This window comes from Dryobates pubescens, chromosome 14, assembly GCF_014839835.1.
Source record: "Dryobates pubescens isolate bDryPub1 chromosome 14, bDryPub1.pri, whole genome shotgun sequence".
Taxonomy (NCBI): domain Eukaryota; kingdom Metazoa; phylum Chordata; class Aves; order Piciformes; family Picidae; genus Dryobates; species Dryobates pubescens.
Window position 1 is genome coordinate 29,846,419 of NC_071625.1, and position 485,747 is coordinate 30,332,165.

General features: G+C 46.7%; 5 protein-coding genes across 5 annotated transcripts; 3 read left to right on the plus strand and 2 right to left on the minus strand.

The window, feature by feature from the left end:
* The first annotated feature begins 110,937 nt into the window (after window positions 1-110,937).
* On the plus strand, window positions 110,938-306,255 carry KCNB2 (potassium voltage-gated channel subfamily B member 2). Its single transcript, XM_054167415.1, has 3 exons — window positions 110,938-111,204; window positions 127,616-128,300; window positions 303,753-306,255. Exons 2-3 carry the CDS (start codon window positions 127,722-127,724, stop codon window positions 305,913-305,915), a joined length of 2,742 nt encoding a protein of 913 aa, XP_054023390.1. The 5' UTR covers window positions 110,938-111,204; window positions 127,616-127,721; the 3' UTR covers window positions 305,916-306,255.
* Window positions 306,256-324,436: 18,181 nt separating this feature from the next.
* Window positions 324,437-345,962, plus strand: TERF1 (telomeric repeat binding factor 1). The gene is made up of 10 exons (XM_054167213.1): window positions 324,437-324,590; window positions 328,146-328,241; window positions 336,393-336,523; window positions 337,131-337,217; window positions 338,504-338,653; window positions 341,254-341,360; window positions 342,351-342,416; window positions 343,030-343,070; window positions 344,062-344,126; window positions 345,804-345,962. Exons 1-10 carry the CDS (start codon window positions 324,437-324,439, stop codon window positions 345,960-345,962), a joined length of 1,056 nt encoding a protein of 351 aa, XP_054023188.1.
* A 3-nt stretch (window positions 345,963-345,965) lies between these two features.
* On the minus strand, window positions 345,966-350,978 carry SBSPON (somatomedin B and thrombospondin type 1 domain containing). Its single transcript, XM_054167435.1, has 5 exons — window positions 350,662-350,978; window positions 348,981-349,175; window positions 348,328-348,418; window positions 347,319-347,495; window positions 345,966-346,675 (listed from the first exon to the last, which is right to left on the minus strand). The coding sequence occupies exons 1-5, from the start codon at window positions 350,876-350,878 to the stop codon at window positions 346,558-346,560; spliced, it is 798 nt and encodes a 265-aa protein (XP_054023410.1). The 5' UTR covers window positions 350,879-350,978; the 3' UTR covers window positions 345,966-346,557.
* A 77,344-nt stretch (window positions 350,979-428,322) lies between these two features.
* RPL7 (ribosomal protein L7) lies at window positions 428,323-435,624 on the minus strand. The gene is made up of 7 exons (XM_009907608.2): window positions 435,537-435,624; window positions 434,964-435,066; window positions 434,188-434,354; window positions 433,050-433,187; window positions 432,120-432,229; window positions 430,922-431,132; window positions 428,323-428,388 (listed from the first exon to the last, which is right to left on the minus strand). Exons 1-6 carry the CDS (start codon window positions 435,548-435,550, stop codon window positions 430,924-430,926), a joined length of 741 nt encoding a protein of 246 aa, XP_009905910.1. The 5' UTR covers window positions 435,551-435,624; the 3' UTR covers window positions 428,323-428,388; window positions 430,922-430,923.
* Window positions 435,625-437,079: 1,455 nt separating this feature from the next.
* RDH10 (retinol dehydrogenase 10) lies at window positions 437,080-464,219 on the plus strand. The gene is made up of 6 exons (XM_009907616.2): window positions 437,080-437,869; window positions 438,328-438,566; window positions 459,320-459,418; window positions 460,759-460,904; window positions 461,217-461,348; window positions 463,389-464,219. The coding sequence occupies exons 1-6, from the start codon at window positions 437,581-437,583 to the stop codon at window positions 463,510-463,512; spliced, it is 1,029 nt and encodes a 342-aa protein (XP_009905918.2). The 5' UTR covers window positions 437,080-437,580; the 3' UTR covers window positions 463,513-464,219.
* The last annotated feature ends 21,528 nt before the right edge of the window (window positions 464,220-485,747 follow it).

The following is a 485,747-nucleotide window of genomic DNA, read 5'->3' on the forward strand; positions in this document are numbered from 1 at the left end:
TAGAGTGCATGGAGGACAGCTTCTTATCCCAGGTGCTGCGTGAGCCTACCAGGGGCAAGGCTCTGCTTGACCTCCTCTTCACCAGCAGGGAAGGGCTGGTGGGGATGTGGTGCTTGGAGGCTGCCTGGGGTCCAGGGACCATGAGATAATTGAGTGTTCAATATGCACTCAAGCTAAGAGGGGCAGCAAGAAGTCCTCCACTCTTGACTGCCAGAGAGCAGACTTCAGGTTACTCAAGGAACTAACTCAGAGGGTTCCTTGGTAAACAGCCCTTAAAAACAAAGGGGTCCAGGAGGGCTGCAGCTGCTTCCAGAAAGAACTCTTGAAGGCTCAGAACAGGCTGTGCCAATGTGCCAGAGATGAGCCCCGGGGCAGACAGCCTGGATGGGCAATGAGCTTCTGGGTGAATTAAGGGGAAAAAAGAGGAGATATCATCTTTGGGAGGAAGGAGAGGTGACCCATGGAATGTGTAAGGAGGTTGCTAGGTCATGCCGGAAAAAAAATAGAGAGCACAAGGGATCAGGCCCAGCCAGCATGGATTTAGGAAGGGCAGGTCCTGCCTCACCAACCTGATCTCCTTCTATGCCCAGGTGACTGCCTGGTGGATGTGGGGCAGGCTGTGGATGGAGTCTGCCTGGACCTCAGCAAGGCCTCTGACACCATCCCCCACAGCAAACTGCTGGCCAAGCTGTCAGCCCCTGGCTTGGATGGGAGCACTCTGAGCTGGGTTAGGAACTGGCTGGAGGCTGAGCCCAGAGAGTGGTGGTGAATGGTGCCACATCCAGCTGGCAGCCAGGCACCAGTGGTGTCCCCCAGGGATCAGTGCTGGGCCCCAGCCTGTTCAAAATATTTATTGATGATCTGGATGAGGGGATTGAGTCCATCAGCAGTGAATTTGCAGATGACACCAAGCTGGGGGCAGGAGGGTAGAGAGGCTCTGCAGAGGGACCTCGACCGACTGGACAGATGGGCAGAGTCCAAGGGCAGGAGATTGAACACATCGACGTGCCAGGTGCTGCACATTGACCACAACAACCCCATGCAGTGCTACAGGCTGGGGTCAGAGTGGCTGAGAGCAGCCAAACAGAGAGGGACCTGGGGGTGCTGATTGACAGCAGCTGAACATGAGCCAGCAGTGTGCCCAGGGGGCCAAGAAGGCCAATGGCATCCTGGCCTGCATCAGGAACAGTGTGGCCAGCAGGAGCAGGGAAGTCCTTGTGCCCTGTGCTCAGCACTGGTTAGGCCACACCTTGAGTCCTGTGTCCAGTTCTGGGCTCCTCAGGTTAGGAAAGATTTTGAGTTGCTGGAAGGTGTCCAGAGAAGGGCAACAAAGCTGGGGAGGGGTCTGGAGCACAGCCCTGTGAGGAGAGGCTGAGGGAGCTGGGGTTGCTTAGCCTGGAGAAGAGGAGGCTCAGGGGAGACCTCATTGCTCTCCACAACTCCCTGAAGGGAGGTTGTAGCCAGGTGGGGCTTGGTCTCTTCTCCCAGGCACCCAGCACCAGAACAAGAGGACACAGTCTCAAGCTGTGCCAGGGGAAGTTTAGGCTTGAGGTGAGGAAGAAGTTCTTCACAGAAAGAGAGATTGGCCATTGGGATGTGCTGCCCATGGAGGTGGTGGAGTCCCCATCCCTGGAGGTGTTCAAAAGGGGATTGGATGTGGCACTTGGTGCCATGGTTCAGTTGATCAGATGGTTTTGGGTGATAGGTTGGGCTTGATGATCTCAAAGGTCTTTTCCAACCTGGTTAATTCTATTCTATCCCTTACTATATCATTTCTCCCCATTTAATAGGTGTGTTTACAGCTAGAATAAACCAAGAGGGTTCAATGGAGACAGAAATTAATAAGGATCAACTTATTTGATGAGTAGGAACATGGGGTTACTCCATCTCTCTATAACAAATGCCCTGGTTTGCTCAGACAGTGATCTCTTGGCTCTGCAGGGGGGTGTACCTGCTCTACAAACACTTTCTCTTTGATACCAAGTGCTTTGAGGAAAAAACCCACCCAGCTTAAACCAGAGCAGGCCTTGGCAGCCAGGCTGCTCCTGGATACAGATCACCTGTGCTCTTTGGAGTGTTTGCAGACCACAGTAGCGGTACGAGTCTTGCTTCACTCCCCTGGAGCAAGTTAGAGCAAATGTAACTGTTAATTAGGACAGAAAATCCACAGGGCAGTGGAGACTGAGTAGCATTACTACAGCTGCACGCTTGGAGCTGCCTGTGTATCTTACCAGAGAGATTCTGGTGCAGACCTTCACTCAAAGGCTGTTTATTCTCTCCAGTTATGCATTCAAATGCTCCAGGGAAAGCTTAATTACAGCTACTGTACGTTTGCCATCAGAGTTTCAGAGGCAGCCACGTGTGTTACTGGGCACTTACTGCCTCTGGTGTGGAGACTGCGGACCCCCGGCTTCCTCACTGCTACCTCTGCCGTGCCTCCTGCTGCCTGCGGCGCACACAGGCTGCTGGCAAGCAGGCTCAGGATCCATGAGGAAATCTCTCTGGCTGCAATACTACAAGAAGCTGTCTCTTTTTTCTTCAGAAAGCTCTTGCCAGAAGTGGGAGATAGCTGTGGAGAGCCTCAGGAACAGGCAGCTCTTTAGTGAAACAATTTCATGCTCTATCAGCAGGTCCACTGTGTGCTTATAAAACTGCAGCACAGGGACAGGGACAGGGACAGGGACAGGGAAAGGGAAAGGAAAAAGGGAAAGGGAAAGGTCTCTTAAGAGCAGGCTATGAGACAGCCATCTACTGTAAACCAGCAGGAGACTGGGGAGTAGCTCTGGTTCATAACTACTTCACTCACTCCCCACACTCTAAGACTTCACACTATTGCTGAAGGTTGCCCAGCTCTCAGGATTTTACCAACTCTGTTCTGCCAAGATTTCATCTGCAAAAGGCAGGCTCCAGCCACAGCCTCAGCAGGGCTGCCTCACAGGAGAAGCTCCAAGTGCTGCAGGCTGTACTTGTTGCACAGGCAAACCTCATTCTGGCATTCAAAAAATGCTGAGTTACTTGCCTTTGTATCCTGAGGCTTTTACAATGTCAGTTTTTATACTTTTACTGGCATTGCACTAGACTTAAAAGCTTTGGCTGAAGTCATATCCTGACATAGTAGGTACTAGACATAAAGAGACTCCAGCCCAGACCTGGATGCTCTGCCTTAAGTAAGCATGGGAGCTCCATTTGCTCCATTTTACATGCGAGGAAACACAGCCCTAAGACTGACTTCTAAGCAGGCTGTAGTGAAACTTCTAATGCAACATAGCTGCCTCCTCCCTGGGGGTGTTCAAAGCCAGGTTGGATGAGGCCTTCAGCAGCTGAGTCTAGTCAAGATGCTTCCCTGCCCATGGTGGGCAGGTTGGACTAGATATCTGTGTCTTGGTCCAGAGAGGGAAAGAGACTCAGTTCCTTTGAATATTCTGTGTTATGAAATCAGAGGCACAAATGAGGCCAAAATATCAACAGCCCTTGAGGCTATTTATTAACAGAATAAAGTGGATAGATCAGAAGGAGAGAGAGAGAAGAGGGAGAGAGAAGAAGAAAGGAATTATATTGCCAACCTCACCCCCATGACAGTTTGGGTCTGTGGAGGAAGGCTGCTGCCTTGTTGTCTGTGCTGTCCTCCACTGGAAGAGGGGAGGGAGAGATCCCAAAGTCCAAGTCCAAGTCCTGCTCTGAGCAGTCTCTTCAGCTCCAGGAGTTGCAGCAGGTGGAACTCAGGACATGGAGAGAGGCTTCCTCCTGCTCTGCAGCCTCCAGGCTGCACGCTGATGGCTTTGTCCTTTCCTCTCCTGGTATTCTCTTCATTTTAATTCAGAGCAGGCACTGCCCAGGTTTTGTCCTTCTCTTGAGCCAGTAGGTGCTCAGGTCTTTTATACAGTTTTTTAGGTATGTGTCCAGGTGGTGAATCCATTGTCTTTGCACCATCCTCCCTTCCAGGGGTAGCTGATGGGTAGAGATGATCTTGGCTGTGCATATTCCAGAGAGTCCTTATGAGTGGCCTCTGCCCAATACACATCAGCTGCTGTCTGGGCAAGCAGCAAAGGTGATTTTGTCTTTGTTGATTCACATCAAGAGAGACAAGGTTTAGTCTCTTACAATCTCCAAGGTCCCTTCCAACCTAAGCCTTTCTATGACTCTTCTCTTCAGAGTCACAACTTCCACCTGGTGACTAAGTCAGAATGAGCCCACTGTGTGGCACAGGGAACCAGGGGTAACCATGCCTGCTTTGGCAGCAGCACTGAGGTTATTTTACCTCAATTAAATGATTAAGAGCTTCTCAAATGAACGTAACAAGATTAAAGGAACACAAAAACAAGAGTTCTAGACACAGCAATCATTGTTACTAAATTTGGGCTCAAAATGATTCCTTAGAAAATGTCCCAAAGGAGCACATTTCCTGATGGAATGCAGAGTATGGCACAAGAAAGTTAACTCACAAGAATTCAGTCTTGTCTTTTTTGTAAAATTTCAATATTCCAACAAACCAATATGGACAATCTCAGGATAACTGCATGCAAGCATGCACATGTTAAAACTCCAGTTTCCATGCTCTGCAGTATTTGCCACTGTTGCTGGAGACAAAACACTGGAAGGCAGTAAGCAGTCTCATGTATGGTACTGTGCTCACCAAAGGTTCTGGATGTCCAGCTCCAAAGGATCTGGAGTTTCTCAAACAGAAGAGTATGAATTACCATTGGACTGCTTCATTGGAGATATTAAGCTTGAATCATGACTCAGTTATTTGTTACCCAGAGGGAAGGACAGAGCCACATTTTACACTGGACAGAGAACTGTGTAGCCCTAGCAGCTGCTAGACATGGGGAAAGCACCCAGTCTGGTGAAGCCCAAAGCATTTCTCATCCTGCCCAAATAATGTGCTTTGACCAAAAGGCTGTTCTCTTCTCTCCTGAGGAGTCCCTGTTGTTTAATGCCTGCTACAAAAGATAATCTTTTGAGAAGAATTAGAACCAACTGCAATCTTCTGTGAGGCTAAGCACCAGAGTCCACACACTGCAGCCCCTGGCCTGCTTCGTCAGCGAAGAAGGGGACAGACAGGTGTTCGTGGCTCTGCTGGGCAGTCCTTGATGAAGCAGATCTCATTTCCCACAGTAAATCTTGACTCAGCAGATCTCAAGGTCTTGTAAACAAAAGCATAGTGCAGCCACCTGATTTTCACAGAAGCAAAAGCAGAAAGAGCAGCAGGAGGCTGGTGCCATCTGCTGGCCCAGCCGCGGGCTCATGCTAATGAGAAACTCGGTAAGCCAGGGGAATTATAAACAAGCACCAGCTCAAAGCAAAAGAGAAGGAACTATGGAGGTGCTGGGTCCTGCACTTGGGTCACACAGCCCCATGCAATGCTACAAGCTTGGGGCAGAGTGGCTGGAAAGTTTCTGGGCAGAAAAGGATCTGGGGGTGCTGGTTGACAGCTGGCTGAACATGATCCAGTGTGTGCTCAGGTGGCCAAGGCCAACAGCATCCCGGCCTGGATCAGCAGCAGTGTGGCCAGCAGGAGCAGGGAGGTCCTTCTGCCTATGGCTGTCTTTTATGGGTAATCCAAGGATGTGGGTTCAGGGCAGGTTGCTCATTTTAAGCACAGGGAATTTTAATTGATGAAAGTCACTGGAGGAGCAAGTGGCACGAACAGCAAGGTTTCTTCAAGCTGACAGTAATTTGGACACTTGAAGGGACATAAATATATGATCAAGTCTCTACCCCATCAACCCCCAGTCCTACTCACCACCACTGGAGGCAGGAGCCAACATCTGTCAACAGAAAGCATTCTGGCAAGGGTGTGAAGCCCCACAGTGGGAGCTGCATCAACTGCTGACAGCACATCCTTAGACTAGTGTGCCACATGGTGTCACCCATAGTAAAGAAGAAGTGCATGAAGACAACTTGCCAAGCTGAGAAGAAAACAGAACTGCAGCATCTCTCTCACCCATTTTTATCAGAGTAAATTCTTAATTAGAGACTTCCATCTCCTATACTAGGAGATAAATCCTCAACAGCTCCTCTGTCCCTCTCCTTTGCCTGGCACAAGAGCCATCTGAAGTTTAAGCTCTGGTTGTGTTTTGATGGCTGTGACTTGCACTGTGCCACATTGCTGTGCCCAGGAGGAGCACACACGATCCTGAACTCCCTCAGTGATGAGCCCAAGCATGCAATCTGGAGACTCAACACCAGCCCCACGCCTGCTGGGGGTGAACAGCAGCAGGGTGACAAAGGCACTCTCCCTGAACTGCCTGCTGCCATGGGACAGCAGGAGCTACTGATTTCCTTCCTTCACCAAGGCTGGGGAGGGCTTATTTCTGAGATGCAGTTCTTAGGGGGTTGACAAGACTTTTTACCATCCCTTGCTTACTGCTACAACCACAGTCACAGTTGGCTCTAATGCTTCACCTATCTGTTTGGCAAATCAACAAAACCCAAGCCCAGGCACTCTAAGGCAAATGCTTGCACAGTTACCTTTCATCTTCAGCAATGAACCCGAGGTTTGCTCCAGCTTCTGCATAGCTTTCTTAGCCTTACACAAAACCTGCTACTAAACAGGAGAAGAAATCAGAACTGATTGCTCTCTGCTCTGACTGGATTCATGATTTAACATGTCTGGGTTATCTGCTTCACATTTCCTTCGGTTATTAGATGTCTCTGTGAAAACAACTTACTGTTTCACCAGCTACCCTTACCTGTATGAAAATGGGGAAGAACTGTTCAGTATCTTTATTGATGATCTGGAGGAGGGCATTGAGTCCATCAGCAGTGAATTTGCAGATGACACCAAGCTGGGGGCAGGAGTTGATCTGTCAGAGGGTCAGAGAGCTCTGCAGAGGGACCTTGCCAGGCTGGACAGATGGGCAGAGCCCAAGGGCATGAGATTGAACACATCTAAGTGCCAGGTTCTGCACATTGGCCACAACAACCCCAGGCAGTGCTACAGGCTGGGGTCAGAGTGGCTGAGAGCAGCCAGGCAGAAAGGGACCTGTGGGTACTGGTTGACAGTAGGCTGAACATGAGCCAGCAGTGTGCCCAGGAGGCCAAGAAGGCCAATGGCATCCTGGCCTGCATGAGGAATAGTGTGGCCAGCAGGAGCAGGGAGGTCACTGTGCCTTGTGCTCAGCACTGGTTAGGCCACACCTTGAGTCCTGTGTCCAGTTCTGGGCTCCTCAGTTTACGAAAGAAGTTGAGTTGCTGAAAGGTGTCCAGAGAAGGGCAACAAAGCTGGGGAGGGGTCTGGAGCACAGCCCTGGGAGGAGAGGCTGAGGGAGCTGGGGTTGCTTAGCCTGGAGAAGAGGAGGCTCAGGGGAGACCTTCTTGCTCTCTACAACTCCCTGAAGGGAGGTTGTAGCCAGGTGGGGGTTGGTCTCTTCTCCCAGGCACCCAGCACCAGAACAAGAGGACACAGTCTCAGGCTGTGCCAGGGGAATTTTAGGCTGGAGGTGAGGAAGAAGTTCATCACAGAAAGAGAGATTGGCCATTGGAATGTGCTGCCCAGGGAGGTGGTGGAGTCCCCATCACTGGAGGTGTTTAGGAAGAGACTGGGTGGGGTGCTTGGTGCCATGGTTTAGTTGATTAGATGGTGTTGGGTGATAGGTTGGATTTGATCTCAAAGGTCTTTTCCAACCTGGTTAATTCTATTCTATTCTAACTAATACTAGAGGAAACTTAAATACAGAAGACAAGTGTTTGGGTCTGTATTGTGCAATGCATACACATAACATGCAGTCACATAAACATTTCCTACTTAATTCTGATCTTTCATCAGCAGACTTGTTTGGACTGCTCTCTTCTCGAAGCGCGCTCAGAAACATCATGTGGGCAAGACTATTTGGATGTCTACCAACTATAGGCTTAAGACTTTACTAATCACTTCTCATGAGAACTTTGCTAGAAGCCTTTGCCATGTTCTGCTCTCAGCTGCTCTGATGTAAGCTGTAATGACCTCATGTTGCACATCATTTACAGCAAGCACAGCTCAGAACATAGGGCCAGTACATCTAAATAGACACAGCTCCAAAATGTGTCAAGGTTTATACTATTGGTGAGACCATCCATGATCACCTCAAGCAGGAGCTTTTGTGTTGGACATTTTGGCCAAAGACTAAGCACTAGGTTACAAGTAAACCTCTGTATTTAGGCTCCTGAAGATACTGAAGTTCCATGGCCTCCAAAAATCACATAAGGGACACATGATCCTATGAAAAAGCAATTGTAAGAACTTGTATGTGAAGAAAGTTCCATTAGGCCAGCATTAAACATCCGTTGAGTCTTGGCTTCTGAGAATCATCGTGATTTCGGCTTCACTTGCATCTGATTGAGAACATGGTAAACTGAACTTCTGCTTCAACCTGCATGAGAACTAAATGGCTCAGCAGGCACAAGCCCCAGATAGCGGCGCTTTGAACGGTCAGAGCCTCAAAGACCTTTACAAGGGCAATTCCTGTCCTAAACTGGTAACCAATATAACTAAACAGAGTGGGGGCAGAGGACTCCAGATGTTTCTTCCTCTGCTATAAGTATGGTAATATCCACCTTTTCAGTTGGGTCAATTTAATCTTAATAAAAAGTTTTGGTTGGCTTAATGAGTTCCTCCAGTAGAGGCCAATGAACACTACTGGTGGTTGTTTTTCTCCCTGATGTATTTTTCCAGAGTGCCTTGAAGACAGAGGGCACCTCATGAAGCTGAACGAGTTACTCCCTCCCCTAAGGCCTCTTCTGTCCCTGAAGTCACTATTCTGACTTCATAGCAAAATGCTGCGAAATCAAGATAATTTCATCGTGGGGTCCCTTGGTTGGTTTCCAAAACACTAGAAAAAGAGCTGCAAAGATAGAAAGAAACTGCAAAAACCCTGTAGGGAAAGGAAAAAACCAAACAAAACCCCAAGCAAGAGCAGAGCAAATCAGGCACATAACAAGCCCATGACTACAAAGGGAGCAATTTGCTTACGCTGAGCTGGCAGCTTTGAAGTGATGCAGGAGAGCTGCAGAAGGTGAAATTACACACACCACGGGCACCCAGAGAGACACACAGTGGTCATCCTAATACAGCTGGTTAAACAGACCCACAGATAGTAGTGATGCACAGAGAAATAGGCTTCACACCTTTGAGGCTGAGCTGCCTGAGTGGGACAGAACAGCTTCCTGCAGGCTGATGAAGAGCCATGTGAGCACAGCTCGGTGGAGTTGCACTGACAAGTGCTGCTTTGCCACGCAGAGCTCTGCTTCTTGCAGCTGTGCTAGGGGAGTGGGTCACACTCTGGCATGTTTCTGCCTACAGTTTCCAGCTGTCTCCATCAAAAGCTGTAATCATACAGTCGCAGAACTGTTTTGGTCAGAAAAGGCCACTAGGATCACGGAGTCCAACCGTGGACCTAACACCACCATGGCCATTAAGCCATGTCCCAGAGTGCCACGTCCCTACACTTCTTGAACATCTCCATTGTGAGAAATGGTTGTATTTGGCTGTCAGAGGGGGAAGGTGGGTGCTGGTGGGTGCTAGCATTGCTGGGACGGTGGGGTTGGATCCTTACACTGATTATCTGGCTGTAGTCTGTGTTGTGTAGGATGTGTATTGGGAGAGAAGTGGAGGGAGGGTGAGGCGCTGAGGTGTCAGAGACTGGCTGGGTCAAGAGCACAAACTTTTGCCCCAGCCCTGACTGCAGCCAGCAACAGGCAGGACTGGGAATGAAGGGGGGTGGGAGCATGCTTGGGAAATGCAAAGGAATTTGTGGAGACATTTATGAATATGTCTGAGTTTGACATCTGTACAAGCTAATTTCACTCTTGTCCCATCACCTGGTACTAGAGAAAAGAGACTGACCTTCATCTTGCTAGAACCATGCCATGCAATGTTTATCTATACTTGAATAAATATGGAAGTGAAGAAATCTTCAGCCTGCATAGCAGACAACAGAAAAGGAAAGCTCGGGGTGACTGCCACGAGCACTGCAGATTATTTTTCTGTAGGAAATCATGAGTTTGAAATTTTCTTGTTGTGTAAGGCGTGCCACCTGTAAATACTAAAACCTAGCCCAGCACAAAGAACAAACTGTACAACACGAAACACAGCTGAGGCAAGCCTCCCACCTCCCGTACCTGTCCCTGCAATGATGTGATGCTCCATTTCCATGGGACATCCAGGGCTGGGCTTCACTGAGACACCTCACCTCCCACCCACGTTACTAAAACCCAGATTCCTTCAGAACACAGCGATTTCTTTCCAAATGACCTTGTGACACGGGAGCAGGCAACAACACCAGACATGAACGGGAGGGACACAGCCCCACACAGCCGGGCCTGCAGCTGCCACCCTGCCAGAGCTCAAAGTGCCGCCTGGGGAAGCCCTTCCCAGCCACCGGACCGGTGCCCCCTGCCCTTCACCGCCCGTAAGCACGCCCCGGAGACAAGAACGCCTGCCCCTGCCGTTTCTTCTGCAGCCGGGAGGGGAAACACCGCCCAAGGGAAGCCGTTACAGGCGCAACGCACGGACTGGGAGCTGCAGTTCGCCCGGCCGGGTCCGGGCCGCTTCGCTGGGGGCTGGACTCCCCCTTGCCGCTCCTGGGCGGGCGGAGCCAAGTGGCGTCGCGGGGGCTTCCATGGCAGCGGAGCGGACGGACCAGCTGGTGCGGGACTATCCTCTCTTCCGCGGCTTCGCCGCCGCCCTGAAGCAGCTGGGTGCGGAGTTCAAGGCGGACCGAGCAAAAGGCTCCCGGGGCAGCGGCGACCTTGCTGGCGGGGCGCTGGGCTCGGGTGCCCCCTGAGGAGTAGGCGGTCCCCGGGCACGCCGCTCCCGGGGCGGGCCGTGGGCAGCGGGACAGCGAGGCGCGCCCCTCGTTTCCCCGCGGAAGGAGCTCTCCTCGGGGCCGGCCGCCCCTGTGCCCCCGCGCCTGGTTGGGCGCCGTGGGCCGGCTGGCCGCGCAGGCGGGACCCCGCAGCGTCCCGGGGGTGAGGGCCGCCGCTGGTGTACGCGCAGCCCGTTGGCGGCGGTGGCAGGTTTAAGCCGATTTAAGGCGCTCCTGCTTGGCTCCGCAGCGGCGTTAGCACTGGGCAGCGGCGGCGGGCGACAGGAGCCGTCCCCTGCCTTGGCTGCCCAGTCAAGGGCCGCGGTTCCCAGCCAGCCGCTGTGGTGGGTTGAAATGCCCCTCACCCCCCCAAAAAATTAACTTTGCCAGACCAGCTGAGTTGGAAGCAAATGACTTAGACTGTACCAAAACAATGCAGCCAAGGTCGAGCAGAAGCAGGGTTAGTATCCTCTCCAGGGCAACGAAGCGAGAAGCCCCCAGAGTGTTGTGGTACAACCAGCCTTATGGTAGGTATTTCTCCCGTGGAATCGTTTAGAATTGTCTTTATTTTCCTTTTCACACCCAATATGATTTATTTACATTCTTCGACTTTTCTGCTCGAAATCTGTAGACAAAATTTTAAAGGCATAGCCTAAAACTGCCGCAGCCGCCCTGCCGGTCTGTGCCGCCCGACAAAGCCGCTGCCTACGGACCCTGCATCCGACGTGTGAACCGCCGCGGGATTCCCTCCGTGCCGAGAGGAGCGCAGGAGGCGGGTGTACGAGGGGGCAGCGGCAGCACGGCTCTTTGCCTGCATCTTTTCTCAGCCATGAGAATATTTTCTCGCGGCTTTACACCTCCGCTCCTTTCTTTGTGTTTTAAGCACCAGCATGGTGCGTGAAAATTGGGCACGGTTTGCAGCCTTGAAAATACAGTTTCGAGCCTTCGTGTTTGAGCTTCGTGTTTGAGCAGCAATTCGGGGGGCTGAATGTAGTGATTTGACCAGGCAGCTCTTGCTTTCATCAGCTTTTTCATTCATAAACCATGTTGCTTTTATGTTTGAAATGTCAGCACTTAAATGTGTAGAGGTTGGCAGACAGTTGATGTAATTGGAATTACATTGTCCAGGAGGGAGCTGCAGGGGTCAGACTTCAATTTCCTTTAGGAAGCCACAGAGATAGAGGCTGGGTGATGTCCTAAGGTGTTAATTGATGATGGGAGAGCAAATCACATTTAAACTTTGTTAGTTGCATCTTGTCTAGGGTGCAGAGTGTGGAGGTTTTTCCCCTGTTGCCTGTCTTTGCCATCAGAAATCACTCAAATGTTGATTTTTTTTCCATGCCATCATTGTGCATTATTCAGACTGCAGGAATAATTGTCTCTAAAACAAACCTCAGCTGCAAACTTCCCTGACTACCTGGTTACTAGATAAAGTTATTAAAGAGGGAGGCACCTAAAAGGTGGCAGCGTGACAGAGCTTTCTTCCTCTTTCTGCTGAATAAACCCAGTTTTTTTTCCTTTTAGTCTAAAAAGACTACAGATTCCAGGTGCTGCACGTGAGCTGTCCACATTTAAGCACGTTATTCCTGTTTCTCATTATCGACTGACTTTGAACAGTGACAGGTTTTGCCTGCTTGCAAAAAAACCCCAAACAAGCCAAACCCCACACAACCCAAACCCCACTGCTTTTAGCAAAATGAGATTTTTGTAGTCAAAAGTCTCTTTGGCTATGTTCCTTCATGTTTTGCTGTGGTTGTGTGGTAGGTTGAGAGAGAGCTTAGCTCTCCCTCCTCCACAGAGTAAGAAACCACAGCTAACTCAGTCGAAGAGCAAAAGCTATATATTTACAAGCATATATGGAAAGCAGGTTATATATAACACAATATATACAGGTATTTACAATATATACACAGAAATACACAGCAAAGACAAATAACACAACAAAAATCCCTCCCCGAGGGAGGGATCCCCTCCTTGGAACCCCCTCTCTCCCCCCTACCTCCCTTTCTCCCCAAAAAGGGGTTAGAGAGCGAGAAAGGCAAGTTACTAAGGAGAAGAGTTGTTAGCAAGCTTCAAAAGCCCATGCAGGATTAGTGTTTGCTTATCTGAAGGCCAACTCCAGCAGTTCGCAGAAGAAGCAGGCAGGGAGAACAGGCTGAAACCTCCAACTCCCCCAACTCCCAAACTGAACTGAACTGAGGAAAAAAAAATTTCCAACTGCTTCACAATCTAAAGCTGCATTTTTGTTTATCAACCAATGAAATTCGTTTAGAATATCAGAATGTTTTGGTTCTAGTACCGAAAACATTAGCCAGTGTGTTCCAGCAGTGTTTGTTCTTAAAGGCACAGCCTCAAACGACCTCAGGTTGTTTTGGGGTTTTTGTGTGGTGTTTTGTTTGTTTATTATTTGAAAAGCACTGCTAATATAAAATGCAAAGTGTTTCCAGGATTAAGAAAGCAGCTGCTGCATGAGTGCTGGGTCGTGGTGTTATTTGCACTTCTCAGCTTAAAGCTTCTCAACATTAACTTACAGGAAGTCTCCTGTTTTCCCCTCTAGGTGGATAAAGAGCAGGGAAGTCATTCTGCTCTGTACTCAGCACTGGTTAGGCCACACCTTGAGTCCTGTGTCCAGCTCTGGGCCACTCAGGTTAGGAAAGATGTTGAATTGCTGGAATATGTCCACAGAAGGGCAACAAGGCTGGGGAGGGGTCTGGAGTACAAGGCTGGGGAGAGGTCTGGAGCACAGCCCTGTGAGGAGAGGCTGAGGGAGCTGGGGTTGCTTAGCCTGGAGAAGAGGAGGCTCAGGGGAGACCTCATTGCTCTCTACAACTCCTTGAAGGGAGGTTGTAGCCAGGTGGGGGTTGGTCTCTTCTCCCAGGCACCCAGCACCAGAACAAGAGGACACAGTCTCAAGCTGTTTAGGCTGGAGGTAAGGAGAAGGTTCTTCACATAAAGAGTAATTTGCCATTGGAATGTGTTGCCCAGGGAGGTAGTGGAGTCACCATCCCTGGAGGTGTTCAAAAAAGGACTGGATGTGGCACTTGGAGCCATGGTTTAGTTGCCAGGAGGTGTTGGGTGACAGGTTGGACTTGATCTCTGAGGTCTTTTCCAACCTGGTTGATTCTATGATTCTGTGATTCTGAGATAGGGGACCAGCTGCACCAGTTTGTTCAGAGCTATGATCTGGTAGCCCTGAGGGTTTCCTGGAGCTACCAGCCGATGGTGAGCAAGCTGAGAACCAGCTTGTTCTGGTACTACCTCATCCATACTGTTCAGGCAGTGCTTCATTTGTTTTGGCTTCTGTTTTCAGAAGGTTCTACTCTCTGGAACCAGGGCAGCGAGACCCGCTGACGGGCTTGGTGGGTAAGAGAAAAGCCATTCCTGTGTCGGGTATCATGAGCACAGTAAGGAGTTTGATGCAGGCTCAGGTGACAAGCAGCGTAGGGAAGCTCGGGGCAGAGAGAAATGTGGTTAGCTGGGAGCAAGGTGTGCAAACATGAAGGCAGGTCCCCCTCTGGTAAGAAGCTTGAGGAGGGTAGGTTTACACTAGATTGAAGGGAATTTTTCTACTTAGATTTAATGAAGAGATAATAAATAAATCTAATAAAGATTTAATAAATAAAATCTAATGAAGGTTTAATAGAGAAATTTGTTACAGTAGGGATGGGGAAACACTGAAATAGGCTGCCCAGGGAGGTTGTGGATGCCCCCTCCCTAGAAGTGTTCAAGGCCAGGTTGGATAAGACCTTGAGCAGCCTGGTCTAGTGGAAAATGTCCCTGCTCATGGTGAGGGGGCTGGAACTAGATGATCCTTAATGTCCCTTCCAACCCAAACCATTCTGTGATTCAGTTCCGCTCAGTTAGCTTGGGTGCTAGGAGAGATCACAAGGTTTGTATACACCTCCTTGTGGAGCATTGCCATGAGAACAGAGAAGGATAACAAGAGCACTCAAACCAGCCTTCATAAATTGAAGAAAGAGGCAGAAAAAAGCCCCAGGCACCTGCATGCAGGAGTAGTAAACTGCTCTGATGCAGAGTGAGAAACTGCCAGGAAGGCAGCAGCAGTGCAGGGAAGGGCCTTACTTTGGTGCTGGGGATCAACAGGCAGGATTGTCTGTATGACTTCCACTCTAACCTGCTGGCAAGACTCAGCCTCTGTCCAGGCACCTCAGCTGTGGAAGCATCAAGGGAGTTGGAGGGTGCAGAAGAAAAGAAAAAAGACAATGACTTGCAGTTTTGGTTTATAGGAGAGGGGAGAACTGGGCTTCATACCTGTACAGGGTAGTGTGGAGAGGAAATGAATGGTGCTCTGACCAGCTTTCCTTTCCCAGCATCATTAGTGTCCCTGCAGCAACAGCCCAAGGAGAGGTGTGAAGGGTTTTAAGTAGGCTCCAGTTTCCTGTGTGTCTAAAGTGCTGATTGTTTTGGCTGCTTGGGACTAATGTGCTCAGCCATGCCAAGAAGCTTTCTTCCCTCACCACCCTTCTTGGGCTGTTGAAATAAAGAAGTAAACAACTTCAGCAAGTGGGCAGGAGGTGAATCTCAGTGACCTGTTTACTTGGCCCTCTTCTCTTGTTGTAGCTGTTTGCTTTGCAGGCTGAATCCTCCTGCATGAAGAAAGAGGAACTGGAGATGGAACAAGCAGTTGTGCATCACAGGTTGCCTGTGTATGTGGCCAGCATGGATCAGCTAGGGGACTCTGAGCTGTAAGTGCCTACAGAGAAGAAGCTGGGGACAGGCTCTACTGCTTTTTTGGAGGGGGGTCAGGTTCCTGAAGGGTTATTTCCCTGTTCCCTGCCTTGGGAATCGATACAGCAAGACATCAGGCAGAAGTTCTGTTGACCTAAGTGGGTTTAATGGAAGAATGAGTGATGGGCATCTCTCCTGCCATTCAGGAAAGAGATCCTTGCCAGTCAGTGAGAGCCCAAGAACACATGGAAGTGATTCTTCTTTGCTCAGCACTACACTAAGGTGTTCTGGGCAGGCAGGGCACTGGTAGCAGTGCAATACTCTGCAGAATCGATCCAGTGAAGTGGCTTGTCTCAGCTTCAGTTTGCTTTAGTACCTGTGGTACAGCAGGTACGTGCCCTGTACTGTTTTGTAGACACGGTTGTGTGGCCCAAAGAGGCCATTGTTAAAGCAGAGATGCTTTCTGGCTTTTGCAGTAGTTTTACCTTCTGTGAGGCTCAGTTAGGCACAGAATTCCCCACAAACTTGCTGCAGTTAAAATGTGCTTTTATGGCTACATCTCTCCTATGCCTGCCTGTGGAAATCAGGCAGCATACATAGGGATACAGCTTGTTTAGTTGTTACTTAAACTCTTTTCTTCCCCCCCAGTACACAGTCATGCAAAGCAAGTCTGTGTGTTTGAGCTCATGGTATTGAGATGGATTCTTTGATATTTTAATTTTAGATTGCTTTGCTTTGAAATAATCTGCAAGGAGATGTACCTTAGCCACAAGGTGACACTGCTGAGGCTTTGACTTTCTCATGTGCTTCTTTCCCTTCTGTTGAGACAGGAGTGGGATTGATGAAATTATCCTGCTGACAATGGCAAATAGCAGGTTTCACACAGACCACAAACCAAGTCTTGGTTCTGGTCTACAAGGTGTCTGATTCAATAGTTCACCAGACACTGAAGTCTCTCCTAACAACTGCTCTGCACAGGAAGGGCTACAGAGTTTAATTTGAGACTTGGTTTGGCTTTAACTCCTCTGTGTGGAAAGCCCTGCTGCTCATCTGCACACCCTGTGGAGAGTGACATGAAGGGTGTGATAATGTGTTCCCATCTTCATTTTCCTCTATTTGTATTAGAAAACCTTGCCCTGGAAGTGGCATTTCTTGTCCATGCAACTTGTCTCTTTGTCTGAGAGCCAGTTCTGCCTGCTTTTTCTGTGTCTCTGCTCAGCCCAAGGCCAGCTTTGGTAGAGCAGAGGGTAGAGAGGGTCAATATTGTATTCCCCCTCCCCTTGGTGCTGCTTTTCTCTCAGTGGAAGCTGTAGCAGAATGAGACCAGAGAGGTCTGTTTTGGGAAGCAGCAGCTGCTCCTGGCACTGTGGGCTGAGGAGGGAGGTGTATGCAGTTGTAGAAGTGGGCCTAAACTTCTTTTCCTTTGGGACCAATTTGTGATCTGTGGAGGTCCTGTGCTTTAAAATTGCTGAATGTCAACGAGTGTTCACTGAAACACTGAATACTAGATACCTCTCAAAGGGGGTTTGTTCTGTGCCTTGAACTGGGGAGTCCCAGCTGAACAGGTTCTTTGGAAATCTGTATTCCCCTGCCCTTCCCTTAGGGTCTTTCTAAACCGAGTGGAAAGAGTTTTAGGTGGCCCCACGAGGGGATTCTGCAACAGCTGAGCCCATTGAGGCAGTGGCATCTCTGACAAGGGAGCTTTGGTTACAGTGATTCTATAGGCAGTCATGCTCCAGGCACCACAAGGGTGTTTGAAAGCAGTTTCTCAATGCACTGTGGTCCCTTGGCTTGGGAAGGACTCTGCCCTCCAGAGGTTCAAACAGCTGGCACTTCCTTACATGGTCTTTGATGAGGTTGTCTGGCTACTCATTCATACTCTGGTGTTTCTTGCTTGCTTTGTTTTCTTGATCAGTGCTATGACCTGCAGCCAGAGGAGTGCTGCACATTCTCTCAGTCCAGGGGAGGCTTTCTGTCCTCTTTTCTCTTACAAAGTCAAAAGGGCCCTGCCAGCCCAGCCCATCCAAGTGGGGCTTCTCCAGCTCAGACTGGCAGTATGCTGCTAGGGAAGAAAGAACCAACAAACCACCAGGTCATTAATAACTGTGTTCCTTGAAAGGTGCTCAGTGTCCCAGGAGTTAACTTGCAGCACAGCTCTGCTCCAAGCATTGACTTCCACCTGAAAGAAAAACAAGAAACACAAACTGCCCTTTCCCTCCATGCCAAGAGTCAGCTGGGCCTGCATGCAGCACAGGGACAGCTTCTGTTGTCTGCTGCTTGTAGGTGCTTGGTTTCTTGTCTTCCTCTTTTGCACGTTGTTCTGCAGCCCAATACAGTGTAACTTTAGAGTGCATGGAGGATGGCTTGGAGTGTATGGAGGACAGCTTAAAATGTATGGAGGACAGCTTAGAGTGCATGGAGGACGGCTTGGAGTACATGGAGGATGGCTTGGAGTGTATGGAGGACAGCTTAGAATGTATGGAGGACAGCTTAGAATGTATGGAGGACAGCTTAGAATGTATGGAGGACAGCTTAGAGTGCATGGAGGATGGCTTGGAGTGCATGGAGGACAGCTTAGAGTGCATGGAGGACAGCTTTTTATCCCAGGTGCTGCGTGAGCCTACCTGGGGCAAGGCTCTGCTTGAGCTCCTCTTCACCACCAGGGAAGGGCTGGTGGGGATGTGGTGGTCGGAGGCTGTTTAGGGGCCAGTGACCACGAGAGAATTGAATTTGAACTATTCAGGCAAGCTAAGAGGGGCAGCAAGAAGACCTCCACTCTGGACTGCCAGAGGGCAGACTTCAGGTTACTCAAGGAACTAACTCAGAAGGTTCCTTGGGAAACAGCCCTTAAAAACAAAGGGATCCAGGAGAGCTGGGCCTGTGTGACTGTTTTAGGCTGTGCCTTTAAGAAAGGGACAGTTGCTGGAACACTCTGGCTGAATGTTTTGAAAAACAAAGATATTCTAAACAAATTTCATTGGTAGATTGGTAGAATGCAGCTTTAAGTTTGAGTTCAGTTCGAGTCTCAGTTAGTTCAGGTCTGTCTGTCCTTTTTCAGCCTGTCTGCTTCTCTCTCTGAGCAACAGCTGCGGACGGAGTTAACCTTGAACTAACAGATAAGAATAATCCTTGCATGCACTTTGAGCTAACAGAATTTCCTCCTTAACAATTCCCTTTTCTCTCTCTAACCCTTTTTGGGAAAAAAGGGAGGTAGGGGGAGAGAGGGGGTAGAGGGGGGGACCCTCCTGGCCGGAGGAGGGAGTTTTGTTCTGCACTACCTTCTTTGCTGTATATTTCTGTAGATATTGTAGATACTGTGTATTGTGTATATATCCATCTGCATCCCATCCTGCTGGTCAGTATAGCTCTTACCTCATTTCTGCTTCTCCGACTGAGTTAGCTGTGGTTTCTTTGTGTGGGGGGGAGAACTGAACTTTCTCTCACCACCACAACCTACTTCAAGGAAGAACTGTTGAAGGCTCAGAACAGGCTGTGCTGATGTGCCGGAGATGAGCCCCGGGGCAGACGGCCTGGATGGGCAATGAGCTTCTAAAGGAACTAAGGGAAAAAAAGAGGGTGTATCATCTTTGGAAGAAAGGGGAGGCAACCCATGGAATGTTTAAGGATGTTGCTAGGCCATGTAGGAAGAAAATTAGGGAGGCAAAAGCATATTTGGAGCTTAGACTGGCCTCTGCTGTGAAGGACAACAAAAAGTCCTTCTATAAATACATGAATAGCAAGAGGAAGGGCAAGGACAGCCTCCACTCCTTGGTGGACACAGAGGGGAATACTGTAACTAAAGATGAGGAAAAGGCAGAGGTACTTAACACCTTCTTTGCCTCATTTTTCACTAGCAGGACGGAATGTCTTCCAGACAGCTGGGCTGCAGAGCTGGCAGATGGAGGCAGGGAGCAGTATAGTTCCCCTGTGATCCAGGAAGAAGTAGTTAGAGACCTCCTTAGCAGCTTAGACCCCCACAAGTCCATGGGACCGGATGGGATCCATCCTAGGGTGCTGAGAGAGCTGGCAGATGAGCTGCCAAGCCACTCTCCATCACTTTTCAGCAGTCCTGGCTCACTGGAGAGGTCCCAGAGGACTGGAAGCTGCCAAGGTGATGCCCATCCACAAGCAGGGCAGGTTGGATGAGCTGGGGAATTCCAGACCTGTCAGCCTGACCTCAGTGCCAGGCAAGGTTATGGAACAGATCATCCTGAGTGCAATCACACAGCACTTGCAGGATGGCCAAGGGCTCAGGTCCAGCCAGCATGGATTTAGGAAGGGCAGGTCCTGCCTGACCAACCTGATCTCCTTCTATGCCCAGGTGACTGCCTGGTGGATGTGGGGCAGGCTGTGGATGGAGTCTGCCTGGACCTCCGCAAGGCCTCTGACACCATCCCCCACAGCAAACTCCTGGCCAAGCTGTCAGAGCCTGGCTTGGACAGCAGCACTCTGAGCTGGTTAGGAACTGGCTGGAGGCTGAGCCCAGAGAGTGGTGGTGAATGGTGCCACAGCCAGCTGGCAGCCAGGCACCAGTGGTGTCCCCCAGGGATCAGTGCTGGGCCCCATCCTGTTCAATATCTTCATTGATGATCTGGATGAGGGGATTGAGTCCATCAGCAGTGAATTTGCAGATGACACCAAGCTGGGAGCAGATGTTGGTCAGTTAGAGGGTGGAAAGGCTCTGCAGAGGGATCTTGCCAGGCTGGACAGATGGGCAGAGTCCAACAGGATGGCATTCAACAAATCCAAGTGCCAGGTGCTGCACTTTGGCCACAACAACCCCATGCAGAGCTACAGGCTGGGGTCAGAGTGGCTGAGAGCTGCCAAACAGAGAGGGACCTGGGGGTACTGATTGACAGCCACCTAAACATGAGCCAGCAGTGTGCCCAGGAGGCCAAGAAGGCCAATGGCATCCTGGCCTGTATTAGGAATAGTGTGGCCAGCAGGAGCAGGGAAGTCATTGTGCCCTGTACTCAGCACTGGTTAGGCCACACCTTGAGTCCTGTGTCCAGTTCTATGCCCCTCAGTTTAAGAAGGACATTGAGACACTTGAACAGAGAAGGGCAACAAGGCTGGGGAGAGGCCTTGAGCACAGCCCTGTGAGGAGAGGCTGAGGGAGCTGGGGTTGCTTAGCCTGGAGAAGAGGGAGACCTTCTTGCTCTCTCCAACTCCCTGAAGGGAGGTTGTAGCCAGGTAGGGGTTGGTCTCTTCTCCCAGGCACCCAGCACCAGAACAAGAGGACACAGTCTCAAGCTGTGCCAAGGGAGGTTCAGACTGGATGGTGGGAAGAAATTCTACACAGAGAGAGTGATTGGCCATTGGGATGTGCTGCCCAGGGAGGTGGTGGAGTCACCATCACTGGAGGTGTTTAGGAAGAGACTGGATGGGGTTCTTGGTGACATGGTTTAGTTGATTAGATGGTGTTGGGTGATGGGTTGGACTCGATCATCTTGAAGGTCTCTTCCAACCTATTCTATTCTATTCTATTCTATTCTATTCTATTCTATTCTATTCTATTCTATTCTATTCTATTCTATTCTATTCTATTCTGTTCTAACTTAGCCAAACCATTCCTCTGCCTTCCAGAGTGCCAAAGGAGATGTAGCAGTGAGCTGTAAGGATGGGTAGAGCCCTTACAGTGGGTTAGTAGCAGGCAAGTCCAGCTTCCTGCAGCAGTGGCTGAAGTGCTTGCAAGAGCATGGGAAGGGAAGGGAAGGAAGGAGCTGCTGTCAAAGGGACCTCCCAGGTGCCAGGCACCACTGCAAGGCTGGCAAGCTGAGGGCTGCTCTTTTTGTAGTTTGTTGTGCAAGTGGCCTGTGAAGATTCTGAATTGCTGCTCAGACCTAACTGTATCAAAGTTTAATCTCTGTAGTTAATCAGCTCCTTCCATACTTGCCTAGTTCTGTGTCCCTGGAAGGGAGTCAGTATTGGCGTTTCAGAGGGAAGAAGAGTTGTCTTTTGTCATGGTCTTTTCACCAGCCTGGCCCTGGGGAGGGTATGTTCCATTCACAGAATTGTTCTGGTTGGAAAAGGCCTCTGAGCTCGAGTCCAACACCACCATGGCCATTAAACTGTGTCTCTAAGTGCCTTGTCCACGTGATTCCTGGACACCTCCAGGGGTGGTGACTCCACCATCTCCCTGGGCAGCCTGTGCCACTCTTGAGAGAAGTTTTTCCTAATGGCCAAGCTAAACCTCTCCTGGCACAATTTCAGGCCATTTCCTCTCATCCCATCACCTAGAGAGAAGGAACTGACCCCCACCCACCTGACTGCAATCTCCTTTCAGGTTGCAGCGAGGTCTCCTCAGCCTCCTTATTGCCTCTGTTCAAATACTGTGTTACAATCCCCATTCCTTTGTGGTAGTGGGCACCCATCCTGCCCAAGCAAGTTCTCTCCTCTGGGTTCTTCTTCTGGTGTCTGCAGGCTCTGTGTGGGACATAAAAATCAGTAGAAAGTTGTCCTGGAGAAGGCTGGAAACATCCTTCTAGCAATGTTTGCTTTTGGAAGGGTTTTTTGAGGTTTTTTTGCTTTGCCAGGGGCTGTGCCCTGCTTGCTGATCTAATGAAACAATACAACTCCTGCATTTTAGCTGTTTGGTCACCAGACTGCTTCTGTTCACCTGTGTGCTGTCTGACTTGCAGCAGCCATGCGGTCAAAGGAGACAGAGCACAGGAGAAATGATGACAGCATCTCAGCTGTGTTTATTTTGGCTGTGTGAATCACTGCCCTGGGGGAGACACAGTGCTGAGGCACTTGCCTGTTGGCCAGTGTTGTGGCTTCTCTGTGTGTGGGAGCACTGCCTTGGAGAGTTGTTACTCCACCACTGAGCACTCAGGGCTATGAGAGAACTTTTTTCTTCATGGCTTATCTAAAACATTTTAATTAACTCTTGGTCAGAAAACTGCAAAGCCCAATTTCCTAATAAGTATCCTTTGACTCTCCTGATTCTGGGATGTTCTGTTGAGGAATGGCTTAAATTGAAGGGGCATAGCCCTATGAAACAGCTGCTTGAACAAAGTGTGTAGGCCGGACTCCATCTAGATGTTTGCTGCTCGCAGTGAGCAGGTGTGCTGATGCAGAGGGTCATCGTGGCCTGGAAGCTGTGCTTGCAGCTGCGAGTACAGATAAAGGATAAGTAAAACAAAGAACTCATTAGAGAGGAGCTTGCACGTAGATCTAACTGTAAGTAGGCTGGATATTATGATGTAACCCTGGACTAATGGCCAATGAAATAATGACATCTGTGCATATTTAGCTGAGATGCTTTATAAGCCGTGCTTTCTAACAATAAAGCTGAAGCTTGCTTATCAATCATATTGATTGCTGCGAGTCTTTCCCTCACCCATCTCGCCGTTGGATATTTCTTCACAACAAATGGCGCCCGAACACAGGGACATGAAGGCTTAATAGGAACAGAAGAGTATCCGACGGCTGCTTCAGCAAGCTCACGGTCTACGGCTGCTGAAGGAAGGAGGCGCGGGTGGGGCCAGAGTGCGTCGATTGGGTATTCCCAGGTCTGTGCAGCGATCGACGGGCAAAGTGTGAACCCAACGCTGGTGTAGGGGGTTCGTACCGTGCCTGGGCAAGGATTCACTAGGAAGAATTCTGCTCACCGTCCGGGTAAGGGCTGCCGGCTCAGGTTCAAGGCTGCACTTAAGGAAATCCCTGGCCGGGGTACGGAGAGCGAAGTAGACCTTTTAATGTTTCCTTGAGAAACGAGGCGTGCTTTATTTAGAACAATTAGGGAAGTTTGTGGCACAGAAGAGTCTTAAGGACACCGGCGTGGAAGGATGAATACTGGTGATTATGGACAAAGAGGCAGCGTTCTCATTGCTTCATTGTTGTTTAGAAAAACAAAAGGCAGACCTATCGTCTAAGGTAATTCCTGGGTTTTTACTAGTGGAGATAGTTATTTTGATGAAACTTGTTGGAGAGACTATGGAAACAGACTGTGGGACTGGGTCACTATCAAGCTGCAAAAGCCGTGGCGAGAATGCATAAACTGTATTAAAAAATATAAGCTAGAACAGCAAATGGCTGCTGCAGTTACAGCAACTTTGTCAGGACAAGATGCAGCCCCAGTTCAAACAATGTGTTTGAAAAGTATCGACCGATCGACCGGGGCCGCCCCCGATGTATCTTGCGGCAACCACACTGCGTTTACCAGCTGCCACCACTGCTGTCTGCACCCAGCGGGGAAAAAAGCCAAAAAAAAAAAGGCAGCTCGGCCCCGGCAGTACCGACTGACGCACCACTGATACCGGCAGCACTGACAGCAGCAGCAGCCCAGCGGTGGCCACGGCAGCGGCCCCCACCTTTTTCCCCCCCAGAGGCTCGCACCAGCGACCCCCTTCCCATGGCTTCAGCCGCGACTCTGCTCTAATTTAAAGCGACAGTGCTAATTTTATCATTTCTGGTTGTAATGTCTTTTAGAGAGTTGTTATTTAGAGTTTTGCTAAGTTTTTCTAATAAGAATAATGAATAGTAAGCATTTGGTATTTACAGGTACTTAGTACATAGTAATTGTAGCAAGGTATACCTACTTAGTAATGAGTTCAAATTATAAGATTTTCTTTTGGTTTGAACCTTCTTAGTTGTGTGCTTAGGTATTTCAAAGGAGCTCCATGTAATATAGTTAAGATTTGTAATAAATAGGTATTAATTTTTAAAGGTTTTCTTTAGTTAATGTGCAGAAGAATCAAGACTATGAGGAAGAAGCATTTCAAACATCGATCACAATAACTGTTACGATAATCTAGGATCAAAAGCATCAATCAGAAGAATGTATTACAGCACTATGTGAATAAGGACTGAATATTATGGTTGTTTGATTGTTGTATGATTAATGTTTCTATGGACTTATATGTTATCTTAAAAAAAAAAAAAAATTGGGGGGAAAGGGAGAATACCCCATAGCAAAAATAGCAAAAAGTTTTTTAGCGGTACCAATAATAGATTAGTATTACTAGGATGAGCAAAAAACACATTATTATGTGTAATTTTATATTGGGCAAAGCAATGAAGCTCTTTTGCTCCTGCTGTTTGCCTGCAAGTTTTCTGTCTGTGAAGCTAGAGCCTGGCCAGATCTACCTTTACAGATCAAAGAAATCTTGCTACCATTAAGCCATCCTAGAGAAAATAAAGATGCAACATAACCCTAAGGCAGATTGTAAAAGACAGTGCTAAGGATTACATTTGTGCCTCAATCTCTGTATGCAATCTGTTCAGGCATAATCAAGTCTTCTCTGTCTACAAGAGGAGTGAAATGTAAAGATCGGAACTGTTAAGATCTAAGTTCTTCTTTACAATGTTTGTTATCTTTTACCATGTATTATGCCAGCTCTGTTAGAACATTGTAACTAGTTCAACTTAAGCTTTGTGCCTTGTATCAGTCTGTTAGACATGCTGTGTTATGGAACTTTTGGTTTTGCTATATAGCTTAGCTTTAATTTGTTTGCTTTCGTGTATGCAAGTAATATCTTGTATAAGATGAGAACAACTCTTATGACCAAATGCCAGCAACAAGTAGTATGAGCAATCTGGCAGTGTAGGCCTAGAGCCTGATTGACAAAAAAAGCTTTTAGGTTTTTAGGTATCATTGTATTAATTTTGAATATTGTTAAACTTGTGTATAATTGTATCATGCAAGTGACAAAGGATAACCTCCAAGGCCTTATTTGTACAAAAAAAAAAACGGGGGAATTGTTGAGGAATGGCTTAAATTGCAGGGGCATAGTCCTATGGAACAGCTGCTTGAACAAAGTGTGTATGCCGGACTCCATCTAGATGTTTGCTGCTCGCAGTGAGCAGGTGTGCTGATGCAGAGGGTCATCGTGGCCTGGAAGCTGTGCTTGCAGCTGCGAGTACAGATAAAGGATAAGTAAAACAAAGAACTAATTAGAGAGGAGCTTGCACGTAGATCTAACTGTAAGTAGGCTGGATATTATGATGTAACCCTGGACTAATGGCCAATGAAATAATGACATCTGTGCATATTTAGCTGAGATGCTTTATAAGCCGTGCTTTCTAACAATAAAGCTGAAGCTTGCTTATCAATCATATTGATTGCTGCGAGTCTTTCCCTCACCCATCTCGCCATTGGATATTTCTTCACAACAATGTTCCAGGCTAAGGCAGGGTTTTCCTGCCCTTAGGGAAACTGATCACACAGTCACAGAGTGTTAGGGGTTGGAAGGGACCTAGAAAACTCATCCAGTCCAACCCCACTGCCAGAGCAGCATCACCTAGAGAAGGTCACACAAGAACTCATCCAGGTGGGTACTGAATGTCTCCAGAAAGGAGACCACAACCTCTCTGGGTAGCCTGTTCCAGGGCCTCACAGTGAAAAAGTTTATCAGTATGTTCATGTGCAACCTCCTCAGCTCCAGCTTGCACCCATTGCCCCTTCTCCTATCATTGGGAATCTCTGAGCAGAGCCTGGCTCTGTCCTGCTGACACTGCCCTGCACATCTTGATCAACATGAATGAGGTCACCCTGAGGCTCCTCTGCTCCAAGCTACAGAGCCCCAGCTCCCTCAAGCCTTTCCTCAGGAGATGTTCCACTGCCTTCATCATCTTTGTGGCTCTGCACTGGAGTCTTCCAGGCAGTTTCCTGAGGTCTTTCTTGAACTGAGGGGCCCAGAACTGGACACAATATTCCAGATGTGACCTCCCCAGGGAAGAGTAGAGGAGGAGGAGAACTTCTCTGGATGGAATAGCCACACCACTTCTAACACACCCCAGGCTGCCATTGGCCTTCATGGTGACAAGGGTTCCTTGCTGGCTTGTGGTCATCGTGTCGTCCACCAAGGCCCCCAGGTCCTTTTCCCCAGAGCTGCTGATGCTATTCAGCTTTCCCTTCTCAACATGTGAGCAGAAAGGAAACTGAAAGGTGCCACTTTCTGTCACAGGAGTGTTATTTATTGGCTGTTGTCTCCCCACACTAACACAGGGAGAGGCATTCTTGAATTTATTTCCTAATCTTTCCTGGGTTTGCGATTTCAGCCTGTTTGAGTGTGCAGTGTTTGACCCACTGCTCAGGATGTGAATCTACTGTCAGCAAGTCAAGGATGTGTTAGGGAACAGGGATTCAAACCCATCAATGCTGGGACCATTTTGGGGCATCTCATCTTCAGAGGATGGTTGAGCAAAGGAATGCTTGCAGGTGTTTGTGGTGGTTTGAAAGGAAAGGCTCTGCTTTCCCTCCCCCACTGAGAAAGAGACCACGGCTAAACCCAGTCGGAGAAATGAGAGTATATTTTACAAGGAAACAGATTCTATGTAACACAACAAACACAGGTATTTTACAATATATACAGGAATATACAGCAAATGAACTCAACCAGAAACCAGACCCCCCACAGAGGGGGCTTCCCCCTGTGCCCTCTTCACCCCCCTACCTCCCTTCTCCCCCAAAGAGGTAGAAGACGAGAAGAAAAGGGAGTTAGCACAGCAGACAGAGGCCTATGCACAGGGAGTTAGTTCTTATCTTAGTTGGCCAGAATCCCAGAAGCAGATCCAGCCGAGAGGGACAGCGAAGGAAGGAAGACTGAGAGAAAGTTCCCAGCTCCCCTGGGTCCAATCTCACCTCCCACAATCCTACCAATGAAATTCGTTTAGAATACCAAAATATTTTACAAACATTTAGCCAGTGTGCCCCTTCCTTAAAGGCACAGCGTCAAACGGCCACAGTGTTTTACTGACTTTTGTGTTGCATCTGTTTCTTGTTCAGCTTCTGGTGGCAAGGGAAGAGTAAGCTGCTTTCAAACACTTGGGTGCTGCAGTGCAGATCTTCTCTCATTCGGATACCTTCAGCTCTTGAAACTCCCATTTGTTCTGTCTGCCCTGTCAAATCAGGTTTTAAGCTTTTGGACTGGTGTCAACCCTACTGCTGTCATCAGTGCCTTGGCTGCAGTGGTTGTGCCACTGCACACAGGCTAAAACCTTGGCAGACAAGGATAATCATCACCCAATGAGAATGTTGTGCAGGTTCCTGAAGTGCACATTACACAGACTGAACTGATGTTGCTGAACTCCAGAATTCCTTGGAAATGCTTGATTTGCTTGTGAATTCATGCTGTACTGGCACCCAGAGCAGCCTCTGATAGCAGCTGAGGCAGACAGATGTTGTGGTTCCTTTAATTCTCACAGGAAAGTGTATGGTGGGGCACGTGGAAGGGGATAGAAGGAGCTCTGCAACCAAGGAGGCAATCGTGCAACACACTGTGCTTGGGCCTAGAAAGGTCCCTGGCAGAGGGAGTGTTGAGCTGACAATGCTTCTGTTTCCATCCATCTTCTTGGTTTTTCCTCACAGCAGGCTGTGGTGGCTGAAGAGCTTGATCTGGAGCTGCTGCTTCCTTGCATTTCACACAGGATTTCTTCCTTCAGGGCCAAAGTGCTGAGAAGAAGACTGATGCTAGCACTTGGGAGACAGAGCTGTGCTCAGAGCTGCATGCTGAGCAGACTACAACCCAAGCAGCTGCCAACAGCACAGATGCCATGGGGCTCCATCAGGAGCAGCCTTTCATTGTCCTGAGCCAGGAGGAGTATGGGGAGCACTCCCTGGGAGAGCAGGCTGGTATTCCTTCAGGGCATTGTGCTTCACACATGGAGCTCAGAGAGCTTCATTGTGCCAGTTATGGTGGGCTGAACAGGAAGTGGTGCAAGGAAGTTCTGATTCCTGCAGAAGAACTGGCATGTGGCCAGGAGAGGGAGGATGATTAGGATTTTTAATGTCCAGTTTTGGGCTCCCCAGTTCAAGAGAGAGAGAGACCTGCTGGTGCACAGCAATAAGTGCCTGCTTCTACTGGAGAAGGCTCAATGCTTAGTGCTAGGACCAAGGACGGGCATGCAGACTGAGGTCTAGATCAGGAGAGATGTTTGTGCCTAGGAAGCACAGCACTACTTAGGCTGGAGATGGCCTCATCTGGTCCACCTCATCTGTCCTCCTGCTGCTCAAAGCAGAGTTGGCCAGAGCAAGTCACACAGGATCATGCCCAAGCTGAGCATCTCCTGAGCATGCAGACTCCATCACCTCTCTGTGGCAGAAAGCCTGCAGCAGGCTGAGCTGGAGGGCCTTCAGCACCACCCCAGATTCCGAGGGGCTCCAGCCTATGGGATCGGAAGGTCGACTGAGGCACAGCCCTTCAGCACCTGCCTGAGCTCTGTCATGGTGTTGCTGTCTCAGTTCTGTCTCAGCTGTGCTGGTGCACCTTGCTCCTCCAGACCCTAAGGGCCTGCATCCTGCTTGTTCTCTATCTGCTGGAAACTCAGCTGAGAGTCAGCTTTCTCCCTGTGCATGCTGTCAGCTCTGGAAGTGCCTCCAACCTGCAGAGCAACATTTGGCCTTTTTCACATCTTCCTGCAAGCAGCACATCTGTAACATGCATCTCCCAACTCCAGTCTCTCTCAGCTACAGAGTCATAGAATGGTTTGGGTTGGAAAGAACCTTAAAGGTCATGCAGTTCCCATCCCTCAGCATGGGCAGGGACAGCTGCCACTACACCAGGTTGCTCAAGGCCTCATCCCACCTGGCCCTGAATGCATCCAGGGAGGGAGCATCCACAACCTTCTTGGGCAACCTGTTCCAGTCTCACCACCCGTAGTGCACGGAGCCTCCCCATCAAGGGAGTCATGCTGCTGGACACCAAGTGCTCACATACAGTCCAACAGGCAGACTCAAAGCACAGCAGCTCCTAGGCTTTTACCCTGAGGGTGTCCTGCCCAAAAAGCTGAGGGCTTCCTCACTGCACACCTGATCTTGCCATCAATTACCTGCCCACCAGAAACTGAAAGACCAAAGCAGTCATTCCCAGGAGCTGTTCACATCCTTGGTTCCCAGCACGTTGGTGTTCCTCTGCAGTCCACACTGGCTCAAGGCTGGCTGTGATGGCCTCTGGGCCCTGCTGAGCCTACAGCATTCCAAGAAGAAAAAAGAAATGATGCTAGGGCTTTCCTGAGACAAGGTCAACCTCACAGCAGTGCCTCCCAACCAAGCACATCAAACACTGCCCATGGAGGGATTACTCCCATATTAGTTGTGGGCTCTCCTCCTTGGAGAAAAGTGTGACAGGCGCTCACCTGAAGTGAAAGCATCTTTGACACTCCTGTCTTACCTCGCTGGGACACACGGAAACAGCCAAGCCTGGCTCCACTCTTAGTTCCTTGCCCTTGCAGGCATTCTTCAGCTCTTGGCTGGACGCAGTTCCTCTGCATGCAGCCAGAGGCCGCTGCGGGCTCCTGGCAGTTCCTGGTGGCTCTGAGGCGCTCCTCAGGCAGAAAGTTGCCCGCTCCATCTTCTGACGGTGTTCACATCACTGGCGTGATGCCCAAACCCAGACACACCCTCTGTCAGTGCCTGCAGCTGTCAAACCACAGCAGGGATCCCCAGCAGTCAGCACACATGTGATCAAAAGGAGGGAACTGCTTTGACTCTCACACTGGCTCTCAAGGTTCCATCTGTTGTCCCGGCCCTACTCCTACATCTGCACTGATCTCCTACAGTGCTTCCAAAACCCTGCCACAACACTCCTCCTCCTCCCCTCAGCAGGACACTCCATACTCTTTGCAGCCACTTTGTGGCTATTCCATCACAGTGGGAAGTTCCTCCTGCTCCTAATGTGACCCTGCAACTCCATCACGGTGAGGGAGTGAAAAATGAGCCCCAGCACCACACTCCAGTCTCGCGCATTAAGACCACGTTAGCACAGCCCTCTGCTCTTACTTCAGGCGATGCACACATGCAGGCAGCAAAGGCAGCACTGCTGAGCCCTCCCAGCCCTGTCCTCACAGCTGGCAGCACAGTGAACCCAGAGTCCATAAACCCCCCATGAAGTCTCAGTTCCCTCCTCTGGCTTGCTACAAAAGAGGCCTGGGCCCCTGCCAGGAGACAGGCTTTCTCCATACCTTAGCTTTACACCTCTCCAGTTCCTCCTGCAGCTCCATGCCCTGCTCCTGCAAGGCCTTGTTCTCCTCCTCCAAGGGCATGTTCTGCTGCTGCAGGTGCTTGGTGAACAGTTTCTGGACTTGCAGCAAAGATTCTGAGAGATGTCTCATTCTGAGAGCATGGTCAAGCTCCTGGCTGGCCCTTTGCTAAAGAAATGGAGTTCCAGGAGCATGGGGAAACCAGGAAGAGGCTGACAAGTGGAAAAAGGCTTTTACTCAAGGGATTGGGTCTTCAAAGTGGCCAGCTGATCAATGGAGCTGAGTTCTCCCTTTCTAATCCACTCTGCTGGGGCTCCACCTCATGTACTGCATCCAGCTCTGAGGTCCCCAGCACAAGGCAGGCATGAACTAGGAGCAGGGCCACAAAAGGAGTCAGAGAGCTGGAGCAGCTCTCCCACAAAGAAAGGCTGAGCGAGTTGGAGCTATTCAAACATGGGTAAAGCAGGCTGTGGGAAACATCATTACAGCCTTTCAACAGAGCAAGATGGAGAGAGGGACATCACTGAGGGCTGCAGTGACAGGACAGGGGGCAACACTTCTAAAATCAAGAGGGTAGATTTGATCAAAGGAGGAAATACATTGAAATGGGGATGGTGTGACACTGGAGGAGGTTGCCTAGAGAAGTTGAGAGGGGCACCATGCCTAGAAGTTTCCAAAGTCAGGCAAAACTAAATACAGCCCAGGTTCATCTTAATGAGGGAATTAAAAAAGGGCAGCAGCACCACACTGTCAGTGGGGAAAGGGAGCCCCAGCAACACTGCAGCACCACCCTGCATTTCAGCCCAGGTGCTGCAGAGGTGTGACTTCTGCACTACCTCTGTAGTCTCTGGCAGGAGCAGCTGTCATTGTTTTCTTTGTGCTGCAGGCAGCTTTTCCTCCATGCTGTGTACAGAGAGGAAGGAAATGCATTTGGTAAACACACACACCTTCACACACTCTACTGGAAGAGTAACTGCTGTTCATGTGCCATTCCATCTGTATTCATAGCCAGCCACCCCACACTGCTCTACTAGAGTATCCAAGGCTGAAATACTGGTGGCAGGTTCGTGCTACAGGTGCCTGTTCTTGTCTACGGAGTGACTTATCCCTGCTGGCTACAGTCTCACCTGAAAACCCCCTTTCAACTTCAATGGCCAGCAAGATTAAAAAGCCCTCTGGCACGCTGTGGAGGCTGAGGTTCTGCTGAAGGCTCTGTTTTCCTCTGATCAGTCCTGCATGTGAGGAGTCTCAGAGATGGAAGGGATGGGATTTATAACAGCTATGGGAAGGCTGTGCTTTGTCTATCATCTAATCTGTGCCCCACTCAAGCCTGGCATGAGGAAAGAGGCCATCTGTGTTTGGACAAAGGGCTGCTGAGCTCCAGAGAAGACTCACTACAGGACCCAGGCTGGCAGGGTGCAGCAGCAGAGAGCAGCAGCTGCCTCCTGTCCCAGCTTGGGCAGGCCCTCATAGGGCTGGTGTTGGACTGGCCCTGCTCCTGGGGCGTTTGTGCCATGCTAGGCTCCACAGGTCTTCCAGCCAGGGAGGGTGGAGTTGTCACAGGCACTGCCTGCCCCTTACTGCTCCTTCACATCCAGCCTGTTGACCTGGAGTCTCTTGCACTCACCTCTGCAGCTGGGCTAGCTCGCCCCAAACCTCCTCCTTCGGGCGGTGCAGGTGTGGAAGAGCTGTGCTGCTGCTTCCACACCCTGCCGCGGAGGCCCCTGGCCCCTGCCGTTACAGAAGCGTGGTGGGATGATTCACACCCCTGGAGCACTGCACTGGGGGGTTACAGGCTCCTCAGGAGAGACAGGCGAGGGAGAAGGGGGGGGGGCTGCATATTAGGGAATCTCTTGATGCCACAGAACTTGAGAATGAAAGGATTGAAAGCCTATGGGTTAAAATCAGAGGGAGGCCTAACAAAACTGATGTCCTGGATGGAGTCTGTTATAGACCACCCAACCAGGATGAAGAGGTAGATGAAAAGTATTCCACAAGCATGGAGGTGGTCTCAAGATCACCAGCCCTTGTTCTTGTGGTGACTTTAACCTGCCAGACATCTGCTGGGAACTTAGCACAGCAGAGAGAAGGCAGTCCAGAGGGTTCCTAGGGTGTATGGAGGACAGCTTCTTGACACAGCTAAGTGAGCCTCCCAGGGGTCAGGCCCTGCTTGACCTGCTGCTCTCAAACACAGCACATCTGGTGGGAGAGGTGATGGTGGGAGGCTGCCTGGGCTGCAGCCACCATTCTAGGGTGCCGTGGGGAAGAGCGGTCTGACCCTCACGGGGTTAGCAGCTGCAAGCCTAACCCCGGCCCTAGGGAAAAGTTAAAAAATGAGTTTCTTAGGGAAGAGCAGCAATGCGTGCCGACCTCTGCAGCGCCGGGCACCCCCCCAGCAGCGCTGCCCGAGGCCTGGAGGGCTCTGGGCGTCACGGGGGGCATGACAGAGTCGGGCGCAGGCTGTCGGGGGGAAGCCAGCCCCTCCCGCCCGGCTCCTGCCGCTGCCGGCCAGCCCGGCGCTGCCGCTCTCGCTACGGCCACAGCCCCAGCGAGCCCCAGCGCTCGGAGCCGGCTGCGTAAGCACGGCAGCGAAGCCTCGCCCGGCCGCAGCTCAGCGCTGGTGCCGTGTGGCCGGCGGGGCAGGGCAGGGCTCGGCGCTGGGGAACGGCGGCCGGCGCTGCGGCGCCCCAGGGAGCGGCGGCCGGTGTGCGGCTCCGGCTCCTTCCGGCCTGGGGGGGAGCCGGGTTTGCCCTCTGGGCTCTATTCAGGAGAGGCAAAATCGTGCTTGCAGTGCTGGGCCAGCACTTCGCTGTCTGGAGTTGCAGGCAGTGCTAAGGGGCTTGACAGAGGGCCCTGCAGGTCCCCGCAGGGTTCTGCAGCGGCAAGGAGGTGTCTGCAGTGCTCTTTGGCAGGCTTGCAGCGCTCGGCGGGGTCTGGAGCCGGCTTCGGGACTCTAGGGGCTTGTAGGGGTCTGCAGCTGTCGGTAGAATTCTGGAGGGGTCTGCTTGGGTCTGGAGTGGTCGCTAGGGGTCTGCAAATGCCTTCCCAGCGCTCCCAGTAAAACCCAGTTTCCCCCAGTCCCTTGCAGTGCTCCCAGTGCCGTCCCAGTCCCTTCCACTGCTTTTGCAACGGCCTCTGGAGCGGGATCGCAGCTTCGGCATTCCCCGGGCAAACAAAATGGCGGCGTGGGCGCGCGCTGTGCCCGCACTCCAGCTCCCGGCGTGCCTCGGGCAAGCAAAATGGCCGGCGGGAGGCTGCGTCCCACAGGGCTGCCTGTCACCCCCTGGCTTCCCGGGGCATGCTGGGAGCTGCAGTCCTGTGGCACGTCAGCCCCCCAGTGTCACCCTGTGCCTCCCGGTGCCCCCTGCGGTGCCTCCCGGTGCCCCTCAATGCCTCCCAGTGTTCCCAGTAGCCAACAAATCTCCTTCCAGTCACAGCCAGGGCAGCCCAGTCCCTCCCAGTGCTCGTCTCCGGTGTGCTCCAGCTACCTCCCAGCTCTGCAGGGGTCTGCAGGATTCTGTAGGGCTCTGCAGAAGTCTTTTGGGGTCTGGAGGGGTCTGCAGGGCTCTGTAGAAGCCGGGGGGCGGGGGGACTTCTGTAGAGGTCTGGAAGGGTCTGGAGGGTTCTGTATGGGTGTGCAGGGGTCTGCAGGGACCCCTGGAGGGGTCTGCAGAGGTCTGGAGGGGCCTGCAGTGCTCTGTGACACTCACAGGGAAGAACCTTCTCCTGTTGAGGTGCAACCTCCTGTGCTGTAGCTTCTATGCATTGCCCTTTGTCCTGTCCCAGGGTGCAACTGAGCAGAGCCTGTCCCCTCCCTCCTGACCCCCAGCTCTCAGATATTAATAAACATTTATTAAACCCCGTCTCAGTCTTCTCCAGACTGAACATCCCCAGGGCTCTCAGCCTCCTCTCACAGGGCAGTGCTCCAGTCCCTCAGTCATCCTCACAGCCCTCCCTTGGACTCTCTCCAGCAGATCCCTGTCCCTCCTGAACTGAGGAGCCCAGAACTGGATGCAATATTCCAGGTGAGGTCTCAGCAGGGCAGAGTAGAGGGGGAGGAGAACCTCCCTGGCTCTGCTGAACGCACTCCTCTGAATGCAGCCCAGGAGCCCATTGGCCTTCTTGGCCCCCAGGGCACATTGCTGTCCCATGCAGAACTTGTTCACCAGCACTCCCAGGTCCCTCTCCACAGGACTGCTCCCCAGCAGATCACTGCCCAGCCTGTGCTGCTGCAGTTTATTCTTCCTTCCCAGGTGCAGGACTTTCTACTCATCCTGTTGAACCTCATTAGTTTCCTCTCTGCCCAGCTCTCAGTCTGTCCAAGACTCTGAATGGCCTCACAAACTTCAGGTGCCTCAGCCAAGCCTCCCAGTTTGGTATCATCAGCAAACTTCCTGAGCAGACTCTGCCTGTCTGTGTCCCCTCATCTAGGTCATTGATGAAAATGTTGAATAGGACTGGACCCAGTTCTGATCCCTGGAGGACTCCACTGGTCACAGCTCTCCAGCTGGACTTGGCACCATTGACCACCACTCCTTGGACTCTATTTTGTAACCAGCAGAGTGTTATAATCAAACAGCCTCTCAGTTACAGAGTTGGTAACCATGAGGCTCCCACTGACTGCCTGCCTGCAAGGGACCCTGAACTGAAATTGATTTCTGTGGCCCAGTGCAAGATAGAAACCCCGCCCTGGTGACAGCAAAGGTGTCTGTCCAAACACACAGAGAGGTGGAGAGGTGGCTGGCAGAGAGGCTGGCCTGGAGTTGTCTCCTTCTGTTCGAGTTTAGAGCAAACAGAGCTTCAGCATTCTCCTTGCTGCTGGAAGGCTGTGATACAGTGATCCTGTGACTGGAGAGTGGCTATCCATGGCTACAGGCTGCTCAGAAGGGACAGGAGAGGAAGGAGGAGAGGAGATGTTGCCATTTATGTTAAGAAATGGACAGTGTGACGAGCTGTCCCTAAAGAAGAGCCACCAGCAAGCCGAGAGCTTATGGGTAGAATCAGAGACCAAGGCAACAAGGGGAGCCTTGTGGTTGGCATGCACGGCAGGCACCTGATCAAGGCAGCTACTGACAAAGCTTCTTCCTGCAGCTCCAGGAGGCATCATGCTCACAGGCTCTCATCCTGCTGGGGCACTTGAGCCACCTGACATCTGCTGGAAAAGCAGCAGGGTGAGCCGCAGGCAACCGAGGAGACTCCTGCAGCGCCTTGATGAGAGCTTCCTGAGCCAGGAAGTAGACTGCCCAGCCCCAGGGCATCTGATACTGCTCCTGATGGCCACCAGTGCAGCTGAGCTCATCAGGGATGTCAGGAGTGGAGGCAGCCTGGGCTGCAGTGATCAGACACTGATGCAGTTCACAGTCCTCAGGTATCTGGGTCAGACAAACAGCAGCGTCAGGACTTTGAATTCCAGGAAAGCAAACTTCCAGCTCTTCAAGGACTTAGTAGGGACCCCCTTAGAAACAGTCCTCAGGGACAAGGACCAGAGCAGAGCTGGCAGGTGTTTAAGGATGCGTGCAAGAGCTCTTGGTCCCTAGGGGGAGCAAGGAAGGGAAGAAACCAGCACGGCTGAGTTGAGACTTGCTGGTCAAACTGACAGGCAAGAAGGGCTCCCACAGGCAGTGGGCAGGGACAGGTGACTTGGGAGGAGAGAGGCGCTGCCTGGTTGTGCATGGATGAGGTTAGGAAGGCCAGAGCTGGAGCTGAACTCCACAAGGGATGAGAAGAATAACAGGAAAGGGAAGTTCAAGAGAATATGTCGCCACGGTGAGGAAGAGTGGGGAGCTGGTAACAACAGACCAGCTGGAGGCTGAGGCGCTCAGAACGTTTTGCCTCGGTCCTCACTGGCAACCTCTCCTCACACCCTGAGTTGAAGGACCACAAGATGGGGACCAGAGGGATAAAGTCCCTCCCTCTGTAAGTGAAGATGAGGTCCATGACCACCTGAGGAACCTGAACAAGTCTGTGAAACCTGAGGGGATGCATCCCAGAGGTCTGAGGGCACTGGCTGCTGGAGCTGCAAAGTCAGTCTCCACGGTATTTGAAAAGCCCTGGAAGGCACCCTGGAGAGTGGGAGAAGGAAACATTGCACCCATTTCAACAAAGGGAGCTTGGGAACCTGCCAGCCTCGGCTCTCTGCCTGGGAAAGTCATGGACCAGATCCTCCTGGAAGCTCTGCTAAGGTGCATGGAGGGCAGGGAGGTGATTTGAGATGGCCACCATGGCTTCAGCAAGGACAAGTCCTGCCTGACCTACCTGATGGTGTGACTGCATCAGTGGACAAGGACAGACCAACAGATGCCATCCATCTGGACTCCTGTAAAGCCTTTGATGCGGTCCCCCACAACATCCTTCTGAGCTGGAGAGCTGTGGATTTGATGGGTGGGCTGTGCAGTGGATAAGGAATTGCTTGGATGATCTCATCAAAAGGTCAATGGCTCAGTGTCCAGATGGAGACAGGGGACAAGTGGTGTCCTTCAGGGGTCTGTATTGGCACCAGTGCTGTTCAGCACCTTCACCAGTGATGTGGACAGTGGGACTGAGGCACCCTCAGCAAGTCTGCAGATGACACCAAGCTGAGTGGTGCAGCTGGTAAGACTGATGGGCAGGATGGGTGCCAACCAGGACCTGGACGGGCTGGAGAAGTGGCTGAGGAGAACCTCATCATGTTCAATAAGGCAAAGTGCAAGGTCCTGCACCCGGGTCAGGGAACCCTCAATATCAGTCTAGGCTGGGGGATGCTGACCTGCAGAGAAGGACTTGGGGGTGCTGGACATGAGCCAGTAGTGTCACAGGATCAACCAGGTTGGAAGAGACCTCCAAGATCATCAAGTCCAACTGATCACCCAACCCTAACTATTCAACTAGACCATGGCACTAAGTGCTTCATCCACTTTCTTCTTAAACACCTCCAGGGATGTTGACCCCACAGTAGTACACAAGATAGAAACTAGCAAAATAGAAGGACCCAGGCCTTGAGTGTATCTCTGCAGACAGGAATGTAGTCAGATAGCTGTAGGTGCTGCGACAACATGTTAATGACATCAACATATGACTAATTCTGGACAGTGACAGTGTTCATAGTACATGACCATTAACACTAAACTTGTGTTTTAATACATAGAATACATAGAATACATAGAATAAACCAGGTTGGAAGAGACCTTCAAGATCATCGCGTCCAACCCATCAACCAATCCAACACCGCCCAAGCAACTAACCCACGGCACCAAGCACCCCGTCAAGTCTTCTCCTAAAAACCTCCAGTGATGGTGACTCCACCACCTCCCCAGGCAGCCCATTCCAATGGCCAATCACTCTTTCTGGATAGAACTTTTTTCTAACATCCAGCCTGAATCTCCCCTGGCACAGCCTGAGACTGTGTCCTCTTGTTCTGGTACTGCTTGCCTGGGAGAAGAGACCAACATCCGTCTGTCTACAACCTCCCTTCAGGTAGTTGTAGAGAGTAATAAGGTCACCCCTGAGTCTCCTCTTCTCCAGGCTAAGCAACCCCAGCTCCCTCAGCCTCTCCTCGTAGGGCTTATGTTCCAAACCCCTCACCAACTTTGTTGCTCTTCTCTGGACTCGTTCCAGCAAGTCAACCTCCTTCCTAAACTGAGGGGCCCAGAACTGGACACAGTACTCGAGGTGTGGCCTAACCAGTGCAGTGTACAGGGGCAGAATGACCTCCCTGCTCCTGCTGGCCACACTGTTCCTGATGCAGGCCAGGATGCCATTGGCCCTCTTAGCTGCCTGGGCACACTGCAGGCTCATGTTCAGTCTACCGTCGACCAGCACCCCCAGGTCCCTCTCAGCCTGACTGCTCTCCAGCCACTCTGACCCCAGCCTGTAGCTCTGCATGGGGTTGCTGTGGCCAATGTGCAGAACCCGGCACTTGGATGTGCTCAATCTCCTGCCCTTGGCCTCTGCCCATCTGCCCAGCCTGTCGAGGTCCCTCTGCAGAGCCTCTCTACCCTCCAGCAGATCAACTCCTGCCCCCAGCTTGGTGTCGTCAGCAAATTTACTGATGATGGACTCAATGCCCTCATCCAGATCATCAATGAAGATGTTAAAGAGCAAGGGGCCCAGTACTGATCCCTGGGGCACACCACTGGTGCCTGGCTGCCAGCTGGATGTGGCACCATTCACCACCACTCTCTGGGCTCGGCCCTCCAGCCAGTTCCTAACCCATCGCAGTGTGCTCCCATCCAAGCCATGGGCTGACAGCTTGGCCAGGAGTTTGCTGTGGGGAACGGTGTCAAAGGCCTTGCTGAGGTCCAGGTAGACTACATCCACAGGCCTCCCCACATCCACCAGGCAGTCACCTGATCATAGAAGGAGATCAGGTTGGTCAGGCAGGACCTGCCCTTCCTAAACCCATGCTGGCTGGGCCTGATCCCTTGGCCATCCTCTAAGTGTTGTGTGATTGCACTCAGGATGACCTGCTCCATAATCTTGCCTGGCACTGAGGTCAGGCTGACAGGCCTGGAATTCCCTGGCTCATCCAACCGGCCCTTCTTGTGGATGGGTACCACGTTGGCCAGCTTCCAGTCAGCTGGGATCTCTCCAGTGAGCCAGGACTGATGAAAAATAATGGAGAGTGGCTTGGCCAGCTCATCTGCCAGCTCTCTCAGCACCCTAGGATGGATTTCAGCCCAGAAGGCCAATGGCAGGCTGGGCTGCATCGAAAGCAGCATGGCCAGAGATGGAGAGGGCATTCTGCCTCTCTGCTCTGGTGAGACCTCACCTGCAGTGCTGTGTCCAGATCTGGAGCCCTCAGCACAGGAAGGACCTGCTGGAGAGGGTGCAGAGTAGGCCAGGAAGATGATCAGAGGGCTGGAGCACCTCTGCTGTGAGGACAGGCTGGGAGTGTTGGGGCTGCTCAGCTGTTCTGAGCGCTGGCTCTTTCCCATGGGAGTGGCAGCAGGCAGGTGGGAATCGGCTGGTTCCCCTCTCTGCATTCCTGCTCTGTGCTGCACTCTCCTTCCCTCAGCCAGGCTGAGCCAAGCTAACTGCAGTGTCTCATTAGCTCAGGTGGTTGTGCATTGGATCATTATTATCTGAGTGCTCAGGGAAACTTCTCTCGACTCTTTTTGTCTCAGCCCAGAGGTTTCTTTGTTCCTTTGCCCTTCCTCCAGTGCTGGGGGGAGCAGGCAGGGCCACTGGACGTCAACCTGTCACACTGAGCCTGTCCCCTCCTTCGTGTCTTGGGAGTGGAGATGCCTGCGTGGGGAGCTCCCTGGCTCTTCCCTGCAGCTCCTGTGGCCGAGGCTGCTGCAGGCCGTGGTGCCAGCACAGCAACTTGCTGATCCTTCCACTACATGGGGCAGGGGCATGAGGCACCACATAGCCACAGCTGCTGGAACAGGGACCACTGACACGGGTGGGGGAATGGGAGACCCCAAAGCCACCTTGGTGGGACAGAAGCTGGGGCCTGGAACCCCACAGATATGGAAGGATGGGGACACTTCAAACCCCCAGCCCCTGCCCCCTGGCCAGAGGGGTTGGAGACAGGCACCCCAATGCTCCCCATAGCTAAAAGGAATGGGGATCACAGTAACTGCCCAGAGCTTGGGGTGATTTGGGATGGGGTCAGAGTGGGACAGAGACCTCAATAAACCTCCCAACAAGCCTGGGTGAGCATGGACAGGGATGGGGACAACAATCCTGGTCAGCCTGCAGTGGTTGAGGACATGAATAACCCTGGGGCTGGGCACACAAGGCTCCTTCAACCCCAGCACCCTGGTGAGGGCAGTCTCAAGGGGGCCTATCCCCTGCCCCCCTGGCCAGTTCCCCCCATCCCATGGTGCCAGGACACCACTGCACTACACAGCCTCATGCAGTTACACTGGGGTGCACATGGCCCTGTTGTGCCGTGGCACTATCTGGCTACCAGCATGGCCCTGTTGTGCCATCTTCACTACCATGACCACCAGCAACAGCAGCTTGGCCCTGAAGAAGTGCAACCCATGCCAGGAGGGCTGCACCAGCTGCTGCAGCTACCTCATGGATACCCAGGCACAGGGGGCACTGGGGAGAGGGTGTGAGTACTGGGCAGATATGGTTACTGGGGGGCTGTGGGTACTGGGAGCGGGTATCAGGGAAGTAGCAGTACTGGGAGAGGCTGTTGGCAGGTTATGGGTACAGGGAGGTGTACTGGCAAGGCTTGCATACTGGGAGGCACAAACCAGACAGCAGCCACCTGCAAACTGTTGATCTGTTGCAGCTCTCTGCACCCCTTCCCACACAGCAGCAGCACAGGCTGGCATGGCAGTTGGAATTCCCTCTGCACAACCAGTGAAACTGTTTGGAGAGAGGTGATCCAAAACCTGCACTCAGCCACTCAGCACAGGAACATCTCCCCACGGGTGTCCAGGACATATCCAGATAGTCTCACACCATCCTTGGCTGAGGTCCCTGTCTAAGGGGAGAGCTGCCTGCCAGGCTGCTTCTGTGTGGAGAGCACCCTGCCTGCAGCAGAGCTCCAGCCACACCCTTGCCAGTGTGTTCTGCCACTCAGTTTCTTAGTGCAGGTTGCTGTCCAAGCATACAACAGGACTTCTGGGTCCCGAGGCCCCAGCTGATGTCCTGGGGCATCAAGCTGATCTTTACCAGCTCCTAGCAGGTCTTGGCCCTTTGTGTGAGTGTGTCTCAGGACCTTGTGTTGGGGGGTGGTCTTACCTGCCACAGGAGATTTAAAGATACTCGAGTACTGGGAAGGGGTATTGGGCTTACATGGGTACTGGGAAAGGGCATTGCAGCTGTCCTGCTACAGGGAGAATTACCCAGTGCCAGCATCAGTCAGCCCTCATCAGACCTCCCCTGGTTAAACACCTTTATCTAGAAAGAGCAAATTGATACAACCCCAGGAAGCTGCTTCCTGCACAGCTTGATGCAGCTTTGCCACCGAGCAAGGCTGATTGCAAACCTTGAGTCCTGATCCCTTGCAGGTCAGCTGTGTTTGCCTCCAGGTGCAGTGAGCTGTGTTCCTCCTCCTTCCCAGAGCTGAGCTTGCTTGGTGCTCTCTGGGCAAGGGCAGCCCTTGTCTCTCACAGCACCTGCCCTGCTGCAGAAGTCCCCTTGGGTTTCAGGGAGGTGAGAACTGGGGCTGGGGTGTCCCAAGGAGCCGCCCCCCACATCCTTCATACATGTGGCATCCTAACTCCCCAGCAAATCAGATCATCCTCTGCTTGGGAAAGGGCTTTCTGTCTGCAGGTGACCTATCTGAAACATGATGGTGCCTCTGGGTTTAAAGAAGGTGCCAAGCACACAGACTCCCTGAAGTCTGCAAAGGGCTCAGAGGACAGGCTGCTGGAGATGTATGCATGGTCACCTGTGACTGCTGTCAGAGTGTGGTTCTGCTTGCTTTTCAGAAAAGCAAGGAACCAACTCTACAAGAAGCCTGTCTGGGACTGAAACAAATCCATGGCTACTGACCCTGGAGCTGATGTCATGGAATGGCTGCTGCACCACAGCCAAAGTCCCACTTGAGGCTTTGAGGCTGCCATTTCACTCTGCATCCAGAAATTATTTCTGTCCACTGGGCTGAATGTACAAGGCCCAAGGGTTCAGATCTTGGAATGCCTAGGGACAAACCAGAAAAGGCAGCAGTGTCAAGAAGGCCCTGCTGGAGCTACCACAGAGAACAGAAAGGATCCAGCAAATGTCTGACAGGGTTTATAAAGAGGCACAGCAGCCAAGAGTCAGCTCCGAAGTCGTGCTGCAAGCTGCCTTCCTACGACAAGCAGCTCCTCTCCCTCCAGCAGCCGAGGGACTCAGCAGTGCCCCCCTCACCCCATGGCTGGCCAGGCCCCTGCAAAAACGCAGCAGCAGGCTCCAACCCTGCCACCACCTGTGCTCTGCTCCTGCTCAGTGACCCAGCAGCCACCAGCATCCAGGCTGCACAGCCTGACTCTGCCAGGTGCTGGGGCTGCAACCTCTCTAAGGGTTCTCACCCCCACACAGCTCGGAGCTGAGACCTCCAGAGAGCCACACAGCTGGGCCCAAGTCACAGCTACTCTGTGCTGGCTCACAGCTTGAATGTCTGCTCAAGGCACTATGTCACCACCGTGCCTGTGCTGCCCCGTGCTGGACATGTCACTGACCAAGGGAGAGGCTTTCTCAGCCAGGGCCAGTTTGTTCATGGCATAACCAATCTTCAGTGCCTTGAGCAGAGAAGGCAAAAACATTCATTGATCAGTCCTGGTCCTCCCTCAGCTGGCTTGGCCCCTGCTTTAAGTGAGACACTAACATTTAAACTCTGTCGAGTTGTCTGGATGGCTCAGGGGCCTTTTTAATTTTGACTAGGAACACTTGCTGGGATTGGCAGTGCCTAATCAAGTAACCAATTCATCCCCTAACCACCTCTCTCCCTGCCACCTCAGCCTGGCCCTATGCTGACATCTGCAGCTCCTTTACTTTTCTGTTTTCCTTACCCAAGTTGTGCATCAGCTTCAGACAAAGCTGCAACTGCAACAAGCCAGTCAGCTTCCAAACAGCAATCAAAGCCTTCCACTCCACTCTCAGAAGACAGGAAGAAAGGAAGTTGTTGTAGCAAACCACACCACCTCTGCTGAGCCACCCAGTTCCACCCTCACCAGAGCACAGACTCAGACGCCACTGGGCACAGTCACAGGGTGCTCAGGGCACACCGCTCTTGCTCTTCACACACCCAGCTGCTCCCAGCTGAAGAGCTGCCCACTGCAGGCACTGACTGAGCCTGGCCCCACCTGCCCTCTCAGCAGCACCTTTCCCTCCTGACCTGGGGAGGAAGATGGCAGCATGTCCCCTGCTGCTCAGGACCTGGTGCAAGCAGACATCCTCCTTTGTGGATGTGTCACAGAGGAAGAGGTGCAGAACACCATTCATGTATTCATCGATGAAGCCCATGAGGATGTTGGAGCCACACAGCTCCTGGGACTGCAGAGCTGCTGCACTGGATCCTGTGCCCTGAGGGAAAAAAACACCAATGCAAAGGTTCTACAAAGAGATCAAGAGCCACCACCTGGGACCTTATCCTCCTGGGCTTGTCAAAAAGGCATTGAAGCCAGGTCTGGTGAGGGTCAAAACCAGGAGACTCAGGCAGAGCAGCCTGAGCTCAGTCACACTGCCCAGTTACCCTGGCAGTGCCCCTTCACTCTAAATACCAATGCCCAGCATGGGCCAAAGGCAGCACCAGGGATTGTGTCACAACTGCCTAAAATGTGGTGGTTTCTCTTTTGAGTTTTAGTTCCTGAAATCAGGGACATTTTAAAGTGCTGGAGCTACCAAAGCTTCAGAAAGACCCTGGAGAACTACTGGCAGGGAAGGAAACACAACTTTGCTCATTTGCTTAACAGAAGCTCTCTGCTTCTGCAGCAGTATCAGCAAGACTAATCAAACACAGCAGAAGGGTGACCACTGCCAGAGGCAGGCAGAGGCACTCACAACAGCAGCAGCTGTGCTGGAAATGTCAGCAGCACCTGAATGAATCCCAGCGTTTGCCTTAGCAGAAGTTGACTCCAGCCTCTACTTGCCAGCTCTCAGCCCTGTGCCAGCAAACAGCCCTGCACACCAGCACCTACCTGCATGGGTTGTACCCCTGCCAGGAAGCATGGGATGGCCTGAGCAGGGAGCTTTGAGTAGCATCACCTGCAATACAAACCAAGCCATCACCAGCACAGCCAGGACACAGCAGAACCAGGCACAGGAGCACAACTTCCTCTTCTTCTGTCTTTTAAGGTCAGCTTAGGGACAGAGCAGCACTGCCTGGATTTTGCAGTCAGGACTCAAACCCATCAGCAGCCGTGGGAAACTCCATAGGCAGAGCACAGGCCCAGGAGAAACAGCAACAAAACTGGAGCCAGAGGCCCTCCCTTGCCATCCTTCCCCCACAACCCCTTATGGCCACAGTTATGGACAGCACCCAGTGACTTTTCAGCCAAAAAATGCCAATGGCCTGGCACCAACAGAGAGGAAGAGGCAGTCATGGAAAAGGTGCTGAAGTGCAGAGGAGAATGAACACCTCTGGCACTTCGAGGGTCTCCCACTTGGACTAATGTCCATCCAGGAGGATGTTTACATCCATCCACAGGAATCCAGGAAGGAAGATTAGTGAGCTTGCCCCAAAGTGACACTAAATCAAGCAAGAGAAGAGCGAGGAACAAAGACAGAAACAGGAAAGGATTAAGCCCAAAATCACTGTGAGGGAGTAATGGACAGGGCTGATGGAGAAGGTTCCCAAGAGGCATCACCAAACAGGTCTGAACAAGCATTAGCATGTCAGCAAGGAAATGCCTGCGAGACACCATCATGGAACCAAATCCCAGACCCCTTCTAGGAAAGCCCCGTGCTGGGATGTACTTCTGAAGAAAGCCTCAGCTCCATCTCTGGCAAGGTGCTGGAGCAAGCCCTGGGGACCATTTCACAGAGTCACAGAACGGTTTGGGACAGTGTTGGGATGGTAAGGAGGCTCTTGACATCTGGTAGGCAGAGCGAGTCACAGAATAGTCATGACTTTAAAAGATGGCACAGCAGACATCGGCAGGCCTGCTCAGCTGCGGGGCAGGTACCGCACCGCGGGAACCGGGAACCACTGCGGCAGTATGAGCGAAAACACAGAGACAACAAAGCACTGGGAAGGAAAAAGGGAGCACTGGCAACAGAGCTGGAGGCTGCCCACAAGGGAGGAGGAACTCCAGAACTCTCTAGGGCAACAGACCTTTAACAGATGCTTATAAAAATCAGCTTTTTATAATGCCTCTCTGCTCCTGGCACCCCGTGGGGATTTAAACAAAACCCGAACCGGCGTCGGCACGCCAAGGCCGCAGGAAGTTTCGCTTTCTGTTGGCGTCTGCAGCTGGTCGCTGAGGCACATTCAGGATTTACCTCTGAAGGCTTTGTAGCTGAAAGCTTTGTAGGAAAGAGGTTGCTACTGAAGCTTGAAGGGCTTGTTGGCTTTGTAGCTTTGCCTGTTGGGAGAGGTTCTTCAGCCGCAATCTTCGCAGCGGTGCTCGTTGCTTCTTCCAATGAAATGAAGCTGTCCTGGGGACTCAGCTCCTGGGGTTCGCCCCTTGTCCACTCTGCTCTGGGGCTATACAACGCTATACAGTGAGGGGTCTTGCAGTCCTGTCTGGGTAAACTGAAGCACAGTGGCCAAAGGCACACGCACCTGGCCCACTTGGGCTCCAGGACATGTTCAGCCAAGCCTGGGCAACGTGGCCATTAGCCTGAAAAGCAGACCTGCTGGGTCCTGCCCCATTGTCGGGTTCAGAGCATTCTGAGGCTTTTTGTCCCTTCAGGACAGATGGGACCTTAAAGATCAGGTAGTTCCACCCCCATGCCACGGGCAGAGACACCTTTCACTAGACCAGGTTGCTCAAAGCCCTATCCAGCTCTCTGGACAACATGTTTCAGTACCTCACCACCTTCACAGGGAAGAATCTCACTGTACTATCTTACCCTCTCCCCTCTTTCAGTTTAAAGCCATTCCCCCTCATCCTCACACTGGAGGCACTGGTATCCAATCCCTCCCTGGCTCTCCTGTAGTCCCCTTTAAATACTGTAAGGCTGCTTTAAGGTCTCCCCCCAGCCTTCTCTTCTCCAGGCTGAACAGCCCCCACTCACAGATTCACAGATTGCATCGGGTTGGAAGGGACCCTCAAAGGTCATCTTGTCCAACCCCCCTGCACTCAGCAGGGACACCTCCAAACAAAGCAGGCTGCCCAGGGCCACCTCAAGTCTGATCTTCAATGTCTCCAGGGATGGAGCCTCAACCAGCTCCCTGGCAACCTGTTCCAGTGTCTCCCCACCCTCACTGTGCAGAACTTCCTTCTGATGTCCAACCTAACTCTCCCCTGCTCCAGTTTCAAACCATTGCCTCTCATCCTATCACCACAGGCCCTTCTGAACACTCCCTCCCCAGCCTTCCTCTAGGTCCCCTTCAGATATTGAAATGCAGCTCTAAGATCTCCCTGGAGCCTTCTCCCGACTGAACAGCCCCAACTCTTCCAGCCTGTCCCCACAGCAGAGGTGCTCCAGCCCTCTGACCATCTTCGTGGCCTCCACTGGACCCTCTCCATCAGGTCCATATCCCTCTTGTGTTGAGGGCCACAGCACTGCAGGTGAGGTCTCAGCAGAGCAGAGGGGCAGAGTCCCCTCTCTGGACCTGCTGGCCACACTGCTTTGGGTGCAGCCCAGGCTGCCATTGGCCTTCTGGGCTGCCAGTGCCCATTGCTGGATCACTCCCTGAGCCTGTCTTCATAGGAGAGTTGTTCCACTCTTGTGAGTATCTTTGTGGCCCTCCTCCAGACCCACTTGAGCAGCTCCACATCATTCTTACACTTGGGAGCCCCAGATCTGGATCCAGTACTGCAGGCAGGGTCTCAAAGGAGTGGGCAGAGTGCTGCTGGCCGCGCTTCTCTTGATGCAGCCTGGGATGTGATTGGTCCTTTGGGCTGCCAGTGCCCATTGCTGGCTCCTATTCAGTTTTTCATCCACCAGGACCCCCAAGTCCTTCTCTGAAGGGCTGCTCCCAATCCACTCCTCACTCAGCCTTTTTTGTGCTTGGGGTTGCTCTGACCCAGGTGCAGGACCTTGCACTTGGCCTTGTGAGCTTCCTGAGGTTGGCACAGGCCCACCTCTCAAGCCTGTCAAGGTCCCTCTGGATGGCCTCCCTTGTCTCCAGCATGTCAACCACACATCCTGGTGTCACTGGCAAATGTTCCAGGCACATGGAGGACAAGAAAGTGGCTGGGAGTAGCCAGCATGGATTCACCCAGGGGAAGTTGTGTTTAGCCAGCGTGACAGCCTTCTACAACACAACTGGCCTGGCAGGGGCAGAGCTGTGGGGATGTTTACCTTGACTTCTGTCAGGCCTTTGACAATGTCTTCTACCAGATACTCAGAGAAGATTATGGACTAGAGGAGCAGAGACTGAGGTAGATGGAGAGCTGGTTGAAGGGCCAGGCTCAGAGAGTGGTGCTGAGTGTAGCTGGAGGCCAGGAACTAGTGATGCACTCCAGGGGTCAGTATGAGGTCCAACACTGTTCAGCATCTCTGTTGGTGCTCTGGATGATGGGAAGAGTCTACCCCCAGCCAGTCTGCTGATGTAGTACTGAGAGGAGTGGGTGATATACCACAAGGTCATGCTGCCATTCAGAGGGACCTCAACATCATACAGAAATGGGCTGACAGGAGCCTCATCAAGCTGCACAAAGGCCAGGCCTGGGGAGGGCATCACCAGGCACCAGTGCATGCTGGGGACCAGCCCCCTGGAAAGCAGCACTTCTGCCATGAGGGTGCTGAAGCACTGCAACAGGATCCCCAGAGAGGCTGTGGAGTCTCCATCCTTGGAGACATTCAAACACCATCTTGACATGGTCCTGGGCAGCCTGCTCCAGTCAGCTCTGCTTGAGCAGGGAGGCTGGACAGGATGACCTCTAGAGGTCTCTTCCATCCTCAACCACTCTGCAATTGTCACCTATGTGTAATTCATTTACTTAACTCAGGAATCTCAGGCCAGACCTCTGGACAGTTTTGAGTTTCCATAACCTGTGCAGAGCACCTCTGCTTCTTGGTGGCTGAGCACACACTGGATGGTGACAGGGTACCACCAGTCAGTGACCAGCACACGGCAAAGCTGTCCAGGCTGCACTGAGGGCTCGGCAGGACACAGTGATCAGAAATGATTCTATGGGAGTAAAGGAGTCTGCAGAGGATCAGAACAAGGAGCTGGGCTGGGCAGGATGCAGCAGATGAACAAGTAGAAATCCAGAGGGCTTCAGAAGAAACCAAGTCCCCGTGCCATGGATTTTCAGGAGCTGCTTTAATAGATCCTTTGCATCTCTGTTCTGCCACACTTCAACAGCAAGTTCATTACTCAGAGCCTAAACTCTGCCATGCTGGCCATTCATTTGTGTCATTACCCTGACATGCCAAATGCTCCTTATGGAGCCATGGCTCACATGGACAGAGTCTGCAGAGTGCCATCACACCTGAGATGTGCCCCATGGACACCAAGCAGTGGCTCTGGCACACAATGGACAGCCCCTGGCAAGGGGGAACAGAATCCCCAGTGCATGATGCAGCTGGCAGGAAGCCACTGCTGTGGCTTTGCTTCCAGACAGAGATGTCAAAGGCCTATCAGCTCTTGCTTTTTGGTAAGTGCAGGAGATGGAAGTGACTCAACAGAGCACAGCAGCAGCAGCACAGACAGTAGAAGTGCAAAGGAACCTCCAAGCTCCTTCTAATGACTGCTCCAAGCTTTGATAGGTCAGCAGTGCCTGGCACCCAGCCAAACTCACCATCAGTTGCTATTCACACACTTTTCCCTGGTTGAAGCATCAGGTGAGTTTGTGTTCCAGCTGAGCACCAGCATCTCTGCACCAGGGCATGCTGCCAGCAGTGCCCAAGCCCAACAGCTGGGTGCCCTGCTGAGTTTGTGTTCCAGCAGAGCACCAGCACCTCTGCACCAGGGCATGCTGCCAGCAGTGCCCATGCCCAACAGCTGGGTGCCCTGCATCCTCAGCCCAAACACACACACCAGGCAGAGATGCTGGACCAGCACAGTACCTTCTCACATCATCTCACACATCATCTCCTGCAGTTTACCAGATGTTTCCCTGCTGTGGAGCTGGATGTAGCATTGGCTTGGAGAGATGACAAATGACACAAAGACTGCCACCATGCACCTCCTCTCCAGTGAGGGTAAACTGCAAAGGCTTCTGTCCTGAACAGCACCTAGGGGCATTTCCAGAGTCAGTATCAACTTGTCTAGCAGGGACTGCTCCAAATCCTGAGGCTACAAAGGGATAAGAGAAAGCAGTCAGACATCTCACCATGCCCTGAACACATGGAGCTTGGCCTTTCCATTAGGGTAAGAGAGTGGCTCTGCCTTCCTGGGGGCCTGGCAATTACTGACTAGCAGAGAATTCCAATGCACTTTGCAAACTTGGATTCAAACTTTCCCATATTTCCACACTCTCTCTTCCTTCCTTCTTCCCTCCAGCTAAAGAGAGGTGCAAGAAAAACACCTTGCTTATTCCTGCAAGAAATAAAGGAAAGGAACTGTTTAATCATCTATCTGCATGCAAGTATTTAATGGCTATTGATAAAAAAACCAAAACAACCAAACAAAAAACCAACCCACCAAAAACCCCAACCCAAATACATTCTACATGGCTGCTGGATTTTACACAGAAGATGCTCTGTGTTGTGTTCCCTGACCATTAAAGAGTCTGTGACTGAACCAGCAAAACTCTATCTACAAATGATTCAAGTGAGAGGAGACATCAGTATGCACCCCCCTTCACACCAGAGCTATTCCCAAAGAGAAAGCCAATCAGAATGGAAACTTTCTTTTCTCACTCTAGACAAATCTGGATGGGAGCTGCTCACAGAATCACAGAGACCTCCAGGCTCATCCAATCCAGCCCTCAACCCAGCACCAAAGGGTCAACACTAAACCATGTCCCTAAGCACCAGCTCCACACACTGCTTAAACACCTCCAGGGATGGTGACTCCAGCACTGCCCTGGGCAGACCATTCCTGTGTCTGTGAATGGTCTGTGACCATTCCTGTGTCTGAGAAGCTTCTCTATGAAGAAATATTTCCTAGGATCCAGCCTGAACCTCCCCTGGTGCAGCTTGAAACCATTTCCTCTGGTTCTGTTGCTTGCCACCAAGGAGGAGAGGCTGTCCCCTCCCAACTCCAACCTCCCTCAGGTAGCTGTAGAGAGCAAGGAGGTCTCCCCTGTTACCACAGCTTGCAGTCTTGGGTTATGCTTTAACTGCTGAAAGCGTTATCTCACTTGAACCAATGTGGATTGGAACCTTCCTCAGCTGCCAGCTACTTCCCCTTCCTCAAGAGTTTTCTCTTGTGCTAACATACAACACTGCTCCAAGGATCAGAGGTCAAAAGGATTTGAGTTTTACAGATGGTGAAAGTTACCACATTGCACAGCAGGCAATGTATGGGGAAGTTGTCTTCCAGCATCCCCCCATTGCCTCTATGGCTGAGCCCAGCTGCAGACAATGGAAGCTGAAACACTGACTCCTTCAACCATTCTTTAAAGCAGCAGGTAAGAGCCTCTGCTTCAGCAGCCTGAGCAAGGGCTAAGACTCTTCAGGTGAGTTGGACTTTTGACTAAACCACTGAGTTAACAGGGAGTTAACATTTGAGAGCAACTGAGCAGCAGCAAACCCTGACACTCCGTGGGTTCCCTCTAAGAAGGGCCTGTGACCAGTGGCATTTCCAAGGGACTGGTTTGCTCCAGGAACGCTCTCCCATCAGACTCTGACATGATCTCTAGAACCCAGCTCACACAAAGGGTGGCAACAAAGCCATTCCTTTGAGGTGTGGCTGCTGTGCTTGAAGAAACAGAGTGGCAGAAAGCGCAGCAGAGCAGGCTGTGAAACCACGCATGCCAGAAGTGTGGCTTGTAGGACCAACTCCTTGCCTTAAGCTGGCCTGGAAGCTGCCAAGAGTGGTGTGGAAGACACCTGTCCTTGTGCTCAGGGTAGCAAGAGAAAGCTGCTGAGAGCAGCAGCTCTGCCTGCAGCCCCTTCTCGGGGCAGAGCAGACTGGCTCAGCCCTCATCTGCCCTTCAGAACACCATCAGCCTCCCATGACTTGGATCCCTGCCCTGCTGCAAGCTGTCAGGTCACAGCTTTCCCCTCCAGCATCCCAGTGTGTACCCTGGCTACACATCACAACCTGCTTCACTCCTCTTTATGATGCTCCTGACTAAACAGCAAACTTGGTATTTCCTGACACAGAGCAGTTGCACAAATATCTTCCAAGACTTCTCCTGCCGGGATCTTCAAGCAGGTTGCCTGTGTGACAGATACAGAGCAACAAAACTCAGGCTGCCTGGACCACATGCCCCTTTTTTGGCCTTCCCAGGAGCAGGCTTTGATCAGGGGGAATTCCTTGGGAACTTGACCAGCCCAAGCTAACATTTCTCTAAAGGACCAGAAGAGCCTGCCCAAAATCTCTAAAGGCTGGTTTTGGAAGTGCCACATGAAGGCCAACTCTCAGACTCAGGATTCCAAGCTCATCAGTACACAGAACACCAAAGCCTGGGACTGCTTCTCTACCTACTCTCTCCAATTGTACAGCTGAGCACCAAGAGCAGCTTGGCAGAGGAAACCACTCTCAGCAGGAGGATTTTCCTGAGAAAAAGAAGGCTCAAAAAGCTTAGAGGGGACACAGACAAAGTCTCCTGATCACGTTTGACCACTCACAGCCTCTGCACTGTTCCTCTCCATCCCTCTGTACAACCACCACTAAACAAACAGCATTTCCCAAGTCCTGCCAAACAACAGAGAGGAGCCTGCAGAGAACAAGGTCTCTGAGGACCATTCCTCCCCAGCTCTGTCCCACAGCCGCTCAACACTTCAGTCCTGTCCTTTGCAGCAGGGTGAACTCCACACAGCACTCTCAGTCTCAGAACAAAGCTACTGAGCTCCAGCTACAAGTCAGTAACCACAAGGTATCAGCACTGCTACCAGGGAGGAAGCTCAGCTGAGCTGACCTCAGATGATTTGCCACACAGATATCAAGAACAGAAAGAAGTCAGACACCAAGTCTGGATGGCAGATAAAGCTACAGACCAAGGCAACATCAGCCTGCTCAACTCCAGGCTGATCCAAAACAGGCAAAAACAGGCAAAAACCTTTCTGGAAGCAGTGGTACATCAACACCACAAATCAACAGAAACAAAAACAGCAAAAAGAGCACTACCCCTGGACAGGAAATAGCTATGGACTGCTTGTCCAGCCACTTGTTGGAGGCCAGCACTGCTTCTGTTTCCACTGCCTCTGACTTGTCTTCTGCTGTCAGGTGGAAGCTCTCTGTATCAAAACAGGGTTCCAAAGGAGGCATCTCAGCTTGTGATGAAGAGGTTATTAATTTATGGATGATGAAATATTGATTATATTTTTAAATTAAATTAATTATTAAAGTTATTGTTACCAGATTAATCACTCTTTTATATGCAGGTGCTAGTGCACGATTGTGAAATGTCTCCCATAAGTGGTTTAGTATTTACAGTTGGAACGCAGTTAGAGTAGGTACGGATCAGTTTCAACTGATGGAACGCAGGGTGCAGTTCCGCCGCTTGCCCACCAGGTGGCGCCTCGAGCAGAGGCTGGCGGCTGCTTAAGTCTCTACAGGGAAGTACTGCGATGTGTCAGGGGCAGTTCTGGCAGAGGCTTAAGCAAGAGATGTCGTGCGGCTAGGCGCGGGCGCTTTAACCTGGGTGTTCGTGCGTGCAAAAGGTGCAAGATACCCTGTGTCTTTTCTGTCTAGCCAGGTTAGTTGTTAGGCTGCGGCAGGCTGCTGTCGCCCGGGGTTTGCGGGGCGGAGGCTGCGGCGAGCGGCTGGCTGGCCCTCGGGGGCGTCCCTCTGGACGGCGACGGCGGGGGGCAACCTTGTCCCTCCCGCAGCAGCGGGGAGGGGGCAGAACATAGGCCGGCTGGGCGGCAGGCTCCCTTAGAAGGACTCGGGCGGCTCCCTTGGAGTGGCGGGGAGAGGTCCTGTGGGGCCAGTAGGGCTGGTCCCTGGACCAGGTCGGCCCGGCGGCAACAGGCTTTGGGGCTGGTGAGGACAGCCCCGGGGAAGAGACACGGCTGCGGCTTTGCTTGGCTCAAAGGACCAGACGGGACCCTCTGAGCCCAGCTTTGGAGCACAGCACGGACGGTGCTCTGGATTCCCCTGGGGTTCACAGGGCACGGAGCGGCGGCAGTGGCGGTTCCTCTTCTCTCCCGCAACGGCAGGGTCACGCAGGGGCAGCTAGGCACTGCTCCTGCTTGATGCCAGCCGGTACACACGGCTGTGGCTCCTCAGGCTGCTGCTTAAGGCTGAGGCAGACGTTTGGGCTGCCGGTCTCGGCTAGTCCCTTCCCCATCAGCTGGGCAGTTTTACCTTCGGGGGTTCAGTCCTCTTGAAGACACGGCGGGCTCTTCTTCCCACCGCTGGGGCTGGCAATACAAGGCTGTGGCTTCCAGGGCTTCCAGCGAGGCTCCCTCCTCTGGAGGCTGAGGCTCGGCAGGCCTGCCCGGGTGCTGGCTTCTCCTCGTCGTGCAGAGGCTGCTGGTCTGCTTGCACGTGGGAGTGAGAAGGCTTCCTAGCAATGGCTATGGAGCTTAGCACCGAAGGCTTAAGCACAAAAGCAACGAGTTTACAGAGCCTGGGCAAAGAGAGAGGGCAAAGAGCGAGGGCAACTTGTTTACAAGTTGGGGTAATACTTGTAAGTTTCTGGAGGCTGGATTTGGCCAGTGGGCACTCTCCTGAACACCCAGCTTTAGCCTATGGAAAGGGTGGAGCCAGCATCATGCCCATACTTGGCAGTAGCATGAGTGCCATGGGTGCATGGAGCTGTTACCCCTTGGAAGGCAGGTGGGGTTGTTTGTGCTGCCTGGCTGAGCCTTAGCCTTTGTCCCCCTCTGGAAAGGAGAGTGGAAGAGGGGGATGTGTCCACGCATGTTGGGACAAGTTTTCAGTATCTGGGGCATAATTCTGGGCATATGTTGCCTTCACCACACAGCTGAAGCCGCAAAAACAAAGAGAATGTGGCTGTGACTCTCTGTTGGAGCCACGCAGCATTACACAGCAAGCAGAAAGAGAAGACAGCTGAAAATGAAAGCCTGCAGGCACTGCTGCTGCTCTCTTGCCGCGTTCACAGCCATCACTGTCATGAGGACTCCCTCCAGAGGCTCCTTCCCTGTACTAGCAAATCAAACTAAACCAGACCCCACTTGCTCCTGTGAGCAAGCTGAGGCTTACACCAATTGCTAGCGTGATGGAAATTCATCTGATCAACAAAGGTCAGGAATCTGGCAGGCACTCTCTGGCATTTTCTGCCTTCTCACAGAGCTGTCAGGGGAGTGCTGAGGCCACCCCTAATCTCTTCTGTGTTCTTTCCTGGAACTTGGAGCTGTGCTTTTCAGACTGGTCTTCAGTCTCAGAGAGGCTTAAGTAGCTTGTGGAGCAGATGTTCAGGAGATCTTTCTGCTTTTGCTATCCATTGGCTGGAAGGGTCAGAAATCCCAGCCCTGCTCACACACTCAGACCCTTCCCTGAAAGGGCTGAACATCCCTGCTGTCACCTCACATCAAAACCCAGTGGCTACTTGTGGATAACTTCCTGTTCTGCCCTCTGCTGCCCAGACAACTCCCTTGGGACAACTGCTTCTGCAGCATCCCACACCCCTTCTGTGCCAAACTCCAGGGGAACTGGGAGTACTACAGCAATGGGAAACCCAGCAACACCCACTGGAAACAGCTGCCTGGCCACAGTGCCTGTGCCAGCTCTGTGCTTTCAGGTCTACCTCACTGCCTCACCTTGTGGCATCTCTCCCTGCCCTACCTTACTTGCCAGGTGCTTCTTCAGGAAAGAAGCAGGACACGAAGTGGTCACCTTACTGTGCTGGGCCCCCACTTTCCCAAGCCCTTCACTGCTCTCCCTATCACCTGGGAGTCAGTCACCTCCTGACAGCCCAGTGCCTCTGCACTTGGGTTGCCTCTGTACCTCAGTCATGGCCAACAGGAGAGCGATGTCATTCAGAAGCCAGCAAGTTCTGGGGCTGTGTAAGTGGCAGAAAGCATCCCAACACTTCAGCATCTGAGATGAGGCAGAATGGAAAATCCCTGACAAAAGTCAGTTACTGAGCCCCTATGAACTGTGACCCTAAAGCCAGACCCATGGAGCTCTCCTGGATCCCAGTGCAACATCTCTCAGGTAGGACCAGTCAGGCTTCTTCAGGCTCAGTTCTCATTCCCTGAGAATGCCAAAGCTTTGCAGGTGTTTGCTCTCAACTCAGCCATAAACAAATGTAACTCCAGGCCAGCCTCCCTGCCAGCCACCTCTCCACCTCTCTGTGCTTGCACAGACCCTTTGCTGTCACCCTGTGGGTGTCTGTGTGTCCCACTGGATCCAAGCAGCTGTGTTTGTGTGCTCTGTATCTCTGCATGTACTCAGATCCATTAAGGATCTCCTGTAGCAAGTTAAGTGTCAGTCTTGCCATTATCAAGCCTGTAACTGGGTTGCTGGTTTGACTGTAACATATTCTACCGAATCACCTTGGTCATTTTCAATTGGGTAATGAGTAGATGCTGTTAAAAATCAATCTCTTGATCCATGTCTCACTACCAATACATCTTAAATTGCTGCTAAATTTGATCTGTTTCAGTATTTTCACCTGCAACAGCTGTTGCTGGCAGCATGCAAGCCCTGCCCCACTGGGGACTGCAAGAGGGAGCAGCAGCATCTGCCCCTGCAGCACAACTCCTCTGGGCTCTGGAACTTCTCTGGTTGGCAACCAGTTTGGCAGTCCCCTTGATGGCCTCATCTGCAATGGCTGCAATAGGGAAAAATAAACTATTAGACCACCAAAACAGTGAGCCATTAGAAGCTCTGCACCAGAAAATGTCCTCCCCTTTCCTTCTTGGGTTAAAATCAGAGGGAAGGCCAAGAAAAATGACATCCTGGTTGGAGTCTGTTATAGACCACCCAACCAGGATGAAGAGGTAGGTGAAGTATTCCACAAGCATGGAGGTGGTCTCAAGATCACCAGCCCTTGTTCTTGTGGTGACTTTAACCTGCCAGACATCTGCTGGGAACTTAGCACAGCAGAGAGGAGGCAGTCCAGAAGGTTCCTAGGGTGTATGGAGGACAGCTTCCTGATGCAGCTAAGTGAGCCTCCCAGGGGTCAGGCTCTGCTTGACCTGCTGCTCTCAAATAGGGAAGGGCTGGTGGGAGAGGTGATGGTGGGAGGCTGCCCAGGCTGCAGCCACCATGAGACAGTGGAGTTTTCAATATGCAGGGAAATAAGGAGGAGCAACAACAGAACCCTGACCTTGGACTTCCAGAGGGCAGACTGCAGCTTATTTAGGCAACTAACCTGGAGAGTACCCTGGGAAGCAGCCCTGAAGAACAAAGGGGACCAGGATGGTTGGACCCACTTCAAGCAGGAGCTCTTGAAGGCACAGGAACAGGCTGTGCCCATGTGCCATAAGATGATCCAAGGGGAAGGCTCTGGGCCTGGGGGGCAAGCAGCTCTTGAAGGGATTAAGGGGAAAAAAGAGAATATCTCCTTTGGAAAGGGGGGAGGCAACATTTAAGGATGTTGTTAGATCATGTAGGAGAAAAATTAGAGAGGCAAAATCCCAGTTAGAACTCAAGCTGAACACTGCTGTGAAGGACAATAAAAAGCATTTTTGTGAGTATATTACTGCTAAAGAAGGGCAAGAAGAACCTCCACTCTGCATTGGACCTGGAGTGGAATATTGTAACTGAAGATGAGGAAAAGGCTGAGGTACTAAATACCTTCTTTGCCTCCATTTTCAAGAGTAGGGCAGGAGGACTGCAGGACAAGTGGCCTCCTGAACTGGTAGGCAGGGTCAGGGAACAGTATAATTCCCCTGAAATCCATGAGGAAGCATCTAGGGACTTGCTGAGCCACTTAGATCCTCACAAGTCCATGGGACCGGATGGGATCCATCCTAGGGTGCTGAGAGAGCTGGCAGATGAGCTGCCAAGTCTCTCTCCATCATTTTTCAGCAGTCCTGGCTCACTGGAGACATCCCAGAAGACTGGAAGCTGCCAAGGTGATGCCCATCCACAAGAAAGGCAGGTTGAATGAGCCAGGGAATTCCAGACCTGTCAGCCTGACCTCAGTGCCAGGGAAAATGATGGAGCAGATCATCTTGAGTGCAATCACACAGCACTTAGAGGATGGCCAAGGGCTCAGGCCCAGCCAGCATGGATTCAGGAGAGGCAGGTCCTGCCTTTCCAACCTGATCTCCTTCTATGCCCAGGTGACTGCCTGGTGGATGTGGGGCAGGCTGTGGATGTAGTCTACCTGGACTTCAGCAAGGCCTCTGACACCATCCCCCACAGCAAACTGCTGGCCAAGCTGTCAGCCCCTGGCTTGGACAGCAGCTCTCTGAGCTGGGTTAGGAACTGGCTGGAGGCTGAGCCCAGAGAGTGGTGGTGAATGGTGCCACAGCCAGCTGGACCTCATCTTTAGTTGCAATATTCCCCTCCAGGTCCAATGAAGTTTAAGCAGAAGGTAGGTGACTTGCTCAATTGGGAAGATGTTTCTTTTCCACAAAAGAAAAGAAAAGAAAGCAAAACCAACACCCCACCCCCCCACCACGTCCCCCCAGCTTTTTCTACTTTTAAACAGCATTTCTGGTGCAATGCTCTGCAGGGCTGCAGGCTTCATGTAGTCAGTAACTCCCCAGTAAGCACAGCTTCGGTAATGCAGACACACTTGTGTACCCGCTCTGCACAGGGCAGCAGTGCAGAGCTTGTGTAGGTACAGCAGAGTAGGTTTTATTCTATTTGTGATCTACTGCATGTTTTTCATAAACTGACCCTCTGCTTCAAAAGCACTTGAGAGCACTCTGGGAATCTCACTGGGTGGAACACTCACTCAGCTACCAGGCAGCTTTTGGTGCATATTAAAAATATGAGGAGGCCCTAATGGTCGGTTCTGTACTGCCTGCACTCTGCTCATCTGTGCAGTGTCTGTGAAGTCCACACAGTGACAGTGCAATATTGTCACCACCCTGAGTCCTGTGTCCAGTTCTGGGCCCTCAGGTTAGGAAAGAGGTTGAGCTGCTGGAAGGTGTCCAGAGAAGGCGAACAAAGCTGGGGAGGGGTTTGGAGCACAGCCCTGTGAGGAGAGGCTGAGGGAGCTGGGGTTGCTTAGCCTGGAGAAGAGGAGGCTCAGGGGAGACCTTCTTGCTGTCTACAACTCCCTAAAGAGGTTGTAGCCAGGTGGGGGTTGGTCTCTTCTCCCAGGCAACCTGTGACAGAATGAGAAGACACAGTCTCAAGCTGTGCCAGGGGAAGTTTAGGCTTGATCTTAGAAAGAAGTTCTTCCCAGAAAGAGAGATTGCCCATTGGGATGTGCTGCCCAGGGAGGGGTAGAGTTGACATCCTTGGAGGTGTTTCAGAAGAGCCTGGATGAGGCCCTTGGTGCCATGGTGTAGTTGATTAGATGGTGTTGGGTGATAGGTTGGACTCGGTGATCTCGAAGGTCTTTTCCAACCTGGTTGATTCTGTACTATTGTATGAAGGGCTATGTCATCCTCTCCACTGGGAAAGGCAGGAAGTCTTTTACCAGCCCTTCACCTCCCACTCTGCAGCTCCTATCAGCTTAAACTTGTCCTTGGCATGGAACCTAGACACCATTTTTATGTATGCTGTGAAAAAGAGAGGCCACAGTTTCTGTCCCAATGCATTCTGTACATTTCACAGCCTGAATAATTCACTCTGAAGCTTAGTTTCACTGCCTTTCCACCAAGACCACTGACCTTCCTTGGTGTGGCTGCTGTCCTTTCCAGTCCTTTCTCCCCATTGTGTGCATCAAGCTTGATGTCAGAGTCTCTGCAGCTTTATATTCCTATGAAAGCTTGTTTGGAGAACTCTTATTATTCTATAGACTAGCTGTATTATTTCAGTAACTAATATAAAGGCACTGATTCAATCATACATAGAATACATAGAATAAACCAGGTTGGAAGAGACCTTCAAGAATCAGCAGCAGCCAAAACAGTGTAAGAATAATTGAGATTCAGGAGTGATTGTTGCTTATGTGATGAGATAGCTGCTAACTGTAGGCTCTGAATTAGAAATTACCTAGCTAAACAGCACAAATACAAGACTGAAGGACATCAACATTTTCAGGCACAAGTCTATGAGACAAAGACAATACTTCATTTCAGCAACTCAGCAGCTAAGGTTGTATTTTACCACCACTTAAAAAACCCAAATAATCAGTGTCTTCCTGGGAGCTGAAACTCGTACATTGCCCCTGCTGCTCCTGCAGGCGGCTCGAGTCAACCCCTGCACATGACCCGGGAAGGTCGGGTCAGCTCCTTGCTATGCAGTGTGCCATGTGTTAGAGAGTGGCAGCTGTTAGCCCCTGCCTGGCAGGTAGACATCAGTGCCTGTCAAGTGGGATAACTGTTGTGAGGGACAGCACTTGCACAGTGGTGAGCAATGGCTGTACCAGGGGGTGCACTTCTGCTTCTCAGATGTAGTGCTGATGAGGACGGCATAAGGAACAGGAAACAATTTCCTCCACAAAACTTGAAGTAGAAATAACTAAGGCAGAAGTTGTAGAAACCCTGTTGTCCTTCCTGGTCTAAGCTACAAAGATGTTTTATCTGTTTCACTGGTGTGACTCTGCCACTTCTAGCTGTCCAACAACCAAAACACAACTGGAATGTCATAAACTCACTGCTTTCACCTTCACATTGTGACTGTCTAAGAACAGAAGTCTCCCATGTCCCAGTGAGTGCTCCAATGGCCAAAAAGCTGCCATCAGGCAAAAGGCTGCCACCAGTGATGTCTAAGAACATAAATTCACCTGAGGCACCAGTGATTCATATATTACCAAGAGCTTTAGTGTTGTGGTCAGCTGAGCTCCTAGCACCTTTATGGGCCTGTAATGAGTTGGGCAGGAATGTTCAGGAATATTAGCAATATTTCTTGGGGATACAAATTTTGAGGTTGTTACTATACATAGTGTTTCATGTGAACATCTCTTCCCCCAAGGAGGTTTAGGCTTGTATTCCCTAGTTGGAGGGGAGCAGTGGAGTGGAGCTGAGCAGCCACGCCGCAGCTCTGTAAACCAAATGAAGTTGGCAGTGTGCTTGAACCTGGAGGGTTGTCCAGCATAATGAAAATGTTATCCTTCTGGTGTTGTTTTCCTGACATAAGGTGTATCACTGGATGCTGTGAGGCTTAGTGGTGGGACTCGGTTAGCTGATGTGAAGGAAAATGTGTAAGATAATAATCACACTTCTAGCTGTTAAATCCGTTAGGCCAGTTTAGAACCAGTTTTCCTCGTGCAGATAGCATTCCAATTCAGCATATTTCACTGAATCGTGGAATCATAGCATGGGATTGGCAGAGACCTCTGGAGATCATCTAGTCCAACTTTGGTGCTAAAGCAGGGTCTCCCAGAACAGGTTGTCCAGGGACATAGCCAAGTAAGTTTTGAATATCTCCAGAGACTCCACAACCTTCTGGGCAGCCTGCTCCGGTGCTGCCCAGCCTCTCTGCTGACAGAAGAGGCTGTACTTCACATATGACTCCATCTTGCAAATTGTTAAACACCTTGGATTTTATCATAATATTTGCTTTGGTTTGGTTTTTTCCCTTGGTTTTGTTTTTAATTTACAGAACCAACTTACATAATTTGTCTAATGTTTGATCACACACAGAGACAAAGATAATTAAAAGCTGTTGGAAGTGTTGCTGGCTGCAAAAGTGGCAAGCAGCTTCATCCCATTTGAGCAAAGCAGACTGAGTATTCTAGCTATATAACATAGCAGGCATGATGCTATGGGTTTGCTATGGGTATGTACTGCACACTGGGTTTTGGGTGTCTTTATTTTAGCTGTTACTATCTTTCATCTGAGATGCCACCCACCAAGTCATGGTTCAGTTTTCTCTGAGCTGCTATGTTGGTAGCAAATATAGCTCTCAGAGGTAGTGAACAAATCCTGTCACCCTCACAGCAAAGAAGTTTTTCCTTAAGCTCAAGTGAAACCTCCTGTGTTCTAGTTTGTACCTGTTGCCCCTTGTCCTATCACTGACCACCACTGAAAAAAACCCAGCTACAGCCTCTTGCCTTCTGCCCTTTAGATATTGGTTAGCATTGAGGGGGTCCCCTTTCAGTCTGCTCTTCTCCAGGCTCTCAGCATTTCCCTGTAGGAGAGATGGTCCAATCCTCTCACCATCTTCATGGCTCCCCATTTAATTTCATGTAGATGCATTCATATTAGTGAAGAAGATAGCACTGTACTGAAATACTGCACTTCATGCCCAAAGCATTTCTAAGACAAAAATATTATTAGCAGATCAATAGTTCCCATTTTCTTTCCAGATGTGATGCCCTACCTAAATTGGCGTTTCTAGCTCTCTTTTTCATTGGGGGTGCAGAAACAAGAATGTGTTTTGCTCTTTCTGCAGCTCTGCCCTATATTCAAACTACATTAATTAAAATTTTAAATCCCTAATTCCCATTCTTCCTCTCTCAGAAATCCATCTCCCTGTTCCCACACAGCCTCAGAACAGCAGACATTAGAACTGCAGCTCATGGCAGAGCTGTGCAGTTAGGAACACCCAGAGACAGGATCACTAAGGAAATAACTCCCCAATCATTTCAGCACAAAGAAAATGTAATTTACTCTCATGATGCTCGTTTATGTTTGATAACTTACTGCTCTGGGTACTGCTGGGTCCAAATTCCTGTGGCTCTGTGCTTTTCCTGCCCAGGCCTCCTGTTTTCACAACAGGGGGTGATGGGTACAAGTAACTCCTGGGGACATTCTAGTTGGACTCCAGAAGAAAATGTTTCCCCATGAGAACAATTGCCCATTGGAATCATCTCCCAAGGGAAGTAGTGGATTCCCCTACCTAGGACAGCTTTAAGACCCAGCTTGACAGGGTGTTGGGCCCTCTCATTTCAACTACACTATCACCAAGAAAGGTTGGACCAGATGATCCTTGGGGTCCCTTCCAATGTGGTATTCTGTGAGCTTAGTCGCTTGCTTACACTGACCCAAGCGTTTCAGAAGCGAAGTGTTACAAAGTGTGAGGCAGAGAGGCAACGTCGAGCTTGATCACAGGTTCAACACAACCATCTGTAATCCTCTTAGCATCCTGGTTGTTGTCAGAGATGAAGAGGCAAAACAAAAGTGGAATACACAGCAAATTTTAAAAGGGAAGAAATCCTGTTAGTGGAGCAAGACTTGTTTGAGCTGTGCTCTGAAGAAGGCAATTGCAGCGTGTTGTTTGGTGTGGATTCACAGCTGCAGAAATCCTCTTTCACAGTCAGTTGGAAATTGAATATGGTACAGAGTCACCAAAGAGCTGCAGTATACAACTAGCACAGAGGCTGAAATGGGTCTCAGGGCATCCTGTTCACAACTCCTGAAAGTCCTTGTGAGTCCTGTTAAAAGCTAGTGTATCTGCACAGAGTTTTAAGGTATGGGTTCGGTGTTCTGTCATGCAAGCATATGTTTTAATGGGAAAAAGAGCTGTGTCTTGGAGATCTCTGTCTTCAGAGACAGTCACTTCAGGGTGAAGATGAATTACTGGTTAGAGCTGGCCTGACACACCAGGTAAGCAACCTCTCACAATGCACGGCAAACCCACAGGGAATGTGTCTGTACTCCAATAAACATTTCCTTAACTGAGTGGGGATAGTTCTGAATTTGATAAAAGTGTCTAAACCTTTGAAGGCCAAAAATTGTGACCAGAGACTTCGGGATCACAGAGAGACAGCAGCTGGTGTGACGTGCGTATTATCATGTTTTCATTCTGCCCTACCTGTGCCTTTATGAGCACAAAAAGAGCTGAGTTCCCTTCCTCCTTGGGCTTCTCTTGGTCTTTATGCAGGGGGGACTGGGAGAAGAGGGAGAAGGTGCAGTTTTAAAGCTGAATGGTACATAAGGTCTTCGAGCAAGCAAAACTAAGTTAGACGAAATCTCACATCAGAACAAGCTAGTGAGAAGCAGCTTGACTGCATCTGTGGAGACAAGCAGGAGGGTAAGGAGCCATTTATCCTTCCATTTAATGAAAAACATTGTCAGGGCACAATTAGCCTTGGCTGTAAGGTGTGATTAACCAACTGTTCAGAGGCTCCAAAAAATTGAACAGAAAGAAGCCAGGGGCTGGTTCTCACAATCCCTGGAAAGTGGCATGTTGCCTCTGTATTTTAACACGAGGCTTTGCAGCTGGGGCAAAGCTACACTTGCAAACTTGGAGCTTGAAAAGACAAAGTGTACATTAAAAACACGAGTTCATTCCAGGTTTGTAATAGAGCAGTAAATCTGTCCTCACATGGTCCAGAGTGATCTGTTTATATCTTCTGACCAGTGATTTACTTTTGCTTCCTAACCTCATATGGTTGCACCTCCCAAAGGCATCTTAGACATCTGACCCAAGGCTTTTGTTTCATTGACTAAATGCTTACAGCATTTCCAGTGCTAAGTAATTTCAAAGTCCTGCCAGGGATCTATCTTGGAACATACTTCTTCTGTAGTTACACACTTTCATCCGGAAGTACTATGCATTCAGTCATCTCTGGTGTCGTATGGCGATACCTGCTGGCAGTTCCAGACCTCAGGGGCTGTTATTAGCATGATTGCATGTGCCAGAAACTATGTCGCCGTGGCCTTCCTGGTGTCTCTGGCTCTCCTCTTTCGCCAGGGTAAAACTTGTTTTGAGGAGGCCTTAAGGCAGGAGTTTTCTTGTTCCTTTGGGATGCTCTGTTGATTGGTGGTGTGCTTTCATGCGTTACACGGTTGCCTGCTTCCTGTTAAGAGTGAGAAGGGGATCTTTGCCCAGGGGCAGTGACCCTTTTGAAAACCAACTCCTCTGCCTTTGTCCCCCACACGCTGCTCTGTCCATGGTTTTCTCATCCAGGTACTGCACTGGGTGTCCTCTGCTGTTGCATGGCAGTGGAAATATATGAGTTTAGGAAGGGCAGGTCCTGCCTGACCAACCTGATCTCCTTCTATGATCAGGTGACCCGCCTGGTGGATGTGGGGAGGCCTGTGGATGTAGTCTACCTGGACCTCAGCAAGGCCTTTGACACCGTTCCCCATAGCAAACTCCTGGCCAAGCTGTCAGCCCATGGCTTGGATGGGAGCACACTGCGATGGGTTAGGAACTGGCTGGAGGGCCGAGCCCAGAGAGTGGTGGTGAATGGTGCCACATCCAGCTGGCAGCCAGTCACCAGTGGTGTGCCCCAGGGATCAGTACTGGGCCCCATGCTCTTTAACATCTTTATTGATGATCTGGACGAGGGCATTGAGTCCATCATCAGTAAATTTGCTGACGACACCAAGCTGGGCGCAGGAGTTGATCTGCTGGAGGGTAGAGAGGCTCTGCAGAGGGACCTCGACAGGCTGGGCAGATGGGCAGAGTCCAAGGGCAGGAGATTGAACACATCCAAGTGCCGGGTTCTGCACATTGGCCACAACAACCCCATGCAGAGCTACAGGCTGGGGTCAGAGTGGCTGGAGAGCAGTCAGGCTGAGAGGGACCTGGGGGTGCTGGTCGACGGTAGACTGAACATGAGCCTGCAGTGTGCCCAGGCAGCTAAGAGGGCCAATGGCATCCTGGCCTGCATCAGGAACAGTGTGGCCAGCAGGAGCAGGGAGGTCATTCTGCCCCTGTACACTGCACTGGTTAGGCCACACCTCGAGTACTGTGTCCAGTTCTGGGCCCCTCAGTTTAGGAAGGAGGTTGACTTGCTGGAACGAGTCCAGAGAAGAGCAACAAAGTTGGTGAGGGGTTTGGAACATAAGCCCTACGAGGAGAGGCTGAGGGAGTTGGGGTTGCTTAGCCTGGAGAGGAGGAGACTCAGGGGTGACCTTATTACTCTCTACAACTACCTGAAGGGAGGTTGTAGACAGACGGATGTTGGTCTCTTCTCCCAGGCAAGCAGTACCAGAACAAGAGGACACAGTCTCAGGCTGCGCCAGGGGAGGTTCAGGCTGGATGTTAGAAAAAAGTTCTATACAGAAAGAGTGATTGCACATTGGAATGGGCTGCCTGGGGAGGTGGTGGAGTCGCCATCACTGGAGGTTTTTAGGAGAAGACTTGATGGGGTGCTTGGTGCCGTGGGTTAGTTGTTTGGGTGGTGTTGGATTGGTTGATGGGTTGGACGTGATGATCTTGAAGGTCTCTTCCAACCTGGTTTATTCTATGTATTCTATGTATTCTATATCTGAGGCATTTGTAGAAGGATTCTCTCTGATCCCTGGATTATTCATCATTTGATCATAGCAGCTATTCAAATGCTTAATCAGAGCTGGATTTAATCAAAGCACTTCTGTTTTGTGGTCACTTACTTAAAAAGTCATTTGATATTGCCTTATCTCTGGAGGTGCAACTACAAGTATTTCATCCAGCACTAGTAGAATGGATCATTCTGGATGGACCTCATACATCAGAATTGAAAGAAAAGGTGATGGTTCTGGTGTGGGCAGAGCTTTACAGCTGCAGAATCAGCTGTTGTAACCAAAACCCCAACTTCCATATGCTTCAACAAAAGATGTGTGACAGAGTAAGTCCTTGCTGTTAGCAGTCATGAGTAAAAGCCTGAAATTTGCCTTCTTAAAATATTTATACACACCACATTTTCAGTTGTTAAAGCACTTACAAGGAGAGAACAATAAGAGGGCAGATATGAAATAGTTCATGATTTGAGGAGTTCATGACCTATGCAAATCCTCATGTATGGAAATCCCTGACAAAGTGATGATCAAATCAAGGGTACCAAAAAGGAGATCAGGAGCTGATTCCTTAATGTGGGTGACAGCATAGGTGAGGACATGCCATCAGGTTTGAGGATCTGTCCCATCTCACACCCTGGTCATTGACACTCTTTCTTCTGCCTCCTTTGGCACAGTGTGTCTCCTATCCAGCCTGAATCTTCCCTGCTGCAGCTTGGAGCCATTTCCTCTCATCTTGTCACCTGTTACTAGGAAGAAGAGACCAACCTCTACCTTGCTACTACCTACTTTCAGGGATTTGTTGTGCTTCATTGCCCTTCTCTGGACACACTCCAGCACCTCAATGTCTTTCGTGTACTGGCTCCAAAACTGAAGCCAGGACTCAGGTGTACTCAGCTCCCAAGTGCTGAGTATGGGGCGACAATCACTTCCCTGGTCCTGCTGGTCACACTGCTCCTAATCCAGTCCAGGATGCTGGAGGCCTTCTTGGTCACCTGGGCACATGCTGGCTCATGTTGTGTGTAACTAAATGGTGCAGCAGTTCACTAACCATCTCCTCTTGGGTTATGGAGGCCTCCTTCTGTTCCACATCCCTGTCTTTCAGCTCAGAGGGCTGGATATCCAGTGAACAACTGGTCTGACTCCTAAGTACTGATGCAAAGAAGGCATTGAGCACCTCAGCCTTTTCCTCATCCTTGGCTAGTATGTTCCCCCCCTGCAGCCAGCAAAGGACAGAGATTCCTTCTTTTGCTAAGAAATTTGGCATAGACATGGCCTTTGTCTTACCACCTGCTAGGTAGAGCTGTGTGAGCCATACACTGCTGCAGTTACACTGAAGCTCATGGGATATTCAAAGTAAGGAACTATTGATCAGAAAAAAGGAGAACAAAATATAACTTAGCAAGTGATCATTGAGTTTAATTAGAGAAGCTAAATTTGCTCCAACAATTTTTTGCTAAGTTCATCTGCACATCTAAATATAGGTTTGAGACAAGTTATCCATCTCTCTCATTGATTCTCTTCTGAAAGGGCTCCTGTAGCATCTCAGCTTCCTCCCTAAGCACCTTTCCCCACTGTAAGATGTGATAGCTGCTGGATGCTTTATTCTCCTTTTCTCATGTTGCTCTTGCTTTTTCCTTCTTGCATCTTCAGTCACATCTTGCAGAGCAGCAGGGCTTGCTGCTTCCCCTGGCAAGCATAGCTCACACAGTTCTTTGGGAACAGAGTAGTCTCTGATAGAGTCAAATGCCTTTCTCAAAAGCTTCAAAGTACATAAAAGCACAAAGACAAAGCTTTAGAACCATAACTCAAAGTGTCAGATTGGATGCACATCAATAATTTAAGAAAATTAAAATAATGGCTATCAAACACTAACAATGGGAAAGGATACCTTAAAATACTTCCAAAGTGATTTCTCTCCTCCTATTTTTGTCCCATTGAACTATATTTATCTATAATACAGGAGGTTCATTCTTTCCTTCGGTTATTTAAGAAGGACAAGTAGATTTGCACCGTGCTGATGTGTCAGCTCAGAGCATATCAGACAGAGCAATACCTTAGGCTTTATGGAAGGTTAAAGAGAATACTTGAAAATGTATCAAATCAATACTGAAAATGACAGTTCTGCTTTCAGATGATAGAACAGAAAGCCCTTTCACAATACAAAGAGACATAGGTAACGTGTGTTACACCCTTGATATCTGAGGGAACTTTTCATTGGCCTCATTGAGAAGGGTCCCTGGCCTGTAAGTGGTCTGACCATTTATGCAAAAGGCTGAAAAACAGGCAGTCTTGGCAGCAGTCTTGAGGAGAAGGACTTGGGGTCTTGGCTGATGAAAAGCTCGGTATGAGCCAACAACGGTCACCGGCAGCCCAGAAGGCCACAGCATACCAGGCTGCATCAAAAGCAGTGTGACCAGCAGAATGAGGGAGGTGATTCTCCCCCCCTGCTCTCCTGAGAACCCACCTGTAGCACTGCATCCAGCTCTGGAGTCCCCTACACAAGAAGGACATCGAAATGCTGGAGTGGTTCCAGAGGTCATGAAGATGATCAGAGTGCTGGATCACTTCTCCTGTATGGGTTCAGGCTGCCAGAGCTGGAGCTGTTCAGCCTGGACAAGAGAAGGCATTGGGGAGACCTACCAAAAAGATGGGGAGGGACTTTTTACAAGGGCTTGTAATAGGATGAGAAGCAATGGTTTGAGACAGAGATTTGGACTACATTAGGAAGAAATGCTTTACAGTGAGGGTAAGACACTGGAATAGGTTGGATTCCCCCTCCCTGGAGCCCTTCAAGGCCTTGAGCAACCTGGTCTAGTGGAAGGTGCACCTGCCCATGGTGTGTGTGGGGTTGAAACTAGGTGGTCTTTAAGGTTCCTTCCAAACCAACCCATTTTATGGTTCTGTGGTCTGAAGGATGTGATTAAACCCAGCCTCACAGGCCAGACTGTTCTATGCCAAGAATGCAGCCAATCCGCCCAGCCGCCCTGCAGCATCATGTGGACACTGAGCAGTGAGGGCAGCCATTTAAATTTAGTGCATCTGGAAATAGCTGTAGGTAGCAAGGCCATCAGTGCAGTTGTCATCTCAAACAGGATGCTATGAATAATTTTCCCATTTGGCTTTAAGAAATACAATCCCTTTTACACACAAACTGTGTGAGGGTCAAACCTATTACAAAGAATAGTTTGGGAAATGGAGGATGGAGCAACTTTCTCTCTGTTTCACACAGGGTGGTATATTAATTTTGCTTTAAAAAGCAGAGATAACCCCCCTAATTTGTTTTCAAATATGATAAAAGGATTTGGGGTTGGAAGCTGAAATGTGCCTCTAAGCACTGAGGTAGTACAGAGTGAGCCTTTGTAATATAAATGATCTCTTGAGAATCTCAGCTCTGTTCCAGGGCTCAAAATAGTTATTACCCAAAGCAGGAACATTTTATTCCCCAAACAGAAGTGCTGGAAAGGACAGGACTTGCATCCAACCTGTGCATATTATCATCCAGTGGTTGAGTTGATAAAATGGATTAGCCTACTTCTATGATTTTTTACTTCTGTGACACTGATATCCAAAAGACTTGTAGAAGACAAATACAGCAACTGAAGGTGGGAAGAGAACTCCCAGCACACCACTCCTTTGTGTGCTTTAACTGTGGGATCTCAAAAGGACTGCTTCTTACTGAAAAGGATCTGCTGTGCTTATCGTGGTGTAGATGTCCCAGAAAACACAACAGGTGGGAGCAAACAGAGCAATGAGAATAGCACCAGTCCTAATTCCTCTCCTGGATGTGCAATTGCATTAACAATTGAACCTTCCCAGAGACGACAAGGAAGGAAACCTTGAAATACTGAAAGCCTGACCCAGTGTTTTAAACTAATGGCATATAAGTATCAGTATCACAGCACATTAGAGGGTGAAAGGGACCTCAAGAGATCATTGAGCCCAACGCAATTTCAGACAGTCACCACATCAGGATCTATGCTGTTTGCTGTGCAAATCTGAGAGGTTTGTATTGAGCAGTACATAACACTGGAGAGTGAGGAGCTGGTGTTTATTGCCCACTCTCTTTGCTGAAATCTGGCAACCAGAGCTCTTTCCAGGTTTGCCTAAGGCATGAATCCGTTCCCTACGTTGATTCTCCACACTGCAAACTCACTTTAACAGAATATTTCAGTATTAATCTCATGGAAATCTAGAGCTTCAAGGAGTCCAACATTCCACCTGAGGACAACAACTGCTTATAGACACACCATCAAACTTGCTTTGGAAGGCAAAATACTGATTTTACACAAGTGTAAAGTATTTATTTTCTGCCATTAAAATGTAAAGAGATGCTGGGTGGGGAGACCTGGGAAAGAGAGGCCTTTAAAACAATCCTGTACTGCATGATACTGTGCTGTCTTACACCATTAGAATTCTCCTAGGAAAACACAACCGAAGGGGCAGCAACAAAACCTCCACTCTGGACTGCCGGAGGGCAGACTTCAGGTTACTCAAGGAACTAACTCAGAAGGTTCCTTGGGAAACAGCCCTTAAAAACAAAGGGGTCCAGGAGAGCTGGGCCTGCTTCAAGGGAGAGCTCTTGAAGGCTCAGAACAGGCTGTGCCAATGTGCCGGAGATGAGCCCCGGGGCAGACGGCCTGGATGGGTGATGAGCTTCTGAAGGAACTAAGGGAAAAAAAGAGGGTGTATCATCTTTGGAAGAAAGGGGAGGCAACCATGAAAAGTTTAAGGATGTTGCTAGGTCTTGTAGGAAGAAAATTAGGGAGGCAAAAGCACATTTGGAGCTTAGACTGGCCTCTGCTGTGAAGGACAACAAAAAGTCCTTCTACAAATATAAGAATGGCAAGAGGAGAGCAAGGACAACCTCCACTCCTTGGTGGACACAGAGGGGAATACTGGAACTAAAGATGAGGAAAAGGCAGAGGTGCTTAACACCTTCTTTGCCTCATTTTTCACTAGCAGGACAGAATGTCTTCCAGACAGCTGGCCTGCAGAGCTGGCAGATGGAGGCAGGGAGCAGTATAGTTCCCCTGTGATCCAGGAGGAAGTAGTGAGAGATCTCCTCTGCTGCTTGGGTCCTCAACAAGCCCATGGGACCAGATAGGATCCATCCTAGGGTGCTGAGAGAGCTGGCAGATGAGCTGCCAAGCCACTCTCCATCACTTTTCAGCAGTCCTGGCTCACTGGAGAGGTCCCAGAGGACTGGAAGCTGCCAAGGTGATGCCCATCCACAAGAAGGGCAGGTTGAATGAGCCAGGGAATTCCAGACCTGTCAGCCTGACCTCAGTGCCAGGCATGATTATGGAACAGGTCATCTTGAGTGCAATCACACAGCACTTGCAGGATGGCCAAGGGATCAGGCCCAGCCAGCATGGATTCAGGAGAGGCCTGCCTGACCAACCTGATCTCCTTCTATGCCCAGGTGACTGCCTGGTGGATGTGGGGCAGGCTGTGGATGGAGTCTGCCTGGACTTCAGCAAGGCCTTTGACACCATCCCCCACAGCAAACTGCTGGCCAAGCTGTCAGCCCCTGGCTTGGACAGCAGCTCTCTGAGCTGGGTTAGGAACTGGCTGGAGGCTGAGCCCAGAGAGTGGTGGTGAATGGTGCCACAGCCAGCTGGCAGCCAGGCACCAGTGGTGTGCCCCAGGGATTAGTGCTGGGCCCCATCCTGTTCAATATCTTCATTGATGATCTGGATGAGGGCATTGAGTCCATCATCAGTAAATTTGCAGATGACACCAAGCTGGGGGCAGGAGTTGATCTGCTGGAGGGTAGAGAGGCTCTGCAGAAGGACCTTGCCAGGCTGGACAGATGGGCAGAGTCCAAGGGCAGGAGATTGAACACATCCAAGTGCCAGGTTCTGCACATTGGCCACAGCAACCCCATGCAGTGCTACAGGCTGGGGTCAGAGTGGCTGGAGAGGGACCTGGGGATACTGGTCAATAGTAGGCTGAGCATGAGCCTGTAGTGCCCAGGCAGCCAAGAGGGCCAATGGCATCCTGGCCTGGATCAGGAACAGTGTGGCCAGCAGGAGCAGGGAATTCCTTCTGCCCTGTGCTCAGCACTGGGTAGGCCACACCTGGAGTCCTGTGTCCAGTTCTGGGCCCCTCAGTTTAGGAAAGATGTTGAGATGCTGGAAGGTGTCCAGAGAAGGGCAACAAAGCTGGGGAGGGGTCTGGAGCACAGCCCTGTGAGGAGAGGCTGAGGGAGCTGGGGTTGCTTAGCCTGGAGAAGAGGAGACTCAGGGGAGACCTTATTGCTCTCTACAACTACCTGAAGGGAGGTTGTAGCCAGGTGGGGCTTGGTCTCTTCTCCCAGGCACCCAGCACCAGAACAAGAGGACACAGTCTCACGCTGTGCCAGGGGAGGGTTAGGCTGGATGTTAGGAGGAAGTTCTACACAGAGAGAGTGATTGCCCATTGGAATGGGCTGGCCAGGGAAGTGATGGCGTCGCCATCACTGGAGGTGTTCAGGAGCAGACTTGATGGGGTGCTTGGTGCCATGCGTTAGTTGATTAGGTGGTGTTGGATGATAGGTTGGACTTGATGATCTTGAAGTTCTCTTCCAACCTGGTTTATTCTGTTGTATATTCTAATTAAATTCTATTGAAGGAAGGGAAATGTGAGTACCTGGAAGAGAAAAGCACCCCAGACAATCTGTATTTTCTTAGCATGCTCACTGAGATGAGCTGAGTATGTCCAACAGTGAAGCTGGGTGGCTTGCTTTAGTTACAGTGAAAACATTCCAGCAGCGAACTCTGATCGCCCTCTCCACAGTTTCTGATTACTAAGAGAGAACAGGCCAGGTAGTATCACATGGTGATCCTGCCAGCCAGCTGTCACTGAAGAACAGCCTGACCCTTATGTCACCCACACTGTCCAAAACAGAGAGGTTCAAAGGAGCAATAGATTTCTGTGATCACTTTTCAGCGAGGTAAAAGGAAACTGCAGCCTTTGGAAGAAAAACCTCTCCTCCTCTTCTCTGTGAAAGGGAAGCTGTATTGAGTTGGTAAAAATGTGACTGTAAGGGATTTTCATAGCTTCACTGAAAGTTCTCATTCTCTAGGAATTTTGCTCTCTCTGCCCCACAACGGTGCTGTGGTGGGTTGAAAATTCCCCCAACATCAACTTGCCAGAGCAGCTGGCTTGGAAGCAAAGGAAGCTGTGTTTACAGGCAAAATTGCAATCTGAAATGCAATGAGCATGTGCACAATCTACACCAGTTACAATATTTACAGGTGCTTACAATTGAGAAACAGCACAAGAACCCCCCCAGACAAACACCAGGGGCTAATAACAGCTTCCCCTTTCCCTGCTCCCCCTCCCTACCCCCCTGTACACAAGGGACAAGAGAAAGAGCAGAGAGTTGTTAGTACTTAGCCACAACAAAGCCCACAGCCAAGGTCAGCAAAGCCAGCTGAAGCACCAGCCAGAGCAGAAGTGAAAGGAGACAGAGCTGGTTTACCTTACTAGCTTATGTTTGTAATCTGTCTCATGGGATTGTTTAGAACTTAGCTTTATTTCCCTTTTTACACCCAACAGTGATTTATTTACACTCTACCTCTTTCTGTTCAAGATCTGTGGGAAATCATCAAGGCATAGCCTGAAACTACCAGAGATGGCCAGCTTTCCTCATCGTAGAGGGCATGTGGCACTCCAGGGGCAGAGCATGCCCTGATGAGGGCTGCTGTAGCCAGGCTGTGCAGGGCTCAGAGCAGTGCAGCCACCTCTGCATGGGCACTGCCAAGTGGCACAGCAGTGGCACGGCGGGGGCACCTGAGCTGTTTGCAAGCAGTGCAGACTGGCTGTCCTTGCAGTGGATCAGAGCCTGTTGCTTATTCCAGAGAATACATTAGGCTTGTGTGTAAACTACAGTGAAGAAGTGGGCTGCAGTGAGAGCTCCTCTGTACTGACAGCAGTGTCACCATGACTGGTGGCGTTGACAGCAGCTACAGCCCTAAGCAGTAGCCATGACTCTACACATCTGTTACAACCCAGAAGATCCCATCAAGCCATCATTATGGTCATGTGTAGCAGCAGCTGGGCTAGGTGGTTTACACTTTCAGCCTTATACATGGCATGCCTTTCAAGTTTGTTAAAACTTAAAGCAACTGAAAACAGGTATGCAGGGAAACTTCATCTGGAGCTAGGACAACAAATTGTTCTGCAGGCAGCTGCTCACATTTTAACTTAGACATAAAGTCTGAAAGCCTGCTTAGCTACAGGAGGTAAACAATGCTTTCCAGCACATCCAGGAACATAACCAACTCAGGCTCCAGCAAAGCAAGGAATTGATGCTGCTTCCCTTGGTACAGCAAAGGCAGCAGCATAGTCATGAGAAGCTGGAAAATATCAAAGGAATCACTCAAATAAAGCACCAAAGCCTCCTGAAGCTTGAAAATGTCAAAGAATCAGATTTCTTTTCAAAGCAAGGGCAGTGCCTCTTTCTGTGCTCTTGCTATCTGAAGTCATTGATTTTCCTATGGCAAGGAAAATAATCTTTTAAACCCAAAACCTGCCTGCTGAAAAAATGCCACGTCACTGAGAAGTGTAGCCCTCCTGCTTTGGTCAGATGCAGACATCTAAGCCTCCACACCAATGCCCATGAAGAGCTGGAAGCCTGATGCTGCTATGGCAGGCTGTCAAGGAAGCAGTGCTGACTGCCCATGTGTACTGAGATGTGGATAAATCTGAGGGAGCATTAGCTGGATCAGGAAGGTTGGTATTTTTCTGCTTTAGTTCCAGTGGGTTCCTAATCCCCATGGTCTGTTCTGAAAACAGATGCAAAATGATGAGGAGCTGCCATTTCCAGCCACAAGCTTCCAACAGCCTTTTGCCAAACATATCACAGAATCACCCTCACAGAATGCTAGGGGCTGGAAGGGACCTCAAAAGGTCATCCAGTGCAACCCCCCTGCCAGATCACACAGAAACACATCCAGGCAGGTTTTGAATACTTCAGAGAGGGAGAATCCACAACCCCCCTGGGCAGCCTGCTCCAGGGCTCTGTCACCCTCACAGGGAAAAAAGTTTTCCTCATGTTTCCATGGAACTTCCTCTGCCTCAGCTTCCACCCACTGTCCCTTGTGCTGTCACTGAACATCACCAAGCAGAGCCTGACCCCATCCTCTTGGCACTCCCATCTTTATACCCACGAATGAGGTCACCCCTCAGTTTCCTTTCCTCCAAGCTCCCGCAGGCTCTCCTCATAAGGAGACATTTTTCATTGATGACCAACCATAAACCCCTGCATTGTCAGTGCTATTTTCCTATGATTCTTTTGTGTCCCTCCTGAGCATTAAGGTTCCCAGCAGCTGGCAATGGAAGGAGCTGCTCTGGGCAGGAAATCAGAAAACTGTGCTTATCCATCTGCTCAGGGTAAGGTTCAGTCCCAGTTTTAGGCAGAAGAGGATGACCAATCTCTATTGTCCTCATATTGTCATAAGCATCAGTCCTGCTCGGGTTTGCTCACATTCTGGCAGCCAAGAGGCTTTCTGGTAACCAGCTCTGTAATGACATTTTCAAGCAACAGCAAGGGACAGTTTTCCTGCTTTGGAATCTGACAGACAAGTCTGGACTTCTTTAACCTCCTGCAGTTTAATAGTGGTTTGGGGATTTAGGAGAGCTGGTAAAAATGCAAAATCCTCCTTCTTCCCACATAAATTCTGCATACCAAAATAAGTTGAACAATAAATCCAAGCAGGCAGCTTTGTGTGGTCAGGTATAGGTGAAGAGACAGTCTCATTAAGCTTCATTAAAAAGACACCAAAGAAGCAGGTTAGGTCATTTATAACAGAGTACCAAAATATTTCTGTAAAGTGACCTTTGAGGAATATGAATTATGAGGAGTAAAAGCTTAAAGGAAGAAAAATGGAATCCCTTTGTTAAATAATGCATCATAAAGCAAAAATTTCATTTGGTCAAAACAGATTTCTGCTATAAAAACCCCAACCTCAAAATACATTACTGAGGTGAGAGCTGATGAGTTGCTTTCGTGGGGAGGCTTTGGCGAGATGCAGAGTAGTTCCCGGGGCACGATGGTGTCAAGAGCCCACTGACATCCCAGAGCATGCTATTCAGGAGCAGAGCTGAGCAGGCTGTGGGGACACCTTCAGTTTTGCTCTCAGCTTTGAGCAGCAAGCAAGGCTGGCTGGCTCCACAGCATTTGTTGGCTCAGCATAGAAGGCTGACAGGACCTGCAAACTCCTCTCACTTTCCGCTGGATCAGGACCATAACGACGTTTTGCCTTTGTTTCTGTGTGCAGCTGTCTCCCTGCCAAGGACCTGTCACAGGCTGAGATGAACAGGAAATCTACCTGTGGGATTCAGAGGAATTTGTGTCCCCTTTTCATGGTCTATTCCCTATGCAACACACAGTGCTTCCCTGTTGCAGGAGATTCCTGATACCTAAATAGTTCACCTTTGAGACTCAAGGCTTGATAGAGCTCAGGGATCTCATAACAGAAAATCAGGAAAATCTCCAGGTTGCACTCTTCCTGTTGCAAGAGTATGTACCTGTGTCCTTTGGGTGTGAATGTTGATGATCACAGAACATAGAAGCACCACAGGGTTTGGGTTGGAAGGGACCTCCAAAGGTCATCCAGCCCAACCCCCTGCAGTCAGCAGGGACATCCTCCACTAGATCAGGTTGCCCACAGCCCTGCCAAGCCTCACCTTGAATATCTCCAGGGATGGAGCCTCATCCACCTCCCTGGGCAACCTGTTCCAATGTTCCACCAACCTCACAGTAAAGAAGTTGTTCCTAGCATCCAAACAGCATCATCTCTACAGCAACACCACAAGCAATTTGGGAACTCAGAAACCCAACCAGAGGTTTAACTCTGTCTCCTTTTTTAAGGTACTCCATTTGTCTCTATTGGTAGGACTCTGAACTGCAAACTGGCAATGGAAGAACTCTACCTGCAGTTTCTGTTTGTGTAATATTAGTGCTTTTCCTTCCATCAGCTATGAAAACAGATTTGAAAGCAGATGCTGTAAGACAGTTAGATCAGATTGTGCTACAAAAGGGATTGTACAGAAGGATTTAGTTAAATCACAGAATCATAGAACACATCTGGTTGGAAGAGGCCTCCAGGCTCATCCAGTCCAACCCTCGACCCAGCACTAAAGGGCCAACACTAAACCATGTCCCTAAGCACTAGCTCCACAGGCTGCTTGAACATCCCCAGGGATGGTAACTCCAGCACTGCCCTGGGCAGACCATTCCAAGGTTTGAGAATCTTTCCAGTGAAGAAATATTTTCTAACATCCAGCCTGAGCCTGCCCTGGTACATCTTGGAACCATTTCCTCTGGTCCTGTTGCTTGTCACCAGGCAGAAGAGGCTGCCCATCCTCACTCCAACCTCCCTTCAGGGAGCTGAGAGAGCAATGAAGTCTTCCCTCAGCCTCCTCTTGAGCCTGGACACCCCCAGCTCCCTCAGAGACTGCTCGAAGGCTGTGTGCTCCAGGGCCTTCATCATCCTCGCTGCCCTTTTCTGGACACACTCCAGCCCCTCAACATCCTTCCTGTAGTGAGAGGCCCAGAACTGAACACAGCATTCACGGTGTGGCCTCCTCAGTGCTCAGCACAGGGGGGTGATCACCTCCTCGTCCCTGCCGGCCATGGTGTCTCTAATAAAAGCCACATTAACTGTTAGGGTTTGCAGTGGTAAAGGACTCTCAAGGGAGGTTTCTCCAATGGGACTCTGGGCCCTGGCTTCCTGCTTCGCAATTCCCTGACTAAAGGAGTAAGATCATCAGCTGGATGCAGGAAGGTCTGTACAGGATGCTTTAGTGCTCTTTGCATTGCAGTAACATTTCTCATTTCTTTCTAAGCTCGTCAGTGTTGTGTTGGGTAATTCTAGTGGCCTTCTCTGAAGTCCGAGACACTGTTACTTCTAGTAGCTCCCAAACCCTACATCTGCTCATGCTACAGTAGGTGCCCCTTGTGCTGTGTACATATATCATCAATTACAGGCTAATAAATCTGGTTCAAGTTACTTGATGGCTTCAGCCAAACTCTTTCTTGCTCTGCCCATCTGAAAGCAATGTTTATATCTCAGCCTCTGAGGGGTTTATCTAAAACTGATGCAGAACACACCTCATCCCCCAGATCTGTTACTGCTGGTGCCTCATAGCTGTCTTCTACAGAGATTCCAGTCTCTCCAGTCCTACACGCTTCCTGACCATGTGCAAATGATTCCTGCTCTCACCAAAGTCACATTTTGTGATGAGAAATCCAAAGTGCCTTTTGTCTGCAACAGATTGCATGTAAAGAAAAAAATCTTTTTTCTTTATCCTATTAGCAATTTGTTGATGGATGGTCACTGTCTCTAGAGTACCTATAACTACAGCTCCTAATAGAACATATCTTCGTACTTTTCTCTCTCCATGACTTCTTCATCTCTTTGCTTTATAGTTATTGATTACTTCCAAATGGTTCCTTTCTTCTTTGCTTTGTGCCGTCACAGCTGTAGATTTCTATGCCTCAGTACAGTAACTGTTTAACTTGAACCTGCTCGTGATGTTCTTGTTTTGCTTCTTTCCATTCAGATGGTTCTTCAGTTTTCTCTACTTTTTTTTTATCCATTTTTTACATAGAGATACAGATGAAAAGAAGGCACAGGGGCTCACAGGAGAAAGTATTCAGAAAGAATTTGAGGGACGTAAAAGTAATCCCTTTCTGAAGGGAAGGGGAGAAATTGCACAGCCTCTGGGGGACTGTAGGCATTGGCATTGAAAATTTCCTTTCTCCTATTATTGGCAAACGTATTCCTAACTTCTTCATCCCCTGAGCAGATGCTCATTTTACTCCCATAATCTGTGGAAACTTCCAGCAGGATGACTAATGGTGGATGCACAAGTGAAGCACCTCTTCTTTCCCATTAGAATACTTTGAATTAAGCTATTAAACTGCAAAAAAAATAGAGAAAAAAATAATCTGTGACCTGTACAGACTTGATTAGCACTGACTGCACTTCTAGCAACCTAGCCCTGAAACATTAATTTGTCCCTAAAGGCTGATGTGCTCCTTTCCTTCATGTGCAACTCGCAGCCTGACTAACAAGGAGTTGCTGTATGTTATGCTGCAATTGGAAAATTATGCAGCATCCTATAAAGAAGACAAATGTGTTTGCCATGGAAGGCAACAAGAAGGCAAAAGGCTTTGCATATGTTTGCATTCTAAGAGGAAGGAGAGATATTTCAAGTCTTAACATAAACAAAATATGTTTCTTCTTGCAGAGCAACATCCTGGGACACAGCATCCATTCTCAGGATGGAAAAAGCAGGGAAAACGCCCAACACTTTGCTGGCTACACTGACTTCCTCTGTAGTATGCAGTTCAATCCTAGGTAACCTTCTCTTCTATCAATATGGAATACTGAAAGTATGTCATTTTCCAGAGATGTCAGCCAGCTGAAATCGCTCCTCTGAAGTCCCCACAAATGACTTTAAATGCTGGCATGGTTGTTGAAGCGGTCTGTTAGTGGCTTTAATAGAGCATGGATGTGTTCAGCAGCTTGTTGGTGGTGTGAAACATTCAGGTCTTCATAAAAATAAATAGAAAACCTGTCATGTGTAGTAGAATTGTACAATTTCCACATATCAGGAAGGTTTTCAAGGTGTAGCAAGGTGGAGTTCATGTTGACAACACTTTAAACAGCTCAGAGGAAAAAAAATGCAAAAGCTGAATCCAAGCTAGAAGAAGGAAATCACTGCAAGAAAACATTTTGTTGCAGAGATGGCATTTGGATCACTATTAGCTTATTTGTCTCCCTTTCACTGACTATTTCAGAGGGGAACAGGGATTACCTGTTCAAGAAGCTTTCATATGAAAACCAGCAAAAGGATACTCTGGCTATAGGCATGATGCCTGCATTTTTAAAAGTATTAAGAAGTATAATTCCATATAAAACTCACTACTTTTCTTACTGCATTTATCCCTAATAAGGTTATCATGTCACTTATACAGATGAGATGCACAATATGCAGGGCACTGATCTCTGCACATTCCCTTGCAAGTAAAGCAAGTTGTAGCTTGGGTGTTGCTGATGATCTTCACTTGTGCAGACCAGAGTTGTGTCCCACACCTCTGCTTTCACTACACCATTAACAAACCCACAAAACACTTTGCAACTCAAGGACAGCAGCCCATTCTCCTGTGCCTGCTCCCTGTGCTTGCCACAACCAAATATTCTATCCTTGAAGCTTTTCCTCCCTGTGCTCCACCAGACACAGTGTCTGCGTACTCCAGTCTAGGTCATGGCTGTCTCCTAGCCCAGGGACTTGTCCCAGACCCTGCTATCTGCTTCTGGGTTTTATCTCTTGCTGGCCTTAGCCACAAGTTCAAAATCGACTGCAACCTCTGTGACAACAACTGGGAAGAAAGTTTAGCTTTTAAAACCATTGTCTCTTCAAATAGCTCTGTCATTTTGGAATGAAAAATTGAGCTGCAAGCTGAAAAACCCTGAAAATAGATGCCCGGGGACAGTTCACTTCTTTCTTCGACCCGCCCAGAGTACAGGCAAATATCTTTGGGACTTTAAAGCATAGAACACTGTGTTCTTCTGCTTGGTGTTTTCTGCAGCCTGTTTCCTCTCCTCCCATTTGTCTAGAATAATCAGTAGTCTTCAGTGGGGACCACAAAGCCTCAGTAAAATCTGTTGTCTTTTCTTTCAGTGCTTTGCAATAGCTGGAGGAATATTCAAAAGCTGTAGCAAACTGCAAGGAGCCCTGGCATGCTCACAATAAGCTTTTAAGAAAAGTATATTTTTCTAACAGTCAATTAAAATGTCACATACTTCTCTGCATTTCTTCTTCCATTACTGCTGCTGTTCACCACAAAGCTATATTAAGATTCCCTTTGCTTAATCAACACATTCATCTTTGTCAGCTACTTTAGATATCCAAGAACCCGGAAGTGTTCAAAACATGACTGTAATGGTAGAACATTGACGTGTGAACACATCGCAGCGCTTTCTTGTCAAAAGCTCAGAGGTGCTTTGTAAACAGCAACGGGTTTCTGAGCCTACCAAAATCCCAGTGGTCTAAGGGAATTGACTCCTATTTAATATACAGATTTCAAAGGTTAAGGTCTTGTCCTAAAGTCAAATATTCACTTTCAGTGCCAGCAAGTCAACACCAGCTTTCTTGATTCACAGCCATCTGGAGTGCTTTAAGATTTTTCCAGTCAATGTTACAATTAATTGTTGTGCATCCAGTTGGGATCAATTACAGAAGAATCTCTGCGTGTTCAGAAGCTTGGGGCTTCATAAAAAGGATCCATAAGGCATCTGCAGTACACTTCCCACAAGGTCAGGACCTGACTTAAATTCCATATCCAAACTGAAGTGAACATTCCAGACTTCAGACTGAGCTGTACTCAGTAATCCAGTCCTCTAGGACTGGAGTTGGCTGAAATATTGGCCCAAAAAATCGGAAATGTGTTTTGGCAGAAGGGTAGCAGCTGAGGGCCTTTGGCAACTGCACTGTGTACGGTTTACGGCACAACAACAATGGGTAGGAGGCTGTGCTGCTCTGGCATTCCTGGGGAGCCAATTAGCAAAAGAGAGGCCACACTATTTGTAAACTCTCCATGAGATAACCCTAATTTGGTGGCTATTAAGATCTTACTGTAGAGGAAATTATGGTCTAATTTAGCAGCACATAACAAATGCTAACCCAGCCCAAAAAGCAGCTCTGTACTAATAGACTTAGACAAGAATAGACTTGGGTTCAAATAAGTGGTGCTAACTTTTCAGGGCTGCTGAAGCCACATGGTTCCTCCGTGAGTGGCTGTGAGATCACTCCTATCATTTATAGCACTGGATGCAGAGTATTTACTGCATCTGTCATCCTCAGCAGGGTTTTGAATCTGAACATAAAGCAACTGCTTTATTCGGGATTCTGATGATATGAAACTTGATTTTCTTTCAGACTGGCTATCAGACAATAGCTTTTTACTTGCCTTGGGAAATACAACAGCAGCACTAACGAACCGCTGGCAGAGCTAGTGAGTTAACTATGTGGCTTTGAGCTTAAGCTAATTCCAACCATCCTTTGAATTCACAACTTTATACACACATGAGCTAGCTGACCTTAAGAAGAAATCTTCTTTATGGTTGTAGAGTGTTAACTGAACTGCACACGACTGGCAAACACATGGTATTGTCACAGAAGTGATGAGCAGTCCTGAGACTTCTGGAAGAATTTCAGCTGCTGTGCATTTTTCTACCATTTCCAAAATGTCCAATATTCTTTATCTGAGAGTGATACAGCACAATGACTGATGCCTCTAGGGACAGGATTTGATAAAAATTCGCTGTCAGAGCCCATGGAAATAAACTGACTAATTGATTAAGAAATCAGATCTTCTTACTGAAGATCTTCTTGCTCTCTCAAGAGAGACCATATTGCTCTCTACAACTCCCTGAAGGGAGGTTGTAGCCAGTTGGGGGTTGGTCTCTTCTCCCAAGCAACCAGCACCAGAACAAGAAGACACAGTCTCAAGCTGTGCCAGGGGAAGTTTAGGCTCAAGGTGAGGAGAAAGGGCTTCACAGAGAGAGTAATTTGCCATTGGGATGTGCTGCCCAGGGAGGTGGTGGAGTCACCATTCCTGGAGGTGTTCAAGAGGGGATTGGATGTGGCACTTGGTGCCATGGTTTAGTAGTCATGAGGTGTTGGGTGATAGGCTGGGCTTGATTATTTCTGAAGTCTTTTCCAACCTTATTTGATGAAAATTCTTTCTGCTAGAGCCCATGGGAATAAACTGACTAGTAGATTAAGAAATCAGATCTTCTTACTGCAATAACACTGCATGTACGGCAGTGCCACTTTGGAGACGTCAGGACTGAACGTCATGAAACTGTTAGCATTGATCTGCTGTTCAGTCTGGAAAAAAACACAGACTTGTTTAAAAGCAAATCATCTTACGTGTTGTGAGGAGATGCTGAGGAATCTGGAAGTGTTTAGCCTGAAGTGGCAGGGAGGAGACCTCTACAGCTACTTGAAAGGGGGCTGGAATGAGGCCAGGGTTGACCTTTTCTCCCCAGTAACTAACAACAGGATAAGATGAAATGGCCTCAAGTGGCACCAGGGGAGGTTTAGTTTGGATATTAGAAAGAATTCCTTCCCTACAGGAGTGGTCAGGGATTGGAACAGCCTGGAGGTTGGAACACCTATGGAGGTGGTGGAGTCACCATCCATGGATGTTTTCAAGAAACAAGTAGATGTGACACTTTGGGACATGGTCTAGTGGTCATGGAGGTGTTAGGTAGAAGGTTGGACTTGATGGTCTTAGAGGTCTTTTCCAACCATAATGATTCTATGATTCTATGACTTAAAAATCTTGTTAACAAAAAATCAGTAAGATATGTTTGTTACTTTGAGCTTTCACCCTAATACCCCTAAGAATATAATGCTATCTATTGATGTAAAAGTTAACCTCTCCGATCCCAGCAGTACTTCCAGCAAGGTAAAATTAAAGGTAATTGCCATAATATGTCCTGTTGAGCCTAATCTGAAAATGGCAGTGTGCATGGTATTTAACATGTCATGAATAACAGGCAGGACACTAATAACTCTCAAAGTTTTCTCTGTTTTCAAATGTGACAGTCCAGGTACAGAAACAGGTCCGAGCCAGCAAAATGGTTAACCCACACTCAGTAACAGCTCTCCAACACTGCTGGCTGAAGTCCTTTAAAATAATTTTAGAAGAGACCTTCTGCCCTTAAGAAAAAATTACTAAACTGTAGTTTCACAATTATACACCAGTCAGGCACAGTCCTGATATAAAAACACACACTGGGACTGCCAGCCACAGAAACGGAAAGGAAACCAGTTTTAGGAGGAGATGAACTCGCAGTGGTCTATCAACATGCCAAGCAGCGTCCATGAAGCACTGAGTTTCTGTAGCAGGTTGGGTTAACTCAAAGGCTCAGACTTGGTGATCTTAGAGGCATATTGAAAACAAGTTTGAAACAGTAGAATTAGATAGGTTTACAAATAGAAATGGGCATAATTGCTTTGGGTGGTTTCCAGGTGAAGGATCAAAACTCTGCTTTGCGAACGACAGGCTAGGAAAACACGTCATCAGCACGCTACTCCACGGTCATTATTGCTGTCAAATCAGACTAACAAAGTGCTGGTCCCACTGATCTGTTCCAAATCTCACATCTTGTGACATTACCAAAGTATTTCTGGCTAAGGTGCCAAAATAAATGTAGAGAAATTCAGGCTTATTTTAGCAAAACACGTGTAGCAGGCTGCATCTGTCCTCACCAGTATCGGTTTTGCATGTATGTATCTCTGCTGGTGTAACAGTATGTGTCACTATGTGTCCCTCCCTTCCCCATGACAATCTACACTCGAAGTCACCGCAGTATCCAAGCCATTAAGAAGAGCACACGTATCATTAGGAGCAAGGGACGGGCAGACAGGGAGGCAGTGAGGATGCTGTAATCTGCTTGTGGGCACACTGCAGCTGGGAATTATTCTAAAACAATCTGCCAGATCGTTTGGTGAATAGTCTTAGACCCTGAGGGGTTCATGCTTCTAAAACACTTTCTTAGTGTTTGCTTTCACAACGGGCTGTTCTTACTGGCTCTGTAACCATCTACTACGTTTTTGAAGCTTGCCAAGTCTTTGCCTTCAGTACAGCTCCCGTTGGTATTTAGAAATGTGGCCTGTAGAAAGGATGAAATAAACTATTGTATGTACCCAGGTCTCTTGTGCCAGTGGGTGTGGAAGGAAATGCTCAACTAATAAACTTCCACAAATGATTGTGGTGTTGTCTTGTGTCAAAGATGGGGAGCCTTCAAAATTGCCATGTCTGAGAAGTTAGAATTACTGCCATAACCCAAAGAAAACTTTGCATTTCGTTTTCAGTGCTCTCAGCAGCCTTCTAGAAGAAAAATTATTAGAGGGGACAGAAACTCTGAGCCAGGGTAATTATTTCTCCTGTGTGTAAGATGAGAGGGGGTTCAGACAGTCAAATGTTCATGATTTTTTCTATTGCATGCTGAGATCACAACTGAAATGAAAAGAATCAGAGTGATGGAGAGAGACTGAGAGCCCTGGGGCTGTTGAGTCTTGAGAAGACTGATCAATGCCTGTCAATATCTGAGGGGTGGGGGTCAAGTGGAGGGGGCCAAGCTCTTTTGGGTGGTGTGAAGTAACAAGACAAGAAACGACAGGTGCAAACTTGAACATAGAGGATTTCTCCTCAACGTGAGGAGAAACTTCTTTACAGTGAGGGTGATGGAGCACTGGAACAGGCTGCCCAGGGAGGTTGTGGAGTCTCCTTCTCTGGAGACTTTCCAGCCCCACCTGGATGCATTCCTGTGCAGACTCCCCTGGGTGATCCTGCTCTGGCAGGGGAGTTGCATCCAATGATCTCTGGAGGTCCTTTCCAACCTCTAATGAACAGTGATACTGTGGGCATTCTGAAATGAACCACAACAGAAACTGCCTGAGAAGCTGTTAAATAATTCCTGTGCTATCACCTTCTGCCTTCGCTAGCTGCAGTGAGCTCAGTGCCATAAACATCCAGCAAGCCTCTCACTAATGCTCGCTACTAGCTAGGATTTCTCTTGAGCTCAGCTGAAATACAGCTCCCAGAGAAAGAGGCCAGCCTTCAGCTCTCTTCTGCCTGGCATAAAGTGACTCTGACTTGGGAAGACTATTGGTAAATTTTGATAGTAGCAGCCTGCTGTTAAACAAAGCCAAGGCAACTCTCTATTTTTGGCGAGATCATTCAGATTCCTTGAGCCCCGCTCTTTGTTCGCGTGGGCACGCACGTGCGCGGGCCCCCGAACCCGCGCTTGTAAGGGTGCCCCCAGCTCTGCTAATGCTTGGGATTTGTTAGATGCTTTTCCCTTTATAGTTGGACATCAAAAACCCTATCTGGTGAACTTCTCACTGAAGATACTCAACCTCTCAGAGGGAGAGACTGTATGTGTACCATAATAACAGCAAATCCATCGTTATTAACTGAAAGGTATTTTAAAATCAAGATGTCATACGTTGGTTGCTGCTCCTGTTTTGCCACTCCTTTGCTTTCCCCTTCTTTTGGAACATAATTGACATTAATCAATTATTTTAACTCTGCAATTGCTTTAACTTTCCTACTGAATGCTCCATAGTGCTTGGTTGCAGCTGTTGCAGAAAAGTGATTTTGCTTCATAGCTGCATTACTGTGTATGGATATCTTTGTTTTTCTCAATGTGAGTACATGGACGTGCACAAGGTACACGCCCACTCGCTCTGTGTGTGTATATGCACACACACACACGTCTTCATCTGTAGCTAGCTGTACAACACTGAAGACTGCATGCATACAAATGTGTATACTTCTGTACTTGCACATATGTTTTAGTTTAATAAAATCCCATATTGGGACTGCTTTCAGTGGCTGGTGTTCACTTCTCAGAGGAATGAGCTATTTTTCCAATGGAGTATAAAGCTTAAAAGAGTCCTCTGGCTGTAAGTGGTAGATTCCTTTCAAGATGTGGAGTATTCCATTGTGTCTATAATGTGAGTCGTAGTGAGTGACAGCCTGAGATGAGAAAGTGAGGTAATTCAGATGCCATTTTGCAGCATCATACGATATTTTCCTTTTTTGGCTTGTTTTTAAGGACAGGCAGGCATTCCCTGTCAATCTCATGCAAAGAACTCCAATGCATACATACATGAGCAATAATCTTACTATTTTTGTCACTTGAGTAATGCCACCAGTGTAACTGAGAACTGGAGATGACACATTGCTAGAAACAAATCCCTGTGCTCAAAGGCTCCAGTGGAAGTTCCGTGTTTGGTGCCCTCATTAGCAAAACTATTAAGCAGCTCCATTCATTTAAGGTGCAATGATGTGTGGAGGAGCTGTAACACACTTTCCTTAAATAACACTGGGAACATGTTTAGAAGCTGCTGTGCTGCATGCACATAAATCTTCCCTGTACAGTCTCCAGGTCAAGATCTCTGCCTTATAAATTCCAGAACCAAACAGTGTTGCAAATCTTCTCCATTAACTATTGCAAGCAGTTGCAGGCCTCCCATCACAGCGCTGGCTGAACCGATCTGGCATAAAAGCAGCAGCTGACCTTGCAAGTGTTGAGGAAAAAAGCAACATCTATTTTTTCATTCTCCTTGTTTTCATACACTTTCCCAATGGCAGAATCCCTCTGTTGGCAGATCTGTGATTTGGACCTCCCTCCTAAAACCAAAGCATTTCATGTAGGACAGGGCTTGACACGGACACAATTTTTTCGGTATTGTCAAGCACATACATAGGAAGGAAGCTAATTTATCACTAAGGTTCCTGAGGTGCCACCCAGGCTTAAATACTGAAAAACCTGCTGATGGAACCAGCAGTCCTAACTGCTCAGGACTCTGGAGCATGGATAGTAGAGAGGCCTGGACAGAAGTGCTCCTGGAGTCTGAGGAGACTGGAAGGGAAGCAGCACCTGCAGAAGCAGTCTGGGGAGTTAGCTCTTGCAAATAGCATCTCTGCAGCCCCTCTCCCTCAGCATAGTCTATCTGGAAATTAGCAGTTCAGCAGTGTGAAAGCCATGCCCAGGCTGGGGCCATAGCTCTCAGTGCAGCACAACTAGGGAGCATGAACCCCAAATCTGGTGAGTATCTGCTGCTTTCCTGAGGAAGGGTATCACAGTACCACAGTATCACAGTATAACTAAGGTTGGAAGAGACCCCAAGGATCATCAAGTCCAACCTGTCACCACAGACCTCACGACTAGACCATGGCACCAAGTGCCACGTCCAATCTCCTCTTGAATACCTCCAGAGACGGTGACTCCACCACCTCCCTGGGCAGCACATCCCAATGACGAACGACTCGCTCGGTGAAGAACTTTCTCCTCACCTCGAGTCTAAACCTCCCCTGGCACAGCTTGAGACTGTGTCCCCTTGTTCTGGTGCTGGTTGCCTTGGAGAAGAGACCAACCCCCTCCTGTCTACAATTACCTTTCAGGTAATTTCAGGGTAAGCACATAGAATCATAGTGTCATAGAATTGTTAGGGTTGGAAGGGACCTCAAGGATCATTCAGTCCCAACCCCACTGCCATGGCCAGGGACACTTCACACTACAGCATCTTGCTCACAGACACATCCAGCCTGGCTGCAAACGCCTGGCTTCCACCACCTCCCTGGGCAACCTGTGCCAGGCTCTCACCACCCTCATGGGGAACAACTTCTTCCTAACATCCAATCTCAATCTCCCCACTTCTAGTTTTGCTCCATCCCCCCAAGTCCTGTCCCTCCCTGACACCCTCAAAAGTCCCTCCCCAGCTTTCTTGGAGCCCCCTTCAGATACTGGAAGGCCACAAGAAGGTCTCCTGGGAGCCTTCTCATCTCCAGCCTGCACAACCCCAACTCTCTCAGTCTGTCCTCACAGCAGAGGCCCTCTGCTCCTCCTTGTGGCCCTTCTCTGGACACCTCCCAGCCCCTCCAGAGCCTTCCTGGCACAGAGGCTCCAGAACTGGACCCAGAGCTCCAGCTGTGGTCTCAGCAGAGTGGAGCAGAGGGGCAGAATCCCCTCCCTGGCCCTGCTGGCCACACTTCTCTTGCTGCAGCCCAGGCTCTGCTTGGCTCTCTGGGCTGCAAGTGCTCACTGCTGGCTCCTGCTGAGCTTCTCCTCCCCCAGCACCCCCAAGGCCTTTTCTCCAGGGCTGCTCTCAAGCCAGTCCCTGCCCAGCCTGTAGCAGTGCTTGGGATTGCCCTGTCCCAGCTGCAGGACCTTGCCCTTGGTCTTGTTGAACCTCCTGAGGTTGTCCTGGGCCCAGCTCTGCAGCCTGTGCAGGTCCCTCTGGATGGATCCTTCCCTCCAGCTGCCTGCTGCACATACTGAAGTACTTTCCAGAAAATTGTGCATGAGTAGATGCTGAATAATTTATTCCTTGTCTTTGCATGTAAACATTCTTAAAAGCTTTCTGATTAGTTATTTGGGATGTGTTTAATAAATGTCTCAGACAAATCTGGAAAATAACTGACGAGCAGATAGATACAGATCTTAACAGAGCAAGCTGCTCCCACTGTGGTTTGAACAAGCACAAGCTGTGCTCCCGTGGTCTTCAGAGAGAAGCAGAAAACATCCATTGTGAAGAATCACTTCCTTGGGGAACAGGCCCTGGTTTTTCCCTACAGGCTTTGGCCTTTTCCTCGTTATCACTAACTGCTCTAGAGATCTAATTCAGTGCCTTCTCTCCCGACAGCTGGACCTCCTTCTGAAGACCGAAGTTTCCCAGATGAATCTTTGAGGTCTCTTCCAGCCATGGTGGCTCTGTGATTCTGTGAATTCAGAGTATTGTCAGTCTGGCTATTTGCAGCACGTGCCCCAGTAACAAAGATGATCTGAAATCTGCTACAGATGCTGGGACGGGCTGGATTCTGCAGCCCCGATGAAAGTGCAGGCAATGGCACCTGAAAAGTCGTGAGAAGTGAATTGTGAGAGTCCAGGACTGCATGTGACTTCTGTAAGGGCATGGTAGACTGTCTGGCATGAGTCCTTTTTCTTTCCTTTACCTCGGCTGTTGACACTTCTGCTCCCAGCAAGAGCCCAGAACGATGCAACACGAGACGCCAGCCAGGAATAGCTTCAGAAAAATCATGCATTTTGGGGAGCTATTTTAAGCCTGCTCTGCAAACCCAAACATTTAAGCTGTGGTTGTCCTGTATATCACTGGGAAATAAAACACATAGCACCAATGCCTCCCTAAATAGAAACCTTTTTTATGCCACTCCAATATTTTGGTTCCTATCTGCATCATTTTGGTTTCTGCTGGCTTTGTAGGTGCTTTGGACAACACTTGTAAAAAATATTTAAAGCAGGATTTTTCTTTAGAAATATTGTTCATTTTCCCTGTTTTGACAGAAAAAAGATTTATCTGTCTGGATGCTGTGATGATGCCTCTGCTTTAGCAGCTGACCCCGGTGAATCCCTGAGTAACAGCTCTCCCAACCAAAAGAAACACCTTGTGGGTTTGAGATGATGAATTTCCAGACAGCCAGGTTTGTTTGTTATATTGAGGAAAGCCCAGGGAAAATAAACAGATATTTGAGCCCACTGAAAGAAAACAAATCCTGACAGCTCCATGAAATAGGTCTGTTTTGGCCAAAGGTGTGCTGCCGGACACTCAGGAACTTTGTACTGTGAGCAATTAACTTTTCCAAGCTCTTTTCACTGGACAACTGTGGTTCATTTTCTTCCCTAGTTCTGGGAAATTCCCTCCTTCATGGACAGATAAAAGTAGCAATTCCAGCAGTACCTGATATCAGAGACTATGAATGCCCTCTGCATTCATAGAAGCATGTAAAAGGAAAACCCTTTTTTTATTTCTCCCATGAAATGAGACTAGGTCATGATGATCTTTCCTTTCAGAGCAGCAAAATCCATGGTGACCACCTCTCTGTCTGCTAAGAGCCGATCTGGCATACATTCACTTGCTGTTGTCACTTCCCAACAGACCATCCCTTTTTGGTTACCAGGTAACACGTAGTGCTAGGCATTTGCCTTGAGCATCCATGCTTGTCATGGCTTTTAAACTGGGTCTTTAAAAATACCCAAGGATAAAGTAAGATTGTGTTATGGCTGGGAGTTTCATCAGCAGGACAAAATCCATCTGTTCACAACAATATTACTGTTGAATAAGCATCAGGCCAAAGCCTTGTGGATGTAACTGATGTTGGTGTTGACAGACAGGAACAATTTGCTGTAGTGCCATATGAGAACACAAGGTATTAGTGTCCTCTTCTCTCAGAGAGAATAAGGGGGCAAACTGAAGCATGGTTTCAGCAAGTGACAGTTTGAGCTGGGGTGGTAGCATGCATCAACTTCTCTCCCGAGTTGTAATCCATGGCATGAAAGACAGACTCCGGACATTTTCATTGACAATTTCAGGGATCTCATTTTCTGAACAAAATCTTCCACAATTGTATGTGGAAAACTATGACTTTGGGACGTAATCAAAATCATAGAATCATAGAATCACAGAACGGTTTAGGTTGGAAGGGACCTTAAAGGTGATCTAGTTCCAAAGGCCCGTCCACGGGCAGGGACACCTCCCACCAGCCCAGGCTGCTCAAGGCCTCATCCAGCCTGGCCTTCAACAGCCCCAGGGAGGGGGCATCCATGACCTCCCTGGGCAGCCTGTGCCAGTGTCTCACCAGCCTCACTGCAAAGAATTTCTTCCTAATCTCCAGTCTAAATCTGCCCTCTTCCACCATCCCTTGCAAGAAGTCCCTCTCCAGCTCCCGTGGCTGCCTTCAGGTACTGGAAGGCCTCTGTAAGGTCTGCAGTGACAGGCTGATGAAGCTTTTCTGCTAGCATGGTATCTGATGGTAATGAAAGTCCACCAGAGTTGCTTTTCGTGTTTGGTGCCTGAGTGTGCCTTCAAAACATTTCAGTACATTAAAGCATGTGTTTGGTGAAACAAGAAAACTGTTCATGGCAGTGACAATCATGAAAAGAAGCAGCAGGTGTAAATAAATCATTCTTTCAGCTCTTGGCCTGCTTGAGTAACAAGAGGATGGAGTGATGTGCTACTGATCAGAGCGTGTGTGTGCGTGGGGAGGAGGTGAGGGAGACACTAAACAAAAACAGTTGAAATGAGACAGGTATTTATCTTCAGACAAATTCCTGCAAAGCTGGCAGTGTCCTTCCCCTGCACAGTCCAGGACCTAGAAATGAATCTGAATCTCTTTCTGTGTTTTCTCTCATGGCTTTTCTTCAGCTGCATGTGGAAGATGGAGAGGTCCCCTGCTGCCGGAGGGACATCAGAATTCACTGGGCCTTAATTACTGTGCTGCTTCCCTCCAGACTGATTTTGCTGTTGGTTCATCAAGCATCTCCCATGACACCTCTTGTGCTTCACTGATGATGTACCAGAGGTAGGTGCTAGGAAACTGCATTTGTCTCCAGACAAATGTTTCTGTGCAGACATTTTCATTTCCAGTTTGCAAGAGGAAATCAGCACTCAGAAGCCCTCAAAGATCTCCCTCAGCAATCTGCCGTTCAAATTATACTAATAAATGACAATAGTTCTTGTTGGGGAGCTGCAGATGAGACTGTGATAATGAGTGACAGGACTGAACTAGTTGGAGGTGTCCCTGCTCATTGCATGGGGGTTTGGACCTTTGAGGGTCCTTTCCAGCCCAAGGCAATCTGTGACTCTGTGACTGCAAACAAGGATACAACATTATTTGACCACTGCCCTGGGTATGGAGTAACTCTAGAAATTACCACTATCATCAAAGTGTTATTTATGATATTACCAGGCAGAGAGTTTCTACTGAGAGCAACTTTCAGTTCCATGGCTGTAAGGAGATCATTTAATGTCTTTCACATACAAAGAAGACTTATTATTTCCTGCAGATTGTAATATATTTTTCCCCCAAGTATTACAAATTTCATAAAGAGGAAGAGTTGCATTTAATAGTAGTGCTCTCCCCTGAGAAGAGCAAATTGCTTCTGAAGGGCTACAAGTAACTCAAAGCAGGATTTATTTATGAATGGTTATCAAAAGTTGCATACAGATGGGTTATCTCAGGTGTTCAAATTTGCACACCTGGCTTGTGAATCCAGACCTGTGGAAAGCATTGTGCCTGAAGAAGGGAAGAATTTCCCTTGGTTGATGAGGTCCAAGTTAGACATCAATTTAAAAAATGGATATCCACAAGTGCAAGAGTCCTGATGGGATGCACCCATGAGTGCTGAGGCAGCTGGCAGAAGTCATTGCTGGGCCGCTCTCCATCATCTTTGAAAGGTGCTGGAGAACAGGTGAGGTGCCTGAGAGCTGGAGGAAACCCAATGTCAATCCAGTCTTCAAGAACCAGCAAGACCTAGGAAAGTATGGGCCAGTCAGCCTCACCTCCATCCCTGGAAAGCTGATGGAACAGCTTGTTCAGGGTGTCATCCCAAAGCATCTGGAGAAAAAGAAGGTTGGGTCAAGGGTGGTTCTCCTTCCCCTCTACTCCAGTGAGGCCACATCTGGAGTGCTGTGTCCAGTTCTAGGGTCCCCAGATTAGGGGACTGGAGCATCTGTTTTATGAAAAAGGGCTGAGGGACTTGGGGCTTTTTACCCTGGAGAGGAGAAGACTGAGGGGAAATCTTATCAGTGCTCACAAATACTTAAAGGGTGGGTGTCAGGAAGAAGGGACCAGTCTTATTTGCAGTGGTGCCCAGTGACAGGATAAGGGGCAGTGGGTGCAAACTTGAGGATAGAAAGTTCCATTTAAACATGAGAAGAAACTTCTTTCATTTCATGGTGACAGAGCACTGGAACAAGCTGCCCAGAGTGGTGGTAGAGTCTCCACTTCCAGAGCCGTTCAAAGACTGCCTGGACACTGTCCTGTGCAGCTGTAAGGTGAACTTGCTTTGGCCAGGGAGGAGCTGGACTAGATGATCTTCAGAGGTCCCTTCCAGCCCTTACCGTTCTGTGGTTCTGTGTGATTCCATGATCCTGTGGATTCAGCATTTGCATGTTACCAGGTGGCAGTTCTACACTCTCTGCTTCCAGCCACAAGTGTCTGTTGGAAACATGTGAAAGAACACAGAACAGGCCACTGGGATCACCTAGAGTCAAGGTAAGACTACATTTGGACCAGACGTGAACCCAGGGTGTGGAGAAATTCTGGCAGGCTTTTTTGGGAGAACATGAGAGGATTCTTACAGCTGGATGTCAGATGTGGGTTGCCAGCTTGTGAAAATAACCCCCAGATACCAGTGCAGCTGGTAGATGGATGGTGAAGCCAGACTGGGAGAAAGGCAGGGTGGCCTGGCACTTCACACTTTCGGAAGTACAGGGCCTTGGTTGACACAGGAGCTCAGTGCACCATAATGCCAGCAAATTATCAGGGATCAGAGCCTATAACTATTCTGGGAGTCACTGGTGGATCTCAAGAGTTAAGTAAGGTGGAGGTTAATACAAGTCTAACTGGTAAACAGTGGAGGAAGCATACAGTTGTGACCGGACCTGACACACCTTGCATTTGGGAATTGATTTCCTGAGAGAAGGGCATTTCAAGGACCCTTAGAGGTTACAAATGGGCTTTTGGAGTAGCATCTGTACAAGGTGATGGACAAACATTGAAGCTGTCTGTCAGACCTGAGCTTTCTGATGAATCTGCAGTTGTGGGACACCATGCAAAGTCCTCAAATCCCAAGCTGGACTGAAATCTGACTTTTCTTGACAAAATCAACAGGGAAGGAAAGGTGGTAACATTACAGCCCCTCAGCCAGCAGATACATTCCCCAAGGGGCACAACAGGGTAACTGGCACTTTGCTGGTATCCCTATGAAGGGAATCAAACTCTGAATATCTGGCTTCTTATCAACCCAGTTGAGAAGATTTACTGCTAGAAGAAACTCTGCATAAAGGAGTATTTAAGGAATGCTTGCAAGATCAAAGCCCTGGTCCCAATCTAAGTGTATGGATGCATTGTTATAAATGTAGATTCAGAAAAAACTCTTACAGTTTGAGGGGTGCCAGAGAGTAATGAATTTGTGAGGGTTTTCTTGATCTAGTAGTTAATGACAAAACACTATCACAGTATCACAGTATCACCAAGGTTGGAAGAGACCTCGGGGATCATCGAGTCCAACCTATCACCACAGACCTCATGACTAGACCATGGCACCAAGTGCCACATCCAATCTCCTCTGGAACACCTCCAGGGACGGTGACTCCACCACCTCCCTGGGCAGCACATCCCAATGGCAAATGACACTCAGTGAAGAACTTTCTCCTCACCTCCAGCGTAAACTTCCCCTGGCACAGCTTGAGACTGTGTCCCCTTGTTCTGGTGCTGGTTGCCTGAGAGAAGAGACCAACTCCCTCCTGGCTACAACCTCCCTTCAGGTAGTTGTAGAGGGCAATGAGGTCTCCCCTGAGCCTCCTCTTCTCCAGGCTAAGCAACCCCAGCTCCCTCAGCCTCTCCTCACAGGGCTGTGCTCAAGGCCTCTCCCCAGCCTTGTTGCCCTTCTCTGGACACCTTCAAGTGTCTCGATGTCCTTCTTAAACTGAGGGGCCCAGAACTGGACACAGGACTCAAGGTGTGGCCTAACCAGTGCTGAGCACAGGGCACAATGACCTCCCTGCTCCTGCTGGCCACACTATTCCTAATGCAGGCCAGGATGCCATTGGCCCTCTTGGCCACCTGGGCACACTGCTGGCTCATGTTTAGGTGGCTGTCAATCAGCACCCCATCCTTTCTGCCTTGGAAAAGGGATCATTTACCCTTCAGAGAGAGCTGTCTCCCTCAGCTTGAGCTTTGCCTGCCACATGGGGACATCCAGCAGACCTCTGCCCATGGAAATCTGATGCAAATAAGATCACTTTTTCCTAGCTCCTAATATTTGTCTTTCTGAATAGTATTTTAAAGCAATATTTGTTAAGGTTGGTTGGTTGTTATTTTTCATCTTGCACTGTCACCAATTGCTTTTAGTTGTTGTTGCTGTGGTTGTTTCCTTTCACCCTGGCTGGTTGGTTGCTTGGGTTTTTTTCCCCAATAAACAAGTTTTAATCTTTAGAGACAAGTTGGTGGTAACAAGGAGGGGCAGGAGGGAGGGGGAAAGCAGCAGGTTTCAGTGCTTCTGTGCAAGTGTGCTTCTGAACAAGCCATTGCCTTCCCTTGTTGTTTACCTGAGCAACAGTTGTTTGTTTGTTTGTTTTCTCTGAATGCTTGAAAAACACAGTAAGTTGTAACAATAACACAGGTAGGAGAAAAGCAAAACAGCAGAGTGGGAGTGCACAGGGAGCAGAGGAAGCCTTTCTGTTGTGTGCTGTCCACTCTTGGCTAGCCTGAGAGCTTTCTTCTCCTAGCAGTGGCTTCCAGCCATGGAGTTTGGGGTTTTTTTGTTTGGCAGAGATTTAACAGCTGCAGCTCCCCTACTGCACCAGCACTAGGAGGATGGCTCTTGTGTTTAGAGCCATGAGTGGGTAGCCTGTTGCAAAGCTTTGTAAGACAATGAAAAAGCTCACAGATCAGAATTTCTCTGGATACTTTCAAGTGAACATCCTTCCAACTTCAAATCTGGTGTACTTTCTTCTATAAAAAATTAATACAGATCACTAAGAAAATTGTCCCCTTGCCTCCGTGTCTTCCCAGGCAGCTTTGCTGACTGTGTGATATGAAACATTAATGTCACTATGGCAATGTTTATCTTGAGCTCAGTTACTAATAACACCTCCAAATAGATCAGGCTGCCCAGGGCTCCATCAAGTCTGACTTTGAATGTCTCCAAGGATGAGGTCTGAACCACATGTCTGGGTAACCTGTTCCACTCTCATTGTGAAGACGTTCCTCCTTATGTCCAACCTAAACTAGAGCAGGGCAGAGAGGGTTCGTTCCTGCTAAAGCCCAAGAGCTGTATATGAAAGATGATGGTGGGCAAGGGAAGGGCCATGGATGTCATCTACCTAGACTTCAGTAAAGCTTTTAACATGATGCCCCCCTCTGTCTAAACTGGAGATGTGTGTGTGGACTATTCAGTGGATCAGGAAGTAGTTGTTTGGTAGTGGTCAATGGCTTCATGTCCAGATGGAGACAGGTAAGAAGCGGTGTCCTTCAGGGGCTCATATGGGATCCGGTGCTAGTTAGTATCAGAGCCACAAAGAGTGGGATTGAGTGCACCCTCAGCAAGTCTGCAGACACCAAGCTAAGTGGTGCAGTTCATAAGACTCAAGGATGAGATGCCATCCAAAATGTGGTTCAAGCCTTAACTGGGATTTAAGAGCTCAGATGGGGGCAAGGCTGAGAATCCCTCCCCTGCTCCCCCCTCCTCTTTCCCAATAGAGAGGGAAAGAAAGGGAAGGAGCAAATTCACCCAGAAATAATTTGGAGTTGGCTTGGAAGTAAGGAGGTAAAGAGTTGTCTTTGATATATATATATATTATATATCAATAACAGGAAGGGTTCACAAGGGTGAGGAACAAGGATGGATGGGGAAAATATGATTACAAACCCAGCCCTTTGCAGAGGCGTGGATGTAGCAGGGAGAGGAACAGGCCTGACCACGTGGCAGAAGAGCAGGAAGCCAGCAGCAGTAGCTCTGGTCTGGGAAATGGCTGCGGTGTCCTCCTTTTTATAGGCTTGCTGGACGGGGGGGAGTGGAACTGACTAACTCAGTTTCCCAGGGGGAAACTCCCTTCCAGGGAAAGAAATGCTCTCACAAGCCCTCCCCCCGCCATTCCTGCTTTCAGGATGGGCATAACCCATCACACAAAAGGACCTGGACAGGCTGGAGGAGAACCTCAAGAGGTTCGATAAGACAAAGTGAAATGTGCTGCACCTATGTCAGGGCAACCCTCGATATCAATACAGGCTGGGGGATGATGAGATTGAGAGCAGTCCTACAGGAAAGGACTTGGGGGTGCTGGTGGATGAGAAGCTGGACATGAGCCAGCAATGGGCACTTGCAGCATTGGAACAGAATGCCCAAGTGCACCACTATCCCTGGAGGTGTTCAGGAAATGTGTGGACATGGCACACTGGGACATGGTTTAAGGGCCACGGTGGTGTTAGTTTGACAGCTGGACTCGATGGCCCTAGAGGTCTTTTCCAAATGAAACAAATCTATGATTCTATGATTCTGTATCATTATTAGAGCTTAGAGAACCATTAATCATGATGGTGAATTTCAGGTTCATTTCATTAAAGTATTCATTTGTTCCAGCTTATATGCTCTGTTCTGCTCATACAGTTCTCACTGACAGACTTCCTTCTGAAACCCAACCAGTTGAGCTAAGAAACTATTCAGGAAAACTCCACATTTTCATCAAGTTTACAATATTTATGTTACAGAAGTTGTGTTAAAAGCAAGGTAGGCAAGAATGCTTCTTAGTTAGGAGTTCAGTCATGGTCTGATGGATTATTTGATAGCTCAAATCTAACTAGCACTGGTGGCAGACTCAGTTCCGGTGTGATAGCAGCTGTGGTGCAGGAGCAGTAGCATATTATGCCTACGACATTATTGCTCACTAAAAATACATTTCAATACCATCACTTAAACTATGAGGGGGTGTGATTTCACCTTTGAGTGAAATCCTACTTATCCTGAAGCAGGGAGGCAGTGTGGAGCCAACTTAAAGATTATAGCCCTGTGGTCTGCTCTGAACTGAAAGCTGTCCAGCCATGCTAATGTCCCTCAGCACCACTGCTGCAGTGACCTGAGTGCTCTCACTGCATTGTGCAGCTCCACTCCTAGGAGAAATGACATGGTCTGACAAGTGTGAGAAAGAACAGCACTGCAGCCCCATTTCAGGTGGGTGCAGGTGCTATGATGGGTAAAGAGACACTGACATTTTCTCAGACTGGACCCAGTCCTTACAACAGCTCTGTCCCAGATGCCTTGTAGTTCTACATGCCAGCTCCCTGCACACCAATCAAATTAGCTACAGAACTGCTCTGCTAGAGACAACTGGGAGCATTTCTGCTTTGTGTCAGAAAAAAAAGCATGAGTGGTGCTCAGCAAATTTTTCACTTGGAGATAACATAGCAAACAGCAATTCTTTGAACACCCAAACCCACGGAGCCTGATTGCTCAAAGATCTGTGTCTGGTTGTTAGTATTGGATGGAAAATGCAATGCTCACGAGAGGCCTTTGCTGTAGCTCGGTTATTTATAAGGGCTTCGCTGGCCTGAATTCTCTGGTGCTCACACTGCAGCTTTTGGTGGAGTTGCAGACATTTTTTTCCCCCACTACCTGATGAAACATCTTCCTTACAAGGAGAGATGAGGGAGCTGGGTCTCTTTAGCTTGGAGAAAAGGAAACTAAGGGGTGACCTCATTCATGGCTATTAAGATGTGCAGGGTGAGTACCCAGAGGATGAAGCCAGGCTCTGCTGGGTGATGCCCAGTGACAGGACAAAGGGCAATGGGTGGAAGCTGAGGTATAAAAAGTTCCATGGAAACATGAGGAAAAAGGTTTTCTCTGTGAAGGTGACAGAGCCCTGGAACAGGCTGCCCAGGGGGGCTGTGGACTCTCCCTCTCTGGAGATACTCAAAACTGCCTGGCCACGTTCCTATATGACCTGCTCTAGGTGATCCTGCTCTGGCAGGGAGGTTGGACTGGATGAGCTTTCGAGGTCCCTACCAACCCCTAACTTTCTGTGACTCTGAGAAGAACACAGATTTTCATATAAATTTGTAACCAGCTGCTGCCTTAGGGGTTTTCACTCATGAAAGGATTATTCTGCTAAAAGGAGCTAAATAAATTAGTGCAGCTCTGCATTACTCTGAGTGAACCTGCTTAAAATACTCCTGTGGTGAGAATCATTAGACATTTTCAATAGAAATAATGGAAAGAGACAAAGTATCTTCTGGGAAGCATTCTCCTTACAAAGAGGTTCAAATGTTGCCTAGTTATACTAAGTAACCAGAAGATTGGAGGAGGACTGTGTACTTACAGAAGTATCCAGCCAGTTAAGTATTGCAGATTTTGGCTTCAGCTAATCCACATCTAGTTTCAAAATGTGTGGAAATTATAACTGCCTCTGGTTTAGAGAATTGAAAACAGATCTCATTGCTCTGCTTCTTCACCTGCTTGACGTTAGCCTTTATTTCAGAGTCTCTTACATGGGAGGAGAAAGAGCTGAAAGTACTTTTCTACCTCAGAACTGCTGAAATTGTCAGCTCATCTTCAGCTCACAGAATGGATGGTTACATCTTTAAGTGATGGCAGGAATTCCTCTGAATTGTGATCCAGTTCTCTAAAGAAGGGATTTTCTGAGAAATATTTACTTGAGAACTTATGCTGGGGCTTACCCAGAATAGCCTAACTTGATTGATTGGAGGGTCACAGCATATATCCACAGTAAAAGCCATGCATTGTCAGACACTCAAATTTGCCTGCAAAATTACAGCTTCAGGCCCAAGGGTCTGTTCTAAGAGACCAGCCCTGCTTGTGCAATGCACGTGATGCTAACATCTGCCTTTGAGAAGAAAAGCACAGCCAGCAAAGGCTGACAACTGGAGAGCAGAGAAAAGTAGCCATATTCCCCCATCAACTCTTTCTGTGCCTCTGCAATACCTTCTGTGGGTGGATTAAGCTGGCAGTGACTTGTCATAAGTTTCCTCCTTCTCTGCAGTCACAGTTTTCTTCAGCCTCAGACACACAGGCTTGTCTGCCATGATGAGCTCAATTAACAGCAAAATCTTACTTGGCTCTCCAGGCCAAATGCAAATGTACCATTTCCCCTATCACAGGATTTCCCTGGCTCATAACTTGCTTTGGCAGCAGCAGCATGGCATGTTTGGTACTCCTATGGACCTGGTCCTCACTCTTATGACCATCAGACACAGCAGCTGAAGGCAAAGCTAACTATGCCTCTCATGAACTGCATGCTCACAGATCATCTAATTTCCCTTCTAAAGTAAATTTGCATGGCCTCTTAGCAACTGATTTGCTAGACTCATTCAAGAAATGCTTTGAACTCATGAAATGACTTTATCTGCACAGCTGCTTTCTCAATTAAAATCATAGTGATAGTGGAAATGAGTTCCAAAGTGTGTGAATGCAGAGCAAAGGCAAGAGGATGGCTGCTTCATAGCTGCATGCTGCATGCCCTGTGCCTTTCTACTAGCATGTTTGATGTCTCAGTACTGTGATTTATTAGAGAAGGGTCAAATATATGCTCCTTCAGGCCACTGTATTTGTATCTGCAGCAGTTATTTTGACAGAAATACTATGCTGTAAGAAAACACACATATGGGAAAGATCCTAAACATAGAATCATACAGTAAACATAGAGACATTCATATGTCATCATGGATTAAAACAGCTCCACGATGTCAGCTGCCACTGACTGAGCACACTGTGCTGTGATGGGGAGCTGGTGGAAGATGAGCGATGGAAAATGGAAGGGCAATGGCAAGAGTCAGCAGAACTGCTAAATAAACAGTGAAAGGCTGGCAGCAGGGTGTTACAGCACTGGGATCACGTTGCCATCCTGAGTCTTTGGCAAGTTTGAGGATTGCCTGGTGAGGAAGTGAAATCATACCACAACACCCAAAATGCATTGCTAGGGCCCCAGAGTGCTGTGCAAATAGCAAAAGTGAATGAGGAACATTTAAAGCAAGAACAGGGCACCAGCTGAAAAACTTCACAAGGTGGGATATTTGTCTGAGTCATTTTACAGTAAATTAAGTCAATAAGATAATAATATTCACACAGATGTATTTGTGCATAAGTCACTAGCAAAGTATGGGGTCTGACCTCCCAGTACATGAAGGGAGCCTACAAGAAGGATGCAGAGAGACTGTTTACAAAGGCCTGAAGTGATAGGATGAGGGGCAATGGCTTCAAACTAGAGAAGAGTAGACTTAGATTGGATGTTAGGATCAAGATCTTTACTTTGAGGGTGGTGGAACACTGGAATGGGTTGCCCAGGGAGGTGCTTGAGGCCCCAGCCCTAGAGATATTTGAGGTGAGGGTCAGCAGGGCTCTGGGCAACCTGATCTAGTTGAGGATGTCCCTGCTGACTGCAGAGGGGTTTGGATTGGATGAGCTTTGGAGGTCCCTTCCAACCCAGACCATTCTGTGATTCTATGATTTCCTGCCAGCTGCATGTTCAGCAGTCATCTCCAGGCATGCATAACAAATGCAGTGGTTTTCAAATCAGATTTTGTAGGGGTTCCTTCCTTGTGCAAAGTCACTTTGCAGAGGGTCTGCTGAGCAATTCTGCCTGCTCAGCTTTGTGTATGACTTCCTAGAGAAAAATCTGTGGTTTTGCCTTTCAGGTCCATTTTCTCTCCACAATCTCATTTCAAAACTTCTTACCAACTTTCCTGAAAAGCAGTGACAGGAGAGGAAGCCACACAAGTGTCTCTGCTGGGGCTGCTATACTCCTTTACTGCTACTTGCTGAATTTAGGCCGTTCAGCACAGAGTTCAGAATCACCAACAGCATATCATAGAATCATAGAATCAATAAGGTTGGAAAAGACCTCAGAGATCATTAAGTCCAACCTATCACCCAACATCTCATGACTACTAGACCATGGCCCCAAGTGCTACATCCAATCCTCTCTTGAACACCTCCAGGGATGGTGACTCCACCACCTGCCTGGGCAGCACATTCCCATGGCTAAAAACCCTCTCTGTGAAGAACTTTCTCCTCACCTCCAGCCTAAACCTCCTCTGGCACAGCTTGAGACTGTGTCCTCTTGTTCTGGTGCTGGTTGCCTGGGAGAAGAGACCAACCCCCACCTGGCTACAACCTCTCTTCAGGTAGTTGTAGAGAGCAATGAGGTCTCCCCTGAGCCTCCTCTTCTCCAGGCTAAGCAACCCCAGCTCCCTCAGCCTCTCCTCACAGGGTTGTGCTCCAGACACCTCCCCAGCTTTGTTGCCCTCCTCTGGACACCTTCCAGCAACTCAACATCTTTCCTAAACTGAGGGGCCCAGAACTGGACACAGGACTCAAGGTGTGGCCTAACCAGTGCTGAGCACAGGGCACAATGACCTCCCTGCCCCTGCTGGCCACACTGTTCCTGATGCAGGCCAGGATGCCATTGGCCTTCTTGGCCACCTGGGCACACTGCTGGCTCATGTTTAGGCAGCTGTCAATCAGCACCCCCAGGTCCCTCTCTGTTTGGCAGCTCTCAGCCACTCTGACCCCAGCCTGTAGCTCTGCATGGGGTTGTTGTGGCCAAAGTGCAGCACCTGGCACTTGGACTTGTTCAGTGCCATCCTGTTGGACTCTGCCCATCTGTCCAGTCGGTCGAGGTCCCTCTGCAGAGCCCTTCAGCCCTCTAACTGACCAACATCTGCTCCCAACTTGGTGTCATCTGCAAATTTACTGATGACTGACTCAATGCCCTCATCCAGATCATCAATGAAGATATTGAACAGGATGGAGCCCAGCACTGATCCCTGGGGCACACCACTGGTGCCTGGCTGCCAGCTGGCTGTGGCACCATTCACCACCACTCTCTGGGCTCAGCCTCCAGCCAGTTCCTAACCCAGCTCAGAGAGCTGCTGTCCAAGCCAGGGGCTGACAGCTTGGCCAGCAGTTTGCTGTGGGGGATGGTGTCAAAGGCCTTGCTGAAGTCCAGGCAGACTCCATCCACAGCCTGCCCACATCCACCAGGCAGTCACCTGGGCATAGAAGCTCCATTATTATGAAGCTCTATGATTCTGCTTCCAGTCCTCATCACCTTCCACACTTAAGTCACCGCATCAGTTCATGCTCCTGAAAACAGTGTGTTTCACCGTGGTGTCTCCGCAGGGCTTTTTATGTGCTCTGCCGCTGATTCCCAAAGGGCTGACATGAGGAATTTCAGAACACGAGTTTTAGGTTGTGTTGGTGGTGTGTGGTTGTGGGTTTGCTTGGCTTTGTGCTTTGGTTTGTTGTTTGTTTGGGGTTTTTAAAATGGAAATAATGAGAAATATATTCTAGGCAATGTAGCAAAATGTGACTATGCAAATTTCCACCTCCAAGGTGAGGTTTCTCAAACGTCATGCCATTTACCCTGTGCTGCAGGACTCAAACAGCAGATACAGCAAGCATACAAATGTCTAATGGAATATTTCAGAAGAGATTATGGCGTCTAACTTGACAATTGAGAGGCGATATACTGCAGGGAAGCCTGAGGACCTGATGTATCATTTTTGAAAAGTTACATTTCCTTGACTTAAACAGTGCCCCATGCTATGAACCATTGAATGTCTTAGGTTGGAAGGGACCTCTAAAGGTCATCCAGTCCAACCCCCTCTGCAGTCAGCAGAGACATCCTCCACTAGATCAGGTTGCCCAGAGCCCTGTCCAGCCTCACCTTGAATATAGAATAGAATACAATAGAATAGAACAGAATAGAATAGAACAGAATAGAATAGAATAGAATAGACCAGGTTGCAAGAGACCTTCAAGATCATCATGTCCAACCCATCAACCAATCCAACACCATCTAATCAACTAAACCATGGCACCAAGCACCCTATCAAGTCTCCTCCTAAACACCTCCAGTGATGGTGACTCCACCACTTCCCTGGGCAGCACATTCCAATGGGCAATCACTCTCTCTGTGTAGAACTTCTTCCTAACCTCCAGCCTAAACCTCCCCTGGTGCAGCTTGAGACTGTGTCCTCTTGTTCTGGTGCTGCTTGCCTGGGAGGAGACCAACCTCGGCCTGTCTACAACGTCCCTTCAGGTAGTTGTAGAGAGCAATAAGGTCACCTCTGAGTCTCCTCTTCTCCAGGCTAAACATCTCCAGGGATGGGGCCTCAAGCACCTCCCTGGGCAACCTGTTCCAGTGCTCCACCACCCTCATGGTGCAAAACTTGTTCCTAACATCCAATCTAAATCTGCTCTGCTCTAGTTTGAAGCTGTTGCCCCTTGTCCTGTCACTCCAAGCCTTTGTAAAAAGTCTCTCTCCATCCTTCTTGTGGACCCCCTTCAGGTAGTGGAAGGTTATTAGGTTTTCCTCAGAGCCTCCTCTTCTCCATGCTGAACACCCCCAGCTCCCTCAGCTTGTTCTTGTAGCAGAGCTGCTCCAACCCACTGATCATTCTCGTGACCCTTCTCTGGACCCTCTCCATCAGGTCCAACTTCTTTCTGTATTGAGGGCTCCAGAACTGGACACAATACTCCAGGTGATGTCTCACCAGAGCAGAGTGAAGCAGCAGAATCACCTCTCCCAGTCTACCCCACAGAGCCAGTATGTTCAGCTATGCAGCATCTAAAGCAGAGAAGCAACAGAAAGCTGCACCATAAGGAACTCCAAGACTGTGCATGGCCTAGGGAATTGTTTCAAAAAGTCAATCCCTCGCTAGTTTTTATTTCTGAAGATCATTATGAACATAGAGCTGCCTGGAATGCTGCAGCAAATCCAGTGTGTCAGTATTAAGGTGCTCAGAGAAATTGACTTTGGCAAAGCCTAGCTCCAAACAAAGTCTGCTTCCTGCCCGCACTCACTGGGCACTGCAAAGCATAAAAAGGCTGTAGGTCACTGCTGAAGCTAAAGGGAAAAAGTAACTAGGTTCATTAATCACTCTATCAGATTCATACACAATCACACAGGGGGGAAAGAGCTCTGCATTCACCCTGAGAAGCAGCTGGAAATAATGGGTGGAGTTCTGTGCAGAACTGTGCTCCCTGCAGTCTCTCACAGCTGTAGATACATTGGCTCAAGGTTGGGTCAGGGGTTGCCAGTGATACCCAGACATTTCCCTAAAAAACGTCTGAAAGCCTTCTGCCTCGCAGTCCTGAGGCTGTGGTGCTGGAGCCTGACCAGAGAAGGGCAACAAAGGTGGTGAATGCTCTGGAGAGCAGCAGCTGAGGGAACTGGGATTCTTTAGGCTGAAGAAAAGGAGACTGAGGAGAGATCTCATTGCTTTCTACAACTCCCTGAAAGGAGGCTGCAGTGAGGTGGGGGTTGGTCCCTTCTTCCTAGTATCAAGGGATAGAAGAGGAGGAACTGTGCCAGGAGAAGTTTAGATTGGAGATTAGGAAAAATGTCTTTGCTGCAGGAGCGGTCAGGGATTGGAACAGGCTGCTCAAGGAGGTGGTGGAGTCACCCCCCCTGGAGGTGTTCATTAAATATGTGGATATGGCATTCTGGGACATCATTTACTGGCTGTGATCTTAGGCTGACAGTTGGACTCAATGATCTTAGAACTCTTTTCCAACTGAAACAATTCCATGACTCTGAGACTTGTCCCATGGGGTAGAAGTTGAAAGTGAAAAACAGTGATGGGAATGAGAACTCCTAGGCCTCACACTTCACTTGTGAATAGGGTAAATTGTCAACAAATTCTCCACGTTTAATTTACCATATTTATTAGATATATCGGCAGCAGCTTCAGTCCAAGCTGCATCCAGCTCACTGCTGTCAGAGAAGGGCTCTGCTGCCTGTGCACCCCTCAGTGCCCAGTGCAGTGTTTGTGTACCCCTCAGTGCAGAACTGCCATCCCAGGGAAAGCCTCAGACTCTGCTTCAGGAAAATTAATCTCCCTGTAGCTCCTCCAAGAGCCCATTAGAATCCAAGACATGGAAAAAGTTCTCCCTCAGATAGCAAGCTCTAGCTCTCTGCACAGTCTATATCCTCTTCTACTTGGCTGCAAGGGAGAAACATAGGGATTGCCCTTATAATTAGAAGCTTCATGCCTCTTGCAGCTAATCACAGTCAGATCCTCCTCTCTCTGCAGTCAGCTTCTTCCCATTGCAAAATCCTCTGCTCCTGGATGCTTCATTCTCCCTTGCTAATAAAGAGGTATTTGGCTGGTCATTCTGAGTGACTGCTGAGCATCTCTCCTTCCAGTCCTTGCTGGTTTTTTTCAGCTTTGACCTGTGCAGGAAATGCTTTCTGCTTATGCCTACACTATTGTGACAGATTATTTTTAATTAATCTATCATTAAATTCTATTTGACATAAAGCAGAATAATCTGAAGCAAATGGGCTAAAAATTCTGGCTCCCATTTGGCAGAAAAATTGCTGCCTGCTACACAAACCCCGGCTAGGGACTGCAGATCTTCAAATGAGCTCAGAAAGGACATCTTCCACTGCAGCTCTCCCAGGAATGGAGAGCCCTACTTCTGTGGCTCTGCCTCCATGGGCATGGAGAAGACAACAGTGCTCTCAGCCCTGCCTGCCTGCTCACCATAGCAATAAGACAATGTAGAAGAGGTGGTAGATGTTTCCAAAGACACAAAAGCCATCTCCTCAGAGAGGGTATGTGGAGAAACACATGCTGCAGAGCTTGAAGAGTTCAAAGCTAGAAGGCAGTGCTTGGCCGCCTCAGCAAGCCCCGTGCTAAGTATACCTCTGGTTAGAAGCATCCCCTGATTCCCTCACATTACATCATCAGTTCTTTAAGCGTGACAGAAGTGGGGCTTATTTGACCACTCTCTTGTCATAAAGTTGGACCAAGTAAGTTCAAGAAAGCAATAGCAGAGCAAGATTAAACCTGGGGTGTATCCAACCTGAGACTCATGAGCAAAGCTGAATCATTGCTCAGGTTGTGACTTGGCGTGGGACCAAAGTAAGGGATCTCAATTTAAATGACTGTGAATGACCTTGGACAACATCTTAATTGACAGAGGGGATCAACATGCAGCACACACATCAAAAAAAACAAACAAACCAAACCAAAACCCCCAAATGCCACCAACTATGAAGATTACATTGCAACATCTGTTTATGGTTTGTTGTTTGATTTTTTTTCCCAGTCAAAACATAAGCCAGGTAAACCCATTCCAGGAGGTTAGAAAGACTTCTGAGTTTGTGGAAATCATTGCTACTGTGTGTTTCAGAAAGGAGAGCTCTGCATCCAAATGTTGCAGGCTGAAGCTCTAGGAGACACTCAGCAGGTGTGCTGTCTGCTCCATGTAACAGATAGCCAGGAAATCTTATCGGTTTGACTTCTACATCTGAGGACATAACTAAATTTGAAATAAATCAGTTTATACCACTCTGATTGTGCTGTAAGTGTACCAATAAGCCTTTGTTTAATTCAAGTTGACAGGCAATGATGAAGGGTCTGGAGAACAGGTCTTACGAGGAGCAGCTGAGGGAACTGGGTTCGTTTACTCTGGAGAAAAGGAGGCTGAAGGGAGACCTCATTGCTCTCTACAACTGCCTGAAAGGAGGTTGGAGTGAGGTGGGGTTGGTCTCTTCTCCATAGTAACAAGCAATAGGATGAGAGGAAATGGCCTCAAGTTGCACCAGGGCAGGATTAGGTTGGATATTAGGAGAAATTTCTTTACTGCAAAAGTGGTCAGGCATTGGCACAGGCTGCCCAGCGAGGTGGGAGAGTCACCACCCCTGGAGGTGTTCAAGAGATGTGTGGATGTGGCACTTGGGGACATGGCGAGAACAGCTGTGAAAACACTCGGTGAAAGGATCGTTCCCTCCTCCACAGGGCGCCATCCCTGGTACTGGTGGGACAGGGACCAAAAGCCCCAGGTGAAATGGGGTCTTGGGCCATGGTCAGACATTGGGGAAGCCCTCAGGGGAGGCTGGACAGGACCAGCAGCCCTGGTAGTGCCTTCAAGACTGACAAACACAAATTCACTCTTCTTGGAAAAGAAGCTAATGTGTGGGTGACAGATGTTCACTGGTGAGATGATGGCGGTCAGTAGCGGACAGGACAACTGTTTCTCGCAACAGCTAGGTTGTGATTTTGCATGATAGTCCTGCTGCATGCCAGGATTTAACTATACCTTTCAAAATGTCTGCTCATCTTCTTCCATCCATGTCTTCCCTTTCATTACAGGAAGGTGTTTGGGAAGCACTGCCTCAGAGAGACCTAGTGAGCTTGTCTGTGCAAACCAGTCACGAAGCAAGAACAAAGAGGTTTATGAGGCTGCTCTTGGTGAAAGGTACTCTGAAGAACACTGCTATAGTGGGGGAGAAACCTCCTGCCGCAGAGCACTTAGCACGAAAGAGAATTCTCTGCCATTGAAGCTGTTTCTTTCTTCCTCCTGCTTGACTGACTGAAACAAAGCTCCCCTGAAGGAAATCTTTCCATATGGTCTGCAAGACACGGGTCATCAGCATGGCCATATGGTTTGCACTTTTGTTTGGTAAACAGGGGAACCACAAAAGCCACATTCAGTTTCCAAACACACTGGTCCAACAGCAGGTGAGTGCTTCTGAACAGGAAAGGCCCAGGCCTAGAGAAGGAGCAAGCCAATAACAGTTGGTGTTTATGACACAGAACTGAATAATGTGGATCCAGTGGCTATGGGAACTTACCTCTGCATGCAGAAGTTCTCCCCCAGAATGAAGCTGTTACTACTGTGGAGTCACTAGCTTCTTAAAGATACTTTCATTCCAGAATAGCTGCTCCTCTTGGCAAGCAGATGGATCGCTTTGCTCTGGAGCAGTGTCCCCACAGCATGCGCACCAGTGCCGCTGGGGAACTGCAGGAACTTGCCAGTCAGATGCTCTCCCTCAGTTTTCTCCACAGGCAGGTCTTGTAAGAGGGGTAGGCACCCCCTGTCTGGAGGTGGATGTGTGTAAGAGAGAGAAATAAGAGTCTCCCTTTATCAAGAATACTCAAAAAATCAAATACTAAAATCTCAGCAGAAGGTAGTTTGCTTCCATAGAGCACAGCCTTCAAAGCCACGCACCGCATCACAAGAAGCAGCAGAGGAGCACTGGGCTCCTCAGAACCTACCATCTCTCCAGCACCCAAACAAACCAGCTCTGGTTTCCAGCAAGAAAGCTGGGGAGGGACATTTTAAAAGAGCTTGTAGTGGCAGGACAAGAGGCAATGGCTTTGAGCTGGAAGAGGGCAGACTGAGACTAGAGATAGGAAGAAATTCTCAACAGTGAGGGTGGGGAGACACTGGAAGAGGCTGCCCAGGGACGCTGAGGATGGCCCCTCCCTGGAGTGTTCAAGGCCAGGTTGGACAACCTGGGCTAGTGGGAAGTGTCTTTGCCCATGGCAGGCCATTTGGAACTAGGCAACCTTTAGGCTCCCTTCCAACCCAATCCACTGTGTGATTCTTAAGCTTGGAGGAGTTTACCTGTCTCAGAGAGTTTTGCCCATGGTCCCCCTTCAGCTGAAACTCACCAGTGAGTTCAAAGACCAGTAACAAGACAGGCAAGATGTGGAACATATGGAACACGTAGATTCCTACAGTTCGGCTGGGGAGTAGTTTGGGAGAGGAATGGGTTGCTATGGAGCTTTGTTATATACAAGACATGGAGGAAAATTTCCCTGACTGACTATAAGGTGAGGGGTACAGGCCCCTGCATCTGTGGCAGAGACAGTGGTCTCAGATGAAGAGCTTTCTACTGGAGATTTGGACATAAATCATTATGTTTATGGAAAACTAACTTTGAAATCAGCACTGCTTACACTGTGCCCTTACTGTGGTGTCCGTTCAGGAACCGTCAGGAGGTAGGCTGGGAGAAGGCTGATTGCTTTCCATAGATCCCACATCTGCTTGTTCTCAAGCTGATGGGTGAGTAACGGAATACACCAGGAGCACGTTAACAGGGCAAATGAGTGTCCAAAGTGCAACCTAACAGCCAGCTGCTTGTACTCACAGAACCAGACAATAGCTTGGGTTGGAGGGGACCTTAAGGATAATCTATTTCCAACCCCACTGCCATGGGCAGGGACACCTTCTACTAGACCAGGCTGCTCAGGGCCCTGTCCAGCCTGGCACAGAACACCTCCAGGGACCAGGCATCCAAAACCTCCCTGGGTAGCTTGTTCCAGGTGAAGTCACCATGGTAATAGTACCCAGAGAGCAGCTTGTAGGGGTGGGGGAGGACTGAGGGGGCTTGGAAATGAAAAAAAACCAAACCCCAAACGCAGGGAGGGAAGCAATCAATGTTGGGATGTACAGCCTTGGCCCAGAGCAGAAAGTAACCATCCACTGCCTGGGGGATCAGTGTGTGTGTGACGGGGGAGCACAGCCCCCGCCTGGGGTCGGTGTCTGTGTGTGACGGGGGAGCAGAGCCCCCGCCTGGGGTCGGTGTGTGTGTGACGGGGGAGCAGAGCCCCCGCCTGGGGTCGGTGTGTGTGTGACGGGGGAGCAGAGCCCCTGCCTGGGGTCGGTGTGTGTGTGACTGGGGAGCACAGCCCCTGCCTGGGGTCGGTGTGTGTGTGACTGGGGAGCACAGCCCCCGCCTGGGGTCGGTGTGTGTGTGACGGGGGAGCGCAGCCCCTGCCTGGGGTCGGTGTGTGTGTGACGGGGGAGCACAGCCCCTGACTGGGGTCGGTGTGTGTGTGACGGGGGTGCACAGCCCCTGCCTGGGGTCGGTGTGTGTGTGACTGGGGAGCACAGCCCCCGCCTGGGGTCGGTGTGTGTGTGACGGGGGAGCACAGCCCCTGACTGGGGTCGGTGTGTGTGTGACGGGGGTGCACAGCCCCTGCCTGGGGTCGGTGTGTGTGTGACTGGGGAGCACAGCCCCCGCCTGGGGTCGGTGTGTGTGTGACGGGGGAGCAGAGCCCCTGCCTGGGGTCGGTGTGTGTGTGACTGGGGAGCACAGCCCCCGCCTGGGGTCGGTGTGTGTGTGACGGGGGAGCACAGCCCCCGCCTGGGGTCGGTGTGTGTGTGACGGGGGTGCACAGCCCCTGACTGGGGTCGGTGTGTGTGTGACGGGGGAGCAGAGCCCCCGCCTGGGGTCGGTGTGTGTGTGACGGGGGAGCAGAGCCCCCGCCTGGGGTCGGTGTGTGTGTGACGGGGGTGCACAGCCCCTGACTGGGGTCGGTGTGTGAGTGACGGGGGAGCACAGCCCCCGCCTGGGGTCGGTGTGTGTGTGACGGGGGAGCACAGCCCCTGCCTGGGGTCGGTGTGTGTATGACGGGGGTGCACAGCCCCCGCCTGGGGTCGGGGTGTGTGTGACGGGGGTGCACAGCCCCCGCCTGGGGTCGGTGTGTGTGTGACGGGGGTGCACAGCCCCTGACTGGGGTCGGTGTGTGAGTGACGGGGGAGCACAGCCCCCGCCTGGGGTCGGGGTGTGTGTGACGGGGGAGCACAGCCCCCGCCTGGGGTCGGGGTGTGTGTGACGGGGGTGCACAGCCCCCGCCTGGGGCGTTAGTGCAGGAGTGCTGGGGGGAGGCGGGCTTGGGTAGAGTGTGCGCGCTGCCGCTGCCCGTGCCCAGGAGCGAGGAGCGCGCACGGGCGGGGTGCGCGCAGCCGTGCGCGGGGCGGCGGGGCGCGGGGGGGCCGGGATTCCCGCATCCCCGGGCGGCAGCGGCCGGGCCCCCCCGCGCACAGCCGCAGACACCGTGCGCGGCCGGGGATTAGCGCGGGGCGAGGGCAGCGCGGGGTCGGCCTTTATCCGCCCCCCTTCCCCCCCCTCCCCGTAGCCGTCCGCCGCGCTGCTGCTCCGGCGGCTTTTGCATCTCCGGGGGCAGGAGCGATGGCTCTGCCGCCGCTCTCCCTGCCCGGTCCGCTCCGTGCTTGGGGGGGCGTTAATGTGGAGCCGGGAATGTAGAGCCAAGCCCTCCCCGGGAAGGAGGGACCAAAACAAACGTCTCGCCGTGGCTCCGGCGGCCGCGCAGTGCCCGGGGAAGCCCGAGCGGCCGCTGCCAGCGCCGGGGAATCCCTCCCGCGGCCCCCGGCCGTGCCGGGGCTGCCCGCCCAGCCAGGTAAGCGGGCGGGCACCGCGGCCGGGCTTCATCGCGGATTACAGCCCCAGCCGGTCGCCTCCGGCGCCGGGCGAGCTGCGAGGAAGGCGAGAGCTGCCGGCTGCTCCGAGGGGCTGCGGGGAGCTCCGGGAGGCAGCGGGTAATTCCGCTCATCTGCGCATCGGCGGTCCCGGGCTGGGGAGCCCCCGGGAGAGGCGGGACGGCTCCGCGCTGCTCTCCCCGCTGATGGCAGCCGTGTGTGGAGAACAAGGCAGCCCTCGGGCTGGAGCGCTGGAAACAGTGCCTTGTATTTGCGTTCCTTCAGCGCTGCTAAGGGGGAAGGGGGATGGCATGTCATAGTATTCTGTTCCTGCCGTGGTTGAGCTGAAAGCGCCAGTCGCGGCTCTGATGCTCCAGCAGCGCCTATGGGAGGCTGGTGATACAGAACCAGCATTCCCGACAGATAGCGGTGGCTGGGATCACCCGTGTGCCCGCGGGATGGCAAAGCCTCTGTGCCAAAGCAGCCTGTGCTAGTCTAACAGACACTGCCGTTCATGCTCTGTGGAGATGCCGACATGCTGTCAGCCCCTACGTTAAAACCCTAGTGTCTTTGCAAACAGACGTGTTCACGGCATGGCTCCTGCAAACCACTCCGTGTGTTTCTTACATCAGAAATTCACTGCCCAGCTGAAGGCAGATCTTGGTTTCTGCTCAGTGTATGTACTGTACGTATCTTCAGGAGGTTTTGGACTTCAACTCAAATTATGTAATGGTCAAGATATAAATAAGTGTGTTTGCAGTTTCTTGGACATTCAGTTCATTGCAGATGAGACCTTCTCTAGCATTGCTGCCAAAAAATGTCACTTTAAAAATGTTTTTGTTAAGAGGGAAGTAGCAGTAGCATCAGGTGGAGGCAAGATTCCTCAGCAAATAGAGTCATGGAGTCCATGCTATTACAAGGGCACTTAAGCAACGGATTTCAGTGAGCCCATCCTGTAGGTGCCAGGACTGGTTTAGAAGAGGAAGGATAGCAGCTGGGCTGCACAGGCTTGGGAGCAGGGAAAGCCTGTCTGGTGAGGTTTTGCTTTAAAACCACTTGGAGTTCAAGTTTGCTCAGCTAGCATCTCTCACCTAAGTTAGTGCGGAGCTAGCAGCGAACCTCGGAGGCTGGGCAAGTTCTGAGAAAGCAAACATTCTGCCAAGCCTGGGGAGTCTTACTATCAACTGTCAGGGGAGCCAGGTCAGTCAGTACGTGCTGCTTGTGCGACTTGCGTGCTGTGTGATCACCTGAGATGTGTCAGCACGGCTCTGGAAATCCTTCCCCGAGAGATGAAGTGCAGCACACAAAAGTTTGTTGCTGTTTCTCAACGCTGCCGTCTTTTCCGTTCAAACAACCGATAAACCGTCTCTTGCCTCAGCTTCACCGGAGCTCGCAGCTGCCTTCTCCTCTCTTCTTGGTTTTTTTTTAAACAATAACTTCCAGGGGCAGCTCTCACAACCAAATTCGAATTGTTCTTGCCTCCTCCTTTCTCAGCTGGACGCTGTCACCAGGGCTCAGCAGGTTGGCCTCATTCAGGCAGAGGCAGATAGAAGGAGTGCAAACACGTTCAGCTGGAAATGAGAAGTGCCGTTTGGAGCAGTATGCTTCAGCCTGAGCACATTTCCCTTGGCTTTGGCCTTTTGAAACGTCCCGTTGCTGTAATGATGCCATCTCACACGTATTTATTTATTCATGCTCAGCCTTTTTTTCTAAGTGCAAGTTAATTGGCAAATTCTGGCTTGCAATTCGAGGCTAGGCGAGGAGTTGAGATTTGTAATTGCTTTCTTGCCAGCATCTGGGATTTTGCCAAACAGCTAGCTATTGTGACTTTTAGATGAAAATCTTGGTCTTATGGGACTTCTTTGATCTGCATGTCATTTCACAGGCAGGTAAGAAGATAATTTTCATGGTGCTACTATATTTAAAGCTACCTGATGGAGGACATTTCAGTCAGCCTTTTACTCACTGTGTTGTTCTTACATAAACAGCAGGTTGGGGAGGGACTCTCTGGTCTCAGCTCTGCATGGTATAGGGAAAAGAAGGCTTAGTGAATGTGAGATGAGGTATATGGAGAAGGGGGCAGTGGCTGGGAGCACGGTGCTGCTGTGTGTGGGAATCCTGCTGCAGACCCCTTTGAAGGTGTCTGCTCTTCGGAGTACAAGACCAGCTGCTCCCAACAGGCATAACCCGGGAGAGAAAGCTGGGAGCCAGAAAGGGAAGCTCTTGAAGTTGCCAGCCAGTTCACTTCAGCTTCCTCAAAGCAGACATGCAAGCATTATAAAAATGAGTTCTGGGGACAGTTTCCATAATAATGTCTATTAACTCATCACGTTATTGCATAATTTCTTCTGACCCAGCAACAGTGTACTCGCAGCTCTTACCCATGATGATGGCCTCAGAAGGGACCTTCACCTTTTTCTGTAATATTACTGTAGGATTTGTTTCTATTTTCAGAAGCAAAGATTTTTGCACAACAGGTTTCTGAAAATACAAACTTGGAATTAAAAGCAGACGGTTATTTACTTTGCTGAGTTGTGCTGTTTCTGCTCTCCTCAGGCTATGAACACCTTAGGAGAAAGTTGATTTTTATTGTTTCTCATAAAGTCACTAGTGAGGCACTGGCTATTGAATTGGGTTTTATAATAAATATTTTGGGACAGGTTGTTCTAACTTGCATTTTGGCAGGTCGAAAGGAGTGCCTACTTCCTAATGATAATTTTAACTGTAAACCATAATAAATTTTCCAACTTGCAAGCGCAGAGATCTCTAAGACGTTCTGTGGAATCTGTAAATGGAGGTGTCTGCAATATCATAGCTTCCTGTGCTTATCTAGAATTCTCTGGTTATATTAGAAGAACTTAATGAATTTCAATATTTTAATTTTTTTTCTTGAGCAGCATGCAATTTTAGATATCTATTGCATGCTGTAATAAATAGATTCCTTAGTGATGCTCCAATTCAATCTAAGTATAAGGCACACATATATTGAGTTGTAGGATTAAATATAACAAGTGAGCAGAGAATCTGAACAACTCCCAATTTTTTATTGAATATAACTGGGAAGTATCTTAACTTGGTTAGATCTAGGTATAAAGAGTCCCAATATAGCTTCCCAGATCACTAAATACCATAAAAGCCTTAGATATAATATGCATCTATCAAGATGCATATTCAGCTGAATAATCTATTCAGCTTAGAGCTATCTGTATTCCCTATTAAAGCTGGAAGACCTATAGCAAAGGCTATTCCGGTCTCTTTTTTTGTCCTTCACAGTGCTCATTACAGCACATGCAGAAGCATCAGAGCAAGCTGCAGTTTGACATCCTCTTGAAGCTTCCCTTGTTTCCTGTGCAATAACTCTCTTTCTCAAAGGGGCTGGGGTGAGCTGAGGAGTTTTTTAACTGAGGAGCTACTATTTTTTTTCTCTGGTGTAAAACTATGATGATGTTAAGGGCATAATCAGCAAATAAGGAATATTATTTTGAACTTAGTTGTTTGTGGATGATGGTGAGACTGCATGAGCAATATGGTGGCATCAGAGGGGTCTTAAGGAGATGGACTTGGGGGCATCAGTTGATGAAAAACACAGCATGAGCTGGCAATGTGTGCTTGCAGCCCAGAAGGCAGCTGTGTGCTGGGCTGCATCAAAAGCAGTGTGACCAGCAGGACAAGGGAGGTGATTCTGCCCCTGTGCCTTGCTCTTGTGAGCCCCCACCTGAAGCACTGTGTCCAGTTCTGGGGCCTCCAGCATAAGAAGGACATTGAAATGCTGGAACGGGTCCAGAGGAGGCCACAAAGATGAACAGAGGGCTGGACCACCTCCCCTGTGGGGATAGGTTGCCAGAGTTAGTGTTGTTCAGCCTGGAGAAGAGAAGATTCCAGGGAGACCTTAGAGCTGCCTTCCAGTACCTGAAGGGGCCTGCAAGCAGGCCAGGAAGGGACTTTCAACAAGGGCTTGTAATGATAGGATGAGGGGAGAATGGATTTAAGCTGGAAGATTTAGATGGGATATTAGGAAGAAATGCTTAACAGTGAAGGTGGTGAGACACTGGAACAGGTTGCCCAGGGGGGTTGTCCCCTCCCTGGAGGTGTTCAATACCAGGCCAGATGAGGCCTCAAGCAACTTGATGTAGTGGAAGGTGTCCCCGCTGGGGACTGGCAGGGCTGGGGGTTTGGAACTAGATGATCTCTGAGGTCCCTTCCAACCTAAACCATTCTATGAATCTATGAATCTTCAATGTCCCTTCCAACCCAAACTTCATACTATGATTTTATGACAATATGGAAACAGTAATGGAAAAGTCTTAGGCCACTGAAATTGGTGGGGGGTTTTAATGTATTGGTTTCTAACACAGGCTATATTTAGCCATAACAGTAGGTCAGCTGTGACCTAGGTGTCTGGCTTCCATGTGACACTATTCCTATAGGATGACGATAAAGAGTGGTCAGTAGCAGCAGCGCTGGCAGCAGCAAGAGTCAGAACCAACTATTAACTAACAAGCGTCATGGTAGGGCCAAGCAAGCCCCAGCACAAACCCAGACAGCCCCTGATGTGTCTAGACATGGTCCCACTCTCCCCCTCCTTCCTGCAGAAGGTCAGGGTGACGTGGGAAAAGCAACAAAGGTGCCAGGACCATGCATGTCTGGTAAACAAGTATAGTTCTGGGGTAGGGGCACATGTGCTGGCCATGGCTCCTGCCTGGCCAGGGCTATGCTTGTGCCTTTTATGGCCACAGCCTGGCAGAGCCCCTTCTCATCGGGCAACTGTGTGCTGGCTTCAGTAGCCCTTTTGGCCCAACCGGATCTTGAGCAAGATACATACACAGGCCAATTTCTAGTCACCTTTGCCTTACCTTGCTGGAACCTGCTTGGACCTATCTGGCTGGAAGTTGCCTCGAGTTGTCTCCTGCAGTTGCCTGTTCCAGAGCCCGGGATAAAATCCACGAGCCTACCCTCTGCAGGCGAGGGGAGCCAGGAGCTTAGGAGCCAGAGCCAAGCCTGCTTCCCCTTGCAACTCGAATTTTGCCCTGTCGGTTTCCCCGGGAGAGCCAGGTGCCCTCGGTGATAGCGTTGTGCAGCCTGCCATCTGCTGGAGCCAGAGCAGCCCCGGGACCTCGGGGCCTTCCTGCCGGCAGCCAGCCCTGCAGCGCCGCACCAGGGCGCCCCAAAGCCGCGCCGGCGCCGGTGCCCCGCGGCAGCGCTCCCGCTTGGCTGGAGCCACCTGTGAGCGAGTCATTCATTGCCTCTTTGGCTTAACGGTTCTGGTCGGGTCTCCCCCCGTGTGCCCGAGTGCCATTTCACTCCCGGGGAGTCTCTCTGTTTTTCCTTCCGGTTTGCTTAACTTGTTCCAAGTGTTGTATTTGCCTGGATACTGTACATTCCCACTGCAAATATCCGGACTGTACATCGCTCCCATTTAAAGGTGTCTGGTGGGTTTACAATGCGTTTTGGCAAATTTAAAACATTAATACAAAGTTAATATTTGTATTAATATTTGCATTTGCCATATAGTTTATAAATGAAACCAATTCCATAACAATAAGTACTATATGTCATTCTGGCACAATGCAGCTTTGAGTAATTAGGAGTAGGCTCTTGTAAGCAGCAGTTGGAGTCTTTGCAACCCAGTGGCACTCTACCAGCTTACCTGACATTAACAGCATGGCAGGGGCATCACAGAAAGGGCAGATACAGCCTGAGTCTAGACGATGGGGCTGAGCATCTCCCTTCAGTGCTGGCATGTGGCACAGGAGAAGCCTCTTTGATGGTCAGTGCTTCTCCCTGGGAAGCCATGCTTGCTGTTGTAGGGAATCCTGCCATCACATTCGGGTGTTGGCTTGTTAGAGAATAAACACCAGGCAATTGGGTAAAACGGTGTAAGGAGGAAATGAATGCAGAGCTGTGCTAGCAGTTAGCTGAATAAAGCTTTCACACGTAATCTTCTTTGATGACACTGGAGGTGATCTTCCCCCTCTAACTGCCTAACAAGTTAAGAAACAGAAATCAATTATGGCAGTCCAAATACAGAATCAATTTGCCTCAAAGGATTAAGAGGCAGTTCATAAAACAGTTTTTCATGGTACCTCATTTAGAAAGTTATCTGTATTAAAAAAAAAATAAAAAGAGGAAGAGACTACAACCAAACTCCACAACTCCATGAGGCCATAAAGCTGCTTCTGACAGAGTTTTTCATTGTGTCTTCTGCTCTCTTAAAGTGTGAGGCTTTGGTTTACCTACAAGGTTGATGATCTCATTTCAGCTGGATGTAATCTCCGCTGACTGGAAATTCCGACTAGCATTTATGGCCGTACGTTCAGTGTAAATTTGCAGATACCAGAAAGACCCCGAGATGGTTTGAGCAGAAAGTGCTGGCAGGCTGCAGCAGCTAAAAGAATCCCACTAATGTATTTAAGCAGCCTCAAAACAGTGAACAGGCCTAATTAGCCTTGAAATCACAAAGCTATGACTGACACTATTGTGCGTGCTCATCCGGCAGTTGCTAAGTTTAATGGCACACAGAGCCTATCTGTCATGACAGTAGTGCCATCTAGAAGTGCCCTCTAGAATATTTTCATCTCGTGCTTTCTTCATTATTGCTGAGGTAGAGCAAAATTCTTAACTGGGTTGGCTTTGTGCTTGAATTTATGTTCAGGACTAGCCTGGTTGCTGATAGTCACCCGAGTCCCTGCTTGGGTATGCCATTCAAGTAGCACTGGCAGTGCCGGGTATCTTTTGCTACCTTTTAACTATAGACAGGGTGAGAATATTTGGCTACTATCAGCATGTTTCTAGGTCACCTAATAGAGGCAAAAAATGTCTGACTTTTGTTCAGTAGTCTTGTGGTTAGGGTGCTCACTGAGAAAAGAACACTCTTTAAGATGCTTCTTAGATTAATAAGATCCAAACAAATAGTTCACCTCTTGTAACCCAGAATTTCCCTGACAGAGGGAGTGCTCATGCCTATTAGTTACAGACTCAATCTAGCTGCCTTTCAAGGGCAGGATCCCCCCTTGCCCAGTAGGAAAAGGGAGGGTGGTCTGGGGCATCCCCTGGAGATTATTGGTAGCAGCAGCAGCCTACAAAATGTAGTGCACAAGTTTGACTCACCAGGGATGAGTGTGACCCCTGGCAATTGCATCAGTGGGTTCTTGCCACCACCTCAAGGTATATTTTGAAAAGAATGGATCTTGCTCTGTTCTTCTAAAGGACTGTGTTTTACATGCCTCTTCTACGAGGAGATTTCTGTGCTTAGAATATTGTGTCAGTGAGTTACATCCCTTTTGATCGTGCTGGTGCACTGGGCCTGGATGGGATAGCTTCTTTCTGACTATGAAGTGTGGTGCTGATCTTGCCTTGAAGGTTCTCGTACCCTTCTTCCTACTTGCATCTTGCATGTTTAATATTAGAAACCCTGAACTAATGGCTCTGATGAAGCACATTTTTTAAGAGGATGCTGTGGCTTTTAAAAACACATTTTGTCTTGATAGAGGTAAATAAATTAATTAACAGTGACAATTTTATAAGAATTCTCCTTTTAGCCTATTTTGATTTCAGAATTAGAGCAAGAGTAGCATGGGGTTGAGTCCTCACTTTTTTCTATTGTCAGGTCAATCTGAAGGTCAAAAATATCAGCTCTCCTGGTATCAGCTGCCTTTAGGCTTGTCATTCTGCCTTCCAAAACTTAGGCTGTCTCCTCTCATGGTAGGACTAAAAGACAGTGTTGTAATGAAGCATAGCTTCTTTTCCACTGTTAAACTGGAGTTCCTGAGAACAGCTATCCCATACACCTTCCCCAAACTAGCTGTGCTTCATTCAGCATGTGGAGCCAAACCACTTCAGATAAGGTTGGGAATCAGCTTTCTGCTTCCTGAGGGACTGCTTCTCTCAGATGGGCTAAACAAGAGGAACAATGTTTGGTGGCAGTTTGGGGTGTTTTTTCAAGGCATTCCATGGGTTGAGGCATCAAAATGTTGATTCTCTATAATCAAGCCGAGACTGAAATTTGTCTTAATTTTTAATGAGAAAATATTTTTTTGAAGACTTGCTGATACTATGACCTGGAGAGCATTTCCAGCAACGTACAAAGGTGCTTGTCATTTTTCTGTCACTTGTCAGAATTGTCACCCCAACATCCAGGCTTTGATTCTTTCCTTCCTTCCAGCTTCAGTGCTTCTGCACTGGAGATAGGAATGCAGACCGTACTCCTGCTGGGTAAGGTCACTGGGTTGAGGACAGACATCCCTTGGTCAATCTGCCCAACTGAAACTGAAATCCTTGGCCATGTCTCTTCCTATCTGCTATCTAGGTAGGTCCAGGACTGAAGCAGGGAATGGTCCAGTTAGGGATGGTTCAAAATGAAATCCTCAACAGAGGGGAACAGTTGAACCCAGATGTTTTCATTTCCACAAAAGTCACTTAAGAACACAGCCATGCTTTCCTTAATTGTAGGTCTAGGACAGTGGCATTGCATGTTTCTCCTTTATTAGAAAATTCAATTATTTTGCTAGGATTCTGGACAAAGTGCCATGGCCAGAGTTCTGGATGTAGTTTCATTCAGGAAGGGATAAAATACGACCCTTCTCAATGTGCTTCATTGCTCCAGACATAATTTTCTATGTATATAACGTAATATTATATATTGTGTGGTATTTCCCTGCCTGAAAACAGGGAATCATCATTCAGTACTACACTGTACAAGCTTTTCTTCAGGAGAACAAAAAGACATCTGTAAAGTTCTTCAGTGCTTTCAGCTAGCTGGCAGCAGCATTATTGGTAGGGAGCACAGGAAAATTGAAGGGCCGTAGAAGATAGCATGTTTAGAATAGACCTCAAACTAATTACTGTAGGACACTCACTTACAGTGGTGCTTCCTCAAAGAACAAATGATGTGTTGACAATCTCTTCCATCATCTTAATGCACTGCAATGCAATTAGGAGGGAAAAACCCCACAAAACAACAAAAAGTAAGATGAATAAATTGCAATTCAAAGCTCCAATTCATTCATGTTAATGCATTTACTATTGTTGCTGTATGATGTGTATGTAATAGCTGTACATTCTCAAAGAGTTGTATGGAAGCAGCAGTCAAAACTGGATACAGAGTGCTAGTAAATAAGTCTGATATAGCTCTCAAATGAGGATCTTACTCATGTTTCTGTAATATCTGGTCGTTTGAAATTAAAGAAAATGATCTGTCATTTGACCTTGTACTTCTCTGTAGCAGCTTAGCCCTCTGAAGTGTTCAGGAAAGGCTAAATATGCAATTGAAGACACTATCTTTGGCCCAAGCAGAAGTTCAGCCCCACACACAAACAGTCAAGTGCAGACAATTACATCCTAAGGAAGAGATGCTCCAGTCTGGGCTGCAATGGAAATGCAACTGGTTTTGTAGATGGAGCAAGAAGGCCTCAGGATTCTTCTGTAAGGATTATATAGCCACAATCAACACAAGTACCAAGAGCAGATAATAAGTAAAGAGAGAGAACTAGAGCTGGTCTGGAATAAAGGCTGGTGGTGATCTAGAATCGGCACAGATCAAGCTGCCAAGCCGTGTTCGTTGCTGCCTTGAGACCTCAGTGCAGTCAGGTCACCAAACCCAGCTCCCAGCTCTAGAGTTATGATGAGGTCCAGTTCAAAAAGGTCTCTTAAATCCAAAATTCCATATAAGCCTTGAAGTAAAATTACACCCAACACTGTCGAGAGCATTTGACTCCTTGGTATAAAATTGTCCAGCTCTAGTGGAGTCTAGGACCCATCCACAAGGCTTTTACCTTGAGTAAGGGTTCCTGTAAGTAATTGAAAGTGCCATGGGGGTAGTTGGAAAGCTCAGCTAGGTCAAAACTGCCAAGCTTGTGTGACTTTGAGATTTTCAAGTGTTTTATCAGTTACAGTCACCCTCTTTTTCTGTTTTCTGTCTTCTGTCTCCTTACCTATTTCTGTCTGGCTTTTCTTATCCAGGGCTCTTAGGGAATATATAAAAGCCTCCGAGTCTGCTGCTCCTTGGTGAAGTTCAACTCATCCATCTAAAAGACGCTTCTGTGCTCAAGACGATGAGAACAGGGAGTCAGCAGACAGGTTGATTTAGTTGTGTCCCCAGATTTTCCTGGATTTCAGCAAATGTTTTTTGCCTGGAAAAAAAGGAAAACCATTGATCATAGATTTTCAAGATCTGGAACCTAATGTGTCGCCTGGGATCACCCAAGTTATTTTGTTTAATAACTTTAAAACATCTCATTTTGATCCAAAGCCTTCTTACCCTTATCTAAAACCAAAATAATTAGAACCAGAACCACTTTTGTTTAAGAATGTTGAAGACAGGCTTTCAACAAATTCTGAAATCTTACTCCATTTGTTTCTAAGGGAAGAAAGTGAATTAATACAATCTTTCCTTGCAAACAACTTGACAAGTTTTGATGCAAGGATGTCTGACAGAAATGGTGTAAGTTTGTCTCTTAAAAGTCAGCACAAAGCAAAATGTAATCCCTTTCCTGCAGGCCTTGCTGTGCAGCCTTTTCTTGTGTACCACATTTTTTTCCTTCACAGTTCTTCAGATGCACACAGAGGATGTGCTCCAGCAGTGAAGCATGATGATATTGTGCAGCCTCTTCACCTTCTTTGACACAATTTATATGGCAAAGATTGGGAGGGAAGTTTATGACTAAGATATTCAAAAGTAGCTCAGGTGTGGATCTGTTTGGAAAGACATCTTGCACATGCAGTCCATGGAAGGGGCTGGTATTGCCTGGGCCAGCTGGCATGGTGACCTCTATGTGTGTGGTTAAACTCTCCTTAGCTCCAAAGAAGATGGCTGTGGACAAACCATTTATTAGGAGCAGACCATGAAGCATACTGACTCTCCAGCCATCCCTGAAAATGATTTGGGAGAGTCCCAACTGTTCCATGCCAGGTGAGCTCCAGCAATGTGAAGGCACAGGCAATTGAGATCCTCTGCCTGAGGGTTTGATCAGCTCAGGTAGGAATGTTCCTTGGCTGTGACAGAAGCACCAAGGACTTGGTAAAATGCAGGTAGCTCAATCTGAGCAGCCCAAATTATTGTATACTTCAGGCCCTATGACCTTAATTTATTTGTTATAAGGAAACGGCAATAGTGGCCTTCTGATAGACTAGACTAGACTAGACTAGACTAGAATAGACTAGAATAGACCAGGTTGGAAGAGACCTTCAAGATCATTGCGCCCAACCTATCAACTAACCCAACCATGATTCTCCCCCTGTACTCTGAGTCCTGTGTCCAGTTCTGGGCCCCTCAGTTTAGGAAGGATGTTGACTTGCTGGAGCGTGTCCAGAGAAGGGCAACAAAGTTGGTGAGATGTGGTGGGAAGACTCACATGACTGGAGCGCTGCAATCAATGGCTACAGGCTCTTCAGGAGAGACAGGCAAGGAAGAAGGGGTGGAGGGGTGGCCCTGTACATCAGGGAGGCACTAGATGCCATTGAGCTGGAGATCAGGGACGATTGGGTTGAGTGCTTGTGGATAAGAATTAGAGGGAAGATTCTCATGGTGTTGAGAATGGAGCATCTGGGATATCCTGGCAGCAATTGGGTTGGGTAGTGATAGCTCCCTGAGAGAACTCCTTCGCTTCACATGTAGTGCTGGGTTTGCAATAGGACAGGCTAAATAACATCAGAGGGCAATACTGAATGAGAAAGATGAAAGGAAGTGGTAAATAATTGCCCATTCCACTGAGAAGAAAGGATGGGTGTGGGGGAACCACGCCATTAAAAGCTGGACACATAATGGTGTGGGTGAAGACACTTAGGCTTCATTCAGGCCTTCCCTATCTTTTTGAGCTTCCTTGGGTTGCAGTTTCAACTTGTATTTAATGAAAATAATTTGGTTGGATTTTGGGAGAGTTTTATTCAATTTTAAAGGTATTTTCCTACAAAGTCATTTTATTATTGCAGGGAGAGAAGATGAGGGTTATCTGGAGATGCTTTTACGTCCCAGTGGTCAGTGCTGGTGGTGATGCTGGTGAGCACAGAATGCCTCAGTCTTCCTGCTGAGGGGCAGTGGCATTGTGCACTGGCTGTGGTGTTCCAAGTGCACAGTGGAGATGCACATGCAACACCGAGCTGTGGTGTTCCAAGTGCACAGTGGAGATGCACATGCAACACCAAGCTGTGGTGTTCCAAGTGCACAGTGGAGATGCACATAGCCAAGGGTTAAGGCAGCTGAAAAATATTTTTAGCCTTTTCAGGACAAAAATTGCAGTGTTTGGAGAGTTAGCTGCAGTAGCTAAAAGCCAGAGAGGTTATGCAGTAACTTGTGAAAGTAACCTCGCTTGCGTAGTTTTGTTGTCATGAAAGATGTGGTGACTTTGTGCCAAATTGCCAGTGTGGATTCCAGAGTTAGAAGTAGAGGCCATTGGCTATGTCTTTGTTACAGGCACAATTATAGCACGCTCCACACCTGGAGTACTGCGTCCAGCTCTGAGGCAGCCAACACAGGTCCAGAGGAGGCTGCAAAGATGATCAGAGGGCTGGAGCATCTCTCCTATGAGGACAGGATGAGAGAGTTGGGGCTGTACAGCCTGGAGAAGAGAAGGCTGCAGGGAGACCTTAGAGCTGCATTTCAGTACCTGAAGGGGATGTATGGGAAGGCTGGGGGGGACTGTTTAGAAGGTCATGTAGTATTGGATGAGGGGCAGTAGTTTGAAACTGCAGCAGGGGACAGTTAGGTTGGACATAAGGAGGAAGCTCTTTACTGTGAGGGTAGTGAAATAATGGAACAGGTTGCTCAGGGATGTGGTAGAGGCCCCATCTCTGGAGACATTCAAGGTCAAACCTGATGGGGCCCTGAGCACCCTGCTCTAGTTGGAGGTGTCCCTGCTGACTGCAGGGCAGGTGGACAAGATGACCTTTGGGTCCCTTCCAACCTGAGGCATTCTGTGATTCTGTAAATACAGCCTCTGTAGTTCAGGCTTGGGGAAAAGCTGCATAGGAAGAAAGTTTTAACATTTCTTATCAGAAAGGCTTGAAGAAAGGCACTTACAAAGCAAAGGGTTTGGTTGGTTGTTCTTTTTTTGGTTATGTAGTCCACTACTTGTGCACCGTAGTGAACACTTGTCAACACTACTTACAGTCCACCACTTTTGAATGAAAAGAGCTCTGAAAAAGGGCAAAACTAGCCCTCAGGTTTCAAGACTCCTCTTTTGCTTTTTAGTGTTGATCTTTTCAGAGTGCTGCATGTGAAGGCTGGTTCATGTGATATGCTTGTACGTGTGTCCCTACATAGCACCTTGGATCCAGTCTTCTCAATGCTAAACTTCATGGTGCTCCACTCCCTACTTCAGTATGACCACAGTCAACCAAAGTCTGTAAAGCTTTTCAGAAAAATTACATTTGCTTGAGTAGGAAGATACAGCCAATGATTATAGCCACCATCTGGAAAATGTTTTATGGACTTCAGACCAGTCTTGGTGACACTATAGTTTACACTGTTTAACAAATCTGCGTGGTAGCTACACTGCAGAAAAGCTAAAACTTGCATGCATTTAGTTTTGCATTACCTTGCATGTGTTTAGTTTTTGTAAGCAAACAAGCATGAGGGCATGGCTTAGTCGGATCAGCTGCTTTTTTTTACGGTATTGCTAATATTAGAGTGCACACATTAATGCAAAAAAAGAATCCCTCAGACTGAATAGTGAATAAACTAGTCGAGCTCTGGAGGAAGCCTGGAGGCTCCACTGGTTTCATGGAGAATGATAGAACCTCCCTATGAATTTCTTGCATTCTTGCTCTGTTATGTAAGACATCCTCTAAAGGAGAAACATCACTGTGCATTAAAATCTAAGAGGATTTTATCCAAAAAAGTTCCTTTGTGGAGAAATAGCCTCTGATGACTGCTGGCTGTTTGTGCGGTCGTCTCTGTGTCAGAAACCAGAAATCTATTGCAGACCACTAGGAGTGGCTTGTGAAGACCTGAGTCCTTCCCTTCTCAGAAGTCCCATCATCCCCTTGTATCTCAGGTGATAAGGAGGAAGGTAAAAGTAGAGAAAAAAAGTGCCTAAAGAAGAAAAGCAAAATACAAACCAAACATGGCAGGAAGGGATATTTACTGTGTAAACCTCCTGATGTCAGGGCTTGGAATTTGATACGACATTTTTCTCTGCAATGAAGTAATCTGATTATCTTTTCCATGAATGAAGTTACATGTTCCAGGCTTAATCCCTTACATAAACAGGCACAGAGGTGCTCTGGCTTGCAGTGGAAGATCAGGGAGGGAGCTTCACAGTGTAGTAGTGGAGACTGGATGGGAAGAGACGGACTAGAAGGCTAAATATTACTGTGATGGGTAATTTTCCTGTTCTGTGGTATTTCACATGGACATCTGTCAATGCCTGTGTCACATGTGGATGAGCTGCATCATTGCTTGATCTGTCCGTGGACAGACTTCTGAAAGCTGAGACAGGACGACGTCTAGGAGCTTTCTCTGGGTGACATAGTCAGGACTGTCATAGGCATGCCCCATGACATGCTGAATTTATTAGTTGTTTTTCCTGACACTTGCAGTGAAGAATTATTCTATATCCTCACTGCTCTGGTGAGGAGCTGGTCTTTGTGACCTCCCAATACCCTTTCAATTGCCACCTTTTTTCCCTCCTGAGTTCGTACCCCTTTGTCCTTGTGCCCTCATGGTCCTTTTATACAAATAGTTCTTCTCCCTCTCTGGCATTTACCCCAAAGTATTTATAGGTAATAATCCCTCCTGTCAAAACCTTCATGCCTAACTCTGCAAAGGGGATCAAATTCATGTCCACATCAAGTGCTGTTTTGAAGCTGGAGTTACTTCACTTAAAAATAAATAAATAAAAGAAAGAAAGAGGCCACATTGTTGAATATTTGATTTTCAGAGAATGAGAGGAGGAGATAAGGAGATGTCAACTCAGGGAAATTACTAAGGAGGATTTCTGTACTCCAGAAGAGAAGCTTGCCTAGGCATTCTTAATATATAATCACAGAATTGTTTTGGTTGGAAAAGGCCTCTAAGATCATGGCCAACCATCAGCCTAACACCACCGTGGCCATTACACCATGTCCCAGAGCACCGCATCCACATTTCTTGCACACCTCCAGGGATGGTGACTCTACCACCTCCCTGGGCAGCCTCTTCCAATGCCTGACCTACCCTTTCAGTAAATATTATTTTTCCCTAATATCCAAGCTAAACCTCCCCTGGCACAATTTCAGACCGTTGCCTGACACTAGTGAGAAGAGACCAACCCCCACCTCACTCCATCCTTCTTTCAGGGAGTTGTAGAGAGCAATGAGGTCTCCCTGCAGCTTCATCTTCTTCAGGCTGCAGCCCCAGTTCCCTCAGTTCTTTTTCACCAGCCCTGTTCTCCAGACCCTTCACCAGCCTCCTTGCCCAGCCTCCTTGCCCTTCTCCGGACCCACTCCAGCAGCTCAATGTCTGTCTTGTAGTGAGAGGCACTGAACAGAGTTTCTGTCTGGGCCATGATACCATTGTTAGGTTATTAACTGAAGCACTCTGGCAGATAATGGACCATAGTAGTGATGGTTTCCTTCTTGTTTGATCCTGATACTCCAATTTTGGTGATAAACAGCTGTGCTTCATAGTTCCCCAAAACTCTAGGCCCAGAGAATGAGGATACACTTGTGGATTATTAGAACTAAGATTGCTGGTTGCTGTCACGCAGTCATAACCCTGTAGTAACTTCATGGGTGAACAAGTAGGGTGGGGAAGAACCTTCCTGATGAGCCATGGAATGCTGTGCTCAGTCCTTGTCTATCTATCATGTATTGCTGGTCAGTTGGTGCTAGAAAATTTGACTTGAAAATGTGACTGAGTTGTTTGGTAACCTTTGACCGTGAAAGAAAACCAACACAAAGCTGAGCTGGGAGAGGGAGGGAGGCCTTGTATGGTTTCACAGATTTTGATATGCTCTCATTGCTGTATTCAGTTTCAGTGTCTCCTAAACTTGAACTTTTCCAGCAGAAGGGAAGCTGGCTGCTGTCTTGCTTTTCCTGTACAGATGTCCCTGTTTTTTTTGCATTAGCACTCCTCACAAACCAAAGGAGCAATCAGGTGAAGCCAGCCTCACTGCATCAGAAACTGATGTAAAAACAAACCACAAACCCCCACATCCTTTTGCAAACTCTCACAGCTGATTTTCATGAAAGCAGAAATTCCAGCGGATTTTTCCTTTGCTGAAACATAGTGCTCTTTGCTGTCCTGGTTGTTCCACTGGGTTTGGATGCTACCACAAAAGAGTCTCACTGTAGAGAGAGAAAATTGCCATCATTAAATTTTCATCTGCATATGAAAGAGTGGAAGGAGAGAGATTGGGGAATGAATATATTGTATGTTGCAGTATTCTAATTTTGTGTCTGTCTGTCTGTCTTTTTTAGCTTCAGGAATGGAGCTGTCTGTCTGAAGAGGACTCTGCCCAAATATCTGTAGTCTCCAAGCTCAGTCCCTCAACAGCTCTGGTGTTACAACTGCTTCTTTTTCAGAATGGCTGAGAAGGCTCCGCCAGGGATCAACAAAAAGTCGTCAAGGTCTAATCTTTCTCTGCCACCAGAACCAGTGGAGATCATCAGGAGCAAAGCCTGCTCGCGGAGAGTTAAAATAAATGTTGGTGGGCTCAACCATGAAGTGCTGTGGAGGACTTTGGACAGACTTCCACGGACACGATTAGGAAAGCTCAGAGACTGCAATACTCACGAGTCTCTGCTGGAAGTGTGTGATGACTATAATCTGCAGGAAAACGAGTATTTTTTTGATCGACACCCAGGGGCTTTTACTTCCATTTTGAATTTCTACAGGACAGGGAAACTACATATGATGGAAGAAATGTGTGCTCTTTCCTTTGGCCAGGAGCTTGATTACTGGGGGATTGATGAGATATATTTAGAATCTTGCTGCCAGGCACGATACCATCAAAAGAAAGAGCAGATGAATGAGGAGCTGAGGAGAGAGGCAGAGACAATGCGAGAGAGAGAAGGGGAGGAGTTTGATAATACCTGCTGCCCAGAGAAAAGGAAGAAGCTTTGGGACTTGCTGGAGAAACCCAACTCATCCGTGGCAGCAAAGGTAGGTGACAGTAAGCTTGACACAAAGGCAGTAGGAAATGGTTTTATGACCCATGTGTCTGACTTGCAGGAATCAACGACTTTGGTTAAAATATTTAGAGACAAGAGGAATCTAAAAATCAACACATCATGAAGTGAATGCACCCAAATCTGTCCTAAAATCTACTGAAATCAGCTGAAGGAATTTTGTTGACTTTGGTTGATTTTAGGCAACTGCTACACTTTGATCAGAAACATCAGTGGAGTTCATACTGAATGCTGAGATGAAAATGCAGCCAGTGAACGCTGCCTGCTGGCCTGTTAGAAAAGCACTGTGTGATGAGAAGTATTCCTTCCAGTAGTGCTGCCTGTCCTGCTACTGGTGTTGCATGGGTGGCACTTGCTCACGTGGTGTGCTGGAGAGGTTGGCAGAGTGGTGCCAACAGCCTCTGCCTGGCACAGTTTTACACAGGGCAAGGACTGCTGTGTATCTTCTCTTACATTTTTCTGCTCAAGAATTAGTGTTTTGTGTAAAAATAGCATATATAAATGCAGGCATATCAATATTAGCATGTATGTGTGTATATGTATCTAAACAAGTGTATGTTCTATACATAAACATGTGCATATGGAGAGATGTAAAGTTTTTATGCCTTCAGGCAGAAATGAGGAGACTTTCAGATGAAGCCTTGTTCCAGTGCTGCTGTCTTTTAACAGGCAAACTGGCAGAAGCCTGGCCTGTGCAGGGGCCAGGCTTACCCTTGGTGGGGACGTGGGTCTGCACACACAGTGCTGGTACTGCTATTGAAAAGAAATATTTTCTTACTTCTTGAGGAGCTTCGTGCTTCTGTTTGTGAGGTACTGTTTAATGGGACATCAGTTGTGGAAGTTTGTCTCCAGTTTGAGCTACTCACAGCTGAAGTGTTTGGTGTTTCGATGTTCATGTTAAACTTTGGCTTTTTTTTCCCCATCTGTTGTTGGTTCATTCTTTGATGCAATGCTGTTGGACTAAGGTAAGAACTGAAATGTGATGGTGGAACGAATGGACAAATCCAGAATCCTGGCAAAGATTTTTTTCTTCCAAGAGCAACATCTTACTATTGAGGAACAGTACATGAGTGCTTTTAATCTTAGTTTTCCATTGTGAGCTGCCTAACTCTTTAAGCAAGGGCTTACTTTTGTAAAGAAGTGATTTGTTAAGCCAGAAGATGAGGCTCAGAAGTGGAATAAAAGCTTGGTGTGGGGGGCGGGGGGAGGGAAGAAAAGAGAAAAGAAAACAAGAAGGTATTCAGAATATTTTAGAAAGCAACATGGATGCTTTCCATTTCTGAGATACATGTTCTAGGACATGTTTCTCTCCAGGAGAAGGAGCAGAGTGGAAGCAGATGGGCATAAGTTGTGCCAAAAAGGGTTCAGCAAGGCAGTGTTCCACACCACAATCCCCTGGTACTAGCTAGCACTCATTAACACAGAGGAGAATGCAATTGCCTATAGGTTTGAGACATGCTTAATTGGTGCTTCCTAAGACTAGGTAGGGGTCAGCACAAGATGGCCAGGTGAACAGGGCAAACCTGCAATACTGATTCTTAGCTTCTTTGCCTGTGACCTGCTTTCATTATTTTGTGTGGAGGAGAAATGCTGAAATACAGGATGGTTAACATGCACAAGTGCTCTTCCCTGGCTAAACCCCTCTGATGGCTGAACAGTGCACTGCCTTCAATTAAAGAACAAAAAACCAAGCTAAACCCAAAGGAGCCAGGCCCGCTCTGAGCTCTTGAGAAAATCTCCCTTTGGCCATTCAGACCAGATGTCTGCTTGGGTTTTGCAAATGAAAGTGGCTATTTCTTCCACTTACCAAGATGCTTAAATATTTGGGGTTTTTACCTTTTCCCTCATCTCCTGTTTTGGTTGAATGTCACAGCTCTATGCTTGCTTTCTATAGGGAGCAACACATTGTGCTTGTATATGGTGCAGTGGTTTGCATTATTTCAGTTGCCTTCTGTCTAAACTATTTCCATTTGATGTTTTTCCTGTAGTTCCAGCAGCTGGAAGTCACCTTTATTACATGTACTCAGTTTCTGGTTTTAGTGACCCTTAGCCTGTAAATACATTCATGAGCCAAAATAATAGTCAGATAGACCCATGGCATCTCATGGAGATGCAAAAGGAGAGCAAAAACTGTTGCAGCACATTCAGACTTGGGGAGGACAGGCAAACAAACAGAGCTCCATGTAAAACAAGATATGCTGGAAGCAGTTGGGTGTACTTCCAAATGGTCTGGAATTATGACAGTCTATGTTAGGCTCAGTGGAAAGGTCTTACTTGAAGTGTCTGAATAATATCACTGAAGTTCCTCATTAGTCCTGAAACAAGAGGTAGAACCTTCTGCTTGCCTTCCCCAAACCTGGCCAGCTTTGCAGTAAAGCAATGGCTGCTGGTTAGTGCAAAACCCAGCAGCAAGGGGTTTGGTTCCTGATTCCAGTGACATTCACACTAAGAATATTCAAGTGTTCAAGTGAAAGAAACACTTTCTGTTGTGTTTGCATCCTTTGTCCTGCTCAGTGAACAAAACACTCCTCTGGCTCTTGTCCCTTCTCAGGTTAGGTTTGCATGTTCTGGGTTGTCCTGATTTTGTTATCATTTCTCCCTACAAAATCTTATATTTTCTGTTCTTTCCCATCTAGCTGCAGACCAAAGATGAAGATTTCAGAACTAAGACTGTTTCTTTTTTAAAGGGTGAGGAGTGGCTTTTGTACTATTGTAATTTGCACAGGTTTTTATTCTGCAGATAGTATACCCCTGAGCATGGCGCTCATTGAGGACAGGGGATGCTTCCTAGCTGATCTGCAGGTTGAAGTTCTGTTTGACCTCTGATTTCAACTTATTTTTTGGGAGAATCCTGTTGTGAGCTTTTATCTGAATGTACTACCAGGAACATTCAAATTTGCATTGTCATTCTCAGCACTTTGAAGATGGTTGTCTGCTGAAACCTAAGTTGTGGTAGAGCACAGAGCGTGGTCACTGGTAATGAATATGTATCTTCATATCGCCCTTGTTTCTGGCCAGGACACTTATTACCACTCTTTGCTTTTAAGGTGAAGTTATTTTTTGTGCCATATTATAAAGTCAGTCAATGTGACTGTAAAACAAAGAGATTCTATTTGATCCTAGTCATTCATATTTAATAACTAAAGTGTTTTAATGTCTTTAATGATAAGAGAATACTTTGGTATTTTCGATAGATGTTGTCTCAAGGGACACAGGAGATTGGCAGTAGTTAATTGATTTTGGTTTCAGAGCTTGTGTATGCTCACTGCTGAGTCAGTCATTAAAAGATTATTTACCTCCTTTATACTTCTTATATGAAGTGTCAAGTAACCCATGATTCAGCATTTTTGGTCAGCCTAAGTCATCCCATCTGATCTGTCTCTCTCCCGAGGTGCTCAATACCTCACTTAGCAAGGGCTCCCCTTCAGCCTGAGGTCTTTGCTGTGGTGTGCTGACAGGTCTTGCTGTAAACTTACTAAAAGAACTGAAACTACTATAGGAATCAAATGAATAAAACATCCTTCACGCTGACCTGTGTGTTATTAGCACTTAATTCTCAGCAAATCATGTGCTGAAATCTTGGAAGCTGCACCACTGACAAAGATGCAGTGACTCCAGTGTGGGAGTGGTTTTGTATCGCAACAGCAACACAAATTGAGAGCAGACCAGCAACAACTGGGTACACCTTGGCACTCTGTGCTGCAGTATTTCTGCCTCAGATGGCCATGCTTTGTTCATTACAGTAACATCAGAGGCATCTCCCAAGCTGGATTTTCATCTGTGACATCACTTAAGCTGTGTCATGGCTGAGCAGACAGACCAGGTACCCAGAGGCAGATGTTGCATTTTCCATGTTTTCATAAGCAGCAGCTGCTGCATTGTCTTCTCTCATGCAAGCTAGCTGGAGGTAATCAGATGCCAGGGAGCTGTACTAGTAAATTAAATGATGTGAAGATGACATTATTTGAAAGATTATCTAGCCCACATGTGCCTGAAGCTGCACTTTCTGGATGAGCAGACTCCGTCCTGCTCTGTTCAGCTGTAAGCAAAGTCTATCTGTTAATCTGCAAACTGCCTTTTCTGCTTCAGTCTCTGATTTTGTTGCAAGAGGCAGAAGAGCAAAAAAATGCTCCCAGATGACTGGGAAACCAAAGAGATTTGTACATGCTACTTATGTCAGCCCCCCCCCCCCACACACACCATGGTGTTTATCATGGCATATGGCAGACTCATGAGGTTTCTGTTGGTGAATATTTGAGGCCTGGCACTGAACCCCAGGTCCCTCGGGGTTCAGTGAAAACCAACAAAACACACTGGCACAGCTGTTTCAAAGTGACTTTGGGATCAAAATAGTATCCCAAGAGAATCTTTTTATGAAGCCACCAGACTCTGCTCTTTACATGCATTGGGAGTCTGTCTTTGAGGAGGCGTGCAACAGAGTCAGGTTTTCAGGTGGGATCAGGAAGTGTGTTCTCATCTATGTGTATTTGATTTGCACTGTTTGGAGCCCAGACAAGAGCTCTGCATTTGAAGATGTTTGGTGAGATGTCCAGTCTCGGTTCCACAAGAATGTTGTGTGTGAGTGAGTACCTGCACTCCATATCATATGCAAACCATTCCACAGTTCCATATTGACAAACCAATGCTTATTTCCAAAAAGGGTGTTAGGGGTTGCTGGAGCTTTTAATTGCACTTATCCTGTGTCTAGGAATATAGAATACTGACAGCTGAGGCTTTTCATTCTTTGAAGTCACAGTATTGCACAATTAGATGTGTGAGGTGATAGAAGCAGTCAGAGCAGTCAGTGGTTTTCTCACGGTACTTAAGCAGATACAAACTTCCTGAATCATTGATCAGGTAGAAATTAGACCTTCTTCTCCCAGATCAGTGTTTAGTCTGGTGAAGAGCTGGCTGAGAGAGCTCATAGCTCTCTGCAACTCCCTGAAAGGAGTTTGGTGTAAGGGGAGGGTCGGTCTCTTTTCCCTGCTATCACGTTGTATGATGAGAACAAAATGGCCTGAAACTGTGCCAGGGGAGGTTTAGGTTGGATATTAGGAGAAATTTCTTTCCTGAAAGAGTGTTCAGGCATTGGAACAGGCTGGCCAGGTAGAGTCACCCTTTCTGGAGGTGTTCAAGAAATGCGTTGACGTGGCACTCTGGGACATGGTTTAGTGGTCATGGTGCTGTTAGGTCAGTGGTTGGACTTGATGATGTTAGAGGTCTTTTCCAACCAAAACAATTCTGTAATTCAGTTCTATGGTCAATAGTGCAACTGAAGTGCATCTACACCAATGCAGGCAGCATGGGCACCGAACAGGAGGGGCTGCAAGCCCTTACACAGCAGGAAAACTATGATGCAGTTGCCGTCACAGAAATGTAGAACGATTCACACAGCTGTTGTGGTGTGTTGGATGGCTCTCAACTCTGAGAGGGATAGGCCAGGAAGGAGAGGCAGTGGAGTAACCCTGCTGTTTGGCCTTGTCTTGAGCTTCATGATGGTGACAATAGGGTTGAGCGTTTATTTGTAGTAACTGGGGAAGGGCCAACAGGGCAGGTATGGTGGGAGGCTGTAATAGAACACCCAGCCAGGGTTAAGAGGCAGATGAAATACTCCATAAGCATCTGGGGGAAGTCTCATAATCATTGCCATTTGTTCTCATGTGGAACTTCAGCTTCCCAGATGTCTGCTGGAAATACAATACAGCAGAGAGGAAACAGTCCAGGAGGTTCCTGGAGGGTGTGAAAGAGAACTTCCTGACAGCTGCTGAGGGAGCCAACTAGGGAAGACTTCCTTTGCTGGACCTGTTTCTGTTCAGAGGACTTGTGGGTGATGTGAAGGTTGAAGGCTGTCTTGGGCATAGTGATCGTGAAGTAGTTTTCATGATCACTACGCCCAAGTGAGTATTCAGTTCCCTGGGAAGTAAGGAAGAAGGTCAGCAGAACTGCCACCTGTGAGTTTTGGAGGGCAGGCTTTAACCTGTTTAGGTGCCTGGGTGACAGGGTCTGCTAGGAGGCAGTCTTGAAGGGCAAAGGAATCTAGGAAGGGAGGGAAATATTTAAGGTGCAGGAGCAGGCTGCCCTGGTGTGCCATCTGGGTCCCTCCAGGTGCACTGCAAGGGTTAGGCATTACTTTAAATGGCTCAGGTATGGCATATGTCAGAGCTATCCCAAGGACAGCCAAGTTCCAGTGACGATCTCAGGTGTCAATGGTCACTCGCAGAATGCCCATTGGAAGGAGCAGCTGCTGGCATGCTTTGGGTCAGTCCAGCTTGCCTTGATTTAGTGCATTGTTAAAGTACTTTTGGTGAACTTCAGTCCCATTGTTTGCACTTCCTCAGTCAATCAAATTTCTGTGGCAGACAGCAGTGGCAAAGAGGTTTGTTTATAAACACATGTTCACTCAGCTTCTTTCCCAAGCACTATTGAATCTCCTGTGCCTTACTGAAGGCTCCTCAGGTGATCTGTTCTTCACTGAAGCATCTACCATTGTCTTTGGGAGGATTTTTTTCTGGAGAAGAGTGGATATTGCTAAACAGAATTTGTTAGGGTAATTTTTGCCAATGGCAAGAGGTAACCTTAAAGTGTTACAGCTTGTGCTGAGAAAAACTGGGAACTCAGTTCCTTTTTAGTTTCATAGATTATCTTTTTTAAATGTTGATAGCAATTCTTTTGTGGAGTTCAATGCCACTTGAAAAAACTGTCCTAAGAGCTTCTTGGTATGTGGTCCATGCATGAGTGCAAGTGTACTTCATGAGATGACAGCACAGGGGAGATGGCTGGCGCCCCTGGATTCTGTGGAAGCACTGACATTGATTTCAAACACTTCAGACCACTCCTGCATAGTGCAGAGAGGCAAAGATCTCATATGAAAAGAGAGCATAGGTAGGAGGCCAGGCCTGTTATACACAGCCCTACTGCCTGTTTTATCACAGAATGGTTTATGTTGGAAGGGGCCTTAAAGATCATCTAGTTCCAAACCCCCAGAGCCCTAACGGGCAGGGACATCTTCCACTAGATCAAGTTGCTCAAGGCCTCATCCAGCCTGGTATTGAACACCTCCAGGGAGAGGGCATCCACAACCTCCCTGGGCAACCTGTTCCAGTGTCTCACTACCCTCACTGTCAAGAATTTCTTCCTAATCTCCAGTCTAAATTTGCTCTCTTCCAGCTGAAAGCCGTTGCCCCTTGTCCTGTCACTGCAAGCCCTTATACAAAGCCCCTCCCCAGCTCTCCTGTAGCCCCCTTCAGGAACTGGAAGGCTGCTCTAAGGTCTCCCTGTAGCTTTCTCTTCTCCAGGATGAACAGCCCCAACTCTGGCAGCCTGTCTCCACAGGGAAGGGGATCCAGCCCTCTGATCATCTTTGGGGCCTTCCTCTGGACCTGCTCCAACAGTTAGATGTCGTTGCATTGGGCCCCCAGATGGGATGCAGTACACCAGGTGGGGTCTCATGAGAACAGAGCAGAGTGGGAGAATGACCTCACAAATTAAGAATTTAAGCAGGAGAGGCAAACAGCTTGGACATAATAGAGAGCTGAGGCCATTTAACTTTGGGCTAATGAGATGTCTCTTCTGTGCTTAGCAGCTCTTCAGGCCTGGTTGGTGTGGCTTACTCTCTTTACTGGTGGTACACAAGGTGATTGCAGGAATAGCATGTACCTGCAGTGCCATGGCAGGAATTGCAGACAGCTGCCTCTGCATCTCTAACTCAGGTGGCTGGAAAACCATTTAAAGTTGTGTGCATGGGCAAGCCATGCTCAGGAATCCAAAATGAGGACCAAGAGCCTCGACTCATTTTGAGATGCTTCTACTGCTTTCCCCTGTGTCCTGGCAGAACACGTAGAAGCCCTTTATGCTGAGCACAGGTGGCTGCTCCTGCCTTTCCTTTGGCCCCTGCCCTGTGTGTGGTCAGCATGTCCTCTCGTCTTACAGTTCAAGATTTCCTGTGTTGTTTTACAGTCTGGTACCAAACTGCAGGGTTGTGCAGTGCAATGTTTGCTGTGTTTGACAGTGTTTAGCTGAGGTCACAAGTGTGGTGCTAGGTCCATGAAAGAGCTGGTTCATCAGGACAATGTTGAAAATCCTGTGGAGTGAGTAAGTTGTGCCTTTGGAAGAAGGAGAATGCTTCTTCACACAGGGTTAGAACTCTAGACTGGTGTTCTGTTACCTTAATAAATGACCCATGAAGGCTTGGAGTTGAAGACAGAAGTATGGTGTGGTTTCATGCTAGAGTGAAGTCCATTACAGAAGAAAGTATGACCTCAGGAAAAGTCCCAGTTGTTTTTGACAAGAAATACCATAAGAAATGACTGCAGTTCTACTATTTGTCCTGGCAAAGATCAGTAAGTTATATGGGGGGAAAAGCTGAAAAGAGCTGGCTAGTTGTATGAGAAGGTACACAAGTTAAATCCTGTGACGTGAAAGATAAGTACTAGTTTCTCTGCGTCTTTCAAATGTTTTGGAAGTTGACTTTAAAGTGCAAAATAATAAAACAAAGAGGAAGAAACCCCCAAACCTTTATCAGTTGGTTTACAAGGCCCCTGGAGTGGTCTGTCAGGAAGCTGCAGAGAGCGGTGTAAAGGTTTGTTCTTTCTCTCCACATGTCAGTTATGAGGTGTAGTGCTTAGGGGATGAAGTGGATGCAGCTACTGATGAAGGAGTCTCCCTGTTCCCTTAGATGAATATTAGGCCATCATTAGGCCATCCTAGCGAGCACTCAAACATTTTCACTAGAAGTATTATCACTCCACCTGGCCCTGTTTGTATCTTACACACTGTGTTTCCTGCTTGTCCTCAGGACGGTCTGTTCACTAGAGGAGGTCAATGCACCATATAAAAATGAACTGTGGAATCTCACCCAGCTTGGCAAATGAAGATATAAAGTTCTGGGGACGCAGAATAGGAGGAGAGTAGTGTGTGTGGCAGGGAAGAGAATAAGAGAAAGAAGAAGAAAGTCTGGTTGATTCATCCATGTTTGTTATGCTCTGCTTGGCCATTTTTAAGTGGCAAAATTCAGCTCAGTATCACAGGCATACAGGTAGGAGCAATTTCTTAATGGCATTTAGTTTCATATGGTAAATACTGTATTTTTTAAGTACTTTTGCTAAGCAACATTTGGCCCTCAGGTCATCCTTACACATGCCTCAGTGAATCTGGTACTATTTTATTGCAATTTGAATTTTAGGTTGATGGATTCTACTGCTTGACGGTGAGCTTGGTGATCTCGATTCTGCTCAAAACCACATAAGGAAAATTAGCTCAAAATTCTGTATCAGGTGCTAGAACAGTGAAATAGTGACTAATTCCTCTTGGCTGGTCAGAAGCTCCTCCAGTCTGCTGAATTCAGGAAGAATCAGTGCAGCTTGTTACATGCTTGTATGTGTGGTTTTGGATGAAATATGTCTGTTGGAGTGTTTTAACTAGGGTGGCTAATGAAGATGAGGGACCTTGGACTGAAGGATAATCTGTGTGTTGAGTGTATAATAGAGAAAATAAGTAAGGGTTAGATATGCTCTTTAGGAAGCATTCTTAGTACTTGTTGACACCAGCAGTGATGGAATGGTGTGACAAGTTTTATTACCGTCTTGTGTCACTGATGTTAGTAATGCTTGTATGGAGAATAAGATCTTCTGAAATACTTCCTTTTTTTTTCTGAGATCAAAGTAATTTCCTTTGAAGGGAGCTGGTGTGTCTGACTCAAGTGCTTTTCCCTTTCAGACTGATTTCTGTCATTATTTTTGGGGGAAAAAAATAATGTTTCAGTTGAGGAAGTATGAAATTGAAAGCATAAACATAAGCTTGGAGATATCCATTGCTGCAGTGAATCCCTGCTAACATGTCTGATACTCCTCAGCAGTACTGTGTTACCATTAAGGTCACTTCAGCATTTATAACTCCAGCATCCTGTGTTTCCTCCCTAATTTGATTTGAAACCAGAACCCAACTCTTGCCTAAGCCAGTGTTCTGAGAAGGAGGCTGTGTGTGACAGAAGGGGTTGACAAAGCAGAGGGTTTTATTGCTGTTAATCTTTCCCTGAGGCAACCTCCCCCAGGGCTTCACTGGAAAGGCTGGGTGCAGCTGCAAGGGCACTGTGCAGGCACAGATGTCTTCTGCTTGGGAAGTCAAGCTGAAAGTCAGCCTGCCAGCTACAGAAGACCCCGTGTTAGTCCCTGGGAACAGGAGGCACAGCTGCAAATCTGATGCCATTGCCCCTTCCCTCTTTAAAAGGAAAGATGGAAAGAAAACCTTCACAAGCTCTGAAGAGCCCCGCATTCCAGTGATGTGCAAAGGAGTGTTAGCCCTTGGGAGCTGGGCTGAACTCAGAGTGGGGCTGTCAGGAGGAGTGATGTTCAAAGGCATGTGCAGGCCAGGGCTTCCTGCAGCAGATCCATCGTCTTTCCTGCAGGAGTACGCAGGAGAACTCTTCCTTGTTCTACCTGAGTGGTGATGGATGGAAAGAGACTTCTCTCCCACACTTCCTCCACTGCTTGTCATAGGCAGGCAGCCCTCATGGGCACAGAAATGACACTGAACCTGCATATAGCTACACTAGTGAAATTGAAAAGAGGAATGGAGGCATTTTAACTGCATTTCCCCTTTTCATTTCCCATGCCTGTGTAAATAGAGTTTTCTTTTCCCTATTCTGCAGGCATGAAGAAATCAATCAGGAAGGAGTCAAATGAAACCCCATAGTGCTGTCTTTCTGCTTTCCTCAGGTCAATATAGAAGAATATCACAGTATTTTTACTACTTTTGCTAAAATAGTTATTTGTTAATATTGCTACAGCTGTTGCTTTAAAACTTGTCTAAAGTGGAACCTCCCCTGCAGAGCGATGTTCATTCACCTAAGACTTCTGAGGTATTTATAGCAGAGCGGCAAACACCCACTGACCGTGGTGTGCATCTCCCTCCTGCTGATCTGGCATACAAGACAAAAAAGAAAGATTTTTCAGTGGGTGAAAAACTCTGATAGTTTTTTACAGTGATGTCCAATACTTTGGCATTCGCTGTTTGGGGAGTTGTCACAGATAAGGTAGATTTCCTAGGCTTAAGGGTGCTATTTTAAAACACAGTTGCTGTTAAAGGAGATTTACAGTACGCTAAAAAAGTAGGAGTTAGATAATGGATCAAAATGAAGACAAAACACATGGAGCCAGCTTGTGTCTGAACAGCAAAAGCAGCCTTTTCTTCCTCTCCCATGCAAAATCTGAAGTCACAGTTGTGCCAGCAAATGCTGTTTCTTTTGCACATTAGTACACATCTCCAGTACAGTCCATTGCCCACAGGAAACACTCCAGCATAACTGGCTTGTAGAGAGCCCTGCCTCTGCCCAGCAGCTGGTGTTGCTTGGAGCCTCACCACAGAAGGACGCTGGGCACATGGGTTTGCAGCCCGGTTTGGAGACAAGCTGCCTGGGGACAGAGTGAGGTGCTGGTGCTCTGTCTGGCTGCTTGTCTGCCAAGGGACAGAAACCTGTACCAGCAGCAAGATGCATGTTGGTGGGAACATCACAGGCAGTTCAGGTCAATGCTTGCATTCTGTATACTTGAGCTGCAGAGCTGATGTTATTTCCTGTGGTAAGGGCTCAGGAAAAAAAGGGACAGGCCATCTAAGTCACCAGGTAATTTCCCTAAGGCTGGAAGAGATCAGCATAAAAGAAGGCCAGGGACGAGGTAGGGAGTAAGAGAAAAATGGTCACCAAACAGCTGAACATGATGAAGTGCATTTTAGCATCTAGAAACCATGGCAATAATACTCAGATCTTCTTCATAAAGCTTAGCTCAGTGTCTCATGTAGCTTTTTGTTTCTATTGTCAGGCCTTTTGGTCCAAAAGAGAAGATAGTGGCTGTGTGATTTCATACAAAGCTCTCCAGTTGGCCATGTCTTCATTCATTGCACAGAACTTCAGCATAGTGACAGCCATCTCCTGAATGAAGAGCTCCTGTGAGTGAGGTTATCCCTCCTGTGAAAGGAAAGCAGTGTTTCCTCCAGCTGTGTGGGGCAATTTTAAACCAAGCAGGGGCCAGCTGCTGCCTCGTGTACTGACAGCTCGTGCATGTCTGTTAGGCATGTGCAGACAACAGCAACCCTACAGAGTGAGGTGCTTTGCAGCTGTGCACGAGCATGTCACCACATCAGCCCTGAGCCAAGGTACCCCACAGAGGGCTGTGTCTTGTGCTTGGGGAAAAATGTAAATTACACTGGCAGGTGTTTTGTATATATCACTCCTAGTAAAGATTTAGTGTCACAGGCTCACCTCTGGTGTGAAAACACATCTATAAAAGCAAGCATAAACACTTTATGGTGTTTGGGGAGTCAAGTTAATGAGCCTTACTTACAAATTAAATGCAGACAAGTAGATGTATGTCCTAATCTGTCCCTAATGTCATTGTTTTAGTACTGAGAGCCTTGTTGTATTGAGTGGTTTGAGATTTAAGGTGTTTTGACAGAGCAGAGAAGCCCTGCTGTACAAACCTGGACCTGAGCTACGCTACAGCTCCTCTAAGATCACACAGAAAGTCCTTGACAAAGCAGGCATCTGACTCCAAATCTTTCACATCCTACACAGTCCCCAACATCTGGACCATCTTTTCTCCCTGTGGGAATCTATTCTTACATATTTTAGACTTAAGGCAGGCAGAGTTTATCCTCCCTTACCATGACTAATTAAAAGATGTTCTCATGGAATAATGCTGGCAGAGGTTTTCAAGTTTACAAGCCTAAGGGACTCAGATGTCTTGTTTCTATTCATTTTAATAGGAAATATGTCGGTTTAGCCAATGTATTGTGGATTTATCTGTGTAATGCTCTAGGTGTCAGCTGACCCCAGAGTCTTTTGACATGCTTAGTTCAGTGCTATTTTTAAAAAGAAAGTTATAGATTACACCACACTTACAAAATTTAGCTGCTGCTTATCACAGTAACAATTTGCCTTTGATCAGATTTCTACAGTGTAGCTTGAAAGGTGAACTGATGTTTAATTCAAAGTGAGTAAAAGAAGACTTTGTGGGTGGGTAAACAAAAAGAAATGCTAGGAGCAGAGAGAAGAGTAAAAAGGTCTTCAGATGCATCCAGGTTTTGCTTTGATATTTATCCATAGCCATTGATTCTCGATTCTGCCCTGGTCTTTCAGCTTGAAAATTCCTTTTGGTGGGTAAGTAGATAAGAAGTCTCTCCTCTGAGATGCTGCACCCTGCTTTTCCAGTATACTTTGGACAAGTCGAGTTTACAATTGGTGCAGCTTCCTCCAGATTCGGAAATGGTTGCAGGGCAGAGGTTTCGAGGCTCATTGCAGGTAGTCTACTCCAGGACTGTCAGCTGGATTACTGCATCACTCTTTTGTGCTACTCTCATATTAATCCATCTTGGTAGGAGGCAAGGTTTATTGATTGGGATGCAGGGCCATGGATACCGTCTCAGTCTTGCCGTGCATTGTGGACGGACCAGGATGCTCACAGATGTTTGAGTTCATCCTGAAGTTCTCTTTGTATCAGATGTGGGTCTTCCAAATTTTGTGTTTCACCTTGTAAAAGAGAAGAAACAAAATTTACTATAGCTGGACAAGGGCTAAGGCTATTGCATATGGAGTCAAGTTTTGACCTTCAGAACACTGAAGAGTTGGTCACACCTCTCCTGCAACTGCTGTCTTGCCAGGAGGTCTGTTTGCCACTGTGACTCGGGGTTACCATTAATCTTCATTTCCAGTAGTGCAGCAGCCAGCAGGGAATCACTGTGGACACCACACTGATGATTTCAAGGCATCAGGAATCACCATGAAGACCACATTGATCTGAGCGAGCTCACAGGCTGAGAGGTGTTGGCCGGGAGGGAGGAACAACACATGGGTGCAGCATATGGAGCTGAGCAGGGACATGGTTACAAGATGTGATGCCAGCTGAAGGTTCAGTAGGGCCTGATGTTTTCTTAGACAATATGTCTGAATTTTCTGTGAATGGAGTTACCTTTCCATATCTTTCTCTTCACTGTCTTCCAATTTCTCACTCTTGCATGGCTCAGAATAAGGCTGAGCAGAACCTTCTGAAAACCAGAGCTGATGCAATAGGTAAGGCTTGTATAAAGTCTTTATCTTACATTGTATTTAGCTATTCCTCTATATCACAAACAAGTGAACTGAAGACATTATAGAAAAAAAAATCAATCAAAAAGTAGGGATAATATAGCAGGAGAAGAAGCACAAAAAAATCAGGGTTGTCATCCACTAAAGAGTCAAAAAACTCCTCTCTCCTTAATTAAAAACAGGGCAAAGATCATGAACAAATCCAGTGCTCACAAAGTCCTAATTAAGCCAGAGAGGTAAAAACAGACAGATCAATATATATTAAGGTGCCATGTAATCATTTCATTACTTAATTTCAAAATAAAAGACTCCACAAAGCTGGGAAAATTTGCTGGAATCAGCTTCAAAGGAGCAAATATGATAGGGAAAGAAAAAAACAGGCAAAACAAAACCGGCACAGTTATGTGAGCAGTTACTAAACCCAAAGTCCTACAAGCTGGCATGGTAAAACAGCTCATCAGATCATTTTATTGCAAATCAATAAGCCTTCACAAAGTAGAACTCATGTAGTATCAAGGGAAACAGAGAGCATAAGCATAAGAAGATGTCCCATGAAGTTTAGGCTGGAGGTGAGGAGAAAGTTCTTCACTGAGAGAGCTGCTGGCCATTGGAATGTGCTGCCCAGGGAGGTGGTGGAGTCACCGTCCCTGGAGGTGTTCAAGAGGGGATTGGATGTGGCACTTGGTGCCATGGTCTAGTCATGAGGTCTGTGGTGACAGGTTGGACTCGATGATCTTTGAGGTCTCTTCCAACCTTGGTGATACTGTGATACTGTGAATGCTGCTACAGGCAATGAGATGAGTTTAACCTTTGTATCTGAAGTCCCTAGGGTTGTTGAGGTTGGGAGGGCATGCTGAGGAAAATCTCCTGAGCCTTCCCTTTTCTGCTCTTTCCCTGGCACTGGGCTCTTCCAGACCCCCTGGCAGGGTCTTCTGCATACATTCATAGAATAGAATCACAGAATTGTTTTGGTTGGAAGCCACCTCCAAAATCATTGAATCCAACCAACAGCCTAAGACCACTGTAGCCATAAACCCACATGCCAAAGTGCCATGTCCACACGTTTATTGAACGCCTCCAGCTATGGTTACTTCTCCCCCTCCCTGGACAGCCTGTTCCATCCGAGGAAAGACATTTTTCCTAATGTCCATTCTACCGTCCTTATGGAGAAGGTCCTCCTCCATTTTCAGGTACTGCTGCTGCAGTGTGCTGGGTGTGCTCTGAGCCAGAGGGCATTGCTGAGCATCTTTGGGATAATTCAAGGTCACACAGCTGCTGAGCTGAGTTTTGTGTCTGTTTGATGTTTCTGGTTAACGGTTCTATTTTGGTTGCTTGAGTTTATTTAGTCAGTCCATGTCCTTGTGCTGTTCCTACCCAAGCAGTTGATCAAACAAGGTGCAATTGGAGGGGCTTTTTGTGGCTCTGCAAACTGAAGGGTAAGCAGTTGCTGGGAGCAGTGCAGAGGTGAATTAGCAGAAATGTAGTTCTAAAAAGACACCCAAGGGGAATGTCAAGAAAAATGCAAATCACAGCAGCTTGCCTTGTTAAGAGGCCAGTGACAAAGTGCAGCTGAGCCTGTTTCCAGCAGTGGGGAAGACAATGCTGTGTTGCCCCCTGACAGGTGGTTAGCATCTCTGCTGCATTGGTGTATCTACACAAGACACTCTTGTTTTGCCTCAGTCAAGCCAGGTTTTGATCTTTTGAGTTTACTTTGTTTTCAGGGTGGGGGGGTGGGTTGTGGCTTGATAGCTTTGAGCTCCTAGGTTTTCTCAGGGTCATAAAATGTTTGCATTGAGGTATAAAGTAGAAATATTTTTTATTTGGAATGCTAGTGTGAAGCATTGGCAGAGTAAAGCAATGAGCCCTCATTAATCACAACAGTCCTAGTGGAAAGCAAATCCTGAGCAAGTGTGCTGGGGAGTGCCAGGTCTGCTTTCAGGCAAGGTTGATGGGGTAGCCTTCCATCTTGTACTGTGCAGTAGTGCTCATTCGTTCCTGCAGATGCTGATTTCATTAGGGGTGAGCTAAAAACCATTGGAAAGGAATAATCCCTTGGCTTCCATCCCTGCAATTTCTCAGACAAATAGGTAAAAGTTGACAACCATAGAGAACAATTTCAAGACTAGAGAAAATCTTACAGTCTGCTAATTTCCCCCCCAGTCCCTATCAGATACCATGCCCTGCATTGTTCAAAAGTATTTCATCAATAAAATTTGTCAGGTTTTGTGCTCTAATGGCAACACCTGAAATACAGCAAGTGCAGCTTGGGGGTTTTTTGTTGTTGTTGGTTGGTTGGTTTGGATTGGGGGTTTTTTGTATCTGGAGTCTTGCATTTAAACTTTTCTTTTTGTCACTAATTTCATTAAAATTCCTTAACAGGAGTCTGGAGATACTGAATATGGCAGTTAGAGGACTTAGCTTGTGAAGCACAGGTACTATGTGATGAAGAAATCTGCTAAGGAAAAATAGAGAGGTCCCAGATGACTGGAAGCTGCCAAGGTGGTGCCCATCCACAAGAAGGGCTGGTTGGATGAGCCAGGGAATTCCAGACCTGTCAGCCTGACCTCAGTGCCAGGCAAGGTTATGGAACAGATCATCCTGAGTGCAATCACACAGCACTGACAGGATGGCCAAGGGCTCAGGCCCAGCCAGCATGGATTTAGCAAGGTGTGACTGTTTTAGGCTGTGCCTTTAAGAAAGGGACAGTTGCTGCAATACTCTGGCTGAATGTTTTGGTGAAGACAATGAAAACAAAGATAAAGTCTAAACGAATTTCATTGGTAGATTGGTAGAATGCAACTTTAAGTTTTAGTTCAGTTTGAGTCTCTCACAGTTCTGTTCTGTTCGGCCTGTCTGCTTCTGTCTCTCTCTGAGCAACTAACCAGAGCTGACCTTGAATAACAGATAAGAAACTAATCCTTGCATACGCTTTGAACTGACAGAATTCCATCCTTAACAATTCCCTTTTCTCTCTCTCTAACCCTTTTTGGGAAAAAGGGAGGTAGGGGGAGAGAGGGGGTACAGGGGGGGGGGCCCTCCTGGCCGGAGGAGGGAGTTTTGTTCTGTATTACTTTCTTTGCTGTATATTCCTGTATATATTGTAGATACTGTGTATTGTGTATATATTCACTGCTTGTAAATACAGCTTTAATCCATTTTGCTTCTCTGACTGAGTCAGCCATGGTTTCTTTGTGGGGGAGGGAGAACTGAATCTTCTCTCACCACCACAGAAGGGCAGGTCCTGCCTGACCAACCTGATCTCCTTCTATGCCCAGGTGACTGCCTGGTGGATGTGGGGCAGGCTGTGGATGGAGTCTGCCTGGACTCCAGCAAGGCCTTTGACACTGTCCCCCACAGCAAACTCCTGGCCAAGGTGTCAGCCCCTGGCTTGGACAGCAGCTCTCTGAGCTGGGTTAGGAACTGGCTGGAGGCTGAGCCCAGAGAGTGGTGGTGAATGGTGCCACAGCCAGCTGGCAGCCAGGCACCAGTGGTGTGCCCCAGGGATCAGTGCTGGGCCCCATCCTGTTCAATATCTTTATTGATGATCTGGATGAGGGCATTGAGTCCATCATCAGTAAATTTGCTGATGACACCAAGCTGGGGGCAGGAGTTGATCTGCTGGAGGGTGGAGAGGCTCTGCAGAGGGACCTCAACAGGCTGGACAGATGGGCAGAGTCCAAGGGCAGGAGATTGAACACATCCAAGTGCCAGGTTCTGCACATTGGCCACAACAACCCCAGGCAGTGCTACAGGCTGGGGTCAGAGTGGCTGAGAGCAGCCAGGCAGAGAGGGACCTGGGGGTGCTGGTCGATGGTAGGCTGAACATGAGCCTGCAGTGTGCCCAGGCAGCCAAGAGGGCCAATGGCATCCTGGCCTGCATCAGGAACAGTGTGGCCAGCAGGAGCAGGGAGGTCATTCTGCCCCTGTACACTGCACTGGTTAGGCCGCACCTCGAGTACTGTGTCCAGTTCTGGGCCCCTCAGTTTAGGAAGGATGTTGCCCTTCTCTGGACATGTTCCAGCAAGTCAACAAAGTGAAGGGCAACAAAGTTGGTGAGGGGTTTGGAACACAAGCCCTATGAGGAGAGACTGAGAGAGCTGGGGTTGCTTAGCCTGGAGAAGAGGAGACTCAGGGGTGACCTTATTGCTCTCTACAACTACCTTAAGGGAGGTGTAGCCAGGCAACAGTCTCAGGCTGTGCCAGGGGAGGTTCAGACTGGATGTTAGGAAGAAATTCTACACAAAGAGAGTGATTGCCCATTGGGTTGTGCTGCCCAGGGAGGTGGTGGAGTCACCATCATTGGAGGTGTTCAGTAGGAGACTTGACAGGATGCTTGGTTCCATGGTTTAGCTGATTAGGTGGTGTTGGATGATAGGTTGGATGTGATGATCTTGAAGGTCTCTTCCAGCCTGGTTTGTTCTGTTCTGTTCTGTTCTGTTCTGTTCTGTTCTGTTCTATTCTGTTCTATTCTATTCTCTCAGTTACTTGTCTTTTGGAATCAAATTACTTTGGAGCAAATTTTAGTCCCTGTGTAGAGAATTTTAGAAGGTTAGTAAGAGAATATTTATTACCCAGTAGACTTAACTATTTTAGTGCAATGAAATGAAACAGAAAACAAGTTATCAATCCAAACCACAAAAGAACAGTTTTGGTGGTTTTGGTTTTTTTTCTGTATTATGCCATTTAAGAAACGTCAGGTGACACAGTATGTGGTGGTTTGGGTTCTCTGACTATAGGAAATAAGGTGATCTGTGCAAGGGAAAATGATAGCATGTCTGACTCTTTAGTCTAACACCCTATGCAAATAAAAGGGGAATCAAAAGAACATTTCAGGTGTCAGCAGGTCCTGTGATAAGCAATAATCCCATCCACCAATATCTTACAATCTCACAATGCCTGGAGACATTGTACAAGCCAGAAAACCACTTGATGAGATCTGATATGTAATTACAGGGGACAAAAGAGCTATAGAAATCACAAGATGCAGTGGTGACAGTTTCTGTTCTGCAGCAGTGCTGCTGGGGTGACTGACCTGAGCCACATGTCATCAGTGGCCCCCAGAGCCCCAGCCCAGGAGAGAAGACATGCCTGCCCTGGCATGAGCCTTGCGTTCCCATGGAGTCCACCTGTCAAAGCACCAGTTCTGTCTCTTTATACATATGTATGTGCTTGTGCTCGTGTGTATGTTTGTGTATATATCTGGATATAATCCCTGCCAGCAGTTTCTGGCACTTATTTTATGAAGAGGAATTAAAAACTTAAGTAGTTTCTGCAGAAATGTTTTTGACATCAATCCCAAGGAGTGCCACTTTGTGATGTTCTTCCTTAAGTACTTGGTAGCTGAACTTCTGTTCCTTCACCATTTTCAGTGGCTGCTGGAACAGCAGTCTGTGGACAGATGGTTTCTTCCAAGAGTTGTTTTTTCACTTGTAAAAAAGTGTAGAGGAGGGAAGAGAAAGAGATGAACAATCCAAACTCACCTTGAATTGTTGTACATGAAATGCATTTTCCTTAGGTGTCTAAATCATTTAGGTACTGAGCTTTAATTTTGAGGCATTTCAGGTGTTTTAGACAATGTTGGCTTAGTTGAGTTCATCTGCAACATTGCTTAATACAGAATCTGTAGTCTGAGATGTAATTCATCCCTGCAGGGTACAGCAGCAAACAGTGTGTTCCACAGACACCTAGCCAGGTATGGGCAGACAGCAGGAGAAATACTTATGCCTTCTTTATTTTATTTCATTTTTATTTAAACTGTCCTTAGCTTCTGAAGAGAAGTTTTGCAGCTAGTCACACAAAGGCACCCTGAGAGCATCAGATCTGAGAGCATTGTAGCAACACAGCAATACATTTGGTGGCACACATACAACACACCACTCTGAGGAACTGTCAGAGCCATTCTTCCTGAAACCATGACAGGTACTGTTAAACTCCATGGCCACATTGTCTGCAGAATAAACAGGGAGTACCTTGCTCTGTTTTGTGCATATTATCTACTCTGAACTTCAGCATGTACCTAGTTGCCAGGCATCTCTTCAAATCCATCATTTTAGTACAAGGATTGGTTTAAGGCAGCAGGGAGGGGATACAGCACTTTTTTGTCCTGTGAGCTACCTTCTCTGAAATAAGCAAATGGTCAGCCAAAACCCTCAGAATCTCACTCGTTTCAGGCTTGGTTCTCTGGATAGTTTTGTATAGATAGGATAGATTTTGTATTCTTTGCCTTTAAGATAAAAAAGGTTGAGATTTCGAACAACTAAGTCAAAACTCGCTGAGCTATTCCGAAGAGGAGGCCAGTGCTATTAAATGGTCTTCTTTATAAGTACAGAAACAGAAATAGCACATAAGTCAAACAGTTGTGTCACAGTGTTTGGGAAAAACTGCAACAGATTCTAAGACATTGTGACAATGTAATGCTGCACATGTTGTGCCTGAGGGTAAAAATCCCCAAATGCATCTTCATATGCATACAAATGATCTCTGGTAAGCCTGACGACATTACAGTCTGGTGATGCTGACAGTGCTTCGTTTGTATCAGGAGCTTCACATTGTGTGATCAACTTAGTCGATGAATCAGCTCTGCCCAGAAGCAGGTAGTAAGGTATTTTTATAGAGCAAAGCATGGATCACCAATGGAAATATATTTTCATCTTGTTAGTTACTGCTCAAAAGTTACATCATCCATACACCACAGAGCAGCGCATCTGCACAGCGATCATAAAATCACTATGGTTAGGACCTTTCAGATAATCAAGTTCATCTGTAACCCAGCTACCATGACCACGAAACTAAATCCTGAAGCACCACATGTACTCCTTCCTTGGATCACCTCCATGGACAGTCACCCCACCACCTCTCAGGGCAGCCTGTTCCAGTGCCTGACCACTGTTTCGGGAGAGAATTTTCTCCTAATATCCAACTTAAGCCTCCCCTGGCACAACTTATGCCCATTTCATCTCATCCTAATTTCAGTTAAGAGAAGAGACCAACGCTGGCCTCACTCCAAGCTCCTTTCAGGTAGTTGTAGAGAGCAGTAAGATCTCCCCTCAGCTTCCTCTTCTCCCGATGAACGAATCCCCGTTCTCTCATCCAGCGTTGCTGATTATGGCTGTTCTCAGGGCTTCCCCTCACAGTCGGTGTAGCATTTTAAAGATTTTGACAGTACAGAGAGGTCCTTCATCCCCTCAGGTGGGTGATGGACACAGACTCTGAATTTAAACTGCTTTTTGGGGACTCAGTTTTGTCCTGAGTATCTCACCAGCAGTTGCCACGCTGTCAGGAGGGTAGCAGAAGCTTTTGGCATTGGCCGTCTGAGGAACAATAAGGTAGCTCAAAGTCTGCTGAAATGCTAGTGGGGGAGTCAGCAAATCACTTTTGAGTGAGCCAAGTGTTTCATATTTACATCATGTTCATCTGTGAAGAATTAATGTGGTACTCCAGAAGGGTGGAAACTGCTTAGGAATCTGTTACACTGGGCCCCAAACTGCCAATACTGTGGATGTCATGCTTGCAGGAACACCAGCATATGTGCTCATTTGTAATTCAGAGTCTCAAAATATGTCTTCTGCTGTGAGAATAATTTGCTAGTCTGCATAAACTTTTCTGTTACTGTTTCTGTTGAGCAACAGAGGGACAGACGGTATCCTGTGTTTTCCTCAAGTGAATCACATTGCTGTAACTTTAGGTTATTAGCCATGAGATAGTTTAAATCAGGCCCTCGGCACAAGGTGCTGTGCATTGAACTGGCAGTATAAGGCACATGGAAGAAATGATTCTACTCCAGCTGGAAAACTTTCATTTGCCTCTCATGTTGACATCTAACCTGAGAAAAAACATAGTGTGCTAAGGGGCATGGCAGAGAGGTGGCCCTTTGTCAAAGGTGCCTGTCAAAGGCTATCTGTCAGAAGGAAAGAATGGCAATTGATGTGACAGCAGGAGAATCCCAGCAACTGTATCCTTTTCTGATTTTGGACAAAACTTGAAAATCCCTGCATTCTGCAAGCTGTCTTATTCAGGGCTGTTCTACCTTGATAAGGGCTGGACACTGGCTAAGGAAGGACAGTGTTCATTGTTCAGCCCATTGTACAGCTCCACTGTAAGTGATAGGTCCGAGGCACCGAATCACCGAAGCAGAGAAATACTCTTGGTTGTGGACTAGCACTGTCATCATGACTGCACAATAAGGCAGATTTTGTGTTGGACAGAAATGGAGCCAGTTCAAGTCCAAAGTGGTAAATGGGACAAAATGAGGGCATTTTGACAAGGTTTTGGGCAGTAAAAGCTAATTAGCCCTGCAGGGTTTGCCTTGTTAACCTTACTGAAAAACTATTTCCGTGAGCATACGTGTACACATATTTACCCAGGCACAGACATGACTGTAGGTGTGCCCAGAAGTGATGCACAATCATTGTCTTGCCTACTTAGCTAATAATTTCGTGGAAAAACAGAAGAATCACTGTATCTAGTCTACTCTGGCTTTATATTGTCTGAAAGATAATGGAGAAATAATGCAAGAAGTATATCAGTACAATGGAGAAACACTCTAAGAATCTTCAGTAATTGGCCTCATAATGGAGACTTGCTGTATTCTGGCTTTTAGATGAATGCTTTCTGTTGGTGTGCTCTCAGGGTTAATGGTTACTTTTCCTTTTGTAAGATGTGAGCCATCCTCTCAGGAATTTCTGGAAATTTTTTTGCATCCATTAAACACTCTCAAGGACTTCACACAGATGTTTGAGTAAATGAAAAGAGCAGGCTCATGAGTTACTCGAGGATGTTGAACAGATATCTTCATCATCATGAATCTGTGTCATGATCCAAACCAATACACTTGTGACAGGTCTGGAACATTAGATACCATGTTGACAGACACATCAGGTAAGAGAGGAAGTACTGTAAGTTTTCAGGTTGAGGGGAAATGGCCATCTGAAGGAAACTACGGTATTTTCCATTCCATGTTAATATTGCCTTGCACCTGTTTTTATAACATGAGCTCCCTGTAAGATCTTGGTTCTGGAAAGACACAGTGCAGCTTTCTGCAGTGAGGTAGGATCCAAATGAAATACCATTGACCCCAGGTTTGGATTAGGTGTTTACTTGCTGCCCCTCTGAATTCACAGCCACTTGTAAGGAGCAGAGATGCATGCTGCAATATGCAAAGCTGCCATAGAAAGACGATCTCGGGGGCTAGAACTGAGACGTGGTGTTGCCTAACTTACAACTGGGAACGAGTGTCGTTTACTGAGGGCTGCTGTTACCTCCCCCCTCCCCTACAGTTTGCTGACGGTAGACTGCAAAGGATCTGGGCTCTGAGCTTGCTTTAAAACAGTTGTCAACTCAGTGAAGCAGAGGTTGTCAAGAGGACAAATCGGGAGATCAGGAAAATCAGAAGATCTATCAAGAGTCGTTAGAGCTGGCAGCGTTTCGTTTCCTGTGGTGCGGTTGGTGTCTGGGAGTATGACTCGCAGGAGCTAAATCAGCTCCTGCGTGCAGTGTCAACTGCAGCGCTGAGGCTTACCACCGCAGCGTGTCTCTGAGCCCATCAGTGACGTCTGAGACGTACGGTCACACGTCTTTGCCAGCTAATACTCTTACAAGACTGCAGAGTGGTTAAACAGCAGGCTGGCAGATAGCTTAAATACCCATATGCTAGGCTTGCTTCCTTGTCCCCTCCTTCCTCTCCTCTCCACTTTTGCTTTCCAGCACCTCTGCATTAAGTTCCTTTAAAAAATGAGTCAAATGCTGAGATCTGAATTTCTTAGACTGTCTCATTTATTCAGAATCGTCCTCATCCTTTCCCAGAGATTATAGGTTTAAACTCCCACACCATTCCTAGGGTAATGACATGAACTCAAAGCATAAGTGTGCACTAGCTAATTTTAGTCAGGTGGCAGTATATTTTCCTGCATAAATGCAATGTGTCATCTCCCTTTGAGGAGAAACCAAAACAACTAGATATGCCACTTCCATTAACCTCTTTGCTAGTGCTGCTCCAAGGAGTTTCCATTTTCTTTAGCTTCAGTTTCTCCTGGTGAGTATGAACCCCAGTTCAGGTTTTATGTCTAGAGCTAAGATATATCGCAGCAAAAGCCTTGAAAATGATTATTTCCTGTCTCTTCCTCTATCCCGTTCCATCAGAAATAATACTTGGCGCTGGTAGAGCACTGACTGGCCAACACCTTCATGTATATATTTATACCTGTATGTTAGCTTTTCTGCACCTGAGAAGGGACAGCAGTAGAGAATGAGGATGCACCACTACCTCCCAGCAAATCCTGCAGTAATCATCTTTCCAATTAAAAAAGGAGTGGCTGTCTAAAGCCAGCCAAACAAACATGTTTGTATTCACCACAGCAAAATTTATCCTGGGTGTAAGTTATGCAAAAATGTCAATAATTATGCCTGAGCAATATGTGATTCTGTGTTGCCTGGGCTCAGGTTTTGTGCATCTTTATGTTGTATTGCTGTGGAGTAACTCTGCAAGTGATACCCTGCCCTCTGCTTCATACCTACCTCACACCACTGACATCATCGAACTGCTCACTGAATGGAAAGAAGGAAAATCTGGTCCTTCATGCATATCAGAATGAAAAAGATGTTTAAAAAGGAGTGTGTAATTGTCTTGGAAACAGGATCCTTTCTTAATCCAACTGGAGGATTATGATGTATTTCAGAGAGGTTTTGGGGTACAGTGAATATCTGATGGATAAGGTGATTTCCTTGCTGAATTAAGCTGAGCAGAGCACTCAGAAGACATGAACACTGTAAGTGGCTGTAATCTGCTTTGATGGGTTTAGAAAGTCAACAGACAAAAATAATACAAGAGGTCATTAAACAGCAGTGTGCAAGCTTTGGTGTCATCAGGATGTCTGATTTCATGCGTTTGGATGTCCTGAAGTATTCGCTGAACCTGGGTCATGAAACCCAGGGCAGGATATTGACAACTGAGTATAGCTTGGAAGATCTGCGTGGAGAGGAGATTATGTTTGTCAGTTCAAAGAGGAATGTCAAAGCCCACACAGGCATCATTAAACACTTTGAAGCAATACAGTAATCTCACAAACTCTCAAAATGTAACATGGAGTAGTGTGTTGGCTTCTTTGTCCTATGGAATACAGGACAGACAGTTTGAGAATACCTTGAGACTGTGCTTGAGATTGAGTTGGAAACTTTCTTGGAGAAAACCATTTCTGCAGGATTTTCTCCTTTCAGTGCTTTCAACTGCATAACACAAACACAGAATGCAACAAAGAACACCAAAATGGGGTGATGATTGCCCAGTGAATGATTACATTTTCTCCCCTGGATGAGTATCTCAGTATAAGTGGAGGATTATTTGGTTCTGAACTTTTCAACTGTGATTTGAGATTTCTAGGAAGATGTCTTTAGTGTGCTCTTTGACCCAGGCTCTGCATAGAAGAGGCATTAGCCTTCACTTCACTGTTTTCAATCACAGCAGAAACATCAAGCACTGGACAAGTGATGTTCAGGAGGCCTCCCACAAACCTCCCTATGGCATAGAAGAAATGAATGTCCATTTGAGTGCCAGCTCAACAGAAGTTTCTCTTTTACCCTCCAGGGCTATATATTATAAATGTGTAAAACAAGATGTGCTAAGATGCCAAGAAAGCGCAGTTCTGCAGCCCAAGAGGACAGAGCTCTTCCTGTGTTACAGGGATGGGGGAAAGACAAAGGAAAGTTAAAAAGGAAATGCCCCAAACCCAGGTGCTACAGACAGGTAGGCCACATCAAGGTCTGATCCATACAGATCATCACAGATTGTCCTATTAACTGCACTAGTTTTTAGTGTGTGTGTGTGTTTGGCAGCCTGTCATCATCTGGAAGTTAAAATATGTTTCTCTTTCTATAAAAACACGTTTTCTGTGCAAGTCACTCAGCAGCTCTCAGGAGCTGAGAGACTTGCGTGACAAAAGCCACATGAGTAGATGAGAAGCAGACACACCACAGCATGTGAGAAGGAGCAGGCAACTGACTGTCATTTTTGTCTGCTACCTTGAGATTAGTTGTCTATTGTGGAGACCTTTTTCACTGTTTATCTGTAGGTGTGTTGAAGAACTGCGCTTTCTTGGCATCTTAGCACATCTTGTTTTGCACATTTATAATATATAGCCCTGGAGGGTAAAAGAGAAACTTCTGTTGAGCTGGCACTCAAATGGACATTCATTACTTCCATGCCATAGGGAGGTTTGTGGGAGGCCTCCTGAACAGCACTTGTCCAGCGCTTGATGTTTCTGCTGTGATTGAAAACAGTGAAGTGAAGGCTAATGCCTCTTCTATGCAGAGCCTGGGTCAAAGTGCACACTAAAGACATCTTCCTAGAAATCTCTTGGAGTGAAGGCTTCATGTATTTTTGATGCATTGCAGTAAATTACTCTTGCCTCCCCTCCTCCTGTTCTTTTTACAAGCTTCAAGGAAACTATACATTCCTAGACAGCTCCTTGCAAGAGAGACAAACCCTGTAATGCTACCATCACTCTCAGGTCCATTCCTTTGATGTATAGAGAGGTGATGTCTGAGGGCATAGACCTGCTGCTCTGTGATGTGGCTGGGGATGACACTAGAGTTGCTGTCCTAGGGAGACTCACCCTGGAGTGGAAAGAAACCTACGCTTTCTTTCCATCAATGAGCCGTTTGACAGTGCCCTCTGGTAGTGTGTGACACTTTGGAGGCTGGTGGCAGGCACTGTGATTTTGGAAATGCTTTCCAGGCTTTTCTCAGCTGCTTAGGGAAGGGTCTCAGGAAACAGGCTGGCCTGTGACCAAGGAAACACAGTTCTTGCAGACTCATCCAGAGCCACCTTTTATTTCCTTGGCTCTTGATCAGAGTTACCATTGCTTTGTGGGCATGAGGCTATACAAAAGACAGAAAAGAGAGATAAATTTAGGATCTCTGTGTAATCTATTGACTTTGGTCACCTGTAGAGTACATTTTGAAAGGGCTGAGCAAGGATTAACTGCTCCAGGAAAGTATTTGTCTGCATATTCTTCTATTTGACAAATACACTGCAAAAGAAAAATCACTCCTTTCTGTGACCCTAACTGACCCTAACCAATCCATTTCCACCACTAGGTAACACAGGTTTGAGTACCTCAACGTTAATACATTTCATGTCTAAGTTCTGCCTGCAGAGAGACGCCTGGCTTCTCTAACAGTCTTGCAGGCTTCCACAGCACTCATGAACATCACAGAGTTTGTGTCTCAGTGTCTTGTTTGCCTGCTGTGACAGGTAAACATGGAACAGGTTGCCCAGGGAGGTGGTGGAGCCTCCATCCCTGGTGCCATGCTAGATGTGTCTCTGAACCACATAGTTGGGGATGTCCCTGCTGACTGCAGCAGGGTTGGACTAGATGACCTCTAGAGGTCTGTTCCCAGTCAGTGCAGTCTCCGATTGCAATGCTTTTGTTGGAGTTACAGCAGGGATGGATACCAAAGCAAATGAGCCATTATGGCTCCCTCAAAATAACCCTGGCTGTTGTTCTCAATGATTTCCTGCCCTTTTGCCCACTCCACACGAACTGCTGAGCAGGAAATATTTCACAGTACTTAGAGAAATCTAAAGTTATTCTGAACTCTATCACTCATGGCAAACTAAGTCTAGTATGCACTCAGAAAGCACTCTGAGTCACAAAGCCATGCTTGGAGTAGCAGGGAAGAGGTTTGCCCTGTTTTTCCTTTTTCATTTTTTCTATTTTCCCTTTTCTCCTGCCAGCTGATGGTTCATTTCCCTTCTTTCTCCAGCTTGCACTGTCCTCCACCAGCCTAGTTTCTTATCTTCCCTCCAGTACAGCAAGTCCTTCTTGCTGTCTTTCTCCAAGGCTTTCCATACCCTTTTGGTTTTCTCTCCCACCTCTGTGCTCTTAGGTCTTCTGATTTCAAGACTTTCCCCTGGTACATTAGAAAGAGGGTTTGCTGTATGAGTGTGAGAGGAGTCCCTGCAAAGATTCATATGTGACCTGTCCCTGTAATGAAGGTGCATAAACTGTCTCACCTTGCAGGCTACCTTTATATGCAGGAGACAGTCTCTCAGGATTCAAGGATTGCCTTGCATTCAGCACAGGTAATTCTTGACATTGTTTACTTTTATGCAAGGGAAGTTCCTGTCTCGTCATGCAGCCATTCCTCTGGCAGCATCATACAATGTTAAAGCAACTACATGACATTTTTAATTGGTTTGCAGCACTGTAGATCTGACTCCAGCAGGAGTTTGAGAAATGCTTGCTTAAAAACAACTTGTGGTGGAGATGGGCATTTGAGATTGGGACCAGCAGCACTGCTGTGTGTTGTACATCCTCACAACGGCCCCTGCAAGATCTGTGTGTGGTCCTGGTCCCTGTGAGTGTGTTTGCCTGCTGACATTACCTGTGTTTGAAGGAATCATGAAACCATCCACGTGACATCGAAGCTGAAACTCCCCCAACTGGAGATTGAATTGGCACCAAGGAAAGGACTGCTGTCCTTCATGATGTTTAGTTGACTTCAGAAAGCTTTCAGAGTCAGAAATCTGAGTCAGTAAAATACTTTATAAATGCAAGGTATCAGATTAATATTAGCTACAAATACCAGGTATTGTGATACCGTCCCAAGCCCAGTTTAAATGCAGCTGTCCCCATCCATCACTGTGCTGGGTGCAGTGCCCCAGTCTCTCAGGTCCGCAGGCTGCTTCAGGCCTCCCCCAGGCCTGGCTCAAGTTCACCTTTCCAAGCAGGCTGCATGCAGCTGGCAGTCCCTCTGTTGTATCTTCTCATTGCATGCCCCAGGCACAGCTGTGCCCCATGTGGGAGGCTCAGCCTTGCCTCTGGCCACCCCTGCCCAGCCACTGCCTGCCCATCCCCTGCAGCAGGCACAGGATGGGCTGCTGTGGGGCACCCAGACAAGCCACTGCTAGTGTGGCTGGGAAGGAGCAGGCTGCCTGCAAGAGTACTGACAGTGCCAGCACAGGTGTGGCACAAGGTATTAGGTACACTGCCTTGACAGCCTGGAAGCCCTTCTGGTGACTGCACCTGCCCTCTGAAGGAGTGGCAGGCATGGACCTACCCCTCCTATGGCATTTCCCCACTGCCTCTCTATCCCCTCTTGTAAAGCAAAAGTGCATTCTGATTGAAATCTCCTATTTTTCAGAGGGAGATCTTTCAAATCCTGCTGGTGGTGACGGTGGACAGCCAGCAAATCCAGCTGATCTATGGCTCCCAGCCTTCCAGTTAGCAACAGTCCTCCCACAGTCCTTGTATTTGTGTGATGCCTAAAGCCCTGCAAAGTCTTCAAAGGTTGTGATGCAGTGAGAGCTGCAGCCTGTCAGATGCATTCTGTGTCAGAGATCAGAAAGCTTCTGGCAAAACAGTGAAGAGATTTTTCTCTTGATAGGGAGGCATTATGAAAACAAAGCTCCTGTCTGTACAAATGCATGCAGCTAGACCTGGGTGTTTGATGTAGAAATCCATCTGTGATGCATTTTAAATTATTGATCCATGTCACATGCATGCATATTCCCTCTGTACTGGGCAGGCATGAGAGAGAAATCCTCATCACTTCTGTGCTGGGACTGATGAAGCAAATGAAGAGCATTTATTTTAGGGGTAAAAATGCAAGTTTGCTGCCTGGGATGCCCAGAACACTGCCACTGCCCAGAGCACAGCCCTATGAGGAGAGGCTGAGGGAGCTGGGGTTGCTTAGCCTGGAGAAGAGGAGGCTCAGGGGAGACCTTCTTGCTCTCTCCAACTACCTGAAGGGAGGTTGTAGCCAGGTGGGGGTTGGTCTCTTCTCCCAGGCACCCAGCACCAGAACAAGAGGACACAGTCTCAAGCTGTGTCGGGGGAGGTTCAGGCTGGATGTTAGGAAGAAATTCTTCCCAGAAAGAGAGATTGGCCATTGGAATGTGCTGCCCAGGGAGGTGGTGGAGTCACCATCACTGGAGGTGTTTAGGAAGAAACTGGATGAGGCACTTGGTGCCATGGTTTAGTTGATTAGATGGTGTTGGGTGATAGGTTGGACTCGATGATCTTAAAGGTCTTTTCCAACCTGGTTAATTCTAATTCTTTCACTTCAGCAAGCATCTGGCACAGGAATTCCATATACAGCTCCCCTGTTTGTCCTGGGGAGCTTTCATTTCTTTTCTGGGATGCTTGGCGTGGACAGGGATGCTGCTCCAGTACCACCCCTGTGAGTCTGCCTGAGGCAGTTTACTTTAGGATAGGTATAAAGCTAATGATCAAATGAAAAGCCCACTGCTGCAGCAGCTGCTGTCAGCCAGCTGCATGTGCTTCCTCTTCCACCTGCCTTTCAGGAGATGCACAACTCCCTGTTACAGGGGGTGGCCTTGCCCCCAGACCCTTCACTGTCAGTCACTCTGGTAGGGCATGGAAGATGGGTTTCAGACATTGCAGTACCAGCTAAAGGCACTTCAGTGCAGGCTGAGGCTGTCCAGCTTCCTTCTGCCAAGGGCTTTCTATACACATGGGCTACAAAGACTTCAGAGATGGGAGTAAAGATCCATCTTCCCTGCTAGCAGAGGGAAGCTGACATTAGAGATAAATCAAGGATGTAAGTTTTAAATATAACCCACACAAAAAGAGATTTCAGAGTTCGATACCAGCCTAGTAAATAATGCAGTAAAAGTGAAAGATGTGTTTGGGATGATAATTGTATAAAACCCATTAAAAATTGGCCATTTTCAGTGTTTCTAAGTGCCACACACTTCAGTCATAACTAAAAGGTTTCTTCAGTAGCTATCAACTCTTTTCCTGAACTGCAGCTTTGTCATGTCTTCAGAAATCTTCTCTCTCCTTCAGCCTTCTTCCATCTTGCCTTGCAAATCTGCACCCTTTCTCTCTGTGTGCCACAGAAGGCTGCAATCCAATAGAGAAGAACAGCTTTTAATATTGTGTCCAGTTCTGGGCCCCTCAGCTCAAGAAGGACCTCAGGGAGCTGCTTGAAAGAGTCTAGCACAGAGCCACAAATACGATTAAGGGAGTGGAACGTCTCCCTTGTGAGGAAAGGCTGAGGGAGCTGGGGCTCTGTAGCTTGGAGCAGAGGAGCCTGAGGGGTGACCTCATTCATGTTGATCAAGATGTGCAGGGCAGTGTCAGCAGGACAGAGCCAGGCTCTGCTCAGTGATGTCCAATGATAGGACAAGGGGCAATGGGTGCAAGCTGGAGCAGAGGAGGTGCTGTCTAAACATAAGGAAAATCTTTTTCCCTGGGCTTGTTACTGTGATTGTGCTGGAGTCCTAAGTGCTGCAGGTCGAAATGACCGGTTAGATGTATAATTGATCATTTGATAATCAGCTGTTATTACTGGATATGAAATTGCAGCCATTATATTAAACTACATTTAAGGTTCTCATGGTTAAGCTTTTATTAGAAATTTGCATTAGCTTGGGTTGGCTTGGATTAGAAACACCGTGGCCAGCAGGAGCAGGGAGGTTATTGTCCCCCTGTACTCAGCACTGGGGAGGCCACACCTCAAGTGTTAAGTTCTGAGCCACTAACTACAAGAAGGACATTGAGGTGCTGGAGTGTGAGCAGAGAAGGGCAACGCGGCTGGTGAAGGGCCTGCAGCACATGGCCTGTGAGGAGCACCTGAGGGAGCTGGGGGTGTTCAGTCTGGAGGAGGCTGAGGGCAGACCTCATTGCTCTCTACAGCTGCCTAAAGTGAGGCTGGAGCAAGGAGAGGGCAGCTTCTTCTCCTTGTGTAATGGGTTGGGGCAAACCCCCTCCCCACCACGCGCAGAAATAACGACCCAGACAAACGGATTGCAAAAGTGGTGGAAAGTTTAGATAGAGAGCAGTGAGTGTGTGCAAAAACAGGAACATAGTGACAAGAAAGAGACCAAAATAGACCCAGAAAGATCCCAAACCCACCTGAGGGTGCACCCAAACCCCCCAGGGCTCCTCCTTTCCGCCCCCCCCCCCGCTAGGCTGGTCTCAGCTGGCCAGGTCTGAGACTGCCCATCCCCCGTGGCCTTGGGCCCAGCCAGGCCCATGGCTGGGAGAGCTCTCCCCCAGTCACTGGCTCTCAGAGAGGAAGGAAAGAGGCAGTGCCAGACCCCGCTGTAAAATGTATAGTGGTGCAAGGGATTATGGTAGAAATCCAGAACTGCCTGTGCCCACCCACTGGGCTGGGTGCTGGACACAGGAAACACCCCCAGAGCAGAGGGCACCCAGCCCGAACTTCGACACCTTGATGACAAGCAACAGGACCAAAGGAAATGGTTTCAAGCTGTGCCAGGGGAGGTTCAGGCTAGATGCTAGGAAATATTTCTTCACTGAAAGGGTTCTCAAGCCTTGGAATGGTCTGCCCAGGGCACTGCTGGAGTCACCATCCCTGGGGTGTTTAAGCTGTGTGTGGGCCTGGTGCTTAGGGGCATGATTTAGTGTTGGCCCTTCGGTGCTGGGTCAAGGGTTGGACTGGATGATCTTTGAGGTCTCTTCCAAGCAGATACATTCTGTGATTCTGTGATTCTTCTAATCCTGCACATGCTCTCAGCTGATATTTCTCTATGTGAAACATTTTTCCCAAAGTATTTTACTTAGAAATATTTCAATGATTGGAGTTCTTTACTAGGTGATGCTTCTGACAAATGTACGTCATGTGGCACAGTACCAAGCTGGGGGGCTGGGTTCCTCTCCCTTGCCTAGTTTGCAGTTGTGGAAGCAGCACTTTGAGCACTGAACTGCCACTCACCATGAGAGCATTACAGAGTGTGAAGCCAACTAGCTGTAATCCATGTGCAGAGCTAGGGAGCTGCTCTGTGTTGCACCTTCAAGGAATGACCTGAAGAATCATTAGACTTAGGAGAGGAGTTTGGGGAAATCCAGCAGTGGAGCTCCATGGAGACTTGCCGTGTCTTTGCAGCTGCCTGTAGACTCTGATACTCTGAAAAGCTCAAAACCAAGTGAGAGTTAGAAACTCTACCCTAATTTTTAAGTGATTTTCTAGCCATTGTGTTTGTGGAACGAAGCTTTAAATCATGGCCTAAATGCAGAGAAGTCAGAAGACAAATCTTTATACTATGGTATTATTTATACTATACTATACTATTCTTTATACTATGATATTATTTCCTTTTTAAAGCCATCTTACATTTTCTGGAAGACTTTAAGATTGAGTTGCAAGTTGATTAATTGCCTGGAAAATATATATCTGTCAAATGCAGATCTGAGTAGGAAAGTATAGTACTGAGGATACCAGACATGTTTAAGTTCTGGTATGTGTCTTGCATCCCATATTCTGTGGAGCTTGTTTGCTCCTCTAGGTAGGTTTCTTATTCTACTGAAATAAACTTGATCCAGGAATTACAGCCATTAGTGTCTGTGCAGTTCTTGCACTAGTAGATAGAATGGAATAGAATTAACCAGGTTGGAAAAGACCTTCAAGGTCATTGAGTCCAACCTATCACCCAACACCATCTAATCAACTAAACCATGGCACCAAGTGCCTCATCCAGTCTCTTCCTAAACACCTCCAGTGATGGTGACTCCACCACCTCCCTGGGCAGCACATTCCAATGGCCAATCTCTCTTTCTATGAAAAATTTCTTCCTAACATCCAGCCTGAACCTCCCCCGACACAACTTGAGACTGTGTCCTCTTGTTCTGGTGCTGAGTGCCTGGGAGAAGAGACCAACCCCCACCTGGCTACAACCTCTCTTCAGGTAGTTGTAGAGAGCAAGAAGGTCTCCCCTGAGCCTCCTCTTCTGCAGGCTAAGCAACCCCAGATCCCTCAGCCTCTCCTCCCAGGGCTGTTCTCCAGACCCCTCCCCAGCTTTGTTGCCCTTCTCTGGACACCTTCCAGCATCTCAACATCTTTCCTAACCTGAGGGGCCCAGAACTGGACACAGGACTCAAGGTGTGCCCTAACCAGCGCTGGTTTCCATCCTTCTTCTAAGTAACCCTTAGCAAATGGAAAGTCTTTCAGGAGAAGAGGTGGAGCTATGTACAACTTCCCAACCCAGAGAGATATTGTAGAATTGTAGAACTGATTCAGTTGGAAAAGACCTCTGAGATCATTGAGTCCAACCATCAATGACCATTAAACCGTGTTGCCAGTTTGGTGTTGGTCTCCTCTCCCTAGTATCAGGTGATAGAACAAGAGGAAATGGCCTGAAATTGTGCCAGATGAGGATTAGGTTGGTTATTAGGAAAAAATGTCTCTGCTGCAAGAGTGGTCAGGGATTGGCACAGGCTGCCCAGGGAGGTGGTGGAGTCACCACCCCTGGAGGTGTTCAAGAAACATGTGGCCACGGCAGCTGGGGACACGGTTTAACATCCATGGTGGTGCTGGGTTGATGGTTGGACTGGATGATCTTAGAGGGCTTTTCCAACCAAAACAATTCTATGACTCTGGGATTATATGGCCTGAGATTTGCATAGGAGTAAAAAGGTTTAATTGCAAACCCAGGCTAATTTTAAATGAACCAGTTCAAGAATGGCAAGGAGTGGTTAATCAGCAAGCCAGTGCTCAATTTGCAGCACTTGAGTTTCATCCAGCTTCTTGAATGGATTTTACCCATTTTATACCCAATGACAGGATCAGTGGCAATGAGCACACACTGAAACACAGGAGCTATCAATCTGAACATCAAAGAAACACTCCTTCACTGTGGGGGTGACCAAACACTGGCATGAGTTTCACAGAGAGGTTTTGAGGTCTCCTTCCTTGGAGATACTCAGAAACTATTTGGACATGGTCCCATGCAATTGCTTTGTGAATATGCCTGGGTGGCCCTGCACTCTGCCTTGTAGCCTGGGACAATTTTTGTGTTGCTCCAGCTACTGTGAAAAAACCATTTCAGGTTCATGCCCTGGTCAGCAGGGACTCCATGGATTCTTAGGTATTGGTCTGTACAGTCAGGACTAAAGGGAACTATGCATTTTGTCACTCTGTCACACAGGAAAGAGGATGGTGGGCTTTTTTGACTCATTTCCTTCTTTGGCTCATGAGATGGGGAAGGATTTTCTCAGGGTCATCAGATCCTAGGAACCATTGAGCTCAGTGAAACCCATTGAAGTCTCTGTTTCAAGCAGGCCTTGGATCCAGCTCACAGAGCAGGAGAGGCAAATACATCTGTGGGGCTGAGACAGCATTTTCAACACAGGGTGGAGAAGGGAGAGGAAAAAGGCCATCTGCATTTGCTGTTGCTATTACCTTTTCACAAAGAATCATTCTCATGTAATTCTTCCTGTAGTTCTCTTGTAAGTATCTTACTGTAGTTCCCCACCTCTAACCAGCCAGCTAGATCCCAAGGGATGAGGCTTTCCCACACACAGACTGCATCTTGAATGACTCTTCCTTCTTTTCAGTGTAGGCTTCTTCCAGATGTAATCATTCACTTTCGCTGAGTGGCTGCTTCTTTATTCTACCTCCTTGATACTGTGAGTAGTTTCACAGAAAGAGACGAGCTGGAATGGCTGCCAGTAGTGTGAGGAACTCTTTTGGAGATAATGAGAGACCAGAAATGGGAAGGGCTTGTGATGAAGCTTTGCAAACATCAGCCAGGTGGGAATTTTGAATTACCTGACCTAGGACATAGTGGGAGATTGTGATACCTTTCTTTATGAATAAGGAGATACACATGCTCTGAATCAAAGAGGACACTTCAAACATCTTTCCTACTTTGATCCCTAGAAGGCTCCAGGGAGTCCTTATAGTGCCATTCCATGGCCTGAAGGGGGCTGCAGGAGAGCTGGGGAGGGACTGATTACAAGGGCTCGTAGCAATAGGACGTGGGGAAATGGCTTTGAACTAGTGCAGTGTAGATTTATATTGGACATTAGGAAGAAATTCTTTACTATCAGGGTGGTGGAACACTGGAAGGGGTTGCCCAGGGAGGTGGTGGAGGCCCCATCCCCGGAGACATTCAAGGTCAGGCTTGATGGGGCTCTGTGTAACCTGATCTAGTTAAAGGTGTTACTTACTGCAGGGAGGTTGGACTAGATGACCTTTAAAGGGCCCTTCTAACCCAATGCATTCTATGGTTATATGTTTCTATGATTCTATGAAATACCTTAATTTTTCGGTTAATTTTGTCAGGTTCAAGCACTGAACTGCAGAGAGCACTTCTCAGAACCAGCCTCTCTTCAGCACTGTTTTGAAATGTGTAGCAATCGGTAGTTGAAGCTCAGAAAAAGCAAGTTCCATTCTTGGAAGAAAACTAAAACTAAAACTTTGGACTCCTTTTTTCCCTTCAGACACATCTCATGTAGTCTGTCTTCCTTGCTGGCTCTCACAGGGCAGATTTTGTTTTGCCTGAGATTCCCTGAAGGCAGCCTGGCAGCATCCTACAGCAAGCGTCGGTCGGCGTTTTGTGTGCCGCCGTTGCTACTCAGAATCAGCGCTCACAAAGTAGAAGACCTCACTGTCAAGTAAACAACATTTTCCAAGCTTGATGTGGCCTTTGTTTCCATTTGCAGTCCAGCTATTTAAATTGCTTTTAGTCTGGCTGGTGATAAATACGTCTGGCTTGATTGTGCAGAGCAGCAGAGGTGTTGTGAAAGGAAGCTGTCGGGGAGGTGCAAGCGGCAGCCGCGCTGTGCAGGAGCCTCGGTGTAAACCATTTTAACTCTCCCACCCTTTCAGGTTTTTTTCAGCTCCACCCACGCATTTTGCACAGATGGAGGAATGTGACAAATCATGGAATTAAGAAACCAAATCCTTTTTTGTTAAATTTTTAATCCACTCCTCCCACACCTCCATAGTTCCTTGATTAATATTTCAATTCGGAATGAATGAACCGCCAGTCTTTACTAGCAAGCATCTGTTTGTAGCATGTGTTAGCTTCCAGCCACAGCTGACCCTCTGGTATTTCTTTGGCTGTTCTTTAAACAGCCAGGCCTACAGCAAGCTGTATTTGTCACCAGACCGTCATTCATCCCCAGGAGCAGGGGAGCAAGGGGTAATCAGAGGCAAAATAAATAAGTGTATTCCTGTGGTGCTTTTAAGAAAAGAGGAGAAAAGCATGATTTCCTGGCCAGTTGCTACCTCTGCTGAAGGACCAGCAGAAGACTCCCTGGGGCTTTAGTTCTACATGGTGTTTCTTTGCTCTGCCCCAGCTGTGGAGCTTCCCCACCAGCAGGAGCTGGGGCAGGAAGGGCTTGACCAAGCAGCTTTACTGGTCTCTCAAAATCCTCCCAGCACTCTGCAGATAGGGCATTGGTAGCTGAATTATTCTGTTGCAGGGAAGAACCTTGTAAGGACTTGATGGACATTGAGTCCTTGGTTCTCAGTGCATTTTTCTGGGTTGGTTCTCAGTTTCTAGAATTAGCCAAGCAATCATGGACAAGCATTCAAGCTTCATTTGTTATGCAAAGCAAACCAGGAGTATTTGTGTGTTTGGGATTTCATTTCTAGCTCATGTTTCTCAGTGGTAGGGACCTGAAGCACTTACTTGGGATATTGAGATTGGTTCTTCCCTTTTGGGCATGCTCCTTATTTCTGCAATACAAAGTAACACTGGATCTGATCTGTGCAATTTGTTTCTGAACCCAGTTGCAGTTGTGTCAGTTCAGGATAATGGCTTTGGAGGAAAAATATTCCTACTTGTCATTTACAGAGACACATTTGAGATTACAGACTAGTGAAGGAGTATTTCTGTTTTGCAGAGTTCACACCTAAGGATCAGATCATTCTTCCTTGTAGAAGTCCCTGTGAGGAAATCCTGGGGGGATGCCAAAGCACACACTGTTGTGATGTGTGAGCCTAAGAGGTTCAGCACTGCCTAGAGAGTACAGACTTAAGTCACACACGATCATGGGTCTGCTGGATGAATCATACAAAACTCTTTTTCTGATGGAAATTTTCCTGGTGATCCCTGTTGCTTACACTTAGGTAACACTTCATCTAGCTCTTTGGGATGGCTGGACTAGACTTTCCTTTCCTTCATGGTAGCATGAACCCTGATCTGTCACAACCTACTTTGGTCTTTTCTCACAAGGAGCTAAGCTAAGATGTGACGTGGCAGAGGAATTTAACAAGCAGGAGATGATTCTGGCAGGCAGGACAGAAGGTAGCTGCACAGTGAGAGTGTCAGAATTTGGAGGTGTCAGCCTGGAAGAGCAAGACCAATGGATGCCTAATCCAAGAAAGCTCTTCCTTTATTAGTAATTCTCTGAATTTCTACAGGACACCTGGTATCTTCTTGTCCAACTCACTGCAGTGAATGTGACAGCACAGCTAAGAGGTATTAGATAAATTACCAGCAAGTAAAGTAGCTTGGTTGCATTTAATCTGTACAGAAATTAGAAACCTATTTTGAGAACAGTTTCCATGCTGCAGCATGGAATATTAGCTAGACAAATGGAGCCAAGAGCCCCTTTATCACCCAGGTAGGCCCAACCCCCTGGTTTGGCATCCGTCAGAGCAGAGGGCTGCCCCTCTGTGTGTGTTTGCCTTACATGAAGGCTGAGGAGTGGCAGGAGGATTTCATGCTCAGGCTTTATCTCCTGGCAGCAGCAAGGGTCAGCTGTGCCATTCCATTAAGAAATAGGAGCTCGTGTCTAAACTTTGATCCTTTTCAATTTATTTGAGCTTTGTAGCGCTGCCTCCACACGAGGTATTTGACATGAAATAGTGCAAGAGAGAGGCAGCAAACTCCTCTGCATGAGGCTCTGCAGCAGGAGTGTGGCTCCCTTTGCTGCAGGAGAGGTTCAGGTATAATTTGCCCTTCTGGGTATGAGGCTCTTCAAACTCTCTGTGTGTCTGCACAGCCCCCCTGAGACTAAAGGGGAAGGACTAGCACCCTAGCTTTGACCTCTTCATGGTAAGAGTTAGGTATTAGGCATTTCTGCTTTACACTCCTGGTTCCTGCTGCGAATTCAACTTTGATTCAAGTGAGGAAAATCAGGTTACATGACCTGCCAGCAGATGGAGAGAGGTGATTCTTCCCCTGTACTCTGCTTTAGTGAGACCTCATCTGGAGTACTGTGTCCAGCTCTGGGGGCACCCAGCACCAGGACATCAAGCTGTTGGAGCAGGTCTAGAGGAGGCAGCAAAGATGACTAGAGGGCTGGAGTACCTCCCCTGTGGAGACAGGCTGAGAGAGTTGGGGATGTCCAGCCTGGAGAAGAGATGGCTTACAGGAGACCATATAGTAGCATTCCAATATCTAAAGGGGACCTACAGGAAAGCTGGGGAGGAACTGTTTAGAAGGGCCTGTGGTGACAGGATTAGGGACACTAGTTTGAAGCTGGAGCAGGGTGAATTTAGGTTGGACATCAGGAGGAAGTTCTTTACAATGAGAGTGGTGAAATACTGAAACAGGTTGCACAGGAAGGTGGTGGAAGCCCCATCCCTGCAGACATTCAATGTTTAACTTGATGTGGCCCTGAACAACCTGATCTACTTGGAAATGTCCTTGCTGACTACAGGGGGATGGGGCAAGATGACCTTCGAGGGTCCCTTCCACCTGATGCATTCTGTGATCTCCCACATATTAAATGATTTTCATCTCTTCCTCTTCCCTTTGGGGCTGCCAAGGCTAATGTTGTTCCTTGTCAGGAAGTTTTATCCAGCTCTTACTCTAAATGTTTCCTTTCTTAGCTGTGTGCTATGATTTCTGGTGTCACTTCAAGAAAATCAATCTTAGAGTCATATATTTATGAAGTACTGCAGGGTTCCCTACTCAGCCCTGCTTTTAGGCAGCCATGAGTCTAACTCCTCTGGTCTCTTCTTGTGAGTCAGCACTTCCCACTGCTTCTCTCTAACCTCCCTCCATTGCACTGAGCATTTCTGACAGTGAGCAGAGCTCAGTGCCACTGTGCTGGGACACCCCATGGTAGGGGGTTACATAAAGGGAACACCACAGGGAGCACCAGGCCACCTCTCTTTCTCCTAATGCAATTCCTCTGCACCTCCCAACGCAGTGTTGCTGCAATTTTGCAATGCAGGGTCATGTCTGAGCTACCACAGCCCCTTGGCATTCCTGCCTTCCTGGTGTCCTCTCCTGGTAGGCTCCAGGGGGCTTGTAAAGAGGGAAGACCTGCTGGTGTAGCTAAGGAGAGTGCAGGGAGGTTCAGAGGGGCTGCCACATCCTGTACGAAGCTGGTGCAGCCCCCTCACAGAGCACAGCGCACAGCACAGCAACATCCAGTCACTCCAGCAGGACACCCTGGGGAAGTGATTTTCTGCAATAAAAGTGATTTGGCTTGACAGTAAAGAAATTATTTTTATTCCAGAGTGGAATGGCTGCACAAGGAACATATCCTAGCAGTTTTAGCAGTAGAATTAATCTACATAGCTGTACTGGCAACTTTTCACGCGTAGACCGGCCTTAAAATGCAATCCTGTTCATGTATAGCTTTGTGTTTTCCCAGGATGTGACCAAAAGGTCAAGGGAGATTCCTCTCCCTCTTCACTTTGCCCCAGTGAGGCCACATCTGGACTACTGGGTCCAGTTCTGGACTCCCCAGTTCAAGAGAGAGTCTAGGGCAGTCTTTAAAGATGCTGAAGGACCTGGAGCATCTCTGTGAGGAGGAAAGGGTGAGAGCCCTGGGGCTGATTAGCCTGAAGAAGAGCAGTCTGAGAGGGGATCTGAGCAATGCTCAGCAAGAACTAAAGGCGGGGGGGAAGGGGGGCAAGAATATGGGCCAGACTCTTTTCAGAGGTGTCCAGCATCAGCATAAGGGAGAGTGGGCACACACTAAATCCCAGGAGGCTCCATCTGAACATGTGGAGAAACTTCTTTGCCATGAGGATGCCTAAGCCCTGGAGCAAGCTGGGAGATTATGGAGTCTCCTTGTCTGGAGGAATTCCAAGCCTGCCATGCACATGATCCTGTGCAACCTGTCAAGGAGAACCTGCTTTGTCAGGGAGGGTGGGACTAGATCATCCCCAGAGGTCTCTTCCTGCCTCTGGCAGTCTGTGGTTCTGTAACAATTCAATAATTCACTGTCAGTCTGTTCATGGTTTTGATCTTTTGAAGACTGCTTTGTGTTAGTTTATTATCACCATTTGAATACTTGACTCCTCTGTTTTGCATTATGTGCAAATTTCATTGCTATAATATTTCATTGCTCTGTTGGAGATACTTAGCAATAACCATGCCTTGATCTGATTCCTGTCATCATCAGCAGATGCATTCTCACTGCTTGATACATTGTCATGAATAGAATAGAATAGAATAGAATAGAATAGAATAGAATAGAATAGAATAGACCAGACCAGGTTGGAAGAGACCTTCAAGATCATTGAGTCCAACCCATAATCCAGCACCATCTAATCAACTAAACCATGGCACCAAGCACCCCATCAAGTCTCCTCCTAAACACCCCCAGTGATGGTGACTCCACCACCTCCCAGGGCAGCCCATTCCAATGGGCAATCACTCTCTCTGTGTAGAATTTCCTCCTAACATCCAGTCTGAACCTCCCCTGGCACAGCTTGAGACTGTGTCCTCTTGTTCTGGTGCTGGTTGCCTGTGAGAAGAGACCAACATCTGCCTGTCTACAACCTCCCTTCAGGTAGCTGTAGAGAGCAATAAGGTCACCCCTGAGTCTCCTCTTCTCCAGGCTAAGCAACCCCAGCTCCCTCAGCCTCTCCTCACAGGGCTGTGTTCCAAACCCCTCCCCAGCTTTGTTGCCCTACTCTGGACACCGTCCAGCAAGTCATCATCACCTTTTGTTTATGTTTTCAGTCATAGAATCATAGATTACAGGAGCACAGAATCATAGAATGGTTTGGATTGGAAGGGACCTCTAAAGATCATCTAGTTTAACACTTCTGCAGTCAGCAGGGACATCCTCCACAAGCTCAGGTTGCCCACAGCCCTGTTGAGCCTCACCTTGAATATCTCTAGGGATGGGGCCTCAACCACCTCTCAGGCAACCTGTTCCAGTGCTCAATCCTCCTGATACTTTTTACATTCATGATAATTTGTATTAATCAGGAAAGTTAAGACTTGTTTGGGAAAACTCTGAAATGTGTTACTAAAATTCAAATAGCATCTGCCATGCTTACTCCAGAGGGGGTTGGGTTAGGTGACCTTTAGAGATCCCTTCCGACCCAAACCATTCTATGATTCTGTGCTCCTGTAATTCCTTGCTTTTATTAATGTACCTGAAAAGCAGTAAAGTCAGCACAAGGCTTTTTCCTCATAATTCTGTACTGCATCTTCCTTAAGGTTCCACCAGCCTCGAAATGAAGGTTGTTTTTTCTTTGTGAAATTGCATCTATTAGTGTACAATCAGTTGCTCAGATGTTAAATAGCATAGGGAGTAATTTCACAGGTAATGCTTGCTTCAGCCAGTGTAATCCAGTATGATCCCAGCTGACAGTCTCTGTGCCTCACAGGAACATGCTGTAGCATTCAGCCTCAGATGCAGGTGCTTTTCATGTGTCAGATGGGAAGGAGTGTCTTAAATTGTCACTCCTGCTGAACCAGAGTGCCCTACCATTAGATTCCTTATGGACCCTCAACTGTTTGTCACCATTAGGGAGAACACAATGCTGAGAGGTTGGCTGTGAAGTTATCTCAGGGTCAGCCTTCTCCTGTGCTGAGCATGCACTGATCCCTGACATTCAGTAAGGAAAAACCACAAATGCTCTTTCTATGTGAGGACAGCTGTACTGCACATCAGAGAAAGGTGTTTAGTAATTCCATTTTCCTAAAGAAGGTGTCTGGGTTCCTGCAAAACATTGGCACTCATTTATTTGTGCTTATTCACTAGCCTGCCAGTAGAAGTTACTTAATCTTTGAAAGAGCAAGACAGAATGAAGCAGAAATCTTGGGACTCTGGTATCTGTCTCCTCTGGATGAAGGAATGAGTATGAAAATTAGTTGACTTATATTCAGTTGTCCACTGCAAAGGGTAATTTTTTCTAAAATAGGGATAAAATGCCCTTTGAAAGTATTGTCACTGACCATGAAGAGTCCTAGGCAGCTGGCCACCTACTTTTCAGAGGACTCCTATTGTGTGAAATGGGTTAATGCACCTTTTTCCCCAGCACTGTCTCCTGTGGCAGCTTGTGGCCTCACAGGCCTGAAACCCATTAGCCAGGAAAAATAGAGCCAAACTCAAGACATGGGGTTTGTTCCTAAGTGAAGGAGTCTGACTATGACCTGGACATCGTGTTCCTCTGCAGCCTGCTGTGGGTGACCCTGCTTTAGCAGGGGAGTTGGACTAGATGATCTCCAGAGGTCCCTCCCAAGCTCCACCATGCTGGGATTCTGTGATTTGGTGGTGCTGATATTCACCAGGTGGCTGCAAGTGTTCTGAGATGTGCACAAACAGTGCATTGCAAACTAAATCTGAAACCTGAGTTGTGGATGTTTTCTTGTACAGGTGGTGAGCATAAAGTTGTGGCACCAGGTAGGAGACAGTCCATGAAAGCATCCACAGTTTTATGGTTGATACCAGAGGACATAAGAGTCATTACCTGTCTTTCATACATTTTCCACTGGTGTGTAGAAAATGAGGAATGAAAGTAATGTGCACAATTGTTGATGGAATGTATGGATCTAATTAATTCTTCAGGGTGCTCTCTGTGGAAAACCGATTGACCTGCCCTGCACTGCCGTGTTGGTCGTGTTTGAGGGAGGCTGTGGGTGATGCTGCTATTTTAACTCTCCCATCTTCAGACTGTACAGAAGTTTGCAGGAGTATAACTGCTGCTGCAGAGGAGCTTATTTGGAAGGAGGTCAGAGGAGCTGTCTTGGAAGGAAATGTTTTATAGCCAGGGCCACTACAAGAGAACTCCCAGAATGAAGAATCTGGCTCTAGGCATCTGCTTTCTCCATAATACCTGCCAGGAGTGAGGACAGTGTGTTTGTCTGAGGGGGGAGGGGGGTGTATATGGAAAGAAATAATTCATATTGTAGTTGTTATAGGGTGTTTCATTCAGTGCTTGAAATGTGCTGCTGAACATTATCTCTTAAGGCAGAGAGAGAAGCAGAGGTGGAAGAGCTTAGTTTTGTTCCTCTGCTTGTCTCCCACCTCTCATTTCACTTTCCAAAATACCTACAGCCTTCTGCAGTTGGAAGTTACTGAGCAATGTGTGATAAGAAAAGTCTCATGACAAGAGTCTAGAAGAAGATTTTTTTCCATCTACTCTGACTTGGTGTCCTACAGGATATCTTACTTCCCTCCTGCTAGTCATGACCACTGTCTTTATTCAGGGCAGATTTGGTCTACAGATAGTTATGCTCCTGGGTGTGTTTTAGTTGACCTCCATGAAAGGTGAGCTGGTTCCTGTTGCCCAAGTGTCCTAGAGAGCATCTCCTAATAGCCATTTCCAGACTGCCTGTGACAAAAACATGCTCCATGGCAGCCTTGCTTTTCCAAAAGGCTACTGATGATTTTGTACACAGATGTCTAGTCCCAAATCAGTCTGCATCAGGCCAGGTATGGCAAGGTCAAAAAGCAGCTCAGATCTCTCTTATAAACGAGTGTGTTCCTGATAGCTCTGGCTGCATCAGCATTGCCTGTGTCTGGCAGATGTAACATGCTGTGAATGAGGAGTTCTGAGAGAGCCCTGTCAGATCTGAATTGAGGTGATCCTGATGTGACATTGGTAGTGTATTGCCTCTATTTCAAAGTTGGGCTCATAATTGCTCCATTTCTCAGTGTTCTGAGAAAGAGGCATGGTTTCTACTGACTGGAGTTACGTGAGGGGAGGAACAGTAGCAAAGTTCAGCCTTTTATTGCCCCAAAAGAGAGGCAATACATAGGCTCTTTGTGGGCTTTGTGCTTGAAGTTAACATTTCCCAGTCAAGTATTCCTCCACCATTGACTTTGCACTTAAAATATTGGATATGTGTCCTCAGATACCTCACAGTGCTTGGAAATCCTGTCCAAAGGGATTCATTCTGGGACCTGCCTTGCAGTGGCACTGACAAAGAGATAAAAGATTTTCCCATTTTAGCAGTTCCTAGAAATTCACCAAATCCCAGAGCACCTTAGTGCAGACAATGTGGAGCAGGAGATGATTATCAGAAAAGAATTCCCTCCACCCTTTCCAAAGATTTCCAGAGACTTCCCAAACCTGGTAAGAAGGAATATCTATATGTGAGTACCATGAAGCCACAGCCAGCCCAGCACCAAGTGGCATGAGGGATCACATTTTTCTCCAGTGTGCTGTTTCACAAGAGTATTTATTTTGCCCACTGGATTATCCCATGAGAAAGGATTTCCAGTCTGTGACAGTAGATGCAGGGGGCAGCTCTACTGCTTATTGTTGCAGCCCTGCCACACAGCCAGGACTCAGAGTCAGAGAATGACACAATTGTTTCAGTGGGTAAAAACCTTTAAGATCATCCAGTCCAACCATTCTCTAACTCCACCTGGGCTGATGCTAACCCATGTCCCTCAGCACCACATCTCTGCCTCTTTGAAACACCTCCAGGGATGGGGATTCAGCCACCTCCCTGGGCAGCCTGTGCCAGTGGTTGAGAATCCTTTCAGTCTCTTCTCCCAGGCAGCCAGTACCAGAACAAGAGGACACAGTCTCAGGCTGTGCCAGGGGAGGTTCAGGCTAGATGTTAGGAAAAAGTTCTATACAGAAAGAGTGATTGCACATTGGAATGGGCTGCCTGGGGAGGTGGTGGAGTCGCCATCACTGGAGGTTTTCAGGAGGAGACTTGATGGGGTGCTTGGTGCCGTGGGTTAGTTGTTTGGGTGGTGTTTGATTGGTTGATGGGTTGGACATGATGATCTTGAAGGTCTCTTCCAACCTGGTTTATTCTATGTATTCTGTGTATTCTATGTATTCTAAAGAGGGTTCTTCCGATACCCAACCTAAACCTCTCCTGGTGTGACCTGAAGCCATTTCCTCCTGTCTTATCACTGGTTACTAGGGAGAGGAGACCAACCACACCTGGCTCAAACTTCCTTTCAGGGAGTTATAGAGAGCAAGGTTTCCCTTCAGCCTCCTCCTCTCCAGGCTAAACAACTCCAGTTTCCTCAGCTGTTCCCCAGCTTTGTTGCCCTTCTCTGGACCTGCTTCAGCACCTCAATGTCCTTCTTGTAGTGAGGGCCTCAAAACTGAACACAGTACCCAAGGTGTGGCCTCATCACTGCTTCCCTGGTCCTGCTGGTGACATTATTGCTATTCCAGGCCTGGATGCTGTTGGCCTTCTTGGCCACCTCGGCACTCACTGGCTCATCTTCAGCCCACTATTGATCAACAACCTGAGGTCTTTCTCTGCTGAGCAGTTTCCAGCCACTCTGCCCAAGCCTGAAGCATTCATGGGATTGTTGTGACCCAAGTGCAGGAGCCAGCACTTGCCCCTGTTGAATCCCATGCAATTGGCCATGGCCTATTGATCTAACCTGTTCAGATCCCTCTGTAGAGCCTTCCTACCTTCAAGGTTCTGGCTGACTGAAGCGTGAATGATATCAGCATAGTGTAGTCAATGTGTCTGGCATTGATGTCATAAGGATGCCCTCCAGCCAGCCAGCAACAGGAAGCATAACTGCTGAATTGTGTAAGACACAGTGAGAGGTACCAAGCACAAGAACACCCTGACTAGGGGTGACATCAGCCTGCTCATCATTGCTAGGAAGGTTTTCTGATGGTGGTAGTGACTTACTGACTGACTTTTTTATATATGTATATATATAATGAATCATGTTACTCTCATTCCATAATTAAAACCACTCAAGAAATGTCTTCATTTTCTCTTTTACCAAAGGAAAAAATTGCTGTCAGTACTTTCAGATGTGAGACTCTTCATTAAAGCATTACTGTGTATGTGCAAGTCCTGGTTTAATTATGTGTGACAGAACTCCAGCTCCAATAGCAAAAAAGAGAAACACTTTAGGAAGAGAAGGGGAAGCAGTGAAAGCTCCTGAATCATTTGCAGTGCAAGGCATCATATTTCTGACAAGGAAAGGACAGGTTTCTGGTGTGGCACTGACAAAAGTTGTCATTAACTGATTTTTTTTACCTCTCCTTCTTCACCTTCCTCAGGGAAACTTGGACTTCTTATTTTTTCAATCAGTCTTTTTCCATGACATGTACACAAGAAAGCAGGGGGTTGGGAAATCAGAGAGATCAAGTGCAATGCTTAAAGCCACTGTACTTCTCAAAGGGCTGACAGTTTTGCTGTGGGGAGGAAATTCATTCAGGTTAGTCAATGAATCTGAAAACTATTTTGAAATGTCTTTAATTTTCTTTTCCTTGCTTTTTGTGTGGCTGTTTGTTATCTTTTTGTGGTGGTGTTTTTTTTCTCCCTGTTGTTAATGAAGCTCCCGTTCCAATCTAACATGACATTTTCAATCCTTGGATTAGAAACAAATGAGAGGAAATAGTTGTGTGTAGGCTTTTTTCCCAGCTGAGCGATAAGAGCCAGTAGCTGCCTTGCCCAGTTGGTGTGTCCATGTGTCAGCAAGGACATCACATGCTGGGGCTGTTTCACAAATGACTTAGACACAGAAATAGCAGACAGGTCACTGAAGGACTCCACCACCATCAGATCACTTAATCAGACTTTAGGAATCGGCTGCTGAATCAATCCCTCCCCTGCCGCCACGGCAGCACGGGCTGCCACGGCCATGGGCCTAGGGCTGCTTTGTCCACGGACTGAACAACTCGGCTAGCACAGAGCAAAGATCACTAGCGAGGAGGAGAGCCCTTGTAGATTACAGTGCTCTGGAGCTTGCACAGCCTTTCCATCGCTCCTGGCTCCTCTTTACTGTTTGGATTTTTTTTGCCTGTCTTTGGTTTTGTTCTTTTTCTTTTATTTGTTCTTTTTCTTTTTTTTTCCCCCCTTTTTCCCATGCAATCCAGAAACAGTTCAAAATGTTCCTTAGCAATGGCTCAGCAGAAAGAGATGTCTGTCTTGTTGTCCTCATTGGGGAAACTCACCACAATAGGAAATGCCATGGATGGATGCAAAGGATTATCCACAGTTAGACTGTGACCTACTGTATTTATCTTCCTGAGGCTTAAGAAGTTTTGCTGTAGTGAGATACAGTGGCAAATAAGCCAGGCTGGCTCTGTTGCAGTTTTGCACTTGGAAAAGTAACATGGCAATGTTGGTGTAGAGTTCCATTTGGCTGGTGGGTGAATATGTGACTGTAACGGTGTGAAAATATCCACGTGTGTTTAAAGATGTTTTGCATGCAATAACACCTAGGAAATTACCTTGGTCAGGCCAATAAAATGCAGCCAGTACAGCAGAAGGCACAGTTGCACTCACAGTCCACAAGATTGTTTGCACTGAGTTATTGTTTTCTGCAATAATATTCAATTGTCTGCATTATTTTCACCTATATAATTTGCTTTTTGTTTTGCATGGAAAGTACATTTCATTGCTGGATGAACTGCCATTTTTGTGATGCCTGTTCTCCTAGCTAACACTGGCAGCTGGAGACTCCACAGCTATGAGTCTTAGTCTTCTATGTATTCTATGTATTCTTTGCAGCTGCCCACTAGAGAGACAGGCTTTGTGTCAGAGGCTCTCTAGGTTCATATCTAGGGCCGTCACGAACTCAAATACTCTGTGTGCCAGAGCACGGAGGAACAGATAACGCCCACATGATGAACAGGCCACATCCAGATCTCCTGCTGTATGAGGGGCAGTTCCACATCTACACCTTCTCATCACCTCTCTTGGTTTTCCAAGAGAGGCTTAAGCAAGCAAAATAAGCAAAATCAGAAATAACTCCACTGCCATAAAATCTGAAGAGACAATCAGACAAAGCAAGTTCTGAACCAGAATGAAACACCTAAAGAAAAATCTTTGTGAACAAGAAGTAGGAAATCAATGGAAGTAGCAATACTGCATTGCTTTCTTATGGTCTCAAAGCAGTGTCATACTGGGCATATCTCATTATCAACATGTATTCAATTCTACATTGCTGTAATTTGATATATTTTGTATTTTCTGTGTCATTTATCATGGTGCATAATTTGTTTATGTTTTAACAACATCAGGAAGTCCACATAAAATAATTTGGGCTTGGATAGATTTGGAATGAAACAACTTTACCTCACCCACGTATTTTTATCCATTTAAGGACAAAAAATAGGAAGCCAACAGCCAACATTTTATTTGCATTGATGTAAACTTGCAAATTTATCAGTGAAAATGACTTTTTATAATAAAGACTGGGGGGGTTTGGACCTGCCCAAGTAAATGTCCCCCTATTCCTTAGCAATAAATAATACTGCAGTTTACTTTGCTAATGATGCTAACTAGTCTTTTAAATAATGCTGGAAAACTTCAAGTTTCATCTAGAAAACCCCTAAAAAAAGCCAGCAAACCTGTTCTGTTTTCTTCAGTAGCATTAATGATCCCTTTATTTACTTTCTAACAGAACTCCTTCCTCATCAAAAGATGCCCATAGAATTAAATAGCAAACAAGCAAGCAAACAAGCCCACACAGAGCAATGTACCTATGTTGGTCTTTACAAGGCAATTTGTGCAAGCCTTGATCTTGCCTGTATATGTTGGGTGATTCAATTAGAAAGGAGAAGCGCTGTCTCGTGACAGCTGCCTGACTACAGCTTAGCCCCTGCTGTCAGTCCCTATGATGTCCAGGATTGTTTGTCCTGAACATTACTGTTGCACTAGTAAAAACTCTAGCAGATATGGAATTTGGTTTCCAAAAGTATGTTTCCAGCTTTGCAAATGACATGGAAGCAGTTCTGGAGTGTGAGCAGTACAGACTGAGAAGCTGGTTTGACCACAAGCTTTGCAAGCTCTCCCTCCCACAGCTCAGGAATATTAATCTGGGCAGTTTCCTGGGAAATCTTTAGTACCTGGGCAGTCAATCAATCTTAAATGCCAACTTTTTCCAAAGTACCAGAGCAAGATGTATCGTAGTAGAAATGGCATACTGAATTTTCTCCAAGGAGGGCATCTATCAACACTTTGTTGCCCCTCATTAAGCTGTCCCAGTTTGAAGCAGCCATAAAAGAAACAGTCTGAAGAGCGCCAGGTCCTATGAAGTTTAGGTTAGTTAGGACAAAAGACTTGGTTACAGCTTCTCCCCAAGTCCAGTTCATGAGGCAAGGTGTCAAATCACTGTCCCAGGTGCAGCAGTCACAGTTTGTTTCCAGCTTGCTCCCCATTCAGCGGGTGGCCTGCCCTAGGCATATGCTCAGGACCAGATTTATACTGAGGGTGATGACACCTTATGCCCAGGTGTGATGAGACTGGAAGTAGCTATAGAAGCCTGTCTGCAGGGGATGAGGGTATGGAGAAGATACAGGGCAGACCAGCTCCCCCAAATGTGGAGCCTAACCATTGCCTCAGTAACCAGTTAGCAACAACCCCTGAGTCATTAGATCCCTGATTGTTAGAAACAGTCTCCTGGGATGTGCCAGCAAGTGTAAAATGCAGTGCCTCTGGCCTGCCTGTGCAGCTTTGCTGATTTCTCATCCTGAGTGTTCTTGGCAAATGGATTTACTGACAAACATTCACTGATCTTTAAACCTTAAGCCAATATTGGAGAGCATCATCAGGTAAGGAAGTTCCTGTGGTGGCTTTGCTGCTTACGAATGCAATTCTACCTGCTGTCCCTCGGGCCAGAGACCCGCAGCCCGTCACGTGCTGCTCATCACAGTACAGCCGTGCACTGTGGAAGAGCTAAGCCCTTCAATGAGCTGCCTCGGATCAGCCTCAGCTAGAAACTTGTTTTGCAGAACTGTCTACCAGTTACTTCCAAAAATGCAAACACTTGGAAACTAGCAATCTGTTCAGGGAGGAAAAAAGAAGTTATTTTCCTGCGGTACATTGTTGGTGCGCACAGCACTCTATTGCTATCTGTAAACACAAAGCTGCAAATTTAGTCACTGCATTTCCTTTCAGTTCCTTTTAATTTTTTTTTATTAAGGGGCATAGGCTTAGAATTTCACACTTTGTTAAACACCACTTAACCCCCTGACACAATCTGCATGTATCCCATTAAGTGAAATTTTTACTAATACTATCCCAGTTAAGCAGTTGTCATTACCATTCACTGTCATTAAGCTAAATGGGTTCTCTGGCCCACATCCTAATGAGGCACCATCCTGATTACGCACGTCCTGATTAAAAGAGTGTGCTGTTACTGCTCTGTCCTGGGAGGAGAGGGCCTCACATTTCAGAGTTCATCTGATGAAGGCATTCTAGGGCCTGGTGAAACTCTGTCGTGTGGCAGCCCTTATTTTGTGTCTTCATTATGTGAAGTTGTTGCTGGAATTCTCTTGCCCTAAAACCCCCATCTGGTTTGCTTCAAGTCTGACCACCAGCTGTACAAGTGGAATTTTCCTTCCAAGCAGAAAAAGTATTCTTAATGACACTTCCAAATTTTACCCACTCCCTTAACCAATTCATTATGACCTACATATTGGTACTTGGTTGTAACCGGTTATAGGGCTTCCCTGCTAGTTTCTTCACTGCTAATGGGCCGGTCAGTAGGAATTAGGATGTTCAATGGAAGTTGTGCTATGCTTCCTTTAGATCTTTCCAGTCCAGAATTAGTGTTACTATTTATGTTTATTAGTGTTTGTGGCACGTAGCAAAGCAATGACTTCTTAATTGCACCTTCTAAACTCAACTAGTTAGTGCAGTTGTCTTTTGAGGTTGGGTATCTGTCCTTTTTCTAATCATAGATTCATAGAATGGTTGTGTTTGGAAGGGACCATAAAGATCATCTGGTTCCAACCTCTGCTGCTATGGGCAGGGATGTCTTCCACTAGAAGATGACAAAATGGATCTATTTTTAAATGACGGAAACGCCTGAAGTAGGCATCAGTACATGTGTCAGTACAGACTGAGGGCTGATCTGTTGGAGAGCAGCTCTAGGGAAAGAGATCTTGGAGTTCTTGTGGACAACAGGATGACCATGAGCCAGTAATGTGCCCTTGTGGCCAAGAAGATCAATGGTGTCCTGGGGTGATTGAAGAAGAGTGTGGCCAGCAGGTTGAGTGAGGTTCTCCTCCCTGCCTGCTCTGCCCTGGTGAGGGCACATCTGCAGTACTGGGTCCAGTTCTGAGCTCACCAGCTCAAGAAGGACAGGGACTGCTTTAAAGGTTACAAGAGAGGCTACAAAGATGCCACAGAAGGTGGCTGTGCTGGCATGATGGATGCCAGGGCTGCCTCCGTGCCTTGGAGCTGTGTGTGCTTGAGGGCACGACACGCAGCATGTGTCCCAAACTTAAACCTCTTGTGGCACCTGGGTGACCACCTGACTTAGCTGATGGAGGGGGAAGCTCTCTGCAGCTGCTGTTTCAGATACCTGTTCTTGGTCCTCTGCTCTGGAATAACTGACACTTGATCTTCTGCCAGCAGTCAAAGGTAGTTAGCAATTCCCTGCTCAGTGGGAATGCCTGAAGCCCGTAATTGCTGCAGGTTGGCAGCCCTACATGCAGGAGCAGAGCTGCTGGCTGAAGATGTACTAAATGTGTAGCTAGAGGTGCAGTGGTGTCTGGTCTGATGGCTGGTTCCTGTTGAAAGGGGCAATCTTAATTTCTCTTCCCCTCCCCTCCTCTTCATACCCCTGCTCCTTGCCATACAGTCCTCCTTTTTCTGTTACAGTCTTCTTCAGATCTTGACCTGGACAAGCTCAGGAAGTGGGCCTGTATGAATCTCATGATGTTACTGCACCTGGGTTGAGCAAACTTCAGTACCAACACAAGCAGGGGAGGATGTGGCTGAGAGCAGTCCTGCTGAGAAGCACTTGGGTGTTCTGGTGGATCAAAAGCTGGACCTGAGTCAGTTACATCCTGGGCTGCATCGGTGAGCAGCAGGTGGTGGGAGGGGATTCTGCCCCTCTGGTGTGCTCTGGTGAGACCACAGCTGGCGTTTTGTGTCCTCAGCATGAGAAGGATGTGGACCTGTTGGAGTGGTGTTATAGAATTTATGAAAACAGAATGGCAAATAGAAATATTAATAAAAATATTAGTACCTTTTTATTAATATGAGAAGTTGCCCAAACCATATCAGTTAGGTTTGATGTAAGGCTGGAACATTTCAGCACACAATTACAACAGTTTTAAGTAAACCAGGAGGTGTAACAGGAAGAGAGAATGCCCCGGCACCAAGTGGCGCTTGACCATGGCAGGGGGACTCGACAAGAACCGTTAAGCCAAGGAGACAATGAATTCCTTACTCACAAAGAGTTCTACCCCAGGTGGGGAGTGCTGCTGCTGTATTAGCTGTTGAGGTGTTTGGGGGTGCTCTGGAGGTTGCTGGCAGGAGTGCCAGGCGGGCTGGGGGCTGGTCTGGCTCCAGCAGGATGGCAGCGATATGACATAAAGGGCTCTTGCGTCCCCCTGGGTAAACTGAGGCACAGCTCGAATTCTAGTTGCAAGGGGAAGTGAGGCTTGGATCCTAAGGCTTGCAGCTTCTCAAGCTTGCAGTGGGAAGGCTGATGGCTTCTGTCCCAGGTTTTGGACCAGGCAGCTCAAGGCAAGACAAATTAAAGCAAGGCAGGCCCGAGCAGGCAAGGCAAGGCGACCAGAAATCAGCCTGTGTATTGCCTGAGATTCAACTGGGCCAACAGGGCAGCTGAAGCCAGCACACAGTTACCCAGTGAAAAGGGACTCTGCCAGGCTGTGGCCATAAAAGGCAGAAACATAGGCCTGGCTGGGGAGGAGCAGTGGCCAGCACACGTGCTCTTACCCCAAAAGGAGACTTGTTTACCCAGAAATGTTGGGAACTGTTCTTTTGTCCCTTTTCCCATGTCACCCTGAGTCCTGCAAGTGGGAGGGGGAAGAAGGGGACCGTGTCTAGGCATTCCAGGACCTGTCTGGGTTTGTGCTGGGCCCATTTGGCCCTACCACAACAAGTGGGTCCAGAGGACACCACAGCAATGATGGGATGGGATGGAAGCTCTCTGCTATGAGGACAGGCTGGGAACGTTGGGGTTGTTGAGCCTGGAGAAGAGAAGGCTCCAGAGAGACCTCACTGCAACTTTTCAGTCCTCAAAAGGGCAGATCAAAAAGATGGGGCCTGTTGTGACAGGACAAGGGGTGATGGTTTTAAAATGAAAGAGTGGAGATTGAGGCTACAGGCAGGTTGTAGAAGCCTCATCCCTAGAACTGTTCCAGCTCAGGTTGTTTGAGCCCTGAGCAACCTGCCCTAGCTGCAGATGTTGCTGCTGACTGCAGGAGGGTTGGACTAGATGACCTTTAAATGTCCCTTCTAGTGTAAAGCATTCTGTGATGCTTACTGAGAGCTGATTCAACTACCCACCCTGGAAAAAATGTTATTTTCTTTTGTCCCATTATTCTAGTTTCCTCCAAAAATTATGAATGCAGTCAGATTACAGTGAGGTCAACTGAGCAACAGGAGTTGTAAATTCTACTCACAGAAGCTTGCCACAAGGAACAGAAGAGTTGGGAAAAGAGAGCCTGGGACTCTAGTTTTGTGATAGCAAGCTGTTAGATCAGCTTCTGTGGAAGTCTCTGTCTGGGGAACTGCAGGAACACGACTGACAGCATCTAGCTCCTTCCCTTGGGCAGAGCTAGCGTATTCAGAAACAGAACTGGAGGGTGTCCAACCACATCCTCCTGCAAGGATAGATTGTCTTTTAATGCTTTGAAAGAATCACCCTTTGTTTTGGAAAAGAATGAGTGAGAGCAGCATTCCTCTTTTGTCTGAGGTGAGTCATTGTCTCCTGCTTTGCAGAAACTTTTGAGAAGTCATATTGCTTACAGAATTCACTGTGCCATCTTTTGTTACTCTCCCCTAGAACAGCACGTTGCCTGGTCATTAATATGCTTGTGGTGGGTACCTTTTTCCAGCTTCTAATTAGAACAGTCTTTTAATTGGTGAATTTTGTCCTAATTGATGTGTGCCAACTGCAAAGGGTCTGTTCCTCTACAGCAGTCAGCTGGATACATGCTAATTAAACTCTCATAGTGATGTGGCTTACTGAGCAAGTAATTTGTGCGGTGTTCAGTGGCAAATATTTACCTCTGCAGCTTGTTGTCAGTAGTTTTTCTCCTGAGAATCTGGCATTCTCCACAGGAAGCAACAGGTCCAACAGGTAAAAGTGCAAATCGTTAGGTTGCCTATTGCAGGCCGGCTGCAAAGTCCCCTGGCTGGGCTGGGTGAAGAGGAGATGGAGAGAACTGAGGCGAAGATGCCTAAGATGGAGATAGCTTAAAAGTCAGGGCCTCCCAGCATTCCTGTTTTCTGGCATCACTCACTGGAGAGTGAGTGCACTGCACTGTCAACTATAATTCCTTTGACCACAGAGTCTCTGCAAGAGGCAGGTGTCCTGGCAGGCGTATAGACTCCTTAGCCCTGTAATGGGTTGGGGCAGATCCCCTCCCCACCACAGGCAGAAATAACGACTCAGACAAACGGATTGCAAAAGTAGTGGAGAGTTTAAATAGAGAACAGTGAGTGTGCACAAAAGGAAACATGGTGACAAGAAAGAAACCAAAGTAAACCCAGATAGACTCCAAACCCCACCTGAGGGTGCATCCAAAACCCCCAGGGCTCCTTCTTCCCCCTCCCTCTGCTGGGCTAGTCTCAGCTGGCCAGGCCTGAGACTGCCCATCCCCCTGTGGCCTTGGGCCCAATCAGGCCCATGGCCGGGAGATCTCTCCCCCAGTTACCAAGTCTCGGAGAGGGAAGGAAAGAGGAAGTGCCAGACCCCACTGCAAAATTTATAGTGGTGCAAGGGATTATGGTAGAAATACCTAATTTCCTGAGTCCACCCACTGGGATGGACTTCTGGACACAGGAAACACCCCTGTAACAGAGGGCACCCAGCCCAAACTACGACAGGAGCCACCCCTTATTTCATACCATAATCCCTGCACCCAAACACATCATCAGATCAGAAAACTTCTGATGACATGTCCGGCGGAGTCCATATCTTCATCTGGGCGTCCACCCAAACAGTCTCTCATTCAGGCTCAAGCATCAGTCCATTCCAGTTGTTCTTCCTCATGTGATGGAACCTCCCAGCGACGCAGTCCTTCTCCTGCAGTGTGAATTCCTTGTGGGCTCCTTGGGACATCCTGGTCACCTGGAAATACCTCACAACTTCTCAGCCAAGCCTTTACTCTCATATTCAGCGGCAAATTCTCCACCCCTGGGGCAGGCCAGTCGGAACAATCCGGCTCCACGACTGCCTTTTTCAATCCATCCAGGGTGCTGCAGCCAACCGCTTTCACGCAGACCAAAGCTACACGGATGCATGTCAGAGGCACTCCGCACCCTGGATGGACTAATTTCATTGGTAGGATTGTGGGAGGAGAGATTGGACCCAGGGGAGTTGGGAACTTTCTCTCAGTCTTCCTTCCTTCGCTGTCCCTCTCGGCTGGATCTGCTTCTGGGATTCTGGCCAACTAAGATAAGATACTAACTCCCTGTGCAAGGCCTTTCTTCCTTTCCTGCCCTGTTAACCGTCCACATCTCTTTTCTACCTCTTTTGGGGGAGAAGGGAGGTAGGGGGGTGAAGGGGGCACAGGGGGAAGCCCCCTCTGTGGGGGGTCTGGTTTCTGGTTGAGTTCATTTGCTGTATATTCCTGTATATATTGTAAAATACCTGTATTTGTTGTGTTACATAGAATCTGTTTCCTTGTAAAATATACTCTCATTTCTCCGACTGGGTTTAGCCGTGGTCTCTTTCTCAGTGGGGGAGGGAAAGCAGAGCCTTTCCTTTCAAACCACCACAAGCCCCTAGCCTGGTTCCTCAGTTCTGGGTTGGGCCCCTCAGTTCTGCTTGTGTGCATGTTCTCTAGGGAGAAGGGAGATCCTGATGCTGTGCTGGCAGGGTAGGACTTACAGGTGTTGCAACTTCAGAGCAGACCAAATGTGTGTGGCTAACTCCTGCAACTTGACTGACATACTGAAAATCCTCTGAGGGTGTTACAGCCTCCTTTCCTCTCACCCAAATTCTTCCTTCCAGCTTTTTCATCCCAGCCTAGGACTGCAGCAGCATTCCAGATTTCCAATGCTATGCATCCTAGCACTGTGCGGCAAGGTGGTGCATTTCCATTGCTGCCCCTGGCCAAAGCCATGGCTGTCATGGGTTGCTCTCAGAACTGGAGTGCCAGCTCAGAACAGTGGCAAAGTGCCCAAAGAGCCAATGCTCCACATCCTCTGCAGTCTTAGAGTAACTCCTGGTAATGGTGTCTCTGCCCCTTCCCGAACGCTCCACGCACCGTGCAGCTGCTCACATTTGTTATTCAGAGTACTTTTTTTCTACAGACTGTTGTAGACAGAAGGAAAAGGAGAGGCAGTGGCTTTAAAATGCAGTGCTTTCTCTTGCTTTTGTAACCTTTCTGCACCCCCTCTTTGTAAAATGCTGCTTCCGGAACTTCATTGCTGCTTCCCATTCCCTGAGGGCTTCCAAAAGACAACCTGATGTTACAGGGTCATATTGATGACCTGATCTTATTCCCAAGTGTGTCTTGGACAGATGACATTCAGTGTCCTATGTACCTAAGTGCTGGTTGTTTCGCAGGAAAGCACAGCAATGGGAAGCAGTTCTGTTTATGTAACAAACCAGATGAGTTTGCTTTGCAGACGAGTGCTGTACAGGAAACTGTATGTGCTCTCTGTGTAAAAACAGCAGCTGCTCCCAGCAGCTTAGAGTATCTATCACATCAGACTAGGAAAATCAGTTGGAGAGTGGAATCTTGTGTTTCATAGGGGTCATTCTGAAATCCAAGCCTAAAATGATAGCCTGATATCTGCTTCTGAGGCCAAATACTCTTCTCTGCTTTGAAATGTTTCTGTTTGTTCTGCTGGAATTCATGTCTGCAACAGCTTGGAGCTAAGGCTTTTGTTTGATTCTCATTCAGCCTCTGACTGACAGGATGATGATCCAGAGTGAACATAGCTGCTTAGGAACAACTGTCATAGAATCGTGGAATTGTTTCAGTGGAAAAGACCTCTAAGATCATTGAGTCCAACCTTCAACCTAAGGCCTCCATGACCACTAGACCATGTCCCGAAGTACCACAGCTACCTTGTTTCTTGCCACCAGGGATGGTGACTCCACCACCTCCTGGGGCAGCCTATTCCAAAGCCTGACCACTCTTCCTTTGTGAAAGAAGGGGCAAGTGTCTTGCTTTGGGGAAGTCTCCCAACATTTGTATTTCCTTTCCAGGGAAGCAGGAACACTGAAGCTGTGAATGTGCAGGGGAATTGAGGAGGAGGTATTTCCCATACATGACTAACCTTTTATTGATGTCCCACTGCCAAAGGTTGTTTAATATTGCAATCTGGAGCACCTTTGTGCCTGCTGAAGTCAGTGAAGACAATTCTGAGCTGCTCAAGCCAGTGGTATAAAACCAAGCAGGTGGTGATGGGGCAGCAGTATAAAAACTGCAGCCGTGCAGCAACTTGGTGGAAGGGACAAATGTTGCTGACATACAAATTTGACTGGATACTCTTCTCTCCAGTTTGGAAAATCTATGCTAGAGTGAATCCAGTCAACTGCAGACATCTGCACCTTCACAGAACTGATCTGTTGGTCTAGTCTGATACCCTAATTTATTCCAGTGCCTGTACAGCAGGTGGTATTCAGGGGCTAGTCACATGTATGGACTGGGCAGAGGAGGAGTGCCTGCACTGAAAACCTGTCACGGGTTTGCTGCTGTTTTGGTCACAGGAAATGAACTTTTGAAAATGAGATCTTTATTTTGTTCAGAACTGATGAAACCCATAAGAACAGGCTGTCCCTCACCTCAGAGAGCTGATAAACTAGAAGTTGAGTAGTTTGATGGGCAGTCTCTGTAAAGTCAGTGGTATCTCAAGTACCACAGATCACCCTTCTGAATAAAAATCTCACAACATGGCACAAAATTGGTAAAGCAGAGAACAAGTAGAAGAATAGCTGACCTTCTGCAGATGAGCAACTGAGGCACAGAACAAATGTAGAACTTCCAGCAATGACTCACAAACCCCAGACACAATCTCTCAAGTCCTCCAAGGAGATTACCTCCATATCTGATGTTGTGGCTGTCCATTTTAAGGAGGCTGGGTACCCAGTTTAGTCCACTGAGTGGACTGCAAATCTTTGACTCATCTTAAAACTCCTCACCTCAGAAAGAATTGTGTCCTTGATGTCCATATGGAGTTAATGGAGAGAATGAGACATCTGGAAAAGCAATCCATAATTTCCCCATTTAAATGGAGGATTATTTGATGCTCACTGGTAGGGAATTCTGGACCCTGGCATCAGTCATGGTCCTGTCTGGCATCTGGCTGTCTCTCCATGAAGGTGCTGGAGTCCCAGCATTTTTCCCAAGGCCTACATATGTGTGGTGGGTTGAAAATCACATCCCCCCAGGATTAAATTTGCCAGAGCAGCTCAGTTGGAAACAAATGGAAGCTGTATTTGCAGGCAAAACTACACTCTACAATGGGATGCAATGAATATGTACAATATATCCAGGATTTACAATATTTACAGTTATTTACAACTAATAAAGAGCACAAGGACCCCCCCTGGCCAAAGACCAGGGGAAGCTACCAGCTTCGCCCTCCCTGCCTGCCCCTTAGCCCTCCGTACAACAGGGCCAAGAGACAGAAGCAGTCACAACAAAAGCAGTGCAGCCAAGGTCAAGCAGAAGCAAGTTAGTATCTCCCAGCCTGAGGAAGCAAGAAGAGAGCAAGATTATTTACCAAACTAATTCTTGTGGTAGATAACTCTCCCATGGGATTGTTTAGAGAGATCATCATTTTCCTTTTTACACCCAAAAGCAATCTGTTTACATTTTGCCACTTTCTGTTCAAGATCTGTGAAACAATTTAAAGGCCTAGCCCGAAGCCACCACAGAATGCTTCTTGGAGACAAACCTAAACCAAAGCAACCACAAGGAAAGGTTTGCTTTCTGGTTTATGAAATCCAGTCCTAGGAGATGACGTTAAAATTTTCCCAGCCTAGTCAGCAGTCAGAGTCAGAGACTCAGGGCTTGTATCCTCTTCAGAAAGAGGCCCACATCTATGGCAGCCCTGCAGCATCACCTCCAGCCCAGCGGCAGGCAGCTCTGCAGACACAGATCTGGTCATTTTCTGCACGAGAAAATATTGTCAGTGCTGGGTGATGGTCCCAGGGGAGCTGAGGGATGCCAGTGTGGCTTTTCTGTAGGTCACCTCATGTCTGCACTGCTGCAGAAGCTGCCCAGGAGGAGGGAGCTCTGGGTATGTGCAGGAAGGGTGAGTGCCTAGCAGGCAGAGTTTCCTGCAAAGGCCATGAAATGGGGATTTTTGCATTGCTGGGTTGGATTTGGATGAATGGAATCTGTCTACATTCTGTGTAAGGCACTTGTGTTTTTCTCTAGGCCTGAATCCTGACTTTCTATGCCTATGGCAGCTCTGCAGGATGTGAGCTGGTACTAAGGTGAATCCCTCCTCAGAGGCTGATTATGGCATCTTTGCCAGTATACTAAGGCAGTCTTCAATTGTTGGCTGCAGGACATTGTTTCCTGCTGAGAGTTTCCATCCTAAGAGTTTTTTGTACCGAGAATGGTAGTGAATGGTATAAAAAGGACAAGCACCAATGTCACTGCGACCCTGGGAAGGTTTGTCTTTGTAATTTCTTTCCATGTGTATTGAAAGTAAACAGTGCTGAGAGCACAGGATCTCAGGGTCCAAGTTAAAAGATACAAGGTTACAGCACTGTAGTGCAGATCCTTTGTATTTTTCAAGCAGGAAATAAATGGCAGATGTCATCTTGGCATGAAATATAAGGCTTCTCAGCTGCCAGGGAGAGCTTGTTTGTTAATGCTGCAATCATTCAAGCTGACAGTTTTGCCTAATAATACTTGAAGCAACCCATTGGAGAGTTCCTACGTAGTCTAGATGTCAACATAGGTTTTCCAAAGCACTCATTTTGCTGGCAGTCTGGAGAGCTACAGTGCTCTAAGGGTTAAATATCTGTTTATTAGTTTTTACCATCCTTGACATAACCATTTCATAACTTAATTATTGGGTTCAGGTTCTTTGGAGTCAGTAATTTCAAAGGCCACATAACTTTCTTTTAGGCTTGTGCAAGTGCACCAGCCTACCACTGCCCATAATAGAACAGCCATGACATTGTTTATGTTCCTGTAAGGAGAAAGCTTTTGCAGGGCTATTTTTAGAACTTCCTTAAGTCAGCTCTGATGTAGGAAACCTGAACAAAGCTTTATGTATGTATGTAGGTGCTATTTACATATATACAGGCTATTTCTGTACCAGGAACCTTTAGTATAGCCTGCTCAGCTGGTGCATTCTGTCCCCATTGTGCACAGAATTTGCTGCTGACAAAAACAGGAGGCCAAACAAAAGGCTTCAAAACTTCATATGCATTGATCTGGCATGAAGTGAATTTGGCTTTTCTTCTTTCCCTGTTTTTTCCAGTTCAGGAAAAAGTGTTAGCATTGATTATTAATCAGGTATTAGAAGAAGAGTAAGAAAAGGTTTTTACCTAAAATTTGTCTTTTCTTTGCAGAGAGATTGTCCCTGATTGAATTCTGGTATTTCAGTCTCTGAACACAGGCATTCACATAGCATCCATCAGATGTCATAGATGCTCATATTTTCAGCATCAACATTTTAACCAGTTCTTTACTATTCAGCCTCAGAGGGCACAAACTAAAAGAAATAGTTGATAGTTATAATCCTTTTTTTTCCCATGAAGTTGTGCTGATTTGAGTGCCATGCAGTTTATAACAACACTGCCAGTTTTATTCTTACATTGCCATTAAAACTCCGTTCTTACTCTGTCAGCACTGGGCTGTGCATTTCTTCTGAAAGCACCAACAGCAGAAGAAAATCTGATGGCTGGTGGTGCAGCTGAAATGTCATCTAATTCACAATCATGTCAGGGAAATGACTGCACAGCTCCCTCCCTTTTAATGGAACTTCATCCCCATTGTAATGTTTACTTGTTTGTTCCCTTGTGCATCAAATATTATCCACAATCTTTAGTCACAGGCTCTTAACAATCCTCTTCCATGCTGCTATTCACAAAGCCATCAGTATTTGTATATGGTGGGGGTTTTTTGCTGTTACCATTTCTTTTTATTTCCCAGGTGTTCAAAAATGAGTAGATGTGGAGGTGTTAAAAAATGAGTAGATGTGGAGGTGTTCAAAAATGAGTAGATGTGGAGGTGTTCAAAAATGAGTAGATGTGGAGGTGTTCAAAAATGAGTAGATGTGGCACTTCTGGACATGGTGCAGTGGCCACAGAGATAGCTGGGAAGAAGGTTGGACTTGATGATCATAGAGGTATTTTCTAACCTTTCTGATTCTATGTTTTTGTGATCCTGTGACACATTTCTGAGGACTCATGTAGCAGGAGAATATTTGTATAAAACATGGTAGGATCAGATCCTGGGACCCAAACCTGCAAACACATGAGCACACAATGCATTCTAATCCTGAGAGCAGACTCATTAAATATTTCTCTCCCGTGGAAGTGGTTGAAAAACAAATACAGTGTCTATTTGGCCAAGCTAACCCCACATTTTCCCTTCTGAAATGATCCTTACAGTGATTTGAATGTGTTGCAGTTGAAATCCACAGTAATTAGGTGAAGGTCTTCAGGGCAGACTGTATGCCTCCCTTTGTCTGAAATGGGCTTTGCCTTATAGTTGTAGTTAGATTTATTCTCTAATTTAGCTGGAACCCATTCCCTCATTTAACTGGACTGACAAAGTGGTGCAGCAAACACATGTTCAGAGATGAAAAGCAAAATAATCTGCTTTGGATTCATTGGGGTCTGGTTCCCAAATAAATGGAACCCAAATAAAGGATGTCCAAGGCCTTTGGGGCTTTCTGGTGAGATCAATGTACATGTTTTATTGTCAGTGCTGTGACTGCAGTTCCTCCTCTTTTTATAAAAGGAAGGTGTTTGTGGGCACCCCAGATGCAACTGAAGCATTTATTCCCAAACAAGAGATAGATAAGATTATCTGCCACCTAAACTGAAGCAATAAATGTTAACTTGGCCCTTGGCTATTTTGATTCACTGATAAATTTGCTTCCAATATATTATTCATTTGAAATCTTGTCCTTAATACAGAGATGTTGTATCTAACCTGTAAAATATATCTGCTGATATCCTCAAGGGGGAGATTAAAAAAGAGGAATTTCAAAGGACATATTTCCTTAGGGTAGGTTGTGGGATGAATGGTAGGGCTCTGCAAGTTAAGCAGGAGCAAGTCAAACTACCAAATCCATCAGTGTTTGCCATGCCATGGTGTCTCCTGATGAAACAACTGATCAGAGATTGATTGGAGTCCAGCTGCCCAGTCCTCTTGAAGGGGAGCAGCCCTATGCTACTGCTTGCATTATGGACACATTTTGTCCCCTGACACAGTCAAGCTCAGGGGTTCCTGATATGTGGCTCTTGATAGAAAGAATACAATTCAAATTTAATAAATAATAAAAAAAAGCTAGAGAGTAATAGCTGCAAGGAGAGACCAAAAGAAGAGTAGTGAAATAGATATTTGTCTATTAAACTCCAGCTGGACTTGGTCAAGCACAGCCTTCTTTAGCTGGCCTTTGAGCTTTGGCTTTGAGCAGGATGGTGTTGGATGAGATGAGGCTTGGGGCTGTGTGGCTGGGAAGCTGCCCAGCAGAGAAAGACCTGTGGGTGCTGGTTGACATGTAGCTGAATATGAGCCAGTGTGTGCCCAGCTGGCCAAGAAGGCCACCATCATCCTGGTCTGAATCAGGAATAGTGTGGCCAGCAGGAGCAGGGAGGAGATTGTCACCCTGTACTAAGCACTGAGGTGGCCACACCTTGAATATTGGGTTCAGTTTTGTGGCCCCCACAACAAGAAAGACATTAAGGTGCTGGAGTGGGTCCCAGAGGAGGGCAGCAAAGCTGGGGAAGGGTCTGATGAGGAGCAGCTGAGGGAACTGGGGTTTTCTAGTGTGGAGAAGAGAAGGCTGAAGGGTTGTTTAGTGTGGAGAAGAGAATGCTGAAGGGAGACCTCATTGCTCTCTACAACTCCCTGAAAAGAGGTTGGAGAGAGGTGGGGTTGGATCTCTTCTTCATATCAGGAAGGAGAGGATATGGCCTCAAATTCAGAATGGATATTAGGAGAATATTTTTTTGCTGCAAGAGTGGTGGTCAGGCATTGGAACAGGCTGCCCAGGGAGGTGGTGGAGTCACTGATAGATGTATTCCTGGAGGTGTTCAAAAGGCATGTGGAGCTGGCACTTTGGGACATGGTTTAATGGTCTCAGTGGTGTCAGGTGGATGGTTGATCTCAGTGATCTTAGAGGTCTTTTCCAGGCAAGATAGTTCTATGATTCTATCCTAGGAGGTCCCTGTCAGCTTCAGTGTTTCTGTGATTCTGTGGGAAGAAACAAAATATCTGTTCAACCTCAATCTAGGAAAGACTTCTAAGCAAACATAAAAGGCTTTAATCTTCATGCAGAAACCTCTCTGCAATATGGCATCGTTTTCTAGACTCATAAGAACTTAATAGCTATAAGAAAAAACTGAGGAGGTCTTAAATCAGATTCAGGTAGGAATTAGTCAAGAAGAGTTGGATTTGTCTTGTTCACAGAGCATAGTCAGTCTTTCCTGGGTTAAGGTGTCACCTTTTAGTATGTGCAAGGAAATACTTGAATTTCCCTTGTTTTGTGAGAAATCCAGGCTGAGTCTCGCACAACTCTCTGATACCTGGTACTGTCATCTCTGGGCATCACACTGGAGTTTTGTCTCATTTGTGCTGCTCTTGCTGGCACTGACTGTACTAAAAAAACAGTGTGGAAATTTGAATGGTACAAAATAAAACCTAGGATTCGATTCCAGGCAAAGGGAACTGCTTCTGTCATTAACAAACATTTGTTTGGGGGAAAAATATGCCAAAACCATGAAAGCTCTCAATTTCTCAGGCCTGGCAAAAAGAAATCACTTTCCTCAGCCTTCCCTTCATCCTGAGGTTTGGTGTTCATCTCTTTCAAATGAGGAAGCTTTTCAAAAGTTGCAGCTGCTCTTTTCATACATCCTGATTTGCTTATCAGCTTCTTCGCTCCCCGTGGTCACGCAGCCAAAGCAGCACTGTCGATGTCCCGTCACTCCTGTCTAACTCCTCCATGCCTTTCATTCCTATTCAGATTTCTGCTTTTCATCTTTGCCTTCTTGGTACTTGCTGTCAAGCACCTTATGACAGTTTTTCTATGGGTGACTTGATCTAGACCATTTATTTCCCAAGCCAGGCATAATCACAGCAAGCTCAAAGCCATTATCTTCCGGTTTGCATCCATGTCTCTGATCTGAACATTTTAAGAAAGTAGTCAAAAGATAAGCACATGAGAGGCTGTTCCATGCAGCTCACTGCTCTGATGTCAGCACTTTACAAGGATGCCTTCATTTTCATGCTGACTCCTGTGGATCTGCCAATGTGAGGAAAAAGCAACCCCTGTGGAGTGGATCCGTGATGGATACCTGGTTCCTTTTGAGTTTCCAGGCAGGGGGGTGGTACCCATATGTGGGCAAGTATACAATTGTGCCCAGATGTCCTGCAATTCAGGACCAAAATTCCTCTATTGCACCTTTCCTCCAGATGACCACCTCCCATTTTTTAATGCCAAGGTAGCATAATTAAACACAAGCTTTTAATGAGTGGTCAGGCATTGGAACGTGTCGCCCAGGGAGGTGGAGGTGTTCAAGAAACATGTGGACATGGCATTTTGAGACATGGTTTAATGGCCATGGTGGTCTTAGGTTGAAGGTTGGACTTGTTGATCTTAGAGGTCTCTGTGATTCTATGGTTTAGTGGGCATAGTGCTGCTAGGCTGATGGTTGGACTCAATGATCTTAGAGGATTTTCTAACCAAATGATTCTATCATCCTATGATTGTAAGAAGCAAAATGAGTGACAAAACACCTTCACTTAAGCACAAATATGGAAGGTAATTGGCTGTTAACAGCCCCTGGGGATGGTATTGCCAGTGTTTGCATGGACTTTGTTTCATGTAGCCCCATGGGTTCAGGTGTGTTAGTACCAGAACAACTCTTTGCCTGTTTTTTTCATGAAGGTAAATCTGAGCTGATGATTTTATCTGTCCTGTAAAAATGTCACTTCAGCATTTACAGTTTTCATAGAATCAACAAGGTTGGAAAAGACCTCAGAGATCATCAAGTCCAACCTATTATCTAACACCCAACACTTCATGACTACTAAACCATGGCTCCAAGTGCCACATCCAGTCCTTTTTTGAACACCTCCAGGGATGGTGACTCCACCACCTCTCTGGGCAGCACATTCCAATGGCCAATTACTCTTTCTGGGAAGAACTTTCTCCTCACCTCCAGCCTAAACCTCACACACTCAAGGTTTTGTGACAGAGGTGATGAATAGATAAGAAAAGAAAACAAAGACATCTGAAGGAAAGCTCTCTGTAGTAACTATTTATGGACTCATACAGAGAGAAAATACGCTACATGTCACCCCAGTAAGCATTGCTGGTTGGCAGACCAAGCCATCCTTCTGCCAGATTGTCTCATAATTACAGAAGGAGGGATAGGGTAGAAGAAACAGTAGTCACACCAGAAGGCTGGGCATTATCTATGGTGAAAGATTAGCCCAGACAAGTGGACCTGGTTCAACCACATGAGGAGGAAGATCAGGATAAGCCTTGTACAGAGCTTCTGCTGGAGAAAGAGGCAATACCAAGCCTTCTAACCTCTGCCCCACCATCAGCGAACAGCGTGGTGTCTACAGAAGTACACTGCAGTGCTAAAGGTGTGTGGCATCCTGTGACATCTAAGTCAGTTGAGGGATGATTTCATTTACTGTATCCTACCCAGCAGCTTTCAGCAGGGCTGTAACCCAAACCCAGAGCAGGAGTCCTGGAGCTTTTAGCATTGTGAAACATGTCAGTTAAGATCATTATTTGGTGCAGCAGTTCAGTTTGGTTTGTCTATATCAATATGAAAGATGTTCCAAAAAGCCCATGTCCCCTTCTCAATGGTAAAAAAACTCTCAGTGAATTACAGTATTTTTCTTCTCAGCTCCATTTTTGGTGCAGTGGTTTGGTTGTATGCTTGAAAAGTACAAACTTCTTAAGAAGTACAAACTTCGTGAGAGCAGGCAAACAGGGAGATGAAATGTTTTGCACTGGACCAGAAGATAATCACTGGAAGAAATGGATGTGCTGGAGGGCAGAGAAGTCTTTCACTGCTACAGCAGTGCTATTACTACAGCATTTTCAAAGAAAAAACTAAAATGAAGATAAGAAAAGGTAATTACTTTTTCCTGCATTTCACCCAAATGGTTTAAAGAACAAAGAGCTTGGCAACAAAATCTGGACTAGGACATCATGCTGAACAATGCAGTTCCACAGAATCAATCACAGAATGCTAGGGGTTGGAGGGGAGCTCGAAAAATCTCCTAGTCCAATCCCCTGCCAGAGCAGGATCACCTATACCAGATCACAGGAACACATCCAGGCAGGTTTTGAATGTCTCCAGAGAGGCAGATATTCTCTCCTCTAATGACGGTTAAGAGACAATTGAAGAGTAGAAAGAATGCTTTGGCTGCCTTAAACCAATCTTGCCTGCAGAACAGCAAAACCTTCTGAGTACATTTTGTGAGTGGTTTGAATCATAGAGTCATAGAACTGTTTTGCTTGGGAAAGATCTCTAAGATCATCCAGTCTAGCCATCAGCCTAACACCCCATTGCCATTAAACCATGTCCCAAAAGGTACAGGCACACATTTCTTGACCACCTCCAGAGATGGTGACTCCATCATCTCCCTGGGCAGCCTGTTTCAATCCCTGACCACTCTTGCAGCGAAGAAATTTTTCCTAAACCTAAACATCCCCTGGCACAATTTCAGGCCATTTCCTCTTGTTCAACCACCTAATAAGTGGTAGAAGAGACCAACATCCCCCCACCCCACTCCAACCTTCTTTCAGGGGGTTGTAGAGAGCAATGAATTTTCCCCTTAGCCTCCTCTTTTCCAGATGAAACAGCCCCAGTTCCCTCAACTGCTCCTCACCAGCCCTGTTCTCTAGACTCTTCACCAGCTTTGTTGCCCAGCACACTCGATGCCTTTCTTGTAAGGGCCACAAAACTGAGCCCAGTATTCGAGGTGCAGCCTCACCAGTACAGGGGCATGATCATTTCCCTCATCCTTTCCTGATCCAGACCAGGATGCTGTCTGCCCTCTTGGCCACCTGGCCACAATGCTGGCCTGACTTGCTGCTTCCACATGCTCTGTGTCCTGTTTTGGGAAGACTATGTGACTGGCTTCAAGGTGAACTGACATCCTGCTCATGGCTGTGCTTCCTGGATGCCATTTCCACTGTACAGTGCAGGGATGGGGATTTTATCTCTTTTTTATGAATATTTATCAGTCCAGTCAGTGAGCTGATAAAAGAAAGGTGATCTATGGTATGGGTTAATATGCCTGAACCAGTAGAAGAAGAGAGCACAATTTATGATAAGCATTGGTCCTTTTTCCTCCTGGATTAGGATAAATGAGGTTTGTATAGGGGTGTCTGAAGAAGCACAATGGAGTTACTTAACAGGTGTTTGTCTTTGAGTCATGGAGTAATAAAGTAGAAGAGACATGAAGAAAACCCTTAGTGAGTCCTCTGGACATGGAATCAAATACATCTGCTTTCCTTCTCACAGACTTCTGATCTTTCCTTAGACACCTTCAGTGATGACATCTTCACAGCCCTCCCAGGCAACCTGTTCTGATTTTCCTACCTGCTCCTTGATGGAATTGAGGCTGTTCTATCTTGCTTCCACAGCAGATGTAGAAAGCTGTTTGCAGAAGCCCTTTTTGACTGTAAATCACATCCTGTTGTCCCTCTACTTCCTCTCAGAGTAATGCATATTTCCTCATAGCTCCTGTTCTTTTAAATACCTGATGATTTGCATTGCTCCCTTCTCACACCCAAAACTGGACTCAGTAAGAGCGCTGAGTGAGGGTCTAGGAAACCTCAGCTTCTCCAGAACCAAGTGCAATGGAAGAGTCTTGAAGAGCTCAGTGCAAAGATGCAGTGAAGGTACCCACTGAAAGCAGTCTGAAAGTGTCAGGTGTCATTGGCTCTCCATGTGTCCTGTTTGTGTGAAAGGATTCGCAGTGGCTGGGGGCTGGCTATGAGACTTCAAGCAGATTGCATTTCCTGTGCAGCAGAGCTTGTGATGTCTGCCAGAGACACTTGCAAGGTTAGAAAGGCAAAAAATACCTGCAGTGCTGAGGTGTGAGGGGGTGAAGACATGAAATAGAGATTGAAGTGTATGGGTGAAGAGGTATCAATGAATGCAGAGCCTAAAGAGTAGCTTAGAGGAACTTAAGTACTTCTTGTAGGAATTGCCTGAAGGCAGTCATGGTGCTTATTTGCCCTTTTTTCTGCATCCTTCTCTCCAGCAGTCCCATTATCCCCGCTGCCAGTGCGAAGAAATGCTGACTAGATATTCCAAGGAAACAGAAATCCCTGGAATTTTATGAAAATCAGTAGCTGCATAAAGAGGTCCCAGAGACTCGTCCCAGGGGACTATCCCTTAATGCCAGTTTTGGGGTTTGGCAGTAGTGGGAGAGGAAGTGGTGGAGCAGGAGATGGGAGAACTGTAACTGCTGTGTGGGGGATTTGCCTTTAATCTGGAGTGGAGCTGCAGGCTGAAAAAGAAACTCAGAAACTCATGTTATTGCTCCTCAGGTCTTCTGACTGATCACAAATTTCCCAGAATGACTTCTCCAAGCTTCCTACCTGCTGAAGCTTGTTTACAAATAGTGTGGCAGCCTATTTACAGTGCTTCTGAATTACATGTAACTGCTGTTGCTTCCATACCGCTGCATGCTAGTAGCAGTTCTGCCTGCTTCTGTGAAAGACTTAGTATTTAGCACAATTGAGCTGCCACCCCTAGTGGAAAGCCTCCAAACATTTCAGTAAACATGGAAGGTGTTGGCAGTCCTCTTTTACAAGAACCCTCAAAACGATCTCCTGCTCCTCTAAGGAGGTGGTGCACCCAGTAGATACACAAGTATGTATTGTGTATGGGGGGAGTCCAAAGAGGCTGCTTTGGGTTTAAATCCATCTTGGGCTGTTGGACTTAGAGTTACATTTCTAAGTGTAGAAGAAGGGTTTTATCAGTCTTTAATGGACCTCTCTGGACCTCTGAACAGAAAGGCTTTGTGTTAGCACTGGGAAGATTTATTTTGGAAGAAATGAAAGACTGCATACAAACCAGTTCTTGAGCTGTGTTCTGTATTTACAAGGGCCTGCTTCACATTTCCTGGCTACTTATTAATGTTTTGCTTGTATTGAGATCCACCAGTTTACATTTTGGTGAACCTTTGTTGGACCTAACACAAGCTCCAGGTCACTAAGAGCAGAAGCAGCAAGCAACCTTCAGCTTCTAGGCCAGAACCACCTCATGTTGGAAGGGGAAATCTGAAGTAGCACAGTGAAGACAGGGAGTGCTGAATGCTGTCCAAGGGTTTCTGATGACCACTGGAGTCCAGGTCCTGCTCTAACATCAGCCTTGCCCATGTTAGTAACTTTCATGTCAACAGACTCACTCTTGTGAGTAAAAAGCATCAGGATCTGGCCCTGGGTATCCTATTCCTGCATTTCCAGTGCTCCATTTTCAATAACTCTAAATCAGTCCCATCAAAACAAATGAAAGAGACTTCCTGAACAGAAGCAGGGCTTTTTTTTTGCTGCACTAAGAACAGGATGGAACTGATGGAAAATGATTAAATAATGTTAAGTCATTACAGGACCCTGGTAGAATAGCTTCAGCATTAAGCTTTGGAAGACTTCGAATATATATTCCTGGAAAACAGCAAGATCTTGACATTTTGAAAAAAGCAAATGGCCACATTTATAACATTCAGCTCATGTTGTGGAGAGGAAAATTACTGTCAAAAAATAGTCATCCTGAGATCGTTTGCATAATCTGTTACAGCATGCAACATCTTCTGTGTTCTTCTAAGAGGGGGGGATGACAAACCTCTCAGAGCACTGGGCTAATAACTCATAAACATAAAGAACTGTCAAATGCAGTATGCACAGAGAATCAGTCTGCTCCTATGATGACTAGCTAGGGCCAGTCAGAGGAGCCCTCCCTGTTGCTGTGGTAGTTGATTAGCAATAGGCAATAGTTGTTTAGAAACCAAAACCAAGAAGCCCCTAGACCATAAACCCACCTCAGATCCTGACTGTGCTTATTTAACAAGGGCTCCATCTGGATTCCTCTTGATTTGCAGAATTTGGGAACAAGAGACAGAGATTTTCAGAGGTCATCTTTTTCTGTGGAGTTGGGTCAAGCTGGGGTGGATTTTGGGGAGGGGACATATGCTGACTGGAAGCCAAATTCTTTTTCTCAAGGATTATTTCACTGGGGATGCTCACCACCTGAACCACTCAATGCTGTGGGAGGTCTGAGGCCTGGCAGTCTCATGGACTATCCCATAGGTACCATTTTGCTGTTGACATTAATTGACAAAAAAGCCCCTTAGGTGAGATCTGAGCTCCCCAGACAAAGCCTGCGGGAGAGCTTTTTACAAAGCAAACTTGCGTGGCTCTTGAATGAGAGGCTTTTGTCTTGAAGCACCTGGTACTTGCCTTGGGACGTGCTTGTGCAGCTGACTGCCACTCCTTTGTGCTTGTCTGCAAAAGCCTGCTGGGGTCCTCAGAGCATGATGCACAGCAAGTTCGGCCTGTGCTGCCCCTGAGCAGTGCTGCTGCCAGCTGGAGTACCCTTAGGGTTGGTGGCACTCTTCTGCCCTGAGACAATAGTGAGCAGTCCTGCAAATCCCCGTGTCTGAGAAGCCCGTACTTGTTCTGCTGCGGGGTAGGCAGTGCTGTGTGGGGAAGCAATGCAAACTCCTACAGCACACTCTGGGATGGAGGAAATGGATTCTTGGCTGTGAAACCTTCTCCTGGCATTGCTAGAAATAAAACCTTATATTACTCTTAATGTTGCTTTGCTAGAGCTTGGGGGGAAAAGCCATCTAGCTGGAAAGCATCACATTAATCCTCTTTCCAGCTCCTGACTTGTGCTGTGGCTGGTAATCTTTCTCATTATTTACTCACAGACAGAAGTTGCCCGTCTCCTGCTTTTATTTGCAGCTGCACCACAGAGCCTTTCTCTGTCATGAATTTGCCCTCAGCATGAAAAAGCCCTGCTTCCAAGTCTGTGGAAAGCACTGTGCTGGGTTGAGGCAGACCCCTCCCCACCACGGGCAGAAACAATGACTCAGACAAAGGGATTGCAGCAGCGGTGGGCAGTTTAAATGGAAAGCAGTGAGTGTGTACAGAGAGCCAGACACACAGTGACAGAAGAGATCCCAAAGCACACCCAGGAACATCCCATCCCCACCTGAGGGTACACCCAAGACCCCCAGGGCTCCTTCTTTCCCCCCACTGCTAGTCTCAGCTGGCCAGGTCTGAGCCTGCCCATCCCCCCAGCATTGGGCCCAGCCAGGCCCAGGCCGGGAGACATCTCCCCCAGTCACCGGCTGGCGGCGAGGGGAAAGAGGCAGACCCCACGCTGGATCTTATGGTGGTGCAGGGAATTATGGGATGGAATACCTGGCTTCCTGTGTCCTCCCCTCTGGGCTGGACCTCTGGACACAGGAAGCACCTCACGCAGCAGAGGGCACCCAGCCCAAGCTGCAACAGGCACCATTCTGTTGGAAGCCAGGGAGTGCAAGAGTTGTTTCTGTATGACTTGCAGTCATGCTTTTTCTGCATGCCCACTGGAGTGAAGCTGCAGCACAGGTGTACTCACACAAGTCTGTGGCTTTTCTGCATCAAATGACTTCTTTTACCGCAGTGCTGTTACCATGTGGTAACAGATATGTTTCCTGTAGTCTGATGGAAAACATCTAAATAAACACCATGGGCAAAAATATGCTTTGAATCCACCACACTTCCAGGACACCAAATCATAGAGTTTGAGGTGGTCAGCCAGTCTCAGGAGTGTCATAAATCTGTGTTGTGACATCCAGGGTAGTCAAGATGAGACAAAAAAGGGAAAGGGAATGATTTCCTTGTCATATAAAACCTTTTGTAACTCGTGGGGCTTTGAGCAACCTGATCTAGTTGAAAATGTCCCTGCTTATGGCAGGGATGGTTGGAACTGTCTGATCTTTAAGGTCCCTTACAACCCAAACTAGTTTCTGATCCTGTGAAAAATTGACTTGGCAATATGAAATGGGTTCCTTCTACTCTTGTCCATATCATCCTGTTGTTACTGGTTCTCTTCCCATCAGACAATAAGCTCCAGTCTTGGAGTCAAACTGTTGACTTCTGTCTCAGGTAAAATTTCTTGTTGTTGCCATGATTTATTAATGGTAGTAAAATAATAATGCATCATTATTTATGTATTGCCTGATTTGTATTTAGAGCATGACTATGAATCTGCAAGGCTCTTAAATGCAGAATAAGGAAAGGTGCAGGCCCTGCTAAATCTTATAACTTGAATTAAATGTATCTAGTTCCACCCTAAAGAATACAGGGAAAGAGATGAGACAATCTGTTACGAGACTGCTCAGCTGGGGAGAGTCTGAATAATGTCTTTTTATTTTATCCTTGTAGAAAAATCCATGAGAGCATGTCACTGGGAGCATTAAAGGAATCATCTGCCTGAAGTTTGCATTTTTAATACTTGGTTGATTATATAAGAAAAAGTTAGTGGAGATGAAGACTGACAACTTGTTTTGTTTGTAATACTCATCTGAAGGAAAAGGTACTTTGCCTCATAGCTGTCACTGAGTTTATGCAAGGTTGGAGAGCCAGACTTCTCACTAGCACCACCAGTTTCAGAGCCACCTGAACCACCTTACCACCACTTGTCTAGGATTTCTGCGTTTACACTGGGATGCTCCACACCTGCCATCCTCAGAGGATGCAAATAATAGTGTAGAATTCAGTTGTTTGCATCTCTAGAATGGTTCTCCCACTTATTTCATTTAGCAAGAGGCTGTAATCTTTGAGCCATACCTGCCCATGTATGCTTTGTTTACTGCCACCAGTGACAGCCAGTTCTGCATCCCTGGTTACCAGGGAACTCCAGCAGCACTGTGCCTTGGGTTTTGAATTTAGCTTTGTTTCTGGGTGGAAAAAAAAATGTAAAAAATCAGTCTTTATGTCTTTGTTAATACTCAGCAAAAGGGCCTTGCAGCACCTTATCTAAGGCAAAGCTCTTCATGTGTGACTCCTCAGAACAAGGACATCTACCTTTAGTCTATCTCCCTGTCCAACTTTTCCCTGTTGTCATGAGCTGTTATTGTCTCATCTTTTATCATCTCTTCTTCCTGAACCTACAGGGTGGCTCATCTGGATATATTTCTAAGAAAGCATTACCTTTCAGTAGATAGCTTTGCCAGTATTAAGCATTTGAGCAATTAGAGGGACCTCGACCGACTGGACAGATGGGCAGAGGCCAACAGGATGGCATTCAACAAGTCCAAGTGCCAGGGGCTGCACTTTGGCCACAGCAACCCCAGGCAGAGCTACAGGCTGGGGTCAGAGTGGCTGAGAGCTGCCAAACAGAGAGGGACCTGGGGGTGCTTATTGACAGCTGCCTAAACATGAGCCAGCAGTGTGCCCAGGTGGCCAAGAAGGCCAATGGCATCCTGGCCTGCATTAGGAACAGTGTGGCCAGCAGGAGCAGGGAGGTCATTGTGCCCCTGTACTCTGCATTGGTTCGGCCACACCTTGAGTCCTGTGTCCAGTTCTGGGCCCCTCAGTTTAAGAAGGACATCGAGACACTTGAAGGTGTCCAGAGAAGGGCAACAAGGCTGGGGAGAGGCCTTGAGCACAGCCCTCTGAGGAGAGGCTGAGGGAGCTGGGGTTGTTTAGCCTGGAGAAGAGGAGGCTCAGGGGAGACCTTATTGCTGTCTACAGCTACCTGAAGGGAGGTTGTAGCCAGGAGGGAGCTGGTCTCTTCTCTCAAGCAACCAGCACCAGAACAAGAGGACACAGTCTCAAGATGTGCCAGGGGAAGTTTAGGCTGGAGGTGAGGAGAAAGTTCTTCACTGAGTGAGTCGTTCGTCATTGGAATGTGCTGCCCAGGGAGGTGGTGGAGTCCCCATCCCTGGAGGTGTTCAAGAGGGGATTGGATGTGGCACTTGGTGCCATGGTCTAGTCATGAGGTCTGTGGTGACAGGTTGGACTTGATGATCTTTGAGGTCTCTTCCAACTTTGGTGATTCTGAATTATTTGTGTAATGCATGGCCCATGTGTCATATTGAGCACTGCCTAGACCACATTGACCTGAAAAGCAACAGACCCCTTGAGGACTGACACTGAAGCTGAGTCTCTTATTCTATGGACAGCTTGGGTTTTCTGATCGGTTTTTATCAGCCAGTGGTAACCATATACCAGATGTCCTCTTTCTGCCATGGGCCATAAGCAGCTGCTGTGCTCTTCTTCACAGGCATGCAATAGATCTGAGCAATGTCAAGCAGAGAATGATAGAGAGTGTGTGAGAGAGAGAGATCCTTTTCTGGATAATGTAAAGGGAAAAAGTGAATAATATAGCCAAATAAAGAAAACTAGCCCCATGCTCTAGATTCCTCCAACAGCAATAGCAGTATTATGCTAGCCAACAAATTCTTCCAGTGAGTCACCTGTGTTTTCCCAAAGTCACCATCTCAATCAGTTACTAATAGGTGAAAACTTAGAAAACTCTATTTGCAGCTAGATTTAGCATCATTGAGGCTGCTTTTTGTAAGAGGCCAGATTATGGTTTTTGTTATTACTTTAGCCAAGAAACTGAAGGGCAAGGCTTTAACAGAGTCTCATTGGCAAAATTCTGGGCATTGTGGCTCATTTGTCTCATACAAGGAAAGGAGCCTCAAAGCACTGCAGTGCCGCCCCCATGCATCATCCTTTTGAGAGGAAATAATTAAGATGAGAAATTAGACCAAAAATAAGTTTCCCTTAAGCATAACTTAACCTCAAGTTGTTGCCAGAAATGTGACAAGGAAATGGTAAGCATTGGCTGATACATGTTTTTAATTCTTCTTATAACGTCTTCTAATCTTGTGGAGAAAATAGCTCCTCACTGTTGGTGCCTGCTCTTTGGTGCTTGGGGGAGTCTTGCAGTTTTTGTTCTTCCCACCCTTCCTGTTGCAGTAGCAGCACTGGCTAATCAAGATGCAGTTGGCAAGATCGCTGCATCTCAGTACAGCTCATGGAGAACTCACAAAAGCATCAATGCCCCTGCAGAAGGCCAATCTCCTTTACCAAGTGGCCTTGGTGGGGGTTTATTACCTTTAAATATGGGCTTAAACTCTTCTGAAACCAAGACACAATCACGTGTTGAAATACTTTGCCTAACTGGAGCAGCCTACTGAACTGTGCTGCATACAGATGCTTGGAACAGACTGTGCCTGGCTGTTGAGCATCACAGAAGAGGATATGCACAGATGTAAAACCATCTCCAAAATTTGGAGGGTGATTAAACATCATCTCCCTGTAATGAGCCAGCCTTGTACTTAATAATCATGATAGTAAAACCAAACCGAGCACACCATTTCACCTAGCAATTTTGCACAGCTCATTGAATTGATTTTATGACCCTGACACATCTGACAAAAAAAAAAGGGGGGGGGGGGAGGGGCAAATTTACAACAAACAAAATGTGACTATGACTGATGAAAAAAAAAGAAGAAATAAGTGAACAAAAGTTTTTTAGAGGTTATTGGGTCCTACCATGGGATCCAAAGAGGAAAGGTAGCACGAGGCACCTGGAACATTGTATGTGTTGCTCAAAGGCACATATGTTTCCTCTTCGTGAGAGAAGCTTGGCCTCTGTCTCTGCTGAACTTCCAGGGATTTATTAGGATTCCTAATTATGCTATTTATCTGATGACCTAATGAAGCAGAAGAAGTAAGCTGACTCTTAGCAAAGTCATCAAATGCCTGACTGTGCCCTTCAGTTTAATATTTCCTAATTGCTGGTTGTTCCTCCAAATAATTACGTGGGAGATTTATTTTTATAGCCTGAAGTTCTGTTCCAGGACAGTTTCACCTCTTGAATTTGATATAGATGTTTGAGGAGAATTTGTCAGAAGAAGGGTTACCACCAGCTTATAAAAGATCTCTGGTGCTGCAGTGGACCATTTTATTCTCGGATGCAGCCCTGAGAAGTCAGAGAAACTGTAGAACAGATTAAATCAATGTAGGGTGTTTGAATGCTAACACATTGGATCATCTGAGATTCCCTTGTTTCTGTGGAAAAAGTTAACAATGCATACCAGATAATTGCTTTTCTCCTGATGGCCCTGAAAGTAGGCTTGAGCAAGAGAGATTTGATGTCTCTTCCATCTCCCAGATCACATATGTTTAATTGTGACACTGACTTACAGTTTTTATAAATGTATTCATTTATTATTCAGTGTTTTGAGTGGATTTCTGAAGCTCCTAACTGTGCTTTGATTTCTTGGTTTGGTTTTTTCCCTCACAATATCCACTAACCATCTGATTTTTTCCTTCCATGAGACAGTCTGATCTGTCTGCTCAATTCAGAAGCAGCTGCCTCATCTTCCGGGGCTCGAGGTTTGGGTGGTATTTAGTACTTGTTAAGTTACATGACCTCAATACTTTAATCAGTTCTCTAGCTTAGATTCATGTAGTGAAACACCAGCTTGTAGAGCAGACTACCACAAGCTACAGCCAGGGGGACTAAATACCCTAAGGGCAAAGCTGGGAGCTGGCCTCCGTTCTCCCTGCCGCAGTGATGGGCTACGGTCCAAGTGTGACAGGACAGGCAGGTGGTGACAGCCATGCTGGATGACTTTGATGACCAGCAGCCATCCATGGGGTACATCCACCTGGCAGCCCTGCTGAGCCTTGCTATGCAGGCTGCAGGCGCCCAGAATGGCACCATGAAAGGTGGCTAAGGGACTTGCCTCACTTTCCAACAGTGTGCAGCAGACAGCTTTCATGACAAATGAACCTTTCTCACTGATTGTAACAGTGCTTACACCAGGCCAAATAATCTGTACACTTGCTGCTGTTGCTGCAGAAAAGTCTTAGCTGCCAGATCTGTCCCAGATCTCCCCTGAGCAAGCTGCTGTCCCAGCAGCAAACTCCCATCCTTCTCCACACAGGGATTCAACAGACCAGCAGATGTTGCTCTTGGTCAGAAGAGAGCAAGACAATGTTTCCTCAGGGTGTGAGGAAGGGTGTGGAAGGGAACTGCACCTACTCATCTTTCAGTCCTTTGGGACACATCCTGACCATTTCTGAGGGAAATTGCCAAGACCAGTTTTGATCCCTGTGGCCTTGTCCAGTGATATTAGGAAACTGGGTTTTTTTAAACCCAACAGTCAAGCCTCTTCATTGGAAGAAATTAATTATTTGATTCATAGAATCACAGAATTGTCAGGCTTGGAAGGGACCTCAAGGATCATCCAGTTCCAACCACCCTGCCATGGGCAGGGACACCTCACTCTAGATCAGGTTGCCCAGAGTCACATCCAGCCTGGCCTTAAAAATCTCCAGGGACAGGGCTTCTACCACCTCCCTGGGCAACCTGTGCCAGTGTCTCACCGGCCTCATGGGGAAGAATTTCATCCTAAATGGTGCATTCATGAGAAATGAGCAACTGAAGGAAATGCCCAGAGCTTAACTAGAAAAGCATTAAGCCCAAGACATTACAAGGTAATGTAGTATTCCTTTAAAGCAATGGCAAGTACCAATGTACTGCTGAAATAGCAGTTCCACCTAATATTTATATAGATGACTCTGAATGACCTCTGGCAATCTCATGCAGGTGTACAGTGACTGAGGTTGTAGCTGTTGCATGTTTATCCACATGCAAGAATAACAGCACCTCTCAGAGAGTGAAATTAGTGAAATTAGGAAATTAGTGAATAAGCTGCTCACTTTCACCAGGTTCTGTGTTCTTGTGTCAGTCATCTTCATCTTTTCTTCCACCTACCTAAGCAAGTGTGGCTAACTGGGCACTGGATACTTTTTGTCTCATAAGAAGCCGTGATGGATGTCTGGCTGATGCTGTACTTCCTGCTGCTGCAGCCTTACCAGTTTGGGATCTTACTATTCTATTTTTTTTAATGGATAACTTTGGAAAGAGTTTGTTGTAGCTGGTTTGAAAGGAATACTAATCTGAGGCATGACCATTAAAAAAGCACACTTATGGCATGCATGTGCATAGTTAAGATCCAGGTGCCTAATTAGTAATGCTTCTGAAGCAGATACAAAAGTTAGCCCAAGAGTTAGGAAGAAGAGGACCATGCTATAGATATTAATATATTAGTCAAGAAAACACATCTCCAACATATAAAAGGAGTGAGAGTAAGAAAAATGATGTTCAGAGATGATTTAGAATTTTTCAGCAGTGGAGTTCAAAGTGTAGGGTTTCTTGGTTCTAGGTAATTACTACCCTTGAAAGCTTCTTTTAATTTGGAAGGGAAAAACAAAAGGATTAGAGGTTGAAGTTTGAACAAAAGACCTCTGATCCATGTGTTTCTGCACAGATCAGGACAGAATCACTCAGCAGCATTCAGACTGTAAGATCTGACCCAAAGTTAGCCATTACATCTGATTTTTCCTGCCACATTTTTATTACAGAGTTTGAGAACATGCTGACAATCTTCATCTTGTAGCTTATTAGTGATGCCCTTGACTAACTCTTGCATCTGGACTTGCTCTGAGTATTTTGACATCAGAAGCATGCTTGAGTAACTGTTAATCTGCTGGATTAGTCTGTGGGCTGTCATTTCATTCTTACACAGAAGCACTTGCTACTCAGTCTTGTGGCCAGGTGAGCCTCAGCATTGCATTTATTTTTCAGCATATCTTTGCACAAATAAGTTATAGGATGACAAGACCAACAGAATGTTAGCAGAAGGTTGTGACTGTCAATACTATCATATGCTCACCAGCACGGGAGGCATGGTACAACATTTGCATGAGATCTGGCCTCCTGCCCACCTGCAGTGACTTTCAGCAAGCCATTTCATTTTCTAGACCACATACTCTCAATGAAATATGAACAGTGATACTGACATGCTTTGCAAAATAGGATAAAAGCTCCTGCTGAGAAGTGTAATCTAAAATGTAGGATAGCATTTCCAGCATAGGACACTCCAGAAGATGCGGGGAGATTGCAGAGTCACAGAATCACAAAATGCTGGGCTGGAAGGGACCCCAAGGATCATCTGGGCCAAGCTTTGTAGGGGATACTATATTTTAAATTAGTCTTTCCTAGGATTCAAATTGCTTCAGACTTGAGGGTCTTTGCTTGCTGCTGCTAAAACCGTGTTGTAAAGTTAAATACCACATCAGAGGTCCCACTCACTCACATGCATAAAATATTTTCATTCATATCCTCATCCCTGGCGTCATACGAAATAAAATAGAGTTGCTTCAACATTATCTCCAGCCATCTACTCACTCTCTCTTCTTCTCTTTAAAAGCCCAGGCTCTGTTCTGCATGAAATTCATTTTAGAGCTTTGCATACTCAATTGGTGCCTTACACACACCCCCACCAAAAAGATGAAAGGACTGTGGGTAGCAACTGGGGACATGTATTCCCTCAGTGTGCTTTCATCAGGTATCTCTCTAGGGAGACCTTAGAGCTGCATTTCAATATCTGAAGGGGACCTACAGGAAGGCTGGGGAGGGACTGTTCAGAAGGGCTTGGGGTGATAGGACGAGGGGCAATGGTTTGAAACTGGAGCAGGGGAGATTTGGGTTAGGCATCGGGAGGAAGTTCTTTAAGATGAAGGTGTTGAAAAACTGGAACAGGTTGCCCAGAGATGTGATTGAGGCTCCATCCCTGAAGACATTCAGGATCAGACATGATGTGGCCCTGGGCAGCCTGATCTAGTTGGAGTTGTCCCTGTTGACTTCAGGGGGGTTGGATAAGATGACCTTTGAGGGCCTCTTCCAACCTATTGCAATCTGTGAATCTCTGAATCTCCTCCTGAGGTTTACAGCTCAGGGCTCTAAAAATGTCAAACTGATGGCTTGAGAAAGGAGAGGCCAGCAAGGTTGGGTTCTAAGCAGAAAAAGGTTCATGTAGGGATTGCATTGGACTGGAGACCTTTCCCAATGGTATATTGAAATTCGGGACACTCCTTGATAAAGAAAATACAATGTGGGATTCTAAGGTCCCTTCCTCACTTAATTTTAATTGAAATACATCTAGAGGCAGATGGTGAATTAAAAGTGTATTTAAGACTCTCTAAGAGCCATGAAACAGAGCTTGACCAACTCAACCCCCTGCTGATCATGCTGGTTGAATATACAGGGCTTGCCATAATATTGTCCTTTATGAAAGGCTAACATGAGCCCAACCACATGCAGGCAGAGGAATAGTGAGCAGAGGTTGCAGCACAGTAAGAAGACAGTATCAGGAGTGCGTCACTGTAGCAAGATCATTCAAACCCAGCTGATTTTATTACACATGTAGACAGAGCATTAAGGTCAAATCTTCTGCATGGAAATAATCCAAGGTTTGGGTAAGTATCATATTCTTTAGTCTCTGCAGTCTGAAAAAAACCAAAACCAAAACCAGATGAAAAAAGCCAAAGGGATTACATGTGAGTCACACTGGCTTCTTTGGCCTAAAGCCCACTTGGCTGGCTAGGTTTCAGTATTCAAACCTGCAGGAGCAGTTCCTATTGCCTGGCAAACCATTTCCCTTGACTAAATCAATGAATAAAGTTGATTAACTGCCAAAGTTGCCAAGTTTAGCACCAGCCATGTTTTACTTCCTTTTATTTTTGCATATGTCCCATGGCTAAGAGCAGATTTTGCAACTTCTACACTGGGATTAATTATGAGTTCTGTCTAAAGAGGACACAGAGCCTCAAAAGTACAGATCGGGAGAAAAAAACATGTATGTTCATTCATTAACTCTTATGCTCTCTTCTACTAGAAATAGTCCACAACTAAATCAAGCTCACTGCCATCAGAAGTGAGGGTGCTTCCTTCAGCTCTGTTTGAAAAGTTTACATAATGTGTTTCCATCCCCAGGAAGATATGCCTGAGGCTCAACCAAGTTGTATCCACTAACACATATCGACTGGGCTTGCAGGGAGCTGAGCAGAAAAGCCCAAGGATGAAATTCCTTGTGAAACCTTGAATAACCTTGAACAAACAGTACACCTATGATACATGGGACCCTTGAAGCCTGTGATATTTTAGGGGACAGATCTCTTATTTATATTTCATGATGTTGTCTTTTCTCTGTTTTCAGTCTGTTTCCTCTCTGGCTCTCTCAGCCCCATGGATTCAGCGAGCCACACATCTTACAAAGAGGTACTAGAGCTCTTGAGAAAGGGAGAGAGGGTTTCCCCTTCATGTTGTCCTCCCTGCAGTCTTGCTTGTTACTCATTTGCTAACCATTCCTCCAAAGCATTATTAGATACTTCCTCAGATTACAGTAACTTGGGAAGCGGTTGCAATGTTATTCATCCAGCGCTGTGACCATTCTTCTCCAAAACAAATCATGAATCGTCAGTGAAAGGTAGCATCTGGTGCAAGTACTGACTTGTTGAGAGGTTTGATGGCCCAGGATACACTGGATGATTAGAGAGCACTCTTGTACCTGAATCTGCATACATACACACAGCTGCTCCTCTAGGTGTGTTAAATCAGTTTCTGCTTTCGTAACACTGGGAGTAGTGCAAGCTGAGTGATTTTCCAGTGCAGTGCCAGATGTGATCCAGCAACAGTTTAACCAGTGTTAATAACAGCTTTGAAATGCAGTGCACTGCAGCAGCAAAGCAGTTAATGTAACTGAAGGTAAAAGAGGGAGATGTGGGCCAGATTTTCATTGGTAACCCCCGGAAGACCAGGTTTTGCATCTTCAGGAACACACAATTTTTTGCACCCCAGATGGCACCGTTCCACAGGCACTCCTCCCAAGAGCCTGCTGGCCACAGCAGCAGCTGGTAGGAAAAGTCATATTCTTTCTCTGGCACATCCTCAGATCAATGTTTTCCTGGTGTCTTCCCAGACAGCCAGTTTTGTTTCTTGCATTCCTTCTCAGCGGCAACCAAGCATAATGAAGAGGAGATTAGAGCAGGGCACTGAGGTTCTGGCTGTTACTAGCACAGACCTCCACCAGGAAGATGTTATATGGAAATGTACCAAATAATATCATAGAATCGTAAAATGGTTTGGGTTGGAAGGGACCCCCAAAGGTCATCCAGTCCAACCCCCTCTGCACTCAGCAGGGACATCCCCAACTAGATCAGGTTGCCCAGACCCCTGTTGAGTCTCACCTTGAATATCTCCAGGGATGGGGCCTCAACCACCTCCCTGGGCAGCCTGTTCCAGTGTTCCACCACCCTCATGGTGCAGAACTTGTTCCTGACATCCAATCTCAATCTGCTCTTCTCTAGTTTGAAGCCATTGCCCCTTGTCCTATCACTGCAGGCCTTTGTGAAGTCTCTATCTATCCTTCTTGCAGGTCCCCTTCAGGTACTGGAAGGTTGTTATTAGGTCTCCTCAGAGCCTTCTGATTTCCATCTGATCTATCCAGCTGACAAGAATGTTCCAATTAAACACAACTGCTAGTGAGTCCATCAGCCTGAAACTGGCAGAGGGAAGGAAAACTGCATTTCTATTGTGAACTTCTGCAAAATCTGAGAAGCCAAAAAAGAACCAAGAGGATAAAAGGATTAAAATCAATGTGATTAGTGACTGGAATTTGGTGTGGTCATGCCTGGCTTGTCTCTTTTATTGACAGAGAACACATTGTGTGGTAAGTCAGCTATAGGCATTGTTCTATTTCTGTATCATCTTGGAGTAACAAATGAGAGCAAAGTAAAGCTAAAATAAAATATTTCTTGAGCAAGACACAAGAATTATTTTTACTTGAAAGATATTAGCAAAAGCAGTCCTGGCAGGAAACACTGGTACCTCTCAAAACAGAAATACTCTTTGTTTCGTTCAGCTGGGGATGAGACCAGCAGGAACAACTCATTTTGTCTGTAAAGGCTCTTCTTAGTGTATAACTTCCTGGAAACTGATGCTGCATTTCCTTATTTTCCTTTCTTTACCTGTAATCATCCTTCTGGTGTGTGTTGGACTTGTTTACATTTTCCTGCTTCCTCCTGTTGCTTCAGCTCTGTACCAGACAGCTCTCTACTAGACAGCTCTGCTGGTGTGATGGTAAGGTTTCAAACATTCAGTTGAAGATCACTGCAATTTTCCTTTTCATTTTATATAAGTAGTCAAATTAAATGGGAGGACTAGAAACAGTGATAAAATTCACTCTCTGAGTACAGTAATAATTCTGTAGGAGTTATACAAAGGTCATACTGAAGCCTACAAGAGATTTCTATCACGGAAGACTTAAGGCTCAATATTTATTTAATATGTGTCAGCTCATGTCTGGAGGTGAATAACAGATAAAATTATCTTTGTTTCAAGAAAAGAACTCAAATAAATTATTTACTTCATGAATGGAAAAAAAAATAGCAAATTATTAGGGAGCCAGAGAGTCCTGTTGGCTGCCATATTTGATTATGTCTCTGATAAATACATTCTTGAAGATGGTCTGTGAAGGTCAAAAGCAAATACCTGGGGTATTGTGTCCAGTTTTGGACACCTCAATACAGGAGAGATGTGGAGGTGCTGGAGCCAGGGCAGAGCAGGGCAACAAAGCTGGAGAAGGGCCTGGAGAATAAATCTGATGAGGAGCAAATGAAGGAGCTGGGGATGGTTAGTTTGAAGAAGAGGCAAAAGGGAGGCCACATTGCTCTCTACAACTAACTGAAAGGACATTGTAGAGAGGTTGGTGCGTGAATTCCTGACTCTTCTCCTGCTGCACTTCTCAGTTTCCTTCCTAGGGTGCAAATGGAACATCCCATCAAAGAGAACTGCAGTCTGAGCCTCTCTGTCCAGCTATAGGGTCACATGTGTCAAGGCTGTTTGAGCTTGCTGTTGGAAGTACCCTGCAGTGTGATATTGTGCTAGCTGAGAGCACCCTTGGTGACAGCAAAAGGGAAATGCTCTGCAGCACCTGCTCAATATTGGTTCAAACTTGACCCTGGCCTTTTGTTATGAGTTTCTTTCAGTCTATTCAAAACAACAGAATAAAAATTTCAAAGTAAGTAGTGCACACCAGAAACTGATGGACATATTAGCAAGTTCAGGATGAGAGAGGCTGACAGAAATTGGGCAACACTGTCCCTCATTATGGCATGCTGCTATAAGAGCACCCAGTGGTTCATATCCTTAACCTTTACAGCCTTGATAAGGAGGATCCTTATTCCAGGACCATTGCATTTTAGATGTTCTAGAAGGGAGTGGTCACTTGCTTCATTGCTAAAGCAAACAAAGGCAGGCTTGTATATGTTTATACATGTCTGTAGACGTCCCTCTCATGGATAATGCTGTATATAACATATACAATCCTTTGCAAAAGGCTGCATCTGTTTATGAAGTGGTAGTATTGCATGCAGAATGTTTGTAGGCATGGTGTTTATGTATTTGTAATTCTTTCCAATTACAAGGAAGTAAAACACTTCAGTGCTAAAAATGTGCCTAAAATCTAAAGAGATTATTTGCACAAACCAGTGACCAGATGTTATTTGTATGCAGCTGCACTGTAGAGGCATTTCAAGGAACAATACTAGCAAATGCAGCTCAGCTGCTCAGAAAGGTGGATGAGAGCTTTTGTTGTAAGAGCAACTGGCAGTCAGTGATTAGAAAATAAAATATTTTATTCTCATGGCCTTCCTGCTGGCTGTAGCAGAGCTCTGGTCAAGAAGAGTGGTTTTGGCAGGTCCTGAGAGGTCTGCTGAGAATGGGCTGCAAGCCCACAGCTGGAGCTATCAGCCAGCTGCTGTGCTGAGCAAAAGCTGCGCTCCAGCTACAGACAGAGCTCATGATAATCTGGGAGAAACATCATCCTGCATCTCTCAGTTTTAATCTCAGCAGCAAGACTAAAGTAGAATTAGCAAAGGGAAAGGACATTGCACCCCTTGCTCTTAGCACCAGAAGGCACCCTTTGGCTCACAGCCAAGGCTGCTGAGCACCCTCTTCCCCATCCACATCTGTACCACAATGCTTCCCAGAGTCTGTCAGCAAATAGTCTGAAAGCTATTTGGAAAGATATCCTGCCTGCTGGAGCTAGCTGAAATTGTCCTTACAGTCAAGAGGCCAAGAATTACCATGGAAACTCTTGTGTCAAAGCAGGTATTTCAATGTTAGTTAACAGAGATTTTAAGATGCTGATTGCATGAGCAGCACATTTTGTTCCCTTTCTGAGGTCACTTAACTAATCTAGCCACTAAATCTGTGTGCTGCACGTGTTGCTCTCTGCTGACCTTAAAAGTTCTTGAAAAAGATGGATCAGAGAAGAGTTTAGAAATAATACAGTGTGTTCTCAGCAGTGACCCCTGAATGCATGATATCTATGAAAAACAGGGCCCCTGGCTGTGGTTTTGCTTCTGAAGTTGATGTAAGACATGCCTGTCTAAGAACAATTCCTGAGCATGAAACTCCTGCCCGTGTGACGCTACTACACGAGCCTGTCCTGCCATAGCAGTGTAACCACCAGAAACAGCTCTGTCTTGAGATCCTGGCTCTCTGGCTGTGTGCTGTACAGGTCTGCACAAGGTTCTGTGCTTCCCCTGGATTGGGATGCAAGCTTCAAAGTGTCATGTCATTCCTTAGTGCCACTGCTTATGCCCACTGTATCATTCTTACCTGTATAAATCACAGAGTCTTCTACCTGATCCCTGTCTTATTTGGCCGTATAGACAACCTGTAAAGATAACCTTCAGCTTTGCTGTGTTCCCTTTTGTCCAATCCCTGTGTTTTCAGCTCTTTCCTCCAATGTTATATTTTGATTCTTACCTAGTGGACCCTGCCTCTTCTGGTGTAATCAGCAATTTTCATTGGCCAAATTTCTTCACAGTAATCTCACCATATTTCTTATTTTCAATATATGTGGAACCTTCTCTCTCCTCTTAATTTTCCCCCCAGACATACTGCTGATAAACACGTTGGCTATGTCAGTGCAACACAGGTTTTCACATGAATAATTTAGCAGTTGTACTAAACCACTATCATCCTGGATATATCCATCTGATGTGGGGACTGAGTAGTATGGAGAAAGTTTGGTAGGAAACAGCACTGTGAGAATGAATTTAACAGAGGAAATATTTCACCTACAGAATATGTTCAGTTTTCACAGAAGTATAAGTGTGCTGCTTATTTTTTTAATGACTCCCTGCAAATTATTGTTCTTCCACAATGGTACAGGTAAACAGGATTGGAATTTATAAGTAGCAAAAGAGAAAATTTGCCAAAGCATGGTCTCATGCAGCTCAGAACGGCTGCAATGGCCTTGGATCAAATTTACCAAATACTTTCAGTTGCAAACAGTTTTAGGCTGTTGGCACTATCTTGACAGAGAGACAAACAATATCCCTCTGGCTTTTTCAGTGTCCAGTGATTAATGTTGTCAAGCAAAGCGTGGCAGAGCTCTGTTCGGTGCTGACTGCACTTATCTGAACTACAGTGTGTCACCTCCGTCTTCACAGCTCTGAGGCACTAAACCATCGCTGTCAGGAGCAAGAGAAGGGCATAGCAGAGTGGCCAGGTCATTCCACAGGAGATGCACATTGAAACCCCTTCGGGCAGGGCTGGGACTGGAGCCTGGAGTGTCCCTGTCACTGGCAGTTCTGGAAGAAGGAAGCAGCAACACGAGTGCAGCTGGTCCTTCATTCCCCTCTGCTTCTTGTGTGTCTGGCACAAAACAAAAGGTTTTGCTGCAGATTAGAGAGATGCTCTGATGCAAAAGCAGTTTGATAAGAAAATTGCTTTGTTGTTTAACTGGAAGAAAGGAAAAACAATTGCTTTTTATTGGCATTCTTAATCTTTATGTAGATCATTGCTCTTAATGGGACAGCTGAGCCTGTGTCTGTGCTGCTGCTGCTTAACACAGACCGAAGGAGGTCCCTTCCGATTACAGCAAGGATCACTTGAGAAAGGAAACAGCAGAGCAGCAGCTGTCACCACCATCCTGGTCCTCTGTCCTCCCTTAAGACGCAGGGAGAAGCCAGAGCACAGGCAGAAAGGGAAAAGAGAAGACTGAGCACTGGGGACTTCGTGATCTTAGAGGTGATTCTCTGATCAGTCTCTTCAGTGGGACTACTTAATCAAGCATGTATACTTTAGCAAGGGTACAAGTAAATCATCCTCGTCCTTAGAGACTATGCAAAGAAAAATATGCTAATCAGATGTATACAGGAGGCCACATTTTATATACATGACAAAAAAATGTTATTTATTATGAGGGCTACTACTTTGATTGCCTTGTTAAAAAAAACAGCCAACCATCTAGCACTGTTTGGCCTTGAAACATTATCTTTTTCTTTCCCTTGCTGTCTGTCTGGGTGAAAACTATGCCCACTTCTGTCTAAACTCAAAGCATACTGGTTCCCAGCAAAGAAATCCAAAGAGATATTGTGCTGATCATGAAAAACAAACCAAGCAAAACAAGGGAAAAACTGCAGCACGGCACATGCCCATCAAAACTGAATTGTCAGAGTGATGGAGGAGGGTGTTTCAACCCTCAGCATGAGGTGGAACTTCTTTACTGTAAAGGTCATGGAGTACTGGAATGGGTCCCCAGAGAGGTTGTGGAGTCTCCTCCTCCTCTGGAGCCTTTCAAGACCCATCTGGATGTGTCCCTGGGTGACCTGTGCTGGATTCTATGGTCCTGGTCTGGCAGGGGGGTTGGACTCAATGATCTCCAGAGGTTCTTTCCAACCACTAACATCCTGTGAGCCCCAAATGATATTTTAGTTACAGTTCTTCTGAATGGTCTGAATCTCTCATACCTAAGTTACAGCACAGATCATCTGTTTAGCATCTGTTGCCCAAAGTTATTGCTGCTACTCTACAGTGTTACAGCCGTAGCTATACTTGCCTCTGGTTTCAGGCTCAGTAGGTAAATTAGCTGCATTACCTGATACAACATCTTTAGTAGCAGTTAACAATTATTAGACAAACATCAACTGAGAGGAGCCAGGAGGAAGGTGAACATAGCCAAAGAAATTAGTTGTTGTTCAGAGCCTCTGTAGAGACCTAAAACCCAGAAAGAAGAGATTCTTTTTAAAGATGGTCTAGAAGAAAGCTCTTTGAGCTTTGCCTTTCTGCTCAATACACACAAAAGGAGCACCATTACTATTTACTTATTTTTAAAGGGATGAATAAAAGAGTTTCTTCCATGTGGAAATGAAGGCTGCTTTGGGGATTTTCTACGGTTTTCAGTACAAAGCAATTGGTTGGAAAAGCAGCCTCAGCGCTAATGAACAAGGCAGCTTCTGCTGCAGAGTGCATTTGCATTAGGGCGAACAATGCAGGCTGCTGGGGGCACTGCGATGAGTAGCTGCACACGGCAGGGCAAGCTGCATTTATCTGAAGGCAGCTCAGGGGTTTATAATGGACAGCAGGGCCTTTGTCTTTGCTAAGAGCATTCCTGTGAGCAGCCCTATGATTCACAGCCAAATTACAGTTGCTTCCTACTACCGTGGCCACTTCAGTAACAAGGTTCGCAAAGGCTCTCTAAATGTTAAGTGGCACTAGTGGGCTTGCACCGACTTGCTGCACTTACTAGAATAAGATTAAAGAGATAAGAAGTCACATTTTCGAGCCTATCAAGATTAATTTCAAAGCACAAGTATGATGTTGAGTCACTCATGTTTTATACTCAGTTAAAGAATGATAAATAGACTCAAAAGCACAGCTAATCAAACATGACATTTCACAGATGTGCAGTTGCAGAGAAGCAGTTAAAAACAGGTAAAGGTTTCTATGGAATTTGTTGTAAGTGGTTTGAGATCCCTTGCTGCAAATTGCTGTGTACTCTGTGCATGATAACATCATGCTGGTGTTAAACAATCCAGACCATAGCTTCCACAACAGAGAGCGCTTTGGGGTGAATCAAAATAGATACATGTAAAATGATATTCACAGTAGTAGTAGTAAATATTACCTCATACTAGCATGTAAGGCTGCATTGAGATTGAGATTGAGCTAGTTGAGCATGCCCCTGCTTACTGAAGAGGGGGTTGGACTAGCTGACCTTGGGAGGTCCCTTCCAACCCAGACCATTCTATGATTCTGTGATTCTATGATTCCTGACACAAAACTACAGGCTGTGCCTCAGGTTGCATAGTTTCTAAGTGGCCCATTGTTCTTTTCAAGGTGTGTGGGTTTGGGGAGCAACCTAATCTGTAACTAATAACTGCCTCCATAAGTGATTTTTCCAAGTTGTACTTTAATTCAGACTGAACTCTGTTTGCCTTGAAATATACAGAAGAAATGTATGGTGCTGCAACCTGACCTTTGGTCAGCAGATTGGCAGCAGCGGCCGGTCTCCCCAGAGGCACATGGAATTGTTGCTGTTGTATGCTATTTAAATCCTGAGCTTTAAGCCTTCTTCAGAATCATAGAATTCTTTTAGTTGGAAGTCACTTTACAATTGAGTCCAACCATTAACCCAGCACTGCCAGGGCATCACTAAACCATGTCACTAAGCACCACATCTACACAGCTTTCAGATACTTCCAGGGATGATGACAGAGCCACTTCCCTAGGCTTCCTCATATTTATCCTCAGAAAACATGTTACCAGTGCTCCCTGCCATGTTGTCAGAGATTTTTCCTAATATTCAACCTAAAACTCCCCTGGTGCAACCTGAGGCTATTTCATAAATCTTGGGAGAACCAATATTTCCCTCTTGAAGGATGTCCAGCCTTCCTTTGCCCTTCAGAACTGCCACCCAAGAGACTCAGTCAACCAGGCTCCTAAACAGGTCAAGCCCTGCTCTCCAGAAGTCTGAGGTGGCAGCTCTGCTGACCTCCCCTCTTCCTTAATTCCCTAAGAATTGAAAAGTCCACCATTTCCTGGCCCCTTTTCCCAAGACTGTTGGTGAGCAACAGGTCTAGCAGGGAATCTTTCCTAGCTGTGTCAGGAAGTTCTCATTTAAACACTCCAGGAAACTCTTATACTGTTTCCTCTCTGCTGTACTGTATTTCTTGAAGACATCTGCCAAGTTGGAGTCCCCCATGGGAAGAAGTGGCAGTGACTGTGAAACTGCTCCCAGCAACTCATGCTGGAAGAAAGTGAGCAAGCTGAAATTTCTCAGACCCCTCATAATTTTCACTGTGGTTTACCCAAGAGAATACAGACTTCAGATGCTTCTTTTTTCTTGCTGGTCTGGGACACAATGTGGGTGTGCTATGCGATGAGAAGAATAGCATTGAGTTCTTCTTTGAGTCCAATTCTGGGAGAAGTGGTTTGCTCCTTTTTAAACTGCCACTGCCAAGGGCAGTTTTATAGCACAAGGACGAGAAGAGAGAACCTACCACCCCGCTAGAGAGCTGCTGAATTGCTTCAGATTGAAAATTCATTTCAGGCACTTGATTCAGACTGGCACTTGAGTGTGGAGGTTTGCAGCAGCTTTAGACAACAGCCTAATCTGAAGCTGTGGTCAAAACAATCTCCTGTAGAATATCATATAGCATTTTCTGCATTGAATTTGTCCCCTGCATTGGGATGGTGTGTTGTGGATGGACACAGAGGGCTAAAGAAGTCCACAATGGAATTCAAATCTCTGCACTGCCCGAAGGAAGCACAACTCTGCTGGGTGCCAGTGCCAGTACAGGCCCTGCTCTAGATATGCCAGAGGGAAGACACCTGAATTCCTGTAGAAGAGAGGTAAAAAAACCCAACTTGGTGGCTTTGGGGAGAGCACTATTGATTCACCTTATGAATAAAACCAAACGTGAGTCAGAAATTAGCTGAATTTCTCAAGATGAATCAAGTGTCCTATTTTCAAGTCTTGCTTCCCAGTAGTGAATGAGTGGCAGTGCCTACATCCATTGCTGCAGCCATTTGTTTTCTAAGAGCTGTGTAAGATATCTTAAGTGTGTGAAAGTGGGTGTCAGAAACTCCTCCCTGGTGTTCAGAAAGTTGCCTTTCACCTCAACCATGCAGCTGAGTTCAGGTAGTTCACAAATTATGTACAGTGCGCTGCTAAGCAGCCTGGTTTGGCTCTCTAAGCAGCCTGGTTTGGCTCTCTAAGCAGCCTGGTTTGGCTCTTCTTCAAGACACTTTAGACACAGTTTGATCTGTAGTTGACTTTGATCATATTCTGAAAACTGGAGAAGTGATGCTGCCTTCTGCTTTCCAAAAGGTTACAGCAGTTTTGCATGGTGATAAACCAGGGGTGAGCATTAGCAGTAATGAGCTGTCAAGATGCCTCATAGACAAAAAGGTAAATGAAAATAACCAGCTCGTACTGCCTGATGAAGTTGGCACCAATTCAGAATTAACAGGGATGTAAGACTGCCTTTTGTTATCTGCCATGCAGGCTGTTTAACTAGATTTGTTTCTATGATAAAGATGTAGGAAAAACAAGTTCTCCATTGTTTAAAGTCTGATTTCTTTTGTGCTTAGTGACTATCAGCAGCATGAGACTACAGGAAATGTTTCATTAGGAAATACATCTTCACTGAAAGGGTTCTCAAACACTGGGATGGTCTGCCCAGGGCAGTGCTGGAGTCACCATCCCTGGAGGTGTTTAAGCAGTGTGTGGACCTGGTACTTAGGGACATGGTTTAGTGTTGGTCCTTCAGTGCTAGGTCAAGGGTTGGACTGGATGATCTGGAAGGCCTCTTCCAACCAGATGGTTTCTATGATTCTGTGATAACATCATGATAAACAACATTTTTTTCTTTCCCCAAGGCTCTTTTTAATGTCAAAGCAAGACATTTTTATAGTCTTGCAGTACGAATAGGTGAAGAAGACACAGAGTCAGAAAGGAAAGGAGTGCACTTTTCCCACAAAGAGATGTGGTAAATTAGACATAAAAGCAAGAAAAAGAAAGACTGCATGAGAAAACTAAAAAGAAGGCAGATGCACAGGCAATGTGGCAGCACCTGGCTGTCAGGTTGAGTCTGACAAGTTAGGAAAGTAGAAGCTCTTTTCTACCCTTGGAGCCACAGACATGGAGGCATAGGGGTATTTGCAGTTCCAGAAAACAGGGAATCTAGATTCCTGGCTAGGTTTGGTAGCCAAGGCTCACTGTTCATCATTGGGAAGAGCTCTTCTTGGCCCTGCCTTTCTTCCTTCTCTCTAGGTGACCCTGCTTGAGCAGAGGGGTTGGACCTTTCTGTGATTGTGTGGGCTTTTTTCCCTGGTGCTTAGGGACGTGGTTTAGGATTGACCCTAAACTGGGTTGAAGGTTAAGGTCTCTTCCGACTGGATATTTTCTGATTCTGTAACTAGGTGACCTCCAGAGGCCCTTTCCAACTCCGTAGCTCTGTGATTCAAATCCTGCGTAGCAGAAGCCTTGGCATCAGAATTTGCTGTTGTTTGTATTGTAGGGCCAAATCATCTCACCTCTTAAAACATCCTATCAAAAGGTACTTGTAATGAGACACATGGAAACTGAAATAGGGTTGAAATAAGCAATTTTGTCAACAGCGTTCCGAGTGTAATGATTTGCACTCTTGACACCATTTCCAGGGCTCCCCGGAAACACCTTGCTTTGACTGAGATGATTCTTCTCCCGAGATAATGGAGTCTTTGATTTGGGGCACCATCTGAATTACACATCAGGATTTTATTCTTTTTTAATTTGGTAAATAAAAAGCAGTCTCTCTTTTTTTCTTTTTTAGCAGCAATCTGGTACTTCTGTCTTCAAAGCTGTTATTTACATATCAACAGCTTTGTTCAGTTCCTCTGTGCTTGGGCCAAGTGTGAGATTACAATGCAGAGAAAGGAGTGGCAACTCAGCTGAGCCAGGGGGCTCTGAGGAGGAATAAACAAGGATGGTAAAGAGAGCACAACTGCATATTTTTGTGGTTTATTTAATTTAATTTCACATTTCTTTGTTAATTATAAAATCTTGTCAGGAGTTTGAAAACTGTTTTTCCCCCTTAACTAACCTGGTCCTTTCCCATTTGGCAAGTACACTCTTTGGTTTATTTTTTCCTGCCATATGCTGAAGGATGATAAAATAAATATATCTCTTCATGCTTTTTAGGTAGGCACAACTTTTCCTGTGTCTTATTCTCATGAAGAGCTTTTGTTGCCCTGTGATGGCATCTCACGGGTAGTAACAGCTTATCTGGTAAACTCTTAATGAAGTACAAGTATGCTAGCAGCCAGCCATGTATCATGCCATACCGTCACTTTGAAGATGTTGAAACAGGTTCAGTCATGAATTAAGATAAAGAAAAAAAGAAAGTAAGTAGAATCACAGAATCATTCAGGTTGGAGAAGACCCCTGAGATCATCGAGTCCAACCATTAACCCTGCTCTACAGAGTTCACCCCTAAACCACATCCCCACGCACCACATCTAAATGACCTTTAAACACATCCAGGGTTGGTGACTCAACCACCTGCCTGGGCAGCCTGTTCCAATGTCTGACCACTCTTGCTATGAAGAAAAAGTTTCCTAATGTTCAGTCTAAACCTCCACTATTGCAGCTTGAGTTCCCTCTTGTTCTGTTGCTGATTGAGAATAGACTAGCACCAACCTCTCCACAAGGTCCTTTCAGGTAATTGTAGAGAGCAATGAGGTCTCCCTTTAGCCTTCTCCTTTCCAAACTAAACAGCCCCAGTTCCTTCAGTCACTCTTTGTAAGATTTATTCTCCAGGCCCTTCCCAGCTTCATTGCCCTCCTCTGCAGCTACTTCATCACTAAAGCACTAAAAAGTGTAACACACAGATTTAAAGAAGAGGATGGAGGCACACATGTTGTTGTACATGGCATGGCATCAGACACCCATGCACAGTGCTGCTACTTGCATCGCAAAGCAAAGTGCCCTTTTCCACATCTTGGGGCTAAACCTCTCGTGATGATGAAATGGAGTTAAGAAATTACAGTATTGAGACAGAAAGCTCTAGCTGATGAAGAATAAAGGGGAAAAGGATGACAGGTCAAAAAGGAAGACTTGGAAGCAGTGATGAATAGTAAGATCACTCTTGGTTCCTGCTCTTGTCCTACCTTTCGTCTTCCCTCAGATACAGTTGCTGCGTGCCACGTCCTCACACACTAGTCAAAGGTACTGGCTGGGATGTAGTTGCAGCAGAGTTTGTTGCAGGGGTAAGCTGAGTAGTAAGGATGCCACATTGTATTTAGTCCAGGTGGGATATTTGGCATCAAAAGAGACTGAGGGGCATTTGCTGTCTTCAGGGGACATACTGTTTTTTACAGTGCTGCACACCGCTCTGGCTGGCGGCTGGGGATGATGTGAGCTATTCTTGCTATTTCCAGGCAGGCTTACAAAGGGATGTTCTAGTGGTATCTCTGGACACAGAAGCCGGCTGTCACAATCTGGAGCTCTTCCCCCCACACTTAAGCTTTCTCATTCCTTACATTTGCAGAAGGACAGGTGACTCACTTGCTCTTCTGTGCCTCTCAGAGCACTTTTACACAAGACATGCAATATGCAGATCCATTCTGTGCAGCAGAGCAAAGTCTGAAAGAGAATACAAACTATGGGTACAAGGATTGTTGCAGCTATCAGGGAGTGCAGCTGTCTCTGAGGCTGGGTGCAACTTTGAAATAATAGGCACCGCCACTTACAATGTGTCAGGATGAAGAGAGAACACATTGCTCCTCTGAAAGGAGAACGTGGTGTTGAGCTGAGCATAATTACTCAAGTGGACGTCAGACAGGGCACCTGGGCTCACTCACCATAGCAAACCCTGATTCATAAAGAGGAACTCAGGAGAAGTGTTCTGTGGCACTGTGTAAATTCTCAGAACTGTTTGATTAGTTTATATTTTCCTCCTCACTCTCAGAATGACACTTGCTCTTCTGTCTGTCACCTAACGATGAAAGGTTTTCTATAGCTTTGTCAGAACTCTTCAGCAAATTGAACTGAGATACCAAAGCAAAAAGTACTTTAACTCTTTGGTTTCAGATATTTCCCCAGTGGGAAATGCAGTGGATCCCATACTCAAAACATTGTACATTGACTTAAATATAGCAGGTTGGTTAATACCAACTTTTAGCAGCTGAGACTCCAGTTTGGTAATCCACAGTGCACCAAATGCTGACAAAATCCTGCTTTCATCTTCTCACCGCTTGGACAGAGGAGTCTCAGTCCCATAGAGAGTGGGATGGCTACTCACATTGGAGTGGGTGGACCAAAATGTTCCTGCTCATCCTGCACACTGGTGAAGACCTGAACCACAGAATCACAGAATCATGGGAAAAGACCTTTAAGGTCATCAAGTTCAACCATAACCCAGCTACCATGACCACTAAACTGTACCCTGAAGCATCAGATCAACAAGCTTCTGGAATGCCTCCAGGGGTGGCAACTCTGACACTTCCCTGTGCTGCCTGTTCCAACAATTCACCACTCTTTCAGGAAAGACATCTTTCCTAATATCCAACCTGAATCTCCCCTGGCACAACTTAAGCCCATTCCCTCTCTGTCTCTAGTTACCTGGGAAAAGAGGCCAACATCAGCCTCACTCCAAACCTCCTTTCCGAGAGCCTTCTCTTCTCCAGACTAAACAGCCCCAGTTCCCTCAGCCGCTCCTCATACAACATGCCCCTCAAATCTTTCAGCAGCCTCATTGCTCTTCTCTGGACACCCTCCAGGACCTCAATGTCTTTCTTATTCTGTGGCACCCAGAACTGAACGCAGTACTCAAGCTGTGGCCTCACCAGGGCCAAGTACAGGGGGATGCTTCTAGCTACTTCTTCCTACTTCTAATCTGAAGCCAGGTTAGAGCAGGGTTGTGTCTGATAGTACTTCACCGAGAAGCTAATAATCATCCCTGGGAAGGATCCAGCAGGCACCTTCCCTGTTGACACATTCTGCCACAAAACCAGCACCTCTTCACCTTCTGGACAAACAGTGCACCCTTGTGCTTTACCTGTGGCTACTCTCCTGTAGTGCTAGAAAGACCTTACAAATGGACAGGGTTGTCTCTGCTGCAAAAAGTAAGAGGTGTCTTGATGGATAGATTGTGGAGATGCCTGACTACACTGCCCTAGACGAGAGACAATGTCAGGTCACAGCTCCGAGGTAGTCCTTCTGTCACAGTACTTGTGTGCTGAAGTCCATTCATCTGAGGGTTCATTTTCAGGGCTGATTATCATCATCCATTACCAATAAATTTAGACAGATGGCTAAGCCTCTAAAACCCAAGGGTTTAAAATCAAGCAGAAGAAATAGCTTTCTCTGGATATGGCCTTACATGTCACTGCAGGTCAGCCTGCTGCACGGCAAAGGAAGGCTGAACAGTAAATCAGTTTGTGACATTTTCATGTCATAGTCACAAAATTTCAAGTAGCTGCTCCTTACAGGATGTAGAAGACCTCATCCTTCATAATGCTTTGTGAGGTAAAACACAGGACTTCAGCTCTTGCAGAAAGTCCCAGTATCCTGAGAGTCAGTTAAATGCCTTTCAGAGGAGGAAGTGGCTGTGCTAGCCAGGGCAGCATTATCTCTAACACACTCGTTTCCTCCGTGACTGAAGTAATTACAGTACAGGTATTTAGATGTGTACTGGAGCATCAGATTGGATTTTTAGTCTTTTTCCAGTTTTCCCTCTATGTTCTTTCTTAGGATCAAATCTGCATCAATTAGCTTAGAGTAAAATTCCCTGTTGTGGCTTGCACAAAGCCTGTGAGCAGTGTTCCAGCAGTGTTGTACTTTTGCAAGCTGCCCTAGGTGAGCCTGCTCTGACAGGGGGGTTGGGCTACATGATGTACAGAGGTCCCTTCCAACCCCTGTCATTCTGTGATTCATTGTGTTTGCTATTATTGTCCTAAGACTGAGTATCTAAACAGGAAGAAAATTAAACAAACTGAGGAGATCTCTCACATTTAGCAAGGTAGGCAAGACAGGGCTCCGATAACTTTGTGAAAAAGAAGGGCTCTGGCCTTTGACAAGGTTTAATCAAGTTCCTGAGTTTTCTAGGTTTCATCATACACTTTGTCTATTAATCATAGTGGGACATCCTGTTATTGGCATGTGTAACAGAAGTTAAATGTTTTGTCATTGTATTCAAAAGTAGTGTCCCAGCTATTCCTAACTAGTGAATATCACAATCATAGAATCAGAATTGTCAGGGTTGGAAGGGACCTTAAGGATCATCTAGTTCCACCTGCCCTGCCATGGGCAGGGACACCTCACATTACAGCAGGTTGCTCACAGCCACATCCAGCCTGGCCCTAAAATCCTTCAGGGATGAGGCTTCCACCATCTCTTTGGGCAAGCTGTTCTGGGGTCTCACCACTCTCATTAGATGACACCAGTCTCCGTATAGGTATGTGGTACTTGGATGTACTTTTCTGGCCTGTTATAATGAAGTGAGACTGCAGCCTAGCCCAGAAAACTAAGGGAAATCAATGAACCTGAATCAGACTAATTCATTAAATTGGATGAGTTAATGCATTTCTTGTAGCTAATGACAATAAATCAATTCCAACATAACATGTTGTGTTTTCACCTCAACAGTGTTTCTCACAGAGGTGGACATGTGTAGTAGCAAACTGAATTCAGGTTGTGATGGCCAGAAGAGGCTGCCAGCCACACCAGCCACACCAGCCTCAGCCTGCTGAATTTCATTTACAATTTATAGAGTTACCCCACTTTTCAACCTCTGTGTCTGAAATACAGTGGCCTTTGGTCTTCAGATTAGTTCTTCTTTATCCGTCTGTGACCCGCTTCTGGCCTCAAAGCAGTTATTCATTCTATTTTACACTGTTTGTATTTGGATTAAGTTGATTTACAGAAAAGGAAAATGGAGGCTATAATAAAATAGCATTTTGCAGAGATGGCTTGGCTCACGTGGAGGCCAGCCTCTGTAATGTTACTGAAGTTGGTCACTGTGCCCTCAAATGTATTTTGTAAATTGAATGCATTTACTTTTCATAGGCAGGGCTTTCTGTCTGGGAATAGTAACACCTGATCTTCCTCTGTTATCCTGGCCAGCACTAGAGAGTGTAACCTTATGGGTTTTCTCATGTATTAATGAGGATTCAACAGTTGAGGCTGCTGATGTAACATTATGTACCCTGCACTGCTTTCCATCTTAACCACAAAATCTGAGTGCTATTGATTCTTTGCATCTGAAGCTCTCAACCTGTTTGGTTTCAAGGGCACAGAAAACTTCAACTGGGAGACTATTTAAGGAAGGGCAGATAAGAATGTGCTTTCGACAGGTTCTTTTCCAAAATCCTATCTAATAGTGAAACTAAACATTTTTTTTTCATGTCCTTACCTAATCATTGTCTCTGCTAACTCTGAGTTACCCAGCATCATCTAAGCAACCAACTGAAGGCCTTAATATTATTATTTCCATTTATTTAGAATCAAAATGGTCTTGTAAAGCATCAGATAAATGTGAGGTATCAGGTATCCAGTCTGGAATACCTTCTGCTGAGGCTCAGGAAAATCTGTCGTTGGCAGGTTGGTGGCATTGTTCTCATGTCAGGTTTTGGAACATCAAAATTGCAGACCTTGTATTGGTATCTCATGTTTTCAGGTGCCTTCAGGACCAGTCAGACTAATCAGCTTGGTGCTTTGAATCTCATAGGCACATCTCCTTCAGTTTGTCCTGACTGCAATTAGCACAAGTCTAAATACTTGTGAAATCCTCTCTCTGCAATGGATTGAACTAAATCACAGGCATCCTATAGCCATGATTTGCTGAATAACTTAGCCTCCACATCCAAGTTTTGAATTGTTAGTTCACCTCTCTGTTATTGTTATTCTGTGCAACAAATAAGAGATTTCGCCCACCCCACTTTAGAAAGCTAAAAACAAGGTATGAGCCAGATGTCTGTGGTCTCTTGGTTGTCAGTAGGAAGAAATGAGGGGCTCCAGAGGGGCATGGATCCTGGACCACAACAGGTACCTCAAAGAGGTGCCCTTCACTGTGTGTAAGCACTGCCTGCAGTATAGTGCCACCTGCCTAGCTTCAGACAGCTGCCATTAGGCAGGATGAATCCCTCCCTTCATGGTTAAGATGTCTCTCTCATGGCTTGATAAACCTCGATAAATTATATCTGATAAACAGAGCTATCTGGTGGCTGCTGGAATCCCAGATGCAGATGACTGTGCTGTGCTCAGTGTCAGTGTATTGGAAAGCTTTGTTTTTCTAATGGATTTACTTCCTGAAGAAAATATGGTACACTGGAAAGACTGGTTTGCACTGCTTAGCTATGAAAATGAAGTTACATGAGACTTTTCAGGGTTTGTCATATAGAGTGCATGCCTTTTAATGCACTCATCTCAATAAAATACATGGCAAAGATGGTTCATGTAAGATACAGGGTAATTAGTCGTTTATATAACTTGCCCTCATACAAACCAAACCAGCTTGGATAGCACATCAGAGCTCTGCCCAGCTGGCCCAAGAATATGGAACTGGGAAAGACAAAAGGTCTCTGCTTACTAAAGTCCTTGTTAGCAGTTGCCACACTCCCCACTGTCATTTGTATTTTGGCAGATAAACCCCAAACATGCAGATCCCAAGTATTCCAGTCTGTTACACAGAGCTCATCTGAGGTTTTGTTTCCAGAAGCCACACTGATAGCAGTATTTGTTGAGAACATTAACCTCAGAGAGATTTCAGATGCCCCTGAAGACTGTAAAATTAAAGCCTACTCTCTTTACAGTGTCATTACTGGCTAGTTCAGAGCATGCTAAACAGAAACCTCTTCAATGGGCAAGGTAATGTGTTCTTAGACTGAGCAGGGCATCTCATGGTGTAAATGGGCAGAGCCATGCAGTTTGAACCTAAAGATTTAGTTCCAAAAAAGCAAATCCTTGCTGTCAGCAGCCATCCCATTAAGGGCTGCACATCTGGGTTTTTTTCTTTACAAATTCACTACATGCCTGTCCTTGGTAGGAAAAGGACCTATCTTCATCTGAATAATTAAAATGCATACAAAACAGTTTTCAGAATGTCTCTAAGGTTCAGAGGAAATAGGGATTTCTTTTTCTCTGTCTCTATTTAATACTTGTATCTGGCTTTTGTTCGGAGAACAAAAATAAGCTATACCATCAGAGTCTCCATCTCTGGAGACATTCAGGCCCCACTTGGGTGTGTTCCTGTGTGACCATCTTTAGGTGAACCTGCCTTGGCAACGGGACAGGACTCGATGATCTCCAGAGATCTCCCAACCCCTACCAATCTGTGATTCTGTCATTTCCATTCTACTGTGATGCAAAGTGTGAATCTGCATCCAAATCCTGCTGCACAGGCCTATCGCTGTTCTTTCTTTGCAGATAGGTATTGGGGGGGGGATGTTGGCTATATATTACACTGTTCCTACCCCCACATCCTATTTCTCTTTTGGAAGGCTTTCTAAATTCATTACACAGGCAAAACTCCCACTGAAGTTATTTGTTTCCCTGTAAAGAGATGGCAAAAAATAGCTCAGAGAACAAAAATGCCCATAGCTGTAAATACATCTCAACCCACCACAACATCCCCTAGCTATTGACTTGCTGAAACTTTGCTTTTGCTCACTCACTGAGCAGAGTCCAGGCAGACCTGAAAATTCAGAGAGAAGTTGCAAGTCAAAGCCCTTTTGCATGGTAAGTGGACCACTGAAGAGTAGTGCCAAGGGCCATCAGTTTTCCTGTCTGAATGGACCTTCAGGGAGGAAAGAAAATATTTGTAGGGAAAAGAAAATGAGTTAATCAGAACTCTAGCCTTCAGCTGTCAGCCCCAGAATCCAATGTCAGCTGAAGCAAGAGGTGGCTTTGACAAGCCTCACATGCTCTGATCAGCCCTATTTGCAGAGCCTTACACACAGGAGAACAATGCTCACCAGCACAGGCCATTAGCTTTGAAAGTTGTTGCACTGGTTTCAGGATAAAACGCAGCAGAAAAAGAGCAATGCTCTGGTATCTTTGCTGTTGACTGCACAAGGACTGCTATTGATTTACTTCCAGAGCAGCGTTCATCTCACAGGGTAGAAGCAGCTCATTTACCTGGTAAGTCTAATAGGCTACCAGTCTCTTTAGGAAAAACACAATGTTCTCAGCTTTTACAGAAAAATAGCTAGGCTGCAGTACCGAGGCTGTGACTGGGGAGGTTAGCTCACAAATTGAGTTGTGTGTGCTGTTAAGATTGGGGAAGTGTAAGGCTCAGGAAATAGTTCTACTAATGCCTTGTGAGACACGGGGACCCAGGCTGGCAGCAGCTGGCAGCTGCTGTAAGTTATCTGAAAAGGAAAATGATAATTTCTCTGTTATAGTGAGTTTATATTACAAAGTATAAAACAAAACAAACCAAACACACCACCCCCATCAAACCCAACCAACCAAAACCCTTTTGAAGTAGTGATATTTTTGGAGATGAGTAGGGAAACTGCAGCTGCCTGACATCAGCATAAATTTGAGGGCAAACATGTCAGGTCAGATACTCTGAACTAATGAAGGCTTGCTTCTGAAAATAGTGGAGCTCATAGTCAGCAGCTGAAGATGAAATGTCAAAAGAGACCCACCCATCCCTTTTAGTGCCTTTAGGCCCTTTCGTAATTGTATTTACTGCAAGATTGAGAATACTGTGTTTCAATTCTTTCTATTTTACACTTACAATGAAAAATAGTTTTGTAGCTTTTGTCAAACTAGTCCTGTTAAGTTCACAGTCTTCGGAGAGGGATCCTCTGGGACTATTAGAAGGGAGTCTTCCTTTGGGTTAAGCATCACTGAGGCTGCTGCTTGTATGTATCCCTCTGCTTCTGTCACTGTGGTGTGCAGTGCATGGAGCAGGGCACTGCTAGAGGAGATAGGATACTCCTATACTGAAGATGTCTGGACCAAGGAAATAGGATTCTTTCTTGCTGCTTCCTATGCTTTAGTGAGCAAGTCCCATAACCCAGACTTTGCAGGGTCTTTAGCTGTGGATTTCTCAAGTACATTAGTGCCAGTTCTGAGAGCAGCACAGCTCTAATGTGGAGGACCAAGGGCAACGCCAGGCACAGCTGAACTTAGAAGAGCTGTTCTCAGAATACATTAACTGTGGTGCAAATATTGCCTGTGCTGAGAAGTCAGTCCTAGGGTATCTCAGAATGCAGGTATCATGAATAGTGTGGCCAGCAGGAGCAGGGAAGTCATTCTGCCCCTGTACTCAGCACTGGTCAGGCCACACCTTGAGTACTGTCTAGTACTGGGCCCCTCCATTCAAGAAAGATGTTGAGATGCTGGAAAAAGTCCAGAGAAGGGCAACCAAGCTGGTGAAGGGTCTGGATTACAGCCCTATGAGGAGAGGCTGAGGGAGCTGGGGTTGCTTAGCCTGGAGAAGAGGAGGCTCAGGGCAGACCTTCTTGCTGTCTCCAACTCCCTGAAGGGAGGTTGTAGCCAGGTGGGGGTTGGTCTCTTCTCTCAGGCAACCTGTGACAGAATGAGAGGACACAGTCTCAAGCTGTGCAGGAGGAACTTTAGGCTTGATCTTAAAAAGAAGTTCTTCCCAGAAAGAGAGATTGCCCATTGGGATGGGCTGCCCAGGGAGAGGGTAGAGTTGACATCCTTGGAGATGTTTAAGAAGAGGCTGGATGAGGCACTTGGTACCATGGTCTGGTTGATTAGTTAGGGTTGGGTGATCAGTTGGACTTGATGGTCTTGGAGGTCTCTTCCAACCTGGTTGATTCTGTGATGCTCTTTATCAGGCACTCCTAACTTTACTCTCTATTTGCCATAGTACCATATCTGTAAAATGGTGCTGATAGCCATCCCCTCACCTTTCCAAGCCACCTAGTGGCTCTGTGTGTGCCACAGAGAAGCCTAGCTGTGTATTTATCATATTCAGCAGAGAGATTCTCTACTGAAGTGTGCACAATATATTGAGCAAGGAGAAAACAGAACAGCAAGCGCTGTTTAATGCATGAACTGAATGGGATAGGAGGCATATGGGAAAACGTTTATGTGGTCAAGTCATTAGAAACTCTTCCAATGCTTGAGGAGGAAGGGTAAATAAGGACAAATGTTGAATAGAAACTGTTAATTCTAGTACTTCCTAAGCTCTCAGTGCTTGGCATCTTTAAATGCATGGAATTCTTCCAGTGTAGCAGGGTGTGCAGACATGCCTGCTTTCCACATTTCATATCCTGCCTTACACTCCTTGCTGACATGTCACACCGAGATGCCACCAGCTCTCCCACTTTAAGCTATCTGCATTGCAGCTTGGATGAAGGGCAGCAGTAATTAACCACAGACAGTACTCTGCACATTCACTAGACAATGCTCTCTCTGGCTGCACCCAATTAACCTCCCCCAGGAGTCCAGAAAGCAGAGTGGAGACCGCATTGTAATTCTTGGGTCGTTAAAAAATCCGATGACATGTTTGGTAAGAGTAATTCTGTTAGTTCCCATGGCCTGGCCAAACTCCAGCTCTGCTTAATGACTTATCTGCTTTCCTTACAGACTTGAAATGTTTGAGAACTGGACAGATGTATTCATTGTACATTTTGCTTAAAATGTCATGGAACATGCTGAAGGAAGTATTCAGAAGTATGTTTGGGAGTGATTCAGCTAGGTCTCCAAGATGGGCATGTAATAGCAAGAAGTTTTCAGAAGTGCTATAGTCCAAAAGGTTACCTGGTACTAATTAACTGACTTTGCTGCATCCAGTCTGTGAAATTCCTCTGCGGTTTCATCTGAAGGATGCAGTATTTCTCTTACCTTCTTCTCTAACCAGTTCTGCAGTGTTGGTCAAGGTGTTCAGAATATGTATGCTTGTCCACATTGCTCCTCACTATTCCTTCAGGCTCAGAGAAAGTGATACTCACAGGGTGCTCTCATGAAGTAACATTTTCTTGCCTTTTTTTCCCTCCTTTTCTTTCCTTCTCTTTTTTTCCCCTCTCTTTTTCCCCCCCTCCTTTATTCTATGAGCAATCTTAATAATCACACATGAATTCTTTGCCATTTGTGTAACTCCTTCCATCTCAGTAGCTCAATAAGCTTTGAAGACCTCCTGACTAAGCAATGCCTTGCTTACAGAATCACAGAATGTTATGTTGGAAGGGACCATCCAGTGCAACCCTCCTGCCAGGGCAGGGCCACCTAGAGCAGATCACACAGGAACACACCCAGGCAGGTTTGGAATATCTCCAGAGAGGGAGACTCCACACCTCCCTGGGCAGCCTTTTGCAGTGTTTCATCACCCTCACGTGTTTACATAGAAACTGAGCTGTTGACCTTTCAGACCCCACAGAAGGCCTCCCTGTTCCAAATGTGATCTGTGGGTGAGCTCGAGCAAACTATTCCTTTCTATGTGGGGCATGAGAAGAGCTGCAGGTCAAGGACAGCAGAGAGAACTCATTTCCATTATGCAGCCAGGAGTTTTATTTATTTCACAAACCCCAGGAAATCTGCTACTTACTCCCAGTGCTTTCTAGTGGCATTTTATCAGTTAATCACTTGGAGATCTGTAGACACGGGTGGAACTCTTTGGTAACACACCCTTTGCCCGCCCTGGGCAGTCAGTGCTCTAGGCTGGTTCCACAGGTGCCCTAGCAGGCCTGCTTAGAAACAAGGGGGGGAAAGAAATAAAATACTGATCCAGGCAATTACTTCCTCTACTGTTCTATCACCATTCAGCTAGCATGCACAAAATGAGTTCTCTATCTCATTTGCTTATGGTGATGGTTGAAATAAACTGCTAGAAGTGACCAGCCTGAAATGAGCTTTGTGAAAGTCACTGTTCTGTGTAATTGCTGTGTTCTGGGTAGTGATGGATTTGCAAGAGGTGCCTGGCTGAGGATTGGAATAATAATAATAATACTTTTCTTCACTAATAGTATCTTAGAGGCATTTCTTCATCCTTTATAGCAAAGATTGTCTTTATCCTAACCAGCAGGAATAGGGAAGTGATCATGCCACTACACTTAGCACTGGTGAGGCCACACCTTGAATCCTGGGTTCAGTTTTGGGGCCCTCACTACAAGAAGGACATTGAAGTGCTGCAACGTGTCCAGAGACGGGCAGCAAAGCTGGGGAAAGGTCTGGAGAGCAGGGCTAGGGAGGAGCAGCTGAGGGAACTCAGGTTGTTTAGGCTGGAGAAGAGGAGGTTGATGGGAGACCTCACTGCTCTTTACATGTCCATGAAAGGAGGCTGGAGTTGGTCTCTTCCAGGTGTGAGTTGGTCTCTTCTCCCTAGTATCAGGTGATAGAATGAGAAGGAATGGTCTGGCATTGTGCCATTGGAGCTTTAGGTAGGATATTAGGAAAAATTACTTTGCTGCAAGAGTGGTGAGGAACAGGCTGCCCAGGGAGATGGAGGAGTCACCATCCTTGGAAGTGTTCAAGAAACCTGTGGACACAGCATTCTGGGACATGATTTAATGACTATGGTGGTGCTAGGTTGATAGTTGGACTCATTGATGTCAGAGGTCTTTTCCAACCAAAACAATTCACTGATTCTAAAAGGGTTATCCATATGTATATGTCCTATACATGTGGATATATGTCCATAGGGATATGTCCGTATGTATATGTCATATACATATGGATGTACATATATATGTATATGTATTGTACATATACATATGTATTGTTATGTTCATATGTATTGTTATCCAATACAGCTTCTTCACCTCCACATCCGTTCCACTGCCCAGGTGCTGTTTTCTGGTGGCAGCTGGGCCTCATAGTCAGTGAGTGCAAAGTCATTTTCAGATGTTTTGGGAATGCTATGTGGAAATTCAAACATACCATGACTTTCATGGAGTCTTTGTCATTGTTCTTTCTTCTTGTTGTAACTGAAAGGAAATGTAACTTACACACCATTCTGTTTGAGCAGAAACTACGTTGTTCTTCAAATGAGGATTAAACTTTCTTTCACCTATTTAAGACACCAAGCAATAACATTTTATTTTGTGTGGATGTATGCAAAATACAGGCACAAATTTATGTGGAAAATTCCTAATGTTGTCAATAGTCTTCAACAGGCTGTGTTGTACAGAAGGGTCTGATTTGAGCATTAGGACTCAACAGAAGTTATACTGCCCAGAAATGGGGCTCCAGCATTAAAATTGCTATATGGATCCCTTGGAAAGTGAGGTGTGATGGCTTCTGGACGGCATCCTCTCTGTGACTGTAAAGCGTGGACTGTAAACTGGAGTGTGGATCTACTGTCAACTGTTATGCAGTTTCTGAAGAGTTTTATTATCTTTGTGAGCAGTTTGGGGTTAGGTTTTCCTTTCTATCAGCATTTAAAGGCTTCTGGATTCTCTCCAACCCGATGTGCCTATCAGCTTTATTAGTTGTTAGTGCCGGTTATAATTTAGTGCAGCCTGTTCAGTAAGAACTCTTCTGACCACCTGGCATAGATTATTCTGCCACAAACTTCAGCTGCCTTCAGAGCCTAAGCTAACCTGAGAAAAATCCCCTGCTCCACAACAAGGGGTCAGAGGGGAAGTCCATGTCTAAGGCGTGATTGTCTCCTCTCTGCTCTCGCCCATAGCCTGTCCCATACGCAGACATGGCAGAAGTCTAGCTACCGTTTTGTCATTGTCCTGTACCCTGATGTCCTGGTGACAGCTGCCCTGGTATTGACATTTAGAAAGGGCTTTTTTATATCACTGTGGGAACATAGTCACAGAATCATGAAGTCACAAAATGCATTGGGTTGAAAAGGACCCTCAAAAGTCATCCTGTCCAACCCAGCCCCCCTGCAGTCAGCAGGGACATATCCAACTAGATCAGGTTGCTCAGGGTCCCATCAAGTTTGATCATGAATGTCTCCAGGGACAGGGTCTCTACCAGTTCTCTGGGCAACCTGTTCCAGTGTTTCAGCACTCTGCTTGTGAAAAACAGTGACATTAGTGGTTTAGGAAAGGAAGCAGAGAGTCAGGTGTGTAATTACTGAAATGAAACCTTCCTAATCAGGCTGAAACTGAGACTCTGGAAACCTTCATTCAGAGTGCTTCAAACTCCAATTGCGTTTTACTGACGAACTGCCAAGACACATCTGACCCATGTGAGAGTCTCTTCCAAGAGCTAAATGAAAAATGCATTCTTGTAAATATCATTTAAATTGTTCTCAGGTTCTCCTCATGCTCTCAGCCACTAAACTCTTCCAGAAAATGGTTTTTAGATCCTCATTCCTTCCCTCCTACAGACATAACGGGTTTTCAGCCTCTGGAGATGTTATGAGCTGTCTTTATAAATCTCTCTAAAATAACTTGGCAAGTCATAACATGAAATTTCATATAGTTGAAGAAAAATATGCTAGACTATCCTGTATTAAAAGAATATGGGACTAAATGTGAAATATGAAGGCTAAGTTGCACTTATGGTTGTTTTCTTTATGTATGATGTACACAGGGCAAAGTGTCTAAATATACTCTAGTACTTGCTTCTCACCAACAGCAAATACCTCATGAATTACAGTCTCTAAAATGGAAGGTGCTAGCAAGTCATAGAAACATAGAAATATCAGGGTTGGAAAGGACCTCCAGGATCAGACAGTTCCAACCCCCCTGCCATAGGCAGGGACACCTCACATTACATCAGGTTGCTCAGACCCACATCCAGCCTGGCCATATAAACCTCCAGGGATAAGGCTTCCACCACCTCCCTGGGCAACCACACTCATGGTGAAGCATTTCTTCCTAACATCCAATCTGAGTCTACCCATTTCTATTTTTGTTCCATTCCCCCAGTCCTATCACTCCCTGACACCCTGAAAAGTCCCTCCCCAACTTCCTTGTAGGGCCCCTTAAGATACTGGAAGGCCACAGTAAGGTCTCCCTAGGGCCTTCTCTTCTCCAGACTCAACAGCCCCAACTCTCTCAGTCTGCCCTTATAGGAGAGTCAACCCATTAATGTTACACACAAAGGAAGTTGTCAGTGCTGTCCCCAAGTGTTGCCTTCATGCTAAAGAACTCCTCATTCCCTGTACCACCTGTATAGTCTGACATCTTCAGAGAAGAGAGACAATTACTGTGCTGAATCATGGGGGTCAAGGAGACCCCCATCTGCCTGGGCAATGGCCTGCTCATGGTTGTAGAGGTTGAGTTACAGAGTAGAATGGTGCTATGTATGATTTGTGTAGCTGCATCTTCCTTGCTGTTTCAAAAGCAGTTGAATCTCATTATGGAAGTCACCCAAGATTCCTTTACTTCCCTTACTTTTGTGAGAAGTGCCCCAGGATTATTGCAGTTCCCAAACATCCTTGTCAATGTGCCAAACAAAACCTTGAAAAATGATTGTCTGCATCAGCTCAAATTAAAAAGTTCAGTTGTGTTTATTTTTGTTCATCTGTGCGTTTTTCACTCACAGAGGCCTGGTTTCCATGGGTAACTGAGGGTACTTGATGCCAGGAGCTCCTAAATACAAGATGCCATTTGAGCCCTGAAGCAGCTCTGTAAATTCCTGCTTTTTATCCTTTTGTGCCCTTCCCCTTATTTTTCTCAGGCAGTAAAGCTTTCCAGCAGTGGCCATAGGTCTGGTACTATACCCTTACAAAACTGTTTGAGCTTTTACTCTTCCCTTTAGCTAGATTAGCTGCAGAAGAAGACATGCCACATGATAGCTTCACAACTGCTTCTTCAACCTACCAGCTGACAGGGTGCTAAATGGAACTAACACTGCCAAAATGAGAGTTAATCCTGTGGGGAGCTTCAGGGGTGATACACAGTAATGCAACCTGATATATCTTTTTCCCAACACTGTGGTTGTGTTATGAGTTATCCCTGTTAAATACAGGGGAGGGTTTAGGTAGAGTCGGTGGAGGTGAGACGCAGATAGTGATGCAGCAAGGAACCCTCTGTCACTTTAGATGAATTAGATTTGTGTAGTGCATCCTTGGCTGGTTTGAAGCAAATCCTTGTATCAGCTCCACTTAGCATGTTCTGGTTTAGTTAGGAAATGAGGTTTTGGATTTACATTTCTTTTGTGGGAAGTTAAATTGAAAAAGCTCTTCCAACTGCTCATCAATGCATGCTGGCTCTGAGGGGAGAGCCCAAAGCAGTGAGTGGCCTTGAACAGCTTTAAGCTCCAGTATGGTGGAGGCTTTCAGTCTTAGGAACCAAACAAACTGCTTCAGAGTAATTTCCTTCAACTACATCTGACAAGGATGTAAGAACCTCAGCACCAAGTCTATTGATCCAGTGATCTGCACCTGTCATGCCAAATTATTTGCTAATGAGGTATGAACACTGTGTTTATTTGGAGCTGAGTTATTGAAAAAGATCTGCATTTTAAGTCAACTGGTAGGTCCCTTACTACTAGGTGAATAAAAAGCTGTGATCCAAGGTGGATGAGCTCCCTCCTGTTCAAAAACTCAACTGAGTTCCAGAAGTAAAATCATTTTATATTGCAAACTTGTCCTGAAAAAAAATGCTTCATAACTTGGGACCCTAGAAGGTAATCTTTTCCAACCCTCCTTCAGTCAGCACAGACATCTCCAACTAGATCAGGCTGCCCAGGGCCCCATCAAGCTTGAAATTGAATGTCTCCAGGGATGGGGCCTTAACCATGTCTCTGGGTAACCTCATCTAGAATTTCACCACTCTTGCTGTGCAGAACTTCCTCCTGATGGCCAACCTCAATCTGCCCTGCTTCAGTTTCAAACCACTGCCCCTTGTTTTATCTCTATAAGCCCTTCTCAGCAGTCCTTCCCCAGCCTTCTTGCAGGTCCCCTTCAGATACTGAAATGTAGCTACAAGGCCTTCCAGAGCCTTCTCTTGTCTAGGCTGAACTCTCTCTGCCTGTCTTTGTAGGAGAGGCACTCCAGCCCTCTGATCATCTTTGTGGTGTCCTCTGTGTCCACTTGTGTCCTCATATCCTTCTTGTGCTGGGGGGCCCAGAGATGGATAAAGTACTCCAGCTGAGGTCTGTCCAGAGCAGAGCAGAGTGGCAGAATCCCCTCTCTCCATCTGCTGGCCACACTGCTTTTGATGCAGTCCAGGCTGCCCTTGGCCTTCTGGGCTGCAAGTGCCCATTGCTGGCTCCTGTCCAGCTTCTCATCCACCAGTAGCCCCAAGCCTTTTTCTGCAGGGCCGCTCTCAATCTCATCATCCCTCAACCTCTATCGGTTCCAGGGATTGCCCTGGCCCAGGTGAAGGACCTTTGACGTTACCTTATTGAACCTCATGTTTAGCCCACTTCTCCAGCCTGTCTAGGTCCCTCTGGATGGCATCCTGTCAATGATGCCTTCTTACAACGCCTACTTCTTGCGAAAACAGAAGCAAACCTGCTAAACAATTCTGTCTGGCCCACAGCATTATGCACCATCTCTGTAGGCATGACTCTATGCCAGTCCTAATTGTTTTCTGTTCCTGGTTTTTTTTTTGCTTTTCATCAGTTATCTATAGATCTTTCCCTCCATACATTACAAGATCCTTTTGCCATTTGTGGAACAGTGATTGCTTTTTTCTTTCTGCTTAATATGTTATTAAAAAGCTCTGTGCCAACTGCTACCTTCACAGACTTTGGGTGTGCTTTTGTTAAAACTTAGGTTTCCTTTAGGTTATGCCTGATCCTCAGAGCCCATCCTCTGGAAGGACAAACTCCTGATTACAATCCAGTGCAGCAGCAATTTCACTGGAGGTATAAGGGTTAATACTTTGCACTGGGATATTCTGCTACACACTTTGTTCCCTGTACAGGATGAAAGTTAATTTCTGGAAAGCAAGGAGTGATGCTTCTTCTGTTGTTTGTTTCCCTACTGAATTCCCGTGTTTGCAGGCAGGAGACAGAAAATGTAGATGTGTAGTTCTTCTTTTTGCAGGTTTGTGTTTGTCAGAACATAAGCTGCAAAGGTAACTCTTTGAATCATTTGGCCTTTGAAAAAAAGTCCTCTCTACCAAAAGGTAGAAAAGAAACTCAAAATCTATCCAAATCTCACCAAATCAAGAACTTACTCTAATGATGAAAATCACTCTCAATATCACTTCAAGCTGCAAAACAGGACTTACTTGCATTGACAGAAGTATTGCTTGTTCTTGTCACTCACTATAGCCTATTCATCAGTCTAGAAGGCATCCAAAAATATCACCAGTAAAGCATGAACAAAGTTTTAAGTAGAGAGAACCATGGGACCATGTAGTTGGGTAGGACAGTCTGGGTGGGTTTACTGCACTGGTAGGATGACTGGCACACAGCTGCATGGTGTCCCCTCCCCTGTCAGAAGGCAATTCACCCAAGTTTTACCTGAGCTGCCCCACTATCCGTCCTGAGCTAATTCCAGCGTGTAGTAACTGAAGTAGTCAGTGAAATCTGCTGCTGCATCAGCCGTCACAGCTCTGCTATGATGCCAATGAAGGAGAACAGATGTCCAAGCTTATTAATATCTGTTAGCTGCAGCAGATGTCAGGCACTTTGTGTGGTGCAACATATTCCCTTGAAGCCTAGCATGTGCAATAGGAAATGCACAGCGAACATCAATGCTTTAAAGAGCCAAGTGTCAGGTTTCATTTCCCAGAACCTCATCCACCTGTGTCAGTGATCCACGGTACACACATGCAGCTGGTGTTTTTAAAGCTGGTTGTGTGCTGGCAGAGCAGCAACTCTGTTCACTTGAATAAATAAGAAGATAATCACTAGACTTCAAAACTGTGTAATAATCAAACTCAGATCCGGAACAGGAAAAGACAAAATACCTGTTAGAGCTGATCATCTTTAAACACCTTCCTGGTAATGACTGGATCACAGCACAACAGCTGTCTTCCTACCTAAATGCTAGATGATGCATGTGAAGACTCATAACAGGTTTTTATCAATTAAGAACCAGGCCTCTCACTTTAATCCCTGATAAAAAACGTAATTTCAGGATATCCTTGACTGCCCAGTTCCAGGGTTATTCTTGACCAGTCATTGCTCCCAGTTCAAGCAGTTAGCTCCAGTTATGCCAGGGACTGACAAAGCTGAACATTGAGATTATTTAAAATGTCATGCTGAAAAGTAAGCCCAAAGAAATTCCATCAGCTCTGAAACCAAACAGCTGAAGAGCACAAGGTCTCAAAGGATCTGGACAGTAAGTGTATGTGATTTTTCGTGTTCACCTGCCACTCACTGAGGTTTGCATTTTTTTAAGCTGGCATAAAGCAACTCATTGGGATGATAAATAAGATGAAATGGAGCAGGAAATGCAGACTTTAACAGAATTTCTTCCAAATGAAGGAGGTTTTCCCTGAGGGAGGACAGTGGCATTTAATCAGATTTTTCCTGACATTACATTTTACAAGAGTGGGGTTTTAATGGAGATTCATGTCATGAATATCAAACACTCTGTTTTGTTCTCCTGCTTCCATGAAATGTGGAAAATCTTACACTACAGCTTATGTAATTCAGCCATTTTTGTCTCTGGTTATAGCCTACCTAAACCCAAATGGAAGTGTGGTGTTTCATGCAGGATTGCTCTAATGAAGGAGGATTGTGCTTCCTGTGATCCTTCTGCCAGAGTTTATTACTTAGGAGACCAGGAATGTGGGTTGAAGAGTCAGAGAGCCTTGACAGGTAGCCGACTGAGGGTTTTTAGAAGACTGCTCCTGTGTCGGGCTGGTGCTGGTCCCCCAGCAGTGCACTATTCTGAAAGCTGATTTTAAGATGGCCTAACAGAAAACCTCATTGTACCATAGCCTCCTTTACAAGGGGCTGTACTCACTGTGCTCCGGGCTGTGGAGCAAGGTGGGCAGGAGCTGGGGGGAATGTGAGCTTGTCCAGCCAGCCCTGTCTGCCTGTGTAACAGTTTGGCCATCAGTGCTTTACATCTTATTTTTGGACGTGAGCCTCCTTCCAGGTTTCTGATTGTGCTCCTAAAATCCTGTGGTGATCGGTCTCCATGAAAACATGCTTTAGCATTCAAAAAACCAAAACAAAACAACCAACCCAAACCAACCAACCAAAGCAAGCCTCATCCATTTTAAGCCCCAGATTTGCAGACCTCAGCTCACCATGAGTCAGGGTAGATTTGACACAGGAGAACTAAGTCACTGAAGCTGCATTCCTCCTCCGTACACCATCATCGCTCTGCCAAAGCAGCACAGGTGCTGGGTCAGGCAGGGCTCTGCCTAAGGTGATGGTGCTGCAACCCAACTCTTCAGCTACCATGCTCTGCTAAGTCCCACTAGCCAAATGTGTGCCTCACTCTGCTTGAAGATTCAACCGTCTCGACTGACCGTGCCTGCTTGCATTGCCTCTTGGCAGTAGCCAGGTACCCCTCTTGCTACTGAAGTTCCTCATCCTTCCCCAAGGCCACCCATTTCTGCTCCTGGATCCTTGCCCTGGCTCCTCCTGGGGACAGGACAACCAGGCCTTGCCTCCTCCTGCCCTTCTGAATTCCACACCAGTGCATCCCTCAACATCGCTCTGCCAGCTCTGGCTCACATTGTGCTTGGCACCCGGTTCTGGTTTCTGTGCCTGATAGCCCATGGGCTGGAGGAGATCCCATGACATGTGGCACAAAGAACAAATCTCTTTCATGGTCAGTGCTCTCTGCTCACAGGGTAGACTCGCCTGGTGCTGTTGAAGATGAATGCAGAGGACTTCTGCTATTTTACAGAGGATTTATTTATCTAATGTCTGGCATGTTCCTCTGCTGCTCTCAGCAGCATTTGGGTCACTCTGGCAGAGTCAGTGGTCAAAGCAGACTGGTGCAGTGGCATCCCCTCTGCCTGTAACTTGCAGAGCAGGACAGGCACACACATTGAACAGGACAGAGGCAGCTGCTGCCATATAAAACACCCCCAAATAGCAGGCAGCATTGTGCTGAGAAGGGGTCACTTCGTTTTCACAGCATGTTCCTAGTAAATCGTTTTCAAGTTATGATCACTGTGTTGGGTTCTGTTGCAGAAAGGCCAGGGAACTGAAATAAATTCCTGTCAGAAGCTTGCACTTTTTCCCCCCAAGTACAAATCAGAGTGCTTCTGGCAGATGGAAATGGCAGAGCACTTACTGCAGACATTGAGTTGCTGGAGCAGGTCTGAAAGGAGGTTGTAGTGAGGTGGGGGTTGGTCTCTTCTCCCTAGTATCAGGTGACAGAAGGAAAGGAAATGGCCTGAAATTGTGCCAGGGGAGGGTTAGGTTGGAAATTAGGAACAATTTCATTGCTGCAAGAGTGGTCAGGGATTGGAACAGGCTGCCCAGGGAGGTGGCGGAGTCAGCACCCCTGGAAGTGTTCAAGAAACCTGTGGCCATGGCACTTTGGGACATGGTTTAATGTCCATGGTGGTGTTAGGCTGACAGTAGCACCTGATGGTCTTAGAGGTTTTTCCAACTGAAACAGTTCTATGATTCTGTGATTCTATGCAGTACTGTTTACTCTGTCTCCCCTGACCCTCAGCAGCAGGGACAGCCCCAGAGGTTGCACCATCTCAGTAGGCTGGGGCAGTTCCTCATCTCCCAGCACACAGAGCTGCTCTTTTGGTCTCTGTTACAAGCCAAACTGGGCAGAAGCAGCAGCCACGTGTGTGTGCACATCACAGACTTGCAGGGGCTGTGCTCTTTGAGGGCTCTGCTGAGCAGGGGCAGCACCTACTGCCCGTGTCAACTCAGCCTGAGCCCAATCCACTCTTCCAGTCCACATGTTTTTATGGACTGGACGTACTCCAAAAGCTAAGGATTAAGTTGCTCTCCACACATGACAGGTCAACCAGAGGGCACCAGCTTACAAGAATCTTGAATTATTTGAGTTCCATATGTCTTAGGACTAAATTGTTACTTTTGATATTCGCTTGGGGAAGAAGTGAGGGAAATCCATGGCTTCAGAAATAATCCCAGAGATGGTAAGTCACTGCACAGTGAGAGAGAGTTATTTTAAAGTGTAGAGAAGTTCTACAATTTGCATCTTGTACAGATCTTTTCCTGCCTTGCTGGCAGCACCCTGAGAGCTTGCAGCAGTATTTCTGAGAACCATGAGGAGTTTGCTGTCCTCTCCTGAAAACTGCAGGAGCAGCAGGTGAGAGTCCACTGCAATGTGGCCTCAGGAGCTGGCCCTGCTTCCATTCTGTCTGGAAGCACCAGTCAGGGGGCAGAGGGGAAAGGCATCCTGCCTGATTAGAGCATTTACTTCCTCATGGGGAACATGGCAGCAGGCACTCAGAGCCTCACAGAACCCAGGCTTGGTCACTGAACAGCTGCTGTGCTCCCTTTCATTCTGTCTTAAAGGTCTCTCACTTCTAACCTTCTGTCACACCTTATTACTGAGGACTCCTTCTGCAGGTCTCATGTGCAATATTTCTTCCCAGTTATACTAAAGGGAAAGGAAAAGTAAGAGAGACAGGGAGATGGACTGTGTTTTTAAACCACATGGATCATCTTAGTGTAGGCAAAGAAACTAGCTGAATCTCATGAAGAGAGTAGGATATTCATTATAGATGAATCAGAACAGAAAAGGCAGTGATGGAAGGGAAAAGTGATTGGGGGTGCCTGGGTTTGCCTGGGTTTGTCTGTCTTGACTGTCCCCTACACTGGTTTCATTTGCTTTGGAGAAATGAGCAGGCACCTGGTGATGCATCTGCAGAGTGTCTAAAGTTTCATTTCTCTGTTTTATGAGAGAAAATCAGTGAGCACAGACATAAAATTGATATGCAGTTCAAAGATGTAATTTGCAGTGTTTATATAGTGCATACAGTGTCATTATTGTTCTGAACAAAGCTGTCTCTAAGTGTCAGTCAGAGGATTCTCCATACCACAGAGTCACTGAGCTTCAGAAAGGAGAAATCACAACTAGTTGTTGTGAATCAATGCATTTCATATGTGCTTTCCATCCGCCTGCTGGGCTGAGCTCCTACAGATCTTAGGTGCCCCTGGTGTTGCCAGGCAGATGCAGGGGCAGGCTTTGTCTGGTCAGCAGCTCCCGAATGACAGGCCGGTCACATCCAATGCTACCACCACCCCTCTGACCCTGAAAGCCATACAAAGCCTGCAGAAGTGACCTCAGTGTGATGGAAGTTTACCAGGGTGAGGGGAGTTACACACAAAACCTCCTAGCAGCCTTGGATACATGGTAGTAACCATGTCATGAGCTGAAGGTGAATGCCTCTGTCCTGGTGGCACACCAAACAAAGATGCTTTGACTATAACTATATTCCTTGGGTGGTAAGTTTGGTTGTCATGCTGGGTGTCTAATAGGTGACAAGCCACAAAACTCTGCTGATCTACTTGGGCCTTTGCTAGACTCAGATCCATTAAGGAGTCCCTTCCTCATTGGCCTTAATACCCAGCTCCAAGGCAGCTTTCTCTGTAGCTTGCACTGCAGAGCCTCTTTTTGAGCTGCTGAGGAAATTAACTATCAGCAACAAGTCTGAATTTTGCTTTAATACCTTCTCCTTTCAGTAAAACCAGAAGCAGCTGGGTTTCATTCCCCATGGTTACCAGAGTGTCTTTTACACTGCCAGTTTGGCTTTTGCATTACTGAGTTGTGAGGACCTCTGTTGCTTTTTCAGGTGCTGTCATACAAGATTTAAGAGCTCCTTTCAGCTAAAATTCCACAGACAAAGTACTTTCCCAATAATCAGAGATGGAGTTAATTCCATGATAGGATAGGATGTAGCCCAAACCAGGCACTTGGATTTATGTTCCCCTACCCCACTGATGTTGTTGTTTACCTAGCATAGGTTTATTTCTTTCTAGAAAAAACTTGAACCTCTGTGGTAGAAGGACTTGCCCCTTGGCTCGTGATGTCCCAGATGAACGTCCTGGCTGTGCTCTTACAGAGTGTGTTTCTTGCAACAGCATCTTTTGGAGGAAATCCATGTTTAAATAATTGAGTGGTTACTAGGGCACAGCAAGGGATACCAAGCCCACAGTCTAGCAGAGCTGCTAAAATAGAAATGTCTGAAAGAAATCCATGTGGGTTGTCTTCCGTTGTAAAGGAGAATCCTAACCCCTTATTGATATCCTGAGATGTGGACTTTCACTGGAGAGGTCTTGGTTTTGACCAAGAAAGAAAGGGGGGAAATGTAAAATTAGGAAACTCTAAGGACTGGAAAACTGCTTTCCCTTGTGCTCTAGGAATAACCAGACCATAGGAGGGAAACCATTAATGTGTCAGTGCTGCCTATGCTGTATTTGGAAGAAAGACTCGCTTGCCACTTCAGCGTTTCACACAGAGCACTGTCAGTTATCCACACATGGATCACACACTCATCTGACCTGAGCTGGTTGGTGGAGTATCACCAGTGGCAGGATCAGGCCAAAAGTTTGTGAATTGCTGGCACATATCTGTTTCAAGCTGGCTGTTTGATGTAGACAACACAAGCAACCTAAGCAAGAGGTGAAGTCTGGTCCTTGAAGTCTGGCCTCAGATCTAGCAACACTCCTCTAGTCTGCTTCAGGTGGAAACTTTGGCACTCAGCTCTGATTTAGGTTCCCTGCTAGAAAATGCCCAACAGAATGGGGAGCGGGGATTGTCAGTTGTGACGGAATCTCCTTTAGTAGAGCCAGCTCAACAACTATGTCAAAACATCATCATTTTCTTAATCCAGCCCTGTGTGCTAATAATTTCCCCATTAACTAGGAGTGCAGAGTAACAGGCAATGTGCTGCTCTGCATGCTCATAAGATCTCCAGCTTTATAAGCTGTTTTCTAGTACTGTTTCAAAGTGCATCGGCAGTTTCCTTGCACTCGTGTGTAGCTCTTGAAGAGTTCCTCTCTTAAAATCTCTCAAAATCACCATGACTGGTATCTGACAGGGATTAGTCCCAGATCTAATCTGGACTGACAAGATCAAACCTATGCAAAGTGAAGGACATAAGGCTTCAGCTTGTCTGCAGAGCAGAACTTCACCAGCATCTGTGAAGTTAGCTTTGTTTATGACCTGTGAAGGGCATGTAGTGATAGGACAAGGATTAAATGGCTCTAAACTGAAAGAGGGTAGATTTGGATTAGATGGAAGGAAGTAGTTCTTCCTCATGAGAATGGTGAGACACTGGAACAGATTGCCCAGAGAGGTTGTGGCTGTCCCCTCACTGGGAGTGTTCAAGGCCAGGTTGGACAGAGCCTTGAGTAACCTGGTCTAGCAGTAGGGGGTGTTTGAACTAGATGATCTTTAGGGTCCCGTCCAACCCAAACCATTCTATGATCACACAATTCTTCCAGCTCACACGGAGGAGCAACAGTTCTGGTCAGGAAAGTGTAGCTGTCTTAGGCTAAGTCATAGAGCACTGTGAAGGACAGCAGCTGAGAGACTACATGCTTAGGAATCAACAAAGATGAATTCAGATGCAATGCAAAGCTTGGAAGTACAATGTCAAACAAATCAAAGGTTTGGTGCTGGGGGTGGAAGTTGGGCAGGGGTTAGCACCTGCTTTCACCAAATAAAGTCCTGAAAACAAAGAAGAGGATAAAAGGTGCCTGATACTGACTTCACATTTTGACTGGAACTTGCCCTCAACCTGTCCTGGTTTTGAAATAATTATTTCTGTGGACTACTTTGTATTTTAAAGGGGGGAAAAGGCATTTTCTTTTCCTGTTTTCAAAAATGAGGAGCTTGCCATGTTCAGTGGGGAAAAAAAGAAAGCACAAACGTTAAGAAAGTTCTTTGAGCAAGCACAGCATTTATTACACTGGTCTAAAAAAAACCTTGTCTGCATCAGTGTCCTCCACACGACCTCTAGCCCATCAGTACAATCCGGCTGCAATGGCTCCTGTGGCCAAAAGCATCCTCAGCAAGTGTGAGGAAGGTAGCCAGAGCCTAAGATGCTTATGTAGCTCTGGGCAGTAGCAGGCACCAGCTGGGTGGTCAGTGCTGTGGGGGTGTACTCTTCAGCTTTTTGGATGCCCAGCTGGAGTTACAAGTACATTGCTACCAGCACCCTGGGAGGGATGCTTGCTCTAGGCAAGATGTCTTCTTCCAGACAAGCTACAGGTGCCTGTCACCCACAGCTTGCTGTCTGTTACGATTGTCAGAAGCAGGAACAGTGGAAGTGGTATGTCTGGATCAATCGTGTAAGCTAGATAGGATTTGACAACTTTGGGAAAGATTAAATTTAGATTTACAGAGTTAAACTGCCAGACCAAGTAAGTTTCAGATATTTTGCTTCTTCAGGCCCTCTGAAGATTTCCTGTGGAGAGAGGTTGTTCCTCTGGTCCAAGATACTTTAGGTATTTGATGATCTTTCTTTAAAAGATGGTATGCTGTGCTATTTAAACAGCAACCTTTAAGCTGTTTAGAGGAGGAGAGTGCAAAGCACTGGATTAATCTGCTTACAGCCCATATGGCCAGATGTTCTAAAGGCTGGGGAGGAGCACAGGTCACAGTAAACCTGCATTCAAATGGCATTCTCAGCAAGAGGGCTTTGTGCCACTCCGAGAGTCAAACCGAATGGCAGTTTTACCTTTGAAGGGAAGAGAAATCCGGATGCAGTATGTTGTGCATGGGCACGTCCTCGAGACAGTGGGGAATTGTCCAGTAAATTACTAGACTACTGCAAGTCAGGAGGATCTAGGCTGGAATGCATATTGTAATCCCAAAGGGAGGAGGAAAATGAATTCCTGCTTCTCTGTGGGAGAGCAGGGGACTCAAACGTGAATTTTCTAATCTAACGAAAGGGTGATGACAAAGGAGGAGTATTACAAATTAAAATGAGAGCCTTTCCAAGCTGAGAAATAGAGCACAATGAGTAATATTTTTAAGCATCAGCTAACTCATGAATGCTTCACCCCAGCCAATTCTAAAAGCTTCTTTTTCTTCCTGACAGATTCAACTTGTGTATCTGTTAACAAACCCATCCTTCTTGTCAAGCAGCATCTCTGCTTTTAGTACAATCTTGTGTCATTCTTCACAGGCCCCATCAAAATATTGACTCTTCTGTAGTGAAGAACAAATGGCCTGGGTTTTTTTTGTCTTTTTTCATGTTGGGGTTAGAAGCAGGCTACAGAAACCAGTCTGCCATCAATGTAAAGGTGATAGAACATTAGTACTTCTAAAAGGAGTAGAAAATCAACACAAAGTTGTAATTTCTCAACCTACCGGACTTCACAGCACCCTGTATAAAAGAGAGCAAGGTTTCAGTCTGCAGGTGCAGGAATGGGACTTCAATGTCACACAGAGGAATGGAGGTGGCATTCTTGCTGCAGCCTTGGCCCTCTGCAAGGTTAAGTGATGCTGGCAGTTTGTGTGCAAAGTTGCTTTTGTGACTCAAATTGTCTGCGTTCAAAAAGAAGCATCTCAAGTGTGGGTCAGAACTTGCTCGAAGTATTGCTCAAGGTCCCTAAGAAGTGGCCTTAGTGTATTGTTACAAAGTTAGTGAGGTTTATGAGGACTGTTGCTAATTACTCTGGTGGATGATTTGGTCCAGAAGGTTGATGAGCTAGCCGTCAGCTGTGGGCAGAGGAATGGAGCGGAGGTGAAAGGACAGCAGCTAGCTAACAGTGCCTTAGTGATCGATAGAGAGCTGATGCTCGGCTCCTTTTGTGTGGCAAACCCCAGCACCCTACTGCTGATTTTAAGCTACTGGAGAAACTTTCATTCAGAATTTTAGACTCTGTGGATTTGTTTTAAGTGCTTGAATGGGCATTTGCACATCTCTGACAACGTGCAAGGAGCACTGGTGACATGTTTTCTAAGGATAAACATGAAGAAGCATTGGGGGGAAATCACAGCAAATGCATCTTGTGATCACTAGGTAACAAGGCTGTGTGAAAACAGCAGCTCTGAAACACCAGAATCAGAAAAGCCAAGACACTGGGAAGAATGTTAACCATATAACATAGACTCATTTTCATGTAATGAAACATGAGACAAGGACAATATCTGAAGGGGATCTGCAGGAAGGCCAGAGAGGGACTGTTTAGAAGGGCTTGTAGAGACAGGATGAGGGACAATGGTTTGAAACTGGAGCAGGGTAGTTTTAGGTTGGACATCAGGAGTGAGTTCTTCACAATGAGAGTGGTGAAATACTGGAACTTGTTACCCAGAGTGTGGTGGAGGCCCCATCCCTAGAGACAAATATTTAAGTTCAAACTTGATGGGGATCTGAGCAACCTGACCTAGCTGGAGATGGAATAGAAGAAACCAGGTTGGAAGAGACCTTCAAGATCATCGCATCCAACCTATCATCCAACACCACCTAATCAACTAAACCATGCAAACAAGCACCCTGTCAAGTCTCCTCCTGAACACCTCCAGTGATGCTGACTCCACCACTTCCCTGGGCAGCCCATTCCAATGGGCAATCACTCTCTCTGTGTAGAACTTCTTCCTCACATCCAGTCTGAACCTCCTGTGGTGCAGCTTGAGACTGTGTCCTCTTGTTCTGGTGCTGGTTGCCTGGGAGAAGAGACCAACACCCACCTGGCTACAACCTCCCTTAAGGTAGTTGTAGAGAGCAATAAGGTCTCCCCTGAGTCTCCTCTTCTCCAGGCTAAGCAACCCCAGCTCCCTCAGCCTCTCCTCACAGGGCTGTGTTCCAAACCCCTCACCAACTTCGTTGCCCTTCTCTGGACTCGTTCCAGCAAGTCAACCTCCTTCCTAAACTGAGGAGCCCAGAACTGGACACAGGACTCAAGGTGTGGCCTAACCAATGCAGAGTACAGGGGCACAATGACCTCCCTGCTCCTGCTGGCCACACTGTTCCTGATGCAGGCCAGGAGACCATTGGCCTTCTTGACCACCTGGGCACACTGCTGGCTCATGTTCAGCCTACTGTCAACCAGTACCCCCAGGTCCCTCTCTGCCTGGCTGCTCTCAGCCACTCTGACCCCAGTCTGTAGCTCTGCATGGGGTTGTTGTGGCCAACGTGCAGAACCTGGCACTTGGATGTGTTCAATCTCATGCCCTTGGACTCTGCCCATCTGCCCAGCCTGTTGAGGTCCCTGTGCAGAGCCTTTCTACCCTCTAACTGACCAACATCTGCTCCTAACTTGGTGTGATCTGCAAATTTGCTGATGATGGACTCAATGCCCTCCTCCAGATCATCAATAAAGATGTTAAAGAGCATGGGGCCCAGCACTGATCCTTGGGGCACACCACTACTGACTGGCCACCAGCTGGCTGTGGCACCATTCACCACCACTCTCTGGGCTCAGCCTCCAGCCAGTTCCTAACCCGGCTCAGAGAGCTGCTGTCCAAGCCAGGGGCTGACAGCTTGGCCAGCAGTTTGCTGTGGGGGACAGTGTCAAAGGCCTTGCTGAAGTCCAGGTAGATGTCCCTGCTGACTGCAGAGAGGCTGGACAAGATGACCTTTGAGGGTCTTTTCCATCCCAATGCATTCTATGATTCTGTGATCTGTTTAAACTTTAAGATAATTTACTGGGAGAAATATAATTAGAATTAAACACTTTATCTTATGTTCTGCATTATGATATAAAACAGTTGTGCCATGAAAAATTTCCATAGAAAAAGGAAACAAATTGCCAGGCAATTTTTATGTACTGTATCTACCACTGGAGCTGTTAGGAATTCCAGACAGAACATTTCCCCACTGGAAAAAATACAGATTTAACAACAAACAAACCCAAACAAAACCAAGAAACCCCACAACCAAACTAACAAAAAACAACCACCACAAACCAAACAAAAAAACTCCCCAAAAACCTAAATTAACTTTTTAACCTTTCACTAATTAAAAAAAAAAAATTCTATTTAAAAAAAAAAAAATCCTTGAAGTTTTGTGTTTAAAAATGTGTATTTTTTTAACTTTGCACAATAAATTATAAACTTAGGAAGCTGAAATGAAAGCCAAGTGCTTTAGAGAGGCTCTGCAGAGGGACCTCGACAGGCTGGGCAGATGGGCAGAGTCCAAGGGCAGGAGACTGAACACATCCAAGTGCCAGGTTCTGCACATTGGCCACAGCAACCCCATGCAGAGCTACAGGCTGGGGTCAGAGTGGCTGGAGAGCAGTCAGGCAGAGAGGGACCTGGGGGTGCTGGTCGACGGTAGACTGAACATGAGCCTGCAGTGTGCCCAGGCAGCTAAGAGGGTCAATGGCATCCTGGCCTGCAGCAGGAACAGAGTGGCCAGCAGGAGCAGGGAGGTCGTTCTGCCCCTGTACTCTGCACTGGTTAGGTCACACCTCAAGTACTGTGTCCAGTTCTGGGCCCCTCAGTTTAGGAAGGAGGTTGACTTGCTGGAACGAGTCCAGAGAAGAGCAACAAAGTTGGTGAGGGGTCTGGAACATAAGCCCTACGAGGAGAGGCTGAGGGAGCTGGGGTTGCTTAGCCTGGAGAAGAGGAGACTCAGGGGTGACCTTATTACTCTCTACAACTACCTGAAGGGAGGTTGTAGACAGACGGATGTTGGTCTCTTCTCCCAGGCAAGCAGTACCAGAACAAGAGGACACAGTCTCAGGCTGCGCCAGGGGAGGTTCAGGCTGGATGTTAGAAAAAAGTTCTATCCAGAAAGAGTGATTGCACATTGGAATGGGCTGCCTGGGGAGGTGGTGGAGTCGCCATCACTGGAGGTTTTCAGGAGAAGACTTGATGGGGTGCTTGGTGCTGTGGGTTAGTTGCTTGGGTGGTGTTGGATTGGTTGATGGGTTGGACGCGATGATCTTGAAGGTCTCTTCCAACCTGGTTTATTCTATGTATTCTATGTATTCTAATTCTGCCTACATAAAACATCTGAAATGCTGCTGCTGTATTTCTCAGCATGCAGTGATAAAGCCACCCTAATGTAGTGAAGGGTATGGTCAGTACTTTGACCTTGCCATTGCTGAAATGGGTAGATGTTTACAATTGGCTCCATCAGCAAATACTCTCTGGAAAGAAGGAATTTCAGTTGTACAAACCACCCTGTGTTCAGGATGCACACAGCAGTTCCACAGGAATCAGACACCGTCCTAGTCAGGGCATCACAATGTCTGTAAACCTTACTGAACTGGTTAAAAGTCACTGCCATAGTGAAAGTGACTCAAAATTTGACTTTTATTCTCCATGCTTCTGTCCTGTTTTTGACAAAATGCATATTTCTGTAGGTTTGTTGTGGTTTCCTTGCTGGGGGAAAAGAAATGCACAAAACGTTCAGGTTTAGCTTTATAATAGCAAATGGAAGGTCAAGCAAAAGGAAACATTGTGCATTTTATCTAGCTACAATTCCAGTTTTAACCTGGAATTAAATTGTAGCCTGTTCTGTTCAAGCACAGGATAAAATGCTCAGGAAATTCTAGGCTCTTTTGTAGTGCTTTCACTTCATTGTTACCACAATATCCCTTCTCCCTGCATGTTGATATAAATCTTCTCTTTCTTGTGAGGCAATTACAGCAGGATTCAAATCTCTTCTCTAATGGTGTTCCTGTAAGTGCAGGGAAAGAGCAGAGTGCTAAACCCTACTGTACTTCTCATGTTGTAAACAACATTTACTGGAACACTTCCATGACCCTGCACCAAGTGAACTTAGTCATTAAAAACTCATTATCTGCACAATTTAGGATATTTTGCACTCCATGAACCAGTATTTGCTATTTGTATTCTGTTGCTAAGTGAGATATACATGGCATCCTTCATTACAAATGACCCAAATGAATCATTTACCCCCATTTCAAAGGCATTCTCTTCCCCCTTCTGTTCTTTTATTCTCTTTGTGGTCCTTCAGTCATGGGCCACAGTCTGAGACAAGAAAATAATGAAATACTGAACAAATCCTTTGCAACTTGCAAGGGCAGTGGAAATCTGGCCTAATCTCATGAAGTTCAACAAAGCCAAGCACCTGGGTCAGGGCAATCCTTTGTATCAATACAGGCTGGGGGATGATGGAATTGAGGGCAGCCCTTGGGGACTTGAAGGTGCTGGTGGATGAGAAGCTGAATGTGAGCCAGCAATGTGTACTTGCAGCCCACAAGGCCAATGGTATCCTGGGCTGCATCAAAAGCAATTCTTAGAGACATCATCATCAACCTGGTTACAGCAAGTCGCCAGGTAAAGCATTTCTTGACTCAATCTTACCCTTTTTTTGTCACAGGTCTAGTAGATGACAGCAGCTCCTTCTGCAAACCACATGCTGTGTGTCTGTAGTCTGTCACAGCTACAGCGGCACCACTGCTCTGCCACATAATGATCACATCAGTGCTTTCAGTCCTGTAAGAGCCCAGAATAACCAGCCCAAGACAAAAAGCACTTTAGTGATGTGGAATTAGAGTGTAGCCATGGCTCTCTGTGTGTGTTCCTCTTTTGCTAGGAATCCAGAGCATTTATTGGGTAGAAGACTATCTGGGTTTAATGGCTGCAGGTGCCACTCCTTCCTGCATTTTCCCTCCTTGGCTGGCAGTCCTGCTGCTTCCCACGGCACGTTGTCTGATGCTCCCATTTTGTCTGCCTAAAGAAAATGTGAGAAAGCTGCTGTTGCAGCAAGGGGAGGCTGGCCTGGGTGTGGGGAGGTTGGCATTGGGTGAAAGCCCAAGTGATCTTCGGAGAAAGTAGATATGAAGTTTGTAAGGAAAGCCCAAGGCCCCTTACAAGAACTGTGTGTGCTGGGACATTCAGGTAGTGCATTGACCCCTGCCCAAAGACACCCTGGCTTGCTGTTTGCTTTGCAGTGATTCATTAGCTCATTCATAGAATAGAATACATAGAATAAACCAGGTTGGAAGAGACCTTCAAGATCATCGCGTCCAACCCATCAACCAATCCAACACCACCCAAACAACTAACCCATGACACCAAGCACCCCATCAAGTCTTCTCCTGAAAACCTCCAGTGATGGCGACTCCACCACCTCCCCAGGCAGCCCATTCCAATGTGCAATCACTCTTTCTGTATAGAACTTTTTCCTAACATCTAGCCTGAACCTCCCCTGGCGCAGCCTGAGACTGTGTCCTCTTGTTCTGGTACTGGCTGCCTGGGAGAAGAGACCAACCTCTGCCTGTCTACAACCTCCCTTCAGGTAGTTGTAGAGAGCAATAAGGTCACCCCTGAGTCTCCTCTTCTCCAGGCTAAGCAACCCCAGCTCCCTCAGCCTCTCCTCACAGGGCTGTGCTCCAAGCCCCTCACCAACTTTGTTGCCCTTCTCTGGACTCGTTCCAGCAAGTCAACCTCCTTCCTAAACTGAAGGGCCCAGAACTGGACACAGTACTGGGGTGAGGGCACTTGAGGCTCTGTAGGTATAAGGTGTCCACTCTGCAGACATCACAGAGATGTGTTGATGCAGCTAAGACTCATTCAGCCAGGATTCCCATGCATTTCCCTGGACACAGGGTTAGTGCACTGGTGCCAGAGTGCTTTCTTCTAATAAAGCTCTGGAATATGAAGCCATGCATCTGCTTTTGGAGCAGGCATATTAACAAATGCATGAATTCTGTCCTCAGACTGCTCATCATAGTTGAGAAGAAGGCTGCTGAAGCTGCTTCTGCAAAATGTTTTTGGAGAATAATGTGAGATCAAATTCCTGTCCCTGGGATATTGTAGGTTTTGCTGTATTTCAAGTCACAGAATCCATGGAGATGAAGCTTTCATAGAAACCATGGAGATCAAACTTCTCTTGTCCTGCCACAGGTCTTTATGAGACAAACTAAATTAGTTATTTCTGTAATTTTCTGCTTCTTTACTGGGCCTAAGACCATCAGGACCCATTCTCAATTGTAGAATCATAGAATGGTCCAGGCTGGAAGGGACCTCCAAAGATCATCCAGTCAGACCTCCCTACAGTCAGCAGTGACATCCCCAACTAGATCAGGTTGACCAGGGCCTCATCAAGCCTCACCTTGAACATCTTCAGGGAAGGGGCCTCAACCACTTCCCTGGGCAACCTGTTCCAGTATTTCACCACCCTCATAGTGAAGAACTCCTTCATGACATCCAATCTGGATCTGCCCTTCTCTAGTCTGAAGCCGTTACCCCTTGCCCTGTCCCTGCAGGCCTTTGTAAACAGGCTCTCTCCATCCTTCCCATAGGCTCCTTTCACGTACTGGCAGGCTGCTCTAAGGTGTCCCTGGAGCCTCCTCTTCTCCAGGCTGAACAGCCCCAGCTCCCTCAGCCTTCTTAATCCCTAAGACTAGGAAGTAAAGGGGATTGCTGTTTTCCACATGCATGCTGTGTGTTCTCCAAGCATCCTCCTGTCACCTCTTTTGGAGCAGCACATTATAGCTGTAACAAAACCAGGCTGTTCTTTTTTCTAGCTAGACAGCAGCCTCTGCATAAGGCAGGTTTGGGCATCTCCTTTGCCCAGTCTCTTTCTGTGGCAGAAACAGCATGTCTATCTTCTCTAAGCAGGTTCTCTTTGGAAAGTGAGGCATCATTTCTTGGGAATAGGAATTTGAAGCTAATGAAATTAGTTTAAATTATTTTGAATTTTGAAACCTGCTAATCACTGCTGTTTAATCACTTGAACATGTACCAGCTTTGCTTATTAAGTGATGGCTGTTGCTTACTGTACTAGAAAGCTAATGATAACACTGGAGAGACTGCATTTGGTTTTCATCTTACTTTATTAGCGTCTAACAAAGAGGAAGATGTAGCTTCTGCCTCTCCCCTGTAATGTCCATGGGACCGGATGGGATCCATCCTTGGGTGCTGAGAGAGCTGGAAGATGAGCTGCCAAGCCGCTCTCCATCATTTTCCTCCAGCCCTGGCTCACTGGAGAGGTCCCAGATGACTGAAACTGGCCAATGTGGTGCCCATCCACAAGAAGGGTTGGATGGAGGAACCTGGAAACTCCAGGCCTGGCAGCCTGACCTCAGTGCCAGGGAAAGTGATGGAGCAAATTATCCTGGTGGCAATAACTGCACCTGAAGGATGGCCAAGGGCTCAGGTCCAGGCAGCATGGATTTAGGAAGGGCAGGTCCTGCCTCTCCAACCTGATCTCCTTCTATGATCAGGTGACCCGTCTGGTGGACGTGGGGAGGCTGTGGATGTAGTCTATCTGGACTGCAGCAAGGCCTTTGACACTGTCCCCCACAGTAAACTGCTGGCTAAGCTGTCAGCTCGTGGCTTGGACCACAACACTCGGTGCTGGATTAGGAACTGGCTGGAGGCTGAGCCCAGAGAGTGGTGGTGAATGGTGCCACAGCCAGCTGGCAGCCAGGCACCAGTGGTGTCCCCCAGCGATCAGTGCTGGGCCCCATGCTCTTTAACATCTTCATTGATGATCTGGATGAGGGCATTGAGTCAGTCATCAGCAAGTTTGCAGATGACACCAAGCTGGGAGCAGATGTTGGTCAGTTAGAAGGTAGAAAGGCTCTGCAGAGGGACCTTGACCGACTGGACAGATGGGCAGAGTCCAATGGGATGGCATTTAACAAGTCCAAGTGCCAGGTGCTGCACTTTGGCCACGGCAACCCCATGCAGAGCTACAGGCTGGGGTCAGAGTGGCTGAGAGCTGCCAAACAGAGAGGGACCTGGGGGTGCTGATTGACAGCCACCTAAACATGAGCCAGCAGTGTGCCCAGGTGGCCAAGAAGGCCAATGGCATCCTGGCCTGTATTAGGAATAGTGTGGCCAGCAGGAGCAGGGAGGTCATTGTGCCCCTGTACTCTGCATTGGTTAGGCCACACCTTGAGTCCTGTGTCCAGTTCTGGGCCCCTCAGTGTAGGAAGGACATCGAGACACTTGAAGGTGTCCAGAGAAGGGCAACAAGGCTGGGGAGAGGCCTTGAGCACAGCCCTGTGAGGAGAGGCTGAGGGAGCTGGGATTGTTTAGCCTGGAGAAGAGAAGGATCAGAGGTGACCTCATTGCCCTCTACAACTACCTGAAAGGTGGTTGTAGACAGGAAGGTGTTGGTCTCTTCTCCCAGGCAACCAGCACCAGAACAAGGGGACACAGTCTCAAGCTGTGCCAGGGGAGGTTAGACTCGAGGTGAGGAAAAAGTTCTTCACTGAGCGAGTCGTTCGTCATTGGGATGTGCTGCCCAGGGAGGTGGTGGAGTCGCCGTCCCTGGAGGTGTTCAAGGGGAGATTGGATGTGGCACTTGGTGCCATGGTCTAGTTGTGAGGTCTGTTGGAACAGGTTGGACTTGATGATCCTTGGGGTCTCTTCCAACCTTAGTTACTGTGATACTGTGATACTGTGATACTGTTTAAGAGCCCTCTCTCTTTATGGTATGCCACCATAAAACATATTGCATAACTCCTTAGCATAGCCATGTAGCCACATGTGCATTGTGAGTCTAAGCAGCCAGGTTGTAAACCATGGAAAGATTTTACACTAAAGAATTTACATATATTGCATCCATGACTCATGCAGCTCCCAGCAGGAAGTCACACTCTCAGAGCCTCAGACAATTGCTATATTTAGATCCCCAAATTATAGAATGCTGCTATTAGCATGAACTTTATTGTTATTAAAATGTTGATTGACACCAAAAGGCAAAACTTACTCATCAAGAAGAGTTTTCCCAGCTCCAGCAGCTGGATGTATGAGTGAACACACAACATCCTGTGTCATGATATGGCATTTATAATATGATTACAATACTAGAGCCTCCACAAAAGTGAAGCAAATTATTCCTCTGTCACCCTTACCCAAGGCAGACTGTGAGTCTTTGAGCAGATGCAAGGATCTTGCTGCATGCTCGTGGCAACTAGCAGCACAGGACTCTGTCCCATCACAGGCCCTGAGGCATTTGCACAAAACAAAGTGGCTCACCAGACATGTCATATAGAAGGGTCTGAGCATCTATTTCTGACTTCAGCTCTGTGTGCTCCTGCTATACTCTTTCAAAACCAAGCAAAATGATTTCCAGTGTCATGTAGCAGCTATAAAGAAATAAGTTTTCTCCTTGTGGGATATGATTCCAGCCCTCCCCCAACCCCCCAAAAAAATAGTGATTTGACCTATTGTTTTCTTGCCATTTGAAGAGACAAAAATGCTGTCTGAAAGTCTGCAGTGTCTGGCACTGATGGAGATTCATCCACATCATTATTTGATTGCCAGGAGCATAATTAAAAAAATACAAACCAAAAAAAGTCTTTTCATTTAAGCAACATTTATCAGCTGGAGCTGGGTGACTGCCCCAGGCTCTAACAAGCATAAGCAGTTCATGTTTAATCATGAGCATTATGCAATATCAAAACAGATTGCATTTCTACAGTTAATTTTATTCTGCTCTGAGGAGAGGGCAGTGTCCTGATGTGTTCTGCAGCCCTGAGGTTTGTGTCCCCTTGGCACAAAAACTTCTAGATGAGAAGTTTAAAGCTTTTGTCCCTTAAATCCAGGCACACGTAAGACAAAGAGTGTCTCTAATGAAGAAACACTGCCTCTGGGCCTGCAGGATATCTGGCATAAAAAAGTCACTGGGGCTTGTTTGCAGGCTGCACTGGAACAAAGGAATCTCTCCTGGGGGTTCCCTAGTCCACCCAAATTCTGATCCTTCTAGCATTGGGTATCTACAGGGAAGTTTAGCCCAACCACTCTCTTCTGTCTGGGATACAGGAAGAGCAGTGGAGGTCCTGGGCAGCATCAAGCTGTTTGTGGTATTCTCAGCACAGAGCTCCTCTTCATAAAAAAAAAATGTTCCTCCATTCTTGTCTTCAGGCTTTTAATCATCAGATAGGATATGGTATGGTCTAGATGTGTGCCTTGGAAAATATTCAAACTTTGACTTCTTAAAAGCTTTTAAGGTCATAGAATCATAGAATTGTTAGGGCTGGAAAGGACCTCAAGGATCATCCAATTCCAAGCCCCCTGCCATGGGCAGGGACACCTCACACCACAGCAGGTTGCTCACAGCCACATCCAGCCTGGCTGCAAACACCTCCAGGGATGAGGCTTCCACCACCTCCCTGGGCAACCTGTGCCAGGCTCTCACCACCCCCATGGGGAACAACTTCTTCCTAACATCCAATCTCAATCTACCCATTTCTAGGTTTTTTTGTTCCATCCCCCCCAGTCCTATCACTCCCTGACACCCTCAAGGGCCCCTCCCCAGCTTCCTTGTAGCCCCCTTCAGATACTGGAAGGCCATAAGAAGGTCTCCTCAGAGCCTTCTCTTCTCAAGACAGAACAACCCCAACTCTCTCAGTCTGTCGTCATAGGAGAGCAGCTCCAGCCCTCTGCTTATGGCCCAAGCACTCTGCTCATGGCCCTTCTCTGGACACACTCCAGCACCTCCAGATCATTCCTGTAACAAGGGCTTTAAGATCTTGGAGATCTTAAAGTTTTCTATCAATATTAAATGCACAGGGCTACAAAAATATGTCTAGACAGAAGGGCTGTGGGAGGCTAGAAAGATACTGGTGGGTACCATGGGGTGGTATATAGCCTGTGCCCAGTTGTGCCTTGAAGAGCAGGGTCTCCAGAAAGCAGATGCAGTCTGCCCATCACAGGCTGATCCTGTTCAGCAGGTGGACCCCCATCCAGGAAAGCTGAAGGCTCAATACAGCAAAGCAAGCCATGGAGAGATACATCATATGTACCCCTGGCCACCAGCCTCCAACAGCTCAGGTGCAACCCATGTCCAGAGGGCCCCTCACTCCACGCAGGTTCCCTCAGTTGTCATTTTCTTTACACAGGAATGTTCTATGGTTTTAACCCCAGTTTCAGTGTTCTTCTGAGGCCACAGACACACAGAGGGTTTTGTGAGGAAGTGAACTTTATTCCCTGGCCTCAGTTAAATGACACAGAGTAAAGGTAGGAAGGCTTGGTATTCCAGTAGTGTGACTGAAGGGATTATCCACCTGGATCGCTCTGTGCTAAACCATTTCCAGAATGAGAACCTCCCAAATAAAGAACACATGAAGGTGTTGATTCCCCCTGTCATGGTTTCACTTGTTAGCAGTAATTTAGAGGTTGTTGTCAGGGCACTGCAAGGGTGCCAGGACAGGGCCTGGCAGCTCCTCACATACCACCCCAGCCAGGAGCAGGGCAGCTGAGGGGGTGCAGCTGCAGCCCCACACTTTGGGCACCTCCCTGTCTCTTAAGCAGCCCATAATACCAGTGTCACCTACATGCTTTGCAAAGGAAACCACTGTCACCATAGTTTTACATACAAGGTAGTGGGAAAGAGAAAAGGAGACTTTCAGAGAGTTTCAAGTTGTGAAACAAACCCCTGGGATGATTCGTTTCCAAAGTCAGATCAAGCACTTTGATTCTGGGCAGTATGAAATGCCAGCCTCTCACAGAATCACAGCATCACCAAGGTTGGAAGAGACCTCAAAGATCATCAAGTCCAACCTGTCACCACAGACCCCTTGACTAGAACATGGCACCAAGTGCCACATCCAATCCCCTCTTGAACACCTCCAGTGATGGCGACTCCACCACCTCCCCAGGCAGCCCATTCCAATGAGCAATCACTCTTTCTGTATAGAACTTTTTCCTAACATCTAGCCTGAACCTCCCCTGGCGCAGCCTGAGACTGTGTCCTCTTGTTCTGGTGCTGGCTGCCTGGGAGAGGAGACCAACATCCGTCTGTCTACAACCTCCCTTCAGGTAGTTGTAGAGAGCAATAAGGTCACCCCTGAGTCTCCTCCTCTCCAGGCTAAGCAACCCCAGCTCCCTCAGCCTCTCCTCACATGGCTTATGTTCCAAACCCCTCACCAACTTTGTTGCCCTTCTCTGGACTCGTTCCAGCAAGTCAACCTCCTTCCTAAACTGAGGGGCCCAGAACTGGACACAGTACTCAAGGTGTGGCCTAACCAGTGCAGAGTACAGGGGCAGAATGACCTCCCTGCTCCTGCTGGCCACTCTGTTCCTGCTGCAGGCCAGGATGCCATTGACCCTCTTAGCTGCCTGGGCACACTGCACACTGCACTTTTCCTGGGAGAAGAGACCAACCCCCTCCTGGCTACAACCACCCTTCAGGTAGTTGTAGACAGCAAGAAGGTCTCCCCTGAGCCTCCTAAGCACACTTCAGAGCTGTGCAACTCAACCCTCTCAAACTATGTCTCTTGAAGAGGAGACCAGAAGAGCACAACCCAAGTACTTCTCATCTTAGAGAAGCCGAGTGTCAGGGCCCGCTTTGCAATGGAACGTATCCGGCGCCGCGGAAGGCCCCGAGCGTGGGTCGCTTCCTCCTCGGCAAACAGCAGAGCTGCCAGGCTTCCAGCCTGCGTTTATTTGATCAACATTTCCAGCTTCCCTCTCAGTCAAAATAAGACTGTGGTACCATCTGAGCAGATAATTATGTAACTGTGAAAGTTCAGAGCATGCTGAACAAAACAAAATATGTTTTCCCTCATCTGTGCAGCCTAAACAGATTGTCAGGGCTCTGAAGCAGTCACTCCAACACTCTCACAAAGCACTGCAGGTTCCCGAAGCAGCCTGGTAGTGAAAGAGCTGCACCGTAATGCTCATCAGAGGGAAGACTGCGCTGAATGTTTCCAGTGCCTAAGTGACTGCAGACATCAGAAAGCCCACTTTGCATGCTGCAGGGCTGCCAGCTGAAGCCCTGGTGGGCCCCCCATCAGCACGGCCATCCCAAAAGCGTTATCGCTCTGAGGAATCTCCTTTGGATCCTCTTGCTTCTATTCTTTCCCCACAGAAGACTCCTTTCAGTTGTCTAAATATAGATATCTAGTATCATTTGAGATGCCCTGGAGGGGTATTGGAGAGCATCTGCATGGATCTTGCAGATGTGACATTGGAGCAGCAGAAGACCCTTCTAGAGTAATAGCTGGAGGCCAGTCAGGGTCCTGAAGGGCATCCAAAATTACACTAGATGCCTGTGCTTAGGTCACTGAATCTCACTGTCATATTTCCAAGCTGCTCATCATCATTGTGAAGGTTAAAAGCCAGTGAAAGCTGACACTTGCATATATTTTACTGACATTAGAAGCTGCATCCCTACCCTGAATATCTTGACATGTTTGATAATCCCTGCTGCTCACAGACTGCTAGGCCCAAGAGCTGACCTCTCTGCAAGCTTTCTGTAAGTATTCCTATGGTATAACCACCACACACTCTCTTTTAAATCCTTGCTTTTCAGTGAGAGAACTGGCTTTCTGAATTATGAATTCAAGGAAATAGGTTTCAGCTCCAGCCCTGCAGAGATAATTTTCTGAACCTGCATTTTAAATGGAACACAGACTGCCCAGGGAGGTGGTGGAGCCACACCTGGAGTGTTCAAGAAACAAGTAGATGTGGCACTCTGGGACATGGTCTAGTGGTCTTGGAGGTGTTGGGTAGAAGATTGGAGTTGATGCTATGAGGTCTTTTCAACCTTGATGATTTTATGATTTTATTTCTTGCATGTTTCATGGCCAAGAAAAAAAAAATCCAACCTTTTGAATGCTCCTGCTCATGCCAGGAGGTAGGAACTAGATGATCTTTAAGGTCCATTCCAACCCAAAGCATTCTGTGATTCTATGATTCTATGAATTTCTGAACTGCCAAGGTCTGCAAGGGCAGGAGATCCATGCTTGTACCTCTGAAAATCAGTGGCTTTTTAGGGGGAACTGAGAATATGCTTTTATACTTTGAGGTTCTAAATACTATGCTCTATGGATACTGCTGCTTCCAGAATGTCAGCCTTTCAGATGTCTCTTGGCTTTTGCAGTTTCCATTGACTTCCATTTCAGTCTTTGTAAATGATACAAGAAAATCCACAGTGGCATTACAAACTCATAGACCTCCATCTCACATTAGCCCTCTGGCACTCTGCTGGAATGGGCTCCCCAGTTCAAGAGAGACAGGGATCTGCTGGAGAGAGTCCAAGGGAGAGCCACTAGGATGATTAGGGAACTTGAGCATCTCTCCTATGAACAGAGACTGAGAGCCCCGGGGCTGTTTAGTCTGGAGAAGAAAAGGCTGAGAGGCGATCTGATCAATGTCTATCAAAATCTGAGGGGTGGGGGGCAAGTGGAGGGGGCCAAGCTCTTTTGGGTAGTGCACAGCAATAAGCCAAGGAACAACAGGTGCAAGCTTGAGCATAGAAGGTTTCACCTCAATATGAGGAGAAACTTCTTTACAGTGAGGGTAACAGAGCCCTGGAGCAGGCTGCCCACCTGGATGCATTCCTGTGCAGACTGCCCTGGGTGATGCTGCTCTGGCAGGGGCGTTGGACTGGATGATCTCTGGAGGTCCCTGCCAACCTCTAATGTTCTATGATTCTATGAGTCTGCCAGGGGTGGAGATACTCTGGGGACGTGTCCTGGTGATCATTCACATGAACAGCAACAACAAATAATAACTTCTTGCTTTATACCTTTTGCATGTAGGTGAGTCCTAGTCCCAGAACATTTTTGTAGTGAGGGGAGCAGAGCAGAGTGATGTATATTTTCCTTTTCTAGTTGTTTGTTCTTGTGTCCATGCTTAAACCAACACTGATGTGTTAAATGAATGCTTAGTTGATGATCAGGTTTGTGCTGTATTTCTTCATGGCTTCTGCAGCATTCTGAATGTTATGCCTTGCTCCATGGCAGAATCCAGCCCATGTTTACTAGCCAAGGGGCCAGTGAACAATCTTAAGCTTCATTCACAGTCAGAGCATTCTTCTCAGCTGACTCTGCTACAGAGCTCTTGTTGGCTTCAGCACATCTGTATTACATTTTTTTATTCCAAATTCCAGCCACCTGGATCATAAATTTAAAACCAATGGTAATTGAAGTCAAGTTACATTATGGTGACAAAATTAAGCTCACAGAAGAGGAAGCCTTGTTAATATTGTTATTCTTTCTGAAGCAGCTAATATAAGGTGGCACAGTCTCATCCTCGATATAGCTGATAATCATTATTCTTAATGTAGCAAAATTGGCCTCATTTTAAATACTCATGGGCTTTGCCTTCAATGAAGAGCTAAGATAATAGTGGTAGAAGTGAAATTCTTTAAAGGATGTTTAGGAAATTCTATTAATATGTGTGCAATCTGTTCTAAGGGTGAAATGTACCATGCATGCAGCTGGAGGCCCTCCATCTCAAGACTAATGAACTAACATTAGCACTTTTCTAGGCAGTATTTCCTTCTATCTCCAGCAGACTTAGAAAGAGGATACAGATTTTCCACTAAGCCAAGCAAGTTAGGGCCATAAATACCAACATGGTCGGTGGGACTTGGTGAATATCTAGATTCTATTCCTTTATCTATTAAAAGAAAAATAATGGCTGTGCATTTTTTGATTCAGTTCATGTTTGGAATTACTAAAGTGAAAGAAGTCATCTTGAATGAAAGAGAGATTTTGTTAGGCTTAAAAAGATGCAGCTGGTTCTAACTTTCTGTTGTTATTTTGAAGCATAACTGCTGAATATCAAATGAAGGAATTGCCTCAGAAAATGGCAGAAAGGAAAACTGAAACTATTTACAAAAAAAACCCAAACTGAACTATTTACAAAACCATAGATTCATAGAGTCATAGAATGGGTTGGGTTGGGAGGGACCTTAAAGATCATCTAGTTCCAACCCCCGTGCCACAGGCAGGGGCAGCTTCCACTAGGTCAGGTTGCTCAAGCCCCTGTTGTCAGGTTCTCACTCTCTCATGATCCTATTCCCAAACTAGAGCATCCCTACATGTGAGGAGCTTCTTTTCTAACCCATCTCCTACCTCATTCCAACTGAACTAAAGAAAACCTCTGCACCTCATCTATGAGGACAGGCTGAGTTTGGATTGTTTGTTTCGGAGAAGGCTCCGAGGAGACCTCATTGTGGCCTTCCAATGTCTGAAGGGGGCCCACAAGAAAGCTGGTGAAGGACTTTTTAGGGTGTTGGGTAGTGATAGGACTAGGGGGAGGGGATCCAAGCTAGAGGAGGGGAGATTTAGATTAGACATCAGGAAGAACTTCTTCCCCATGAGGGTGGTGAGGCATTGGCACAGGTTGCCCAAGGAGGTGGTGGAAGCCTCATCCCTGGAGGTTTTGAAGGCCAGGCTGGATGTGGCTCTGAACAACCTGCTCTAGTGCGAGGTGACCCTGGGCATGGCAGGGGGGTTGGAATTGGGTGGTACTTGAGGTCCCTTCCAACCCTGAGATTCTGTGACTTGGGGCAATTCCTTCAGCTTTCACTTGTCCCTTAGGGGCAGCTTCACAGTGGGTGTTGTTGAATGTTGGCACTTGATCAGTGCCAATCCTAATCTCACAGTATTTTGTAAGCAAATGAGCAGATTTAAGGCTTAAATGTTTCAGTAGCTACCAAATGTAAGTAATGCATATAACGAAACAGCATGCAGACCTCCATCTGCCTGTCCTTTTCCAAGAGGATCTTACATATTTATTATGCTAAACATTGTGAGTTTTGCCTCAGAACTAATGCCAAGACACAACAATCTTGTTAAATAACAAGTGACAAAAATGCTTTCTAACTAGAAATTGTCTTGGTAGCTGAATAACAGCAGGCAAAAAAGTGTCTCTGTCCAAGTGTTCCCTCTCCAGAAGAATTTCACTTTAATATCACCACTAATACCAATAGATTTTCATGAATCATAATATTTGGTAAGAGAACAGATTGCTGAAGTATGTTTGGTTCCCCAGCACCTGGTGCCAGCAGGAATGCTTGGGGAATTTCTTGGGGAGACCCCAGTGATGGGTGAGGGAACCAGAAGTGAGTGGAGATGGTGCCAGCACAGCCCTCAGAGCAGGCTGTACCAGGCAGATATGTGCTCAGGCGACGTGGCAGCAGCTGCTTCCTGGTGTCCCTGTGGCTACTGGCTCCATTGGTCCTCTGCACAAAAAGCCAAAGAGCAGGGCATGCCCTGATGAATGCCACTCTGAAATGGTAAGTTTGGTTATCTGAGAAAAAGGTCTTGGCAGCTCAGTTGTGCTAAGGTCGATCAAAGCGAAGGGCTGGCTGCTACAGCAGAAAGCTCATCTGTGCTAAGCTTGCAAGGGGGCAGGAGAAAACATTTTATCATCAGAAATCATTCTTGTCCAGCAGGTCCATTCTTTTCTCTCACATGCCAGGTGCTGCACTTTGGCCATGGCAACCCCATGCAGAGCTACAGGCTGGGGTCAGAGTGGCTGAGAGCTGCCAGAGAGGGACCTGGGGGTGCTGATTGACAGCCACCTAAACATGAGCCAGCAGTGTGCCCAGGTGGCCAAGAGGGCCAATGGCATCCTGGCCTGCATCAAGAATAGTGTGGCCAGCAGGAGCAGGGAGGTCATTGTGCCCCTGTCCTCTGCATTGGTTAGGCCACACCTTGAGTCCTGTGTCCAGTTCTGGGCCCCTCAGTTTAAGAAGGACATCGAGACACTTGACGGTGTCCAGAGAAGGGCAACAAGGCTGGGGAGAGGCCTTGAGCACAGCCCTGTGAGGAGAGGCTGAGGGAGCTGGGGTTGTTTAGCCTGGAGAAGAGAAGGATCAGAGGTGACCTCATTGCCCTCTACAACTACCTGAAAGGTGGTTGTAGACAGGAAGGGGTTGGTCTCTTCTCCCAGGCAACCAGCACCAGAACAAGAGGACACAGTCTCAAGCTGTGCCAGGGGAGGTTTAGACTTGAGGTGAGGAAAAAGTTCTTCACTGAGCAAGTTGTTCGTCATTGGAATGGGCTGCCCAGGGAGGTGGTGGAGTCACCGTCCCTGGAGGTGTTCAAGGGGAGATTGGACGTGGCACTTGGTGCCATGGTCTAGTCGTGAGGTCTGTTGGGACAGGTTGGATTTGATGATCCTTGGGGTCTCTTCCAACCTGAGTTATACTGTGATACTGTGATACTGTGATAACTGGTTTTCATGTTTTTTTCAGCATCTCAGGTAAGAAACCAAAAGAGTTAAAAGTCAAGCTCAGTAAGTATTCCTATTGCTTTTGTTTGCCCTCTGCTGCTACTTTTAGGAAAGTCTTGGATTGTAAAGTTTGCCAAACCTGGTTAGAATTGGCCAGGATGGATTTAAACCTGCCACAATCTTGTCTGCTGCAGCCGGACTCTCATCTTGTGCACCATGAAGCTTGCTATGTTTGGGGGGAATCTATTTTCTGTCTTGTATGCTGCTGAACTTGACTTTAAAATGTGAAATCACTGGAAGGCAGGCTGTTCTTCCATTGAACTTGTCTTACAAACTTTTAACTATCAGATTTTCTTCCTACCATTTGGTGGAAGCAAGGGCTGGAAATAAAAATGTTACAAGATCCCTGTGGCTTGACTGATTTAACCTCTGAAGCATCACAGGTTATGCCAAAGAAGTTGCTTCATGGATCAGCATAATTTTCTCTCTTGCCTTGTTTAGAATCTGTTGCTCTAAGGTGGTAAATTCTTGTTGGGAACCATTCATCACTTTAGATTTCATCTGTCCAGTCTTCAGGGATGCAGTGCAATGCCATAGATGTTCCCAAATGGTGAAATCCTGGTCTTTTCCTGAAAGCGTTGAGTACCTTTTTACACAGTCAATAAATCTTCCATGCAGCAATAAATCTTCCATGCATTCACTGTGATTTCTCTGTCACTAATAATAGACTTAGTTTCTAAGTCTGCACTGGCTAAAGCCAGAAATCACCTAGCATGCCCTTACAGGAAAGAGAACCAAAGCACAAACTTATGGTCTGCTAAAAGCAGAGTCCCACAGATGAGCAGCCTCCAACTCCCAGGCTTGCTGTTGGATGGCCATACAGAGGCTGGGGACTGGGAAGGAATTCTACCAGCAGCTCTCAGGAGATAGTTGCCAGCTGTATAATATCAAGCCCTGTCTCCTCGCACGTACCATGCAAAAGAGGTGACTTCTGTTGTCAAACAATTTTTTGCTTGCCTGTAATGCCAGACTACCAATCTGCCTCTCCCTGCTAACAGAGCGTGTTGAGGTTAATGGAGTTACTCACTGCTTGGAGTCATCCAGCCCTTTCATAGAGAAAGTGAGCTATGCATTCTGAAAGGAACAAACCGTTATTAATAGAACTGTCTGATCAGAGATGAGAAACAACTACCTACTTGTTCCTGGTAACTGATACTGCAAAAGCAGAGAAGAGCTGTAGGTGACTTCTGCAGCTCAAGAACACTACCTCCCATACCGTGTTCTGTGCGGTCAGATGCTTCCTGCATCCATGAAAAGCAAGACCAAGGAATGGAGGAATCCAGGGAAGCTTGTGAAAAATGCTTTTCTCAGTTCCTTCCTTCACTGTTTTTCTTCCATCCCTGCCTTCCTTCTTCTCCATCCCAACAACTTTGCATGCTGTTTTCTTCCAGGAGTTTTACATCTCAAGCTCCTCTCTGCTGGCTCTCTGTAGGTTATCAGACTACGTTTGTCACTGTGTTGAGATACCTTATTGCCTTGCATTAAGCACCGTGTCTAGTACCTGACAGGCAGTGTTTCTTCTCCTACCCTTTCCCCAGAGACAGAAGAGAGTAGTTGAGAAGTTTGTTCTGAAAACCCATGTACATTAACTAAGAGACATCATCAATACCCATGCAGGAAGACAAGGTAAAAAAAATGTGCTTTCTGTTTCAGGCTGGAGGCATCTGCTACTCTTTCTTAAATGTTTGAATGTGCCAGCCCTGCTCTGTGTAGAGATGAGCTTCAGCTCTATTTCCTTTCCACCTGAGAATTAGAGTTGTCAGATGTGGCCTCACCCTTGTCCTTAAATCAACTTTTGAATACTTGGTTTCAGTGAGGAGATGCATTGAAGATGAAGGCTGATTTGATTCTTCATTTGATTCCGTGTCATACACAGAACAGCATCAAGCACCAGGGCCAGGCTTGAGGCTCTTATGCTGAAGAAGACACATCTCTGCTGCCTGCTTTAACTGACATCCTTCAGTGCTAGAGCTTGGTGTGGAGGTACCAGGCATTTCCCTAGCCAGGGCCTGTGGGGAACGACAACTTGGATGCTGAAAGTGGACCGGAAATCATAAGTGTGGTCCTTAGGTCTGCTTGAAAGCTTGCACTAAGCAGATCGTTGGATTAAGCCTGAAGCACATCAAGGTGTATTTTTCCGCACAGGTTTTCAGTGTTTTAAGTAAAGTGATTTCAAAACACACTCTTGAATATAAGCAGTGAAAGTTTATTTTTAGAGGAGGCTGCTTCTGCCATCCCATGAACTTAGTCACTGTTTGTAAAATTCCCTTTGCTTCTGCTTCAACTCTTTAATTTCCACACTGCATGCAGTAGTTTGTTTCCTTGCTTTGTTCCCATGCTGCACCACCCCCAGAGTGAATCTGGAATGCTCATTAGCTCCCAGACAGCGATCACCTAGCCGAGGACGTGAGTAGCTCCCCATCTAGCAGACTGCAAATAATTACCCTCTGCTTTTCTTTATTTTTCCTGGTTTTCAACAAGGAAATAAGGACCAGATCATACAAGAAAGCTAAATGGAAGTCTCATCCCTCTGAATTCAAGATGACCATGGTGCAAACCACGTGCCGAGTGCCGATGTTGTGAAAGGGCTGCAGCCTCTCTACAACGTGCTGTTTCTTCTCTTTGTCGTGGGCAGTTGTGTCACATATCCTGTGCCAATCCATAAGGGCTGTCTGTTGGATGAACAAAGAAGCATCAAACTCTCTTGCCAGTTATTTTCATTATCTTTGGGCCCTTTGATGCCTTTTGTTGTTTGAAATTATTTCTTGTGCTTATTACTCTAGGCTTAAAACTCTAACTTTATTCATAGTTTTGTAATTTGCAAATCAGGCGTCCTCTCATTTGCATGCTGTTTAAAATTCCACGTGAAGAGCTTGGATTACTTCTATAAATCCTCCTAATAATGCTAAGAATGAAAATCAGGTACTAGAATACTTTTATTTCCTGAGAATACAGTTACAGAATCACAGAGTTGTCAGGGTCCAATTGCAGGGATCACTCTGGTTGCTTAGAGCCCCATCCAGGGATGGGGTATTAGGAAAGCAGCAGCCATATAACTTTGACCAGTCATGCTTCAGTGTGCCTCTAATCAGAGGGCTCAGAGCACAAGTACCAGTGTTGTGCCTCTTCACTTTGGCAAGCCTTGCCTTCCCCTCCCCTCCCCTCCCCTCCCCTCCCCTCCCCTCCCCTCCCCTCCCCTCCCCTCCCCTCCCCTCCCCTAGGCTATAACACAGCAATGTACCTGAGCTCATGTCTTTTATTAATTTTTATGACTACATTAAGGTTATTTGAAGAACTGTTCAGTCCAGTACCTGTTGTATCTCAGGGCTTTTATTTTTTTCCCAAGTCCTTTTATAAGTCATAGTAAAACATTTATTAAGGTGCTTTAAAGGTAATGAGTAACTAACTTTAGATAGAAAATCAGAAGCCATGTCTGGCAAGGGGCTTGGACTCGATGAACTCCAAAGGTCCCTTCCAACCCCTAGCACTCCATGACCCTGTGGTCTTCCAAAAAATCTGAAGAGGATTCCAATGGCTCTTGCCGTGGATAATTGCACAGAGGGCAAGAACCTTTCAAAATCTAAACTGCTCATTGAAATGTCTGCATTTTTCAAGGGGGCAAAATGAGCTTTTCTAGCACTTCAACGGTTAAAAGCTCCGGCGCAAATGCCTTCCCCTGTGGGAAGAGCATACTTTTACTGCAGCCCAGTGATTGCTGTAGGGATGTAATGGTTTGAAATGCAGAGTGTTCTTGCTAGAATAATTAGCTTTTCAGGGAACAGAGCTTACACCTTTGTGGAGCCTGTGTAATTAGAACTGAGGAAATAGGTTCATCACTACTGTGGCTATTTCATCACTGAGTCATCATTTGTATCTAAGCACCCCCTTCTTCAGGGAATGACTGTCTGTGGTCACAGATGCTGATCTGTCCTCTTGTTTGTGTGTTTAGCAGCATACTTTTCAAGATGAGCAAATAAGTGCAGCTGAATTTTTAATTCTTTGCATTGCTAATGGATTGGTTCAGTTAGGAAAATCAGACCTGTGACAAGCAAGCCCAAATAATTTCATCAGTTTCTAAAGAGAAGGCCCTTAAACAGGGAGATCACAACAAGGAGCACCCATTTGCTCCTTTATAGGGTTTGTGTACCAGAGGAGATGCCTCTTGTTACAGTAAAGAAAAAGCTGCCTGGCAGCTCCAGATCTGAGTCTGCAGCTCAGCTGTGGGATGCAACAGCACTGTCCTGCCCTCAGGCTTGGGTGTGCACCCCAGCTGCTGTCTGACTATGCACAAAGATGAGACCATGGTGCTCACAGCCCTCCCTCCCCCTGCATCACAGGTCCTCTCTGCCAGACCAAAAATTCTAACAGGGCTTTCAGTCACAGCTGGCAGAGAGACAGGACAGCAGGGCACATTGTGACACGCTCATCCTGGTCCTGCTGGTCTTAAGCTTTGATCTGCTTAGTTTGTTTAGAGGCATTTTAGTGTAGTTCACACAGGGTCATTCAGCCCATGCACAGTCTCCAAGGAGACTTTGAAGGGAAGACACCAAAAGAGTTTGGATACTTTCATGTAGCTCATCAGTGTGGGTTTTTTAGCTACCTTTGGGCTTCAGGGACTATTACCTACCTAAGTCCAGTTGCATGTGCTTTATTTGGCTCTGGCCATGTGCTCTAATTCACCACTAATACCTACTCTCACACACACTACCACTGAGTAAAGCTGGTGAATACATTTCACTGCAGAAAAATCCTCACATCCCTCTGGCAGGAGAGAGGTAAAGGCACCTCCCTCACACCAGGTGTGCTCAGGAGCATGGGAACATCTGAGCTGAAACAGCTCCTGAACGCTACCCCCTTCGCAGTGAAGCATAGTGGCAAAGATGATCTTAGGAATAAAAGACAGGCAACACCTCAAGAGACAGCTACAAGCCTGAGGCCTGTGCTACAGCTTTGGAGGGCATGAGTGCTTTCAAGGGGAATTTGCACCGTGGAGCCTTTATTCATACACAGAGGTCTTTTTACCTAAAGGATCTTCTCTACTTACAAGTTGAATATCTACTGTGGTGCTAGTATTGTACAAAATAGAATTCAGTATTCCTGATCCTTAGAACCTTTAATCTTGTGTAAAATACTCAGCTTCAGTGAACAGCAAACCTTTAATTTTGTGGTGTACTGTAAAATAACAAGATGGATGTGGGAGGTTACAGCAAGTAGGAAACATTTCTGTTACAAGATGCTTAATTGTTGAAAGGGTTGCTTTTGCTTTCCTTCAGCATGGTGTGAAGACTTGAGGTACATTCTTCATATAGCAGCTGGGTCTCTTTGGAGAAAAGGCTAATCATGCTGGGTTTAATAAGGGGCTACTCAGCTATCTATTATAGAATCACCTGGGTTGGAAGAGACCCCTAAAGGTCATTTAGTCCAGCTCCCTCAGCAGGGACATTCTCAACTAGATCAGGTTGCCCAGAGCCCTGTTGAGCGTCACCTTGAATATCTCAAGGGATGGGACCTCAACCACCTCCCCAGGCAACCTGTTCCAGTGCTCAGCCACCCTCATGGTAAAGAACTTGTTCCTAACATCCAGTCTAAATCTGCTCTGCTCTAATTTAAAACCATTGTCCCTCATCCTATCACTGCAGGCCTTCATAAGCAGTGCTTCTTGTAGATTTCCTTCAGGTGCTGGAAGGTTGTTATAGGTCTCCCCAGAGCCTTCTCTTCTCCAGGCTGAACACCCCCAGTTCCCTCAGGCTGTTCTTGTAGCAGAGGTGCTCCAACACCCTGATCATTTTCATGGCCCTCCTCTCAACCTGCTCCATCAGGTCCATGTCCTTCTTGTACTGAGGGCTCCAGAGCTGGTAACTGTGAGATCAAGTCTCACCAGAACTTTTGCTGCACCTGACTTAAGTTTATTCATCCCACAGAATGTTCCCCATTTCCCTAGTGCTCCCCTCTCATGCTTTCCCACTTCAAAGGACTTTGCCTGCCATGGAGCAAAAATAGAGCTGGTAACAGGGGCCAGTAAGAGGAGTGAAAGAAAGAGTCAGATACAAATGCTTCTGTCAAAGAAACCAGTACAGAAAATGCTTTTCTGTCTAGGCCTGAAAGCAGTATGGTAAGCATGTCATCTTTTCTAGCAGATGAAGGAAAGTCAGAAGTCTGCTGGGGTTAGAAGCAAGGTTTCACATATTTGCCAAGCTAACGTGCTAGCATGATTGAGCTAGAGAGCAAATCTGATTACCCAAAGTAGCTGAGAATCCCTCGTGCCCGCTAAGCAAATGAAAGCCTGGCTTTAGTGCAACAGCATGTTTTCCACCACCTTCACTAGATAATCTGCAGGGGGCAAAAACTCAGGTGCATAACCAGCCCAGAGCTTTGAGCTGTGCTTTGGGAGTGAAGGGGGAAGTCACTGATGAAGCTGCTCTTGCAATCCTGCAGCGTTTGTGGGGTTTGTTAGCTTTGCTCCTTCTCCACCCTGCCGAATCATGGTGCCTGCCAGTGGAAAACTGAGGAGTTGGAGAGCGAGGCTGGTAAGGAACCCTACTAAACATCACAGTAAAACTTTTCATTTCTTTTTTAGGTGTGTGAACAGCAAAACACTTCTAGATGAAAGTGGTGGACACTTAAGGTCTGAATCTTTTCTCAAGCAGGAGTAATTACAGAAGAGAAAGGAAGGGTTAGCACCTGAGCAATGGAGAGCAGATTCTATTGCAAGAGACTAAGGACATGCCTGGCTTCAAAAAGGCTTGCTTAGCTTTCCAGATAGAAAATTATCCAAGCCAAATAGCAGAATCAAATATAAGGGAGGTAGGCAGCTACCTCCCCCCTAACGGCACAAGAGTTAATTGCTATACACTCGCTAACAGTGAATCCAAACTGGAGACTAGAAGAACGTTTCTATCAGAGCTGTAGTGCTCAGCAATATCATCTTGGCAACCAAGAATATGGCCTGGTCTGTGTGGAGCCTAATCACCTCAGGAAGCATAACCCTGTTTGCCAGGAGCAGCAAGTGACCATGCTCTGTTTCTTTGAAGGTGTTTTGGCTCAGTAGCCAAGATTCCTTTATAGAATCATAGAATGGTTTGGGTTGGAAGGAACCTTAAATATCATCTAGTTTCAACCCCCTTGCCATGAGCAGGAACACCTTCCACTAGACCAAAAGAGCAAGTTCCAGGGAGGCCTTATGTTGGCTTTCCAGTATGTGAAGAGGGCCAACAAGAAAGCTGGGGAGGGACTATTTATAAGGGCTCATAGTGACAGGACAAGGGGTAATAGCTTTGAGCTGGAAGACAAGAGATTTAGACTGGAGATTAGGAAGAAATCCTTGACAGTGATGGTGGTGAGACAATGGAATAGGTAGCCAAGAGAGGTTGTGGATGTCCTCTCCCTGGAGGTGGTCAAGACCAGGCTGGATGAGGCCTTGAACAACCTGTTCTAGTGGAAGATGTCCCTGCCCATGGCACAGGGGCTTGGAACTAGATGACTTTTAAGATTCCTTCCAACTAAACTCATGCTATGAATCTGTGATTTTCCTAGGGAGTACTTACACACTATTAGGATGCCAGACAAATGGTGAAATAGAAAGGAGTTTCTCTTCTGAGGTTTTCATCCTAAAAGCATCAGTGTTTAGCTTCATGCAATTATTCTTACATATGTCTGAGAACACCAGGATGATGGCAGCAGAGCTTTTCTGGATGCTCCAAACCCAGTCCCAGGTCCTCATCCCTGACAGCGGCCAAAAGCTTTCCATCATTTGTGTCTTGAGATAAAGAATAACAGACACCAGATAGAACCAGGAAATCCTAGAATTGCTTTGCTTGGAAAAGACCTTTAAGATCCTTGAGTCCAACCATTATCTTACCCTGGGGGGACAGTAGAGGAAGCTTGGAAGAAAACCAGCATGTTTTCTCCAAGCCCCAAAAATTCTGTCAGTTAATCCTCTTCTCTGCTAAGCAGTGGTTGGGTAGAACCGTACAGCTTATCAGTTGCAGAATCACAGGTGTTAGGGGTTAGAAGGGACCTCCAGAGATCATCCATGCAACCCCTCTGACAAAGCAGGACTGCCTAGGGCAGGCTGCACAGGAATGCACCCAGGAGGGTTTTGAAAGCCTCCAGAGGATACTGCACAACCTCCCTAGGCAGCCTGTCCCAGGGTTCTGTCACCCTCACCACAAAGAAACTTCTCCTCATGTTGAGGTGGAACTCCTGTATTCCAGCTCGTAGCTATTGTTCCTTGTGCTGTCACAGGCCACCACGGGTGGGAGGCCATCGCCTTCCCCCTGGTACTCAGCCCTCAGCTATTGGCACAAATGTTGGCCCATCTTCAGCTGGATGAGCAGTGCAACTTGCTGGCTTACAGCTGATGTCTTAGATTTAAGCTTGCCCAGGGATGGATTTTAGCGACAAAGCTTGTTTTTTTCCAACAAGCCCCAAGCTCCAGACGAAAATGACTGGATTCGGAGGAGAGAGCTCTTCAAAAAGCAGAACTCTTGGCACAGGTCACATGACACTTCCTTAGCCATTAGGCTAGAGCCAGAGCAGCCTGGATGCCTGCCAGCCCCCGAGCTGTGGGAAATGAGATGCCATTTTGCACACAAATCAATACCCTAAGTGGGAAATCTCCCAAACCGTCTGCAAATCTAGCTGCTAATTGACTCAATTAATCTCTGATCCTGTTTCCACAAAATTATATGCTTAGAATAAGGAGAGACTGGCAGTGTTGTGGATGATTAGAGAATATTGCTTTAATGAGCCTTGCTCAGCCAGGAGCAGTTAACTGACTGTTAATCTTCAGAAGGAAAGGGACGGGCTCTGTACTTAGAGCAAGGGGAAGGAAAAATGTTGACAGCAAGGAAGGCTTTCAAAGCACTGCTGGCAATGTGCTCAGATGCACCGATGATGATTATAACCATTACCCACCTGTGGCATCTGCTAGCATTCCTCCACTGAAATCCACCTTCATTCCTTATGCAGGCCACCAGTTCGTCCCAGATTTGCTCTCTGGAGGTATTAATGCTGCCTGATTCTTTCCTGAGTGCTTTGTACCCCAAACACCAGATGTCAATGGGGGATGCTCTGGGCAACGGTTAATTGCTGAGATGCAAAACCGGGTACCAAACAAAGAGCTGCTACTGCACAGACTGTGAAGCAAAGGTGAAGATGAGGATGGGGATAGTACTCTTTTACTGGGAAAATAAAAGTGGATTAGGATTGCTTCTGTTTTCTATATACACAGGCAAACCCTGGCATCTTACTGTATTTACCTCTGGAAGTACAGAGGACACAGAGGAAACTACTACAGGAAAGCAAAGGACAGTTAAGGGTAATTGTAATAGGATTTCTATATATAGTAAGGATGTGAAGCCACTTTTAGCACTTACTCATTCTTTCCTGGTACAGGATGACAAACCATCTGATGTTTCTTCAACAGCATTTTAGAACAGAACCATTTTTAGGCTTTATTGGATTATTACCCTGTTAAATGTCACACATTAGACTTGAGGCCATTAAACAAACACAGACCATGGTTATGAGGATGAATTTTAAAAGTTCAAGAAACAGAGCCTAAAAGAACAGGGGTAGGGGTAGGGGTAGAGTGGTAAAGCAAGATTGCTGTACCCAAACCTGGACATTAAGTTACTTATGGATTTACTCTCAACTGCTTAAAATCCATCCTTTCACAAAGCTTATCCAGGTTATAGACTGATCACTGGCAGGTGACAGGAATTAATACCTAGAGGCAGACTATGATTGCTGAAAATACAGCATGGAGAGTTTCTTGCTGAGCATCAGCTAGGAGCCAAGTGATTTTTATTTGTCGTTTGTATAACTCTGGGAACAGGCTTAGAGCTTTCCATGAAAAGGAAAAGGTCAGCTGCTGATCTGAAGAGGCTGAAGTTGAAGACATGAGGCATGGGATTTTGTCACTGTGTTATATTCTATTTCTTCTTCTGTAAAACATTAAAAACACAGCTTATCAGTTTGTTGACTAACTCCTAGCTGCAGCTGAGATTAGTGAAAGCCTAGAGGAAACAAAGTCTGATCCCAGCAGATGTACATGCTCTAGAATGTCAAAATGGTAAGAATGGTCTTCTCTGGAGAAGAGAAGGCTCTGGGGAGACCTTATAGTAGACCTGAAGGGGTCTACAAGAGGGCTGGGTAGAGACCTTTTACAGGGACTTTTAGTTATAGGACAAGGGGCAATGGCTTTGAGCTGGAAGAGGGCAGATTTAGACTGGAGATTAGGAAGAAATTCTTTACAGTGAGGATGGTGAAACACAGGAACAGGTTGCTCAGGGAGTTTGTGGAAGTCCCCTCCCTGGAGGTGTTGAAGGCCAGACTGGACAGGGCCATGGGCAACCCGGGCTGGTGGAAGGTGTCTCTGCCCATGGCAGAGGGGTTGAAACCAGATGATGTTTAAGGTCCCTTCCAATTCCCAACCCAAACCTTTCTAGGATCCTGTGAAACTGCCTGTGCCATGATTCTATTTCAGGACCGTTAATGTTACATTATGTATGTGTGCTTTCAAATCACAAACTGTGACACAGGGAGATCCATCTGATTTGTGTGGGCTGCCAACATAGAACACGCTGCTATTGATCTCACGTAAATCACACAACACGCCTCTTTGCTGCCACTCCATTTTCTCTCTCCTGTGCTGTCATGTTTGCAGCCAGTCAAGATTTAGTTCCAGACCTTCAGAGAAGCATGGAGTTACATTAAACACCACCTGCTACTCTACACTGTCCTCCTGAAGCTGCCCTTGCAGGGATGTGCACTGAAACCCAGAGAGAGGCCTGATCAGCAGCCAAAGGCAGGAGGAGAAGCCCCCATTCCGGACTGCTCATTTTACCTGCTAGACACAACTGACAGGATTTTTAAAATACCAAGTATTGGTGGTCTGTTCTTGCTCCTGCTCTCATGAGTAGTCTCACCAAGTCAAGCCACTCACACATATGCTGTCCCTTGCCCCCTGCTCACTGGCTGCCCAACATAGCTTTCTCCTCCTTCCCTTCCTCTCCAACATCACTTTCTCCTCCTTCCCTTTCACTTTTCCTGTCTGCCTTCTTTTATGGTAACTGGTTGTAACATCTCTGGACCTATGTTTTTCAGGGGTGTTGAGCTACGTGGAGCCCTCATGTAACCCAAGCAGGATCTGTGTCTGTGTGCTGCTGTCTACCAGCCTTGAACAGCAGTATTCAAAGTTTTCATGCTAGCAAGGGTTTCTCAGCATGAGTCTTTTGGCAATTAGCCAGTGTGCTTTAAACAGCACTCCAAATAGTTGTCAGGTCTGTAAGGAGGCTTTGGGGTCAGTTAGAGAGTTTGTTGTTCAACTCAGGGAGAGGACAACATCTCCTAGTACCTATGCAACCTTTCCCTCAGCTTAGACTCGTCCTCCCTGCAGGCAATTGCCTGCAAAATCACCATCTGCAGTCTCATGACATTGCTGTCTTTCATATCTGAGATGTACTATAGGGCATGAAAGAGTGAGGTACCTCCTGTTCTGTCAGAGGGGAAGGCTGAGGTTGTTTTCCCAGAAAGATGAAGGTGTTTTCTCTGGGTTCTGTGAAACAGTCAGAACCACTTTGGGCAACACAAGATAGGTTTGATTCAGCTGTGACAAATCTGTCTTCAGACCTTCTGACTGATTTGATGGGATGTCTCTGCACACCCTAATAAAGCCTGGAAACAGTTGTGAGCATAAGGATGTAGACTGCCAAGTGAAGCACAGCATTATGTTTGTGAAGGTGTTTTTTAAATGGTTTTGACTGCCACATTGTGTCAGTAAGAGCTGGGGCTGGAGCCCTCCAAACAAAGGTACGTGAGCAGTCCTGACAAATGAAATCTGCAACGGAAGGTGCCAGAGGTTTTTCCTTTGGAAGATGAATTTATTGCTTCAGGAAGGCATCAGGGTGATGGATCTTGCAGTGCCCTGTTTATTCACAGAACAAGTTCCAAGCTTCCCTTCATTGCAGCTTTCTTCATGTTCTCTAGAAGAGCAGTCCCATCAAGCCACTTACAGCAATAATGACTATTGAAGACCCAAGGTCAGAAACACACTGGCATGTGTCTGCTGACAATGTTCTATTCCAGTAGCTTTATACCTTTCATATCATATGCTTAATGGCCTTGGGGCGTTAGGTGCGTGCTGCCGAGTGACAGTCCCGCAATGGAAATACATTGAGGGGCTCAGAACGGAGTGTATGCCCCAGCCAAGGGCGAGCAGGCTCATTTCTAATCCGTGTGCTCTGGGGAAGTGCCACATTGTGCTAGTGACAGTGCAGAAACGGCAGCTATTTTGCTAAGCAGAAGTTGCTAAAAGGAGTGATTTGGTGAATTCAGTGCTAAGAAAGTAGCTTTTAGCCCTGCTTCAAGCACAGGGTACTTAGACAAGCCCCCAGTTTTTTCTAACAGGTCTTTGTCTGTATCTCAAAGGAAGATAGACATTGCTCTAAAAAACCAGGGAGGTTGGAGCGAGGCTGGTGTTGGCCTCTCCTCCCAAATAATTAATAGCAGGACAAGAGGGAATGGCCTCAGTCTGTGCTGGGGGAGATTTAGGTTGGATATTAGGAATAATTTCTTTCCTGAAAGAGTGGTCAGGCATTGGAGCAGGCTGGCCAGGTAGGTGGTGGAGTCACCACCCCTGGAGGTGTTTAAGGAACAAGCAGATGTGGATCTCCAAGGAAGTGGCTGAATTCCCATCCCTGCAGGCATTTCAAAGAGGCAGAGATCTGGAGCTGAGGCGTGTGATTTAGCACTAGCCTTGACAGACTTAGAGAATGGTTGAACTCGATGACCTTAAAGGGCTTTTCCAACTAAACAGTTCTATGGTTCTGTTTGCCTAGCTGTGATTTATTTCCACAATATCAAACTAATTCAAAAAAACCCAAACAAACACCAACAAGCATGCAAGCATGATAAAGTTTGTTAGGACAGGATTTCGTTCTCATGTTTAAACTCTGCTCAAAACAAATGTTTGGGCAATGGTCTTTGTTAAAGATACTTTTCCTTGCTTCATAGAATAAAGGCAACAAAGCTGGTGAAGGGCCTGGAGAACTGAGGGAAGTGGGGTTGTTTAGTCTGAAGAAGAGGGGAGACCTCATTGCTCTCTACAGCTCCCTGAAAGGATGTTGGAGGTAGGTGGGGGTTGGTCTCTTCTCCATAGTGTTAAGTGATAGAAGGAAAGGAAATGGCTGAACTTGTGCCAGGGGAGGTTTCTGTTGGAGATTAGGAAAAATTTTATTCCTCCAAAAGTGGTCAGGGATTGGCACAGGCTGCCCAGGGAGGTGGTGGAGTCCCCATCCCTGGAGGTGTTCAAGAAACCTAGGGCCATGGCACTTGGGGCCATGGTTTAGTGGCTATGGTGGTGTTGGGTTGATGGTTGGACTCGGTGATCCTAGAGGTTTTGGGGAAAAATTGCATGGTTTTGTGATTCTATGAATATGTTCTCATCAGTTTTCAGGAAACAACAGTGAGAAAAATATGTCTGTATGAAAAAGAAAACCTTTGTGAGCAATCAGACCAGCACAGCATGGAGAAAGCTGAAGGAGCCTCAGGAAGTTCCACACATTAGATATTTCTTGAGTAGTCTTTTTTCATTCTAAGTCTCTTTCACTCTGGCCATTCTCAGTTCCAGGAAACCCTTTCAGTAGTTATTAATCTTACCTGCTTGTTTCATTCCAAACTGAGTTTGAATTTATTCTCTATATTACCACTTGACACGGAAAAATAAATAAATAAATGGGATGCTTGTCCTCAGAAACAGTCTCTGGTTGTGATCAGCTTGCTGTGGCTTTTTAATTTCTCTGCCAAAATCCATTTCTGCCCTATCAAGCAAGTCAGCAAGCATGACCTTCAGTACATTGTGGCAAGAAGATGTTCTTCTGCATGGAAAATAGAACTGATCTTCAGAGTGGAAGGTTTTTGGCAGTAAAATAAACCCCAAAATTACAGCAACTGCTTTTCACCTGTCTCATGATTTATGAGGCACTCTCCTCCATTTATCTCTTTATTGGGGGAATTCTGAAAAGTAATGTAAGTTATTGTCACATGTACAGAATCTGCTGGTTTTGATCTATTTAGTTCAGAACTAGTGGCATTGGATATGTGGTAGCACAGGATTAGGTTTGCCAAAGAACTAATCCTTCAAAGTGTGTGTAAATCCTGAGGTCGCTGGCCTGCAGTCTTCAGCACAGTGCTTCAGAGATCCACACCTAGATCTGCTGGTAAGGAAAAGTAAGGCTTTTCTGACTAAGAGCAATAAAACCTGAGCTTAGAACTTAAAAGTCAAGAAAAATAATTTCTAATCCATCCACTACTAGGAAAAGATTGTGCAATTCACATTAGCAGCATGGAAGTTGCAGCCTCAGCCAGCTGTGTTTGGTTTGTGTCTGGCAGGGTTTTGGTAGCAGTGAGGGGGTACTGGTGTGGCTCGTGAAGGAGCTTTGGGAAGCTACCCCCCATTCCATGTTGGAGCCACCTCTGGACAGGGTCAAGCCAGTCAGCACCTCCAGGATAACATAGGTAAGAGGGGAAACCCTTTGGGGCAAGTTCTTCTCTTTAGGAGAGGAGTGGGATGTGGTAGAAGAACCATGCGGACACCAAGCTCAGGAGGGCAGGCAATGCCAAACAGCCATTGCCCTCAGTCCCTGGTGAGATGGCAGGCTCAGTCCCTGCAGCTCTTAGATATCAACAGTGGGGTCAGAGGACCCCATGGCAGAGCAGGAGACTGCTCTCAGAGAAAACTGTGACTCAGAGGGAAGCCCATACTGGAGTAGTCCATTGCTGGGAAGATTGCAGCCCACAGAGGTGCCCCAAGCAGGTAGGAGAAGTTGATGGAGGACTGTGTCCCATAGGAGGGATGTTGTGTTGTAGCAGGGGAGGACTGTGAAGGGTTTTCCCCCTGAGGAGTAAGGAACAGCATGGAACAGACTTGCACTGGCCACAGCCCCCATTCCCTGGTGTCTGCTGCTGGCAGGGAGGAGGTGTAGAATCGGGAGCCAAGCTGAGCCTGGGCAGAAGGGAGGGGTAGGGCAATGTGGGGTTTTAACACCTGATTGTATCATCACTGTCCTCCTCTGATTCAGTTGGTAAATTGGTGGTGGTTTTGTTTAAATTAGATTGATGCTGAAGTCGAGTCTTTTCCCAAGACCACAACTGGTGGCTGTGCCCTCCCTGTCCTTTGTTGTACTTTCTCCCCTCTACCCCACTGCGGAGGGGAAGGAGAGAGTGAGTGGCTGCATGGCTGCTTTGTTGCCAGCAAACTGTGCACAAACCACGACACCAGCAGAGAGGATCCCTACTGATAAGATCAATCATCAGCAATCCAAGATCTCTGAGAACCCTGGGAAAGTCTGGAGCAGGAACTACCTACCCTTGGTAGAGCAAAAATCAGATTAAGGAACATTTAAACAAATTGGATATACACAAGTTGCTGAGACGTGGTGGGATGCTGACACAGGTGCTAAGGGACGCAGCTGATGCCACCACAAGGCTCCTCTAAACTATCTTTGAAAAGTTGTGGTGATGAGGAATGGTTCCTGTGGAGTGGAAGAAAGCAAGTATCACTCCTGTCTTCAAGAAGTAGAAAATACAGACTGGTCAGCCTCACCTCAATCCCCGGAAAGGTCATGGAGCAAATCAAGGAGATTGTTCCCAACTATATTAAGGATGTGAGGATGACAGGTTAATTTACAGTTGTGCTTTCTACAGCAGCACAGTGTCCAGCTGGAGTGAGCACAAGTGGCATACCTCAGGGATCAACACTGGGGCCAATACTGTTTTGATATCTTGGTTAATGACTTGAGTAAAGGGAAGGAGGACCTTCTCAGCGATGATCAACAATTTGGAGTTGTGCTGCCATTCAGAGAGACCTTGACAGTGTGGGGAAATGAGCCAGCAGACACCTCATGGAGCAATGCACCTCTGCAGCAAAGAACACCAACAACATCTGGGCTGTGTCAGCACAGCTGTTGTCAGCACGCCAAGGGCACAGATTCCTCCCCTCTACTCAGCACTGGTGAGAGCACACTGGAATCACATAACCAATCCTGGGCTCACCAGTGCAAGAGAGACACAGATGAACGGGAGTGAGTCCTTCAAAAGGCCACAAAGAGGACTGAGGGACTAAAGCATTGGCAGTGCAAGGAGCAGGTGAGAGCTGGGGCTGTTCTGCCTGGAGAAGGTTCAGGGGGAATCCCTTCAGAGGCTGCAAATACCTGATGGGGGAAGTGGATAAAGAAGATGGAGCCAGACTCTTCTCTGTGGTGGCCAGTGACAGGACAACCAGCAATTAGCACTACTTTAAAAACAAAACTTTCCCTTTAAATATAAGAAGAAACCTTTTTTGCTGTGTCTGGTGAAGGCACCATATGCCCAGAATTATGCCCCTAATAGGGGAAACTTGTCCCAGCATGTGCGGGCACTCCCCATCCTTTCCTGAGGGGAATAAAGGCCAAAGTGTTAGCCAGGCAGTAAGAGGTAAACAGCTCCATGCACCCATGGCACTCATGCTACTGCCAAGTATGGGCATGATGCTGGCTCCACCCTTTCCATAGGCTAAAGCTGGGTGTTCAGGAGAGTGCCCACTGGCCAAATCCAGCCTCCAGAAACTTACAAGTATTACCCCAACTTGTAAACAAGTTGCCCTCGCTCTTTGCCCTCTCTCTTTGCCCAGGCTCTGTAAACTCGTTGCTTCTGTGCTTAAGCCTTCGGTGCTAAGCTCCATAGCCATTGCTAGGAAGCCTTCTCACTCCCACGTGCAAGCAGACCAGCAGCCTCTGCACGACGAGGAGAAGCCAGCACCCGGGCAGGCCTGCCGAGCCTCAGCCTCCAGAGGAGGGAGCCTCGCTGGAAGCCCTGGAAGCCACAGCCTTGTATTGCCAGCCCCAGCGGTGGGAAGAAGAGCCCGCCGTGTCTTCAAGAGGACTGAACCCCCGAGGGTAAGACTGCCCAGCTGATGGGGAAGGGACTAGCCGAGACCGGCAGCCCAAACGTCTGCCTCAGCCTTAAGCAGCAGCCTGAGGAGCCACAGCCGTGTGTACCGGCTGGCATCAAGCAGGAGCAGTGCCTAGCTGCCCCTGCGTGACCCTGCCGTTGCGGGAGAGAAGAGGAACCGCCACTGCCGCCGCTCCGTGCCCTGTGAACCCCAGGGGAATCCAGAGCACCGTCCGTGCTGTGCTCCAAAGCCGGGGCCACTCTCAGAGGGTCTCGTCTGGTCCTTGGAGCCAAGCAGAAGGGAAGCTGCCGCTCCGCGCAGCCGTGCCCCTTCCCCGGCGCTGTCCTCGCCGGCCCCCAAGCCCATCGCCGCCGGGTCCAGCCCCGCCTACCACCGCGCCGGATCCGAAACCTCCGAGCCTGCCTACCGGGAACCGTCGCCCCGCCCGGCCGTGAGGGCCGACTCTGTGAGGGCCGACCCTGTCCAGGGACCTGCCCCGCCGGGCCGACCCCACAGGACCGTTCCCCGCCGTCGCGAGGGAGCCGTCCGAGTCCTGCTAAGGGAGCTTGCCGACCTGCCAGCCGCCGTTGTGCCTCCTCTCCGCTGCCGGGGGAGGGAGAAGATTGCCCCCACCGTCACTGTCCGGACCAGCCCAGGAGCCAGCCCCGGCGACAGCAGCCTGCCGCAGCCTAGCAACTAACCTCGCTACAAACAAAGGACACATGCTCTGCACCCGCTAACGTTCGGTTCAAAGCACCCGCGCCTAGCAGCGTGACATTTCCAGTTCCAGCCTCTGAGGCAGTGTAATACTTGGTCTGTCAAAGCAGCCGGCGTCAGCTCCAGTCGCTACCTGGCGCACACGCGGCGGAGTGGCATCCTCTGTTCCTTTAATTGAAAGTAACTCTGTAAATATTGGAACTGGGGTCACACTGTAAATCCTAAGCCGCCTATGGGGTATAGTTCACAGTCATGCACTACAATCTATAGACAAATAGTGGTTTGTCGGTTAGTAATAATTTTTAATAACAAAATTTTGCTATTTATGTGATTCCTATTTCATATTCATAAATTAATAAGCTCGTCGTCACACTGTGAGAGTAGTGAAACACTGGAACAGGTTGCCCACGGAGGTTGTAGAGTCAGTGCTTGGAGACAGTGAAAACCTGACTGGACACAGCCTTGAGCATCCTGCTGTAGTTGACCATGACCTGTAGTGAGGGTAGGTGGTGGACTAGATGATATCCAGATAGCCTGAGCGGCTCTCTGATTCTGTCAATTCCCGCTTCTGATGGCTCAGCTTTAGCTCTGTTTTAAGGACGATTGAATAGCAGAAGCCATTGCACAGGGAGGCCTTAGAGCTGCATTCCAATGGCTGAAGGGGACCTACAGGAAGCCTGGGGAGGGACTGTTTAGAAGGGCTTGGGGTGATAGAATGAGGGGCAATGGTTTGAAACTGGAGCAGGGTAGTTTCAGGTTGGACATTAGGAGGAAGTTTTTCACAATGAGAGTGGTGAAATACTAGAACAGATTGCCCAGAAATGTGGTGTAGGCCCCATCCCTGGAGACATTCAGGTTTAAACCTAATGGAGCCCTGAGCAACCTGATCTAGTTGGAGATGTCCCTGGTGGCTGCAGGGGGTTGGACAAGATGACCTTCGAGGGTCCCTTCCAAGCATTTGGCAATTCTGTCACATCTTAGCCTGCTGAAGAACAGGAGATTCCCATACAATTATACAAATGAATTCTTCCCATGGAGTTTATAGACAAGCTAAGAGTGTACTTACCATTTAACCTGTTCTTAAATATAGATCATATGCAAATTACGATGTGCAGTATCAGGAAATGTCATGAATACCAGAATTCAGATTGGCTCCACCTAAACCTCACACCATTCATTTCAATGAGCTGCTATCACAATGGCATGCTGCTGAGCTCAGTGCTGTACCCCACAGCTATACAGGTGGTTTTGCCAGATATTTAAAGCTCAGCTCTCAGTTTTCAGTGGAAGAAGTCAGACACTTACTGTTTGAAATTCGTTTTTAAAAGCTTTTCCCTCTGAATGAAAATCTTCACATTTGTGGTGGAGACATTTTGCTTCTCAGATACACTTTTTTCTTTTACCATTGAACCAGGCATGGAGAAAATATTTTTTTTCATTTCACTCAGAATTTTCCTCAGTAGATTCTTACCCATTTGGCCTGGTGATCAATGTTTATGATATATAAATGACCATTAAAGCCCTGGTGAAGTACCTCCAGGCTTCATTCCACATTCTGTAATTCTGACAGATCAGTACTCTGTGGATAACTATCCCAGCAGACAAGTCACTATGGAGGGTCTTTTATGTTGCTTTTTCTGAAGTAAGGTCTCATAATAGTTTTGGTGGTGGTGTTTTGGCTGTGAATGCTTGGCTAATGGCTAAATGCTAAACAAATCACGGTGTGCTACTACAGGAAAATCATTCCTGTACGGCTGAATTTAGAGCTGAACTGCCTGTTGGAAGAGCTCTGTTCCATCTTCCCGACAAAAAGCACTGCTGAAACGGGATCAGGTGGGGAAAGCAGGCAGGAAGTGCTCTGAAGTGATGTGTTTGGAAGAACTCCACAGCACCTGAGTGAGAGGAGGGGTGTGTTCTGGGGACTTGCTGAGCTAACAACTGGGTGTGTTTGTTATCCATTTCTCTCCCAGAAATCCTCAGAGCCTGTGGAGCAGTAACATGAATGTTTGCATCTTCATTGTAATTGCTGAGCTTTGCTTTCTTGTCATTTTCCCCTGGGTGAGAGGCAGGTAGGAATCAGTGGAAGCTGAGAGCATTGACATAAGGGAAAGTGCAAGTCCTGGGCAAAGTAGCATGTAGTAAACCAGGAGGGAACTCACCACAACACAGTGCGGGACCGACTGGTCATAGAGGAGTCGGGTAGAAGACTGGACTTGATCTTAGAGGTCTTTTCCAATCTTAGTGACTCTATGATTCCATAACAAAGCTGTCTTTTCCAGCAGAGTGCTGCTGTCCCAGTCCAAAGGTCACCTAACTGTATGCTCTTAATTACTCTCAAAAGCACTGGCAATCCAAATTAAGCTTCTGGAATGTGATGTCTGACTCAGACTTTCAGAGCTGACATCAATTGATTAAATCTTCCAAACCAATCCGCTTAGTTACTTTTTGGCACATCTGCAGTTTGTTTTGTGTCAAAAACATTGCATAAAGGGCTCAGTAAATTGCATTTAGAACCATGCCAGCAATGTAGCTTGCAAGGCTAAATGCTCCCAAATTACGATTTTCTGGCAGATTTGGAGATGTTTAGCATAGTCCTCTCTCTAAGTGTGCATATATACATATATAGAATCATAGAATGGTCTGGGTTGGAAGGGACCTCCAAAGGTCATCCAGTCCAATCCCCCTGCACTCAGCAGGGACATCCTCAATTACATCAGGTTGCTCAGAGTCTCATCAAGCCTCACCTTGAGTATCTCCAGGGATGGGGCTTCAACCAGCTCCCTGGGCAACCTGTTCCAGCGCTCCACCACCCTCATGGTGCAGAACTTGTTCCTGACATCCAATCTAAATCTGCTCTGCTCTAGTTTGAAGCCATTGGCCCTCATCCTACCACCACAGACCTTTGCAAACAGTCTCTCTCTCCATCCTTCTTGTAGCCCCCTTCAAGTCCTGGCAGGCTGCTATTAGGCCTCCCTGGAGCCTTCTCTTTGCCAGGCTGAACACCCCCAGCTCCCTCAGCCTGTCCTTGTAGCCGCGCTGCTCCAACCCCCTGATCATTTTCATGCCCTCCTCTGGACTCGCTCCATCAGGTCCAGGTCCTTCCTGTGTTGAAGGCTCCAGAGCTGGATGCAGTACTCCAGGTGAGGTCTCACCAGAGAGTAAAGTGGCAGAATCACCTCTGCCATGCTGCTTTTGATCCAGCCCAGGATGTGATTGGCCTTCTAGGCTGCAAGCTCACACTGTCTGCTCATGTCCAGCTTCTCCCCCACCAGCACCCCCAAGTCCTTTTCCACAGGGCTGCTTTCTGTCATTTCATCTCCCAACCTGTACTGAAAGTGAGGAATGTTTTGACACTGCACTTCCTCTTGTTGAACCTGTTGAAGTTCACCAGGGCCCACCTCTCCAACTTGTCCAGGTCCCTCTGGATGACATCTCCTCCTTCTTGCTTATCAATAGCACCACTCAACTTGGTGTTGTCTGGGGCCCTTGATCCCACTGTCTATAGCACTGATAACAATATTAAGCAGTACAAGTCCCAGTTTGTGTGTATTGTGTGTATGAACGCTGACAGGTGCTGCAGTGGCATGACAAGTGAAGATCAGCCTTACTCGTTCTTCACTTCAGAAACAACACAAAATTTGATGCAGAAAAAATACCCTCATAACCAATTTCAGGTTTTGGAAATAATGTTAGAATCCATTTGGAAGGCTACCTGGGAGAAGAGCAAAAGAATTCATCCCACTGCAGAGAACATAAATGAGTTAGAAATGTATTTTTACCATCTGCTGCTCTCATAGCTCTCAAGATTTGTAAAGGGCAGTTTTGTGTAAGAGGAAATCAGAGATCTGGTGACTTTGCTGCAGAGTCTGTGACCGTGAGACAATGTTCTGCTGGTTCAGGGGTGCATTTTGTACACGTAGATTGTCTAAAAGACTGTGAAAGGTAAGCAGCTATCTTTGTCCTCATCTGTATAGCACATGAATATATGAACAGCTGTGGGGATCTGGAATGAAATCTTTGTAAGAGAGGTGAAATGGTAATTGCAGGTAGTCACAGCCAACACTCCAGTCTTTTGCTGCATAATACTATCACAGCTGTAAGCAGATCTCTTAACATTAAGCTCACACTGGGGGAATCATTTTACTCTGTTACAGGAGGCTACCACCAAATCTGCTATGAGAAGTGGTTCATTCTATTTCAAGTCCTGCTTCTACACTGCACAGCCTCCTGCACAGGGGGGTTGTGGACTCTCCCTCTCTGGAGATACTCAAAACCTGCCTGGATGCATTCCAGTGTGATCTGGTATAGGTGACCCTGCTCTGGCAGGGAGGTTGGACTGGATGGTCCTTTGAGGTCCCTTCCAGCCCTTAACATTCTGTGATTCTGCATGTGTCCTGGAGAGATGCTGCCCATTGTTCTCAGCTGCAGTTTTATCTCTAACAAAACACAAAGACTTGCAGAAGTCTCTGACTTTATTCTTCTCAGGTACTGTCTCTATGGTAATGCTGGGAGTAACAGCAGCAGCTCCCTTTCACATTTCTGCTCAGAAGGAAGACATTGGCTTCCTGTGCATCATTTATGAATCTTTCATGGCAGTTAAATGTTACCCAGTTTAAGAGCCCCTGAACCAAACTCATCAACTAAGTGCAGCATTTTTATTGTTGTTTTATTCATACCCAAGCAGTATATGTTTGCTTCCAAGAAAATGCTTATAGTACATGATCAAAGCTGAAAATGTGCTAAAGGGAAACTGATACAAGCAATGCATGAACTCAAACCTCTGATCTAACCAGGACCCCTGATGGTCTCGAGGTGCTTTTGTTCTTATCATGAAGTTCTGATTCTTGCAGCCCAGAGTCCCTGTTGTGCAGCTGCTTGGGAGCCCTTCCTGCCCCACGTGAGAGTTAACTTCCACATCTGTAGAGATGCAGATCTTTAGAAAGAAAGAAGTTCTCCCTTGAAGGGCCTGAGATGCAACCTTCCCCAGACCTTGAAATAGCATAGGCTGAATTTGTGGACTGTAATGAAGCTTCAACCATTCGGGAGTTGGTGACCGTTCCAGAAAGAAACTAGCAGAGGAAATCTGCTGAAGTGGCCATCAATATTTAATAACTGTATTCAGTGACATCTGTCAGCTAGACAAAGCTTCATGGGCATCTGTTGTCCCCTCAACTGGCATTCAGTTGGCTTTATGCATGTGAGGTATGGCTCTGACACCAGTCACAAGTATAAATAACCCTGTGTGCACACCACAGCTTGAGCCTTCAGCGGGAACATGCTTGACCCTGGAGAGATTTGACCTCTGGTCTATCAGCATAATATCAGCTGTTCTTGTGTGTTTCAACTCAGCATTCTGCTGATCAGCTGGAAAAGCCACAAATAAGGCATTTGTATTGAAAGGCTTCAGAAGTTCCTTTCCTGATTGCATTAAGCTCCTGAAGGGGGTTAGTTTTGCAGGTGCTGTAGTTAAGACAGACAACCAACACAAATTCATGCACAGCCAGAGTATGTCTTCTTGAACAGTTTTGAAGAGGAAACTGGGTGACAGCCAGATGAACATGAACCAGCAGTGTGCTGAGGTGACCAAAAGGCCAACTGCATCCTGGCCTGGATCAGCAATAGTGATGCCAGCAGGAACAGGGAAGTGATTGTCCCTTTGCACTGTGCCCTGGTGAGCCCACACCTTACATACTGGGTTCAGTTTTGGGGCCTTCACTACAAGAAAGACACTGAGCTGCTGGAGCATGTCCAGAAAAGAGCAACAAAGTGGGGAAGGGTCTGGAGAACAGGGCTGGTGAGGAGCAGCCGAGGGAGCTGGGGGTGTTTAGCCTGGAGAAAAGGAGGCTGAGGGGAGACCTCATTGCTCTCTGCAAATCCCTGAGAGGAAGTCTCTTCTCCCTAGTATCAGGGAATGAGAATAAATGGCCTGAAATTGTGCCAGGGTAGGTTTCTGTTCAAGATTAGGAAAAACTTATTCCTGTGAAAGTGGTCAGGGATTGGAACAGGCTGCCCAGGGAGGTGGTGGAGTCACCATCCTTGGAGGAGTTCAAGAAACGCATGCCCTTGGCACTTCACAGTATCACAGTGTCACAGTATCACCAAGGTTGGACGAGACCCCAAGGATCATCAAGTCCAACCTGTCACCACAGACCTCATGACTAGACCATGGCACCAAGTGCCATGTCCAATCCCCTCTTGAACACCTCCAGGGATGGTGACTCCACCACCTCCCTGGGCAGCACATCCCAATGACGAACGACTCGCTCGGTGAAGAACTTTCTCCTCACCTCCAGTCTAACCCTCCCCTGGCACAGCTTGAGACTGTGTCCTCTTGTTCTGGTGCTGGTTGCTAGAGAGAAGAGACCAACCCCTTCCTGGCCACAACCACCTTTCAGGTAGTTGTAGAGAGCAATGAGGTCACCCCTGAGCCTCCTCTTCTCCAGGCTAAGCAACCCCAGCTCCCTCAGCCTCTCCTCACAGGGCTGTGCTCAAGGCCTCTCCCCAGCCTTGTTGCCCTTCTCTGGACACCTTCAAGTGTCTCAGTGTCCTTCTTAAACTGAGGGGCCCAGAACTGGACACAGGACTCAAGGTGTGGCCTAACCAATGCAGAGTACAGGGCACAATGACCTCCCTGCTCCTGCTGGCCACACTGTTCCTGATGCAGGCCAGGATGCCATTGGCCTTCTTGGCCACCTGGGCACACTGCTGGCTCATGTTTAGGCAGCTGTCAATCAGCACCCCCAGGTCCCTCTCTGTTTGGCAGCTCTCAGCCACTCTGACCCCAGCCTTGTAGCTCTGCATGGGGTTGCTGTGCAGCAATCCAAAGTGCAGCACCTGGCACTTGGATTTGTTGAATGCCATCCTGTTGGCCTCTGCCCATCTCTCCAGTCGGTCAAGGTCCCTCTGCAGAGCCCTTCTATCCTCTAACTGACCAACATCTGTTCCCAGTTTGGTGTTATCTGCTAATTAGCTGATGACTGACTCAATGCCCTCATCCAGATCATCAATGATGATGTTAAAGAGGATGGGGCCTAGTACTTTGGGACATGTTTTAATGGTCATGGTGGTCTTAGGTTGATGGTGGGACTCAATGGTCTCAGGGGTCTTTTCCAACCAAAAAGGTTCTATGATTCCATGAAAAGTGAGGCTGTAGACATAATATCCCAATATCTGAAGGGGACTACAGGAGTGCTGGGGAGGGACCTTTTACAAGGGCTTGTAGTGAGAGGATGAGGGGCAATGGCTTTGAGCTGGAAAAGGAGAGATATAGAGTGGAGATTAGAAGGAAACTCTTTACAGTGAGGGTGGTGAAACAGTGGAACCTCCCTGGAGGTGTTCAAGGTCAGGCTAGATGAGGCCTTGAGCAACATGGTCTACTGGAAGGTGTCCCTACCTGTGGCAGTGGAGTAGGAAATAGATGATCTCTAATGCCCCTTCCAACCCAAACCATTTTAGTATTCCATGGAAAAATGAATGGTGCCTGTTGAACCAGGCATCTTACTGAAAAAGAATGATTTACAATTGTAATGCTGCCAAGTGAAGTTTTAAAGGTGGTTCTGGTTTGTTTAAGATTTTAATGTAAAGCAAGGGGGCTCTTTACAGCCAGGATTACTGTGGGACCAGATTTTGAAGCCTATCCTGAGGTATGAATTATTGAGCAGAAAAGTGTATATCGTGCTGGTAATGTTACAGCCACAGAAATGCATCCTGGGTTTAGCTGTTTGGTCAGTTCCAGCTTTGTCAGCCAGCAAAGAACATAGCAATTTAAATGAGATTATCAGAACAGTATTTCACATGCCTTAATAGGTCCTACCTCCCTCTATCCTTCAGTGCATCTAAATCACTTGAGGTTTGCCACCTCCTGCAAGCCCCAGTAACAACTGCATAGAACACAGAAAGAGAAACCTCAGGAAATGCCTAAAGGCTCACTCATTGGAGCTGCTTCAAACAACATCAGTCTGAGGTCAGATTTTGTTCCCTATGGCTGTTTTACAGTGGCCTTCAGCCCATGAAGTTAGGGAGGGTGTTCCAGCTGAGTTTGTGAACCTTTGTGCCCTGCAGAGAGTCAGTCTAGTCAATTCATCCACAGCAGGCTCAGCCTGGTGCAATCTAATCTCCTTCCTCCAATGGGCCAAGGTTTAGTTTGCTTAAGTGCTAATATGCTAATCTCAGCTTCTGGTACCAAGAGGTTAATGTGATGCCTTTGCTTTAGTAATTATCACTGAGACTGACTTGCACATGAATGGCAAATTGATGAAACCCTTTAGCAATCGTAACACCTTCTGGCAAAACATGTACAGTTCAGTCCTAAACTAAATCTGACAGGGAAATAATTTCAGTCATTTGTCAAAATCAAAGGCAGGTGGGAACTCCAAAATAAATATTGCTTTTCTTTCCAGCTACAGAGTTAGAACCTTAATAAATTGTAATGAAAGAACAATGCTTTGCAATGGAGAGGGGCCTGCAGCTCTCTCGGTGTGACAGGGCCTTCCAGAGGAGATGTTTTCCTTTCATGTAAAGAAAAAAACCCAAACAACCTAACTCCTTTCATCCAAGCTTCCAGATTCGGTGTGCAGCTTGTGACCTTACTGACATTGCTGATCTTTAACACTTTCAGCGCAGTTTCATTTGCACTTTCCCATGTCAGCAATGATCACCAGAGTGAAAAGCTCACTCCAAGTGGAAGGATCAGAGACTGTGCATCTGTTACTTTCTTTCCTGGCACCATTTTGTTGTTTGTTTCTCTGATTTCCATTGAGGGAAGCTGTATTCCTCTCTCATGCTTTCACATGCCTTCAGGGGAATTTCTTACCCAAATCATGCTGCTCTGAAACAAGCCTACTGCCGTTGAAAATCCATAGAAGTTGCTTTTTATCTTGCTGAGTTACATACAGTCTTTCCCCTACAGATGCATTAAATATGCACACTGAGATCACACAGTTGCTATATGTGTTTTCTCTCATAAATCAAATTTGGTATCAGATTGTAGCTATCACAGGTACCTTTGAAAATGTGTTTGTGACAGTGATGAAAATGTCTGTGCTGGCTCAGCCCAAGCTCACAGACAGGTCACTCAGCAACCCCTCCCGTTTTGGAAGGATCAGTAGGGTCACCTACAGCAAAAGGGCCTCATGGGCAAATCTGGTCTAAACAACTTTCTTGCTGCTTCTAGACTTCCCACAGCCACTGGGACTTTACATAGTCCTGCACTTCTAAATAATCCCAGTCTCAAGTCAAACTAGATTCCATTTGAAATGTTACCATCAAGAGAGATGAGATACTACAGGTTCTGTTGGAGGTAAATACAAAGAGGAGCTCAAAGGTAAGGAATGTTTTCTTCAGCGCTGGAAAATCCATTTCACAACTCCAGAACCCACAGTTTGAAAAGCACACAAAATATTCCTGTGCTTGGACTCTTCCATTTCCACATCTCCTGCATTTCTGCATCTCATATGACAGCAAAAGCTGGGGAAGGGCCAGGAGAACAGGTCTGGTGAGGAGCAGATGAGGGAGGTTTGGTCTGGAGAAGAAGAGGTTAAAGGGAAACTTCATTGCTCTCTGCAGCAAACTGAGAGGAGGTTGCAGTAAGGTAGGAGTTGGTCTCTTCTGATAGAAGGAGAGGAATTGTGCCAGGGGAGGTTTAGGCTGGATACTAGGAGAAATTTCATTGTTGCAAGAGTGGTCAGGGATTGGAACAGGCTGCCCAGGGAGGTGTTGGAGTCACCATCCACGTTCAAGAAACCTGTGGCCATGGCGGTTTGGAGCCTGTTTTAATGTTCCTGGTGGTGTTGGTTTGAAGGTTGGACTGGATGATCTTAGAAGCCTTTTCCAACCAAAACAGTTCTATGATTCTATGATTGTCACTTACTTGCTTTCAGACTAACATTAACTGTTCTGTCAGAGTGTCAAATGTCTTGTCCTGCAGGCAACAAATCTCCTCCCTCCCAATTCCTATTCTTCAGAGGAGTGTAGGGCAGTTCTAGGAGCATGCCTTTCCATGACTAAGATAAATCATTTTCCAAAGAAACCAAACTGCAGCCTGTGGGTGATGTATTTCTGTTAATAGCAGTGAAATACATCAATGTCTGTTAGCTTACAGGCAGAGTAAACCAGCTCTTTTCCCAGAAAAGTCTGTTTCTTATTAGATTGTTTATGGAAGAATAATTTATCATGAAGGACTCAGGATAAAGTGCTAAGTCCCCTACCTGGGTCATAACAACCCCATGGCAAGCTACAGGCCTGGGTGTGTGTGGTTGGAAAGCTGTGACTTGGTGAGGGACCTGGGGGTATTGGTTGACAGTCACTGTGAACATAAATCAGCAGCACCCAGGTGGCCAAGAAAGCCAGTGTCATCCCGGCTTGGATCAGAAGCACTGTGGCCAGCAGGAGGTGAGCATCCCCCTGTACTCACACTGGTGAAGCCACATCTCAAGTACTGTGTTCAGCTCTGGGCCACTCACTCCAGGAAGAGCACTGAGGGGCTGGAGCCTGTCCAGAGAAAGGCAATGAGGCTGGAGAAGGGCCAGGAGCCCCTGGGCTAAAGGAGGTGCTGAGGGAGCTGGGGGCATTCAGTCTGGAGAAGATGAGGCTGAGGTTGGAGTGAGGAGGGGGCAGCCTCTTCTCCTTGGTGGCAAGAGACAGGAGCAGAGGAAATGGTTTCAAGCTGCACCATGGGAGGTTCATGCTGGATGTGAGGAAATATTTCTTCACTGAAAGGGTTCTCAAACATTGGAATGTTCTGCCCAGGGCAGTGCTGGAGTCACCATCCCTGGAGCAGTTTAAGCAACTGTGGTGCTTAAGCAGCTGGTGCTTGGGGACATAGTTTAGTGTTGACCTTTTGGTGCTGGGTCAAAGGTTGCACTGGATGATCTTGGAGATCTCTCCCAGCAGGCTGTATTCTGTGATTCAGTGTAAAGCAGAAGCAATTACAACCTGCAAGGTTGTAAATAACACTTGAAAAGAACATAGCTCTGTGTTTACTTAGCAGTATTCCATTCATTCCTTATACAGTTTCTTCCAGGTGTACCTGTCTGGTGCCTGAATTACACTGTCTTCTTTGAGAACCATGATTGTCTGTAAGCAACTAGAGGCCCCCTGGTTTTGTCCTTTATTCCACAGCACAAGATTTTCCAGAAATACCTACTTTGGTTAGTGCTTTCAGACTGAAGAGTGAAACATGTTTTACCCCAGGACTTTCACATGCACTGCTATCCCTTGTCAGGAGCATCGTGCAAAACCAAGACTCACTTTGCCCCTACAGCAAATTTGGGGTTTCTGGTAGTGAGGTGGCTTTCAGGAAGTAGGAGAAGATGTAATCAGTGTGTAGCTAGAAGCCTCTGTAAATACCCCAAAGCCTCCATTCCACACTTTTCTCCTAAATTGCCAAATCCTGGCAGTCATCAAATGAAAACAAATGCATTTGTATTATGAAATTGTCAGCTACAGAAGAGGCTTCCTGAGGCACAGCCAGAGTGCAGTGCATTTTTCTGTGTTCAAGGGGTCTTGGAAAATTACTTTTGTTGTCCATAACCTTGGTGCAGATACTGTGCTGTAGCTGCTCACACCTGACAAATTCATTTGCAGTTTTTCTCTTGTCTTAAGTTTGATTGAGCTCTAGAAAGTGCACTGTAGGGCTGCAGTCACAGAAGACTCTGGGGTTTCTTTTGGGGCCATCAGTTTGACAATCAGGAAGATCTGACAAGCAGTTTGAGTCTTCTTTTGCAACTGTTCAACACCCTCCTACAATCAGCTCCTCATTGTTCATACATTTGGAGAGCAGCTGTGTCTAACACCTTACCTTTCAGAGTAAGGGCTGATATTTCTTTCTGCTTCTTCATGTTCTGCTTGGCTCCTGAAGTGGCCACCCTCCGAGCACGTGGAACCAGTGGTGCCAGACTCCTGACTCTAAAGAGACTGGCCATCCATGCCTTGCAGCACTGTGCTTTTGGGGCATAAATGTGGACTAACAAGGAGCTCACCTATGGCTTCATTTAACAGCAGGTGAAACAGCCACAGCAGATGGAATTGTGAGCATGCAGAGGAGCTCTGTAACACCTGCCTGTCCTTGATGCAGTGCCTGCTCCAGCTGGAGAAGTTCTGGTTCCAACAAAGACTTGTGTCCTAATGGCAAAAGAATAGCCCCAAGTACTGCTCTGGTTCATGTGGGCACAGCTATCACCTAGAATGGACAACCTTTTTCTCCTCTAACATAAGACACTTACACAATGTAATTAGTGTGTGGCACAACCAGAAATCCTAAGAGCTACTGTAAGGATTTCTACCAAGGAAGCATCCAACTTGGATGGAACAGCCCACAGACAAAAAGCTCTGATGCAGTTCAGGGCTTAGTGCAGCTCCAGTCTGGGTTTTTTTCTCTCTGATGAGCTAATCCACGACCCCCAATATAAAGACCCCCAGGAAGACAGGGCCAAAAGACTAGGTCCTGATACTAAATGCAGGGGCGACTGCTGTAGAGCAGAAGTGCAAAGCCAAGAAACAATGAAGAGAAATCTATCATGTCCTTAGAAATTCAAGTAGTTCTCATTTCTGAAATGGCATCTTTTCATCTTAGGGATACTTACAATAATAGAATTTGGATTTAGTTTAAAAACTGGTGATCCCTTCTGTAAAGATTTTGGAATTAGAGTAGCTGTCTATCTCCTGCCTGTTTCTCAACTGATGAGGAGAATACAAACATCTGAACTGAATCACATCACAGGGTTGGATGAAGGAACCTGGAAACTCCAGGCCTGGCAGCCTGACCTCAGTGCCAGGGAAAGTGATGGAGCAGATTATCCTGGCAGCAATAACTGCACCTGAAGGATGGCCAAGGGCTCAGGTCCAGCCAGCATGGATTTAGGAAGGGCAGGTCCTGCCTCTCCAACCTGATCTCCTTCTATGATCAGGTGAATGCCTGGTGGATGTGGGGCAAACTCTGGATGTAGTCTACCTGGACTTCAGCAAGGCCTTTGACACTGTCCCCCACAGCAAACTGCTGGCCAAGCTGTCAGCCCCTGGCTTGGACAGCAGCACTCTGAGCTGGGTTAGGAACTGGCTGGAGGCTGAGCCCAGAGAGTGGTGGTGAATGGTGCCACAGCCAGCTGGCAGCCAGGCACCAGTGGTGTGCCCCAGGGATCAGTGCTGGGCCCCATCCTGTTCAATATCTTCATTGATGATCTGGATGAGGGGATTGAGTCCATCATCAGTAAATTTGCAGATGACACCAAGCTGGGAACAGATGTTGGTCAGTCAGAGGGCAGAAGGGCTCTGCAGAGGGACCTCAACTGACTGGACAGATGGGCAGAGTCCAACAGGATGGCATTCAACAAGTCCAAGTGCCAGGGGCTGCACTTTGGCCACAACAACCCCATGCAGAGCTACAGGCTGGGGTCAGAGTGGCTGAGAGCTGCCAAACAGAGAGGGACCTGGGGGTGCTGATTGACAGCTGCCTAAACATGAGCCAGCAGTGTGCCCAGGTGGCCAAGAAGGCCAATGGCATCCTGGCCTGCATCAGGAACAGTGTGGCCAGCAGGAGCAGGGAGGTCATTGTGCCCCTGTACTCTGCACTGGTTAGGCCACACCTTGAGTCCTGTGTCCAGTTCTGGGCCCCTCAGTGTAGGAAGGACATTGAGACACTTGAAGGTGTCCAGAGAAGGGCAACAAGGCTGGGGAGAGGCCTTGAGCACAGCCCTGTGAGGAGAGGCTGAGGGAGCTGGGGTTGTTTAGCCTGGAGAAGAGGAGGCTCAGGGGAGACCTCATTGCTCTCTACAACTACCTGAAGAGAGGTTGTAGCCAGGAGGGATTTGGTCTCTTCTCTCTAGCAACCAGCACCAGAACAAGAGGACACAGTCTCAAGCTGTGCCAGGGGAGGTTTAGGCTGGAGGTGAGGAGAAAGTTCTTCCCAGAGGGAGTCATTTGCCATTGGAATGTGCTGCCCAGGGAGGTGGTGGAGTCACCATCCCTGGAGGTGTTCAAGAGGGGATTGGATGTGGCACTTGGTGCCATGGTTTAGTCATGAGGTGCTGGGTGACAGGTTGGACTTGATGATCCTTGGGGTCTCTTCCAACCTCGGTCATACTGTGATACTGTTTCAGATCATCTCCATTATTACTCTTATAGCTAGAGATACAGAAATAATATCCTCTCATACATTTGTGGAGCAGAGAAGATAATTCTTTCCACATGACCTGGAATTTCCTGAGGCATTCTGTAGAAATCAAATGCTCCTTCCTGTTCTGTAAGGTGCTCCTGAGAGCCATCCCTTGTGATGAAGCAAGCTGTACTACTGTTGGGATATGGTTTGAGCAGGAGGGGACATGGGCCCCGGGAACACCTGTGCAAATTAAGCCTTGAAGGACTTTCTGTTATTAATATAGCAATGGAGTAGGAGTTCTGATGCTTGGTATGCTGAAGTCAAGCTGCCCCTGAGAAGGAAGGCAAACAAGATAAGGAGTAGGAAAAGAGCTGGGAAAAAGAGCAATTAGGAAATTCTACAGAGTAGTGGAAACAATGATGTAACCTTTTAGAAAGTAACCAATAGCATGTGTTAAATTAGAATAGAATTAACTATGTATAAGACTATAAATAAGGAAGTGTGGAACAATAACGTTGGATTTCGTTGATCATACTGATCTGTGTCGACCCCTTCTTGCGGCATACTACATTTGTTACCTTTTCACATCAATGTCCAGGGAATCTCCTCAACTGCTCTTTTGTCCTTTCAAATCCTACATGACATTTTATAAGGGTCATGTGCAAAGTTGCTTAGCTGCCAGAGCTCTCACTAAAGCTTCCAGGGGCTTAGGTTGATCAGAAATCAGAAGGGTTAGCTGGTGTTTTCACACCCGAGTCTGTTCATTCCGTGGGAAAGAAATGGGTGTTTCCTGAGTGCCTTGTGACCGAGGGAATGGTGTGTCCTTGCCGACCCTCGCCTGGTGAAACAGGGACATCTACTGGCTAAACACCCAATCGGAGAGATGCCAGCGCATCTTTTGGGGAACTAAGCTTGGCAGGATTCTGTCCTTTGCTTCCTCACTCCTCTGCTGAGGTCCTAGTTACTGCCTGTCTTTCCATAGCCATCCTTCTACCCTTGGTGACCACCACATTCCCGGGAAGGCTCACCAAAATATTCATCTCCACTTGCTGGCTAAAAGCAGCAGCGTATTTCCCTTTGACTTCCTGAGAACAAAGCCAGGCCCTGTGGCACAGGTAGAGCAGGAGTGTTTGAAGCCCAACTGGCACTGATATGTGACTGGCCAAAACCAGTCTTTCCTGTGGAGCAGTGACTATTCATCTCTTCTTCTGCCTAATCCACAATTTAGGAAGAAACAGACATTCCATGAACACCCTGCTAAGTGCCTGCCCAAGCTGCCTGTGCTGACAGCAGTCTGAATTACAGCCCTAAACTGAAGGGTTCACTTAAGGCATTTTCCTGTCCAGGGCTCAAACTCACAGCAACATGAGGAGTCCCTTTTAATGACATGAAGAGTCCCTTTTAATGACGCCTCAGTCCTAGCTAATGTACATTTGGCATCACAGCTTTATTCAGTCACAGACTCACCATCCCAAGTGAGGACATCTCTAGATTTGTTTGAAGAGCACTGTACTCTGAAGATGTTATAGAGCCTCTTCTCCTTGGTGTCAAGCAACAGGAACAGAGGAAATGGTTCCAGGCTGCACCAGGGGAGGTTCAGGCTGGAGGTTAGGAAATATTTCTTTACTGAAAGGGTTCTCAAACCTTGGAATGGTCTGCCCAGGGCAGTGCTGGAGTCACCATCCCTGAAGGTGTTTGAGCAGTGTGTGGACCTGGCACTTAGCGAGATGGTTTAGAGCTGACCCTTTGGTGCTGGGTCAAGGGTTAGACTGGATGAGCCTGGAGGTCTCTTCCAACTGGATGTATTCTGTGAATCTGTGTTATCTTCTTAATAAAAGAGAAAGTAGGATCATAGACTCATAGAATCAACAAGGTTGGAAAAGACCTCAGAGATCATCAAGTCCAACCTGTCACCCAACACCTCATGACTACTAGACCATGGCCCCAAGTGCCATGTCCAATCCCTTCTTGAACACCTCCAGGGACGGTGACTCCACCACCTCCCTGGGCAGCACATTCCAATGGCTAACAACTCTCTCTGGGAAGAACTTTCTCCTCACCTCCAGCCTAAACCTCCCCTGGCACAGCTTGAGACTGTGTCCTCTTGTTCTGGTGCTGGTTGCCTGGGAGAAGAGACCAACCCCCACCTGGCTACAACCTCCCTTCAGGTAGGTGTACACAGCAAGAAAGTCACCCCTGAGCCTCCTCCTCTCCAGGCTAAACAACCCCAGCTCCCTCAGCCTCTCCTCATAGGACTGTGCTCAAGGCCTCTGCCCAGCTTTGTTGCCTCTCTCTGAACACATTATGGGGAATTTAATATTAATATAACAAGAGTGACATATACATATTTTCTATATCAGGATTTGACTCTAAAGTTAAATCAATATTCTTTCTTTTAGATACATTTATAGTATATTCTATTAATTCAAGAAGCTGAAACCCCCTTTACATTGTGAATGAAACACTGGATGGATGCCAATTTTCCCCACTCTCCCTCCAAGAAATGCAAAACCAAAACCCTCAAAAAGCTGACAAATAGGTCTGAATTCTTTAGCTTGATTCCTCTCATTGTTTTTAATTCTCTTTGATTTATATTAAGCCCATGGTTGCAAGCATAGTCTTTGAAGCATGAAATGTGTGTACCTAACAAATTAATGCCTGCTAGAGTTTGAAAGCATCCTGAGCCACATGATATGTAGTTAATATTTTAAATGTCATAAATGCAAGTGTATGTAGTAATGAGGAAAAGTATTGCTTTGTGTATATGGCCAGCAGAAGTCTAAATTGCTCATGAAGGGAAAGGGAGAAAGACAGGCAAGTCACCTTACAGCTAGCAAAAAAAGAAGACAGATGAGAGATGCAGGCCTTTAACTCCACAGGACTGCATTGCATCAGAGGAAACAAGAGGCTGGATTCCCTAACAAATTGTCAGGGATCCCACACATGTGGGAAATACTGGCATGAGCCTTATCTAAACCTATGGATTGATGTGTGTGTTTCCTGCAGTGCTGAAATACAGAGAGATTGACATGAGGCCAAGACAGAAAAAGTATTTGAAGAGTGTGAGTCAAGACTGTGTCTAAATTTTGTGCCTGTCTAAATTTCAAATCCAACTGAGCAAATCCCTTTGGTAGATACCAGCAGTCTTCAGCTGGGAGGTCATCCTTAAGCACTGTATTGTAGCACTGTGAGACAGTCACAGTCCCTGGTAGACAGACGAGAGAGTGCAGAACGGTGCAAACAATATGGTTTCATTAGACTCAAGTGCAGAGTTCTGTTTGATAATCTGAGGCTTGAGCTGTAAATAAATTCCATGAAAACTCAATGGCAAAATCAGACAGTGAGAATCAAGAAATTAAATTTCTAATTGCCACAGCATCTCTTTTTCAAACCAGTTGCAGCCAGCTGCTTTAAGATGAATATTAATATCAAAATTAGTAGTGCCAGAATCAGTCTGTCCTTCAGTGTGGTGATTTGCCCCATTATATCCATTCATCAGCTTTTACTCAAACTTCTCAGAGCTGAACAATTGGGGGTTGATTTTTCATTACTCCTGCTTGTTTAGCCCCACCATGATTTGCCAGGAGTTTTAAATACCTTATTTAATGGCAAGCAGCAATAAGAAATCTCCCACCTCTGCTGAGACACCAGCCCTGCTTTGTCAGAGACACGGTGTGCCAGCATGACCTTCATTTTGCTCCTATAATCTTTATAAATGGTGTACTTCCCACACTTTTGTGTACTGAAGGTGACAGGAAAAGAGTTCTACAGGGAATGTGGGAGGACCATGATACCACACTACTGCACTTGGTCAACAGCAGGCTGGAGATGAGCCAGCATGTGCCCAGGTGGCCAAGAAGGCCACCAGCATCCTGGCCTAGACCAGCAATAGTATGGCCAGCAGGACCAGGGCAGGGATTATTCACCTGTACTGGGCACTGCTGAGGCCACACCTTGAGTACTGGATTCGGTTTTGGACCCCTCACTAGAAGGGCACTGAGACATTTATATCCTTCACTTGTTGGTTTGCAATAACAAATATCACCTCTGACTGTAACTGAAATATGCCAAGACCATGGCTTGCTCTCTGAAATGAATTGGCTTATGGCAGGCAGTAAAACCAGCAGGTTGTGACCATCTCTAAGGAGATTCCAATGTTTTCCTTCTGTGCAAAAATCAACCCAAAACAACAAATGCAGCAGCCAAAGCAGCTCCCACCCTCCTGCTTTTATTTGCCACAGGCACATTCGAAAGGCCCGAAGCAAGCCCTGCCGAGCACACTCGCAGCAGTCTAACCCAACCATTGTTCATTGTGTTTTGCAGATCTTGGCCATTGTGTCCATTCTGTTCATCGTACTGTCCACGATCGCTCTGTCTCTTAACACCCTGCCGGAGCTTCAAGAAATAGATGAATTCGGGCAGCCGAACGACAACCCTCAGCTGGCACACGTGGAAGCCGTCTGCATTGCTTGGTTTACCATGGAGTACCTTTTGCGTTTCCTGTCCTCACCAAATAAGTGGAAGTTCTTCAAAGGCCCCTTAAACGTCATTGACTTGCTGGCAATCTTGCCATACTACGTCACCATCTTCCTCACAGAGTCCAATAAAAGTGTCCTGCAGTTCCAAAACGTGCGGCGCGTGGTGCAGATATTTCGCATCATGAGGATCCTAAGGATTCTGAAGCTGGCCAGGCACTCCACAGGCCTCCAGTCGTTAGGCTTCACCCTCAGGCGGAGTTACAACGAGCTGGGCTTGTTGATACTGTTTTTAGCCATGGGAATAATGATATTTTCTAGTCTTGTATTCTTTGCTGAAAAGGATGAGGATGCTACAAAATTTACCAGTATCCCTGCATCGTTTTGGTGGGCAACCATCACTATGACTACCGTAGGATACGGTGATATTTACCCTAAGACTTTATTAGGTAAAATAGTTGGAGGGCTTTGCTGCATCGCCGGAGTGCTGGTCATAGCCCTGCCTATACCAATTATTGTGAACAATTTCTCAGAGTTTTATAAGGAGCAGAAGAGACAGGAGAAGGCAATTAAGAGGCGAGAGGCACTGGAGCGAGCTAAAAGAAATGGCAGCATTGTCTCCATGAACCTGAAAGATGCCTTTGCTCGCAGTATGGAAATGATTGATGTAGCAGTGGAGTCAGGGAAGCCAGGAGAGGCAGCCAGTTCAAAGGAGACAACTGATGACAACCACCTGTCCCCAAGCCGGTGGAAATGGGCCAGAAGGACAATGTCTGAAACAAGCTCAAACAAGTCTTATGAGAACAAATACCAAGAGGTTAGTCAACAAGACTCCCACGAGCAATTGAACAACGCTGCGGCATCCTCCAGCCCGCAGCACCTCAGTGCCCAAAAACTGGAGATGTTGTATAATGAAATTACTAAAACTCAGTCTCAGCCCAACCTCAATGCTGGTTGTCAAGACCACTCAGCAAAGCCTCCTGCGTATGAAGAAGAAATAGAGATGGAAGAAGTTACGGGTCAGAGAGATACGCTGCCAGCTGGACCCACGGACATCATAGCGGACATGAGAAGCACGTCCAGCATCGACAGCTTTGCCAGCTGTGTGACCGACTTCACGGAAACAGAGAGGTCTCCCCTTTCGCTCTTCCCTGGCTCCCACTTGCAAATGAGATTTCCAACTGATGCTGTTCACCTGGAAGACAACCAAAGAGTAAGAAGTTCTCAGTTTATACCATTCACAAAAGACAGAATGTTTTCCCCAACCGATGTCACCTTTGGCTATAGCCCTATGGACAGAGCTGTGTTCAGCGATGGCAGTGGATCCCAAACGGTTTTGCATGGCCACTTGCATTTTGATGCTGCCATGGAAAGCCCCAAAAGTTCCCTGAAAGGTAGCAACCCATTAAAATCTAGATCACTTAAAGTTAATTTTAAAGACAATAGAGGTGGTGCTCCACAAACTCCACCAAGCACTGCAAGGCCACTGCCAGTAATAGCAGGAGCAGACTTCCCCCAGGCTACCCCCCAGCACATCAGCACCATTCTCCTAGAGGAAAATTCACCCCAGGGTGAACGACCCCTACTTGGTGCCGATGCATCAGCACTTTGTCAGGGACCCGCTAAAAAACCGTCCCCTCTCTTCCCCAAACAAAAGATCTTCACTTTCCCTTCAAAGGAGAGGAGGAGCTTCACTGAAATAGACACTGGAGAAGAAGAAGAGTTTATGGACTTACATGGTATAGCACACGAAAAGCAGCAGGACGTCAAGACAAATTGCTGTGGAGATAAACACAGCGATGGCAACCATTTAGCAGAGGAGCCACAGGTTAGCTCTTCACCCAAAAGCATGAGCCACAACTGTACTCAAGACATTTACCATGCTGTGGGTGAGGCAAAGCAAGACAGCAACCAAGAAGGTCACAAAATGGAAAACCATTTATTTGCCCCAGATATTCATTCAGGTCCCGGAGAAAGCAGCTACTGTCCCACACGTGAAACTAGCATGTGACTAGTTACAAAAGCAATAAAAATCCCTTTTCTTAACCAGTTAGCAATGCCTATGAACTAAAAACATGGAAAGCCTCAAAAAACAAACAAACAAAAAGTGCATAAAATGCTATTTTTGCATGGCATGAAGAGTTCTTTAGTTTAAATACTGTTTAATTAAAAACAAACAAACTGCTTTTTGTAACAACCTGGGAAAAAAGGGGGGGGAATTCCTCAAGAAGAGTGAATCAACTAAAAAGAGCTCTGTTAGGAGCCAGCATCCTGCAACATCTGACATTTCTGATCCTTTCACTTCCGATTGTAGACAGATTTTTTGAACTCTTTTAACTTTTGGTTGGGGGTTTTGGGTTTTTTTTGTTCTCTTTGTTACAATGAATTTTAGAATTTGCACATGAAAGGATGAAATGTCAATGCATGCATTCATCAAGATGTGAAACAAGGTGCTTTGAGCTTGCAAATGCATATATTTGTAAATAGTTTGGGAGTCCTGGGGGGGGAAAGCTACTGTTGAGGAGGATGTCTGGAAAAAGCGTTTCCTGGGACACAGGTACTTCCTTCACAGCGCGCTGCCTGGAGGTTTTGTACAGACAATGTTGCACAATTGCAACTTCTACTTAAAAGCACCTCACCTACCTTGCTTTCTGTTAAAAAGCTCATGAGTACATCTGTTAATTATGAACTACAGTGGTTTAAGCTTAGCTCTGCTCTATACCATGGCTTGGTTTTAGTTTTTATAGTGCAGACCTTTAGTTAGTGCATTTGTCAGTCGGATTCATGATCCTGTGAGGGAAAGTAAAGATTTAATGACCAGAACTTGAAGCATCTGATATTTTTATAGAAAATTGCCAATATTTCATAAGTATGAAAGGAAAAAACATCCATTTTAAAAGAAAAACAAAAACCCAGAGGAGTTATTTCTGTGGCAATGGACAGTGCCAAACAGCTACACAGACATACCCAAAACTTCTTGATCTCTGAGAATATTTAACTTGGCATTAAAATCTATTTTTTTCCCTTTAATTTGCTTCCATCATCTCTGAGCTCTCCTTCCATTTTCTTTACAAGCAGTTCCCATGCTTCAGCAGTGGCAATGCTGGTGAAGTTGTTATGGTATAAGGACATAAGTGACAAGTTCTGTTGTGGTAGCTTTTAATTATCACAATCCCTAAAGCTCTTAACAACCAGCCTTCAAGTACATCTGACTTGCCCCAGGTCTTCCATACCCTGAAACCTCTCTGTGGGGTTCAGTTCAATTGTTTAGATTGACAACATTTATCAACTTTGCCTCTGCCCATCCTCCCCTGCCTGTTTGAAAATGGAATACAGGCTTTCCCCTATACTTAAATTAAGGGGAAACGCCAATTGTTCCACTGACAACTGCCAAAGCATCTTTACTTTCTCTCCAGTACCTGAAAGGGGATACAGGAGAGGGACATTTTAACAGGGCTTGTAGTGATAGGATGAGAGGCAATGGCTTTGAGCTGGAAAAGGGCAGATTTAGACTGGAGATTAGGAAGAAATTCTTTAGACTGAGGGTGGTGAGACACTGGCACAGGTTGCCCAGGGAGGTTGTGGATGCCCCCTCCCTGGAGGTCTTCAAGGCCAGGTTGGATGAGGCCTTGAGCAACCTGGGCTGGTGGGAGATGTCCCTGCTCATGGCAGGGGATTGGAACTAGAGAGTCCTTAAGGTCCCTTCCAACTCAACCCATTCTATGATTCTGTGATATTCTCTGTAAGAGAAATCTGCTGAACCAAAGCCTTCATTACAAAGAAGCCATCGCAGCACCAGTTGAAAAAAGCTATCATTTTTTTTTGAGCCAGCACCATTTCTTGTGTTGTAATACAATAAAGCCTTTAGAGCTTTACTTCCCTCCATCACAAAAATTCTACTCTAAATTCATTAATCCTAGCCATAAGCAAAAGTGAGCAGCTACACAAGTATGTCCTATGAGATAGTTTTTATTTCTTTACAAAATCAGGTATTTTTTTGCTGTCCTCTGATGTCTGCTGAAATTGACCACTCCCTTACAATGTCAGTGCAGCAGCCCAGCTTCAAGGGCTTTGGGGTCCAGCAATTAGAAGTCTGAGGTGGTGCTCAGAAATTCTAGCATCTCTGCCCTGTTACTCTATGGTGTGCTGCTGGAGACAGAGCTTCTCGCTTCCCTGGGAACAGAAGGGAGCTTCTTCCAGGTCTGTGCTGCAGCAGCAAATACTGCAGATGCTAGAAGAACAAGAGAGAAGCCTCAAAAGCACTTCAGACCAGTCAACATGTGGTTTCTAACAGGAGGCTTCAACTCCAGCGTGGACCCAGGTTAATTTTTACTGATGTGCCATTTACTGTCACTTAAATGAGTACAAACCAGACACCTAATACATTTAAGGTAAAAGAGCAAACACTTGTTTGCAACATTGCTCTCCACTTGAAATGCCTGGGCTGCCGCCACAGACCTCACTCAACTCCAGCCCATGGGAAAAAGGCAAGTTTGAAAAGCCCCAAAATATGGCTGCTGGTGGGTGGGCCAAGCAATGAGTGCAGCACAGTCCTTCGGTTTAAAACCAAACAAAAATCAAAACAAAACAACACCACCACAAACAAAAACAACCAACCAACCAAAACAACCCCCCCCCCCCCCAAAAAAAATTTCATCTTTCCAGAAATTTCCTGACTTCCATGGAAGTCATTTGAAATAACTGGGACTGTGATGTTCTTTTTTGCAAACAATAGCTGGTCATTAATTCTCAAAACAAAAGTTAATCTTTGGTTTTTGTCCTTGTGTAACTTACTGCATTCATTTTTACCTATTTATATGCCATTCTGCTTAACATTTTCTCAGTCATTTTTGTGTCTCGCTGTTCCAAAACTTAGCTCCTGAGTATTTTATAGTCATGCATCCTCTCTCTTTCTCTCTCTCTCTCTATATATATACACACATTTTTTAATTTTTCTTTTAGTTTCTAGACATTTTCAGTGACTAAAACTAAATGCCAGTCAATTTTATACACCTGAAGTCTTGGTCTGTATTTTCTGTGTGCAGTTTTATTAAATCATGTAGGCCTGTTCAATCTGCCTTTACATCCTAGTGAACTAATGAAGAGCAAATGGAGTTCAAATGTGACCTGATCCCATGCTCTGGATCCACTAAAAGATCCCACTGGAGACAATGATGTTGTTGTGGCCTGACTGAGATCTGGATGGTGTTCCTTCTGTGTGGTGTTTCTCCCAGGTGACCCTTAATGCTTTGGACAAGCCCCCTCAGATCTGTGCCACTTGGTGGAAAGGGAAGAGTTCAGCAAGAAGGAATGTGTTGCAGGAGGAGAGATTTGATTCCTTAAGCTCTCCTGAGCTAAAATTTCTGCAAACCTGATTCTGCCCTATGAAAGTCACTAAAAAATTCCAGTAGTGGTAAAATCAAAGCCTCAATTCTTCTGCAGATAAATCTCCCCTGAAAGCAATGGCGATGCAATGGGAAAAGGGACTGACCAAAATGCACATGAGGATGGCAAAGAGTCTTTCTCTCTTGATTAAAATCAGCAGGAACTTTAAGTGTATTAATCGGAGACGACCAGGCCTTCATTGACTGCCATATTTAAAATGTTTCCAGAGAAGAACATTTCTTCTGACATTATGCAAGCAAAAGAATGTAATTCTCTTTAGTAGCAGATGTTGTTTGGGTTTCTTTTTAATCTTGGAAGCAACAGGATCAAGATTTAGATGTGCTTTTGGCATCATTTCATCAAATACTTTTGACCACAATGAATATTATTTCCAGAAGCACAGGTTTAGATGTTTGGGTTTTCCAGTCTTGACTGCATGCATGGTATCCATTCCTGAATACCCAGCTCAGGTACCATTCCTAATGAAACCCTTGACCTGAGCTGTTGCAGGACTGGCCCTAGCTTTCTTCCCAGTAGAGCAGGTGTAAGAAGTGCACTCCAGGATCACTTCATTCACCACAAATCACTATGTAGCAAATGATGCAAAATTACCTGAGTCTATTTTTCCTCTTTCTCTAAAGTTTTGAAGCCATTTCAGAGTTACTACCCACAGTAAGGGGAGGGTTGGTTTTGAGTTCTGGAGTCAACCTCCAACAATTGTTGAATCTCAAAACAATTCAGATGAGGCGACTCCCCCGTGCACCGGAGAGGGGCCTGACACTCGGTGCCGCTGGGACAGGAAGATTTTTCAGGGAAATAGCTTTGAATCGATCTATTTTGTATATTTTGTACTAACTGCAGAATCTTGAATCAAAGTTTTAATTCTTCTCAGTGATGAAGCCTAAAGTACACGTGTCACTGAGCAGTCACACTGATCCAGGCCTAGGCTGTAAGGGGAGGAATGTAATGTATCGCACAAACTGCAGAGGAAGTTGATACAGGAGAGCTGTCTAGAGGGGATGCAGACAGTGCAAGGATGTAACATGGTGTGGGAAGCTATTGCACTACAGCATTTCTATAAAAGATGCTTTTTAAAATACAAACACTAAAGGCCTTTCAATGCTTCACTGTGTAGAACACAGGAGCCTCTGCGAATGCAGCAACTGGGCGCTCACTGCAAAACTGGTCTCAGCAATCCAAGCATTAGTGATGTCAGAGAGGTGATATCTGATCTGACACTGGAGCAACTGACATGAAGAGCTTTTTAGCACAGTATTAGACAATTAATGTACAGAAAACTGTAGTTTTGTATACATACCTAAACCAAAATGACAATTGGCCTCTTGAGTCTTTTCCTAACAGGTACCACTGGGCAAGGTATTTTCATTCCTTGAGAAACAGTTAGCTCTTTTAAAAGCAGGGCTCTTCCCCAGCCTGCAGCCCCAGCTGCTGTTTCCTCACACCTGAAGTAACTTTTACCTGCCTTTATTTAATCAAGTATTTCCACCTGCATACAAAGCCAGCTGTCTTTTTTAAGCCCTACTGCAAATACAGTCAGCCTGGTTAAAATGTCCCAGGCCTAACTGGCTTGGGTTTGGTTTTGTGTTTTGGGTTTTTTTTAATTCATATAATTTTTTAATCATTAGGATAGAAAATAAAGTAGAACATGTTGATATTTTAAAAGCACAAAAATGTAAGCCCTATGTTTTGGGGTTTGGTTTTTTCTCAAAGTAGCCAGCACACACTAAGCAAGAAATGCAAATACAGCAAGGGGGAAGAGGAAGGCAGGAAACTGTAAGTAAACAAGACATGTTTTAATGTGCTGGATGAACAAGAGATAGAACATATATAAAATAGTCCTTGTTCATTCTTAATGAGGCAAAAATGTTAGTACCAAAAGATTTCTTTCCAGTTCTACCCTAGAACCAACAGACCTCTGCTCAGGTTTCAGTGATGTCACTACCCACTCGCCTGTTACACAAACATCTAATCTGTAATGAGCTTTTAAAAGACTTTCCTGAAAAAGAAGATACTCTGTGTTCTTATCTTTGTTGCTCTTTGGGCCTCTTCCCACTGCTCTCCAAACACCAACCTTCCCTTCCTCTTGGGAGCAGGAGAAGACAACCCACCACGCAAAACGCTAGGTGTGTCTCCTTTATCAGGAAAGCATTTTGGTAGTCCTGTGCAAATGGCCAGATGGTCTCTCTTGCATTTGAAGCAGCAAGAAGCACCAAGTGTCATTACCATTGCAGCCATACCATCTCATAACTTCACCTTTTCCACTTTTAAAATGCTCTGCCTCCTCCAGCATCCCCCTCAGCCTGCAAGATGGTGAAATGTTCGGTGCTTTTGCAGGAGTTTTTGTAAAAGCTGGTGACTGCTGTCTGCTTCTGAGCGAGCCATCGCTCCAAGTGTGAATATGTGTCTCCTCTCCAAGATGTTTTTATTACTCAGTGTTGCCCAGTTTAAACTCAGGATGAATTGTAAAGCAGATCAGGTGTTCTGGGAGCCAAATCCTTCACTGCTACTCTGTTGGGTTTCCTTAATGAAGAAGGGTTAGGTGACTGGCAGGCAGAGGTAAAATTGTTTGCATCTGTCATAGTTTCTTGTTCAGCAATCATCCCCTGTGTGACATTTGCAGGAGGAGTACCATGCTTGTCACTGTATTTGTCCTGCTGCAGGGCAATGGCATGTTAGGATGCTTAGGAAGAGTTATCTTTTAGTGCACTGGAGATTTATTTCCAAACAGCAGTGATAGCTTATAGTCCTGTACTATTATTGATTGCTATTGAATTGTCTTTTATGACACCCAGCATAGATCCAGATGGATCCACTGTGGAAAAAGGAAGTAGTACACAAATATTTATTGCTCTTTTAAATTAAAAGTAGCTAGAGGACATGCTATTAGCTAACATTCAATTCAAAAATATAAGATCATCATAATTATACCTGAGAACCAAACAGAACCATGACATATCATTGCCTTAGACACTGACTGTAGTCTTGTGGTTCATGGAACCCCTGCATCTAATAGCAATCTGGGTAATTCATTTCATTAGGTTATTTTTTCCCCTCAAGTATTTTTTCCCCTGAAGTGTACTTAACATCAGCAGGAGTAATGTGCATTCCTAAATTAGGAAGTCTGTGGCTATGTTCACACTGGCATCTTAGTGGAAGTCAGGAGAGATCTCTCAATGTGAAGCTCTCAGCTGTCCTCTGGACCACATAAACTGGATTACTTTAGAAGAAGCTGAACCAAAACCCTTGTTCCATGAGGGCACCTCCTGTGCTGCAACCAGCAAAGTACTGAGACCTTGGTACCAGACTAGAGCTGGTTCAAAATAGTGCCCCTGATACACCTAGTGTGAATTGCCAGCACAAACTGTTTCCCTCAACAAACCTGTTTCTACTGTGTTGTACTAACATAGGTATAGACTGTCTCCCACCATAGTTACTACCTCCAGTCCATGTACTCTCGGCTAAATCCCTTACTCAAGCCAATTTTACCATTAGCATCAGTGATACTGCATAAATACTGCAAAAGGAGCAATATATAGCCAAAGATGAAATCATCCCCAGTGTGTTCTCGAACTTCACCCAGGTGGAATCATCTAAACAATAAACTCTTGGTAACCCTTGGACAGCTGTGTTTGCAGCCTGCTACACACCCTTAAATACTGCATAGTTACTCTAAAGCTGGTGTTACATTTGATTAAGACAGTGCAGACAGCCCTACACTGACCATCACTCCAAAACCATTGCCTCAGTGGGATGATTAAACTGTCTGCAAGAAGCCTTGTTTCACTTAGCAGTAACTCTTAACATGGAATGGTTTGAGTAAGAACAAATGGCTGTGCAACTGGCTAGGCAGTGATGGAGGATGAGAAACCCAGGCTGAATCTTCTGTGCCCATCTACCATGTCCTTCCATTTGGATCATCAGCTGGAAATTATTTACAGGGGGGCCTAGTAGGGTTTTGATCATGTGCTTAGGTGCTCTGCTAAGACACACCTTGTAAAAGGTAATGCAAGAAATGAAAATCCTACTCCTTACCATCCTTTTTAATGATTTCAAGGTGAAGAACACGTGTCTGACACTGATATTCTTGTTCTCAGTTCTGCTCAGATAGTATCTCTCCATGGAGATTCAGAATAGGAAACATTCATGCCTGTTGTTGAAGTCCTTAAGCAGAAAGCCAAGGGGAATTCTGCCTGTCTGCAACTGAAGAGTGGAGCAGTATGTTCCAGCTTTAGGCACAAGGAACACTTTCTAACATGTATTACAAAATGGGGGGAAAAAAAAAAAGAAGTGAAAAAACCCACTCCTGGGGCAATCATGGGTACTGCTGCTGGGGTGCAGACTTCTGGATTTATACCTCTAGATTTTCAAAGAGTTACACAGATTTCTACCTATGTAACTCTTTCACAAGACAAAGGAGCCATGCTGATAAGCTGAAACATGGAGGGGTTAGTGTACAAAGAGCCTGACAGTTCACTACATAACCTCTTGCTTTAAGATCACTGTAAATATCAACTAAAAATATGTATCAATTCATGTCTATAAATGATGACTGTGTTAGTTTCCTAGATACAGTAGCATGACTATGATGGGCTTTACTGAGTTTCATGAACTTTATATTCCTCTGTGAATGCTCTGAATGCTGCAAACAAAAAGCACAACGGGATTTGTTCAAGGTCTGGCGCACTGGCGACATCTTCACTATGGCTCAGTTGACAGCAACACCTCCTCCTACCATGCTCTTGCTGGAGAGAGCTGTGGCTAGGAGACAAATGCGTATGTGATAAGTCTTGTCTGATCTCATTCATCTGCCTTTACAAAATGCCCCAGACAGCTGGTGGGAGAATATGCTGCTTTTGCTTCCTGCATTGTTTGCACTTGGGGGTGGGGCAGGGGAACCTTAGGGCATTTTGCAATGGTAATTGCATCAAATGTACTTCTTCTGTTTGGGTTTTTTCCCCATCATTACTGTGTTTGTTAGAAACATTTTGATTTAGTTTCTTTTTGTAGGTAAGACTGGTTGACAGTAGCTTTGTATTTTCAGCCAACCATCAGGTTCCATTAGACTAATAACATCTCACATTTAGTGGTACTCACATCAGTGTCTCCATATCAGCTGCATTTTAACTTCATTAAAAACAAGAAAAGAAATGTGATTCTTATTTTTGTCACGCTAGATTTTGCTGCTCAACTCTTTCTGCACCAATCTACATATTACTATGCATGTTGTAGTCTGTACAGTTGTTCAACATCCAAATATCTGTTTAATTTATGTCAAACGTCTGTAAAATGAATGCATTGTTCTCCATTCCGGTCTCATAGAATGAAGATAGTAAATAAATGTGTAAAGCAATCATCTGTGTCTCATTTCAGTGCTCTGCATGAAACCACTTTACATTGAACATTGCATATCTACCACAACAGCAATCCATAGTGTCTTCAGATTTCATTACTTGGCAATGTTACACAGGGATCTCTGGCAGACAAATGTGTACAGAAATAAATCTTCTGGCTATGCAAATAAAGTCAAAATCCAGTATTTTTCAAAACAATTCAATACAGTACTTCCAAGCCCTCCCCCCACACCCCCCACCCTTCTGTTCAGCATTACATCTCATTACTGCTCACACTGTCATAGATGGAAGAGCTCAGATGCAAGGGTGAGTCACTACTGTTGCCTGCAGGATGGAAAGCAGAAGCATGGAAGCAGGTAGCAAGCCTCCATACCTCAGCCTCAGAATACTATCCTGAGGTGGTGGAGAAACCAATCTCTTGTTCACCTTTCTAGTAAGCAACAACCTAGCTTGGACCCCAGCACCTTTTTTCCTTATGTGGCCCCATTTGTTTATAGCCCCCAAACTAAAATGAAATATAAGGTGTAGCAGGGATTATCTGTTTGTTCCTTCAAGGTGAGTCATGGAAATAACTAATGACTTTCCAGGCAAAGTTTTACTGCAATTGCAGCTCTGATAGAGCATTTCTAGTGTTCAGAGAGTAAGGAATATGGTATTTTTACCTTCAGAACAGAAAGGTATTATTTAATTTCTACACCTGAACCATATTCCAATGGACAGCTGGGCATGAAGTTCAACAGCAAGCATAAGGTCCTTCCCTAGAGAGGAGTAACCCTCTGCACCAGTACAGGTCAGGGCCAACCTGCTGGGAAGCAGCTCTGTGGAGAAGGCCAAAGGTATCCTGGGGAGCACTAACTGTGGCCAGCAGGCCAGAGGAGGTTCTCCCATTCTACTCTGTCCTGGTGAGGCCACAGCTGAGTAAAGGCTGAGAGACCTGGGGCTGTTTAGTCTGCAGAATACTGAGAAGAGATCTTCTCAATGCACATAAATATCTAAAGGGTAGAGGTCATGAGGATGGGGCCAGAGAGCAGTGAAGGACAAAAGGACCTGGGGGTCCTAGTAGATGTAAAGGATGACCATGAGCCAGTAATGTGCTCTTGTGGCCAAGAAGGCCAGTGCCATTCTGGGGTGTATTAGAAGGGCTGTGGTTAGTAGGTTGAGAGAGGTTCTCCTGCCCCTCTACTACACCCTGGTGAGACTGCATCTGGAATGTTGCATCCAGTTCTGGGCGCCTCAATTCAAGGACCTCAGAGAACTGCTTGAGAGAGTCCAGCACAGTACCACACAAATGATGGATTGGAACATCTTCCTTACGAGGAGAGACTGAGGGAGCTGGAGCACTGTAGCTTAGAGAGGAGGAGATGAAGGGGTGACCTCATTCATGTTGATAAAGATGTGCAGGGTGAGTGCCCAGAGGCTGGAGCCAGGTTCTGCTGGGTGATGCCCAATGCCAGCACAAGGGGCAGTGGTGGAAGCTGAGGCAGAGGAATTTCCACAGAAACAGCAGGAAAAAGCTTTTCTCTGTGAAGGTGACAGAAGACTGCAACAGGCTGCCCAGGGGGTTGTGGAGTCTCCTTCTCTGGAGATACTCAAAACCTGCCTCGATGTGTTCCTGTGTGATCTGCTCTAGGTGACCCTGCTCTGGCAGGGGGGTTGGACCAGATGATCTTTTGAGGACCCTTGCAGCTTCTAACATTCTGTGTGACTCTTTTTAGTGGTGGCCAGTGATAGGACAGGGGGCAGTGGGCACAAACTGGACCGCAGGAGGTTTCACTGAAACATGAGGAAAAACATGATTGTGAGGGTGTTGGAGCCCTGGAACAGGCTGCCCAGAGAAGCTGTGAAGTCTCCTTCTCTGGAGGCTTTCCAAACCTGCTTGCACATGTTCCTTTGCAATCTGATCTAAGTGAGGCTGTTTTAGCAGGGGGATTGGACTCAATGACCTCCAGAGGTCTCTTCCAACTCCTGTCACCATCCTATGATTCTATGATCCATGTCTGCACCTTCATTTTCACAGAGGAAAACGTACAAAGGGAAAAAACTTCCAAATGTAAAGAGGTACCTCTGCATAAGCCTGCAGCTGCCTATGCTCTCTGTGAGAGAAGTCTGACTTCAGTGTTTCCCCATGGTTAACCCTGCAAGTGATTCTGAACTAATCATCCTGTCTTGTTCTCCTTGGAACTTCTAAACACGACTTCTGCAAAATTAAATCACAGGGACTGTCATCAACGTATCCAGGGCTCTGAATGAACAAAACCATAATGCCAAGAGTGAATTAATGTTGCAAATTAATTAGACAGTCATTGTAATGTGTCTGTTCAAAGGCACTGCCTGTCACAGTAGCTATTTAACAGAGTGTTAGAAATCTAATGAAGTCTACCACACTCCAACATTTCAAACAACAGTGAAGGATTCCCCTTTCATGTGGAGCTTTGGGTTGATAGTAGCAGCACTCAACTGAACCTCACATTTTCTGGTTTTCTGGCATTAACTCTAACTCACCTTCTCTGTCACTCAGAATAGTAGAATCGTTGAGATTGGAAAAGATCTCTAAGAACATCAAGTCCAACTTTCTAGCCGACATCTCCATGACCACTAGAGCACATCCCAGAGTGCCACATGCACAAAATTCAGCTTAGTAACTCCCAGTCCCAGTTAAGCCGCTGCTTAATTGGCAGCATTACCCAGGCTGACCATGCCTCACTCACCTTTCTCAGGAGTAGAAAGGAAGGGGAAGAAAATGGATTTTGCAGACAGTTTCATAGGGAGACAGGACTGAATGGGTATGAAATGCAAAGATTATGCTTTTCTTTACACCTCCTGGACCCCTCTGGAGGTCTGTAACTGTGGTTTTCTTATAGGCAACCAGCCTCAAACTGCCACAGAGAAGCATTTCCCATCCTAGAAGTTCATTAGTAAATATTTTTATAATCCTTGTGTTACTTGTATTTTTGTTGTAATTTGTCTGTAGTATTCTTGTCAAAATTTCTCAATAGTATTTTTGTTACAATTTGTCTCTAGCTCAATGAAGTTACAGCCACTTTATTTTCTCAGTTGTGTGGCATGGTTAGTATTTCAGCTTTAGAAAAATCTGTAAAACGGTGAATTAGTCATCCATACACCTGCAATGATCTTACCCAGAGAAGCAGCCTGCAGCATTGCAGTATGACCTTTTTAGAGCACAACCACTGGTATGTTTTGCAGGAATAAAATTTTTCCTTTCCAGAATTTTAATCCCGTTTCTAAGCAGATAGATGCAACCTAGACTGGGAATAGTTAAGTAGACATAAATAATGTCAGATTATTCAGTGGAGGAGGGAGGAGGAGAAGCTGTGTACATACACACTGTTTAAAAAAAACTTTGTCAGAGAGCTATTTTAGCATAACTAAAACCATCTACCTACAATTCTTCGAAGACTAGGGAAGATAAGATGTATAAATCTGTCATAGTCAAAGATAATGTAGGTATCCTTGTTTGCCTGTAATATTTATGGAGGGACTCTGAATCTAAATGACTTTGTTTATCTACTCATTTCTTGAACAGCTCCAGGGATGGTGATTCTACCACCTCCCTGGGCAGCCTGTTCCAATTCCTGACCACTCTTCCACTAAAGAAATTCTTCCTAATGCCCAAACTAAGCCAACCTGATACGCAGCTTGGCGCAGCTTGAGCCCCATTACTTCTTGTCCTGTTGTCAGTTACCTGGGAGAAGAGGCCAGCACCAGCCTCACTCCAGCTCCCTCTTGGATTGCTGTCGAGAGCCATTTGTAAGATACCTAAGTCTGCCTCTTTTTAGTACTTTCACAACATTAAAGTTGTCGCAAGTCCATTCTCTTTCTCCCAGCCTATTAAAGATATCCAGTGTTCAGACAGACCTTATTTTCACGCCGGGAACAGTTTCAGAGCTGTTCGTTCCTAGCGCCTCGCACACTAAGCAAAATATATGCACGTATCAGTAAGTTATGACTTCTCAACAAGCAAAGCTTCCTGAGCTGAACTTGTGTATCTTGGGGATAATGCCACAGCAAACAGTGCCAGATGTCAGTCATCAGAGTATGTCAGAGAGACCAGTATTTGGCTGGTAACTCACAGTTGCTCTGCAGAGCTTTATCAGGCAATCTTCATTCACACAAGATCTTTCAAATTCATTAAAGTGAGTAAACACCATGCATTTAATTGATTTAAATGCCTTGATGTTAGCCAAGGAGAATTCCATATCATTTCACCAGTAAAATGAAAATGTGAGAAGCTTTTGCCTCTGGTAGCAAGACAATGGTTGCACTGCACAACATGGCAAGTAACCACTCCTCTTGCACAGGGAACTCTCATGCCCTGTGGTAAAACATTGTTTTACCACCAAAACTCGGTGATGGAAACATCTCAGTGGCTGATGACATTGTAGTCATCTACACTGTTTGAAGTATGCAAAAGGGCCTCCAGGAGAGCTGGACAAGAACTTTCCACAAAGCCATGGGGTGACGGGATGAGGAGTGACAGGAGGAGGAGTAATGGCCTCATACAGGAAGAAGCGCCATTTAGATGAGACATGAGGAAGAAATTCTCCACCATGAGGGTGGTGAGGCACTGGAACACTGGTTGCCCAGAGAAGTTGTGTACAAGTGCTCAGAGCCAGGTTGGATGGGGCCTTGAGCACCTGTGATCCTGTGATTGCCTTTTATTCTATTTGAGTCTCTAATGTGGGTCTTCATCTGAGGCAGAATAAAATACCCATCAATTCCTTTTCTCTGGATGAATTCATCTCAGCAAAGGGGAGGAGACCTTGCCGAGTTCATTGTACTGAACACCACAATATATCTCTCTACAACCATATGACATTGAATACAATGCACCCTTTATTCTTTCATACACAGAGTATCTCAATGAGCTATTAGGATGTTGAGTATTTAAAGCATACAATGAGATCTACAGTTTAAGCTTCAGAAATCATCCAAATACCTTGCAAGTACTAATAGCACTCTCAACAGCAGAAACTCAGCCTTTCCTTTATTGTTAAATCCCCCTTTCATTCTGTTCCACAAAGGGCATTTACTTACAAAGAAAACAGGAGACATCTGTAATACTGAATCAAGTAATCCAAGTTAGGAAAGGCTAAATGGGAACACACACATTGGGTAATACTCTGCTCTTCACCAGGTCCTATGGAGTTCCACTCATTTTCTCATACACTTTCCCTACTTAATTAATCAGAAAGTTTTTCCTTTCCCCCAGACCAGAGTTCTATAAGGAATGTGCCCCCCTTAGAAGCAACAGTATGCATCCACAAAGGGGGTGTGTACTTTTACAGTGACCTCCAGACCTTCCACATGACCTGTCCTGCAGTTTGGACCTCACCATGGGAATTCCCCAGCACTCTTGTGACTGTAGAGGAGGAATTCACTGGTTCAGCCTTGCCACTTTTGTCTGCAAAGGCCAAACCATTTGAAAACACAGCAGATGCATGCCCAGGTGACCATGGAAGGACAGAAGGCGGCTGCACAGCCATAGCTGTTTTTTCTGGTTGTCATTGCAGAGCAGTCTCCCCCAGTGACTTCTTCTCTCAGAAGTGTACTGCATCTAATGGCCTCTGCATGCTCAGTTCAGGAACAACAACCATACAGGTCTGTATGAAATTCTGCTTGGAGAATCTTGGCACACCCACAAATCAAATCCCCCACTGAATGGAAAGCTGTCAGTAAGTTCTGGACAGGTGAGATTTTCCAAGATCTATTATTTTGACTATTCCATCAGAACTCTGATCCTTTATTTCTATCAGTGGTATTCTTGTAACAGAGTTTTCAAGCTTCTATTCCTTTAATTTTTCCATCATTCTATATTGCATAACTATTACCATTGAACTAATTTAATAAGGTATATTATAGAAGAGCAGAACTTTGGCTGCCTACGTGTGCCACAAGAGTATGAAACCATCTCTCTCACCTTTGTTCCAAAGTACCTGCAAATAATACTGTATAACAGCTATTGTACCTGAGGCTTGTGAGGATTTTAACATCCATATCACTCGAGTTCAGTCAGTCTCACAGCTCAGCACTGGTGGTTAGATTAAAAAAGAATCTATGCTGCACACTCCTGGAGAATAATTACAGTGTGTGAGCCAGGAAGCAGGTTTGTCACGCACCAAAAGACTGCAGTGCAACACGCCTGAGAAAGCTCAGCACCTTTAGAAGGGTGCCTTTGGGGCAGAAAAAGAGATACACTGGATGAACACCACAAAAACTTGCAGGCAGGAAAGGGACCTTGGGAGTTTTCAGCACACAACTTCTTTTTCCCCACCTCACTGGCTTCTCTGATTCCTGATTCTGGTTAAGAAGAAAATATGCAAGACTAATTCAGAGAGGGATCTAAAAGCCAGGCCTTCAGAGCAAGGAAACTGCTACATTTTGCATTATTTGTGGGGAAAAAAACTAGAGAGTCTTTTGGGAGGACTCTAAAACTGCTTTAGTGCTAGAATGTATGCCAAAGCCCTTCACTGGGGCAACAAAGCAAAATATTACTTAGTCAGGTAAATAGCAGTAAGAAATGTCACTGGTTCTCAGTGTCTTTTCCAACAAATTTTAAAAGGGGGAAAGAATCAAAACCCAGCAACTTAACCTAACACTGCTGCAGTCCATGAACTCTGACCAGCCTGTCAAAGGCTGACAGCTCAACAGCCTCTGCATTCTGGCAGGGAATTCTGTCAAGCCCATTAGCACACAGAGCTAATGTGTGTGACACACAGACACGTACAGACTATACAGCCAGCCACAGACAGATACTCAAGAGTCCTCACACACCGACAATACCAACGGCCTCTGCCTGCTCTCCCCTCTGGCACAAGAGGGACAAAGTCCCCTGGGCTCAGGCACTCAGAGCCCTCACCCAGGAGGGAGTTGGAAAGTAACTTAATAAGCAGACAGAACAGACTGTACTGATGAGCACACCAAGCAGTCAACTACTTCCATGCCACCTTTTCATTGTCTTGTCCCTCTATTTTTCCACACTCATCCCTCCTCCATATCACCTCTCTTTCCTTGCCTTTGGTTTCTCCCACCACACATCTGTGCAACCCCCAAATCATTGAGCCCAACCATGGCCATTAAACCATGTCCCAAGTGCCATGTCCACACATCTCTTGAACACCTCCAGAGATGGTGACTCCACCACCTTCCTGGGCAGCCTGTTCCAATGCCTGACCACTACTGCAGGAGAGAAATTTTTCCTAATACAAAATAGTTTTTCCTAATATAAAGAAAAAATTCCTAATAAATGCTCTTCCACTGCACCCCACATTGTGCCCTATCCCTCAGCAGCACCAGAAAGGTGATCCAAAAAGCCACTCCTGATGACTGATAGTGATGGGTTTCATATCTGGACATGGGGTGGGGGCAGACTGGGGCTTTTGGGGCAGCCTTGGGAGGGACCTGAATACAGGAGTCTGCAGTTTGGGTTCCCATCTTCCATGGCGGCCTGTCTCTTCTGGGCTCAGAGATGTGATGGGTCTGGGAGTACCCACAGCAGATGATGATTTGGGCTCTCTCAACCCCATCACTGCTTGTCATTGCTCTTTTGTGGGTGTGCAAATGAGCTGTTACACATAACACAGAGTACCCTAAAACAACAGATGGGCACAGGCTGCCAGGAGGAGCATTACATTAACAGTACTTTCCTAGATGAAAAGTTACTTGTAGTAGAAGCAACTTTACACATTGTTTTCAGCTTCAAGAGAAAGTGCTTTAAAGCACTGTCCTCTGATGCCACTCACCAGGCAGGCAGAAATGTACTGCTGTAAGGTGCACAGCTATCTTGGACTTCACAGGTTGTGAGTCTGGAGATAATTTAAATACAAAAATTCACCTGCAAAGAAAGAGGATAACCAAAGGAAAGTCTGACAACAGCAAGGTGTTTGTCAATGAACACAGTGCAGAGACACTGCACTGGTTTTGGAGCACTTGCTCCAGGTCAAAGTGACTACTTCAACTTCCCCAAGCAGATTTGCAAGAAGCTCTGATGTCTCTCTCCATTTGAACCATTGCAGTCAGAATCCTCTGGAAGCACAGAAGACCTGAATAGGGTTCATGCCCCACAAAAAATCAACAGTTTGCAGGCTTGTTTCTCCTGTTGTTTGATCAAAAGTTATTTTCACAGAATCACAGGCACCTCTGGAGATCATCAAGTCCAACCTCTCTTCCAAGGCAGGCTCATCTAGAGAGAGTCACACAAGAACATGTCCAGGTGGGTTTGGAATGTCTCCAGAGATGGGAGACCATCAGCTCTCTAGGCAGCCTGTTCCAGTGCTCCAACACCCTCAAAGAAGTTCCTCCTCACGTTTAGAGTGAACTTATGTTCAAGTTTGTGCTCATTACCCCTTGTCCTGTCACTGGGCACCACTGAAAAATGGTCCCATCCTCCTGATACCCCCCCTTTAAGTGCTGGTAAATATTGATGAGATTCTGCCCCAGCCTTCAGAGGAAAAAGACCCCATTCCCTCAGCCCTTCTTCACAAGAGTGTTCCAGCCCCCTTAACATCTTTGTAGCCCTTTGCTGTACCCTGGTAAGTCCCTGTTCTTCTTGAAGCAGAAAGCCCAGAGTTTTGAGCTTTGATATACCTTCTTACCACAGCTTCTATTACAACCGCCTCAAAATGCATGCTCAACTGAAGATTAATTCTTACAGACCTCATTTTTTGGTCTGTTTCATGCCATCACTCATACTAACACTTAACATGTTGGGAATTTTGATTCCTGAGACTGTCAGCAGCCTGGTGATGCTTGCCACAGTTTCAGGCTTCATGTTATCCTGAAACACTATCTAAAATACAGTAAATAACAGCAAATTTGCCTAGTCTAAAGAATTCATGCCCTTGAAGCTGTGATGGGAGATACAGCTGTAAACACACCTCTAAGATTACTACAACATAGCTTAAAACTACTGCCAACACAAAGTCAAAGTGCAATTCAAATCTTACAGTCTATAAATAAAGAGGTCTAAATAGATGGCCTTCTTTATCTTGAATTATGGATTTTTTTTCTGTTTGACCACAATTTATTTATGCCACAGCAAGGCTGCTGAAGGTGCATTTTATGTAACCACAGGAGCCAAAGGCAACAAGGACCTACCCCACACCTTCACTGCTCTCTGAGTCATACTGCTCATCCTAGGGGTAAAGCTAAGCTCCCATTCCTTTCACCAGACCTACCAAAAGGCTATTTCATGAAAACCCTTCTGCCCTCCAGCATTTGCCTGAGATTTGCCTCCTCACAGGCTGCCTTCTTTCTCCTCAGGCTGAGCATGTTAAAGCCTGCACAGGGTTGCCTTGTCAGACAGACGCACTGCACACTCCAGCTAATTCAGTGCCCCTTCACAGTCCATTCCGCGGTTCATTGCAAAGTCGAGGCTTCCACTTAGCAGCTTCCTTTCAGTCTCCCAGGGATTCGTGGAAGCTCTCACGGCCACCTGTTCCAAGCAGGACGCTCCTTCAATTCCTCAGGCTCTGTCACCCACAGACACTACCACTCACACTGCCACACCAGAGTTTCTCAGGATGCGGCAGGAGAGGAAGGCTCTCAAATCACCAGCGAGGCCGCCCAAAGCTCTCCCGTGAGCCGCTGACACCGCCCTAGCCCCGCCCTGCAGAGAGGATCCCACACGCCGCCCCGGCAGCGCCGAGCCCGCGCCCCGCCCCTCCGGAGGTGACGCAAGGGGCTTGGCAAGGCGGCGTCGCTGATTGGCTGCGGCGCGGCGGGGGGCGAGGCGCAGCGTTTGGTGCGCGGTTTGAAGATGGCGGGGGGGGCCGGCGGTGGCGCCATCCCCCCGGCCTCAGTGGAAGCCTTGGCCGCCGACTGGATGCTGGAGTTCGCCTGCCACTGCCTGTGCCGGCACTTCGGGGAAGAGTGCCCAGCGGAGTTCCAGCGGTGGAGGGACGTGGCGCAGGGTGAGAGGCGCGGGCGGCGGTTGTCGGGGTTCTGGGGGTCCTCACACCGCTGCGGCCGCTCTGCGGGCGCTGTGCCCCCGCAGGCTTGCGAGTAGCTCTGTAGAACGCTTCCGCACCCGCTGCTCGTTCCGCGAAAGAGCGTCTCGTGGGTACGGGAAACCGAATCGGAGAGTCGTGGAACAGTTTTGGTCGGAAAAGACTTTGAGATGAAGTCCAACCATTCTCTAACTCCACCAAGGCTGGGGCTAAACCATGGCCCTCAGCACCACAGCTCTGCCTCTCTGAAACACCTCCAGGGCTAGGCATTCAACCACCTCCCCAGGGAGCCTTTTCCAGTGCTTGAGAGCCCTTTCAGTGAAGAAGTTTCTTCTCATAAACAACCTAAACCTCCCCTGATGCAACTGTGGTCCATTTCCTCTTGTCCTGTCACTTCTTACTAGGGAGGAGAGACCAACACCCACCTCACTCCAAATTGCTTTCCAGTAGTTGTAGAGAACAAGGTCTCCCCTCAGCCTCATGTTCTCCAGACTAAGCAACCCCTGTTCCCTCAGCTGCTCCTCACAAGGACTGCTCTCCAGTTAGTTCTGATGAGGTTTCCAGCACTTTTGAGGGCTTCAGAAGATTGATGGACTATGTGATTTATGTTGCGTTGGTATTTGGCTATTTCATTACATTGTCATGGCAACCCATGGATGTCCTCCCCTTTTCTGAGTCCCCATTCTCTGCTGGGGACAGGTCATGGGATGACAGAGCAACTGCTGTAGGTTAGCTCTGTGTAGGGACTAACTGCACACAATGATTAATGGTGCTTCTCAGTGTGTTCCCTGACCCTGCCTACCAGTTCAGGAGGCCACTTGTCCTGCAGTCCTCCTGCCTTACTCTTGAAAATGGAGGCAAAGAAGGTATTTAGTACCTCAGCCTTTTCCTCATCTTCAGTTACAATATTCCACTCCAGGTCCAATGCAGAGTGGAGGTTCTTCTTGCCCTTCTTTAGCAGTAATATACTCACAAAAATGCTTTTTATTGTCCTTCACAGCAGTGTTCAGCTTGAGTTCTAACTGGGATTTTGCCTCTCTAATTTTTCTCCTACATGATCTAACAACATCCTTAAATGTTGCCTCCCCCCTTTCCAAAGGAGATATTCTCTTTTTTCCCCTTAATCCCTTCAAGAGCTGCTTGCCCCCCAGGCCCAGAGCCTTCCCCTTGGATCATCTTATGGCACATGGGCACAGCCTGTTCCTGTGCCTTCAAGAGCTCCTGCTTGAAGTGGGTCCAACCATCCTGGTCCCCTTTGTTCTTCAGGGCTGCTTCCCAGGGTACTCTCCAGGTTAGTTGCCTAAATAAGCTGCAGTCTGCCCTCTGGAAGTCCAAGGTCAGGGTTCTGTTGTTGCTCCTCCTTATGTCCCTGCATATTGAAAACTCCACTGTCTCATGGTGGCTGCAGCCTGGGCAGCCTCCCACCATCACCTCTCCCACCAGCCCTTCCCTATTTGAGAGCAGCAGGTCAAGCAGAGCCTGACCCCTGGGAGGCTCACTTAGCTGCATCAGGAAGCTGTCCTCCATACACCCTAGGAACCTTCTGGACTGCCTCCTCTCTGCTGTGCTAAGTTCCCAGCAGATGTCTGGCAGGTTAAAGTCACCACAAGAACAAGGGCTGGTGATCTTGAGACCACCTCCATGCTTGTGGAATACTTCACCTACCTCTTCATCCTGGTTGGGTGGTCTATAACAGACCATTTTTCTTGGCCTTCCCTCTGATTTTAACCCACAAGCACTCAATCCTTTCATCCTTCAAGTTCTGTGGCATCAAGAGATTCCCTAATATGCAGGGCCATCCCTCCTCCTCTTCTCCCTTGCCCATCTCACCTAAATAGCTTGTAACCCCCCAGTGCAGTGCTCCAGCCACGAGTCATGCCACCACGTTTCTGTAGTGGCAACTACTTCATAGTTTTCCTGGTGTACCAAGGCTTCCAGTTCCTCTTGTTTGTTACCCATACTGCATGCATTGGTGTACCTGCACTTCAGCTGGGCTGCTGGTTTCACCACTGACTCTAGTTTACCTCCCTTTGTCTCCTCTTTGGAGAGTCTGGTTTCACCGCTTTCCCCCTTCAAACCTAGTTTAAAGCCCTCCCAATGAGCCCTGCCTCCTCTTGTGCCAGAGTCCTTCTGCCCTTTCTAGATAGATTCAGCCCATCTAGGTCCAGCAGGTCAGGTGCAGTGAGGGTTGTCCCTTGATCAAAGAAGCCAAAATTCTGCTGCTGGCACCATCCCCTGAGCCATTTGTTGATGGCATGGGTTCCCCTGTTCCTCTCGGTGTGCCCCCCTGCCACTGAGGGAACTGAGCAGAGCACCACTTGAGCTCCTGTCCCATCAATGGACCAAGAGCCTTGACTTCCTTTTTGATTGTCTAGGTGCCCTTCTTACCAAGCTCATCACTACCAGACTGGATTACCAAGATGCAGTATTCTGCCTACTTCCAACATTTCTGGCTCCATCTTCAGGGCATGGTGATGTTGCTTATGTCTATCACTGAACTCATCCAAGCCCCTTCTGAACTTGAACTCTGTTCTCTGCTATGGGAGATGCATGAGTGTGATTACAGCAAGTGGCACATGACTGATGTTCTAAGCAGCCTTCATCTTATTTCCTATTTTGGCTATAGGTATTAAAAGCTTTTGCATCACCTGTCCTCATGGAAACAGTTGTAAATATGTCCTTCCAAGCCCCAGTGACAATATTTGGGAGAAATAAGCTTGGAAAAGAGGAGGCTGAGGGGAGAGCTCATTGCTCTCTACAGCTCCCTGAAAGGAGGTTGGAGTGAGGTGGAGGCCAGTCTCTTCTCCCTTCTATCAGATGGAAAAACAAGAGGAAATGGTGTGAAATTGTGCCAGGGAAGAAAATGTCTTTACTGCAAGAGCAGTCAGGGGTTGGAACAGGCTGCCCAGGGGTGGTGGAGTTGCCATCCCTGAAGAAAGGTGTGGCCATGGCACTTGGGGACAGGGTTTACTGGCCATGGTGGTGTTGGGTGGATGATTGGACTGGATGATCTTAGAGTTCTTCTCCATCCAAACCAGTTGTATATTTGTGTTTCTGACTAACCTCTCCTTGGAGCTTTTACTGCCTTCAGTCTGTCAGTTGCTTTAGCAATGTGTAAGTGCTTCCAGTCTGCATGTGGGTCATGTTTTGTGGGTGTTCCATAGAAGTGTCCTCAGGAGCAGACAGTTGTCTTTGTAGTAAGCTGCCAAGCAAAACAAAGCTTCATTTGTTTATGTAAGATGCTGTGGTCCTCTAAATTGACTCAGCTGTGATGCATCTTCCCACCACATTACAGCTGTGAACAGCAGAAGGGATAGGCTTTGCTGGACAAGCTCCTAAATACAATGTCAGGTCTTTGGACACTGAAGAATATGAACTAAATCAGTTTCATCAGCTTCAAAACTAATGAGAAGTTTGGAGGTCTCAGTAAGATGAGGTTCCCTCAGTGTGTGGTGTGTTTTGGCCACACTGTGGCAGTGCTGGAGCAAAACTGACTTTCAGCTTTTTTCTTTTTTCCAGCTCTTATTAATGGCCTCTCCAGAATATCTGCACAGCAGAGAAAAAAGGTGTATGTCTGTCAGCTTTTGATGGGTGTTGCAGAAGGAAAAGAGCTTGGTAAATACTCTCTTTTTTTCTGAGTTGTTTTAAATAGATTTGGCTGAACTTCCACAGAGGTGTTTTAGGTGTAGAGGTTTTTGCATAGCTTCTACTGTGCATATATCTAAAATCCCTTTTTGCTCTCTCTTCCACATGTGACTGAGCTGTATGCAGGACCACTTACTCTCTGATTCAGTTAGCTGCTTTGAGTTTGACACACTGCTGCTTAAATTATGGACACTTTTTGTGTCAGAGCAGCAGCAACAGAAGAATTCTAAGGGTAAACAACCTAAGGTTAAAGGGCCTAAGGCAAAACAGCCTAAGGTTAAACAACCCTCCCCTGGCATCAGGACCTGCTCCCTCAAAAAAAAGAGGAGGGTAATTGTTATTGGCGATTCACTTCTGAGGGGAATGGAGGGCCCCATTTGTCGGCCAGACCCATCTCGTAGGGAACTCTGTTGTCTCCCTGGAGCCCAAATTAATGATGTTACCAGAAGGCTACCCAGGCTGGTACAGCCTTCTGACTATTATCCTTTGCTACTTATGCAGATAGGGAATGATGATGTTGTAGTCAGAACTCCCAGGGCTATCAAAAATGATTTCAGGGCCCTGGGAGATCTGGTTGAGGGGATAGGTGCTCAAATAATTTTTTCCTCAATACCCTTAGTTGCAGGAGGGAATACCACAAGGAACAGGACAGCAGCCATAATCAACAAGTGGCTTAGAGGCTGGTGCAGACAAAAGAATTTTGGGTTTTTTGATCTTGGTAAAATTTCTACTGCACCAGGCCACCTGGCAACAGATGGAGTACATCTGTCCCAAAGAAGGGGAAAGGTCACAGTATATGAGAATGGCCTGTCCCCCAAAGGTAAAAAGATTCTGGGGAGGGAACTGGCAGCTCTCATCGACAGGGCTTTAAACTAGTTTCGAAGGGGGGAGAGGCTGAAACTAGTCCCCTCAGGCAAGAGTCTGGGGGCAGTAAGCTAGGGTCAGAGGCCAAACCAGCAGCCCAGCTGAGGTGCATGTACACTAATGCACGAAGCATGGGAAACAAACAAGAGGAGCTGGAAGCCTTGTTGCAGCAGGAAAGTTATGACGTAGTTGCCATCACGGAGACGTGGTGGGATAGCTCACATGACTGGAGTGCTGCAATTGATGGCTACAGGCTCTTCAGGAGAGATAGACAAGGAAGAAGGGGTGGAGGGGTGGCCCTGTACATCAGGGAGGCTCTAGATGCCATTGAACTAGAGATTAGGGACAATCAGGTTGAATGCTTGTGGGCAAGAATTAGAGGGAAGACCGGTAGGGCAGACATCCAGGTTGGAGTCTGTTATAGACCACCCAACCAGGAGGATGATGTCGACGAAGCATTCTATAGACAGCTTAAGGCTGTCTCAAGATCTCCTGACCTTGTCCTTATGGGCGACTTCAACCTGCCTGACATCTGCTGGGATCTCAACACAGCAGAGAGGAGGCAGTCTAGGAGGTTCTTAGAGTGCATGGAGGACAGCTTCTTATCCCAGGTACTGCGTGAGCCTACCAGGGGCAAGGCTATGCTTGACCTCCTCTTCACCAGCAGGGAAGGGCTGGTGGGGATGTGGTGGTCGGAGGCTGTTCAGGGGCCAGCGACCACGAGATAATTGAATTTTCGGTATTTGGTCAAACTAAGAGGGGCAGCAAGAAGACCTCCACTCTGGACTGCCGGAGGGCGGACTTCAGGTTGCTCAAGGAAATAATTCAGAGGGTTCCTTGGGAGAAAGCCCTTAAAAATAAAGGGGTCCAGGAGGGCTGGACATGCTTCAAGAAAGAACTGATGAAGGCTCAGGAGCAGGCTGTGCCAGTGTGCCGGAAGAGGAGCCGCCGGGGCAGACGGCCAGCCTGGTTGTGTAATGAACTTTTAACAGAACTAAGGGAAAAAAAGAGGGTGTATCATCTTTGGAAGAAAGGGGAGGCAACCCATGGGATGTTTAAAGAGGTTGCTAGGGCATGTAGGAGGAAAATTAGGGAGGCAAAAGCACATTTGGAACTTAAACTGGCCTCTGATGTGAAGGACAACAAAAAGTCCTTCTATAAATATATTAATAGCAAGAGGAAGGGCAGGGACAACCTCCACTCCTTGGTTGACATGGAAGGAAATGTTGTATCACAGGATGAGGAAAAGGCAGAGGTACTTAACACCTTCTTTACCTCAGTTTTTACTAGCTGGAAAGAACGTCTACCAGACAGCTGGCCTGCAGAACTGGCAGAGGGAGCCAGGGAGCTGCATGGTTTCCCTGTGTTCCATGAGCAAGTGATAGGAGCTCTCCTCAGCAGCTTAGACCCCCACAAGTCCATGGGACCAGATGGGATCCATCCTAGGGTGCTGAGAGAGCTGGCAGATGAGCTGGCCAAGCCACTCTCCATGATTTTTCATCAGTCCTGGCTCACTGGAGAGATCCCAGCTGACTGGAAGCTGGCCAACGTGGTGCCCATCCACAAGAAGGGCCGGTTGGATGAGCCAGGGAATTACAGGCCTGTCAGCCTGACCTCAGTGCCAGGAAAGATTATGGAGCAGGTCATCCTGAGTGCAATCACACAACACTTAGAGGATGGCCAAGGGATCAGGCCCAGCCAGCATGGGTTTAGGAAGGGCAGGTCCTGCCTGACCAACCTGATCTCCTTCTATGATCAGGTGACTGCCTGGTGGATGTGGGGAGGCCTGTGGATGTAGTCTACCTGGACCTCAGCAAGGCCTTTGACACCGTTCCCCATAGCAAACTCCTGGCCAAGCTGTCAGCCCATGGCTTGGATGGGAGCACACTGCGATGGGTTAGGAACTGGCTGGAGGGCCGAGCCCAGAGAGTGGTAGTGAATGGTGCCACATCCAGCTGGCAGCCAGGCACCAGTGGTGTGCCCCAGGGATCAGTACTGGGCCCCATGCTCTCTAACATCTTCATTGATGATCTGGACGAGGGCATCGAGTCCATCATCAGTAAATTTGCTGACGACACCAAGCTGGGGGCAGGAGTTGATCTGCTGGAGGGTAGAGAGGCTCTGCAGAGGGACCTCGACAGGCTGGACAGATGGGCAGAGTCCAAGGGCATGAGATTGAACACATCCAAGTGCCAGGTTCTGCACATTGGCCACAGCAACCCCATGCAGAGCTACAGGCTGGGGTCAGAGTGGCTGAGAGCAGTCAGGCTGAGAGGGACCTGGGGGTGCTGGTCGACGGTAGACTGAACATGAGCCTGCAGTGTGCCCAGGCAGCTAAGAGGGCCAATGGCATCCTGGCCTGCATCAGGAACAGTGTGGCCAGCAGGAGCAGGGAGGTCATTCTGCCCCTGTACACTGCACTGGTTAGGCCACACCTCGAGTACTGTGTCCAGTTCTGGGCCCCTCAGTTTAGGAAGGAGGTTGACTTGCTGGAACGAGTCCAGAGAAGGGCAACAAAGTTGGTGAGGGGTTTGGAACATAAGCCCTACGAGGAGAGGCTGAGGGAGCTGGGGTTGCTTAGCCTGGAGAAGAGGAGACTCAGGGGTGACCTTATTGCTCTCTACAACTACCTGAGGTTGTAGACAGACGGATGTTGGTCTCTTCTCCCAGGCAAGCAGTACCAGAACAAGAGGACACAGTCTCAGGCTGCGCCAGGGGAGGTTCAGGCTGGATGTTAGAAAAAAGTTCTATCCAGAAAGAGTGATTGCACATTGGAATGGGCTGCCTGGGGAGGTGGTGGAGTCGCCATCACTGGAGGTTTTCAGGAGAAGACTTGACGGGGTACTTGGTGCTGTGGGTTAGTTGTTTGGGTGGTGTTGGATTGGTTGATGGGTTGGACGCGATGATCTTGAAGGTCTCTTCCAACCTGGTTGATTCTATGTATTCTATGTATTCTATGTATTCTATGTATTCTATTGGAAAAGATTGGCTGGATGTTAGTAAGCAACATTTGCAAGGTGGAAGCACAGAATGTGTGATTTTTCTCTGCACATGTAGCTCTGGAGGTATAAGGAGGGCAGACAGAAGGCAGAAGAATGGACAAACAGGATGCCTGCCCTTAGAATCATAGAATCAATAAGGTTGGAAAAGACCTGAGAGATCAAATCCAACCTGTCACCCAACACCTCATGACTACTAAACCATGGCTCCAAGTGCCACGTCCAATCCCTTTTTGAGCACCTCCAGGGACAGTGACTGCACCACCTCCCTGGGCAGCACATTCCAATGGCCAACAACTCTTTCTGTTTCTTCTAAGACTGTGAGACTTGAAGCTGGCAACAGGTCTGTGGGACTCATTCACTGGCATGGTTCCTCTCTGGGTGTGTTCATGATGTGGGAGTTCAGCCAGGTTGCAGGTTGGCTTTGCTTCCATGCTGGCTTTCTGGAAGTCTTAACTACTTTTGCTGCAAGTTTTCACTGTTTGATAAAACTCCTTGGAATTTAAGGAGCTCAGAAGCAGTCCTGGCAGCATGAACATGGAAGAAGCCAATTCTAGCCTAGCAGTGCTACAAGGGCTTGGGTTTAGTGCAATGCTTGTTTAAATGCAGTGTCTTATGTTGTCAGGTAATGACACTTCTCTGGAGTTGGTTCAGCTTGAGAATCAAGTTTTAATATTTAAAACAAGTTCATCATGTACAAAGCATGAAACTTTTCTAATAAGGATTATAGAAGTTATTATTGAAGTTGTACTATGTGTGGGTTTTATCTATCACTGTATAGAGTGAGCTGTGCAGTGAGGAGGTGCCATGTGTTTAGCTGCATATGGAAGCTAATAGACTGGAAATCTCATTTCCATACTACATAGAAAACTAATACAGGGTGTGGTGCTTTCCTAGTTCTAGTGCACTTATGAAAACATTTGAGCCTTCAAACAGAGTAGGCTGTTTCAGATGCCAGGCCTGAGTTAAACACTTTGGTTTTACAGTAGTGTGAAACAAAATAAAATCACAGACTCAAACCAGGTTGGAAGACACCTCTAAGATCCAGTCCAACCTATCACCCAACCCTATCTAATCAACTAGACCATGGCACCAAAGTGCCTTATCCAGGCTTTTCTTAAGCACCTCCAGGGATGTTGACCTCACACCCTCCCTGGGCAGCACATCCCAATGGTCAGTCTCTCTTTCTGGGAAGAACTTTCTCCTCACCTCAAGCCTAAACCTCCCCTGGCACAGCTTGAGACTGTGTCCTCTTGTTCTGGTGCTGCTTGCCTGGGAGAAGAGACCAACCCCCTCCTGGCTACAACCTCTCTTCAGGTAGTTGCAGGCAGCCATAAGGTCTCCCCTGAATCTCCTCTTCTCCAGGCTAAGCAACCCCAGCTCCCTCAGCCTCTCCTCACAGGGCTGTGCTCCAGACCCCTCCCCAGCTTTGTTGCCCTTCTCTGGACACCTTCCAGCACCTCAACATCTTTCCTAAACTGAGGGGCCCAGAACTGGACACAGGACTCAAGGTGTGGCCTACCCAGTGCTGAGTAGAGGGGCACAATGACTTCCCTGCTCCTGCTGGCTACACTGTTCCTGATCCAGGCCAGGATACCATTGGCCCTCTTGGCTGCCTGGGCACACTGCTGGCTCATGTTCAGCTGCTGTCAGTCACTACCCCCAGGTCCCTTTCTGCCTGGCTGCTCTCAGCCACTCTGACCCCAGCCTGTAGCACTGCATGGGGTTCTTGTGGCCAATGTGTAGAACCTGGCACTTGGATGTGTTCAATCTCATGCCCTTGGACTCTGCCCATCTGCTCAGCCTGGTAAGGTCCCTCTGCAGAGCTCTTCTACCCTCTAACAGATCAACTCCTGCCCCCAGCTTGAACTGATGAAGGACTCAATCCCCTCCTCCAGATCATCAATAAAGATATTGAACAGGATGGGGCCCAGCACTGATCCCTGGGGCACACCACTGGTGCCTGGCTGCCAGCTGGATGTGGCACCATTCACCACCACTCTCTGGGCTCAGCCTCCAGCCAGTTCCTAACCCAGCTCAGAGAGCTGCTGTCCAAGCCAGGGGCTGACAGCTTGGCCAGCAGTTTGCTGTGGGGGACGGTGTCAAAATAAACAAAACAAACAAAACCCCAAACAACCAAAAACTCCAGCACCCTCCCCAGTATTAATTCACAGATTGCATCAGGTTAGAAGGGGCCCTCAAAGGTCATCTTGTTCACCTCCCCTGCAGTCAACAGGAACACCTCCAACTAGATCAGGCTGCCCAGGGCCACATCAAGTCTGATCCTGAATGTCCCCAGGGATGTGGTCTCAAGCACATCTCTGGGCAACCTGTTCTAGTATTTTACCACATTGTAAAGAACTTCCTCCTGATGTCCTGCATTAATCTACCCTGCTCCAGTTTCAAACCATTGTCCCTAATCCTATCACCACAGGCCCTTCTAAACAGTCCTTCTCCAGCCTTCCTGTAGGCCCCTTTCAGATATTGAAATGCTTCTCTCTGCGTAAGCCTTCTCTTCCCCAGGCTGAACAACCCCAACTCTCACAGCCTGTCTTCATAGGAGAGGTGCTCCAGCCCTCTGATCATCTTTGTGGTCCTCTCCCTCCTACACCCTCTCCAGCAGGTCAATGTCCTTCTTGTGTTGCAGGCCCCATATCTGGACACAGGACAGGACTCCAGGTGAGGTCTCACCAGAGCAAAGTGGCAGAGTCACCTCTCTCAACCTGCTGGCCACGCTGCTTTTGATGCAGGCCTGGATGCCATTGGCCTCAGGGTGCAAGTGCCCATTGCTGGCTCAGGTCCAGCTTCTCATCCACCAGCACTCCCAAGTCCTTTTCTGCTGGGCTGTTCTTGATCTCCTCATCTCCCAGACTGGACTGATACCTAGGATTTCCCTGGCATAGGTTCAGAACCTTGCACTTTGCTTTATTGGACCTCATGAGATTTTTCTTGGCCCACCTCTCCAGCCTGTCCACAGCTTTGTGGATGGCATCTTGTCCTTCAGTCTTACCAACCACACCACTCAGCTTGGTACCATCTACTGACCTGCTGAGGGTCTTGCTGTCTGTGTCACTGAAAGACTATTGAACAAACCCTCAAGGGCCATTACCTGTCTCCATCTGGACACTGAGCTGGTGACCACTACCCTTTCTATGTGATCATCAAACCAGTTCCTTGTCCACTGAAATCCATGCCTCTCCAGCTTAGAGAGAAGGATGCTGTATGAGCCTGTGTCAAAGGCTTTTTGAGAGTGCAGGTAGATGACATCTGTTGGGCTTCCCTTGCCCACTGATGATGTCACATTGCTTGATTGAAGCAATGGGAGAAACCACAAGTATTTCCTTTTTGAACGTCTGCATACTTGCATTTGTCTCTTACTGCAGCAGCTATCTCCTTTGCAGTATTGTTTACCTTTTGTCTGGAAAACAACTTGAGCAATGCAAGGAATAAGAAGATATTGAGAGAGATTCCACTAGCAAGTGAGGCTGTAGCTGAGTGAACATCTTGAGCTCAGCTGGCAGTGAGCTGAGAAACAAGCAGTCTGCTCTTGCCAGCTCCTGCTGCATCTGTCGTTGGCACGCCGGCGTGCGGGTGTGCCATCACGGGACTGGCGAGCCCTTTCTGAGGTGTGCAGGGGATGGTCATCTGGCTGGGCTCCATTTCTGCCAGAACTAATCCCTGACAATGCTTCCTGGCAGGTTGCATGAACCTTAGTGATGGGAAAAGTGGTGCAGGGACACAGGAGGTCGCTTCTGCTGTTTCAGCGGCACTCCCATGTTACCCTGCTTGAATTTCCCTCTTGGTTTAACCCCTTCAAATACAACAAAAAGTCAAGACATGGAAATACAGACTTGAGGCAAACAAACAGCTTAGGATAGTGGATATAGGACAGAATTAACAGTATCAGTATAAAATGTTTTGTTACCTGATGCCAAGCTTAGTATTATTAGTGGCAGCCCTAACACACAACGGTGAACTTGGCACTACTGCAAGTGGCATTTTAAGTGAACAGTAATTAGCAGACACATCATCTCATGCAACAGTCATGTTATTAGCAAGGGTAGGAAGAGTTTATCTCTCTGAAAAGAGAGTTACTTTAGGTCTCAGATATGATTGGAGAGAGACTAAAAATTATTTGAGGAAAAAACCTGCAATAATCTATAGTGCATGTTACTTTATGGTCTCCAGCATAATGTAGTTAGCTTTAGCTCATGGTTTTTAAATACTGAGGCTGTTTTCTGTTTTCAACCCCCATCAGAATGGCATTTTAAAAACGAGGAAAGGATTTCACCTTTGGAATCTGCTCTGTCTTTCTGGACTTTACTTGAAAGGGGAGAAACGAAACTGGATAAGCTTCATGACGATATTCGCCGCCTGCTTCAAATTCAGGTCTGTACGACTCTGTTCACAGTGCTTGAGGGTGCTGCCTCTTTATTCTGCTAAAGCAGGGCTCCTTCCACAAAAAGCCTGGGTTGTTAGCAGGCTGAAGTGAGTTTTCTAAGTTGGTTGTATTTTCAAGTACAGAGTAAAAAGATCTGTACAGAGGACCTGTTGCTGTTTATCCTAGTCAGCTGCCAGCCTAGAGAGCTGCCAGCCTGAGATCAGCTTCAAGACAGTAGCATCTTGGGCTTTAAAATGCTATGAATTGCTATTTTTTCTTACTTTTTGCTTAAAAGTAATTCTTTGTACTAGAACACTTTTGATTTCAAACAGAAAACATGACAGGTACTAGGACTGGGAAGGTTTTTCAGGGAGAGATGGAAGCAATACTTGGTAGGACAGCATGGGGTATTTCACATCACATGGGGAGGTTTAGGGCATTTGTGCATGAGGTTTAATGCTCAGAACTAACTGTTACAATGAGATACTTGTTTGTGACTCTTAAATACATAATCCTGAAGTCTTGCAGAGCTGTAAAAGCATGGATTCTGTGGGTGATTTTTTCCTGAGTCTCAGGTGAAGTGTGTTTCAGCATATCTGCTTACATTTGTTGTAGGCTGTAGCAGTCCATATGGAAAAAGGATATTTCAAGGAGGCTGCTGAAATTCTTGAAAGGCTGTTTACAGACTCGGAATCAGATAAGGTAGTAACTTGCTTAGCTTGCATTAAGCTCTTATTTTCAGAGAAGATGGGAATGAGTTTCCAAAGCTAGGAAATTCTGCCTGCATACTGCCTGTGCAGACACCTACACATCTCAAGCACTTGTAAATGAAAAAGGAAACATGTGGCTAGGGGATCGATGGACATAATGGGTGATTTGGGTGAGTAAAATGCTTCTAGCAGCAGTTTTAATTCACTGTGGGCAGCATCAGTCCAAACTTCATCCTGTTTCCCACCTGAAATGAGGATAGAAGTGTCACTACAGACTGTGGGAGTTTGGTATTACTGTTTTATCAAACTAAAGGAGGTATCAGTCTGCTGGTAGAGACACAGGAACTCTAATAATTAGTCTCCTGACCTTTTCTCAGATATTGCAGTGTAGTCTGGTGTCTCTGATTAGTGTCCTTACATACTGAAGTAAGCATCACAGGGAAGGAAAACTCATTAGCATCTGTAGTATAGAGTGGATGTTATACCCCTCCCCAGAAAAGAAAGCATGTGTAGGTCAGGCCACCACGGGGTGTGATGTTTACCTCATCATTCAGAAAGATCCAAGTGCACAGCTCTCTAATAGCCAGTGCAGAAACCTGAATTTGCTGAGAAGGCGAGAGAAGAGCAGAAGGGCTGCAGGCAAAAGGAGAAAAGGGCAAAGATTCTGCTTCTCTCTTCCTCTGGTATATTAGGACATGCTCTATGCAAATAACAGCATGTGTATACCTACTCTTCAGATACACTGCTGATAGAATTCAGAGGTCAGGCAAGTGTAGGCTGTTGTGATGGTATTTAAATTCATAAATTAGAATGCAGCCTGGACACAGAAGTTCATTCTTGGCTTTCTTGGGCTCTCCAAGGTGCAGAGTGGTTGGTAGACAGAATGTAGTTAAACAGTCAGTGTCAATGTGTCCTGAATGCTACTAAACTAGTAGTCCTCTTCCTGAAGGCTGTAAACACCTTTCAGTGGTAGTCTTTTTGAGGCAGCAAAGGAGAAAAGAAAAACCAGTAATGAGTGGCCTCCTCTGGGGGTTTTGCCCATTTATAACCCTGCATTCCTAAAGGGAATTAAAATGATCTTTGGAAAGTTATGCTCAGCCATTTACTAAGCACATAAAGTAAAGTGGTACTATGCCTAGTTAACTTTAGAATCCTTTCAAACTGTATCCTGAAGTTGTTTCAGTCCTGATGTTTACCTGTGTGTGTCCTGTTCTGTACAGATGCCAGCTTTACTGCAGGATGTATTCTTGTGTTGTACAAAGCTGTGTTTTTTCATAGCCTCTAAGGGTGAAGCTGGCAACCATACTTAAAAGCAAGGATCCATATGTCCCCTTTCTCCAGAACTTCAGTTACAATCATTTGATAAGCAAAATCAAGTCTTACATTGAACTTTTCATGAAAGAAAATGAGAATAACTTCTTAATACAGGTATGTCAAAGCCATTTCCAGAATGTATTGTGCAATAGGTACCTGATATGATTAAATAAGTTTCTACTTTCAAGGAGGTTCAGACAATAGTCAGTTATTGTGTTAGATGAAAAGGAAGTTTTATCTCCTTTTGGATTGTCTTGTGAGTTTAAAAAAATGAAAAATACATGTTCAGAAGCAGTAAGACTCCTGTGAAGTATCCTCTGTGAATGTTTGAGTTGAAGAATAGGAACACTGCATAATTAAAACGAGGTCTGTGGTGAGTGTATGCTTAAGAGAAGCAGTTCTGATCTGAGGCTCACTAAATGATAAACTAGCTACCCAATGTAACTATATCCAGGTCTTGATCTACATGACTTCTGGTACTGAAACATGAGGACCTGTTAATCTGGCTAAAACTCTAGGAATGTCCAAAGAGAGATTATTGCTTTCCTGTAAATAAAACTGTACCTTGCAAAGCACTTGCTCAAAAGTGATTTAAAATGGGCAAGAACAACATTCCTCCTGCAGTTCATCTTCAGGAGGATTGTAAAGAATGTCTCTTATGCTTGCTTCCTAGAAAAGCATATTGAATTACTCAATTACAGAAGCACAAACATCTAAAGGTAGTAAGAAGTAAATTTTAAATAAACAAACCAACCTAGAGTTCCTCTGAGGTTTTCATTCTCATACTCTGGGAAAAGACACTGGAGAACTTATTAAATGTGTTTCACTTGCTGGCAGCTTTCAAGTTTTGTTTTTCAAAGCTATTTCTTTGAGTCCAAGAGGAGATGGAGGTTTGGAGGTGTTGGAAAAGGCCTGGAACTCCATAGTAGCATAACTACACACTATTTGTTGCACTCACTGCTTGCTCATCTGCACCAGCACTGCAGATCTGACTCCTGAAGTCTTTACTTTGGACTGAGTTACTCTGGGATGTGAAGGAGATGGCCTTGTGGAAAGTTCCCACTTCTGTTGTGCAATGCATGTAGCTTTCCCTGCTCCACTCTAGCTTTAACTGTTAGTATCTCTTATCTTTCTAATGGTACCATGTGTCGAGGTAGAATAATAGAGGTTATCTAGTCCAACTGCCCTGCAGTCAGCAGGGACATCTGCAGCTAGATCAGGTTGCTCAGAGCCCTAAGCAAGCTGACCTGGAACGGGGGGCATATACCACTTACCTGGGCAACCTAGGCTAGTGTTTCACCACCCTCATTGTAAACATTCTTCCTTCTATCTAGTGTTAGTCTACCTTCTTTTGGTTTAAACCCATCACCTCTTGTCCAATCACAACAGCTGCACAGCCAGATTGTTTTTCTCACTGGAGCACTAAGTTTAATGTTCTAGAGCAGCTGATAATGAAGTGGCAAGAATGACCTCATCTGGACTTAGGGGAAAGTACAAGCCTTACAATTCTCTGGACATTCTATAGAGATCCTTCCTCCTTTTGGGAATGGAGAACCAATAATCTTAATTTGTAGCAGGATGTCAGGCAGTTCATTTACTAATACAAGACATGTGATATTGTAAGCCTAAAGTCTGATTAGATGTGTCTTCTGAAAGTGCTCTAGGTATGCTTGATCCTGCCATGCACTACAGCACTACATGAACTTGAGACCTGACAATTTTAGTTTATTAAAGTATTCCAAAGCCTGTTCTTTATATATTTGCCATCTTAATCTTTGCAATGTATTTCATATGCTTATATGTTCACTTATAGAATCTCAGAATCAATAAGGTTGGAAAAGACCTCAAAGATCATCAAGTCATGGACATACAATGAACACTGGCATCTGAACATGAGCCAGCAGTGTGCCCAGGTGGCCAAGAAGGCCAATGGCATCCTGCCCTGGCCAGCAGGAGCAGGGAAGTCCTTGTGCCCTGTACTCAGCACTGGATAGGCCACACCTTGAGTTCTGTGTCCAGTTCTGGGCACCTCAGGTTAGGAAAGATGTTGAGTTGCTGGAAGGTGTCCAGAGAAGGGCAACAAAGCTGGGGAGGGGTCTGGAGCACAGCCCTGTGAGGAGAGGCTGAGGGAGCTGGGGTTGCTTAGCCTGGAGAAGAGGAGGCTCAGGGGAGACCTTATGGCTGTCTACAACTCCCTGAGGGGAGGTTGTAGCCAGGAGGGGGTTGGTCTCTTCTCCCAGGCAAGCAGCACCAGAACAAGAGGACACAGTCTCAAGCTGTGCCAGGGGAGGCTCAGGCTGGAGGTTAGGAAGAAGTTCTTCACAGAAAGAGATTGGCCATGGGAATGTGACTTGATGAGGCACTTGGTGCCATGGTTTAGTTGATCAGATGGTGGTGGGTGATAGGTTGGACTGGATGATCTTGAAGGTCTTTTCCAACCTGGTTGATTCTATTCTAAGTATAGACACAAAAATCTCTCTTGCAGCTATGACTCAAGTTCTTGAGTTATTAGCTGGTAAAGATCTTGATGGATTTCAGCTTAACACACCACAATTGTTTGAAACCACTTGTTTTAATGGTAATACTTCTGAAGGATCTGTGAAACAAGCACTGTTAGTCCTAATGGAAGACATTAATCTTACTGATTCACAGTGTACTCCCTAGGTACAGACTGGCTTTAATTCTGATGTATCAATTCCATTTTTTTTTCACAGGCAGCCACCCAAGAGGTGGAGTCTAAAGGATTGGGTGCAATAGAATTACAAAACCAAACTGTGAATGTCAAGAAAAGCCACAACAATAGTCTGGAAACAAAACAAAGGTTTGTATTGAAGTTACACAGCTGAGGGACATGTTGGGAACTTGGAGAACTAAGAGCAGGTAGAAGCTGAATTCCATCCTGCTGCTCAATAGACAATTAACTACAGGCACATTATTTATAAGTTTGGGGTTTTCTGTAGTTATTTTTGGCATTTACATCAAGTAGCTTGGCATTAAGTTTAAGTACATGTTGAAGATGCAGAGTTTTCAGTTTAAACAGCTGCCAGTCTTAATAAAAACATAGAAATTCTTTTCTTTTTTCCCCCTGGATGCTTGATTGAGCTCCTTTTTATTCTAGCCCTCTGAAGTTCTGGCTACAGGCAGTCTGAAGAAAGAGCAGAAAGAAAGGGGATGAGTCTGTTACTTTTTCCTTGCAGCTAAACCAAGATTCTCCTGCTCAGTGAGACCAGTGTGATGGCAAACAGTTGTGTTGCTTCATGGCTCCTCAGAACCATTGCATGCTTTTCTGAGCAATGCTGGGAGACCTCGAAGCCCAGGTCCTTCCCCCCTGCTTTGTCTTTGTTTTGAAAAGGTTAATCACCATGTTTGTCATGGGGAATAAATTGTAGTCTTCAGCTGGGACAGAGCTTGGATTTCTGCAGTTTTGGACTTGGCACACCTGGCATTGTTTAGTTAAGGGAATTGATGCAGACAGTATGTAGAAAGACAAGTTCTAAGTTATTGTTTAGAAGGACAACTCTTGAAACAATTACATCTGAGAGGTATGAAAGGCTTGATTAAAATCCCTATGGAAGCAATTCCTAGGTGCTGAAGAAGGTATGAAATAAATAGATCTGCAAAGTACCACATGCCTCAGTCTTAAATGTGTCATATCTTGTGTATTTCTCCTCCTGGTACAGGGAAGCAAGAGGGTTAATGGATTGAAGCAGCTGGTGTTTGTGTGCCACTGGTTCTGCAGAGAAGCTTGGGGATTTCCTTTCACTTAAATACTGTTGAATCAATTAGAGCAAGTTTCTTTTTTATTCTTAAGGTCAATGAAAGAAAAGGAGAATATTACACATCAGTCACCTGGAGGCAAGAAAAACCCCACAGTGAGGTAAAAACATATTCTTCTGTTGTTACTCTTGGTTGTAGCTTGCTCTTGGCTGTGCTGGGTCCAAGCACAAAGACAGACTGGGTGAGGAATAGCTTGAGACTTGTCTTGAGGAGAAGGATTTGAGAATGCCAGTTGGAAAAACTCAACATGAGCTGGCACTGTGCATTTGCAACCCTGAAGGAAGGTGACTGTGTGCTGGGCTGTGTCAGAAGGTCCTGCACCAGCAGAAGGGAAGTGATAACCTGCTCTTGAGACCACACCAGGAGTACTGGGTTCAGGTCTGAGGCCCCCAGGACAGGAAGGATGTGAAACTGTAGTAGCATGTCCAGAGGAGACCACAAAGATGGTTAGAGAGCTGGAGAACCTCCCATGTGGAGGCAGTGAGACACTGGAACAGATTGCTCAGGGAGGTTGTGGATGCCCCCTCCCAGGAGGTGTTCAAGGCCAGGTTGGATGAGGCCTTGGGCAACGTGGGCTAGTGGGAGGTGTCCCTGCCTGTGGCAGGGAGATTGCAACTAGATGATTTTTAAGGTCCCTTCCAACCCAAACCATTCTAAGGTAGATATTTGATGAAGTTTTGCATATTTTAACTTCTGTTCTGTCTTCCCTGCAGGCCTCATTCACAGAAACACCAAGTGAACCATGTTCTTGGGAGTGAGTATGAGCTTATTTTTGCACTTTCCAAATGCTCATGGCAAATGATTTCTCCCTACCCCCTACACTATATGGGTTGGTGGTTAAATAACTGCTATCCCGTGTGATTGGATTAATATAAAAGTGATTGCAGTGGGAAGAAGACCTCCCAGTTTGTGTGGTGTCTGCACAAATGCAGACCTGGCGCTTCTGACATTTAGGAGGCTGTGGAATGGCTTCAGTTCTCTGGCAACTCATTTTGCAAACTCATTCAGTATTTTCTGTTTTGCTTGGGTTTGTCTTTGTAAATACTTACAGTATTCTTTACAAAACAAGGCTGCCAGAGGACTACTGAGGGGGAGCGAGCTGCAGAGGTTGGCTGACTGCGACAACAAACTGTGTGCAATGCACCAGGTTAAGGTGGTGGTGAATCTTCTTGGTAGTGCTTTTTAAAAGCTTGTAACACAGCTTACCATATTCACGTGGAGAGTCTGAAAACCATTAGCAGCCTCTTAACACAAAAAAGTGACCTTACAGGTTCTGCAGGTGGCCATGTTTTCCTTGAAGGACACTCTTAAGAGTCTTTGGATGCTTGCCACAGTTAGAAACTGGCATGGTGTGGAAGTGCTGGTTCCTGTATAGCTCTGATCGCTGCTTCATCTCCATCCTTTATGTGAAATGGGAGCAGTATGTGTAACAAATGTTGTTACCAAAAGGAAAGAACAGTTCAGTACTGGGGACTTTTTGTCTGGTTTTTTTTGCCTTACTTTAAAAGATTGAATCAAACTATGGGGACTTGCTGGAAGAGGCTGTGTTTTGGTTGCTTGCAGTAAGGTGAGATTCATCTCTGTATACAGAAAAAGTGGATTCATATATAAGCTGACACCCAAGTTCTTGCTGTCAGAGACTATCTAGATACTGCACATTTTTGTCTCATCTAAATGACAGAACACAAAATCTGCTGCCTTAATTGACTCCTCATTGGTTTGGATGCTTACCAACTGTCTTCTAGGTCTGAACAACTTGCAGAATGTGGAAAACAATGGATATGCTTTGGCCTGTGGCCGAAAAAGACAGGTTTGTACCCATTCTCTCTCTCTAAATGGAGACAATAATTATTCTGTACTCCACAGACTTTGCATTTTTTTTCTCCCCAACTTCATTTGTCTCTGTCTCCAAAATGCCTGGATTTAAGATTCTCCACATTACTCAGGCTGTGCTACAGCTCCTGAAACTGTCTTTCGAGTTATAATCATAGAATTGTCAGGGTTGGAAGGGACCTCAAGGATCATCCAGTTCCAACCCCCCTTGCAAGGGACAGGCAGGGACACCTCACACCACAGCAGGTTGCTCACAGCCACATCCAGCCTAGCTGCAAAAACCTCCAGGGATGAGGCTTCCACCACCAACCTGGGCAACCTGTGCCAGGCTCTCACCACCCTCATGGGGAACAACTGCTTCCTAACATCCAATCTCAATCTCCCCATTTCTATGTTTGCTCCATTCCCTCTAGACCCCAAGAAGTTCTACCTTTAAAGAGGAAAAGGATTTTTTGTGTGTGTGCAGTCTCACATTGTTGGTGATGCTTAGGAGCCTTCCATTTGTTGAGGCACGCTGTTAGTCAAGCTTAGTCTGAGTATTTATACAATAAGAGAAAAACAAGACTGTTTCCACTGTTTGGATTAAATAATTCAGGATGTTATTTGCCCATAAGAGTTTTGGGCAAACTTCAAAGACTTTTTCTTTCCCCACTGAAAAGGTTGAACATTTAACAACTTTATAGTTGAATACCTGGTTCATATGGGATGGATTAGAAGGGCTGTGGTTAGCAGGTCAAGAGAGGTTCTCCTTCCCTCTACTCTGCCCTGGTGAGCCTGCATCTGGAATATTGTGTTCAGTTCTGGGCCTCTCAGTTCAAGGGCGACCTCAGGGAACTGCTTGAGAGAGTCCAGCACAGAGCCACAGATGCTGAAGGCAGTGGAACATCTCCCTGCTGAGGAAAGGCTGAGGGACCTGGGAGCAGAGGAGCCTGAGGGGTGACCTCATTCATGTCGATCAAGATGTGCAGGGCAGTGTCAGGAGGATGGAGCCAGGCTCTGCTCAGTGATGTCCAGTGATAGGACAAGGGGCAGTGGGTGCAAGCTGGAGCAGAGGAGGTTCCATGGGAACATAAGGGGAAACATTTTCACTATGAGGGTTTCAAGCTGCACCAGGGGAGGTTTCAGGCTGGATGTTAGGAAATATTTCTTTACTGAAAGGGTTCTCAAACATTGGAATGGTCTGCCCAGGGCAGTGCTGGAGTCACTGTCCCTGCAGGTGTTCATGCAGTGTGTGGACCTGGCACTTGGGGACATGGTTTAGTGTTGACCCTTCCCTGCTGGGTTGAGGGTTTGAGTGGATGATCTTGGAAGTCTATTGCAACTGGATGTATTCTGTGATTCTGTGTGATTCAAGGTTTGTCTTGGCTCAGTTAGCTCATGAAGTACAATTTTGCAGAGCATGTTTCGAATGAAGCACAACTTTGTCCAATGTCCTTTTCCTCATGGAGCTTGTGAATGTGTTTCTTGTGCCAGGTGATGTGACCACTTTGATGTAACACTTGACTTACAGTGCTGAGAGGAAATCAAAATGACCCTACTGCCTCTCAAACAGTGGTGACTAGAGAGCTGTATAAAAACATGCTTTGAGATTTGCCCTTGCAGAAGTGTCTTTCTCTGATCACATATCCAGTGCTTTTCTCTATTCTTCCCCTAGAGATGGACCAACAAAGAAGACTTGGAACTGAAATCTGGGGTGAGAAAGTTTGGTGTGGGTAACTGGGCTAAAATTTTGGTCCATGGTAACTTTAAGGACCGAACCAGTGTCATGCTCAAGGACCGGTGGAGGACACTCTGCAGGATCAACCAAAGATAACCTGGGCTGCAGGGATCTGCTCGTCTCAACCTTCCCTCCATAAGCACCTAGTCTGTCTAGCTTTTCAGAATAATAACTTGTATTAGTCTCAGTGTCCAGCAGTGCTGCTGTCCTAAAACATGAAACAGAGTCGTAATAGGTATAAAATGTTCATGGAAGCTCCCTTGCTTGGCAAGGATGACTTCAGTGTAAAGCCTGGCTTTTTATCTGCCTGCAGTGGAGGATTTCTGAGATGTGCCTGCAGAGGTGTAAGAAAGGTCAGTTCTGTACATAAGCTTAGTAGAGTCAGTTGTTCTGTTTTTAAAGGCTTGCATCAAATGGAGCTTTTTATCATTTTACTTGTAGTAGCAGCTACTACAGTTAGAAACATTAGCTCTCAGTTAGAGAAGAGAAATACAGAAAGAAGCTTCTAGTGCTCTGACAGAGAGGTCAGTCTTAGTGGTTCCTGTCAAGGCAGAGTTTCCCAAAATGCTTCCCCCAAAGTTCCAACTCCTTGAAGGTCTGTTTAGGCTCCAGCAAACGCAGCAGAAAGATGTTGGTATCTTGGCACTGGTATTAATCTTCTTAATCTTTTTGTTAAAGGTCTTTAAAACTCTCATGTAAAAATAAAGCTGTGCACAAGGGGACATGAACAGTGCTCCAGCTGCCGAATCTTCTTCCAGGTTCCTTGGCACTGAGAGTTGCCAACTGCTTCCCAGTGTAAGACTTTCCCTCTGAAATGTGACAACAAATGATGGGTTGCAACACTGAAAACTGTTTAATTCCTACTACTAGGTTATGATTTCTAACTTGTCAGAAGATTAGATTTGCATAGTAATGTCAGACTTTAGTTCATCTAGCTCTTAAAATGCTTCCTGGAGCAGGCACTATATTCCTCAGCATAGTACACAGGGAAGAGGATGGAGTAGCTGGTTGTACAGGTATTAAGTGTTGTGCACTTTGATAAATGTATAGATGAAATAAAAATCTATTGCAAATAGCCAATGTCTGCTTTCAGAGTGACTGTTCTAGAGCCAGGTGTGTAGGTGTTAGAGCAGTGCTGATCCACGGCTGTTACAGTTACACTGTTACAGGAAGTGCCTGTAGCTGTAAAAGTTACATCATCCCTTCACAACTGTGAATAAAGCATTCAAGGCACTGAACTCTTCTACTGCCATTAGTTCCCAGGTTTTTCTAGGTCTTAAAAGCAATTTCTGTGAGAACTGAAAGGGTAAATCATCTGAGCCCTACAAATAACATGAAATAACATTTCATTTTTAGGTAGAATAAATGCAGCTTTGAGTGAGGCCTTCCAAAGTCTTAACTTCTGTACTAGGTTTTGCTACAGGAGAGACAGCAGAAAAATAGCTTCTTTACCCATCTGCATTGTGACCATCTCCAGCACAGCGATGAGTGTCCCTGTTGATAGCTGGAGGCCGGCAAGCCACACACACAGTGTGCCCTTCTCGCAGGTACCGCATCCACTGGGCGTAGGGCCGGGTCTCCACAGCGCAGTGGTGGGAAAGGGATTCTGTTCTAAATTCCACACAGTAGCTGCTCCGAAGGAGAAGTGCTAAATGAGTTACAGCAGATGAAGCACAAGCTAGGTGTACTCTTCAAATGTACTTGGGCATCATAGGGGTAGTACTGTTGAACTGAAAGTTAGACATCATCACTACCACCAAGTCTGTTTCTGACCCTAACCTAATTAGTGGATTCTTAGAAACATGATGCAAAGCATCTCTCATTCCATGCTCCAATCCACTCTCTGGTGGTTGTGTATTCTTAAATTATATTGAAAAACAGAGCCCAGGAAGCCATATTTTTTTCCTCTATGCTGCTAAAAGAGCAAATGGAAAAGAGGCTTTAAGAGCCTCCCTTTTCTGGGAAGAGTGGCACAGGGCAAAGCATTACAGACCCAGCAAAAGCCTCATTTAAACTTCATAACCATCCCTGCTAGTAACCAGCAAAGTTTTTACTGCTTGGGTCAATTAAGTTTGTGTTTGTGTTTTGTGGGGGTTTTATGAAGTCTGGAGACCAATCACATTCAGCTCATTTTGTTTGTTCAGAGCCCTATGTCTAATTTCTCAGCCTGACACTCGGGGATACATTCAGCTCTGGTTCAGCCTTATTTAGCACTTGCTGTCCCAAGCAGCTATCCCCAGATTTGCCTTGACCTCAATGTCTAACTCAGGACAATTAGCAAGTAATGAAAAACAATACATAGAGCATGCAAATGAACTACAAGAGGGAAAAACAGTACAAGCTATAGCTTGTTGTTTAGTTGTTGCAAATTTAATTACATTTTTCTCTGTAGCCAGCTGTTTTCCGCTCAAACAAGATGACATGTTTCTTTCTGCTCAACCACTTGCATATCAGAGCTTACCCAGCTGCTTCTTTGTCTGAGGGCCAGGGAGAAGATGCTGCTTGTCGGTTTCTTTCTTTACCATATTCAGAGGTAACAATGAAAGCAGGGACTGAGGAAGAAGTTATGATAAGACAGGAAGACAAAACTGGGTCATATTTCAATTACTGTAACAGTGGGTGAACGCATCAGAGCTTGTGGATGCTGATGCTGACTGGCTTTACTAAGGAAATCATAACATTGCCAACATCAGACCTCAACCTCATTCCCTACAGCTGAACTCTCTCCTTACTCATTAGCAATACATCTAGAAATGCCACCTAGTTTGTGAGGAAACAGGATGTGCCGAAGGCTGCAAGGAGCTCTGCTTCCATGTCGTGCTGAATTTGTGTTCTAACTTTGCACAGAGTTTATGTTACACTTACTGAGGAGCTTCAATAAAGGAACTGAAGGAATGCATGCCCCTTAGTTGTTTATTTAACAGAAATGAAGGAACGTTTGAGGGTAGGAAAAAACCCTAAGAGAATCAAGAGCAATATGACAGTAGAACATAAGGGTTTCAGTTGTCTTTGTAACCAGCTAGCTGTAGATTGATGCTTTATTTTCTGTTTAATGATGTCAGTAACATTTCTGAGGGCCCTGGTGGGCACAATGTAGAGACAAAGAGAGAATACCATGTTCGTGGCCGCAGTCCTCCCCCTTGTAAGTCAGGTAGTCCAGGCAGGCAGCCTTCTCCTCGAGAGCAGGACACGGCTCCCCCCCGTTCCGAGGCTCCTGCTGCATGTAGCGCCTGCGTAGCCGCAGGTGGGGGTGGCACTGCTCTGCACAGCCACTCCAGTGACTCCACTCCCCGACCACGCAGGGAAGAGCTACAAACCAGTATTCAGCATTACTAGCAGTCAAGACTCCCTACTCTCAAAAGCCTGAGTAATAAGACTATTTCTTACATGCTTTCATTGTTTTAAATGCTCTTCTAGAAGTGTGCACCTTTAACATCCCAACCTGCCTACAGTGCTTGGCTCCCTATTCCATCCCTCACCCAGAGCCAGCTCCTCATGAAAACCTTTCACTACAGCTGTGGGCTTCTTCTGTACCCTCTTCTGAAGCACACAGCATTAGCTCCAACGGGGACCAGCCTGTGGATTATGTAGACCAGTGAGTGGTCTGACCCTGGCAGAGGAGATCTTACCAATGTTTACCAACATCTGAAGGGTGGGTGTCGAGAAGAAGGGACCAGGCTCTTCTCAGTGGTGTCCTGTGATAGGACAAGGGGCAACAGACCACAGGAACTTCTATCTCAACGTGTGGAAGAACTTTGCTGTGAAGGTAAGGCCCTGGAGCAGGCTGTCCAGAGATGTTGTGGAGTCTCCTCTGGAGGCTTCCAAGACCTGCCTGGATGCAGTCCTGTGTGAACTGCCCTGGGTGATCCAGCTTTGGCAGCTTTGTCCAGCCAGCTGGGCATCAGGCTGCCTGAGGGCTGGTGCTGCACCCGAAGGTGAGGACTGTTCCCCATCGCACATGGAAGGAGGGAGAACAAAGTGTTGAAGACGGCAAAAAGCAGGAACACAGCAAAGTGGGGGCTGTAAATAACTCCAGGGCTGCTGCGTCTAGTTCGGGAGAACGGGGCCACTTCCCTCTTGGCACTGTCGCCCTGGGAGGCAGGGCTGCCCTGCAGCCTGGCAGGGAACCCTCCCACTCCTTTCCATGTGCTCCTTTAGAAGTCTACCTTGAGTGTGGGTCCTTGCTGATTCCTGCCCCTAGAAATGAGGACAAAACCTCACCCTGGGCATTTCCCCGACTATTTCATTGATATTCGTTTGGCGAGACGTGAGGAGTCGGCTCAGAGACACAGACGGTGCTAAACACATCTCCCTGTTGTCTCTGCAATCCTACATCCCCGCTGCAAACAGCGTGCTGTTGGGATGACAGCAAGGGAAATGTAAAATAACATTTTAGAGGGAAAATCACTTCAGGCTGGCAAACCCCAGGCGCTGCCCTGCACCTGATCCTGAAACCCTATCACTGTCCAGTTGGGAACAGCTGCCCCCGACTGCGCGCCGGCTGCCGCCCTCACGCAGCCCCGGCCCGGCCTCTGCCCCTGCCCCTGCCCCTGCCCCCGCCCCCGCCCCAAGGTCGGTCCTGCCGGGGTTCTGCAGAGCCGCTCAGCCCCGACCCGCACTATTCGCCCCAGCTCCCAGCCCCACTAAGCCGCCACCTGCAAAGCAGGGACCTGGCCAGCTGTGGCTGCGGATGGGTCCCCGCGGGGTCCCCGCTCCGCCTGCCCCGCGCCCGAGCACCTCGGTTGGTTCTCTGCGGGCCGAGCCCCGGCGCCGGGGCGGAGCGGACGGCACCTACCTGGACACGCCTGGCCGTGGTCGCTGCAGCAGTCCCCGGCTCGCCGGCACCCTGCGTCGCAGTAGCAGGTTCCATAGCCCCCTCCCGCCCGCCATCCTTCACCGACACAGGCCGCGTCCCAGCCCGGGCAGCACCTCCCCGAGCAGCCGCCGCCGGCCCCGCTGCCGGCCCATAGCAGCCACAGCCACAGCGCTCCCGACAGCGCCGCGTCGCCCATTGCCCTGCCCCGGCAGGACGGTCCCGCCGGCACCCGGGGAGCGGGGCGGGCAGCAAGCGGGGACGGAACGATGCGGGGGGTACGGGTGGGTCCTGGCCGCCCCGCCCACCCAGGCAGGACCGCGCTGGCCACCTGCTCCCTGCCCCGAGGAGCCGCGGCAAAGCTCCGGGAGCGGGGAGAGCGGGAGGGGAACCTGACCCTGGGGGTGTCCCGCCCGAGGATGTGCCCCACGGCATCCTCATGGCAGGAACCCACTCAGTGACGTCCCACCTGGCAATGCCCTGTCCTGCACCGCTATGTCCCCCACACGGCCGTGTTCCATGCAATGGTGTCCTGAACAACCGTAACCCACTCAGCCACGTCCTACACAGCCATAGCCCACAGAGTAGTGTCCCACACTGCAGGGACCCAGCCAGCGATGTCGCTCCCAGTAACCGCCCTCACAGCCATGACCTTCACAGCACTGTCCCACACAGACATGTTCCTCTCATACAACGATGTCCTGCACAGCAGTGTCACACAGCCCTGTCCTGTACAGCAATGGCCCGACCTGCACAGCAATGTCCCACCCAGTGGTGCCCTGCACACCGGTGGCATGCATCTGTGAACGGCACAGCCGCACCTTGTACAGCAGTGACCCTCACAGCTGTCCCGGAGCGTCCCCATCCACCTGCACACAGCCCCGGGAACGGGGACAGCCTGGGGCCACCGGACATGCCTATTGGTGCAGGCACTTTCTCGTTTCAGGGCACATTCCACACAGCCAAGAGCATTTGCTTGTGTCATGTTTTTCATTCTCTTGTTTGTTTTTGTTTGCTGGGTTTTTTAAAAGCTCTGTTCCCAGAACAAACACCAGAAGCTGGTGCACCAGGAAGGCAGGATGGATCCCAAATAACTTCCTAGAGCACAAAGATCTGGATTCTGGTTTTCCATTGTCTCCAGTCCTAAGAGGCTTTCAGAACTTGATCATTTTATCCAAACAGTAAATCCCCAAAATAATCAGTGAGGTGACTGTAAATTGTGTTAGCTTTGCAGACTTGGAATATGCAGGTGGTTGGCTACTAAGGTGAGAGAGATCTGGTCTCCTGAAGCTGCCTCCAAATGGGAGGTATCAGTTTATATTATCCGCTCCGTGTGGGTATTTGGACCTCCTAAGACAAGGTGGGCCAGACAGAGGTTAATTTCTTCTAGCCATCACAAGGCTGCTATTAAAATGCTGTTTCGGTCCTGGAGACTGGGTCTGTTACCCAGTGTGCCACTAATGAGCTCCCTGGCCTGTTGCCACCCTACCACTGGAACATTGGGGAAGTTCCTGTGGTGGACATGAGGAGAACCAGACTTGCAGCCTGCCTTGGTGAAAGGTAGTGGGAGAGCAGGAATGCCTCTTTGTGTTTTCCTGTATTGGATTCCTGCAGTTCACCTGAAAGAAGAGGATTAGCAAATGGATGCAGAATCTACTTTTATGAGCAGATAAATCATGCACGGATGACTGATGCTAAAGGGAAAAGTCAGGGAAACTTGGATGTGTTTGGCAAAAATTAAAGAGTGGCTTTCTCTTTAGTGGATATGTTTACAGAAACAAACAAGAAACTGTGTCTGCATTGCTCTAATGAAAGCAAACAGGATGCAAAGGGAAAATGTTAGCATTTCTTCTCGATGCAGTAAAGCAGATTCTTTAGAACAACCAGAAACAAAAGAAAGAAAAAAATGAGAGAACAAGCTCACCCAGTTTGTTCCAGTAAATACTACCCACCCCCCACCCCCCTGCTCTTTTGGGCTAGTTCTTAGGAGTAGCACTAAGTAACTTGTGAGGACAAAGAAATACAGCAATGCAATCTTGGGCAATGAAGCAACATTGAGACCCTCATGAACAATTTCAGCAAAACAAGGAGAGATTTTTTTCCTACTTTGATATGAGATAGTCCACAGAAGGTAGGCATTGCTCATGCCCTGCTATTGCTGTCATACAGATAATGTTACAAGGAAAAGCAGTTTGGGGCCAAGCTGATATAAAAGGCATGTGATGGGAAGCTTAGGGAATGGGCAGAGGCCTTGCTCTGTCCTCCTCATAAGACACGGAGACCATAGCACTGAACAGAGCTCATCAGTCATTTGTTCCACACATACCCTTGGTGCCAAAATATTTCTTCTTAATCCCAGAGGGAGGAGAGATCTCAGGACTGTATTATAGTCTTCTCAAAAGCAGGTGTTGCTGCTGGCTCTGAGATGTTGAAAGCCATGGTCTAGCTTGCTACCAGCCATTTTTTCACTCCTCTGACATTTCTGCCCTGTTTCATCTTTGGGTACTCAAAACTCAAATTCCCAAAATCAAGTACAAGGGCAGTGCTCTATGGTAAGAGGGGAAAAGAAACCAAGATGTGAGAGCTTTTTCAACTGGTTTCTCCAACGTGTAAATGATTTTAAAGAAGAGGCTCGTTCCATTGTTCTCCTGTGGCCAAAGTGTCCTCATTGCCTTACATGGAGTTCTCATCATTTTTTAATACCACAAAGACAAAACTGAGCCAAATGAGCTTCAACAGCAACTCAGACAGAGAACTATTTGCTGCTGTTACCATGCTTACCATCTCCATGATTTACCTTGCTTATTTCTTCTCTCTCTAAACAAAGCACATAAAGCACAGCCAAGCTCTTACTCTCTCCATTCCTATGGTGCAACCTACCTAGAATGTCAGGCAGAAGACTGAAAACACCTGCAGCAAGAAAAAGTTCAGTCGAACAAAAAATATGCTTGATAGCAAAATAACTGTTTTTCACTTTCCAAGTTTACCTTACAGCCGTGGTGACTTTGAGGACCTGATTTAAGAACTGTTCAGCTCAACTTCAAAGTCTTTTCCACATACATCATCTGTCAGCCTGCTGCATTCCACATGCCCACACCTCTGCACAAGCAAACTCTCTGGAAGGCCCTACCTTGCTCAAACAGAGCTCATTTTCCTCTGCCACTAGTAAATTAATCCGATTTCAAGCAAACGAGAAGGCTTCAAAGATCCTGCAGGGCATTTCTTTGCCTTTCAGACTGGTGTTTGCACACAGCTCTTATTTATTTCTCAGAAATGCCCTTCTGAAAGCAACCTGCTTGCATGTTACACCGAGACAATATGGTGACTGATGCCACTACAAAGGCTGCAGGCTGTATCCATCCGACTAGGCAGGGTCATTCTTCCTGGGAGCACCACAGCCAACTACAACTCCAGTTTGTCATGAGGCCCTTGTTCCCCTTTGTGATGGTTTAGGCTGGGTGCTGGCCCAGATGCCACTGCACAGACCACATCTGGGAGGTCCCAAGGGGTGGGCCCAGCCCAGGGGGTGGTCACAGAGAACCAGGTATTCCATTCCCATAATTCCCTGCTCCCCTATAAAATGTCCATGCGGGGTCTTCACTTCCTCTTTCATCCCCTGCTGCTGCTTAGGTAACATGGTGTGAGCTGCCTCCCTCGGGCCTGCTCAGGTGTAATGGGTTGGGGCAGATCCCCTCCCCACCACAGGCAGAAATAACGACTCAGGCAAACGGATTGCAGAAGTGATGAAAGTTTAAATAGAAAGCAGTGAATGTTACAGAAAACCCAAAGCGCAGTGACAAAGAAAGATCCCATCCCCACCTGAGGGTGCATGCAAAACCCCCAGGGCTCCTTCTTCCCCCTCCCTCTGCTGGGCTAGTCTCAGCTGGCCAGGCCTGAGACTGCCCATCCCCCTGTGGCCTTGGGCCCAATCAGGCCCATGGCCGGGAGATCTCTCCCCCAGTTACCAAGTCTCGGAGAGGGAAGGAAAGAGGAAGTGCCAGACCCCACCGCAAAATTTATAGTGGTGCAAGGGATTATGGTAGAAATACCTAATTTCCTGAGTCCACCCACTGGGATGGACTTCTGGACACAGGAAACACCCCTGTAGCAGAGGGCACCCAGCCCAAACTACGACACCAGGCCCAAGGCTGGGTTGGCGGGGGCTGGGGGGAGAAGGAGCCCTGGGGGGTGGGGATGGGACGCTCGTGGGTATGTTCTGGGATCTCTCTCTTTGTCATGGTGCCTGTGGTTCTCTGTAAAGCTTTCACTGTTGTTTTTTATTGTTTTCCTATTTAAACTTTCCATCGCTTTTGCAATCCGTTTGTCTGAGTCGTTATTTCTGCCTGTGGTGGGGAGGGGATCTGCCCCAACCCATTACACCCTTGTTTTGAAAAAGCACACTTTCTCCTGATAAGAAATAACCCCTGGTAATGTGAATAAGCAAATCATGGTGTTTGCTAGTGCAACTGACAGCTTAAAGCAACAGCAAAATTCTGTGTGTGAGACAGATGAGGAGTAATTTGTCATCACTAAAAATTAGTGTGTGTTAGAACACAGCAGATGAATCACGAAAGGTTCCTCTGTTATCATAGCCCATGCTGTTATACAGAAAGCACAGCTGTCTTTCAATGGCTAGCTTGAACAGTTCTGCATCATAGAATCACAGAGTGGTCTGGGTTGGAAGGGACCTCCAAAGCTCATCCAGTCAAGCTCATCCCTGTCAAGCCTCACTTCGAATATCTCCAGGGATGGAGCCTTAACCACCTCCCTGGGCAACCTGTTCCAGTGCTCCACCACCCTCACGCTACAGAACTTGCTCCTGACATCCAATCTAAATCTGCTCTGCTCTAGTTTGAAACCATTGCCCCTCATCTTACCACTACAGACCTTTGTAAACTGTCTCTCTCAACTTGCTTGTAGGAGATGATGCTGCATACCTGGCTCTGTTTAAGAGAGGCTGTCTGCTGTACAAACAGCCCACTCCTTCCAGTTGCTCTGCCCTGGGAGACAGGCTGTCCTGCTGCCTCTCAGTTACAGCCATCACTTTTGATTGGGATTGGGAATGATGAATGGAACTGCTTGAATGCTTCTACAGCCTCAGAGCATCCACAGTATTCTGCCAGACCTAGAGCAATTATTGTTGTCCTGTACTCAGCACCTGTACTCAGGGAGGCCACACTCTGAGTCCTGTATACAGTTTTGGGGCCTTCACTACAAAAAGGATATTGAGGCGTGGGAATGGGTCCAGAGAAGGGCAATTAAACTGGTGAAGAGTCTGGAAAACACATCTAGGAAGGAGCAGCTGAGGACCCTAGAATTGTTTAGTCTGCAGAACATGAGCCTGAGGGAACACCTTGTTCTCGACAGCTAGAATAGAATAGAATAGAATAGAATAGAATAGAAATAACCAGGTTGGAAGAGACCTTCGAGATCATCAAGTCCAACCTATCATCCAACACCATCTGATCAACTACACCACGGCACCAAGTGCCTCACCCAGTCTCTTCCTAAACACCTCCAGTGATGGGGACTCCACCACCTCCCTGGGCAGCACATCCCAATGGCCAATCTCTCTTGCTGGGAAGAACTTTCTCCTAACATCCATCCTAAACCTCCCCTGGCACAGCTTGAGACTGTGTCCTCTTGTTCTGGTGCTGGCCGCCTGGGAGAAGAGACCAACCCCCACCTGGCTACAGCCTCCCTTCAGGGAGTTGGAGACAGCCATAAGGTCTCCCCTGAGCCTCCTCTTCTCCAGGCTAAGCAACCCCAGCTCCCTCAGCCTCTCCTCACAGGGCTGTGTTCCAAACCCCTCACCAACTTTGTTGCCCTTCTCTGGACTCGTTCCAGCAAGTCAACCTCCTTCCTAAACTGAGGGGCCCAGAACTGGACACAGTACTCGAGGTGTGGCCTAACCAGTGCAGTGTACAGGGGCAGAATGACCTCCCTGCTCCTGCTGGCCACACTGTTCCTGATGCAGGCCAGGATGCCATTGGCCCTCTTGGCTGCCTGGGCACACTGCTGGCTCATGTTCAGCCTACTGTCCACCAGTACCCCCAGGTCCCTTTCTCCCTGGTTGCTCTCCAGCCACTCTGACCCCAGCCTGTAGCACTGCATGGGGTTGCTGTGGCCAATGTGCAGAACCTGGCACTTGGATGTGTTCAATCTCCTGCCCTTGGACTCTGCCCATCTGTCCAGCCTGGCAAGGTCCCTCTGCAGAGCTCTCTGACCCTCTGACAGATCAACTCCTGCCCCCAGCTTGGTGTCATCAGCAAATTTACTGCTGATGGACTCAATGCCCTCCTCCAGATCATCAGTGAAGATATTGAACAGGATGGGGCCCAGTACTGATCCCTGGGGCACACCACTGGTGCCTGGCTGCCAGCTGGATGTGGCACCATTCACCACCACTCTCTGGGCTCAGCCTCCAGCCAGTTCCTAACCCAGCTCAGAGAGCTGCTGTCCAAGCCAGGGGCTGACAGCTTGGCCAGCAGTTTGCTGGGGGGGATGGTGTCAAAAGCCTTGCTGAAGTCCAGGCAGACTCCATCCACAGCCTGCCCCACATCCACCAGGCAGTCACTGGTATGATCTTGGTAAAAGTTTATTTTAATATTCAATGAACAGAGCGATTAATAAGAATTAATAATTTTTTTAGTCATAAAAATCCCATGAAAACTATTAACTAAACCTCTTTCCATGTTGGAGATGCTGGGTGGTGGAACAGATCCCTCCCCAGCAGGAACAATTTAAACACATGTACAAAAATCCAGAAAGAACAAACAGCACTTCAGAGTGTAAAGCCAGGGAGCCTCGGCAATGGAGCCGGAGACTGCCCACAGCTGGGGGGCTCCAGAATCCCCCAGGGCAGCAGACCTGCAAAGGATGCTTCTGAACACCAGGTATTGCAGTCCCTCCCTGAGCCTGGCACCTCCTGGCACACGCTAAGACCCAGAGACACCAAAATGGTGCCGACCACGTGGGGGCTGCAGGAGCAGAGTTTCACTTTCTGTGGGATTTGCTCTTGAAGGGTTTGCAGCTGAAAGCTTTGTAGAGAGGAGGTTCCTCGGCTGCAATCCTTTCGCAGCGGCGCTCGCTCCTGGCTCCAGCCAAACGGAGCTGTCCCGGGGGCTCGGCTCCTCTGGGGTTCCGCCTCGGCTGGCGCGACGCGTGGCTGTCCTCTGGGCTTTACAACGCTGAAGCAGCGAGGAGTTGTTGCTGTCCTGTCTGGGTAAACTGAAACACAGCTCGGCTTCCAAGCCAGGCTTGTGGCTCCTTCCAGAGCGTGGACAATTGCAAGGCAAGGCTCTGGCTCTTTGGGCTGGTACTTGTCGATTTCCCGAGGCAATAATGGCCAGTGGCAACACAGATTGAGGGATAAAACCCTGGCACTGTTACCTATAGAAAGGCTTCTCTCCAAACGTGGCCAAAAGCATGCCCACCCGGCCCACTCGGGCTCCAAGACATGGTCAGGCAAGTCTGGGCAATGAAAGCCCAGACCTGGAAAGCCTGAAAAAACAGACCTACTGGCTTCTGCCTCATTGTCTGGTTCAGAGCATTTTTGAGGCTTTCTGTCCCTTCAGGACAGTCAGCTGGGCATAGAAGGAGATCAGGTTGGTGAGGCAGGACCTGCCCTTCCTACATCCATGCTGACTGAACCTGAGCCCTTGGCCATCCTTAAGTGCTGTGTGATTGCACTCAGGATGATCTGTTCCATAACCTTGCCTGGCACTGAGGTCAGGCTGACAGGTCTGGAATTCCCTGGCTCATCCAACCTGCCCTTCTTGTGGATGGGCATCACCTTGGCAGCTTCCAGTCATCTGGGACCTCTCCAGTGAGCCAGGACTGATGAAAAATGATGGAGAGCGGCTTGGCAGCTCATCTGCCAGCTCTCTCAGCACCCTAGGATGGATCCCATCCGGTCCCATGGACTTGTGGGGATCCAAGCAGCTAAGGAGGTCTCTAACTACTTCCTCCTGGATCACAGGGGAGCTATACTGCTCCCTGCCTCCATCTGCCAGCTCAGGAGGCCACTTGTCCTACAGACAACCAATCCTGCTAGTAAAAATTGAAGCAAAGAAGGTGTTAAGTAACTCTGTCTTTTCCTCATCTTTTGTTACAACATTCCCCTTTGTGTCCACCAAGGAGTGGAGGTTGTCCTTGCTCTCCTCTTGCCATTCATGTATTTGTAGAAGGAGTTTTTGTTGTCCTTCACAGCAGTGGCCAGGCTAAGCTCTAAATGGGCTTTAGCCTCTCTAGTTTTCTTCCTGCATGACCTAGTGTCTCAGTCCAGAGAGGGAAAGAATAGAATAGAATAGAATAGAATAGAATAGAATAGAATAGAATAGAATAGAATAGAATAGGATAGGATAGAATAGAATAGAATAGAATAGAATAGAATAGAATAGAATAGAATAGAATAGAATAGAATAGACCAGGTTGGAAGAGACCTTCAAGATCATCACATCCAACCTATCATCCAACACTATCTAATCAACTAAACCAATGGGCAATCACTCTGTGAAGAATTTCTTCCTACCATCCAGTATGAACCTCCCCTGGCACAGCTTGAGACTGTGTCCTCTTGGTCTGGTGCTGGTTGCCTGGGAGAAGAGACCAACCCTCACCTGGCTACAACCTCCCTTCAGGGAGTTGTAGACAGCAAGAAGGTCTCCCCTGAGCCTCCTCTTCTCCAGGCTAAGCAACCCCAGCTCCCTCAGCCTCTCCTCATAGGGTTTGTGTTCCAAGCCCCTCACCAACTTTGTTGCCCTTCTCTGGACACCTTCCAGTATGTCAACATCTTTCCTAAACTGAGGGGCCCAGAACTGGACACAGGACTCAAAGAGTCTCAGTTCTTTTGAATATTCCCATGTTATGAAATTAGAGGCACAAATGAGGCCCAAATATCAACAGCTAGACTATTACACAAATGAAGTGGATGGATCAGAAGGGGAGAGAGAGAAAATAGAAAGGGAGAAAGAGAAGAGAGAGAGAGAGAGAGAGAGAGAGAAAGAGAGAGAGAGGGAGAGAGAGAGAGAGAAGAGGAAAGGAATTATATTACCACACCCCTCAGCCCCCAGACAGTTTGAGTCTGTGGAGGAAAGGTGCTGCAGCTTTGGATATAGAGGAGATGCTGGGTCTGTAGAGGAAGGGTGCCGTAGCTTTGGCTATAGAAGAAGGGTACTGCAGCTTTGGCTGTGTTGTCCTCTGAGCAGCCTCTTCAGCTCCATGAGTTGCAGCAGGCAGAACTTAGGACATGGAGAGAGGGTTTCTCTTGGTCTGCTTCTTCCAGGCTCCATGGTGATGTCTCTGTCCTACTATTCTCGCCCTTCTCGGCAGCATTGTCAAGGTCTTTTCCTTCTGTGTTTTCCTTCTTCTGTGTTTTTCTTCTTCTGAGCTTCTAGTTGCTCAAGTCCTTTTACACAGTTTTTTAGTCCTTAGGTATGCGTGCAAGTATTGTGCCCCAGGAAATTGTCCTTAGGTAAGTGTCCAGGTATTGTTCCCCAGGAAATCTTCCTGTGTATTCCTTTGTGCTTGGACAGGGGTCTGGAGGAAGGGGGGGGGGCGCTCTGCCTCCTCCTTCTCCATTTACCTGCCCACACAGCCAAAACACATCAGGGGCCTGGTGGTGAATCCATTGTCTCACCATCCTCCCTTTCTGGGGTACCTGATGGGTGGAGATGATCTTGTCATGCATATTCCCAAAGGTATCATAGCAGTGGCCTCAGTCCATTGTTGTCAGGCCAAGCTGTATTCCAGTGAGCAATCTTTTATCCTTGCACCTGCCTGAGAGTTCCAGTGGCTCTGCCCACTACACATCAGCTATTGTCTGGGCAAGCAGCAAAGGTGATTTTATCTTTGTTGAGTGACATCAGAAGAGACAAGATTTTAGTCTCTCACACCTAGCAACATCCTTACACATTCCATGGGTCACCTCTCCTTCCTCCCAAAGATGATATCTCCTCTTTTTTCCCCTTAATTCACCCAGAAGCTCATTGCCCATCCAGGCCGTCTGCCCCGGGGCTCATCTCTGGCACGTTACAGTCTCACAGTATAACTAAGGTTGGAAGAGACCCCAAGGATCATCAAGTCCAACCTGTCTCGGTAGACCTCACAACTAGACCATGGCACCAAGTGCCACGTCCAATCTCCCCTTGAACACCTCCAGGGACGGTGACTCCACCACCTCCCTGGGCAGCACATCCCAATGACGAACGACTCGCTCAGTGAAGAACTTTCTCCTCACCTCGAGTCTAAACCTCCCCTGGCGCAGCTTGAGACTGTGTCCTCTTGTTCTGGTGCTGGTTGCCTGGGAGAAGAGACCAACCCCTTCTTGGCCATAACCACCTTTCAGGTAGTTGTAGAGGGCAATGAGGTCACCCCTGAGCCTCCTCTTCTCCAGGCTAAACAACCCCAGCTCCCTCAGCCTCTCCTCACAGGGCTGTGCTCAAGGCCTTTCCCCAGCCTTGTTGCCCTTCTCTGGACACCTTCAAGTGTCTCGATGTCCTTCTTAAACTGAGGGGCCCAGAACTGGCACATTGGCACAGCCTGTTCTGAGCCTTCAAGAGTTCTTTCTGGAAGCAGCTGCAGCCCTCCTGGACCCCTTTGTTTTTAAGGGCTGTTTCCCAAGGTACCTTCTGAGTTAGCTCCTTGAGTAACCTGAAGTCTACCCTCCGGCAGTCCAGAGTGGAGGTTTTGTTGCTGCCCCTCTTAGCTTGAGTGCATATTGAACACTCAATTATCTCATGGTCCCTGGACCCCAGACAGCCTCCAAGCACCACATCCCCACCAGCCCTTCTCTGTTGGTAAAAAGGAGGTCAAGCAGAGCCTTACCCCTGGTAGACTCACACAGCAGCTGGGATAAAAAGCTCTTCTCCACACACTCTAAGAACCTTCTAGACTGCCTCCTCTCTGCTGTGTTGAGATCCCAGCAGATGTCAGGCAGGTTAAAATCGCCCATAAGAACAAGGTCTGAGTGATCTTGAGACAGCCTCTAGCTGCCCATAGAATGATTCATCAACCTCTTCATCCTGGTTGGGTGATCTATAACAGACTCCCATCAGGATACCAGCCTTGTTGGTCTTCCTTCTAATCTTCACCCACAGACACTCAACCTGATCATCCTTGATCTCTAGTTCCATGGGGTCTAGTGCTTCCCTGATGTACAGGGCCACCCCTCCACCCCTTCTTCCTTGCCTGTCTCTCCTGAAGAGCCTGTAGCCATCAATTGCAGCACTCCAGTCATGTGAGTCATCCCACCATGTCTCTGTGATGGCAACTACATCATAACTTTCCTGCTGCAACAAGGCTTCCAGCTCCTCTTGTTTGTTGCCCATGCTGTGTGCATTAGTGTACATGCACTGCAGCTGGGCTGCTGGTTTCACCCCTGGCTCCAGCTTAACACCCTCAGAATACTGCCTAGGGGGACTGGTTTCAGCCTCTTCCCCCTTCAAATCTAGTTTAAAGCCCTGTCAATGAAGCCGGCCAATTCCCTTCCTACAACCTTTTTCCCTCTGGGGAATAGGCTGTTCTCATGCACTAAGATCTTTCTCCTCCTCTGGGACAGATGTACTCCATCTGCTACTAGCTGACCTAAACTACTGGAAGGCAGTTTGGAGTGAGGTGGGTGTTGGTCTCTTCTCCCTAGCAACAAGTGACAGGACAAGAGGAAATGGACCACAGTTGCATCAGGGGAGGTTGTTTATGAGAAGAAACTTCTTCACTGAAAGGGTTCTCAAGCACTGGAAAAGGCTCCCTGGGGAAGTGGTTGAATACCCGTCCCTGGAGATGTTTCCAAGAGGCAGAGATGTGGTGCTGAGGGCCATGGGTTAGCACCAGCCTTGGTGGAGTTACAGAACAGTTGGACTGGATGATCTTAAAGGTCTTTTGCAACCAAAATGATTCTGTGATTAGCCCTGATTTAGGTCCTGTCAGCTGCTTTTTCAGCAGCATAAAGGTGAAGAGAAGAGTATTTTATCCTCAAATGTGTTCATGCAAAAGGTAGCTAAGATTATTTCTTTCTTCTAAGCTCTGGACCAGATTCTCCCTCCTGTTTTAGACTGTAGCCAGTACTGGCACAATCCAAAGCTCAATCTGTTTATTCCTTTCTCAGTCATCATGTCCAGTAGCAAAGATTCAGCGTCCTGCAGCTAGTGATGATTTTGATGAGGGTGCATTTTGCAGCTCCCCCTCCTGCAGTGTGCTCTGCTAGCAGGAATACACTTTTTGGTTTTTTGGTCAGTTCAGAAAGCAGGAATAACAGTGAGTTTATGAAATTAGGGCACAGAACTGTTGAGAGAGTCATTTTTCTGATGATAATCCCACATTCAAGAACCTCTGCCAATCTTTCCAGTGGTCTGATGAAAAGGAGAATTTTGCTGACTTGAATGCTTTGAAAATAAATGATGGTTCTGGTGTACACTGGCTGGCAGAGGAAACTGCTTATGTAATTCTGGGCTTCTTCACAGCTCACCCTCTGCGTAGCTGCTGGCTATGTGAAAATGCTTTCCCATTTCTTTGCTTTGTTATTTTCTGTCAGAGCTTGTTGGGTTTTCTAATTAGCACACTAACTATTTTTAGGGTCTGTAGACAAAAACGCATTGTTTGGGCTAATATGAGTCCAGGTACCATGAAAATGTATTCAGGGAAAAACATTTGGAACTAGAGTTGGTCTCTGACTACGTGCAGTGAAAATTTGTGTGCTTAGTCCAATTAGTTACAGCCATGTCACTTCACATAAGTGAGTGCAATTGTGTCAGTGCAAAGGGTAGAGGCTGGCTCTCAGGCTGCACAGAAAGACTCTGACCTCTGAACACGGCAGGCAGCTGCAGCATCTAGAATAATCTGAATTATTGTGTCTGTCTCAGCCCCAGGAATATCTTGCTCTTTAAAAGCAGAACAGCAAACAAAACTATTCAGCCAGGTGATGGGCTTAGGCAAATGTGATTTGTAACAGGCAATCTCTTTGAAACTCATCTCATCAATGATGGGAGAGCTCAAGAGTTCTTGCACTAGGCAGACCACACACTGCCTTGAGTTCTACCTGCGCAGGCAGGTACACCCTGGGGGAAAAGCTGCAGTGCCTAAAGCTGCAGTGAGACTTCACAAACTTAGGAAAATTAGGAACCTCAGGAAAAATTTCTTTGCTGCAAGAGTGGTTAGGGATTGGAACAGACTCCCAGGGAGGCGGTGGAGTCACCATCCCTGGAGGTGTTCAAGAAACCTGTGGATATGGCACTTCAGGACATGGTTTAGTGGCCATGGTGGTGTTGGGTTCAAGGCTGGACTCGATGATCTTGGAGGGCTTTGCCAGCCAAAACAATTCCATGATTCCTTCAGTCTGAAGGAAATAGAAGAAGCTTTTCCATATGTTACAGTCTCAGCTGAGAGGTAAGGCATGGAGCCCTGGCATGTCAGTTTCCTGCAGGATTTCAGATCACACCCACAGTCTTGATTCTTTTATTTGTGGTTTCCCAAAGCCCAGTCCCACACTATGCCTCACTCTTGTCATCCATTAAATTCCTCTAATGATAAGGGCTCCATTACCAGGGGAGAGTTTCTTCTGTGGAAGTAATATCCATAATGGAAACCCAGAGAGGAATCCACCAGAAATGGCCAGCTCTCCCAAAGAACAAGAGGACACAGTCTCAGGCTGCACCAGGGGAGGTTTAGGCTGGATTTTAGGAAGAAGTTCTTCACAGAAAGAGAGATTGACCATTGGAATGTGCTGCCCAGGGAGGTGGTGGAGTCACCATCACTGGAGGTCTTTAGGAAGAGACTGGATGGGGTGCTTGGTGCCATGGTTTAGTTGATTAGATGGTGTTGGGTGATAGGTTGGACTTGGTGATCTCGAAGGTCTTTTCCAACCTGGTTAATTCTATTCTATTCTATTCTATTCTATTCTATTCTATTCTATTCTATTCTATTCTATTCTATTCTATTCTATTCCATTCTATTCCATGCCATTCCATGCCATTCCATGCCATTCCATGCCATTCCATGCCATTCCATGCCATTCCATGCCATTCCAAGTATCCTCTGTATGCTGGGCACTACTGTATTCTTTCATCTTGCCTAAAGAAAAAGAAAATATATGTTTACCAGAAAGCTCCCAAAATCTACCCACATAAGTGGATCCAATGTACAAAATCTTCCCTGTTAAAACAAAACCAAAAAAGAATCATACAACTGTTGAGGTTGGAGGAGACCTTTCAGATCCTCAAGTCCAACCACTCATCTGGAGCTCACAATTCCACCGCTGATGCTAAACCAGTACCAGTAAATCGCATCCCTCATCGTCACATTCACACATCTTAAATATCTCCAGGGATGGTGACTCCACCACCGCCCTGGGCAGCCTGCTCCAATGTCTGAGAACCCTTACAGTGAAGAAATTTTTCCTAATGTCCAACCTGAATCTCCCTTGGCACAACTTGAGGCCATTTCCTATTGTCCTGTCTCTTGCTGCATGGGAGAAGAGGCCAAAGTCTACATCTCTCCAGCCTCCTTTCAGGGAGTTGTAGAGGGCAATGAAATGTCCCTTCAGCCTCTTCTGAACACTCAGCTGTTCCTCATAGGACTTGTGTTCAAGGCCTTTCCTCAGCTTAGTTGCTCTTCTCTGGACACACTCCAGCACCCCAATGTATTTCTTGTAGTGAGGGGCCCAAAACTGAACCCAGTATTCGAGATGTGACACCAGTGCCAGCTGCATGGGGACAATCATATTGCTCATGTTGTTAATCATCTGTTGAAGTTTATCCAATACTATGGCAAACAGAAAAGCAAGACCTGCCAAGTTTAGGATCAGCCCTAGCTGCATATGTGGAATGGGTTCTGACACTAATATGCTCATGGGGTAGAAAATGATCCTCACCACGTAAAGCTGAGAACCAATTAACCTTGAAGGCTTAATGAAGTGGAGGACCTAGTCTAGGGAGATCTCTCTATTGTTACAACATTCAAGGCTTCCTTCAGGAGATTCTCTTCAGGACACCACTTACCAAACATGACGTGCTTCTCCCCTCTAATACCTTCTCCACTTTACTGCTTCTGCCTTCAGCATGGCCAGGTGCTGCCCCACATCCCTTTGACTCACTGCACCCACAGCACATGACAGGAGTGTGACATGTGGGCAGAGGCAGATCCACAATTAGAGAGACTTTTCCTACGGAGACCTTGAACAGCTTCTCCCCTGGTAAACCCCCATGCCCAGCTCTGAAGGTTTTCAGTGCAGAGCTAAGTTGTCTCTCCTGGTCTCACAGAGGAGTGGACATGAAGGACCTGGGAGTGGGTTGTTGTTTCCTTAGCACTTACCCTGCTGTGAGGACTATTAGGTGCTTCCTCTCCTGGTGACCAGTAACAGCTACTTCCTTACGTCAGGAGCACCAAGTAGAAGTGCAGGCAGGAGCAGTGATGATGGAGCCAGCAGCTTCTCCTGCTGCAGCATCAGTATGCTCAAGTGCCCTGCAGCTCCACTCACAAAACCTGCTTTGAAGCTAAATGGTACACATTTTAAATAAGAGGTCAATCCACAGTCTCAGCTGACATTTCTCCATGTGACTTGTGTGGAAATGTGCTGTTTCCCATGGAGGTGTGCCCTTCCGTTTCACCCAGTTCATGCACTGGGAAATTTTCAGAGCTTTGCACCTCATAAAATGAGCCAGAATTAATTTGGGGTTCTTCGTGGTGCTCTTCCTGAGGTGTAACACTTGCATTTCCTCTCCCTTTGTCAAAAGGCATTTTCAAAGAGGTCTGGGCCCTTCTTCCCACATGGCAGCTTCAAGCAGGGAAGGAGTGAGGTGAGAGGGAAAACTGGGGACAAGTGACTGTAACTGGAGAACAATTAAGTGACACTTCATTTCCTTCAAGGGAAGGTAGCAGGAACTAACTCCTAGACTTTGCCGGTAACATGTGCTTCCTGTGATGGGGAGAGCTCCTGCCAAGGGCTGGGCTGCAGACCAAGGGCATTGCCATATCTTGTGTGCCACTTCGGGCTACAGAGGAAAAGGCCACAGCTGTGGGGAGGAGCAGACAGCTCAGGCTAAACTGACCAACAAGGGCTTTCAGCCCATGGGTGTCATGTTCAGTATAAAGCTGAGGGGTCCCCACGGTCAAACCTATTCTTCAACAGCCAGCATCTGAAAAGGACTCTCTCTGTTGTGCCTTTCACCCCAGCCCACGTGTTTCTGAATCCAGTTCCAGAATCCAACTCCTGAATCTGGTTCCCATTTGCTACTGAGTCCAGTCTGGGACTTCTGCCACAGCATCAGTGATGATGTCACCATTGTTGCCATCAGGGGGTTAGAGTTGAGAGTGATTTTGCATATATTTGTATGTATTCCATTTTATTGCTGTTATTTTCATTAAAGTAGTTTTATTTTTCTTTCCCACCCCTCCAGTCTCCCTCCCTTATTCCCTTTCTCTTCCCTTTGGGAAGGCAGAGGGATTCATAGAGACCATCTGTCACTCATTTAGTGGCCAGCCCAGAGCTGACCCTTGGCACTAATCCACAGAGCTTTTTAAGTTTCTAGGTAACACAGAACTTGACACATTCTCAGCTGATCTAAGATGTTCCCACAGAGGCTCAGAGCTTATCCAGTAACCTTTGAATCTCTATCACTGACACCAAGGAATTTCAGATTTGGTCTACACCATTTTGCTGTCTCAGTCTCAGGTGGTATGCATGTTTAAGTGTGCACATGAGATGGGTGCCTGAGCACAGCCTGCAAAATGCTTCAAACAAAAAGGGCTTGGGGTTGTCAATTGATGACAAACCCCCCAGCAATGGTTGCTGGCAGCCCAGCAGGCAGCTGTGTGCTGAGCTGCATCTAGAGCAGGGAGAGCAGCAGCACAGGGAGGGGATTCTGCCCCTCTGCTCTGCTCTGCTCTGCTCAGACCCCACCTGCAGCACTGCCTCCAGTTCTAGGGTTCCCAGCATAAGAGGGACATGGAGCTGCTGGAGAGAGTGCAGAGGAGGCCATGAAGATGAACAGAGGACTGGAGCTGGGTTGTAATTAGATGGTCTTCAAGGTCCTTTCCAACCCAAACCAGTTTGGACACAATGCCACAGGCAGCAGCTGACTGCAAAATGCAAGGCTTTAAAGCAGCTTTTTGTAGTTTTTCTACCAGAAAAAAACAATTTCTTACAACTGGAGATTTTCACCCTGGCTTGTGTAAAAGAGTTTCTCTCCTCTTTTCTGAAAACATTGAAGAGGGTAAAAAAAACAATCTTTCTTTGTTGTGTAACTGGTTTCTTGACCTCCTTACAAGTAACTCATCCTTTCAGGAAGCACCTTGGTTAAAGAAGTGGCAAAAACTCCCCTTAAATGGTTTTTTGTTTCTCTACAGAGTAGGACATGCCACACAAAAAAAGCAGATGGGTCACTTGTAGAGCAGCACTGAAATCATCAGTGTGGAGCAGCACTGAAATCATCAGTGTGGAGCAGCACTGAAATCATCAGTGTGGAGCAGCACTGAAATCATCAGTGTGGAGCAGCACTGAAATCAGTGTGGAGCATCACTGAAATCATCACTGTGGAGCAACACTGAAATCAGCAGTGTAGAGCAGCACTGAAATCATCACTGTGGAGCAGCACTGAAATCATCACTGTGGAGCAACACTGAAATCAGCACTGTAGAGCAGCACTGAAATCATCACTGTGGAGCAGCACTGAAATCATCAATGTGGAGCAACACTGAAATCAGCAGTGTGGAGCAGCACTGAAATCATCAGTGTAGAGCAGCACTGAAATCATCAGTGTGGAGCAGCACTGAAATCATCACTGTGGAGCAGCACTGAAATCATCACTGTGGAGCAACACTGAAATCAGTGTGGAGCATCACTGAAAGCATCACTGTGGAGTAACACTGAAATCAGCAGTGTAGAGCAGCACTGAAATCATCAGTGTGGAGCAACACTGAAATCAGCAGTGTGGAGCAGCACTGAAATCATCAGTGTAGAGCAGCACTGAAATCATCACTGTGGAGCAGCACTGAAATCATCAGTGTGGAGCAGCACTGAAATCAGTGTGGAGCAGCACTGAAATAATCAGTGTGGAGCAGCACTGAAATCAGTGTGGAGCAGCGCTGAAATCATCAGTGTAGAGCTGCACTGAAATCATCAGTATAGAGCAGCACTGAAATCAGTGTGGAGCAGCACTGAAATCATCACTGTGGAGCAGCACTGAAATCAGTGTGGAGCAGCACTGAAATCATCAGTGTGGAGCACCACTGAAATCATCAGTGTGGAGCAGCACTGAAATCAGTGTGGAGCAGCACTGAAATCATCAGTGTGGAGCAGCACTGAAATCAGTGTGGAGCAGCACTGCAATCAGTGTAGAGCAGCACTGAAATCATCAGTGTAGAGCTGCACTGAAATCATCAGTGTAGAGCTGCACTGAAATCATCAGTGTAGAGCTGCACTGAAATCATCAGTGTAGAGCAGCACTGAAATCAGTGTGGAGCAGCACTGAAATCATCAGTGTAGAGCAGCACTGAAATCATCAGTGTAGAGCTGCACTGAAATCATCAGTGTAGAGCTGCACTGAAATCACCAGTGTAGAGCAGCACTGAAATCATCAGTGTAGAGCAGCACTGAAATCAGTGTGGAGCAGCACTGAAATCATCAGTGTAGAGCAGCACTGAAATCATCAGTGTGGAGCAGCACTGAAATCATCAGTGTGGAGCAGCACTGAAATCATCAGTGTGGAGCAGCACTGAAATCAGTGTGGAGCAGCACTGCAATCAATGTAGAGCAGCGCTGAAATCATCAGTGTAGAGCTGCACTGAAATCATCAGTGTAGAGCTGCACTGAAATCATCAGTATAGAGCCGCACTGAAATCATCAGTGTGGAGCAGCACTGAATCATCAGTGTAGAGCAGCACTGAATCATCAGTGTAGAGCAGCACTGAAATCATCAGTGTAGAGCAGCACTGAAATCATCAGTGTAGAGCAGCACTGAAATCAGTGTGGAGCAGCACTGAAATCATCAGTGTGGAGCAGCACTGAAATCATCAGTGTGGAGCATCACTGAAATCATCACTGTGGAGCAACACTGCAATCAATGTAGAGCAGCGCTGAAATCATCAGTGTAGAGCTGCACTGAAATCATCAGTGTAGAGCTGCACTGAAATCATCAGTATAGAGCAGCACTGAATCATCAGTGTAGAGCAGCACTGAAATCATCAGTGTGGAGCAGCACTGAAATCATCAGTGTAGAGCAGCACTGAATCATCAGTGTGGAGCAGCACTGAAATCATCAGTGTGGAGCAGCACTGAAATCATCAGTGTAGAGCAGCACTGAAATCATCAGTGTGGAGCAGCACTGAAATCATCAGTGTAGAGCAGCACTGAAATCATCAGTGTAGAGCAGCACTGAATCATCAGTGTAGAGCAGCACTGAAATCACCAGTGTAGAGCAGCACTGAAATCAGTGTGGAGCAGCACTGAAATCATCAGTGTAGAGCAGCACTGAAATCATCAGTGTAGAGCAGCACTGAAATCAGTGTGGAGCAGCACTGAAATCATCAGTGTAGACCAGCACTGAAATCATCAGTGTAGAGCAGCACTGAAATCAGTGTGGAGCAGCACTGAAATCATCAGTGTAGAGCAGCACTGAAATCATCAGTGTGGAGCAGCACTGAAATCATCAGTGTAGAGCAGCACTGAAATCATCAGTGTAGAGCAGCACTGAAATCATCAGTGTAGAGCAGCACTGAAATCACCAGTGTAGAGCAGCACTGAAATCATCAGTGTGGAGCAGCACTGAAATCATCAGTGTGGAGCAGCACTGAAATCAGTGTGGAGCAGCACTGAATCATCAGTGTAGAGCAGCACTGAAATCATCAGTGTGGAGCAGCACTGAAATCATCAGTGTAGAGCTGCACTGAAATCATCAGTGTGGAGCAGCACTGAAATCACCAGTGTAGAGCTGCACTGAAATCATCAGTGTAGAGCAGCACTGAAATCATCAGTGTGGAGCAGCACTGAAATCATCAGTGTAGAGCAGCACTGAAATCATCAGTGTAGAGCAGCACTGAAATCAGTGAGGAGCAGCACTGAAATCATCAGTGTGGAGCAGCACTGAAATCATCAGTGTGGAGCAGCACTGAATCATCAGTGTAGAGCAGCACTGAAATCATCAGTGTGGAGCAGCACTGAAATCATCAGTGAGGAGCAGCACTGAAATCATCAGTGTAGAGCAGCACTGAATCATCAGTGTAGAGCAGCACTGAAATCACCAGTGTAGAGCTGCACTGAAATCATCAGTGTAGAGCAGCACTGAAATCATCAGTATAGAGCAGCACTGAAATCAGTGTGGAGCAGCACTGAAATCATCACTGTGGAGCAGCACTGAAATCAGTGTGGAGCAGCACTGCAATCAGTGTAGAGCAGCACTGAATCATCAATGTAGTGCAGCACTGAAATCATCAGTGTAGAGCTGCACTGAAATCATCAGTATAGAGCTGCACTGAAATCATCAGTGTAGAGCAGCACTGAATCATCAGTGTAGAGCAGCACTGAAATCATCAGTGTGGAGCAGCACTGAAATCAGTGTGGAGCAGCACTGAAATCATCAGTGTAGAGCAGCACTGAAATCAGTGTGGAGCAGCACTGAAATCATCAGTGTGGAGCAGCACTGAAATCATCAGTGTAGAGCAGCACTGAAATCATCAGTGTAGAGCTGCACTGAAATCATCAGTATAGAGCTGCACTGAAATCATCAGTGTAGAGCAGCACTGAATCATCAGTGTAGAGCAGCACTGAAATCATCAGTGTGGAGCAGCACTGAAATCAGTGTGGAGCAGCACTGAAATCATCAGTGTAGAGCAGCACTGAAATCAGTGTGGAGCAGCACTGAAATCATCAGTGTGGAGCAGCACTGAAATCATCAGTGTAGAGCAGCACTGAAATCATCAGTGTGGAGCAGCACTGAAATCATCAGTGTAGAGCAGCACTGAAATCATCAGTGTAGAGCAGCACTGAAATCATCAGTGTGGAGCAGCACTGAAATCATCAGTGTGGAGCAGCACTGAAATCAGTGTGGAGCAGCACTGAATCATCAGTGTGGAGCAGCACTGAATCATCAGTGTAGAGCAGCACTGAAATCATCAGTGTGGAGCAGCACTGAATCATCAGTGTAGAGCAGCACTGAAATCATCAGTGTGGAGCAGCACTGAATCATCAGTGTAGAGCAGCACTGAAATCATCAGTGTGGAGCAGCACTGAATCATCAGTGTGGAGCAGCACTGAAATCAGTGTGGAGCAGCACTGAATCATCAGTGTGGAGCAGCACTGAAATCATCAGTGTGGAGCAGCACTGAAATCATCAGTGTGGAGCAGCACTGAAATCATCAGTGTAGAGCAGCACTGAAATCATCAGTGTGGAGCAGCACTGAAATCATCAGTGTAGAGCAGCACTGAAATCATCAGTGTGGAGCAGCACTGAAATCATCAGTGTGGAGCAGCACTGAAATCATCAGTGTGGAGCAGCACTGAAATCATCAGTGTAGAGCAGCACTGAAATCATCAGTGTAGAGCAGCACTGAAATCATCAGTGTGGAGCAGCACTGAAATCATCAGTGTAGAGCAGCACTGAAATCATCAGTGTGGAGCAGCACTGAAATCATCAGTGTGGAGCAGCACTGAAATCATCAGTGTGGAGCAGCACTGAAATCATCAGTGTAGAGCAGCACTGAAATCAGTGTGGAGCAGCACTGAAATCATCAGTGTGGAGCAGCACTGAAATCATCAGTGTGGAGCAGCACTGAAATCATCAGTGTAGAGCTGCACTGAAATTATCAGTGTAGAGCTGCACTGAAATCATCAGTGTAGAGCTGCACTGAAATCATCAGTGTGGAGCAGCACTGAAATCATCATTGTGGAGCAGCACTGAAATCATCAGTGTAGAGCAGCACTGAATCATCAATGTAGAGCAGCACTGAATCATCAGTGTAGAGCAGCACTGAATCATCAGTGTGGAGCAGCACTGAAATCATCAGTGTAGAGCAGCACTGCAGTCAGTGTAGAGCAGCACTGAATCATCAATGTAGAGCAGCACTGCAATCAGTGTAGAGCTGCACTGAAATCATCAGTGTAGAGCTGCACTGAAATCATCAGTATAGAGCTGCACTGAAATCATCAGTGTAGAGCAGCACTGAAATCATCACTGTGGAGCAGCACTGAATCATCAGTGTGGAGCAGCACTGAATCATCAGTGTAGAGCAGCACTGAAATCATCAGTGTAGAGCAGCACTGAATCATCAGTGTGAAGCAGCACTGAAATCATCAGTGTAGAGCAGCACTGAAATCAGCAGTGTGGAGCAACACTGAATCATCAGTGTAGAGCAGCACTGAAATCATCAGTGTGGAGCAGCACTGAAATCATCAGTGTAGAGCAGCACTGAATCATCAATGTAGAGCAGCACTGAAATCATCAGTGTAGAGCAGCACTGAATCATCAGTGTGGAGCAGCACTGAAATCATCAGTGTAGAGCAGCACTGAAATCATCAGTGTAGAGCAGCACTGAAATCATCAGTGTGGAGCAGCACTGAAATCATCAGTGTGGAGCAGCACTGAAATCATCAGTGTGGAGCAGCACTGAAATCATCAGTGTAGAGCAGCACTGAAATCAGTGTGGAGCAGCACTGAAATCATCAGTGTGGAGCAGCACTGAAATCATCAGTGTGGAGCAGCACTGAAATCATCAGTGTAGAGCTGCACTGAAATTATCAGTGTAGAGCTGCACTGAAATCATCAGTGTAGAGCTGCACTGAAATCATCAGTGTGGAGCAGCACTGAAATCATCATTGTGGAGCAGCACTGAAATCATCAGTGTAGAGCAGCACTGAATCATCAATGTAGAGCAGCACTGAATCATCAGTGTAGAGCAGCACTGAATCATCAGTGTGGAGCAGCACTGAAATCATCAGTGTGGAGCTGCACTGAAATCATCAGTGTAGAGCAGCACTGAATCATCAGTGTAGAGCAGCACTGAAATCATCAGTGTAGAGCAGCACTGAAATCATCAGTGTGGAGCAGCACTGAAATCATCAGTGTAGAGCTGCACTGAAATCATCAGTGTAGAGCAGCACTGAATCATCAGTGTAGAGCAGCACTGAAATCATCAGTGTAGAGCAGCACTGTAATCATCAACGTAGAGCAGCACTGAATCGTCAGTGTAGAGCAGCACTGAAATCATCAGTGTAGAGCAGCACTGAATCATCACTGTGGAGCAGCACTGAAATCATCAGTGTAGAGCAGCACTGAATCATCAGTGTAGAGCAACACTGAAATCATCACTGTGGAGCAGCACTGAATTCATCAGTGTAGAGCAGCACTGAATCATCAGTGTGCAGCAGCACTGAAATCAATGAGCACTCTAAGCTAAGACCTGGATTTAAAAAAACAAATGCTTCTATTTCTTCCTAGATCATCAGATGTAGAAGTCTAAGACCAATACTGCCCCACAAGCTCCATTACAGCAATAAGACTAAAACCAGTTCCCTGAATGAACAGCATCTGGCTCTAGGGCACACCAGAGAAGACAGAGCAGGAGGTCAGTCCCAGCCCCTGGGGGTGCCCCATGTAGAGCAGCCAGCATGTTTCTTAGTGGGGCTGAATCATTACTGGTTGTAAAACCCAAGCAGTCAACAAGCAGAGCCTCAGGCCTGCAAACCTGCTGCTGCAGCACAGCATCAGGAGTGAACCTCAGCAGCTGCTGCTGTCTGGGGAAGCCTGGAGCCTGACTATAAGCAGGTGAAACAGCTGCCCAGAACAAAGTAGAACGCCAAATCACATTTCAGGTGGCTCTGCAGGATCACTAACTCCCAGTAATCTCTCCATCTTCTTCAGTGCCATCTGTCCCTCCAGTGTCACCCTAGCCCCTCTTCCTTGGCTTTAATGCTTGGTGTAATCTCCTTTCTTCCTGAACTAGCATCTGTGAAAGAACAGACACATTCTTCATAGTGACAGTGGTCAAACACTGGAAGGGGTTGCCCTGAGTCTGTGGTATCACCACTGTCTTTGGAGATACTCACAACTAGACCAAACAAGACCTCAGGCAACCTGGTGTAATTTCAGTTAGCCCTGCTTTGGGCTAGGTACATCTCTCTTCTTAAGCTGAGTAACATCTGTGGTGACAGGACTTGAGGAGTATCCCTTTCATAGCTTGTGAAATACCTAATGACCTTCATCCAGTTTCAGAGCCCCTAGAAGTCAGTGAAAGCAACAGTGTTTGCTTGGCCCTACACACTACACACTTCAGCATTTACAGAGAGTAAATGGAGATCCTTGGACCTCACCCACATTGTCCCTTTGCACTGCACACTCTATGAAGAGAAAGGCAAACCAGAGACAAGATCCTGGTAAACACTGAAAAAGGGCAAAAATTGCCCAGTGACTATGGAAGGGAAATACGGTCTAAGTCTACAGCTCCCTGAAAGGAGGTTGCAGTGAGGTGGGGGCTGGTCTCTTCTCCCTAGTATCAGGTGATAAAACAAGAGCTTTATATGCTGTTCATCATGGTGGGGTATGTACCCTTCAACCCACATGAATTTCGCTTGCCTCCTCCTGTTGGCTCTGTACCCTTTACCCAATCAACTCACTTTTGTGAATACATTGCAAAATGGACCCTGCTAACTTCGACTTCTACTAAATAGCTACTGTGGCATTGTAAATTCAGCTTCTCAGGAACAGAAGCTCAGCATTCAGTAGGACTTTTGAATGCTGCACAGCAAAGCCAGTACTAGAACTTCATCTTGGTAAGGAGACCATAGGATAAAGTTTTTCCTGTGTCAGTCAGTTTCTAAAGAACTACAGGCTTATCAAGTCCAAGAATATCCAACTTGGTAAAAGAGTCCTCTTCCTTCCCTTGAACAACCCCTGAAGTGAGCACAAGGTCTTAACCCCAGAGTCAGTGAGAGCAGATTTTGCAATCTGAGTTCATCAGAACCGTGAGTAGACCTTTTCCAGGATGCTTATCTCTCGTTTCAGGGAAAATGATGACTGGGCAAGACTCTTTCCCGTTGGTTTATCACAAATATGTTTCAATACTTTTCCTTTCAGCTTCAATGGAAATGAAGAGCAAGCTTCATGAGGTGTTGCCAGCACGCGCAGTTTCCTCGCAAGGCTCATTGCTTGTGGTTTTTCTGAAAGCCTCCAGATTCTGGCTGAGAGAAAGAGAAAACTTTCCTGTTTTGTAAGAATCTCCCCTTTCATTGAAAGGTAAGCTTCTGTCTTTTTCACTTGGGTACAAAGTATAAAGAGTGTAAGAAAATACAGTTTCAGAAGTGAAAATTCCCAAGTCAGATAGGAATAACCCTTCCTTCTTTTTCTTCTTCATGACTGTTACAATGCTTCAGAGCTGTGGGGATTATAGTTTTGTGTTCTTTGAGTCTGCAGTTAGCCACACTGCAAACATAGCAGGAAGAAAACATCAGCATCTTTTATCAGTTTTCAGCATAACCTATCAAATTGCAAGCATAGGACTGGGATTTGCAGGGCTGCCTCCACGGTTTGGACAGTTAATAAAACCCAAAGGAAGTGGTGCAGATGACTGAAATTGTTTTTGTGTCAAGGGAAGCATGATATTTAAGTGATACTGAGGTTGTTGCTGCATAGATTGAGACTGTACTCTAGTACAAATACTCTCCTACAAAGGAAGCTTTTGAAACTACCAGCTTTACCAAACCTAAATGTTGCTCTTTGTTGTGTCAAAGATACTTCATCTGACAGTAACATTTCCATGTTCAGCGAATCATCTGGGAATGACATAAACAATGATTCATAGATCCATAGGAAACCAGGTTGGAAGGGACTTCAGGGATCATCTAGTCCAACCTTTCAGAGTAAAAATAGAGTTTAAATGTCAAGGCTCAGCATTCTGTCAAGATGGGCAAGATGCTCTTGCTTCCAAGCCAGGCTGTCCTTGTCTCAAGGCAACCATTAGGTCTGCAAGGCAAAGATCAGTGTCCTGCGGGGCCAGGAACAGAGGAACTCTCTCCCTGGTGACCACTGGGGCTTTTTTGGCTTTGCATGTAGACAAAGCATTTCAGAACATGTTCCACTCCTTTTGGCTTTTTATAGCTTCCCTAAAGAGGCTATGATGAACTGGATTCCTTCCTACAGCAGTGTTAACCTAAACCTCCATTTTTAAGCAGTCTGGAGGCTGCAGAACTTGAGCATGCATTGAACAAAACTTTGCTTGCTGCCCTAGGAGGACAATACCTCCAGGCTGGGCATATCTCTGAGATGAATGGGACTTGTGCCCATTCCTGCTGGGTGTGCAATACCATGCTGTCCAACACAGCCTGTACAGAGCTCAAAAGGGGATTCATGTAAATCAACTCTATCTCGTTTAGCCTTCTTGGAACAGGTTCTTATGAACAGAGTAGAGGTTTTCATAACATTTATTTGGAATATTTATTTAAGCTGTGGAAGCCTTCAGCACATCCAAAGTTACTGTTAACATTTCCCAGACTGTATCTGCAAATCACCTGTACTAATTTTATCAGTTCCCTCCATATGTGGTATGATATTGGGACTCTTCCAGGCTGTTGCATATTTTTATGCATTTTCCTCACTGGTAGAGTGAAGCCATCTCAGTTGTGTGTTTGCCTTCACTGTAAGGGGCTTTTCTATTATTATTAATTGCTTTGTCCATACAAGGAAATGTTGCAGGCTTTAACCCTGAGACCAGAAATAGAGGAAAGGAAAGAGGGTTGCCAAAGCTGTGAACCACTTTTCCCTTCATTTATATTGAAATCCTCTTAAGTACATGAGACGAGCTATGCAGCTCTTTTGATTAACCTCTCTAAAACAGATTCAGAAGGTTGTGGAATTAACTCTGGACTTCCTTTAGTTTAAAGGAGCTGAGAGTTTGTATTGTATTTATATGCCTTTTATATGAAGACAAAAACCAACCTGATCCCTGGCCACAAAGAAAGAAATGGAATTCAAACAGGCTACAAGTAGGATTCTAGGCCACCCCTTAAAATGCATTTTTCCCGTGCCAGTGGTATTGCTTTTTCTCTTTTGAATGTCAATTAACATCTTTTCTTCAACCTTATTCTGGTGTGCTTTTTGTGCCAAAGCATTCTGGACTCAGCTGAAAAGCATGGATGCTCTTAGCCCACAGATAAATATCTTCTAGCAATTGTGAATGGTTCCTGCAAGGATTAGAGATGGGCAAAACATTCCCACTGAGTTTGATTCTAGTGGTGCAGCAGACCTTTGGAAAGAAGCACTTATTGCAGCTAAGAGTGGACCCAGCAATGCAGTAATGGGTGCCAAGACTTCTTAACATTAGTAGTCATTGCATCCTAAACAGCAAGAAAATTACAAGGGGACCCTGTTTTTAGCCAACACTACTTTCAGGAGCAGACATATGCTCTCTTGGTCTCACTGACTCACCAGTCTCAGCTGCCCACCATGCTCTCTGGTGGCTAATCAAGTCACTGGAGCTAGGTTGTTGTCCTGAGCACTTGAATGTTCCTTCCATTTTCATGCGGAGAACACCCTTAAGTGTCCTTTAGTTTAAAGACTAGTCTCTGATCTTTAAAGAATTATACATCTTGACTCATCTTTTACTTCTGTGGCATTGCTCTATCTTGATCTTATCAAGGGCATCCTTTTTCCTAATCCTGTTAGCAGCAACAGTTCTGTGTGAGACCTGCTGTCTGCTGCAGCTCTTACCTTATGCTGAGGGTTGGACCAAAAGGACCTTCACAAGAGTGTTGTTCTCCAGCGGGATTCGACAGATTGAACACCGTGCACAGACATTCTCCCTGAGCAGGCAGGGATGGTCCTTTGCTGGCATATTGCTGCTCTACTGAGAATCTGTTCCTTTGTAACCGTGAGTAGGTACAACTTCATTTGCTCTCTACAACTACCTGAAGGGAGGTTGTAGCCAGGTGAGGGTTGGTCTCTTCTCCCAGGACACCAGCACCAGAACAAGAGGACACAGTCTCAAGCTGTGCCAGGGGAGGTTTAGGCTGGAGGTGAAGAGAAAATTCTTCACAGAAGGAGTAATTTGCAATTGGGAAGTGCTGCCCAGGGAGGTGGTGGAGTCACCATCCCTGGAGGTGTTGAAAAAGGGATTGGACATGGCAGTGGGAGCCATGGTCCAGTAATCATGAGGTGTTGGGCGATATCTCTGAGGTCTTTTCCAACCTTATTGGTTCTATGATTCATTAAATCATGTTATCCCATATGAAGTATCTGAATGTAGGTTACATACAGTGAGGAGAAGAGATAGAGTCATAGAATTGTTTCAGCTGGAAAAGACCTCTAAGATCATGTCCAACCATGTGTCTAAGACCACCATGGACATTAAATAAGTAATAAGTGATAAAACAAGAGGGAATGGCCTCAAGCCATAACTGGGTAGGCTTAGACTGGACATTAGGAAATAAAATGTTCATGGAAAGAGTGGTCAGGCACTGGAATGTGCTGCCCAGGGAGGTGGTTGAGTCACCACCCCTGGAGGTGTTTAAAGGTGGTTTGAGTGCTTGGGGATATAGTTTAGGGGTGCACTTTGTAGAGTAGGGTTCTCATCTGGGCTTGGAGATCCTGGGTCTTTTCCAACCTGAATGTGTCTGTAATTTATGTGAACCATGGCCCCAAGTGCTACATCCACGTGTTTTTTAAACACTTCCAGGGACTGTGACTCCACCACCTCCCTGGGAAACCTATTCCTTCTTTAAAAGGCAAAAATACCTGAACACAATCCTGATGCTTTTGCAGGAGTTTTGCTGCGTTCATCAACAGGAGGTGACCTGGGCCCTAAGACCCAGAGTTATCTGCGCTTTTGTGTGTTCCTTTACGGGTCCAACCCCTGTACATGTTTACCAGATCTTTTTCTTTAGTTACATCATTTATGTGTTTGGAAGATGTTGACAGCAGTTCCTCAGTTCCTTTGAGGATGCATATCCCAGCTGGGTGGAGCTACAGAAGATGACTTTTAATGAGATTACATAGCCCTTTTTATAAGACTGTAGCTTTTTATAAGATAACACAGTCCAGTGAAGGGATTCTTCCGTCTGAGTCATTTCAACTGAAAAGCTTAGTGTAAGAAATCTTCCTTCTGCAAATTATTTCCAGCAATCAGGCTGTATTCCTCAGGAAATATGAATCAGCATGGTGCTGCAAAAGTCCCTAAGGCAATATACCAGCTGAGAACCTGTCTTGTTATCCTTTAAGTGCTTGAAGTGTCTCTAAGTGCTTTAATTTTATATGGTATAGAAAAGATGTCTTGGAATGTATCTCTACCCCTTATTAAACAATGCAGAGGAATCAGTAAACATAAAAGTGCAGATACCATGAGATCATCAAAGCCATTGAGCACTGGGAGGCATGAATTTCAGCCAAAGGGCTCTGCTCCCTGAGGATCTCTTAGGATAATGGAGCCCCCATTTCAGGGGGAGCATTTTCACTTTGATGGTGAAAAAATAAATCATAGCATTGGCATTTTAGGCTGGTTAATCCTTTATTTTTTTTAACTCAGTGTTTCATACAGTGAGCCCAACATCTATTGAAGAAATCATTCAAGAGTCTAACATCTGTTACAGCCCACCAGTGCTCTGTCTCTTCAGACATGCAGTCTGTGTTTAGAAAAGAATGAGACGCTTCTGCAGCTGGAGTTTTGTGGCCAGCATTAGATGGATACACTCACTTTGGAATCACCTGGCAAGTAGGACTGAGAAATTTAGGCAGGTCCTCATTAGAAGGTAAAGCAAAGGAACTCCTTGTGTGACCAAGCTCTTCTGCCTCCATGGAGATTCAGGCAGTCTAAAATACTGACCTCCCCCACATGCCTTAAGCTTTGAGAATTTGCTCAGCTTGAGCCAGTTCTAAACTCCACTGTGGCTATATTGCTGCAGTGACTTCATTGTTTTCTTATGAAAATGACCTTCGTCCGAGATGCTCCCTGGAAACTTGACTTCCAGAGATGTAACAAAACAAGGATGTTCAATGATAGAGCACCTGTTTGCTGTTGGTTTAGTAAGGCCCTGTGGATCACAGCCTGGTATGGCTCTGTCTCGCTGGTTCTTCTTACAGTCACCGGCAAATAACGGAATTAAAACTAATTTTTCAAGTGCATTTCATCTCATCCTATGCAAACTGGCTCTCTGCTCTTGCCCTTCTGCCATTTGTCTGGTCACCTTTCAGAGGATATTATTTGTATTTTGTGTCATGCAGTTATGCCAAAAGTGACATCACCTGTCATCACTCCTTTCGTGTCCTCACTGCTCAGCCGTAGCATCGCTCCAGCGTTCAGAATCAGGTTCACTAACATTCAAAGGTATGCTTGTTCATAAGGCCTTAATTATTCTTTTCCCTGAGACAATAAAGCATGTTTAATTACCGCAACTGAGAGATGGAGATGAAGCTTGATGCAAGCAAAGTGTCTCCTTTATTGTACAAAGTCTTTTCTTTATATAGGCTCACATAATCCAAAGCAACTCGTGATTGGGAATTAGATGTGTCCGTGCGACAGGTACAGACTCGTGATTGGCTGCCGAGGAAACGCCAGGGAGCACACATCGCGGGGCAAGGCTCAGACAGGTGCTGGACAAAAGGCACAGGATCACACATCTCTTATCTAAGTTCAGGAAGAAGACAAAAGACTCTTGCAATGTTTGCCAGCTCTTATTCTCAGGTCGTTGTGTGGCTTCCTGAGTCACAATGGCCGTTGGTAATCAGCTAAATGCTTTTTTCTCTCTACATAGTTGCAGTTTTTTCCCAAGGTTTGTGGTCCACAAGAGCTAAAACATTTCCTTCTATCAGCTGAGCACTGCTTGAGGTTCTACTCCCTACATTCAGTGCGTCATTTAATAACTGTACTTAGAGAAAAACGAAACATTGATCAGTAAATATTTTCAGACTTCTTGGCATTTAAAATGCAGTTCTGAATCAATTCTTTCCAGGAAATAATGCAAAGAGAAATTTCTTACTTACAGGATTTTTGGAGTTGCCCTATTCAAAAGGAGTCAGTTCAAACCAGAGGGCTGGAGCATCTCTCATATAGGGACAGGCTGAGAGAGTTGGGGGCTGTTCAGCCTGGATAAAAGAAGGCTCTGACCTTTGAGCAGCCCAGAAAGGGGCTACAGGAAAGCTGGGGGGGGACTTCTTAAAAGGGCTTGCAGTGACAGGATGAGGGGCAGTGGCTTTAAGATGGAAGAGGGCAGATTTAGACTGCAGCTTAGGAATAAATTCCTGACAGTGAGGGTGGTGAGACACTGGAACAGGTTGCCCAGGGGGGCTGTGGATGTCCTCTCACTGGAGGTGTTCAAGGTCAGGTTGGACAGGGCTTTGAGCAAACTGGTTTAGTGGGAGGTGTCCCTGCCCATGGCACGGAGGTTGGAGCTAGATGATCTTTAAAGTTTCTCCTAAACCAAACCATTCTATGACTGCAAGAAAGTGTGCACCCATAGGAGGTACACATGGTAGCCAGCCAGGGAATCTGGAAGGAGAGGTGAATCTTTAAGTGCCAGCAGCCAGGGAAAGGTACAGAGTGTGGTCCTGTGCCAGAGTCTGGTTTAAGCAGCCTGAGTTTCTACAAGTCCTGTCTTTCTCCATGGGCTAAAGACAGAGTGCAATGCAATTAGCTGCCTAAAGGCTGATGGGCATATGCTGCCTAGGCTCCTTGTTCAGTGCTGAATGATCATTCAGTTCTGAGCTGCACCTTGGTCCTTAAAAGCCTGTCGAACAGTCATACAAGGATTCTGTGGGGGGCTGTGATGTATCTGTGAACCCTCAGAAGAGCTCTGGTGAGAAAACATCGCTGTGCTCCCATGAGAATCCGGAAACTCCCTGGACAGAATGAGTGGGAATGAGAAACCGCAAGATAAGATGGGAGGCCTCCTGGACTAGCTTAACAAGTAACTACAGCAATGCTATCGCTGGCCCATGAGAGTCTTGAGAAAAGTTCATTAACCAATTGCAGGCAGCCACACTAACAATACACACAATATAGGACCTGTGTGCTGGAATAAATCTCTCGCCTTTTTTTGGCCTTCTATATGCTCTGCTTGTGTTTGATTCTTGTCGCACAGACCGTCACCTTATCCCTACCCCGACCCCTATACAGTGACAGGATTCCATAGGTAGGCTAATGCTCCTTGCAGCTCGTGTCACTGCTCCATTCCTGTTATTGTGGGGTGGAGAAACGTGATCCTGAGCAGCTTTATCAGGCTACCCCCCCAGTTTCTGCATCCAGTGGTACAGAAAGAGAGTATCACTCCTAATACTGCTGCCATTGCATTAGCACTAATGGTACCACAAAGGAGCATCCACACAAGGCCCAGTATGACACAAACTGTAGAAGATAAACCACCGTAAGGATTTGTCTTATTTGTCTGTGTAAAAAGGGTTGTGCATTGTGGTAGAACCTTACAACTTCCAAAAAGTATGAGAATTAAAATGGTGCTCAGCAAGTTTGGTAAATTAAACTCTGGTCACAGGCAGTGAGCGGATTCCAGTTTCTTCCCTCTCCCACAATAACAAGCACTCGTGATACCATACTTCAGAGTCCCTCTGTGCAAGGAAAATATCCCTAAGCCAAGGGTGTGAAATGAACTGCAGTCCTACTTCATGAGACAGGTAAGAAAATCTGACTGCAAACCACAGGAGGCAAATAACAGGGTATTTAAAACTCATTCTGAAGAGAAGCCGTTATCAGTGACGCTTTTAAGGGTCTTCTGATTCACTGGAAGGCTCAGAGGGCACATACCATTGGATTATCTCCTGTCCTGGCTCCCATTAGGATAGGGTTAATTTTTCACAAGAGTTTTGGAGGGCTCACACCCAGGATAGTCAGCGGAACAAGCCTGCTGTGTGAGGGGAGGACTTGTGCACAGCGGCAGTGGTTCGGGTGAGAGCTTTGTGGTTTATATCACTTGCTTTGTATATTACTGCGTAGAATCGCAGGATTGGTTTGGTTGGAAAAGACCTTTAAGATCAACAAGTCCAGCTGCCAACCTAAGACCAGCATGGCCATTAAACCCTGTCTTCTCTCTTTGTCTTGCTCTATTAAAATCTTCTTATCTTAAGTCATGGAGTTTTGCATCTTGCTCCTGATTTCCCTTCCCATCCCAGCAGGGAAGATGGAAGAGGAGCACAGCAGCTCCACTGGCTAGGTCTAAACCAGGACATTTCTTCTTGTGACAGAATGACACCTGAAGAGCTGATTCATATTTGAATCAGCTGTGAGTCCAAAGAACACCTAAAAGCCAAACACCAAATCTTAGATTCACACTTAAGGACTGAAACTTCACTCTAAACTGTCTGGGCCAAGCAGCAGTAAAAATGAGGCTGACAGATTTTTTTTTCCAGATCCAGCCCAAGGAAGTAGACATTGTGCAATACCCAACCAAACAGCAGCATTTTCATCATTTGGTTACAGAACGTTTACCCATCATGAACTCACCACAGGGTTGAATTTGGCATGGTAACCACAGGTGGGTGGAGCGTGCATTCCCCCCCCCCCCCCCCCCCCCGCCTTCCCCATTTCAACATGCAGTGTTTGCACAACTTTGAGCCAATTGCTCTTCTTTGTGTCTGTATTTGAATCTTCCACCTAGACCTCTGAAAACAATACTAAGCCTAGCTACCAGCCTGCCTGGGCTGCTGTAAAAGCCCACCAAATCACATCGTCTTTCTCTCAGACAGAGCTCGCTTCTATCCATGGCCCAGGCTAGACGATCTCTGCTACAGGTTCCAGCTGATGGTGATTTATTTCTTTGCACCATCTGGTGGCTCTTCGAGCTAAGTGCAACAGCAGCTCCCAAAATCGCCTCTTTGGGTGTTGCAAGGCTTGTCGCAGCAGCTCCCAACCTACCTTGCAAACCTTCTTGGGATAATGCAGAAGAAGGCACCTGCCACCAGGGCAGTTAATAATCTAGAACGACACAAATCCCCCTGGTATGGCAGAAATCCTGCTTTCTGCTTCAGGTTCTGCTCCATCATCCTGCCCCCAGACCTCTTCACACAAGCACGTGGAGAGTAAAAAATGAGGTCTGACAAAAGTGTATTTATAAGAAGGGAAAGAATACAGTCAAGGCTTAGCAAGTGCTTTAATCAGGACGTTCTACAAAGCCTGCCAGAGGCATGTGCCAGCTAATAGCAACTTTTGACCCTGATTTTTGGCTTCATTGACTCTTGGCATTCAAACAGCTGGCTCAGCACTCCAATGGAGCCAACCAATTGGATCAGATTGTATTTTAGTGTTTCTGGAGGATGAGAGCCATCATCATTAGATGACTGAAAAATCTTGGAAGTGGTGTAACAAATGCCTGTTGAGCTCAGGTCGTGTGATAGCTTAAAGAATTGTGGAAAAGAAACTCGGAAAGATACAAATTTCCCCATAAGAGTGATGGAGGTAATAGAACTAGTGATGTCTGCACTCCCTGCTTATGAATCCTGGAGCTGGTGACCGTGGTGAAATGGTTTAAAGTTACAGCTGTTGAAAACAGCAAATCCAAGTGGATCTGATTAGGCAAGTTCTGCAAACCCTGCCAGATGCTGAAGACTGTTCAGTTAAAACCTGGAAGAACACCAAAGCCTGTGGAGCAATGAAGAGCTAATAGAGTTCCTTCAGCCCAGAGCCATGTCCTTCTTGTACTTCATGTTATAATGAAATTGCCAGGTACTATGTCTAGATCCTTGGGAAAACTTTCTTGTAATGACTTGAGCGATTTCTGCCCATGCTGATGGTCTCTGGAGATGTGGAAATGAGGCAGAGCACCACTGGGACCTGTCCATGTAGTATATTGCCTGTGTAAAGGGCACAGCTCTCGGAATGGTGGCCTGTGGCTGGTTCCCTGACACAAGAGCTGCCTCAGGGAGGGGGACTTAGTGAGACTAGCAAAGCTGTTAGACTGACCTGACTGGGATAAACAATATCCCCAGCTGCAAGAAAATTCAGAAAGGGCTGAATGTCCTTCACTTGTCCTCTGCTCTCTTCTGCATCCATGTGCTGCACTGGGTGAAGGTTTGCTCTCCTTCCCTCCCAGATCAACTTCTTTTTTTACTAGAAGAAAAACAATATTTAAACTTTGCAGTGTGGAAGGAAAATCTCTGTCTCCCAGTTTCACTGGGTCTTATCATTCATTATTAACTGCCAAGCCTCTTCCTCTCCTGAACATCTGTGAGAAGGACCTCACGCAATCAGGTTGCTCTCTCACACAGAAGATCTTCCAGTCAGACACACTTTTTATGAACTAGGTGGGATACTGCAGATGATTTTTCTGGAAGTATTTCCTCCTTCCCTGCTCCTGACTTGGAGAGCTGTAATCTCCTTGACTTGCCAGCCCTGTTGTCTAGAAATTACTGTATGGATAGAGCCTGCTGGAACTGAAAAAGACAGGGACTGGCAAACAGGTTTGCTTTTAGATAAAGACCTCAGTGGTAATGGATCTTTCTATCAGAGCTACCAGACATCTCTCAACTCAGTACTGATATCCTTACCACAATAAAACTTCCATCAACACACTCTTGTGAAACACAAAGAGTATCCCACTCTTCCTAAAATAGCAGGGCATTGCTCTGGGTCTTTTTAACCTTATATAGACCTCTACCTTTTTAGCCTTGTTTTTCAAGTTGATCCAGTACCTAGATGCAGGGCACTATATGCCATGGATCTCTCCCTAAAACACCTTTGCTCACATTTGTACTTGTGAGCAGTCAGCTTTCAAACCAGATTCATTTCTCAAGTGTGCATCTACATCTGAATTCAGGCTAAGAGTTTGGCTTTGAGAAGAGCACAATTTCTGCCATAACGGTCCTGCTGACACCACAAAGGACGTTCTTTGATCTGTACTGAACTGATAAAGGCTTCATAGCTGTCTGAGAAAGTCTTGGTTCATAACTCACTTTTACCGCTATCTGATCGCTTTTCATTTGTTTCGCATTTATCTCGGGTATGAGGCCCCTGAAACCGTTTTCAGCTTCTCCACAAAGCTCTGAATGTAAAACCTTCTGTGAAGCAATCCAGTTTCTCTGTTATCACGATTAATCAGATTGTGATTCTCCAGCAAGGCCATCCCAAGGCCAGGGCAATTAAGAAACACGCATCCTTCCGTGGTCCCTGTTTTGTATTTACTTTTCTATAATCTCCATTACCACCAAGTCAGCTCAGCCTAATCGCTGTGGCTCCCTAGTACCCTTCCCTCTGCCTCCAAAAGGGAATTCTTCGTGACCCTTTTGTCCCTGCATGCTAATCTGTTTCCGTGACCTGAGCAGCATTTATCCCCTGGTCATAAATGAAATCTGTATTTCATCACGTTCATCACTCTGTTCCAGGCTGCAGCCAAATAGCTGCACTCCTACAGCTTCAAATGATGGCACAGAAGAGAATTGTTAGATATGCACATTCCAGCTATCCCACATCTGCCAGGTCTGTTGTGGGCAAAAACGAGGAAACCAGAGCCAAAAAAGCAACCCTGCTTTGTGTGTGTGTTTTATTTTAAGCCGCTCTGAAGCCAGGAATGTGAAGATCAACGGAATGCTGACAGGCTGGTAATATTTTGTTTTACACAGATCTATAAATATACTTATCACTGTTTAAACTAAAAGTGAATGTACTGTAGTCATAAGAAACACACATGTTCTAGAGGACAGAGAGAAGTGATTTTATGAAACAAAGACTGGAAACACTTTCTTTTTCTGGGTGGGATAGGACTCCCTGTCCTAGGTGACATGGGATAATCTCTGTTCCCTCTGCAGGTGAGCTTCACAGCAGTTTCCTCCAGGATTGCGCCCAAATGGGGTTTTTGCATTTTCTGCACATTTGTTTCTTCTGGGGGTGCTTCTGGGCTGACTGTAGCTAAAAATAGCAAAAGTATAAACAGCAGGTCCAAATTCACCGTATAGGAGCACTGCCACTGGGGGGGGGGGAAGGCAAAAAGCAGGATCCCATAAATAAAAATAAAAAACCAAGTTCAAAAGAAAACCCAAATTACCTCAGAGAGGGATCAGCTGTGATTAATCCAGTCTGCCCTGCTGTCTCTGACGAAGACCAGCACCAAAGGCAGAAGTAGAAAACTGGTATGGAAGGAATGGAAGGGCATAACAGGACCTGGAAGAAAGAGAGGGGGGAAAGGTTGTAGGGTACCTATTGTGTGACTTGCTGAACCTTCTTTGTGCTAAGCTTAAGGAGGGAGAGGCAGACTTCACTATTTGGTGAAAATAAAGGGGGGGAAAGAAAAACTATTATGGTTGACAGCTGTCTGAACATGAACCAGCAATGTGCTCAGGCAAACAGCATCCTGGCCTAGGTTAGGAACAGTGTGGCCAGCAGGAATAGGGAAGTGATCACACCCCTGTATTGGGCACTGGGGAGGCCACACCTCAAATCCCCAGTTCAATTTTGAGCCCCTAGCTCCAAGAAGGGCATTGATGTGCTGGACTGAATCCAGGGAAGGACAACAAGGTTGGTGAATGGTCTGGAGAACAGGTCTGGTGAGAAGCAGCTGAGGGGCATGAGGGTGTTTATTCTGGAGAAGAGGATGCTGAGGGAAGGCATCATTGCTCTCCCAAAGGAGGTTGCAGTGAGGCGGGGGTTGGTCTCTTCTCCCCAGTGTCAGGTGATAGAAGGAGAAGAAATGGTCTGAAATTGTGCCAGGGGAGAGTTAAGTTGGAGATTAGGAACAATTTCTTTGCTACAGGAGTGGTCAGGCATTGGCACAGGCTGCCCAGGGAGGTGGTAGAGTCCCCAGCCCTGGAGGTGTTCAAGAAAGGTGTGGCCATGGCACTTCCGGACAGGGTTTAATGGTCATGGTGGTGTTAGGTTGATGGTGGGACTTGATGGTCTTAGGGGTCTTTTACAACTGAAACAATTCTGTGATTCTGTGATAATAAAGGGTTTAAGCAAGGGTGGGAGAGAACTCAGTCTCTTCTGTCTTAGAACAGAGTGGGCAGGAGCAGAGGTCAGCTCATGCAACAGGAAGAGCAAGATCTCTGGAAAAGGTTCAGTGGATATATTACTACCCAGGAAGGGAATTGGGTTGAACCGGTGCTCCTGGGGAGGCAATAGAGCAGGTCGCTGGCAAACTGAGAAGTGAGAACAGCTGCACTGGGAAAGCAGAAGGTGTTAGAGGGTGACCAGATTTTGAGAAAGAGCAAGAACTGGAGATGGAGGATAAACTGTGAAAATGGTCACAAACACTGAGAGCCTCTTTGGAGACAGCATTTAATCAGGAAATTAGCACAAAGGATGTCTTGGAGAGAAATTATGAAGGGGGAAAGAGATGGCAAGTACTGAAAGTTCAAGAAGCTTACCTATCTTCGCTAACAAAATCACAGGCACAAAATCATGTGTTGCTTTAGGAAGCACAAGTAAATAAACACACAAAGGATCTAGCTAAATTAGGACATTAAGAGCCTGTAACTTCCCAACCCATGAAGTGAAAATGAAATTGCAAAAAACTCCACAAAACCAACAGAAAACTTCATAACCTAAAACCAGACAAAATGTTTCTTTTGGTAAACCAAAAGTTAAAATGTCTGACTCCTTAGGGACTAGGTAGGCCTTGTGACTGGATCAGTACTGGTACTGCCAGTCTCTACATCTGTGACTGAGAAGCTTTTCTTGCTTCAGAGAAAGAAAATGCAATTTCCCCAGTCGGTGCCTGTGTTGGCAGAGCATTTCTAGGTTGAAGAGATCTGAATTCAGAATGGTTCCTCTCACCAAGTACCATACTTGTTCCTAGGAACAACACTCACAAACACAACAAGAGGCATCTTGAGAGAGAGAACCAAACAGCTCTTCTCTGCTTGCTCTTCAGAAGAGGCAGTGGAGCAGCAGGAGGAATCCGGCTACTAAGATGTGACTGTGCTGGCAGTCAGACCACACTGGTTTTGCATGTGGTATATAAAATGAACAAACATAAAAATGGGTTTTGATGAAGTGTGATTTCACCCTTGAAATGCAGCTGAATTCACTGCATCAGTCCTGACAAGTGCCAAAAGTGTAAGGGAACTGCAGCAGTGTCAGAAAGGCTGTGCCATGAACAAACTCAAGAGTTAAAAGGACCCCACAGCAGGAATGTAGAACCTGTGCACAGCCAGCACGGGCAAGTCTAGCAGTATCAGTGAGATTCAGAGAGCACCACGAGCCAGCAATGTGCCCTTGTAGCCAAGAGGGCCAATGGTATCCTGGGGTGGATTAGGTGGTGTGTGGTGAGTAGGTCAAGAGGAGTTTTCCTCCCCTCCCCCTCTACTCTGCCCTGGCAAGGCCACATCTGGAATACTGTGTCCAGTTCTGGGCCTCTCAGTTCAAGAACGACCTCAGGGAACTGCTTGAGAGAGTCCAGCACAGAGCCACAGATGCTAAAGGCAGTGGAACATCTCCCTGCTGAGGACAGGCTGAGGGAGCTGGGAGCAGAGGAGTCTCAGGGGTGACCTCATTCATGTTGATTAAGATGTGCAGGGCAGTGTCAGGAGGATGGAGCCAGGCTCTGCTCAGTGATGTCCAATGCTAAGACAAGGGGCAGTGGGTGCAAGCTGAAGCTGAGGAGGTTCCCTGGGAACATAAGGGGAAACTTTTTCACTATGAGGGTATCAGAGCCCTGGAGCAGGCTGCCCAGAGAGGTTGTGGAGTCTCCTTCTCTGGAGACATTCAAAACCTGCCTGGATGTGTTCCTGCCCTAGGTGATCCTGCTCTGGCTTTCAATGTCCCTTCCAATCCCTAACATTCTGTGATTCCATGATCATTCCTGCAGGAACTGCAACAAATAGGATAGCTAAAGAAATCTCAAACCTATGCAAAATCTGTAGTCACCACCACTATTGTCACCTCCACTAGAGGCAGTAGCAGAGGTCAGCAGTTTGTAGATAGCCGTGGGTAAGCCCATGGCCAACCTATGTGATGGTCTTCTGCACATTTCATTCACTCAGGCCTTTCCAATTTGGCATCTTTGTATGGTTCTATTTATTCAGTTGGCCCTTGGAGTAAGGATGGTTAGGAAGGAGTGAGTAACTTCTTTTTTTTCCCAAGAAAGGAGCAAAATAATCACTTTTTTTCATTACTTTCTGCCAGCATGTTGAATGAAGGGCACATTATCAGACTGATACATTTTCCTGGGAATTCTAGAAGGCTGATCTGAACCAAATGTAAACACTAAACAAGGAAACATCTTTTTCCTGTTCAGTGTGGTTACAGAAATCATTAAGTTGAGTGGGGCTTGGACTGAGATCTGTAGTCTTTTTTTCCTGTTCATCAGAGATCACTAAGTAACTTGGAAAATGTTCATTTGTATCTTAGTAAACAAAAACAAAAATCAAGACCAAGCTTTTCTCTCTGTCTCTCTGAAGTGAAACATTTCAGCTTACTTTGGGCTTGCCCTTCCCATGAAAGATACATTAGTCTTTAAAAGCTAAGGTTGGATGGACTGCCTGGCAAGTTGAAACTGGTGGGGTTATTACCGGTGCTTTATGCTCTCTGGAGCATGACTGCTACACTTCCTTGGTTCTCAGTTAAATGCTCGTGTTGGTAATTCCACTGCAGTCTTTCAAGGAGAAGCTCAAATACTTTAGGATTTATGCCCCTTCTGATTCCTGAACTGTGATCTGTAGACACAGTTTGTAAAACACCTGGAGTTTATTGTCTGCTTGGCACTCGTGAGAATCTTCTCTTTTTCATCTACCTACTGCCTAGTGAAATCTGTGTAGCTCTAAACAAATTAAGCCTAGGAATCCATCATCATGACAGCCAGCCAGAGAGGAGTTAACAAAAGAGTGCAAGCTAAGCTTCAATTTGTAATTAATAATTACTGTGCATAAGATTGCAAACCCTTCACTCCCACTAGCAGGCTGCTGCTTATCAAAACATCTTCAGTGTAGTAAATGAAAGGTGTGCAACTGCTGACAAACATCCAAATGAGTCTGCAGGTCTTCAGCACTTGGTGTATGCTGCAAGTCAAATCTTGCTGTCATTTGTTCAGAACAAACTAGATCCATGGTGTAGGTGCTGCTTTGGAAATTCATCTGTTGCTGTTGATTTTGGTGTTTGTTTGTTTCTTCGGGGGTTTGTTTGGCATCCTGGTAGATTTTTAGGAAGATGTTGTAACTTTTTCCTCAGGTTTGGACTACTTCAGGCATCTCTACAGCATATGCGGGTAACAATTGGGCAGCACATGTCAATAAATTAAGCCAGCATGAAACTGGCAGGGTAAACTGCTTTATTTTCCATGGAAAGAATTCTGCTGCAATTCCCTTTGATGTGTCAAAACACCCCTGCACAAAAACTGCCAAAAACCTGACCTAACATATTACAATGTACATATCCTGACACTGCATGACATTGACCAAGTCCTTAGTTACTGTAAGAGGCTGAACTTCTTACACAGTCAGCTTGCTTCACTTCATATCTAGCCCTTTACCTGGTGATTTGCATTACCTGAACTACTGAAAGCTAAAAGAAAACTGAACAGTTTGTGAGCATCTCCTCCTCTTGCAAGCTGCAGTGGGAGCACCCCTGTGATTCTCTCCCTCTTAAGAGAACTGCAACAAGAAGAGAGCCTGGCCTGTGGTATTTCTCCACCTTGCAGAGCCCACAGGTGTGAAAGGCTTTCACCCATAACTCAGGCTGCCAAAGCTGGGGTTCTTCAGCCTGGGAAGGCTCCAGAGAGACCTTATAGTAGCCTTCCAGTACCAGAACAGGGCTACAGGAGTGCTGGGGAGGGACTATTTACAAGGGCTTGTAGTGACAGGATGAGGGACAATGGATTTGAGCTGGAAGAGGGGAGATTTAGTCTGCAGATTAGGAAGAAATTCTTTATGGTGAAAGTGGTGAGGCACTGGAACAGGTTGCTCAGGGAGGCTGTGGGTGTCCCCTCCCTGGAGGTCTTCAAGGCCAGGTTGGATAAGGCCCTGAGCAACCTGTGCTTGTGGAAGGTGTCCCTGCCCATGGTGGAGGCTTGGAACTAGATGATCTTTAATGGTCCTTCCAACATAACCATTACATGATTCCCCACAACCCAACCAGCTCTTGGGAACTAGAGCACTGTAAGGAGACTGGCACTGGCTGTGACTTGGTGGAGCCCTGCACGTGGTGTGTGCATTTGGAAAAAGCCAAGTAGAAAGCACACACTGGGACAGAAGCACCACAGTAGCTATGTGGCTACATTTTCAGCACTTTTCAACCTAAAAATATTACTGTGATTTCTACAACTTAGTGTTTAACTTTCTCCTGCATGTAACAGTCCCTGTCAGACCATGTGTGCGCTGTTCCTCCCTGCTGATGCCAGTAATAAGCAGGTACTGAAACCTTCATGTGGGCTGCTGTGTGGTGATAGATTAATGTGGATGAGTGTGGTCGTTTGAGGCTGTGCCTTTAAGAACAAACACTGCTGGAACACACTGGCTAATGTTTTTGGTACTAGAACCAAAACATTCTGATATTCTAAACGAATTTCATTGGTTGATAAACAAAAATTCAGCTTTAGATTGTGAAGCGGTTGGAAAATTTTTTCTTTCCTCAGTTCAGTTCGGTTTGGGAGTTGGGGGAGTTTGGTGTTTCAGCCTGTTCTCCCTGCCTGCTTCTTCTGCGAACTGCTGGACTTGGCCTTCAGATAAGCAAACACTAATCCTGCATGGGCTTTTGAAGCTTGCTAACAACTCTTTTCCTTAGTAACTTGCCTTTCTCTCTCTCTAACCCCTTTTTGGGGAAAAAGGGAGGTAAGGGAGGGAGAGAGGGGGTTCCAAAGAGGGGATCCCTCCCTTAGGGAGGGATTTTTGTTGTGTTATTTGTCTTTGCTGTGTATTTCTGTGTATATATTGTAAATACCTGTATATATTGTGTTATATATAACCTGCTTTCCATATATGCTTGTAAATATATAGCTTTTGCTCTTCGACTGAGTTAGCTGTGGTTTCTTACTCTGTGGAGGAGGGAGAGCTAAGCCCTCTCTCAACCTACCACAATGAGTTGTGAATGCAGGCACAGATGCTTTGTTAGCATTAAAATAGGTGCTGGGCCATCAGAGGGCACAGCATAAGAATCATATTCTCAGTGTGACACTGGTGGCATGGAAGGCTTCAATGTTAATTTCAGCCTTCTCAGGCATCTAGAAATGTGCCCTGTTCTGCCAAGTACTGAACATTTGTCTTTTGTAAAAAGCTGTTCAACACATCTCTAAAAGCTGGGGGGAAAACCTGCTGCCTCCCCCCTGAAGCCATCCAGGGAGATAGCAAGCTGTCAGCGTGTTACAGTTCAGATGACTGGAAGTTTAACTCTGGTTTCTTACAGCTTTGGTAAGAAAGCCATCTGTGTTTACTAATGGAGATGTTGTTCTTCACCTCTGTCCTGGTGTTGCTGGGACAGAATCCCAGGCCAGCCGTGAGCTGCAGACCGTCAACAGCTCTGAGTCAGCCAGCATAGCTGTCTGGAGTTGGCTACAGGTGTGTCCCAGAACATCAGCAGCACACTCAGTGTAACGGGGGAAAGGAAAGGTGAGTTCTTGTGTGAGTTTCCTGTTGCCCTTGTTCCTCTGTCTTCTGCTGCTCCTCTAGGACTTCTTTCCTGTTTGGTGTGACTGCTGGACCTTTGCTGAGCTGAGTATATCTTTATGTACTGTATGCTGACATTGGGATCCATTTGGCTATTCCATTAAGGCCATTTCCTTTTTAACACATTCTCTCCTTTTCCTGATTCCTCTTCTGTTCTAGGAAAGGGCCATTTGGTGATAGAGCAACTGCTGGAGTTTAGCCCCAGATATGAACTAAATGTAGGCAGTTTATTTGGGACCTAACTTAACTAGCTCCCTTGGGAGAATCACAGGCTTTCTGTTTGAGATCCTTGAAAGAGTGAATTTTTAGCAGATTTGACTTAGCTGTGACAAGCATTCATCATGGTGGTGATGTGAGCAGGATGGTTGTTGGGTGCAGCTCTTGGGTATTTGTTTCAAGAGGTGCTCTTGGAGCTGTGGATGGCTTTGACATGTGGATTGTGAGTTCAGTGCAGTTTATCACTCCCGTGTGTGGTGCTGCTCTGCTGTGGACTTTGATGCTAAGTTCTAGTGCTGAAAATTCTTTTCTAGTTACCATGCTGTAGGGATCACAAGTCCTTATAATGGGCAAAGACTTTCACATACCCATGGGATGCTTCCACTACCTTGCTCACACTGTCAGGCCTTCTGAGTATCTTTCAGCTCTTGGCTGTGCTTGGAGGAAAATGTTGCTGTAGAGGTGGGTACAGTGTAGCTGCTGCGACCTCTGCAAAGGGCCTTGGAGCCATCTCGGCCTCCACAGCAAGCATTGCAGCTGCTGGGCCCTGATGAAGGGTGGTGCAGCTGACCTAAGGACTCAAGCAGAGCCAGCATCAGTAGCCCCTGTAGAGATGAGGTGCTGCAGGGACATTAAAAGTGGAAGGATCGGTGACCACTGTCTCTATCCCTTACTGAGGTGCAGGATACATGTAAAGAGCACAGCCCTTGTGAAGGTGAGCCACTTGTTACTTGGCTGCTCCAGCGCTGGGTAATGGTTTGGTTTTCGAGGGTAAAGCAGCCCAGCAGGTGGGCCAAATGTCTGGAGAAGTTCATACTGGCAGATGCCCCCTCCCTCTGGAGGTGACCCCTGCTGAGCGTGAGGGACAGAGATCTTTTTGGAGACAACATGGTATAAACTGCCTGGGCAAGTGGGCAGGCACTGAGAAAGGTGGTAAGAACCTGAGGGAACGAGCTGTGCAGGAGGTGAGACTTTTGCTGACCTGGATGACCTTGGTTACCAGGCAGTGTGGTGCAAATGGGCCCTGAGTGCACTGCCGTCGTATGCCAACACATCAGCATCACATAGCAGTACAGGTGAGGCACCAGTGCTGGGTGACGTGGGCACCAGTGCTGGGTGACGTGGGCACTCAGCTGTGGCAATATGCGAATAATCTCTCTTCTTCTCCATGGGCCAATGTCTCCACTGCTGAAAGCCCATGAGACAAACCCACAGAGCTGCTCAGGAAGATGCATGAAGCGTTGTCCTGAATGAAGGATAGGCTCTGCTCTCCACTTGCACTGATGATGGGGAGGTGCCCCAGGGATGGAGACATGGCCCCGTGATTTGCCATGACTGATTCAGTCTGCACTGGAAAAGGGTGGAGCTCCTGAAGGTTTGCGACACACATTTACGTGATGCTGCCTGTTACCGGTGCTCTAGTTATTTATTGCAGCAAGACTCACCCAGATCAATGAAGAATGAACCTCACTAACCAGTGCCCACAGCACTTTTTCCACTGATCAGGAATGTGAACTACAGCAGTCCTAGAATCCTAGAACAGAGTTGTAGAATTGGTTGGAAAAGCCCTTTAAGATCATCCAGTCTGACCATTCTCTAATTCTACCAAGGCTGGTGCTGAGCCATGTCCCTCAGCACCACTGCTATGCATCTCCTGAACACGTCCAGGGTGTTTAAACACTGCAAGTTCCAGATCCATGCCACATCATCCTGCTGTGCTCATCTTTACTTGACAGATGGAACCCACAGGTTTGGAAGACTTTAATTCAATGAAGTTTTCCAAGAAAGGACTCATGGATGGGGGGACTAATACCTGTGTGCATGTAAATATGTACTGAGATGGGGAAAACACAGATGTGTGATGTAAGTGACATAAAGGGAGGAATCCTGTCCCACTTTTGCTGGGCCAGAATGCCAGGCTACCATGGGCTGCAGGCCATCAACAGCTCTTAGCCAGCTTGAACAGCTGAGTGCAGCTGGCTACAGGTGTGTCCCAGAGCATGAGCTTCACCTGGTGTGAAGGAGGAAATTTGCCCAGGAAAGTGGAGATACCTGCTTGGAGGCTTTTCCTTTTCACCCTCCTTCTGCTCCTGAGTCACACCAAATGGTGTGACTGCTGTACCTTTACTGGGCTGAGTATAAGATTATACACTTCGTTTGCATTTGCTTTGTTATTTCTTGATCCATTTTCATTTCAACCTGTAGTTGTCTTCTCCTTTTCCTGACTTGCCTTCTCTGCTGGGAAGGGATAATCAGGTGACAGAACAGCTGCTAGTCTCAGATACAGGCTAAAAGTAGGCAGCCTCCCACATGCTGCTCCTGCTGTTTCTTACAAACTACTGAACTTGACTCCAAAGTACATTAGGTGGCTAAGGCTCCTGCTGACTTCATGGGAGCTCTGAGCCTTCACTACATGAAGTCCTTACTCAATAGTCTCCTACTTCCTTCTCCCAGTAACTCAGACCTGTGTTTTCTTTCTTTCCATGAGACCTTTTAGTGTCTCACTCCAAAGGCTTTTTTTTTCCCTCCAGCTGAATGCTAATAATATACAGCTTTAGAAGACATTCTTTATTTCAGCAGTAAGCTACTAGTTCTTAGCTAATCACCTGAAGAAAAAATGATAGGTATTATCTCCAGATTCATCACAAAGTAAACTTGTGAGCTGTGGGCAAACGGGAAAAGGTTCCTCCCTCCTCGTGTAAACCTTGCCATGAAACTCATTCTTTCTCCTGATGACTATATAAGGTTCCTCCTAAATCCAGAACAGGGTCTTTCTAACTTAGATTAGCTGCTAGATGAAGAAACAGTAGGGAGAAGATTACAGTGATTTTGGTGGGAAGATTACTGGAAGTCACTAGAGAAGCTAGCAATTAGTGAAAATCAATCTCTGCAATTACAGTGGGAGAACTAAATCTCAGAAACTTGCAAGTTGAAGGCATTCTGCAAACTGACACTAAAATCCCCTAAACCTGCTATTTGCTTGCTTTTAAATGTGTTTCCTAAGTGATTTTTGAAGTATCTTTGTAAATAGATTCTTTTCTTGTCATTTTTGTGCCTGATGCTTTTTGCAAACCTCTTGAAAGGCCTGACTGAAAAATCCTGTGGGTGCCTCTGCGTTTAAGTGTACCATGTAACTGGCACTGCTTTTCTAGTGCTGCTTGTACAGTGAGACTGCAGCTGGGGAAAAGAGTGGCATGAGGCTGAATGTACTTCTTACTTGCAGAAAACCCCTCAACTTTTAAACTTTAAATGTGAATAAACCCACCTTTATTTTAGACTTTCATACAACACCTATTTCTATCATGCATTCAACATTTCTCTGCCATACTAGCATTCTGGATAGCTGTTCTGTTTGAAAGCATAGGCCTCCCAGGAACAGCCTGGGATGGCTGGATGTGAATATCTGGGCAGTATCTCCAACGATTTTGCTTCTTTGTTTCATGAGTGAGAATACAGCTTTATTAGATTTTCTTCCCCCCCTTGTTTGCTGTGCATGGTTTGACGTGCAGCATAATATTTGTTTGGTTTCATTTCCCCCCTGTGACATATAAAACCTAATAAACAAGTCTTTTTCTTTTGTTGCTATGGCAGAAAGATTCTTGAAACATTTAACAATAGAGAATTATTTTTAACAAATGGAGTGGCATCCCACTTCTATTTTTGGCAAGTTTGTTCACATATGTTTACAAAGCCAGACCTCCGAAATGCTCTAAGCAAAGGGTTCCATGGTGAAGCCAAGCCAAGCCAACCTCATAAAGTTCAGTAACTCCAGAGTCTAAATTCTTATGCTAAATGTATTCTTGTTCAGAAGGAACTTGTAAGGATCAGTTACTGGGAAAGCATGCCCTCCTAATAACTTCCAATTAAAGCATGATCTGCCTGCCACAGTGAGGCAGCACACAGGGACTGTACTTGCAGGCTGTCATTTCAACCCTGCGGTTGTGCAATACCCCAGAACCTCATTTCTCAACTTCTCACGAGATTTCACAGAGTCACAGAACATTAGAGGTTGATCAAAAGATCATCTAGCCCAATGTCCCTCTGCCTGAGCAGGATCACCTCGAGTAGGTCACACAAGATTTGCTTGCCCAGCTCCATCTGGATGTTTTTCCAAGTGTCACTGGTACAGAAATTCCAAGCAACGTTTAGAAAGTTCACTGGTTATGGTTTCAGAAGGTGCAGCATTGCCCCTAATGAATAGAACAGAGACTCGTGGTGTTTCTGTAACAATGGGGTAAGGAATGGTACCACTTCTGGGGGATTTCCTCATTGTGCCTGTTTTAACTTGAAGTCTAACTGTGGTTCACAAATATGTCCAATAAGGATGGAGAGGAGAGGGAAGCTTAGAACTTACCGTGGATGTAATGCTCTTCTCCCTTCCCCTGTGTATACGGCCTCTGTCTTACAGTTCTTGCTTTTTGACCTCATTTCCCATCTCACCCAGTACCCCCAGAAACTCCTGCATTAGCTGTTCTGCCATGGCCATGTTTTATGGTAACTGGCTCTCCAGTTAAAATCAAAAAGAGCAGTACAACATGTGGGACCTTATCATAGTTGCATTATGCTAATGTTACCTTTGCATGGAGGAAAGACACTCATCCTGTTTAATTTGTGGTCCTCTAGCAAGACTCTGTGGCTACTATGTGCCAGCCAACTCAAATAGCACTTACAGCTCAATGTTATAAGCAGCACCCAGGCAGTCATCTAGCTTCCACTTGTTCCCACACTCAAGCTTCTGTAGTGGTTTTGACTCTTTAAGGAGGTTGCCAGAGTAGTTGCTAAGTGGTTGAAGGTGCTTGATCAATGTTGATCAATGTGCTATTAATAGAATTAACAGCTCCTCAAGCAAAAGCAAAGTTGTGTGGCAGTAATGTTCTTAAGGAGTGTCCACCTTAAGTCAAGGCAGTGAGTCTGCGGGGTAGCTCAAAAGCCTGCCAAGAGGATTTACTGACTCTGTTTTGAAGAAACAAGCTGAGCCTAAAATACTGTTAAGAGTAATTTGTAACCAGTAACTTTTCTTTGTGGTGCTTCTAGGAGCGATCAAATCCAGTGTCACACTACATAGCTATGTTTTTGTTGTTTTCTTGCAGTCCTAGCTATAAGAGATCGTGCAGCAGATGACTTCTGAGGCTAGGACCCAATAAGGAGACAAACAGAACATGATCTCTTCTAAAGGGCCCTAGGACTCATCAATCCCAAGGAAAAGTAATATGCTTTTTAATGCAAAAATACTTTTTATGAGTCAGAGGCTGTACACTGATGCTGTACAAAGATTGGGGTTTAAATGTGAGAAGAAGAAACTGACAGTATTTTGCTAAAATATGATCTCAGCATTTTGTTGACATATGATTGTGGTAGTTTCAGGCTGTGCCTGAAAAAATTTCCACAGGTCTTAAATAGAAATTGGTAGAATGTAAATAAATTACTATTGGTTTTAAAAAGAAAAATGATGATAAGCTCTAAATAATCCAGGTAAGCATAAAACAGATCTGTGAACTAGCTTTCTCTCCTTTTGCTTCCTCCGCTCTGGCTGCTGCTTCGCTGGCTTTTAGCTGCATCGTTTGTTGTGGCTAAGTACTAACAAACAACTCTCTGCTCTCTTCTCTCCTCTATCGTGTATGGGGGGGGAACAAGCAGGGAGGGGGAACCTATTAGTAGCTCCCCTGGTTTGTCCAGGGGGGTTCTTGTGCTGTTTATCAATTGTAAATACCTGTAAATATTGTATATTTTGTACCTATTCATTGCATTTCATTTTTGATTGTAGTTTTGCTGGTAAATACAGCTTCATTTGCTTCCAGATGAACTGGTCTGGCAGTTTGATGTTGGGGAGGAATTTTCAGCCCACCACAATGATCTGAGGAAGTTAGGGAGCAAGAACCTGTTTTCTCTTGTTTCTCTCAAAGTTCTGTCTGTGTCCCAAGTGCAAGTGATGCCCAGCAACATAAAAACTGAGGCAGGAACAGATCACCATACACAGCCCCACAAAGTGTTTCACCACGTTGTGAATTAAGAGACAGCAGCTGGAATTTCAGATCTTGCTCTGGAATATTTTGTGGCAGTTGGCACATCATTTTGTCTCTGTGTACGATGGTACAAATCTCTTGGGTGTTCTGGAGGACATGCCCAAACCCAAAGTGGGAATTCATGAGGATCATCCCATTAGGGTTATCTCTAATGATAACTACATTTTATGCTAGATGTAGAAAGGACAGCTGGGTTAAGCTTGAAGGCTAGTAAGAAAGTGCAAACCAAACAAAAAAAATCAGGTTTTGGAAATTCCTGACATGAGATGTGCTGGAGTTTGCTGTCAGTGATAATGTCTGCTGAGACACTGCAACAGGTTGCCCAGGGAGCTTGTTCAAGGCCAGGATGGACAGGGCCTTGAGTACCCTGTTCTAGTGGGAGGTGTCCCTGCCCGTGGCAGGTGGGGTTGGAACTGGATGACCTTTAAGGTCCCTTCCAACCCAAAGCATTCTGTGATTCTCTTGGATCAGTTCATCCATAGCTGCACTTTTGCCAGACTCTCACATCAAATGTTTTCTTCTTGTTCTTTATTTCTTTGAAAATAATAATAAAGCTGAATTGGTGGGGAGGCAGAACCTCTGTTTTGTCCAGCTCTGTATGTATGCAGGTCCCCATTTTCAAGGACGTTGCTCCGTTAATGTAAATCACAAAGGACATTTGTTTTGTTGAGGAAGTGTTCAAAATTAAACAAGTAGGGAACATGATGCATGTTAAAATCTTGAGGAAGATGCTGCCTGTGTTGCTGTCACCACTCTGGTCCTCTCTCTAAGTCTCCAGTAAATAATGACAGGACTTTTCAAAGACTGTGATGGCATGCATGTCACTCAAAGAGTTGAGAGGTCTCCCTGATTCTGGTATACCTCAGAAATCTGCACTTCTCTTGCTTTCCTTTGTTTTGTGGATCCTTGGTGTTGCAATCAGCACAGGCAGCCTTGAACTTTGAGAAGAGAGGAGGCTGGCCCTAATTGGTCTGACTCATTTCTGGCTGCAAGGGCCATGTGTTGCAGTAGGTCAGAGGCAAAACATTCTTCAATACAGGCAACATGATGAAAAATGCAAGACTCACTTGTGTCTAAAGCAGCATGGAGACTGCAGAGGGATAGTCCTGATCCAGGGGGTACCTGCTGTTGCAGGTTGTTGACAAAGACACCTGACTTCTTCAGAAGTCCACCTTGTAAATACAAGATGTCATGACAGCCTTGGTAATGGAGACCAGATCTCTTTGTAGCTGTCAGAAACATTTGTTTGCATTCCACCAGATGATTCTGTTTCCCATCACTAAGAGCTTAAAGAATATCTTGACATTATGAGTTTTTAAATGGCTTTTCCTTTTTATTAATTTAAACAATTTTCCATTAACATGCCAGTGATCTATTTGTTTCATGTCTGAGAGTGATGTAAACTCCCCTTAATGGCTGCTTTGCCACCATTTGCTGTGCTGCAGTCTTCTTTCCTCAATATCTAATGGAGCAAAACTGTCTTTAAGCACCCTCTGCTCTTGATGGAACAGTCTGTTGGTGTTAGAGTGCAAACAACACACAGCACAGCCAACTCCAGACAAGTTCTTACTGATGTCCAGAAGATTTTGGGACGTGTGACCATATAAGAAGCTGATTTTGGAGGGAAAAATGGGTTTATGTTTTATTTTAGTGACTTTTGGAAGTTTTTTACTGTTCTGTGCCGAAGCCACAAAGATTGTTCTTTGCAAACTTGTGTTTTCTTCTTTGTTATTATACCAGTGTCCCACCATCCTGAATCTTTCTCCAGTGTTTTTAATGCCAGTGTGTACTGATGGGAGAGAACACTTCATCACTGCAGAAGGCTTTCATGAAAGGCTGTAGCCAAACCAGTGCAGATCATTTCTACTCGCTGTGTATTCACAGCAGTCACCTGCTCAGTCATGCTTTCTTAAAATGATTCATCTTGAGAGTAGAGAGATGTAGGAGTAGGAGAAACAGTGAGTTGTAGGATGAAAAGCTTATTGATAAATGCAGTCTAATTTTCATTTAGAATGTCAAATACCTCCTGTGCTGGACCAGTCCATGCACATTATCACAAAACATATCAAATATCTCCTATGCTCCAGCAGTCCAGACATGTTGTCAAATCCATTTTTGTGCTTAAAAATACAAAATCAAGCCCCCCACCAATGTTACTTGTGTGTAATGGTGATCCACAAACCATTTGAGCTCTTGTGCAAATTTATGGCATCGGTCGTTAGAAAAAGAATGAGCGAGGTGGCTCCTGGGGCTTTTAGAGAACCTGTTCTGATGCCTGTTACTGATTAAGATGCTTACTTTGGAGCATTGTGGAACAGTTTCTATCTGCTGCATTTATTGACTCAATCACATACCATGTTTGGAGTAGATACACACATCCACTCTTACTTTGAGAGGTGAAGAAGAAAACAAATGAGGATTTTCTGGGGGTGAATTTGAGGAAGAACAGTTGATTCTTCCCATATCTCACTGACTTTTCCCTTCCCTTTGGATTTTACTGGCATACATTGTTTGGGGGGAAAAAACCAACCAAGCAAGCAAACAAACAACAACCAAAAAAAACCCAAAACCACCAAACAAACAGAAACAAAAAAACCACAACAAAACACTTAAAAGTAATCTGAGAAGCTCTGGATTTTGAGAAGCTCTCACCCAACACAGCTGCTGACAGTGGACTTGATGATATGTCCCTTTGAAAAAGAAACAAAAGCACCACCACCAAAACCAAAGGCCAATAAATGTCAGTATTTATACAAAGTTATTATTTTTGTCATTATTTCGTATTTGAAATGCATCATTTTCTTTTGGGGCATCTAAAGAACAAAAAGCACCACCAGGTCCTGTTACTGGTCATAGCTATCTGGTCAAAAAGGCAGCTTCAGGAAGATCATTCATCTGCTGTTCCTTGGAGAGTAGCTGGAGAAGGGCTTCGGTAAAGACAAAGAGCACTAAAGAAGGGGGCAGGGGGTTGGACTGGATGATCTCTGGAGGTCCTTTCCAACCTCTGACATGCTGTGTTGATCTGTGCTGATCTACTCTCTGTGGTTCAATAAGGCACAATGCAAGGTCAGTACAGGCTGGGGAATGGTGAGATTGAGAGAAGTTCTGCAGGAAAGGACCTGGGGGTGCTGGTGGATGAGAAGCTGGACAGGAGCCGGCAATGGGCGCGTGCAGCCCAGAAGGCCAATGGCAACCTGGGCTGTCAAAAGAAGCATGGCCAGCAGGTTGGAAAAGGTGATTCCTGTGATCTGATATAGCTGATCCTGCTCTGGCAGGGATGTTGGACTGGATGATCTTTTGAGGTCCCTTCAGCCCCTTAACATTCTGTGATTCTGTGAATACTGTGTCCAGCTCTGGGGCCCCCAACAAAAGAAGGACATTGACTTGCTGTGTCCAGAGGAGTGCAACAAGTTGGTCAGAGAGCTGGAGCACCTCTCCTGTGAAGACAGGCACAGGGAATTGAGGCTGTTCAGCCTGGAGAAGAGAAGGCTCTGGGAAGACCCTGCATTCAATATCTGAAGGGGACCTACAGGAAGACTGGGGAGGAACTGTTCAGAAGGGCTTGTGGTGATAGGATGACGGGCAATGGTTTGAAACTGGAGCAGAGCAGAGTTAGGTTGGGTGTTAGAGAAAGCTCTTCACAATGAGAGTGGTGAAATACTGGAAAAGGCTGCCCAGAGATGTAGTTGAGGCCCCATCCCTGAAGACATTCAAGATCAGACTGGACATGGCTCTGGGCAGCCTGATCTAGTTGGAGTTGTTCCTGCTGACTGCAGGGTGGATGGATAAGATGATTTTTGAGTGTCCCTTCCAACCCAACACAAATGGAACGAAGCTGAGTCAGGGGAAGTTCAGACTGAACACTAGGACAAGATTCTTCACTGAAAGGGTTGCTGGTCACTGGAACAGGCTCCCCAGAGCAGTGGTCACAGCACCAAACCTGTCAGAGTGCAAGCAGTGTCGGGATGACACTCTTAGCCAGGTGGTTTAACTTTAGGTAGTCAGTCTTGTGAGCAACAGGGTCTTGGGCATGATAACCCTTATGGGTCCTTTCAAGAAGGGATATTCTATGATTCTTTGGTTCCTTCTGAGTATTTGGTGTTGAGAGCCCAGGACTGTCTATTTCTGAGTGTATTTTTCTGCACTAATAATTTCTCCTTACAAAGTCATCAGGCTCTTTGAGGGATGGCTACTCACCTACCTCCAACTGCAGTGTCACTGTCTCCTCTGCTGAAGGTCACCTAACTGCTCATCTGATCATTGATCAGATCAACTGGTCAGAATAAGCCAGCTTAGCAGAAACCCACCACTTTGTATTAACTTGACTCGTTTTTTTGATGAACATAACGTAGGAAGTGATCACACAGCCACTCTGCTCAGAGGGGCGGTGTATGTGGCATGAAATCAGTGGCAAAAGCTGTAGGAGTCTCCTGCACATTGTAGGACTCAAGCATCTGGATTCATAAGTTTCCCAGAGACCTGTTGAGCATCTTGAATATCTCTAGGGATGGGGCCTCAAACTCCCTCCCTGGGCAACCTGTTCCAGTGTTCCACTACCCTCATGGTGCAGAACCTATTTCTAACATCCAATCAAAATGTCCTTCTCTCGAGTTTGAAGCCATTGCCTCTCACCCTATCGCTGCAGGCCTTTGTAAATTGTCTCTCTCCATCCTTCTGGTAGACCTCCTTAGGTACTGGAAGGTCACTATTAGGTCTCCCCAGAGCCTTCTCTTCTCCAGGCTGAACACCTCAGCCTGTCCTCGTAGCAGAGGTGCTCCAACCCCCTGAACAATGAAAATCAGCTGTGAGGATCACTGCAGTTTTCTCACATAATTTTTTTCTCTTCTGCTAGTGAATTATTTAGCTAAAATTGGTGTTTGTTTTTGTTTGTTTGTGGTTTGGATGTTGTTGTTGTTTGGGTTTTTTTAATGAGGTCCATTTCTTAATTTGAAATATCAATGAGAGGTGTCAGCCCTGTCCCCCGTGCCCCCTCCTGCTCCTCCTCCAGCACTTTTCCTTCTTTAATTTTGAATTTCCACTGGGAGGCATCGTTTCTCCCATACGAAATGCCCCACGTGTGCTTCTGCACTGCACTTGAAGCTTTGAGCTTCCCCACCTCTTGCACAGCTATGGTTACCGTGCCGCTGGCAGAGGCGGCAAGAGAATGCTCCCTGCGCTCCATCTGTGTCACTCTGCAGCTGGGCTGCACCTTGAGGTTTCCAGGAAAACTGTGCTGAGAAGAATTGCCAGGTTGGATTCTTTTGGTTTCTCATTTCCCAGGTATCTGCAGAAACCAGCACGACTTGATCTGTGCAAGGCAGGCTGGGTTTCTGAAGTTTCTCTGGAGATGACAGCATTAGTGAAAATGGAAAGAAATAAATCTTAAGGGGAAAAAATGTAAGAATTGTGCTGGACAAGAACCAGACAACAGACATTTGACTCTCTCTCTAATAGAATCACAGATCACAGCTAGTTGCAGAATGTAATAACAAAACCTTGCAGCCATGCTGGGGGGATTCATAGAATCTCAAATGGGAAGTCAAGTCTTTAATCATCACCAAAGAACAGAATATCCACACCCTCCTCCCCCCCAGAAATAAATGAAAAAAATAAATGAGCTGAGGGGGTAAGCCTTGGATTTCCTGTGGAGCTGGAAACTCTGCTGCAAATGGATTTGGCTGTTCATCAGTTACAGTGAGCAACCCTCTGTGCTTCTATGAATATTCTTAACCTGAGTATTAAGAATTGATCCTGACCATACCCCTACTCTCTACAGACCAAGCAAGCAATCTGTTTGACATGAAGTTCCTACCCACACAAAAATGGTGTTGAGACAATGCTGAAATTTTGAAGTCCCCCATTATTGCAGCACACTGTCACAGGACATATATTGCCCTAGCCCTCTTCAAAAGCCACCAGTTGTCTAAAAGCTGTCTGAGAGTCCAATGTTCCTCTAGATTCACCAGTGAAAGCTGGTGAAGTGCTACTTGATATTGTGCATAGCTGGGAATCTGGTATTTCCTGGTGTGCTTCCAGGTCATCGGATGCCTCACTTGCCAAACTCTTAACACAAAAAAAGCAATTCCTGGCATGTCGTTTTTGAGTGGCATTCACCATCTCCCTTCTAACTATTAATGATACTTTCTTTATCCACACTTTCCAGTTAGTAGTGGCATGCTCTGTGTGTGGTCCCCTTCTTGTCATCCATGTTGATAGAATCATAGAATAGTCTTGGTTGGAAAAGACCTTCAAGATCATTGAGTCCAACCATCAACCCAATGCCACCATGGCCATTAACCCATGTCCCAAATTGCTGTGGACACACCTTTCTTGAACACCTCCAGGGATGGGCACTCCACCACCTTCCTGGGCAGCCTGTGCCAATACCTGACCACTTTTGCAGCAAAGAAGTTTTTCCTAATATCCAACCTAACCCTCCCCTGGCACAATCTCAGGAGCTGTCTTTTCACGTGCCTGCGGCTCCTGATCCCAGCAGCAGCAGCGGCAGGTTTCGAAGGGGACTGCGGTGGCTGGGGGGGCTGCCATCCGGCGGACAGCTCTCCGTCTCCTCTCCTATCCTCTCCTGCTCTCACGCGCCCCCACACTTGTTCTAATTGTTTGTCCAGTGGGTGCTGTGGCCAGGGACAGGCATGGTTGTAACTCGCAGCAAACACTCCTTAAAAATACCAGTGTCGACCCAGACTGAGGTAGAACACAAGCAGTCAGCTGTCCAGGCATCTGGCTGTGGAGAGTGCAGGAGCCTGGCTCTTGAGATGCAGGGTAGTGGGGGCACCTCTTGCATTAGGTGTGAGCAGATCAACTATCTGCTTAACCTGGTGGCCAGACTGAAGGAAGAGGTTGCTAGCCTTAGAGATGTAAAGGAATGTAGGAAAGAGATGAACCAGAGGAGGGAAGAGATGAACCAGAATAAGCAGGCTCTGCAGGCCGCCCAGGCAGAGGCTGGTTATCCAAAAAGCAGAGGGGAATGGACGCAGGTTCCTCTCAAAAGACACAAAATAAAACCTCCTTGCCTCCCCTCACCTTCCCCACTGCCCTTGGAAAACAAGTATGGGGCACTGGAGGTCAAGGGTGAGGTGATTCTGATGCTGGAGGACACACCATCTGGGGTTTTCCCTGAGGCTAAACAGCCTAAGGTTAAACAGTGTAAGGCAAAGCAGCCTAAGGTTAAGCAGCCTTCCCCCGGCATCAGGACCTGCTCCCTCAAAAAAAAGAGGAGGGTGATTGTCATTGGTGATTCCCTCCTGAGGGGAACAGAAGGCTCCATATGTTGGCCAGACCCTTCTCACAGGGAAGTTTGTTGCCTTCTGGGAGCTCAAGTTAGAGATGTTACCAGAAGGCTGCCTAGCCTGGTACAGCCCTCTGACTACTACCCCTTACTGGTAATGCAGGTAGAGAATGATGATGTTGCAACCAGAGCTCCCAGGGCTATCAAAAATGACTTTTAGGCCCTGGGGGATCTCATTGAGGGGTCAGGTGCACAAATAATTTTCTCATCAGCACCCTTAGTTGCAGGAGGGAATACCATAAGGAACAGATCAGCAGCTATAGTCAACAAGTGGCTTAGAGGCTGGTGCAGCCAAAAGAATTTTGGGTTTTTCGATCTTGGAGAACTTTCCACTGCACCAATCAGCTGGCACCAGATGGAGTACATCTGTCCCAGAGGAGGGGAAAGATCACAGTATATGAGAGTAGCCTGTCCCTCAAAGGGAAAAAGGTTGTAGGAAGGGAATTGGCAGGTCTCATTGACAGGGCTTTAAACTAGATTCAAAGGGGGAAGGGGCTGAAACCAGTCCCCCCAGGCAGGAGTCTGGGGGTGATAAGCTGGAGCCAGGGGTGAAACCAGCAGCCCAGCTGCAGTGCATGTACACTAATGCACACAGCATGGGCAACAAACAAGAGGAGCTGGAAGCCTTGTTGCAGCAGGAAAGTTATGATGTAGTTGCCATCACAGAGACATGGTGGGATGACTCACATGACTGGAGTGCTGCAATTGATGGCTACAGGCTCTTCAGGAGAGACAGGCAAGGAAGAAGGGGTGGAGGGGTGGCCCTGTACATCAGGGAGGCTCTAGATGCCATTGAGCTGGAGATCAGGGACCATCAGGTTGAGTGCCTGTGGGTGAGAATTAGAGGGAAGACCAACAGGGCTGACATCCTGGTTGGAGTATGTTATAGACCACCCAACCAGGAAGAAGAAGTTGATGAAGCATTCTATAGGCAGCTTAAGGCTGTCTCAAGATCTCCTGACCTTGTCCTCATGGGCGACTTCAACCTGCCTGACATCTGCTGGGATCTCAACACAGCAGAGGGGAGACAGTCTAGGAGGTTCTTAGAGTGCATGGAGGACAGCTTCTTATCCCAGGTGCTGCGTGAGCCTACCAGGGGCAAGGCTCTGCTTGACCTCCTCTTCACCAGCAGGGAAGGGCTGGTGGGGATGTGGTGGTCGGAGGCTGTTTAGGGGCCAGTGACCACGAGATAATTGAATTTGAGCTATTCAGGCAAGCTAAGAGGGGCAGCAAGAAGACCTCCACTCTGGACTTCCAGAGGAGACTTCAGGCTACTCAAGGAGCTAATTCAGAGGGTTCCTTGGTAAACAGCCCTTAAAAACAAAGGGGTCCAGGAGAGCTGGACCTGCTTCAAGGGAGAACTGATGAAGGCTCAGAACAGGCTGTGCCAATGTGCCGGAGATGAGCCCCGGGGCAGACGGCCTGGATGGGTGATGAGCTTCTGATAGAACTAAGGGAAAAAAAGAGGGTGTATCCCCTGTGGAAGAAAGGGGAGGCAACCATGAAAAGTTTAAGGATGTTGCTAGGTCTTGTAGGAAGAAAATTAGGGTGGCAAAAGCACATTTGGAGCTTAGACTGGCCTCTGCTGTGAAGGACAACAAAAAGTCCTTCTATAAATACATGAATAGCAAGAGGAAGGGCAAGGACAACCTCCACTCCTTGGTGGACACAGAGGGGAATGTTGTAACAAAGGATGAGGAGAAGGCAGAAGTACTTAACACCTTCTTTGCCTCATTTTTCACTAGCAGGATGGAATGTCTTCCAGACAGCTGGGCTGCAGAGCTGGCAGATGGAGCCAGGGAGCTGCATAGTTTCCCTCTGTTCCAGGAGGAGGAGATAGTTAGAGATCTCCTCAGCCATTTGGATCCCCACAAGTCCATGGGACCGGATGGGATCCATCCTAAGGTGCTGAGAGAGCTGGCAGATGAGCTGCCAAGCCACTCTCCATCACTTTTCAGCAGTCCTGGCTCACTGGAGAGGTCCCAGAGGACTGGAAGCTGCCAAGGTGATGCCCATCCACAAGAAGGGCAGGTTGGATGAGCCAGGGAATTCCAGACCTGTCAGCCTGACCTCAGTGCCAGGCAAGGTTATGGAACAGATCATCCTGAGTGCAATCACATAGCACTTACAGGATGGCCAAGGGCTCAGGTCCAGGCAACATGGATTTAGGAAGGGCAGGTCCTGCCTCACCAACCTTCTATCTCCTTCTATGCCCAGGTGACTGCCTGGTGGCTGTGGGGCAGGCTGTGGATGGAGTCTGCCTGGACTCCAGCAAGGCCTTTGACACCGTCCCCCACAGCAAACTGCTGGCCAAGCTGTCAGCCCCTGGCTTGGACAGCAGCTCTCTGAGCTGGGTTAGGAACTGGCTGGAGGCTGAGCCCAGAGAGTGGTGGTGAATGGTGCCACAGCCAGCTGGCAGCCAGGCACCAGTGGTGTGCCCCAGGGATCAGTGCTGGGCCCCATCCTGTTCAATATCTTTATTGATGATCTGGATGAGGGCATTGAGTCAGTCATCAGTACATTTACAGCTGACACCAAGCTGGGGGCAGGAGTTGATCTGTGAGAGGGTCAGAGAGGCTCTGCAGAGGGACCTTGCCAGGCTGGACAGATGGGCAGAGGCCAAGGGCAGGAGACTGAACACATCCAAGTGCCGGGTTCTGCACATTGGCCACAGCAACCCCATGCAGTGCTACAGGCTGGGGGCAGAGTGGCTGAGAGCAGCCAGGCAGAGGGGGACCTGGGGGTGCTGGTGGATGGTAGGCTGAACATGAGCCAGCAGTGTGCCTAGGTGGCCAAGAAGGACAATGGCATCCTGGCCTGCATCAGGAACAGTGTGGCCAGCAGCAGCAGGAGGGAAGTAATTTTGCCCTGTGCTCAGCACTGGTTAGGCCACACCTTGAGTCCTATGTCCAGTTCTGGGCCCCCCAGTTTAAGAAGGACATTGAGACACTTGAACGTGTCCAGGGAGGGGCCTGGTGCACAAGCCTTATGAGGAGAGGCTGAGGGAGCTGGGGTTGCTTAGCCTGGAGAAGAGGAGGCTCAGGGGAGACCTCATTGCTGTCTACAACTACCTGAAGGGAGGTTGTAGCCAGGTGGGGGTTGGTCTCTTCTCCCAGGTGGCCAGCACCAGAACAAGAGGACACAGTCTCAAGCTGTGCCAGGGGAGGTTTAGGCTGGAGGTTAGGAAGAAGTTCTCTACAGAGAGAGTGATTGCCCATTGGAATGGGCTGCCTGGGGAGATGGTGGGGTTGCCGTCATTGGAGGTGTTCAGGAGGAGACTTGATGGGGTGCTTGGTGCCGTGGGTTAGTTGTTTGGGTGGTGTTTGATTGGTTGATAGGTTGGACGTGGTGATCTTGAAGGTCTCTTCAAACCTGGTTTATTCTATTCTATTCTATTTCCTCTTTTTCTATCCCCTGATACTAGAGAGAAGAGACCAAACTCACCTGGCTCCAACCTCCTTTCAGGAAGCTGTAGAGAGCAATGAGCTCTCCCCTCAGCCTCTTCTGCAGACTAAACAATCCCAGTTCCCTCAGCTGCTCCTCACCAGCCCTGTTCTCCAGACCCTTCCCCAGCTTCCTTGCCCTTCTCTAGACCTGCTCCAGCAGCTCAATGTCTTTCTTGTAGTGAGGGCCCCAAAACTGCCGCCAGTATTTGAGGTGTGGCCTCCCCAGTGCTGAGTACAGGAGGACAATCACTACCCTGCTCCTGCTGGCCACGCTGTTCCTGATTTAGGCCAGGATGCCATTGGCCTTCTTTGCCACTTGGGCACACACTTGGCTCATATTCAGCTGGTTGTCAACCAGCACCCTCAGGTCCTTTTCAGCCGGGCAGTTTCTAGCCACTCTGCCCCAAGCCTGGAACGTTCATGGTGGTGTTGTGACCCAAGTGCAGGATGTGGCACTTGTCCTTGTTGAACCTCTCATTCCATTGACTTCAGTCCAAGGATCCAGCCTGGCCAGATCCCTTTGCAGAGCCTTCCTACCCTCCAGCAGATCAACAGTCCCTCCCAGCTTAGTGTCATTTGCAAACTGACAGAAGTTGCCCTTGAGCCCCCTTATCCAGATCATTGATAAAGATATTAAAGGGAACTGCCCCCAGTACTGAGTCCTGGGGAACACCAGATGGTAAGGGCAACAGTCTAGCTCTCCAAACCAAGAGATGTAAACATTCAGACAATGTTAGAAACCAAACCAAACCCTAAACCTCTCATGAGCTTTCTTTATTACCTACAGCACCATTCAGCTTGAAAATCAGGAGGAATTGAGTTTTAATTTGACATCTACCTTCCAGCTGATACACACCCATTAGATTGCAGCTGTTTGTGGCTCAAGATGGTATTTCAGATGAGACTAGTACGAAAAAAGCAACAAACCAATACCTTTGATAAGTGTTCACAATCTGTGGATAGCTGCTTGGAAATTAAGTGAGTCCTTCAGTGTTGCACACTGATGTTAAATAACCATTCTCTTGCCAAATAATTGGGTTGTATCTTTGATCTGAGACCATGTTCAGAGATGAGCTATGTAGTGAATAACTTCTTTAGCTCCTACAATTAAGCAAGGGATGCTGAAGGATCTGCAGAGAAGTGTCAGGGTATGCAAACAACTCTGAAACATGACAGATCTGACAGTTGCTTTGAAAGCCATTCAGACCTTTGAGGAGCTGACAATACTTCACCCTAAATTTAGCTGGCTGAGGAAGATAATCAGGTCCTTCCACACACAGTGCCAAACCGTGGGCAAATAGTATCATAGTATCAGTCAGGGTTGGAAGGGACCACAAGGATCATCTAGTTCCAACCCCCCTGCCATGGGCAGGGACACCCCACACTAGATCAGCCTGGCCACAGCCTCATCCAGCCTGGGCTTAAACACCTCCAGGGCTGGGGCCCCAACCACCTCCCTGGGCAACCCATTCCAGGGCTTCACCACTCTCATGGGGAAGAACTTCCTCCTCACCTCCAGCCTGAATCTCCCCACCTCCAGCTTCATTCCATTCCCCCCAGTCCTATCACTACCTGAGATCCTGAGCAGTCCCTCCCCAGCCTTCTTGGAGCCCCCTTCAGATACTGGAAGGCCACAATGAGGTCACCTCAGAGCCTTCTCTTCTCCAGACTGAACAGCCCGAACTGCTTCAGTTTGTCCTCATAGGAGAGGTGCTCCAGCCCTCTGCTCACCCTCGTGGCCCTGCTCTGGACACCTTCCAGCACCTCCAGATCCCTCTTGTAATAGGGGCTCCAGAACTGGAGGCAGTACTCCAGGTGGGGTCTCACCAGAGCTGAATCAGATGCCACTGAGAGAGAATCTGCCTGTGAGAAATCTCTACAGGAGACTGAAATCTAGTTGTTGGTACTTAATTTGCTGGAAGAAAACCAGACCATCATTGTGCCCACTTCCCAGAAAAGAGTGTCTGTGGGTGTTCTTTTTTCTTTCTCACCAGTAATAGATGGGATCTTGCAATGAGACCTGACTGCTAGAAAGACTACCTCAAGCCAACTATTGTCATGGAAAACACTGACATCAGCCCAAGATCTCTGTTGTTGCTCTTGCAATCCTCCCTGTGGTGCCACATCAGTAAAGAATCAGTTGTTTATTGCTTGGTACAAGAAATGCAGCAAGAATCACTGAAGCTCTGATGCTCTGCTGGATTGTTTCACTTGCTTAGAGCCTTCTTTATTCTACCCTCTAATTACATTTCTCTTGTGTAAATATGACTTGGAGAAAAAAAAGATTACAAATAGCAAGTTGTCCAGCAAAGTGTGGGCTGATGATGATGGGAAGTGGCTTCTCTTACTTGTACTTGTGTGTCCCAAAATAAATTATTCCTCTGTTTTGCAAAGAAGCATTTTCAATGTATATTATTTCTTTATCCCATGGGGCAGGGAGCCATCAAAGAGCCCACAGGACTGTGAGAGCTAAAGGATGCCTGGATTCAGGAGTCTCTGTGCCACACATTACAGCAGCTGGGTACCTGGCAGTAGCAGGCAAAGGCCCTGGCTTTGGACTCTTGCAAATCCAGCAAGAACAAAACACTTGAGACAGATACTTGTGACTTCCACAGCAAGACAGAGCTCTTTTCCAGATACTGGAGTTCAGATAGAGAGCAACAACCGAGCTCTGATAAGAGCAGGAGCAGTCTTGAGCAGAGGAGGCACCTGGGTCAGCAAATGCTCTTGTAAAAGGCAATGGCTGGCAAGCCAGACATCCCACACCGACACAGCCCCGACAGGACACGAGTGGCTGGCACCTACCGATGCTGACCGTTCAGAGAGTCACCGATGTGCAGGCAGGTGTTGAAGGATGCACCATGAGACTGTCATACAGGGATTGTGCAGGCAATGGATGTCCAGGCGCAGAACTCCTGAGAGAGAGATTCTGCTATTCCATTAGCCATTCATATGCAGTAAAATGCCCTGAGGTGCAATCATGTAGGCTCTGAGCACTGCAACTCTTTAGGCTTTGGATCCTAAAAAAATTAATCTCAGACAGATATAAAGATCTCTTGCAGGATTAGATGGCTTTTGTTGCCGCAGACCTTCAGCAGAAAGTCTTGAGATCTTTTCTTCCTCTGCAGAACTCATACATTGTGTCTGGTTTGGCTCCATCTAGAGATTAAGTTACAAATTGACTGTGGTACAGTTGGCTGCCAAGCCCCTACAGGCTTTGTGTAAGACACCAAAAGGTACAGGGAGTACCTACAATAATTTGTAATGCTTAGATTGCTACCAGCTGTAAACGCTCAGCTTCTCCTTGTAAAAGAGATACTCCAGTCTCCTCAGCACCTTTGTAGCATTCACTGGACTCTCCCCAGTAGTTCCCCATTTCTATTGAACTGGGAAGCCCAGAACTGGACACGATGCTCCAGATGTGCCCTCACCAGGGCAAAGCAGAGGAGGAGGAGAGCTTCCCTCGACCTCCTCGCCACACTCGTAATGCGTCCCAGGACACCTTTTCCGTCTTGGGCACTGTAGCACATTGCTGGCCCATGGCGAGCTTGTTATCCACTCTCAGGTCTTCTCTGCAGAGCTGCTCTCCAGCAGGTCACCCCTCACCTCTGCTGGTGCAGAGGTTATTCCTGCCCAGGTGCAGCACCCTACACTTGTCCTTGTTGAACTTCCTGAGGTTGCCCTCTAAGCTGTCCAGGTCATGCTGGATGGCAGCACATCCTGATGGGGGCTCAGCCACCCCTCCCAGTTCTGCACCATCAACAAACTTGCTGAAAGTACACTCTGGTCCTTCATCCATTTCATTGATGAAGATGTTGAACAAAACTGGACCCAGTCCTGAACCCTGACCTTCACCAGATCTCCAGCTAGACTCTGCACACTGATCATAACTTTCTGATCTCTGTCCTTCAGCCAGTCCTCAATCCACCTCACCAACCCACATTTCCTAAACCTGCCTATGAGGACTTTACAGGAGACAGTGTCAAAAGCCTTGCTGAAGTTGAGTTAGAACCATCTACCGCTCTCTCCTCATCTACCCATGCAGTCATGCCTTCATAAAAAGCTACCAGATTGGCCAAGCAGGATTTCCCTTTGGCGAATCCACGTGACTACTCCTGATCACCACCTTTTCCTCCACATGCCTGGAGAGTCTCTGACACAGCCTGTTTCACAGGTGTGCAGCAGCAGCCAACACCCTACACCGATTACAGGAACTGTACCTCCTCCTTCTGAAGACTCCAGCTGGATGAAGGGCAGCTTTTGGGCTGGGGGCTGTTTTATCTTTCTAACCAAAGCCTGCTCTGGGTGCAATTTTGATGACTTTTCATAGAACTAATGGTAGTATTGTTGGATCTCAGGCTAAGCACAATTGCTTGAAATTAAGCAGTTTTGACACACCAGAGCAACTGCCTCTTTGTAGCCCTCAGCTACAGTGCAGGTGTGTTACCAGGCGTTACAGCCTTACTGTCTGATAGAGCTGGCAGCACCATGAGCTTTGGCATCTCAGTAGGATCCTGAAGGTCTGAAAGACCCAGGAACTACTCATAGGACTTCTGTGCTATGAATAGGTAGGTTTGAATTCAGAACTTCAAGAGGAGGCACAGCAGACGGGGAAGTAACAGAAATCCTTGCAAAAATAAGTCTGTGGAGGGAGAAGTTCATCATCCTGACTCCCAGCTGCAGAAAGGTCCTGCTTTTCTTCAAGGATACACAGCCTTTCCTACAGGTTTCTTTCCACTTCCCACGCAGAACAACTGCTACCCACACATACTTATCTACACTGTTAAAACACATCACATTCAAAACAGGAAGAAAATCTGAACATCTTCACTGTTTTTACAGAAGTGAAAGCTTATCATAGTGGGGGGGGAATCACTTCCAAAGTATCATAGACTGGTTTGGTTTAGAAGGGCTCTCCAAAGGTTATCTAGTCCAGTTCCCTCTGCAGCCAACAGGGACATTCTCAACTAGATCAGATTGCCCTCAGCCTTGTCAGGCCTCACCTTGGGCCTCAACCACCTCCCCAGAAACCCATTCCAGTGTTCCAGCCCAGTGTGGGGGACAGAGGCAGACAGGTATTTCATCCCCTAATGCCCTGCTCCCCTATCAGACATCAGCGGGGGTCCTGGCACTTCCTCTTTTCTTCCCTCGCCACCAGCTGCTAATGGGGGGAGTTGTCCCCCAGCCTTTTGGGCCTGGCTAGGCCCAGGGCAAAGAGCAATCTCAGATCTGGCCAGCTGAGATTAGCCTAATGGGGGAGGGGGGCGGAAGAAAGAGCCCTGGGGGTTTTGGGTGCACCCTCAGGTGGGGGTGGGATGTTTCTAGGTATGCTTTGGGATCTCTTTTGTCACTGTGCTTCTGGTTCTCTGTAAACATTCACTGCTTTCCATTTAAACTTTCCACCATTTTTTTGCAATCTGTTTGTCTGAGTTTCATTTTTTGCTCGTGATGGGGAGGGGTCTGCCTCAACCCATCACAGCCCCTCACCCTATCACTACAGACCTGTGTAAACTCTCTCTCTCTTCATCCTTCTTGTAGCCTCCTTCAGGTACTGGCAGGCTGCTCTTAGATCTCCCCAGAGCCTTCTCTTCTCCAGTCTGAACACCCCCAGCTCCCTCAGCCTGTCCTTGTAGTAGAGGTGTTCCAATCCCCTGATCATTTTTGTTGCCCTCCTCTAGGCACACTCCATCAGGCCAGCCTGGCTTTTGAGCAACTTAAGAGAAGTTTATTCCCACCACAAAATCTCAATTCAGGAACACTCAGAGTAAAACTCCAAGTAGTAGAATCAAGGTGTCAAGGTTCCCATTCTGAATAGCTTGGTTCAGGCAGAGAGGGCCCCTTTTGCTCAGGCCTGAGGGTTTTGGGGGAGAAGAAAGCGACAAGTGTGTGAACAAACACTAGTAACAATCTAGGCATTTCACAAGAGCATTCAAACCAAGCAGCATATTCAAACCCACCACAGAGCAAGGTCTGAAACAGGCTGCCTAGGGAGGTGGTTGAATCCCCATCCCTGGAGGGGTTTCAAAGAGTCAGAGATGCAGTGCTGAGGGACCTGGTTTAGTAACTGACTTGGCAGAGTTAGAGAATGGTTGGACTGGATGATCTTAAAGGTCTTTTGCAGCCAAAACAATTCTATGATTCTATGTTGAGGAAGAGACAGAAATCAAAGTGTTCTTGCATTCACTGTTTTTTTCTCACAGCTGAAGATTTCATAGAACCCAGGGGTAAAAGTTTTAAGAAAAGAAGCCAGTTTAAACAAGAAGGAATTAGGGAGTGACTTTCAAAAGCAGGCCTTAATCATTTGACTATATGAAAAAGAGCAGACCTAAGAGGGAGTAGTCCAAGGACATTGCCCCTTTATGTGTCTAGCCCAGCCCTCTCTCCAGCTGGAAACTGCTGACTCAGTCCTGGCTCTGGACCCCTTGCAGATAGGTACCTGTACTGGTGGTTGAAGGGTGCCTACCAGCTTAGTGCTAACAGGACTATGGGGCCAAACCTGTCCTGCTACTGTGCCTGCCCAAAGTAATGAACATTTTGGCAGGGCAAAGAATCTCTGCATTCATAGCAAGCCTAAATTTATTGAACATCCATGATAACCCAGAAGATACCCCAGCCAGTGGGTAACTCAAACCATATGGAATGCTGAGTTCAAAAGCAGGCACAGCTCTTGCTCACAAAAGCTCCCTTTCCAGGAAGTGTAGGACCTTTTTGCTGCAGACCTTGAAGATCATTGAGCCCAAACTCTCCCAGTGTTGGTGCTAAACCATGTCCCTCAGCACCACATCTCTGGCTCTTTGAACCACCTCCCCGGGGAGCCTGTTCCAGTCTTTGAGAACCCTTTCAGTGAAGAAGTTTCTTCTAATTTCCAACCTAAACCTCCCTTGGCACAACTGAGGACATTTTCTTTTATCCTGTCCCTTGGCACTAGGGAGAAGAGACCAATACCCACCTCACTCCAACCTCTTTTCAGCCTCCTCTTCTCCAGATTAAACACCCCCAGATCCCTCAGCTGCTCCTGTTCTCCAGACCCTTCCCCAGCTTTGTTGTCCTTCTCAGGACCTGCTCCAGCTCCTCAATGTCCTTCTTATGGTCAGGGCCCCAAAACTGAACCCAGGACTGAAGGTGTGGCCTTACCAGTGCTGAGTACAGGAGGACAAAACTGCCCTGGTCCTGTTGGCCACACTGTTCCTGATCCAGGACAGGATGCTGTTGGCCTTCTTGGCCACCTGGACACTTGCTGACTCATCTTCAGCTGCTGTTTATCAACACCCCCGGGTCTTTCCTGGCTGGGCAGTTTCCAGCCGCTGTGCCCCAAGCCTGGGATGTTCATGGGGTTGTTGTGACCCAAGTGCAGGACCCAGCATTTGGCCTTGTTGAATCTCATCCCATTGGCATCAGAACATTGATCCAACCTGTCTGGTTCCCTCTGCAGAGCCTTCCTATGCTCACTGGTATAAACAAAAAAGCCTCCCTCCCTTCTTCTTTCTCTTTTCACAAATCCATATTTTAGTAGTAGTAGAGAATAGCAGAAAAATTACAGAAAAAGAACCAACCAAACTTCAGTTTTACAATAAGTAAAGTTATAAAATTAGGGTGGGTGCAAAGAAGTGATAATGTCTGCTAGTTACAACTTGCTGTCTCAGAGTTCACTTGTGTTAAATAAGACTTGGGGAAAAAAATCCCAAGAGGGGGAAAGAAAAGGTCTTTTTACTTTTTCAAACTAAAACTAGAGATGCTTACAGCCTTCCTAGAGTCCCATTTTCTTATTCTTGGCTCACTAGATCTTATTTCTCTCTGTCTTGGAGGTCTTTTTATAATGCTGTGTTACATACAGTATTAGTATCAAAATTCAAAGATGCAATTATCAGTCAGTGCTGTGATGTCCTACACAAGAGATACTCTGAGTGATCAGGAACTTCAAAACCAGCTGTTTACTGGGCAATAAAACCAGAGCACAGTATTGTAGCTAAAAGATGCCATGGGATATGGCAGAGAACAACAATCCCTGCGCAGCTCCTAATACAGTGCAGGAGTGGCAGTGTCCCATGGGTAGAGGTCCCAACAGCACTGCAGTGCCCGGGCAGCACACTCTTGCTGCCAGACAGCTCCAGGCAGACTCCAGTTAAGCTGTGCAAAATGTCCCTGACTGCCAGAGCACCTCGATTGAAAGCATGGAAAGCACATGGCATGCTGACCGGTTGAACTGGATTTGCACCTCTGCACTGCCAGGGAAGGGCAACACTGCTGCTGACCTCCACTCTGCTTCCTTTCCCACTTCTACCCTAAATCTTACTTTACATGTGGCTCCTTCCCCAGATACACCCCACAGCCTTACACCCATACCCTCCCTTTTCTCATTGCTTTCCTCCAACCAAGCACCTATTTCATAATAAAACTATATTTAGTGCAACAAGTAGTTTATATGAAGAAATACTTAGCAGATAAAAAAGCCTCCACAAAAGCACTTTTTATCTTCAGAAAACTAACACAGGGAAAATTGCTTACAGCTCTGAACTCTGAAAGCTTGCTCTTCTTTGCAGTACGAGCAAGGTCACAAGTACTTCTTGTTCTCCTGATCATGGGTGGTGTGCTCATTACACAGACTGGGAAATGATGGAAGCTTTTGAGTTTCTGAAGATCCTTGCTGTCACAGCCCTTGCAATTCAGCAACTCAGTTCCTGATTTTTCAGTTACAAAAACCTGCATGTAAGAGCCTACTTACATCTAAACTTGTGTCTAGTCAGGGCAAAGACAGGTCTGGGATCCTAGATGCCTAGAGTAGTCTGGCAGGATACAAAAGCCTTCATAAAACACAGCTATGCCAGGAATGGGGACTTAGCAAGACAGAACTGGCACAATCACTGTAAAGATCCCTGAAGACAAAGAAATCCCCCCAACTTAAACCTAGTGAATCTAGTTCAGCAAAACATTTCACCCAGGATTTGAGGGACTAAAAACCTTTCCCTTCTGAGCTCAACTATTTTCTGATTTGCAGTTGTCTGCTCTGCATAGAATCACCAAGGTTGGAAAAGACCTCAGAGATCGAGTCCAACCTGCCACCCAACACCTCATGACTACTAGACCATGTCACCAAGTGCCACATCCAATCCCCTCTTGAACACCTCCAGGGATGGTGACTCCACCACCTCCCTGGGCAGCACATTCCAATGGTGAACGACTCTCTCAGTGAAGAACTTTCTCCTCACCTCCAGCCTAAACTTCCTCTGGCACAGCTTGAGACTGTGTCCTCTTACTCTGGTGCTGGCCACCTGGGAGAAGAGACCAACCCCCACCTGGCTACAACCTCCCTTCAGGTAGTTGTAGACAGCAATGAGGTCTCCCCTGAGCCTCCTCTTCTCCAGGCTAAGCAACCCCAGCTCCCTCAGCCTCTCCTCACAAGGCTTGTGCACCAGGCCCCTCCCTGGACACGTTCAAGTGTCTCAATGTCCTTCTTAAACTGGGGGGCCCAGAACTGGACATAGGACTCAAGGTGTGGCCTAACCAGTGCTGAGCACAGGGCAAAATTACTTCCCTCCTGCTGCTGCTGGCCACACTGTTCCTGATGCAGGCCAGGATGCCATTGTCCTTCTTGGCCACCTAGGCACACTGCTGGCTCATGTTCAGCCTACCATCCACCAGCACCCCCAGGTCCCCCTCTGCCTGGCTGCTCTCAGCCACTCTGCCCCCAGCCTGTAGCACTGCATGGGGTTGCTGTGGCCAATGTGCAGAACCCGGCACTTGGATGTGTTCAGTCTCCTGCCCTTGGCCTCTGCCCATCTGTCCAGCCTGGCAAGGTCCCTCTGCAGAGCCTCTCTGACCCTCTCACAGATCAACTCCTGCCCCCAGCTTGGTGTCAGCTGTAAATGTACTGATGACTGACTCAATGCCCTCATCCAGATCATCAATAAAGATATTGAACAGGATGGGGCCCAGCACTGATCCCTGGGGCACACCACTGGTGCCTGGCTGCCAGCTGGCTGTGGCACCATTCACCACTACTCTCTGGGCTCAGCCTCCAGCCAGTTCCTAACCCAGCTCAGAGAGCTGCTGTCCAAGCCAGGGGCTGACAGCTTGGCCAGCAGTTTGCTGTGGGGGACGGTGTCAAAGGCCTTGCTGGAGTCCAGGCAGACTCCATCCACAGCCTGCCCCACAGCCACCAGGCAGTCACCTGGGCATAGAAGGAGATAGAAGGTTGGTGAGGCAGGACCTGCCCTTCCTAAATCCATGTTGCCTGGACCTGAGCCCTTGGCCATCCTGTAAGTGCTATGTGATTGCACTCAGGATGATCTGTTCCATAACCTTGCCTGGCACTGAGGTCAGGCTGACAGGTCTGGAATTCCCTGGCTCATCCAACCTGCCCTTCTTGTGGATGGGCATCACCTTGGCAGCTTCCAGTCCTCTGGGACCTCTCCAGTGAGCCAGGACTGCTGAAAAGTGATGGAGAGTGGCTTGGCAGCTCATCTGCCAACTCTCTCAGCACCTTAGGATGGATCCCATCTGGTCCCATGGACTGTGGGGATCCAAATGGCTGAGGAGATCTCTAACTATCTCCTCCTCCTGGAGCAGAAGGAAACTATGCAGCTCCCTGGCTCCATCTGCCAGCTCTGCAGCCCAGCTGTCTGGAAGACATTCCATCCTGCTAGTGAAAAATGAGGCAAAGAAGGTGTTAAGTACCTCTGCCTTCTCCTCATCCTTTGTTACAACATTCCCCTCTGTGTCCACCAAGGAGTGGAGGTTGTCCTTGCCCTTCCTCTTGCTATTCATGTATTTATAGAAGGACTTTTTGTTGTCCTTCACAGCAGAGGCCAGTCTAAGCTCCAAATGTGCTTTTGCCACCCTAATTTTCTTCCTACAAGACCTAGCAACATCCTTAAACTTTTCATGGTTGCCTCCCCTTTCTTCCACAGGGGATACACCCTCTTTTTTTCCCTTAGTTCTATCAGAAGCTCATCACCCATCCAGGCCGTCTGCCCCGGGGCTCATCTCCGGCACATTGGCACAGCCTGTTCTGAGCCTTCATCAGTTCTCCCTTGAAGCAGGTCCAGCTCTCCTGGACCCCTTTGTTTTTAAAGGCTGTTTACCAAGGAACCCTCTGAATTAGCTCCTTGAGTAGCCTGAAGTCTGCCTCTGGAAGTCCAGAGTGGAGGTCTTCTTGCTGCCCCTCTTAGCTTGCCTGAATAGTTCAAATTCAATTATCTCGTGGTCACTGGCCCCTAAACAGCCTCCCACCACCACATCCCCACCAGCCCTTCCCTGCTGGTGAAGAGGAGGTCAAGCAGAGCCTTGCCCCTGGTAGGCTCACGCAGCACCTGGGATAAGAAGCTGTCCTCCATGCACTCTAAGAACCTCCTAGACTGTCTCCCCTCTGCTGTGTTGAGATCCCAGCAGATGTCAGGCAGGTTGAAGTCGCCCATGAGGACAAGGTCAGGAGATCTTGAGACAGCCTTAAGCTGCCTATAGAATGCTTCATCAACTTCTTCTTCCTGGTTGGGTGGTCTATAACATACTCCAACCAGGATGTCAGCCCTGTTGGTCTTCCCTCTAATTCTCACCCACAGGCACTCAACCTGATGGTCCCTGATCTCCAGCTCAATGGCATCTAGAGCCTCCCTGATGTACAGGGCCACCCCTCCACCCCTTCTTCCTTGCCTGTCTCTCCTGAAGAGCCTGTAGCCATCAATTGCAGCACTCCAGTCATGTGAGTCATCCCACCATGTCTCTGTGATGGCAACTACATCATAACTTTCCTGCTGCAACAAGGCTTCCAGCTCCTCTTGTTTGTTGCCCATGCTGTGTGCATTAGTGTACATGCACTGCAGCTGGGCTGCTGGTTTCACCCCTGGCTCCAGCTTATCACCCCCAGACTCCTGCCTGGGGGGACTGGTTTCAGCCCCTTCCCCCTTTGAATCTAGTTTAAAGCCCTGTCAATGAGACCTGCCAATTCCCTTCCTACAACCTTTTTCCCTTTGAGGGACAGGCTACTCTCATATACTGTGATCTTTCCCCTCCTCTGGGACAGATGTACTCCATCTGGTGCCAGCTGATTGGTGCAGTGGAAAGTTCTCCAAGATCGAAAAACCCAAAATTCTTTTGGCTGCACCAGCCTCTAAGCCACTTGTTGACTATAGCTGCTGATCTGTTCCTTATGGTATTCCCTCCTGCAACTAAGGGTGCTGATGAGAAAATTATTTGTGCACCTGACCCCTCAATGAGATCCCCCAGGGCCTAAAAGTCATTTTTGATAGCCCTGGGAGCTCTGGTTGCAACATCATCATTCTCTACCTGCATTACCAGTAAGGGGTAGTAGTCAGAGGGCTGTACCAGGCTAGGCAGCCTTCTGGTAACATCTCTAACTTGAGCTCCCAGAAGGCAACAAACTTCCCTGTGAGAAGGGTCTGGCCAACATATGGAGCCTTCTGTTCCCCTCAGGAGGGAATCACCAATGACAATCACCCTCCTCTTTTTTTTGAGGGAGCAGGTCCTGATGCCGGGGGAAGGCTGCTTAACCTTAGGCTGCTTTGCCTTACACTGTTTAACCTTAGGCTGTTTAGCCTCAGGGAAAACCCCAGATGGTGTGTCCTCCAGCATCAGAATCACCTCACCCTTGACCTCCAGTGCCCCATACTTGTTTTCCAAGGGCAGTGGGGAAGGTGAGGGGAGGCAAGGAGGTTTTATTTTGTGTCTTTTGAGAGGAACCTGCGTCCATTCCCCTCTGCTTTTTGGATAACCAGCCTCTGCCTGGGCGGCCTGCAGAGCCTGCTTACTGAGGTTCGTCACCCTTCTACAATCCCTTACATCTCTAAGTCTAGCAACCTCGTCCTTCAGTCTGGCCACCAGGTTAAGCAGATAGTCAATCTGCTCACACCTAATGCAGGAGTTGTCTCCACTACCCTGCATCTCAAGCGCCAGGCTCCAGCACCGTCTGCAGCCTGAGCAAACTTGCAGCCAGATGCCTGGACACCTACCTCTTGCTTATGACACTTACCTACCTGCTTATATTCCCCCTCAGTCTGAGGTCAGGCTGCCAGGCCTGGAGTTTCCAGGTTCCTCCATCCAACCCTTCTTGTGGATGGGGACCACAATGGCCAGTTTCCAGTCATCTGGGACCTCTGCAGTGAGCCAGGACTGGAGGAAAATGATGGAGAGCGGCTTGGCCAGCTCATCTGCCAGCTCTCTCAGCATCCTAGGATGGATCCCATCCAATCCCATGGACTTGTGGGGAACCAAGCAGCTCAGCAGGTCCTGAACTAATTCCTCATGGCTTTCAGGGGTACCACACTGCTCCCTCACCCCCTCACCCAGTTCAGGCAGCCACTTGTCCTGCAGTCCTCCTGCCTTACTGTTGAAGATGGAGGCAAAGAAGGTGTTCAGGACCTCAGCCTTTTCCTCATCTGCAGTCAGTGTTCCCCTCCAGGTCCAATAAGGAGTGCAGGGTCTTCTTGCCCTCTTTTTTGCATTACTGTATTTATAAAAATGCCTTTTACTATCTTTCACAGCAGTGTTAAGTTCTAACTGGGCCTTTGCCTCTCCAACTTTTCTCCCATGTTCTACCAACATCCTTAAACATATCTTCTCCCTGCCTTAGACTTTGGCACAGCTTTAGTGAGGAGCAACATGCAGAGACTCTCACCCACAGCTCTCCTGAAAGGAAACTGGAGATGTGAAGCCCTACCAACCCTCTCCTGAGCACCATTTATGCCAAGGTGTAGGGATCTTAGCTCAATTTGTGACCCACGGAGTCCAGGCTCCTTTGTGAAGTGCCTAACACCTACCCTTGCCATTCGCAAGTTTGCTCAGGGTGACCTGACATCTTCAACCAGGCCTTTCACTTGTGTCCCCCAAAAGCACCCGAGGAGCCAGCATGTAGTAACTTCTGCTGAGTAAGAGAGGCCCTGGGACTCTCTTCTACAAATCTCTTCAGAAGTATTGCACGTGCTTTAAAGAAAAAACCTCAAACCTCAACTTAGAAATGACCACTGAAAGCATCTGGCACACCACTGATTCGGTGTTCCAGTGTCTAATTACTCTCCATTGTAATTGTTTGCTTAAAGCCCAAATTTATCTAGCTTTCATTTCAAAACATTTCAGTTTTGTTAGATCAAAGATTTCTCTATTATCAAACTACTTCTTCTCCAGGAGGTAATTACAGGCAGGTACTTGTTTCATAACCACATCTGCTTTTAGAGCAAGTTCTCCAAGTTCTGACAAGGCATGTGCTTGATTTCTGGCACAAGAGCTGGACACAGCACTTGGCACTAGTGTGAACACTACTGGAACAGAATCACTATCACCTCCCTCCTACCATTCGATATTCCCTTTTTAATGCATCCAAGAATTCCATTTGACCAAGTGGGAGCTTATGTTCAGCTGACTATCCATCAAGTCTCCTAACTTTCTTTCAAAACACTGGCTTGTGGGCTGGCTCCCACTCCTGTGCCAGATGCAGGCTTCTATGCTCCGTGATAGTGAGGCAGGCTTTATGAGCTGGAGACCGGCACAGAGAGTGACTCCAATTAGCTCTAAAGCATCTAAGCCTTAGAATGCCTGAAGCATTGGTGAGCTGTGGGTGTTTCCATCTCCTGTTGCTTCTCCAATAGCTATTATGTAAGGCTTCTGGCTTCAGTTCTGAAGAAAACAAAAGACACTGGTCATTCTGAAAGAGGAGAGGAGTTCATAGCAACTATATTCAGGTGTCAGCAGCTATGGACAGTGAGAAAGCAACAGCAAGAACCTGAGCTTTAGCAGAGAGCATTGACAAGGAGCTGTATTACTGGTCATTGAACAAGTGACTGTCTTCATCAGCTACATTTTTAACTCAAATTACCTCACAAATGCATCAAAATGTACTGTTCATGCACTAAGTGGACAGTACCTCATTTCCAGTTAAAATTCTGAGCTTAACTATTGGATCCCAAGCCAGTCCTGTAACTGCCCACTATGGGCAGAGCAGCTGTGCTCTGTGCAGCCGGAAAGCTGTGCTGGCATAAAAGGTGCCCAGCTCTGCAGGATTAGCACCAGCCTTGATAGTTACTTGGGCCTGATGATCTTAAAGGTCTTTTCCAACTGCAACAATTCTGTGTTTGCTGCCTTTAGCAGAGCAACACCCCCATGTTGGCTGTTGCACTACGCATTCACATTTTGCAGCTGTTACCTGAAAGTGCATTTCAGAGACAGGCAAGACAAATGAGCTGCTGGAGCACCACAGAAAACACTCAGTTTTTCCTAAGGCCCTAGTACAGGTCTTCTTTTGCACAAAGTGCCTCTAGGGAACTTATCAGACAAGTCCTACAGCACTGATTAACTTCATGAAGTTAATCTTCCATGCTCTGCACCTGTCTCAGGTTCCTCTGTTTGTGTGGCTTCATTAGATCCATGGAATGCTTCTCTGGTGAAAACACACTAGGCATGTAAGAATCAAAGGCAAAGAACTGAAAACTTTGCAGCAGAGTAACAGAACTGACTGAAACCAAACAGCGAGGATCCTGGAGCCAGCAAATCTCTGGTAGATCCCCAGGTGGACCAGTTTGACTGTGCACTGGTGAAGTGTTAAGCTGAAAGCACTCAAGCTCTGCTCTTACAAGATCAAGACTGGAACTCAAGTCATTTTCATTTTTCCCCCCTTCATCCAGCAAGTTGATGGAAGTAGTGTTTTTTCCTCATGAATCACACTGCTTATCACTTTACAAAACTACCCGATAAATTAAGTCTAGGACATTGTACTTTATCCACTCACAAAACCCTTTCCAAGCGTTCCTCAGCAGTCTCATCGTTTGCACTCAAGAGCTGTGAGGCACTGCTGGTTCAGTGCAGTTAGCAGCTGAAAAGGACAATGCTGTTGGTACTTTTGTGTTGGACACAAGGAGCTGTGCTACTAGACTCTGGAGCTCAAGCCAAAATAGAATTATCATTTGAAGTTTTGGAACTCAGCTGTTGAAGTATCTGGAAGCACCAATCCATCTGGCACCCAGCTCCTCTGCCAATGTCCTAGCACACAAACAAACAATAGCAAACCACCATTTTCAGCTAAGCTATTACCATCTTTTCCAGAGATTTAAAACCAAAACTAGCTTTTGACAAGCTTTAGTGAATTGGCCTTGCCGTTACCATCTTTCAGTGATGAGGTCAATAGCCTACTGCTAGCTCTGAGTTGCATTCCCCTCAGAGGTGACTTGGAGATCTGTTACACCACATGTGAAGTGCTCACAGCAATGCACCCCAACTGATGTTTTTTGCCTGTTCCTGGGTTTTCCTGTGCCCTGCCAGGCCTATGCGCATCCTCTTGAGTCCTGTGGTCTCCATTGTCCTGTAGTACCTGAAACACAACACTGCAAAGGTCATTGGCAAGTGTGGAAAACAAGTTACTTTTTTATGAAGTATTTCATGTTTCCTTTAATAAAAAATTACCTAGGATGTTCAGAGCTGGAAAATAATTACAGAATCATGGTATTATTTCAGTTGGGAAAAAAACTTGTCCCTCAGCACATTTCTGCCTCTTCTAAACAGCTTCCAGGAATGGGGATTCAGCCACCTCCCCAGGCAGCTTGTTCCAGTGGGCACCATCAGTGGTTTCTTCCATCTCCAGCCTAAAACCTCCCCTGGTGCAACTTGAGGCCACTTCCTCTCATCCTGCCGCTTGTTACTAGGGAGAAGAGACCAACCCCCACCTCACTCCAACCTTTCAGAGAAAGCCTCCCTTCAGCCTCCCTTTCTGCAAACTCCAGGCTCCTCAGCTGCTCACCTGACCTGTTCTCCAGACCCTTCATGAGCTTCCTTGCCCTTCTCTGGACACTCCAGCACCTTAACGTCTGAATCCCATAGTGATGTATACATGTGAGGCACTTATTTACTGTTGTCTTTACACAGGAAAATCTTCTCGCACAGCTCTCAGGTGCACTGTAACTAAGTAGAAATCCTCCTGTCCACTCAGCAGCATAGCTCAGTTTGTTATTTACTGGACTTTTAATCGTAACAAAAATCATTGCTGGCACTGAAAAAAACCCAAACCAACCCACCAACCCGTTACCTGCATGAATCCCTCCAAATGTATCTATATGCTGCTAATGCAAACTGAAAGTCTCTTTGAACCAGGCTACTCCAAAGTGAACTTAGCAACCACCACTAAGCAGGATAAAGACAGACCAATCAACAGGACATTGTTTTGTGCAAGATGGTTTTATTAACAGATCAGAACTTGAAAGACTGCAGCTGGGCAACTGAATCTGAAAGGGAAGAGACATATCATTAGACACGTAGAACAGAAAGGACTTTGCCACCTGAAGAATTAATACATTTCTAGTTTAGAATTTGGGATAAAAATATTAACTTCATTTCACTGGATGTAAGACTGAAGTAACCTTACACCAAATAGCTAACTTCTGTATGAACATCTCTTCAAAACAGTGTTCAAGTACCAGAACCAACAGGATAAACACTGGCACCTTGAACTATTGGTACTCATTTCCACATCTGTCTGAAAGCATAGCAGGGAGGAGCCTGAGATTTAAAGAGGTATTTGAGCATTGTGTGTGTTCTAACTTTTGCTGCAATAAATCCATTTTCAGCACTTTTTCAGAAACTGTTTACATGCAAACATGAAAGCAGACAGACTTGAGACCGGGTTCCTGTAAAGTTTGCTTGAGAGCTAATGAATTCACTGACTTGTCAAAATTAGGTCTCAAGTATTATGTTCTTTGTCCATAAACTGTATGAAGGAATTGCTACTGAAGTCTTTATTTAAAAAAAAAAAAGTAATTGAGACTACCAGCTAAGGGCTTTTACTTCCCACATGTAGGTTACTTGTCTTTTAAACAAGTACTCTAACTGCAGCAGTAGGAAAGCAGCAGGAACAGAAAGTGAAGGAGATGAGAACAGTCACCTTAGCTTTACACTAGAGGTATGTTTGTTTACAGACCAAGCAGAATAACTCAGCTGCTTGTAAGGATAAACTAACTGCAGCATCATTTCCCAAACTGGAAGATGAAGTAAAGCCCTGATGTCTGCTGCTTAAAAGGGATGCTGACCTAAAGGTGCAGTGCAACATGCAACCAGCTAGCTGAGTGTCCCTAGTTTCTCCCTCCTCACATGCACTTACAGCCAACAGTGAACAAGAAGCTTCCCCTCTTTAGGAAGGCTCCCAAAAGCTCAAGACCATCAATACATTCCTGAATTTGGTCAGTGAGGATGGGAGAGAAAAAAAGAGTCTACACTGACAGAAAAGCTGCTGGGTTTAAACTAAAAATAGTAGTTTCCATCTTATGCTCAGAAAACAGAGCAGCATGCAGTGAAAGTTGCGTTGCTCAATCTTGGTTAAGAAACCTCGTTCACTAAACCCAGAGAAATATCTGCCAGCACTCAGCTTGTTAGTTTTGCCATCAGCAGCAGAATTTCTACAAGAATGTTGGTCTGAGTAATGTAACATCACCCCAGGCAGTTACAGCAACGCTGCCCCCCTGGGTTACCCACTGCTTCCCTCAGCTGAGCTACAAAGCTTCACAAGAACATAGTTCTCAGTAAGCAACTTTCTTCCTAAAGCACAAGTTTCCATCTGCCATGTCAACAGTGCTTTCAAACACTGCTGCTTCACAGATGGAGACAATAAAGCAACATGCAACTCTGAGGACTCCCCCAAACAGCAGCCACACCCCTTTAAACCAGAAAGTTCCATCAATACCCACTATTGATGGAAGTTGAGAATTCCTATGTAAACTGCACATCTAATTTCTAAAAACCAAAACCAAACCAGAAACACCACAGGAAAGAAAAACCCAAACCAAAACCAAGCTAACCGAAAAACCCTGCTGCCTTTGTAAATATCAGTTTGAGGAAAATTGGATCTTTGCCTGTTATCCTTTCCAAGCATCTTAACACAATGAAGTTTTGCTAAATCCCAGCATATCTGTCACACTGAAAAAGCATTTATCCATGACTGAAATTAAGATCTAGGCAACACCAAAGCTGGGGTAGAGTGGAAAAAAGCAATAGGAAATAGGAGAACTATGAAACAACTGAACACTTCAGGCTTTGAGTAGCAAAGACCTCTCTCAAAGCAGGAAGAACAGAGCGACAAGAAGATGGAGTGTCTGAACTAGATATTAACTTCAGGGTTTGGCTGTGATTGTCAAATTGCTCCAAGTGTTAATAAATCTTCCCATTTCTAAAGGACAAACTACTTCAATGGGCAAATTAGTCTTTCAAAATTACCATCTTGGTCATGTTAACATGAAAGCTTATAATGAATCCTTTTGAAGCTTGAACAAGTTGAAAATTTAGACCATAAAAAATGATCTAAATTGGTAATTTCATTTGTCCCTGTCCTAAGCAGGATTTTATAGCAGAAATCGGACAATCTGGAAAAAAATCACTGTACTTGCAACCACAGGACTTTGGTCCTATTAACAATTCGTGAATGAGGGATGAAAATTGTAGCTAAGATCTCAAGGTTTCCCTTCCCAAATCAGGGAGTAATGCAAATCAAAAATAAAACACCAGTAAGATTTTAAAGAGAACTATTGGTAAACGAAAAATGTTGTTGGTAATGTCTCTACACATCAGCTATCACAAAGACTTTATTTTTTCACAGATGTTGAAGCTTTAGTAGGACTTCAAAATTCTATGTTGTCCAAGTCACTGTACGCTGCAGGTACCACACACAAGCAGGACTTAACAGAGATGAAACCCAAATGTTTGACCTATCATGGCAACAGCCCACAGAGCAGAGATGGATCAGAGTACTAACTGTTGGTAATGTCTCACCCTTAGTTCATTCTCCTTATGAGTCTGTTGATCTGATCTTCTCTGTTCCCAGCATCCCCGCCTTCCACAAAGTGGATGGTTTTCTTCTTCATTCCACCCCGAGGAGAAGACAACTTGAAGGGCCAAAGGAAGTTGTTCACAACTTTGAAGTTCTTGCCAACAGTGTAAATTTCATGGATCACATCTTCCATGCAGATGATGCCAAGCTTTCCTAAAATTCAGGAATGTTGTTTTCAGGGTGGCTACAGAACCACTGGCCAACAAGCTAAAAATCACGAAGGTATTACTGCCATACCTATTTATTTTGATAAGCTTCAGGAAGTCAGGAAGCACCCACTGCCACAACACCCCATCACTGACTTCTCCAGTAACAATGGATTAGCTGCAGCCAATTCAACATTTAGTTGTTCCATTTGGCAAGAGGCCTTGGTTTCAACTGCTGAATACTTGTATGCAGCAATGAGGAACAACAAAGCCCAAATCTCACTTAGTGAATCACACTGTGCTCTTTGAGGCAAGATAGATTCAACACACTTGAACATATCTCCAGGAAACTCACTGAATTCCTCCTACTGCTGAATAATGCAACTGCACATTTCCAGTCTTCAGCAACATCTTGGGAGCTAACTGCTCTCAACACAGTGCCAAAAAGGAAAGTGATTGCAGCAAGATGCTTGCACCTTTAGAATGTGATTACCTACGACTCTGGAAAAGGAACAAACGTGACAGTCTAATTTGAAGTGCCACCTATGGAGGAGACATCAGTGTTTGCCTCATTCCTAACACGTCCACCACGCTTCAACCAAAACTAAACTAACCACCTCTACTAGCTACTTCTACCAGAAGGAAGATTAAGAACCCTGTTTTCCAGACCACGAAGGCACAAACACTATCAAATATTCAGTTTGAAACTTCAGAGCTATGTATATGTAAGCTTCTTTCCTGCTTTGCAATACTGCAAGAGCTACTAACTTATTACAAGTATTATATGCTGTAATTTGATTCTTTACACTGTTTTCAATGCTTCATCATATTAACCACTACTTCCAGCTCGCTATGTATTAAGCTCTGAACACAGAAGTAAAAGATTATTAACCAAGCATTACTATGGTCCAGAAGAACCAAACAAGCCAGTTCTCCAGCCTTGTGTTCATCACCCAGTGCCACAGGCTGGACTTTTAAGAGCAGCAGTATTTACCAAGGCGCTTCTGAATCAGGGAGTTGTCAGTCAGAGCAATGCGCTGCTTGTTGATTTTGCCATAGCCACGCTTGTAGATCAGCTCATGCACAGACTTCAGGTTGGGGTAACTGCAACAATCAAAGGGAGGGGGAAAAAAAGTTGAGTCGTGGCAAGCCACATACCAAGTTAACAACTTCCCAGTGAAATTGGACACAATGTAGCATCATTTCAGCACCTGGGATGCTGAAATGAAAAAGCAGCGAGCCCAGCAAGACAAGAAAGGAGATTCTGTGCCTTTGCTCCACTCCAAGACCCCACCAGGAGTCCTGTGTCTGGCTCTGCACTCCACAGCACAAGAAGGACACGAAACTGAGAGAGGGTCTAAAGGAGGCCACCAAGGGCTGGAACATCTCTACTATGAAGACAGGCTCTTCAGCCTGGAGAAGGCTCCAGGGAGACTTTGCAGCAGTCTTCCAGCAATTGAAGGGGGCTGGAGAGGGACTTCTGACAGAGGTGAGGAGTGGAAGGACAAGGAGTAATGGCTTCAGACTGGAACAAGCCGGATTGAGACGGGACATTAAGAAGAAATTGTTCACCGTGAGGGTGGTGAGGCACAACAGGCTGCCCAAGGAAGCTGTGGAGGTTTCAAGCTTGGAAGGGTTGAAAGCCAGGTTGGATGTGTGGCCTTGAGCAACCTGATCTAGTAGGAAGTGTCCCTGCCCATGGTGTTTAAGGTCCCTTCCAACCCAAACATAAATGCAACAGCGAGATAAATGTTACCCACACCAAGTTTCCAAGAACACCAATGTGAGAGCAATCATACCTACCTTTACAGAGCACTGCCTTAATCAAGCCAGGGAAAGCACACAGGAAAATGCCTGAGCTCAGGGAAATCTGCAAGCCTAGCACAGCCAAATGCAAAAGGCACCGAGCAGCCCTTTCACTCACCCCCAAGCAATATAGGGCTCCACGATCCGCAGCATGTTGATGGAAGCTTTGTTGAGCTTCACAAAGGTGCCGTTGAAGATCTGGCGCAGGCGAAGGAGTTGCAGCACCTTGCGGACCTTGGGGCTGACACCATTGGTACTGGAGAACATGGGAGAGAAAGTCTCAGTTACCCACGTTCCCACAAAACCACACCTCTGTTTCACCAATTACACACATCACTGTACTTTTTGGTATTAAATCACACCCACTTCCATAAAAAGAACTGAAATAAGCATTTACCAAAACAATTTAGAACTATCTTTATGCTCTCCTGAATGTAACTCTTGCAATCACACCTTCTGTTAATCTTCCTTAAATTGCTGGAGAGTTACAGCAATGCTTCAAACACAGCTTAGCAGAACATTGGGGAATACTGGTGTGTCGTGTGATGATGGTTAAGGTAAAACAGAAAACCTGTCTCCGCATACTTAGGATACTAAGAGGACTGGAACATCTCTCTTACAAGGAAACACTGAGAGAATTGCATCTTTTTAGTCTGGGAAGGAGAAGAACTGAGGAGGGAATCTCATCAGCACTTATCAATACTTAAAGGGTGGGTGTCAGTAGGATGGAACCAGTCTTTTTTCAGTGGTGGCCAGTGACAGGACAAAGGGTAACAGGCACAAACTTGAACACAAGAACTTTCATCTAAAAACAATAAAGAACTCCTTAATTTCAGGGTGATGGAGCCTTGGAACAGGTTGCCCATCAAGGTGGTAGAGTCTCCATCTCTGTAGACACTCAAAACCCACCATTATGTGTTCCTGTGTGACCTCCTCTAGGTGAACCTGCCCTAGCAAGGGAAGTGGACATGATGATCTCCAGAGGTGCCTTCCAACTCCTACCATTTTGTGGTATTTGTAGCTTTGGTTTCTTCATAACAGATTCCTGAAGACAGCAGACACAGCCAGCATCACAGCTTTACACATAATTAAGCCTTCTGGTGCATTCACAACATATACTGTCAGTAACTTCCCAAGCCACGGGAGGGAGGGAGGCAAGGAAGGCAAGGTTTTAGCTAGACATTTAAACTCTGAAGAGAGACCGGTAACAATGAAGCCTACTAAATGCTTGTGAACAGAAAGCTGTTCCCTCTTACCCCCTTATCCTGATCACAAATGCCAGTTTGGGCTCTGCTGGGACGTAGTAATTCCCAGCTTTCCGGGCCATCCTGGCCATGCGGATCTCCTGCCTGTACATGTGTCTGTACTCCTTGTGGTAGGCCTGGGCTTTGGCATAGATGAGTTTTCTTTGTGCCTTACGGAACTGAAATCAACAAAAGTACAGAATGTCTTTTAACACAGGAGAATTAAACAACACAGCATACTCTGCAACTTCCCACAAGTAATATAGATTAAAGGAAACAGCTGTTTGAATCATGGAGTTAAGCATCCCTCTCAATGATGCAGGGGTTCTCAGCCACTGGTACATACTCCTCAGAGAGTTGATCAAATCCCCACTGCTGGAGATGTTTCAAAGAAGCAGACATGTGGTGCTGAGGGGCATGTTTTAGAACCAGCCTTGCTAGAGAGAATGGTTGGACTCAATGCTCCCAAGGGACTTTTCCAAACAAAACAATTCTGTGATTCTATGCTCTATAGAACTGGCAAGACTGTTCCACAGCAGTGCTCCCTTACCTTGAGCAATTTTAGTATGCATCAATTTTACCCTCACAGAAGCTTATTGCCTTGTAGAAGGGCAACTAAAATCTTATAGACAACTGAACACACTATCCAGAACTGGTTTGTTAGTGGCAAAAATGAGACATATTTTAGCCCAAAGCATTATGAAAACATCAATGTACCAAATCTGAATACTGTACATTCCTGTACTGCTGACTAGAATAGAAAATTTGGAAAGCCATCAAACATTCACCTTTTTTATAGCCAAAATCTTCTTCTGACGTTTGGCTTTCAGAGCCGCATATGCCTGCCGCTTCTTCAGCAGGCTCTCCGGTACAGAGGGCACCTTCTTTGCTCTGAATTGAAACAGGAAGAAAAAAAAGTCTCCTTTGACTGATATAAAGCAACAAGGCTCTTAAGTTACACCCGACAAACGTCAACGATAGCACTCGACAAGACGCTCGCAGGCCTCGTTCAAGTTCACCGCCCATCAAGTCAACGTGAGCCGTGGTCCAGGTCCTTCACCCACGGAACCGGCACTGGAAGCCAGCTGTCCCTTCCCACCCCACTAGAGGCCGGCGCAGCAACCACCGCCTACGAAAGGGACAGGACCGGCAGAGCTACACCCCCGCCGCGCTTGGCCCGCTTGGCCCTATCGTCCCACAGCTCCCGGCCCCAGGCGACTTGTATCCCCTTCCCGTATCAATACCAGAGGCCTGACAATTAGGCAAAGCCATAGGCAGTATCCTGGTGACAAAAACAGGGAACAGGCACCACCACAGCCGCTGATGGCAGCGGATTATCAGCAGGTGAGGCAGACACTTACTCCTTCTCCGCCATGGTCAGCACCGGAAGAGAGAGACCAGACGCATGCGCAGGGCCCACTTAACCCTTCAGCAGCACAAGCAGGGACCTGGGCGCCGCTAGGACCCCGGATTTGGGCGTCTGTGACACTGCCTGACCGGGGCGGGCTCCGGGGTGGCCAGTGAGTGCCTGAGGTAAGAGCGGCCGGGAGCTGCTCTCCGTCCGGAGGGCCAGAGACGAGCTGTGTCCCGGGACGGAGCAGCGGTGTTCTGCGGTGGTGGGGCGTCCGGGCACCTCGTGTAAAACGGGATTTGCGCTATTCCAACCTTAACACCTGCACGGAAACACCACGGGATGCCGCCTCCCGCCCTGTGCTTGTAGCACCCAGGAGGGGAGGGCGGCTGAGGGCTGGGCAATACCGATGCCACCGGCACTGCGGCTGTTTATTTGGGACTGCTAGGGCTCCTGGCTGTGGCTCCTGGGCCTGACCTTGTAACGCTCTTGTCCCGCGCCGAGGTTCCCGAAGCACGGAGGAAAGCCAGGCTCCGGGCTGCCGGTGGGTCTTGGCTGCCTGCTGACAGCTCGAAGAGGTGCAAGGCAGTACTGAAGAGCTGTGAGGATGCTGCAGAACCCAGCTCTGCCCACACTGACTTCTGTAACATAGCATTACTTTGTGCTAATACAGGAGCCTATGCTACCTGATCTCATTAAAGCTCTTGTAAAAGGGAGTCATTAAGATCAACAAGCAAACGTGCAATAAACCAGCTATGTTATCTGCGGAAGGAAGAGGTTGTCCGCGCTTTGCCCCAAAACTCCCGGGCTTGAATTCCTGCCGAACACGAGAGGCAGAGCTTGCAACGTCCCAGCAACTTCTGGGAAGGGAGCGCAGCGCGCTGCTCATTGGCATACGACTGTGGGTGGGCAGCGGCGGCAAAACCAGCCCTGCCTGCCCACCTCCATGCGGGAATTCGCAAGGGCACGTTCTGCTTCTTGCCCGCTGGAGCTGGCGGGTGCCAGGAGCGGGCTGCTACCGGTGCTGAGTGTCCGGTGTCCGCAGGATGCCCGCCTGCAGCAAGCGGCGGTTCCCTCACGGAAGAACACACTCGGTGCGTGCTGAGCTGCCGTTTCAGTCAGCAGCCGGTCAGATAGTCTGTATTGGGCTGACAGAATGAAAAGCCCACACCGTGCTTTTTGTTCAGCAGTTTCTCGCGGCTCAGCACCAGAAACCCCGAGGTGAGCAGGCCCAGCAGCACCTGGGGGCAACCCGTTCGCGCTCTTCCGACCCGTGCTCCGGCATCGTAAGAGCCACCGCAGGCTTGCCCTCCAGCCGGCAAAGCCCGCAGGCAGCGGGCCCACAACCGCTCTCCGCGGACGCCTCAAGACGTCGCTCTGGCGGGCGGGGCGCTGCGCACGCCGGGACATGCAGTTCGCGGGTTTTGCCCGGCCGGGAGGCGGGATTCTGCTGAGCCCCAGCCGCTGGCACCACCTGGGGCCGCCCGCCCCTGAGCAGCAGAGAGGAACAGCCGCGCCCGCTGCCCTCCGCTGAGGCCTATTGCGGCCGTGGGACTCGCCCCCGGCAGCGGGGCGGAGCGGAGGCGGGGGTCCCGGCACTGCGGGGAGGGCTGTGCCGGCGCGGGGAGGGGCCCAGCCGCCCGGCCCGCCCTATATAGGGGTTGAGCGCGTAAGATGCTCAATGCCAGTGGCGGTGAGATTGTTCTGCGCCTCGGAGGTGGCGGCAGCAGGCGGGCATCGCTGAGTCTGTGCTCCCTGCTTGCGCGTGTGACTGAGGCAGGGTGCGGGGCCGCGGCAGCGCTCGGCTCCGAGTGCGGGAGGCGCGGAGAGGGGGAGAAACCCTGTTTTGGGCGGTGCGCTGGGACCAGCGGTAGTGGGAACGGAGTCTGTCTCCCTGCCCTCAGCAGGAGATCCTGGGTAGGGGCGGCCCCAGGTAGGGGGAGTTGGGCGGCAAGGAGGAGCCGCCTCCGCCGCTGGGAAACTCCGCGCCGCCGGCGTCCGTCCCCTCCGGCTCCGCGGGCGGCCGTGCCGGGACGCGCGGGTCCCCCGACAGCATGAACATCCTGCTGGAGCTCTTCGTGGTGACTTTCCGAGTGCTGTGGGCTTTCGTGTTGGCCGCGGCCAAGTGGCTGGTGCGGCCCAAGGAGAAGAGCGTGGCGGGGCAGGTGTGCCTGATCACCGGGGCGGGCAGCGGCCTGGGCCGCCTCTTCGCGCTGGAGTTTGCCCGGCGCCGGGCGCTGCTGGTGCTTTGGGACATCAACACGCAGAGCAACGAGGAGACGGCGGGCATGGTGCGACACATCTACCGGGAGATGGCCGAGGCGGCCGCCGCCGCTCCCAGAGGTAAGCGTACTCTGCTGGGCCGGGCTCCGCGGGCTGGCCCGGGCGCCGGCCCTCGCCGCTCACCTGCCAAGTTGCCGGCCCTGTCCCGGCGCGGGGGAGAGTTAGCTAAGGCCGCCTGTCCGGCGAGACACAGCCCGGGCCGCTCTCACCTGTAGCGGACAGTGTCAGTATCTCGGCCCGCCGGGGCACCGGTGGGGAGCGATGAGCAGAGACCTGCTTCGTGGAGCCTTGGGCTTCAACGGCAGCTTTAAAACCTCTCCCTCCGCTTAAAACGCTTTGTTAGCAATAGGGCATAAATGAGTCTTCGTATGCCATGATGACACCGAAGTAAATAGACGCTTCGCTGTAATGGAAACACATTCGCTGTTCTCATTTGATTACTTATTTGCATGTCAAGATACGACCAAGAACTTTTCTTCCCTATGCCCTCCCTGCCCTGTTATCTTTCTGTTCCCTAGTATCTGGAGATGGAGAAAAAGATGCGCTGCCCCACTGCAACTTGCAGGTTTACACGTACACCTGTGATGTGGGCAAAAGAGAAAATGTCTACTCGACAGCTGAGAGGGTCCGCAAGGAGGTTGGCGAGGTGTCCGTCCTGGTTAACAATGCTGGCGTGGTCTCTGGGCACCATCTTCTGGAGTGTCCTGATGAGCTTATTGAGAGGACCATGATGGTCAACTGTCATGCACACTTCTGGGTAACTATAAACTTTCTGCCACTTCTTGTCCTGCTGTCCCTTAACTCCTGTATCGTTGAGTTTTGCACTTGTTTATTTTAGTTTGCAAACTCAATGCTTCAAAGGCTTTACATCTTAAATTTGCTGTTCTGTTTAACAGCGTTTTTTAGGGTATTAAAATTACTAACAAATAGTTTTAAATCGACTATATCCACTGTGAAATCTTAAAATTTAACTCTTGTGACCTTTTATGCTGCCCTTAGTATAAAACATTTTGCAAGTGTAACCTCTGAGTCTGCTTAAAGTTTGTTACTGTTAATGAATGACTTTTCAGTCTTCCCATAGTCTTCTGACAGCACGTTAGCAGCTTTAAGATGCTGTTTTAATGATGATTACAATAGCAAACTTGCACATTGCGGGGGGGGAGGGGGGAACCACCAAACCCCACACTTTAAAATCCCTGCTGGAAATGTTGTTTGAATTGCCTTGGAAGCAAATTATTCCTTTTGAGGGCTGGGAGGAAAGGCAAAAAAGACTTCTCAAGAAATCAAGCTCAAACACTTTTTCAGGAGTCCTGCATATTTGTTCTCATAGTTTTCCCTGGGGACTGCCAGTAGATGTAAGAAAATCTTCAATACGGTGTCTGGGGTGATGTCTCCATAACTGGCAGATGTTAATCAAGGAGAACAAGCTATGTGATCTTTCTTGTCTTTCTAACCCTTGGTTTCCCACGTGGCTTATTTTTAAGCCCATGACAGTGTGGAATTACATAAATTGGAGCATTGAAGGAGGGCACGATGCACACTTGGGTTGGCATTAGCTGTCAGACTGAGCCCATTGTTAGTACTAAAACTGTTCCTTGGGCCTTCAAGTAAGGTTATGAAATACACTTGCATAACAATCAAAGGATTAAGTAATGTGAAATATACTTCAGCTTAAGCCTTCTTTGGCTGGTTTTACCTTTTCTTAGTAAAATTTTGTAAAATGTCTCATCTTCAAAACATAAAAGGCCCTCCCAAACCTAACTTTTTTTTGTGGAAATGAAATGCTGTTTCATAACCCTAAAGGAGCCCCTTCCAGTCTGCACTGTGAAACACTTAATGGCAGAGCAGCCTTTTTCCAATGTATTGTAAAGCTTTCAGAGAGTGCTTTAAGCTTTGGTGCACACAAGATAGTGTGTTTAGGAACTCTTTCAAACACTGGAAGTATATTTTAAGGCAGGTTTGAAAGGTTCAGAGAAAGCCCATGTATTTCTTATGGCAGGAGCTCTGTGTGTTCCCTGACAGGAAAGTTAAATTGATCTTTAAGCAGAGATGTGTGCTACATTTCATGAGTGTTATTGATGTGGTTTAAATGGTGAATTGACAAAGTTTCCAAGAACTCTAAATTATGACATCACCATTAATTAAAATATGGGAGGATCCTAAATTCTCCAGCTGTTCTTCCTTCAGGCCTAAGTCATACACTTTTATATCGTCGTTTCAGAGACCTTTTTAAAGCGCTCTTTGTGTTCTGAGACTTACAGTAACACAAAACTAAACTTAGGGTCTAGTATTGCTATGACTGGGTTTCCACAACAATTTAATTTCTCTCTAAATGTTACAATGTGAAATAACTTTAAAATTAACCCCCCCCCCCCCCCCAAAACTCCTGCCAGCAGGACCAGGGCAACGATTGTTCCCCTGTATGCAAAACTGGGGAGGCCACGCCTCTAATACTGAGTTCAGTTTTGGGGCCCTCACGCCGAGAAGAATATTGAGGTGCCAGAGCATGTCCAGAGAAGGGCAAGAAAGCTGGTGAAGGGTCTGGAGAAGTCTTATGAGGATCATCTGAAGGAAGAGGAGTTGTTTAGTGTGGAGAAGAGAAGGCTGAGGGGAGACCTCATTGTTCTTTACTAGTCCCTGAGAGGAGGTTTGAGGTGGTTTCTTCTCCCTAGCATCAGGTGATAGAGCAAGAGGGAATGTCCTGCAATTGTGCCAGGCAAGGTTTAGGATGGAGATAAGGAAAAATTTCTTTGCTGCATGAGTGGTCAGGTACTAGAATTGGCTGCCTAGGGAGGTGGTGGAGTTGCCATCCCTGAAGGTGTTCAAGAAATGCGTGGACATGGCACTTTGGCTCATGGTTTAATGGCCATGGTGGTCTTAGTTTGATGGTTGGACTTGATCTTAGAGGTCTTTTCCAAGTGAAACAATTTTTAAGATTGTGTAGCTAGGTCTGAACTATGGAACTTTAGATCTTGGCTTAAGCTTCTAAGGAGCAATCAATACCCTTTATGTAATTGAGGATCTGTTCATATGTACACTTCCTGCAGAGCCCATGTCTGCTCTGCTTTTCCTTTTTTGTTTTGGTGGGGTGTTTATTTTGCTGTTGGCAAAGCTTTTTTCCTTGTGCTCCCCTTCATGATCCCAGAAAGGGTTGGCTTGGCCAGCAGTGGGTGGACTTCTGTTAAAAGCCATAGTAGTTAATTCATAAGATATCATCTGAATGGGCTGCTGAAGCCAATATTTTTTGATGCAAGGCAATGCTAACTTAAATAGAACAATGTGTCTAAATATGTGAAATTTTACACAGATAGTCTTCTCTGTGTCAGCTGAACTGGTGGTCCAAAAGCAAAGCTAATGCTCCAGAGTGTTATGTAGGCTTTTAACTATTCTTGGAGGGTGTTTCATCCAAAACCATGTAAATGTGTTTTATGAAGATATGAGACTTCCACATAACATTGCTTCAGCAATGGAGTGTCTGTACCTTCTGGAGTGTTGTTGAGCTTTGGGGTTGCTGTGCTTTTTAAATATGTGCCAGGGGAAATTTTCTCATTCCTTGATCGTTAATCAAGCCTTGGTGTGCTTCTACATGAGCCCTTAAAATGGGTCTCTGGTATCATGCCCTTGAAACATCTGCACTAAGATTGTTTGCCTGCTTTGTGCAGAATGCAGCTGATGTGAGCTTGTTTTATGTTAGCTATGATCTGAAGACTGACCAACTTCCGCAGTAGGCAGTGTCATGACAGCCTGTCACTGGTTTACTGTTGTGACTCCAGCTGGGCTGTACACCATATCACAGACTGGCAGTCAGGAGAGTCTTAGCAGTGTGCCACAACCTAAACAGATGCTTTCCATTTTGCTGACATTCATGATTTGTATAATCCTTCCTGTGAGTGTTCTATATAAACATGTCACCACTGCATCATGTAGCAATTTCCACAGCATAAAATCCACTGCAGTATTAAATGCCTGTTATTTCATGCTGTGATAACTTGAATGCTTCTGATATTGAAAGCATAGGGACAAAATCCATTCTAGTTTGAAACAAGCCAGCTCTGGTTTGCTACAGTTTGCAGATGCATAAAGCTGTAGCAGGAATGTAATGCTCTTTCCTGCCAGGCTGTTGGGAGAATAAGAACCTACTCAACTGTACTTGTCAGTTACTACAGAGGAACTTCTGCAGATGAGGAAATGATCACTCTGGGATATGTCAAGTTTCAGATTTGAGAAATGCTAAATCACAGCACAAGCTAAAGCTGTTGCTTTAAGTTTTAAGAACCCATAGGAACACAACACTGTTTTTCTGGTGGTCTCACAATCAAGCTTAAGTATTGAAATACTGTGCTTTAGATTGTGGAGCTGCATTGAATGAACTACTGTATGAGCTTATTTCAGGGCAATTTGACATTACCTACCTACTCCAACTTTTTTTTCTGGAAGAATCATGCCATCACTGGGTAAGCAGGTATCAATATTGTACTTCAGCATAGTGCCTAGGCAATCCTAGATGTGGTTGTTGAATGGGACTTACGGAGGGGTCGGGACTAAGCGATGATCAGGATCTGGGAAGTTGTGTGACAGCAGAGCTCTTCTATACCAGATCTTCTGTGCTGAGATCTGAGAGAACAGTGATCTGCATTTCCCTGTTGTGTGGTTCCTCTAAAACTTCCATCTGCAATTTCTCCTCCTAAAGGACTTCTCTCCAACTTACCAAAAGGGGGAAGCAAAAGCATTCAGCTCCATCTCTGTCATATTTTTAATAAATAAAAATCCATGTAATGAGAGACTGGGGTCTGAGTTTGAGGAGCTGGGTACAGCTGCCTTAACTGGAGTAGTTGTCTTCATTCACTTAAACTACTTGATTTTTGAATGATCTTTGAGGTGGCCTAACACTGGTACAGGAAGAGACAAATGCTGAGGAAAGAGGGAAATATTACTCAAGTAATTAGGGCATTCATAAATGTACCTGGGAAAGAAAGGTAATGGAGAGTTACTGAGTTAAATACCTGTTTATGCAGCTGTTATATTTATTAGGCTGACAGGGTTGCTAAAGCCTTGGAAAATAATAATGGCTCACAGATAACTACCTGTAAATACTTACTGGTATCCTGGTCTCTTCAACCTCCCTGGTATTAAATAAAGCTTTCTTATGCCTATAGTTTTGGTTTAAATATGGAATATTGCATTTGTGTGCTTACTGAATCTTCTACAGAAGAAAAGACACCTTAAGCTCTGTTATTTCAACCAGTACCAGACTGAGTCTGTTGACATTCACTTTGATTTTTGTCTTTGTCTCTATAGACACAATATTCCACTGACAGGTCAGCTAGCTATCTTTAATATTTTTGATAACTGGAAATAGCTACTTTTTTTCCTAAGATACATGAATTTACTTGTAAAGTTTAATCTACAAGTTCTTGAGTTCTTTTCTTTGAAAAGTGAGTTGTATCAGGGTCCAGTGAGATATTTACATGTAACACAAAGTATCCTGAAAACTAACTCTTCATCTGCAAAATTATTCCAACTGCACGCCCCAGGGAATGACCCTGGACAGCATGTGTTCTGTATGCTGTGGCAGCATGCTGGTTGGTGGATATGAAGGGAAAAGCAGCCATACTCTTAGCTGTGCAAATAGTCCTATTAGTTGCACTTAGAATTTTTAAGTGCTTTGGTATGGCTCTGTTCTTGGGTTCATCCCTCAAGAAAATAGAGGAAATGCCATCATCCAGATACGTGCTCCAGAAAGCTGCTCTTTCCCAGTTTGAGGGAATGCACTCAACACATCTTCAGAAAATGAATGGCTGCATATATATTTCACAGAATGGGCTGGATTGGAAGGGACTTTTAAGATCATCTAGTTCCAACCCCTCTGCCATGGGAAAGGACACCAGATTGTTTGAGGCCACATCCTGCCTGCTTCGGAACTCTGTCAGGGTTGGAGCCCCCACAACTTCCCTGGGCAACCTGTTCCAGTGCCTCACCACCTTCATAGTGAAGGGTTTCTTCACAGTGTCTCAACTAAATCCAACTTCTGGTTTTAGACCATCACCCTTGATCCTATTGCTTCGTGCCTTTGTCAGAAGTCCCTCTCCAGCTCTCCTGTAGCCCCCCTTCAAATACTGGAAGGCTGCTCAAATGTCTCTCTGCAGCCTCTTTCTCCAGGCTGAACACTCCCAACTCTTCCAACCTGTCTTCATAGCAGAAATGCTTCAGCCCTCTGATCATCTTTGTGGCTTCCTCTGGACCCAGTCTACCATGTCCTTCTTGTGTTGGGGGCTGCAGAGCTGGACACAGGACTCCAGGTGGGTTCTCACCGGAGTGGAGCAAAGGGGCAGGATCCCCTTCCTGCTACCCACACTGCTGGGGAGCAAACCAGGAGAGGGTTGGTTTCTGGGCTGCCAGTGCACATTGCCTGCTCATGTTGAGCTTCTCATCACCCAGCACCCACAAGTCCTTCTCCTCAGTGCTGCATTCTCTCCATTTTCTGCCCAGCCTGAATTTGTTTGGTTTATTTCTGGCAGATGAGTGGGCACAAGACTACTGGTTCAGAACTTTCCTCAGATTTATTTTATGGTCTACCAGGAGCTTGCCTGGTACAAGCAGAGTTGTCACCAGCATGCAGTTTTTAGTTTTGTAATCTGTTTTGCATTTGATGCACGTCTGTAACCTACCCTTGGAGTCCTGGTCTAGCTGTAGTGATCATTTCATTTTTCTGATGTCTGGTGTCACCAACCCAGACTGTTTACTTCAGGTACCTGTATGTCTAAGCTTTGGCTGTAGAAGCAATCTGATGTCAGTTTCAGAGCAGACATGAGGAAGATAAAAATGGCCCTTCAGGCACATGCTCATCTGAAGTGTGTGGAAGAATCACCAGTGGATGAACATCTGTTACTTGTTCCTGGAAGGAAGGAACAAGATGTTGATACAAGTCAAAGGCATGGAGAGGTTTGTAATGTTGGTATTTCTGTTTCAGATACTCATGTGGAAGTGAGCTGTCTTTTGAGTTTTTTGTGAATGGCAAAACGGAGTTGCCAGTCTCTTTTCAGTGGTGCCCAATAGTAGGACAGGAACAACATGTATAAGCTGCAATGAGGAAGTTCTTCCTCAACATGAGGAGAAACTTCTTTCCTTTGAGGGTGACAAAGCACTGGAACAGGCTACCCAGAGAGGTCGTGGTCTCCTTTTCTGGAGACATCCGATACCTACGTGGATGAGTTCTTGTGTGACCTACTCTAGGTGATCCTGCTCTGGTAGGGGGATTGGACTGGATGATCTCTGAAGGTCCCTTCCAACCCCTAACATTCTGTTATTCTGTGATCATTACTCATGTTGGGATGGGGTGGGAGGTGGGTCTCAGTCTCATACCAAATGCCCATTCAGTTACCCTGTGGAGGAATCCTATAAATTCGACCACCTATAATTTGGATTTCAGACTGATGCCCACCAAAGGCTGCTTATTCCACAAGTTACTCATCTCTAGTCCTTGAGGTCCATTGAGACTGGTCAGTCATGGTTCTTCATTGTCTCCTGTAGATGAGCAGTTGCTTAGAGAAGATTCTGAGCAGAACTGCTTATAGTACTCTTGTCTTGTTTATTTGGCAACACTTCCATCAGAGCAGTGGGAAGATGGCATCAAAGATTCTTTGAACAGCCTGCTGTCCTAACATGTACTTTCTGTGCTAGAGCATATTCCTTGTGTAGAGGAGAATGCTGACTTATTTTTCTTTTTCAAACAGCAGCTGGATTCATGCATTTCCTGGCTTTCTCTTAAACAGTGTAGTGTTTGATTTTTCATCCCCATCAGTTAAGGAATATGAGAGGACCATTCAGAATCTTCCCCTTAAAACACTTCAGCTGCACCCAAGCCTTTGCCCCAGCTTCTCTCAGGCATGCTTTGGAAATGAATTTGCTGCACCATTTGTTGCACAGACCTTAGAGTCTCAAAGAGCACAAACCAGAGACTCTGTGACTGCCACCCATGCTTTTTTGTAGATTAGTGTCCACGATAAGGTGTGATCAACCTTTTCCTTCTGTGTATTAAACTATGTGAACCTTGAAGAGTTCAGGTGCAAACAGTAACATGCTTCACAGAAAAGCAATGTGAAAGGTCCATTAAAGAAAAGAAAGTTGTTCTGAAGAGGCCATGCCAAGACTGCCAAACTATTTGAAGTATTAATCAATTGTTACTAGCTTGCAGTTCTGCAGCCATCTAAACTAGAGCTGGAATAGCAGCCTAGCTTGCAAAAGTAAGGCCCTTTGGGAGAATTGCACTTGTCTACTGTGACTCTTTCTGATCATCACAGACATGCTATCAAACCCTATGAATGCTTTCAGGATTGCTAATCTGCTCTGAAGGAATGGTCCTGAATGAGTGATCAGTGTGATGATTAAATTCCTGCTGTTATGGAATGAAGTAGGTTGACTGAATAAGCAGAACCTTTCTGCACTGACTTTGATCTGATATTTTGCTGTTCCTTGTGAAGGATTTGAGGGTACAGGAAAACCCTGAATGAAACTCAAGTCTTTGCCTGTGTGGCGCCTAAGTTCACTAGAAGTGCAGAGTGGCTTTTCACTGTTTCAGTCAAGTAATCTGAAGGATGGTGTGTGTGCCTTTCTTGTCCTGTGGAGGTTAGGAGGGCAGGGGAGTTTAGAAGTGTCAGAGTCTTCTATTTACAAGGCTCATCTGCTTTTATTTTCTGAACAGCAGCTAAGTTAATAAGCTCTCATTAAGCTACTAACTTTCTGTAACAGCCAAGCCACTATTGCAGACTTGCAGAGGGCAGGAGTGTTTGTGTGCTCAGCTGTGGAGAAAAGCAATCCTGATGTGGCTACGTGTCCTCCTAACCCAGAATTGGCATCACTGTCTAGGACCTGTCTTAACTGACCTGTCTTGCTCTGTGTGGGTGAGCAATCCTTTTCTGTAGCTCTGTGTCATCAGTTATCCTGACTAGACCGGTTGAAGGAAGATGGATGTTATGCTTTCTACAGCCACCTCTGCCATTGTAGAGCTGTTGGGTTTAAATATTTTCAATGTCTATCTCTATCAGCTGTGAAGTGTTATTCTTTCCCAGGGCTTCTCAAGTTTTGATTGCCCTTATGGGTTGTTTTTGGTTGGTGTGTTGGGTTCTTTTGGGGGTGGGAGGGTGGTTGGGTTTTGTGGGGGGGGAAGGGGGTTGTTACCTATCTCTAGTGCTAAACTTTTCCTCAGTCCTTTGTAAAAGCCAGAGCCAGAGCTGCTCTTGAGAAACTTTGCTCCCTTGACCTCTGTGGTTTTCTAGCTCTTCACACCAATGGTAAAGTTACTGATACCTGTCTGTCTTTTGGGGGGAAAAGGCAAAGGCAAGCTGAAGCTCATTTACAGGCAGTGCTGTATGCAGTTACAATGTAGGTGAGACTTGGAGATTGGTAGAATCTCCTTCTGGGGGTTAGTTTGAAAGAGGGCATGTCGCAAATGAGAGCGATTTGCCTCTGTGCTTACACTTCTAAAGGAACACTCTGTTCTTGTAAATAATTATGTTAATATAATGATTTATATACCAGTTAAAGTAACACTTGATATGAGTGAGTTACCACAACTGGGATGGGAGGGCATGGTAGGCCAAGGAGTGCTGGAACAGCTGTGGAGATGAGGTGACTGGCTTGGTGTGAGCCTTTTGAAATTCAAGTTTGTTTGGCTGTTGAATTCTGCACCTAAATGTGCCCTGGTGCTGGCTTCTTTGCCATCTGTTTGAACTTGTATGACAGCTTTTTGAGCACTCCTCTTTCAGTGTCAGTTTGGAAAAGAGCTTCCATACACACTTAAAAGTAACTCGTCCAAATTTTCTGTTGGCTTACTATGTAACACTGGAACAGGCTGCCCAAGGAGGTGGTGGAAGCCTCCCGTCCCAGGACACATTGAAGGTCAGGCTTGATGGGGCTCTGGGCACCCTGATCTAATTGGGGACATCCATGCTTACTGCAGGGGGTGTTTGATTAGGTGACATTTAAAGGTCCTTTCCAACCCAGTGCATTTGATGGAACTGCAAGGCTAGCTTTGTGGTGGCAAACTGTCACATGTGGACCCCCCTTCAATGTGTCTTCGGCATTCATCATACCCTTTGGTGAGCCCATTCAGTCCACTGGCTTGTCTGGTGGGCAGCAAGGAAAGTTATTAATTTTCTTGGCCAAGTTGATCAGTTTTTCTGTTTAGAATCATTTCATCAATATTTCAGACTTCAACTAGCCAGTGTGTGGGGCATGTGTTGGGGAAAGGGTGAGGAGGAATAGGGATAGAACCATACAGCTGTAAACAAGAGCTCTGCAGCTGTCTAATGATAGCTCATTCTTGCACAGGTTCTCTGGGATAGGATTTTACAGACTCCATATAGTTAAGAAGTCATAAATGGTTCCAATCTATAGCAAATCCACCACTGGTGTTAACAAGCCAGCTTCTAAAGAGATAGCAGTGTTTTGACTGCACACTATTAAAAGCCCCTAGATAAAGGGAAGTCAGTTTTCTGAACACATTAAATAATGTTAACAACTCTGGCTGATTTGGCTGCCACCAATACCATGACTGCTGTCATAGCAGTGATCCCTGTGCCTACTGCAGTCTGACTTCTCTGGAAATCAATTGAGTGTGGAAAAACCAGGCCAGGGCCAAGCTCCAGCTTGTGGGGAATGAGCATCGTTGCTGCAGGCAATGGTAATAAGTATCTCTGTCTTCGAAACCTCAGCCCCAGGAAAGCGAGCAGTTTGCCGGTGTGTGGTTAAAACGCCTGTGCAAGCAGAATCTTTGAACATTGTGTTAGTTGCTGTTTTGATCACTCTCTTAGCTGGAGTTATATTTTGCCATTTTAGCCTTTGGCATATGAAGCAAAAGCTTGCCAGCTAAGGCTGTTTTCCGCACGCTCTTTCTTCCGCAGGTGTGCAAAAGCAACGCCTTGGGTTTGTGAAAACCTCTAAACTTCATGCTTCTAAAAATCTTACTTCCTATTTGTGGGAAGTTGCAGCCTTCCAGGTGCTTGCTGTTTCCTAACTAAACTTTGAAGTTAAATTTCTATTCAACTGTAGTATCTTTTTTTATTCTTCTGTTTCCACTAAGGAAGACTGTTACATGGAAAAGGAAACTTTACTTCTAATCTCATTCCTTTTGTGCTACACTTGCTTTCCTTCTTATCAAATAAGTGATTCAAATCAATGACCCAATGACTGAGATGGAGGGGATAAGTAAAAGTGAGTCAGCTTTCATTGGCAATTGCAGTTCTGTGGAGGTATTTTCATTAAGGTGTCTTGAACAGAAGACAACTGTCTCACATGTTCAGCAACTTCTTGAAAAGGCTGGTACATAAATCACAAAACACGAACGGTGACTTCGTATTTTCCATCAGTAGCTCTGACAGTACCATTCTCTAATATTTTGGAAACATGCAGACTAAAATACCAAGTTTTACTAAATATTGCAGAAGATGACTAAGCTTATGGCAAGCTAGAGAAAAATATATATTTAAAAGCTGGCTTGTGTTCTTGGTCACTGAACAGGCTATTCTGAGCTCTTATCTAATATTTGCCAAACGAATTTGTTGTTTGAATTTTTTGCTGACTCAGAGGGGTATGTTTGCCTTTTTGTTAAGATTATCAAATAGCTGGCAGTAAAACCCAGCTCTCCAAATGGTTGGACATTTGCTGCAAGTTTGTGCTAATGAAGATGAGGGACTAATGTATTTGTTACCCTAATGTCAACATAGCTCTGAAATGCTGTGTGGCCATTTGTTGGTATATAAACAAAGCAGAATTTCTAGTGGCTTGGCTTCAACAGAGCTTAAACTGGCTTTTGTGGAAAGAGTACCTAAGTGTTAATTTCTTACATCACTTCACCAGTAGTTTCAGATTTGACATTTTGAGAAATGCAAAGTTAGGAGAATGAGGTTGATGGTGATACCTACTGGGACTGTAACTTCAGTTCTTGTCACAGCTGTGTTGGAGCTATGTGTTAAACTGGGTGTTTGGAAAGCTCAAATGCTGACATGGTAGATGGGAGCAGAAGGACTTACTTCCTTTAAACTGTGTGGTCCTTTGCAGTGCCTGCTGCCAACCATCTAATATTTGCTTAAAATTGAACAGCAATTGTTATTTGGTAGCTGTGATAATCGGAGAGTACAATGAGATTGGTATCTGTGAAGGATAAATATCAACTAGTGTAAGAAGTTGCCTTTGGGCAGGAAGCAAGAGGTCAGCATTTGAGCCTAAGTACTTTGCAAGCTCAGTTCTTATGCTTGGTTATGCCTTAAATTTGTGCTGACTGCAGAGCTTGGCATGTGTATATTTGTTCCTGAGTTCCACTGCACTCTAGGCTTGTCCCTTGCTTCTTTCGCTGTGTGAGGCAGACACAGCTAGGCCTCCAGCAGCTCTCTTCCATGCCATCTTAGCTACTACTAAGCCTTTTCAGCTTTTAGAGTAGTTTGGCATTTGAAGTCCACAGCAAATGTCACTGGCAATTTATGTTTTATACTTCCACTCTGCTCCAACAGAGATGCCATCTTCCTCCCTATTCATTGCTAGCTGTGGAGGATCCAATATGATTGCTTTGTCCAACCTGTGTAAAAAGCATTACAATTCCAAGCAGGCAGAATTGTCTGTGAAGGCTCAGAGTACCCTTCAGAAGCTGGTGGTGTTACTGGAAGGCATCTTACAGCCAGGGGAATGTGGTTAATTTTTGAAAACAGCCGGGGGGGGTGTTCTGAACTCAGCTGGAAACCTGTTAATTCCCCAAGAAATTCATCTAGATGCTCTGCACTGCTTCATTGGACCTTCTCTCTAGCTGAAAAAGCTTTAGACCAAAGGAGAAGGGGAAATGGAGGTAGAACAGATGCTGTCTCAGAGGAGGATAATTTATTATAGCGTAGGGGGCGATACAGGGGAGATAAGGCAAAGGAATCAGCATCTTTCCCACTTAGTTAAGATCATGAGTTGATAAACTCATGGTTAACACAGAGATAAAGAGTACAAGGTCTCTTCTGGTTTGTGACTGTCTTCCTGAGGAAGAGCAATGGTCTGTTGAACGGGGAGTAGGTGTACTTAAGTGGAGAATCACAGAATGGTTAAGGATGGACGGGGGTCATCAGGGTCACCTAGAGCCAGTGGTTCAAGACTGTGTCCAAACAACTTCAGAGTATCTCCAGGGATGGAGATTTTTCATAGCCTCTCTGGGTAGCCTGTGGGAATGTGCTTTGTTTTTCGTGACCATAGGGAAGGGAAAATGTGTGGACTCTGGGGGCAAGAGTTCTAAATGTACAATCAATGACTGAAACAATGATATGTATTGCTGCATAGGTAGGAAGTTAGACATCAGTGAAGTGGCATCTGCAAGTGCAGATGAAAGCAGACAAGTTGGTTGCCTTATGGCATGTCCATTAAAGGCAGCTAGATACTTCCACAGAAATGGCTGGTGGCATAGTCGTTAGAAAGATCAGACACTTTACATGACAGGCTTGACATTGAGGGTGGAAACAATTTTAAAAGCATGTAAATCTAAAATCTGTTTCCTCTTAAAGACAGTACAAAAGTTCTCAGAAGCATGAAGATTGCAGAGTGCATAGCAGTAAGAGGAAGGCTCCAACTTTCACTTGATGGTAGAGGAATAACAAGGCTAGTTCAGCTGGAATGCTTGAACTTCTTCATGCCCAGAATGCCTATGAAGTAGTGACCCCTTCAAACAGAAGTGAAATGTTACAGAAATCAAGGCCAGCTTTGGCTGTGTTACATGTGCCTAAGCCCCTGCCCTGATTAAAAGTACACTCAAAACCTAGAGCAATGCTATGGTGGAGAGTACAGAAAAGCTTTCTGTAAGAGAGCTGGGAGTTTGATTAGCAGCACATCACAAGAAACCTTAGCTTTTGTCAAGGAGGAAAATTTCTGAAGCAGGAAATGTATTATTTAGGTAGTATTCCTGAGTACTTACCCTGTGTTTCAGATGAGAGGGAGAACCAAGCTGCTTTTTACTCCAGTCTTAGTTACCTAAGATCACAGGAAAGGAAGCCCATAGAAGGGAAGGAAGATACAATTGTAGTGGCATAAGGCAGCAGGAAAAAAGTTCCTGTTGCAATGTCCTTCCCTAAGCTCTTCCCATCCCACTCTCTGTAGGCACAACCCTTTTTCAGCTGGGCCTTGTTAACAAACTATAGGAAAGGCAGTTTAGCCAGGCAGTGTTCATTTGCCCTGGGCATGGCGTAATTAGTTTGAGTAGTAAAGAGTGGAAATCAGTGATTAATGTTTGAGAGATAACTACTGGTATTGGTTTCCTGTGTTTTTGTTGGTTTGGGTTTTTTTAATAGCATTACTTATCTTATCTTTACTGTCTGCTGACTGTAAACAGCTTGCTGGCACTAGGTTCTGATGAAGGAAACTACTTAATTCAGTTTCTGCTTTCTCCTGATACATTCAACATGCATTGACTCCATGTAAGAGGAACGAGCACAATAACTGACCCGTTCAGGGGAAACAGTGGTAACTGTTGGCTTTGAAAATTGAAGCAATTTTGGAACTGCACCTTAAATAGTACAAATGCTGAGCAAGGTTGTAATGTAGACATGGCCTGTGGCTTACTTAATAGCATGACAGTTGTTTGTTACTGCTAAGAAACCCACTTGCAAACTCCAGTAAATAAGATTTAATCAAGTGTTGTACAATCTTGGTGCTTCTCAGCTGATTAAATACTTTGTTGAGAAACGGGGGGGTGGTGGGTGGTGTATGCATCGGTCATGAGGTGGAGAAAACAGGAATGTTAATTACTCATGTGGATTTATAATGAAATAAGCCATTACTTTAAGCACTTGGTTTTTTGTTTGGTGGGTTTTTTTAAGACTTCATGTACTTCCAAGCAGTGTTTAATGTAGAGTTGGAGAGAGGAAAAAAGATGCCCTGTAAATCAACTACTGTTTTAAGTTTATGTTGCATTTCATTGTGACTTAGTTCTTCAAAGTGTTCACTTTATCTTCACCTCTTAATTTGGGTAGATCTTCAGACTTTGGATATCCTTCATTTGCAGAGGATTGGGTCTGGGGCTGTGGCTTTGCTTCCTTGTTACTCATCATCATTACAGGCTTCTGTTTAAGTCTATCTTGTTCTTCCCTGGGCTCTTGATTACAAGGCAAAATGTAGCATTATTGCTGTGCATCTATGTTAAGTAGGAACTGCAGCTGCAATTCAATATTAAAGGAATCCACATGGCCCCAAACCTGGGGGGTTATGTGAAGGACTTAAAATAGAGAAATAGAAGGTTGTGTTGCCTGCTAAGAGCTTACTAAGGATCTCTTTTTGAGATAAAATGTTGGAAGGCCTAGTTAGCACTCGTGAACGCAGGGCAATCATTGAATGGTTTTCTTTTGTGCTGTCTCTGGAAGTTTGGCTTGGGGATGTCAGGTTTATCTCCTGATCCTTTTTGGTGCCAAAGGATCTGGGTAGACCCATCACAAGTTCAGAGAAATGTCTGTTAATTCATTACTTGAGGAAGACGGAGTGATTCTGGCCTACTTCTCATTATCACTTCTTGACAATAGAAACCAAAGATCAGAAATAGTACTGATTTCCATAGCTAGTCTAACATTTACCTAGTGGCTAATTGTCCAGAAGGGGCCCAGAGCTTCTTGAAAACAGTCAGCAGAGACATCTAAGGTCCTTCAAAGAACACCTTATGTTAGCAAGGTCAACAGTAGTTGTAGATTTCTTTCTGCCTTTTGTATTCAGACTTACAGGCAGCCATGTCCTTTGTGCTGTGCGGTCTCTCAAGTTTCAGCTCAGGAGCAGTTATTTTCGTGTAGTCTTGGCACAGTTACTAATCTCACCTTAACCTAATATTTGAGAGAAATGGAATGTAAAAAGGATGCAGAGAGCTTCTGGGGGAAGTCGAGATGATAGTGCAAGTGACAAGTCATTCTCATTCCTCCTTGGAACCAAATAAAGTTAGAAGGAAAGTAAATGGTTACAGCGAGGCTTGTAACTGTGTGCTTTGGTGGGTGAGAAGGCACTTTTGATATTCTGGCCTCTAACTTGAATAAGTTTTAGTTGGAAGTGACACAGATGTAGGATTTTCAAGGCCTCTTCTAAAACTGTTTGGGGATAGCTTTTACTCAAGTCCTGCAAGTGAAGTTTTATTGTGTTTATAAAACTTGAAGTGCTTATCTCTGAAATAAGCTGGGCTATATGGCTGTAGCTGAAAATAACTTCAGAGTATTTACTGATAAGCTTGTTGTGGAGTATTGCTGCCTTCCAGGCACTTTTCTTTCCCTTTTAACACACAGTAGTGCCAGTGCTACCCAGTTTGGACAGAACTACTGCAAGGCAAGGCTGCCACAGTAGAGGATTTAGAGGGACCTTCCTGCATTCCATCTCAGCTACTGGAAAGGAAACTGGGGCATGTGGATATCTGTTTCATTCTGTGGTGGAGTGATGGCCACTTGCTGTTCTGTATGGGACTAGAACCTGCAGTGTGGTGGTCATGGATTCCGTATGGGCCTAGGAGAACCTGCAGTATGTCCTGCTGTGGTCTGTGAAGGAGAATTGGAAGAAAAGCTGAGGGGGCAAGAGGATAGACAAAAACATTTTCTTGTCACTGGCTCCACTGCTGCATGAGAGTAGTAGTCCAGCATTAGCTGAAATGCATGACACCAGGCTGTTGCTGTCTCTGGTACCTTAGTTCCCAGAGTTGTCTGGATGAGTCCTTGACACCAATTTTGCTTCTTGGGTCTGGCCAAGTGGTGTTTAACATGCAGATGAAACAACACTTTCACCCAAATGCTGCCTTACCTGCACTGTCATGCAGCTGTCCTGGCAGTCAGGAACAGCTGTGGCTTGGGAGATGTCTTCTCTGCTACACCAGTACACTACTGGTGTGGAGAGCTGGAGTCAGGTAAACTCGCCTGCTCTGGTCAGCCCCAGGGGGAAAACCATACCCTGTCCTCCTTACCTGAAGGGGCTGAAAGGACAATGAATTTTCTTTTGGCATAAAGGAATTCCTGCCTGCCAGTACAGGAGCTTACTTATGGAGAGAAGGCAGAAATTATGAAAAGACTGTAGTGAAACCCAGAAACTTAAAGGACCTTATGCGTGGTACCTGCTCGCTTGCTTGCTTTCTCTGGTACAAACAAGAGGTAACACACACTTTGCTGTGCTCTCTGCACTCAGTACCCATTGTCCTGAGCTGCATACAGCTGACATTGTTTTCCCTGGGCACTTGCATTCCTCCTTAAGAATAATTAATCCAAAATGTAATTAAAAAAATCACTTTCCCAAACACAGTAATTTCTTCATATTCTCAGTTGCTGTATTTAGACTAATTTGTCTTGACATTGCAGCTGGGCTGCTCTTTGTGTTGCACAATCTTTTGAGTTCTGTTTCATTAAGAATGGGACTAAAGAATTTGGGGAAGGGGAGGGAAGAAGTGCTAGACTGTTAGAAGTTAATTTGCCGTAAACCAAAATGTTGAGAACAGATTACGAAAGCTATGAAGTGACATGTAAATGCTTGTTCAGTTTCACACTTGTGAGAAGCAAGTCATTAAAGCTGTGTGCACATGAAATGTTTGGTTACAGCTACTGGGAATAGTTTGTTCTTGCTGGGATATTCAGAAGCATAGAGGGAAATGCTTAAAAGATCAGGAATTGATCCGCAGGTGCCAAAAAACTTACAGGTTAAACTCGCTTGGAAAACTGGCTTTGCGCTCTGTTCAGAACAGCTTCCTATGTTCTAGCCAGCCTGCCTAGTTGCTGTAGCTCCACCAGGGTGGAAATGTAGGCTGGAATCTGCATGTTTGCACTATGCTTTTTGGGGGGGTGGTCCATTTTTACTATTTACAAAAAGGGAAGCAGCAGGTAATTTTGAGTGAAGAGGATGCTTAACTTCAATTTTGTGGTGTTGAACACTTCCCTGATGCATCACGACGATTCCTTGGAGCCACTCTACTCTGCTTGCTAGTTTCTCCTCAGTGTGGAGAAGTCTTATGTTTGTCATTAATAAGAGACTCGGCTCTGACTTTAAGTACTTAAATGTTTTGGTTATGCGTCTTCCTCTGCAGCTGTGAGAGGTAAAACCAAAAGCCAAAGCATCAAACTAGAAGGCAGATAGTTTGATTAAATCACTTGAGTTGATTTGAATTATTTTGGGGGCCTGGTTCATGACCTCTAATGCCATGGTCAAAACACATTTCTTGCTCGGTGTCTTCTAATACTTTTTTCTAATGGAGGATTAGCATGGCCATGCATCACCTCAGACTGATGTGGGCTGTGCTACCTGTTCAGACAAACTCCAGATGGGAAGGCCACCCAGGAGGCATCCTGCCCTGAGCCGGCCAAACTCTTAACTAGTTTCTCAGCAGCACAACAAGCACACAGAAGACTTCAGGTCTGGTAGGCAGATGTAGCTGAAGCTGAAAGAATCTAGGAACAAGAAACTAGGCTGATCTTGTTTATGTGGCAGGCAGAAAAACTGAGGACCAGAGTATGGAGGAAGCTGCTTCAGTCTAGGAAGGAGGCTCAGTAAGAATACTGCTTTCTTTGGGGATTGCTTATACTGTGACAGAGAGTAACTTCAGTTGGGGTTTGTTTTTCCCAGCAAGAGGTGGCTGGGAGGAGCAGTGGGCAAGTCTTCACTCTGAGGCTGGAAATGCATCCCCCCATAGGGTGTGTCTGCCTCTGACAGTGCTTGTTTTCCAGTACTGACTCCCAGATGTTGCAGATGGCTGGAGAATGGCAGCAACCAAGATGACTTTCTCTGAGATTTGAGATAGATAGTTGCCTGCTAAGCTTTCTATATATGACAGTTGTGCTATCTTTATAGACTGCTTCAGCTTCAGGTTTTAAATGGATTTGCAGGGTAATATCTCATGAGAAAGCACAGGACCTGCTCTGAACAGGCTGCTTCAGAACACTGAGGTGTCATGCAAACATTTCCCTGAATTGCTAAATGTCTTCAGAGCACAGGAGCTGCGTTTTTTCCTGTGGGGCCATAAATGGCCTTTTAAGAGATGACATACATGAAGTCACTGTAGTCCTGCTGCTGGGAGTTGTTGAGTCTGCACTTGAACTGCCAAAGATGTCATCCAAAGTTGTCCTCAGCAGGAATTGTTCATCATGTGCCACTTCCTCTTGGCTGAAAATGTCACAAGCTCTGAAAACTCAGTCTTTGTAATTGTTGTGTTGGAGTGCAGGCTTTCTGACAGCTGCTGGTGGTTCTAGTTATTCTCTGTAGCCCAATATGTATATGCCTGGGAAAATTCTCTTCTTCAGCTTAAATAATGGTATTTATGGACATAATAGTTCCTCACAATTAAAAAATAGAAAAATATAGGAGGAAACAAAAAAAAAGGCAGTGGCATAGCAAAGCATGGTGCACTTCTCATGGAAGAAAAGACTGACTCATGTCTTGGAAGTGGTAGGAAAATAAATCTATTACTGCTTTTTTTCCCCTTCTTTCAGTCCCCCAAGAGAAACTCCAAGATGAGTGCCCCTTCCTTTCTGCAGTTGCTGTGGTTTTCAGCCAGGGCTTCAGTTTGCTTTATCAAGCTTTCTGGCAGCATGAGGTGGCAATCAGTCATTCTGATGTGGACAGATAGCTGAGGCATGAGTGGGAACTATTGATGGAGCTGACTAATGCTCCAGAGGGGAGTAAATTGTGAGCAGGACTGAGTTGGGAGCATAGAGCTCTTACAGGGATAGCATGGAGGGTCCAGGCGGTGTATCCCCCATCACTGTGCTGGTGTTGGAGGCAGGCTGCAGACAAACACCATACTGCAGAACTTCAGTGCTGGCCAAGTGCCTCTCACCTTTCCAGGTGGCACTGCCCTCTGAGGGCTGGCCTTTGTTGCCATGCAACAAAGAGGAGAGGCTGAAACTTGGTGTGCCTGGCACAGCTTAGTTTAACAGCAAACTAAACTCTTGTCCAGGGCTCTCTATAGGAGGTTTAGAGATCCCTGCCATGAGTAAGCAAACAAGTGCAAGGCAAGTCGCTCTCAGATTATTTTTATAATTAGCTTCATTATTGCAGTTATGACAGAATCTAGGAGTTGTGTGAGTCAACAGTAGAAAAGGCAAGGAGTGAGGAGGTCTGTTAATCTCCTCTGCCAGCTGTCCAGTGAAAACACTCTTTTGTGTGGTGTTAAGAGGTCTGGATTAGTCATTTAACACCTGCAGGCAAAAATGTTGTACAAGAACATGTGAAAATCATTAGAGCAAAACTGTCCTGACGTCTGCGATTGGAAAATGCAGACAGCATAAGAATGGAATTAGATGGCTTCAGCTGCAGCTTGCATGTCTCTTTAAGAATGCAGCTGACTCCACTCAGACCCACGACCAAGCAAGCAGCAAATACTGAAGGGGCATTTGTGTGCTCTGTTTGGATCCAACTGACAGGGGAAGCCCAGATTTCTGGGAGGCTCCAGCATTTATGGTACTCAGCAAATCAGAAAAGAACAGCTCTGTCATTAAGAGATGTATATAGTAACTGGGCGTGGCTGTGATTAAAAAGCCTTGCCTGAAGTTCTTTGGCTATTTAGAAATGATCTCATAGTACACTGGCAACCTGGAAGCTGGGGGAGGTCTGAACTACTCATACAATTTCACTACTCCGTTAATTTATCATTAGTATTTAGCATATATGGTGCTCTGCTTAATACTTTTTGAGTAAGTGTTGAGTCAGCTTCTAAAACCATATGGCAAAAGCAGGGGTTCTAGCAGGAGTGATCTTCTAGCAAATACTTACAATTTACTGCTTAAAATCTAATTTTTCAAGCTGTTAAATCTTGGGCTTGTAAACAGAAACAAACTTTGTTGTAACCAAAGCATAAAAGGCTAAAATCATCGTTTCATCTGGAGACTTGCTTTTTGGTTTCATTTGAAGCTCTTGAACTGATAATAGAAAAGTATAACTGATCATAGAAATGTCTTTTCTAGTTAAAGCAATGTTTATGGATGCTAATAAAGATGGAAAATAATTTAGGCTAGCAGATATTTACTGCATTACATGTGAAAAGTAACATCAGCAAACGCTCTTCCCCTTGTACCTGTTTTAAAGTACAATGGCCAGGGTGATAAGCTAATGGGATAAAAGTAGCCATATCTAGCTTACAAACCATACTGCCAATAACTGGAGCTGATAATCAGCACTGCTCTTAAGAGATGGGCTGGATGGTGCAATTAAACACTTTGCATTCCTTTTTCTCTCTTAAAGGGAAAAAAAGTTACTTCCATTTTGGGTTCAAATTATCTCTTTCTGATAACTAATCTCTTGCAGAAGAATAAACATGTCTGAGCTCAACTGATCCTTTAACCTTAGGATTTCTGGTCTGCAATCCTTGTTGTCTGAATTCACAAAGAAGGTGCAGATTTTGTGCTGGCAAACCTGGAGTTGAAAAGCTTTGTGGTGATCATGCCTCACAACCCTTGATAATGAATGGAGAGGTTTTGATCACTTGTCTCTAATGAGGAATGTTGGTGGCTGATTTCTCTTATGTTGGTTTGTGGTGTGTTTTTTTTGACTTTCTAGACCACTAAAGCATTCCTTCCCAAGATGCTGGAAATGAATCATGGACACATTGTGACAGTTGCAAGCTCCTTGGGATTGTTCAGCACTGCAGGAGTGGAGGTTTGTTGGACTATAATTAGCACTTCTTGCTTAGGATAAGGTTTTTGTTTTATCAGCTAGAGAAAATTAAGTCAAATCTTCAAAGATAGTGGGAAGCTATGGTGCCAAGTCCCACATCAACATGATTTCCTGGGTGGGATCCACAGGACTTGAGCAGACACTGTATTCACCTGCTTTGCATGTAGACTTGCTACTTTGAGAGGAATCCTGAGTTGGCTAAAGATTTCAGAATGCGAAATGATCTTTGAATTGCCTGATATATTTAAGGAACCTGAGAGGTGCCCACCTACCTACTCCTGTCAAGATCTACAGTGCTAAGCTCAAGGCAAGGTTTTCAAAATCTGTTTCCTGTTTCTGTGAGGAAATGGCTGCCAGCCTTTCTTCCAGCATACATGGCTCTGTGCTTCACTGGACTCCTGGTTAAAAGCATTAGATTGTCTCATAGCTAGCAGCTCTTTGAGAGCACCAGTTTGTGAAACTTGCTGGGTACATAAACTAGGTTAGTATTAGAGACTCATCTTGCTTTTTGGGTCACTAGCACAAATACAAGTGTGAACAAAAAGCATTCTGTCAGTGAGAACTACTTAACATGTCTAGCAGAATCATGGCCATATTGCCCCAGCAGCACAGACTTCTCTGCAGATTGGTAAGGCTCAGGCCTGGACCTTAAGCCGCAGCGTTTCGTAACAAATGAATGAAGCTGGTGTAACTTCAGGCTTTGTGGAGTATTCACTGTCTTCAGAAAACTACAAAGAATTCCCTAGTCTGTGGGTGTGACCACCAGCAGAGCTGGACTTCCAAGAGAAAGCTCAGCTGCTGCTGCCTAAGCAGATACTTTTTGCATGTTGCTGAACATAATGTTTTTGATATACAAGCTGTGTGCACTTCTGAAAAATAAACAATGCTCTCAAATCTCCATGGCATCTTCTGTTGAAGCTAGCTTGAAAAGCAAAGCATTTAAGATTTTACATCTATTCCCTGCCAGCCCTCCAACCTTTTCTTATCTGACTCAAGGTGGGATTGGGTGTCTCAGTCATTTGTTGTACCATTTAATATTAAGCAAGCTGGTAATTGGAGTAACTTGCCCTGTGAAGCCTGCCTGATTCAAAGACTTGAATCCAAGGTGATATCCTCCTACCTTCAGCTTTCCTGCTGCACTAATTGCCTCGAAAATAAAGTGATAAATGAGTTGATGTGATGCTCCAGTCACTGGGTGCCTTTTTGTTGTTGATTTGAAAACCTCTGCAGAATCACCTCAGCTATGTTTTGGCTTTGAGCACAGTTCATTTTTAATGTCCTTTTCAAGTTCCATGTTTTCCCTTTCCTCATTACTGACACAGGATTATTGTGCCAGCAAGTTTGGAGCTGTAGGTTTCCATGAATCTTTGAGCCACGAATTGAAGGCTGCTGAAAAGGATGGCATCAAAACAACTTTAGTCTGCCCTTATCTTGTAGATACAGGAATGTTTAGAGGATGCAGGATCAGGTGAGTAAAATTGCCTTCTGCTCTGTTTGTAGTGTCATAAAAGTGCTTTGCAAGTAACTAAACCATTGCATAAAAGCATTAAATTAATGATTAGATTTTCTTTAATGGGTCAGTGTTAAACTTGAAAAGAGACTCTGCCCTTTTGTACTTAGGCAACACAAATTTTGAGCGATATTCTTTGTGACTTAAGAGTGAATCTGAAAAGTGGGAAGTCTTTGTTCCTGCTGAGGCATTCCGAAGAAAAGGGTTAATGAAGTCTTGACTGAGCCTGCAGTCCTTTTTGTGTCTTACTATATGTCTTAACTCTCTCAGAAAAGAAATCGAGCCTTTCCTCCCGCCCTTGAAACCAGAATACTGTGTGAAGCAGGCTATGAGAGCTATCCTCACAGACCAGCCCATGATCTGCACACCTCGCCTCATGTATATGGTCACCTTCATGAAAAGGTAGGAGCTGAGGTGCCAGCTCAAGCTCGCGAGCCACGGCCACTTGCTGGGTACAAGCAGCCTCCCACCCCCACAGGCCGTCGGTGCTCTTTTGTTAGAGTTCAGAGGTCATTCATGGCTTGCTTGGGAGGCTCCATAAACCTGAGATCTCATGTATTGTGCAACCTTGGTTTACCCTTCTGGTATTTTCCCTTCTCTAGAATCCTATTTTCTTTTCAGCAGACTTCTTTCCATTGTTTGGGTTCCTCTTGAGGAAGGAGGCAGCTGCCAGCAAAGTAACCTCTAGCTCTGTCTGTAGAGCCGGTGTGTGGGAGGCCCTGCTGCAGATTCTCCACAACTTGCACAGTTGGGATAGAGAAATGGAAAATCCATTTTCGGTCTAAGTTTGGAGGAAGGGCTATTTTTGATTGTGTCCTTTGTTCTGTCTAACACAGGACAGTTTTTGGATGGGAGCTCTCTGTGGTGGGTTGAAATTATCCCCAACATAAAATTGCCAGACCAGGTCAGCAAAGCCCACAGAAGCCAGTGCTAGTATCTGCCAGAGCAAAGGAAGCAGAGAGAAGAGAGCTAGTTTGCATTACTAACTTATGTTAGAGATCTGTCCCATGGGATTATTTAGATTTCTATTATTTTCCTTTTTTTATCCAATGGTAATTTACTTACATTCTATCACTTTCTGTTCAAGACCTGCAGAAAATTTTCTAGGCACAGACTAAAACTCTCTTTAGTAAGCAGGCTAACAGTTCAGTGCTGCATGATGCTATTGGAGCTGGCTCAGACCTGCTGATGCAGCATCACTTGCAGTCTGCTTTAGAGAGCAGATTCACAGCTCTGTTATCCTTTTAAATCTCTGGCTTGTAGAAGGAACCTTTAGAAGGTAGCACTGCCTCTTCTTTCTGCAAAGGATGGCCGAAGCTGACAATCCTGGGGACTTTTATTCCCCTTGCAAGGCAGTAGCTCTTCTCTGTGTCAAGTCCCCTATGGTGGATAGGCTCACCAAAGACTAGAGGAGCCTTCACTGCTCAGCACTTCCCTGAAGGAGAGTTCTCCAGAAAGTCAAGGCCACTGTCAGCATCTTTAGGAACTGACTTCTTAGAAGCTCAGAGTGCTTCAGTGCTCTCTACACAAGCAGTGCCTTATGCAGCAACAGTCACATCAAAGGGCCTTCGGGTTGTCTTGGTTCAACACTTTCACTTTCAACAGGGAGATCAAAGCTTCTGCATAATCCATGCCCCAGGCAGCAGCACTCAGATCAAAGGCCTTCCAGTGGCTACTGTACAAGCAGTAGTGCTGGCAGTGAGGACACCTGTACTGGTGACGTCTGCTTCTCAGTGCTTCAGTGGTCAGTACTCCTCATGGCTGGATTCTGTGCGCTGCTTTCCACTGAATGCCTGCCTCTATTTCCAGGAATGAGGAAATCCTATCTTAGTCCTTTACTAGGGCTTGTGAGCACTGCACTTAAAATTGAAGTACTATTTTGTGGGTTTGGGAAGGAGAGGAGGGTCTGTAGCCAGTACACTTATCACGTGGTCACTTCTTGGGATTTTATCTGGAGATGGGGAGAGGGAAATGTCTCTCTTCAGACCTCACTTTCTGAGGATGGGTGATTGAGCTTAGAATGTAAGTCAAGGTTGTTAGACATCTGGTAATCAAAGAATGGCATTAGCAGTAATCCTACATTAAAGAATATCTGAAATGTCTGATGACCTCTGCTGATGCTTTGCTTTTTTAGGCCTTCTGTGATTCCCTTGACACCCCCTCATCCCCATTTAAAACAGGCCATCACACTTGTAAAGTAGCAGCAGAAAGCCTCATCTAAGATGGAGGCATGTGAATAAATAGCTTCTTCCTCCTTTCTGCTTGCTGTGTGGTTAAGACTTCAGAATTGCAATTCTCTAAGTACCCCTGTGAAATAAAAATCACTAGTCTCTAAGAAGCCTCCCCCATAGTAACTGTGCTTCTTAGGGAGAGAAAGTACGTAGTGTAAGCAGAGGTTTGTTTGTGCTGTCTTCTAACCATTTGCTGACCTCTCTTTGCCAGCATTCTGCCCTTTGAAGCAGTGGTGTGCATGTACCGATTCCTGGGAGCAGACAAGTGTATGTACCCTTTCATTGCTCAGAGGAAGCAAGCTACAAACAACAATGAAGCAAAAAATGGGATTTGACACTATTTTGGATGGACTGAGGTGTGATGGTGAATATGATCATGTTATATGACTGAATGGTGAAGTGCACTTGCATCTAACATGCAAATGTCGGCATCTTACCGTGGCATTCTCTTGAGTCCTAAACCTGTGTATTGAACTCAAAAAAAATCAATGATTTTTTTTTTATATATACTGTAAATAAAAACTGACTAGAATACTTGGAAAATGTGATAGGTAAGCAAAGTGAATTTATGATGTAGCTGCCACCATTGTCCTTTAGAATATCACTGTATGTACAGGGAACCGGTCACGATACTTCTTGTAGAGATGCACTGTGTGAGATCTCTTCTTCAGCCTGCCAAGGCCCCTAAGCACCCTCTCCAGCTCCACAAAGCAATGTTTCAGAAACTGTCTTTCCCTCTGTTATTTGGGAATGGGGAGGGAAGGGAACCTTGATTCTTCAGCTACTGCTCATGACCTTTTAGCAAATTCCAGTTTCTGAATGCATCTCCGCTTGTTCACCCCAGCACTTGGAAGGACACATGGCCAAATTGTGATGTCACTCTATTGTAGCAACTGTGTGTGTTCTATTTCAGCAGAGAGAAAAAGGACTTTGTATGTCTCTGCTGATTCAAAGGCCAGTGAATGTCTCCAATATGCTCAGAGCAAACTAGTCCTGGGCCTCTGCTTTTCTAGGAATGCAGTCTATGGTTTAAACTGATTTTTTTTTTCCAAGTCACTTGATTTGAAGTATGCTCTGTTCTGTTCCCTTCTGTATGTCAGAGTCCAATCTGCAGTTACAAACTGTATGTTTCTCTTCCTACTTACTCTTACTTCTCACAGAGTTCTCCCACCCCCCACCCCCCCCAGGAAGCTGTTGTATTACATTTCTATAACTGGACTCATGCCTAACAGACAAAGCAACTCAGCTGAGATGCAAACTGTTTATGGAAGTGCCGGTCAAATGCCAATTATTAGCAAAGGAAACGTAGAATAATGCCTGATGCAAGTTGACCTGCAGAATAAAGAAGAGTGTGAAGATTTTTTTTCTTTAAGTTGTACTCACATTGTAGAACAGTAAATGACATTTTTACAGTATTTTTTTGTAAAGCAAACAATTTTGTGCCTTGAATTTGGTAATCTGTAGTAGTGAAGCATTGTAAAAGTGAACTTCTACCTCTGTATCTTAATGTATACCATCCACTTGTAAACTACTATGGGACAAATTGTGATTACTTTTTTAGAATGTCTTGTTTAAATAGTGACCAGTGCCTGTGGTTATTAAAGTGAGCCACCTTTTCCTTAAAGCTTTGCCTGGAATGCTTCCTTTTAAAGACCAAACTCATGCAAACTACTTGTGCCTGTTCTGTAGCTCCTCGCTCTCCACACCGTTCAAATATTTACTGCTCAATTCCTGTCTCCCCTTTGGCAGCTGCATGGCTTCTGCTGCCATCTCACATCTATCAGTAAGTCCTCTGCAATTAGCCTTCAGGAAGTGACACTTTCCTAAACTCATCAACAAAGTAAGTGGCCAAGGAGCTTCTGAGGAACATGAATTTGATTTTCCGTGGAGCCTCGTTTAGATCTCCATAAAAATGACCTGGGGTGGCTGCAGCTTTAGGGGACTAAAAAGCTGCACTGAAACTGCAGTTCCTGGCCTTATTACTGCACCTAGGTATAGCATACATGAAAAATAAAAGCCACCAGTGTCTGGGTGGAGAACAGTTTTGTTAACTACAAGCCTGTTCAGAAATTCATCTCAAGTAGAAGAAACTTGCTACATCAACCCTTACTTCATATTCCCTGTTCTTTTGACAAAGCCTCTCAGTGACTTCCCCAGGGCCCAATTAACTCCCATGTTCATACAGCAAAGTCACTGAGACCAAGCAGAGCACATTTTGTGCTATCACATAGCATCATTTTAATGCATGGGTGGTTTTCTAAGATGTCTTGATGTTGCTATCTCAGACTATGGAGCAACTTTTGAAGTTCGATGTATTGATACTCACAGTAGGTTAGGGGTTGGAAGGTACTTTTGAAGATTGAGTCCAAGACCCTCATCAGCCTGACAGAAGAAAAAAACATGAAGCTGCCCTGCATACTGAGTTTCTGTACCCCTTCATGCCAGTTTATAGTGGTTACAGACTTAAAGTTGCATGGCTTGCCAAGTTCTGCTGTAATGATTGAATGTGGTGTCAACCTAGCTTGTTTACTACTCTTCCAGAGAAATATGGTCCAGCTCAGCTCTTGAGCTGTGTGGCTGTGGAGTGGCTCTTGACAGGTGTGCTCTCTCAGCACATTGCTAAAACTTGTCCAGATCCTGTCTTTGAAAGTCACTTGGGTACAGATGGAGAAAGGAGCTAGCAGATAGCTGGTAGCTCTGGTGTGAAGAGCTGAAGTGCTTGTGGGGAGGATCTCATTTTGTGCTATTCTGGTTTGTCAGGTTATTCCATACCACATCCCTGGGGACAGCCGTGGTCCAGACCTTACTAAATGAGTAGGGCTTTTCTTGCAGAATGGCAGACTGAGCTTCAGTCCAGCTCAAGCCTCCATGAAAATAAATTCAAAGTGTTAATGTTTACAGACACAGATGAGCTGTTCTAGAAACAACCCTGAAACTTCTGTCACCTCTAGTCACACCTTAAAAAGATAGTATGTTAAGAAGTTGGTCACCTGTCCAAGAGGGTTTCCTGTTGACCTAATGTCTACGCAGTTGCATGAGTGACTCTAATAAAGCAGGAAGACAAGACTTGTGACTGGGGTAGGAACTGGGGTTTCCCCTGTTTAGATTACCCTAAACTGCTGCAAATACTGCATCGTGCTGAGAGTTTCCTTCAACACTGTGATCAGAAACTATGAGGTAATTACTGTGTCTCTTCAGGGTTGTATCTGATAGCCTGCAGTAGAATCAGGGAATAGTTTTGGTTGGAAAAGACCTTGGAAATCATTGAGTCCAAGCATACATTATCAAATCCAACCATTATTTCAGCACAAAGCCAGTGTAGTTTTAGTAGCTCAGGTGACATTTTAAATTGCTGAAGTAGTAATGTGGAATGTTTTCCTTAATCCTGTAGGATGATGCCACAAAAGTTTCCTAATAAACCCAGATGAACCAATATGGGTGCACCTCTTGGTATCTCTCTGTCTTTGGCTGATGGGATAGGCAGCTGATGAGAGCTTTCTCAGAAAGGCCCTCTCTTAATGGTGCTAAGCTTGTATTCGTGTAAAGAAGGTGTTTGAAGCTCGTGCTGTAGCACTGTACTTCCCAGTAAGCATTTCCCTTATACTCAGCACTAGGGAGGATGCACCTCGAGCACTGTGTCCAGTTTGGGGCACCACAGTATAAGAAAGGTATTGAGATGCCAGAGTGGGTACAGAGGAGGGCAATGAGGAGAGGCTGGGCACACTGCAATTGTTTAGTCTGAAGAAGAGGAGGATGAGGGGAGACCTCATTGTTCCCCAAAGGAGGTTCAGGTTAGGCTGGTGTTGGCCTCTTCTCCCAAGTAACCAACAACATGACAAGAGGTACTGGCCTTAAGCTGCACCAGGGGAGGCTTAGGCCAGAGGTGAGGAAAAATTTCTTTGCTGCAAGAGTGGTCAGGCATTGGAACAGGCTGCCCAGGAGGTGATGGAGTCACTGTCCCTGTAGGTGTTTAAGAAACAAGGCACTTTGGGACACAGCCTAGTGGTCATGAAGGTGTTGGGTAGAAGGTTGGAGCTGATGATCTTGGAGGTATTTTCCAACTGTAATGATTCTATGATTTTAAGCAGACAAAACACATCCTTGCTGCACCTACAGCGGTGCTTCAGTGTTAGCAAGCAGTAAAGGCAAATAAGCTCTACCTGATTTAGAGAGCTGGGGGCTTTGGGTGAGTTTTAGTTGTATTCCTATCTAATGAGTAGATGCTTGATACTTTCGCAACACGGGAGCTGACCGCTTCCTTGTTACAGAAGATCTTTGGATGACTTGTTCAGGTATTACCTCTGCAAGGTCAGACGAAGGGTACCTTAAGGGCTAGGATGTGTTGTGTTTGTTTGAAAGCTCAGAAGGTGTAAGATAACTTTTTTCCCTCTGAGGAATAAAATTCTTCGTATTTGCCTCACGACAAGTACGTGTGCACAGGCTGCAGTGTAACTGGTGTATCAGAGGTGTGTTCACAGCCAGGCAGAACCCCACACCTTGTGGCAGAACCCCAAGTAATGGGCACAAACTGAAACACAGGAGCTTCCCTCTGAACTCTTCACGCTGCGAGGGTGGCTAAGCACTGCCGCTGCTTGCCTAGTGAGGTTGTGGAATCTCCATCCTTGGGTAGATCAAAAGCCATCTAGACACAGTCCTGGGCAACCTGCTCTAGATGGCCCTGCTTGAGCAGAGGGGTTAGACCAGAGGACCTCCCCACCTCAGCTGTTCTGTAGTTTTGTGACTCTCTAAGCAAGAAGGGAGGGCTGGCTTCTGGTTAGCAGGCATATGTGAAAGTCAGTTAGCATCTCTTAAAAGCTTGACTGTGTAGAGAGGAAATCTAGAGTCTTCCAAATTCACATCTCCTGTACCAGCCCCCTATATGGACAGCCTCTGGGTAGTAGAGCCTGGGTTAATCTAGCTTTATAGAGCTAAATAGGACCTGTAAATCTAGATTTTTCCTTCTGTCCCATACAACAGATGTCTGAAGGAACAAACTTTGTCCATTCCCTATTCTGTGGTTGCCAGATATCTAAACCAAGTCTACCTATTAAGTAACTAGCATAATATAAGACAAGTTTGGGCTTCAAGATCTTTGCTTTTAGTGTCACTAGTTGCCTGTGCCATGTACTTGTTGGTTATTTTATGTATTCATGTAGTTGCATCTTGGAACATCTACACTAGATGCCCAATATGGTAGAAATTGTTCTCTCCCCACAGCCCATTAGGCCTGCTGGGGTGGGACAGGTAGAGTTGTTAACACACAATAAGATTACATCATAATGACTTGTGCAGAAAACTTCCAGGTGAGGTAAACTGAGGAGGAACAGTACCCTTTGGCTTCATAAGGGGTCAGTCATTCAGGAGCAAGGGCATCACAGCCTGTTGGAACTGTGATGTGCAGACAAACGCTAATGGGCCTTGTCTCCAGGAGCAACTTGGGAAAATGCAGAGGAATCACAGTAGTGTGGCAAACCTAAATTAAAGGATTCATTTATCTAGCCTTCTAAAAGTGTGCATCCACACAAAAGCATGAACTTAGCCTCTGAATTTGATTCCTAATTCTTCTCCATTTCACTGAGTAGACAAGTCCTAAGCAACTGTTCAACAAAGCCAGCTGGCTGTAACACACATGGTAACCTCTGAGTATTGAGCCTCAGAGTCTGTTTCTGTTCGCTCATGCTTTAAACCCAGGTTTTCCAAGTACAGAAGCTTTGGGGCTCTGCTCAGTTTCCATTGCTGCCAGGACATACCCAGAGGTATGAACTCAAGCAGGAAATAAAACTGTCTGTCACAGAGCTAAAGTCTTATGAGAGCCCCTGAAACAGCAGGTTAGGCAGAACTGGTTGGTGAGGGCACCTGATTTAAGGTTTACTTTGTCATGAAGCTCCTAACCCTACATTCCAGGTGTCTGGTCACACAGCTGCTACCCTTCTTGAGGGGGGCGGGTGGAGGGGAAGGAAATCTGGAAAATCTAGGCATAGTCCTCCACAAAGTCAGAAATGTGGTTACATAAACCCCAAACCCTCACATCCCAATTAGCTTGTCATGTTTCAACCTGGCCATTAACTACTGATGTATGTAATGACAGAAAGCGTCACTTGATCATGCCACCAAAGAAAGGAAGAAATTCACACTGACTTTATTTAAACACAGTTTAAGTGGACAACCCAAATATTTAAAATAACTTTGGAGCTAACATTCCAGCTTGCATACTTCTCTGTCTGCTTAATGCTGACAATATACAAACAATTAATTTATTACATGCAGAGAAAGAAAAAGAAAGAAAAGGCTTTTGAGCTAAATGGGCAGCAGTCAGGATCAAGTGTGTGTGAGTGTGTGTGTGTGTGTAAGCCGCACTGGCAGGATATTTGTTTCCCTCTCCCTAAGCAGAGCAATTGTAGCTCTCAGCCAAGGAGCCACGATGTATTTAGAAATCTATAAACACATCCCTGAAGGCCCAGGCTGACCAGACTTGCCTTCAAAATGTTGCCCTGTTCTGACTGAAATTCTGGCAGACAGTATGCCTGGGCCAATGTCTATGGCACTGGGATAACTTGGCCTTTTCTTTCCTAATCCAGTTATTGATAGAAACTGCTGTAGAAGCAAGGTGTGGGGAACAGCTAAAGCTGTGCCTTTAGGAATGCCAGCAGCTGTATCCAGGGACAGGTTTTAGTGGGAGAAGAAGAATAGGGTGCTAAGATGTCTCTGGGGGTCTCCTCTCCATACCCAACGCTAGCAGCTTCTGTCGCAGTGTGTGTGCACACGGTGTCCTGCTCGTGTCCCTCCCTCCTCAGCCCAGCTGCAGGCAGCCACAGCCCTCAGCTCATCTACCAGGGCTGGTCTGCACATCTGGACACATCCCTGGCTCAGGAACTACTCTGGAACAGCTCCATGTAAGCCTGGCCTGTCTTCGTGCATCTGTGTGTATTTGAAATCGGCATCAACTTAATGCAATTCAGCCTAAGTTAAACAAGAGCAGTGCTCTGAAGCTAGAGATCCTGCACTTCACTGGGATGTGTCCACTCAAGCTAAGGATGAGCAAAGTTAACTTAAACTTCTGTTCTCTTCACAGACAAGAGCATTTGGATCCACTGTTTAGAACAAACATTACCTGAATACCAGTTAGGTTTTTACATCATCAATAGGTAATGGGCAGGAGGAAGCATGCCACAGTGATTAGGATATTAGGGTTTTCCTGCCATGCTGATAGCCAGGAATATTGACCTTCCCAGTTGTTCTGGAAAGGAGCTCCTGGCTAATTAAACCTCTGGCACATCAACTACATAAATACACACCTTGAGTACTGTGCTCAATTTTGGGCCCCTTGCTGCAGGAAGGACACTGAGGTGCCAGAATGTGTCCAGAGAAGGGCAACAAAGCTGCTGAAGGGCCTTGAACACAAGTCCTGTGAGAAACAGCTGAGGGAACTGAGGTTGTTTAGGCTGGAGAAGAGGAGGCTGAGGGGGAACCTCATTGCTCTTTACAGCTGCCTGAAAGGAGGTTGGAGCAAGGTGGGAGTCAGTCTCTCTCTCATATGCAACAAGTGACAGAACAATAGGAAAAGTGCCCCAATTTGTGCTGGGGAGGTTCAGGTTGGATATTAGGAAAACTTTCTTCACAGCAAAGGTCCTCAGGCATTGGAACAGGTTGCTCAGGGAGGTGGTGGAATCACCATCTGTAGTAGGTTGAGAGAAGGCCCAGCTCTCCCTCCCCCACAAGGAAAGGGAAAAAACCACACCCAGCCCAGCCAGAGAAGCAAAGGACATGCTCTATTTACAAGCAATATGGAATGCAGGTTGTGTATACACAATATATACAGTATTTACAATATATATACAGAAATATACAGCAAAGAAAAATAACACAACAAAATTCCCCCCTGTACCCCCCTCTCTCCCCCTACCTCCCTTTTTTCCCAATAAGGGTTATAGAGAGAGAAAAGGCAGTTATTAAGGAGGGAAATTCTTATTAGGCCTCCAAGCGCATGCAGGGATTAGTTTTGCTTATCTGGTATTTGAGGTCAAGCTCTGGCTAGTTGCTCAGAAGCAGACAGGCTGGAATGGGAGAACAGAGAGGAACTGAGGAAAATTCCAACTGCACTAAAACTTAAAGTTGCATTCTACCAATCTACCAATGAAATTCGTTTAGAATATCTGAATGTTTTCATTCCACACCAAAACATTCAGCCAGAGTGTCCCAGCACTGTCGCTTTCTTAAAGGCACAGCCTCAAATGGTCACACCATCCCTGGAGGTATTTAAAAGGCTCGTGGATGTGGTGTTGAGGGACGTGGTTTAGTGGCACTGTTTTAGCAGTAGTGGTGTTGCAAGCTCTAGGCAAGCAGTTGGACCTGATGATCTCAAAGATCTCTTCCAACCTTGACAGTTCTATGATTCGATGTCAATAGCATGATTGGAAGAGAGGGTGGAACTGAGGTCTCCCAAATCTTTCCAAATCAAGCTAAAGTCAGTGCTCTTCATTTTGCAGGTGTCTGCAAAGAGCTTTCGTCACCAGGTCTCATCTTGTTGCTCCTCCTCATTTCTGGTAGCAACAGTGGGAGTCCTAATGCTGATATGGCTCCAAGGGACCAGTGTTTCCTCAAGGTCTCTTTTTTTCCCAGGACTTGCCTGTTGACTTGCAATGCTTGAAATGCTGAGAACTACCAGCTTCTAATTCAGCAAGTGCTCACAGCAGTGGGGAACGAGCATGAATGAGCATGAAGATGAGACCCAAGGCTTTCAGTGGAGGGGTCACAAACCCAGAACAGTCCAGCAAAAACACCGCTGCATGACGTTTCTCCTCTCTGCCTTGTATCCACAATCCAAACAACCTGACAGTGGTGCCAGCTTTCCCCTGCTTGCAGTGACTCCAGGTACAAATCACTTGAAGGATTGCTCTCTCCATTTGATTTCTGACCGTACAGAAGTGACCACTTCTCTGGTTGTTTAGCTAACAACTTTGACATTTAAAAATAACATATGACTTCACATCATACATCATCTGTTAGCCTGTGCAAAAGCAGGCCCTTTGTTAGTCCCAGGGCCACACTGGGAATTTCTGAGGGATGCTGGGGTGGACAGGTAGGTTGTTCAAGCAGTAGTTCAGCCTGGTTTAACATTTTTTCACATCTTTATTTTGGTAGCAGACTAGAACAAACAAGGCAATGAGAAGATGCACGGCTGGCCTTACTGGATGGCAAAACAAAGTTCCCTGCAGTCAGGTTTGGTCTATAAAGAGGTTATAAACCTTGGGAGCAAGGTTTTAAAAATTATTTGATCTATATTTTAATCTGGAATCCTTGTTTATAGGCAGGAAGTCCTGAGTTACAGCTGTTGGTGAGATGGTGTTTTCTCAAGGAAATCTTTTCTCCTCTGCTGAAATGAATGAATTTCACCAAGCCATTAACTCAGGTTGTGGCTGAGGCTGGGACAAGAACTGGAAGAGAAGTGTGCCCAGGTTCTCCATTACTGGAAAAGATGCAGGATGTTAGCTGAAATTAGGAAGCAGAATAGATTTAGAGGTAAGTGTTCCCAGAGTCTCCAACAAGCAGCTTTTCATTATCTCTGGCTTTCTGCTTTTGTAAGTATTTGCAGTCCCTTGTGAAGGTTCTCTGAAGACCTGGAGCATCTAGTAAGAGCTTTCAAGTCAGCCAAGATATCCCCGGTTTGTTGAAGAGGCAAAATTACTCATGAAATTCCACAACTCTTGAGCATGGGGACCCCAAGGACCTTGTTTCCACAGAAAATGCACCTTTTCATGTGTTGCCTCCTTCCTAATACTCGAACGATCAGATGTGGAGATGCTGTCAGTGTTCCTGGGATTCACCTTGGGAAGCTGAGCCTTTGCTACTAAATATTTGGAATCAGACCTAAAATTATTCTCTCACTGGGGACTCATAACACAATCTGCTGCCTTGAAAATTCTTAAACAGAACAGCTTGTGGGACTGGGATGGCTGGGAAGCAGAGAAACTAATATGGCACTCTGGGCTAGAGGGAGCAAGGCAGAGCTCAAGCAAAGGCCCCGCTGGGAAATTCATTAACCACCGCTCCTACAGCTGCTGGAACTTCCTGTTCTGTCACTGTCTGGACTTTTTCCTTCAGTCTCACTCCCTGAAGATAATTACAGTGTCATGGTCAGGACTCTGAAGCTTCTCACTTGCTGAAGTGCTGCATCCTTGCCTCTTCTCCCTGCTGGGGGTGATGAGTCTGACCCTGAGGAGGGCCAGGAGCCAAACCACTGGGGCAATGTGAGAGCTCTCCATCTGTTGTGTCGTATAAGGAGAGACTGAGGGAGCTGGAATCGTTTAGCCTGGAGAAGAGGAGGCTCAGGGGAGACCTCATTGCTGTCTACAACTACCTGAAAGGTGGTTGTAGCCAGGAAGGGGTTGGTCTCTTCTCCCAGGCAACCAGCACCAGAACAAGAGGACACAGTCTCAAGCTGTGCCAGGGGAGGTTTAGACTCGAGGTGAGGAGAAAGTTCTTCACTGAGCGAGTTGTTCACCATTGGAATGTGCTGCCCAGGGAGGTGGTGGAGTCACCATCCCTGGAGGTGTTCCAGAGGGGATTGGATGTGGCACTTGGTGCCATGGTCTAGTCATGAGGTCTGTGGTGACAGGTTGGACTTGATGATCTTTGAGGTCTCTTCCAACCTTGGTGATACTGTGATACTGTGATACTGTCCTTCTCAGGAGGGAAGAAGGGAGGTTGTTTACCATTGCCCTCTGAGCTGTTGTGCTGTGTTGTGTACCTGCAGCCCTATGGAAGTATCTCTAGCCCCAGAAAAAGAAATACAAGGCCTTAGGCAGAGAGCACATACTCATAGCATGTGGCACAAAAAGACACTGTTAGAACATATGTGCATGGGCAGGAGTGTACAGAGATGGGGAGGAACCTCTGAACCTGCAGGCAGAGTGGTGTCTGCAGGGAGCTCTGGTAGGCAGTTGTTTTCTGTCAAGCACCTTTGACTTCTTCCCAGGTAGGAGCCCATTGCACATGCAATTTTTTCAAACAGAAGGACAACACACAGGGGAGAACCTCATCCTTCCACAAGGACAGAGCAATGCATCTGTTGCTAAAACGGGGAGATGAGTCCTTCCTGGCCTGGCCAGTACCTTGCTGTCTGAATGGCATGGCGTGCCCACTGGTGCTTTCAGCCACGTGCAGTGGTACCCTTCAGGAATGGCTCCAGGTCAAGTTAAGCCATTCCACATGGCAACTGTGATCGAACCACTTCTTACTTTTCAAACTTCAAGGTTGTTAGGGCCAGATCTGCCACTGGAAGACATCCAAACACATGTCCATTAAAATCAGTGGGACTTCCTGGGAGGTGGGGGCTTTCTCTGTTGAAACACCTACTCATCTACTAATTTCTTGAACACCTCCAGGGATGGTGACTCCACCACTTCCATGGACAGACTGTTCCAATGCACCTCCCATGGTGCAACTTGAGGCCATTACCTCTTGTCCTGTAATTAGTTACTGGAGAGAAGAGGCCAAACCCAGCCTCACTCCAAACTCCTTTCAGGTAGCTGTAGAGAGCAATGACATTTCCTCTCAGCCTCCCCTTCTTCAGGCTAAACGGACCCACTTTCCTCAGCCTCTCCTTGCTGCATGAGTACTCCTGCCTTATCCCCTAGGGAGTTGTGCTGTGTTAGATCAGATGCAGATTTTTTCCTCCAGGTCTAAGTCTTTGAGTTTGTGGTTTGCCTTGTTTGGTTCCTTATTTGAACTACTAAATCTTCTTTGTATGTCACCTCTGTAGATATCTAAAGCAGCGACCATGCTTGCAAAGAGCAGTGGTTGTTAGCTAGCACTCAAGCAAGGCAAGCTGGCATTTTAAAACAAAGCTCAAACACAGAGAAACAGGATTTTATAGCTGCCTATCTGCACACAAAGCAGATCCAACACACAGAAATAGCCCCTTCCTTCTTAAATCTGTATTTTGAACTGACTTTCAGCCAGGTGTTTCCACTTTAATTTGATCCCAGGCATTCCTAGAGGTGATGTAAGATCCAGATCCACAAGGTAATAATGAAGTCAAGAGCTGAAAAATTATCAAGGCCTAATCTGGCAATTTAGTCCCTTGTAAATCATTGTGGTTAGTTATTGCAAGGCCATTCTTACCAACCACATTCTCCTGAGACTTCGCATTAACTTCGCCACCTGTTTGACTGTCAAAGAGATAAATTTCCTTGAAGGGAATCTTCCACCCCTGACTTTATTTATGTCTGGGGGAAGAGGATGGATTGACTGGGAAACTTCAGCGGCAAGAGTCTGCATATGCTGAACCAGGGAGTGACGCAATTCATTTAATCTGTTTGGTAAGATCCCAAAATGAAACCTATAGGATTAAGGAATTCTGCTGGCCTGTTTGGTGCTCTAATGAAATGTGGACAACTGCTGCTCTTTCTTCTTCTTTTTAACAATCAGATGCAAAAGTCAGAAGAACACATCCAGAGCTATTCTGCCATCTGTTACTGCACCTGTGTGCTCAGTGTCACAATGGCTTAGACCCAAAAAGTGTATCAATGAGTTTAAAAAAAGCTCTTCTACTGGAAGCCAAAAAGCCCCAAAGACCCAGGATAATAAACACAGCTCAGTGGGGTGGCTCCTTCAGCTAGCTGCCTGGGTAACAGGTTACATGGGATAACTTGTAGGCTCTGAGCAGTGTTAGTGAACGGAGCAGCTTGCATCTTGAATGAAAGATAAAGCAAAATATTTTCACAAGCTCAGGCCTGAAACTTCTGCACAAAGCATAATCTCAGATTGCTGCTCAGACTTTCTTCTTCTTTGTCTTCTTTTTATTTTATTCTTTTAGGAAAATCTTTCAAATAGATTAGAAGTAAAGACTAAAGAAATAGATGTTAGGTTCTAAATCTGATATTTCCAGCACACACCAGTAACTTCTGCCAGTATTTTTTTGAGTTCCTTCCATTTGAAATGATACAGCTTATAGTGTGGACTTTGTAGAGAGAGTATGGACACATATATGCCATGAAACTCTCATCCTTACCTTCTGATTCAGTACCCTGAATCTGCATCCACCCCACATGTCTTATTCCATGTAAAATCTGTCCCAGTGGAGGTGGTTTTCTCCTGCTCACAGCAGCTTTGCATGTCTTTCTCACGAGGGGTGCTACCATAAATCCAACCTATTGATGTTGCCTCTGCCAAAAGGCAAGAAAGCAGCTTCCATGGCTTCTCTGCCCCACTGGTGCTCCTGACCACACAAAGCAGCCAGTGTAAAGAAAGCTTTTACCTGAATTTACACAGTGTCTCATGTTTTGAGGTACTTGTTTTGTTATTCTATACTCTCTGAGACTGCTGGCAGCACTGCAAGGGAGGCTGTGCCTCCATTGGCACCAGGGCATAAAGCTCCTTATTTCTCCAGGCTGACTTACCTGCCAACACCGTGAGGATAACCAACAAGCTGTTCTCTGTCATCAGGGGTTTTCAAAGATTTACAGGAAGGGGAGGGATTGGGGGAGGAGGGGACATCCTTTCAGCCACAGGGAAGGTCTGTATTGAGAGATGTAAACTAAGGAACAGATTGATGGAGAGGAACTGGCAGAGCTCTAGAAGATGCTGTGAGCAAATCTGGGAATAAAAGTGCATCATAAGGAACTGCAGAAAGTAAGTAAGATGATACAGAGTTAGGGGAATACTCGGAGATGTTTCTTTTCAGGGGGTGAATCCTGCATGTGCTTTAAGCTCATTTCTACAGTGGGCAATGCCAGGACTGTGGTCTTCAGCAGTGGTTCCATTATCCCCAGTGGAAAATGAGGGATGGGGAGGGAACCCGAGCTGAAGCCCTAAAGCGTGCCTTTTGAGGGCACTGGAAATGTCTTCACATGGGTGGAAGCCTCTCTTGGGAAGATGAGGTCAGTCAAGCTGAGGGTGAGAATATACTCGAGATGCCCACCGATATTTCTGGAAGAGACTGAAGTATTTCAGGTCCAGCAGCCCAGCATTGCCAGCCCAAAAGACCTCTGTTAAATTCATGACATTACTGTTTATTATATTAATATTACCCTTTTTGTGACCCAAACTTCAGCCAAATATGTGGAGCTGCAGGTGTTGCACAGGAAACCAAAGATGGAGTCAGCTGTCTCTCTGAGGCAATTCTGTTTACTTACCAAAAACATTCAGAAATTGTGCTTTCCCTGGAGGCCTTGAGCTGCAGGTGACAGTCCTTTTGCTCCCTGATTCACGTTGCTGTCAGCCAGCATTCCCATCTCTTATCAGAAGCACATTTACCGAGGTAGGAACTGCCCAGGCAGCAACGGAAGGGGCATGACTCTGCAGCCCAACTTTGAGTATCTTTGGCAATGCATTTCTTAGCCTGCCAGGTCACTGGGGGGTGGAAATAAAAAACAACCAATATCCAGAAGAGGCCAGAATTCATCTGCTTTCCAGACAAGTTCCACGATGTTCAGCAGTGGAGCCGTGGCCCTGCCTGTGCTGCCTTGCTCATTTCTGGCCCTGCTTCAGCTGAGGAAGGCTGCATGGTAAGAAATGCACTTTTTGCATGCAAGGGTGGCATAGCTTTGACTGCTGCTTCCTTCTTCAGTCAAAACATTCCAGGTTTACTTCGTAGAAGAAAGATTTGCTCTTTGTCAGGAACTCAGTTTTCCTCTTTCTCTTCCTGGCTTAAGGGCCAAATGAACACATCCAAAGCAAGCTGGGAGAGGACAAGTACATGAAAACATGGCAGGGGAGAGTGACTTCCAGTTTTGATTTCCTTCTTTTTGCCTGTCAGACCTGTAAGCTTTCCTCTCTATGTGATCAGAGATCTTCCAGTTTCCACATTTGGAGCAGATCAGACATCAGGGTGTCAACATCACCCTGACTAACTGTTGCTGCAGCACGTCAGCCCCAGATTGCTGCGCATGAGTAGCCAGGTCCATGCAGGCACAGGCAGTGTGTGTCCAGGCTGCTTGGCTCAAGCAAATGTCCTACTCTTCTAGGTTGGCTTCAAACTCTCTCTCATCTCAGTCTCTAGGTCCTTCCTTTGTGTTCATCTGCAAATTGGGACTATTTTTATCCTCTGCTGACTTGTCAAGCGAAGCATGTGAGTGACCTGCTGATGGATGTGTTTGGGTATGTGCAAAACTGATCTATGCATGTGCATGATCTATGGCAAATTTCTCTTCACTGTGCTGTGAAGGACCCTTTACCATGCTGGCAGGAGAGCTGGGAGATGGCTACTGATGGACAAGGACCTTAGGAGCAGGATGCAAAAAACAGGGTAAGAGGGTTACAGAATCAGAGCAGCATCACCTAGGGCAGGTCACACAGGCATGCATCCAGGCAGGTTTGAAATGTCTCCAGAGAAGGAGACTCTACAACCCCTGCAGGCAGCCGGTTCCAGTGTTTTGTCACCCACACGGTGAAAATGTTTTTCCCATATGTTCTGTTCCCATGGAACCTCCTCTGCTCCAGCTTGCACCCATTGCCCCTTGTCCTAGCACTGGACATCACTGAGCAGAGCCTGGCTCCATCCTCCTGACACTGCCCTGCACATCTTTATAAACATGAATGAGGTCACCCCTCAGGCTCCTCTGCTCCAAGTTCCCAGCCCCAGCTCCCTCAGCCTTCCCTAACAACGGAGGTGTTTGTCTTCATCATCTTTGTGGCCCTGCACTGGACTCTTTGAAGCAGTTCTCTTAGCGAGAGGCTGTGATCTGATGTGGGCTTTGGAGGACTGACCAAGGTGACAGGAACCCATGGGGACAGAGAGGGCAGAGGGAGGTGATAACAGCAAGTGCCAGAGTGAACAGGGACTGACCTTAAGTGGGAGCCATCTCTCTGTAAATAGGCGTAAGGGAAAGGAATGGGCTTGTGCAAACAGTTTGTTCTGACATTTCTTAACTGTTGAGTCCTGGGGCCCCTTAATTACATTTTTCACTGTGATGATAAGAACATACAAAACATACATGTGTGAGATAGATTAAACCCAAAAACCACCCCAGTGCTTCCAGCAGTGGTCTCATAGAAAGCTGATTAATCCTTTCCCAATCCTCCCCACTGAACCATTCTCTTTTGAAAAATGAGAATGAAAGGCTGCAACAGATAAAGCTGCAAAAGGAAAAGGCAGAAATTTAAGGTGAAGTTCCACTGGCTATTTTTAAACTACAGCCCTTCAGAGAGAAGATTTTCTGTGCTCAGAGGCATGAATTAAGGCCATGTGAGTCCAAACTCTGAATTTCCTGGCGTGTGTCAGTTTAAGCCATTATGAAAAGGTGTGCATGGGGATGTGAACACTTATAACTCATGCCTTTCAGCTATCTGGGATACACTTCTGTGCCATTTGCATGTGCAATTTACCAAAGAGCTTGGAAGTGCAACACAATCAGTCACAGGATCACCGAATGACTCCATGATTCCAACTGTAATTTGAATGCACACTCCTAATTATGAGAAACCAGCCACGTGGGCCATCCATGCAAGTTTAAGATGATTTACTGGCCGCTGGCAGTGTGCAGGGGTACACACACACAGAGCTGCTTACCCCCAGCTTTACAAGAAATCCTGGGAAATATCCCAGCCTGCTTTACAGACTTACAGTAAGAAGAATGTGACACCCTTTGCCATTATGTTTGCTGCCAGTGATTCAAGCAGAGGTGGTGGGGGAAGGGGAAGGCTTTTGGCAGAACAGCTCAAGGTCTTGAGCTTAACCTTTGAATAAGAAGTGACTGTATCTTCAGGAGAACTGTGGGTGTTGGAGTAGGACAGTGAGACAGAGGAGAGTAAAAATCCCTCAGCAGGGGTTTTCCTTCTGCTTTCTGGAAAATGATGCAAAAGCATCCATGAGTTGCTTCTAATGGGAATGAAAAGGGCCACGGGATTCATTTTCTGTTAAGGCAGACAGCAGTTTTGTGAGGTCATCGTTCTTAGTCACAGCTATCTCACAATTGGCTGAGCAGCTTTTTTGTCTTCACCTGGCTGCATTGCTCACCCAAGGCCCTGGGGGACTCTTCCCTTGAGAGGGCTGTTTGGATGACAGGAGCTTTTAAAAACAAAGTGCACTTCCTTGTGACTAATCGCTTTCTGATTTCTTGGTGGTGGTGCAGAGCCATCTCTGTCTGAAAGTGCGGCTAATACTGCATTTAACCATTGCTCCAGGGACTTGCCCATTTGTCCTTGCCCTGGAGAAACAACTCAAGAGATGTCTTGAGAAAGCTGGAGCCTTTCCCATCATCCTTGCACGTGTGGGACTATCAGAAAGTGAGGGTTAAAGGGCAGCATGACCCTGGCACGATTCCAGGGTCCCAATGCTTGTGACATTTCTGGGGCTGGGAGGCTGAGACCAGTCCTTCTGGAGTTTTGCTGGGGGCAGATCTCCTTGCTTCACTGCAGCTGGACTTGTTAACATTGTTTCCCCCCTGCCCCCCGAGACAAGCTCCTGGGACCAGCTGGTGAGAAGGAATATCCTGTCCTGTGGTGGCACCATGCTTACCTCTACCCGTGCTCTGGGCACCGAGAAGACCTCATTATCACAGTCCCCTGAGTGTTTGCAATGAATGAAAGGAAAAGTATTCCCATCTTCAGAATCAGAGGAAAAGCTGCACTGCAGACAACAGCCTGTAAGGAAGGTATGCTACCCAGTGACAAGCCATGCCTGCATGTACCTGTGCACACAGATACACCCTGCTCAGACAACCAGCTCCACTGGGCCCTCCCTCTTCCTGCCTGAACTTGATTAAAAATATCAACTTCTTTTCCATATAGACTGTGATAAAGATGCAGGCACTTCAAGTGTGTCTGTCTCATGTTTCAGGTCACAACAACCCCATGAATGCTCCAGGCTTGGGGCAGAGCGGCTGGACCGTTGCCCAGCAGAAACAGACCTGGGGGTGCTGGTTGACAGCTGGCTGAATGTGAGCCAGCAGCATGCTCAGGTGGCCAAGATGACCACAAGCAGCCTGGCTTGGGTCAGGAATAATGTGGCCAGCAGGAGTAGGGAAGTGATCATGCCCCTGTACTCAGCTTTAGTAGGGCCACACCTTGAATACTGGGTTCAGTTTTGGGGTGCTCATTCCAAGGAGGACATTGAGGTGCTGGAGTATGTCCAGAGAAGGGCAAGGAAGATGGTGAAGGGTCTAGAGAACAGATCTGGTGAGGAGCAGCTGAGAGAAGTGGGGCTCTTCAGTCTGGAGAAAAGGAGGCTGAAGTGAGACCTCATTGCTCTCTATAGTTCCCTGACAGGAGGTTGCAGTGAGGTGGGAGTTGGTCTCTTCTCCCTATCATCAGGTGATAGAATGAGAATAAATGGCCTGAAATTATGCCAGGGGAGGTTTAGGTTGGATATTAGGAAAATTTTCTTTGTTTCAAGAGTGGTCAGGGGTTGGCTCAGGCTGCCCAGGGAGGCGGTGGAGTCACCGTCCCTGGAGGTGTTCAAGAAACCTGTGGATATGGCATGTTTGGGACAGGGTTTAATGGCCAGGGTGGTCTTAGGTTGAAGGTTGGACTTGATGATCTTACAGGTCTCTTCCAGCTGAAACAATCCTATGATTCTTGGTTAAACCCCACCATCAAATCCCATGATTGAACCCCATGTTAAACCAACACATACAGACCAACCAGATGAAGTCCTTCCTCTCACTTCCACGGCTATTGGATCAAACCTGCAGCTGGTATCTAAGAGCTTTCTGACTGCTTACAATTTAACTGTATCCCTGAAAATATCATTAAATCCTATCAAATTCTTCTCATATTTCCTTCCAAAGCCACTCTACCCTGATGAGTTGAGAATGGCATACTCTGCCTCATGGCAGGTTTTGAAATAATGCACCAGAACTGTGCCTGCCACTTGCTAGCCCTACTAAATTTGATATTTGCACTGTCATCAGCTGAAGTGTGTTGGGCTCCTGTTGTGTGACTTTGGGGATTTGCTGGGGTTTCTATAAAACTCAGGCCAGCTGCAATAGTAAAGGCAGCTTAGTTTAATAAGCTAATAAATACATTTAATGACCCTCATTATGTCTTGCAGTGATATCTGGTATTAAAATGCAAGTGTTAGTCTGAGTAGAATGTCAAATGGAAAGCCCCCTGCTGAAATGGTGCGGTCTGTGTGTGTAACCCACAGAAACACACACGCGCACGCATGAAGACACGTTGGAGGGGTCCTGAAGAAGAATGCTCTGGCCTTTCTTTTTCATTAGTTCTTGAGCTACTTCAGCTGTCTTTGCAGCTCAAAAGAAGAAATAATTTCAAGTTGCAGGAGAGTAGGGTAGAGGAGACATGGGATAGATCTGCTGCCTATGAAGGCAAACAGTCGCATGCTGGCTGGCAGACACACCGCACCCAGCCTGTGCCACTGGCGCGGAGCCAAAATAAGCCGGGGAGCGACTTTTTATAAGGGCTTGTGGTGACAGGACAAGGGACAATGGCTTTAAGAGAGCAGGGTAGACTGAGATTAGACACTGGGAAGAAGTTTGTTGCTGTCAGGGTGGTGAGGTGCTGGAACACAATGTTCATAGAAGCTTTGGACACCTCAGCTTTGAAAGTGTTTAAGAGCAGGCTGGATGAGGCTTTGAACAACCTGAGTGAGTGGAAGGTGTCCCTGTCTGTGGCAGGGGGCTGGAACTGGATGGTCTTTAATGTCCCTTCCAACCCAAACCATTCTGTGATGCTATGACTCAATTATCCCTAGGGGATGTCTCCACCACTCAGGCTGCTCTAGACTCTGGCCAGGCTCGGGCACAGCACTGGGAGGGCTGTTGGGATGTCAGGGAGGTTTGACAGTTCAGGCTAAACAGAGACGAATGGAGGCTTAAAAAAATGCCCTTCCCGGTCAGGTTCACCAGCTTGGATAGATAAAATGATAGAGAGATGCTGTAGCACAGAGTGGGGGGAAGCCACAGAAATAAGTAAAAAATGATCACTTCTGTATTTAAAAATAAGTCCACTGGTAAACCACTCAGCTTGTCATTGCTAAAGCAGAACGTGCCAGGCACTGGGGCAGCCGGATCCCAATGTCAGCAGGTGCTCAAAGCACAGACCCTTCATTTTGATGCACACGATGCATAAAGTCCTGAATTTCCTGGCTAGCCTGGATCTGTGTTCCAGAAAGCAGAGGAATGAGGCTTGAGTGTTTTCTGTTGCCACCAGAAAAACGGGATTATCCTAGAATTCCAAATATGCCCCCTCTTTATTTTTAGTTATTATGGTAATCCGCTTAGCGAAACCTCCCCCTCGTGCAGTGCCCTCCCTCCCTCTCTCCTGTTCACGGGATGCAAAATGATCTTAATTGTGAAGGAATTCTCTCCGGCCTTGTTTTCAGTCGTTTCAGCACAAACAGAAATTTCCTGTTCCAGCCAGGCAGTGCGCTAGCACCCTGCCCTGCCAGGGTGTGGTTAGTGGCTTGGAGAGAGCACCCTGTGTGCCCTCATGCTCTCTCTGCTCTGGGCTCTTTCTCAGAGCCTTCGGAAGTGTTTGATCAGCTCTGCCTTCATCCACGCTCCACGCAAGGTCAGACTTTCCCCCCCACAGGGACCCCAGCTAACTCGTTAGTCCCAACCAAGCCCTTTTGTTGTTTTGGAGGCGCAATTCCGTTTAGCTCAGCTGCCCTGAAGATGAGCGCTCACCTCAGAGATGCTGGGGAGTTCTCTGGTGCTTCTAAGTACAATGAGATCCACTTTTGCTTTAACTACTCTCATCAGGAACAAACCTATGGATGATAGCTTTTGCAAGGAGATTTGGTAGCAGGTAAGTGAGGTGTGGGACAGCATGTAGAGCACTGCACCACAGGGTTTCAGAGACAAAGGAAGTGTTCAGACAACGGAATGCAAGCAGGGAGAGCCAGAGATGAGGCTGGGACCTGTAAAACAAGCTGGTCACCCAGGGCCAGAAGGATTGTCCTCTTCAGAGTTCAATAACACTGTTAGTCACCATGAAAATACTGGAAAATGTAAACTGTGGGTGAACTTCTCATGGACTAGAGATATAAGCTGACTCCTAGAGCACCCACTCTGAACTGGAGATGGGAACAGTATGCAACCACAGGCTCTGAAGTCAGCAACCCACGACCAGTGACATGGCCGAGCTCCTGTGTCCCCAGGCAGAGGCAGAGGGTTAGGGTTAACTGTCTAAGCAGCAATGCTCTTTCCCTCCATCTCATGACAGAAGTCAGTGTTGCCACATACTGTGACTTATCCTGGGGGATCCTGTACCGGGTTTCCTGGAAGTCCTTGTGGCAGAGAAAAACTGTGAGAAGCACAAACCTCAGAGAATCACAACCTCAGAAGGCAATGGAGGAAGAGCTCAGTCAACTACAAAAATAGTTCAAAACTTATGTGGTTGTTCCTGAAGGTTTGTGAGCCTTGCAACAGCAATAGGTTCACTGACCCTGTTGCTTCTTTCTGTGGTGGACCTTTCTGTGGACAGCTGTGGGTATCAGCTTACTATCTTGTTTCCAAATGCCATGGGTATACCCCCAGATTACAGCAATGACATTTGGGGGGCTGGTACTGAGGCACTCTGGCCCCTCTTTGGTAGAGCATCAGGTGGCAGGCTACATGCTAAGAGACAGAACTTGTAAGCAAGAGCAGCCAGAGAGCAACAACCTCAATGCTAGATTTTTCCTCTCGCCTATTACCAGGTAATCACAGTCTCACAGTCTCACAGTATAACCAAGGTTGGAAGAGACCCCAAGGATCATCAAGTCCAACCTGTCCCAACAGACCTCACAACTAGACCATGGCACCAAGTGCCACGTCCAATCTCCCCTTGAACACCTCCAGGGACGGTGACTCCACCACCTCCCTGGGCAGCACATCCCAATGGCGAACGACTCCCTCAGTGAAGAACTTTCTCCTCACCTCGAGTCTAAACTTCCCCTGGCGCAGCTTGAGACTGTGTCCCCTTGTTCTGGTGCTGGTTGCCTGGGAGAAGGGACCAACCCCTCCCTGGCTACAACCACCTTTCAGGTAGTTGTAGAGGGCAATGAGGTCACCCCTGATCCTTCTCTTCTCCAGGCTAAACAACCCCAGCTCCCTCAGCCTCTCCTCATAGAATTATATTAAATAGAATTATATTAAATTATATATATATATAAAATAGAATTATATATATTATATATATATATATATAATAGAATTAAATTATAGAATCATTTGGGTTGGAAGGGATCTTGAAGACCAACTAATGTCAACCCCTTGCCATGGGCAGGAACACCTCCTACTAGATCAGGTTGCTCAAGGCCCCATCCAGCCTGGCTTTCAACAGTTCCAGGCTTGGAGCCTCCACAACTTCTCTGGGCAAACTGTTTCAGTACCTCACTACCCTTATGGGGAAGAATTTCTTCTTAATGTTTAATATCAGTTGAGTTTCTTCTGGTCTGAAGTCATGACACCTTGTCCTGTCAAAAGTCCACCTCCAGCTCTCCTGTTGTCCCCTTCAAATACTGGAGGGCTGCTGCAAGTTCTCCCCAGAGCCTTCTCTTCTCTAGGCTGGACAACCCCAACTCTCTCAGTCTGTCTCTATAGCAGAGGTGCTCCAGCCATCTGATCATCTTTGTGGCCTCCTCTGGACCTGCTGTAACAGTCCCATGTCCTCCTTGTGGGCTCAA

Coding starts and splice junctions, on each gene's coding strand:
- KCNB2 (XM_054167415.1), top strand. CDS start 127,722: ATGGCTGAGAAGGCTCCGCCAGGGATCAACAAAAAGTCGTCAAGGTCT. Junction 128,301..303,752: donor ACTCATCCGTGGCAGCAAAG/GTAGGTGACAGT, acceptor TGTGTTTTGCAG/ATCTTGGCCATTGTGTCCAT.
- TERF1 (XM_054167213.1), top strand. CDS start 324,437: ATGGCGGGGGGGGCCGGCGGTGGCGCCATCCCCCCGGCCTCAGTGGAA. Junction 342,417..343,029: donor AAGAAAAACCCCACAGTGAG/GTAAAAACATAT, acceptor TCTTCCCTGCAG/GCCTCATTCACAGAAACACC. Junction 344,127..345,803: donor CCTGTGGCCGAAAAAGACAG/GTTTGTACCCAT, acceptor TTCTTCCCCTAG/AGATGGACCAACAAAGAAGA.
- SBSPON (XM_054167435.1), bottom strand. CDS start 350,878: ATGGGCGACGCGGCGCTGTCGGGAGCGCTGTGGCTGTGGCTGCTATGG. Junction 347,496..348,327: donor TCAGACAAAGAAGCAGCTGG/GTAAGCTCTGAT, acceptor CCTTCGGAGCAG/CTACTGTGTGGAATTTAGAA. Junction 346,676..347,318: donor GATGGTCACAATGCAGATGG/GTAAAGAAGCTA, acceptor GTCACATTTCAG/AGGGAAAGTCTTACACTGGG.
- RPL7 (XM_009907608.2), bottom strand. Junction 434,355..434,963: donor AGATTTTGGCTATAAAAAAG/GTGAATGTTTGA, acceptor TGTTGATTTCAG/TTCCGTAAGGCACAAAGAAA. Junction 431,133..432,119: donor CCTGATTCAGAAGCGCCTTG/GTAAATACTGCT, acceptor CCTGAATTTTAG/GAAAGCTTGGCATCATCTGC.
- RDH10 (XM_009907616.2), top strand. CDS start 437,581: ATGAACATCCTGCTGGAGCTCTTCGTGGTGACTTTCCGAGTGCTGTGG. Junction 438,567..459,319: donor ACTGTCATGCACACTTCTGG/GTAACTATAAAC, acceptor TTGACTTTCTAG/ACCACTAAAGCATTCCTTCC. Junction 461,349..463,388: donor ATGGTCACCTTCATGAAAAG/GTAGGAGCTGAG, acceptor TCTCTTTGCCAG/CATTCTGCCCTTTGAAGCAG.